Below are 576,716 nucleotides of genomic sequence, written 5' to 3'. Positions count from 1 at the left end.
AAACAATAGTAGCCCAGCACCCGGCTGTCATTTGCCCTGAGTGTCCTACTGAGCTCATTCACATCAGGAGTGAGCACACTGCGACCTCTTCTATGGGTTCCATATATGAACAAAAGACCAATTCTTTTTACTAGGAAACAAATGGTCAAAATGAAAAACTCCTGTAGGTTTGAAACTGCAGAAGCAATTTAATTTTAAAAGGATTCCAAAGACACATTTCTCTTCAGCGAGTGGACATAAAATGTGAGTAATTATTAAACTTACAAACGAGCAATAATTACAAAGATAGTTCCGTAGATTAGAGCTCTGTAGTCAGGCTCAGTCCTGATCTACTGTTCGAACCAGGAAGATGTGAGCCGGTCTACAAAGTGAGCATTGGCTGGCGTTGTCTTTCTCCCGGTCCCTTCTCCTCCCCTGCCCTCACCAACCCCTTTCTCTCCCTGCCCTCATTCTCTTTCTTGTCTCCCTTTTTTCCCTTCCTTATTCACGCCCCCTTTGTCTACTCCTTTTCTCTTCCTTGCCCTGCATCACCCAGATTAATCATCCAGACTCTTGCAGTCCCAGTGATGCAGACAAGCATGCTGTTTGATTTGTTCTAAATGATCAGTGTTTTCTTTTTAGCCTGACCTAAATTCATCAGGCAATTTTGCCACACCATTTCACTTTTACTTTTTAGATCTCGTTACAGGTTGAATTGCATCCCATAAAAAAATATATATACATATAGAAGGCTTAACCCCCAGTACCTCAGAATGTGACTGAATTTGGGAAACAGGGTCATTGCAGATGTAATTAGTTTTAAAAAAAAACATCACGTGGGACTTCCCAGGCGATCCAGTGGTTAAGACTTCCTGCTTCCACTGCACGGGGTGAGGGTTCAATCCCTGGTCGGGGAACTAAGGACCTGCATGCCCTGCGGCGTGGCCAAAAATAATGATAATAAAAAATAAAAAATAAAAATAAAAATTGCTTTTAAAAATAAAAGAATGCCACATGAAGAGGCATGGGCACACACAGAGGGAAGGCTACGTGGAGACACAGGGAGAGGCTGGAATTATGTTGCCACAAACCAAGGAAAGACAAAGATTGCCAGCAAATCACCAGAAGCTAGGGAAGAGGCATGAAAGAGATTCTCACAGCCCTCGAAGGAACCAACCTTATCAACACCTCGATCTTCTGACTTCTAGCCTCCAGAGCTATGAGACAATAAATTCCTGTTATTTTTGGTAACTTGTTACCCCAGTCCTAGCAAATACAGACCTGGACCAGAATTCTATTTTATGAAAAATGTATTCATATCATCACACTTCCTTTTTCAGGACATGAATATTTATAGTTCAATCCATCAGTGACTGGAACTTCCTCAGCCCATTCTGACTAAGCCACATTTCAGCAGCTTTATTATTCCAACATTTGAGCATCTAGCAACTCAAACAACTAGCTGAAAACTTAATTTTTCTTTAGAACAAGAACAACAAATTTACAGCTCACATACTCATAAGCCAAGGGTAATGAAAAGAAATTAATATTGCCATTTTAATTCTAACTCTACAATGACTTCTTAGTTCTGATTCTAGAGTATTTGAGATTGAATGATGAACTTGTATTTAGCAAAGGGAGCCACAAAAGGGAGTGATTTGGAAACTTAACTGGTAAAGAGAAATAGGCATTGGTTTGTGAATCACATGTTAATTCTTCTTAATCATTTTTTAAAATTTTATTTATTTTATTTATCTTTGGCTGCACTGAGTTTTCGTTGCTGCACACAAGCTTTCTCTAGTTGTGGTGAGCGGGGCTACTCTTCATTGCGGTGCACGGGCTTCTCATTGCAGTGGCTTCTCTCGTTGTGGAGCGTGGGCTCTAGGCATGAGGGCTTCAGTAGTTGTGGCGTGTGGGCTTAGTAGTTGTGGCTTGCGGGCTCTAGAGCGCAGGCTCAGTAGTTGTGGCGCGTGGGCTTAGTTGCTCCGCGGCATGTGGGATCTTCCCGGACTAGGGATCGATCCCGTGTCCCCTGCATCGGCAGGGGGATTCTTAATCACTGCTCCACCAGGGAAGTTCCCAATTCTTTTTAATCTTAGCCTTATACTTGGTGTAGGACTTTAGTCATATAATTTAATCCTCTGAAAGTTTTCTTTAGCAGAGTACCTGGCACACAGGTAGTGCTCCTTAAAGTTAGCCTATTATTTAATAATAAAGCTTTCCTTTTTCTGGATACTAGGGCACCTGCATCTAGCAAGGTTTTGCTGTATCCCATGTCCATCCTGCCAGCTATTTACAAGGATAAAATTTTGCTTTTAACTGATCTGAAAAATCTCTATTAATGACAAAAACTGCAACCATGGTACTTTAGAAAAACTTCTTAATTTATTTCATCTTGGTGATTCCAAGACTTTTACATAATTCACAGCCAAAGAGTGAATAACAGCACTCAGGACTTTTAACTAGACTGTGAGGAGCATGCTGTCACCTCAAGTAATTTAAACTTCGGTTCCAAACCTAAACTTAAGCTTCCCAACCTCTTGGAAATCACTGTGAGGTTGTATTTTAGAGCTTGGAATAAATAAATCCAACGCAACACAAATGGTAAAAGTATGATTTACATTGCTTGGTAAAGATCACATTCTTAAAGCTCTGGTGTTTAGAGAAACCAATAAACACAGCTAGACACTTATCTCATAAAAAATGAACCAGTGGGAAGTGAAAGAAGAGCAGAGGGGAAAATTGGCTTCTCAGTGTTATTCTACAAAAACCCTTAGAAAGAAGGGAAGTAGGGTTTCTGAATGTTCCAGGTATGGTAAGGTTCCAGGTAAGGTGATATATTCTTGCTGTGTACCACCTCATTAGCTCAATCTCCAGAGTGCCCTATATAATATATCATTTATCCCCATTTCTTCATGGATGAAGAAATGAAGTAATTCTAGGTCACTTGTCAAAATCAGAAATCAAATCTGGGGTTGGCTGACCCAATAGCCCGTGAACCTTATGAACCAGAGCCAGAGGTTTGGCTCTGACTCTATGCCTGCCAAACTGGGTGACCTTGAATAATTTGCTGAATCTAGCTGGATCTTAGTATCCCTCTGTGTAAGCTGATGTTTTAGAGTAGATGATTTCACAGGCTGCTTCTAGCTAGAGAATTTCTATTTGGAAAAAAATAAAATCATAGCAAGTCAGAATAGTAAGGGCCAAATAGGAAATTGTTGACTCCACTATGATAGCCCATTATGATTCTATCATGATCATTTGAATTTGTCAGGGTATTCAGTAGAACCTGTCATACTGTTATGCCTTTAAACGTGTGTTTTAGCTACATAATTCAAAATATTATATGCATCATTTGAATTAATTTTTGTTGCTTAAACATGGTAAATGAACAAACCATATAACACACGGTGTAAAGAACATAGAAGTGCACTAGTAAAGACCACCAATTTTTTTTTTAACATCTTTATTGGAGTATAATTGCTTTACAATGGTGTGTTAGTTTCTGCTTTATAACAAAGTGAATCAGTTACACATATACATATATCCCCATATCTCTTTCCTCTTGCATCTCCCTCCCTCCCACCCTCCCTATCACACCCCACTAGGTGGTCACAAAGCACCGAGCTGATCTCCGTGTGCTATGCAACTGCTTCCCACTAGCTATCTATTTTACATTTGGTAGTGTATATATGTCCATGCCACTCTCTCACTTAGTCCCAGCTTACCCTTCCCCTCCCCATATCCTCAAGTCCATTCTCCAGTAGGTCTGCATCTTTATTCTTGTCTTGCCCCTAGGTTCTTCATGACCTTTTTTTTTTTTTTCTTGAATTCCATATATATGTGTTAGCATACGTTATTTGTTTTTCTCTTTCTGACTTACTTCACTCTGTATGACAGATTCTAGGTCCATCCACCTCACTACAAATAACTCATATTCGCTTCTTTTATGGCTGAGTAATATTCCATTGTATATTCCAGTAATATTCCATTGTGCCACATCTTTTTTATCTATTCATCTATTGATGGACACTTAGGTTGCTTCCATGTCCTGGCTATTGTAAAAAGAGCTGCAATGAACATTATGGTACATGACTGTTTTGAATTATGGTATTCTCAGGTTATATGCTCAGTAGGGGGATTGCTAGGTCGTATGATAGTTCTATTTTTAGTTTTTTAAGGAACCTCCATACTGTTCTCCATAGTGGCTGAATCAATTTACATTCCCACCAACAGGGCAAGAGGGTTCCCTTTTCTCCACACCCTCTCCAACGTTTATTGTTTGTAGATTTTTTGATGATGGCCATTCTGACCGGTGTGAGATGATATCGCATTGTAGTTTTGACTTCCATTTCTCTAATGATTAATGATGTTGAGCATTCTTTCATGCGTTTGTTGGCAATCTGGATATCTTCTTTGGAGAAATGTCTATTTAGGTCTTCTGCCCATTTTTGGACTGGGTTGTTTGTTTTTATGATACTGAGCTGCATGAGCTGCTTGTAAATTTTGGAGAGTAATCCTTTGTTAGTTGCTTCATTTGCAGATCTTTCCTCCCATTCTGAGGGTTGTCTTTCATCTTGTTTATGGTCTCCTTGGCTGTGCAAAAGCTTTTAAGTTTCATTAGGCCCCATTTGTTTATTTTGATTCTTATTTTCATTTCTCTAGGAGGTGGGTCAAAAAGAATCTTGCTGTGATTAATCTCATGGAGTGTTCTGCCTATGTTTTCCTCTAAGAGTTTAATAATGTCTACGAATACATTTAGGTCTTTAATCCATTTTGAGTTTATTTTTGTGTATGGTTTTAGGGAGTGTTCTAATTTCATTTTTTGACATGTAGCTGTCCAGTTTTCCCAGCACCACTTATTGAAGAGGCTGTCTTTTCTTCACTGTATACTCTTGCCTCCTTTATCAAAGATAAGGTGACCATATGTGCGTGGGTTTATCTCTGGGCTTTCTATCCTGTTCCATTGATCTATATTTCTGTTTCTGTGCCAGTACCATACTGTCTTCATTACTGTACCTTTGTAATATAGTCTGAAGTCAGGGAACCTGATTCCTCCAGCTCCGTTTTTCATTTTAAGATTGCTTTGGCTATTCGGGGTCTTTTGTGTTTCCATACAATTGTGAAATTTTTTGTTGTAGTTCTGTGAAAAATGCCAGTGGTAGTTTGATAGGGATTGCACTGAATCTGTAGATTGCTTTGGGTAGTATAATCATTTTCACAATGTGGATTCTTCCAGTTCAAGAACATGGTATATCTCTCCATCTATTTGTATCATCTTTAAATTCTTTCATCAGTGTCTTATAATTTTCTGCATACAGAAAATTATACAGAAATACAGAAATTGTCTCCCTAGGTAGGTTTATTCCTAGATATTTTATTCTTTTTGTTGCAATGGTAAATGGGAGTGTTTCCTTAATTTCTCTTTCAGATTTTTCATCATTAGTGTATAGGAATGCAAGAGATTTCTGTCCATTAATTTTGTATCCTGCTACTTTACAAAATTCATTGATTAGCTCTAGTAGTTTTCTGGTAGCATCTTTAGGATTCTCTCTGTATAGTATCATGTCATCTGCAAACAGTGACAGCTTTAATTCTTCTCTTCTGATTTGGATTCCTTTTATTTCTTTTTCTTCTTTGATTCCTGAGGCTAAAACTTTCAAAACTATGTTGAATAATAGTGGTGAGAGTGGGCAACCTTGTCTTCTTCCTGATCTTAGTGGAAATGGTTTCAGTTTTTCACCATTGAGGATGATGTTGGCTGTGGGTTTGTCATATATGGCCTTTATTATGTTGAGGTAAGTTCCCTCTATGCCTACTTTCTGGAGGGTTTTTATCACAAATGGGTGTTGAATTTTGTTGAAAGCTTTCTCTGCACCTATTGAGATGATCATATGGTTTTTCTCCTTCAATTTGTTAATATGGTGTATCACATTGTTTGATTTGCCTATATTGAAGAATCCTTGCATTCCTGGGATAAATCCCACTTGATCATGGTGTATGATCCTTTGAATGTGCTGTTGGATTCTGTTTGCCAGTATTTTGTTGAGGATTTTTGCATCTATGTTCATCAGTGATATTGGCCTGTAGTTTTCTTTCTTTGTGACATCTTTCTCTGGTTTTGGTGTCAGAGTGATAGTGGCCTCGTAGAATGAGTTTGGGAGTGTTCCTCCCTCTGCTATATTTTGGCAGGGTTTGAGAAGGAAAGGTGTTAGCTCTTCTCTAAATGTTTGATAGAATTTGCCTGTGAAGCCATCTGGTCCTGGGCTTTTGTTTTTTGGAAGATTTTTTTTTTTTAAAGATTTATTGATTGATTGATTGATTGCTATGTTGGGTCTTCGTTTCTGTGCTAGGGCTTTCTCTAGTTGCGGCAAGCGGGGGCCACTCTTCATCGCGGTGCGCAGGCTTCTCACTATCGTGGCCTCTCTTGTTGCGGAGCACAGGCTCCAGACGCGCAGGCTCAGTAGTTGTGGCTCACGGGCCCAGTTGCTCCACGGCATGTGGGATCTTCCCAGACCAGGGCGCGAACCCGTGTCCCCTGCATTAGCAGGCAGACTCTCAACCACTGCACCACCAGGGAAGCCCCTGGAAGATTTTTATTCACAGTTTCAATTTCAGTGCTGTGATTGGTCTGTTCATATTTTCTATTTCTTCCTGCTTCAGTCTTGGAAGGTTGTGCATTTCTAAGAATTTGTCCATTTCTTCCAGGTTGTCCATTTTATTGACATATAGTTGCTTGTAGTAATCTTTCATGATCCTTTGTATTTCTGCAGTGTCAGTTGTAACTTCTCCTTTTTCATTTCTAATTCTATTGATTTGAGTCTTCTCCCTTTTTTTCTTGATGAGTCTGGCTAATGGTTTATCAATTTTGTTTATCTTCTCAAAGAACCAGCTTTTGGTTTTATTGATCTTTTCTATAGTTTCCTTCATTTCTTTTTCATTTATTTGTGATCTGATCTTTATGATTTCTTTCCTTCTGTTAACTTTGGGGTTTTCTTGTTCTTCTTTCTCTAATTGCTTTAGGTGTAAGGCTAGGTTGTTTATTTGAGATGTTTCTTGTTTCGCAAGGTAGAATTGTATTGCTATAAACTTCCCTCTTAGAACTGTTTTTGCTGCGTCCCATAGGTTTTGGGCTGTCGTGTTTTCATTGTCATTTGTTTCTAGGTATTTTTTGATTTCCTCCTTGATTTCTGCAGTCATCTCTTGGTTATTAAGTAGTGTATTGTTTAGCCTCCATGTGTTTGTATTTTTTACAGATTTTTTCCTGTAATTGACATCTAGTCTCATAGCATTGTGGTCAGAAAAGATACTTGATACAATTTCAATTCTCTTAAATTTACCAAGGCTTGATTTGTGACCCAAGATATGATCTATCCTGGACAATGTTCCATGAGCACTTGAGAAGAAAGTGTATTCTGGTGTTTTTGGATGGAATGTCCTATAAATATCAATTAAGTCCATTTTGTTTAATGTATCATTTAAAGCCTGTGTCTTCTTATTTATTTCTTTTTGGATGATCTGTCCATTGGTGAAAGTGGGGTGTTAAAGTCCCCTACTATGAATGTGTTACTGTTGATTTCCCCTTTTATGGCTGTTAGTATTTGCCTTATGTATTGAAGTGCTCCTATGGTGGGTGCATAAATATTTACAATTGTTATATCTTCCTTTTGGATTGATCCGTTGATCATTATGTAATGTCCATCTTTGACTCTTGTAATAGCCTTTGTTTTAAAGTCTATTTTGTCGGATATGAGAATTGCTACTCCAACTTTCTTTTGATTTCCATTTGCATGGAATATCTTTTTCCATCCCCTCACTTTCAGTTTGTATGTGTCCCTACATCTGAAGTGGGTCTCTTGTAGACAGCATATATACGGGTCTTGTTTTTGTATCCATTCAGCCAGTCTATGTCTTTTGGTTGGAGCATTTAATCCATTTACATTTAAGGTAATTATCAATATATATGTTCCTATTACCATTTTCTTAATTGTTTTGGGTTTGTTATTGTAGGTCGTTTCCTTCTCTTGTGTTTCCTGCCTAGAGAAGTTCCTTTAGCATTTGTTGTAAAGCTGGTTTGGTGGTGCTGACTTCTCTTAGCTTTTGCTTCTCTCTAAAGGTTTTAATTTCTCCATCAAATCTGAATGATATCCTTGCTGTGTAGAGTAATCTTGGTTGTAGGTTTTTCTCCTTCATCACTTTAAATATGTCCTGCCACTCCCTTCTGGCATGCAGAATTTCTGCTGAAAGATCAGCCCTTAACCTTATGGGGATTCCCTTGAGTGTTTTTTGTTGTTTTTCCCTTGCTGCTTTTAGTATTTTTTCTTTGTATTTAATTTTTGATAGTTTGATTAATATGTCTCTTGGCATGTTTCTCCTTGGATTTATCCTGTATGGGACTCTCTGTGCTTCCTGGACTTGATTAAGTATTTCCTTTCCCATATTAGGGATGTTTTCAACTACAATCTCTTTAAATATTTTCTCAGTCCCTTTCTTTTTCTCTTCTTCTTCTGGGACCCCTATAATTCGAATGTTGGTGCGTTTAATGTTGTCCCAGAGGTCTGTGAGACTGTCATCAATTCTTTTCATTTTTTTCCTTTATTCTGCTCTGCAGTAGTTATTTCCACTATTTTATCTTCCAGGTCACTTATCCATTCTTCTGACTCAGTTATTCTGCTATTGATCCATTCTAGAGAATTTTTAATTTCATTTATTGTGTTGTTCATCACTGTTTGCTCTTTAGTTCTTCTAGTTCCTTGTTAAATGTTTCTTGTATTTTCTCCATTCTATTTCCAAGATTTTGGATCATCTTTACTATCATTATTCTGAATTCTTTTTCAGGTAGAATGCATATTTCCTCTTCATTTGTTAGTTCTGGTGGGTTTTTACCTTGCTCCTTCATCTGCTGTGTGTTTCTCTGTCTTCTCATTTTGCTTAACTTAATGTGTTTGGGGTCTCCTTTTCTCAGGCTGTAGCTTCATAGTTCCCATTGTTTTTGGTGTTTGCCCCCAGTGGGTAAGGTTGGTTCAGTGGCTTGTGTAGGCTTCCTGGTGGAGGGGTCTAGTTCCTGTGTTCTGGTGGATGAAGCTGGATCTTGTCTTTCTGGTGGGCAGGTCTGCATTTGGTGTTGTGTTTTGGGGTGTCTGTGACCTTATTATGATTTTAGGCAGCCTCTCTGCTAATGGGTGGGGTTGTGTTCCTGTCTTGCTAGTTGTTTGGCATAGGGTGTCCACCACTGGAGCTTGCTGGTCATTGAGTGGAGCTGGGTCTTGGCATTGAGATGGAGATCTCTGGGAGATTTTTGCCATTTGATATTACATGGAGCTGGGAGGTCTCTTGTGGACCAATGTCCTGAACTTGGCTCTCCCACCTCAGAGGCACAGCCGTGATGCCTGGCTGGAGCACCAAGAGCGTGTCATCCACACGGCTCAGAATAAAAGGGAGAAAAAAGAAGAAAGAAAGAAAGAAGAAGATAAAGTAAAATAAAATAAAATAAAAGTTATTAAAATAAAAAATAATTATAAAAAAAATTTTTTTAAAGTAATGAAAAAAAAGAGGAAAGAATGAAAGAAGAGAGCAACTAAACCAAAATAGAAATTAACCAGTGATAACAAGCACTAAAAACTATACTAGAAAACAAAAAATGGACAGAGAGAACCCTAGGACAAATGGTAAAAGCAGAGCTATACAGAGAAAATCACACACAGAATCATACACATACACACTCACAAAAAAAGAAAAAGGGAAAAAATATATGTATATCATTGCTTCCAAAATCCACCTTCAATTTGGGATGATTCATTGTCTATTCAGGTACTCCGCAGATGCAGGTACATCAAGTTGATTGTGGAGATTTAATCCGCTGCTTCTGAGGCTGCTGGGAGAAATTTCCCTTTCTCTTCCTTGTTCGCACAGCTCCCAGGGTTCAGCTTTGGATTTGGACCCGCCTCTGCGTGTAGGTCGCCTGAGGGCATCTGTTCTTCGCTCAGACAGGACGGGGTTAAAGGAGCAGCTGCTTCGGGGGCTCTGGCTCACTCAGGCCGGGGGGAGGGAGAGGTACGGAGGAGGCGGGGCTAGCCTGCGGCGGCAGAGGCCAGCGTGACGTTGCAGCAGCCCGAGGCGCGCCGTGCGTTCTCCCGGGGAAGTTGTCCCTGGATCACGGGAGCCTGGCCGTGGCGAGCCGCACAGGCTCCCGGGAGGGGAGGTGTGGAGAGTGACCTGTGCTCACACACAGGCTTCTTGGTGGCGGCAGCAGCAGCCTTAGCGTCTCATGCCCGTCTCTGGGGTCCGCGCTGATAGCCGCGGCTGGCGCCCGTCTCTGGAGCTCCTTTAAGCGACGCTCTGAATCCCCTCTCCTCGCGCACCAGGAAACAAAGAGGCAAGAAAAAGTCTCTTGCCTCTTCGGCAGCTGCAGACTTTTTCCCAGACTCCCTCCCGGCTAGCTGTGGCGCACTAGCCCCTTCAGGCTGTGTTCACGCCGCCAACCCCAGTCCTCTCCCTGAGATCCGACCGAAGCCCGAGCCTCAGCTCCCAGCCCCGCCCGCCCCGGCGGCTGAGCAGACAAGCCTCTCAGGCTGGTGAGTGCTGCTCGGCGCCGAGCCTCTGTGTGGGAATCTCTCCGCTTTCCCTCCGCACCCCTGTGGCTGCTCTCTCCTCCGTGGCTCCAAAGCTTCCCCCCTCCGCCACCCGCAGTCTCCACCCGCGAAGGGGCTCCTAGTGTGTGGAAACCTTTCCTCCTTCACGGCTCCCTCCCACTGGTGAGGGTCCCATCCCTATTCTTTTGTCTCTGTTTTTTCTTTTTTCTTTTGCCCTACTCAGGTACGTGGGGAGTTCCTTGCCTTTTGGAGGTCTGAGGTCTTCTGCCAGCATTCAGTAGGTGTTCAGTAGGCGTTGTTCCACATGTAGATGTATTTCTGATGTATTTGTGGGGAGGAAGGTGATCTCCATGTCTTACTCCTCCACCATCTTGAAGTTCCTGAAGACCAACAATTTTTATTTTGCAATCATTTTTAAATCAGGTATTATTTCTTCAGCAAATCCAGGAACAGTCTTTACAAACTAGACCCTAGAAGTCTATATGCTTTTATTCTAGAAAGATCTGAGACATAAGATCAGTAAATGACCTGTCCCAAAAGTCTTCTACGAACTGCATAAAATATCACTCTAAGACAATGTAGAAAGAAAACCTGTGTTGCTTTGGATATAGCAAAGCAAGCTATTGCCACAGCACTTATCTGATGTAAGTATTAAAGGAAAACTTGCTCAATGACACATTCATAGAATACAATATGCCTAGGAAAACAATTTGGATGTATAGAGCATCCCTTTGGCAGACAATTATAGTGTTTATCTCTTTAGCTGCTGTTCATCTAACCAAGAAGCAAAAATACATTGCTAAGGCTACAGACAAGCAACTTGCTGTCCAGTATCGATTGATAGAAGAATTAACACAGTACTGTGAGGGTGAATCTTGATGAAATGGGCCCTACCAAGATGTACTGAAATAGTGCCATAATCACAGGCCAGGAAATCCTGGCCAGCATCTGAACACTCTGCAGATCCTGCCATCCCACTCAGTAAAAATGTTGCAAAAACCTGTCCAAGACAAACAAACATGTATGTGGCCCTTGCAGAGGATCCAAAGCAAATGTGGAAATTGAGATTCATTAATGAGAGCCAACTGTCATAAAAACTGGATGGGTTTCTCATAAACCAGTTGGACATGTTGTGGAACTGGATATCTACCATACTCTGCAATATACAAAACTGTACAGGGTGGCATGAAAATTTATTTGCATAAATTTATAATTGCTCTCTCCCTCACCCTGTGCCCTTACCATACAGCTTGACCCATGTCTATGATCTCTTAAGACATTTTGTTTCAGGTAAGAGGTAGCACCTCACAAAACCACTTCATGTTAGGTGCTCAATATTTGGGCTCTGCACTTGGTAAAGTTGTTTCTGCCTGTAGTTGTCTCAGTTTTGAACTGGCTACTGGCCCAGCCATGTTACTTATGATTCAATCTCTCATTTATAGGCCATCATTAATGCAAATAATAATGGTGATGATTAAAAATACATATGTGGTCAATATGCTAAACTGAACAAATCATTTTTTTAAACAATTGAACCAGAAGATACGAGCATTCTTCTCTGATCTCCCTTGGAAAGTTTTTGATTTATTCTGATTAGATTTGAACTTTCTTGCACTGTAATTTTGTAATCACAGTCAGAAAAAGTGCCATAAAAAACTACACACTGAGCTTGTTTGCTTAATTGACTGGAAGCTTCTCTTCCTTTTTTATAGTGTAACTGGATGCCAAAGAATGATAAATTGGTCTTAGAAAGGTATGGTACATACAACTGCATAATGGAAATAACTCATTTTAATTATCTTAATAATTTCTATGATAATTTCTGAAACATGTCATGTCTTCAGAGACTTAACTAAATGATGAGGGTATAAAATCACCCACATAAAAAGGACTGTGCTCTAAAAACACTGCTGTATCTTTGGCCTATATTAAGAAAGGAAAAATCTAGATACCTTGTGTAGGTATTCTAAATTAAACCAAGGTTGTGAAATTAGGACTAGCTCCCCTCCACCACCCTCTGCCAGGAAATGAGGATAATTTCTCTATCATGTGCATTGCCTTTCTTGGGAGATGGTGTTATGAAAACAATTCGAGGTATTTATCATCTAAGATATCTGGTAAAATACCACAGATCAGACAACCTCAAGGCCCAATGCAAGTTTTATTTGGTGAATTAACCAAAGATGAAGCTTTCAATTAAAAACATGAACCCTTCAGAAAGTAATCAAAACAAGAAGATATTTTCTTTTTCTCTGCATACTTCAGACTAACAAGTGAAAGGGCATTTGAGTTTTCCTAGTCTGAGTTCAGATTTTTGTGCTTATTTATTTGGTCATGAAGACTGACCAAAGTTTCTTTGAAATCCATGATTTATAGAAGAGAATTGTACAAATCATAGGTGCAAAGCAAGGCCATCATCCTAGACATGACTGGATCTCTATCTCTGTCTGTATTTCTGTCTGTCTCTTTAGTTTTCCAAAGTAACAATATTTTTAATTGGCGCTAATAGAAATTACAGGATATAAAGGCCTTTTTACAAAAAAAAAAAAAAAGGAATTTCTTCTTTGCTCCTGGTTTTCCTCCTTCCTAGAATCTAACAACAATTAGAAAAAACATGGGGGTATTCCCTGGTGGTCCAGTGGTTAGGACTCTGCACTTTCACTGCCGGGGCCCGGGTTCAATCCTTGGTCAGGGAACTAAGATCTATGACCCTGCAGGCCATGTGGCAAGGCCAAAAAAAAAAAAAAAAAAAAAGGCCATAGCTTGCTCTTCATAGAAGATATTTAAGAATTAGGGAGAAATTTTAAAGAATAAAAATACTATATTTTTATGGAATCTAAAAAAAAAGACAGGAATAAAGACACAAACGTAGAGACTGGACTTGAGGACACAGAGAGGGGGAAGGGTAAGCTGGGACGAAGTGAGAGAGTGGCATGGACATATATACACTACCAAATGTAAAATAGATAGCTAGTGGGAAGCAGCCGCATAGCACAGGGAGATCAGCTCGGTGCTTTGTGACCACCTAGAGGGGTGGGATAGGGAGGGTGGAGGGAGATGCAGAGGGAGGAGATATGGGGATATATGTATACGTATAGCTGATTCACTTTGATATTCGGCAGAAACTAACACACCATTGTAAAGCAATTATACTCCAATAAAGTTGTTTAAAAAAATACTATATTTTTGTTTTGTAAAAAGCAAAATTGTCAAGGTTTTATTTCTCAAACTTCAGTCATGTTCTTGCCACCTTTAAAATATTGGGCACTTCCATGTATCATTTCTGTTTTATTTTTTTATGTTAAATTATTTTATTGACATTCTCAAGCACATGTGTTAAAGATGGAATTATATCATTACTATACATGAAAAACCACTGGCACTTGCCAGAAATTAAAGAACAGAATCATGAAAAGAAAAATATAATTCTTGAAAGTATCACACTTTGAGATAATGTTGCTATAGTTTGTATCTACACAATAGATGCAACTGGAAAGTTGAGTCTATTCCAAGAGAAAATCCACGTGGATAATGCATAGGTGTGCACAGACACACACACACTCGCACTCACACACACACCCCCCACTTCTGGACTGGAATTGCTGCCTACATCCAGAGACTGGGAAGCTGCAGGCCACATTTACCACCCCTCCTCCCTCCACAGCCCTCTTATCCAGCTTTACTCAATACATCAGTAGACATCAAATCTCTCCTACCAGAGAGCAAATCTACCTACAAGAGAGCAAATCTCTCTTCTAGGCATGAAAGCTTTCAAAGGCTTTACACTGCCTGACTTTTCTCCCCAGTGTCTTAAACACATGAGTCTCTTCCCACCTCTCAACAAATATGCATCATGTGTTTGCCATGGGCAAAGCACTGGGCTTTGTGTTGGGAATTCAGTGGAAACATGAAACATTCCCTCCTTTCAAGACGTTTGTGGCTGGTGAGAAATAAAGAAAAGTAAACAGAAAAGACAGATTAATAGGAGGTACAAAATACCTTACATTGCAGTATAGTAAGTTGTCTGATAAGAACACACCCGGGTCACTTGGTAGCACATTGAAGGCATCCTCACTCTATGAGGGGGGAGGGAGGGAGCTTCCTAGATTTGGTGAAGTATAAATTGTATGTGGAGCCCAAGCTTCGGCCTTATACTTGCCGCTGTACAGAAGATAATCAAAAATCAAAAAGGGAAACTCAGACAGATATCCCAAGAGCCAGGCAAAATAGAACAAGCTAAGATGACTTTATGACAATACAGAGCTTAAAAGAAGAAGATCTGTGTGTAGGATCATTTCTGTTTATGACTAAATCCCACCTCTTTGTCTGTAGCATTACAAATAATTACAGTTTACTAATCAATTACTATGTATCAGATTCTTAGCTAAGTTCCACCTCACCACCATTTCATACTGTTCCTCAGATACACAGACAAGCATGTTTTCACCCCAGAGTTTTGTACTTTTTCTTTTCTTCTTGGCATGCTCTTTGCAGATATTTACATGGCTCCTTGCTGCACTGATTTCAGACCTCTGCTTCCCTATGAGGCTTTCACGTCACCCAATCTAAACCAGCATTTCATGACCCTCTTTATCCCCTGGCCCTGGTTCATTTTTCTGTTAGTACCTAATGCTACTCCAAATCTTTTGGTTCTGTATTTACTTATTTTTTTATTGCCTGTCTCCCTAGATAATGTCAAAGCTCCCTCAGGAGAGACATGGTTTTGTTGCTGTTGTTGTTTTAGCCCTTGTGTCCCAGGACCTGGTCACCATTTATCATGTCACATCCAAGGTTCTCAATAAATATTGTTGACTGAAAAATATATATATATCATTTAATTCTTAAAACAACTCAAAGAAGTTAAGAAAACAGGATTAGAAAGGATAAGCAATTGGTCACACGGTTCACCGATAGTAAATGGAAGAGTTGGAATTTCAACCCAAGCGAGTCTGTAGATTTAAACAGCTACACATATTTATTGCCTTTGGGATGAGTGTGGGTAATTCCAAGAGAAGTGTTCAGGTTGAAGAAAGCAAGAACATATAATGAATTTTTAAAAATCCATGTGCACATGGACTATGGCAAGAATGGGTTCACTTTCTTTGGGAGAAAATGAACAGGAAAAATAAAGGGTGACTGTGAGGTGAGTGGGTAGACACAAGTCTCTAAATGTGTCAACATTAGGGGAAAACAAAACAATGAACAACAACGACAAACACTAAAGCTATCAATCGTCTAACTTGTAAACACCAGAATTCTATGAGTATCTTCTTGTAAGCCTGGTGAATGATGGAGAGAAAGTCATTGAATCAGCTCACACATACCTTTCTGCAATGGTTACCTGCTCCCACTCGGGGTCACCACCATCCAGTCAGAACACAGACCTGCTCTGTCAATCTGAAGACAACCACTGCTCCTGGCCCCTACCCAGCCAGCATCACCCTCAACTGTCTCTGCCATGATCGCATTATGTCTTTCCTCTTCATCGTGATAAAATATACCCCTTTCTCCTGAGCTTTAAGCATATTTCAAGTTACTGGAAGCAAATTCACCAAGGACCTTTTCCAGTCAAGTTTTAAATTCCACAAATTCTCTGACTTTCATCCTTTTGTGGAAGAACTATTTCACAGTTTGGTAAGTCAACATGAGCGTCTTTTTCTCATGCTTGGAAAAAAGAGCATTTACAATCTACCTCAGAGACACAGTGAGTAAAACCTCTTTCCTATTAAACACACAGAGCCATTCCTACAAGGCCACTGTCCCCTCACTCATGGGGGCAAGGAGTCCGCTTGCCTTTCCTCAACATCCTGACTACAGCCAGAAAAAGACTTAGGCACTGGGGAGAAATGAAGGCCATTAGGTGCCTCCAAGCACAGACCAGATACTTAATCTTGTTCAATGGAGGCTATTAAAAACAGGCAGTCAGAGAGGAATAGAGATTTTGCACTATCTTTCACAAGCATGCTACCAAGAACATGGCTATCCAAATAAATCATTGAGGTAACATTCTATTTAAAATTCTGTCTTGGCTCCCATTCCTTTTTTCAAAGCCTCATTGAATGCTGTTTTAATTTATATTTTCAAGAAGACATCACCTCACCATATAATACAAATGAGATATTATTGGTGACTGCATCTCAAGAAGTATTGGAAGCAGACTTCGAAAATGCAGGCAGGCATATTATAGAAGGATACACTATTTTTCCTGGAGGTGTTCACATATTCAATTTCTCACTCTCTCCAGGTAAAAAAAAAAGGTTTCATCCTAGACTCCTAAAGGTAGTGGTCCTAGACTTGAGTCCCAGGCCTAAGGGAGCGCTGTGAGAAGTGAGCTGCTGCCACAATGTGAAATGAAGATGGGGTTGTCTGATGGGCAGGACTACAGAGCAATTTGTCCTTAATAGATTGCATTTAATTTCACTTGCACAAGTTTTTTAAAAATTTTTATCGGAGTATAGTTGCTTTACAATATTGTGTTAGTTTCTACTGTACAGCAAAGTGAATCAGCTGTTTGAGTCTGTGCCAGACACTGTGCCAGATAACTCCTCATACGTTATTTTTCAGCCCTAAAGTAGCACTGTGAAGGAGATATCATTTATTCCACTCTTATGGAAGGTCAAGGTTCAGAAATGTTAAATCATTTTCTCAAAGGGAAGAACTGAAATTTAAACTCACAACTTCTGATGTCATATATGAAAATTTCGCTGCTAGGTGGATTCCAATATCTTGTCACATGGGAAAAAAAAGACATAGACATTTTTCATGGAATTTTTGAGAGTTTCATAACTGACTCTTACTCCAAAGAAGGATTCCTTTAATTGGGAACTTGCCTTATATCCCAACACATATCTGCACCCCAAACTGGTCTTTCTCCTCTGCTATGAGTAGTTATTTCTACCTTAGCACATTTTTCTAGTCTTTAAGCATAGACACCTTGAAGCAGTCTTTGATTTAGTCTCTGTTCCATCTTTATGAATCTACTATCAAATTTTATTTTTTCTTTAAAATATTTTTCAGTTTTATCCCCTTTCTATCCATCTTACATTCCTCACCCTAGTCTAGTCTGTCCTGAATCACTGCAGTCGCCTTCTAACCTACCCTCCTTTCCATAGTTTTTCATGCTTTCCACTGACTGCGCCCTCTAGGGTCACTCCGGAGTGTGCAGAATCCTGGACAAATACTTTCTGCAGGATCCCTGTCTATATAAACCAATTGATTAAAAAATATATTATAGAATTCACAGCCCCATTTGAGGTATAATGGTTTATCAATGGTGATTTAGAGTAATGTGTAGAGAAGAGACATGTACATATTTTTTTAAATTGTATGATCAATGCATGTGAAGATTCTTCAGTGTCCGGGCACCTTCTCTTCCTGTTCAAGTCCAGGAAATATCTCTTCAGGTTCTTTATTTTCCTGGCTAATTGTATATCTCCCACCATGAGAAAAAGGTAGTAACACTGTTACTGCTCATAATACCACTGTTCTTCAGGACTTGTTTATGTTGACCAATATAGACCTTCTTGCCCGTGACCTTCCCTAAAACCATTTATTTAATGCTGGTAGCAGAAACTAACACACCATTGTGAAGCAATTATACTCCAATAAAGATGTTTAAAAAATAAAATAAAAAACTATGGAAACCAAAAAAAAAAAAAAATGCTGATTACACCATTACTCAAGATGCTTTATCATTCATTGTACCACCTATGAACACTGGCTTCCAATGACTCTCACGGGTCATTACTATGCATCATTGATGATGTTTACGAATGTAAGTCTTCTCCAGAGCATGCAGGAAAGTAGAAATGCTAATTATTTCCTGGTGATGTTAATTTATCATTCAGCATTTTATAGCATTAACACAAAATAATACCTCTTCCTACCATGCGTTCTCTTGATTGGGGTGGGGGGGCTATAATTACTGTATTGATAGAAAGTGATCATTTTCAATTTTTTTCAGTTTTATTGAGGTGCACTTAATATGGAAAAGACTGCACATATTTAATGTATACACTTTGATGACTTTGGACACATGCATACGGGTGCGATACCATTACCACAATCAAGGAAATAAACATATCCATCACCTCCAAAAGATTTCTTATGTCTCCTTGCTCTGTTTGTGTGTGTATGTGTGTGTGTGTGTGTGTGTGTATGTTAAGAACCCTTGGCATGAGATCTACCCTGTTAAGTTTTTAAGTGCACAAGACATGTTGTTGACTATATTGTTAATTGTGGGCACCATGTGGTACAGTGGATCTCTGGAATTTATTCATCTTGTATAACTGTAACTTTATACGCACTAAACCACAGCACCTCATTTCCCACTTCCCTCATCCATTAGCAACCACCATTCTATGTTCTGCTGCTATGGGTTTGACTATTTTATACTTATACTTCCTATAAGTACCAGACTTGTGGCATCCTGTCTGGGCTCAGGGAAACCAGATTGAGAGCACTGCCAACTCCAGCTAGGCCTGGTACCTGACAGGAAATAAGAAAATTTTGTGAAAGACACTCCCAAGTATGGAGATTCTCTGAAACATGTGGCCCTAGGGCAGGGCGCCTCTTGCCTGAGTCTAAAAGTGGTAATACCTTCCTACCCAACATCATTTCCAGACAGCCTTCCTAAAACACTGCTTGTCCGAGAACTCATAATGTCTTGTTACTGCCAACCGTGTCCATTATATCCTCTTATCTGCTCTTCCTGATGCAGCATAATCTAATCTCTACAGTCTCTGCAACTCAGTTTCTGTCTGTTCTCCAATTCACATCATTCCCAGTTAAACGAGCCTTGAGCATATCTTCCACGTTCATTTCAATTCAGGTGTCTTTGCTCACATTTTCCTCCCCTACTTTTCCCAGTCCAATCATATAAGTCCCATTCATTTTTAAAAGTTCAGCTCAAGTCCTAAGTCTTCTATGAGTACATTAATTCACACTATTTTCTCCATTTTTGTTATTATGCTCTGTTTAAAAGTCACTACTAGTCACTTTAGGATAAAACTGGTTGCTTTTTCTTTTCTTTGTGCATGTGAGCATATTAGTTATCTCTCTTCAATTAAACTGTAAATTTTTTGATAGCTGGGAGTATGTAATACCTTATCTGGGATCCCTACAGCACTTTGAACAATATACATTGATTGAGAAATTCAGTAAAGCAAAGTATCACCAACCCAAAGCTGAACTTGGTCACTTTGTTAGAATAAGGCATTTCTTGTTGTTTTGGAGTCTTGGTAAAAATAAGTGATTAGGAAAATGGCAAGGAGAAAGTGAAATTTAGAGAATGATAAAGAGAACAGGAAAAGTAATGGAAAAGATGGTTTTTGTGCCTACCTCTTCAAAACATATTTCATCTAAGAAGTTTGCCTGGTCTTTATTTTTCTCTGGGGAGGCCAGGTGATATGAGAAGTGAAGCCACTTAACCATGATTTCCTGAAGACATGTAATGCCGCAGAGAGCAATTTAAAGAAAATAAGGTCAGGTCCTTATCAAGTGTGTGAAAAAAAGAATGGTAGATCAGCAGGTTGTTGAAGGGAAAGCTGAAAGCAAACACAGAAATCCCCACAATTTCTCTGCTTATCTTTATTAATTACATTTTAAGGCAAAGGCCCAATGATAAAATAGGACCTTTTATATTAAAAATCATTATTAGATTTCTTCTGTATTTGTAACCTGTTGTTATGGAATATTTCAAACACATACAAAAAAAGAAAAAGGGTAATAAAATAAGCCACACGGACCCCTCACTCAGGTTGCAGTTAACTCCTGGACAGTCTTATGTCATCTCTACCTCCTAGCTGTCCACCCAGATCATTTCTAACCCAATTCCTGACATCATATCATTTCAAATTACTATTTCAGTATATATCTCTAAATGACAAATACTTCCTTCACAAAAAAATCATAATATTTTCATTAAACATACACACATACACAAACATGAAAACATTTCCTTAATACCATCAAATAGCCAATGTCACATTTTCCAAATTGTTTTGTGATTTTTAACATTTTGTGTATTTGAATTAAAATCAAAACAAAGCCCATACATTGGACTGGTTAATATGTCACTTGTATTAATGTTTCTTACCTCCATTTCATGTTGTTGTCATTGTTGTTTTCCTTGTAATTGTCCCCTTGCAATAACTTACATGTACCGTATGTTTCCCATAGTGCATTTTACTGATTTCATTCCCTGTGTTATCATTTAACGTGTTCTCATGGCTCTGGCTCTTCTGTTTCCTCTAATTTGACAGATTTAGGCACTTGAATGTTTCACATTTTTGTTTGTTTGTTTTTTTGGCGAAACTGCTTCATAGGTGGTGTTGTTACTTCCTGAAGTATATGTATTTACTGACTTACTGTCTGATTCTCTTTTTGTAATCTTAGCAGCCACTGATGAACATTGTCTGGATCAATTTATTCCTTAAGGGTTGGAAAATGATGATTTGCCAATTTTATTGTTCTGTACTTGTTAGTGGGAATATTTTTAGAAATAGAAATTTCGGGCTTCCCTGGTGGCGCAGTGGTTGAGAATCTGCCTGCTAATGCAGGGGACACGGGTTCGAGCCCTGGTCTGGGAAGATCCCACATGCCACGGAGCAACTGGGCCCGTGAGCCACAACTACTGAGCCTGCGCGTCTGGAGCCTGTGCCCCGCAACGGGAGGGGCCGCGATAGTGAAAGGCCCGCGCACCGCGATGAAGAGCGGCCTCCGCACCGCGATGAAGAGTGGCCCCCACTTGCCGCAACTAGAGAAAGCCCTCACACGAAAACTAAGAGACCCAACACAGCCATAAATAAATAAATAAATAAATAAATAAAGTATTAAAAAAAAAAAAAAAAAAAAAAAAAGGCTCACAGGTTAAAATTTTAAAAAAAAAAAAAAAAAAAAAAAAAAAAAAAAAAAAGAAATTTCCCTTCATCAGCTACACCAAGGTAATAAGGTAATAGTTTTATTAGCAAAAGTTAGATAAATACTTGATTCCTTCCATTTATTTATCTATTTTCTAAATAAAAAATTATTTCCCTATCTCCAATGATGATCAAAGAGGTTCTTTATCATTATGAACTCATGAATTTAAATATATTTAATTTATTTCAATCTCTTCTACTTATTACTCTTATTATCTCAATTTTGGTAAGTGGTAGCCTGTTCAAGTTGGCTTTTGCACCCTTTTGACAGAATTGTAGTGGTCTCTGATAGCATCCATGTTTGATAGTATAAGGCATTCTAGACACATCTTGTATATTCCTACCCCAGACCTAGAAGCAGCCATTTCTCTGGGGGAGACATACATACATATATATATGTATACATATAATACACATGTATAACAGAAAATATATATGTGTATTATATAACACATGTATAACAGAAACTATATGTGTATTATATAACACATGTATATATTATTTATTATATTATAGTGAATAAGATTATATGTTAATAATATATGATATATGGTATTATAATTATACATATATACATTATTAATATATAATCTTACAAATTTACAGTATCATATAAGTATATACATACATCTTTTTCAAAGACAAAAATCATCATGAAATCATACAGATATGTCTCATTCAAACTCCAGAATACACACTTCTGGCTTATCCTCATCAACTTTATATCTGTGTCTTTTTCTTTCATGCCAAACACCCTGCTGAGTCTAAGTTTTACCAAGTTAGCCTTATCTTACATCACACACACGTATGAGATGTAGTAATGACAGATTGTAGTAATGCCAATGCTGCCACCAAAACTGTGATTACTGAAAACATAGTTGTACCATCAAATTACTGTGACTTATAGTCATTTGGAATAGTTCCTATCTCTATGGCTGTTATATCACCTGGTTACACATCTATGTTTGTCTTATATTGCATTCCACTTTTTAAGACTTGTTTCCTAAATTTTAATTATAATTATTTTAAACATTATATGTTTACAAAGTCCAACCTATAAAACAAAGTATATCCAAAAAAGTATTACTTCCATCCCTTATCCTTTCCTACCTAATTTCTCCCTCCTTTTACAGGAAACTTTTAATTAATTTAATATTATGGTTTACTGCCCTATTTAATGGTAGCATACATAAAAGCATACCTTAATCCATCTTGCTCTTTTCACTTATACTAGCACCTACTCCAGAGTACTACATAGGATTGTGCTGTCCAAAACGGCAGCCATCACATATAATCATTTAAATTTAAATTAGTTAAATTTAAATAAAATTAAATTTTATTTAATTTTCAGTTTCAGTCTTACTTGTCTGACCACATCTGATCTAACTACTGCTGCTACAGAATGTCCAGCTTGCCAAAAAAGGTCTAATGCTGAAGCCTCCTGGTATGGTACCATCCCTTGAAGAGAACAAGCAACAAATCTCAGCCACTTGATGGCAAGTTGATTAGATTCAACCCCTTCCTTCCTAGAAATACAAAATTCATTCTGGCCAAGATTGACAAGTGCTCTGGGTATGGTTTTGCCTTTCTTTCCCATAGTTTCTCAGCCATTTGAAGACTTGAAGTGTTTGAGCTATCGACATGGGATCCTGCTAAATAATTCCTTGGACCAGAAGACAGCTTTCCATCCAAAGATGGGCAGCTGTGGACAATAATTATGGGTTTCACTATCGCCTACCATGTACTGCACTGTCCAGAAGCTACTTGCCTGATAGACCAATGGAAAGGCTTTGTGAAGGCATGGCTGAGACACCAGCTTAGAGATAAATCCATGTGAGAATAGAGTACAGTCCTTCAAGATGAGTTTCAGCTTAAATTAATATCTATTTTATGCCACTATGTCTGCTATAGTTAGAATAATTAAGTCCAGGAATCAAGGGGGTGGAAATAGGAATGACTGTGCTCACTATCACTCATGATGACATATTTGAGGATTCTGTGCTTCACATCCCCACAATTTTCTTGGTTCTGTGCATCTAGAGTTCCAACTGTGGATTCCTCGTGCCAGGGAACCAACTGTCAAAGTGTTTCCGTATTGGCAGGGTTAAGAGATGTGATCATCATGTGGATATTGGGTTATCACTGTATAAAAGGGTGGGGGAAAGAGAGGAATGTGCTTGGCACTCAAGTGATATACTGGGCATCATTTTGTGTATGCATGCCCAGTTTCAATTGGAAATGGATAAGTATAGGAACCACAGGCTGATAAGGACATGATAATCAGAGGCTCAGGCGGGAGGGTCTGAGTTATCCTATCAGGCAAGCCATCTATACCATCAGAACTGCTAGATGAGGAAGAGGAGAGTCTAGTGTAAGTGGTAGAGGAAAGAGATGATACATGTCAACAATCTCCTTGGAAACAACGGCAGCAGTGTTGGCAGAGGTCACTGAGAGGACATGACTTCCAGTGGACCCGTGCACTGGACCCAGGTACTTGGAGGCTCCTTACCACCTCCCCTGTCCTTGGAATGTGTGTTTCTCCCATTGTTCCCACACAGTAGCTGCTTCAAGGACACAGCCTTGCGCTGTTGACACCATATGAACTGTATACATGACTGAGCCCCATTAAGGCTTCTGTGTAAACTCTTAAGATTCTGGCTGGCAGGTGCGGAGATCTACCCATCTTTCAGCTGCCCAAGACAAGCCTCCTATGTAAGTTTCCTTGCATATTAAAACTGCCACCTACCAACATGGAGCGGTCTGTCTCTTTGTTCAGCCTCTCCTTGCCCTCTGTGAACAGGAGCCAGTTTCAAATTTCATTTGGGAAACTCCCAAGGTTTTGAACCAACAAGTGAACACTGCATTTGTCATACTAACTTTCCTCTTGTAAAGTTCCCCAGAAATTGGAGCTAACCAAAATCATAGGGAAGCTGTCAGTGAACAGAGAAAACTTACCTGGAAAAGTGAGTAGATCTGAGTGGTGTAAGGGGTGGACTCAATAGATACTGTTGGTATGCCACAGAGATACCATTTTCTAGGTACTGTAACCATCTCCCAGGTTCTGTGAGTGCTGTCTTTTAATGGCTCACACCTCCAGCTGTCTGCAGAGAGTTGCCTTAGGCTGATGGGCGCCACCTCGCCCAGAAATGCCTGGGAATTTATGCACCCACCTGCATTAGGGTTGGCCTATAGTCAATGACTATGGTATAATAGCTTAGCCTCCCTGCCCCCGTCTGGGTGAGAAAACCTCTGGGGTGCAACTCATGCTCCAAAGGATTCCATAGGCTCAGGCTAAGGCATGACTTCCCATGACACCATATCTTTGCCTGGTCTTCCCCTGCTGTTCTGTTTTCCTTATTCCTTTGCCTTTTTCCTGAATAAATCCTCAATCACTTGCAAAAAGGAAAAGTCTCCATCTCGGAAATCCAACCTAAAACTATATTCACAGTGGTCTTTGTGTTACTACTCTGAGTCAATTGTGTTTCTATGTGTCCATGTATGTGTGTGGTTGTGTAAGTAGAGGGTAAAGCCAGTGAATAATTTTGTGATATTCTGTAAAATTCTACCCTTCCCAGTATCATTGAAAATGAGATTCTTGAGGAAGGAAAAAGTAAAAACAGAGGTAAGGTACTAGATATTAAAATAAAAAATTTTGTATTTTAATTTTGATTGGAAACATCTTAATGAGATATTTTTTCTTAAAACATTTTTTTACAAAAACATATGTGCTAGCTCTGTCGATTGAAAAGACCTAGAAATTGTGACAGACTCAGTGGCAAAGTGCTCAGATTGTCTTGAAAATACTATTTCCCACTAAAAGTAACCAGCGTTCCTTAAAATTATGGCTGATTGTAAGTCTACGGTGGGAAATACGGCTGAGCCTGAAACATCCTGCAGTAACAGACAGTAAGGCGATTAATAAACACCACCAAAAGTCAACTTAAAGAGGTTTTCACTGGCCAAGAATGAGGTAATTTTGTAAGGATGACAGCTGTCATAAATTAAAATACACCAAATATGCTTAAATCCATGCATTAATAATAATACTAGAACAAAGAAGAACAACAAAGAAAACTTACTGTTCACTGGCAGACAATGCTAGAGAATTCAGTTCAATTAAAGATAGTAGAAATGGCTAAATCTCTTGAATAGATCATAGACTTTGCAAAGCTAGAAATGGCCTATCACAAATTACTGCCTCATCTACCTGTCTAAATTCTTAGCCAATTCTCAGGAATATTTTTTTTATTGTCTAAGGTAGTACAATTCAATTAGGTATAAAAAAAAACAATCAAAATCAAATTGCAAGCACATTGTTAATTTATAATTACAAAACATCTAATAAAAATGTATTTTATTTGGTATCCCCATTAACCATATTTCTAATATTGAAGGATACGAAGTATAATTTTTGAATAAAAGAATATCAGAGTAAACTTGGAGATCATAAACCAATAACCCATTTTACAGATCAAGTATCTGAGGCCTTTCTCCCTATTTCTAAGACATCATCCACACAGCTATGGTAGGAAGATGTATCCATCAGAGTCGAATGTTGGTTCTAAAGAACATTGCATGTGGGAACCCTTTTTCCAACATGGCAGAAGGTCTGTTTTTGTTATCACTGCTGCATACTGAGTTCTCATCCTAGCCTTGGGGTGTGTTGGAAAAACATTTTATTTTCCTTCTGCTCTATGAATTGACAGGCTTTTCTTTAGCAAATATTTTTATGGCTCATAATCCTTACAATGAGGAAGTTACCAAGGTGGGATGCAAATGTATAAACCCTTGCCCAAACCTGTTTGAGGCTGTATGGAGGAAGAAAAGGACTCTGCTAAACAAGAGAAAAGTAGTTGGGTTGGAGGTGTGGGGGGTGTGGGGAAGGGTGGGTACGAGGCTTGATTAGGAAAGAAGTCCTGCAGAGAGCTGTGGAGTATTCTGGAGACTATTGTGTCCAGGATAGGCTGGGGGTAAAGGGACTGATCGTGGGTTAAAAGTTCACAGATGATTCACCTGACACTATAAACACATGTGTTGGATGAATGAATACAGCAACATTCCAGGCAGGACAGAACAGAGATGGGAAAGTAAAACATTATAAAACTTCTCACCCTGCAAAGGCAGAAACTCTTATGGAATTAAGCTGATAAAAGGCTCTTAAGCTCATACGTGAAATTAAGTAAGCTACTGATGACAAACCCTTTATAATCTCAAATATGTTTGACAAGTCTTAAACTATTCATAATAAAAAAGAAATCAAGCCATTAGCTTTGCTTGCAAGAACACGGTGTTTTCTGTGAGAAGACACGGCCAGACCCCTTTTAGAATGAGGGGTACAATTCTTAATCTCAAGATAAATGTGGAAGCGTATTTACCAAAGAAAACAGAGTTGATTAAGTCAGATCCAACCACAGTGAGCTCCATAGGAGTGTTTACATTCTTGGACTGCTCTGTAGCTTTCTGTTGCTCAGTTTCCTCGTATATAAAATGTATAGCATCATATAGATCTCCTAAGATTGCCATCAGAGTCAAAACAAATAATGCCCGCACGGCAGACTCCTCTGTTGTCCCAAAACACCTCCCTTTTACTAAAACAGCAGAGGTGAAGAGTTGCGACAGAGACCTATGACCCCAAAGCCTAAAATATTTACTATCTGGCCCCTTATAAAAAAAAGTTTGCTGACGCCAATCTAAAACAGTAAGAGTAGGTAAGTCCTTGAACTTTAAGGACTCACCAAGCGCCTAAAATTCTGAATTGCCTCCTATTTAATCTTACCAAGAATGTAGGGATAAATGCTGAATCAAGTTTACCTAATTAACCTAGAGCCTATATTCCCTTGGAAACCATAATTCGTATTTGAGGAGTAATCCCAAGGATGCACTAACCCTGAGACTGTCCAGGTTCCAGTACATAAGAAGTTAGAGATCAGAAAGCTACATCCCTTGATTACTTTGCTTTATTTCTTCATGGCAATCCCTTACAGAACTATAATTTGAAATGTTGACCTCAGTCCCACAAGGAATAATTTTGCATCTTAAATAGAACTCATGTTCAAGTACTTGGCCATTATATTCTGACATATTCTTTTGGGGATCGATGTTAAAAGGACACTTTAATTGTCTCTCTACATATGACAATAAGACAATGTCAGAAATGTATGGATTGTATTTCTACTTGTAATAAAGTTGTCTTGAATTCAATATTAGAGACAACTTAGTTCTTCCTGGTAAATTCTTATACTTTTTAGTGGGATGAGAGCTGTATAATTCTTCACACTTCCCTGTTTATTTCTGACCTATGGGAAGACAGAAGGATAAATGACTTGGAGGAGTGAGCTAGCTGAACCTGAGGTTTCCCCTTCCCTTAGAAGCTCAAATTAAATTCCCAGAAGGTTGTCAGGTGCTAGTTACTGGCAAACTGATTTTTCTCCACCTACAAAGCTGCTCTTATGTTCATCTCATAACAAGAGAGAACAGTAATGAGGCAGGTCCCTTGCCTGGAGCAAAAGCCCATAGGATGTCCAGCCAGACCCAGCCCAAGGCTACCACTGCACCATGATTCAGAGACCACAGGGGACCCGCTGACCCTTCTGCCCCTGGGTTACAGCCAGCACCTAGTGACACTGCCTGCTCTCTTGAGCCCTTTTACTAGGAAACTCAGCACTAAATTCTGTGGCAAAATGCCCAAGGGCTTATGGGCTTATGATGTAAACATTTCAATAGGCATTATGGTTCTTATTTTTCCTTTTTTTAAATCATTACTTTAATGGTCCTATTATGTCTATTATGATAAGCTAGTTCAAATCCTTTTGGGAAGTAAATAGAGTATAAATAATAAATAAGTGAAACAAATAAATTCCTTTCCTTTGCCCAGCGTATACTGTATACTTTGGAAAACATGAAGAAACATCACTGCTCTCCAGGAGATTTCAATATCCATTGGGGGATGAGAAATACACTTGTTAAACCAACTAGAGAATATCTTAAGACTACTTATCATTTTTACTGCCAACTGTCTGATACAGACTACCTATTACAGAGATTCAGAAAAAGGTGGGTTCAGTATAGACAGAATTAGTCAAAGAAAGCTTCATATACGGGATGAGATACATTCCATGTAATGTCACATCTCTAGCTCCAAGCTCCCCACCAGCGTGCCAAATAGATACTGATCCCTTCTTGCCCCAGGGTAGCTGAGAAGGTGTGAAGCAGCAAGGGTAGCATCTGGCTGGGAGCAGCCTGTTCGGAGCTTGGAACAGCCCTCGATTTTACCCTAGTGGGTCACGTCAACATTATCATTTTCCTTGTGTGAAAAGCAGTCTCATGATAAGGTCTAGGGAAAATGGGACCATTTTACTGTATTAATTTCAGCTTCTCATATCTGATTACATTCAGTAAAAATTTCCTTTAAATGAAATTCAGCTAATCTGAATCTTTCTGGCTCAACTGGTTGGCTTTGCAAACAGTTTCCAAAAATTTACAGTCTCATAAAATCAGTCACTGTGCCTGTTCGCTAGAAGCCATTTTGGCCAAATAAATAGTTCATTAGTTCATCCCCTGTGGGTATTCAATAGTTGATTGTTGCTCCCATAAAAATAATCTCTTTGCTTCCCACTACTATGCAGGCAAGCTGACTTTCCATGATGGTTGACATGCGCATATATGTACATATATATATATAAATTTTTATATATATACAATCTGTATGTACATGTGTCTCCAAATAACACCTTATATCACTAAAAAAGAGGAAAATACACTTTGATTTATTATCATCAAGCTTCCACCTTCACATTGGCCAGTTCAGGCAAAAGTTCAAGTTCTTTCAGTGAATGGATTCTTAATCATTTTCCTTACACAAACAGTATGTTTACATCATAGAACTGAAAGTCAGTGAGAACCAAATAACAGAAAAATTCCAAATGTTCTTGGTTGGCCATGTTAAGAATCCACAAACACGAGAAAATAACTGACAATTTAGAAAAAGAAAATGGAGAAATAAGGGGAAAAAATGAAACAACTCTATGTTGCAACAATGTTCTGAGTACCAAAGACTTCAATGGCAAGGAAGGGACTCTAGAGGTAGCTTCCTAGAATATTATCCAGCCCTTCAGGCATGTGCCAAAGACCCTTCAAAGGAGAACTCAGTGACAGCTTTCAGCTGAAGCTGCCTGGTGAGGTGGCCTTAATGCAGCCCCCGTGAATGCTTCGAAGTTCACACCTTTCACAAATGCAGAAGTGCTTTTGTTTCCTTCCTTATTTTATATAAATTGCCCATATATTAAAAAAAAAAAAAACACACATAATATTCTTCAGTTAACTCCAACTTCCTATAAGTGAATTTTCTACAGTCAATAGAAAACACCAACTCCCAAGTATTCAACTGTTACTGGGTTCTTTATGTCTACAATGAAGCCTAGATGAGGGGTTGGCAAACTTTTTCTGTAAAGGACCAGGTAGTAAATATTTAGGCTTTGTGGACAATACCCTCTGTGCTGCAACTATTCAACTTTTCTGTTACAGGGGGAAAGCAGCCGCAGACACTATATTAACAATGGCTGTGTTCCAATAAAACTTGATTTATGGACACTGATGTTTGAATTCCACATAATTTTTACATATCACAAAATACTACTCTTGATATTTTCAACCATTTTATTTGTTTATTTACTTATTTATTTATTTATTGGCTGCGTTGGGTCTTCGTTGCTACCCGCAGGCTTTCTCTAGTTGTGCCGAGCAGGGGCTACTCTTCGTTCAGTGCCTAAGCTTTTCATTACGGTGGCGTCTCTTGCTGTGGAGCACAGGCTCTAGGCGTGTGGGCTTCAGTGGTTGTGGCTCGTGGGCTCTAGAGCGCAGACACAGCAGTTGTGGTGCAGGGGCTTAGTTGCTCCGCGGCATGTGGGAGCTTCCCGGACCAGAGATCGAACCCATGTCCCCTGAATTGGCAGGCGGATTCTTAACCACTGCGCCACGAGGGAGGTCCTCAACCACTTTCAAATATAAAAATTTTCTTATCTGTGAGCTGCACAAAAACAAGCTGTTTGGAGCCTGATAGATATGGTTTGCTGACCCCTGGCTGGATCATTGGTTTTTAATGTGTGGCTCATAAACCATGTTGGTGAGTGAGAGAGGGGCGTTTGGAGCACAGAATCATTACAAGGAATCTTCAAACGAAGCAATGTCTCTAAAGAAATGACCTTCTTATGTACATGCTATCTATTTTTCAAATGTATATACATTCAACTGAAATTAGCAAAATAAAAATCGTAGTACCTTCAAGCAAGTTAACAAGGTAGTAACAAGAGAGTCAAACAGCTCCCGCCCAGTCCGCGGCGCGCCCCCTGGGCTGGTGAAACAGGCGGGGTCGGCGTATCCACTGCCTCCCGGCCGCCAGGGCGGCGTGGATCCCGGCCCCGGCGTTTGACAGCGGGTCCCGACCTCACGTAGCCGCGCCTCCCGCCGCCCCCGCCGCCGCCCCCTACATGTGGCGCGTCGCGGCTGCCTGTCTTGGAGCACGCCTGCCGTCCCCCACAGTGGAGCTGGCCGGGCGGTTCCTGCTGGACGCGCTCGCGCCCCTGGAGGGCGCCCTGGGCTCCCTGTGCTACGTGCTGCTGAAGCTGGCGGGCTCGCCCTCCGGGCGCTACGCCGCGCCGCGCTCCGCATTTCGGCTACGGGCGCGGGCCGCCTGGGCGGGGCAGGAGCTGCCCTCGCTGGCGGTGCCGCTCCTCGCGTGCGCGGAGCGCCTCAGCCTCTGGCCCAACTGCATCCTCCTGACCACGTTCCTCATCCACTACGCGCAAAGGTTTTGTCTTGTGGTTGATAGGCATGCTGATAAACATCCATTCAGATCACGTCCTAAGGAACCTCAGGAAACCAGGGGAGACTGGATATAAAATACCAAGGGGGCGCTTGTTAATACATCACTGCAACCAACCACTTGGGAGAAGTCGAGTGGTGCGTCTACGCGCTCGCCAGCGGGTCCATCCAAGGCTGGGCTTTTGCTGTGTTCACCTTCTGTGTCCTGCTCACCAGGGCTCAGCAGCTTCACCAGTGGTACCACGAGAAATCTGAAGACTACGCAAAATTCAGAAAAATTATGACTCCGTTTTTGTTTTAAGTTCGTTGTCAATGGGGTTATCTTCAACTTGAAGCTTTTCGATCATGTTTCTCTCGGGATGATATAAATGAATTTACGTCTCGGTGATTTTTCTGCTACTTCACCTTTTGCAAGATTTGCTCTAGGAGTTTTTTCCACTAGCAAATGTGTAAGCTACCTAATAACAGTCTAATCAAACTGAAATCGCAGGTTGAAGTACGATGCTGCATACCAGGTCACGGGTCTGGAACTCTGTAATTGCAGCTTGACCCTCCTCTGATTTTGGGTTTGCCTCTGTGGACCCAAACATTCTCTACCCCTTGCACAACCCCCTACAGCAATGGGTTTAAGGTCAAAGGTGATGTTGTCCCCTCCCCCTATGGAGGCGTGTTCTGTCTTCATGTCCCTCTCATCCCCCTTAGGTCCGAGAGGCCTGGGTCCCCACAGAGTACCCACCATAGCCTCTCACTGTTGGGTGCTAGGCAGGCGGAGAAGTTGGGTGTAGGGAGAGGAGAGGCCCAGCGGAGGCCGGTGCAAACGGCCTCTGGCACCTGCTGCAGCCTGGTCCACCAGGTGACCTCACTGGCAGGACAGGGCACTGGAGGCATTCTTAAGGAGCAAGATGCTGGGTCCCCCATGAAAGGCCCTCAGCTGGGAGCACGAAGGTGCCACAGGGCAGCCCTCCCGTCTCTGGTCACTCGCCATGAGCCATTAGGAGTCTCTGGCTTGGGATGGTTTTTCTTCCTCCTTCTAGGTAGAATTAGAATTTTTTAAAGGCACTTTTTCCTTTTAAGTGCATCTCAATATTGCAAAACTATAATTTGAAGCAGAATTTCGTATTTTAGATGCACTCAAAACCTCCATGGAGATGAATGACAGTAATAAAATGTACTACTTATTGCCAGACATGTAAAAGAAATCTCCCCACTGGAAGGCTACCTACTGAGTCTCTTGCCCCCTCTGTGAAAATCCAATGAACACATGGTACAGACCCCTCCTCTCCTGGGACAGCACTACCTCTATTGCTTCCCGCATTTGCAGGGGTGGGAACCGAGCAAGGTGTAAGTGGAGAGAGTCCGTGTTCGCTTATGATGGCTAATGATGCTGGGTGGCAGAGGCCTCCAGGACACGCCTGACATTGTGTCCCATATGTTCTCCGACCGACTGCCACCTTTGGGTAGGGAGCAGGCCCTCCTGCCCCCTGCACCCCGGGCCCCTGGGCACCCCATCGGCTCCCTCCCCCCTTCTCCTGGTTCATCTTCCCAACCAGGGGCTCGCTCCCCATGAGTTTTCATGTAGAAACTGTTCTTGGTGTTAGTGGCTTTTAGAGTCCCTGACGGTTTTAGAATTACCCGGAAAACTCTTCCTGATGTGGTTGTGCTTCATTTTTAACTAAAAATTGAATGCTTTTGTGGGGAAATTTTATGATCAAATAAACTTTGGCCCTTTTTCTGATTGAATTAATTACTTGAAACCATAAAGCAATAAATATTTAGGATCTCCTCCAGAAAACTCAAAAATGTGAGCAAGTCTTGACTGATTTGGGCCCCTGGGCTCTGGAAGGTGTACCTGGCCAGAAAGATGCTTGTCTGAGAACTAGAGATACTCATTGTGACTTTTACCTCTGTTGGTGCTTCTTTTTTATTTGAGTGACCAAAAGTTTGGGTTAAATGGGGATTTGATGCCTGGTTACTACCTCACTAGCATGCACTGGGTAGATGATTGACATAGGAAGAGATCTTGCTCTATCTTGTCTGCCTGTCTTCCCTTTGCTAAAAACTGTAACTAGCAAATTATGACAATTTGTTATTGTGTTAGTTATAATAATTAAGGAGATTAATAAAATTACTGTTAAAAATTAAAAAAAAAAAAGATAGTCAAACAGATTTCAACCCACCTATTCCTAAGAGTGGCTGTTTTACTACTGTTCTACTACTACACTGAGAATATAGCAGTTCCAGTCTTTAAAACAAAATTAGGCACAAATGAAAGAATAAAGAAGAATGGAAGGAAAAAGGAAGAAAGGAAGGAATGAAGAGATGCATGAGGGAGGGAATGATGGAGGGAGAAAAAAAGATCTGAACAAGGCAAGAGAAAGCAAGACATAAAGAGCGTGATCTCATTAGAAAAAGATACCGAACAATTACAAGAGAGGTAGAGAGAGACGGACATTCTGTAAAATAAAGCTCTCATATGTTTGGAGAGATGCTTCCTAATCTTTCCAGTACAGATAAAATCATAACATTAAAGAAACTAGACAATAGAGTCACAAGTACCATTAGTTTCATAAGTACACTTTTTAAACCTAAATTCCTTCAATCACATGCAAAATCTCAAAGGGTGTCAGGAACGCCAGCCTTTGTGTCAAATGCAAACTTTTATGTTTGGGAAGAAAAAAAGTAATAAACTGAAAGGGCTTGGGGTGCTAGAAAGATTATAATTATGTTAATAACATGATAATAAGTTAATAGCCGTGATAGGAGTAAGAACTAACATTGATAGAGGTCCACTTTCGGATCTCATTGAATAGATGCAGTTAATTTGGCAAGTTTAGAGAGAAAAAAGCATATCTGGATACTTGAAAAAATAAAAAATATGATATTTACAGAGAAACCTAATTACAGATGTGTTCGATTATGGCCACTGCAATTTATTATGTAATTAAATTACTAGCCAAAAGACCTGAAATCCAGCTGTGAACAAATATGCTAAAATTTAAGTATATATCAAAAACCAATAGCATAGGAATTTATAATGTCATATAATTTACTGCATGTTACCACATAATCAGATCCTAATAATTTAATCTTAATCTTTAAAATGGCTAACTATAATTTATACTAATTGTATGGTTTCTATATATTGAAAGAATACATATGTATGTGTGAGTGTATATGTCTTTATTGGTTTCCACTGTGCAAACAAAATCTAATATTATAGAAATGAAAAACCAACTTGTTAAGAACAAAAATATTGAGAGAATGAAAAAATTAGAATGAAAAAGAGAGAAAAGAGAAACAGAGAGGTGAAGAAGGCAAAAGAAAAAAAGAGTAGGACCAGCAGGAGAAGAAAGGAAAAAAGAAGACTGGATGTTTGGGGCCTGATGATGCGTGGAAGAAGTATTGCTATTTTACTCTGTCAAGCCAATACTTCTGGAGAGGAGGTGTGACAAGCATGATTATCTATGAAGAATTAAAGAGGGTTTGAACACAAATAGTGTTTTAAGACACTTCACTCCACAAACTTAGTTCTGAACCTTCTATTAAGATTCCTTTGAATACAAGCCTCTGGTACACTCCGTGGAGAGGAAGAAAAATTTATGATGGAAGCAATTTATCTTAAGACATGGTGGGGAGGTAGGAGGGATGCTGCCATACTATTTACAAATGACGCTTCCAGACCTCTGTTATCGTAACAAGGAAACGATATGGATTTCACCCTTCTCTTTAGAACGTACTGTTTTAAAATAGCATAGGTAACATGCATGTTTTCAATAAAGGTATTTATTCCTTTCCTTTCCCATCCTTGCCCCTTTTCTGTGCTATTTACTAACAGCAGCTGTCAGTAAACTGACTAGTTGTCCCCTTAATATACATTCTCCTTTCTTTTATAGCAAGAGAAGTTTCAGCAGCGGACTCTGTCACATAGCTGAAGACAGTATTTCCCAGTCTTCCTCACTGCCAGATGTGGTCATGTGACTAGGTTCTGGCCAATAGAGCATGAGTAGAAGTGACTGCAATTTCCAGGATCCACCTTTCAAAAGAATAATGTATTATCTCTCTCCTTTTTTACTCCTTCCAAGCTCTTCCCTTTTCTTGAAAGCCCTGTGATGGCAGAAGCTAGAGCAACCCTACTTCTTCCCCACGTCTATCCGCATTACTGTACTTTATATTTTTCCCATAGCATAAATTGCCTTCTATGCATGAAATTATATAACTAAAAATATATATTTGTTACTCATCAGATTCACTGTTGTCACTCTTCTATAGGAAAGAGCAGAGTTGTTTCTTTTTTCTGTTCTGTTTCCCTAGCACCTAAAACACCTTAAGATACATAGAATGTACTCAATAAATAACTGTTGAATAAATTAATATTCATACAAAGAGAATCAGGAGAGCTTGTAAAATTAGAAATCTACAGATACTCTTGAAATCTCTGGCAGCAACATGTAGTTGAGATTATTACCACTAAATAAATTGTTTTAGATCTTTGCCTAAATACTGTTTCTTGACATGCCTACTATGTAATTTCTGTTTCTGACTTTTTGCTTGCTTGTTGGTTATGTATCAATATTAAGACAGTATAAAGAAAAAAGGGAGAAAAGACATAAATTAGTTAAAGGATTTTTTTTTCTTTCAATCAAGGCCCACAGAAGAATGCAAACCGGGATTTCACACAAATAAAACACAAAGGATTTTTTTGGTGTTGTTTTTCTTTTCTTTGCTCTAGACATAAAAATATAAACTATTAGATTCTGGCTTTGGGAATTAAGTGCAGAAACTTTAAACTTTCTTTAGTAAATCTGATAAATAATATATTTGCTTCAGTGCATTGTGTCACTATTTTAGGGGTGTGAATTTGGACATAGAAGAAAAGGAAAGGAAAAATATGAAAAGAAATGAAGGAGGGACTTCCCAGGTGGCACAGTGGTTGAGAATCCGCCTGCCAATGCAGGGGACACCGGTTCAATCCCTGGTCCAGGAAGATCCCACATGCCATGGAGCAACTAAGCCCATGTGCCACAATTACTGTGCCTACACTCTAGAGCCTGCAAGCCACAACTACTGAACCCAAGTGCTGCAACTCCTGAAGCCCTCATGCCTAGAGCCTGTGCTCTGCAAAAAAGAGAAACCACCGTAATGAGAAGCCCGCACACCACAACGAAGAGTAGCTCTCCACTCACCACAGCTAGAGAAAGCCCATGCACAGCAACAAAGACCCAACGCAGCCAAAAAACAAAAAAAAAAAAACAGAAATGAAGGAAAATGAGAGTAAAGGAGAAATATATTTATATTAGGCAAGCAAACAGTGATATTAAAAGAAGACAAATTTATACATATTACTTACAGAAAACTATTTCTACTATTTCATTTATATATGTAGAAATATAAAATTAAAACATAGCAGAAAAGAAAAATATAAGTATTAGAAATATGAAAATAATATAAATATAAATGAATAATTAAAACAAATAAAATAAATGTTATATAAATAAATTTAAATAAATATATGCAAACATATACAATATATAAACAAAAATATACAAACAAAATAAATACATAATAAATATAAATAAATCTAAAATATGTAAGTAAAATAGAAAAATATTAAAATATAAAAAATAAAATAAAAAAGAAACATAAAGTAAATCCTCATTTATTTTAGACTGCCACATTGTGCTCTATAGCATAGTAATTCTATAATTTCTTCAGTCATTGCATGACAAACAATACTTTAGTGAAAATCCTTTTGCATTTCTCTGTTTTCTATAAAAGTTGTCAGGAATTGGAGATACTGAGTCATAGATTATATGCAATTTTTAAAACTTAGTAGATACTATCAAATTACCCTTTACTGTCATAACTCCTATTGGAACAATCATTTAAAAGCACTTAAAGACTAAGCATCGCATACCTCTAGAGGTTACTACCCTACTAAAAGACAGACTATACAACAGTTAGCTCCATTTCATTAGGAGAAGTTAAGTCAGGAAGAAATAACTGGTTTCATTCCACCTTCTAGGATTAGGAACAAGTAGGCTTCAACCGTTCATAGAAAAAATATTTAGGGCCTGTTTTTGACCAAGCACTGTTCTAATTATTGAGGACAATATAATGAATAAAACACAGTTCTTAAAAACAGGGTATTTACATTCTAGTTAGAAAGAGCAGTCAATAAATAAATGACTGAGTATAGACTATGAGACATGGTGACAGGCCTTATGGAGAAATATAACCCTGGGTAATGCTGCTGGAATGCAGGGCTTAGAATTGTCTACAGGGTGGTCAAGGCTTTTTTGGATAAGATGGCACATCCTGAAGGATGTGAGAGAATAAAGCATATGGGTATCTGTGGGAATGGGCCTGCAGAGAACAGAAACAGCAGCAAAGCCAGTGTGGCTGGAGGCAGGGATAGGAGGAACAGGTAGAAGACGAGGTCAGGGGTTGCAGGGGACCTTGATAAGGTCTTTGAGTTTTACTCTGAGTAACGGGGGATGTTTGGAGAAGAGGAGTGACATGACCTACCTTTAAAGGCAGCTGTATTGAGAGTAGAGTCTAAGAGAGAAGGATAGAAGGAGGGGTCCAGTATCCCAACTATTGCAATAAGCGTGACCAGGGATGGCAATGGCTGGAACTGGGACGGAGCAGTAGCATGGTGGAAGTGGTCGGGTTCTTAATTCCAATCAAATTCTCTTCCTTCTTTCTCTTCCTGAGCATCAGTTTTTATAATAAATGCACAGAATATTTTTATACACACAAGAGATGCAGATCAAAATAGGTACCATAAGCAATACTCAATGAAAACTGAACAAGTGAAACGAAGTTTTCCATACAGTATCCTTTTATTGTCTTGGAGTAGATAGATGCAAAACCGGGCAACAGGTAGACTTCAAAGATCAATCATCCCAGTTTCTTAAAATCAACTCTACGTTGTTTTCTGCCTGAAAAAGGCTAAGTAATATTCCTTTTATTTCCTTACCAGACTTACTAAAAGATGTGTTCCCTTCTCAGCATGCAGTCAAGAGCAATGTTTATGGATGGTAGCTGCTAAGGACAAAGTGAGTTTTTGGACAGTGATATATTAATTCTATAGTGCCAAAAGGCCCACAAATAATGACCATGGAACACAAATGAATGTTTAATTTTATTAGAAGGTTTGATCTGTGTAGACATCTCCCCTGAGAAGAATTTACATTTATAGCTGATGGTGGTGATGGTGTGTGTGTGTGTCTAAATAACCACCCCTAAGTATTAAAAATACTCCCCAAATGGCAGTTTCTTGTTGTGTTTTTTTTTTACTATCACAGTAAGCAGACATTACTTTGAAAAGTAATTTGTCTTCAGTTAATTATAGTACTTTCTTTTTTCAAATAAACCACTGAACTGGACATATTCTGAAGAACCAATAGGCCTAATATAGTGAGCCATCAACTATTTAGATTCCTTTGTTTTCAATCTATGCAGTGACTCTGGAGGGGAAAAAAATAAAACAGGACTATGCAATTCAACAGCTCTAGAGAAAGGCTTCTCCCTCTCTGTTAATTTCTCAGGGTATGACAAGGGCCTGTTTTTGTCCCAGACTACTTCCTCCGGATCTTAATGAAAATGGCTAATATTTATTGAGCATTTATTATATGCCTGGCATTGTCCTAAGACTTAACATAAATTAGCTCATTGGATTATCACAATAATTATGATTAATACCATGTTAGATTTGGAAATTGCAGCCAGAAAGGTTAGGCAACATTCCCCAGGTCTCCCAATGCAGTGGGCAGAGTGCAGCTCTCAGTGTGATTGCAGAGACCCTTCACCCATTATACCACACTCCCTCCCACCCACATTTAGAAAATTACTCGTCGACATTCTTGCAAACTATAGCACGTCATCATTTCTGGTTTCATATCTCCTGTTCAACTTTATCCTTCAGCTTTCAGACTCACTGACAGGGTCCTTCTACCTTGACTTTAACAGGATGTCATTCAATTTCTCTCATTTTTTTAACCATAATAATTCACTTGGTAGAGAACATATTAAAAATCAGCATGTTACTGACAAGGAGCTATAGACCTTGAAGGGGCTGTATCTTCCTGTTTGTGATTCCATCTAATCTGAACTGGCAACAAAATTGATAGAGCACAACTAATCTCATTTTTTTCTCAGTAGCCCATCCAATAAAGACAAAAATGTAAATCATTTGATATCTGTGGATATACACATAAATAGAATCTTTCAACTCCCCATTTCCACCTCAGCTACCCCTTTTACCATAATGACAGCTGCTAAGCTTTCCCCATCATGTGTGATGTTCATTTTCATCAGGTCTATTTCTCTCTGAACTTGTCTTTCATGGATGAGGACCTAATTACCCTTAGATCCTGTTATTCTCTTGTCTTGTGTATGTCAGTTGCTCTAATGACCCCATGGCAACAGGAAAAAGATAATTAAGATCACTGGAGAGAAGGGCAAATAAATAGGAAGAGATGAAAAAGCTACTGTGGCACATAGGAAGCTGAAAGTCAGATGTTTTAAGGGAATTCGTTTTTGGTTATCAGGACCTGCTTTCTAGAGTACTCATAATTTTATTTCCTTGTGTGTTTCTTTTCAGTCCTCATCTACATTGTTTGGCCTGGTGAAAGGAATATGGCCTAGGGAAACAGAAAGACTTTTTTTAAGAGAGGATCTGTCACAACTTAGATGTGTGATCCCAAGCAACTTATTTAACTTACCTCAGCCCTAGTTTTTTCATCTATAAAATGGAGATAATCATACATACAAAAATGGTTGTTTTAAAGAGTAGATTAAGTTAGGTATACAAAGAATCTAGGACAGAGAATGGAACAGAGTGTGCATAAATGCAAACATATACATGCTTAGTAGACATAGATAACCACTCCCTTTCCATGTTTATGTTCGTTCACCTAATATTTAATATGGATTTATAATGATCATAACATATATATATATATATATATATATATATATATATATAAATTTGAACATGCTGTGTACAGAAAAGTAAATTTATTAGCAGTGAGTATATATCCATAGACAGAAAGAAATGATTTGAAGGATTAGTTAACTTCTTGCTTAATAAAGAGAGATTAAAAAAGAAAGCAAGCCTGAAAATGCCATACTTCAAAATGAGAAGTTCTAATATTATTTCAGAAGAATTTCATTAAGTTCTAATAATTAACAAATATAAATTAATACACGTGGATGTCAAGTCTAATTTTAGGCAAGTTGAAGAGATACTATAAGCTTTAATAAAGTTTTCACATCCTGAATTGATTTCCAATAAAACTAATTTTTAGCAAAATACACCTTTTATTTGGTTTCTCACTATTTATTCAGTGATATTTCCCCTTGGTAAGAAATATTTCCAGAAAGATCGCCAGTGAATGCTAAAATGAGATGAAAGTTCTTCTTTGCTTCAGTTAGAAGCCCTTTCATGCCAATACCTACTTTATTTGCTTATTAAACGTCCTATAGGCATGTGAATATTTAATAAGTGTGTCACACAACAGTGAAAGGTCTCCTTTTTGTTTCAACCAAAGCTACCACTCTCTTTCCTTTCAGAAATGAAATGCATTCTTTGCTAACGCTTCTAGGACTAACCATTAAATGGTGGGCAAGTTACTCAACGACGAACCAATTATGTTCCTCCTCTACAAAACAAGATTAGAGTTTTCTCTATGATCCTCCCAAATTTTTTTTCACACTTATTAAAGTATATTAGACAATTATTTACTCTGTACAGAGTACTGAACTAGGACTCAGAAGAGGGAGAGAGAGAAATAGATGAATATACACGGCCCTTCCCAAGAGGATTTATAACCTGTGAGGTCTATCATCAAGGAAGTTAGGCTCCATCTATGGGTCAGTCCTCTTCTTGTAAAAGAATGAAGTTGGGTCGCGGAGACTCAGGGCTCTCACTGACCACTTATGACCAGCTCATAAATTGACAGCCGGTGAGAATGTGGGTGTGACTTACTTTCTCTAATCACTATAACCAGGAAAGAAAAGCAGTGCTCTTATACCACTAATTGACATCTTTGGTTTCTTTACGAAATGGAGATTACAACACTTCTGACATATAATTATTGCTTCAGATGACTTTGATTACAGCTTGAATAACCACCTTTAGTGGTGCAGCAACCTTTAGGTTGCTCGATTCTCACATTGGACCATCTTCCCCGGATGATATCCCGCTTCTGTTTGGAACTCTCTATTTTCAGCAGTTTTGAGTAGAGGAACGTTGACTTCTGGGTGGTGATATGCCTTCTCAGTCCTATTATTCCTTTGCAGAGTTTGCCTGCAGTTTTCATTTCACCTTCCTTATTTCTGAAGTTTATGATAACCTTGCTTTTCTTTTTAATTCTCTAGGATTCATTTCTTCACACATTTTTAAATAATGAAATGTGGAAGCTATCCTTTCATTTCCCAATCTTGAACTCCTCTAAACTTCAAACTGTTTTAAAATTAAAATGACTTATTTTTCTATCACATAAAGCAGAGTGAGTGCTTTTTATTCACAGCTTTACAGAAGTTACCATTATTTTACTTTTCTTACTTCTGTCTTTGAAATCTTTTAAATGTCCTTGCAATTTCATATGGAGACAAGAATAAAGTAAAAATTGAAACATAAGCAGTCTCTTTGCTGATCTTGAATATCTAGAGGGAATTTCCACTCTGTGGCACAAAAATCTTAATTCCTATCAAATTTCTATTTCTGGGAAAATACTAATTTCAATAAGAGAACACAGAAATATCATGTAAATATTTGAGAGGGGAGGCTATATCATGAACATTTCTCTAATACATTTCACTTTGTCAGTTGATTTATTTAAAACTGGAATTTATGCAATTATAACAAAAATATGGAGCTTCAAAAGCAGGAAAATCTTGATACCTATTAATTTCACAAAACCTGATTCTAACTCCTTATGTAACCAAAGAAAAAGAAATTGTTTTACAAATTTACAGGTGTCTAACATGTTCATTGCATTTCTATAATTTCCTCTTTTAAAAAGACTTTTATCATTTTCTTTGTTTCACGTATATATGTTCTTTTGACATTCACTGCCTGCTTTTCCTCATCAGTGCCTAACCAGGTCTTGGTCCTCCATATGACCCATCCAAGATCTTGGAGATAAGCTGAGCTCTAAAATGTCTTGTATCTTATAGAAAACGAACTTATGGTTACCAAAGGGGAAAGGGGAGAGGGATAAATTAGCAGTTTGGGATTAACAGATGCACACTACTATATATAAAATAGATAAACAACAAGGACCTACTGTATAGTACAGGGAACTACAGTAAGTCCCAAACATAAGAACGAGTTCTGTTCCAAGAGCATGTTTGGTTAAGTCCAATTTGTTCGTAAGTCCAACAAAGTTAGCCTGGGTACCCAGCTAACACAATCAGCTATATAGTACTGTACTGTAATAGGTTTATAATACTTCTCACACAAATAATACATAAAAAACAAACACAAAAAATAAAGAAAACGTTTTTAATTTTACAATACAGTACCTTGAAAAATACAGTACAGTACCAGCTACATCACCACTGCTTTTACACTTGCTTCTGGACATCCTGGGCTTGAAATAAAGATCTGTACTACTGTACTCTATACGGTACTGTGCAGTAAAGTACACAAAAGCACAACGACATGTAGAGGATGCATGTATGTGACAGTGTACGCCAGACACATGAACTAACTTACATGATTGAACATGCAAACACACATTCGCATCTTTGAAAGTCCACAACTTGAAGGTTCGTATGTAGGGGACTTACTGTATATTCAATATCTTGTAATAAACTATAATGGAAAAGAATCTGAAAAAATACATATATATTTTTTGAACCACTTTGCTGTACACCTGAAACTAACACACTATTGTAAATCAACTATAGTTCAATTAAAACAAGATTTAGAAAACAAAGAAAAAGTAAAATGGCTTGTGTCTTGTCCAAGATAATCTCTTGGCAATATGCACGCATACTTGACATCAGCATTCAATGTCATATATTAACCAGTCTACAAAACATAATATTGACCTCTTTGTAAGAAAATGCATCACACAACTTTCATTATCCTAATTGTCCAACTGTCACCAAACATTCCAATACAGAGGACTTTAGGCCACAGATGACATACCCCATAAGCCAGACCTCACCACCCATGGGGGCTCTGGGTCGGAGCACAGCTGCCATTCTTCTGATCTCCACCCATTCCTGCTGGGGCCACGCCTACCCCAGGCTGCATCGTGAGGGAACTAACAGAGGTGCAGGCTGAAGAGATGGGGACTTCTCTAATGGTCAGCTTTCACTCTAGGTCTCCCCTTCAGCTTGGGCAACACTTTCTTAAAACACTGCCGCGGTCTGAGACTCTTCCCACCCAACTCTCCTTTCTTCCCCCTTCTCTTTCCAGGGTGTCAGACCCTCCATTTCAGTCTGGAGTTCCTCCCTGCCTGTGCCCTCCTCCCCTCCCCGCCCCCCACACCTTATTGGTCACAGGCATTTCTTCAATAAATCTCTTGGATGTCTAATCCTGTCTTGGGTGTTTGCTTCTCAGAGGAAAATCTGATAAAGGTGTTACTGGGAGTAGTCTGAGAAATGGGTGGAGTTTGAGGACTAGCCTGGCAAAGAAGACTCTCTCTTGAGTAATATTTTGGCTCAAGGTTTCTGATACGAAGTGGCAGCTCAATTGCTGGCTGTAACCTGGAAACATATGCCTTTAAGGGAAATGCCCTTGCAGGTATAATTTTTAATCGTTCGAAAGATATGGGCCAGCCACGTTTACAAGGGTTGTGGAGCTATTGCTGGTTATTGCTAGGTTGTACTGATGCCCTGCAGAGGGATAATGAGAAACAAGGGCTGTGCACAAACAGTTGAAGGTTAAGTGTGAGAGTCAGAGGACCTCTTTGGTAGTTTGTAGATACGTCTTTACCTCTTTTTTCTTTCTTACCATATATTTCTAATTGATTCCAATTTGTTAATTTGCTATATTTAATACCTTTTTAAAAGATACCTTAAATGATTTAAGGCAGGATATGGTAGTTAATTCATCTACTCACAGACCTAATAAAGCATCAGGATGACCTTTTTAATGAGATTTTCAGCATAAGCAGGAGCAATGCCTCCTTGACTAGAGTTCCTTGCTAGACACATAGTTTGAATTCATTGTAGACGTGTCTCAAGGAATCCTGTACAAAGAGACAACTCCCAGGGAACCCTTGATGCTTCCTTAGCCAACCATACAAAATACAAAGTAGGATCTTCCTTCCTTCCTGTCTTATTTCCTTCCAGTTTCCTTCCTTCTTTTCTTTATTTTTTTGTTTTTTATTTCTACTGACTTATTCCAAAAAGAATTAAGGAAACCTAACCTAGAACTAGTGAAGTCTGAGATGCTGTCTCTTGAAATCTCCAACTGTTCATTTTTCCAGGTTCTTAGAACTCTGATCCTAGGGTTAATTAAACCTTGAAGATAAGGCCCAGGGAGCTAGTGCTTCCTAATACTCCTGCCTTGCTAGGTATCTTAGGAAGGTTTCTAGGCAGCCACAAGGACACACCAGAGCTAAGTCTAGTTCTCTATCCCAGACTCAGGGCGAATATGCTGTGCTAAGCACTATGACAAGAAATGTAAAACATACCTTCCACCTGAGTGGAAAAATCAAAACAAAAAATAACAACAAATGAATCCCAGTGTAAGATGAAATATAGTTACATCCCAAAATTGCTCAGAGAGGAAGTAAATCAAGATGGCACAGATTTGGGCAATCAACCCATGTGAAGGAAGCTGGGAGTTCTGAAATGAGTATCATAGTGTATGCAAAGGGATGGGGGGCACAAGCCTGGCTGGAGAAATAGTTTAACATTTGGGATTGTGAGAGATAAAATTGGACAGAACTGGTCAGATCAGATTTGAGTTTCTTTTGTAGGCAAAATGTAGTTACTGGGAGCTTGTCATATTGGGATTACACCTAATGGTAGGGTTTGCAGAAAGGATTGGTGAAACATGAATTTCTTGTTATGATCTCAGATTGAAGCAGTAAGCATCTGAGCTTGGATGAAAACAGTAATATTGGAGACAAAGAGACAGATGAAAGGAAAACTGCAAAATAAGAATTGGCATAATTTCTCTCTCAGTTTTGTTTTGTTTTGTTTTTTGCGACTTATTTCTTCTTTATGATCTTTTACCCTATAATCCTCAGGTCATCTGTCTTCTCCTGTCAGTTTTTTTTCCTCCCTGCACAGGAATAGATAAATTAGTTTCACATTCTTTTTCTTTTAAATGCGCCTGTTGGGACTTCCCTGGTGGCACAGTGGTTAAGAATCTGCCTGCCAATGCAAAGGACATGGGTTCAAGCCCTGGTCTGGGAAGATTCCACATGCCACAGAGCAACTAAGCCCATGCGCCACAGCTACTGAGCCTGAGCTCTAGAGCCTGCAAGCCACAACTACTGAGCCCACGTGCCACAACTACTGAGCTCACGTCTCTAGAGCCCGTGCTCTGCAACAAGAGAGGCCATTACAATGAGAAGTCTGCACACCACCACAAACAGTAACCCCCATGGGCAGCAACTAGAGAAAAAGCCCGCACACAGGAACGATAACCCAATGCAGCCAAAAACAAATTTAAAAATAAATAAATAAATAAATGCTCTTGTCTAAAATAAATTGAGGAGGAGCTTCAAGATGGAGGAAGAGTAAGACATTGAGATCACCTTCCTCCCCACAAATACATCAGAACTACATCTACATGTGGAACAGCTCCTACAGAACACCTACTGAACGCTGGCAGAAGACCTCAGACCTCCCAAAAGGCAAGAAACTCCCCACATACCTAGGTAGGGCAAAAGAAAAAAGGAATAACAGAGACAAAAGAATAGGGACGGGCCCTGCGCCAGTGGGAGGGAGCCGTGAAGGAGGAAAGGTTTCCACACACTAGGAAGCCCCTTCGCGGGCAGAGACTGCGGGTGGCAGAAGGGGGAAGCTTCGGAGCCGCGGAGGAGAGCGCAGCCACAGGGGTGCGGAGGGCAAAGTGGAGAGACTCCCGCACGGAGGCTCGGCGCCGAGCAGCACTCACCAGCCCGAGAGGCTTGTCTGCTCCCCCGCCGGGGCGGGCGGGGCTGGGAGCTGAGGCTCGGGCTTCGGTCGCAGGGAGAGGACTGGGGTTGGCGGCGTGAACACAGCCTGAAGGGGTTAGTGCACCACAGCTAGCCGGGAGGGAGTCCGGGAAAAGGTCTGCAGCTGCCGAAGAGGCAAGAGACTTTTTCTTACCTCTTTGTTTCCTGGTGCGCGAGGAGAGGGGATTCAGAGCGCCGCCGAAACAAGCTCCAGAGACGGTTGCGAGCCGCGGCCATCAGTGCGGACCCCAGAGACGGGCATGAAACGCTAAGGCTGCTGCTGCCGCCACCAAGAAGCCTGTGTGCGAGCACAGGTCACTCTCCACACCACCCCTCCCGGGAGCCTGTGCAGCCCGCCACTGCCAGGGTCCCGTGATCCGGGCACAACTTCCCCAGGAGAACGCACGACGCGCCTCGGGCTGGTGCAACGTCACGACGCCTCTGACGCCGCAGGCTCGCCCCGCCTCCTCCGTACCGCTCCCTCCCCCGGCCTGAGTGAGCCAGAGCCCCCGAAGCAGCTGCTCCTTTAACCCCGTCCTGTCTGAGCGAAGAACACACGCCCTCAGGCGACCTACACGCAGAGGCGGGTCCAAATCCAAAGCTGAAACCCGGGAGCTGTGCGAACAAGGAAGAGAAAGGGAAATCTCTCCCAGCAGCCTCAGAAGCAGCGGATTAAATCTCCACAATCAACGTGATGTGCCTGCATTTGTGGAATACCTGAATAGACAACGAATCAGCCCAAATTGAGGAGTTAGATTATGGGAGCAACGATATATATTTTTTTCCCCATTTTTCTCTTTTTGTGAGTGTGTATGCGTATGCTTCTGTGTGTGACTTTGTCTGTATAGCTTTGCTTTCACCATTTGTCCTGGGTTCTGTCTGTCCATATTTTTTTTTTAGTACACTTTAAGCACTTGTTATCATTGGTGGATTTGTTTTATGTTTTGGTTGCTCTCTTCTTTCTTTCTTTATTTTTATTTTTTCATTACTTAAAAAAATTTTTTTTAATAATTATTTTTTATTTTAATAACTTTATTTTATTTTACTTTATTTTATTTTATCTTCATCTTTCTTTCTTTCCTTCTTTTCTCCCTTTTATTCTGAGCTGTGTGGATGACACGCTCTTGGTGCTCTAGCCAGGCGTCAGGGCTGTGCCTCTGAGGTGGGAGAGTCAAGTTCAGGGCACTGGTCCACAAGAGACCTCCCAGCTCCATGTAATATCAAATGGTGAAAATCTCCCAGAGATCTCCATCTCAACGCCAAGATCCAGCTTCACTCAATGACCAGCAAGCTACAGTGCTGGACACCCTATGCAAAACAACTAGCAAGACAGGAACACAACCCCATCCATTAGAAGAGAGGCTACCTAAAATCATAATAAGGCCACAGACACCTCAAACCACACCACCAGACGTGAACCTGCCCACCAGAAAGACAAGATCCAGCCTCATCCACTAGAACACAGGCACAAGTCCCCTCCACCAGGAAGCCTTCACAAACCACTGAACCAACCTTAGCCACTGGGGACAGATACCAAAAACAACGGGAACTACAAACCTGCAGCCTATGAAAAGGAGACCCCAAATACAATAAGTTAACCAAAATGAGAAGACAGAGAAACACACAGAAGATGAAGGAGCAAGGCAAAAAACAACCAGACCTAACAAATGAAGAGAAAATAGGCAGTCTACCTGAAACAGAATTCAGAATAATGATAGTAAAGATGATTCAAAGTCTTGGAAATACAACGGAGAAAATACAAGAAACGTTTAACAAGGAGCTAGAAAAACTAAAGAGCAAACAAACAGTGATGAACAACACAATAAAGGAAATTAAAAATTCTCTACAAGGGATCAATAGCAGAATAACTGAGGCAGAAGAACGGATAAGTAACCTGGAAGATAAAATAGTGGAAATAACTACCGCAGAGCAGAATAAAGAAAAAAGAATGAAAAGAATTGAGGACAGCCTCAGACATCTCTGGGACAACATTAAACGCACCAACATTCAAATTATAGGGGTCCAGAAGAAGAAGAGAAAAAGAAAGGGACTGAGAAAATATTTGAAGAGATTATAGTTGAAAACTTCCCTAATATGGGAAAGGAAATAGTTAATCAAGTCCAGGAAGCACAGAGAGTCCCATACAGGATAAATCCAAGGAGAAACACGCCAAGACACATATTAATCAAACTATCAAAAATTAAATACAAAGAAAATATATTAAAAGCAGCAAGGGAAAACCAAAAAATAACACACAAGGGAATCCCCATAAAGTTAACAGCTGATCTTTCAGCAGAATTTTTGCAAGCCAGAAGGGAGTGGCAGGACATATTTAAAGTGATGAAGGAGAAAATGCTACAACCAAGATTACTCTACCCAGTGAGGATCTCATTCAGATTTGAGGGAGAAATTAAAACCTTTAGAGAGAAGCAAAAGCTAAGAGAATTCAGCACCACCAAACCAGCTTTACAACAAATGCTAAAGGAACTTCTCTAGGCAAAAACACAAGAGAAGGAAAAGAACTACAATAATAAACCCAAAACAATTAAGAAAATGGTAATAGGAACATACATATCAATAATTACCTTAAATGTAAATGGATTAAATGCTCCAACCAAAAGACATAGACTGGCTGAATGGATACAAAAACAAGACCCGTGTATATGCTGTCTACAAGAGACCCACTTCAGATCTAGGGACGCATATAGACTGAAAGTGAGGGGTTGGAAAAAGATATTCCATGCAAATGGAAATCAAAAGAAAGCTGGAGTAGCAATTCTCATATCAGACAAAATAGACTTTAAAACAAAGACTATTACAAGAGACAAAGAAGGACACTACATAATGATCAATGGGTCAATCCAAGAAGAAGATATAACAATTGTAAATATTTATTCACCCAACATAGGAGCACCTCAATACATAAGGCAAATACTAACAGCCATAAAAGGGGAAATCGACAGTAACACAATCATAGTAGGGGACTTTAACACCCCACTTCCACCAATGGACAGATCATCCAAAACGAAAATAAATAAGGAAACACAAGCTTTAAATGATACATTAAACAAGATGGACTTAATTGATATTTATAGGACATTCCATCAAAAAACAAGAGAATACACTTTCTTCTCAAGGGCTCATGGAATATTCTCCAGCATAGATCATATCTTTGGTCACAAATCAAGCCTTGGTAAATTAAAAAAAAAATTGAAATCGTATCAAGTATCTTTTCTGACCACAACACTATGAGACCAGATATCAATTACAGGAAAAAATCTGTAAAAAATACAAACACATGGAGGCTAAACAATACACTACTTAATAACCAAGAGATGACTGAAGAAATCAAAGAGGAAATCAAAAAATACCTAGAAACACATGACAATGAAAACACGATGATCCAAAACCTATGAGATGGAGCAAAAGCAATTCTAAGAGGGGAGTTTATAGCAATACAATCCTACCTCAAGAAACAAGAAACATCTCAAATAAACACCTAACCTTTCACCTAAAGCAATTAGAGAAAGAAGAACAAAGAAACCCCAAAGTTAGCAGAAGGAAAGAAATCATAAAGATCAGATCAAAAATAAATGAAAAAGAAATGAAGGAAACGATAGCAAAGATCAATAAAACTAAAAGCTGGTTCTTTGAGCAGATAAACAAAGTTTATAAACCATTAGCCAGACTTATCAAGAAAAAAAGGGAGAAGACTCAGATCAATAGAATTAGAAATGACAAAGGAGAAGTAACAACTGACACTGCAGAAATACAAAGGATCATGTGAGATTACTACAAGCAACTATATGCCAATAAAATGACAACCTGGAGGAAATGGACAAATACTTAGAAATGCACAACCTTCCAAGACTGAACCAGGAAGAAATAGAAAATATGAACAGAACAATCACAAGCACTGAAATTGAAACTGTGATGAAAAATCTTCCAACAAATGAAAGCCCAGGACCAGATGGCTTCAAGGGGAATTCTATCAAACATTTAGAGAAGAGCTAACACCTATCCTTCTCAAACTCTTCCAAAATATAGCAGAGGGAGGAACACTCCCAAACTCATTCTACGAGGCCATCATCACCCTGATACCAAAACCAGACAAAGATGTCACAAAGAAAGAAAACTACAGGCCAATATCACTGATGAACATAGATGCAAAAATCCTCAACAAAATACTAGCAAACAGAATCCAACAGCACACTAAAAGGATCATACAGCATTTTCAAGTGGGGTTTATCCCAGGAATGCAAGGATTCTTGAATATATGCAAATCAATCAATGTGACACACCATATTAACAAACTGAAGGAGAAAAACCATATGATCATCTCAATAGATGCAGAGAAAGCTTTCGACAAAATTCAACACCCATTTATGATAAAAACCCTCCAGAAAGTAGGCATAGAGGGAACTTTCCTCAACGTAATAAAGGCCATATATGACAAACCCACAGCCAACATCGTCCTCAATGGTGAAAAACTGAAACCATTTCCACTAAGATCAGGAAGAAGACAAGGTTGCCCACTCTCACCACTAATATTCAACATGTTTTGGAAGTTTTAGCCACAGCAATCAGAGAAGAAAAAGAAATAAAAGGAATCCAAACCGGAAAAGAAGTAAAGCTGTCACTGTTTGCAGATGACATGATACTATACATAGAGAATCCCAAAGACGCTACCAGATAACTACTAGAGCTAATCAATGAATTTGGTAAAGTAGCAGGATACAAAATTAATGCACAGAAATCTCTTGCATTCCTATACACTAATGATGAAAAATCTGAAAGAGAAATTAAGAAAACACCCCCATTTACCATTGCAAAAAAAAAAGAATAAAATATCTAGGAATAAACCTACCTAGGGAGAGAAAAGACCTGTATGCAGAAAATTATAAGACACTGATGAAAGAAATTAAAGATGATACAAATAGATGGAGAGATATACCATGTTCTTGGATTGGAACAATCAACATTGTGAAAATGAGTATACTACCCAAAGCGATCTACAGATTCAATGTAATCCATATCAAACTACCACTGGCATTTTCCACAGAACTAGAACAAAAAATTTCACAATTTGTATGGAAACACAGAAGACCCCGAATAGCCAAAACAATCTTGAGAACGAAAAATGGAGCTGGAGGAATCAGGCTCCCTGACTTCACACTATACTACAAAGCTACAGTAATCAAGACAGTATGGTGCTGGCACAAAAACAGAAATATAGATAAACGGAATAGGATAGAAAGCCCAGAGATAAACCCACACACATATGGTCACCTTATCTTTGATAAAGGAGGCAAGAATATACAGTGGAGAAAAGACAGCCTCTTCAATAAGTGGTGCTGGGAAAACTGGACAGCTACATGTAAAAGAATGAAATTAGAACACTCCCTAAAACCATACACAAAAATAAACTCAGAATGGATTAGAGACCTAAATGTAAGGCCAGACACTATCAAACTCTTAGAGGAAAACATAGGCAGAACACTCTATGACATAAATCACAGCAAGATCCTTTTTGACCCACCTTCTAGAGAAATGGAAATAAAAACACAAATAAACAAATGGGACCTAATGAAACTTAAAGGCTTTTACACAGCAAAGGAAACCATAAACAAGATGAAAATACAACCCTCAGAATGGGAAAAAATATTTGCAAATGAAGCAACTGACAAAGGATTAATCTCCAAATTTTACAAGCAGCTCATGCAGCTCAATATCAAAAAAACAAACGACCCAATCCAAAAATGGGCAGAAGACCTAAATAGACATTTCTCCAAAGAAGGTATACAGATTGCCAACAAACACATGAAAGAATGCTCAACATCAGTAATCATTGGAGAAGTGCAAATCTAAACTACAATGAGATATCATCTCACAGCAGTCAGAATGGCCATCATCGAAAAATCTACAAACAATAAATGCTGGAGAGGGTGTGGAGAAAAGGGAACCCTCCTGCACTGTTGGTGGGAATGTAAATTGATACAGCCACTATGGAGAACATTATGGAGGTTCCTTAAAAAACTAGAGATAGAACTACCATATGACCCAGCAATCCCACTACTGGGCATATACTCTGAGAAAACCATAATTCAAAAACAGTCATGTACCAAAATGTTCATTGCAGCTCTATTTACAATAGCCAGGACATGGAAGCAACCTAAGTGTCCATCGACAGATGAATGGATAAAGAAGATGTGGCACATATATACAATGGAATATTACTCAGCCATATAAAGAAACGAAATTGAGTTATTTGTAGTGAGGTGGATGGACCTAGAGTCTGTCATACAGAGTGAAGTAAGTCAGAAAGAGAAAAACAAATACCGTATGCTAACACATATATATGGAATCTAAAAAAAAAAGATCATAAAGTACCTAGGGGCAAGACGGGAATAAAGACACAGACCTACTGGAGAATTGACTTGAGGATACGGGGAGGGGGAAGGGTAAGCTGGGACAAAGTGAGAGAGTGGCATGGACATATATACACTACCAAACGTAAAATAGATAGGTAGTGGGAAACAGCCGCAGAGCACAGAGAGACCACCTCAGTGCTTTGTGACCACCTAGAGGGTTGGGATAGGGAGGGTGGGAGGGAAGGAGACGCAAGAGGGAAGAGATATGGGGACATATGTATATGTATATCTGATTCACTTTGTTATAAAGCAGAAACTAACACACCTTTGTAAAGCAATTATACTCCAATAAAGATGTTAAAAAAAAAAGGAATAAATAAATAAATAAATTGAAATCATTATTGGAGTTCAGATTTCTTTTAAATTATAGAACAAAAGCATTGTTTGAAATTTGATTATAAAATAACATTCCATAACACTCCAGATTTAAATTTTAACTAACTAATTAATTAATTAATTAATTTTGCACTGTACAGTTGATTCTGTGCTCCACGATAATTAAATTTTGGAAGTAATGAAATAGAAAGAGGTAGGTTAAGTCAAAAAAAAAATAGTGGATCTTTTATTTTTATATGATTTAGAATGTCAAATTTCTGCCAAAACATTCTATAATGAGATTAATATTTCTGCATATATCACAAAGGGTTGAGTCATGTCTAGTAATGGTAATTAACTAAACTCTTGTACAGATTTTCATTATCAATCAACTTATGAAATACAGATGTGACACCTGTCAGAATCTCCCAGAGGCAAAGTTAAATTACACTCGAAACCATCAAAGTGCCAGAACACAGTGACTGGTGCACTTTGTCACTGATATGCCACAAAGGCAGATGGAACACATAATTCTCCTTCAAGCTTATCTAACATTATATGCCTTTCTTTGAGGCTTTAAACCTGGAGACCTCCCCTTACTCAGAAAGTTAATGCCTAGACTTAATTAATCAAAGAATGATTCTAAAGCACTTTACCTAAGCAAAGTATTAGGTCATGTAAAGTTAGTAAAAAACATATACATGAGATATACATTAGAGAACCTGTTTCCTTCTGAACATCAGTAAATCTTTATGAACAAAAACATTATTTAAATACACAATTTCTTTTGTCTTTTGTCAGTTGGAGAAAGAAAGCAAGAGCAGAGTAGGGGAACTTGAAGAAATACACAAGAGATTTTCTTTATTAAGTCTTAAAAAGAAATAGCTGGTTTTGTGAAAATTGGGGTAAAGGTATATATGCAATAGAAGAGAGGGGTTTTTGATATCAACAATACTGGTTAGAAATTGAGAAACTAACAGAAAAATTTCAGATCTGAGCACACCACTAAAGATTCCAATTGAGATTCATCTATTAAAGCTTATTTAATGGAAAATAATTAAGTAAAGGATAAAACCAATTTTTAAAATAACGTGATCAATACGATGATCCTGCCTGTTTGGAGGGAATGCCTCTTCATCCTTTTCCACTTCGGATGTTTTCTTCCATGTGGAGAAAACCTCCATTAAATAACATCATTGACCTTTCTCTTTCTCATCACTCACTATTTCCAAGGGAGATGTAATGATTTTTCTGATTATTGATTTGGAAGCTGGAAATGGGAATATGTAGCTCCTTCCCTTTGTGCTTTTTTCCTCCTGGTTTTGAGCTGCCCATAGGGATCACATTTCTGCTCTGCTCCTCCGTGCTATAACTGTTACAGCATGTTTTTCATGGAAAAAAAAACCTGAGGTTGTCCACACTGACTCATTCCAGTGGGGAAGAATGAAGAAGCACCCCCTCCAAACAGGCAGGGTTTGTATATCTCCCAACCCTTCCCCAAAGCTACCACAATGCCTGGAATATAAATGTTTAATAATCTTAAGTGAATTAATAGATAAATGTCACACTGCATCTGTTTCTTTAAATGTTGCTCTAAATTGAAAATGATATATTTTAATGATTGTAATTACCCAGAATCATAATTATTTTATCTGGAAATTTTACAGGAAATAGCACAATTGATGCAATCTATCTCTTACAGCTAAACTATACACTCAGTTGAACAGAACATACACTCAATGTCTCATTCATCTAGGGGCTGACTAGCCAGATTAAAAGCATAGAAGTCAAAAAGAAACATAAAGCCATTGTTTGGGGTGAAGGGATGTATCAGATTTATCTTAGAAGATTTTGAAAATAGAAACTCCAGTTCTAATAGATTGTCAAATTAAACAGGTAGAGTGATAACTAACATAAATTGCCATGCATGTAATAAGTGAGTCTTCATTCATTTATCACTGACTACCACCTTCATGCTGGGTACATTGCAAGGTTCCTGGGATACCAGTGTGAATAGGACAAAAGTGATCCTGCCCTGTGGCAGAAAGACTTTAAAGTGGCCTTCATGATCCCTGCCTCCTTGTATTTAGGGCTCTGTGTAATCCTTGTCTCTCACATGCAGGCAGGAAATGTCTTGATTCAAACCAACAGAAGATGGCAAACATTTAAGGAGTATCTCTCCAATGATTACGTTATGTTCTATGATTATGTTACATCACATAAAATTCCATCTTTCTAAACCACAGGGTCCTACTGTATAGCACAGGAAACTATATTCAATATCCTGTGATAAACCATCAAGGAAAAGAATATGAAAAAGAACATATATATGTATAACTGAGTCACTTTGCTATACAGCAGAAATTAAACACATTGTAAATCAACTGTACTTTAATAAATTTTTTTTTAATGCCATCTTTCTAGCTGACTCGTTCTCTTTCTCCCATGCTGGCTTTAGAGAAGCAAGATGCCATCTTTTGAGAGGCAGTGGGGAAAAGGTCACCTGGCAAAAAGAAGCTGCAGCTGACCTCCAGGAGTTGAAAGCAACCTCCACCTGACAGGCAGCAAAAAGTCAAGCACATTCATTTTACAGAAACAAGGAAACGAATCCTACCAGCACCCTGAATGAGTTTGGAAGCTAATCCATTGCCAGTTGACCTTCCAGATGAGAACCAAGTCTTGGCTAACACCTTGATTGCAGCCTTAGAGAGGACCCAGTTAAGTTGTGTTCAAACCCCTGATTCACAAGAATTGTGAAATAATCAATGTGATTGTTTAGCTGTTAAGTTTGTGATACATTTTTATGCAGTATAGAAAACGAAAACATGCCCTAATGGTGTGAATTTCTTAGAGGTAACTGTTTCTGTAATATAACTATCACTTTTTTTTCTTAAAGAAAAAGATGATGGCACTTTTACCATCATTATCAATGTACAGCAGAGGTCTTAGCAGAAGGCTTACTGTTAATTGACTTTCGAGTAGAATATTCCCAAGATTTATTGATCACATTTTTTATTATGTTTGTACATACAGCACAAGAGAATAAATAAATATCTTGTTCATAAACTTATGGGAGACATGTTTTCCTTTGCTAACAGTGTATAAATCACATTTAGCTTTAGTACATATTGTTGGGGGATGGTGAAAGTCTTTGTAAGTACTGCAGAAAATATAGTGTTCTATTAGAAATTTATCACAACAGAACAACATAAAAGTGTTGGAGTCCTTAAAATGTGATGTTTCAAAATAGCACTCTTTTTTTTTTTGATGAGACAATGCTGTTTATTACAAAAGGAATTGCATTCACAGAACCCTCAATTCACAAGAGTTGGCCTCTATTCAGTACCTACAAACATGTATTTCATCAAAATTTGGGGCATAATTACTGAGAGAACTCATAGAATTGATTATAATTGAAAGCTTAAATCTTCATGCATGCAAGCAAACTTGGAGATCATATAATTCAACTCTCTCACTTTGTATAGAGGGAGACAAACATTTTGAGTATTTAAGTAACTGGTTCAAGGTATCCTAGTTAGTAGGTGTAGTCAGCTGAAGTCTGGGTTTTCTTTGCTTTTTTTTTTTTATTGGCTACTGTTGTTTTACAATGTTGTGTTAGTTTCGGCTGCACAGCAAAGTGAAGTTCCCTGTGCTATATAGCAGGTTCTCATTAGTTATCTATTTTATACATATTAGTTAGTGTATATATGTCAATCCCAATCTCCCAGTTCATCCTACACCCCCCTTTCCCACCTTGGTGTCCATACATTTGTTCTCTACATCTGTGTCTCTACGTCTGCCTTGCAAACAGGTTCATCTGTATCATTTTTTCTAGATTCCACATATATGCGTTAATATACGATATTTGTTTCTCTCTTCTGACTTACTTCACTCTGTATGACAGTCTCTAGGTCCATCCACATCTCTACAAATGACCCAATTTCATTCTTTTTTATGACTGAGTAATACTCCATTGTATACATGTACCACATCTTCTTTATCCATTCATCTGTCGATGGGCATTTAGGTTGCTTCCATGACCTGGCTATTGTAAATAGTGCTGCAATGAACACTGGGGTGCATGTGTCTTTTTGAGTTATGGTTTTCTCTGGGTATATGCTCAGTAGTGGGATTGCTGGGTCATATGGTAATTCTATTTTTAGTTTTTTAAGGAACCTCCAGACTTCTCCATAGTGGCTGTATCAATTTACATTCCCACCAACAGTGCAAGAGGGTTCCCTTTTCTCCACACCCTCTCAGCATTTATTATTTGTAGATTTTTTGATGATGGCCATTCTGACCAGTGTGAGGTGATACCTCGTTGTAGTTTTGATTTGCATTTCTTTAATAATAAGTGATGTTAAGCATCTTTTTATGTGCCTCTTGGCCATCTGTGTGTCTTCTTTGGAGAAATGTCTATTTAGGTCTTCTGCCCATTTTTTGATTGGGTTTTTTGTTTTTTGATATTGACCCACATGAGCTGTTTGTATATTTTGGAGATTAATCCTTTGTCCATTGATTCATTTGCAATTATTTTCTCCCATTCTGAGGGTTGTCTTTTTGTCTTGTTTATGGTTTCCTTTGCTGTGCAGAAGCTTTTAAGTTTCATTAGGTCCCATTTGTTTATTTTTGTTTTTATTTCATTTCTTCCTATGTTACTCTTTAAAGAACATATTTCTCTTTAGTGAAGTTTTTATAACAAGAAGCATCAGTGAGGCTTTAAGCTTCCCATTGAGCTCAGTATATCTGCTATCTGGCTCGATGGTTATTGTTCTTCACACAGTTAGAAGTGATATTGAGTTTTAAGTTTTTCAGAACTTGCCAGAATTTCAGTTCCAGGAAATCTTTCCCTATTTTAGAATCATAAGATTTAACAAATCATAAGATTTGTTACTTTGTATATTAAAGATGGAGGGGGTGGAATCTATAATCTCTCAGTGGATAAATTAATTCCAGGGGCCCCTGTGGGAGTCTTCTTCATCAAAGGGATATTCTACATGTGATACAATATAGTATATATTCAACTCTAATAGGATCACATCCTTGGAAAAAAGAACAATATTCTCATGATTGCACCAAGAATCAACCGGGCTAAAGAATTTTAGTCCAAACAGATGAATGCTAAAGTGACTCTTTTTCTATTACTTCTCTTCTCTATCACCGCTTATCTTTGTCTATTTTCCTTTTTGGAAGCCCTGAAATGGCCCTGAATCTTAGTAGTTTAAGCCACTATTTTTCAAACATTTGAACCATGGTCTGTGAGAAATACATTTTGCATCATGAACAATACACGTATTTACTTGTGAATGTAGCTATATATGTAGAATGAGATAAAAAAGAAATATAACTAAAATAACAGCTTCATAAAGCAATACTCTCACTATATGTTACAAAATATTTTCTGTCATATGCTATTCTATTTCATTTTTTTAAATGCTGTTTTTTTTTTTTTAATGCACTGACAATTTCTATTCTGCAGTTTTAAAACCATTGGTTGAGACTAAGCCTATCCCAAGATGTGGAGAAGCAACGTGACTCAAAAGTCATGAGTATGGATAACTGTTTTCTACATTTACAGGTTAACCAATAGGTAAAATGTGTGAGCACCCATCAGTATAGTCTTCAGGTGGGTATAGGTAGCAAGGAAGATATAGTTTGCTAAGGACAAATGTATTGTTTCTCTTTGTTTCTCCAGTGACTAACAAATGATTCAACACAAAATTGGCATCAAGTAGATGTTTTTGAACAATAGACACAAAAGCAAGCAAGATAAGAAAGAGAGGGAAGGAAAGAAGAGGAAAAGAATGAAAGAGAGAAAGAGAAGACAGACAAAAGAGAAAGAGTGTAAGATTAAAAAAGAAAAGGCAAAAAGGAAGGAAGAAGGAAGAGAGGACTAGCATAAAGACAGGAGAAGTTGCCCTACAGTGAAAAACAGTAATAAAATTTCTCCCAGTTTAATAAGAAACTGTACTTAAAATTATTTATGACCAGAAGCCAATTTTTAAGTTTGAAATTACACTGGTCTTTCTATATTACATTGTTTTACCATTTAAGTGTTGCTACTATCAGTAATAAAGGCATTGTACAATGAGATTTAAATTTTGCTTACATAATGTGAATGCTCTGCAGACACTTGATTCAGAGATTGAGCAAAGTCTGAAAAGTTAAACAATTATAATGACGGTTATTAAATTTTCATTTCATTTTTGGCCTTACCTCGATTCTAAGTGGTAGCTTATTTTGACTTCATTAGAGAGAGAGGTAAAGAAGCAAAGACAGAGTGACTATTCTAAGTTCATGAATCTCACTATATATCCAGGGATAGGATACAGGTCTCTTAGACTGTAAATCCTCAGCTTTTTCTAGTATATAACACTGTTTATGTCCATATTATGTCTATATACAGTCTGTAAGAATACAATGTTTATGTCTATCTTATTCTTTCATCAGTAACTGAACTACATGAACTAAACGATGGAAGGTTAGATATTCTCACTTTAAAATTGACATACTTTTTAAAAATGTAGTGTTGATAAGTTGGATGTAGTGTTTTTACTTAAGGGATTAAAAGGAAGTCTTTTTGTATTGAAACAAGGTTGTTAATAAAAACAGAAGAAAAAGATTTACAAAATCAAGAATGAGAAAGGACATCATCACCAACTCTTCTCAAATTAAAAAAGATTATAAGGGAATATTATTTAAAATGTCATGTCAATAAATTAGACAAACTGGATGAAATTGGGAGGTACATTGAAAGGAAACAAATTATCAAAGCTGACTAAAGAAAAACTAGAAACTCTGAATAGACCTATAAGAAATAAAGAAACGGGATCTGTAACTTAAAAAGTCCCCACAAAAGGAAGCCCAGGCCTGAATGGATTAGTTTATAAATTCTGTCAAATTTGGAAGAAGAAATAAGACCAGTCCTCTACAGACCCTTTCACAAAATAGAGGACAAAGAACCACTTCTCAATTTGTTCTATGAATCCAATGTTACTTGATACCAAAGTTGGGCAATGACATTACAAAAAACACACACACACACACACACACACACACACACACACACAAAACTACAGAGCACTATTACATATAATCAGAGATATAAACACTCTTCACAAAATATTAGCAAAACAAACTCAGAATTTACACTATGACTAAGCATTTACACTATGACTAAGTGGATTTTATTCTGTGTATGTAGGGTTGGCATCTGAAAATCCATTGATGTCATATACCATATTCATAGAATTAAAGGAAAAAAAAACACATGGTCGTCTCAATGGATGCAGAGAATGCTTGATAAAGCTAATACTCATTCATAATAAAAATTCCAAATAATCTAGAAGTAGAAGGGGAACTTCCTCAAGCTGATAAAGGACATCTATGAAAAACTTAGAGGTAACATCATAATTATAGGTGAAAAACTGAATGTTTTCACCTGTGATCAGGATTAAGACAAGCTTTATTCCTAACAGCCCCAAACTGGATACAACCCTAATACCCATGAAGACATGAATGGATAAACAAATAGCAGTGTATTTATACCACGTAATACTACACAACAATGTAAAGAGGCAAGCATACTGTTACGCTAAACACCATGAAAGAAACTCAAAAACTTTTAATTTCTATGTTAGCAATGGTGGAATGAGTCTACTACAATCTCTCTCTCCTAAAGAATACATTTAGAAAAATTTTAGAAAGAATACAAAAAGCAAATATGAAGGACTCTAAGAAGCAAAGAATAGCAGGTGGCTTGGAGATGGAAGTAAAATTTGAAGAAAGAAAAGTACGGTGATAAGTGTTCTGATCAGTTTCCTCTTTTACAGTGAATGGCTCGAGCCCTAAAACTGCACAATGGGCACAGACAACAAAAAACTCCTGAAGAACTCTGCTTTTGCTGGTCAGAAGATTGGGAAAGGGAACTCCTGTGGAGCCAGTGTGTAGGGAAAAGGAGATAATGCCTACTTTTCCTTTTTCTTTTCTTCTTCAAATCTGTTTTATTTCCTGGTACTTCCCTGAGGCCAACCCCAGTCATGGAGTTGCAAAGAGAAAAATCCTGTGTATTTGGCCAGAAGAATCAAGAAAAAGGAACCCTGTAGACTGGAGAATCTGGGGAGAAATCCTGGATTAGAGAGAATTCTGGTGCATGAGTCAACTCAATCCAGGGGTTACCGTCAATATGCACATGTGCAGAACAAATCCAAATGAGCATAGCAAAGACTTGGAGAACTGAGCTGTAATATAAGCCACCATCCAAGTCCTAGACTAACCCCTGAGAGATGCATGTGTAGAACAGACTGAGAACAGTGTAACAAGAACTTTGAGAACTAAACTACTCTATGAAACACTTCCCAAGTCCCAGACTAAGCTCCAAATAGCTCATGCATGGACAGACTCAAACACTATAACAAAAACTTTGAAAACTGAATGCACGTTGAGACCCTCATCCACAAAAGAAGAGATAGAACTTGAGGTCAGAACCTAAATGTTATGTTCGCCTCCTAATGCAAAAGATCGACAGTCTCCAGAGGATATTAGCCAACCAAAGTCTCATAACATAATATTCAAAATGCCCAGGGTACAATCCAAAATCACCTGCCATTCAAAGAACCATGAAAATATGACCAACTCTTAAAGAAAAAGAAAATTAACAGATGTCAACACCAAGATACCACAATATGTTGGAATTATCAGATAAGCGCTAAAACAGCTATTACAACCAAGTTCATTGTGGGAATGTTAAATACTATTGAAATGAATGGAAAAATAGAAGCTTTCTTCAGAGAAATACAAACAAAAATAGCAGATAGAAATCTGAGAACCAGAAAACACAATATATGAAATAAAATTTTACTGGATGGGCTAAATAGCCAAAGGAAGAAGAGAAAGAAAAAAGGATTGAAGATGAAAGAAATTGAAAGGACTAATGGCCAGAAGACCTGCTCTAAAAGAAATGCCAAAGAATGTTCTTCAGGCTGAAGGAAAATGATACCACAGGGAAATGCAGAACTTCAGGAATGAAAGAAAAGCAACAGAAATGGAAAATATCTGAGTAAATATAATAGGCTGTTTTTATCCTCATAAATATTTTAAATATGTATGTTAAAAACAAGATTTATAACACTGGTTGGGTTTTTAATGTTCAAATATTGTAATACATATGAATACTACATAAGTAGGAAGTGAAAAAGAACCTAAATGATTTTAAAAGTTCTACATTTTACTAGAGTTGGTAAAATGTTAATTCTTTGTAGACTGTGAAATGTTAGATATGATTAATATAAACCATAAAGCAACTCCAAAAAATGGATATTTAGCCAGAAATCCAAGAGATTAACAAAGATAGAATACATCAAATATTAAAATAATCCAAAAGAATGCAAGAGAGGGGGAACAGAGAAACATAAGACAATGCAGGAAAACAGAACACAAATAATAAAATGTTAAGCCTAAATTTTATTTTAGCAATACTTACACAACATGTAAGAGGTAGAAACATACCAGTTAAAAGACAGAGATTGTCAGATTAGATAAAAATATGAGACCCAATTATATGTTGGCTACAAAAAGCATAATAATTTTAATTATATATAGAGGCTAAAAAACAAAATAAAAGAAAAAAGAAAATAGATACCATACAAACACTAATTCATTGTATTAATATCAGACAACATTCACTTCAGAGCAAAGACATTTACCAGGAAGAAAGGAATAAAGAGAGATATTATAATGATAAAATTGTCAATTCATCTTGAAGACATGCAATTCTATACATGTATGCACCAAACAATGGAGCTTCCAAATGCATGAAGTAAAAGCTAATCAAAATGGTAAAAGAAAAAAGAAAAATCCACAATTATAGTTGGAATTGCTTTTCAGCCTTTTAGCTAAGATCAAGTGTAGTATAGTTGGAGACATCAATGCTCCTTTCTATATAATTGTTAGAACAAGTAGACAAAAGGTCAGCAAGGATATAGAAAACCTGAAAAACGCCATCAATCAACTTGACCTATTTGATATTTACAGAGCCTTCTGTCCAATGACAACATAATTCACATTGGTTTCTATTGCAATTGGATATTCAACAGCTTTAACTACACACTGACACTATAAAAAAAGCAAAAAAAAACACAAAAAACAAAAAGTAAAACCTTAAATTTGTAAGAATTGAAATGATACAAAATGTTTTCTGAACAAAAAGAATTAAAGTAAATATCAAAAATAGATGTTTATAAAATGTCCCATATGTTTGGAAATTTAAAACACACTTCTAAATGACTAATGGATAAAAGCAAAAGCTTCAAAGGAATTAGAAAAATTCTTAAAGTGAATCAAAATGAAAATAAAATACATCAAAATTTGTGGGCTACAGCTAAAACAGTGCTTCGAGAAACATTTATAGTATTAAATGCTCACATGAGAAATAACAGCAGGTCTCAAAAAACAATCCTGGTTTATACCCAAACTAGAAAAATAAGAAAAAAATAAACACAATAAGCAGAAGTAAGTAGTATTAGTCTCTCTGTTGCATCAAGATTCTTCCTGTATTATTACTATGTATATTAATAGTTTTTAACCTCATAGCTAGAACTTATTGGTACTATCCTGGGTTCACTATTGACACATAAACAGAAAACAGCATGAGTTCATTGTAAAGGATAACAGTTTACTTTGAAACAGTAAAACCCATTCTGCCAGGGTAAGTTTTCAAGATAATCAAGCATCCACAAAAGTGAGTGTCCCAGTGTCTTAAAATCTGAGTGACTTAATAAATCTTCAAGTATTCAGAGCAAAATTTTATAACTAATAAACTATTTTAGTTGTTTTAAAATTGGCTAAATTCAGTAATTCAAACTTAAAAAACAAATCTGAGTCATAAAACTTTATTTTATCCAGACCCAGGAAGATGGAAGAGAAATAGAGATTTCATTATGAAATGTTGCTTTTTTGGTTTTTATACTTTGAGGATTTTCCAAAACTCAGCCTCTCAGGATGACTTGCCTTGGGCCCCACGACACATATATAAGCCACTCAGAGGCATAAGAATCTATCAGATTTTAAAAAAATCTGCCTTCATTAAAAGAAACCCTGTTTAAAACAAATCCCAGTCTCCCTAAGGAATAATGATCCTGAGTTTTAATCCTCAGCTGAGAATTCTACTTCACTCTACAGCAAAAACATTCCATAACCCGGCTGTTTTTATGAAAGGATTAAAAATTGCAAAAATTGCAAAAATTGACATTATTATATGTCAGCTCAGTCTTCTATATTTCTTTTCATTATATGTTTTTCTAATTTATTTTTTATTGAAATATAGTTAATATACAATATTATGTTAGTCTCAGATGTGCTACATAGTGATTTGACATTTGCATACCTTATGAAATGATCACTGTGAAAAATCTAATAACCAACTGTCCCTATAAAAAGTTATTACAATATTATTGACAATGTTCCTTATGTTAAATATTACATCCTTGTAACTTATTTATTATATAACTAGAGGTTTGTACCTCTTAATCCCCTTCGCCTATTTCACCCACTCACCTTCCTTCTGGTTATCATCTGTTTGTTCTCTGTATCTACGAGTCTGTTTTTGTTTTGTTTTGTTTTGGTTTTTTAGATTCAACATGTAAGTGAGATCATGCCTATTTGTCTTTCTCTGTCTGACTTATTTCACTTAGCATAATATCCTCTAGATTCATGTTTTATTTTATTTATTTATCATTCATTCATGCAATGAATCTGTCTTTAAAAACTGTACACCAGGCTCTTTCTGATATTCATAATACAGTAAAGAAGATAACAGTTTAGTGAAGAAGATAGATACAGATATACAACAAGGTACCATGAGCGTTCTGCTATGTGTAGGCATGAGGGTACGTGGAAGCATGTGAAAATACCTTTTATCCAAAGTGGGTGGGTTAAGGAAGAATTCTCAATAGAGATATTTAAGTTGAGCATTTATATGGTGAAAAGGATTAGGCCAGGTAAAGAAGCTCACACAGGGCATTCTGAGATGATGGAGAAGTGTGTGCAAAAGGCACTGAGGTTTAAGAAAATCTTTGGGAGAACTACCTGGACATAGTTTAGCAAAGCTAGAACACAGTATGAATTAGGAAATAATAAGAAACTGGGCAGCACAGATTAGCAAAGACCAGATAAAGGGAGGAAATAGACTTGGATTTTATCCTGAAGGTTATGGAAGGCAATGGAAAACTATAAGTAGGTAGATGATCTAATCAGGTTTACATTATAAGGAAGATCACTCAAGTGGTAAGAGACAGAAAGGGTAAGCCTGGTAGGCTAGAGACTAATAAAAAGAATTTTGCAGTGTTTCAAGTGAGAAATGAGTAAAGCCTAAAGGAAGACAAGAGCAGGGAGAATGGAGATGAGGAGGTCATTACTAGAGTTATTTAAGTTGTGTAGCTAATAGGACTTAGAGGCCTGGTTGCATATGATTGGAAGATGAGAAAAAAGGTTGAGAAATGATTCAAGGATGATTCTAGGTTTCTGTCCTGAGTATCTGGCTGATGGTTGTCCTATTAACAGAATAAATACATTCTAGAGTGGGTTTGTTGAAAAACGTAAGTTCAATTTTGTATGGATTGAGTTGTGTTGCCTGTGCAGCACCAAATGGAAATGTCTGAGAGGCATTTAGGTATTTGGATACTTGGAGGCATAAGAAAGAGATCCAGGGCTTCCCTGGTGGCGCAGTGGTTGAGAATCTGCCTGCCAATGCATGGGACACGGGTTGGAGCCCTGGTCTGGGAAAATCCCACATGCCGCGGAGCAACTAAGCCCGTGAGCCACAACTACTGAGCCTGCGCGTCTGGAGCCTGTGCTCCGCAACAAGAGAGGCCACGACAGTGAGAGGCCCGTGCACTGCGATGAAGAGTGGCCCCCGCTCGCCGCAACTAGAGAAAGCCCTCGCACAGAAACGAAGACCCAACACAGCCAAAAATAAATTAATTAATTAATTTTAAAAAAAAAGATTTAAAAAAAAAAAAAAGAAAGAGATCCATATGCAATCAGCTAATTCATATTAGTTGTAGCATTTTGAGTTACTGTGATACGGTGATTTCTAATAAAAAATAACACATTTGGTCTTCATCCCCCTTTCTGGCACCTAAACCCTTGGAATTTCCTAAATGTTGAGTGATAAAGGTGTCTCTTGTTATGTTAATGAGGTAAATGCTTCTAAGGATGGGGGCTGGTTGCTAGGAGAATCAATCACATGATTAGAGGGTTGGAAAGACGGAGGAAAGGGGCTGGAGGTTGGATCAATCACCAATGAACAATGATTTAATCAATTATATCTACATATGAAGACTCCATAAAAAGCCAAAAGGAGAGGGTTCGGAGAGCTTCCAGGTTGGTGAGCACATGGAGATTCCGGGAGAATGACACACTCAGAGAGAGCCTGGAAGCTCTGAAAATGTGTCCATTTAAGTTTAGTAACTTTGCAGTCATTCCCAAGAGCAGATTTAATGGAATATTGGAAAAAGGAGCCTTATAACAACAAATAAAGGAATGAAAGAAAGATCATGAGATAGAAATCCAGAGTTAAGAACACTCTTTTAAAAACTGGATTGTGAAAGTAAAGAAATAGATATAGTTGTAGTTAGAGTATGATGAAAAGTCAGGAGTCTATTTTTTTTTCAGAATTTTATAGCAGTTTTATTAATAATTGCCCAAAACTGGAAGCAACCAAGATGTCCCTCAAAAGATGAGTGGATAAACAAGCTGTGGTGAATCCATACAATGGATTTTTTTTTTTTAAAGTATAGTTGATTTACAATATTATATTGGTTTCAGGTTTACAACACAGTTATTCAATGTTTTTATAGAATATACTCTATTTAAAGTTATAAAATATTGACTATATTCTCTGTGCTGTATAATATATGCTTGCAGCTTATTCATTTTATACATAGTAGTTTGTACCTCTTAACTCCCACCCCTATCTTGCTCCTTTCCCCTTCCCTCTCCCCACTGGTAACCACTAGTTTGTTCTCTTTATCTCTGAGTCTGTTTCTGTTTTGTTATATTGAATCATTTGTTTCCTTTTTAGATCCCACATATAAGTGATAACATAGAGTATTTGTCTTTCTCTGTTTGACTTATTTCACTAAGCATAATACCCTCCAGGTCCATCCACCATGTTGTTGCAAATGGCATTAGTTCATTCTTTTTAATGGCTGAGTAGTATTCCATTGTATATATATATCACCTTTTCTTTATCCATTCATCTGTTGACGGACACTTAGGTTGCTTCCATATCTTGACTATTGTAAATAATGCTGCTGTGAACATTGGGGTGCTTGTATCTTTTCTATTTAGTGTTTTCATTTCCTTCTGATATATACCCAGGAGTGGAATTGTTGGATCATATAGTAGTTCTATTTTTAGTTTTTTGAGGAACCTCTACTATACTGCTTTCCATAGTGGCTGCACCAATTTACAAACCTGCCAATAGTGCACTAGGATTCCCTTTTCTCCACATCCTCACAGCATTTGTTATCTCTTGTCTTTTTGATGACAACCATTCTGACAGATGTGAGGTGATATCTCATTGTGGTTTTCATTTGTATTTCCCTGATGATTACTAATGTTGAGCACATTTTCATATGCCTGTTGGCCATCTGCATGTCTTCTGAAAAGTTGGGAATTTATTTTTAAATAGGAGAGACTGAGTGTGTTTACAGGCTAAAGAGCATCAGTGACATAGAGAATGCTGAGAGAAGAGATAACTGGTGGAGTGAGACCTCTGGAAGGTTAGAGACAGGAGGTACAGGTAAGTACCAGAATAGAGGTATAGGAATGTTTTCCCATTGAGATGTAGGTTGGAGGTGGGAGAGGAGAGAAGGTCAAAACAGTAATGATGAGTTCCCTGATTACCTGTAATTTTTCTGTTACTGGGAGATGAGATGAGAATAGTTGAGGATAGAGGGTAGTCAGAGACCTTAGTCTGAATGAGAAGGAGTTGACAAAGATAACATGGCGAATGGGAATAGAAACACATGGAAAGATTGGCTGACAACTTTGAAAACCAAGCTGTGATCAGAGACAAGGAATTTGTAGCTGCATTAACTCACATGATTTCTTTTTGTTTGACTTTGCCCTAGTGGTGCTCAGAAGCCTAGAAGAAATCGCAGATAAGGTAAGGTACAAAAGCTTGGGGTGCAAACTTTTCTTCACAGGACAAGGTGACAATAATGATTAAACTATTAGTGAACTATCAGTATCAATACATTCTTTTTCCCCAAATTCCCCATAAGTAACATGTTTCTTGGAATATTAACACTGACATATTCCCTACACCCTTTCTCAGCATACCTGAAATGCCAGACAAGCTTTCTAAATACAGAACTACATTAGGAAATTTAATTGACACAAATATAAGATTTAACATGAACTCTGAGCTGGTACACACAGTGAACAAACCCCCTTCCTCACTTCCATATAAAAATGCATAGACAATTCATTCAGAGGGTTCGGGTGGTGTGTGAGTCTTGATGATAGCCATCTGTGGCCTTTGAGAGGGTTCCAAAAAAGAAGGAATTTCTTTTGGTGCCTTTGCAGAAACACTAGTCTAGGGGACTGGATTCTCAAGGCCACCCCTTATGACAGAAGAGCAGCACACTGATGGATTGGAAGTCCCAAGCCCATCTAAGGACACCAGCTCTGAGCTTAATGACCCCGGGCTCAGCTACATAAACAATAGGACTAATTGGTTCCAAAACCTCTACCCTCATTGACCACTTCTTCATGTATCCTCAATCAGAAGTGACAGATGATAACATCTGTTGACCTGAAACAAATAGATGGCCAGATATTCTTCTAGCAAAGATGAGTTTATTCAGGATCAGCAGAAAATTGCAATTCGGAGTCTGCATGAGAGTCTGCACAGAGAGCCACATGAAAGTTACTGCACAGCAAGTGTAGGAGCACTCTTTTATAGAGAGGAAAAGGAAGTTAGGAGGGTTATCGTAAGCAAGGAGTCCATGGCTTTTCATTGGCTGAGTCCTTGCCAGGAAAGAAGAGGAGTCTTTCTTCTTCCTGTTGGGCTCTGCTATTGTCACAGGGCATGAGAGCTCCCCCTCTGGTTTCCCAGACTCTATTTAATTGAGGTTTCTGTTTATGAATTGTTTACACATCCCACTCTAAAAAGGATCTAACCATTGAGGAACATAAATTGAATTATTTCTTTCACAACCTCTTACTCTGAACTACTTGTGACCCCAGTATTTGGTCTGTCCTTTATGGAGACATAGCAGCTTCATTGGGTCTATTCTGCCATTTCTTTTCTATCTCACAACTAGCAGTAACCTTCCTTAGGAACCTCTCACTGTTTGGATGATTAATGACTGCCATGAAGCTCCCTCTGCCATTCAATTAGAATGTTGAGCCCATCTTCCAAGCATCAGACACACCCAAGACAATGTGAGGTCTAAAGAAATCTGTATTGATGTATGTCTGTTGCCAACTGTGGGTGGGTGGAGGTTTTTTGCTATGAGATTTAGAATTCAGAGGACTTTGAGTGATACTCAAAATACAGTATCTTCTTTAATGAAAATAATAAGGGATGAATCACATTAATCTTAAGAGTCCTATGTTCATTCCACTCATTTTACTCGTTCTTACCCACTTTTTCTTTCTAAATCATTAGTTAGAACAGAAAAAAATCTACTGAGCTTGAATGAATTTTTACTCTCTCTCAAATGCTGGATGATCTGTTTTTGGCTTTGCCAACTCCTCTGTGCCAACAGACATGAATCCTAGGCTATAAAATTGCTAATCTAAATAAAATGCCACAGGATGGTACCAGTGGTGAGACCTAATGCCTCAGAAAACTCTTTTGTAGTTCAGCTTCACCTCAATGATCCAGATTGTGTAGAGGGGATGGGCAACCAGAGGTAGTGAGAGATCAGATTGTGAGAATCTTATTAAGAAATGCAATTGTTTGCTTTTGAGAGTATAGAATAATTTAGAACATATACCAAACGTTTTGAATTAGCACCCCATATTGTTTTTATGGATGTTAAAATGTTTGAAAATCACTGTTAGAAATCCTGAGATGAGACTCTATCTGTCCATATCTACACATTTAAGGTAAAGACCTTTGAAAGACCCCTTTGTCTCATTCTCTGGGAGGACTTAAGGTACAACAGTTAAGGTATATTAGCTAGCAAGTAATAGTTCTTCGATCTTTTATCACATATTAGATAAAGAAAAGAGGACAGAACAATGGCCCCAAAGCAAGGGAAGGGACTTTCATATGCAAGTAGAAAGAAGTTGAGTCAAGTTATTCCTCTTTCGTGGTTTTCCCGAGAGATGTGCTGACCCATAGCCCTCCAAAATGATGTTGGATAGGAATGGTGGTAGCACATAACCTTGACTTGCTCTTCACCTTAGGGAGAGAAAATTGTGGACGATGCCCTTTATCAGCTAGAGGTCATTTCTTCCTGTTCCTTGTTTAATGAGTTTTTTTGTTTTTGTTTTTGTTTTTGTTTTTTTGCCACACCGCATGCGTGTCTTGTGGGATCTTAGTTCCCCAACCAAGGGATTGAACCCGGGACCATGGCAGTGAAAGCACTGAGTCCTAACCACTGGACTGCCAGGGAATTCCCAATGAGGGTTTTTTAAGTGAATCAATGTTGAATTTTGTCAAATACTTATTTGGCATTTACTGAGATGATCATATGGGTTCTCTTCTTTAGTCTACATGGTGACTTTGTAATGTGTCAACTTGGCCAGGCTGAACTGTGTTTCCCAGAAGTACATTCTCTGTGTTTGTAGCTAGGGTGAGACACAGAGAAAATATTTTTTGCATGACCTTAGGAAGGTGAAAGTAAAACAGCAGTCCTTTTGTTTCTTTGCTTGGAAGGTTAGGATGGGTGCTTGTCCTCAAGCACTTTGCTTGTCTATGGGCTCACTTCACTGGCGTGGGGAAACAGCCAGGCCTGCAACTGTGTGTATTTTCACCTGACCATCCCTGCAGCTTCCCTGACTCCTGGGTCAGGTGTGTGTTAAGCTCCATGATGAAAAATGCCAGCTGCTCCTGCAGGACACCCCACATCATATGGCTGGAGACAACAAGAACTGAGATGGGTTCCGGGTCATCCACTTAATTTCCAGCTCCTGCTGTGGGTTCCAGCTTCTCCTGGCTCTTCCATGCTCTACAGACATCTCTCCTTACTGCCTCTTTCTATGGCCTGCCCTGAAGATTTCAAATTCCAGCACCCGACAAAAGAAAAATCTTATGTCTACGACTTAACTAGCTCCCACAATTGTGTAAAGTCAAATTTATATATAACATGCTTCTTTGATGTAACCCTAACTGATACAGAATTGGGTGCCAAGAGTGGTACCAGAGGAGCAGAATCTTAGGAGTGAATGATATAAATTTGCTCATTTTTCCTGGGCTTTCTGGAATTGGTTTCCTAAACTGATTCTACTTAAAAATATTAATGACCCTATTTCCAATGCTGAAGAGGACACTGGTAGTCTATGGCATGCAACAGCAAAACATTTACTCAAATTATCACCTGCTGATACCTGTATTTATGAACCTATAGAAGGCAAGACTCTGAATGACCAGTTATTTGCTGCCATACATTTTAGTAAAAATAAGGAGTTTAACGGGGATTGGTTGGTTGCCTCTGAATGAGCTAAAGAACTTAAGGGGAGAAAATGAGGAACTCAGGGCTTTAAATTCCTAGTTCACATAAGAGAACTTAAAACTTCTATGTTTGTCCTAAAAGAAACTCCTATATCCTAGCCCTAAAAGAGGTTCCTATATCCTAGAGCTTAACCTCTGTAAAAATCTTCATCTAGGGCCAAGTTTTCTAAAAATGAAACCCAATGTGTAATCTGTACATGACTAACTTACAACACAAACTGAATTGCTGATGTCATAGGGTCTCTTTTGTTAAAATTAGGGCATTCACGGGGAAGGAATGGGACGCTGAAAACTGCGATGGAAACTTATGGGCAGATTGCAGTGAAGTTGCATATCTTGAACCATGAAACCCTGAGTTTTGAGGAGCCTTCTTTGTCATTAGAAGTAGCCTTTACATTCCTGCCTAAGAGCGTCTCTCCTTGACTGAGGAAACTATGATGATCTCCTCTGCAGTAGATGTCTTGCACAGGAGTGCTTATCTTCCTCATAACCTACGCCCACTACTTCTCTTGGCTTCTAGACTCATATGTCAGGAAGTCCCAAAGAATGAGATTCCAAGTATGAGTCATGTAGAGATGCAACACATACCAAAAAATTGCATGATTTTTCCAATTTATATTGATAGAAGCTTGGGGAATATTTTTGATAATATATCTTAAGAGTGATCAGGGCAGAAGGAATATAAAGATGGATGAGGTTGGGATGATTAATGTAAGCTCACTAAGCAAAGATTTCATATTCACTTAGTTGGCCTGTGCAGAAGACAGGTGGATCTTAGGCAATGACAGTGGATTATCATAAACATTATCAAGCAATTGCAGCTGCTGTTACTAATATGGTTTCCTTGCTGGAGCAAATCAGCACATTCCCTGGTACCTGCTATGCAGCTATTGATCTGGCAAATGTTATATATTTTTTGTATACCTGTTAGTGAAGACCATCCAAAGTAGTTTGTTTTCAGCTGGTATGGCCAGCAATATATTTTCACTCTTCTGTCTCAGGACTAAATGATCTCTTAGCACTGTCTTAATTTAGTCTGCAGGAACCTTGATTGCTTTTCCATTCCAGTGGAATCATGCTGGTCCATTACATTGATGAAATTGTGCTGGTTGGACCCACTTAGCAGGAGGTAGTGACCACTCTACACACATTAGTAAAACATTTCAGATTTGATGTTGCTTCAAGTGTTACTGTCAGATAAAGATGTTATATGGAGCCTTTGGCAGGCTCTTTTAAGTAAATACAGCACAGAGCTTTAGTGATTAAAGCAAAGCCATGTCATTTTTTGCATATAACTATTCTCCTTTTGAGAGACGAATTTGGAGCTTGTGATTGGGCTTTAATAGAGACTGATCACATGACCATGGGCCGCCAAGTTACCACATGATCTGAAGTGCCAATCGTGAACTGGGTGTTGTCTAAACGACCAAGACACAAAGTTGAGCATGCACTCCATCATGAAGTGGAAGTGGTACAGATGAAATTGGTCTAGAGCAGGTTCAGAAGGCATAAGTTGCATAGGGCCTATTCCTACTATTTGCCTTCTTTATCTTAACCCACACCTGTAGCTCAAATGAAGTTCCCTATGACCACCGAACTGAAGGAAAAAAACAGGCTTGGTTTATACATAGATGATCCTGCACAATACACAGGCAATCACCTGGAAGAGGATAGCTGTGCTGCCCTACAGCCCCATTCTGGGACAGCTCTACCGGACAGTGGTTAACAGAAAACCACCCCCAGTGGGCAGAATTTTGAGTACTGACCTGGTCATTCATTTTTCCTAGAAGCAAGCCAACCATGGGCTATCTGGCTAATGGTTTGGTTGGAAGAAACACAATTGGAAAACTTGTATCAAGGAGGTCTGGGTAAGAGGGATGTGGGTAGAGCTCTATGAACGAGCACAGAATGTGAAGATAGCTGTGTCTCATATGATGCGCACCAAAGGATGACATCAACAGGGGAAGATTTCAATAATCAGGTGGCCTGGAAGACCGCTTTCAGCAGACATCAGTTAGTTTCCTTCCCCAGCCCCTCTGCTATTGTCCAAGGGGCAGGTGAACAAAGCAGCCGTGGCAGCAGGAATGGAGGTTATGCATGCGCTCAGCAACATGGATTCCGCTAAATTCAAAAACTGGCCACACTGCAAATTTACCACTTAGAGAATATAATTTGGTAAATTAGCTTCTGGAAACTTGCTTTTGGCAAACTGATGTTTAGAAAATGGACCTGCAGCCAATTATATGTGATTCGCAAAAGCCACAAGAGACTGTCAAAGATTTTATTCATCATCACCCCAAGGTCAATAAACTACTAAATTTACTTAAGAGTTTTACACTTCAAAGCCAAGGTTTTATAAAAGAACAATTCCCAAAGCTTAATCTAAACCTCTTTGCCTATTTTTTGCCACAGGAGGAAAACATGTACGTACTCAGTTGTTAAAACAGTTGGAAAAGCCAAGTTTGGAACTGTTATAATATATGTATTTAGAACTTTGTGGGGGCATATTTCTGATTTGGGGTCAAGAAAAGTTTTGGTTCACCGTCTGTAATCTCTTTTTATGGTTTCCCATAGACGTATACACAGAAACACATTCATACCTCAAAACTTCTATACATCCAGTAGGGAATTCTATTTTTATTTCATATCATAAAGTGTCTCCTATTAACAAGGATTAATTGCGAGGGAGTTCATTACCCGCAAGGGAATGATTTCTGCCCAAGAATAACAAAGCAGAGAGATGAGAGAGCTTCTGCTTCAAATTTTCTGTCTATTATATGACTGGATCCTCTCTTCTCTAGTCAAGATGAAATAGTTTAGTGCTTTCAAGAGGAAGAGAAACAGACACAATAGTAATCAAGAACACGATGGGGCTTCCCTGGTGGCGCAGTGGTTGAGAATCTGCCTCCCAATGCAGGAGACACGGGTTCGGGCCCTGGTCTGGGAGGATCCCACATGCCGCGGAGCAACTAAGCCCGTGAGCCACAACTACTGAGCCTGCGCGTCTGGAGCCTGTGCTCCGCAAGAAGAGAGGCCACGACAGTGAAAGGCCCGTGCACCGCGATGAAGAGTGGCCCTGGCTCGCCCCAACTAGAGAAAGCCCTCGCACAGAAATGAAGACCCAACACAGCCAAAAATAAATAGATTAATTAAAAAAAAAAAAAAAAAAAAAGAACACGATGAAGGAAAGGGACCATTGCACTGAAAACATTTCTGCCATGTCACCAACCAACAAATGTCAGAGGTACAAAATCTTGATAGAAGTCCCTTTTTCTTCATGTGATAGAGGACATTATTCTTGTTGTTGTAATTTGTTTACCCCATGGCATTTTATGGTAACTTCTTCCTAAAGGGACATTTCCTCACTATTTCCTTTAAAAAGTTGGCTTCTCTAAGCTTTTCTAAATTACATAATCACCTGCTTTTCAGTCTTCATGGGGAAAATCCAAAGCTCAAATAAGTAGACTTCCTTGGGTTGTAAAGCAGGTTGGAACAAAGGCTACTTTGTTTTCTGGAGGCCTTTATAAGAGTCATTTGGGAAAATTCATACATGACTTATATAAGCAATTTTTAGAATCCCCCTTACAATTAAAATGCCAGTTTGTAAAGAAACAAGAGTAATGATTATGGCAGTCCAGCTTTTTTCATTTGCTTAAATATGATGAGCAGTTTTCACTACTTGACCAACCAGACACAGGGCTTCATATTTGTGAGTCTATATTCAGTAATGATGAATGTTTTCTATGACATGTCCCTAATTTTTGTCTGATTTTCCTTCATGGGAAGTACCAAAAATTTGTAAAAAAAGTGGACAGAATTAGGCAACTATGATACTTTTTTAAAAATGATCACAAATTCTTCCCATCCCTGCACTCATGACTTTGTAATGTAACACCTTTGCAGTGTGATGCCCTTACAAAAGGATGCTGCAGATGTTTCTAGATAGCAGAGTCTAGTTCTCTATTCTTTAAATTCTGGTTGGCTGTGTGACTAGCTTTGACCAATGGGACATTAGTGAAAGTGACACAAAAGAGACTTAAAAAGTGCTGACACATCCAGGCTTCTCTTCCCTTGGTGCTCTTCAAAGCCCTCTGCCACTGTGTGAACAAGTTCAGGCAAGCCTATGAAGGGATCACAAGCCCATGGAGGAAGGTCATCCTTATAATTGAAGCTGAGCTCCCAGACATGGGATAGAGTCCAGCCAAGAAGAGTTAAACTTGGCCCTGATCACATGGACTGCCCAACAAGCCCAAACAGATTGCCAACACACAGAATCATGAACTAAATCATTTTTTTAAGCCACTAGTTTTGGGGTGGCTTACTATATAGCAAAAGTTAGTTGATATAGCAAGCAACTGGCTGTTCCAGTTAGTTAGAATGTAGTGCTTATTATAAGGCTAGGGTCAGAGTCTAGAATTTCTAAAGAGCCAAATTCTTCCATAACCATGATCTGTGACCTTATAAAAAAGGTAGGGCCACAGTTGGAGGCATTGTTGAGTACTACCTCTATGAAATAAAGTACGGCCTTTGAAATCACACAGACCTGGGTCAAATCCTGGCTCTACTATGCTAATTTGAGCTAATCATTTCATTTCACCCTCTAAGATCAGATTCTTCATGTATAAAATGGGGATATGTAGGTGATAAAACCTACCTCATTAGGAACGTTAAGTGGATTAAATGAGATTATATCATCTGTTGGTATGATGCCTGATAAATAGCAATTAATTAAACTGTAGCCACACCATCACACAAATAAAACTGAACAGCCACAGAGAGAGATTACAAAGGGCGCTTTGCAGGCAACACAACAGCAAGGTGTATGCTGAGCTCCCTGGAAACTGCTCACATCCTTGGCTCTTCTAGAGAATATCAGACTTGATTTGGCATCCGTGTTAAAGTGATTTTCCCTCCACTAGGCTGTGAAGTTTTTAACTCTGTGCCCAATACAATTGCTTCCCCTGCTTTCTCCACAGATGCCCAGTCACTTTATCCTATGCAGAGTCCCCCATGCAGGCACCTGGCATAAATATCTTCACCTGAGCAGGTCACCACCCTGTGGGACTGATTTCCTACTCTCCTCCCATCTACTAACCCACTTACCCAGACCCCCCCATCACCAATTCCTAGTTCCATCCCTGAAATGAAGAAAAAGAATCTATTATAATACTGATAATAAAACATAAGTTATTATTATAGTATTGTTCCAACACCTATCCCAGGGAACATATTTTTGTATCTTTTAAGTACTTTTAGGAATCCATGTCTTCAGGCTGGGAAGCTGGAGGCCTCAGGTGGGCTTGGGAAGGGAAGGCTTGGGCCCTTCATCTTCATATATCTCACATTTTGTTTTAGGATCCCTTTGCTATGGCCTCTGTCCCTCTGAATTCTGAGATTTAAGTCAGCAAGGAAATCCTTGTGAAGACAAGTTGCACTGTGGAACAACCCACAATAAATCCTGCCAGGTAAAATGTTTTTTGGTGTGATTTCCACTTGACTATAACAAATTCATTTTACAAAGGAATTCTCCAGTGAATTTGGAGATTGCTTATAGTGATTGTTTGTGTTAAAAGCCCCAAGGTCAAAAAACTTTCACGTGGTTGTCCCTGATTTCTTGAAGCATATGGAAATATATATACTTATGTAAAGTAAAACAAAGAAAATATACATATATACTATGAATGGCAGTAAATCCTTAACTGGTAAATTTACTCACAGTTTTTGACATCCCTCTTTCTGTCTACAAGTGTTTCTACTATATTTAACATAATCTGTATTAGAGCAAGTGACAAGGCTGATGAAGAAGAAATTCAGAAGAAACCAAAGCAGAAAATGATACTCAACTTCTTCCCACCATCTCAAGGGTATTTCACACTGGAGTCCAAATGAAATATCTAATTGGAAACAGCAGTGAGCAAAGGAGAAACTAGACTCAGATGCTTTTTAATTCAGTTGGCACGGCATATTTTATTGGCATACTTTATTTCATAGAGGTAGTACTCAACAAGGCCTCCTGGGTTCCTAAGCCTGCCCTTTTGTTCTCTTTCAGTGGCAAAAGCCAAGGCCAGCCCCACAGCCAGATGGGCTACTCAGCCCCACAGTGCAATGTGAGGCCAAGGGAGCTGTCTGCTCTGAGGCTCCCATACCTGCCAGCTGGCCACACAAGTGCACTACCTAGAACTCCAGCCAAAACTCATGTTTCCAACGTGGAGCCCCAAGAGAAGTTCTGTGAGGATAAAAATTAACATGGAAAAGTAAACACATTGTTAGAGCATTACAAGTTTTTAACTAGGTTCACGTGGATTTCTGTTCATATTAATTTGGAGGACAGAAGTTAGAACCCTGTGGGAATGAGATGGATTTCCAAGTTTGGGGCAAAAAGCCCAAGGCAGGAAGTGAATTTCAGGGAAACAATAAGAGTACTATTCTTGTCCAGAGTTCTGAACAGCTGAAGGGATAGTCACTAAGTTCCAGATCTGGGACAGGAAAACACACATCATGGGCCTGTGTCTTAGCCCCTTCAGGCTGCCGTAAAAAAATGCCTTAGGCTGGGTGGCTTAAACAGAGGAATTTTATTTCTCACAGTTCCAGAGGCTGGAAAGTCCCTTGATCTGAGTGCCAGGCAATTCGGTTTCGGATCCTGGTCAGAGCTCTCTTTCTGGCTTGCAGACAGCTATCTTTTTTGCAATGTCTTCACATGGCAGAAAGAGAGAGAGAGGGAGAGCTCTCTGGTCTTTTATCATAAAGCCACTAATCCCATCATGAGGACCCCGCCCTCATGACCTCATTTAAAATTAATTATCTCTCCAAGACCCCACCTCCAAATACCAACACAATGAGAGCCAGGACTTCAACATATGAATTCTGGGGAAACATAATTCAGTCCAAAGAAGGCTAGAACACCTTGTGCCAGAAAATAAGGAAGGGCTCAAAGAAGAACAGGGATATGTCAAAGGAATACAAAAGACAACTTGACTGGGTGCCCACTGACTAATCAGGGATGAGTTGAGCATACAAATTAATAATGATAATAATGGATTATAACCCACTGAGTAAAATAAAATTCCATTAGTCCACATATATTTAAAGGAATAAATTGAAAGTTTGACAATGAGATATCTACAGTTTCAAAGTACTTCCCCACAAAATATTTTATACCAGTGGTCCCCAACCTTTTTGGCACCAAGGGCCAGTGTCGTGGAAGACAATTTTTCCATGGACCGGGGCAGGCGGGGGGCTGGGGGTGGGGGCCGGGCGGGTGTGGGGGGTGGTTTGGGGATGTTCAAGCACATTACGTTTATTGTGCACTTTATTTCTAATATTATTACATTGTAATATATAATGAAATAATTATACAACTCACTGTAATGCAGAATCAGTGGGAGCCCTGGGCTTGTTTTCACTTGCCACTCGCTGATAGGGTTTTGATATGAGTCTGCAAGCAATTGATTTATATGGTCTCTGTGCAGTCAGACCTCTCTGCTAATGATGATCTGTATTTGCAGCCGCTCCCCAGTGCTAGCACCACCGCCTCAGCTCCCGCTCAGATCATCAGGCATTAGATGCTCATAAGTAGCACGCAACCTAGATCCCTCGCATGCGTAGTTCATAGTAGGTTCCTATGAGAATCTAATGCTGTCACTGACCTGACAGGAGGAGGAGCTCAGGCGGTAACTCAAGTGATGGGGAGCGGCTGTAAATACAGATGAAGCTTCATTCGCTCACCCACCGCTTACCTCCTGCTCTGCGGCCTGGTTCCTAACAGGCCACGGACCAGTACCAGACTGTGGCCCTGGGGGTTGGGGACCCCTGTTTTATGGTGAGTAACTGTGAAGGCATCACCTTTATCAAGGGATCAAAGTAAACATCATCAGTGATGGGACAAATGGAAACAAGGCACTACCTGAAAAGATGGCAGGAAAGTGAATACAGCACCATTTCTATGATATTCCTGCCAAAGACGGATGATTCTAATCTCATCATAAAGAAACATCAAACAAACCCAGACTGAGAGACCCCCTAAAAAATAAACCAGCCTGGGCTTCCCTGGTGGCGCAGTGGTTGAGAATCTGCCTGCCAATGCAGGGGACACGGGTTCGAGCCCTGGTCTGGGAAGATCCCACATGCCGCAGAGCAACTAGGCCCGTGAGCCACAACTACTGAGCCCGAGCGTCTGGAGCTTGTGCTCCGCAACAAGAGAGGCCGCGATAGTGAGAGGCCCACACACCGCGATGAAGAGAGGCCCCCGCTCGCCGCAACTAGAGAAAGCCCTCGCACAGAAACGAAGACCCAACACAGCCAAAAATAAAGAAAGAAAGAAAGAAGCTTTAAAAAAAAAAAAAAGTCATAAAAAAAAAAATAAACCAGCCTGTAATCTTCAAAAGTGCCAAGTTATAAAATCGAGAAAAGACTGAGGGACTGCCTTAGACTGAAGGGGACTAAAGAGACATGACAATTCAATGCAATAGGTGATTCTGACCTGGATCCTTTTGCTACATAGGACAGTACTGGTCAACTGGCCACATTTGCATGGGGTCTGTGAACTAGAGTTGTAATGTATCAATGTTAATTTCCTGATCTTGATCCACATCTTGCAGTGTGGCTATATAAGAGAAAGTCCTGGTTTTTAGGAAATACCTATAAAAGTACTTGAGACTGATGGGGCATTAGGTGGGCAACATACTCTCATACGGTTCCAGCAATGTCTACGGACATCGTCAAATGTCTCTGAGGATTGGGGTCCCTGGGGGGTAAATTGTCTCCAGTTGAGAACCATTGGACTAATACAACTGGAACAGATCTTACCTGAGCTCCACTTAAATGTCTTTAGACCTCTGTTATAAAACTACCAGGAAACTACTAACTTTGCAGGAAGTCATATAATAATCAATCTAAAGACAGATGGAGCAGAAAATCCTCTAATTAATTACCCAACATGTTAATTGCTTCTCCTTAATACATATAGTATCAGACCATGGGGAATGTATTGTCCAATGTCTTCATTTTACATATGAAAAAGGATCGGTCTCTTTTCTTACTTTTTGACGGCACCTATTAGGCCAAAATGAGCTTACAGCAAAGCACCTTGGCTCAGTTAGATTTCCTCTAGGACTTTACAAAGGCCTCCTTCTGGTGCATTGGCATAGGATAGCCTACTAGTTTTAGCTTTACTTTTGATATTTTTCAATGTAACATTTTGCTATTGTTCCATTAGAGATTGCATTCCACTGTTTCCTGAATGCTTACCTATCCATTGTTATTTCATCAACTGGAAATATTAAAAATGAGATAACATACTGAAATGCATACTAGTACCACTCTTTCCCTAGCCCTGTGATTACCATAGTGAGAGAGCTATGATGGATAACACAATTTTTAAAAGTTGAATATTTCTTCCAGTGAAAAGCAACAGGAATTATATTCTCTCTGGAGCTAAATATTTCTGTATCCAAGGAGGAAGCTCTATGGGAATGCTGATCAAATACAGTGATTCATAGAGATACTATAGTCTTGTATCATCTAAGCAGTGTGAGGTGAGTTCTCTAAATCAATAGTTGACTCCTGAACAATGTAGGGGTTAGGGGCACCAAACCCCTGCACAGTCGAAAATCTCCCATTATAACTTTGCAGTCAGACCCCTGTATCTGAGGTTCCACATCTGTGGTTTCAACCACCCTCGGATCGTGTAGTACTGTAGTATGCATTGAGTGGGGGAAAAAAATGTGCGTATAAATGGACCCTCACAGTTCAAATCATATTGTGCAAGGGTCTTCTGAATCTGTGTTCTCATCTGAATCAGAGCCTGAATCTCTAACTGCCAAGCAGTATGACAAGAACAGCTAGCAGGCTGATTATCTGATCAGGCTGTTTTCTCCTTCTCGATTCCAGCCAGAGTCATCTAGCTTAAGTGTCATAGGAATAGACTCTCTGTTATGGACTGAATGTTTATGTCACCCCAAAATTCATATGTTGAGGCCCTAACCTCCAACGTGATGGTATTTGGAGACAGGGCCTCTGGGAGATAATTAGGTTTAAACAAGGTCCTGAAGGTGAAGCCCCATGATGGGATTAGTATCCTTATAAGAAGAGGAAGATCTATCTCTGTCTCTATCTCTATCTCTATCTCTATCTCTTTGTCTCTCTGTCTCTCCATGTGCAGGCACCCAGGAAAGATCATATAAGCACCTAGCAAGAAGGCAGCTGTCTACATGTCAGGAAATGGGTCTTCACCAGGAACCAAATGTACTGGTACTTTGACCTTGGATGTTGGTCTCCACAGCTGTGAGAAAGAAATATTGTTTAAGCTACCCAGTCTATGGTATCCTGTTACAGCCGCCCGAGCTAAGACGCTTTCCTTCCACACTGTCAAAATTCCATGTATCTTCTGTCCTTGTCACTGTGACTCTTTAGCATTATGTATGTCTCCTGCATTCTTGTAGAATGAGAACAGCCATATGGCTACCTTTATTCTTATAATAACATTACTGGCTTTTAAATCAAGTGACCTTTCCTTGTATCACAATGTGGAATACACATGGTACAAGCAGCTTACAACCCCCTGTTAACAAAGTTAATGAAGTGAAGGTTGGTCTCTTAATTTTATTTGCTTTTTCATTTTCTCAACATCAAGGAAAAGGAAATTAGATCAAAATTAATGTTTAGGCTCAAGAGACATTGGACTTCACGCTTAGTCTCTTTATTACTCCAAATGTAATTAAATATGTTGACTTCAATAATTGTACCTTCTGCTACGCATGCATCGATTTCAACAGTAATGAGTTTGCATTTATTATAATTTATTTTAGCCAGATATTTAATACCACTCATTTATTTCTTCGCTCATGAAAAAGAATGAGTGTTTGCTTATTTGTTTGCACATGCTGATGAGTCAATGGTCTTTTCTATGCTGCTAAGTTGCAATAAAGAATAAGGTGCAGGCTAAATGGGAGCTTCAAATCCTCCATCATTGATCTACTGCTCAGGCCCAAGAGCACGGAAACCATTCCTTATGAAGACTCAGGTACAGCCGCTTTTAGTCTAACCAGTGTAATGGGATTCTTCAAACACTAAGTCACTAGGCAGGCATCTTAAGAGTAATCAATCATATTTTTAAATGCCTAAGATTCACCTTGAATTATGATTTTCAGTTTCATAATTTTATTTTGCTATTTGGGAATTTTGTTTTTACCAAACTCTTAATTTATTATATAGCTCTCATATCTTCCTTCCCTTGCATATTTGCACTATATGGTTCCTTCTGGGGTCTTTGCCCCTTTCACTTTTCCCTGCTTCGCAGATAAACATTTGCCTCCATTACTGGATCAATTCCCTGCTGTATCTTCAAAGTCAAGATACAAAAGACAGAAAACCCAAGGGATAAATTTTACCTTTCAATCATTTACCAAAACCTTTTTCCCTTTCTTTCTTGGTGCATTAGTCAATGTTCTCTAGAGAAAATGTGTAAATAAATATAAATATACATTTATATATGTAATAGATCTATAATATTACCAAGCAGTACACCTATTTGCCAACACTGTGCTAGGTGCTATAAAGGGATTTATTATAAATAATTGGTTCACACAATTATGGAGGCTGAGATGTCCCAAGATCTGCAATCAGGAGACCCAAGAGAGCCACTGTGTTTTAGTCCAAATTTGAAGGCCTGAGAACTTGGAAAGCTGATAGAGTAAGTTCCAGTTATAAAGCCAAAAGGCTCAAGACCCAAAAAGAGCTGAAGTTTCAAGGATGGAAAAGATCAATGTCCCAGTTCAAGTGGTCATGCAGGAGGAGTTCCCTCTTACTCAGCCTTTTTGTTCTATTCAGACTTTTCATTGATTCAGTGGTGATGATTTTTAGATTTGACCACAAAAACAAAGGCAAAAAAACCAAAAATAAACAAGTGGGAGTACATCAGACTAAAAAGTTCTACACAGCAAAGGAAACCATCAACAAAATGAAAAGGCACCCTAAGATATGGGGGAAAATATTTGCAAAACGTATATCTGCTAAGGGGATAATATATACCCTCATCAGGGAGGGCAATCTGCTCAGTCTATGGATTCAAGTGTTAATCTCATTCAGAGACACCCTCACAGACACACCCAGACTAATGTTTGGTCAAATGTCTGGGCACCCTGTGGCCCAGTCAAGTGAACACATAAAATTAACCATCACATTTGGCTTCTTTCTCACAAAAATATATCACAACATCATATTGATAGACTTCCACTAAACTTCTTCAGAAACTCACTCAAATAATGAAAGGAGACCTTTTCTGAATATCTACATTCCAGTGACTTTTGCCAACAGTTTCCTGTTCTAAATCATCAACACTGTCCAATAGAAATTTCTTCAATGAGAAAAATATTCTATAATTGCCCTGTCTCATAGAATAGCCACTAGTCACATGTGGCTATTAAAGCCTTTGAAATGTGGCTATTGCTACTGAGAAAGTGATCTTTTATTTTGCTTAATTTTAATTAATTTAAATTTATATAGCCACTTGTGGCTAGGGGCTACTATAGCAACAGTTCTATCATCAATTGTATCATTACAATTCTAGAGATACAATATTATTTTCTAAGGGGGTTAAATTCTCAAATATCCGATACTCAGATGTGTGACCACTTCCCACTGAGCTTTCTATATAGGAAGAAAAATATCGAGGGAAATGCAAATGATGGATATCTTGGTGAGTTATATCTTGAGCTTAGGTTTGGGCTTCTGAGTTCTGACTTTAAAGGGCCACCAAAATGTAAATTAAAGATACTCAATTCCTTTCCTGCTTCAGGTACCACTACTCTCAAATTGTTCAAACGCGCTGACTTGCTTCAATCAAAGGGAAGCTAGACATTTGGTCATAATTCAAAAATGCACTTTCCTAAGCCTCAATTTATAAGAATAACATTTGCAATTTAACTGTAGTATGTTAAAAGGAATGCCTATATAGTAAGTGTCTTAATGTATGAAGGAAGTACCTAGAAAGAGAATTGGTTGCTACCATTGTCCTAGGGCACCCTTCACGGAAGCTCACTATTCTCTCGTGAGCTCAGGGATCTCCCTGCCATAGTACAGAGGTGTCATCTTCCACACCTGCTGCATTCCATCAGAGATGAGGGATGAGCTGCAACACAGTGCATAATCATAGCATTCATGTTTTGCAGGTGGTCAGGGAACACAAAGATTACAGAAAACAGGGTTATTACTGTGCCAAAAAGGCACAGATCCATAATCCATGGCAGGTAAGGTCAGCGAGTGTATTGAAGTCTTGAGAGTGGGTTCCTAGTACATTTTTTAAATGTTCTGAATGCCACATAGGCTATTTTTCATTCTAATGGAAGTACATAAATGTTAAATTAAGCCAACATTGCTTACTGTCAAATATACTAGTCATCTCTTGATCAGATTTTTCATCTCTAGAATAAAATATTTTCACACATAATGTCTAATTCCTGAGAGTTTCTATGAAAATGCAGAGACTTCTTGGAATGCTGATGGAGGCCTTAACGAATTTTCAACACAAAAGAAATAGACTGATTGCGATGCATGAAGGCCAAAGAAGAACAGTTCTGCTGCCAACAGACCTTTAATTCAGACCTTCTTATTTTAGTAACTTATAGACAATGGCAATTGTATTCTTTTCCCACTGCATGAAGAATATCAATGATCCTCGCCTCTGCTATAGAGTCAATAACAGCTAGAAATTTAGCCTCTCACATCCGTAAGTAATAAGCAAGTACATTTTCAGGAAACAACGACTTCATCCCGGGGCCAAAATTCTCTATTAAATCATGCAAATAATGCAGTTTTCAGTAGAATCCATTTTATTGACTATGTTTTCAAAAGTGGAAATAATTTTTCTTCTGAAAATTTTCAAAGTGATGTTAATAGTCTTCTATCTATTTAAATCATTCTCTAACTACATTTTCGTAATTTTTCACTCCCAAACATATCAGGAATGTAAAAGTTCGGCTATTAGTCCAAGCCAAAGTCAACTGCCCAAGATGTAGAGATTGAAACGCCCATTTTAGTCACATTCTGATGCTTCACAAGAACAATAAGATATTCACATAGAATAAAATGTTTCTTTTCCTGCATCAAAAGCTCACCTTTTGCCTGAAAATCAGAAGTATCACTACTACCAAAGTTTTTGCAGAAGCACTGATATGTGCTAGAACACTATGAATTAAGCTACGGAGCCAACACGTGTGCACATATGCAATATTGATAGGAACTGTCTTTTCTGTAGACTCTACATTTTCATTATGGTGATAGTTGTATCCCATTCTTGAAAACCATCCTTTATAATTGTCTATTTTATACCTATTTCTCATTAGTTTCAGTATTGAGTTAGGGTCTGGGCCAGGGTTTCTCAATCTCTATACTATTCACTTTTTGGGCTGGATAATTCTTCATTGTAAGGGGCTGCCCTGGTACACTGCAGGATATTTAGAAGAATCCCTTCTTCTACTCACTAGCTGTAACTAGCACCCTCCATCCCCAGTTTTGACATCTGAAAATGGTCCAGATATTTTTATCAAATGTCCCCTGGGGAGCAAAAGCTCTCAAGTTAAGAATCATGGTCAAGTCTTACTAGACAAACCGCAGGCACTTATACCTTCCCTAGCAAACCTAGTACAGCTGTTACCAGAGAATCTAGTTTGAGTCAGCTGAGATCTTTGTTGTATACTTAAAAGTATATACATTACAATCGTAAATTTAGATAATAGGAACTTGGACCATCACTTTAGGAAGAAGATCTATACTATTTAGGAAAGGCTTTATTTTCTTTAATAGTAAGAAGATCTATACTATTTAGGAAAGGCATTCTTCAACTTCTTTTGGCCTATTTTACACATTTCTGATAATCTCCAGCTTCATTCCAAATGCTAAAACTTATCTAATGGGTCCTGCCATTTCCTTTTCAAAGGAGTTTTGGGCAATCATTTTCTTTTCATTGACTTGAGTAAAATATCCTATCAACATGGGCTGAAAAAAACCTTTTCTTATTCACATGAGAACAAAAATCTCCATTAATTTATTTGGATTTTCCTTTCATTTGTCGCAAGTAATTTAGATGATCATGTCCATTCTCCACAAGCTTGAATCATTTTTATGAGCCAAGCTTTTCAAAGAATTTGTGGTCAGAATGCACATTTTACCTGATCTGGATGGGATGTTGAAGGAAACCAATAATTAATTAATTGTCAATGTTTATGCATCTTGAATTTCTTGATTATAACATCTAGAGATGGTAGCAGAATATAAACATCACAAAGCGTTTTGGAAAACTTGTCTCAAAAGTGCCTCAGTAGCCACTGCAGCCTCCAGTGTAAAACAAGGAGGCTGTGACCACCTCTCTGCCTCCTCTTCCTCTCTCTTCTAACGGCCACTGGGGCAGATGGGAGAGAGTCGGTAGTCAGTATTTTACCACAACATCTTCCCAATGGACCAATAATTAATTGTACTCAATGCTGAGAAAGTTTTCAGATGACTGCCACACTCTGTTAGAGGTTATGACATTTAGAAGTTTACCTATGTTGGAAAAAATGCAATAAACCTAAACAAAAGCTAGATGCATGTCAAAACACTAAAATTTAAACATCCTTCTTGTTACTTTCTTCCAATTGCATAAATGGACAATCTAAGTAGGCATTTTTCTGGTGATGTTTGTGCTTTTTAGAGATTCCTTTGAACTTCCTTTGATCTAACTGGATTCCGTTAACAGGCTCTATTTGACAGAACATAACCATAAAGCAATTGGTAGTTAGAAAAATAATTTCATTTAAAAAACCAAACCCTGGGGAGACCTTCAAAATGGCAGAGGAGTAAGACGTGGAGATCACCTTCCTCCCCACAAATACATCAGAAATACACCTACATGTGGAACAACTCCTACAGAACACCTACTGGATGCTCGCAGAAGACCTCAGACCTCCCCAAAGGCAAGAAACTCCCCACGTACCTGGGTAGGGCAAAAGGAAAAAAGAAAAAACAGAGACAAAAGACTAGGGACAGGATCTGCCCCTCTGGGAGGGAGCTGTGAAGGAGGAAAAGTTTCCACACACTAGGAAGGCCCTTCACTGGCAGAGACGGGGGGTTGACGGGGGGGAAACTTCAGAGCCACGGAGGAGAGTGCAGGCACAGGGGTGCAGAGGGCAAAGCAGAGAGATTCCCGCACAGAGGATTGGTGCCAACCAGCACTCACCAGCCCGAGAGGCTTCTCTGCTCACCCACCAGAGCGGGTGGGGGCTGGGAGCTGAGGCTCAGGCTTCGGAGGTCAGACCCCAGGGAGAGGACTGGGGTTGGCTCTGTGAACACAGCTTGAAGGGGGTTAGTGCGCCACAGCTAGCTGGGAGGGAGTCCAGGAGAAATACTGGACCTGCCTAAGAGGCAAGAGACCATTGTTTTGGGGTGCACGAGGAGAGGGGATTCAGAGCACCACCTAAACGAGCTCCAGAGATGGGCACGAGCCGTGGCTATCAGCTCGGACAAGAGAGATGGGCATGAGATGCTAAGGCTGCTGCCGCCGCCACCAAGAAGCCTGTGTGCGAGCACAGGTCACTCTCCACACCTCCCCTCCCAGGAGCCTGTGCAGCCCGCCACTGCCAGGGTCCCGTAATCCAGGGACAACTTCCCTGGGAGAACACACGGCATGCCTCAGGCTGTTGCAAAGTCATGCAGGCCTCTGTTGCCGCAGGCTCGCCCTGCATTCCATGACCTTCCCTCCCCCCGGCCTGAGTGAGCCAGAGCCCCTAATCAGCTGCTCCTTTAACCCCATCCTGTCTGAGTGGGAACAGACGCCCTCAGGCGACCTACACGCAGAGGCAGAGCCAAATCCAAAGCTGAACCCCAGGAGCTGTGCGAACAAAGAAGAGAAAGGGAAATTTCTCCCAGCAGCCTCAGGAGTAAAGGATTAAATCTTCACAATCAACTTGATGCACGCTGCATCTCTGGAAGACCTGAATAGACAACGAATCATCCAAAAATTGAGGCTGTAGACTTTGGGAGCAACTGTAGACTTGGGGTTTGCTTTCTGCATCTAATTTGTTTCTGGTTTTATGTTTATCTTAGTTTACTATTTACAGTTTATTATCATTGGTAGATTTGTTTATTGATTTGGTTGCTCTCTTCCTTATTTTTTTATATATAGATTTTGTTTTTCCTTTTTCTCTTTTTGTGAGTGTGTATGTGTATGCTTCTTTGTGTGATTTTGTCTTAGCTTGCTTTTACCATTTATCCTAAGGTTCTTTCTGTTTTTTTCTTTTTTTTTAGTATAGTTTTTAGTGCTTGTTATCATTGTTGGATTTGTTTATTGGTTTGGTTGCTCTCTTCTTTCTTGCTTTATGACTTTTTAATAATTTTTTTTATTTTAATAACTTTATTTTACTTTATTATTTTTTTCTTTCTTTCTTTTTTATTCTCTCTTTTCTTCTGAGCTGTGTGGTTGACAGGGTCTTGGTGCTCCGACCGGTGTCAGGCCTGTGCCTCTGAGGTAACAGAACTGAGTTCAGGACATTGCTCCACCAGAGACCTCGCGGCTCATAATATCAAATGGCAAAAGCTCTCCCAGAGATCTCCATCTCAATGCTAAGACCAGCTCCACTCAACGACCAGCAAGCTACAGTGCTGGACACCCTATGTCAAGCAACTAGCAAGACAGGAACACAACACCACCCATTAGCAGAGAGTCTGCCTAAAATCTTAATAAGGTCACAGACACACCAAAACACACCACCAGATGTGGTCCTGCTCAACAGAAAGACAAGATCCAGCCTCATCCATCAGAACACAGGCACCAGTCCCCTCCACCAGGAAGCCTACACAACCTACAGAACAAACCTTACCCACTGGGGGTGAACACCAAAAAAAAAACGAAAACAACGAAGCTGCAGCCTGTGAAAAGGAGACCCCAAGCACAGTAAGTTAAGCAAAATGAAAGGACAGAGAAACACACATCAGATGAAGGAGCAAGGTAAAATCCCAACAGGCCAAACAAATGAAGAGGAAATAAGCCGTCTACCTGAAAAAGAATTCAAAGTAATGAAAGTAAAGATGATCCAAGATCTTGGAAATAGAATGGAGAAAATACAAGAAACGTTTAACAAGGACCTAGAAGAAATAAAGAGCTAAAAAACAATGATGAACAACACGATAAATGAAATTAAAAATGCTCTAGAAGGAATCAATAGCAGAATAAGTGAGGCAGAAAAATGGATAAGTGACCTGGAAGATAAAATAGTGGAAATAACTACCACAGAGCAGAATAAAGAAAAAAGAATGAAAAGAATTGAGGACAGTCTGAGAGGCCTCTGGGACAACATTAAACGCACCAACATTCGAATTATAGGGGTCCCAGAAGAAGAAGAGAAAAAGAAAGGGACTGAGAAAATATTTGAAGAGATTATAGTTGAAAACTTCCCTAATATGGGAAAGGAAATAGTCAATCAAGTCCAGGAAGTGCAGAGAGTCCCATACAGGATAAATCCAAGGAGAAACACGCCAAGACACATATTAATCAAACTATCAAAAATTAAATACAAAGAAAAAATATTAAAAGCAGCAAGGGAAAAACAACAAATAACATACAAGGGAACCTCCAGAAGGTTAAGAGCTGATCTTTCAGCAGAAACTTTGCAAGCCAGAAGGGAGTGGCATGACATATTTAAAGTGATGAAAGGGAAAAGCCTACAACCAAGATTACTCTACCCAGCAAGCATCTCATTCAGATTCGACAGAGCAATTAAAACCTTTACAGACCAGCAAAAGCTAAGAGAATTCAGCACCACCAAACCAGCTTTACAACAAATGCTAAAGGAACTTCTATAGGCAGTAAACACAAGAGAAGGAAAAGACCTACAATAACAAACCCAAAACAATTAAGAAAATGGTAATAGGAACATACCTATAGATAACTACCTTAAATGTAAATGGATTAAGTGCTCCAACCAAAAGACACAGACTGGCTGAATGGATACAAAAACAAGACCTGTATATATGCTGTCCACAAGAGACCTGCTTCAGACCTAGGGACACATACAGACTGAAAGTGAGGGGATGGAAAAAGATATTCCATGCAAATGGAAATCAAAAGAAAGCTGGAGTAGCAATTCTCATCTCATACAAAATAGACTTTAAAATAAAGACTATGACAAGAGACAAAGAAGGACACTACATAATGATCAAGGGATCAATCCAAGAAGAAGATATAGCAGTTGTAAATATTTATGCACCCAACATAGGAGCACCTCAATACATAAGGCAAATGCTAACAGCCATAAAAGGGGAAATCAACAGTAACATAACCATAGTAGGGGACTTTAACACCCCACTTTCACCAATGGACAGATCATCCAAAATGAAAATAAATAAGAAAACAGAAGCTTTAAATGATGCATTAAACAAGATGGACTTAATTGATATCTATAGGACATTCCATCCAAAAACAACAGAATACACTTTCTTCTCAATCACTCATGGAACATTCTCCAGGATACATCATATCTTGGGTCACAAATCAAGCCTTGGTAAATTTAAGAAAATGGAAATCATATCAAGTATCTTTTCTGACCACAATGCTATGAGACTACATATCAATTACAGGAAAAAATCTGTAAAAAATACAAACACATGGAGGCTAAATAATACACTACTAAATAACCAAGAGATCACTGAAGAAATCAAAAAATACCTAGAAACAAATGACAATAAAAACATGATGACCCAAAACCTATCAGATGCAGCAAAAGCAGTTCTAAGAGGGAAGTTTATAGCAATACAATCCTACTTCAAGAAACAGAAAAATCTCAAATAAACTACCAAACCTTACACCTAAAGCAATTAGAGAAAGAAGAACAAAAAAACCCCAAAGTTAGCAGAAGGAAAGAAATCATAAAGATTAAATCAGAAATAAATTAAAAAGAAATGAAGGAAACAAGAGCAAAGAACAATAAAACTAAAAGCTGGTTGTTTGAGAAAATAAACAAAATTGATAAACCACTAGCCAGACTCATAAGGAAAAAAATGGAGAAGACTCAAATCAACAGAATTAGAAAAAAAAAAGGAGAAGTAGCAATTGACCCTGCAGGAATACAAAGAATCATGAGAGATTACTACAAGCAACTATATGCCAGTAAAATGGACAACCTGGAAGAAATGGACAAATCCTTAGAAAAGCACAACCTTGTAAGACTGAACCGGGAAGAAATAGAAAATATAAACAGACCAATCACAAGCACTGAAATTGAAACTGTGATTAAAAATCTTCCAAAAAACGAAAGGCTGGGACCAGATGGCTTCACAGGCGAATTCTATCAAACTCTTACAGAAGAGCTAACACCTTTCCTTCTCAAACTCTTACAAAATATAGCACAGGGAGGAACACTCCCAAAGTCATTCTACGAGGCCACCATCACTCTGATACCAAAACCAGACAAAGATATCACAAAGAAAGAAAACTACAGGCCAATATCACTGATGAACATAGATGTAAAAATCTTCAACAAAATACTAGCAAACAGAATCCAACAGCACATTAAAAGGATCATACACCATTATCAAGTGGGGTTTATCTCAGGGATGCAAGGATTCTTCAACATACACAAATCAATCAAGGTGATAAACCATATTAACAAATTGAAGGAGAAAAACCATATGATCATCTCAGTAGATGCATAGAAAGGTTTTGACAAAATTCAACACCCATTTATGATACAAACCCTCCAGAAAGTAGGCATAGAGGGAACTTACCTCAACTTAATAAAGTCCATATATAACAAACCCACAGCCAACATTGTTCTCAATGGTGAAAAACTGAAACCATTTCCACTAAGATCAGGAACAAGACAAGGTTGTGCACTCTCACCACTATTATTCCACATAGTTTTGGAGGTTTTAGCCACAGCAATCAGAGAAGAAAAAGAAATAAAAGGAATCCAAATTGGAAAAGAAGAAGTAAAGCTGTCACTGTTTGCATATGACATGATCCTATACATAGAGAATCCTAAAGATGCTACCAGAAAACTACTAGAGCAATCAATGAATTTTGTAAAGTAGCAAGATATAAAATTAATGCACAGAAATCTCTTGCATTCCTATACACTAATGATGAAAAATCTGAAAGGGAAATTAAGAAAACACTCCCATTTACCACTGCAACAAAAAGAATAAAATACCTAGGAATAAACCTACCTAGAGAGACAAAAGACCTGTATGCAAAAAACTATAAGACACTGATGAAGGAAATTACAGATGATACAAAAAGATGGAGAGATATAACATGTTCTTAGATTGGAAGACTCAACATTGTGAAAATGACTATACTACCCAAAGCAATCTACAGATTCAACGCAATCCCTATCAAACTACCAATGGCATTTTTCACAGAACTAGAACAAAACATTACACAGTTTTTATGGAAACACAAAAGACCCCAAACAGCCAAAGCCATCTTGAGAAAGAAAAACGGAGCTGGAGGAATCAGGCTCTCTGACTGCACACTATACTACAAAACTACAGTAACAGTAATCAAGACAGTATGGTACTGGCACAAAAACAGAAATATAGATCAATGGAACAGGATAGATAGCCCAGAGATAAACCCATGCACATATGGTCACCTTATCTTTGATAAAGGAGGCAAGACTATACAGTGGAGAAAAGACAGCCTCTTCAATAAGTGGTGCTGGGAAAACTGGACAGCTACATGTAAAAGAATGAAATTAGAACACTCCCTAACACCATCCACAAAAATAAACTCAAAATGGATTAAAGACCTAAATGTAAGGCCAGACACTATCAAACTCTTAGAGGAAAACGTAGGCAGAACACTCTATGACATAAATCACAGCAAGATCCTTTTTGACCCACCTCCTAGAGAAATGGAAATAAAAACAGAAATAAACAAATGGGACCTAATGAAACTTAAAAGTTTTGCACAGCAAGGGAAACCATAAACAAGATGAAAAGACAACCCTCAGAATGGGAGAAAGTATTTGCAAATGAAGCAACTGACAAAGGGTTAATCTCCAAAATTTACAAGCAGCTCATGCAGCTCAATAACAAAAAAACAAACAAACCAATCCAAAAATGGGCAGAAGACCTAAATAGACATTTCTCCAAAGAAGATATACAGATTGCCAACAAACACATGAAAGGATGCTCAACATCATTAATAATTAGAGAAATGGAAAGGAAAACTATAATGAGGTATCACCTCACATCAGTCAGAATGGCCATCATCAAAAATCTACAAACAATAAATGCTGGAGAGGGTGTGGAGAAAAGGGAACCCTCTTGCACTGTTGGTGGGAAAGTAAATTAATACAGCCACTATGGAGAACATTATGGAGGTTCCTTAAAAAACTAAAAATAAAACTATCTGACCACCCAGCAATCCCACTACTGGGCATATACCCTTAGAAAACCATAATTCAAAAAGAGTTACATACCACAATGTTCATTGCAGCTCTATTTACAATAGTGAGGATGTGGAAGCAACCTAAGTGTCCATCAACAGATGAATGGGTAAAGAAGATGTGGCACATATATACAATGGAATATTACTCAGCCATAAAAAGAAACGAAATTGAGTTATTTGTAGTGAGGTGGATGGACCTGGAGTCTGTCATACAGAGTGAAGTAAGTCAGAAAGAGAAAAACAAATATTGTATGCTAACACATATATATGGAATCTAAAAAAAAGAAAAAAAAGTTTCTGAAGAATCTAGGGGCAGGACAGGAATAAAGATGCAGACATAGATAATGGACTTGAGGACACAGGGAGTGGGAAGTGTAAGCTGGGACAAAGTGAGAGAGTGGCATGGACATATATACACTACCAAATGTAAAATAGATAGCTAGTGGGAAGCAGCCGCATAGCACAGGGAGATCAGCTCGGTGCTTTGTGACCACCTAGAGTGGTGGGATAGGGAGATTGGGAGGGAGACACAAGAGGGAGGAGATATGGGGATATATGTATATGTAGAGTTGATTCACTTTGTTATAGAGCAGAAACTAATACACCATTGTAAAGCAATTATACACAATAAAGATGTTAAAAAAATAAAAAATCAGATATGGCATTTTATTTTCTAGTGCCCTAAATTAAAAATTGTTCTAGCTGTAAGCATAAAATTTCTACTTAGCTTTCACATAAAAGAAACGCTAGTGTTAGGGTCTAATTCTCCATAGATTAAAGGTTAATCTTGGGCTTACTGAAATCTGTGGGTTTAAGGGGTATTATCCTAATGGGTGTGTTGCATTCCATTTCCTCAGGATTGTAAATTTCATAAACTCCAGTTAAACCTTGTTGGGTAAAGGACACAAAGATTCTGGCTACAAATGGAATCACTCCAAATCAAAGAGGCTTAAGCCAAATAGGAAAGTTACTGGTTCACAATGGAAATGCTCACGGGGAGGTGTGACTGGGTCCAGGTGCTCACGTAGTATCATCAGGAAGGTAACTCTACTCGACTTTTGGTCAACCTTTCCTTTATGCTGCATCTTTCTCAGGCAGGCTTTCATTCCCCTGTGAATAGACTTGCACATGTGGTATCTTTCATTTTAGTGGGCAACGATTTTTTTTTTTTTTTTTTTTTGGCTGTGTTGGGTCTTCGTTTCTGTGCGAGGGCTTTCTCTAATTGCGGCAAGTGGGGGCCACTCTTCATCGCGGTGCGCGGGCCTCTCATTATCGCGGCCTCTCTCGTTGCGGAGCACAGGCTCCAGACGCGCAGGCTCAGTAATTGTGGCTCACGGGCCCAGTTGCTCCGCGGCACGTGGGATCTTCCCAGACCAGGGCTCGAACCCGTGTCCCCTGCATTGGCAGGCAGACTCTCAACCACTGCGCCACCAGGGAAGCCCGTGGGCAATGATTTTGGCGGGGCTTACACTGAGATTCTGATTTGGGGGCAGCGGCTCCAATCTCTCTTCAGACTTCTTCTCTGTAGTTGAGTTGCTCTGTTCAACAGAGCATGGACCAGAGATGAGTCAGCTAGGTAGACAGACAGAATTTTTGAATCCCTTCTCTGGCTCTTTCCATTCTGGGATCCCCATACTCCTTTCGGCAGCCACATTTCCCTGCCTTCAGTCTTCTTGTTCCCCTGGCCCGAAAGCTGGTAGGTTTCTGCCTCCACTGCAGGAATTGTGCAAACTGTACTTAGTCCTAGGCTGAAAGATGCAAAAATGAGGAACTTGAGGAACTAACAGCCCCAGAATTCTTTCCTCTGAGTGTATACACAAGAATGCCTCTGTTCATTCTTCAGGTAATAGCTTTGTATTAAACCCAAGTTCCATAGTTGTTTTCTGCCAAGGAGTCTTCCACTAGCACCTTGGTCTAACCTTCCCAGAAGCAAAAGTCCTCCAGATCATTTGATCCTAAGAACAAAAATTCCTTCCACTGCACTGATCTTCAGAAATCAAAAGATAAATTTTTTAAAGGTAGAATTTAATAATTTTACCTGAGAAAAATTAAATATCTATAAATATTCATTCTTACATCTTAAAGAATGGATAATGGAAAGCAGAGAGAGAAGCTTCTAGTATTTTTTAAAGTATTTATTATGTGCCTGCCGACACAGTGAAAAACACTTTCTTATCTCATTTATTTTTCCCACTAACACTTTCAGATGTATTACTCCCTGTGTAACATTTGAGGAAACTGAGCTTAGAAAGTTCAATGAAATAGCAGAACTTAGCTTTGATTGAGCTTTGTCTTCTGAATCCAAGGCCACTGTTCCTTCTAATAAGCCATGGTTTCCTGAGTTGTATCATGTACACCTTTAAATAATTTTACCAGAACCTCAACAGACAAGAATGTTTAACAAAAACATTAATTCCAAATTTGAACCTTAAAATTTTTCTCACTAATGGCTTCAGTTATTCAAGTATTATATTTGATGAGGACCAAATTTATTTCAGGCATTTTGTGAGTAATAAGGATGAATAATTGTTCCATGCCCTAAAAAGAATACACAAAGTAGTGAAAGATGCATATATCATCATCTCATAAGATATTTACTGTTATTAAATTCATACTCTCATAAAAAAGTTTGCTTCAGAATAGAAAAGAGAACAAAATGTATAGTAAATTGTTTATTTTACTAGTTAAATTGTTCTCAAGTGAAAGGAACAAATATTTGTTTGTAAAACAGATTACAAATGTCAATCTGAACATTATTAGCATTGAGCTCATGATTTATCTCGTCTAGGTCTTTCATGAAATGGTAAGATTAAAAAATGTATATGGAGAATCTCAACCACCAAAGACACAACAGCAGACAGAATGTCTTTCTAAATATATGGGAAGGAAACAATGCCAAACAGAGACCTATTATTACTCATATCCTTTCTACAAGAGAGAATGTAAAGGTCAGGCATACCTAGAATCTATCATTTTCCCAAATCAACTAACTTGGTACTATGAGGCAGTGACAATGACCACTAATAAATTCTTAAGAGGCTAGACAGAAATATAGAAACTCTAAAATGACAGCACTAGTAAACAGTAGTGAAGAAAAGAGGCAGACAGGAGGAATTTTAAAAAATGAAATTTTGTTAAAATTCACACTGTGTTCGTTTAAAATGTCAGAACTGAGGCAAATTCTACTAAAAGGCACTGAGATCAGAATGAAACAATCCAGGACATCTCAATCCAGAGTTCATCAGGCTTTTAATTTATCTGAGAGAACAATAGTTTAAAAGAATCAGTCAGAAACCAGGCCGACTTCAGCAAGGATGGTGAAGAAAGCTGCGAGAAAAAAATACAAAAGAAAAGAAAAAGCATTTCAATCAAAAGCCACAGGAGGGATAAACCTAGGATTTAAACCAGAAAGAATAGACATTGTCCAGAAACAAAAACTAGGCCCAAGGGACAGCCCCAGCTCAGCCTGGGGCCAGAACAGTGGAGAATGGGCGGCCTGTTCAGAGTACCACGGAGACTTCTGTGCTTTGAAGATGTCAGGGTCTAGGGAGAAATGGCAAGAGCTGAGGACGGAGTGATGCTGGAGGTATCTAGAAAGGGTTGTTTCATGGCTTAAATCTGTGCAAAGGAATCAAGAAATGTAGGGCTCAGCTCCTTTTAGCTGGTGCCAAATCCTCTGCAGCATTAAAGCGTAAATGTGCACTTGAGCATTGGAACAGACTCTGGGAATAAGCAAGAAAGAAAGAGCCGATACAGAAGATCCAGACTTAACGATGATTCAACAGTGATTTTTCGACTTTATGGTGGTGTGCAGGTTTCAACTCTGATGCTAAGTTAGGTAAATGCACTTTCGGCGGATGATATTTTCAACTTACGATGGGTTTATCGGGACATAACCCCATAGTAAGTCGAGGAAGATCCGTAGTTGGTATTAGACATGAAAGAATGGAAGCTCAGTGATTAGGTGGAGAAAGCCCTCTGCATCATCATAGATGGAATAAATAGTAGAGAAACCACACTCTTGAAATGCAGAGATCTGTGCTTGCTGAGATTCTCAGAGGTGAGCCATGTCACAGCAGCCCAGGCAACATGATGCCTGGTGGCCAACTTAAAAACAAGTGTAAAAACACTACTATATATAAGATAGATAACCAACAAGGACCTACTGTATAGCTCAGGGAACTCTACTCAATATTCTGTGATAACCTATACGAGAAAAGAGTCTACAAAAGAACGAATATATGTATATGTATAACTGAATCACTTTGCTGGACACCTGAAACTAACACGACATTGTAAATCAACTATACTCCAATAAAATTAAAATTTAAAAAAAAGAAGTGTAAAAAGACTAAGAAAAACAATTTTTTTAAAGGACAGGAGAGAAGAATGAGGAAGGAAAGACAGGAAAAGAGAGAGAAGAGAATACTGGTGGAAGAGAGAGGGAGGGAAATTGCCAGAACATTTGCATCAGGCATGCAGCTTGCCACACCTTTACTTCTGCCCACTTCCTCCTCTAGCTCCTAGATCTTATACAAGATTGTAAATCGTAAATTGTTCAGTTTGTTGAAATAGTCCATGTCTGAGGGAGGTAAGGGCAGTCCAAGCAGAATTCTGGAAAAAAGTAAGATACAAAGAACTTGCCTTTATTTGAATCCTTATCACGTTCCCTCTTCCCAATAATAGTATTTTATTCTTAGAGTGAGTTAGCAAGTGACCAGCAAGAAGAACATTCATTAGAAGTTAATTTTTCCTGAACACAAAAGAAGCAGCTTTGGACAAGAGTATGCATTAAAATGAGAACCAGGAACTATTTCAGTGGGCCACACCAAAGGACATGAATATGATTTTGCTCTTCAAGCTACCATCATACATTAAATCTGATTGAACAAACATGTCAAATGGCCCATATCTCATAACTGCTATCGTCTCAAAAAAGTCATCTTAGGAAACTATAAACTTAGAGGTACTAGATATGTTTTGCTACCTGCTCCACACAACTGGGCAAATCGTTCCCATAGTAGCAGGAACAATTCTACATACTCTGGACCCTCTGGCCTCCACTAGCCACTGCTGATTGTGCCAAGAATAAACTTCTGGCAGAAAGATACAGTCAACTGGCTGAGCCATCTGACTTTCTGCCACGAGAATTTTACCTCATTTCAGAATACTTAAAATTCTAACTTATTTTAGATATTAGCAGAGTCTCTAGTCCAGAGTCCAAAAATACACAGGAGTTCTGTCACCACTCTCTTTTCCAAAACCATCACAGACAGGACTAATTGTGGCAGAATTCTTTTGCCCTGACCACTGATTTAGCTTCCTGGTTTTCTTCAAAACAGTGAACCTTCTGGGCAACCGGTATCAAGCAATTGGAGCTACTGCTTGAGTCCTCATAGCCCTTCATTCTGAAAGAAGGGACTTATCCAAATAAGACTGAGAAAACTGAGGTTTGGACAGAGGACCCAAATTGTCCAAGATCACAGTCTATGGGTGACCGCACTGGAGTTCACACCCAAGTCAGATCTTTGGCTGGGTTCCACAGCCTCTGTTCTCTCCACTCCTATCCTCTGCACTCCCCATCCTTCATGGAATCACAGAAAATTACACAGTGCTCTGAAAATCCTTCCACAAAAAGTAACTTGGTGCTTAGCTCAACTGGATTTGCTAGACAGTAATGGAATAGATAAGATAAAATAGATTTGTTGGAAAACAAGACCAGAAGAAGGAAGGACAAAGCCCAGGAATCTGTTTGGAAACTAGATGAACATTTTTTGGAGTTAACAGAATAAACTAGGTTGATAGCTACACTGAGTAAGGTTCTTACATACAAAAGTAAGTCAGAAAGAGAAAAACAAATACTGTATGCTAACACATATATATGGAATCTAAAAAAAAAAAAAAAAAAAGGTACTGATGAACCTAGTGACAGGGCAGGAATAAAGATGTAGAGACATAGAGAATGGACTTGAGGACACGGGGTGGGAGGGGGAAGCTAGGGTTAAGTGAGAGTAGCATCGATATATATATGCTACCGAAAGTAAAATAGATAGCTAGTGGGAAGCAGCTGCATAGCACAGGGAGATCAGCTCGGTGCTTTGGGTTGACCTAGAGGGATGGCATAGGGAGGGTGGGAGGGAGGCTCAAGAGGGAGGGGATATGGGAACATATGTATGCATATGGCTGATTCACTTTTGTGTACAACAGAAACTAACACAGTATTGTGAAGCAATTATACTCCAATAAAGATCTATTAAAACAAATTGTACTAGCAAGGTGAAGAAGACAGTTACGGAACCACGGTTCATCAGTTTACATTACAAAGCATCTCCTATCTTTAGAATTTCTCAAGTAAAGCACTTGTCCCTGCCTGAATAGCTAAGAATCTGCCAGTTCCTGTGGGAATGAAAATCCACAGGACATACACATTTGTGTATGCCTCAGACTCGAGTATGAAATAAAACAAAACACATAAAACAGAACTCTGAGAATCAACTCTTTCTCCTTATTGTTTAATCTATGAATTCATGTTGATACATATATATATCATATATATATATATATATATATATGTCTGATATATTATGAAAATTTGTGTTTTCCCACAAAGTATGCAATTCCTTCTATAATTTGTAATCGACCTGCTTGGTTAATACAGGTAGTCTCTATTTTACACAGTTATGATGTGCACAAATTTTAATTACCATGGTTTAGTTAAATAATACCAGTCCTCCAACACCACTTTTCAAATTTTAGTCACCATGATATATTAAATGTGAATAATTGCATAAACACTTTGGTGCTAGCTCTTTAGACCACATGTCACTACATAGATGCACATCTTGATCAGTGACCAATCTCATCATTCTTTTCCAGGCCTGTCACTGATTGGCTCCTGCACATCTGTTATTCAGTCACGCAAAACCAGGAAAGCATTTGTTTGTGTCGCCTCCTTGTCTCCCATTTTACAAAAACAGACAGTCAAAAGAGGAAATTGACCAACAGATGAAAGTACAGAAAGTGATAACACTGAAAGTGAATTTGGATGTGATTAGAAGATGGGGATGTTGACACCTCCGCTGTTCCAGAGATTCCAGCCATGCAACAAAGGAACTTAGCGAAGGTGACCTTAGCGACATTAATGGGGAAAGTGATTGTGACAAAGAGATGGCCCAGAAGTGACACAGGCAGAAAAATTCCCATTAAGGGAATTCTAGGGGGTATTTTATGTCATTGAAAGTACAGAAGAGAAAATGTTGGAAGCTGACCCATACTTAGAAAGGATCATACCAAGTCACCAAAGTGGAGAAAAGATGCTCTCTCCATGTTATAAGTTATAGGAGGTTGGGATTAACATATCCACGCTATTATAAATAAAATAGATAACCAATAAAGACCTACTGTAAAGCACAGGGAACTATACTCAATATTTTATAATAACCTATAAGGAAAGAGAATCTGAAAAAGAATATGTATGTATATATATGTATGTATTTATAACTGAATCACTGTGCTGTACACCTGAAACTAACACAACATTGTAAATCAATATACTTCAATAAAAAAAAATAATACATTCTAGGACAAGAAGGAAAAAGCAAGTAGTGTTCAAAATACTTTGGATAAGACTTTGCAAATAAATGTAACACAATTCTCAATGTTGTACTGTTTTAAATTATAATGTACTAAATAAATATTAGTATTACTGTTTTTTCCATTTCCCTATATATTTATAAGCAATGTAAGGGAGTTCTTCATGTTTTGACAAAAATGTTTAAAGATAATGGAGCAATCATAATTTTTTCCATTGATTATTAAGACCATTTGCACAATTTCAACATGCATTGTCATTTTATGGTCCCACACCTCTGAACAAAGACTACCGGTATATACAAATCTGGTATTTGTGTCACATTTACCATAAGTTGCACTCATTTCTCAGAAATAAGTGGCAAATACTTCTGTGTTTTCCTGGACTAAAGAAAAAGTTATAATAGTCTTCAATAAGTTGTCTTGACATGGAACCTCGATAAACCATTTAAGGGCATTAATTTACCTCAGTCTTCAGTCTTCCACTGTTTGTAACATCTTAGTGCCCAGAAAAAAATATGCAAAAATGTTGAGTGCACCTATATATGTCTAGGAATATGTGCTTATTATGTTTTAATTGATAATGTAAAACTTTCTGATGTCTACCAATTAGGGATGGAGAGTTGGATCTGGAATACTTTAAGATGTATAATTTTATTACTTTCTTGTATGGAAAATAATTTGAAACTACTAAGAACAGTGTGGTTAAGTAGAGTTCCTTCACAAAAGTGTTTTGATAACGTTTGATTATTAGCATATAACTGGAATATCTGTAGATACAGCTCTCTTAAGAGAGTTAAAACTTCTGCTCCAATCGGATTTTAAAATGTTAATTAGCTTAATTATACTCTTGATTTTCAGTAAAGTGACAAAATCGGATTTCTATAAAAATAAACTTCCAAAATGTTTGAGTCTGAAGCTCTTGTACTTGATTCATATCTATCTTCTACAGAGACAAAATTCTAATTTTCCAAACAAAACAGAGGAAAGCAATGCTATTTCAAGGTTGGCATTGTTATGGATAAATTATACTGCAGCAGACTTCACCAGCTCCTGCAAAATTCTGTGAGTCATTATGTTTGCTTTCATCTTCTAAGCAAAAACAAAGGACCCTTCTTTAGTTATTAAAGACTCCTTGAAGCATCAGAAACGAACAGATTTAGACATGTCAATCTCTGAGCCATGTGCTGGCCACACACAACTATGTCAATCCAGAAAAAAGAATGGGTGATTTCTATAAACTGTTAAGTTTTCTCACTGCTGGGGAAAATTCAAATCTTCCCTAAACAAATCCCCTTACTTTAATTGTAGATAGGAATTTCCAGAGCTGTGACATAGTGGGAAAAGACACAGTACTTGATGATGGGAGATGGGAGTTCAAACTCCATTGCTTTCACTTCCTCCTTTAGTGACCTTTTCTCAGCCATGGAGTTGACTTCCTGCTCTCCCTTCCTCATCACTTATCTTAAACCCCCATCTTTTCCATCTCCTTTTCCCCTCCTCCTGCACCTCCCATATACACAAAACTATCTCACAAATGCTACATTCTGGTTTAGCTTCCTTATTTGTAAAATGGCAGAAAAGGGGAATGGGGACTATCCTAATCTCCCTTAATGTTGAAATAGTCTGTTTAGCCAAATTTTAACATATATTTCATTATATTTTGTATATTACTCATGTGTGTTTTTATATAATAAAAAATTACATTAAAAGTGGTTTTTTTTTTTTTTAAAGTGGTTTTAAGAGTAACAATTTGGAATTATATGTCCAGGAGGAAAAGAAAGTTTAGAATAATGTGACAATATTTATATGAATTGTTGTAAGTGGAAGGTAGATAGCATGTTTTAAGTTAGGCTTTTGGGAAAATCAAACTCTGCATACATAGATAAAAAAGGACAGGATTCGAAATGAATGATAGATGGAAGAAGTGGGTAGGATGATGGCTGGAAATGAAGAGCAGTCACAAGCATGTCATGTAGTGGTTCCAAAAAAAGTATCAAAAGGGTATGAGCTAAAAACATAGCATGCTAAAAACAAAGACTTTCCTTTAGTAGAAAAAAGGATATAGAATGTAAAAGAGGAAAAGTATTTGTTGGGTCTAAGTAGGAGATTTTGAAGGGACATCCTTAGAAGCAGAGGCTGAGGGGTGAAAATGGAAGATAAGAAAGATTAAGACAGTATTGAGAGAAAACAACTCCTAACACAATAACTTTAGAGGAAGATAGAGGAAGGAGCTTTATAAGAAACATAATGATGGGCTTCCCTGGTGGTGCAGTGGTTGAGAATCTGCCTGCCAATGCAGGGGACACGGGTTCGAGCCCTGGTCTGGGAAGATCCCACATGCCGCGGAGCAACTGGGCCCATGAGCCACAACTACTGAGCCTGCGCGTCTGGAGCCTGTGCTCCTCAACAAGAGAGGCCACGATGGTGAGAGGCCCGTGCACCGCAATGAAGAGTGGCCCCCGCTTGCCGCAACTGGAGAAAGCCCTCCCACAGAAACGAAGAACCAACACAGCCAAAAATTAAAATTAATTAATTAATTAATTATTAAAAAAAAAAAAAACATAATGAGGTAAATTCTGTTTTTATTTCTCTAAGTTTCCATCTTTAACATGTATTTTAAGTAGCCCTCTTTAAATGAAACCTAACCCAGAAGGAAACAGTAACAAAGTACCAAAGCTTCTGGCGGATTACTGGCAATCTTTGGCATTCCTTGGCATGTCAAAACATGACCCTGATCTCTGCCTTCATTTTCACGCGGTGTTCACCCTCTGCATGTGTCTGTGGGAAAATTTCTAAGGACACCAGTCATGTTGGATTAGGGCCCGTCCTAAAGACCCCATCTGAACTAATTACATCTGCAATGACCCTATTTCCAAATAAGGTCACATTCTGAAGTACTGGGGGTTAGAACTTCAACATGTGAGTATGGGGAAGGAGGGAACACAATTCAAGACCTAACATGGTGAGAGAATCAGTCACTCACTAAGCATTGCTAGAGCTTCTCAAAGCAGCTACTCAATTCAATTATTTTGAGGAGAAAAACAAAGTGAGTTATCAAGTACAAATCGCCTGTGATTGTAGTTGTTTGTGCACAGTGTTTACCAACTACCTGAAGATCATCTTGGAGGCAGTGAGCTGATACCCTCAACCTAAAGCAGTGTTATTGAGAATCTGGGTCAGATAGTTCTTTTTGTGGGGCCTGTCCTGTGTACTATGGGGCACTTAACAACATCCCTGTCTTTACCTCCTAGATGCCAGGAGCACTGCTTCTCCCCCAGTGGGACAACCAAAAATGTCTCCAGACCTCTCCAGTGTCCCATGGGAGGCAAATATCAAGCTTTTGAGAACCACTGTCCAAAGGGAAAATGACAAAGTTCTCAAAAAGAAAAGGCATTGGACTGGGGTTAAAAGAGTTTTGGTTTGGGAACCAAATTAAGCATGAGGCTAAAGCTAATACAAGAGTTACATGTCCAGCTAAGGTTTATAAAGACAGAAAGATAAGGATTAGGATAAGTTGTAATGGAAAAAGTTGAGAGAGTTAATGAAGCCAGACATTACCTTTGGGTGGTTAACTTTCACATAAGTTGTGTTTGTTGCCTAAAGTTTGTCTCTTTTATGTTTGTGCATCAGTTAACATATTAGTCATAGTAGAAAACAGATTTCTCAGGGCTGACATTTGTTTTGATTGATCAATACCTATGTTGAACCTATTCTTAAATATTTTAATACTGACTGTATATGTGTGTGTGTACGTGTGTGTATTTTTAACACTATGTCTTAGTCCAGAATTCAATGAAGAAATCTCCTTACTGAAACTAAGTGTCCTCTTGTAATAGAAAATTAGTGAACGTATTTAGAAGGGGAAAAAGCAATCCAAATGAATCCTAGTAAAGAATAATTAAACAAATCCATACCCTCTCAGAGAGTAACAAACATTATAGCTTTGTATATATTCTATAGGTCCATGATGAGTATGATGGACAATTCAAGTAGCAAAAGAGAATATATAACAGAATCCCTTTTAAAGTAGTCCCATAGGGAAAGAAAATATATAATAACATACATAAAACTTCTCAGGGATGGAATAATGGATGACCTTCCATTTTTATATCTCATATTTCATAGTGTTTTCCACTATAAGTCTGTGTTGCTTTTGAAATCAGAAAAAAAAGAAAAAAAATGTTAATTAAAGCTTGGCAAAAAAATCTCATGGTCATACCATCCATATGCAAATAGAAGTCATCACTAGCTTTGGTAAGGTCCCAGGAGATCCAGTGTTAAGGAAAAAAGGCCAGGGGAAATGGAGGAAAATCCTCATGTAACTGGATGCTTTAATTTAGTGGTAGAATGAAATAGCAGTAGCTCTGGAAAACAGGAAAAAGATGTATTGATAAAGCTGTCAATGTAGCATACTTGAAAACAACAGGGGAAAGAAAGTAGCTCAGATGCTTGGCTAGGAATGAAGTTAGGAAAACCTTGTCAGGAGGCAACCAAAACAAGTCAAATCAACTTTCCTCTGTGCCAGCAATCAGGGTCACACAATAAATCAAACTGAGCCTGGCTTGTCACACTAAAGTCACCCACCTTATCAACTGTCAACTGAAGTCACAGGAGTTAAGTCTGAGTTTACAACAAGCAGATTTTATCTCTGGGGCTATGTCTAAATGAGGACAGAGATTGCCCTGAATAATGTTCCAGAGTGTTCCTGTAACTCTACAACTAACACATGAAATTGAATCTAGTATCTTTTTGCTCTAGAATAGAAAAATTTCTAATTAAAGACTCTTACCCAAGCCCTCTGAGACTCTTGGCATATAGAATCCTACCACTTGCTAGAGAAAGGTTTCCAAAACATATATTTTAAATCCCCTATGCCTGCAACATGCAAAAGTATTTTTATGCCTTGAGAGCCATCTTCATCTTGGACCTGCAGGGAGAAAGCAACAAAAGAAACTGCCAAGTTCGCAGCATATTTAAACTTGCTGTGAAATTCTAAGTAACTTGGATCCTCAATATTGAGTTTAAGGTCTAACCAACAATGCATGATGAAGCCAGTCTTAGTGCTTTAATTCACTTGTTTATTTGATAATTTGCACATGAAATAGAAGCCAACATGTTATTTTTTTCACTACTCAGCAAAAAAAAATTGGACGTAGATTTATTTTAGTTAGTACATGTATCAAGTTATTTCTAACAAAAATCTCCCTCATTCAAGAATGCCAATAACTTTAACATAGCCAGAAAATATCACTTTCTAAATTTTGTTTTAAAAACAGTTTTAAATATAAATCTACCATTACTTCCTCCAAAGAAAAAGAAAACTTTAAATATTATTTTCTTTTAACATATGTTTGGTTTTTTTTTAAGATTCCACATATGTGAGATCAGACAGTATGTGTCTTTCTCTGTCTGACTTATTTCACTAAGCATAATGCCTTCAAGATGAATCCATGTTGCTGTACATGGTGGGATTTCCTCATTTTCTATGGCTGAAAAATATTCCAGTGTGTGTGTGTATATCTCACAACTTTTTTAACCATTCATCCGTCAATGGACTCTTAGGTTATTTCCAAGTCTTGGCTATTGTAAATAATGCTGCTCTGAACAGGGAGAGTGCAGATATCCCAGAAGTGGAATTGCTGGATCTTATGGTATTTATTTCTATTTTTAATTTTTTAAAGAACCTCCATATTGTTTTCTATAGTGGCTGCACCAATTTACAAACCCTCCAACAGTACACAAGGGTTGCCTTTTATCTACAACCATGCCATCATTTATTCTCTTGTCTTTTTGATGACAGCCATTCTAACAAGTGTGAGGTGATATCTCTTTGTGGTTTTAATTTGCATTTCCCTAATGACTAGTGATGTTGAGCATCTTTTTGTGTACATATTGGCCACTTGTTTATCTTCTTTGGAGAAATGTCTATTATGGTCCTCTCTCCATTTTTTAATTGAATTATTTGGTTTTTTACTATTGAGTTGTATGAGCTCTTTATATATTTTGGATATTAACCTTTTATTAGATATATAATTTGCAAATTTTTTTCCATTTCATAGGTTGTCTTTCACTTTGTTGATGGTTTCTTTCACTGTCCAGGAACTTTTTAGTTTGATATAAACCGACTGGTTTATTTTTTATTTTGTTGCTTGTGACTTACATGTGATTTTTAAAAAATCATTACCAAGACCCATGTCTAAGTAAATCTATCTGGAGTTACTTTTTCTGATTGTTATAAGATAGGGGTCAAGTTTCATTCTTTTACATGTGAATATCCAGTTTCTCAGCACCATTTACTGCAGAGACTGTCTTTTCTCTATCGAGTATTCTTGGATCCTTTGTCAAATATTTGTTGATCATCCTATATGCTTGTGTTTATAGGCTCTCGATTCTGTTCCAGTGGTCTATTTGTAGCTTCTTTGTCAGGCAATATTCTAAATACTTTACAAATATTAACTTACTTATTCTAATAATATACCAATGAGGTAGATGCTATTAGTAACTGCATTTATCAGGCCTTTGTTTCTGCAAAGGTCCATTTATGTCTATTACTAGACATGGAAGCATCAAATGTAAATTCTGGTAGATCTCCCGATTTTTAGAAATACTTCTCTCTGCCTACTTAAGTAACAGTAACACTGTTTCCTCTTGATAATCAAGTCAATTATCCCAGCAATTACTGATCAACTGGCATGATGAACACAAAACGACTAGATGGTAAGCAAATTTTAGTTTAGTGTAACTCTTACTATATACTCTTGGTAGAAATATCTTTCTACTTGACATCAGGATCTCTAGACCAACAGAATCTGAAGTTGCTGTGATGGGAGTCTGAATCAGTCAAGTGCATTACTAGGAGTAATGGTAAATGAGGCCACTCTTACTTCTACCCTTGATTCCCACCCTTGGGATGCAGGAATTGGGATGTTCACATTGACACACTCAAGAGTCATTGGTTGAGGTCTACTCCTGGAGCTGGGAGGTAATGGTACTACTGATCTGTGATACACATGATAGAGTTGGCTTCTGAGAAAAACTCTCAGGCATATAAGTGCTGATACTGGCAGGTGGAAGTGAGCTGAGTGCACTGAAATGGTAATATCTAGGATGTGGTGGGCACTGATGGTGTATGTTTCAGTTACACACAAATATCAAAAGTAAATCGAAATGATACATGCACCCTAATGTTCATAGCATCATTATTTACAATAGCCAAGATATGAAAGCAACCTAAGAGTCCATCAAGAGAAGAATGGATAAGGAAGTTGTGATATCTGTGTGTGTGTATATATACAATGGACACAATGGAATACTACTCAGCCATAAAAAATAATGACATTTTGCCATTTACAACAACATGGGTGGACCTGAAGGGTATTACGTTAAGTAAAATAAGTCAGACTGAGAAATACAAGTACTGTATGATATCACTTATATGTGGAATCTAAAAACTAAAACAAACTAGTGACTATAACAAAAAAGAAGCAGACTCACTAATATAGAGAACAAACTAGCGGTTACCAGTGAGGAGAGGGAAGAGGGGAGGGTCAAGATAAGGGTAGAGGATTAAGAGGTACAAACTATTGTGTATGAAATAAATAATCTACAAGCATGTATTGTACAACACAGGGAATATAGCCAGTATTTTCTAGTAACTATAAATGGAATACAAGCTTTAAAAATTGTGAATTATGTTGTACACCTGAAACTTATGTAATATTGTCCATCAACTATATTTCAATAAAATAATGGAAAAAAAAAGTAAATCAAACCAATTTTTATTTTTGATTTAGCTTTATTTGACTTTTTAATTGCAAATGTATTATCTTTGAAGGCATGGATAAATTAATTTATCAAATTTAAAAATAAAATTTGTAAATTACTGATTTATTCAGGAGCCTCTCATGAATACTTAAGAGGCTGATTAAAAATTAGCTTCAATTAAATAAAATTATTTTTAATGAGCTAGGCACAGCTGGGATTTTGAAATGGTTGCAAACTTAAACTAAAATATTGATAATTTGGTGATTAATGAGACTAGACGTGTTGTAGGATTTTTATTGAAGAGGGACAATTTTCCTTGAGCATTTTTTTCCCGTTAGTTTAGTTTTTGTTGACCAGATGTCATTTTGGCTTTATAAAAACATTTCAAATAATATTCAATTCATCTCTGTCAAACTTCTAAAAATTGGGCATGGAGGAGGTGAGCAATTTCCATAAAGAATTCCACAGAAAATAATGACTATGGGAGTAAAAGTATACTTAAGCAGACATTTCTCTCTAGTATACCTCCCTCAAGCCATGAAATCAGAATTTACCAAAGCTAAAGTTTTAGGGCTCTTCTGTACTAATTGCCTTATTAGGAGAATAAGTACTTGACATCAACTTGCCCCTGCGATGCAAGTTACAGTACTTTCTAGTTAGTGGTTGTTGGGACAGAGCCTTGATTATAGGAACACCCGAGAGGGAGATGGCCTGGCAGATGGGGCAAGCAGGTGTCCTTCCCCTTCTCTCTGCCTCTCTGCCTAGATTCTTATGAGCCTCTGCTCTTTATCCCCTTTGCCCAACTGGGCATGTCAGGCTTCCTCACCTCTTCTACCCTCACAAATGCTAGAGTCAGGACATTTTTAGTAGGCCAGAGAAAAGGAGACTTTATTTCTATCACTTCATCAGGGAATATTTACTCTGCTACCCCTATGGCAATAAACACCCTTTATCCCTTCGACATGGAAGACTCTCTATTTGACCTATTTATCTATTTGATAGAGTGAAAAGACAACTGGGCTTCAGGTTATTTTACTTGGTTCTGATAATAACTTGTTCAATGAAATGGAGAAAATAATGTCCCAGGGTCTCAGTTCCAACCTTGAATAATAAAGGAGTAAACAAGATGATCTTTTTAAGTCTAAACATTTCTCTGATCTCTAAGAAAGGTGTATTAGTGTTAGTGCAAGGAAGATATTGTGAGAGTTTTAACTTGAAACCAGAGATCTGAAGGAGTGAAAGGGGTCTGTTGGTGAAGCCCTCCTATACTTCACAGCCTCCCTCTCTGTAATAGGCCTTAGGGACAATCAGGACAAGTCCCATCACGCACCTTTTCCAAGTTTATGGCAGTCTCCACGAGTTGCTCAAGACTTCCAGGTTATCACCACACAGCTTCTGTATATTGCCTAATAAAATCCCATCTCCTACACCTCCCCAACTCCCCAAACCCTCTCATCTTCAGAGCCCATCACCAATAATATCCTCCTAAAGCCCCACTTCATCTCTAAGCATTTCACCCATCTTCTACCATACACTCAAGAAATATATATTGAATGAATAAATGAATAAGGGAATGAACAATTTAACTGAACGGAGTCCCAAAACTAAGAGGACCTTTGCCCTGTTGAGCATCTCAGAACCAAACAAAAGGCAGCCTGCACAACATCAAAGCCTCACTGAATTGTGGCTCTATTACACATCCTCAGCTTTAAAGATCTCATTATGAGTAAGCACCATAAGCGATGCTATGAACATGCCATAGGATGATGAAAGGTAGACAGAATTTCCAGTTAATTATTATTCTATGACGTTAACCAACCCAGCTATGTTCTTTTGTTGGTTACATGGTAACCATGATGTTGGAGCATCTGATAGAGCTCAGTTTACCAAAGCCTAACTCTCCACTAAGTTATTAACAACTTGCTCTGGTAAATCAAATGAAGAATTGTCCCGCCTCTAAATGGGCCACTCGTTATTAAGGGAAAGCAGGGCAACATAGATATCTTTGAAGCAGTCAGCAGGTAGGTCAAATCTGAGACTAGTATCCAACCCCTTGACAAGTCGAAAGCTGTCATATCAACCAAATGAACTAGGTGAATTACTGCATGCCAAGTTGAGCTACAATGTTTCAGAAGCCTTTGATCAAGGCTATAGTGGGTTGCTCTGAGAAATCCTAATTCTACTCCCAACAACGGCTGTTTCTATCTTATATTTTAAGCCAGGATACCCTTGGATCCATTCTAATAAGTTATCATCAACTTTTTATTGAGAAACCATTTAAAAGGCTATGGTTGGCTAGCACCATGGAGTCTCTGATAGGCCACAGGAGGTACTGGCACTAAGACAACTTTTTAAAAACAGCCATTTCTAAAGTTCTATGCTGTGACAAGCATGTGAGTTACATGGTGCATCTATTTCTTAAAATTATATAGCTAATATTTGTGCATTTCAAGTATGAATACAAAGAAATCTATTTAAAAAATTGAGTAGAGTTAGACTGAGTTATTGATGAAACAAGAATGGCAGAAGGTTCTTTATTATGGAGACTGGACGATGACACATGGGGATTTTTTAGACTCTTCTGATTACTTGGTTTGAAATTTCCTCTGAAAATAATTTTGAAAAGAAATTCCTTTCAGTACCTTGAATATAACACAAGGGTTAGCAAACTATAGCCCACCTGCCAATCTGGCCCACCTTCCTTTTTTATCAATAAAGTTTTATTGGAACACAGACATGCCCATTTATTTATGTATTAACTGTGGCTGCTTTTGAACTACAATGACAAAGTTGAACAGTTGTGACCAAGACCATATGGCCCAGAAGCGTAAAATATTTACTGTCTGACTCTTTACTGAAAAAAGTTTGCCAATCCTGGTCTAATTAATTCCACTTTATATTCTTGCCATCCTTTTCCATTGAACAAAATGTAAGCTTATCCAGCCACTCTGGTGTTATCATTATTTTCTCCTCTTGGCTTCTGACCCTCCTCCCCAAAATGACTCCCCTCTGCTCAGGTGTGTCCACCATGCTCTCTGGCTCCTCTGCTCCATGCCTTAACTGGGTCCTCTACACATGATCTCACAAGGCTGAAATCAAGGTATAGCCTAGACTATGTTCTAAACTAGACGCCTGACTGGGGGGAAATGCTCTCAAAATCATTCAGATTGTTAGCAGAATTCATTTCCTTGTGGATGTATAACTGAAGCCTCCATTTTCTTGCTGACCTTTGGACGGGGCTTCTCTCAGCTCCTGGAGGCTGCCTATAGTTCTTGTCATGTGACCTTCTCCAGAGGCCCTCTCACAACATGAGAACTTACTTCCTCAAAGTCAGCAAGGAAAAGCCTCTTGCTTCAATCTGCCAAAGTAGAACCTTATTTAAAGTGACCTAATCCCGGGCACTTCCTTGGTGGGGCAGTGGTTAAGAATCTGTCTGCCAGTGCAGGGGACACGGGTTCGAGCTCTGGTCCGGGAAGATCCCACATGCCGCAGAACAACTAAAGCCATGTGCCACAACTACTGAGCCTGCGTTCTAGAGCCCTCGAGCCACAACTACTGAAGCCCGTGTGCCACAACTACTGAAGCCCGCACGCCTAGAGCTCGTGCTCTGCAACAAGAGAAGCCACCGCATTGAGAAGCCTGCGCACCACAACAAAGAGTAGTCCCCACTCACCTCAACTAGAGAAAGCCCGCGCGCAGCAACAAAGACCCAACGCAGCCATAAATAAATAAATTTATTTTAAAAAAAAAAGTGACCTAATCCCATCACCTTTGCCATATTCTATTGGTTGGAAACTAGTCAATAGGTTCTATCCACTCAAGAGGAGAGGATTAAACAGGACATGGACAGCAGGTGAAAGAAATTATCGAAGATCACCGAGGGTCTGCAAGCCTTAGTTACCATTAAACTTTTGGTCAGCAATGTGATATGCCTGAAGAAAATGGAGGAACATATTTAAGATACTCAACAAAAGAAGATGTGATCCAAAGATTTTTAACAAGTGAAACTTACTTTTCAGAATAAAAGGTACAAAAAGTTAGCAATATGTGAGAACCAAGAAGATCTTGACTCTATGTGCTTATTCTGAGAAAGCACTTAGAAAAAAATCTTCAGGAAACCAAAATTAGTAGATGGAATGGGGATGATTGTTAAATACATGCCTACTTTAGTCCTAAGACAAATGAATGTTAAAAGATAGGGAACAGACTTCCAGTCTCTAGTCCAGCAAGTAAGGAACTTGAAAGTCATCACTTTGTCCTAACAACGAGTAAAAAACTGAACAAACTGAAAAATCAACAATTCTTCTTAGATCCACCAGAGAAATGGTCACAGGGCAAACTGCTACCCCCAAGACTGGAGTGAAAGACAAGTGATATAGAGAGTCACAACTTACCAGAGCAGAAACCCCCAAACTTCTGTGGGAACCAGTGCCAGGAGTACGAGACCTGAACTGTAATTGATGAATTGCTGGGGGCTCAGTGTGGACAAATCTGAAAGATAAAAACTCCACAGGGGGCCTGGTCATGGGGGTGCAAGGGAGTGCTGGGATTGCTGACACCACTGTGAGTTTTACCTCCAGGAGCTTGGCTAGGTCCTTAAAGAGAGTATCAGGAAAAAAAAAAAAAAAAATCCCCTTGTGCTTCAGGCAGGAGGAGGGGAAAAGGAACCATTTTGAAATACACCAGAGCATTCTGTTTTTCTTAAAGGTGTTTTCCCTCCAGAGAAACTATTTTATAGCTTACTAGAGCCTAAACTATTGGGACTTTATCAAAGCCTAACCTAACTGAGAAAAGAGAAATACCCACACCAGCTGACATTAGCCATCCTGGCCCACCTAAAAAGGGGTGGGGGGGAGGTGGATTGAGAAGCATATGTGAAGTTCATAGTTCAGGATCACAGACTCACAAAAGACGGAGACCTAATCATGGGAATGCTTCCCCTCTCCCACATATAACCACAACATTACTGGAGGTCTATTTACAGCAGTTCCTTTTACCCAGTATACCATGTATGGCTATCAAGAAAAAATTACAAACATACTGAAAAGCAAAAAACACGGTTTGAACAGATCAGAACCAGACTCAGATATGGCAGCAATATTGGAGTTATCACTGGGAATTTAAAATAACTATAATTAATATACTAAGGGCTTTAACAAATAGAATGCAAGAAATAATGGGCAATGTAAGCAGAGAGGTGGAAAGTCTAAGAAACAATCAAAAAGAAATGCTATATGAGAAATGACGACTGCCCATAATGGGCTTATTAGTAGACTAAACATGGCTGAGAAAAGAACCTCTGAGTTTGAGGATATCTCAATAGAAACTTCCAAAACAAAAAAATGAAGAGAAGAAAGACAATGAAATGGAACAGAATATGTAAGAGCTGTGATATGCATAATTGGAATACCAGAAGGAAAGCAGAGAAAGGAACAGAAGATATGTTTGAAAAAAAAGAATTTCCCCAAAATAAAGTCAACACCAAACCAGGAAGCTCAGAGAACACCAAGCAGGATAAATGCAGGGGAAAAAAATACACCTAGGCATATCATATTCAAACTGTAGAAATTCAAAGATGAAAAAATAGTCTTGAAAGAAGCCAGAGTAAAAAAACACCTTACCTATAGAGGAACAAAGAATTACATCTGAATTCGTCTCAGAAACCATGCAAGCCAAAAAAAGAGTGGAAAGAAATATTTAAAGTGCTGAGAGAAAAAAACCCACCAACCTAGAATTCTGTACCCTGAAAAATTATCTCTAAAAAATGAAGGAGAAATAAACACTTTCTCAGAAAAATAAAAATGGAGGGAATTTTTTGCCAGTAGACCTACCTTATAAGAAATGTTAAAAGAAGTTCTTCAGGAAAAATGAAAAAAAAGGGTCTACATTAAAAAAAAAAAAAAAAAAAGAGCATCAGAGAAAGAATAAGTGAAGGTAGAATAAAAACTTTTATTTTTCTTATTCTCAATAGATCTAACAGATAACATTTTGTTCAAAATAGTAGTGACAATGCCATTATGTATCTACATACATGTTTATGTACACTTATGTATAAGTGAAATGAATGACAACAATGACACAAGAGATGGATTATTTTGTAATTATAAAATAGTTGAATTACCCATGAAGCAGTACAGTGTTATTTAAAAGTAGACTTGGATTAGCTGTAAATGTATACTGCAAAAGCTAGGGCACCATGAATAAAAGTTAAAAAAAGAAGTATAACTGATATGCTAAGCTAGGAGAAAAAAAATGGAATTATATAAAATGCTCAGTTAAAGCCACAAAAGGCAGAAAAAGAGTGGAAGACAAAACTAGGAACAAAGAACAAGGGCAATAAAGAGAAAGCAGTAGCAAATATGGTAGATATTAATCCAACTCTATCAAAAATCACTTAAAATGTCAATGGTCCAAATACACCAATTGAAAGAATAAGATTGTCAGAGTGGATCAAAAAACAAGACCTAACTATATGTTGTCTATAAGAAACCCACTTTATTTTTTTTCTCTTTTTGACTATATCTCAACTTCACCTCTCATACCTGTCTCGCTGTGGTTCCTTCTCTGTATCTTTAGTTATAGAAAATCTTTTCTGGTAGGTTCCGGTCTCTTTCATCAATGGTTGTTCTGTAAATAGTTGTAATTTTGGTGTGCCCATGAGAGGAGGTGAGCTCAGGGTCTTTCTACTCTGCCAACTTCAATAAAAATCAAGGAACACACTTTAAATATAAAGACACATATAGATTAAAAGTAAACAGATGAAGAAAGTTATACCATGCTAACAATAATCAAAAGAAAGCAGGAGTAGCTATATTAATTGCAGATAATGCAGACTTCAGAGCAAGCAAAGTTATCAGGGATAGAGAGGGGCATTACTTAATGACAAAAGGCTCAGTGTTCTAAGAAAACATAGTAATCCTTAATGTGTATGTGCTAAACAACAGAACGTCCAAATACATGAAGCAAAAGCTGATAGAACTGCAAGGAGAAATAGATGAATCTATTATTAAAGTTGGAGACTTCAACACCTCTCTTTCTGAAATGCACAGATCCAGCAGACAGAAAATCATTAAGACATAGCTGATTTCAAAAGGTAGAGAATAAAGTATGTTACAAGAATGAAGATACCATATTAAAAAAATGTAATTGTTTTTGTAATCATGTTTGGTGGTGATACATTTACTATTTTTAATTTTATTTAATTAAATAATTATAAATTAAATTAACTTATAAAGTATAATTTATATAAATATATAATTTATGGAATTATAAGTATATCTATAATATATAGAAATAGATATATAATGTTAATAAATTATAATTAATAGTAGTTTATTAATGATAAATTATGTTTATCAAATTATTAATCATTAATTTATTTCTGCTAGGTCGTTACTATATAACATGAATTAAGTGGATGAGTAATCATGAAATATTAAAATTTAATCATTCCTGTGTTTTTGAGGTCCAGGATTCTTAATGTTTTAGAAAGAATATTTAAATATAGATGAGTTTAAGTAAAAAGTTTGTAATCCTATATTAGAATTGGTGGTACCAGTATGAATTCTGGAATATTCTGTATTTTAAAAGACTATGCAGACACATACACACATACGTACAATTGGATTATTGTCGTTTTAAAGGACAATCAATGAATTATGCCAAGGATCAGCAAACCATTCTATAAAGAGGTAGACAGTAAAGACTGTAGGATTTGCAGGGCACATAGCACAGTTAAAACTACTCAGTTCTGGTTTTGGAGCAAAAGTCACCATAGACAACATATAAACAACGTATAAACATAAACATAGCTGCGTTCTGATAAAACTATTTACAAAAACAGGAGTTGGATCTGATTTGGCTCACAAAGGTTTGCTGACAGGCAATGAGCTAACATCACAAAATAACAGTCAACCAGACAGTATTTGCCTCTTGATGGAAAAGCACCCCACCACCTGTAGTCTGATCAGGCTTTGGACCCAGCTGCCAATTTACAGGAGACACACAGGACAAAGGTGTGTGTTAAACAGAGTGTGAGAAACTCTACAGGTCAAACCACACAAGTTCTTCAACAAATATTGTAAGGAAAAGATAAGGGTGGAGGAGGGAACCTGATGAATACATTAAAATTTTGAATACATTTGATATTATATCAAAAGGGCAACTATTAAACGATCAATTAAAGCATTGATGAAAAGTTTTTACTAGAAAGGAAAAAAGTTCCTGAGGCCTTGGTGGTACTTTTAAACTTGTATTGGCTTTTTCAGCTTAGAGAATGAGAAGGCAATTGTCTATCAAAGCCGTTGAGCAATAAATGTTCTCTTGGCCCTGCACCACCTTCCAGGTGACCAGTCTTCACAGTGGAATTGGCTCTGGCACCAGTGGAAGGTGGCAGGAGTTTGCCTTTGGTGGCCTTGTGATTTCCCTTTGGAAGAATGTCTTTCATTGTCTCCCTCAAACTCATTAAATCCTGCCTTGCTAATTGCTTTCAATAGATGATAAGGTTTTTTCAGGTTTTAGATTTCTAAATAATATTTCTATAAAGTAAGTATAATGGGTTTTGGAAACTGAAAACCCTATATGACATAAAGAAATTGTGTCATCCAGTAAAAACAAACTCATGATTAGCAAAAGGAGAAAGGTGGGGTGAGGGATAAATTAGGAGGTTGTGATTAACAGATACACGCGACTATATATAAAATTGATCAACAAAAAGGATCTACTGTATAGCACAGGGAACTATATTCAATATTTTGTAATAACCTATAATGGAAAAGAATCTGAAGAAGAATATATGCATATATATTTATAGAGTATATATATATACATACATATGTGTGTATAACTGAATCAGTTTGCTGTACACCTGAAACTAATACATCATAAATCAACTATACTTCAATTTAAAAAATAAATAGATTTTTAAAAAAAGAATAAAGCTACTGTGAAAAAAAAAAGGAAATGGTGTCATTCCCACTATGTTGGGAATGTACTGTCTAAAGAGGGACACTTTTAAAAGTGAAAGTTAATCACACCAGGATAATAGAGATAAAACGAGATTATCCCAGCAAACTGGGAAGCATGGCTACTCTAGTAATAATGGGAATATTTTGGGACTAGAAAGAGCTACTTATGGTCTTAATTATGTCATGTAGGTAGCACATGCTGTACCCCCTCCTTTCAGTTGACTCTGCCTTTATGTCATGTCTGTTTGCACTTGGCTGGTACGTAGCATTCCTTCCAACAAACTACAGTACAAGTTTCTGGATAGTGCCTCCAGCGCTTCTAAGCCATCCCATGTGTAAAAGCATGTTTCTATAAATTACGCGATGAGTGCAATGAGAGTCAGGGCACCCGTCACGACTAGCTAGATCTTGTGCAAGATATTTTTCCTCCTGTTTCTGTTTTTTTTTTTTTTTTCTGTTTCTGTTTATTCACCTGTAAAATAAAGGTTTAAACCAATGGTTTTCAGAATACATTTTTAGCTTTATTTCTAAATCTGAGTGTCATGTATATGTACATGCAGTCATTCTTCAGTATCCCGGGGACATTGTTGTACAGGACACCCCACAGACACCAAAACCTGCAGATGCTCAAGTCCCTTATATAAAACAGCAAACTGTTTGAATATAACCAATGCACATCCTCTTGCATTCTGTAATCATCTCTAGATGACTTATAAAACTTAATACAATGTAAATGCTATGTAAATAGTTGCCAGTGTGCAAACTTTCAAGTTGTCAGTGTGCAAAAATTCAAGTTTTGCTTCGGGGAACCTTCTGGAATTTTTTAAATATTTTTGATCCACACTTGGTTGAATCCATGGATGCAGAACCACGGATATGGAGGACCAGCTGTATACAAATTCATGTACACTCTTTGTGAAGAAAGTAGACTCAAATCAAGATGAGTACATCAAAAGCAAAGAAGTAAGGAAAACTGATAACCTCAAAAAATGTCTTCTGGTAAATGGTATCACACAACACATCTAGTCTAGTACACATGCGTTTGTCTACCTTATTCTTAAAATTTATAAAGAAAATGCTGCTGCAATGCCATTCCGGTAACATGAGATCCTTAGAGCTAGAAAGTTCTTATCCTTTTCAATTTAAGTTATTTCTTCTGAAAATAGGATACTGTTGGGAGTTCAAAAAGGGATAAGCAGATTGCAACTCAAGAGTTTGAAGCACCTCTTTGAGGTTAGCTAGTCTCCTCAACCATGCCGTCACTTCCCTTCTCTTCTCCATTTTCAATTGCGAAGGGCTCTGGGGGAACTACAGTAGAGAAGTTCTAATTGGCTCTTTTCCTGTGACAACACCCAAAGGTACACAGCAATTGACTTTTTGAGAGGTTATTGGTATGATGCTGAAAGTTCCGAGTTGCAGGATGAGAAAGTGTGAGATTCATTGATTTCAACCCACAGCTAGCATTTACTAAGTTCTGTAAAATACAGCAGGCAGCCCTCTCTGCCTTGGGAGTTGACAGGAGTCTAAATCAGACAGACAAGTGAGATCTAGAAATCTAATAAGACCAAGTGACAAATGCAGAATGAGAAACTGAAAGGAAGCTTAGCGTCCATCACGGACTTCAAAACCAAAATGTAACCCAGAAGAGCCTTCCCTGAAGACTCAGGAAAGCATCTGAAGTTTTCAATAAGAGCTTAGTTTCCAAACGGCATCTTCTTTACCAGAGAAAGAATACACGCACTCACATCACCTTTGCAGATAGAACCTGACTTCCAAACTGCTCAGGCCCACATCTTCGGACGGCTGCCCTGGCAAGTCTTGAACACCATGGAGATCTCCACAGGAGTGTCTTTGTGTGTATTGGTAGGAAAAGGGAAGAAACGAAGAGCAAGAATTGTTTATTGGCCTCTTTCCTACATCCTTCTTCCTCTTGTTTCTTTAAAAACACTTCAATGAAGGTAGAAGAATATTGTAAATAATGTGTTTCTCCCTTACCACTATACACATACTCCTTTTTGGCCTGATTACATTATATTCTAACTTGGGGTTTGTCTGCCTGTCTCCTTGTAGTAGGTCAAATGCGTGGGAGGCCCAAATGGCCTCTCTGAACCCATGTGATTTGCATGTGACTTCGCAGCTTCTCCCTTAAACAGATGCCATTGACTCCCCATCCATTCCACCCCAACCTTGAATCTGAGCTCTCCTTTTGACTCTCTTTCTGCCCAATAGAATATGACAGAAGAGACTCTGTGCCATTTCTGAGGCTACGTCTCAAGAGGTCTTGTTCATTCCCATCATACTTGTCTCCTCACCATCATGTAGTCAAGGTCAGGTTAGCCTGCTGGAGGATGAAAGACCACATGAAAGAAATCCAAGCTGTCTCACCAGTCCTAGCCAAGGCCCTCCTAGACTAGCCAGTCCCCTGTCAAACTGCCAGCTAATGACAGATAAATCAGTGAGCTCAGCTGAGATCAGTCAATCCTGGCTCAGATAAGAAGAAACACCCCTTTTGCCCACAGAGTTATGAATGAAATAAATGTTTATATTGTTGTGTGTTACGAGGTTTTCTGGTGGGTTATAATGCAGCATTATTATGACAATAGATAACTGCTACACCTCCCTCCTAAATGTATTCACACAGACTGGATCTCAATACATGACAGATGAGTTAATGAATGAATAATTGAGCAAATGAATGAATAAATGAAAATGATACCCTAAACTGGATGATATGATGTTTAAATGGATTCTGTCTCATTAAGGACAGAAGAATGGTGAATTATCATCTTATGTTTTCCTAACTGGAAATTCTTCCCCTGCCCCAGCCCCTGTTAGAATGCTTTACACTGATTGAGTATGCAGGCTATTCTGTTGACGCAACTACTGAGCCAGCTGTGTCCACCCCAAGTCTGAGCTGAGGTTCTGTAAGCAGAGGAGCAGCACAGAGAATGAACAGTGCAAGCCTGGAGTGCGTTGGTCCATTACAGCCCCTGATATGGTAATGGGGTTAGTGGAGGTGGTTCACTGATGTTTCTGCCAAGAGTGGGGGCAGAGTAAATAAATCAGTGTACTTCGGAATGAGAAAAAGAAAAAAAGGACTAGTATGTGAGTGCACAAACACACGCACACACTCACACATAAAACAGCACAGATGTTGCCACACTACACATAAAAAAATTCCATAAAAACAAAACTCTGTGATGGATACAATGGAATCTGCAGCCATGGAGACCAGAAGACACTTGAGAAAACATCCAGTAACAGGGGAGGGCAGATACAGCTGCCTCAGGGGGCAATGTAGAAGCTACAGATTTAGAGAAGAGGTCATTCGTGTGAGCTGGAGGGCTGAGGGAAACTAGGGAAGGGTGACTTGACCCAAACTGTAGAAGCCCAGCTCAAAGTGGCTGAATCTTGAGGTTACCATTAAAAATCCAGATGAAAACCCATTAAGAAGCAAAGGCTTAGAGGTGAGACAACCATGGCCAATTTTCCGAGGAACTAAGTGGCTATAAAAGAAAACTCCCATAAAAGAGTAAGATGCTGGTGTACAAGTACCAAGGGTTGAGGCTTTACCCTGAGGGCAAGGCGTGAGGTAAACTTAAAAAGACCTTAAGCTAGTCACAAATAGGAAGTATCTGGTCAGGTTAAACTGCTCATACTGTTCCGGACTCAACAAGTACTCAATAAAAAGGGACTCATAAAAATATATTTTCCCCCTGAGATCTTGGATTTATAGTGTGTTTTGTGGGTTTTTAAACTCTCTCTAGGTTAGTGAGAACTTCAAACCAATATTTACAAGGGGTCGCACTTCATATACCATAACTTTTCAGGCCAGCAGAGGGTAGGGGGAAGAAGGCATTTTCTTCCTTTTCATCCCAACCCAAAACAACAACTGATGTAATCGTGCAGCTCTGGGGCTCACCTTTCCTTGTGTCACAGACTGGTGATTCAAGCTGCATTTCTCACTCCTGCCTCCCTGCTTGAAACCATCTCCAGGAAGCTCCCTGGTCCTGCCCACTTTCCTCTTGATTTTCCCATGGGAAGTGGGTGGCCGGCTGACAAGAAGATTCTTCTTGGTTTTACTCCATTCATGGGTTGGAAACAAAGGCTTCCTCTGATGGCGGGCAAACGTTGTCTTAGGGACCCCTTTCCCAGGAAATCCTGTGCTGCTTGAAGAGTTTGCTTTCATGCCCTCCTATTTTAGCCTCCAAAAAAGCTTCTTCATCAGATTTAAGGTACGGTATGTCCCTCAGCGAGCCAAACAAAGACAGAATACAACTCACATTGACGCTGATGGTATTTTGTAATTAATGACTCTTATACTACACTTCCTAAATTACTCGCATATAAAACTGAATTCAAAAAACCGGTTTTCTCAACTGTCACTAATACACTCATCTCATTTTGCTCTGTTGCACAATTGAGCATGACAGATTTAGCCAGTTTTGCTATGTTAAAATTTTTCCTTGACACCAGCTTTATGGGCTAATTTTTTTTTTTTTCCCCAGCTGGGAGCAAACTAAATTTTCAACTATCCCATAACAGTGTGATTTTAAAAATCCATCCTTCCAGTGTTTTTTTGTCTTTTGGACAGAGAAGCAGACTGCAGGCCTGAGAATGGTTTCAGAGACTGCAGTACAAAGCTGATCTTTGGATACATACATACTAGATCCATCTTGTGAACAGGGAAGAGCAATTTTGTTCTTTTTGCCTCCAAATGGGGATTGGATGTACTTCTGATGTCAAGCAGTGCTAAGCCAGGGCTAAAAGAAGAGCAGTGCACTTGTGTTATATAAGATTAGGGCCTTGAAAATGCTAATATTTTATCTATTTTTACTTAAGGCCAGGGACATTCTGCAATAAGTCTTATTCAGGAAGGAAACCCATGTAATAACCTTGCTTCTGTAGTCCTTTTATCTGTATGCCTCAGGTATTTTTATTAAGTCATCCAACACCAACAGCATTAACTGGACAAAGAAGATGGCACCTATAAACTAAAGTATCAGTTCTATAAAAGACTTATCCTGACTGCACTTGTTCACATGGTCTTCATTCAAGATCTGGGTTACAGAAAAGAAAAGGAAAGAAGAGAAGAGAAGAGAAAAGAAAAGGAGAAAAGAAAAAGCAAACATTATTATCTTAAAAAACAAAACTGATATTTTAGAAGTTGGTAGTAGAGAGGGGAATCCAAAAGGTCATTTTTTTTGGATTTCAACTACAGATTTGAGTCCCCCAAAAATGAGGACAAGAGTTGGCATAATGAAAGCATGAGACATAGACTACAGAGGGTGCTTATTCTTGCACATCTCATAAATTAATGCATTCATTTATTCATTTCACAAACATTAACTGAGCAACTACTACATTTTAGGCACCAGCTACAATCTTAAATGCTGAAGCTAGTGAAATAAGCAAGAAAAGATTCATACCCTCTAGGACTCACAGTCAAGAGGAGGAGACAGACACAAAAAAAATTATAATAAGATTCAAAATGTTAACAAAAGGAAATCATATTTGATTTTGCCCTAGTTTTCCTTCATTTTTTCATTCAATCACTTTTTCATTCATTCAGCGTTTATTGAGTCCTTTGTTCTAGACATGGTTCTTAGACATGGGGACACAAAAGTGAATAAGATCCTTAACCGCGAGGCATTCTCTCTTACAGTATGCAAATGCCATTTAACACACCAACAAAGCATAGGATGTGCTAGTAACAGTAGCATAATCACAGAAAATGGGGCAAATAACTCTGCCTATGTGAACTGAGAAAAGCAGTAACAACAATCCTTTATTCTGACTGATAGAAAGCCCTAACCTGCAAAATAAGTATTTCCTGCAGATGAAAAAGATGGGGAACCTTTATAGACATAGCCTTTCTCTTTTTTGTTTTTATTGGAGTATAGTTGATTTACAATGTTTTGTTAGTTTCTGGTGTACAGCAAAGAGACTCAGTTATATATATGTATGTATATATATGTGTATATATATATATATATATATACACATTCCTTTTCGTATTCTTTTCCATTATAGGTTATTACAAGATATTGACTATAGTTCCCTATGCTCTACAGTAGGACCGTGTCGTTTATCTATTTTATATATAGTTGTTTGAATCTGCTAATCACAAACTCCTAATTTATTCCTCCCCCACTTTCCCCTTTGGTAACCATAAGTTTGTTTTCTATGTCTGTGAGTCTGTTTCTTTTTCGAAAATAAGTTCATTTGTATCATACTTTAGATTCCACATATAACTGATATCATATGATATTTGTCTTTCTCTTTCTGACTTACTTCACTTAGTATGATCATCTCTAGGTCCATCCCTGTTACAGCAAATGGCATTATTTCATTCCTTTTTAAGGCTGAGTAATATTCCATTGTATATATACCACATCTTCTTTATCCAGGCATCTGTCAGTGGACATTTAGGTTGCTTTCATGTCTTGCCTATTGTAAATAGTACTGCTATGAACATAGGAGTGTATGTATCTTTTCAAATTAGAATTTTCTCCAGAGATATGCCTAGTGGGATTGCTGAATCATATAGTAACTCTATTTTTAGTTTTTTAAGGAACCTCCATATTGTTTTCCATAGTGGCTGCACCAATTTACCTTCCCACCAATAGTGTACGAGGGTTCCCTTTTCTCCACACCCTCTCCAGCATTTATTGTTTGTAGATTTTTTGATGATGGCCATTCTGACTGGTGTGAGGTGATACCTCATGGTAGTTTTCATTTGCATTTCTCTAATAATTAACGATGTTGAGCCTTTTTTCATGTGCCTATTTGCCATTTGTATGTCTTCTTTGGAGAAATGTCTATTTAGGTCTTCTGCCCATTTTTCAATTGAGTTGTTCATTTTTTTTGTTATCGAGTTGTATGTGTTGTTTGTATATTTTGGAAATTAAGTGCTTGTCAGTCACATCACTTGCAAATATTTTCTCCCAGTCAGACGTAGCCTTTCTTACTTGTGAATGTGCTTATGTTTTTTCTCACATTTTCTTTGTGAGATATTTCAGAATGAAGGTGACAATCTGGCCACACCACTCTTAATTTCAGTGTTCTAGGATGTCAGCCATTGAACCAGCATAGAATTGACTGTACTTGGGGAATGATTAGATGTCAGGAAGAATGACCCAGAGAGAAGGACTGAAGTGGAGAGTTCTTATTTTAGAAATGGGATGGACAAAGAGCCCATTAACCACACCTAAACTTTTCTTTTAAGGAAAAGATACCAGTTACACAAAGGAATGCATTTTGTTTAGCTATTTCTCATATTTTGGAATGGGCAATCTGATATGGAAAAAGCCATGTTTTGCAACCATCACCTTCATGCTTCTATAGAGAGGAAGTTGATTTGCTAAGAATATTTAGGACTAAGATAGCCCATCCTCATTGCTTGCATTCCCTGAATGTTGAGGACTACCTTGCCGTAGTGCAGATGGGAGATGGGGTGGAGAGATAGCAGGTAGTTTCTTTTCTTATACAACTTTCTGTTTTGTGTGTAATTTAAAACTGCTTAATTTTCAACATCCCTGTTATGTAATTGTTTTTGTGTGTGTGCCTATAATTCTCTTCCTCAATCTTCCAAGAGAAGTGTAAAACTTTTTCTAATACCGTCTAACAGCATAAACTGGAAATTCCAGCTAAGTCACAGCAAAATACTATATATGAAATGCCAAAGGAAAGTGTCAAACCAAAATGCAGATTTTTAAAAGAGAGATACCAGAGAAAAATTCAGGCTGTTCTAAAACCACAGGAGAATATAAAAAGGGTCAAGAGATTGGAGATGATGATATGATTTACGAAGAGATATGCGTGTGTGTGCGTGCATGCTTCGGATGCTAGGCTGTGAATTTCACCTTCTCCAAGGCGACAGGGTGGGATGCTACCCTTTGCCAAAAGGGGTTCATTGGGATAACTTAGGGAGATCAAGCTTTGTTCCTTAGAATCTGACAGCTTTAATGAAAGACAAGAGGGGTAGTTGGTGAGCTGCCTGGGCAACGAAGTAAATTTTTGGTGGAGGAGATGCAGACCTCAGGGAGAGAGCTAGCCTAGAGCCATTTTTAGCCCTGACCAAGAGGACTTTCGGTAAGGGGTAATGAACTTCTAACAGGAAGAGACAGTAGAAAGTGGTTCCCTGAACTCAGGGCTGAGTAGACAAGCTCAAGAGGCATGCCTGCACTGTAGGCGTTGTGCCAGATGAGCCCAGCAGGTGGCACCCCTGAGGAACCGCCAAAGCAGCCTAGAGAGAAAAATCGGCTCCAGACATCTGCCCATTTTACAAGGAATCAGGGCTAGTATGAAATTCTCTGCCCCCTTTCCCCTTCCTCACACTGAACTCCATTCCCATAACCCACAGCATCAGTAATAACAGCTTGAAAATGGCAGGTAAGTGGGCAGAAAGTGTAGCAAAAACACTGGCCCCTCTCTGACCTCTGAAAGCAGCTGGTCTGCCCCAGGTGCGGGATAGAGATTGGATGTTAAACCAAATGCAGAGTTTTAGTTATAGTCTGGGAACAAATACTCCAGTTTACATACTGAGAGTATATTTGAAGTTGCAAGTCCCAAATTCAAGGGCTCAAGTTTTTGGTCTTTCTCTAATGCCTTTCATTTCTGCTTTCAAATCCCCAATTCTTTCCTGAGTTCATCTCTTTCTAGTAAGACTTTGCTGAAAGCATATGGTGATGCCCATCATTCTGACGTTTTCCAAACCCTTCCCCAAAGGTATAAGCTAGTAGAAACATGGTCTACCTTGCAAGTCTCCAGAGGACAGTTTTGCTAAATGTTTGGCTCTAGCATGACAATGGAAGTTTATTTTTTGATCACTTGAGATATCTGTTCTTGATTGGCAGGTGGCTCTGCTCCAAGTACCAAGCAAAGAGATCCAGTCTCTTTCCACTTTCTGGCTCCACCACCATCAACATGTGGCTTCCTGGGCCACCAAGTTCATTTCTGCATGAGTCTGCTAGAAGGGGAAAGAACATAAAGCTTCTTACATTGGGAATTTTTATGAACCAGTCCCTAAAGTGTCATGAATCACTTCCTCTTACATTCCTTTGGCCAGAACCCATTCAGCTGACCTCTCTGCAAGAGAGGCTGGGACATGAGATCTATCTTTGCACAAAAAGAAAAGTGGTTCACAGGCTTGGTGAACAACAAACTTGTTACTGCCTCCAGAGCTTTTCATTTTCTTTTTTTTTTTTTTTTGAATTTTTGAATTTTATTTTATTTATTTTTTTATACAGCAGGTTCGTATTAGTTATCCATTTTATACATATTAGTGTATATACATCAATCCCAATCTCCCAATTCATCACACCACCACCACCCCACCGAGCTTTTTATTTTCTAAGAGTGAGCCAATGAGCAATGTGGACTTCTGAGAATTTACCCAGAAGAAAGGAGGGAAAACCAACCACTGAAAAAATTGTAAAGGGACAACGGAAGACAAAAATATTATTTTGATTACATCCCTGAATTGCACTTGTTGGAAGCATAATTTTCATCTGTCAAAGGCACAGCTGGTAATATATCAGTTCTGTTTTTACTTTGGAAGCCTACCTCTTGAAGGCCTCTGGGCTAATTTTTTTTCTGGACTTACTGTTCTCATGCTGGGACTTCCTTTCACCATCACCCAGCTGGGCCCTTCATCTCACTTCTGTTTTGTAGCCCTTTTACTCAGATCCATGGGTTTCCTCCTTTTCTGTTTGACCCCTCTTTTTATTTCTTTCTAATTTATTGAGATATAATTGACACACAGCACTGTACAAGTTTCAGATGCACAGCATAATGATTTGACTTACATACATCATGAAACGATGACCATAATAAGTTTAGTGAACATCCATCCTCTCATATAGATAGAAAGTAAAAGAAATAGAAAAAAATTTTTTTCCTTGTGATGAGAACACATAGGATTAACATATAACATACTGCTGATTCCCCTTTCTATTGGAGCACGCTCTCTGAGAAGTGTCCAGAGAGACAGTACACATTTTTTGAGATCCCACACACCTAAAACTATTATTCTACATTCACAGCTGATGGATAATTTGGCAGAGTATGGAATTCTAGGTTGCAATTCATTTCTCCTCAGGATTTTGAAGGGACTGCCCCATTGTCATCAGATGACTGTCTTTCAAGTGTGACCTGTAAGTTCTCTCTGGCTGCTCTTAGGTTCCTCTTTGGATGCTTAAGGCTCTGAAATGTCATGATGTAATGTGTTGATGTTCATTTTTTTACCATTCATTTCTGAAGACTCATAGGACTCTTTCGACCTAGAAATTCATAGCTTTAAATACTTAGAAATCTTCTCATATTTTTTCTTTAAGGTTTTTCCTCCCTTTCTTTGCTTTTTTGTTCTCTTTCTCAAAGGCCTAATAGTTGAATGTTTTGCCTTTGATTGTTCCACTAATTAAAAAAATTTTTTTTCCTAGTTGCTTTATCTTTCACTTGTTCTAATTTTTTGGAAGAGTCCTCACTTTATCTTTTATACTTCTATTAAACATTTTACTTCTAAAAATATTTTTACTTCTTATGACTTTCTTATTCTCTGAATTTTTTATAACTTCCTGTTATTGCTTCAAAGATAAAATATATTCTTTGAGTCCCTAAGAATATTAATGATTCTTTATCTTATTTTTTCCATCTGCTTCTACATTGACTTTATTTCTTCTGAGTTCCTTTCATCTTTTTCTCATCTCTAACTTTCGTATGAGATACTTTCTTCATCTATCTCGTGGTCCTTGGTTATCTAGTCACATTGATAACTCTGTCTGAGTGGCAGACCATCCCAACTGGCGGGCTTCATTGCTTTCCTGAACCAGAAATGTCAAAAAATGTTGATTTTTTTTCTCTTCAGCCAAGCAAGTTCTTCAGAAAGAAATCTGCCAATATATTACCTATTGGATCTAAACCACCACTGCCCACATTCTGCATGTTGAGGTGGGGAGAAGGCCAAAGGGTTTATCATTACATAATATTTAGATGTTCACTTAAGTCCTCTTTTACTGATGTACCATCACATCTTTTATTCTACTGTTTCTGATGTCCCCAAATCCAAACTTTCTAGGTTCAGTTTTTCCAGGAAGCAAATCTCTTCTCTTTTACAGGGGCTGAGGGAAGGAGTAGTTGATAGGCTCACCTGCATTGTGTCACAAGGAATGAAATGCTGTTTATACAAAACTTTCATCAAGCCTTTTAGCTTTATCTCCACTCCTACTTTTCCTTCAGTGGTCCTTGGTTCCTTCTGGAGCTCTGTGACCTGCTTCTTGTTGCCCCCCATCTGTAGGCAGTTACCTTTTTGCTCCTTCAACTTTGCTCTTCCATATACCAATATTTTGGTGACTTTTAAAAAATCTCGTGTTCTTCTTGTCTTTTGGATCAAGCACCTTTTTACTGTTTTAATATTGTTTTAGTTGGGATTTGGTAGAAAGGGAAGGTAGAGTGTGTGTGTTTAATCCACAACATTTAACTGCAAGTCTAATAACATTTTCAGATACCTTTTTCCCTTCCCAAACACATCACTGTATCCCAGCATGTTTAAATTTCTAAGAGAAATCTATAGATCTTTTTTTTTTTTGCTATTTTTAGCTTCAATGGCTATCCTCTAATAAAAACATAGGTTGTACTACAAAACCAAAGATTATTAAAATCGTATTATGCAACAGAATTGCCCGCAAGCTAAGTAGAAAAGGCCATCTCCCCAATATAGATGATTTTTATAAATATTATAAATATATAATTTTCATTATATATATTCATTATAAATATTATGAAGCAGTAATGATGTATCTGCTTGCCATCACCTGTATTTTTCTTTCATTAACTTTGTTAAATTCTGTTTTCAAAGAGCCATGTTTGTCCTTAAACTTTAAGGACAAATTCAACTCCTTAAGAAGCCAGCTTCAGGCGATGTCTTTCCCAGTGGCCTGCTGTATTGATTCTGATGAGACATGAAACAGAGACATCTAAAGGAATTTTTAAGAACTGAAACATGGATATATACTATCCATTCTGATTGAGTCCCTTGGAAATACAGTGTTTAGTTTATTATGAAGCTAGGAAACATCGCTTTGTAAAATTAAATCCAAAGCCAAGATAACATGCCTTTTGAGCAAGTCAAGAGATGGTTAAATTCATCAACAGTTTGGAATGAAGAGTTACTGTTACACAAAATATCAAAATTCACTTATTTGTCCTAAAATTATTGGAAGGAAATTGACTTAAATTAAGCTATTTCTAGTCGTATTATATTTTGCTTTTATTGTATTTGTCTATAGTGCTATGTATGATATAGATGCCTAAGAAATAAAAGTCAATAAGTAAATTATTGAGTCAGCGTTAATTTATTGAATTATATTCTGAAGAAATATAAATTCATTTATTTTTCAGATTGATTCTTCTTTGAGGAATAATTCCCAGTTCTCAACCTTTGTCTTGATTGGCGGTGGGGGGAGCTTACAGAAGGTATGACAGAATTGTTTGTTCAAATTTAAAATAAGACACACAATAATGGCATTTCTCCCATGAACTTTATTTTTCCAAATGGACGAGGAATAATAATAAAATTAAAATCTTATTTTTAAAGCCATTTAGATAGTGTCTTCTTGTTTGATAGGCTCTGAATTGTTAAAAGCCTTTCTCTAAGCCATTTAATTGCCATAAAATAGCCCTATCTGAGTTACTTTTTCCTGGAAAGCCAGCACCTAGCTCCAAGGTCACAGGAATGTCAGCTTCTTTAATGTGAGGTTTAAAAATGAATATAAGCAACAATTACAATCCATATAACAGATTTTTTTAAAGCATATGTGCTTCATCTATTTCTGTGAATATATTTTTTCCTTATTCCCTTTAAGTCAATAAGTAGATTCTCTCTTATTTTAAGAAAGAGAAAAAGAAATAAGGGAATAACAAGAACGGAAGGAAGAATGTCCAAGCTCTCTGTGTTGCCCACAATTTTGAGTGATGAAGTCTTAATTATTAGAACACAAGTCAGAGGTCAGACGTGCTTTGAAAACCAACCAGAGTTTTACCATTCTTTTAAATTAGACTAAGTTTAATTAACTCATGAAACCATGATATAAATCCAACTGTCACCTGGAAAAAGTAAAGGGAACAAACCCCAAATGACTGCCAACATCTAACTCAGAGCACCTTTGTTGGTCTATACATTTTCATGCACCTAACTTTTCAGTTGATTTTAAGAATAAAAATCTATTTGTCTTTATATTTTGAAGACCACTGCTGGAAATTTTTAAATGTTTCAAAATAAAGTTAGGAGGAAAAATACAGGATAGAAACCTGGCTATGCCACATGATCAAAATGTTGCCTTAAAAAATCAAAATATAGAGAGAAAGAGAGAGAATCAATCAACTTAGCTAACTTATGCAGTAATAACAAATGAACCCATAGTCTTAGGAGCTTACAACAACAAAAGTTTAATTCTTGATCATGTTACATATCCTTCACAGCTCATGATCCAATCTATTACAGGTCTTTTTGTCCTGGAACATAAACTGATGAAGAAACTATTTTCTGAGATGGGGTGGAGAGGGGAGGAAGAACCATGAATAGCTTCCCGTTTCTGCTCATATTTCCTTGTCCAAAGCAAGTAACATGACCAAGTCTGATGCAGAAGGAATGAGGAGGCACAGTTCTCTCCCAAAGAGGCAATGAATACTTGAGGACAATAATACAATCAGCCACAGTTCTCCCTTTTGGTCCCAAATGTGTATTTCCTTCCTTCTACATGCAAAACACTTCCATCTCCTCTCTCAAGAGAGACAAACCAATATGACATCAAGGTCAAAGTCTAAATCTCGTGAATATCTCCACATGTGTACAGATGTGGGTCCTCTTGATCTAGAAGCCTAGGAACTAAATTATATGTTACCTGACCCACACATAGTCAATGTACAGTGGGTGGAATTCAGACAGAATAATGGCCATAAATGGTCCCATGGGAAAAAGAGAATAATAGGAAGAAGGCAGCAGACACTGGTTCATAGCAACTTTGAAATCCTAGGTGTATGTTTTGAGGGCTCCATACTCTGGAGCTGGTGACTTCTCCTTGGCTGGGTGTCAGTCTAAGCCCTAAGAATAGTGCCTAAGTCCATTGTCCATTGTGTTCCATTGCTCTTGCCTTTACTCTGGGCTGTGCTTCCTTTTCTATTATCTTCTTGATCACATCTGAAGAGACCATTGGGAAAATGCCCTCCTTAGGGTAAGAGCAGATTTCTCAGTGTGCTTCCATCTTGTAAAAGATCAGGGACCCAACAATCATTTCACATCTTGACCAGTTAGAGTTTTGTTTATTGGTCTGCTTGTTTTGTTGTTGTTGTTGTTGTTTGTTCTTTAACATCTTTATTGGAGTATAATTGCTTTACAATGGTGTGTTAGTTTCTGCTGTATAACAAAGTGAATCAGCTCTACATATACGTATATCCCCATATCTCCTCCCTCTTGCGTCTCCCTCCCACCCTCCCTATCCCACCCCTCTAGGTGTTCACAAAGCACTGAGCTGATCTCCCTGTGCTATGCGGGTGCTTCCCACTAGCTATCTATTTTACATTTGGTAGTGTATATATGTCCATGCCACTCTCTCACTTCGTCCCAGCTTACCCTTCCCCCTCCCCGTGTCCTCAAGTCCATTCTCTACATCTGCGTCTTTATTCCTGTCCTGCCCTTAAGTTCTTCAGAACCATTTTTTTCTTTTTTTTTTTTAGATTCCATATATATGTGTTAGCATACGGTATTTGTTTTTCTCTTTCTGACTTACTTCACTCTGTATGACAGACTCTAGGTCCATCCACCTCACTACAAATAACTCAATTTCATTTCATTTTATGGCTGAGTATTTTTTGTTTTTTAGTCCAGATTTCCAACTCTTTGGAGCCAGAATAGCTGTCTTATCTGTTTGTGATCTTGGAGAGTGCAGGGGACAAGGGCAGAATAATCCAACTTCCTACATTATCTTGTCAATTTACCTCAAACATCGAAAGATAATATATTCTTTGGATGCACACACACACACACACACACACACACAATATTATGAGAAGGAAATGTTAACAGTTGTTACCATTAGATGGTATCATTCATCTTTACTTCTTTTATTGTCCTATATTTTTAAATTTTCTACAATGAACATGTATTACTATTCAGAAAAATGCTATTTTATTAGACAAAAATGAATCCTTTAAGTAGCTACCCCACATGGAGGATTAAATCATTCAAGAACAGTTTTCACCCAAGAAGAGCAAAGTTTCTGGATCTGAAAGACAGTAGGTTATGATTGTTTTATATGAACACATTCAGAGCCAATTCAAGACTCATTCATTTTTTCAGGTTTCTTTTTCCCCTGCTCAGGTCATAATTTTAAAAGAATTGGTGTGATTATATGCAGTATGGAAGATTTAGAAGATTACATATAGGTGTAGGAAATCAGTAACATCTACGCTTCACCTTATCACTTTTAGTGTAAATCTAAACTGAGATAACTGTGCTATTAGCTGAACTTGAAAATCAGGAAGTGTTGACACTTTGATAAGTAAAATAATTGCCATCAAATGTGCAAACTCTGAAGTTGGCTACATGGTTAGGGAGCCTCTTCTGCCCATGCAGAAGGACATTTTTTCTCCTTTCAAGGTGTCCTTACCCTTTTCAAGGTAAGTACCCCACACCACTTTTCTACGAATATAAAGTACCTAATATGATTCACAAACAACTTGTTGAGAGTTTACTGTTACCATCCTATACCTAATCCTACTAGCCTTGGAAAATAAGAAATTTAAAGAAATTGCCTCTCATTTTGGAATGGCAAATAGCAACACTTTTGAGTAGGAAAGAACTTTTAGAAAGCATCCTTTCCATTATCCTTAAAAATATACCTTATAGAGGATTGCCATATCTGCCCTTCTTTGAGAGACCTCAAATACTTGATTCAACTTTCAGATTCAATGCCCTGCTTTATCATAGCCCCCATAAAGCAGTTTACACCACTATATAGGAGCCAAGGGCTCAAGCTTATAATATTTTGCTTCTCCTACTATGGAAATAACTCCTTGAATTTCTCCTCCTCCAGAATCTCTGTCCAGATGGTTTGGTAGACAATTAAAGTGTTGATATCTTATTGCCACATTCTATATTATTCTCTGTATTTCTAAGTTACCTTACACTTTCATAAAGTATAATTACATATTTCTTAAGGCCCTCTTTAATTCAGATCAAGTTTATCCAAAATTGTCTTTAATGGATTGGACAAATTTAGTGTTTACAAAATTATGATTTTAAAATTTACTTAGAAAAACATTACATATGAAGATTAATATTCATTATAAAAAATTTAGCTGTTAATTAAAACAAAACCTCTTCTGTGTAACATTAACCTAGGGCACCTAGTTCTATATAAACTTGAAGGCCATAAAACTTCATTTCTTTTAAAATGTTTTGTAACTCAGGATGTCTACTATTTTAATCTGACTCTTTTCCCAATAATTATTTTTTTAATCAATGAGATTTTACAGCCTTTGTTCAGTGCATATTTATATATGATTTCCTATTTACATTAAGAACTCTTGAAGGATGTGTTTAGGTCTATTTAACTTACTCTTTATATTGACTAATTGAATTGTAGCTTAATATATATTCTGGATAACAATTAGAGTGAGTATAAGAGATTAAAATGACTAAGTTACCCACATAGATATGTAATAAATCCTCAATCTTATGAATATTTGTTTTCTTTTTTAAATAAATGTATTTTTGGCTGCGTTGGGTCTTTTTGCTGTGTGCTGGCTTTCTGTAGTTGTGGCGAGCAGGGGCTACTCTTCATTGTGGTGCATAGGCTTTTCATTGCGGGGGCTTATCTTGTTGCCTAGGCACACGGGCTTCAGAAGCTGTGGCACGTGGGCTCAGTAGCTGTGGCTAGCAGGCTCTAGAGCGCAGGCTCAGTAGTTGTGGTGCACGGGCTTAGTTGCTCCACGGCATGTGGGATCTTCCCGGACCAGGGCTTGAACCCGTGTCCCCTACATTGGCAGGCGGTTTCTTAACCACTGCACCACCAGGGAAGTCCAATATTTGTTTTCTTAATGTCTCTCACATCCATCCCTTAGCATTTCCTCTTTCATGCCCCTGATTAAGGCTCCTGTCAGTTCTGCAGACTTCGTACTAGATCCCCTTGTATAAACCTTCCTGCACACCACTCTACGATCAACCTAAATCTGTACTGTATAGTTGTCCTTCCACTAATTATTCCACTTTGTCATAATCTTCAGTGGCCCCTCTAACCTACAGGATAAACTCAGGCTCCTGAGTCTGGCATCTGTGGTCTTCAATGATTGATACCCCAATCTACCTATGTAACTTTACCCTCATACTCACAGCTAAGACTTCCCTAACTCCTTTTTTTCTGGCTGAGTCTGTATATTCCACTATCCCCCAAACAAATCACCAATGTGACTCAGCTTGTTCCTGGGTTACAATACTTTATGGATCAAATAGATCAAGAGCACTGCCTACAGAATGACCGGACATCAGCTCTTCTTCCTACTTGGGTCTTTATGAATGTCTCCGATTTTTTTTTGGTTCAAAGAGGAGGAAGAAATGTAGAATTGCCTCACCTGTAACTTGCACTGCTACCTGCATCTCTGTCATCCCCGTGTGCTTAGATGTTGCATTCATTATCTTTCTAGATGGTACTCCACAATCACTCACCTCTTCCATGGTGAAACTTTCCAAACCACCACACCATGTTGCTGGTCAAGCCCACGGCCAACTTTCTGGGCCAGCTCCCCACACCTGGGACTGAGCTGCTCTTGACCACCAATAAAGCTGTGGCATCAGGTCTCCCCTACAGCTCCCTGGAGCTTAATATTCCCTGCATTTGTGTCTCTGATAAGGAGAAAAACCCCTAACCTTCCATGTGCTCCAGCCTTTTATTGGCAAGCAAAGAGGAAGGAACTCCCAACAGAATTATTTGATGATACATTTGTTTAGTTTTACATTACTATCCAGAGAACATAGATGCTCCAGGGGTCAGTGTCAGGATAGGATCAAGTACAAACTCATGTTACACCCTGAATAACTGTGCCAGGCTCCTTTCTTACGATGAACACTTTTTCTCTCATAAACCACATAGTTCCTCCCTGCTGCCCAGCTGGCTTCCTCTTGGGTTCACCAGCCCATACAACACTTCCATCATTAATTCAATAAATTGTTAACTCATGCATTTCTAATCTAAAATGGTATGACAATATGCAAAAAGAAAATCAAACACATTCCTCAATCCTCTTATATAATAAATTAGAACACCCAACACTGTTCTGTAGATGTTTTCTTTGTTTGCTTTCTTTTCATGTTCTTCAGTTTTATAGATGCAAGGAACAGAAATTCACCCAAACATCAATAAACCAGAACCCAAGAAAAAGTAGGATAAGATGGTTTGGGACTCAAGGTGGCCCTAAGGGCTTCAGCAACGGCTACTCACATGAATCTTCATTAATACTCAGCCCCATGAATATGACTCTGTGCTTCTGCAGGTGGTTCCTTTTTCCTGTACCGCGACCCACTGCTTCTAACCCAGTGCTTGTCAAACTCTCTGTGGTTAGGAAACGCCTCCCACCCACGACTCCCCAATCCGTCATGGACCAATACTTTGATAAAACACAAAATTGTACATTTGGATGTAGCAGTAATGTTAAATTGCTTTACATTCTAAAACTTACCTCTCTTTCTCTTTGCTTATCCCGGAGTGGTAAATAACAGCACACAGACTAGTATCGATGCTCATACCACACTTTCAACAGCATGCATCTGCTTTCTCTTAGTTCCTGATCCACTCATATCATTGGGTTGCAAGAGACCCATCACAATCTCCCCACCTTTTCTTACATTCCAACCTTCAAATTCTGCTCCTCCCCTACCTGTAAACTGCCCTCCCCCAACCCTTAGGTGATGTTCTAGAGAAAGGAAATTGTATTGGCTTGTGTCATCTTTTCTGCTGTGCCTATGGCTGCTCTGGGTTCCCTTGCCGACCCTTATCCTATAACCTGAGTGGTTAAGTGGTATCACATGGTATGACACGTGGACGATTAAGGAGCACCCCTTCCGAGACCACAGATGTGGTGTGGATAACTCTGATTGCCACATCATTTTCAGAGTTTTCAAAATTAGTTCAGTTTTTTTTATAAGAAGACAATAAACAGTGATACAAAAGATCTGCATTACCAGATTGAGTCCTAGTTAAGTAATAAATGGGATTTTCTCTCATTCGAAAGAGCCAACAGTTAGGTGCCTTCCCTGGGCAAACCGGAGGTGCTGGGATGCTGTGGCTAGTGGCTGGCTGAGCAATTTCACAGGCGATTCCTAGCGCTCACCTTAACTGGATGTGCCATTCATCTCTGTTCGCTAATACCACCTGAATTCAGGAATGAGTAAACACACTCTTCCCAGTGGGCACAATCATTTTTAATCTACTTTCTCTGTGGTAGGTCATGGTTCCAGAGAGACTGCTTGAGAATTAAGTTTCTCTTAAAAGAAAAATAAACAAAACTGGCCTCAAGACTTTTCCTTCTGATCTGTAGAGTCACAGGAAGGAAAGAGAAAGGGTAGCAAGAGAGCTCGGAAAAAGCAGTGGATAATGCCAACTATGGACAAAACACAGATACCCAGAATTTAGATACTCACTCATAGTCAACTACTGGTTTCAGAATGTACAAGACATGAGGCCCCATTGGACACAGTGCAGAAGACTTCAAGGAGATGCTAGTCAGTGTTTCACAAGCAAGTGCTCATGGGAATCACCTGGTGAGCTTCTGAAAACCCCCTACCCCAGACCAATCAAGTTACAATTTCTAGGAATGTGTAGGGAGAAAGTACATGCCAGTTTCCCTGGGGAAAGTCTCATTTGATACCTTTTATAGAACAATTGATGCCTGTTAATTATTTTTAGCTTCCCCTTTTATGCTTTAAGTATCCTACTTTGGATGGATGACAAAAAGGTACAATGTCTTAGAATTCAGCAGAACAGTCCATGCTGACCTTAGTAACTTAGATGAAGGATGGTGCTTGGCCTATTCTTCATGATGAATGTTGAGTGGCAAAAAAACATCTAACATCACAGAAAGAACTATTGTGAAGAAAATGCAAACCTTAAATTGAGACAGATTAACAGGAGAAAATCAAACAAAAATTTAGTGACATGCATACTTTTGGGATGACATGCATCCCATTTTTCATGCGAGAAACCCAAGAAAACTGAGTAACTTACTGAAATGGCCAAAATCCTCACCTTAAATACCACCTCCAGCTAAAGACAAAAGAGGATATTGGGGATAGTGGTTTGGGACTTCAAAGGGGAGGAAGGCAAATGTTTGGTAAGTAAACATTTGCTGGATCCTGTAGAGACAATCGGAGGCAGAGTGGGCTCTGATTGTTAGGCCCTGCTGAGTTTTCCACACCACACCTAGCACATATTTTTTGCAGATGTGATGGCTCTATTTCAGAACAGGCCCTCTATGTCAATTATTTTAGGCAGTCAAGAGGAAGGTCAAAGTTTCTTCCTAAGTTTTTTAGGCCTTGATTGTTTTCCGCTCAAAATAATCGTCATGCCAAAGAGACATTTTAGGGTGATGAATTTTGTTCCCCTACAAAGATGTCAGTCAGGACCTAGTCCATTATTCAGGCTTCAATTATGTAAACACTTCCAATCACAGGCATTGGAGAATCTTAAATTTTTCCTCTCAGGAGACTCCTAGGTCAATGCCAACATGCCTGCTTCTTACCCTGTTACCTTCTCTGCATACCAAGGAGGTCTTGAGAAGCGTGAGTGGCCTCTGACAAGCCACCAAAAATACTCCTGTGAAACTCTGTGCCCAGGATGCTGGGTGCAGCCTCCCTTCTCTTTACATTTGATTAGCCAAAGGGGGCCAATCAAACATCACTGTGCAAATATCTAGAGAGAAACTCTGGCAACCTTTCAATGGTAGCTTCCTCCACCAAAGTTTGGACTAAAAAAGGGCTGCCAGAAAAATACAGTTAAACTTGAAAAGCAGATAAACAATACTTTTTTTTTTTTTTAGTGTATGTATGTCCCATGCAATATTTGGGACATACTCATACTAAAGAGAGGATTCATTGTTTCTCTGAAATTCACATTGAATCAGATATCCTGTATTTTTGTTTGCTAAATCTGGCAATCATAAACTAGCTGATATCTCTAGCACCACATACATTTCTCTGCCTCACCCATTCATTCTGGTTCAAGTCACACCCCAAAGGAGGAATAGAACCGGAATCTGAACACACTCAAGGTCAGAAAACAAAGATGTTTTACTCTGACTTCTGGATTAGTGGATGAAAATTTTTGTTATGAATAATATGATGTTGGGCTGTATCCTGCAGGCCTACAAGGCTTGTCTGTACTTGCCCAGCTTCCAGACCAAAGAAAGAGCCTGGAGTCAGCGACAGAGACATCACTGGTTTAATGGATGGGGGAGCTTACTCATCTGAAGCAAGGTCCTGCAGCGACATCTCACTGTGTGCGGCGGACATGGCAGCAAATTCCCTCCCAGGGGGAGGGGGAGGTTACCAGTTAGTTACAGGGGGAATTGACATCAGGTTGGCTCATCAGTTACCAGGGAAACCAGCAGAGGACCATGCCCCTCACCACCCCTCTGATAAGCTCTCATGGTGGAGATGTTCTGATCTAAAGTTAGAACAGTCACTAGCTGGGGCCAGGGCAAGTATTTAGGAAGATCAGTCATGTGAATAGGGTGTAGGTAAAGCAGGCACTTGTCGAGCAGGGGATGTACAGAGAGCAAGAGAACAGCCATCTTGGGTGGCCTGACCATACATATGAAGAGGACGATGTAGGGGTAAGAAGTGGGTATCACTTAGTTTTGCCTGGGTAAGTCAGCACTCCCCAAATTCATGCTATTTCTGACTCCTACCCTTGGCTTCCCCACATCAAGTTCCCATTGAAATCTTCCCCTCTGTGGGATATCCTCCACTAAAGAATTGCTTTATACAGCAGCCTACTACCAACCTCTACATAGGCAACAGCAACAGCAAAAAAAAAAAATCAGGCTCAATGAACCTGGTCTTATACTTCATAAACCTCAATTACAAATTTTTTAAGAATGTCTTTTTTAAGAGATGTAAAACCTTCTGAAGGAACATCTGAGATAAATCATTAATAGTTATGATATTTGACAATTTAAGTTAAACAGTGCAGCTTTATGTTATTCTCTGTTCTTGTATGAAGACACACGTGTGCACACCCACATAAACAAACACGTAATTGCTGTTACCAATCTTTGTAGCCCTGAAACCAGATCTTCAGGTGTCACTTGAATGGAGAATCTCACCAAGCCTTGCTCAGTGAGTATCTTTATAAAGTGGCAAAATCAGGACTTAAATTCATTTAGAGCATATGCACAGATAGCATATGAAGAGTATAGACTTACTGCATGCTGTTACTCAGGATTATCCTGGATCACATCCCAGACCCCAGCCTTCTCCTTGATGGATGCTCCGGTTCTCACAGCACAACATCTCCAATCTCTGATCCATTTCACATTCAGGTGTTCTTAGGTACCTGTTGAATATCAGGTAACATATTCAGGCTTGTATTCCTGGAATTTGTTATAACCCAAATCCTTCTAATTAGAGATATAGGACTTGTTAATAAGCACTTCTATATTACATTTATCATTATTTACAAAGTAATAAACTATTTTATAATCTTAGTGGAGGGGAGCTCATACACTGAGCAGAATATTGCTCACCTTTATGAACGTACCAATTCTTCTATGGCATGAGAAGCCTCTCTCTCTCTCCCTATATACATATATGTATATATATATACATATATGTATATATATACATATATGTATGTATATTTCTATTATTATATATGTATAATATAACATTCTATTCTATAACAGAATAATGTTCTATTATTATAATATGAATATTATACATATTACATTATTACATATATTACATATATACATTATAATATGTATATTATACATATTGTATATGTATATATATATTTCTATTATTAAATAACATGGAAGTAGCACTTACCACCTGTGCTAAGCCTTTCAGTTCACCACAGAATATCTGTCAAAAATCTGGGCAAAAATAGGTGTGCAGAAACTCCCAGGATTAGAGGGGCTGAGGACAGAGCACCAATGGCTGGTAATCCATACCTAAAGCTACTATCTTCTCCTCGTTGCACAGGTTTGCTGTGCTGCAAGTGCCTCCCTTCCTATAGCACATACTCCTTCTATAACCTTGACATTCTCACTTCCAGGCAGAAGGAGCTGGGCGTGTAAACATCATGATTTTCATCAGCTAAGCATCGACTGCACGTTCCCAAAGCATCCAAACAATTTCCGATAATTTCCTGTTCCTGTAAATGTTTCTTAACTGTGACCCGAATGACAACTATCCTCCTTTCATCCTCTTTAAGCTCTTTCTGATCAAAGAACCTACTCAGTTTCCATGAAATCAATATCCCAGGCAGAGACTCTAGAGTACCAGAGTCTGAGCGCTAGATAAGGGCAAGAACGTGTCTGTTTTGCTGCCACTGTTTCATTAGCATCTAGAATATGTGCTCCAGGCATACTCCAGAGAAAAAGAAGAAATATACGTCTGGACCCTACGCACATACATTCAAGTAAAACCAATGACCTCATTTGTTCAAACAACTGTTACTATACTCTTCATAATCTTCAGTAATTCAGCGGTCTGGGAAGGCATTCTGATATCAATAATTCTGCAAAGTTTATGGTAAGAGTTTGCTTTTTTCTTCAATCTCTCATTCTCCCTCCTTTACTTTCTATTTCTGTTATATATTTAATATTTATTGAGCGTTGACTATGTGTAAGAAAATCTGTACTAGGTGCTGTAGATGCCTAAAGTTATTAAATTTCCTGAACAATCCAGTAAACATTCTTTGTTGTTTCTGAGCAAACATATTTATCTACCCCTAAGAAGTAAGTCAATAATATTTACACAGTTTTAAACTTTTCAGCTGCCAAGTGCAAAATATTTCTAAGCTATGAAATTCTTTTACTACAGTAGAGATAATTTTTGGCAATTATAAGAAATTTAAGATATTTTAGGGGAGACACTGTAAAGATATACTTTATATCAAGGAAAGCTACGTTTTCCATTTTGGTGGATGTTCTATCTTTTGGCCATATTCTTGGGCAGAATAAAGAAGTGATATGATAATAAGGTTCTAGGACACATTCCCCAAAGAGTCTTACATAGAAGTTCATCTGGTCCTAACTACAACCCTATCAAGTAGGTAGGTGGTATTAATAGATCATTGGGGGTATAGAAACCATGATATAGACATTTTAAATAGTTTCCTCACCATCAACAGACAAGTAATGACACAGCTTTTTTGGAAGGCAGCCCAGTACAATGGAATAAGAATGGATTTGAGGGGACTTCCCTTGTGGCACAGTGGTTAAGAGTCCACCTGCCAATGCAGGGGACACAGGTTCGAGCCCTGGTCCAGGAAGATTCCACATGCCACGGAGCAACTAAGCCCGTGTGCCACAACTACTGAGCCTGCGCTGTAGAGCCTGCAAGCCACAATTACTGAGCCCACATGCCGCAACTACTGAAGCCCATAAGCCTAGAGCCCGTGCTCTGCAACAAAGAGAAGCCACCGCAATGAGAAGCCCGTGCACTGCAATGAAGAGTAGGTCCCGCTCACTGCAGCTAGAGAAAGCCTGAGCATAGCAACGAAGACCCAACACAGCCAAAACTTAATTAATTAATTAATTTTAAAAAACAATGGATTTGAGAGTCATAACACCTGGGTTTAAAACTGTATGATTTGAGAAAATTACTTAATGTCTCTGCACATCAGCTGTTTTCCTCCATCAAAAGAAAATGTTAGGTTGAACCACTTGAAATTGTCAATATGCAATCATTTTTTACCTACAAAAGTAGCGATTTCATTTGGTTAAACCACATAATAATGCTAACTCGAAACTTAAAAGAGTTGTTCTAAGTATAAAATGCTCTATTCTGCTTAAAGTACCAGCATAGAGCCAGGAATAGAGAAGTGTTAGACAAGTGTTGGTTCTATTTGCCTTTGTAGTGTCAGGCCATCAGCACAATTTTTCACTCACATAACAGCCATTCACTTAATCATATGAATGGCTATGATTTTTTTTTTAACATCTTTATTGGAGTATAATTGCTTTACAATGGTGTGTTAGTTTCTGCTTTATAACAAAGTGAATCAGTTATACATATACATATGGCCCCATATCTCTTCCCTCTTACGTCTCCCTCCTTCCCACCCTCCCTATTCCACCCCCCTAGCTGGTCACAAAGCACAGAGCTGATCTCCCTGTGCTATGTGGCTGCTTCCCACGAGCTATCTATTTCACGTTGGGTAGAGTATATATGTCCATGCCACTCTCTCACTTTGTCCCAGCTTACCCTTCCCCCTCCCCGTATCCTCAAGTCCATTCTCTAGTAGGTCTGCATCTTTATTCCCGTCTTGCCCCTAGGTTCTTCATGACCTTTTTTTTTTTTTTTTAGATTCCATATATATGTGTTAGCATACGGTATTTCTTTTTCTCTTTCTGACTTACTTCACTCTGTATGACAGACTCTAGGTCCATCCACCTCACTACAAGTAACTCAATTTCGTTTCTTTTTAGGGCTGAGTAATATTCCATTGTATATATGTGTCACATCTTCTTTATCCATTCATCTGTTGATGAACACTTAGGATGCTTCCATGTCCTGGCTATTGTAAATAGAGCTGCAATGAATATTTTGGTACATGACTCTTTTTGAATTATGGTTTTCTCAGGGTATATGCCAGTAGTGGGATTGCTGGGTCGTATAGTAGCTCTATTTTTAGTGTTTTAAGGAACCTCCATAATGTTCTCCATAGTGGCTGTATCAATTTACATTCCCACCAACAGTGCAAGAGGGTTCCCTTTTCTCCACACCCTCTCCAGCATTTATTGTTTGTAGATTTTTTGATGATGGCCATTCTGACCGGTGTGAGATGATATCTCATTGTAGTTCTGATTTGCGTTTCTCTAACGATTAAAGATGTTGAGCATTCTTTCATGTGTTTGTTGGCAATCGGTATATCTTCTTTGGAGAAATGTCTATTTAGGCCTTCTGCCCATGTTTGGATTGTGTTGTTTGTTTTTTTGATATTGAGCTGCATGAGCTGCTTGTAAATTTTGGAGATTAATCCTTTGTCAGTGGCTTCATTTGCAAATATTTTCTCCCATTCTGAGGGTTGTCTTTTCATCTTGTTTATGGTTTCCTTTGCTGTGCAAAAGCCTTTAAGTTTCATTAGGTCCCATTTGTTTATTTTTGTTTTTATTTCCATTTCTCTAGAAGGTGGGTCAAAAAGGATCTTGCTGTGATTTATGTCATAGAGTGTTCTGCCTATGTTTTCCTCTAAGAGTTTGATAGTGTCTGGCCTTACATTTAAGTCTTTAATCCATTTTGAGTTTATTTTTGTGTATGGTGTTAAGAAGTGTTCTAATTTCATTATTTTACATGTCCAGTTTTAGCTGTCCAGTTTTCCCAGCACCACTTATTGAAGAGACTGTCTTTTCTCCACTGTATATTCTTGCCTCCTTTATCAAAGATAAGGTGACCATATGTGCATGGGTTTATCTCTAGGCTTTCTATCCTGTTCCATTGATCTGTATTTCTGTTTCTGTGCCAGTACCATACTGTCTTGATTACTGTAGCTTTGTAGTATAGTCTGAAGTCAGGGAGCCTGATTCCTCCAGCTCAGTTTTTCTTTCTCAACATTGCTTTGGCTATTTGGGGTCTTTTGTGTTTCTATTCAAATTGTGAAATTTTAATTCTAGTTCTGTGAAAAATGCCAGTGGTAGTTTGATAGGGATTGCATTGAATCTGCAGATTGCTTTGGGTAGTAGAGTCATTTTCACAATGTTGATTGTTCCAATCCAAGAACATGGTATATCTCTCCATCTATTTATATCATCTTTAATTTCTTTCATCAGTGTCATAATTTTCTGCATACAGGTCTTTTGTCTCCTTAGGTAGGTTTGTTCCTGGATATTTTATTCTTTTTGTTGCAATGGTAAATGGGAGTGTTTTCTTAATTTCACTTTCAGATTTTTCATCATTAGTGTATACGAATGCAAGAGATTTCAGTGCATTAATTTTGTGTCCTGCTACTTTACCAAATTCATTGATTAGCTCTAGTAGTTTTCTGGTAGCATCTTTAGGATTCTCTACGCATAGTATCATGTCACCTGCAAATAGTGACAGCTTTACTTCTTCTTTTGCGATCTGGATTCCTTTTGTTTCTTTTGCTTCTCTGATTGCTGTGGCTAAAACTTCCAAAACTATGTTGAATAATAGTGGTGAGAGTGGGCAACCTTGTCTTGTTCCTGATCTTAGTGGAAAAGGTTTCAGTTTTTCACCATTGAGGATGATGTTGGCTGTGTGTTTGTCATATATGGCATATATTATGTTGAGGAAAGTTCCCTCTGTGCCTACTTTCTGGAGGCTATTTATCATAAATGGGTGTTGAATTTTGTCGAAAGCTTTCTCTGCATCTATTGACATGATCATAGAGTTTTTGTTCTTCACTTTGTTAATATGGTGTATCACATTGATTGATTTGCGTATATTGAAGAACCCTTGCATCCCTGGGATAAACCCCACTTCATCATGGTGTATGATCCTTTTAATGTGCTGTTGGATTCTGTTTGCTAGTATTTTGTTGACAATTTTTGCATCTATGTTCATCAGTAATATTGACCTGTAGTTTTCATCCCTTGTGACATCTTTATCTGGTTTTGGTATCAGGGTGATGGTCGCCTCGTAGAATGAGTTTGGGAGTGTTCCTCCCTCTGCTATATTTTGGAAGAGTTTGAGAAGGATAGGTGTTAGCTCTTCTCTAAATGTTTGATAGAATTCGCCTGTGAAGCCATCTGGTCCTGGGCTTTTGTTTGTTGGAAGATTTTTAATCACAGTTTCAATTTCAGTGCTTGTGATTGGTCTGTTTATATTTTCTATTTCTTCCTGGTTCAGTCTTGGAAGGTTGTGCTTTTCTAAGAATTTGTCCTTTTCTTCTAGGTTGTCCATTTTATTGGCATATAGTTGCTTGTAGTAATCTCTCATGATCCTTTGTATTTCTGCAGTGTCAGTTGTTACTTCTCCTTTTTCACTTCTAATTCTATTGATTTGAGTCTTCTCCCTTTTTTTCTTGATGAGTCTGGCTAATAGTTTATCAATTTGTTTATCTTCTCAAAGAACCAGCTTTTAGTTTTATTGATCTTTGCTATTGTTTCCTTCATTTCTTTTTCATTTATTTCTGATCTGATCTTTATGATTTCTTTCCTTCTGCTAACTTTGGGGTTTCTTTGTTCTTCTTTCTCTAATTTCTTTAGGTGTAAGGTTAGGTTGTTTACTTGAGATGTTTCTTGTTTCTTAAGGTAGGATTGTATTGTGATAAACTTCCCTCTTTGAACTGCTTTTGCTGCATCCCATAGGTTTTGGGTTGTCGTGTTTTCATTGTCATTTGTCTCTAGGTATTTTTTGATTTCCCCTTTGATTTCTTCAGTCATCTCTTGGTTATTAAGTAGTGTATTGTTTAGCCTCCATGTGTTTGTATTTTTTTACAGATTTTTTCCTGTAATTGATGTCTAGTCTCATAACATTGTGGTCGGAAAAGATACTTGATACAATTTCCATTTTCTTAAATTTACCAAGGCTTGATTAGTGACCCAAGATATGATCTATCTTGGAGAATGTTCCATGAGCACTTGAGAAGAATGTGTATTCTGTTGTTTTTGGATGGAATGTCCTATAAATATCAATTAAGTCCATCTTATTTAATGTATCATTTAAAGCTTGTGTTTCCTTCTTTATTTTCATTTTGGATGATATGTCCATTGGTGAAAGTGGGGTGTTAAAGTCCCCTACTATGATTGTGTTACTGTCGATTTCCCATTTTATGGCTGTTAGTATTTGCCTTATGTATTGAAGTGCCCCTATGGTGGGTGCATAAATATTTACAATTGTTTTACCTTCTTCCTGGATTGATCCATTGATCATTATGTAGTGTCCTTCTTTGTCTCTTGCAATAGTCTTTGTTTTAAAGTCTATTTTGTCTGATATGAGAATTGCTACTCCAGCTTTCTTTTGATTTCCATTTGCAAGGAATTTCTTTTTCCATCCCCTCACTTTCAGTCTGTATGTGTCCCTAGGTCTGAAGTGGGTCTCTTGTAGACAGCATATATACGGGTCTTCTTTTTGTATCCATTCAGCCAGTCTATGTCTTTTGGTTGGAGCATTTAATCCATTTACATTTAAGGTAATTATCGATATATATGTTCCTATTACCATTTTCTTAATTGTTTTGTGTTTGTTATTGTAGGTCTTTTCCTCCTCTTGTGTTTCCTGCCTAGAGAAGTTCCTTTAGCATTTGTTTCAAAGCTGGTTTGGTGGTGCTGAATTCTCTTAGCCTTTGCTCGTCTGTAAAGGTTTTAATTTCTCTGTCAAATCCGAATGAGATCCTCACTGGGTAGAGTAATCTTGGTTGTAGGTTTTTCTCTTTCATCACTTTAAATATGTCCCACCACTCCCTTCTGGCTTGGAGAGTTTCTGCTGAAAGATCATCTGTTAACCTTATGGGGATTCCCTTGTGTGTTATTTGTTGTTTTTCCCTTGCTGCTTTTAATATCTTTTCTTTGTATTTAATTTTTGATAGTTTGATTAATATGTGTCTTGGCGTGTTTCTCCTTGGATTTATCCTGTATGGGACTCTCTGTGCTTCCTGGACTTGATTAACTATTTCCTTTCCCATATTAGGGAAGTTTTCAACTACAGTCTCTTCAAATATTTTCTCAGTCCCTTTCTTTTTCTCTTCTTCTTCTGGCACCCCTATAATTCAAATGTTGGTGCGTTTAATGTTGTCCCAGAGGTCTCTCTGACTGTCCTCAAGTCTTTTCATTCTTTTTTCTTTATTCTGCTCTGCAGTAGTTATTTCCACTATTTTGTCTTCCAGGTCACTTATCCGTTCTTCTGCCTCAGTTATTCTGCTACTGATCCCTTCTAGAGAATTTTTAATTTCATTTACTGTGTTGTTCATCTCTGTTTGCTCTTTAGTTCTTCTAGGTCCTTGTTAAAAGTTTCTTGTATTTTCTCCATTCTATTTCCAAGATTTTGGATCATCTTTACTATCATTATTCTGAATTATTTTTCAGGTAGATTGCCTATTTCCTCTTCATTTGTTAGGTCTGGTGGGTGTTTGCCTTGCTCCTTCATCTGCTGTGTGTTTCTCTGTCTTCTCATTTTGCTTAACTTACTGTATTTGGGGTCTCCTTTTTGCAGCCTGCAGGTTCATAGTTCCCGTTGTTTTTGGTGTCTGTCCCTAGTGGCTATGGTTGGTTCAGTGGGTTGTGTAGGCTTCCTGGTGGAGGGGACTTGTGCCTGTGTTCTGGTGGATGAGGCTGGATCTTGTCTTTCTGGTGGGCAGGTCCACGTTTGGTGGTGTCTTTTGGGGTGTCTGTGGCCTTATTATGATTTTAGGTAGCCACTCTGCTTATGGATAGGGTTGTGTTCCTGTCTTGCTAGTTGTTTGGCATAGGGTGTCCTGCACTGTAGTTTGCTGGTCATTGAGTGGAGCTGGGCCTTGGCGTTGAGATGGAGATCACTGGGAGATTTTCATCATTTGATATTACGTGGAGCTGGGAGGTCTCTTGTGGACCAGTGTCCTGAACTTGACTCTCCCACCTCAGAGGCACAGCCCTGACACCTGGCTGGAGCACCAAGAGCCTGTCATCCACACGGCTCAGAATAAAAGGGAGAAACAAAAGAAAGAAAGAAAGAAAGAAGATAAAATAAAATAAAATAAAGTAAAATTAAAAAGTTATTAAAATAAAAAATAAGAATTATTAATAAAAAAATATTTTTTCTGTAGAAAAAAATTTTAAGTAATAAAAAATAAAAATAAAAAAATGGACACACAGAACCCAGGACAAATGGTAAAAGCAAAGCTATACAGACAAAGTCACACACAGAAGCATATGCATACACAGTCACAAAAAGAGAAAAAGGGAAAAAAATATATATATCGTTGCTCACAAAGTCCACCTCCTCAATTTGGGATGATTCGTTGTCTATTCAGGTATTCCACAGATGCAGGGTACATGAAGTTGATTGTGGGGATTTAATCCGCTGTTTCTGAGGCTGCTGGGAGAGATTTCCTTTCTCTTCTTTGTTCGCACAGTTCCGGGTATTCAGCTTTGGATTCCGCCCCCTCTCTGCATGTAGGTCGCCTGAGGGCATCTATTCCCCGCCCAGACAGGACGGGGTTAAAGGAGCAGCTGCTTCGGGGGCTCTGGCTCACTCAGGCCGGGGGGAGGGAGGGGTACGGAGGAGGCGGGGCGAGCCTGCGGCGTCAGAGGCCGGCGTGACGTTGCACCAGCCTGAGGCGCGCCGTGCGTTCTCCTGGGGAAGTTGTGCCTGGATCACGGGAGCCTGGCAGTGGCGGGCTGCACCGGCTCCCGGGAGGGGCGGTGTGGAGAGTGACCTGTGCTCGCACACAGGCTTCTTGGTGGCGGCAGCAGCAGCCTTAGCGTCTCATGCCCGTCTCTGGGGTCCATGCTGACAGCCGCGGCTCGCATCCGTCTCTGGGGCTTCTTTAAGCGGCCCTCTCCTCGCGCACCAGGAAACAAAGAGGCAAGAAAAAGTCTCTTGCCTGTTCGGCAGCTCCAGACCTTCTCCCGGACTCCCTCCCGGCTAGCTGTGGCGCACTAACCCCCTTCAGGCTGTGTTCACGCCGCCAACCCCAGTCCTCTCCCTGCGATCCGACCGAAGCCCGAGCCTCAGCTCCCAGCCCCGCCCGCCCCGGCGGGTGAGCAGACAAGCCTCTCGGGCTGGTGAGCGCTGCTCGGCGCCGAGCCTCTGTGCGGGAGTCTCTCCGCTTTGCCCTCCGCACCCCTGTGGCTGCGCTCTCCTCCGTGGCTCCGAAGCTTCCCCCCTCCGCCACCCGCCGTCTCCGCCCGCGAAGGGGCTCCTAGTGTGTGGAAACCTTTCCTCCTTCACAGCTCCCTCCCACTGGTGCAGGGCCCGTCCCTATTCTTTGTCTCTGTTTTTTCTTTTTTCTTTTGCCCTACCCAGGTACGTGGGGAGTTTCTTGCCTTTTGGGAGGTCTTCTGCCAGCGTTCAGTAGGTGTTCTGTAGGAGTTGTTCCACATGTAGATGTATTTCTGATGTATTTGTGGGGAGGAAGGTGATCTCTGCGTCTTACTCTTCCGCCATCTTGAAGCTCCTCTGAATGGCTATGATTCAATGAATGGTTATTATATGAGTTATGTTATAGATATATATAGAGAGAGATGTAGATATATATAATTTTCCAGATTATTTTCCATTATAGTTTATTACAAGATATTGAGTATAGTTCCTATACTATACAGTAGGCCTTTGTTGTTTATTTTATATATAGTAATGTGTATATGTCAATCCCAAACTCCTAATTTATCCCTCCTTCCCCCTCTTTCCCCTTTGGTAGCCATAAGTTTGTTTTCTATGTCTGTGAGTCTGTTTCTGTTTTGTAAATCCCTTTTAGATTTTAGACGATGTAAAATACATTATCTGAATGTATTTTATAATACATTAGTTAAAATGTTAACACATTTTCAAATTTCAAAAGATGAGATTAAAAACTAACAGGATTGTAATCACCACTGATTTTCCAGTTTAATTCACCAGCATAAAGGTTTCCCTTTCTGCTTCCAAGAAGATGTTTATGGTCAGACAGACCTGTCTATGCAGGGCCACAACTGTCTTGAACTTACATGTTCACTCCTGTCAACAATGACATATAAACCAGGAGATCCTAGGTTTGCCTTGGATTACAATTTAATATCATTGTAGATTGATAGCCAAACATTTGTTTGAAATATTTGATAAGAACTAGGCAATATTGACATGGTCTCTGGGTCATCTAATAAACTGACAATTTTAGTCTGGGTCATCCAATAAACTGACAATTTTAGAAAAGCAGCAAAGCAGGACAGGGAATAAGGCAATATAAAGAAGAAAGTGTAAAATCAATCTGATGCAGACATGGACAAACCCAACACTCCTACTTTCTCCCTACCTGCACCCTTAGAGTCTTAAGAGAGACACTCACTAAACGATCCAAAGAAAGAAGGACCCTAGAACAAGGAATGTTCTACTCTGTCTGATAAGAACACATTTTCATCTGTGAGTTCAGCTTCCAGAGGGTATTTAGATCATTGACAAAAAAAGGGACTATCGAGGGAAATCAACCAAATCAATCCTGATAATCATTAGGGTGACAAACACTCTAGCCATTCATATCCATAAGAGTGATTAGGAGTCCTGAGCATTCGGATATGTCCCAGTGTTTTTTAAGGAATGTACAAGAATTTCCATATTAATTCATCTAAAGCAAAGACCTCATTTTTATTTGAATTATTTTCAGTCTTCTTTTAATTTTTATCTTCTTTCTCAATGACCATTCATTTCTATGACTTTCTACAGTGTAGTAATCTCAGAGCCAATCAATCACTGAATAACTTTTTATTGAGTGTTTAACATGTACTCAGCAATATACCAGAGACCAGAAGAACATTAGAGAAAGCTTTTCTAATGCTTCCTGAAGTCTTATTTTTTTCATTATTTAAAGAAGAATCTCAACACTTTATAAGCTTGCAATGTCCTCTCACAACTCTTGCATAATCATCTGTTGCTAAATCAAAGCTTGATGAAAATACAGTCAGGCTGTGATCATCTTTCCCTCAGCAGAGGTTTCATATTGTATCATATTTGAAGAGGAAATAGACAGCAGGATTTTACAGGAAGTCCATGCTCAACTCAAGCTTTGTTCCTAATTCTTAGACTATGTGATCCTCAAGGTCTTCTTGCCTACTGCTAGAGTTCACACAGCCAAGGGATGTCTTCTTCTTACATAAGAGTAGCGAGCAGAGCTATCTTTGGAGACTGTGTGAAGCCAATTAATTAGGAAAGGCTCAACTATAGGGAGCCATAGTTTTAAGCCTGCCTCTCAACTATTAGCTGCTCAGGATCTATAAGAATAAGACTCAAAGTGTGTATTTTTGAATTGCACTAGCTGGAGCTGACTTTGTACCGGTACGTGTTCTGTACTCTGCAGCTGCTCACTTAAGCAGTGGGAAGTCGGGAGCAGAGAGCATATAGAGAGTAAAACCACCTAATTATGTAAAAGGAGATAGTGGCAAGACCACGCTTTCAAAGAAATCATCAGTGAGTAATGGATTTGTTTTCCCTGCATACAGTTCCCATCCATGCAAAGGACAGCAGGGCCCTGTTGTTTGACAAACCATTTACTCAGGATCATTGGCATAGACTTGTAGAGAGTCAACAAGGCTGGAGAACTCACAGGCTTCCCCTTCTCTCAAAAGAAAATGCTGTTTCCTTGGCAACTGAAAGTGGTTGGTTGGGCTTTCACTTTTCTTCCCACTTATAAAATACAAACGTAGAGGAAGTCTTGCCACCTGGAACTTGGTTTAGAAACAGATTTCTCTACTTCACGTGGCTGAAATAACCCATTTGGTGCCTGAACATCACTCTGTGCTTCATTAGATTTATATTGTATCTTTATGATCAAGTCTCAGGCAAATAATAAAGGGTAATTGAAATAGAGAATGTAGGGGGTTAAAAGTTTTTTTTAATTGAAGTATAGTTGATTTACAATGTTGTGTTAGTTTCTGGTGTACAGCAAAGTGGTTCATATATATTTATGATATATATATTATATATTATTTTTCATATACTTTTCCATTATGGTTTATTACAGGATATTGAATATAATTCCCTGTGCTATACCGTAGGACTTTGTTGTTTATCTCTTTTATATATACTAATTTGTATCTGCTAATCCCCAACTCCTAATTTATTCCTCCCCCTCCATTTCCCCTTTAGTAACCATAAGTTTGTTTTCTATGTCTGTGAGTCTGTTCCTGTTTAATAAATAACTTCATCTGTATTATTTTTTTTAGATTCCACATATAAGTGATATCATATGATATTTGTTTTTCTTTGTCTGACTTACTTCACTTAGTTTGATAGTCTCTAGGTCCATCCATGTTGCCGCAAATGGCATTACTTCAGAGAATGTAGTTTTTAATGCCAGAACTATTATTTCCTCACCAGGAGGCTTCTGAAATTCAAGTGACTAAGACGTTCTTACTCTTAGCCAGCCAACAATATACTTTATTTTTCAAATAGAATCAACTTATTTCTGTAAAGGAGACAACTGAGTTAATACTTTTTCCCTACTAGGTAGAGTGTTCTCAGCAGCTCTGGAGCTTTGAAAAGAGCTCTGAGCTCAAGCAAGGAGTTGTAGGATTCAATCTCCTTTTCTACATTGGCATGCTTGATTAGAGGAGGTCAGGATGAGAGGAAAATGACTAAGGTGCCAATCATGAATGTCTACCTTTGTTTTTAAGATTTTTTTTGATGTGGACCATTTTTAAAGTCTTTATTGAATTTGTTACAGTATTGCTTGTGTTGTTTCTATGTTTTGGTTTTTTGGCCATGAGGCCTGTGGGATCTTAACTCCCTGGGCAGGGATCAAACCAGCACCCCCTGCATTGAAAGGCAAAGTCTTAACTACTGGACCACCAGGGAAGTCCCTGAATGTCTACTTTTTGGAGATAGAATGCCAAGTGCTAGTCTCCACACTCCTCTCACCACTATGTTCTCTCTCACTCCATTACACTACCACTTCCCAATTCAGGTCCATGGAAGAGCTGAAGACGAGGCTTCCTCTCCCAGAAGAAAGACAAATACAGTTCTTGACCTGGGCTATGAATGGAGAGAAGTTGCTTCAACCAGAAGTACTTGGAAAGGCACTATTCAAACCAATATCCAACCATTTCAGTTTCCTTGTATATTTGGTACAGAGCAGCTCCTACTTTCTAAATCCTCTCCTGCATCAGGACCTAACCTTTCACTTTTATACTCTAAGGAACAAATGGGCTTGTTGTGAGACTGAATGTCCTTTCTTTTATAGTATGTCTCTTGATCCTTTCCTCATTCATCCCTAATTATAGCCCAGATCTGGAGTTATCTCAGAATAAAGCCTTGGAGTTACATTGGGTAGTTGGTTGTACAGAGAGGACAAAGCATGGTTTATAATCTTCTTTCACTGGTACACTCAAAAATACCAAAACTTATATGCTCCTTATTCCTGAGGGGTTCAATCTCTACACACTAACTGCTGCAATCCCTACTGTACTAGGTTGAATAGTGTCCCCTCAAACTCACTTTTACTCAGAATGCCAGAATATGACCTTATTTGGAAATAGGGTCTTTGAAGATGCAATTAGTTAAGTAAAGATGAGGTTATACTGGGTTAAGATTGACTAATAAGGACCTTACAAGAGGAGAGGACACACAGAAGAAGACCATGTGAAGATAGGGTTTGAGTGATGAATGCTAAAAAACAGAAATATGTGTATATTCCAGAATAAGGCACATCCCAAGAAATTACAGAGACTTTTACACTTGGCAGTATGACAGAGAATAAAGAAAATGATCTATGAAATAAGATGTCATAGAGGAGATAAAATAATATAATAAAAAATATTAAAAGGAGGGGTTAAAAAAAAAAAGCTGAAGACCATAGACAGCTAAGAACTAATAAATAAATCTGAAACAAGAAGAAATGAAATTGATAGAAAAATAACTGTGTGATGTGGGGGAGAGTTTTGAGAAGACCATACCAAATACAGGAGAAGCAGAGATAGGAAAGTAATTGGAACAAAAATGGGAACAGAAAGGCAAGTACTTTTTTTTTTTTAAGGAACCTCCATACTGTTCTCCATAGTGTCTGTATCAATTTACATTCCCACAAACAGTGCAAGAGTGTTCCCTTTTCTCCACACCCTCTCCAGCATTTATTGTTTGTAGATTTTTTGATGATGGCCATTCTGACCGGTGTGAGATGATATCTCATTGTATTTCTGATTTGCATTTCTCTAATGATTAATGATGTTGAGCATCCTTTCATGTGTTTGTTGACAATCTGTATATCTTCTTTGGAGAAATGCCTATTTAGGTCTTCTGCCCATTTTTGGATTGGGTGGGTTTTTTTTTTTTTTTTGATATTGAGCTGCTTGTAAATTTTGGAGATTAATCCTTTGTCAGTTGCTTCATTCGCAAATATTTTCTCCCATTCTGAGGGTTTTCTTTTCATCTTATTTATGGTTTCCTTTGTTGTGCAAAAGCTTTTAATTTTCATTAGGTCCCATTTGTTTATTTTGGTTTTATTTCCATTTCTCTAGGAGGTGGGTCAAAAAGGATCTTGCTGTGATTTATGTCATAGAGTGTTCTGCCTATGTTTTCCTCTAAGAGTTTGATAGTGTCTGGCCTTACATTTAGGTCTTTAATCCATTTTGAGTCTATTTTTGTGAATGGTGTTAGGGAATGTTCTAATTTCATTCTTTTACATGTAGCTGTCCAGTTTTCCCAGCACCACTTATTGAAGAGGCTGTCTTTTCTCCATTGTATATTCTTGCCTCCTTTATCAAAGATAAGGTGACCATAGGTGCATGGGTTTATCTCTGGGCTATCTATCCTGTTCCATTGATCTATATTTCTGTTTTTGTGCCAGTACCATACTGTCTTGATTACTGTAGCTTTGTAGTATAGTCTGAAGTCAGGGAGCCTGATTCCTCCAGCTCAGTTTTTCTTTCTTAAGATTGTTTTGGCTATTCGGTGTTTTTTGTGTTTCCATACATATTTTGAAATTTTTTGTTCTAGTTCTGTGAAAAATGTCAGTGGTAGTTTGATAGGGATTGCCTGAGAAAGCCATAATTCAAAAAGAGTCATGTACCACAATGTTCACTGCAGCTCTATTTACAATAGCCAGGACATGTAAGCAACCTAAGTGTCCATCAACAGATGAATGGATAAAGAAGATGTGGCACATATATACAATGGAATATTACTCAGCCATAAAAAGAAACGAAATTGAGTTATTGGTAGTGAGGTGGATGGACCTAGTGTCTGTCATACAGAGTGAAGTAAGTCAGAAAGAGAAAAACAAATACTGTATGCTAACACATATATATGGAATCTAAAAAAAGAAGAAAAAATGGTCATGAAGAACCTAGGGGCAGGAACCTAGGGGAATAAAGACACAGACCTACTAGAAAATGGACTTGAGGATTCAGGGAGGGGAAGGGTAAGCTGGCACAAAGTGAGAGAGTGGCATGGACATATATACACTACCAAATGTAAAATAGGTAGCTAGTGGGAAGCAGCCGCCTAGCACAGGGAGACCAGCTCGGTGCTTTGTGACCACCTAGAGGGGTGGGATAGGAAGGGTGGGAGGGAGGGAGATGCAAGAGGGAAGAGATATGGGGATATATGTATATGTATAACTGATTCACTTTGTTATAAAGCAGAAACTAACACACCATTGTAAAGCAATTATACTCCAATAAAGATGTTAAAAAAAAAAAAGAAAGGCAAGTACTGGCAATTAAACCAACAGCTAAACAATGACCCTTAAATATGAAATAGGATAAATAAATGGAAAAGGCATTAAAAAATATTACAGAAGACAACTTTCACCAACTGAAGATAAAACCAAATTTGTGAGTCAAAAAGATGCAATATGTTATAAGAAATATTAATATAAAGCCACATAGCTAATATGCATATCCTGAGAAAGCTTTTATATTAAAATTAAAAAGTTTTCTCTGAGTATTCAGGAGGGAAAAACAAGCAAACAACAAACAAATAAAAAGTCACCTTCGAGCAGCCAGAATATTTTTGTTAAATCATTGTCAGACCTTGTCACTCCTCTGTTCATATCCATCTAGTGTTTTTACATCTCAATCTGACGTAAGCCAAATTCTTAAAATAATCTACAAGACCCAATTTGATCTTAACCTTAGTTAGTGTTCTGACCTCATCTCTCTATTCTTTACCTCACTTTCTCTGCTCCAGTGAAACAGGCCTCTGCTATTCTTCAAGTATGCCAGACATGCTCACCTCAGGGCCTTTGCACTTGCTGTTCACCCCACCTGGAATATTCTTGACCCAAATACCTGCAATTCTTGTTCATTCATCCTCAAATATCACCTCCTCATGGGCTCTTTTCCTGACTAACCCCATTTAAAGCTAAGTCTCACTCTGGCACTCCATATCCCCCTTTTCTTGTTTTACTTATATTTACTTATTTATCTATATGATAAAGGTAATCATTTACATATTCATTTTGTTTATTGTCTATAGCCACCCTAAAATTTAAGTTCCAGGTCAACAGAAATATTTGTGTGTATGTTTTTTATTTCTATATTCTCAGGACCTGGAATAGTGCCTGTCACATGGTAGAAGCTCCATAAATATGTGTTAAATGAATGAATGAGGAAAAAATACCATCTATCTCAAAGCTCTCTATAGGAATATTCAATTCCAGACAATAGTAGATAAATAAGGGGAAATATGTGACCCAATAATTTATCTTCAGCTTACTCATGTATAAAAGCAAAAAAAAGGGATTGTTAGATGTGAATGATCTTAGAATATATAAAACTCATGATCATGTCTTGCAAACCTACCTAATAAAATTTCATCCAACTAAGACAGTTCAAAATTACATGCTTAGGAATGTGAAAGCTGCTTTATTAAAAGACTAACTGAAAACATTAATTCCCTTTTAATTATGTCTAAGGCAAAAAAGAACTACTAAGGGTGCTTTAATAAAAGTCATAAAAAAGAATATAAATGTTATAAATCTCTAAGAAAAAATTATACAGTAGAAAAAACAATAACCATAATGAACCCAGTCAGTGGTCCTAGAACATAATAGCAGAAATCAAAAGGAAGGGGAAAAGTTCATGAAAATAAAATTGTGCTGTGCTCCTAATCTTTCAATGTAGGAAACAATTTTGTTGCCAAAATCATCTTTACACCACTCGTAGTGGTGAAAATTAGTTGAATCCTGTGGAAGGGCCACTTGGCAGTATCTGTAAACTTTTTTAATATGTGTGGAAAGTGATTGCAAAAATGATCCCAATTTTTCATACCTTTGCTAATGCCCTCCCACACATACTCTGGACTCAGCCATGTAGCTTGCTTTGGCCAATGGGATAGTAGCAAACTTGACACAAGAGACTCAAAGACATGTTTTCATGTTTCCACTTCTTCTCATTGACTTCTGTCTTGCCATGAAAACCAGCCTAGGCTTCTAGGAGAAGTGCTGAGATTATCAAGACTAGCCAACAGCTAATCAGCCACCAGACATGTTGGAGAACCCCACCAATATCAGCAAGACTGCTTGCCAACCCACAGCTGACTGCAGACACATGACTCAGTCTAGCCAAGAAGAACAGCTAAATCAATATGTCATCTTGTGAATAAATGCTAGTCTTAAACTGCTATTCAAAAATAGCTAACTGATACATGGAATTACCCTTTGAAAGCAATTTTTCCTTTAGGAATTTATATTAAAGACACACATATCTTCTCGAAAAAGAATCATAACAATTCTTTTCTTATTGCAAACAATGCCACAGGAATATTTATTGTAGCATTTCTGTTCACAAGAATATTGTAGCATTGTTTACAGTATGAAAGCAATTGGAAACTACATGAACGATCATCAGTTGTGGAGGGGAGTAAAAATCTTTTAGGCTAAAAAAAAGTATATGGCAATTAAAAAGCATGACTTGATTTATATGTTTTATAATACCACAACATGTATTACTAGGTGATAAAAATGAGTTGCAAAATAATATTTAGACCTTTATATCTTATAAATATACATATTTATATATGTAAAGAAAAATGTCTGCAAGTATACACAAATCAATGAGTTATTACTACCAGGGGGTCAGAAAGAGGGTGATAATGAGAGTGACTTTCATATTTTCTTTTATATACTTGTGTGTGTTTTAAATTTATGATTATATGTAGGGCTTTGATCCTTTAAAAAAATAAGAATGACTTTTTAAACATAAGGAAGGAATTGTCTATGGAACCATAAATTACTCAATATACACGCAATGTGTATGAGTCACCAAGTATAAGACAGATCCATTGACACACTAACATTTGCATACATTTGTCTACTTAGCGAGTGCTCACCCTAACGTGAACTCATTTCTCCGACTTTGCTAGGACTGAGGAAACATCATCACGATTTCTATAAAATTGGGCTTATTAAGTGCATCCATATTGTTCATGAGTCATAGAAAACATGTTCATTTTCCTAGCTGTGTTAAAAGCTGCTTGGGGAACTGATGAAGCATTGCATAGAAAATGTTCTGGAATTCAGATGAAGATGTATTAGGATAAATCATTACTAGTTATTATATACTTATACATACTTAGAGAATAAAGACCAGAAACTGATTAAATGCACACTCTCTTATTTGATGTTTCTGTAGCAGCACCCAGCCCAAAACCTCCTGAGAGCTTGGCAGGGAAGCTAAGAGAAGATTTGCTCCTTCTCTTGCTGATGCAATCTTGTGATACGGCAGGGGCTGGCCCAGAAGGTAAGTCTGTTAGCAGCAGTGCTTACAGAGGGACTAAGAGGAACTGGGAGGTACAGACCTTTGTGTTAGGTGCTATGGGAAAGAAGAAAAGACCTGAGCCATAAGAAGTCCTTGACCTAAGGGAATGGCTGTTGGCAATTATGCTGCTCTGTTATAGCCTGTGCTGCCCCAGGTTTACTTCACGGTGCATCCTTGCTTTCTTTGCCATACCTTTCATGAGACTTCCACTTACTACAGGCTATTCCCCCCTTTTGGTAAATATAAATTCTGAACAGGGCAGCTAAGACATAGAGGGGAACTATCTACACATTGTGATTGCGCATGCATCATTTCAGAGCTCCATGCTGCTAGCTGAGCTCTGAACAAGGAAACAGAAAAAGGGAGGGGAATTAACCTGTCTGCTCTGAGGTACAAAATACTGCAAATTCTATGTCTCTCTGTGATCGACAGAGCAGTTGTAACATCTGATACGCTACAGTTCTTGGCTTGGTATCCAGAATAAATCTGAACTTTTAATTAAAAACTGTTTCCCTTCTTGTTTCCAAATTTCTAGTTATAGCAGCAAACTTATCAGCTGAAAAGTTGTTTCCCACATTAGCATTTTCAGGTACATCAGGTATATTGTTTTTCAAGTCACTTATTTCTTGGAGCCTCAACTTCTTTGTTTGAAAAATGAATTCTAGAATCGTAGAGTTGGCATTAACCTTAAGGGACAACTTGTTCTATTGTCTTTCTAGAGGTTTTCTTCATGATCTCAATTGTTTCTCTAAACTATGGCTTTCTGGAATTCCATTATTCTTAGAAGGAACACAGAGAAGGACACAGAAAGTTGAAGTGACTGAATTCACTCCCCACCTCAACAGCTGGCACTTATCACATCCCTTAGGGACCACTTCGAGCTTCAAGCTGTCCTCAGAGTTCAGGAAGGTGCTGTCAAATCAGTGGCATGTGTCTGTCTCTCCCTCCGTGCCAAGTTCTGACACGAGAGAAGAGAAAGGTGCCAGGCAGAGGACTAGCCGACATCAGGGGTTACCATACTGCTCTACACACAAGTTGCCATTGTTAGATCTTCCTTTCTCCATCTTCCTGTAAGCTCCTCTCTACCTTCCCAAATCCTGCTGGTTTTATATCAACAGTAGAAAAAAATTGACCAGGATCATCCTTCAAACACCCTTATCAGACTGTGGATTGAATTCACCAAAGCAGGTGCCTAAGGAACTATCCAATTAAGAGACGAAGCCCAATTAAAAGCAGTAAAAGGGTTAAGATGATTGATGAGAGTGAACAAAAAGAATGCAGGGGAAAAGAGAAAAGCACCTTTAGATAATGAAAACAAACAAAAATAAAATTAGGCTTTGTCTATGTACTACTTCATTCCATCACTTCTGTAAAATAATAAAATCAGACTAGTGTTCAAAATTCTCTCTAACTGAAAACTTCCACTGATGATTAGAATTCAAAGTAATGTGAAAGACCTTCAATCTCATAGTTAACATACAGGTATATACATTTACCAATACACATCAAATTATATACTTAGGAAATGTACATTTTACAATATGAAAATTATATTTCAGTAAAAACCGTAGGCATGAAAAAATTGTCTTTAATTTTGTCTTCATCTAAAGTTTCAACTTAAAGAGCTGATTATCTAGTAAAATCTTCTCCAAGGCCAGTTAACCAATCTCCTCAAATAGACATACCTTTAGATAATGCTAATGTAAATCTCAATTTAAAATCATTTTATAAGGCTTAGTTAAGCATACCCACCGCTGCTTCAGAATAGAAGATGGTAAAACATTTCAATCATACACAACCCTGGCAATCATTTGTTGTATTACAATCCAGACTTTCTGCATCTGGGCTTCCTTTTATGAGAGGCGATATAGTGTGCACTCTGCCAACACCACTTACTTTCTCCATGGTGGTGGGCAATTTAGCTGACTTCTCTGTGCCTCAGTTTCTTCCTCTTTAAAATGGGTACTATTATGGGTTGAATAGATGCTGAAGTCTATCCAAATAGATGCTGAAGTCCTAACCTCCAGTACCTGTGAATGTGACCTTATTTAGAAATAAGGCCTCTGCAGATGATCAGTTAAGATGAGATGAGTCCTAATCCAATATGACTAGTGTCCTTATAAAAATGAGAAATTTGGACATGGAGTTAGACACATACAGAGGGAAGATAGTATGACATCGGGAGAAAGCCATCTACAAGTCAAGGAATGTCTAAGGCTACCAGAAGTTAGGGGAGAGGCCCAGAACAGATTCTCCTTCATAGCCCTCAGAAGGAACCAACCCTACTCACACCTTGATTTTGGACTGCTACCTGCCATACTGTGAGACATACTGTGAGATTTCTGTTTTTTAAGCCACCCAGCTGGCAGCACTTTTTTATGACAGCCCTAGGAAACTAATACAGGGGCCAATAACAGCGTCTTCTTCATGGAATTGTTATGAGGATCAAATGAGTTAATACATGTAAAACACTTAGAACACTGCCTAGGGTATGGTAAGTAGTCAATAAATACTAGTATCGGTTCTTCACTGGATCCTATTCACTACAACTGCAATATATATACATGTCTAATGCCAAAGGCTGGACCTATAAAATGGAACAGTTCACTCAAAGAGCTTTTCAATGTTTTCCCAATTGGCATTCCTTGCACCTGATTCTGTAACTGGGAGTTTTCTCAACTTTTTCTTAAACCGTATCTTATTCCCAAGTCTGGAAAGTTAATAACATACACTTACTTCACATGAAAGTGTCTCCCCTATTCCCACCACCCTCTCCTCTCACTTACATACCAAGTCTAGGATCCAAACCCTTCAGATCTCTCTCTGTTCCCAAATCAAAACTTCCTCAGAAAGATCTAAAACACTTTTGCCTGAGGTCTTTTTTAATCACCAGTTTTTTAAAGCATTATTATTTTCAAGGAGAGTACAATTTGAACAAGAATCAAAGTCTTAGGCTTAAGAACGCGCTCTACTATTGGAGAATTTTAACCATGAGACCGTGGTTAATAGAATTTTCAAGGGCTGAGGGTAGGGATGGCAGGCATCAAGTTTTCCTTAGACCTCTGAAGGCACCCCTTATTTCACAGGTCTAGACCAACCCTGTCTCAATTTTGCGGCATTGTCAATCAAGGGTGGTAACAATCCAGTCAAAACACAATGATTTGCCTTTACTATAACTTTTACAGAGGAGAGGCAGAACAGTTATCTGTTGCCCAACAGAAATCCACTTGATAGAATTCAGAATCAAAGAATGCAGTTGAGTCACCCATTATTTAAATACCAACTTGAGCAAATTGAATGTAAATTTCTGGTGCCACCATTATTGACTCTGCCATCTTGTTCCTACTGCAATTCCCTCATCTATCAATGGCTTAAAAATTGCTAAGTTCTGTCAGCAATCAGAATTTTGTGAACCTTAAATAAAAATTGATTTACAAAATCTCAAAGGACGTTATAAATCAGGTAAACTGAGAATCTTTCTAGTTATATATCCTTCATGGTCCCAAGAGAAAACAGCTGGCATGCTAAAATTGGGCCATTTAAGGAGAGTTTAATTAAAGAACTATTTACAAAGATGTGGGCAGAGTATAGGGAAACCACAAGGGATGATGTAGAACCAGGGGTTAATAACTGTGAAGTGCCTCTACTACCCATAGTCTGGGAAGCAAAAAAGAGGGAATAGTTATTAGAACCCAGAGAGGGAGAACTGTGTGGAGAGGGCTCCTTGACAGTTCAAGGATGCTGCCACCTTGTAGCAAGTCCACAGGGAAGGAACAAGTAGGATAAATACCCTGACCTCACTCTCCTCCCTGCTTTCTGATCTCTGGGCAGTGTTCCCCATAGTCCAATCTCAACCGGAAGCCAGAAAACTAGAAATGTTATTGATACAATGTCCCTACAGGTCAGCATCCAAGGATACAGAGCAGAGTGAAGAATGTGGAGAGCGGATCAAAGTGGAGGTTATCTAGCATAACACTTGACCTTGGATACGTCGCTGGGTCTCCCCGAGCTTACATTTCTTTCATATTTGAATCCCAGCAGCCAGCCCAGTACTGACACGGAGTCAGTAAGTTCTTATTGATTGGAATTAAGTCTATAAAATAATATATATAAGATAGATGAGCTCCATAGCTCCTTCCAATTCTAACATTCTCTAATTACTAATTTGTTCATTGTCCTCAAATATTATTCAATAATTGTGGCCTGACCATAATGAAGAGGTCACTATTGCTAAAGATGAATTCCACATCCCAATCTGTAACTCTGTATTCTATTATCTCTTCCATATAAAAATACAAAACTGAATTGATCAGATGTTACTCAATGAGGTGTCTGAAGAAAAGAAAGACCAAAATATTTAGGTGGAGACATGAATGCATGATAATAAAGGAGGAAAATCACTTTGATTGAAAAATTAGGTCCAATGAGGATCTGAAGCTTATAAAAGAATAACCTGTGATTTACCATAATAATGGGAGATGGGGCATATTTCTGGAAATATTCCTTAAATTTTCAGTGCTTTATTTCAGTAAATATTTGGAGTACTGCTCTTGGTACTCAAATTAATACTCATAGTAGGTGCTCACAAGTGTTTACCAAATTGAAAATCACTGCCAATATTTTATCAGAAATATGTGATTTTGTGTTTAGGTATATAATTTGAAAAAGTTTGCTACTTATTTTATTTTCCACCAACATTTAACTTAAAATTTTGCAATATCTCCTTTAATAGAGATTTTATTTTTCCAGCAGTAATTTCATTTCTCAATAATTGTTACACACATAGATACAAATTGAATTGCTTAGAGTTGTTAGCAAAAATTAAGCCAAGAAGAGTCCTGTATTTCCTTCCAGATATTTATTTCAAAATTACTTTCTATTCCTAAAGCTCCTTTATTGGTAGAAAAAGCAACACAACAATATTTTGTGAGTCATCTGCCTCATTTTCCAATCAGCTCTTCCAACCCTATAACTCCTAAGTAAGGGCTTGCTAATTTGTCCCTAAGGACTTATCCTTGGGACTTCTGTTCCTAAATTAACACACTATAATCTTGTCCTCTTTTCCTCAGTGAGTCCAATCCACCTGCTCTTTTGAGTTGTTTTACCCTTGTTGAGTGTTTTTATTTGGGGGAAAAAATCCTCCCTGAAAATCTCTCCAATTACATCTCTAATTGTGTCTACTTTTCTGCTGTCTTATACCCCTTACCTACTCCTCATTCCATTCTTTTTTTTATTCTTTATATAAACTTTCTCTCCACAGGTCTTCAGTGATGTACCTGATAATAAAGGGTCATAGAACTAACTGGTAAAGTTGTCAGAATTTAACAAAGTTCTTCCAAAATTGTCTTCCACGGAGCGCTCTTCTCTCCCTCACTGTTTAAACTCTCTTTCCCAAGGACTCTTTTCCAATAGGAAAATAATGTTCCAAGAAACCTAAAATGACTTTATCTGGCTCTCACTGCTACTTCAATGACACAGATGGGACTAGATCCCTGGAGCTCTTATTTGCAATCAGGCAATTTAACTTCAGTTCTAACCCTTGTAATAAATAGCAAACAAGACCTGTATTTCAGTTAAATACTATAATTTGAAAAGAATAACATACCTGATACGCTTTCCTTGCAACACTTGGTTTATAAAGACATGGAAAGGATGTTCTATTCTGAGTGAGTATGTCAGCTGCTCAGAGAAGAGAGCTGATAAATTATCCTCTGAAATCATTAAAAATGCTGTCTGAAAAGTATGTTTGACATCTTAATAGGAAGAGGACAAAATAAAATGTCAGCATCCCTCCTTCCCTACCTAAGGCTCTCTTAGATGCGCTCTAAATGATGGTGACTAACACCTGCTGTCAGGCATCGTCTTCGCAGGCTATAAAAATAACTCCTCTAAATATCCTAAAGAAAGTTAGAAGTGTGTGTGTCAGCCATCTGTCTGCTTTAATTGGCTTTTCATTAGAATCCTACCAGTTCTTGAGCTATGTTCCAGTTTTGTCTATTTCCTTAAACTGACCTCTAGGTAAGTGGGGAGGACCAGCCACATATACACGTGTAGGGCACTGGTAGCATTTGAGGCAGGGCCCCTGCCAAACCCAAAGTTAGTGCCCCTTCCGTGCGCATGTGTGGAGTCCCCATGTGCAGCCTCGCACACATCGTCTATGCTTTCCCAGAGTTCTGTGGGAGACCCGGTGAGAGTTAGACTCGACTAGCACCTGTTGGGCTCTAACCAAGCATCAGGTCCTTCCTCTGCATGGTGTTTCCCGTGGGCTGCCATCACCGGCAGCATAAATGGAAAGCGGAAGTCGGGGAGCAGAGCCCTGAGCCACTGTAGCCGGGGGACCATAGTGGCAACTCATAGGAAGCATCACGTGGCTGTGCAAATGTGACCTGGATTTTCCATTTCTATTCCTGGCTTGCCAAAAGTGCTTTCAAAACTCTCTCATCCTTAGAGTACAAAAAAATCGAAAGATACTCTAGTTCAAAAGATCCCTGGAAAGTAAAAACAGATGCAAGAGAAAGGATACCGTGAACAATCGGAAACTTAAAACTATCCATGTTCAGTTATAAGGCCCCTAAAGTAAAATCATATCTCATGCGACAAGAACAGTCCAAAACGTCATCAGGGTTCACACCAGCTAAAAAGTAGGTCCTAAGGCACACTGTTGAAGGACGTGTTATCACCAGCTAAGACATGCGTAAGAATCAGAAACCGATATCTCAACCTACTGTGTTCCCTTTGTCATTTGTATGTATAAGTGCACAAAATATGCATAGTTCTTTTGAAAAAGTGTGATTCTAACGTGCTCAGTAAATCCTTTAGTGGTCCTTGTAAAGTCCATTAAGAACTAGCCCTCTAGTATCATTATATACAGATTCTTGATATTGGTGACTCTTACTGAATATCTGATCTGAGTAGAAGACATGAGTCAGGTGTCGAGCCTGGACCACATCAGATGAGCAGACTACAAACTGTCTAGGCACACCCCATGTTATGGCCCTCTACTCTAGGAGAAACGGGTAGAACCAGGCTGCTCTGTCTTGACAGTGTCTCCTCTTTAGTTCCGAAGGGAGGAAACCATCATCACATCTGTAGTTGCCTGGCCACGTCACCGTATTATGTACCTCCCTCCCTCTGACCAAGACCTTATGGTAAGATGGGACAATGATGAAGGGAGAGAAAGGAAAGAGAAAGCTGAAGGGGTCTAAAAGTGAGCAGTCTGGTCAATGAGCAAGAGCTGAAGATAGTGAAAATGTTCTGTTTATGAAAAGGGAGATGAGAAGCATTATAAACTTTCCAGTGGTTGAAGTTAAAGGAAAGGTATTTGAGAGACACCAGGGGTGGAGGTCCTCCAAGTACATCACAAACGTAAGAATCTGTGATGCTCTGGGAGAAATTTCAGACTGGCTAGGAAGATAGAACTCACCCCCATAAAGGAATAATTGAAATACGTTACATTTTAAAGCACCTTATCAAAGCCTACAAACTAAGTATGAAATTGGCATGAGTAGAAAAGTAGCCGGATGAAAAGGAGATAGATTTTGATTTGAGTTTTAATGACAGTGAGGGGTCTTGAAAATGATCTATGCCAATACATCAAATATACTTTTCCTCCTGCATCATAAAAAAGCGGGTAACATTCATCTACTGAAGTGCAGTGGAGGTGTAAAGAGCTAGACAGGGCTGGAGTCAAAAAAGACTTCATCAGCTTTTAGCCATAAGATATTGGACAGGTCACTTATCACCTGTAAATAAAGATATTTACCTTCTGGAGAGGATGAAAGCAAATAATATATATGGTGGCCCATAGCACCATGCCCAGACATGGTATAGTTCAATAAATGTTTGTCCCTTCCTTTAAATCTCAGAAATTCTTGAAAAAACATTGACCAAGGAATGGGTAGTGGCTTACATTTCTGTAAACTTCAATACTCTAAGTATTTACTGAGCTCTCGGGAGATGCCAAGCTAGAAGACTCTGGGACTGAAGAGAAATAAGTATAACAGGTATGACTGTCTTCACCATCTTGGGTTACAAATAAGGTTGGCTTGACCCTATATAACCATATTGGTAGGAAGACCAGTAACTCCCTTTGGAGAATTCTCCCCCGCCCCATCACAAGTTGTACAAAGATGCTGTAGGCTCACTGATTTCAAAAAAGGGTTAGTCCCTCTTCCAAACACCCAGCAGAGAGAGACACTGAGGTGCCTGGTCAGACCACTGCCTTCTGACCATTGACCGTACACAACCCAGCGTGGGCATCTAATGCTTTGATCATGCCATTGCCAGCAAACCCCTGCAGAGCCCGTAAGGTCGGTTACCCCACAACTAGACCCCAGGTTATGGTTCTCTCTCATACGTGAACACTGGCCAATGTTTCTCAAAGCACAACACCGCTTCCTGTGTGTGGGAATAAGTCCCTCCCCCACCAATGGAACCCTCGGACTATCTTCTATCTTGGGAATCGAGGATTAGAGCAATGGTTGACAAACTACAGCTAGGCCCATGCTGGCCCACTGTCTACATCCACATGACCCACAAGCTAAAAGTGATTTTTACATTTTTAAGTGATTAAGAAATATATATCAAAAAAAAGAATATTTTGTGGCACGAGAAGATTATATGAATTTCAAATTTCAGGTCCCTAAATAAAGTCAGATTGGAAGATAGCCTTACAAATTCACTTAAGTATTGTTTATAGCTGCTTTGGCATTACAACAGCAAGGTTGTTTCTTGAGTTACTGTGACAGAGACCATATGGCCTGCAAATCCAAAATACTATCTTGGCCCTTTACAGAAAATGTTTGTTGACCTCTAGGTTAAAGATTCAGTCCCTTCCCTTTCAAAAGGCTCCTGGGTCCCTTATCCAAATTAGTCCATCACTCCCTTCCAAAGAGTTCTCCCAACATAGAGAAGACAGAGATTTTGCTAGGCATAAACATTGCAAAGGGAATGCCACACTCTTTGCCCAAGGCAATAGTACCAACCCATCTCATGTTGTCATGACAAAGAGGGCCAGCAGGCCAGTTTGGACTATAGAGGTGCTTCAAGGAGACTTACAGTCTCTGCTTACTTAGAGAAGGAGATCAGTTGCTTTAAAAAAAACCTTTTTTTTAATTTAAAAAAAGTTTCCCTTTATATTAGCTCCTTGTCACTTCTCATACCAAAAACATAATAACACATAGATTAATGATACCAGAAAGAGCCCTGGGCCCACCCAAAGAGAAAAGTTGAGCTAGCCAGCAGAAGAGCCCTTGAAGATTGTTTCATTTAATATAATCCTAAGTAGAAAAAAAAAAAAAAGGTGTATAGGAGAATATATCAGTTATAAAGTTTGTCACTAAGTCCTGCTCGTGAAGCCCTGCTTAGTAAATCTCTGTTGACATTAATAGGACTCAGTTATCATTTCACTCATTTCTCCATTCTTTCATTCATTTCTTCAGCAAATATACTTGAGGAACTACTGTGTGTCAGATACTTTTCTAGATTAGATAGCTGTTAGCAGTTACCCCAACTGATTGAAAAGAAGAAAAAAAAATCACTGTCCTCAGAGCTTACATTCAAGTCGAGGAACATAAACAATTTTTCTAAAAAGGTAAAATATAAAGTTTGTCGAATGGTGATCAATGCTGAGAGGAACAATAGGGCAAGGAAGGGGATGAGAAGTGAGAAGAATGGATACAGCTGGAGACAAAGCCAGAGCCTCACTGAGAGGGAGGGGACCTAGCAGCCTCGAGAACCGGGGACACTGATGACTTAAGGAAAGGAGCAGAGCAGCCCCAGAGCTGCTGAAAGGTGTCTTAAAATGTATTCACTACAACTCACAGGAGAGACCCCTGGGTCATCACTCAGGACTTCACTTTTATTTTAAATTCGATTATCAAACTTGGTGACCCCACTTCCAGCATATGCCTGATCAGAAGTTAGCAGGAGCCTATGAGAAGCATGTACAAGGATGACAGCTACAAGTAACTGAGAAAAATGAGTCGGATGTAGGTTAAATAGTGCTGAAGACTAAAGTCTGGACTTCCTAGTGCTTAGCCCGTTTCTCTAACTGATAGATGACCCTCCCACCTTACTGTGCAGGTAGTAAGAATGTGTCATCCCATCTGGGCTAGCCTGAACCATGGGTCTGTCAGGGTTTCTTCAAACTACTATTTTGTTCAACATGTATTTAGAAGAAGGACTGAGTACTTAGTGGGGAAGGTGCTGGCGAAATGTTCAGCCTCTCCTCAAGGATCCAAGAAGTTCCGCTCCAGCCCCAGGTTTGCACACTCCGCCCAGGACCACTGAAGTTCTGCAGTAAACTCTCTCCCTCTAGAGGTGGTTCAGTGACCACTGAATGTTACTAGAGCATGATCGTTAAATAGGATGACAGTATGATTTATCTTCCAGCTTGGGACACTTTGAGATTGAACTATTACATCACGCATCAACTGAGACTGTCTTAGGCAAAGAAAAGTCCATGGTCTCACTCATCCACACCCACACTTCTCCACTCCACTCCCATTCTAGGCAGCTTATGAAAGAACGTCTCCCCACCACATAGGATACTCCCTGAGATGACTCCTTGTAACCACGATTTTCCCCTTAGAACATTTCCAGAAATATTTTAGCACTGCTTATAGATTTGAGATCCCATGAAACTTACTGAATCAGCCATTCTTTAATCTCTGGCTATGGTTCAGTGAGCATCTGCTGTATCCCAGGAGTCAGGGACATTGATTTATAGAAGGTCCTCAGTATTGGTTGAATGCACGCTTAAATGTGTTAATTCATTCAGTCCTCACAAACCCCACATGGAGTTAACCCTCCTTGATTTGATGAATTCACTGATGCTCAGAGAGGTTATGGAACTTGGCTAAACTCACACAGCGAGTAAGTGGCAGCACCAGGATTTTATTTCACAATGTCCTGGCCTCTAAGCCTATTCCTTTTTCCCTGGGCTACTTGGAGGAGGAAGATGATGAAAGAAAAATGATGAAAGATTCATGAAAGACAGGAAGGGAGTTCACACTCCATGAGATGTTGGAGCCCACTCGAGAGACAAAGATTCTTCCTCTTTCTTATTTCTCTAACTAATCATTTCAACATTCAGCCAGATGAAGAAAACTTTGTGAAAATTCCCCATGTGACCACCCCCCACCCTACCCCACTCAAAATACAGAAAGCACCCCCAAAGCCTCCTAAAATGACTTAAAATATTCACTGAGGAATCTTTCAGATGGCTCCGCAGGCAGCTAGCCCTGAGAAAACAGCCCGCAGCCACTAACACTTCTTTTTAACAGCTAGTAGTTTGTTCCCTAATTGAGGACTTCTCTCTCCCCACTGTGGGTTTTATACTTAGTCTAAGGTCTCATTATCAGCTGGCATTTGCCAGCGCTGCCCAAACTGGGCTGGGCATCAGAACTACACAGGAACACTTCTTAACATATTGCTGTCCCCAGAAAGGCTGGTTTTAGAGGTCTAGGGTTAGGCCAAGGAATCGATATTTTTAACAAGTTCCCAAAGTGATTCTGATGCAGTCCGTCCAAATGCTTGGTTTTGGGAATCAATAAACACCATAAGGGAGAAGGTTTATATGAAAAAAAAAGAAAATCACAAGTGAGACTCTTCCCTTTTCTACTAAGGTGCAATTTTCTCCAAGTTTCTTCCTCTTGGTACTAAAGCAAGGCAGCCAAACACAACCAAAACTTCCTGCAGTGTTCCTGAATGCCAGTGGTATTCAAATCAACTGGATCTATATCAGTAAATTAGAGTATATCTCATCATAAATGTCATCGAGAGCTCATCACATTGTGGCATATTTATAAAAATCCTCATGCATTTTTCAACTTTCACAACTTGAGGTCCTTCTCATAACACAACTCAATGTCAGACACAATTTACATTCTTGTTTGTAATAAGCCCTTAACTACCAATTGATGGATCGACTGATTGGTCGATATAAATATTTAAAGAGTATCTTTCCTAGAGTTAGGAAACAGACTGCACAAAAGTTAAAAGTTTAAAATTTACTTTTAAATCTGTAATTTGTAAATCAGTTCTTGATGAAGTTCAAGGATGATAAAGGCCCTGAAATTAACACATAAATAGAAGCATTTCTAGTATAAAGGACGGTCTCTTGATTATGATCAAAATGCACCTTTATTTTCGTCTCTCACTGTTTGGTTGACGGTTGAAATCACATGAGGAACGTTACAGATTCTGGTGCCTGGGCCCCACCCTGAAATATTTTACTTTATTTGGTCTTAGGCAAGCCCTGAGCCTTGGGATTTTTGAAAGCTCCTCTGGTGACCCTACTGTGCCACCAAGATTGGCAGCCATGCTTTCTATACTCTGCAGTGGGAGTCCTCTGCGTCTGAATGAAGGTTCGGGTAAGTCCCTGACTTCTGGCAACTTTCAGATGGTAGAGCCTTTTGCTTACTTTTGTATAAAACACAGTCTCAGTTCGGTAATTTGACTTTCCAATCTCATAGATACCAAGCATCTGAATTTCTCTATTTATCTTACTTAATCTCCTCACTCCTCATAGCTCACGTGGCCGGGCGCAGTAGAAGGGTGGCTGGTGGGTCCAGCCCTCCTGCTCTCTACCCACTCTGCCTGATTCTGGCATTGGAATGCCTAGAAGAAGGACCTTGGTCCTTGTCTTCTTTGAAGAAAGAATTCAGCAAAGAGACTAAGATTGTAAAATAGTAAGCAGCATTTACTAGAAGCAAAGTTATGTGTGGGCAAACTTGGAGTAGTTGGGCTTAATGGGGGGGGCTTAGCTTACATACACGGGGGCGGTTTTCTGGGTTGCCTCTGGCCAGTCATCTCACTTGTGCACATATTTGGTCTGGCTCAGGGTCCTTCCTGGTGTACACGCACATCTCTCAGCCAAGATGAACTTCAGCATGCAGTTTTCTGGGAGGTTAGCAGGACATATTATGGGCTGGTGTCTCCTTGGCAGCAGGAAACCAGTTGTAGCTGCTCAACCTGGAGCCTAGCTCTTACCTCATGCCCACCTGCACCCACACTTTATTCTGCTTGCACAGAGGCTGGGGTGGGAGATAAACAGAAGGGTGAGGTGAGGAGAGATGAGCAGCTAACACAGTTCTGATCTGACTGGGAGGCTTCTTTGGACTTTGTGGGCCTGGCAGATGGTTAAAGTGAAGTCCCTACTGGGTCAGCAGAGGCCGAGCCATCTCTTTCCTAAATGATGTTCTTTCATGGCCTCAGAGATTTCCATGCTGGGACACCTCTCCCCCGAAGTATTCCTGGTTTTGAATTCCTTCCACAGTTACTCTGCAGTCCACCCTGGCCTCTTTCATCAGAGGTTGCCTTGCCTCAATGTAAGTACCAAAATGAAATCTCTCCCTTCCAGCCCACTTCTGGTGCAGGGCAATGCCGGCACATTCCCTGAAGTGTGTTCTCCAGGCTTGACCACAGGAGCACTTAGCAGCCCTTTTATTGTTCTTTCAAATTCCTGGCCCCAGTCAGACTCTGTGCAGTGGCTCTTAACTTTATCAGGCCACCCAAGGCAGAGAGCACATTTCAGGGCATCTACTCCTGGGTGTCTACTTGAAGCCCCCCTCAGCTTTGCGTGTTTAGGGCCAGAATGAGGCCAGTGTGAGTGGAGCAGAGAGAACCGAGAGGTAGAGTAGGAGATGAAGTCACAGGGTCAGAAGTCAGAGTATAGAAGGTCTTAATAGGCAGGGGGACCCACTGGAAAGCCTTAAGCAGAGGAGTAACATGATGAAATGTCTGGTTTAACAGAGTGGATGATAGAGGAACAAGAGTAGAAATAGGGGCTGGATCAGTTACAAAGTATCTCTGGGAAGACATGCTCTCCTGTCTTCTCCTTCTCCATGGCCCACCCGAGTGTGTAGAGTGTTTCGCACTACCCTGCCTTTTCCTACAGGTCAAGAAGACACTAAGCTCCTTCCTTTATCCTAATCCTCTGCCCAGACCTGAGAAAAAGACAACAGAGAGCTATTGCAGTGAACAAAGTCTTCATGCCAGCCTCAAGAACCTCATTTAGGAAAGAGTTTATAATGATCTAATTGGAGTGAAGCAAATGCAGCTGTGCAAATCTATCAGCCCACTCAAGTTTTGGCCTACAAAATTCTTTCAAGACTTTTTTCTGCTTAGTTCTGTCAAACAGTCTGAAGACTACACAGATCAATAGCTTTAAGTTATGTTCTCCCTCTTGAAGGGTAATTTGACCACATATAATAAAATTTTAAATGCACATAAACTTTGACCCAGCAATTTTTACATCTAGCATTCATCCTACAGAAACATCTAAGTCTGTGCACAAAGTTATATACACAAGAACATTCACTCTGCATTACTTGTAAGAGTGAACACTGAAAACATCATACATGTCTCTCACTAGTATAATGGTTAATTAATTCATGATCATTCATATTACAGATTGTTATGCAGAATAAGGTAGACCTATCTGGACTCTTAGGGAACCAGTGGTAAGTCTCACAGTTAAGTGAAAAAAGTAACTAGTTTCAGAATGATATGTATGGTAAGAACGCAATTTGGGGGGAAAAAGATAGGTGGGTAATGAACCCATACATGTTCACAAAATCATCAAACTATTATCAGTGTGGTCTTTGCGGAAGGGAGTGAGTGGAATGAGGAGGCAAAAGGGAACTTTAAGGATTGCTGAGCTCTCTATGTTATGATTTAACCTTTTGCAACAGTAACGCATTTGTACATTTCCTATGTGGCTTTTCTAAAGGGGAAAAAAGAGTTCCAGAAATATGATTGGCCTGAAAATCTCAGGTAGTGCTTCCTACTTTTCACAAAAATGTCCTTACACTCCCCGTCTCCTTGCTATTTCAGCCTCTTAAATTCCTGGCTTTCCCTGCTCATCAAGCCCTAATTAAGCTCTTGGCTTCCAGGAGTCTTGGCAGTGGGGAGGGCTGGTGCATTTTGGGGGAAAACTCACACTCCATCCAGCAAAGACGCCTTCCTGGGTGCCAAGTCCTCGGTGTAGGCAATGTAAATGCCCAAATGGTCTCCATCCAGGCAGCTGGAACTCCGTAGAGTTCAGTAAATAATAGCAGATTGAATGCTTAACAGATTTCCTTAGGTATGGCTGGAGCTGCGGCCCCAACGCAGAGGTCATCAGTCCCCCACGTGACAGGTCATGGAGTTCCCTGCCTAAATGGGTCAGACAGGTTTTTCCGCCTTGGTACGAGCAAACAGCGCCCTCTTCTGCCCAGAAGCTGAACTTCTCTACAAAGCAACTGCCTCCTGAAGTAACTGAAACTTTCCTTCCGTCAGGATGTGTCTTGCAAAATGGGCCAAAAAGACTGAAAAATAACGCTGATGAGCCAGGAAGCCGTTTGTAGGAAAGCTGTCCCTCTGACTCTGCCCTAAATTCATTTTCCAGCCCTGAATTCATGTACCAATTTATAAGTACCCTATTTTAACTGCAGAAAATATGATGAAAATATTTAAATAATAGGGTAAGTCCTATCCATTAAACTGGCACACAAAAAAATTAAAGTGCTTAAATTTTATATTGCTATGATGACGAGGAAACGTTATTCTTGGCAAAGCATGGAATACCAGTTCAAGTTTTCTGAGAAATGATCTGGCAATAAGTTATAATTTTTTAAAATCTCTTATTATATGTTAGTCCAGTAATCATTACATTTGGGAACATTTACTAAGAAAATAGCCTCGAAGAAAATAAAGTACTTTATATAAAGATGTTTAGAGCAGTGTCATATTTCATTGTTATATAGCATAAAACTGGAAAAACTTACATACAAATGGCAAGCTGCAAAGAAATGGTTACATGAACCGCATAGTACAGCAAAGCTTTACTATAAAACCATTAAGAATTGTACTTTCAGGGAGTAACGATATATATACACTGTGGAAAAACACAGAATACAGAACGATGTTCATACTCTGACTGCAATGCAAGTGTGTACAATGGCCAAAGATTTCAGAGTAAATAGTGAGAGTGTAGTATTTGTTCTTATCTACAAAAATGATTAAGTATGAGCAGTAAAGAAAGGTAGGAGAGGGGGAGGAAGCAAGATGGAAAAAACTGTTAGTTACAGTTTCATGCTTTATTCCTCCCTGCCTCATTTCAAAGCATTATTTTCTGTTTTGGAAGCCAAGGAAATCTATTTTATTACATTAATAGTTTGTTAATAGAGATATTCACTTACTGATATACAAAAAAGCAAAATAGCCTTAGAAAGCTATGCCAGATCTCCTTTCTCATCTCTTAAACATACAGCTTCTCCCAATTCATCCCTTTGTTCTCTACATCTGTGTCTCTATTTCTGCTTTGTAAATAAGATCGTCTATACCAATTTTTTCAGATTCCATATATACGCATTAATATACGATATTTATTTTTCTTTCTGACTTACTTCACTCTGTATGACAGTCTCTCGGTTCATCCATGTCTCTACAAATGACCCAATGTCATTCCTTTTTATGGCTGAGTAATATGCCATTGTATATATGTACCACATCTTCTTTATCCATTCCTCTGGTGATGGACATTTAGGTTGCTTCCATGTCCTGGTTATTGTAAATAGTGCTGCAACGAACATTGTGGAACTTGGGATTGACCTATATACACTATTGATACTATGTATAAAATCGATAACTAATGAGAACCTACTGTATAGCACAGGGAACTCTACTCAGTGCTCTGTGGTGACCTAAATGGGAAGGAAATACAAAAAAGAGGGGATATGTGTATACATATAGCTGATTCACTTTGCTGTACAGTATAAACTAACACAATATTGTAAAGCAACTATACTCCAATTAAAAAAAAATACAGCTTCACACTTTTGGCTCATATAGACACAAGTTTAAGAAAATTCTAGGTCCATCTGTTAGTATTCATAATCTCGAATCTAAGGTTAAGAATCAAGTTTACCCAGAAGGTTCAGGAATATGAAAATCAATCTAAAAGTAACAAAGTTTCCTGAAACCCCTGATAAGGCTGAAATATGACAGCTTCTGGAGGCATCCCGTATCGAGAGTTCAGGCAAAAACAGTGAGCTTTTACAATTCTTACTATTAAGCTCACAGTGTGTTCTCAGTTCTGGCCTGCAGGGATTTAAAGTGTGTGCTTGAAATGCCTAATGAGACACAAGCCTTTGCAAAGCTCAACTGTCTCTTCTTTTGTGACCAGGCCATGGCTCAAAAGCTATCCTGCATCTAAATCACATGAGGAGTTGTTAAAATCTCATATTCCTGGGTCTCCTCTGCCAGAGATTCCATGGAGGTTGGGGGCAAGGCTGGGAAATCTCTTCTGTTTAACAAAAGCCCCAGGGGTTCCGATGTAGGCTGACCCACATTGCACTTGGATGAATGCTAGAGTAGCAGAGAGTAGGGTTCCTTCAGTTAACCTCCTTGAAAATGTATAAGTCTCCTTGGAGCTGGGATTCCAGACCCCTATGTTAGAGAACACAGAATCCAACCAATTCTTAGTATCCCCCATTACCCAAACCCTACTGGAAGCTTCCACTGTCTCTCATCTGGGCTCTGGTACTGGCCTCCTCAAGGGTCACCTGCTCCTACACAGCAATCAGAGTGACTCTTTTGAAGCCCAAGTCAGATCATGTTACCCCTCTCCTCAGTGCCCTCCCAGTTCCTGACCATGACCTACAAGGCCTTACATAAACCTGTTCCTAGCTCCCTCCCTAACCTTACCACCTCTTCCCACGCCCCCCTCCCTAATATACAAAGGTGAGCCCACCCTCAGGGCCTTCGTGCTTTCCGATCCCTTTGGCTGCAATTCTCCTCCAGCAAAACCCCTCCTACCTTCACTTTAATTTCATTGTCACCTTAAAGAGAGGTTTCCTTTCTTGATATTGTGCTGAAGAACCTAGGGGCAGGAGAGGAATAAAGACGCAGACCTACTAGAGAATGGACTTGAGGACACGGAGAGGGGGAAGGGTAAGCTGGGACGAAGTGAGAGAGTGGCATGGACATATATACACTACCAAACGTAAAATAGATAGCTAGTGGGAAGCAGCCGCATAGCACAGGGAGATCAGCTCGGTGCTTTGTATCCACCTAGAGGGGTGGGATAGGGAGGGTGGGAGGGAGACGCAAGAGGGAGGAGATATGGGGATATATGTATACATGTAGCTGATTCACTTTGTTATACAGCAGAAACTAACACACCCTTGTAAAGCAATTATATTCCAATAAAGATGTTAAAAAAAAAAAAAGAGAGAGGCTTTCCTTGATTCCCCTAGACCCTGTCATCCTTTGTTCTCTATTTTGCCTTTTGGCACTCATCACATGACAGGTAGTAGATTTGCATCTTGTGGGAGTAATGGCTTTATCCATCCGTTGTCTGCATTACTGCGTCCCAGCACCGGAGAGCAGAGTGTGGCAGATAAAGGATGCCCAATAAATACCAGATGAATGAGTAAATGCGGAGATTTCACATATGGGGCCCATGGGAAACAAGATATTTAGAACCCATGGGAGTCTATTTGGAGAGTTCAAGTTTATATGTGAAGGGGAAGGTCTACTGCCTGGTGGGCTACATTCCTGGATGCAGAGTGGGATATTCATTTTTAAAAAAGTAAGGCAGGGCTTCCCTGGTGGCGCAGTGGTTGGGGATCTGCCTGCTAATGCAGTGGACACGGGTTCGAGCCCTGGTCTGGGAAGATCCCACATGCCGCGGAGCAACTGGGCCCGTGAGCCACAACTGCTGAGCCTGCGCGTCTGGAGCCTGTGCCCCGCAACAAGAGAGGCCGCGATAGTGAGAGGCCTGTGCACCGCGATGAAGAGTGGCCCCCGCTTGCCGTAACTAGAGAAAGCCCTCGCACAGAAACGAAGACCCAACACAGCCAAAAATAAATAAATAAATAATTTTAAAAAAAAAAAGTAAGGCAGTCCAAAAAAGAGGGGAGATATGTGTGCGTATAGCTGATTCACTTCGCTGTACAGCAGAAATTAACACAACATTGTAAAGCAACTATAAAATAAAAAATTAATTAAATAAAAATTAATTTAAAAAAAAAAAAAAGGAAGGGGTGGGGAATTCCCTGGCAGTCCAGTGGTTAGGGCTCTGTGCTTCCACTGCAGGGGGCATGGATTCGATCCCTGGTCGGGGACCTAATATCCCACATGCGGCGAGGTGTGGCCAAAAAAAAAAAAAAAAAGAAGGGGTTCCTATTCTTGGCTGCAGTAATCAACGTTCCCACACCCCCTACTCCTGCCCTGAATCTCCTGAATTGTGCTGGAGACTAGGAGACAGTGAAAGGAAGAAAAGTTGTCCAATCTCTTCAGTTTACACCCTTCAGGTTTAAGACAGACGAATGCAGAAAGAATTCCAAACGTGATGTTTTTTGAATGTTTAGCACATTCCTTGGTGCTTCTGGCGTCTTTTACAGTTTCCTTAATGGCTTTTTAAACCAGGCGGAGGCAGAGGCACCAGCAAGCCAGGGAAGGTGAGACTCCACAGAGCTTCTCATTGCGGGGGGCTCGGGGGGGTGGCCGTGGGAGCTGGGAATCCCTGGAGCTGTGGAATGTTCCAGATGAAGAGGGGAAGCCCGGCTGCACTCAGGAAGCATGTCTAAGCAAGGGATTTTGGTAAATTGTCCAGAAAGTTCTCAGAAGAAATGCACCCCCGTCTCCAAGTTTCCAGTAATTTATCACAATTTTCTTTTCTGGTTGTAAGGACTCAAAGTTTGGTTCCCAGTTCTGCATCTGTAGTTTTTTATTCATTTTCCTAAAACGCAGACCTCTGTTGTACAGAATCTTTTTGTGTATGTTGGTCTTGACTTCTCAGTTAAGTTGGGAACTCCTTTGGACCTGGGATTGTGTTTTATACTTTCTCTATTTCCCATGCACCTGGGATAGACCAGAGCTCACAGGGGAAACGGAGCTAGTGCCCTGGCCCTCAGCTTCCTGCCTGGGTCAAACTTGGCTGGGGGGTTTGTAAAGGTTTGAGGGAGCTTACTTGTTCCTTTGTGGTACTTCACTCGAGAAGCTAGGGCGTCATTCCTAAATTACAGCTTCAAAACCCAAAGAAGATTCTTTAACAGTCCATATTGACATTATGATATTTATTTTAAAAGATAATACATTTTTACTTCAATTAAAAATTTAAACATTATGGCTCTCTGGTTCCATATGCCTTTGTTTTGAGTGAAAAACATATCTATGAAGTAATTATAGAAAAACATAGGGGAAGATGATTTTTTGTTGTTAAGAAGTGAGAAAAAGTCAGAAATATTTTATGAAGATCCAGTTCAGACTTAGCTATTTATAATGGGGTCTCACTGACTTGTATTTCTTATTTCATGTAATTTTACTTATCAGTAATGGAACTCAATGAAAGAAAATTCTCCACGTGTATAGGAATTTTTGTTTCTTTGTTTTAAAAATTGAATTGCTTTTAGTTAATCAAAAAAAAAAAAGACTGCTCTCCAATTTTCATATTGGGCAGAAAGAAAAAATTAATCACTAATTACAAGGAATACTTTGACCAGGCCCAATATTAGTACAGAAATACAAGCACCTGTATTTCTTTCCGCAAATATATTCTCTAGAAAAATGAGGAAAATGTAATACAAAACACCCCAAACTAAAATTTTTAAATAAGGGAATTTTTTTTTTATATACTGCAATTTTATTTCAATCGCACAAATGAAATTAGCATGTAGGAAATTTAAATGAAACAGTACAATAAAAATAGCAGAGAACCAAAAACTCTAATAAGGAAGTACACCTAAAGCATGAAAATTAAACATTCATTAGTGTTTCATCTTCACTTTTGATTGACACTTGATGCTTGCAAATTTTGAAACAAACTTTGAGATCATGATGACTATTCTGAAGAGATTTCAGCACCAGCACTAAGATTTGTACATTCAGTTGGTTTGCAATTGACTTGTTAGCCGTTTACATAGTGTATAGTACAGATTTGTCATAGGTCAGATCACAGTGTTGAAGGAAAAAAGTACCTTCCTATAATTAGAAAGGATCCCCTAAACTGTACTCAGCTTAAGACATCCTATGTACAAGAGCACAGAAACCATCATAATATTGTGGCTCCAAGGAACATAGCTTTGATAAGGAAAATAACCTAAGCTTCTGTTTCCCACTTTAATTACTGAAATCTCTAACAATGACAAAACTGTCACATAGGACAGTAAATGTATACAGTAATTCAATCAAACTTCTTGGAAAGAATACATTTAGCAATCTGGGATAATGCAGAATGACAGGAAATAAAACGTCAGTCAACACTGGTTCTTTTTGTCGTTTTACACAGACATCATGTTAATACTAGACGAAGGCACAAAACGTTTAGTGCATAAACCAGTTTCTTTCTTAAGATCTAGCATTTTTACCGTAGTCTTTTATCTCACTTTGGACCACTTGTACCTAGTACTCTATCCTACTATAGACTGTTTAACTTAATCAACAAAATCAAAAGTGATTTCTGACCAGATTTATAGGGGACATAAACATTTGTATCATCAAAGTGTTTGCATAACCAAAAGTACAATAATAAAGATGAAAATGCCTCCTATTTCTTTTAGAAAGTAGTACTTCATAAGCTTGCTGCATCTTTAATGTCTTCACTATTGGATGACAATGAATAGGAAAAAAAGGACTGTACACTTGAATTATGATAGTTCATCCATCAAAGATCTAAAAATAAAGTTTCTACAGAAACAGGAACTATTTTAACAAGGGAAAAAATTTCCCTCATTCAAACCTCTTTGAAGTGGTAATGGCTGCAAACTTGCAGCACTTAGAATTCTAACTATGCTATCAACAAGTTCTGTCTTACGAACTTAGATTAAGAAATCTAGAAAGCAGATGAAAGTGGATTATGTCTTCAAAATTTTAGTACAACTACTGATAATCAAAGGTTTCAAAGCAAATATGGCACATAACAACTCAAGCATAAATCAAGATGGAGAGCCTGGAGAATTCTGACTTCCTAAAATTTCAAAAAATTCTATCATTGCAACATACAGGATTTCTCCCCTATTTTAATCTTAGAAGTTTCAAAGAAAAGGGAGTGGATAACATACACGTGAGTGCCCGCACAAACATGCACTCACGCACGCACACACGGCGGTAAGCAGAGTATCTAGTTCCTTCTTCCCACCACCTAAGTCTCACTTTATTTATTAAAAGAAAATTAAGCAGGACCCCCCTCATTGTTTTCCCTTTATCTAATGATTTCTGTGACCTTAATTGCTACCATCATTGTTACTTTTCTAGTATTTCAGCATAACAAGATTCAAAGGCAGCTTTGTAGTCAGGAACATGTACCTGAACACATGTATAACTGCAGGGCGCCTAGGTAATAACAACTGCCAAATTCAGGGATGGAAACTTTGAGTTCCACAGTAAGGTGTAATTCACGTGAAGCTCAGAATCATGTTTCAGACCATGGAATTTACTCAAGTTAAAATACAAATAGCTGAAGACATGATGTAAAAGATTAAGTACTTGGTGCTGTAAACATATTTACCAATTAAAGTCACAAAAAATTTTCCTCGTTATTATTCATGCAGATAACTGAGAACGAAGATAGTGCAGAAATTAACTTTAAATAAAACATTATCCCTTCCCTTCCTCCCACTCCCCTATACTCTACAAAATGTTTTCCCTGGGATTAGGCCTTGAAAAGGCCACTACATATTAGTTTGACATGCATACTGTCTGCAATTAAAAAAGCTAATTTTGTGGTGGTTATAATTACATTATAAAAATGTCCACCTGCATAAATCTAAAAAAGATTGAAAGCCTACAGTAAAACTACAATATATTGTTTTACATTTGACCACTGGTTTGTGTTATGTAAGAGTCACAGATTTGGTAAAGCATTGTAACAATTTAGGAAGACATCTAAATCTTTAAATTCTGGACGAATTTTATGTTTGAATCTACACAATTGCATGAAGGCTAAACTCGAGAGACTTCCGATCACTCTAAAATTCCTCACTCCGAACAAATCATTTTTAGGACACTTTCTTATAAATATCACCCTTTGAAAGCACATACAATTCCATTTGTTCCACATTTTATGATCTTCACCTACATAGGGCTGAACTCAATTATTCATGGAATATCAAATATGATAGGAAGCCAAACCTGAGAGAAACATTTACAATACAATAGCATAACTTGCTAAATTCCTCATCACCATTCTCTGAAAAAAACTTCTCAAGCCTCTCTCCTCTTTATTTTAGCACTGGATTGTGGAAAATGTGCGATTTTCTCTTGACATGAAGATACTTCAATGCACAGTGATCTTGCCTGACGGATTCAGTATTTTCTGCATAACTGATACAGGAACTCCTATACGACTCTCTTCCATCCTGTTGCAAAGGTCAGAAAAAAGCAGCCAACTGGGAGGGAAATAGCTTATCGCCATAGTAATGTCTGAAGGCTTTCAAAGTATGTTGGTTTTTCCCTCCTTCTGTTTGTCTCCGTTTTCTTCTTACAGCTCACAAAATGTAAGGGTTTTGCTGTTGTTAACACAGTTGTTCTTTGTAGGTTTTTTTTTGCCTTTCTCCAGATTAAAGTCCTATCTCTCCTTAGTTTGATTCTCTATGCAGTATTTGACTTGCTCAGTTCCTGCCTGATTGCATCAATGAGCTCTTCTTTTAGTTAATTCTTTTCTCATTTCATCTAAAATGTCCTTCTTCAGCCTGTCCTAACCCAGTCCCTCCATCTGGACTCCATTGACACTGGGCTGTGAAGAGGGCTCAGTAAATAAGGGAATTTTAAATAAACTTGTTTATAGCTATTAAGGCAGAAAACTATGAATAAAATCAGTAATGATACCAACTAGCCAATAACTTAGACCAGTAGCTAATAGCAATAGCCTAATTGCACCCTAATTTTTATATGTGTTTAATAGACCATTACTAAACCAGAATTATCTTTTATCACTTAAATATAGAATTAGAGAAAAATAACCATAATAGTTTAAAATTATGATAATTCAATCCATCAGGACAAAATTTAAAATTTCAAATACTAAACCTGGTTAGTAAATTTTCTACTGACAGAGAAAGCAATGTGATGGATGGACTTCATAAGCTGGCCAGCAATTCAGGCAATATAAAGCTGATGGATAAAAACAAAGTATATTCTGGACTATATATTCCAAAAATCATGATTCAAACTCTAAAACAGTTTATGTCAATTGCATTGTTTCCAGACTTCATAGTGCATTAGAAAGACAGGTTGAATCTTAAATCCTTTATGGTTTGGGATAAAGCAAACCATGCCATCTATATAGAAGACAATAAAGTATTTATATTTTAATTCTATATAGCAGGGGACATGAATCCAACTGAACCCAAAGCAAGTCATTTAGAATCAAATTTGGAAGAAAAGGATACTAAACCCATCTCTGATCCATCATGAAAGGTTCGGGCCTGATCTTAACTATCAGTTAAGATGCAGTTTCTGGAGAAGCAGTAGTAACTCAGGTTCAATTAGGAGTTCATGAAGCTTAGACCGTAATGTCCACTGCCCACAAAGTCAGTCTCTGTAAATTATCGATAAATGTTGCAATCTTCTGTCACTCTTGCTAGTTTTCTCCCCAAAGTCATAAGGTGCAGAGCAATGGTCAATGATAGTGAAATAACTGTGACTAAAATTCTTTAGACTTATGTAAACTACCAGGCTAAAAAACACATACTTGCAATTTCTCAAGGAAGAAATTAGCATAAATTGTAAGTTGAAAACATAAAAATTAATGAATCGATAAACAGGGATATCTCTTTAAAATTTTGAGATAGATTGCACAGATTCCATCCAGATGGAACCATACATACCACGGTGCTGATGAGAGTAAACACATCTATAAGAATTAGAAAACTCCCATCATAGACATAATGGCATAAACTGGTTGTATAGTGAGTTTCAGTGCTTTAATCAGCTGTTCCATAGAAGAGCACATTACTAGGAGATAATTTGAGTAGACTTGGATCAAAAAGTTTGGGGCAGTTGCTGTTGGTTTATTGCATTTTGAAACAAGAACCTCTCTGGGGACCATTAAAATTTGGGTTCATCACTTCAGTATTATGTTCAAGTAATGGTGCTTTTGACCCACAGTTTGCCCTTGTTACTTTTTCTTTTACCAGGACCTCCCATAAGGTTTTATTTTATGGAGGGTTTGGAGAAGCAATAGCAAGCTAGAAATACCATTTGTATTTCATAAACTACCTGGTGCCCTCTGTATTTGCACCTGGCATCTACCTCTATAACCTGGCCAAGGCATTTTCGCCTAGTTGTCTTTTCAAACAAGGAATTATAAAAGCAGTGCCTGTATTTGTTTAAAACACAGCTGAAAAAATTAGCTTTCACTTGTCAGCTGTCCACTGATATAAGATGAGAAGTGGTGTGTACATGCACACTTGTGTTTTAGTATGCACACATGCACACACACACACACACACACACGCTTCTCAGGAACAAAGTAACTAATGGAATTCGACCACTCCCATTCCATGTCACTCTTTCCAATTACACTAAAACATTAGCCAAGTTATAAAGACAAGAGAGCACTAGAGCAGTTATGTCAAAGATTAAAGCGAAGGCGAAAAATTATTGTTTTACCCAGTTCGAAATATTCTCCCTGAAATTGCTAGTGGGTAGCAGAGGCTAAATGACACAGTATATTATCGTAGAGGTTGCTCTGAATCAAAACTATAACCTGAGAGGCCCTATAACAAAATGAGGGAAGTTGTATTTTTGAGATGAGGAGCTTCTTCAAATTATGCGCTGGAGTGATCGGAGATTGGCTCTTTCTGGAGATCTTCAGCACCATCCTATTGCTCACCACTATATGTCACTGATTATTTCCCTCCACTTTCTCTCATCTTTCTCCTTCTCTCCCCTCTCTTCTTTCCCTGACTCACTTTCCGTTCCCCTCCGTCTTAGCGCTCACACTGTCAACCATGTCTCAAACTGGCCTCTAGCGTTCTAGCTTCTGGCCTGGCTGGATAACTCATTTTCAATCTTTTTCTATCCCAAGACACATGAAGGATGGAGCAGGCACTCCCATCAGTATTCATGGTTCTTTTCAGCACTGATTTTAGGAGGTGGAGAAAGGCAAACGAGATTCTTCCTGGAAAAGGAAAACTCGACCCAATGAACATGTTTCCCCACATTCTCTCCCTACCATATTGGGCATCTCTACTCTGGAGCTTGCTACCCAAAGTGGTAGTCCACAGGCCAGCAATACCGGTGTCACCTGGGAGCTTTTTGGAAATGCAGTGTCTCAAGCTTGTTGGAAATGCAGGATCCAAGACCTCCTGAATCAATCTTCATTTTAACTAGATTCTCATGCTAAAGTCTAAGAAGCACTGCTCTTTCATGATAAGAATATGGTGAAACACAACATACCTAATGGTATAGATGTCATTCAACCATCAGTAACAACTTATGTAATAGAATATTATGATCTTTGGAGGAAAACAAGCTGTTTTATTTCTAACATTTAATAACTCTAAATCTTTAGCAAATTACTTAACCTTCTGGAACCTCAATTAACTCTTGTATAAAATGGAGATAATAATACCTATCTCGCAGAGATAACACATATGTAATTCTTAGCACAGTGCCAGGCATAGATTAGGTATAAAATAAATGGGTTTTTTTTGTATTTAATTGTTAAAATTATTATTGATATCATTATTATTGTCATTATTTAATCCACCCTGGCTTAATATGTTATTAAAAATTATTTAGATCAAGTTACACAGACATGCTGTTCATCTTCCCAAAGCTTCAACAAAAAATGGGCAATAACTATATGGGTAATTGCACAAAAACAGTAATGCAATGACAAGATAACACATTCAAATCTGTTTATGCTGAGATTTTAGTGAGCATGACCTTGGGTTTATTACTCTGACCCACTGATTAAATAGCATTATCTGAGTCATAAACTATAAAAGTAGGAAACCACTAAGAAATGATGAAATTAAAACATTCACCAGATTAAAAATATATCAAAGAAGAGTGGAAAATTTAATAACAGAGAAGATTTTATTCTGTTAGATAAACTTTTTTATCATAATGTCAGCAATAATCTCTAATGGAATTTTTGATGATCTATTACAATCTGAACTGACTAAAATAAATAGAAATTCCTTATAAGCTCAAGCCAAACATTTAATTAAATATACCAAACATAAATGGGATACTTTTTAATCCATCCCCCAAGCAAAAAGGCTTCTTACTCTTTGTTAATTGAAAAATAAATAGATCTCCAGGAGAACAGAGCCACCTCTTTTCAACAGTCTACCCACCATGCAATTGTACTATTTACATCTGTTCTAGGTACGAGTGCTTGCTACTGCTGAGCCTGAAATTAGGAGCAGAAATAAATTTTAAAAAACAGTATTTTTAAGTTATTTCAAGCTCTCTCTTTAGTACTTTGAATTTAACTCCCAATCCCCAATATACCTTCATTATGTTTAAAAATATAATTTTAATAAGAGATTATTTATATTGTTTTCACACAACCAAATGTCCTTTTGTAGTTGCTTTTCCAGTAATTGAGATATAACTCAGTCTTTTCCTAAAGACTACACATTAGTTGAACTTAGATGACTAAATAATCAAAACTCATTTGCAGTGGGCTTTTACCAAGACCGCTTCTCTGCTTTTCCAAGTTATATTTAAATTACTAACATCATTTACCTCTTTATTAATGTTTGAATATTCATAAATTTTATTAATTTAGCTAAGCCAAAGAACATTCTGATTTATAAAAATTCATTTGAAATGTATATTAGAAAATAATAAATCTTTTGAGATTAGAACAGATTTCAGCAGAAATTCAGTTGGAAATTCCCAGTACAGTAAGTCCCCTATATACAAGCCTTCAAGTTGTGAACTTTCAAAGATGCACACATGCCCCTGTATGCCACCTGTTGTACTGTACTACTGTATTTTTCAAGGTACTGTACTGTAAGATTAAAAACGTTTTCTTCATTTTTTGTTTTGTTTGTTTTTTATGTATTATTTGCGTGAAAAGTATTATAAACCTATTACAGTACAGTACTACATAGCCGATTATGTTAGCTGGGTACCTAGGCTAACTTTGTTGGACTTATGAACAAATTGGACTTACGAATGCACTCTTGGAATGGAACTCGTTCGTATGTAGGGGATTTACTTTATATAGAACAGAAAAATGTTAAGCTTTGGAGTTTTCAATACAGACATTCCTTTACCCATTATTCATTTAGGACAGGATTTCCAGACCACAAGTATCTATAGATAACTTGAAAATACAAGGATTAGCTGGAAACCCAGTCATGGGTAGAACTCCAAGTTTGATTTAATTTATAAAGTAGGACACGATCCATTTTGAGGTATCAAACAAACACCCTTTACTTAGTTTCCTCTTTGCCTGTGTTTTTGCTTTGTTTGGGTTTGTTTTTAACTCAACTTTCAGTCTAGAAATTGGAGGCATGTTCTCAGCCAGCTTAGTAGATTTCAAGAGACTAGAAGTAGAACAGACAATAGAAAGGGCTTCCATTCAGCCATCCTTTCATTCATTCATTCATCAAGGTTAATATGTGTTATTTGCTTCTAATCTCTGGAAACTGGGGAAAAAAAGTCACTGTTCAGCTGTTAAAATGGTTAAGTGAAATATCTTTTCTTTAATAAAAGGAAGAAGATGTTAACCAATGACTATTTAAAATCATGGTTTCCGGGATTTGATTAACAACTATTTATTTAGAAGCCATCATGTGCACTGGCATGTGATGAATAAGAAAGTAGAACCCCTATCCTCATAGATCGTAAAGTTTAGTGAAGCAGAAAGAAGTTAAGATGGCAAAAAGAAGGTGGCAATCCAAGTACAGAGTTCTATGAGAAGATACAAGAGGGGGCCAGAATGAAGGGGTCAGAAACTCTTTCCAGGAAAAAGAAAGATATCTAAGTTGAAATCTGCAGGGTATTGACACATATTTATTGCCATTAATGATCAAAGCAATAAAAAATAAAACAATAACATCATACAACTTGTTCGTATGTTATTACAGTTGACCTTTGAACAACATGAGTTTGAACTACACAGGTCCACTTATAAGTGGATTTTTTTTTCACTAAACAGGTACCTCAGTACCACACAATCCAAGTTTGGTTGAATTGGGGGATTCAGAACAGTGGATATGGTCGGCCAACTATAAAGTTATACTTGAACTTTCAACTATGGAGAGGGTTGGTGTCCCTAGCCCCTGCGTTGTTCAAGGCCCAACTGTATTTGCAATGATTTTTTTAAAAAAATCATATCTTGTATTAGTGAAGATTTGGGAGTAGAGGAAGCAGCCTGAGAGAGTACTGATAAGAATGGAAGAATTGGTATTATCACTCTCAGTACAACGTGGCAATATAATACACCAAAAATATAAAAACATGTATACCTTTCAACCTAAAATACCAATTCTAGACACTTACTCTAAAGAAACATTAAAGATATGGGAAAAATATTTACAATACCATCTAAATGTCTAAGTATATGGTGATGATTAAATAAACAATAGTGTATTCATATAATGGAAAATGATTAAGTCATTAAAACATTGTTATACATTTCTTTGACCTAAATGTATCTTAAGTAATTGAAATTGATATTTGATAGTTCACAAATATGTGATAATACATACTTTTGATTGATGCGAGATGCTTATATTTGAAAACATAGAAACATGTTATTAATCATAATTTTATCTTTCAAGGCACCTTGCAAATTGTTTTGTACATATAGTTGTTGAATTATTACTCTAGGTATTTACTTAATGGGGTTTTATGGCGTATTCTTATTACTGCATAACGTTTAGTCTATATCTCATCAATCAAATAAAACCAATGCAGGGTAACATCACTCCCATGGATTATGTGTGGTCTGGGGCTCCACATAGAGTAATCATTTTTAAGGTTGAGATAAAAATATGGGCTACAAATTTTGATATTCCTATCCTGTTTTCACTTTGGTGTGAAATCCATGTGTGACATTAGAAAAGTCGCATTCCCTCTCTGGTCTTCCGTTTGCCCAATAATACTTATGTGGAATAAGTTATAGAATAGGCTTTCTCCTCCAGCCTATAACTCATAATTTGTTTGCTTTAATGTTTATGTAGAAAGGACAAGTTTTTGAGAAATGCCGTTTCCCTATTCAAGTGTTAGCATGATGAAATTGATTTGAATGATTAATTTTTAAGTGTATAATGCATAATGTTTCAACGTCTTGCATGTAATTGCAAATAAATTGTCACAGTATCTAAAATGATATATTTTGTTATTTAAAATGACTATTGTTTCCACTATATTTTTGAACAATTTAAGCTAAAATAAATCAAATTAAATCCTTCAAAAAATTGTTATAAAGAAATATTTATTGACATGGATTCAGTCATGATATAATATTAAGTGAAATAAGAAGATTTCAAATATAAGCTTAGGAGGGACCCAGTTTTGTTAAAAAAAAGACACACACACACACGCACACAAAAGTTCTGGAAAGATACAAAAAGTGTGTTAAAGTTATCTCTGGGTGGGAAGATTATGAATACTTTTTTTTTTTTTTTTTTTTTGCTTTTTGTGTGTCTCTATTTTTTAATGTTTTACATTGAAGATATGCTGCTTTTATAACTAGAAAAACAAAAATTATGGGGCCAGGACAAAACATATTAAATTCTAAATATTTATAATCCTTCTGCTTCCTAAGGAGAGTAGATACTGAGAAAAATGTTTCATTTTGCTGCACAAAGGTAGAGGTGAGGACAAATTGAAAAGGTGAGAGAAAGTTGGATTTCTCTATATGGACCCTACATAGTGCCACCCAGAGGAGAATAATAAAAAACATGTGATCCTGGAAGGAGACACAGGGAGAGAGAGTGGAAGACGGAGAACCAAAGGAAGAGAAATGAGGGAAAAGCAGAAATACAGAGATGAGTACTAAGCAGCTACTATAATTAGTAGAACTCTGGAGAAGGGGGAATTTTCAAGAAGTTTTGATATATGTGGCGGCTTCTCCTTTTTGAGGGTTCACAAGAAAATCTTTAGCAAAGATTTTAGAGGAGACACCAGTGGAAACGGCCACTTTCCTATTAAAATGAACACACTCTCCCAGAAGTCAAAAAATAATTAACTTTTATAATGATGTGACTGAGAACAACAACCAAAAAAGGTAGGAAAGGAGAAGATGACAGAAGATTTTGTTTTTCATGTTCTCAAAGCCATAGGCACATGTGTGGGAGTCTCAGAGATGGAGTAGCTATTCTTAGAGCTGGCGATGCCTTGTATGGCTGAAAACACTGTACCACGTGGGAAAAGAACCTAGAGCAGCCCACCCTCAGGAGCAAAGCTAGGAGTCAGACAAGTGGAGGGCCCGGGGCAGAGCAGATCACCAAAGGCTTGGCAAGCCTCGGAATAGGAGGAATCTTGAACTGAGAAGAGTCATAAATACCCCAAGTCTTTGACATCAAGGAAAGTGCTGGTTACAGAGGAACAACATAACAAAAGAGTGCAAAGAATTATATTCAATATCTTGTAATAACCTATAATGGAAAAGAATCCAAAAGAGAATACGTATTTTACATATATAACTGAATCACTTTGCTGTACACCTAAAAGTAACACAATATTGTAAATCAACTACGGTTCAATTTAAAAAGCTAAGATGATGAAGCAGAATATATTGACCATTCGTAAAAACAAGACTGTTTAGAAAAGTTCCACGTGGCAACGTTTGCATTCGTTAAGTTTGAGAGCGGAGGGGTTTCTCCTCTTTTTTTTCTCTCCTTCAGCCTCTTTTCTGAAAATAAGTGCTTTCTCTATTGCACAACATGGTAGAGTTCACAAAAGCCCAGTTCCCACCATTATTTTTTTTCTTTTACTGTTACTTTGAAGATGTTGTCTGATCTTAAGTTATGATAACTTCACACAGCTCAGCAATGGGAAGAGATACTAAATTCCCAGGTTCAACAGCTTGTAGCACCTTTTAGAATCATTTTAAATTCATTAAAATAAAGCAAAACACGGATCTATAAAGCCAGAATCGTTAGAGGAATTACTGTACAAGAAACTATGATTTTATGAGCAAACCATACATACACAAAATACTCTCTGTATTCCTAAACCAAAGTAACCCCACGTTAAAAAAAAAAAAAAAACTGATAAATTTTACATATATTTCATGTTCATCTTCCTCTATCTTTGTCACTCAATCTAAGAAGATAACATTTTTTTCTTACCCTCAGAATTTGAGGAAATATTACATCGTGAAGCATGTACATTTCAGAGTTACTGCTTGATCAATGAACAATTAAATCTGTTTAATATGTCACAATGATCTTCAAGTTAATTTGCCTGGAGTAAAAACAAGAGCTCCACACAAGATTGATCAAATGACTTTTAAGCTCCCAGTTGCTACATGGTTCCAGAATACAAATGGAAGTGCGTTATACCCACATGAGCACTCAATGAATTCCTAATGAGCAGGTGCCATCATGCTGGTTGCAATATATAGTGATATCACTCTCAGATTAAAGGGTGCCCAGCACTCTGCATTTGAGACCTGGCACTGCAACTACATTCTTTGCTGGATCAATTCAAGCCTCATTTAGGCTGTAAATGAATGTTCTCTGGATGAGTGTATTTTCTAAATGGATTAAATGTATTTTATAAATGGATTTTTTTTTCAGAGTTCTCAAACATCCCTGATTTTTCCATCAGAAAGTATCCTTTCTCTGGCTGGGGAATGGCAGACTAAGATTTCTAAAGACCTGATAAGAATTCAAGTTAAATGAACTAAGGTGTTCCCTCCTCCTCCATAAAATATCTTGAATTCTTCCTTGCAGAGGCCACTATTGTACAAAGATTATAATGGCATAAAAGAATTGCCAGGAGAAAGAGAATTTTTAAAAAGTCTCCACCTCAAAATGAGTACTTCTTCACTGGTTTATTCAAGAACAAGGATTTCTAAAGAAGAGAGAATGTCAAATCTTCAGTCATTTTTTTCAAAGTTAGACAAGCATGCTCTTTCCTAGTGACTTTCCATTTTTTCAGCAGTTCCAAAGTCCTTTTCTGCTATCTAGTTGGCGTCTCATTCCCTGTTTTTGTAGTGTACTGTATTCACCCATAAAATCAAACCAATGGGAAAATGTCCTCCTGTGATGCTTGAAAAAATTCTAAAGTTGGAGCCAGCACAAATGGATTAGGAATCATTGTACCCAGACACTATGTCTAATACTTTTCCTTTAAGAAGGTACAAGTAAAAAGGCAGAAAAGCTCCAAAGCTTTGCACTCCTTAGAAAAAAAGACAATTGGTTATCAAAAATCAGTCAAAGATAGGTATCAGAGAAAAATTTCAGTGACTGCCAGTTAAGGTACAACCTAATTAAAAATAAAAATGGGATCCATGTACATCAGTCAGGACTGGCTAGTTTATGCCATGGTGACTGAAAACACTGAAATACCAAGGGCTTAGCACAACAGAAGTGTTTCTTACTCACCCAAAGTCCTCTGCTGTCTGTCCTGGAGGCTTAGTCTCGGCTTTGCTGGCTGTCTTGGTCTCATTGTTAAGGAGATCATCGAGAGGACTTGACCGTGGGTTGACCCATGAGCTGGACCCTGGTAAACAGAGGCTCTTCCCGCCTCGTCCTCAGGATGTGCACTTACCCACCATTCACACAGCGGGAGCCGCGTTCAAGGATGCGGCTTTCAGAGAGCAATGTGTCATTAAGACCATCTGGACAGTACACATGACTGAACCCAGCTAAGGCTTCTAACAAACTTTTAAGACTCTGGCGGGCGGCTGTGGAGATCACTCATCTCGCAGCCTATGAGACATGCCTCCTATGTAAGTTTCCTTGTTTATTAACTCTGCCGCCTACCAATCTGGAGTGGTCTGCTGCTTTTTTTTTCAGTCGCTCCTTGCCTCCATGTATGGGGGTTGGTTTGCAAAGCAACAGCCCTGGCAGCCAAGATCACACAGCAGGGAAGGAGCACAGCGGGGCCATCTCCTATGGGTGTTACCGAACCACACTTGGGTCCGTTCACCCATGCACAGTAAAACCAATCTACTGACACCGGGGTGTAGTGAAGGAAAGTGCAGCATTTATTGTAAGGTGCCAGACAAGAAGTCTGGGACAGATAAATGCTCAAAAAAGCCTGAACTCCCCAATGGGTTTCAGAAAAGGATTTTTAAATGCAAGATGAGGGAAGGAAGTCGCAGGGTGTGTGATCAGCTCCTGCACAATTCTCTGATTTGTTGATGGTGAGGTAACAGGGCAGTGTCACATTATCAATCCTCAGGCTCTGGTGCTCTGGGGGTTATGTGTTCATGGTCATCAAGCAGTTAACTTCTTCCATTTGCTGGGGATTTTAGCATCTGTAAATCAACTCAGAAATGCGCATCAGATACTGTTATGTATGTATTTCAGGGAGAAACTAAAGATTCTGTGACTGATATATGTCTGATTTACTGTTTAAATTCTTACCAGTTCTGTGAGGTATCACCTCACTCCAGTTAGAATGGGCATCATCAGAAAATCTACAAACGACAAATGCTGGAGAGGGTGTGGAGAAAAGGGAACCCTCTTGCACTGCTGGTGGGAATGTAAATTGATACAGCCACTATGGAGAACAGTATGGAGGTTCCTTAGAAAACTAAAAATAGAATTACCATATGACCCAGCAATCCCACTACTGGGCATATACCCTGAGAATACCATAATTCAAAAAGACACATGCACCCCAATGTTCATTGCAGCACTATTTACCATAGCCAGGTCATGGAAACAACCTAAAGGCCCATCAACAGATGAATGGATAAAGAAGAAGTGGTACATATATACAATGGAATATTACTCAGCCATAAAAAGGAACGAAATTGGGTCATTTGTAGACACGTGGATGGATCTAGAGACTGTCATACAGAGTGAAGTAAGTCAGAAAGAGAAAAACAAATATCGTATATTAACGCATATATGTGGAACCTAGAAAAATGGTACAGATGAACCAGTTTGCAGGGCAGAAATTGAGACACAGATGTAGATAACAAACTTATGGACACCAAGGGGGGAAGGCGGCAGGGGGGGGTGGTGGTGGGATGAACTGGGCGACTTGCCAGCCAAATGAGTGAGGCATCTTTGATGTAGCTCCTTCAGTCCCAGTCAAGCCTTCAGATGACTGCTGCCTCACCTGATATCTGACTGCAAATTCGTGAGGAACACTCAGTTAAAACCACACAAGGGAGCCACTCCTGGATTCCTGACTCACAGAAACTGAGAGATACTAAATGTTTATAGTTTTAAGACACTAGTTTGGGGACAATTTGTTATGCAGCAATAGATAACTAATATAGTCATTCTCTCCATTGTAATCCTGTAGCTTCAGAGTTAACTCCTAGGGGCAAGAAAAAAGCTCAGCCAGTACTTAACTTCATACTACTACAGTTGATGATGTCATAGCTTTTTGTTTTTTGGCTGCATTGGGCCTTTGTTGCCGCGCCCAGGCTTTCTCTATTTACGGTGAGTGAGGGCTACTCTTTGTTGTGGTGCACAGGCTTCTCACTGCGGTGGCTTCTCTTGTTGACGACCATGGGCTCTAGGCACGTGGGCTTCGGTAGTTGTGGCACATGGGCTCAGTAGTTGTGGCTCGTGGGCTCAGTAGTTGTGGCGCACGGGCTTAGTTGCTCCGCGGCATGTGGGATCTTCCCAGACCAGGGCTCGAACCCGTGTCCCCTGCACTGCAGGCAGATTCTTAACCACCAGGGAAGTCCCCGCCATAACATTTTTTTAGACTTATTTTAGATAAATTTTAGGTTTATAATAAAACTGAGAGGAAGTTACGGAGATTTCACATATGCTCCTTGCCCCCACACTTGCATAGCCTCCCCCATTATCAACAACCAGGGCACCTCTCTGAGATTTCTCTCTCTGAAAGGCTCATTCCTTCCAATGGGAGAAATGTTGCTCTTTCATTCACACTCCTATCCCAGCCTCAAATTACCTAAGACTCTTCTGTCAAGATCCTTCACAGGCCCCCCATCGTTTCCAAATAAGTACCTGAAGTATCTAACAGCAAGGAAACATCCTTATATTATTTACATACATATCTCCCTCTTCATTAGGTAATAATATTTTAAAAGAATGAGCATCATGCCTTTTTCATTTCGTATCTCCCACAATGCCCAGTAATTAGTAGATACACAGTTGTCTACCTGATTATGTTTGTTACCTGTTTTAAATTTGAAGTGATTAGCCACTTAGGGTATTAAGATCGATCCCTCTCATAATTCGTTGAAATGTTACAACTATTTTTCACACCCTTTGTCGCCGAGCACAGTGGTAAGGTCCCGTAAGAATCACGGGATTGGAAATGGACAAAACAGCCAATGTCCAATTCACGAATCACTGGTTTATTGCTCATAATCAGCACAGAGCGCTGGTTAGTCTGAGTAGGGAAAATAGGAAAAGGGGTAATGAACCACGCCAAGAAAAGTCCGGGATGGATACATCTCATCAGGAGCAGTGGTCTCCGGGCTGGCAAATGGGTCTCCCAACAGGCGTGAGTAGGAAGTCACCTACAGAGCCTGGGCCCATCATCGGGAAGGGCTCTCAGCAGCACAGAGTCGGCCCTCCACCAAAGAGCCCTTAAGTAGCTTGGAACATTGGTCTCACCTTAAGGCGACCGCCAGTAGGATGTACCAGTGGTTATCCCCCAGGAGGTCTTGTCTCCTTTTGTTCCAATGAAGTCTTTCACAGATGTTGGCAGATTCCTTATCTAAAGGAACACTCTTAGTTTATCACTCTAAGACACCTGCTGTCTATACCCCAGGTTTCAAAACAACTAACATGGAAGTTCACACTGGCTACTGTGACTCCTTTTTGAACTGCTTAACAGAGCTTAAATCCTATGAGTTTCACACAGATGAAACAGTGGGAATCACAACACAAAAGAAATCACATCATAACACATTCCCAACAATAGTACTGAGGAAGTAGAAGAGACATTAATAACAAATTATATACAAAGACCATTCATGGTCTGCTCATAAACGGAGATGCAATTTCTTTTCTGTCTGTGTAGTCCAAGCCTGGCCAGCTGTGTGCAAAAATAGATAAAAACAGGGACTCTGAAATCAGAGACCCCTAAGTGGAAGTCTCAGATTCAAAATGACTAGCTGTTTCTTCAAATATACCATCCTCCATTTTCTAATCTATAAATGGGAGAAATGACTACATACATTTCAGGGTTACTGTGAGGATAACAGAAAAACAAAACAAAAAACAAAACAAAACATGTACAAAATACCCAGCACTTAGTAGGGACCTAATAATTCACAGCTATTAGTATTCATTCAACAAACATCTAATTGAAAATCAGTATGGCTGGAGTTGATATGCAGACTATTAATAAGGAAATGATTCTCATCTCAGTATTTATATTTGCTTTAAAGACATAACAGCTGTGTAAAAAATGAGAAGTTAAATTTCTTTCACATGAGAAATTTGATTTCTTTAAACCAAATTTGTTTCGTAAAAACCATTTGAATGATGAAATAATTGTGGAAAGAATTAATTCTGTCATTTTTGTTTGTATCTACACAGTGATAAATCAAACACTTGCTCTCTTTTGCACTGTATGTGTTTGCTTAGTTCAAATTTATATCAGGTTCTCACTGAGGAAGCATTGCCCTTGAGGCTTCCAGAAAACAATTTGCTCAGGACCACAGCTCTGCAAGTTTTAAGACAGCCTCTGAAATAACACTGGGCTATGTTATTCATTAAATTCATTTTGATCTTGATAGCTTCTGACCTGCACAGGTTGATAATGACCATGAAGATAGATGTCTATGGCATGGAGTTACTAAATGCATTCATATTTTAGAAGTAGATAAAAATGAAGTAAAATTTTTCTACTGATTCTTAGTTAACTAAAAAAAATTTAGGGTAGAGGAAAATAGTTGATCCCAATTCTTCTAACCCTATCCACTTGGGCTAAAAGAGTGAGTACTTGTAGGACTCGGCTCTTCAAAAAATAGGGCTTCCCTGGTGGCGCAGTGGTTGAGAATCTGCCTGCCAATGCAGGGGACACGGGTTCGAGCCCTGGTCTGGGAAGATCCCACATGCCGCGGAGCAACTAGGCCCGTGAGCCACAATTGCTGAGCCTGCGTGTCTGGAGCCTGTGCTCCGCAACAAGAGAGGCCAATAGTGAAAGGTCCGCGCACCGCGATGAAGAGTGGCCCCCACTTGCCACAACTAGAGAAAGCCCTCGCACAGAAATGAAGACCCAACACAGCCATAAATAAATAAATAAAAATTAAAAAAAAAAAAAAAAACCTAAAGGCTTTTAAAAAAATAAAAATAAATAAAAAAAAATAAAGAGGCCTCTTCAGCCAGAATGATCTTTCCAGTAGCACTGATCATCCCCGGCACCTAAGTTGTGGTTTTCAAATATAATTTCTCATTAGAAGAAGGTTTCTTGGAGACCTGGGTATTTTACATGCAGGGCAGGAAATGTATTCAATAAGCCTGGAACATCTTATCATTCCACATAGCAAAAAAAAAAAAACTACCAAAGAAAACTAGAATCATATCCAAAGGACTCAGGAACCAAGTTGAAGAGGTCCTCCCTGGCCAAAAATAGGTTACTTTGAGCTCCAACAAGAATAAGTAACACAGTAGGCTAAAACCTGTAACATGTTTAAATCCCCAAATTCACAATTCACATTCTAAGAAAAAATAATAATCGGTGAGTTTCAAAGGACACCAGGGAATCGACTATTTGTTTTGAAAACTAGAAAATAAAAGGAAGGAATCAAGCATTATTATGCATTTCTTACAGGAACCATACCACTAAATAGCCTATAGTAGAGGAGGGAATTGCCTCTTTATGAAAGTATCACAGTAAATAAAAGAAAAACAATTGCAGCTTCGAATGAACTCATGGATCTAGGCTATGTATACACATATCCATATGCAATGGCTGCTGACTTCTGCAAAAGAGAGACAACCAGATGGCATGTGTTACCTGGTGAGAGTACATGAAGCCACCTACAGTCTTGCCACAGAGATCAAACATGAGTCTGATCAAGCCTTTGTATCCAAGTGCCAATTTCAGGAATTATCAAGGACACAAAAATACACAGAGCCTCACCAAAAGTAGAAAATTAGAAAAATCCAGACTGTGTAAGACTCTACCTGTCACATGACCTGAATTCTTCAACAGAGAAGTTACCAGCAAATGCAAAGGATAGAAGAGGAACCTATAGATTAAAAGGCATTTAAGAGATATATCTAAGTTTTTCTTAATCGTCAAAGCTAAAATATAATGCCTAGGTATACATCTTGGGATAATACAATTACTTTTTAAAACAGAAGTGATTACCTAAAAGTGATGACCTACTTTTAAGGGTGGGAGCAAGTCGTGATGAGGTTGGGATACATGGAAGTGTATTCTGGCATAACTAGAAAAATTCTACTTCTTGACAGGGTTGCTTGGTTTATAATAATTAATCTACATATTTGATTTGTGTGGCTTTCTGAATCTAGGTTTTATTTTTAAATAAAAATGTTTTGTTTTTTTTTTATAAAGAGGACTTTTGAACGGATATGAATGATAAAGAAGAAAGTAGTCTCCCAGGCTTAGTCTCTGTGTTAAATACAAGGCTTCCCTAAGGATTTTGCAGACTACATATTGATGGTTCAAATGAGAGATTCAGACTCAACCCAACACCTTGGCTGAAAATGAAGATGAACTTTTCGAACTATCAGGCTATAAAGATAATCCGTAAGAGTGGCTTGGTGACCAAACACATTCAATCTGAAAGATGGCCATCTTTCATTCACTCATTTAGTTATGTATTTATTAACTCACCTAGTAAAAATAAATTTTAGAATGCCTAATTTGTTCTATGCATTGGAGATACAGGGATAAAAACTCAACGAATTTGAAGAGATGGACAACAAAATCATGAATTACAACACTATAATTGATGCTAAAATATATAAATTCATAAGAGTGTATATAAGCATAGAAAAGTTGTAATTAATCCCAAATGAGGAGTCAGGTCACAGAAGACAGCTTAGAGAAAGCGGTGCTTGAGTTAAACTTTGAGAAATGAGTTCAAGGTAGTCCAGTGGCTGAGGAAGGAAAGGAATTCCAGACAGAAGCAAAACTAACAAGATATGAGAGTCATAGAAATTTTGAGGAATGTGCATAGATCATTTGTAGGTCATAGGTCATTTGTAGAGGGGGTGATGGAGAGAATAGGGGAGTGGAAAAACATAAAGATAAATAAGGTTTTACAGATAGAAATAGCAGAGAGATAATGGAAAGCCCAGCTGTGAGTAGGAACTATTTGTTTGGTGGATAGAGGATGGAGGGAGAATGAATGGATTATGAATGAATGGATGAGAATGCCATGCTAAGAAGTTTAAACTTAATCCTGGAGGTTACCTACAACCATGAAAAGATTTTATTTTTATTTATTTTTTTAATTTTTTTACAGTAGGTCCTTGTTGGTCATCTACTTTAAATATAGCAGTGTGTACATGTCAATCCCAAACTCCCAATCTATCCCTAACCCCCACCATTCACCCCTGGTAACCATAAGTTCGTTCTCTAAGCCTGTGAGTTTGTTTCTGTTTTGTAAATAAGTTCATTTGTATTGGGTTTTTTTAGACTCCACATATAATCGATATCATATGATATTTGTCTTTCTCTGTCTGACTTACCTCATTTAGTATGATCATCTCCATGAAAAGATTTAAACCGAATGATATGAGCAGATTTGCATTTAAGAAAAATCACTTTGACAAATGTGTGCAATACCAAGAAGGTTGGATAGTTGTGAAGAAGAACAAGAGTCCAAGTGAGAAAAAAAAAAAAAAAATCACAAAACTAAGGCAATGGCAGTGAGAATGAGAAGGATGGAATGAATTTGAGATTAATGATAGAATCAAGAGAGGTGACAATTTTGATATGGGGAAGGTTGATGAAAAAGGCAGATGTACTGATGTTTTCAGGTTTTAGCCTTGGGGTGATGTCATTAACATGATCTTGAAATTGTGAAAAGAGAGTGAGAAAAATATTTTAAATGATATGCAGAACCCAATCAGATGACAATTAAATACCTTAGAAGGCAAAGAAAGAAAAATCCAATTCACGCAGAGAAAAAAATGAGCTGCAAATCTTGTGAGGGTTTTGCAGATTCATCCGATGTGAGAACTAGGGACTGTGTAACTGGAATCCAGTGAACAGACTTCAAGTCCACACCATCTGCATTTACGTCACAGTTCGAAAGCTTGGGCAGACAGGTGGTGGCATAAAAACAAAAAGTTCACCTTGCATATTTGCCCTGTAAGACCTCACTTTCAGCCCAAACTGCTCATGGCTATGCAACCTCAGTCAGCTGAGAAGCCAACCCTGCAAATCGCTTGGGGTGGTAACCTCAAAATTGTATGAGATGAAATGATTACATTCTCAACACCAGGAAGAGTTACATTAAGTATCAAAATTATTAAGTAAATAAAATCTATAATAGTAATATTTTGTGGCAAGGAAAAAATCTGCACATATTAGATATTTTAGGTTTAAGAGACTATTTCTTATTGGATTAATTTTATAATTCTAATCTAAAATGTATAAATGATAGTTGACTTAGACTTGAGGTCTTAAATTGCAATTCTACTAGTTCATAAACAATATTGGAACATTTCAGAGAATGTAAGATTAGGCATAGGTATAAATTTAATTTACTAACAAATATTGTATATTAACACATATATGTGGAATCTAGAAAAATGGTATAGATGATTTTACTTGCAAAGCAGAAATAGAGACACAGATGTAGAGAACAAATGTATGGATGCCAAGGGGGAAAGGTGGGGGTGGGATTAATCTGGAGATTGAGATTGACATATATACACTATCGATATGATGTATAAAACAGATAACTAATGAGAACCTACTGTATAGCACAGGGAACTCTACTCAATGCTCTGTGGTGACCTAAATGGGAAGGAAAGCCAAACAAGAGGGGATATATGTATACGTATAGCTGATTCACTTTACTGTACAGTAGAGACTAACATAACATTATAAGGCAACTAGACTCCAATAAAATCTTTTTTAAAAAACAAGTTAAATAAATTTAGTTTACTAGATTTATAAGAATTGATTATTGATTAAGCACTTGGAAAGGTTTTATTTTTATTTTTATTTTTTAGTGACTCAAATGAAGTACTTTTAAAAGAAATCTAATATCGATATTTAAATGTAGTTTAGAATGTTTAGAGAAAAGGAAGTAAATGGTTAAAACAAACATAAGTGATTAAAATTGCCTATTAATAAATATAATAATAATTAAATTTGTAGGTTAGACTAAAAATAAAATATTAAAGAAGATGTAGCTCTGATCTTTTTTGGGCCCCTAAGCCATCCATAAGGGCATCAAAAAAAGTAACATTGACAGGTGATTAAGGGGCTACAGGAGAAAGGGCAATTATGGAGTTAAATGATGTGGTGCCTATGGGATATGCATATGAGATATGGATTATATTCTGAATGTTTATTCTTTTAAAAATATAGGCTGAGTGCCTATCAAATCCCATATGCCCTGGCAATATAGTAATGAACAAAATAAACATGATCTGCATATATTATTGGAGAAGAAAAATGGTGAACATGGACCTTGAGATTATCATGCAAAGTGAAGTAAGTCAGACAGAGAAAGACAAATATATGATATCGCTTATATGTGGACTCTAAAAAAAAAAAAATACACATGAACTTATTTGCAAAACAGAAACAGACTCACAGACTTAGAGAATGAACTTATGATTACCAAGGGGGAAGGATGGGGGGAGGGATATACTGGGAGTTTGGGATTGACATGTACACACTGCTATATTTAAAATAGATAACTCACAAGGACCTACTGTAAAAAAATAAAAAATAAGTTAAAATGTTTTAAAGTGTAAGTCTTGATAAGTGCAGTAGACAGAATTAAAATAGTGGAAAATGACAGAGAGTGTCTAAGGGCTACTTTAGATTAGGTGGGCAGGAGGTATTTATCTATGGAAGTAAAATTTACAACAAAATTCTAATTATCCAAAAAGAGTCAATGTTCCTACAATAAGAGGAAATGGATTTCTGTTCAGAGGGGTTGGGGCAAAGGCCCTGTGGCAGAAATAAGTTCAGCAAGTTTAAGGAAAATAGAAGCTCTTTGTCTGGTGTCTAGCAGGTAAGGAAAAGGCTAGGAGATGAGGTCAAAGACTCTGCAAAGGTCCTATTTTGTAAGACAAAGTGAGGAGTTTGGATTTTATTCTAAGGGTGGTAAGAAAATTTTAGAGAATTTCAGGCAGAGGAGAAAGATCTAATTTCAATTTTAACAAAATCACTGCATTAAGAATGGATGATAGGGCTTCCCTGGTGGCGCAGTGGTTAAGAATCCGCCTGCCAGTGCAGGGGACACGGGTTCGAGCCCTGGTCCGGGAACATCCCACATGCCGCGGAGCAACTAAGCCCGTGAGCCACAACTGCTGAAGCCCGTGCGCGTAGAGCCCGTGCTCGGCAACAAGAGAAGCCACGGCAACGAGAAGCCCACGCACCGCAACGAAGAGCAGCCCCTGCTCGCCGCAACTAGAGAGAGCTCCTGCACAGCAACGAAGACCCAAACGCAGCCAGAAATAAATAAATTTATGTATAAAAAAAAAATAATGGATGATAGAGAGACAAGACCAGTTACCAGATATTGAGATCACCCTGTTGAGACATGATGGTGACTTGGATAAGGGTGATTTCGGATCTGTCTCATAGGTGGAGGAAACAGAACTTGATGATCGGGGTGGGGAGGTGGGGGGCGTGGGGTGGTGGGGGGCGGGGGGTGGGAGAAATGGAAAAGTGAAAAAGAGGAGTCAGGAATAACTCGTACATTTTAGGTCTGAGCATATGGATGAATGTTGGTGCTTTTGTACTGACATAAGAAAGACACAGAGAGGAACAGACTGAAGAGGTGAGGTGCAAAATTCAATGGTTTAATTTTGTCCGTGATCGCTTGAGATATTTATTATCATTTAAGTGGAAATGTCTAGTACCTGGTTGGAAATGCAACTCTACAATTCAGTAAAGTGATTAGGTTAGACATAGATGGGAGGTTATTTGTATGTACCACAATGTACCTAAATATAACATGGTTTGTTTTCTTCCAAAAAATGATCGCTCAGAAGAGGAGCTCCTATACTTGAATGTCTCACAGGATGGGGCATAATAACAATTATATCAGTAGACTGATCTTATGAGCTGTTATCAGAAGTCAGACAAAGCCATGAGAAATATGTAGAATTCAATTACTAGACATAGCCATAAGAGAGTTGGAGAATTCTGAGACTATCTATAAGAACAAAGGATTAAATCAAATTCAAAGATTTTTAGAATTCAAGAGAAAAGGTATTTCTATTCCTTATGACCCCCAAAAGCCAAAGAAATGAAAAATCCAGACAAGGGACCAGTCTCAGTAGGACATGCTAATTTCTATGGGTACAATAGTTAGGCAGTATATATACTAAGAATCCAAATAAGAAGTCTATGTGTCTATTTTGATTTATAGAGTCATAGCAACTATAAATAAAGTTCTATGTATTCCACCATAGTGAGTGACAGGAATCCAGTGTGTTCATGCCTAGAATCTCTGGTTGTATGTAAACTTAGTTAACTAGGATGTTAATTCTCTTCCTTAATGAGAACGCATCTTTCACCAGTGTGTTTATATTTGTAATTTATTTAAAATTGTTGAATATAACCAGTGGTAAAATTTTATGTTAGTTTGTTCCAGTCTACATCTAAGGGAGGCCAGTTTCCGAAAGCAGGAATTCACATTCCAGGTATAGCTAGCTAGCATTTGATTGGAAAGTTCACATTCTTTGCGTGGCTAATAAATGCACGTCAAGTATGTTTAGTTCTTAGCAAAGCTGGGGCTTTGATAATTTGCATGACTCATGGCTTCTCATTGACAAAAATTAGTAATGTTCAGTGCTGTTTAAGATATTGTTTAGAATATTATAGAGACATTCCCCCACATTTGGATGAACCAAAATCTAGAGTCCTGTAAACTACACATTTGGGTACAGCACCCAAGGCTGGATCCCTAAATGATCTCACGTTCAGCTGCTGGTTCTGAAGATTTTTGGTTGCCTGTCTCCAATACATGATCAGCCAAATCCTGACACAAGAATATTGCTGAATTTGCCTTCGGTAAGTCTTTCATATAAGAGGCTGTTTATCACCAAAAAGAATAGAGAACTGTGACTTCAGTAGACTTACAGAACAGGTTACATTACTGTGACGTGACTTAGTGATTGCTCACTAAAAGGCATTGGTGTGGCAGGCAGAATCTAGGCTGACACTTTTCTGCATAATTTCCTAGTTGTGAAAAGGAGCTAACTTTCACCTATTTATTAGCTATAAGTGACAATAAACATTTACCAAAAATAACAAATTGGTTCCAGCCAGTTTACAAACCCAGGTAAGAATGTGTATTAAATAACCTCAGTAGCTGTCTTTCTAAATAAACATGATTTTTCAATCCCAGTAATATCTAAAACTAATTTTAAGAAGATTAGAAAATCAAGACCAGAATATAGCTATCAATAATTTTGTGTTAGGAAGGAATCTGTGCAAAACACTGTAAATCAACTATACTTCAATAAAAATTTTTTTAAATAAAGATAATTTTTAAAAAGAAGTAATCTGTGCATATTTGGTGATATAGGTCATTGTAATGATTAAGAGAATTTGGCCTATTTAAGTGACAACTTAAAATCCATATCTGAGTAATTTATGCTTTGGGATTTGGAGTTTACATCTTACTACATTATAGTATTGAAACATTTACAATAACTTGAGTTTCACCATATATATAAGTTTATTTTGTTAGATTTATACAATTTTTGTTAGTATTTGGGAATGTGTATCCTTTAAAGCCAGGTAATTGAAGTAGTTCAAAATGAAATCAAATAGGTTAAATTTATAAATGTAGTTTAAAATATTTGAAGATGTTTTATTAACTAAGCTTATAAACAGAAACAAATATTTTTCAAAAGCCCTTTTAAACATATTGTTAATATTTGCTATATTTTTAAATAGAATGTAGAGATTTATAACCTCTACTTTAAGGAACAAAAGGCATTATTATATGATAACTCAATATATTATTTCATTTTAAAACCAGAAATCAACTCTATTTCTGTGCAAAAGACAACAAACAAATCTCAAAGGGCACCAAAAACTCAGATTAGCGGTTAACTCTATTTGAAAATCAAAGTAATATTTAGGGAAAACTCAGGCACAGAGGACTTCAATTAAGTTGTTTTTTTTTTAATTTATTTTATTGAAGTATAGTTGATTTACAATGTTGTGTTAGTTTCTGATGTACAACAAAGTAATTCATATATAATATATATATGAATATATATATATTTTTCATATTCTTTTACATTATGGTTTATTACATGATATTGAATATAGTTCCCTTTGCTATACAATAGGACCTTGTTGTTAATCCACTCTATATATAATAGTTTGCACTTAATTCTAGTTTTAGATGCTGATGGAAGCCACCTTTCATAAAATGGAGGCAACTAAATAAAACATAGATTTAACTATCATGGAAGGTATGACCCCACAATTTTAAGTGTTAGGTGTCCTTATAAGCAAATCTATTGAAATTACTTAAAGAAAGATAGTGATTACTTTGTGGAGATCACAAATGCATCTACAAGACAAATGAAAAAATGGCTGTCCTAATGTTGCACAAATAATGTTGTACAAATATCCCTAATGGGATAAAATGTCCAATGACAATATCATACAAAATTCCTAAAGGGCCAAAATACAACAAACTAGTGAATAAAACAAACAAACAAAAAAAGCAGACTTGGGCGTCCCTGGTGGCGCATTGGTTGAGAATCTGCCTGCTAATGCAGGGGACACGGGTTCGAGCCCTGGTCTGGGAAGATCCCACATGCCGCGGAGCAACTAGGCCCGTGAGCCACAACTACTGAGCCTGCACGTCTGGAGCCTGTGCTCCGCAACAAGAGAGGCCACGATAGTGAGAGGCCCCTGCACCGCGATGAAGAGTGGCCCCCGCTTGCTGCAACTAGGGAAAGCCCTAGCACAGAAACGAAGACCCAACATAACAATCAATCAATCAATCAATCAATCAATCAATCAATCTTAAAAAAAAAAGCAGAAGCAGACTCACAGATATAGACAAAAAACTGGTGGTTACCAGAGTTGGTGGGAGGGCAATATAGGGGTGAGGGAGTGGGAGGTACAACTACTGGGTGTAACATAGGCTCAAGGATTTATTGTACAACATGAGAAATATAGACAATATTTTGTAATAACTGTAAATGGAGTATATGCTTTAAAAATTATATTAAAATATTTTTTAAATTATATATTTTAAAAATTCCAAAAGGGCTAAATCTTAAACACTTAAATGGAAGTGAAGATGAACATATTCTGGAAAACTGTCTTTAATGACTTGAAAGTGGCTCCAATGATGACAGAGACTGATGCCCAAGGCCACAGTGAAGATTCTGCATGTATTTATTTCATGGAATGTAAGAATGGAAAAAGTAATATCTCTACATTAATATATTATTTTATATAATATGTGATTGTTAATATGTGCAATCAAATTAACAAGTAAGCATATATTTAGCTAGTGTCTCTATATCCCTAGAAGTGTATATATTTCAGCTGTTAAAATCCAATTTTAAACACTTTTCTTTTGATCTCCTCACTGGGAAAACTGAAAAACACTTTGTGTTTGAAGTCACCTTATATTCAGAAGATAAAATTAAAGCCTTGGGACTGGATGAGATTATGTAGGTAGAATGTGTATGGTTACATGTTTAGTTACAACACTTAGATACAGCATTTAAAGCCGAGAAAGAAGGTGAGGCCAGCAAGGGAGAGAAGGAAGGGTCAGTAAGGTAAGAGGAAAACTGGAAGGGCGTGATACAGTGGAAACCAAAGGAAAAATGTTTGAAGGGAAAGATAGCAGCCATCTGTGTAAAACCCTGAGGAAAGGCTAAGTAAGATAACAGGGAGGTGACCCCTGGATGTAGGGTATGGAGATCACTGGTGCACTCCATGAAAACAGTCTCTGAAAAGTGGCTGGTGGGGTTTGGGTAGAAGCCAGATTGGCATTAAGAAGAATGGATGAGGGGGTGACATAACAGACCAAAATCCTCTTTCGATTATTTGCCCCGCTTCTACCAAAAGCTGCATGGGTAGCTGCAGCTCCATCAATCACTTCTTCACCCAGCAGCCCTGCAGCTGGACCAGGGAGCCCTGTGGGGATGCAGGTCTTCCTTTTCTTGTGGGTGGCAGGCCCTTCTCACTCTCTGCCACAGTCATGTTGGTTTTTCTTATTTTCCTGTAACTGTTAAGAACAATACTCTCTTTAGTTATCCTTAAAATAGTGTCTCTATGGCATAGTCTGATAATTTAGCAGTATGCTCGATTGCTGCTATCATGTCTATTTCTAGGTTTAGCTCCCGGCTGAAATATAAATGAAGGTCACGGCAGTCTTGCAGTCTGGTATTAGAAGACATCCACGTGCTGAGGAGTCAGGAATCCTCTGAAAGCCAGCCAAAAGGAGCGTCTTTTTAAGATGAAAAGTGAGTAAATGACAAATGCCAGAGGGAATAAATATCTGATTTTATCACTGAATGCCTTATTATTTGAGATAGAGTGTAAAATTATGCAAATGCATTTATTTGAACTACATATGATTATATTCTTACTTATTAATGGCTCTCTTAGCAGCAAATACATTCTTCCTAATAGTAATGGGCTTTCTGCCACAGCAGAAGCTGATGGATATTTGATCTAAAATCAGAATATTCTTCTTTTTTTTTTTTTTAAAAGCAATTCCTTTATTTTTATTATTTATTTATTTATTTATGGCTGTGTTGGGTCTTCGTTTCTGTGCAAGGGCTTTCTCTAGTTGCGGCAAGCGGGGGCCACTCTTCATCGCGGTGCGCGGGCCTCTCACTATCGAGTGCTCTCTTGTTGCGGAGCACAGGCTCCAGACGCGCAGGCTCAGCAACTGTGGCTCACGGGCCTAGTTGCTCCGCGGCATGTGGGATCTTCCCAGACCAGGGCTCGAACCCGTGTCCCCTGCATTGGCAGGCGGATTCTCAACCACTGCGCCACCAGGGAAGCCCTAAAATCAGAATATTCTTACTTCCATTTTATTTCAACAAAAATTAAGGCAACAGCAGAGGCCTCCTACTGAAGGCCAAACACTGAGTCAGATTATTTAGAAAAAGGATTGGGTTACCCTTGTTATTCTATGTAGACTCATGAGACACATTTTGATAAATTATAGTTCTTTCTTGTACTGTTCTCTATTGTGATCTTTTGGTCTCTATTTTGGCTCCTCTTCACCCCCTTGTACACACCCTACTTTCATGAAAGAGAGACACGGAGTGGGCATTTCAGGCTGGTAGCACTTAGGGAAGAGTTTTTCATAGAGTTCTGTTTAGGATTAAAGCAAAAGCCCCACCTGATAATAAAGTATAACTTTGCCCTTTTCTCTGCATATTTATTTCATCCAATGAAAGGTAGCTGTTATGGGGCTGGAATCTGGTATTCTTTTGTTACTTGACCAAGTAATGTCCTTGGGCAGCAAGTTATGTTTTCTTGTCCCAGTAAGAGCATACATTTTTTTTTTGAATTCATGAATCACTTTTAAGTTTTTTAAATATCAACCACAGAACTTGATCACACTGGCTATGTCAGTAATCTTTCATTTAACATTAACTATTGCCATGCAGAAGGGACTCAAGAAATACTTGTTGAATGGAATGAAGTGTTACCTTTGAGAATTTTTATTTTTTAAAGCCTCTAAGTGAAGAAGGTAAATCCAATACCTCCTACTATTATTTCCAAACTATAGGATGAATAAGATTTTAATGAGCAATATTTTTAGAATGCAAACCTGGTGGAGTAGACGCTTAGGAAACGTTCAAAGGTTAAGCAAAAAAGACTGGTACCTTACCCCCAAGAGCTTTACATTTCTAAAACACATTGACAAGCACACATACAACAAAAAGGGGATTTCAAAGAAGAAGGACATTTTGTCAAGTTGAAAGACAAAGAAGATCAAACGTTTTCTTTAGACTCAAGCTCAAAGCTGGGTGGAGAGGCCTGGGTGGCATTCCAGACTGAAATTCAGAGGAAAAATATTTTCTTTAAACTTTCCTTTTATCCACCAAAAAGAGTTTCCAGCCAAATAAAGCTCCAGTGACACTACTCCTTTTTTCCCCAAGATTGTCTGGCAGCATTAAGTATATTTCTTTTTAAAAATAGAGATACCATCAGCAAAGGAAGATAATTTGATGAGCTCATCGGGTATATTATACACTCATGGGCTTAGACAGTAGTTGGCACCAGAGACTTAAAGGTCAAAACTATGTAGACTATGGGAACCCTACTTTCATTGTTTTTTTTTAAACAGTTTTTTTTTTTTCTTTTGGAAGCTAAGAAAAACTTGATATCTAAGATTAGATTCAAGTAAATAAAGGATGCTTTGTACTAAACCTACAAAATATGAGGAATATACAAGCTTACAGAGATGTTACACAGGTAACATGTAAATCTCAAACTTTAAAATAGTGTGTGTGTGTGTGTGTGTGTGTGTACGTGAGCCCTGCATATTTATAATTGTGGTTCTCCTATACAGTCGGTAGTCATTTCCTGGAATTAACCATGTAAAAAAATTTTTTGCTTCACAGTTGCATGAGCTATTTAGAGAGTCTACTGCTATTTGTACTCTGAAATTTACACCTGTGTTTAGCTCATAGATTTTGGACAAAAACAGCTATGCCCTCGTAACTGCTTCATCCGATGGACTCGTGGGAGTCCGCAGTTACATTCTCAGGGCTGTGCAAGGTCTCAGATATGAAATTCGGTCACAGACCATTTCTTTTCTCTCTGCACATTTTATTATATTAACTCCAGTGTGGAATTTTCAACATACATCTAGCCCAGGGAAGTTGTACTGTCATGAAACCTTGCTTCTGCAATGTTTAGAATGAGTTAGTTTTGAAATTTCATGAATGATTTAGTCCTCATTGGCCTACAAAAACCTCATAGGCAGTACTGAATAAAGAACTCCAGAGACCACACATGACAGCCATGATGACTGCCAGTATCAATAATTTAGCATCTTTGGTTTTCATTGCAGCCTGGTGACAGTATCCCAAAGAGTATAGTTTCATGAGTCAGTTTTAGATTTCTTCATTAATGTAAACACTACCAGACAATGTGCTGATATTGTGGAAGATGTTTTCTACCCTTTACCTTCTCTTTTTGGGGAATTGCATCACTATAAATTTCTGCACCTCACTTGTAGTTTACCTAATAATCACTTCACAGTAAACTGAGAGCATTTAAATTTTGTTTGGAAATACTAATCACTCTACGTGAAAACATTTGATTCTATAGTTACAGAAACAGTAACAAAGTGTTAACAGGCCAAAGCGTTAACACTTTCATTTAAGGTTTTAGAAATAACTAAGTCTGTTTGTTTCCTATGGCTATCGTAACAAATTACCACAAATTTAGTAGCTTGAAACAATGCGAATGTATTATATTGCAGTTCTGTAGGTTAGGTGTCTGACACAGGTCTCACTGGACTAAACTGAAGGTGTTAGTGCGGCTGCATTCCTTTCTGAAGGCTCCAGGGGAGAATCCAATTCCCTTCCTTTTCCATTTCTAGAGGTTTCCCATTCCTTGGCTTGTGGTCTCCTTCCTCAAAGCCATCAAGGGAGACCTGAGGGTTTTTTTTCCCATTATATCGCTGTGACCTTTTCTTCTGCCCCTTCCTCAAGTTTAAGAATCTTTGTGATTATCTTAGGCCCATCCAAGTAATCCAAAATAATCTCCCTGTTTTAAGATCAGCGATTACCAAATTTAACTCCATCTGTTATTTTAATTCCTCTTTGCAATGTAACAACATATTCACAGTTTCCTGGGATTAAGATGTAGACCTCTTCGGGAAGCCATTATTCTGCCTACTGCACAAAGATAGATTTTTAATGATGCCAAAAATCTATGCATGAGTCAGGATCCCATGATCCTATCTATTTAAGCCTCAGGTACATAAGTTAACAAACTTTATTCTGTATGATAATATTCACTTCCTGTTAAGCTATAGACGCAACTCTATGCAGTTCTTAAATTAAAAAAAAAAAAAGAAAAAAGCACAGTATTGAAATAGTTGGGATAAACTTAGCAATCTTCAGAAGACTCCAGAATAGGGTTGTAGGCTGGGAAACTAAACTAGGTGACACTTAGGGTTCTTTCTAACTTTGTAAATCTGCTACCGATCTGCAGAGCACTGCTCTTCTATTTATCCCTTCCTCTCCATCACCATGGAGACATAGATGCTTAACTTTTCAGGGTATAGAAATTAATGACAAAATGTCCCCCCTAGAGATTCATCGAAACTACAGAATTCTCACCAAGTTAGCCTTAGGACTTTTTTTCTGTGAATATAAAAATGTAACTTAAAATTTTTTTTAAAATAAAAATAACAATCACTGGTTGCCGTGACAAGTAAAAACACATACTTATGTTAAACCTTCAATAAATATAATTTTTAAAACTTATATCGCCTAAATATAATGTTGGTAGTAAGAATTTTTCTTATTTTACTGATAGAAAACCACTGACAAGATTTTTTTTAAGATGAGTTTACTAATAGAACTAAGTTAACAGAGTTAGGTGTAGATACGCACAGTACGGCAAGGAGATTTTTTTCATCCCTTTGTTCTTTGATGGATTAAAAATACAAACAGAGGGGCTTCCCTGGTGGCGCAGTGGTTGAGAATCTGCCTGCCAATGCAGGGGACACGGGTTCGAGCCCTGGTCTGGGAGGATCCCACATGCCGCGGAGCGGCTGGGCCCGTGAGCCACAATTACTGAGCCTGCGCGTCTGGAGCCTGTGCTCCACAACAAGAGAGGCCGCGATGGTGAGAGGCCCGCGCACCGCGATGAAGAGTGGTCCCCGCTCGCCGCAACTAGAGAAAGCCCTCGCACAGAAACGAAGACCCAACACAGTCATAAATAAATAAATAAAAGAACGTGAATTTCTAAAAAAAAAAAAAATACAAACAGAATCCTTATAAATGTGGATGGAAAAATATGTCAAAGAAGAGTCAGCTCTGCAGAACTAGTTTCTATGTAGTAAAATATATGTTGATTATGACTGCTCTTCAGCCATATTGGAGTAGCAGGGACCAGATTTACTCTCCCATCTGGAACAAGAAGGGACAAAATATATGAAATAACCATTTTCAAGACACAGGACATCAGGTAATGAAGGTGAAAATGATCCCTAAGAGATGAGAAACTAACAAGATGAAACTTACAGTTGCCCCAACTTACTTCCTTAAGAGATTTTGCAAGTTGCCGCACAGGCAAGGTGGAGCCCAGCAGATGCCCTGAGAGGAGGAGAAAGAGGTGAGAGTCTGGATAGGCTTGTACCTAAGCCTCTCAATGTAGTTTGGGAAATTTTAGCAAATTGCACTTAGCACATTCTTTTGCCTTACTACAAAGATTCTTTATCAGAAACCCTCTGACCTTTATATATGTTGTGTTTTAACTGATTCATTATTAAGAACGCTTCAATGTGTCTGACTTATCATTGTACTATCTATGCCTGATTCCACAAAATATGATTAAGAATATATTAATCTCCATCCTTTGAATTGTTGCCATTAGTCAAATACGTTGCCGGGGTCATTCTGTAAAGCACAGGGGTGCATGCTATACGGTCTATTCACTTCCTGAAATGGATTAATACATTCTGCATGAGCAGAAGCTCGTAGGTGACTTATAAAAGTCACCCTCACAAAAAAAATAAATAAATAAAAAAAAAAAAAAAAAAAAAAAAGTCACCCTCACACACATCAATACAATATTCCAGCAAAGAGCTTGCCAACCCATGACCAAAATGCAGACAAGGAAATTATATTTACCCCACGTTGTTAAGTGTCAGCTATTAGATTTTGTATAGGGATATTAACTTAATAGCTACTTGTCATGGTTGAGGCATGTTGAGCCAAAATAGCCAAATCAGTCGCTCAGTCACCAGATTTATGCTGTGCCCCGGGAAGGGCTTGATCCAGCTGAGGCAGCTCTGCAGCTGAGGCCGACCCAGAAACTGACTGCTACTTCCTCTGCTGGTTTCAGTGGCTTACCTGGTGGCATGACCCAGACCATCATCCTCCAGGGATCTAGTCACCATGCCCTTCACGGGCTGGGGTGCTTGGCCATGTCTATTTACCATCACAAGTGGGCCAAGGAACACCCAGAAAATTCAAGTGAATCCCCTGGATTCCACCCAAATTCCTCTATGTCCCCATCATATAAAAGCAGCCATACCTCCTCCAGATGAAGAGAGTCACTTATCTATACCAAGATGGTGATTTATCTTCTTGCCTCTTGGTCCCTGGACATAAAAAGCCAAGTTGGCAGGCATAGTTTATAGTTCAATGGAGTGTTTATATTGGGTACCCTGAGGAAAGGTGTCCCCCTTGAGGACATAGAATTGTAATCAGCAGATCCCAGAGTCAGTTGCAGAGATGGGAAGCAAGATGTTCCCCAGTGAATCTGGGAGAGATGACAACTCCTGCTTCCATGTTTAGTCCCCATGGTGTTTACCCAGGGCTGTCGTAACAAATTACCACAAACTTGGTGGCTTAAAACAACAGAAATGTACTCTCCCACAGTTCAGGAGGCCAGAAGCCTAAAATCAAGTGTTGGCAGCGTATGTTCCTTCTGGAGCCTCTCAGGGAGAATCTGTCCCAAGTTTCTCTCCTAGGCTCTGGTGGTTGCCAGCAATCCTCGGCATTCCTTAGCTTGCAGCTGTATCACCCCAATCTCTGCCTCCGTCTTCACATGGCCTTCTTCCTTGTGTGTGTGTGTGTGTGTCTCCTCTCCTGTCTTATAAGGACACCAGTCTTCAATTTAGGGCCTACCCTAAACCCAGCATGACCTCATCTTAAATTAACTCATTACATCTACCAATGTCCTATTTCCATAAAAGGTCATATTCTGAGGTTCTGGGTAGACATGAATTTGGGGGGCACAGTATTAATTATAGACTGAATTCTGTCCTCTCAAAATTCACATGTTGAAGTCCTGACCCCCAATACCTTAGAATGTGACTGTATTTGGAGATAGGGCCTCTAAAGAAGTAACTAAGGTTAAATGAGGTCATATGGATGGGCCTCAATCCAGTATGACTGGTGTCCTTATAAGAAGAGGAAGAGGCATTAGGGGTATGTGTACACAGAGAAAAGGCCATGTGAGCTCACAGTGAAAAAGTGGCCATCTGCAAACCAAAGAGAAAGGCCTTAGGAGAAACCGAACCTGCCAATACCTTGACCTTGAACTTCTAGACTCCACAACTGTGAGAAAATAATTTTCTGTTGTTTAAGCTACTCAGTCTGTAGTATTTTGTTATGGCAGCCCAAGAAGACTGTTAAATACACTGTTTAACTGCCACCCCACCTCACACACACACATGGATTCTCTATTGGGAACACAATGGAATAGAGTATCCTTGATTGAATGCGTATCTGTGACTTGAAGGATGAGGTCAAATCCTGGCAGAGTACTGCCTCTGAGCTGCTGCTTGAGTCTTCAGCAACCGTTGCAACATATCCTCGGGCAGGAAGTTTCTGGGTGGCATAGAGTGTGACACAGTGGATCTCATGGTCACAGGCCTATTCCTGCTCCTTCTTAGCTTTAAAGATGGTCCCCTGAGCTGACACAATGTTATGTGGTTTCTCCTGCCAGTGAATCAAAGCCTTCAGGTGCTGATGCTGGATGAGGCCCTACAAAAAGGAAAGGCAAACCTATTCCACTGAGAACGGACCACCGGCCTTTCTAGGCTGACTGCTCCGACCTGCCTCATAAAGCAGTGATGCCCTATCAGAGGCCCAGCATTCTTTTCTGCCGCCGATAGGTTTGACATTTTGCAGTGGTGGTAACTCTGGTAGCTTTGATAGATAAGTTGGAGTCCATGCTGGCCCAGGAGGTGTCTAAGTGTCTAAATGCAGATGGCGTGGCCCTTTCTCTAGAACCTTAGGTGGCTGCATTGTGGTTCTCTTACTGCAGCTTGCCACACACTCCACCAAACACCTTTCTCCAGCACTGTGACCTCCAGTACAATAGCACCTCTCCTATGGCCCAGAAAGCAGGGCTTCTTCTCCTGCAACCCAGACCCACTGCAGAGCTCCTGCCGGCCGCGGGTCCCATGCAGAACAGGCAGCCTTAGAATCAGCTGGTATATGGCCCGGAACACCATCCTAAGGTATGAAATATGCTGCCTCCAGAACCCAGGAGGCTCAGCGGGCATCGTGCTGCCTTCCTCATGGCAGGAGGTGTATGTAGCAATTTTGCACTGTGGAGGTGATGCACCAGACTGCCCCTGACCACTGGACCCCTAAAAATTTTATGGGTGTGGCATATTGTTCATAAGGTTTATCCCCTACTCTCTGTAACACGTCTTACTAAGGCCTCATTGTTCTAGCTACTTTTCTTTTTTCTTTGAATTTTATTTTTTTATACAGCATGTTCTTATTATCTATTTTATACATAGTACTGTATATGTGTCAATCCCAATCGCCCAATTCATCCCATCACCACCACCCCACCCCTCCCCCACTCCTCCACCCCCCGTTTTCCCCCCTTGGTGCACATACGTTTGTTCTCTACATCTGTGTCTCTATTTCTGCCTTGTGTTCTAGCTACTTCTTGCTCATCCATCCTCAGCATACTATCATTGATGAAGCAGGTGCCTATTCTTTAGGATAAAGTGGCAGAGTTAATAAAGCCCTGGGACAAAACTATTGAAGTATAGTGTCCATTCCATGTGAATGCAAATTGTTTCTGATCCCCTTTTTCGATGGAGAGAAATCATTTGCAAAATCCAAGACTACATTCCTTGGACTTGGGCTACATATATCTGCTCCAACAGAGAGGCCACATCCGGCATGGCATTTGCAATCCAGGTGACTACTTGACTGAACTTGAAGTTGCCTATAGGCATCTTCCAGGATCAATGCAGTTTCAGCAGGGGAAAGATTGGTGAATTAATATAGATGGGATGGGATTTTCATCTCTGCATTTTTTAGATCCCTAAGGATGCCACTAATTTCTGCCATCATTCCAGGCTATACTATTGCTTTTTGCTATCTTGGCTGGGGTAAGGAGGAGGTAGGAGGGTAGTTAAGTTTCAGAGGCTTCCACTTAGCCTTCCAAACACCCAGTGAAAACACTGTAACCTTGCACTTGGTCAAGACCCCTGTTATTATCCAACCCCTCCCTCACTTCAAGAAGGGAGCAAAAAGGACACTTTGAGTCTCTGGGTAGCAGTATCAATTCAGACTCTGTCCAACAGACCTTGAAATATCTTATTTTTCTCCTTTCCCCAGAGTAGAATTATGAGTGAATGTCTCTAGGTTTTGGGGAAGCACTGGGGGACTAACTACCTTGTCCAGATGCCATGGTGCTACAGGGGGCTTCCTCCTGGGGACCTCTTTCATCGGTGGGCTATGGGTCTGAAAAGTGACTCAGGTCCAGAAACTGAGCAAGGGCTGATAATTCTTTATCAGGACAACCACCCTTCGGCCTCCATGTTATCTATCCTTGATGTTGTCCAGTGGTACAAAAACTAAGTAGTGCTCTCATTGTTACCCATTTATTTTGCCCCTAAGCTTGCTGTATTCTATTAACCTTCTCCATAACTCTCTGCAGGTCAGGTCCCCTTGACTAACCACTCCCACCTTGGTAGTCATTACCATAATTGTGACCCCACTGACTTTTGGCAAATAGGTACTGCCACTGGCCACTATTATTTCAGGGTCTTATCACCCACTGCCATCAGCAAGCTAGGTTTTACAATAGTTTGTTTCTGTTGTCAGAAGTAGCCTACAGAGTTACCACTGAGCTTCTGGGGGCCCCTCGTGCTCCTTTCATCAGCACACGTCTTTAGGGCCTTGTTAAATGGTATGTCTGTTGGGCCTTCCTGTGGAACATAATTATCCAAAGATAAATCTATCCATTCTGGCATATCCACTTCCCTCAACCTTTTCATTCTTTCCTCCACCATTTGCCACTCAACTTTGTTTAGAATTGGCCATTGCTTTTTTCCATGTTTCTAGAAGCCATCCTGGTAGTGAGTTCACATCTCCTGGGATCCTAGCCGGGATGTTAAATCCCATTAAGAGAGTGCTTATCCTGCAACCCAAGGACCCAGTGTGGATGTTATTAGCAAACTCTCCCCTAATTTCGTTCTGTCCCTCCTAATCAACAACTTCAGATTCCAGCCTCTATCATTCTCTTCCTGCCCCTCCCAATACATACAGGCCAATTCTTGCAGCTCCTTTGGGGTACAGTCTGTCTCCTGTCTCATCAGGCCCAGCCCTTCTCTGGCTGAGTTTTACTTAACCCTAATTACAGTTGCTCAACCCTAATTCTAGGTCTAGTGGCATGGAGATAGGGCAAGTCCTCAAGGGGGCACAGGTTGCCTGGGGAAAGAGACCTCTGCATCATCATCTAGCTTGGGAGTGGGTGAGGCGCCTTTGCCCTTAAGAGAGAGAAGTGGGCTGTGACTGCGGGCTCAGAAAGTTCAGGAGTCTGGGGAGTGAAAATCTTCAGCGGCATCCATTGCAGTGTCTCCATCTCACTCGTCAGGCTCCTGGATATTCCCAAACAGTCCCTTGACCTTTGCATAATAGACCTGCCGTGATGGGCAACTGTCTCTGAAGTTTATCCATTCAGACTACTAACTCCTGGCTTGGTCCTCAGTTTTCTCAGTTCTCCTGCTGCAAGAGATGAAAGCTTTTTCCAGTGCATCTAGAGGCCCTCTGGCTTTCTGTTGCCTGTTATTGCCCTCAGCTGTTCATTATGTTTCTACGGAATAAAAATGGCTCAGCAATAGCCATCCGACCTGTTATCCATATGGCTACAATTTTCTCCATACTTTCCAAATGCCAGCCCGTCTGATGATGCATTCCTTTCTCCCACACCATCCCAATTCACTGTCAGTGTAAGCTGTAACCGCTGGAACTTGTGCCAGCAACTGTCTGTTCTCCACCTACCACGGATGATGGGGTTCAGCTGCATCACTTTGTGTCTATCACACACTATTAATCTCTGCTACCTATCTTGCATATTAGACAAAAAAAGATGAAACAGTTTATACAAAAATATTGGAATGCTTTCCAAAATAGGCTTAAAATACTGAGAATAAGAAATCAAATAAAATATCAAAAGTATATAAGTGAGATACTAGATTTATTCAAAGAGAAATGAAATTTCCTGGGTAAAACATCTGTGTGATAATACTGATTCTGAAAAATGGCTATATAGTCACCTTTGTCTATACATTTAAGCATAAATAATAGGTGTTGTTCAGGACACACGCTGTGAAGAAAGAAATGAATGAGTCAATTGCTAAAACACACATATAACTACTTAAGATAACATGAATATTTAATGAAAATTTAGCATAACATCTGACTTTTATCCTGTGGACAAACAAGAAAAAGTACAGTAATTCATTTTACCCATTACATTTTACAAAATCAGAATGATTTTCTAAGCAGTATTAATAAAAACAGCAATTTAATTTCAAACAAATATATTACCATCCTATTCCTTTATCCTGTATATGTAATTAATTGGCAAACCTACTAGATTACTGAAATCAGTAAAATCCAATCCATGATGCTTAATTGCTTGGATCGATAAACATCTTACATTTGAAATTCATTTTTCTTATGCTACAAGCCTGATTATCAGTTCCTATGAAAATGCTATGCCCTACCCCTTGCCCCAGTAAGTGTGACTAGTCTTTCACATAAGGCTAAGTGACAGTGCGTACGTCTGAATATCCACACACGATCCATCAAGCACACACATTCCAGCTCCTCAGACAAGGTCACCAATGGGCAAGCAGCTTTCCTAGTTCTCTTGTTCCTCATAGTGAGCATAGCCACTGGCATAGGTCCTTCCTAAATTCAAATTAGTAAACAAATCTGATGACTCAGCGTCTGAATCCTTTCCACCTTCATCTTCTTCCTCTTCATCATCCTCTGCTTCGTACTCATCTTCTTCCTCATCATGGTAGCTGCTATCACCGTACTTATCAGATGCAAGGTTCTTCCAATAGGCATCATACCCAGAAGCTCCATCTCCCTCTTCACCTCCAGTCTGCCTGCCAAATTTCAGGGAGCGTGCTACGAAAGACAGATATGTGTGTGGCACCTGATTAGCTCCAATTCTCTACATCCTCATTTTCCTCTACAATATATGAAGTTACATGAACTTGATTGGCTGCTGCTTACTCTCAAATGAAAAAGTCAGTCACATTTTCCTTATTTCCTCACTTAACATTTAACCGGAAAGAAAGGAGACCTTAGAAACAACAATCAGTTCCATCCTACTTAGAGTCTACATACACATCATATATAAGAAATGAGAAGGATGACAGTGTCATTTCATTAAATCTAGACAAAGTAGGAAAACGAAATATGAATAATAGCATTCTCCATACATAAGTTAAATAAGGCATGTTAAAAACTAAAATGCCCTTTGTTTGATCAATTAAAAGTGCATTTTCAAATCACAGAACAGGTGATTTCATGTCATTACACTCTTCTCAAGAGAGCTACTGTATAATTCAGATGTCCTAGAAGACAAAGTCCGTCATTTCTTCTGCCTTAGCAGCAAAACAAAGTTAAGCGTAAAAAATTGTCTCACCTCACTGTATAACTATATCTTTGATTAAACAAAGTATTGTCAGAGTCATTTAGAATTATGGTTCCATTATACGTTTGGTAAAGAGTCAAATTCTCTTTAACAAAATCGTGAGCTTCATTACTGTAAGCATGTCTGTAGTAGTTGCATTCCTTCATAGAAAAGTTATATAAAAACTATAAAACAATTTCCTACAGTAGTGACGTATAACATAATAAGGATCACTGCTCAAATATCACACACATAAGAATAGCTTCAAAATGAATTCCAACTTCCAAGTACTGAAGATTACCACCACTTGAGTAGTGAGGATTTATTGCTACTCAATTATTTAAAATGAAGCTTCAGCAAAAACAGAAAAATCATTCTTTTTGGTCTTAAATTTCAGTATTCACTATGTCATTAACTGAAGCAAATGCCAAATATCAGAGTGAATGATGGTATATTTCTTAAGTTAAATTGAGAAATTTTACCCACAAATTTTCCAAGGCTATAAAATTCCATTTGCATAAGAGAACACATTCATCTTTTCAAATATGAAGAAAAGGCAAAAACAAAAATAGAAAGAGAAAAAAAAGAGATAAATCTTGTCTAAGCAAGAAAGCAAAATCACCCCAGTGGTATTTTAACAAGAGCCTTACTTGACATGCTGAGATCCTTAGTTTCCTGAGTTTCGTGTCCACATTTAGGGCAGGGAGGCCGTTTTCCTTTTTCGTGCTTAAACACCTTGCTCCTTGTATGATCATCACAGAAACAAGCCTATATAGGAGAAATAAAAATGAGCAAGTTAAATAAGTAATTCAAAAAATATACGAAGGCATCACTTGGTATTTCAAGGAAATGTAAAGTTACATATATACTTTTGTTAGGGCAGAGATTAAGAGTTTTGTTGGGACTGGTCATGCTCCTGATTTCAATTCCTTAAAGGAAATGGTCTCTGCCAGGACTCTTCTGAACTATGGCCTAAACACAAGACAGAAAATATATGCAGGGATGATATGCAGACACGTTTCTTCGTAAATGTGAGTATTCACAAAGCCTCTGATGACATAATGGTGACCAGCTTATCTACCTGCACAGAGCACACAGTCTAACTGGGGACACAGACAAGTGGAGAGGCAGCTACACACATTACGCATCGCAAGGGAAGGGAAGAGGAGAAGTGCCAAACCAGACCCAGGATTCAGGAAAGGCAGCCTGGGAGATGTGAAGTCTTAGCCGAGATCTGAAGGAGAATGGGGGTGCAGCAGGGTAAGCAAAGACAGAAGAGTGATCTAAGGCAGAGGAAAACAGCACAGACAGAACTGGAGAAGAGGAAGAGTTGGGGGAGAATTAAGAGAGAGGGTTAGGAGCATTAGTAGGAACCAGAGAAATGACTCTGAGAGGCAGTGAATCAGCTGCATCCGTTTAGTGATCTTTGACAAATGGAAATGCTGGAGACAAGGTCTAAGGAAACAGAACATTATGGAAATCTTCACTGTACTCAAACTCTACCAAACAAGTGCATTTTAACATAAAGTAAAATATACTCCCATCATTTTGGTCAGAATGTTCTCTATAAACATAAGGCATAAAAACACTGAGCTAAGATTCAGGAGACACACGCACTGGTGTCGACTCTGAGACAAGCCAACTGGATGACCTCTGAAATGTCTCTAAGCTGTCTCAACTTCATTCACAATCTCTAAAATAAAAGAAGTAAATTACATAATGTTTAAGGACCCCTGTAGATTTATTATAGCTATAAATAATCCAAGAGCTGGTGGATGAGTATGGGGATAGAAAACAAAATCTAAAACTAAAAAATATAAAAGTATACCTTACAACGGAGACAGGAATGCTGACCAAGCCGATTGCATGAAACACCTGTGAGGGAAAGTGCATAATATCCATTTTCAAACTTGGAATGAAAACACTATTTTCCACAGATTTATACTTGATGTACTATCTTAGATCAATTATCTTTTTTTTTTCTGTCTCATAACCTAGAGGATACAAAAAAATGAGATGGAATCCCCAGCCAGATGCAAGGAATCCAGCAATTGCACAGAAACAGCATTCTTTTATCCTCCAATCTCTTTCTATTGCTCCAAAACTAGGAGATGGCAAACTTCATTAATGATATTTAGGAAACTGAAATGGTAAAACATTTTTTCAGTGACACTGGCTGGACTCTTCACCTAAGGATATAACAGTTCAGGACTTCCCTGGTGGCGCAGTGGTTAAGAATCCGCCTGCCAATGCAGGGGACACAGGTTCGAGCGCTGGTCTGGGAAGATCCCACATGCCACGGAGCAACTAAGCCCGTGAGCCACAACTACTGAGCCCGCGAGCCACAACTACTGAAGCCCACACACCTAGAGCCCGTGCTCCACAACAAGAGAAGCCACCGCAATGAGAAGCCCGTGCACCGCAACGAAGAGTAGCCCCCACTCGCCGCAACTAGAGAAAGCCCACGTGCAGCAAAGAAAACCCAACACAGCCAAAAAAAAAAGGATATAACTTCAATTTTTAAAAGAATAACTGTTTCCATTAATATATATTCTCTCCTTGTGTTGTAGGCTATTGCCATTTTTTGCAAACTTCTGATATGAGAATAGAATACTTCAGGTGGACTATGAAGAGAAAATAATACTCAAGTGGGCAGGAAAACAGATGGAAAAATCCTAAAATATTTTATCTCTATTTTAGTCAGTAAGCCACATTAATTTTGGTCATTATCTACAATTAATGCAAATATTAATGCAAATAATGCTCCTAAACTTAAGAGCAAATATTTTAGAAAAGCCAATTTGTCTGGCACATATTGAATATGCCAAAAAATGGAAGACAAAAATAATTGAGAGGTATAGAAACAAGAAAACAAACTAAGCCTTACCCTGATATAGTCTAAATATAAACTATTAACTTTCAATTTACTTAGAGGTTTTGAAAAAGTAAAGAAAACAAAAGGAAATCTATCTTTATAATTCAAATATTGCAGATGTTTCTAAGTTGGGGATTCTTTTAAGTTTGCCTGGGTCATGGGGAGCTTTTTCAATCTGAACAGGAAAGTATCTTATTAAAAACTCAAAGATGATTTCTCAATTATGTGTATTATTATTGCTTCTGTCCAACCATCCTGCTTCCTTCCACAGTGACACTGCTATTTCAGATGGATTTATATTACTTGTCCTACATGCTAATAATAAAAGTAAAAATCAACTGAGTACTTACTATATATATATATATTAGGAATATATAAGTATACCAAATTACTCTAATAATAACTGTATTATTTCAGTCTGTGGAGGAAAAAACCTGAAATCTCAATCATTTCTACTTGAAGATATGCCTAGAGAGTTCTTAGGTTCATTCTTCATTCAGTCAAAAGAGGATATATATCACCAAAATGCTATAAATTCCTTTCAAGTACAGAACCAGAACACAGGCTGAAAGTACAAAGTGCCCAACCCAGTTTCCCTGTGCACCAGGCATTTCTGATACAGAATCTTCTCCCATCCCCACCACCTGAACCTTTGACATGCCACAACAACACAATCCCAAGAAACTCGTTGTTGTCTATCACACCCTCACCCTTACGGCAGGGAACCCAAACCGCTAGGATGGGATGCGGCCTTGCCAGGCTTCTTCCCCTAATTACACCTCAAAAACACACTGGCACTCCACTTCACTGCCCTGTTATTTTTCTCCCCAAGAGTTAAAATCTTGAACTTATATAAAAACTGCATTTCTCCCAGATTCTAAAAAATATTGTGACTTTCCTAGTTTTAGACTGGGGAATGGTTTTCTTTTTAAATCTATTTCTATGTCTTCCGAGTATTTTAAAAGAAAGCAGGTTAGAATACATCAAAGCCTGCTGACAATAAGCCATTTAAATTAGAAGTCCCCGGGCCACTTTTATTATTTTAAAAAATAAAGGCAGAGTACACACATGTGTTTTGTTTTTGTTTTTGTTTTTTCTCCTCGAAATATACTTCCCACTGGTTATACAGGCAAAGAAGTATTTTATAGAATTTCCGTATCTTCCAATTCATAGTTGTACGGTCAAATCCAAAACTGATGATATATGACCAATTAAGGGAGTAGAAACAAACTATCTTTGGGACTTATATGTATGATTAGGACAGTGTTTCAGAGAAAATATTTCAAGTAGTGAATGGCAACTGGCAAAGGAAAAATGGCAACGAAAAAATAAAACAATGAAAAAAAAGTAAAGAAAGACGATAAATTACAGTAAACCAAGGAAGCCTGTGAATCTGCAATGAGAATGACTTTAATATGAGGTATCAAAGGCATGGTAAGAGATTTATCTTAAAATCCTTTCAATTATTCAGTGTCTTTATTTTTCCTTTGTCTTTTACTGAATCACTAAAACTTCTTGATGGAAATATAGCCTTATCACTTACAGTTGCCTGTCTTTGGGGTGTAAATGCTACGAAATACACAAAGTTCCCAAGTCCCAAATAAAATAATTCAATTTTCATATTATACATTCTGCAGAAGCCTAGGAACAGCTCAAAAAGGCTAACTACTCTGAGATGTTCCTTTAATCTTTTGAGATTTTCTTTATAAATATCACAAGAATTACCTATGTGTGTGTATGTGTGTCTTAGACTGATGACTTACCAACTTTAAATTTATAGATGAGTATAGGGATTAGCATTTCATAGCAGAACAAGAACCAAATTCAAGAAAGTGAATTTGGAATTTCAGTCTTTCCTACAGTGGTATCTACTATTTAATAAGGGCTTTGTAAGTGACCGGTACCATACTTATGCCTTATATGGATTCTCACTTCAATTAACTCTGAAACAATTAGCTTCTTTCTTTAATACATAACAAAATTCAGGTTTAGAAAGATTTGGTAAGTTGCCCAAAAACATATGGCCAATAAGTAGAATTCAAGTAATGTCTGAATCTAAAACTTGAGCTTTTGAGAATCAACAGAATAGAAATAAAATAAAATGCAATCTATCTCTAAAGATGATACCATGAAACACTGGTTCTCAAACTAGAATATACATGAGAGTTATGTGTGCAGGTTAAATACAGATGCCTGGCACCTGCCACCCACTTAAAGATAGAACCTCCAGGGATGAGGCCTTGACACCTGTACTTTTAAATAACCTCCACAGGTGTTTCTGATGCACAGTCCTGTCTAAGAGTCACTGGAACCAACCAGCAGGAACAAACTAGGGGTGTACCACTTATCTGGGGACACCTGAAAACGGGGTGGGGGAGGGTATGTTAGTTGTTATAATAACTTGGAAGTGAAAATGACATTTAGTATTCAGGATCAGGAATGCTACAAGTCCTGCAATGCCTGATCAATCCCACAAAATGAAGAACTGACCCAACCAAAATGTCACTGGCACACTGCTGGACAAAACTGGACTGTATGTGTTCTGAATTTTTTCTACAAACCGAAAATAGATATTGAATTAAATTACAGTCCATAAGAGGCCGCATGAAAAACTAGATTCCTTTTTCATTAAGTTTAACACTTACACTATTAAGAATCTTGGGTATAAAGAACATCTAATATATAAAAACTTACATTTAAATGTTTCCGCTTCTAAAACCTGGCAGCTGGCTTGATGTTCAAACTGATCATCTTCACAAAGAAAGTTATGGCAAAAAGAACAACTGAAAATTCTGCCTCCTATTGGATTAAAGAACAAAACCCACAAATGTAAATATGATAAAGTTTAATTTAAAAAACTTATCTGTAAAACTGCTCAGAAAAGATGGCAAGTTATTTAAGATTTACACCAAAATAGCACGGCAGTTTTTGTTCTGGCAAAGGCTCCAAAGAAAACTGACAAATTGAACCATAAAAGAGTGAACTCCCACTGTACCCTGGCTACCCATATACACTCACAATGCTCAGAGGCACTTCCTCCCCTGTAACTCCCCTCCCTACCTGCCTAGGTAAAAATCCTAGTATTGCCTGTTACTGCTGGTATAAATCCCTTTTCCAACTAAACTGCTAACCAAAACAGTGCCAGTACTTACGATGACAGAATCCTAAAAAAAGTCATAAAAAAAGAGCATCCAGAACGTGTCAAAGTCAGCCTTCACTTCCAGCAAAGCTCATCATTTGTAGGTAACCACTCACCGTGGTCCCAGACACCCCGTTCACATTCCACACACTCAGCATCGGTAAGCGGGCAGACACAGGCGTGTGTACTGAGACACTTCCTACCGTGACAAACCCAAGCTTCACAGAAGTCACATATTGCACCCTGCAACCAAAGAACATGAAAAATTAACCTTTGACACAACTGGCTGCAGCCACAGTTTAAGCAGTGGCAACCACCAAAATTATATACATTTAGCCACTTATCAACCTTCAGTGATAATGAGTGGCTTCATTAAAGAAAATGTACTGTTTAAGCCAAAATTAAAGAGTGTTTCCTGAAAATCAAACTACTTCACCAATAGCTATTTACAATATACAAATCTATAAATCAAAAGAAAAAGAAGCAAAAGGGAAACTATGCACTTACGCTAATATTAATCATTAAAATAAGTCAAAGAGCCGACAGTGTTGCCCCCAAACTGAATTTTACAAAAAATCAAATGAAGTCTAGAGCCCATAATTTAAGCGTTCCTGTCTATAGCAATTCTGGTAACGAAATTAAGTTTTTTCAAATACTAACATTCCTGACTTAAGAAAGTTCCTTCTTATCTATGTAATTTATAAAATAAATATATAGCTTTTCTAGAATAACAGAGAGAAAATATTAAACTTCTGCCAGCATCTTTTTTAAGGCAACTTATGCATTAAATCATTATTATAACTCTTTGTTTAATAAAACTAAAATATAATATCTGGAACTAAATGACAGGGTGAGACTTTCCAATTCTCTGTCAAGGTAAGACGGTAAGACTACACACACCTTTAATAACACAATGACATCTACAGAACACTAAGAGCTAGAAAGAATCTTAAGGAAATGGAACTGGACGGTTTTTCCTTTCTGGGTGAGGAGGGACAGGGGCCTGAGACTAAGTCCAAGTTCTAGAGCTACATTAGAGCTGAGCTGTGATTCAAATCCAGGTCTTCCAACACTCAAAATTCACTGTTCTACTATTCAAGGCACTGTAACAAAAGTGGAAAAGTGCAAATAGGAAGAATGTTTTGGGACTTGTAAAAATAGATTACCAGTGTAGATAGCAAATCCTCGAATCTATCTCTTGGATTACTCAGGGTTCTAGCAAGAGAAAAATGACACATTAAACTGGGTAATCCAGGGGAGTTTAAAGAGATAATTCACAAAGAATAGGGAAGGGCTTCGAAAAAACATCTGGGATGATGCAGATACTACCCCTAGGGCTGAAGGGCCAAGGGCAGGGAAGGGAGGGAGGTTCTACAACCGCAAGAGAAAGCCAGCCGTATGCAGAGGACTACCTGGTCATATAGAGAGGAACTGGTGGCCAATCCATGTCGAAACCAGGATAAGCTGGTAGGGCATAAGCTGGGAGAATAAACACCCGGATCATAATTTCCTCCTATCATCAGGTCTCTTGCCAAAGTCCTTTTTGGGCGGCTGAACCCAAAAAGAAGCCCTAAGTAAGACACTGATCCAGTCCACCACACAAGTCAGGCTCCCAGGGCAAATCAGGGGGAAGAGTCGGGGAGAGGGAATCTTAATCAGCAAATAGAAGATGGCCAGAAAATCACTTTTCTAGAATTTAGAGCTAATGATGCATGATTCGACTTTAAAGTATTCTTTATATAAGAGTTCATTCATACTCATACAACTCAGTGAATTAAAACAATAATAATTTGATAAATCTAGACATAAGCAAACTACCAAGGAAGATTACAACAGCTTCTGAATAAAGATAACACTGACAATGCTATACTTAAAATAAAGAATTTTCACATGATGATTATGAATAATTCCAGCTCTTCTATAAGATAGCCACTCATGAAAAATATAAAGGTCTGCCTCATGATGGAAAATTACATGTTCTTGGAAAATTATGAATATTCTACTATAAATATTACTTTCCTCATGGACTGACATTTGGACCTAAGAATAAATTCACACAATAGAATACAGTAAAACTGGTCAAAAGGATAACATTTTTTTTTAAAAAACGAGCAAAATGCCTCACACAATGCAACTGTTTCCATTATGTAAAATAATGAATTTTCTTTGAAACGTCTACATGTAACAAAGACATAACGACATGTAATGAACTACATGTAACTACATGTAGTAAAGAGCGTAATTCTGTGTTAACTATGTACTCTTTTTTGAAACGTAAAGCTTTAAAAGAACGATTAATCCTAGGTTCTCTTGGAACTAGGTTGCTTATTTAACCAAAAGACTGAATTTTAGTTTAGCAGGACTTTCAGTATAGTAAATAATATTTTGTGATGTCTAATTAAGATATATTAGAAAGGTATCACTAACAAATTAATGTTGTTTAGGTCAACATTAGATGAGTTTCCCTTCCTTATACATTTCCCAATAAGAAAGAAGAAAGCAGTCAAAAACAAGTGGGTAATAAGTGAAAATCATACAAAAACATGCCACAGATAATCCAGATAACTCCAGACTGATTACATTTAGAAAAAAACAACTGCATATTGGTCAGAATGCCTTCTCCTTCTCCTTGGAAACCTACTCGTCTAAAAGATAACTACAAGAAGCTTACCACCATGGCAAGGCCAGTACTGTAGACACCAGCATGTTTTATGACACAGTCAGAAGACTTCATCATGCACTTTGTTTTCCCTAGCAAAGAAACAAAAATTTTCACTATTAGTCTTGCAAAGTAGTACATACAAATATTCACTAATTCCTCTTTTTATCTAGTCCAAGTTCCTATGGAAATAATTTGAAAATAAAGAGAGACCAGCACTATTTACTGCTTATATAACTGGAAAAAGAAAATGGATATAACTGAGACCTCATTACTTCAGTCAGATCTTTTGAGATTAGGAACTTATATGATAATTCATGTTTGTACTAAAATCAAAATTTGAAGGTTATGCTTTGTAACCTAATAATCACTAAAGCAGTTTAAAAATCTTGTGAATTTTCAGATGAATTCAGGGAGGTTTTTAAATATGCTTTAAAAGTGAATTTTACATTTTATAATTCACAATAAAGGCAGTCTGATTTGAAGTTACTGCTTCTTTCTTTCCCTAGAACATATCAAACCAAAGCAAATCAAATAATAATTATGCAGATTATCTGGTTCATTTTTTTAATGTTTAACCATAGTTAAAAATTTACAAACTTAGCCCCCGGGTAAACATTCTTCTAAAAGAATTGTCCAATAAGTGCCCAAATGAGCACAAAAATCAGGAATATAGTGATAAAGCTAAAAATCACAATACAGCCACAAGAGCTCTTATCTAGCAGCGAATCACCAACCCGAAACACTGTCAGGAAATTCACTGATCACATGCTGCGAGAGGATTAATGGTGACATATCAATCACGCATCTCAGACTCCACAAAGCAGAACACGAAAGAAACAGAAGATGCTCAATTTTCCACTACCTTGATTACCTAAGAAACAAAGCTAGACAACAGGAAATGCGAAGAGAAACAGGAAATGAGGGGCAGCAGGCCCCCAGCTGCTCCCTGTCTAACACTAAGGACAAGAATCGGCGAGAGGGAACTGTATCCGTGCACAGCACCACAAACGCTGAAAACAGGGGAAGGGCCTAGCGACAGCTTATCTCAATCTTCTCCACAGTCTATTTCCTCACTCTACATCCATTTGTCTTTTGTAAATAAGGATATAAAAACTGGCAAATGACTGGTCTATCTAGGCCAGTGTTCTCTTTTCCATTAATTACAGACCTCAAAGCCATCTCTGAAAGCTAGAACTACACTAGAAACATTCAGGGGTGTGGCCCTAAGCCTTCCTAACTTTCTGCAATGTTATCATGCATAACATTTAAATGAGCATATCTCAAACTGTGTTTCACCTGAAACTATTATCCCATAAGCAAAGGGGATACTTGTTCAAATAAAAGTTTGGGGGGCAAATCTGGAGTCAAGACAATTAATCAGGTTTCTTTACTGGAGGTCTTCAGAACTTTTAACACATACATAGGTAAGAGAACTCTCCCAGGTGGGAATGAGGGAATGAAACACGCAGCGTGTCTCAAATGTATGCTCTGCTTTAAGAAATACCTATTAATATCTCAAGTATTCTGTGGCAGACTATTTGGGAAACATGGATCTTGTTCTATGAACTACTATTTAGTTTTACTCTGAATAATCATTTACTCTGAATAAAAGTTTCCACTGATACTTGGGAACTAGGTAAGTGGCTTAGGAACTCTATTCTACTCACTTGGGAATACATGTGAGGAAATTCAAGAATCATACGCTAAGAACCAAACAGAAAAACAACTGATCACAAAAACTGGCACCAGGTAAATGTGGAACAGAATTATTTTTAACAGCCTAACACACTGCAGGCAGTATCAGCAGAAATCAAAACTTAGGAAAGTAAACAAAGGATATCGACAAGACTAAGACAGTATAAATAAAAAGGCAGCATCACCAAATGTTATTAGTCTGAAATCTAATCTTTCCATGTTTAAAACAACACGTGGTACCTTTATCTAAACTGTATCTTAATTATTTTCCAGCATTACATCAAAGAGACAAAACCAAGACGTGACAGTTTTTTGATAGGCCAAATAACATTTTATGTAGTCTTATTAATAGTAAGGCATAACGTTACTGTAAATGATAACGATGAACCCACAGGTTCAAACTGATTAAATGCCAAACAAATGTTTGATAAAAGAAAAGCATGTGTTTTGATCATATACTTACCACACTGTGCACAAATTGGTAACTTCTGTACAGAATTACAAAAATAGCAAAATGCTCTATTCTTCTGCCGTCTTGTCATGTAAAAGAAAATTTTAAAATTTAGTCAATATCAGATAAAAGGTCAGTCTATATTATTACACATAGATAGAAAAAGAAATAAATAAAAATTTACCTCTGACACTTGTCACATTCCTGTAAAATATAAAAACATAACATTAATTTTTCTACTGGTTGAAAACTGCAAAGTTACCCGCATTATAAAGAATACCGTTTTTCATGCTAAAATTTAAGTGACATTTGCCCAAACCCTCCAATTCCACCCATGAATACAAGCATCTATACATACTTTAACAACAAAGGTATGTTTTGGGGCATACCACACTAGAGAAAGAAGTGGCCTTTTCACAAAAGAGGCTAAATACAGTAGTGGTCTGTTTTTTGGATTTTTTTTTAAGCAATCAGAAAAATAATACAGAACGAACACAAGAAACAGTAGAGAACACAGTATGTTGAAGCTCACAGAAAATCCAGAATTCTAAACATGGTATGAAGAAGCTCTCCACAGTCTGGTCTCTAACCACTTTTCAAACCTCACTGGCCTATTCTCTTTAGATTCAAGTCACTATTTGCCAGCCATTCTCAAAATATGTCTTGTATTTCTTCTTTTCCATGCCTTACTTATTCTAATACTTTTCCCTGAAAAGTCCCTCCTCACTTCTTTACCTGCTGGAAGTCCTGGTGATGATCCCACCTCCTCTGTGAACTGTACCCCATCCCCACACTCACCTTTATCACCTCTTAGTCCTAATGAACCTTAATCCCAATTGTACCTTTTCTGCAGCACTTACCAAAGTCTAGCCCTCACTGTATATATTTAGGTATGAGTGATTTCTTTGTCTGTCCTCCTTCTCTTCTCTAGAAATCACCCTGACATGGACAAGGGAGTCCCCACCGTCCTATCTGTGCTATGTAATCTCACTCCCCCTCACCCCCCCACCAGCCCAGTACAAATGCTGGTTAATCCTGGGATGGGCACCCACCCAAGCCCAACCCATCAGAGTCCTTTCCCTCTCTGAGGGCAACAATATGTGATGTGAGACATGGGAGCTGTGAACCCAGTGGCTATGAACCCCAAAAAATGGAATAAAACAATCTGAGAAGATGGAACTAAATAAAAGCAAAAGACAGAACTACAAGTTGTTTCAGGTTCCAGCTGTCCCAGCATCCCAGCTACATCCATGCCCTTCCCAACTACACAAGTTAGCCCATTACTTATTCAATAAACTATTTCTCCCTGAAGTTACTTAGGTTGGATTTCTGTCATTGATAAACATTAAGTAATACAGAAAACAACTGAGCTATAAGCTTGTGGAAACCAGGACTATGTCATGGTAATGATGACTTAGGATGAAAAGGCTCCAATTAATAGGACAAACTGAGGAAGGCATACTAGGTTAGAGAAGCTGGAGAATGTCACACAGTTCCTAGTGTGTATTCCTGTTCAGTACATATCTATTTGTCACCAACAGTAGCCAAGGTAATATGATAGGTTTCAGAAACAACAAAATCAAACAAAATTCACCACTACTCAGTGTTAATGAAAACAACAGACATGCCTTTAACATAGATTTATATAGTTTTTCAACCGATAACCAAAAAAGCTGTTACCATTGAAGCATTGCACGGGTGTTTAGCTAAATCGATAGTGCTTCTTGATGCTCTTAATTGTTTTTCACGTTCCCGGCGATTCTCTGCCTTCTTCCTCGCACCAGTCTTTTTTTTAGGCATCTCCCCTTCTTTCTACACAAGCAAACAGAGAAGATATAATTGCCCTGTTGCATTTGCTATTTTAAAGAAACTAAGGAATACCAGAATGAAATCTTCTAATTCCCAAACTTTAAACTCAACCCTGCTATTCTGATGGTTAAGCACATTTTAAGCCTTTATGCATCATTTAGCACACATCATCCCAAATAGATGGCTTTTAAAATAAGGCACTTATTTGTATTGCCAAACAGTTCTAAAATATGTAAACATCAAAAAGATTTACCCTAACAGCCAAAATGGTTTTCTTTCCCACAGAGCAAAAAAAAAGTTCCTCTGATATTCAATATTCTTTAAAAACTACTCTGTACCAAGTGAAAAAAAATTATTAGGAATATATAATTAACAAGAATCATTTAAAAGTATATTATTTACCCAGTTTATATCACTTTTTTAAGCCATATATTCAGATGACCTGATGCTGCCAAGTCTTCAAGTATGTCTAATTTCTCCCGTGTAATACCTAAATAAAACGTCTAATAGTCAAGTCAAATGACAACATTAACTACAGAGCCAAACTACCCTCTCCGAAAAGATATTAAAGGCATCAGAGTAGCTTTGACTCCCTAAAAGCTGCCTTTCCCGCTACTTTTACCCGCAGTGAGCATGTAATTTTAACAGGGTTCAAATTTAAGAGTATGTGTTTACCACACATATCAAAATAAGGACTTTAAAACTGGCTTTTATCAGGTAGTTGAAAGAACTACCTCATTTAGAAAAACAAGGTTTTCACTAAATAACACATTTTTATTTGGCTTTTCATCCCATCTGAAGACACAAGTTCCCTGAGGATTCCAGCCCTATCTTTCTTGACAATATCTTTCTTTGCCTCCCAGCCCTGCCTGGCATAAATTAAGCCCTTAACAAATGAAGAGATACACGAATGAATGAGTCCATGTGCTTGCTTTGAAACAGAATCTCAAATTTCTTAATATTCTTCAAAATACATGTATTTTTTAAAAAGTCTTTTCTAAGAGTGGTTCTCAAAAATCAACTGTGGAATTCCCTAAAAGCACAGATTTAGACTTCTAGGCTCAATCCAAGATCTACAAATTCCAAACCTCCAAGCACGGTTTTAAGTTTCACTGGTGACTGACACACAACCTTCCTGAAGACAAAAATATTCAAAGAAACCAAAGTCGTGTCCATGATACAGGGAGAGAGTTCCATGAAAGCACACCTTGACACTTACATTTCTCATTACAATACAGCAAAATCATACACCAGCTTGTACCTGGAACAATACTAACGTCACTCATAAAGTTGTCCTACTTTCCGGGTTTCAACTCTCATGTTGGAATGCCCAATCAAAAAACCGCGCGGTGGTTAGTTGCAACTTAAAAATATGAACAAACCAGGCGAGGAGGTTTAGTGGGTGGTTACCCGGAGTAACGTCCAAGTCCACTAGGTCACCCTTCCGTTATTTACAATGACAAAACTTACAGGGTGAAAAATTGTGTACTGCCCTCGCCAAAGAAGCTAAAAAAATAATCACAGGGTGATCACCGGTTGAATTTTCTGCGTCCCCCGGGGAGAACCAGCTGGGAAAGTTGAGCCTCATTTTTTTCCCCTCTAGTTTGTTTTGTAAACTTAAAGAGTGAATTCTATGTCTTAGCGTTATAGGGGTTTAAGCCCTCCTCCAGGAACGCTCCCACTTCTTCAGGACGTGGCCCGTGCCACGAAATGAGAAAACAGGCCTGGGGCCACTGCGGCTTTGGAGGCAAAGCCTGCAGCCGGAGGACCCAGCGGGGTGCAGGGGGAGCCCAGGGGAGAGTCGGCGGAGGTGCCACGCGACTCGGGGAACCGACGGCCATCCCCGCCCGCGGGGCACCCTCCCTCGCGCGCGCTCCGGGCCGACCTCGCTCACCCTCGCGGGGAGGCCGGGCTCACTCCCGGGGCCGAGGGGCAGGGAATGGCGTGAGGCCGGCCCGCGGCGGCTGTAGATCCAATTCGAGGACCACAATTCCGGGGGGAAAAATGCTAAGCCCCGAGGAAGGCGGACAGACCTGCTTCCAGGTACTAGGAGCCGGACCGGATGTCCTCTGACGTCAGCACGTCGACAGGGGAAGGCCCGCCCACTTCTCTTCGCTCCGCCCCGTCACTCCCCCTTCCGCTGGGGGCAGGTCTCCCGATCCTGGGCTGAGGACCTGACTGAGAGAAGAGGAAAAATGGGGGAACAGAAGGAGGGAGAGGGAGGCACCTCAATTTTATGTTTTCAGAAAAGGAGAAATCTAAGCGAAGAGAAAAATCCAAAAAGAAAAAGGAAATGAACTTAAGCCCTGGTAGTGGATCAGTTGACTCAAACAGAAAATTCTTGCCTAATTCTTCTGGAAACTTTCTGCTACCCGCATATTTTGTGCCCTCACATCCCACTTTTCGTGTTTGCTCCACAAGTTGTCCCTTTAGTTGTCCAGTGAAGTTCTGTACTACCCTCCTTTGTCTATTTCCACTGGCCTTCTGGAATTCCATTCTTTTGTGAACAAATTCTTCCACATTCTGAGCCTCTAGTGTGTTTGCTGCCTGTCCTTAGCTGAAATCTAACATCACCCCCACCCCCCTTGCAGAGTCCGCTTGCTTTAAACTTGAAAGTGAAGGTTGCTCATTTTCTCACACTTCCTTCATGTCTTGGTTAGGGGGGTGGGATGTGTCCCCTTGCTTCCCAGTGCCTCCCTCACATAATCCATCCTCGTTTTTATGTAGCAGTGCCACTTTTTATCCTACCTTGTTGCTGTTTTACCCTCTCCTCACCGATGGAAGACTCTAGAACCTGACTTCCAACTTGTGCCATCACCCAGAATCACATTAATATCTAAATGGAAGACCCATCCTCTTGGGTTCTGGATTTCTTCATCTCCAGTAGCCATCACCTCTGCTCCAAGACAGGCACCCACTCTCATGACTGTACCCCAGGCCTTGTCATCAGGTGGAACTACTCCACCACTAAAATCCAAACTTCAAACATCTAACCAACCAACTTCCTATACCACCAACTCTCTCAGCTGTCCCTAACGAAGACTTCGAATCTCATGATCCTTCTCTTTTCTCCCTATCAATTATCCCCCTGCTTTCTTCCCTTCATTTCTTCCCCAGTTAATAAAACACAATTCATCACTTCAGTCACAATTTTCCATGTTTTTGTCCTGAGCAAACTAACTGGAACATTCCCAATTCTGTTAATTCAACAGCTTGCCTTTTCTTTCCTACTCTGGACATCTGAGTGTTATTAAGGAGAAAAAAAGTTACACAATCATGATTCTACTCTAAATCCAAAGTCACTGACCTCCACAGGTCTTTCAAAATTGCCCTGCAAGCCTCCTATATTTTCCTAATCAAGCCCATCATTCTCATTTTTCATGAGGGTTTTATCACATCTTCTCCCCTTTCGTCAAACTTCTACCACTTCCTCCATCAATTTTAGCAGATATTATTGCCTCCTTTCTCACAGAGAAAACAGAGTAGTATCAGTAACAGCTAAACAATATCATTGTGTGCTCCTGGCATTCTAATTACATGTGTAGTGTTAACTCGTAATTTTACACATGATGAAACTTGGTCAGAGAGACTGTGCAACTTATTTCAATATTACCCAGATGGTTTCGCTTGCAATGTCATCTATTGTAGGAGTCTTAAAGCTTTTGGTCTCAAGACCCCTTAAAACCTCTTAAAAATTGAGAACCCTAGCAAGCTTTTGTTTATGTGGGTTATATTCAATTGATATTTACCACATAAAAAATTAAAACCGATAAATTTTAATGTTTATTTATTACAAATTATCCTGATAAATCTATCACATGTTAGCATAAATAGCATATTTCCATGAAAAACAACTATATTTTCCCAAACAAAAAACATAGAAGAGTGGTAATGATTTACAGTTTTGTAAATCTCTTTAATGTAAAGCTTAATAGCAGGCAGGTGAATTCCTGTATCTACCATTCCATTGAGAAATGTTTTGATGTTTCCATTTTCCCTACAAATAGTTAGCCAAGGAAATGGTGCAGAACCCTCTGGGGAAGAACTGGGGGAATTATTGCAATGTACATCTTTTATGATATTTCAGGGCCTTCTTCCTATGGATCTAGCCTTTTCTCTATTGATGGTTTCCAGATCCAAAAACTGGCTCAGACTTTAAAATTGGGCAAAGAATTGTGACTCATTATTAGAGTATTGCTCTCAGGCTCCTAGTCGTACACTCCCTTGAGTTCTTTTGATTGTACAAACTGAGCAATATCCTCGGTTGCTGCCCATCCCATTTTGTTCCCAGAGTCACCATATTCTGTTATCCATCTCCCTAATTTTCTGAGGATCAGACCCCTCTACCTCACTACCACTCTGTTCTTGTCACTCATTACAGTATGGGCCAGGTTGCATTGTAACTTAAGCCAAGTTATTAACCCAGTGACAGGAGGGAAGCTGGGGGCAGATCCTGAGGGGAGCGCAGGTTATACTACAAAGAGGAAGCCTCCGCATGGTTTTCAAGCCAGGGGAGCACAGGCCATTAATCGGGAAAATTGGACCATGTTCAGACTCAGAGGGTTCAGTGGAATCCAGGGATTCAAGATTTTCAGGTATCACAACCCAGCCCATTGCATCAGGGTTTCTTTCCAATCCAGCACTGTGAACGTGGCACAGCCGACCTAGCCGGGTTGTGTGGTTGTTAATCTTCTTTGGAGCTCTGCCTCACTTATGATTAAGTGCTGGGCCTGTTCCTCAGCTCTTTCTGCCCTCCCACTGCAGGAGATAAAAGCTTCTTTATCTGCTACCAAAGAGGCCTGAATTTTACTCTTAAATTTTTAATAACCTTTAATCATTCTCAGCCCTTTGCTTTTTCCAAAGAATCAATTTTGCTTAATAAAACTAGTTCCCCTGACCTTAAGATAACTATTTCCCTTGTATTTCTTTTTTCTTTTCCCTCATATTTCTTAAATGCCTGGTACATTGCACCCACTAGTGTGTTACCTTCCATTAGAATACATTCCAGTTCACTACTGATAAAAGTTTAACTATTGCACTGTTACCTTGTGCCAAGGTCCAGCTGTCCCTCATCTATCATCAGTAAGGAAGTCTGCATTGACAGTCAGTGGCCAATGATTCAAGTCAAAAGTCCCATATTAGCTCCTGCTTTCTTGGCTCAACCCTGACGTCAACCATCTTGGGTTGGCTTCTCTGGAAGCGTACCCTGAGTCAAAGATGAGTATAGGGAGTTTGTTAGGAAATGCTTTGGGAATACCATCTGAGGAAGGGATGGTAGTAGCCATATTGGACAGAGGGAAGAGTTGGCCTGCAATATAGTCTCACTGAAGGCCTTGACTTTGAACCTGGCATGTCCCTTCAGAGTTGAGGCAAGTGGGCCCCGCCTTTATACACCTGTGACATCAGTCATTGGATGTGGGCTGACAAGGGAAGCGGGTGTGACCTTGGACCAGATTACTCCTTAAGAGGACTGACAGCTGGATTTTGTCAGCTTGCTGCACTCCCAGCAGCTTAGGGAATAAGTCCTTCACTTCTGAAGAGGAATCTGGGTAGTACCTCCCAGTATTCACTACAAAGAGTGATGGCCAAATCAAGAAATATTCAGACAAAGACAAAGAATCTTTATCATTCACAGACCCTCACTGAAAGAATTCCAGAGACTGTGCTTCCGGAAGATGAAAACAGAATTCAGAAGGAAGGTGGGGTGGGGTGGGGGGGGCATGCAAAAAGCAATAGTGTATAATCAATTCATTTGACATATAGGGCAAATCTTAAAACATTATCCATACAAAACAACAAAACTATAATAAACAAATTGGATACAAAAACTAGGTGGAACTGAAATATTCTCTAAATTCAATGCAATTCAAATCAAATCCTGAGAGGGACTTTAAAGTGGAATTTTACTAGTTAGTCCTAAAATTCATATGGATAAGTAAAGAGCCAGGAATATCCCAGACCATTTTAAACACCAGCAGAAGAGAATACCTTTATTTATTATAAAGTTCCAGTAATTAAAACAGATGTCAACAAATAGACAAGTGTGACTGAATAGAAAGCCTAAAGACTCACATACATTTTGCGACTTGGTAAATGGAATAGTCTGCGTTAACATCAGTGAGAAGAGAGGTATTATTCAGTAAATGACGTGGAGACTATTGGTGATCCATATGGAGGAAAATAAAATTAGATCCCTCCCTATTTAACAGCATACATAAAAATAAATTCCAGATGGATTAAAGATCTAAATATACAAAGCAAAAATATAAAACTATTGTAAGAAAATATATGAGAATGCCTTCTTGATCTCAAGTGATTTCTTAAATAAGTCACAAAAAGCAAAAAATTAAAGAAAATAAATAATGCATGTAACTGATTAATAAATTTAATTTAATAAATTTAATTAAATAATGTATGTACTGAATCAAAATTTTAAACTTCAGCATGAATAAAGACACCACAAGAAAAGTGAAAAGGCAAACTAAAAATTAGGGGATTGAATTTGACATGTATATAACTAACAAAAAATTCATATAGAGACTCAATTATCAACTGATCAGAATTATCAAAAGAATCACGATTCAGTGAGAAAACCACAAACAATTGAAAAGAATTACAGGCAAAAGATATAAACAGAAAATTTTATAGAAGAAGAAATCTAAATAGCATTAAAAATATCCAAATCAATATTACAATGGAGGGCTTCCCTGGTGGCGCAGTGGTTGAGAATCTGCCTGCCAATGCAGGGGACACAGGTTCGAGCCCTGGTCTGGGAAGATCCCACATGCCGCGGAGCAACTGGGCCCGTGAGCCACAATTACTGAGCCTGCACGTCTGGAGCCTGTGCTCCGAAACGAAAGAGGCCGCGATAGTGAGAGGCCCGCGCACCGTGATGAAGAGTGGCCCCCACTTGCCACAACTAGAAGAAAGCCCTCGCACAGAAACGAAGACCCAACACAGCCATAAATAAATAAATAAATTAAAAGAAAAAAAAAAAAAGATCTTCTAAAAAAATATATATATATATTACAATGGAGTACAATTTTGCACCCATCAGATCGGCCAAAATTTAAAAGTCTGGCAATTCAAAAAATTGAGAAAGGGTAGAGAAACATATTTTAAGTAATTCTGGTAGGAGCATAAATTGTTAAATCTGTAACACTTTTGTTTTTTGTTTTTTGTTTTTAGAAATGACAGCTGTACTTTTTTTTAAAGACCCGATTTTATTTTTTATTTATTTATTTTTGGCCGTGTGGCATGTGGGCTCTTAGTTCCTCAACCAGGGATCAAACCCGTGCCTCCTGCATTGGAAGTGTGGAATCTTATCCACTGGACCACAGGGAAGTCCCCTGTAGCACTGTTTTTAATAGCAAAAGTTTTTAAACAACCTATCTTAGTTAGGGAAAGGTATAAATTATAGGCAATCTATATAGTAATTAAAATTCATGAACTTAATCTATAAGCATCAACATGGGTAACCACAAAACATTATGTTAAAGAAAAAAATCAAATTGAAATACTGTTTATGTAAAATTTGTAATGCAAAAGACCAATTGTATACATAATTTATGGATACATATATATGTAGTAAAAGTACCAAAACATCCATAGAAATGATATTAACTTCAGTTTTTTTATTATCTCCGGTGAGGGAAAGGAAACAGATGGACGATGTGAGAGGTATTAACTGTACTTTTGGATGTCAGAACAACACTAATTTAAAAACATATGCAATACCATGACATCTACCAGAATGACTAAAATTAAAAAGACTGACAATACCAAGTGTTGGTAAAAAAGTGGAGCAACTGGAACTCTCATTCAGTTTAGGGAGTGTAAATTGGGACTACCTTTGAAAATCATTTAGAATTATGTACTAAATACATATTTATGTTTACTAAAGTACCTGTAAAATAATATTTATAGTAGCACTATTTGCAGTAGCCCTCAAACTAGATACAACCCAAGTGTCCCTCAACAGAAGAATGGATAAATGAGTTGTGACATATTCATATAACAAAATATTATACACCAACAAGAATGGAGAAACTACAACCTCATGTAACAGGATGGAATAATCTCACAAAAATAATGCTAAGCAAAAGAAACCAGCAATGAAAAAGAAGCCAGCGATGAAAAAAGCACATTGTAATTCCCTTTACACAAAGCAAAAATAGTCAAAACTCATGGGGTTAGAAGTCAGGACAGTGGTTCCTGTTGGGAGAAGGTAGTAATTAGAAGAGATCACCAGTGGGGTTTCTGGAATACTGGAAATATTCTACCTATGACTGTGTTCAAACTCTAAACATTCCTCAATCTGTAAATTTGTGATTAGTGTCATTTATACATGTAATAGTTTGTTACAAGTTTTGTAAAGGAATACCAATTAAAAATAGAAGCGGAAAATCTGGATGAAAGTTTTCAAAGAAGCCATCTGCAGCAGTTCTTCCCAAACATTTCCTGGCATCAGTAGAAAATAAAATTTGTAGGGCACACAGGGATAAGCAGGATAGATCTATTTGTTGCCAGAGGTAACTTCCTTTGTGACTTTTTCCTTTTCTTCTTTTTTGGTGGGAAGGTAAAAATCCTTATTCATTTATCTTCCTGAGAGTAGTGTTCTTTGCATTTTCATAACGGGCACCTCTCAAACTCATTTTTTCTAGAAGCAGAAGGATTTTCCATTTCTGTCCCAACTCAAGGGCCCAGATGGACGCATACTAGCAACTTATCTGCAGCACACAGATGTGCTGGGGTAGACACCTTGGGGACCTCTGAACTATGGGACTCCTTAACCTACCCATTTAAGGGCTTTTCCGTTTGGCTTCCTTTCCTTTTAATTCTGTGAACCAACATTGGTTTCCTGGCTCAGATAATCACTTTCCAAATCCAGACACCTATGTGTCCATCTTTTGTGTATCCCACTGTCCTCAAGAATCAGGAGGGAAGTGATTGGGGTTCACAAAATAGCTGCAGGACTGATGTCACTTCAGTTCTTTTAAGCATCACACTTTTTGGTTAGGCTAATAAGTGACCCTTAACACATGGTTAGTGTCTTCTGGAAAAGCCTTATCGCGTTCATAACCATCTAGCAACTTATTTCTCCTCTTTTCACTGCTTATCACACCCTGTTATCCACTGGCCCAATTTATTGTAAGCAAGGCTCTAAGTACCCTGACCTATTAGTTTTGAAAAGAGAGGCAAGGTTTCTAAGTAGCTAATGCATGTATAGTCCTTTATTGTTTACTAAGATTTTCACATTCATTATGATATTTAATACCCATAAAAACTCAGTTTATTGTAAAGTAGGTTTTATCTCCATTTTACAAATAGGAGAGCTGAAATTTCATTGTATCAGTCATGACAAACGATAGCTGTTCAAAATTGAATTCAGCATCTTTCCCCCAAAATTGATACCCTCTTATTGGTGTCTTAAGTCAGTGGACAAATGGTGCTGATGCAACTGTTTAAGCCAGAAACCTGGGAGTCAACCCAGACAAACTCTTAACAATCAAGATAATCATTAAGCCTTTGTAATATGACCTCGAAATGATCTGTCCAGATTATTCCCTCAATAAAGTCCAGAACATCTATTTCTGCCAAGATGTCTGAAGAAAATTTATAAGGACAGAACACACACAATTCTGGATAAAACAAAACAAAAGTAAACACATTAAAAAAAAACCTTTCTCCAGGGCATGAGTAAACTGACAGGGAAGTAATAAAAGTTCGAGGAGACTGGGAAGGATGAGATAGTGGGAATCCAGACAGTAAGCAAACTTCAGAGCTGGCATCTGGCTGTGACCATCTGAAAACCCCCAGTGACCTAGAACTCGGGTTCTAGTGAATGACATGCACCCCGGAGACAAGGGCCCTGTGGCCAAGACGAGTAGGATGTTGGGTGGAGACTCTTGCATAAAGCTGGGACCCACAAAGGACAATGCCCTAGTACAAAAGCGAAGTTAAAAAACAATCTCGCCACCTAGAGGAAGATGGGAGGGATAATTCCCTGTGTCACCTTTGTCTCTTAGTAGAGTGCGAAGCAATAAAAAATAAAAGCACCACAAGAGAATTCCTAACCACAAGCCCACCTCCAGACACTTGTTAGTTTGTTTGATTTTAAGGCTTCCCCACCGTATTCTACAGTGAAATATGGGTAGCAAATACAAGAAAGTATTTGGGCTCCAGAACATTCCTAAAGTTTGACATCCCTGATCTGCCGTTACTAAGCCCCTTCCCCCCAGGCTCACTGGGAGGATTTAGTATGTGTCCCGTATAAATTCTTAGCACAGTGGCTAGTGCACACGAGTATGGAGTTCAATAAGTATGGAGTTCTTTCTTCCGTGGCCCCCTGGCTCTAGGGGAGTCGCAGTCCGGCTGTGGTCCAGTCCCTGCTTGCCCATTAGCCCGGCCCCTTCTCCTTGAGGCCTCAGGTCCCCAGTGGTCTTCAGTGGGTCCTCCAGAGTATTCAGTGAGGTATTGTCTTTGCAGCACTGGGGACTCTGGGAGCGCTGGCGGGAAACATTTAAATCAGATTGGGTGGTTACAGGTTATCCCGTGAAGGCTCAACTCAAAATGAGTAAACCATCCTCTGTTTTCAAGTTTCCTCTCTGATTAATTTCTTCCCTTTGCTTTAGGAATGAACATTATTACAACTCTGCCTGAGTGTGGAGCTTCCGATGAAATGAGTTTTTAAAAATTAATTAAAATGTTGACAATAAAGATCATACAGCCAAGTCAAACCACCCTACCTACCAAACCTGAAAAGTCAATTACTCTTAATTTTGAACATAGAATGTAATTTTTATCCAATATAGCCATCTGGATGACAATAGTTACCAGATGTACAAAAAAAATTATGTTAAAATAAATGAAAATAGAAGGATCATTGATTCTATTACTTTTCCACTTGGAGACTAGTGGGAAAACAATGCATAGATAACCTTCAGTGCCTTTAAAACAGACTCAGTATGTTAACTGTCGAAGTACATTAATGTTTGTACTTGGAGGAAATAAGACATGATTATAAATGGAATCAGATACTTTTTTAAGTAGGAGTATAAAATGTGGTAATCATGATAAATATCTGATATCAGATAATAATTATTGACTTAAATTATAGTTTCATTTCTTTTTGAATAGGATCAAATTATAACTTCAATAAAAATTTCTTGAAATAACAAGCCTAGATGTATCTCATCTCCAGCTGCTTCCGTAATTAACCACGATAAAGCCAAACACTTTAAGTTACCAAATATAAAATCAATGGGATTTGTGACTGTGATTTTTTTTCCCCTAAAGCCTGCTACTTAGAGGTAAGACAACAGTTAAAAATTACATCAAAATCAGATATGAAATATATCGGTTGGGAATTGTATTCAGCACATGTAACTGAAAACCCAAATAATAGTGAATTCAGCAAGATAGCTTGTTTTTCTCTCGTGTTACAAGAAGTCCAGAACAGGTACAGAACTTTACTGCCAAAGTCTTTGGGAATCTTTTGGCCAGGCTCTCAAAGAACCTCTTAGGTAGGAAAATTGAGGAAGCGAGAAAGGGCAAAAGGACCCAGAACAGTTGAGTCAACCTCTGTCATCGGGCTTTCCTGAAACCCAAACAATGACTCTGGATTCTGATTATTGACCAGAATTGAATCACATGTGCAAGCCTAGCTGCCATTAAGACTGGCAAATGTAGTTTTTCAGCTGGACACATTGCAACCCCGAATAAAATTGAGGTTCTGTTATTAAGGGAGAAATTGATAATGGATATTAAGTAGGAAACTAGCAGTGTCAGCAACATTTTGATTTTTCCGCAAGACAGGAAATTTGAAAGCTTTAAGGGTGGATTGAAAAAATAATCTGGGTCAAAATGGGAAACAGTGTTCTTTAAAGATCACTTCCAGTACAAAACTACTAGATCCTGCATGCAACTTAATTTTTAATGCATTGCTGAGCTCACAGAAAGTAAGGGAAATCTCTAACACCACCACTTCCCTTTCCCTGAAAAAAAAAAAAACAAAAAAAGCTAGAACTGCACCAGGGTGTTAAACAGTAAGCTAACATGAAAGAGGCATTTATCTGATGGTCAAAACCACATCAGGAGGCACATGTGAGACTAAGCCTCTTGTCAGCAACCAGTTCAAGGAGCCCAATCAGAGGCTCAGGTTTTAACCTGGGTCTTTGAAGACAGGGAAAGTGGCTCCAGGTCAGTTTTGTCCTCAACTTCAACAAGAAGCAAATGTAGATACTTGCTGGATGAAAGAATTGCCAAGGTAGGTCTCCAGGTTATCCAAAGCATGGATTAAAATCAACCAAGCATGAGATTACAATAAAAGATGAACAAATACCCACAGAAGTGGCCTAAATACTCAAAAAAAATCTACAAAAGTGATTCATCATATAAACAGCTTAAAGACGAAAAAGTACATTGTCATCTCATTAGTTGCAGAAAAACATTTCACTCATCACTCATTTGTGATTCTAAACATAGCCATACAACTTATAAATTCTCTTAGCATTTCTAATAATTTTTTTCTGTGAATAATTTTAGCTTTTCTAAGTAGACAATATCATCTGTGATTGACGATTTTTCCTTTGTACATTTCCTGCTCCTTATATCTTTTTATTTTCTATTTTTCCCTGAATGAGATGGGTAGGACTTCTAGTATGAAGATGACTAGAAGCCATGATAGAAGACATCTCTGTCTGGTTTCTGATTTTAAAGAGAATGCTTTTATCATATTTTCATTTAAAAGATATTTGAAATTATAGGTTTTAATAGATAACATGTTTTTTTTGGCAGCAGTGGCAACGGGGAGGGGTGTGGATTAAGAATATTCTTTTCTATTACTAAAAGATTTGATTTTAACCATGAATGAGTGATGAAACCATGAACTTTAAAAAATACATTTAAAAAGAAAAGCAACCCAGTAGAAAAATGAGTTAAGAATATGAACAGATAATTCATAGACATGAAACACAAATTGTACATGAAATATATGAAGTTATTTTAGCTTCATTAATAATCAGGTAATTTCACACCTAGTCAAATACTCTAGAGAAACTTCTGCACAGAGGTACAAGGAAATGTACATAAGAAGATTCTTGTGTATAAATTTTCTTCAGAAGATTCATAGTAGCATAATAGCAAAATACTGCAGGCTAGCCCCAATGTTCATCAACAGGAGAATTGATTAATAAACTGTTACATATTCACCCAATGCCATGCTATCTGATAGCGGAAATGAGTGAACTATAACAATATGGAGAATTGTTTAAATTTCAGAATTAGAATATATATATTATATATATTAGAATATATTAGAATATATATTAGAATATATTAGAATATATATATTATTTTGCATGTAGCGAATATTAAATGTTTTAAATTATAAGTGGTGGGAGAGGCAATTTGCCTCAGATGCACATTCTTGCAAGTGTGCCAAGAATGCAAAACCCTTTAGCAGGGCTGTTTCTCAGGGTTATATCTGTGGTGAGCAACCCTGAAGATTGAGGTAATGTGTCTTGTTGGACAAAGATCAGGCTTGTTTCCATTTGCTAAAAGAAAAAAAAAAAAAAAAGAAGGCAGTAAATTCCTCAAGCTCAGTGTTCTTTGCCTATGATGCAAACCTACTGTGTGCGTGGCAGCCCTCTGCATCTGTTCTAGGAGATTTGAGAATCAAGGGGGACTAATATGACCATCTGACACTCTGGCCAGTGCTGTGCTAAAGGACTAAAGTCCTTTATCCTTAACCAGGAGTCTTGTGTCTTCTGCCAGCACCCATAAAGAGTAACAGGCAAACTTGTTAGCCTCTAAATTCAGTAAAATCCCAGACACTTCATAGACCTTGACAGTAAGTTGGGAGACCAGAAAGACTTCATAAGACCTTGACCCTGTTTAGTCGTTAACCAGATATCTTGCCTTGAACTATTGAGCACCCTCTACAGATTTTTCATTCCTTTTATGTAAAAGGAGAAAATTGAAGTAGATACTTTCTGATATTCCATAATTCCATATTGTGTGAGTACAGAAAGAATATCTTGAGATATAGAGTGAAGGCACTCATCCAGATAAAATGGGTCTTGCAGGTAAGCCCTTTTACAATTTCACTTTGTGTCTGAATCTTCGTCACTGAGTGCTTTGGTGGATGGTGTTCCTTTCCTCTTCCTGCCTTCATTTTTCTTTATTTTTCTACACGTGGGTATTGATGCAATGGCAACAGTGATATACAGCCATGCGCCAGCCACTCAGGGCCGTTTTCTTCCTGTGTTCGTCTCTGTATTGCAGAGACCGGAAGCCTGGGTTCTGGGTTAAATTCCACCAGTCACATGAGATTCAGAAAGCAGAAGACAGGCAGAAGCCATTATTATTCCTCCTGCAGAGCAAGGCAGGCATTCACTTTAGCAAAGAGTAGAAATGAAGCTTTGGCCACTGTATCCAATCATTCTTCTGAGACTAACTCATTTTGGTGCCACAGATAACTGAGATCACCAGTTATAGTTTCTTGTAGTATTTCCATGTTTCAGGAGAGGTGGTTTTGCTCACTTTTGTTCCCTCAACCCTTGTTTTTAAAGTGCTTAGTATCTTACGTTAAATCCTTCCTGTTCAAAACACCTGCAATCATTTCTCTTTTACTGACTGAAACCTGTCTGACAAAAAAAAAAAAAAAAAAATTAAATTTTGAAGAAAAGCTACTCTAAATTGATTTTATTTTCTCTCCTGTCATTGTCAAAATTTTAACAGTAAAAATAGAACTAAAGATTCTATTAGAATCTGTAGCCATATCTCTTAGTTTTCCATTGTTTCCATAACATTTCCAAAATTTAGTGACTTGAAACAACATAAAGTTGGGTTTTTGAGGGGTTTTTTATTTTGTTTTTTTAGTCTTACAACTTCTGTAGGTCAGAAGTCTGGGTGGGCTTAAATAAGTATCTGCTTAGGGTTTCACAAAACCAAAATTAGGGTGTCAGCAGGGCTGAATTCATCGGTGGAGAATGTGGCTCACAGCTCATTCAGCTTGTTGGTTCACTTCAGTTCCATATGGTTGTAGGACTGAGGTCCTCGTGCCTGTGCTGGCCATCACCCAGGGCTGGTCTCTGCTCTTAGAGGCTGCCCACATTTGTTCTCACGTTTTCCATGTGGCCTCCTCCAACAACAGACTCATATGCAGGGTTGAGTCTCTCCCACATTTGTCATCTCTCTGACTTCTTTTTTTTTTTTTTTTATGTCTCTGTCTTCTTTTGCTGCATCTCTCTGACTCCAGCCAGAGAAGGTTCTCTGCTGTGGCCACACAGATAATCCAGGATAAACTCCTGAGCTCGAATAAAGACGCAGACGTAGAGAATGGACTTGAGGACACGGGGAGGGGGAAGGGTAAGCTGGGACGAAGTGAGAGAGTGGCATGGACTTATATACACTACCAAATGTAAAATAGATAGCTAGTGGGAAGCAGCCGCATAGCACAGGGAGATCAGCTCGGTGCTTTGTGACCACCTAGAGGGGTGGGGTAGGGAGGGTGGGAGGGAGACGCAAGAGGGAGGGGATATGGGGATATATGTATGTGTATAGCTGATTCACTTTGTTATACAGCAGAAACTAACACACCATTGTAAAGCAATTATACTCCAATAAAGATGTTAGAAAAAAAAAAAAAACTCCTCAGCTCAATTTATCTTTAATTATACCTGCAAAGTCCCTTATGCCAGGTCACATAACGTATTCATAGGTTCCCAGGATTACAGCATGGTCACCTCTGTGGGGGTGGGGGGAGGGGGAAGATTTTGTTTATCACACCATCTAAACATGTGAGTGCTATTTCTTATATCTTCTTCATCTGACACCCTCACTTTAATCCTTATGATCTGCCTTGACTGTGGGAATCTTCTTTAACCTGGTATTCTGGTTTTCAGACATTCCCTTAAGTAGGAATAAGAGAGGGAGAGATGGAAAGACACTGCCAATGTTTGATTTTTGGAGAGCAATGATAACTCAAGGTGACGAGAGAGAGAACAAGTGTTCCAGGAGTGACCCTGCACGGACCTGGAAACACAGTGCGTCGTCTTATAAAGGTATCACCTTAATGATTTCATTTTTAAAAATCAAGATGCAAGACCCACTTATTCCCTTCTCTACAATTGCACATATTTATTATTTTTAATTGAGCAACTTCCCTTCCAACACACACACAAACACACACACACAAGCAACCAAAATTGGGAAACATAGTAATTTCTTAGAATCAGTTTTTGCTCAAAGCCTGATCTGAGGTGGATGGGGAATTTGGTATTGTTCCTTGGGACCTAGAAATTAAGAGGCTACTCTGTGGGATGTGAAGACATCATCAATTCTCTTGTCAAATAAACACAATATGTGTCTAGTTTTATAGTGAAATGAGATATGTTCCCAGCTATTTGGCTCCCAAGAAGAAATGTTTCTCCTTATAATGGATATCCCTTCACACACAAATCCTGAAACATATTCATGTTTTGAACTGGAACAAAAATATTCATTAGAAGAATGATAACCTTTTGTCCTGCCTCTATAAATCCGTCACCTATCTCAATAACAGAAACTATTTTTCCTCTCTAATTTTGTCCTCCCAGACCCAATTCTCATTCTTTTTGTTTCCTTTATTACCTATGAAGCATAGTCCAGAAAGGAAAAAATGAAATATGCAGAGATAAATAATAGCTTAAAAGAATCTTCTATTTTATCATCTCAGGTCCTTTGGTTTCTGAGCATTCTAGAAAAAAATGGGATATGAAGAACATTTTACAAGCATTGTATGTGAATAGCCTGTGTACATTTACCAGCCGCTTAGGGTGTGACAGGAGATACAGAAATTCAAAATGATTTCTTAATACTTAAGGTTTATACTCTAAAATAAATGCAGTGAATTTCAATGCCACTTATTGGTTTAAAAAAATGCATCAAATCTAGCCTCCTGTTAACATTTTAGTCATATCAAATGACCTTAAAAAGCATGTCAATATTTATTTGATGTAGGATAATTTTAAGAATGTTTATCCTAACTGGGTTAGCTATGTTCAGAAAAGGCCTCAAGGCATGCATTTATAGGAATGTATCAGATGGCTTTGCCAAAATTCTACACTTAAAAATACCTCTGGGTTTCGCTTATATGAAAAAAGTCCTTTAAAATAATAAATAGTCTGAGCTTGCGGTCATGCTGAGATTAGAACATTCATATCCATCACCCTAAAAACATTGATTAATATTCTACCAAAGACCGAGGACCAGCTCAGCAAATGTAAAATGTGCAAAACAGCATAATCATAATCTTTATATTTATATTACAATTTATAGGTTATTGAGAATTTTACCCTGATTATTTTATTTGGACAAGACGTGTATCAAGGTTGTCCCTGTGAGTCTCAAGAGCTCTTGCCATTTCTGACACTGACAGTAATCTCAGTTTATCTCCTTTAAAATCTCTCTCCACCCTCAGGGGAATATCAATTTAAATGGCACATGTTCATAGAACAGGGAGAAGGAGATGAGATGAAGAATATATGTTCTTATTGTGTCTACTAGACATTCAGTCCTAGAGATGCAAAGATGACTAGATAAGGAATTTTGTCTTTGTCTGAAAACACTGGGAAGTCCAAGAAAGCACTTTAAACCAGGTGAGTGGATCATCGTAATTACTTTTTGCAATGATCTTTCTGGGTGCAGCAGGAAGTATGCCTCCCTTTCAATCCTCACATCCAGTAGATCATAAGTTATCAGTAATAGCTCCTACGTGTCTCCTGGCTTTTCCATTCTCACCACCCCTGCATAAGCTCACTTCTTTCATCTACTCTCACATGGAAAACACTGGAGAACCTGATTGTAACCACATCCGCCTGCATCCCTCTTCTAGCTGCAGAAAGACTGATGCTTCCAAACTTCAGCCTGCTCATATCGCTTCTCGATTTGAAATGGACCTCAGAGCTCATTAAGTCCAAATTCCTTTACAAACCAGGATGCTTCATGGCCTGAAGCCACTGGTCTTGGTCCACAGTGAACTGCTTCCAGTTCCTGAACGTTTTACACAGCACCACCTTGGCCTGGAGATCTTTTCTCCCCGCTCTGCTCTGCCCTCCTGCTGAGCCTTACTCATCCTTCCAAAATTCTTAACAGAAATGTTACTCCTCTGAGGAGATCTAGAGAAGATCTATTTTTTTCTTCACTGTGCTCAGGAGAGCATATTTCTGTTACTCTCATAATTAGAGGCCGAGAAGGCCTGAGCTGACTTGCGGTGGTACTGGTGCCGCTGGTGGTGGTGGATTGACCCAAAGCCACACCTTTCCTTTGCAATGACCCTTTTCTCGCTCCACCTCAGAACCCAAGCAGCCCTCTTGGAAAAATCAAAAACAAAACCCAACAAAATCTCCCTTGAAGGTGCTCCCAAGCTGATTTGCAAAGATACAAAAACAAGTCCCTGAAAGTTTCAGGAGGGGTGAAAACAACCTTTTCAGACCTGGTGCCTTTAGATCTCTAGTAAAATAAATAGAAGTGATCGTTGCCTATGCAATGACTGTAGTGGGGTGAAATGGTGACTAGGACATAATTAGTTCTCAGTCAATCACACAGAATGATCAGAGGCCACACTTTTCATTATAATTACATATTTTTGTACTATGATCCTTTATATATATATATGTATATTTATATTTATATATTTATATATATCTACTGTAGATATGTATATTTACTGCTGAAGACAGATCCAACTGCATCGTCATATAATCAAAATGTATATTATGAAACAAAATTGGAAATAAATCTTTTGGCAGTTCCAAAGCGACCATGAATTTTATTTTTAAATGCATGCCAAACAGCATACTTTTGTTTTAAGGACTTATTGCCACTGCTTTCTCCACATCCAGCGTTCCATTTTATGGACTAGTCTGCAGTTGCAGAGTAAAATATTATTGTTTGTTAATTTGGCAGTGGTCTGATCCCTAAAGACTTCTGAAATTATTTCACTGTCGCTATATACTTAATAACTTTCAGTCTTCTTCTCTTAAGACAAATGCTAATGACAAAACATTTGACTACAGACATTAAAATTTAATATGTTGTTATGAAGTAGCGAGAATAATTTTCTTGTGCAATTCACAAACTGATTTTGAAAGCATTTTTATAAAAGATTTCAGAAATCTTTTAAATATTTGCAGAATGCTTTAAAGAAGAGCATAACCTCCTTCAACAAAACTAATTTGAAAAATAATTATTCTATATTAGTGTGATACTTTTAAACAAAAGTCTTACTTTAAACTTATACCTAATAAACATAGATAAAAGTATCTTTAAGAATATATTTATTAACAAAATACTAGGATTCTGACTAAGCTCTGGTTGTGTCTAAGACAAAGATGATTGACATTTTAGTGAACTCAGGGCCATTATTTTTATCTGCCCAGGAAGTTTTCCCATCTCTCTTCTTAAATAACAGAACTTGCTCCCTGATTCCATTTGATCCACAGCTTGAATTCCCTAACGGTGAGATGGCACATGACCCAAACAGGGATCATCAGTATTTTCCCTAGGATTCTGGGAGTGAAACAAAGAAACAAAAAAATAATAATAATTCTTTCTATTGGGGTTTCTAAGATCAAGCTGTTGGTGACCACCTTCCAAACTATATGGAAAGAATCTATCTGCAAAATAAAGCCAGGGAAGGGGGGAGGAGAGAAAGAGAGAGACTTGGTGAGGTTGAGTTTCTGACTTAAGAAGTTCCAAGAAGGAAGAAACAGCAGGACTACACCCATTCTTTCATGTGGGCATTGGGGAAGTGGCAACTCCAGAGAAGAAATGAGGAAGGTGACCTGGTCAAATGTACTTGTAAACACTTCTGGAAAACACATCAATAATATTTACTAGGAGGAGAATCTTCACCTACGTAATGTCTTTAGAAGGATCTTCCTGGTCTATGTAGGGTCACTTAACAAATCTGGAATCTACAGATTTATGGCTCTCCAGAAAATCTCATGTAAGCTATGTAACTATTTGGGTACAAAATAGAGATGTTTCATAACCAAACAATAGTCTTTTTGTGAGTAATATAGTCTCATGCATTACTTACAGAACTCGAATATAATCCGGGCCAGAGTACATCCAAGTGTGATTAAAAAAAAAAAAAAGCTGTGTGCAGACACATGAAAGAATGCTCAACATCATTAATCATTAGAGAAATGCAAATCAAAACTACAATGAGGTATCATCTCACACCGGTCAGAATGACCATCATCAAAAAATCTAGAAACAATAAATGCTGGAGAGGGTGTGGAGAAAAGGGAACACTCTTGCACTGTTGGTGGGAATGTAAATTGATACAGCCACTATGGAGAACAGTATGGAGGTTCCTTAAAAAACTACAAATAGAACTACCATACGACCCAGCAATCCCACTACTGGGCATATACCCTGAGAAAACCATAATTCAAAAAGAGTCACGTACCAAAATGTCCATTGCAGCTCTATTTACAATAGCCAGGACATGGAAGCAACCTAAGTGTCCATCATCGGATGAATGGATAAAGAAGATGTGGCACATATATACAATGGAATATTACTCAGCCATAAAAAGAAATGAAATGGAGGTATTTGTAATGAGGTGGATGGAGTTGGAGTCTGTCATACAGAGTGAAGTAAGTCAGAAAGAGAAAAACACATACAGTATGCTAACACATATATATGGAATATAAGGGGAAAAAAAAGGTCATGAAGAACCTAGTGGCAAGACGGGAATAAAGACACAGACCTACTAGAGAATGGACTTGAGGACATGGGGAGGGGGAGGGGTGAGATGTGACAGGGTGAGAGAGTGGCATGGACATATATACACTACCAAATGTAAAATAGATAGCTAGTGGGAAGCAGCCGCATAGCACAGGGAGATCAGCTCAGTGCTTTGTGACCACCTAGAGGGGTGGGATAGGGAGGGTAGGAGGGAGGGAGATGCAAGAGGGAACAGATATGGGAACATATGTATATGTATAACTGATTCACTTTGTTATAAAGCAGAAACTAACACACCATTGTAAAGCAATTATACTTCAATAAAGATGTTTAAAAAAAAAAAAAAAGCTGTGTGGACCTGTGTTGGTGGCCCTGATCATTTCCTTGCTTCATCTGTGCATCACAATTACTTGTATCTTTGAAATTATTGATAAAACTTGAAAGAGTAAGGTGTCAAATTAACTTAAGTTTGATGTGATAAGCTGTTTTTTTGTATTATCTCAGTTTCCTACACCTTTTTCTTTTATCTTCTGAGTTCTGTGGGTCAGTAAACTATCCTGTTTAATCCAGTTGAAGTTGGGTCTCTGTCGTTTGCAACCTGTTGAGTCCTGAGTACAGCCATTAATATACTTGATAGATCTGATTTGTTGGGAATTCCCAATACACATGGTACCTGAACTTTTAAATGCCTACTTTTTTTCAACTTATTTCAGGAGCAGTGGTAAACCAGAACTGAAAACAAAGACAGTCCTATAAAACCAAATGCAAAGATTTGCTCTCTCACTATGCATAGATATTTCTTGATAGTGCCTTGTATCTTTGTATGGGTTACCCTTACTCTTTATTTTAACAAATTTTTGCCCTAGAGCCTTATCAGAAATTAATGTTTTTAAAATTCACTTCCTCCATTTATCCTTTTATACTTCAAATGGTTGACATAGATTTATGAATTTAGCACTTTGAGTGTCAAGATCTATGTGTACATCTATGTAACTAAATAATCTATACTCTTGCTTGCCCACTATGAATATTGAGAGCTTACACAAAAAAATGAGCTTATTTTTATCTCCTTATTTTATAATTTTGTGCAAGAGACTGGAAAGTAAAAAACCTGCTTTTTTGCATTTTTAAAAAATTTATATACAGTGAAATTCATTCTTTGTGGTGTACAGTTCTATGGTTTTTGACAAAAACGTAGTTATATTTACCACCACAATCATATTAAAATATTGATGATTAAATTGCCAAAAAGGAGGAAATGGAAACACTCAAAATCAAGAAAATATGTATCTAACAAGTATAAAATTAAATTTATTATTGAATGATTCAAAACAACACTGATATATATTCAAAGTAAATTTTTGACAAAAAAATAAATGAAGATATTCAAAATTGGGTTGCAATTGTGAATTCACTGATATTTTAAGATGAATAATTTCCAGTAAAATAAAAATTTTATCATGGCATTTGTATAGCAAACAAAAGCTACAACTCAAATAAAAGGAAATGACACCAAAGGGTAAAAGAAAAATCATTTTTAAAACACTTTGGTTTGGGGACAGAACTTAATCCAGCTCTTGATATCAGCCACTGATGGGAACAAGATTGGTTCATGCTAATGTTTTGAAAACTAGATATTAATGAAGTAAATCTCATCTTGGGACATACTGAAGATGATACTTCATCATCTTCTAACCGATCAGGAGTTTTGGGGTCAGCTGGCCACGTCTCTGGTCCTCCTCCCTATAAAGCAGATTCTGGGAGAAGGGGAGTGGAAAGAATCAATCACTTGGGCTGATGCAGGGAAAAGAAGGGTCAGTGTGTGAAACTAAAGGAAATGCCAAAATGCATATCTTGGCAAAGAGTCAAGGCCAACTACAGCTGCAATTCATCACCAGTTCCTCAATCCAAAGCCATGTACAGTGTGACGGTGTAAACACTTAGGAGAACTGTTAGTTCTAGGAGTTGGAACCCAAAATGCCAATTCTTCCTAACTTTGTATTTCTACTAAAAGCCTTTCTAAATTGAAGAGGAAGATTCTCAGAATCCACGGTAAACCTGAAGCATGAAGCTTGTGAGGGACAGAACCCAGGGCAACCCATCTAGTTGGCTGGAACTAATGACTTCTAAAACAGATCAATCAGATCCAACAGTTCTTGGTACTTGCATCGCTCATCTCAAGAATCCAAGTCCTAAGAGGGGGGTCTAACTGGTCTAATCTGGACCTTGTGCCCTTCCTGCTTTGCTATAGGATGACTCGATCAACAATTTCATCATGTGTCCTCAAATGGAGAAGATATGATCCCTCTAAAGGGGGCCAGGGTTTTGGTAGCAGAAGAAAGGGTAAAGACACCGCAAGGTAAAAACCCCTGCCAGAGCCATCAGGCCTCTTTATTTTGTATATATCAAATTAATTTCTATTTTGAGCCCCATCCCATCAGACAGGTGGGAAACTGTATGCCATTTCTTAGAGACTCTCCATGCACAGGCATCTTGTTGCTGTTCCAGAGCTTTCTGCATCACCAAAGCCTAGGGCAGGGGCACATGGATTCTACTCTACTGTCTACATAGATCACTTGGAGAATCCCATAATTGTCCACGTGTCTGCCTTCTGCCAGCTCTTTGTCACTTCCAACCCGAGCTTTGCGTGTGGAAATCTTTAACGAGGTACCTGTGATTCCAGCTTCCCACCATAGTCTGCAGCCAGTCCTCCTGGAATCACGTCACATGCTGGCATTTTTGTCAGGGAGCGATGTTCACGTCTCTTTTACTGGTAAAACCTTCAGACTGCAAACCCTGTCACAATCCAATAGAACCTTTCAAAAAAACTGCAAGAACTCTTTCTCCCCTTGTGTTTCTTCTAAACCGTTTCACCCGTACACATTCACTTCACCTTTCTAGCAACTTTACAAAACCTCTTATTATCTTGCAGGCTTAGACTTTGAGCAAAGAAAGTCCAGACACTTTGCAGGTTACTAGCACTTTCCATTCGAAACACACCTCCAACCCTGCCGCCACCCCCCCCCCGCAGCCACTGAAGCAAGCAGAGCTGAGAGTCTAAGGTCAGCTTGTATGGGGCAGCGGAGGGAGAAAAAGAGAGAGAGAAATTGTCATGGGGCATTGTTAAAGAAAAGATGCAGGGAGCAAGCTACAAAAATTATTATCTGAAAAGATGATGATCTAATCACACCAAGATCAAGGATTAGCACTCCTGGCAGATAGAAAATGACCTGGAACCAGTCCTTGCAAAGCCTCTTAAGTAATCCCAGCTCAGGCTCACAAGGGCAAGTTGGGTTCACTTAAAAGGGCAGACACTACATCCGGATCCCCAGGAGAGAATTAAGGCTTTTTCCTGGTATCCTGTGAAGGAAGCTCTTCTCTTTTTATATTTATGAGTGGTTTATGTATGTGCGAAGATGCGTGTGTGTGCATGTGTCTGGAAAAAGATGTGTAGGTGGAAGGGGTGGAAAAGTGTTTATTAGTCCTATATTATATTTTCTTCTTTGAGTATGTGGGCTTATCTTACATAATAGTAGCTAATATTGTTAGGGGAACCGTTAACCTACACCGCCCGCCCTGGTCAGATACAGTAGTAACCACTTGCGTGAGTTATCTTACAACAGGCGCTCCTGGTAAGGAAGGCGGAACTGACAAGCTACCACCAATGGAAGAATTCGGGAAAGATCAAAAGGAGAGAGGAGACTTCAGTCCATATGTCCTACCAACCTCCCAGAATCCTTCTCTCTGGAATCCATCTTGGCGGAGTGATGCGCGCACCACCAGGAAGGACCCTGAGTCAGAGTGATTGGCCAGAGACACCCCAGAAACTAATCCTATCACCATAAAACCCGAGGCTGCAAGCCACATGGCAGAACAGTTCTCCTGGGTTCCTTTACCCTCCTGCTCTCTGCCCGGGCGCCCCTTCCCAATAAAGTCTCTTGCTTTGTCAGCACCTGTGTCTCCTCAGACAATTCATTTCTGAGTGTTAGACAAGAGCCCACTTGTGGGCCCTGGAAGTGGTCCCCTTTCCTGCAACAATATTATTGTGTCCGTCCCATGTACCAGAGAAGACCATTCTACATACTTTCCATGTTTTAATTAACTCATTTAATCGTTGCCACCACCCTGTGAGGTAGGCGTTATTATTATTGAAACCAAGCAGGGCCCTGTGGGGCTCCTGGGCACAGAGACCTCTTTTTATTGTCCCCCATTTCTTGTAGGCAAGGCTCCAGCCTCCATGACCTTCCCTGAGTTCCAAAGGGCAGATTCGAACAGTTGCTAATCAAGGGAGGAGCAGCCGTGAAACCACCTGAGGCGAGATTACAGGGACCAGAGAAGCCCATCAAGATTAGGAGACGGACCACCTGAGACCCTGCACACACCCTCGTCTTGTCAGCAACCCCGCCCCTGAACTACCACCATAAAACTCCCCATCACATCCTCCCAGGTTGGGACGTACGGTTTTCTGAGGCAGCAGCCTGCTGTGTCCCCCTTTGCCTGGCAAAGTAAAAAAAGCTATCCTTTTCTACTTCACCCCAAACTCTGTCTCCAGGCTTCCCTGGTGGCGCAGTGGTTAAGAATCCGCCTGCCAATGCAGGGGACACGGGTTCGAGCCCTGGTCTGGGAAGATTCCCACATGCCGTGGAGCAACTAAGCCCGTGCGCCACAACTACTGAGCCTGCGCTCTAGAGCCTGCGAGCCACGACTACTGAGAGCCCGTGTGCCACAACTACTGAAGCCCACATGCCTAGAGCCCGTGCTCTGTGACAAGAGAAGTCACTGCAATGAGAAGCCTGCGCACCGCAACAAAGAGTAGCCCCCGCTCACTGCAACTAAAGACCGCGCACAACAAGGAAGACCCAAATGCAGTCAAAAATAAATAAATTAATTAATTAAAAAAAAAAAGAAAGAAAGAAACTCTGTCTCTGCGATTCCATTAAGCGCCAGTGTACAGAGAAGCTGAGCTTTTGGCATCACTATCTGCATTTCTTAGAGCAGGGAACTGAGACTCAAAGTCAAGTAAGAAACAAACTTGGGATTTGAACCCAGGCTGTGGGGCTCCAGAGCCCACGCCCATTGCCACCTTTCATGTGAACTGTGTTTCTCTAAGTCTGCCAGTTTACGTGCCGGCTCTTTGGTTAATTCTACCCATACTGCATACCTTCTATCTGTGGGGTCTACATGGTGGTGCTTTTACATTGTTTGAGCACAAATAAGATGAATAAAATTTTGTCCCCACCCTGGAGGAGCTTACACTTATAAAACTGTAATAGGCAGTGTGATGGCAGTCAATTTTGTCAAATAGACCTAAAAAAGGTCTGTGGTTCTCTATTTATAATGACTCTAAAATTTGATACTATTATTGTAAAACACCTGACATTTATTAGATAAGAATTTTATGTGGTCCAACCTAAACTATCAAAATAATATTAGCTACTAGGATTCAGTTACGTGTTGAAACACTGTACATTCATTAAAATGTAATGGCTGAATAACTATATAATAAAGTTATACTATATAAAATACTATATAAATAAAGTTTCTAATCCTTTTTCATGAGCTATTGTTACCCAAAAACTGGGTTCACCTCTTGGTGGGTGTCAAGCCAATAGACACAACCAAGCCAAAGATTGGGAGAAAGAAGGGTTTATTATTTGCAGCAAGTAAGAAGAACACCTGGGATCTTTCCCCAAACAACGTCTCCCTGAACAGCAAAATTGGGGAAGTTTTAAGCTCAGGGTCCATGCATATTCATGAGGGGGCTTGAGCAGAGGAGAATTCAGCATAGAATCAGGGCAAAGGCCCAGAGTGTCCAACCTTTAGTTGATTAAAGTCAGGAGAGTCAACACCATCATTCCATCCTCCACCTGGTTGGGGACCTTAGTTCCTGCAAAACTCAAAGATATGTTATTATGTACATCCCTTGAGGAACCAGAACCCTGCCCCGTTGCTGCCCTATGGTTTCTTGACTGCTTCTCCCTTGTTTCTGCATTCCCTCCCTTCCCTTAAGATCATTAATTACTGAGACTTGTTCAAGGGCAAGCCTTGTGCCCAGGCTTAGATCACTAAATGGCTTAGGCCATTCCTAAGCCATTCCTTGTTCTCTTTCTCCAGGGACCCTCTAACTTATCAGCTTACACTATAGTATGCTAATAAAAATTAATCATCCCTAGAATACTTTCAGCTATCTTTCAATATTTTGAATGTATACAATACTATATCTCCAATTTCATTCATAGGAATTATTGTGATATAAAAGGACTCCCCCCGCCCCCCTGATTGAAAGGCATTGGTGCCGGCTAAGGGTACCTGTCAGATTTTTCTGTTGGCGTTTGCCACATTGGAAGTGTGTCATGTAGAGTGTACAATATGTGTGTCTCAAATGGTGTGTCCCATGAGCAATCAAGTTTTGCAAAACCATGTGCTTATGGGAATTGGGATGGCAATGCTTCATTGCTCTTTACGGTCTACACAGATGTAGCCATTCTTCCTCTGTGGCCATCCTAATTTATCTAAGAACAAATTCAGAATAAGTTATCTTCCTGATCATGTAAAGAGGAAGTGAAACAGCAGTGGGAAATTGGATGGCCAGCTTGTGTTTATTTACAACTAGGGACTTCACCTCACCGCCCCCTCACAGCAGAGTAATTCCTTCGGGCGGAGCTGCCCAAGCATCTCTGCTTCTCTCTGCAAGATTTGCACCAGACAGGTTCATCTCTCATTTCTGGCTCCTACATCCCACTCTGTGGTACCACATTTGGTGACTTCAATAGCGAATGCCCAGCCAGGCTGACCGCTGCCCTTACAGCTGCCCTATAGCAGGTAGAGGCAGCAGAGAATCAGGGGTGATGTGTTTGTCACAAAACAGAATCTCTGGGGAAAAGATCTGGCTTAAAGTCTAAGCTTGTGAAGACGGAGATATTGTCTTCCTCATCATCATGTCCCCAGTGCCCAGAACAGTGCCTGGTACATAGTAGGTGTGAAGCTGAATCCGGCTTCTGTACCCTGACACTGAATTAATTCTCAGAGACAGAGTTTTAGGTGAAGAAGAAAAGAATCGCTTTATTGCTTTGCCAGGCAAATGGGACCACAGTGGGATAATGCCCTCAAAACTGTGTGTCCCAACTTGGAGGGAGTAGTGAGAAGTTTTATAGTAATGGTTCAAAGAGGGCGTGAAATGCTCGTGGACATTCTTCTGACTGGTTGGTGGGGAGGTAAGTGGGAGGTTGGTGGCATCATCAACCTTCTGGTTCCAACCGGGTCTCGGGTCTACGTGCCTGTGGGCAGCATACCATTAATTTCTCCCACCTGGTGCAGGTTTCAGTATCTGCAAAACTGCTCAAAGATATTGTTATGTGTATCCCTGAGGGGGAACCAGGAATCTGCCCCAAGGCTGCACTATTGTTTCCTGACTGCTCCTCCCTTTTCTCCACATCCCCTCCCTTCCCTGATTAGCATCTGTTTGAACTGGCCCTTTGGAACTCAGGGAAGGTCATGGAGGCTGAAAGAAACCTATTTCCTATAATCAAGAAATGGAGGACACAGGAAGGCTTTTGTGCTCAGGAGGGAGCCCCACAGGGTCCTGCTCTGTATCAGGTGCCCCACAAATAATCATTAAAGGCAAGAAGGAAGGAACAGAATTTGACTCACCATGTAAAAACCCAGGAGATGTGTCAGATTGTTGGGAAATCGGAAGCAAAGAACCTGAGATGATGCAGAGTGGGTTAAGCCCATAAGAGAGCACTGGGGGACTGAATTAGAGCAAACACCATGAGGCAGGGAAGAAAACAAACCAAGTGCACCAAAAAACAGAGTGTCAACCACTCATTTATTCATTCAACAAACGTGTATTGCATGCTTACTACGTGCCAGGCAATATTCTAATTGCTAAGATACAGTAGCAAATAAAACTGACAAATATCCCTGCCCTCATAGATTATATTACACGGGGGACAGACAATAAATAAGATACATGAATAAAATATACAGTTCGTTAGGGAAGTTCCTGGCAGTCCAGTGGTTAGGACTCTGCACTTTCACTGCCAAGGGCCCGGGTTCGATCCTTGGTCGGGGAGCAAAGATCCCACAAGCCATGCAGCATGGCCAAAATAAATAAGTATATATATAGATATATAGATAGATAGATAGATATAAAATATATACAGGTTCGTTAGATGATGGTATTAAGAAGAACACTAAAAGCAGGGAAGAGTGACATAAAGTGTAGGAGGAACTGCAGTTTTAGATAAGGTGACCACGGCAGGTGTTATGGAGATGTTTGTGAGTAAAAACCAGAAGAAAGTGAGACATGATCCCTGCAGCTCCCTGGCAGTAGAACCTTCAGTCAGAGAATGGCAGGTGCAAAGGCCCTGAGGTAGAAACTTGCCTGGCGTGTTTGAGGAATGGGAGGGGACAAATGTGGCTCTTTCAGAGGGAGTAAAGAGGAAGGGAGTAAGGGGTGAGGTCAGAGAAAGAAAAGGACACCATAGCATTAGGTTGGAAAGGTCATGGGGAATTACACATGGCAGAGTGTTGTGGATGAGAGGACGACATGGCCTCTGTCCTGAGTGAGATGGGAAGGAAGCCGCTGCTGGTCTTTTCTCACCCTCTCACCTTAGAACCATCCCACGTGTTCCCTCAGCCTGGAACACCCTTCCCCTGTGCTGTGTCTGACCAATGTCTGTTCATCCTCAGGCCTTTGTCACTTTCTCAGAGAGGCCTTTCCTGATGCCACTGTCTAACCTGCACTTCCCACCACTGTCAACCGGTCATTCTCTCTACCAGCTGCTTTCCTTCAAAGCATGAACCACAAACTAGCAGTATACGCATATTTATATAATATCTGCTTCCCTCACCAGGCTATAACCTCCATGAAACAGAGATTGCTCCCTTTTATTCACTACTGAACACTCTGTATACTTAAGTAATTAGCCTTAAAATTATTAATGTATTTTCCTCTCTTGTGTTTCTGTGCACAGGACTTTGTCTCTAGCTGGCCTGAGGCGTCCAACCGCCTGCTGGAAGTGGAGAGAAGACATTAAGGTTATTATGTTAGGAAAGGAGAGAGAATTAAAGAATTAATGTTCATTTTCTCGTATTCAAAATAGGGGTTTTGCAGTCAGGCAATTGGCTTGAAGGAGTTTCATGTTTTCTAAATCCTTTAGTGAACCAAGAACCAAGCATTCAGGATTCAGATCACTGATGCCCCAGGAGAGGAAGCAGTTATTATGTCACGGAAATTTTGACTGGAAATGGAAGAAACAGCCCAGCTTATGCTCTGTCTGGTTCACAGGGATCTGATGGGGAGGAGGGGCAGGCAGAGGCAGGAGAGTCTACAGAACCAGTGAGGATCAAAAGCAGGAAAGATGGTGAGGCCTGACCAAGCCGAGCAAGAAAACAAACGGGGCTGGGACATACTAGCCTCAGGCTGCAGTAGCAGACACCTGGAGGCCCCCAGAAATGGGACGGTCAGCCCTTGGTGGATACAAGGCCAAGAAGCATCCCCTGCCAAGACATTCTTTAAGTGCTTTATAAACAACATAAAGCATTGTCTATATGGATGGGTGGATGGATGGACGGACGGATGGATAAATGCATAGATCTAGATAGCTAAAGCTATTGCGTATCAATGCCTTACATTAAGTATCATGTATGTGTATTAAAAGTTTTGTGCTTATTGCTACTACGTTTATTATTTGTAAAGCACCCTATGGGTCCAAGCACGCCATCTCCCCTCCCTTGTCAACCTATATCACCCCACCAGACACACAGATGCCCTCTTGGACAGGAGCTATGCGGAAATACAAGGAAACATGCATTTTTATGTTTAGTTTGTTTTAGATATGAGTACTATGTAAAAGGGCTGTTTAAATGATGGCATCACACAAAGTTTAGCCTTCCGAGGAAAAGCAGACCAACTAAGTAAGCTACATTTTCTTTCCACATCTGAGTGAAAAACTCTGCAAGTTGGCTGCATGACGGCACCCATTTGGGATCCTTAAACCCCTGTGGGAATCACATATTTACACCGCTGACAGGTAACAAATACCCAGAGGAGAATTTGAGAGTTGAAGCTTCTTGATGCCAGCACAATGAAGAAAAATTTTGTATACAGGCAACGACAGACCATTAGCAGATTAAAGAAAGGAAGGGGAAGGGAAGTAAGGCCCTTTTCTCTTTGAAAGGACTGAATCTCATTTAGGAGAAGGAAGCCTTATTCTAGCAACCTGGGCCCAGGATGTATTTCAAAAATTATGCTTCAATGATTTACAATTGCCAAGATATGGAAGCAACCTAAATGTACATCAACAGATGAATGGATAAAGAAGATGTGTGTGTGTGTGTAGCTACACACACACATACACACAATGGAATACTACTGAAAAAGAATGAAATTGTGCCATTTGCAGCAACTTGGATGGACTTGGAGGGTATTATGCTAAGTGAAGTAAGTCAGACACAGAAGAACAAATACTGTATGGTATCACTTACACAGGGAATCTAAAAACTACAACAAACTGGTGAATATAATGAAAAGAAGTAAACTCTCGCAGATATAGAGAACAAACTAGTGGTTACCAGTGGGGAGAGAAAAGGAGGAGGGGCAATATAACTGTAGGAGAGTAAGAGGTATAAACTATTACATATAAAATAAGCTACAAGGATATACTGTACAACATCGGGAATATAGCCAAAATTTTATAATAATTATAAATGGAGTGTGACCCTTAAAAATCGTGAATCACTATATTGAACATCTGTAACTTTATAATATTGTATACCAACTATAACTCAATAAAAAAACAAACAACAACGAAAATTAAAAAAAAGTTATGCTTCAGAGAAAGAGAGCAGACTCCGTACCTATATTTAAGCCACTAAGTGTTTCCAGAGCTGATAAATAGGAAGCGAAGGTTGGCTTGAGAAGTGCACAAAGAGAGAGAGTGGAGACATTCTAGTCTCAGGGAGGTTAACTCACCTATCATTTGTTTCCCTTCTGGGTCACAGAATCAAGGCCAAAGAGGCCATGGAGGTAAATTTGGGTTTGGAGATGGCATCCCATATAGCCTGCTGTCTTTGAACTGGGGATACATTGCTTCTCCAGCTAAGCAAGATCCCCTGAGACTCATCTTTGTTCAAGGGAAGCTCTACCTGCCCACATGGCCAGGATCCCTGAAGGGCCAGTATTGAGAAAGCATGGGTTTCCTTGGGTCTAAGATCTGTCCCTAGACATAGGACGTGACCAGTCCCAGATTCACCCAGCCACCCTCGGAGGCTCTGGGGGCTGGGGAAAATCAGAGAGTAGATTCAAGGCAAAGATTTAGCTCTTGTATTTTGGGAAAAGGGAGAAGTGACCCCTAAATAAGAGTAAATATCCACTGAAAAATGGGGAAGTTTTATTACAGGGGGATTCTAAGTAGGTAGACCATTTTTTTAAATACCTTCCAGCGTAGACTTATTTACTGGTCAACCCGTCTTTCTCTATCATTCCCCCATCCTCCAGTATGGCTAAGGTATGAGGGATCCCAAAAGCCCTCCTTCCTGGCCCAAGGGTATGCAGGGAGCTCCTGGGAGAATAGAAAAGACAAATAAAAATGAGCTTCTTTCAGCATTAAAGGGATTGTAGCAAAATAAGGGGCTTGAGGAAGGAGAGGCAGGGGGTGAGATGTGTGTGTGTGTGAATCTGCCTTCAGTCTTTATTCTTGGTTGGGGAAAATGTGATCGATAAACCTATGGGAACACAGAAGGTGGAGAGCTTGGCTCTTTGTCACATGTAGGATTCTAGAAGGAGAGGGCCTTGCATCTTTGCAGCAGTATTGGTGGTGGTGGTGGTGGGGTGGGCGGGTCGATCTGGCAGAGGGAAGGCTGAATTTTAGCTGTCTCGGGTAAGATGAGACCCAGAAGTTTGCACATGCCCTTTGGATATGGAGGGAGATGTGAACAAAAGCTGAGTTAAAACCAGAGGTTCTGCCATTCAATCTACAAGGGCAACGGGTTGAGATGGAACATCAAAACCAGTGTCAAATTGAAGGGGCTCAGGAGGGGAGCCGAGTAAGGCCGCGTCAGCCAGGGGGTACCTGCGGCTCAGACCACGTGAAGAGAGACAACCATGAGCTACAGCAGCTGGAGATGAGCAGCAGAATGACCAGGGACGGGACCAGTCCCCACTTAGTGGTCACCACCCAGAGAGCAGCCCAGACCAACGACTTCACAGCTGAGACCAGTGAGGGACCAAAGGTCACTGCATAGATTGAAGGACCCATCTCCCTTCCCCCATCATGAACATGCAGAAGGACAATACGTAATTAGGAGATCTACCATCATGATCACCTAGGCTTCTGAAGTGTTTTCCACACTACAGCTGGTAATACATTGCCCTTGCTAGGTAAGAGCACATACTTTCTGACTTTTCCTCACAAGAACCCAAATGGCCACTGCTTTTAGGGGTGATATGCCAGGATAATTAAAAGTGGAAAATGTTTTTTTTTTGGTTTTGTTTTGTTTTTTTCCTACTTGACCTGTTGATATTTGTTGGACACTTTACTCCTTTAATCAATTTTTCTTTTCAACATGATCAACACAGGAGACCCACATCTAACTGCTTAAGAAGCTCCAGTGTAGATTGACATGCTGGTCCCTCTAAATCCTGGGGAAATCAATATAGGAAAGACCTTGAGGTGCTAGGTATCTTTTCTTAAGGCTATGATCAGGAAGAGGCTTTCCACAAACTACCTCCCCATTCTCACTCTTTTCACTTTCAACTTCTTCTCACCACTGATTATAAAAATGCTGGGTCTGTCTCTAAATAGAGCCTCCATTGCTATGCTATGAGCAACTTACCACTTATGCCCAATCACCATGCAGCACAAAAACAATTATACGCATCTTAAAATATATACCAGATTAACTTTCTTATATATTTTAATTAACTAATTTATTTTTGGCCACGTTGGGTCTTCATTGCTGTGCACAGGCTTTCTCTAGCTGCAGCCAGTGGGGGCCACTCTTCGTTGTGGTGCATGGACTTCTCATTGCGGTGGCTTCTCTTGCACAGGCTCTAGGCGTGCGGGCTTCAGTAGTTGTGGCACACGGGCTCAGTAGTTGTGGCACACGGGCTTAATTGCTTTGTGGCATGTGGGATCTTCCCGGACCAGGGCTCGAACCTGTGTCCCCTGCATTGCCAGGCGGATTCTTAACCATTGCGCCACCAGGGAAGTCCTAACTTTGCTATCTATTTTAACACTGAACTCTCTTTGGATGAGCACCGTCTTCATGTTTGTAGATCATGACACATGGACATTTGATGACAGCAAAAAAAAAAAAAAAAAAAAAAAAATTAGAAAGAGCATTTGTATGCAAAAGAGAAAGCATCACTGAGTCAGTAAGAACTTCTGTGCATGAGCAATTGCCAGGGCCCAATCAAAGAAACAAACAAAAAGCAAACACACACACAAAAATACAGGGTATTTTCAAAGAGGTCAAATCAAGGCTACCAAATAAATGAATTTCAAAAAAATTGTTCAGCTGGCAGAATTCATTTATTATTAATTATATACAGATGAAAAAATTTAAATAGTTCAGGTCAATCAATTTCAGCACCTAATCACAATTGTAGGAAGATTATGCAGATTCTATTTTCTTTCTTTCATGTGAAAGTTTAGTACATTAGGTGACTTTATAGTGTTACATACTGAACTACCAACAATTACCAAAAACATTTGTCCATTTTTCTTTTCATTCTTGGTGAAATGAAATGTGAATCCACTTGCCCTTCAAGGGCACTAGTGACTTAAAATACCACAGGTAGAAATTCAGTGACAGGTCATGCGCTAAGAGTTGATGAATAAACACAAAATGGTGTGATTGAGTGGTGAGTTACTAGTATATGATAACATCTCTAGCATGAAGAGATTTTGATTAAACTGTGTACTTTAGAAAGGCCGGGTGGGTGAGGGGCACTTCTATCTCATATTACCTTTTCAAAAAATAATAAATATAGACAAGTTCACCATAACATTCTCTTGAATGTCCCAGATCATGAGGTTACTGATCTTACTTTATTTACATAAATAACAAATTACTGCAAACTGCTATAAACTTCTACATTTACTACTCTAGAAATTATAGTACCATAGCAAAAGGAAAATAGCACCCTATTTGCGAAGGGGGAACATTTGAAAATAATAAGAAAAGTATAATCTTTTAAAAATAGTATATGCTGTGCTGATACGTTTAATCTACCATATAAATGGGTGATTTGCTGATTCTGCGCTGAATGTTTTTTAAGGAAAGTTCAGATGGCAGGTATGGCACCAAGCAGAGGAGACACATACTAAGGTATGAGAGCAGGTCACCACCAAGAATGCAGCTTTAGTCCTGTAATAAAGCAAATTATAAAGGGTTGGACAGAGTCCCTGTTTAGGACCCGTCGCGGGTTCTCCGGTACCTATTCAAAACCCATTTTCAATTCCCTTCTCCATTGTCTGTTACTTACTCTAAGGGTTGGACAACCTATTAATCTTTTTGTTTTCCAGCTGCAACAGTCACGTAACCCAATTCTGGTCAGTGAAATGTAAGGGGAGGTAACGGAAGCTCCCTCCTAGCTAAGAGGGTGGGAGTGAGCTCTTATCCCCTGTCACTTGCCCCTGCACCTGTGGATTAGAGAAGAGGCTGCTGGGAGCCACAGTAGCCCTCTGACACCCATGTGGGTAGGACCATGACAGTCACAGAGACCCCCAGTCCCAAAGTTTGACTTTGTGAGCCACTGAGAGAACGTCGGCGATAACCAACATCCAGATTTCTTGTAACGTGAGAAGACCTCTAAATACCACGTGGTATTTAGAGCCCACTGCATTTTAAATAGATACGCAATTATTTGAGATACCTGTGAATAAGAGGGAAAAGACAAATTGGATGGTCACCAGAGGTGACAGCACGGCCAAGTCAAAGTTTTTGGCTTTGTTGACTCAGCTGTGTTTTGTTTCCCAGGAGAGAGTATCAGTGCGTGCATCTGAATCGGGGAACCCCAACCTTCTGATCAGTTGAGCAAACTGGGTAGTGGATTTCATTGTATCTTGTCATACTAACAGGAGATCTTCTGGCTTAAGAGTAATTGGCACTGATGAATCTGCCTCCTCTTTCTCCCAGGGCTTCACGTGGCATAAGGGTGGAACAGTAGCTAGAGGGCTCTGGCCTGACAGCGATCTCGTGCATTTAGAGGTTACAAGGGCAGAGTTACTGCCTGTAGCCATCCACAAGCAAAAAGGAAACAAATCTCCCCAAATCCCATTCAACTGTATCGTGGAAGTGTCAGAAGGTGACAATGTCCTTTACTGAAATACGAGTGGGTTTCAGCAGTTGTGAAAGGACACGGCCCTAGCAGTGAAAAGCTCATAAACAAGGGAATATCTTGAGAAAAGAAATTTAACCTTGAAAAGAGTATGGAATGTTTATACAATCAAATGACCTTTTTCTTTGCAAGACATCTCATTATCGAACTCCTTTCAATATTAAATCCCCTGGGCAATGAAGGAAGAACTACAAAATGCTTAATCTAAACTGATGAGAAATAACGCCGATCAAAGTTTAATTAGAAATGATGACAAGGAAACTCACAAATTCCAATATGAGAAAAGGAGGCAATATTTACTGAGTTATTCTCTGAGGAAATATGGATTGGCTGTCTACCATCTGGTGCCACTCTTTCCAAATATGGTACCTGCCCTGCTACAGGATATGGTCCCATATGGGAGAGAAACTTTTAACAAGTAAGAGATCTTAATACGTAATTATACATGATATTCCTATACATATACATGGATTTCTATACATATGCTTCTCTGAAGAAAAGGAGCAGGAATTTTACTAAGAGACGAAAATTTTTTTTAATTCTAATTTAGAGATCAAATAAGGTTTCCTGGAGAAAGTGACATTGAGTTTAGACCTGAAAAACTCCTAGGTGTTAGTCTAGGTAGGAATATTCAACTTTGCAGGAATACTTTAGACTGCAGAAATACATGATTGAACCTGAAAAAATTTAAACTTGACATTAAGAAGCAGTTGCAGAACCTAAACTCACATCCATGTGAATCCCATCTGCCCTGGTTTTTGTCAGTACAAGTTCAAAGCTTGGTCTGTCCCACCATTCTTTTGCCATCTGTACCCTCCCCCAGCCCGCTCAACCCCAAGAAATCATCTTCTTCAAGCTAAAGACAGTAAGTGAATGATAAATGGACCTCTCCGCTGCTAATTTTGAGTGGTTGAGAACAGGCCCTGCTCTTTTGCCCTAAAATTCCTCCAGAACTTGTCCTTTCTGACACATTGCTCACAAGGAAAAAAATTAAGAAAATGTAAGAGAAAATTAACTTCTTTGAATCTGAAGCACAAAGATTGCTCTATTGTTTCTTATTTAGGAAATTATCATTTTTAACCTTGATACAGCTTTGGACCTCAAATTAGATAGAAAGCCTCCAATATGCTAGCATTGTTAATTCAGCTCTGGAGAAAATAGAATGTGCAGGAGTGCTCTTACGCTCTCTCTCTCTCTTTCACACACACACACACACACACACACACACACACACAGAGGTTGCAACAGACATTGAGAAAATATCCTTAGTTTCAGCCCTAATTCTCCTCAAATAAAGAAATCCCACTTCAGACACCTCCATAAAGAGAATTTCTACAACCATCTTTTTCATTTTACAAACACTCGAGAATTTGTAATAAAACCTAAAGATTTTTAGCTTACTTCCTTCTAATCAAATGACCAGATATGTCAGTTCTATAGATATTTGGGGACAAAATATTGCAGTTTAATTTGAAAGTGTAAAGTTGTCATTTCCCCCTAAAACTTTAGCTATCATATTTACTTTATGTTTATGCCACACCATAACAGTATGAGAGTCTTTATGATAAATAGAACACAAAAGTAAATAAAAACAAATAAAAAACCTTTTGCTCTGAAGGAGTTATCAGCAAACACCTCGGATCTCCCCAAGGTAACAATTCGATTTGCTGAGCAGTTAAGATGATAAAGCACCAAGCCTCTTAATTTATTCCGTTCCATTAATTTTCTTCCATTATGTCAGAGAAAACAGAACAAGAACTGAGGGTGAGAAATAATAGACCCAGGAAAGAAAATGTCAGGGCATGCATCTAGATTGTAGAAATTCTCTTAAAGAAAAATTGGCTTCCTAGGAGAGTTTGACATTCCAGGACAATGCAATGTCCTATGCCAGAGTTTCTGCCCTGATATTAACGTACATTTGAAGCTGTAACATGGATGGGGCAGGGGGCGGGTGGTGGAAATCAAGATTACATGCCCACAGCAATGTACCTGCTCTGTAAATCTGCCATGTTGCCAGACCCTACTATCCTCAGTAGAAATATGGACCAGGTTTAGGATGTATCAGAATGGAACGGCAAAGATCTAAGCCTGGATTTTCCCATCTCTAAGGTGGGTTCATTGGAGGGAATTAGAAACACATTTTAAAGAGAACATTGTAATCTTCCTTTTTATAGGATTATGTACACGTAAGTCCAGGATACTTCCTCTTTTGTGATATTCCTAGTTTCGGATGTAACTATAGATTGTTACTAAAGATAGTATAGAATTAAACTTTTGAATGTGTTGAATTTTTTACTAATCCTTGACTTCACATAAAACCAACCGACATGAGCGTGTTCAGTAGAGATGCTGAAAAAACTAAGACGCTCCGAGCTAGTGACATAAAATCTTAAGAATACAAGGCACTAAGTGAGCTATTTTGCGTGTTATCAGAATAAAAGATGAGGAAAGAGTTATAAAGTAGATTCCTTGAATATACTAAAAATATAACCATAATCTTGTGTGGCGAAGGTTCTTTTTCATCAAATTTTTACTTGCTTTGTGCTCTACTGTTCAGTTGAACATTTAAATTGTAGCTTGTTTGTGGGTAAAAGTAAACAAAGCAGTACTGCCAATGATTGGATGAGAAAGTTAGTCTAATTCTGAGGCACAGTATTTTGAAGTTCATTTTTGCAATGGACCAAGCCACGTACTTGAATTTAGCTCTTCTCAGTAACATTTTGCTTCAAAGTAAAATGAATATTCTGGTTTTCATAAATCCAGATTTTGACCCCAGTATAATTAACGCCCAAGTGAGTATGGTTATCTTGGGCCTAAAAGAAGGAGGCTCCAACCCTGGAAGTTCACCTGGCTGACTTAGCATCATGGGCACATAGCTCACCGGCTGGTGGATGTACAGTTGGGTCCCATCTCATCCAGGGGATAGGTTTTAAGGTCAACCAGTGAGTCCATAATATCTTCAATACCCTTTTAACCACTCACAGAGCATAGCAATCATTGCATGGGGTTGAAGGTGACTTGGGAGATTCAGTTACTGGCCCCAATTTTTCACCTCTGTCCTCCCTCACCCACACTGTTGCCACAGTCTCAATGTGGAGAGAGTGTATTTCTCTGCCCCTTGACTTTTGTGACTTGCTTTGGCAAGTTTGCCAGTTCCAACTCTAGGTCTTAAGAGTTCTCATGAGTTTCCACTTGCTCTCTCACACCTCTGCCATCACTATGAGAAGCACTTGCTAGCCCAGCTAGCTCATGGTTCCAGGACAAAATAAGAAATACGTTGAACAGAGCTGATCAGCAAACCCATGAGAGAAGAATAAAAACCTATTGTATGCCACTGAGATTTTGTGATTCTTTGCTAGAGGAGATTATTATGGCAATAGCTAATTAAAACACTGATCTTATAAATAGGTATAAAATAGTGTATACAGTATTATACAGTATATATGGAGAGCATATGATGAAAATATAATTTAAGTGTTTTAACTCACTCTTATCAGGACTAGATGATCGCAAGAAAAGAGGCACCTGGGTAGGGTAGGCACAATACACCAGCGACAAGCTTTTCAGGGGGTATAGAGATCTGTCTGAAACCTGAAGGAAATGATTGGCTACAAAGTATTGGGGGAAAACTTAACACCATTTAATTAAATATCTACAAAATAAAACGTGATGTCAACTAGTCAACTGTACTTCACTTCAGGTTTTTTATAATTACGTGCCAGTTGTATTTAATAGGGGATGTGGATACATTTTTATAAGTTTGATTTAAGGTGGAGTAGAGCCTCAAAAGTCACCATCTACCCCTGTGTTCAGAGAAGGTCTTAAAGCAGCCTTGAGAAGTACGTGGAAACCAATTAATTGAGGGAAGAGAAGTTCTCCCATACCCTACTCACTCATGGGCAAGCAGTGAGCTTTTCTACTCCCTCCACCCCACCCCACCCTTTTCTTTCTCCAAATACATTTTATGGAATTCACCAATAAGGAGATTCCACTATAAGTGTCAATCTTCACGTAAATCACCGTAGAGAAGGAAATCTCTCCCAACAGACATCTTTGTTAGTGGAAAGGGCACTGGAAAACATGAGAAGATCTATGGTTGAGTCCTGCTTCTACTACTTAGTGGGAACACCCCTCCCCCAGGACCACCCCAGATGGGCTGGAGGGAAGGCAGAGCCTCCCTCTTATAAACCTCCCTCTCACAAACCAGTCTTTACAGGCTCACGTTGGAAGCTCTTTCTCCTTGCTTCCTACATAGACTGTGTGTGTACTTATCATAACGTTTACACAACTGTATTAAAATTACATTTTTGCTCTTTCGTTTCCTCCAGAAGACTCTTGCTTTCTTGAAGAAGGATTATGTCTTATTCTTGGTATTCTCAGCTTCTAACACAGTGGTTGGTACATAATATCCATTAATAAGTGTTATGGACAAAAAAAATGAACCTTGATGCTTCACATCTTGGACACAAACTTATCCAGCTGGGTGGAGAGAGTCAGAGTGGAGACAGTGCTATCCCTTTGACAGTCCCACATAGCAATCAGGTTTTGGCAAGAATGAATATTCGATTATTCTCTGGAACACTCTGAAGCCAGCTGACACATGATGTGATTTGCCATTTGCTTACCGTGGCCATTTCCAAAATGAGATTATTTACTGACTGTTCTAGTATGACTGCAAGAAACCCTACCTAAGACCCCCACTGTAATGAAGATATAATTTTGGAAATCGAAATAAAAGTTATGACCTTATCTTAGGAAAAAAATGAGTCATTTTTGACTGCTTTAATCATAGACTCTCCTTGGCAAAGACAGAAAAAATCTTTATAGGTTTCACTTTCCTAAGCAAAGAATAGGAGCTGTAACACAGTAATAGAAATAACAAGTTTGAATTAAGGGAGTTCCTTTTTTTTTTAATCTGTTGTGTAAAAATGGATTCTGACAGCTCTGATAATCTAGAGGCAACCTTCAGCCATTCAAGCATTATATGCTGATTTATGTCACAATAAAAAATCATCTACGGGTGCCCCAAGACGTGGGGTAAATATCATCTATAGGATAAACTTCCTCAAAATAACTGAGAAATTACAGGCTACTTGGTCCAAAGTACAGTCATCAGCACACTGCATAACATCTGACTTATAACTGCTGCAGATATTTATAATAATGGAATATATTATTTAACATGATGAAGCCTGAAAAGGCTCATTAACTCTAAATTTGATTCAGTAACTCCACTTCTTTTCATTTGCAGACTCAAGATTCCGAAGTTCTGTAACATTAGCTTAATTATATGAGCTATGAACCATCCCTAAATCTGGACTCATGTTTAGTTTAGTGCAAAACAAGTATTGATGTTGGGATTCTTATTTCTAAAATGCTTTTCTGAACAAATTCATTCATCTCCTTTATTTTTCTTCTTGGGATTTCTAGACTACAGCACAAATTAGAAATTGTAGAATCATAGAATTTGAGGGGTTGAGGACATTTGAGGTAACAGAGGTTAGAAAAATGTGTTAAATGACTCGTGACTATGATAAGCTAAATAGTTCTTGTGAAGGTACCAGAACAATAATTACCTTTATAAATGTCAAAAAGAAATGAATGGCAAGTAATGCAACAAAATGAAGGTTAGACCTAAAAGATGAAAATGGATAGAATAATCAACAATTAGAGACTTGTATTTAATAACTTAAATAAAGTAGATCCAAACCTGAATAGATCACTCGAAGGAAGATGAGAATGTTGGAATATAGGAGGACATTTACTTCAAAATGTGTCCATGCTCGCTCTAGCCCTGTCATGAATCCCAGGCAAGACATCCTCCTTCAAAATTAAGCACTAACCTTTTTATTGTGATTCTTGGACATTTTCCTGCTGCTCAACATGTGTTTTGTTTCTCCTTCTTAAATGAATTACTCTGAATCTTTACCAAATTATAACCAGCTAAAAATTACCTAAGAAACATTCATTGAGAAATTAATTTTATTCTATGTTTTCCCATGGGGAGATACATTTTTAGATTATTTGTAAAGCTTTACCATTATTATTTTTATTCTTCTTTGCAAAGATGTCTTATACAATTGTATGACACCTGGGATAAGATTCGTTAGGATACCAACCAGCATTTTTCCTGTAATGCAGATTTCTAATTCCTCCAGTCATTTCCTTCCATACCTATTCTTGTAGCAGTTGATTTTCCTTAGCCAAATAAGCCATGACAGGTTTCAGACTTTTTCTTTCTTTTTCTTATGTTACGGTGTGTTCTGGCTAGCGGGTGTAGAACAGCCGTTTTTCAAATTTTAGAAACCATTAGGGTAATCTGGAGGGTTAATGAAAACAGAGATTGCTGGACCAGCTCCATAGGTTTGGGGTGAGCCTGAAAACATGCATTTGTAACAAGGTACCAGGTGATGCCCGATGCTGCTGATCTGGAATCCAGCTTCCAGGATCATAGCTGTAGAATATTAGGAAACAAGGGAAATAAGCAACCAAGGATTGTTGCAAAGTTCTCACAATTGTTGCAAATTATAACAGATAAAAGTAGCTAGGGAGTTAAAAACCAACAACTGGTGTTAGACTATGTCTGAAATGTCAAGTAAACGAATCAGAAATAAGAAAGATAGGGTTGGAATAGTTTTCAAAGGCTGAAGACGCAAAAACTTTGAGGTCTTAGAATTTCTGAAGCTGCCATCAAAGCTACCCCCAACCAGGGTGTCTGCCAACTTGACACCCCCAAATATAGGCTATCTACTTCTTTCTACTCACTTTTTAGACTTATTTTGATCTGCTTTGAGCTGACATTTCTAGCGTGCCATTCTAGAAGGTCAAGTTCTTTTACTGGATTTGTTTCTTTTTTTAATTTCCCAGGTATAGCTCAAAAAATATTAAAATTCTATTCCTGGGCTTAATGTTGTTTTCCCTAATGTGCCTCAGCTTTACTGGAATAATTTGTGGTCAAAACCCTTGTGAGTCTTTCTGCCCTCACATTCTTCTTTCCCTATTCGAAGCTTCTGGAATAATAGATAAACAAATAAAAGTGTGGATTCTGGATAATTTTGTCCTCCCTACTCTCCAGGCCAAATAACTAGATATTTAATTACTATCATTAGCAAACAGAAGATAGAATGTCATCTGTCCAGAAATAAAAGCAAAACCATAGTTTTTCTTGAATTACATATAGGTGCCTCAATTGTCCCTGTATATGTCCTGGGTTATTTATTTAAGGAAATGATACATCTAAAAAGAGATCTAAGAATACAGCCAATGAGTTACAGCATTGTTTACAATATTAAAAATTAAAAACAAGCAAAATGTCCACCAAGATGGCTTCCAGCTGAAGGTGCCACAGTCCCCTAAATCTTAATAGAATCTTAATAGAAAAATAAAAAGGAAAATAAAAAAGGTAAGGAGAGAAGGCTTGTGGTCTAAAGCAGGGGGTGGCCAAAGGTGGTCCACTGCCTGTTTGGGTGTACATCACAAGCTGTGTACAAAATGCGTATAGCTGCAAGTTTTTCAATTTTTAAATGGTTGGGGGAAAAAACAATATGTCAGTAATATTTCGTGACTTGTGACAATTTTATGAAATTCAAATTTCAGTATCCATAAACAAAGCATTATTGGAACACAGCCCCACTTGTTCATTTACATATTGTCTAGAGCCTCTTTTACACCACAATGACAGATTTGAGAAGTTCCAAACAAGAGCCAGGATGACCCAAATATTTCCTTATCTGGTCCTTTACAGAAGTTTCAACGATGTGGAAACAGCTTGTGAAACAAAGTAACACCAACTGTTTCTTTGTTGTTGAACTTCCCTCCGGCTCAATGCAGATTCCCAGCTCCAGTTGGGGGCTATGTTTTGCGGTGGTTCCCAAACTGACTTGACTGAGGAACGCTCCTTTTTATGGAATGTCTCCTACTGTACATATTTTTAAAACGCCATTTTGGGAAGTGCTGTTCTGGTGCACAGGCCCTCAAAGTGGGGATGCAAATTTAAGAAAAAAGAATAAAGAGCTAATGGTGAAATTTCAGATATCTGTGAAGGCATTGCAAGCATCGCCCAGGGAAAAAGAGAATTTGAGTTCTAAACGTCTCTCAGATTATATCCATGGGAAATACAGATGACTCTTCCTTGGGAATATAACAATGAGGGAAAAATCAACTTTGAGGAAAGAACTTTTTCTGTTGACAAAATCATCGCACCATCTTTATATTATAAAAAAGAAACGGTAATTCTAAATATGCGGAAATGTCACGGAAAAAAATGGCTATGTTGGCTCAGCAGAATGTTTGGTAAATGTTAGCTAAAAACACTAGGCATGAGCTATGTATAATTGTAATTCTTAAAACCTCGGGAAGTCAGTAAATGTTACATAATAAACACCATCATCATTTCACCAGGGATTTAAACACAGGATCAGCCTGTTCTTTCTGAAATAACAAATTCTCCTTCTGTGAAATAATAGTGACCTCCAGTGGCTGTCTTGTTATAGTGCTTTACATTTTCTCAAACTCTCCTGGAAAAAAAAAATTACAGAAATGCTATGCACTCCTTTCCAGATTTTAAATGTTAATCTTTTTATTTAACAAGTTTGTGTTGAGTGTTTGTTATGTTGTCTGCACTGTTCCGAGCATCCGCAGAGAAAAGCACTGGGCGAAGAGTCAGAAGACAGAGCCGCAGGGCAAATAAAAGCTGTTTGACTCTGGACAAGACAGCTTTTGACTTACCTAAGTCTTGGTTTTCTCACAATGCTGTTTTGAGTAACAGTGAAAGCATATGTAGAAGCCCTCTTTATACTGTAGTGCACATTACAGAGAGGAGATGGTAATATGTCATGTATGGCTCCTTCCTTAGAATTTTGTAAACGTGTCAAGAAAGTCAAGATGCTTGGAGTCGATACAGGAACGGGCAACCGCTCAATTCAGACCCAAGAATAGGAGAAATAGATTGCCTTCTGAAAGCTAAAATATGAAGTCAACTCCAAATAGACCAGGAAAAAGAAATATGAAGTCCTCTCAGACTATGGTGATCTCACTGAGATGGACACCATTGGTTGTCCCTTCCCCGTTCTCCCTTATTGGGAGGGCCTTAGTTTCATTCTAGGGTTCACCTTCCATGTTCTATGAATCACTAGGGGCTAAGTCAATCATACTTCTATGCTCCTTTCCAGTGACTGGATTTGTTCATGGTTATATGTCCCAACCAGGTAGATAGGATCTGAATTCTTCCTGGGGGCAGCAGCATGCATGGCCATGGTAAGTTATTCGTGTTATTTAAAAAGTGTTTACAAGAAGTAACCTCCCTCTGCCCCCCATTTTTGAGGAGTTGTTGTCACGTTTGCATAGGACACCTGAAGCTTCTGTGGCTATCTATGACTATGAGAGGAGACATTGATGAAGTCCTGAAGGTGGCAGAGCAGAGACATAGAAAGCACCTGAGTCCTTGATAACGTTGCTCCATGGGCTATGCCAGCCTTAGAACCATCTACCTCTGGACTTTTTGTAACGTGAGAGACAAAGTCCACTGTTTTTCAGCCATTTTTTAGTTGAGAATTCTAAACTAAACTTGCAGCTGAAGGCATCCTTACACATTCTACTAGGTGTTGCCACTCTCAAGGCCTCTAGGCTTGGAAATATCTGGACCTTGATGGGTTCCTTTATTTTAATCATCTACCGCATATGCTCAGAGAGTTATAATTAAATATAATGTATACCATAATTTTCACATTAGTGGAACAATTAGGGTTCAGACAAAAGAGGAATCTTTACAAAGGAGAAAGTATTGGTAAAATATCTGTTTGATGATGTGACTGACAAGGGATTAATTTCCAGAATATACAAACAGCTCATACAACTTAATATCAGCTTCATATCAGAACAAACAACTCAATCAAAAAATGGGTAGAAGATCTACAAAGACATTTCTCCAAAGAAAACACACAGATGGCTAACAGGCACATGAAAAGATGTTCAACATCACTAATTATTAGAGAAATGCAAATCAAAACTGCAATGAGATATCACCTCACACCAGTCAGAACGGCCATCATCAAAAAATCTACAAATAATAAATGCTGGCAAGGGTGTGGAGAAATGGGAACCCTCCTACACTTTTGGTGGGAATGTGAATTGGTACAGCCACTATGGAGAACAGTACGAAAGTTCCTTTAAAAACTAAAAATAGAGCTACCATACGATCAGAAATCCCACTCCTGGGCATATATCCAGAAAAGACAAAAACTCTAATTTGAAAAGATACATGCACCCCAATGTTCATGGCGGCACTATTTACAATAGCCAAGACATGGAAGCAACCTAAGTGTCCATCAACAGATGAATGGTAAAGAAGATGTGGTAAATATATATATATATGGACATGGAATATTACTCAGCCACAAAAAAGACTGTAATAATGCCATCTGCAGCAACATGGATGGACCTAGAGATTATCATACTAAGTGAAGTAAGTCAGACAGAGACAAATATCATTTGACATCACTTGTATGTGGAATCTAAAGTATCATTCAAATGAACTTATTTACAAAACAGAAATAGACTCACAGATATAGAAAACAAACTAATGGTCACCGAAGGGGAAAGGAGGAGGAAAAATTAGGAGTTTGGGATTAACAGATACACACTACTATATATAAAACAGGTAAAAAACAAAGACCTACTCTATGGCACAGGGAACCATATTCAGTATCTTGTTGAATGGGAAAGAATCTGAAAAAGAATATAGATGTATAGAGATATAACTGAATCACTTTGCTGTACACCTGAAACTAACACAACATTGTAAATCAATTATACTTCAGTTTTATATATATATATATATATATATATATATATATATATATATATATATATGACATCACCCAGCATTTGCTTTTGTGAAAAAGCACACAGTTCCTATCTCCTGTCACTATGTGCCAAGCATAAAGCTAGTTACCTCTATCCACCTTCAGGCTCATTGAGAGGATTAAATGGGTAACTGAATCTGAAACTTAGGTTTTCAGTGAGTAATGGTTTCCATCTTTCCCTCATCTCTACCATTTTACGTCCTTTTACCCATCAAACCTTATGGAGAGTTCACCTTCTCACACAAGCTCTCCCCAAATTAAACTTATCTGTTAATTTAGGTCTCCCGTGCACTCAAGACAGTGGTCTGAGTTTAGGTACAACTGCTAAGTTTTCTGCTGCATCTGGGCATGTCCTTCTCTCTAATACACACCAGTATTGCAAGGAAGTTAAGCAAGGCAAAGATGTTGGTCTCCATTTATTTGTGAGTATGTGCGTTCTATCATTCTCTGACTCTTCTCAACCCTTTGCCAGTCCCCCAGTATTTAGCTTTCTGACCTAAACATAGTTGTTACCCAATAATTGATGAGAACTGCCTACCTTAGCAACCCTACTGACATAAGAGTGCCCTCGCTGTTTAATACGCAAGCTGTGAAGTTCCTTTTTAGCTTTATAAAAGCCACTTCCTCTCCCAGAGTGGGGAGGATTGGGTGACTTCTGGCTTCATCTGTTCTGTCTGACACTTATCTCAAGTCTGTCTGTAATTTCCTAATGTTCTCAGGATGTGTTCTGATAAAAACCTCCCCATAACCCCAATTAATACTAAAAATTTACAAAAGATTATTCAAATACCTGAGGTTTTTTTTAATACTTGTACAGAGGAGTAAACAGGACCACAAACGTATTAAAATGTAACCCAAAGCAGCCATGATTGACTGATACCATGTATACTGTGTCTTTTTCTGATTTAATAAAAAATACATTTACATCTAAAGAAAAGAAAGTTGGAATTTGGCCAAAGAACTGAGAACACCATCACCAGGACACAGAGTCCTGCTTTATGTCAACAATTAAAGCAGAGCTTCCCCTGTCACATACTTGCTGGACATTCTTGAAATGGCTAATTTAATAGCAAAGACTTAATAAGTACCTTTTATATGCCTGGGACCTTTCTAAGAGCTTTTACTTTGAATAATTTAATCATGATTTTTGCATTCAACAATCACAGCAAACTGAGGAGGTGGGTATAATGATGATGTCTGTTTTCCTCATAAGGAAACAGGCACGGAGAGATGGAGAAACCTGGAGATGACCAATAAAGTGGCAGATCCGGGATTCAACCTCGGGCCACCTCCCACCAGAGCCTGCTCTCTTATCCGTGCATTACACCATGTGAGTGCTCGGTGCCACCACTCCCCCCATTAGCTATCGATCTGTTCACTAGGCATGCATGAGCGCCTACTGTGTGCAAGGAGCAGAGGGGTTGAAGACACCTTAGACATCATCTCTGCTCTAAGCAGCACCACAATCCAGTTGGGAAACAAATAGAAAAATAGGTAAAGGACACCCTACATCCCTCTGGTCTGTTTTTAACCTACTATGTCATCCCCCCATCCACCATCTTCTATTTCGATAGGTCAGTGCTCAACTGAAGATTTTTTTGCCACTATTGCCTTGCTCCGTACGTGAGTCTGATAGAGTTGCCATAACAGAGCCTGGGTGCCTTTAAAGAACAGAAGTTTATTTTCTCACAGTTCTGGGAGCTAGAAGTTCAAGATTAAGGTGTCAGCAAGATTGGTTTCTTCTGAGGACTCTCTCTTTGGCTTTATAGATGGCTATCCTCGCCTGTGTCTTCACGTGGTCTTCTCTCTATTCCTAGCTATGTCTAAACGTCCTCCTGGGTTAGGGCTCATTCTAAAGACCTCATTTTAACTTAATTACCTCTTTAAAGACCCTTTCTCCAAATACAGTCACATTCTTAGGTGCTAGGGGTTAGGACTCCAATATATGAATTTGGTCGGGGCGGGGAGGACACAACTCAGTCCGTTACATGTGTTAACTCCGCCTCCCTACCAACTTCTCCAAAAAGTACTTTGACATCTTTAATGACTGTAAACCTCCAGCACTTGGAAGAATTAAACACTTTTCTCAGCTTGAGGCAGGGAAAGAGGAACATAATTATGTGTACTGCAAGAAGAGTGTATAATTAAGATGTTGTGAATGATTCCTGGGGACAAGCCTTTGGTTATTCAAAAACCCTGCCTAGAATTGTTTTCACAGGCTAATTTAACCTTCTTCTCATCACAAGACATTACATATATGTGCACCATGAAGTGAAGTTTATCCTAATAACAAAAAAATAGGTTGAACTTCCCTTTTATGTCTCCCAGAAGTGGTTAAGTATATCTCAAACATCTTCTGGGGCAGGACAAAATTAAGAGTTTGCCCTAAGAAGGAAGATAAAGTAAATAGAAGGGTTGGGAAGGTCTTGTTATTACATAATTCATAGTTAGACCCATTATCCACTTTAGTGAAATTAAGGGTAGTGCTTCCTGTGGGTGAATTTCACGTTTTTTAACACAGATAAATAATAAAATTGTAATAAACAATAACAAACATATATTATATAAAATATACTACAATATATAATATAATATAAATAATATATAATATAATTAATAAAATATATAATCTATAGATAATATATAAAATATATAATATAATAAAAAAGATAATAAAAAAGAGGTGGATGGCACTTTGTAATTTGCAGTGTGTTATACTAAAGTGACAGTGTCACGTCACAGGCTGAAATAATATTCAGATATTCCATGTTCATTTTTCAAGGGGGTACCCAGCACTAATACTTAGCTATGTTCATCTCAAAACTTAATACCTTTAGAAAGAAATTCTCATGTTTTCTTTTCATATGACTGAAGAAAATTCCATAGTGTGGGTATTTAATCCACTCTCCAGGCAATATAACCAAATTCTTAAGTGAATTTCATCCTAGCATTGTCTTACCCACTGAAGAATCCCTGTGGCATAATTCTCTAATAAAACTTCACAGCTCAGACCTTCATGTATTTCTAATGATTCATAGCAACATTTCCCAAATTGCTTGAGAGGGATTAACAGATTGCTTAAAGGCCATTGTTAGAGAAAATGCCGAATTTTATCACTGTGACTAAACTAAATATTTTCTTTGGACATAAATGAAAGGTTTGTAAAAGAATACATGGTAGACTTACATCATGAATTTTTTCCAAGAAATCAGTATTTCCCAGTAATATCCACCTGTTAAATCCATTAGAACAACTTTTCATTTCTAAATGAAATTTAAAGCTGTTATACTAAAGATATTTTCCATGAAGAATTTTATTTTATCATGGGAACACATTTCCTTCCTGGAGGAATTTCAAATTATTTGTAAATACAAGTGTTATAAAGATTAAGAACATCATTTCCTTGCCCATAAAATCCAGACAACTTGGCAAGCAAGGAGTCACAGAAGAATTTTTTAAAAAATCTCCCATAATGCCAGAATTGTTCTATTTTAAGGTAAAATGTTAGAATAGATAAAATTTAAGTTTCCTCCTAATACTAATAGTCTCGCAGTTTTCGGATTCTTTCAAAGAGTAAAGTGTAATAATTAGGTAAACTTCTTTTAAAGAAAAACACCTCTTCAGCTCCCAGTGTTGACAAATTACTTTTATAACAATTTACTTAAATAGATTCAAACATAAAACTAGGCTTATTCTTACAATTCTTATACAACTATCTAAAACAAAACTTATTAACAAGTCCAAGAATACAAAAAATTAATTTAAAATAACTTAAAATTTAAATTAAAAAATTACTTTAAAAGAATAATGATTCATTCATTAATTCCAGAATTGTTTATTGAGTGTGTACTGCATTCCAGGAAGTAATCCAGGAGCTAGGCTTCCAGCAGTAAAGAGTGTAGATGAAAAGCCTTGTAAATCAGAATTTACATCCTTGTAGGGGAAAGTGAGAGCAAGAAAGACAACAGAGTGAGGAGGTGAAGGGGAGAGTCATGTGGATAGGCTGTTCTCAAAGCTTTGCCTTTTACCCTAAATGAGACGGAGTGCCGCTAGGGGCTTTTGAGCAAAGGAGTGACGCCACCTGCTGTGTTTTACTGGATCACTCAGGCAGCGGTGGAGGTAGGCCAGGCTGAAGAAAGGATCATATTTCCAAGTGGATGATTCTCCTAGAGCAGCGCTCCTGGATTCTCTCTTCCACCTTTCTCTGATTGATGAGATTGGAAGAATCATGAAGGTTCAATCAACACTTTCCTCCCCTCCCTCTGGAATCTATCTGCCCTACAGAGAGGGTACCCTCTGAGCCTCTCTCAGTTGTTCAAAAGCTTAGGGAAGCAGGTTCTACCCTGCAGGGAAGCTCTGTTGTTTTTAGGGGTAAGTCTGCTTCATTCAGGGAGGAAATTGTAGCTGGCCTGAGATTTAGTTACTTTGGCCAAGACGGCTGGGTTTTCACCAAAATCCATTTTCACTATCTTATGAACGTAGGGTACATTTCCCTGCTTTTCCAACCTTCCTTAGTGTCAGGTGAGGCCATGTGACTGAGTTCCAGGGGTGGAATGTGAGTTGAACTTTTGTCTGGTACAGGCACATACAAACCTCCTTTGTAGCCTTTCACACTCACTCTTCCCAGTCTATTGGGCAGACATAAAGACTTCAGCAGAATACTCTAAAGCCCTTGGGGATGATAGAGCCATATTATGAAAGGTCATTGAATGATCTTATTGAAGCCTGCCTGCCAAGCAGGAACATCCTTACTGGACTTTGAATGAGCAAGAAATAAACTTTTGTTGTATTAAGCCACTGAGATTTTCGAGTTGGCTTGTTAGCAAAACAGCATTACTTATAACGAATACAAGTCAAATCCTCCAAAGAGCTTTTATCAGTAATAAAAGTAATATATTGCCACCATCTGTCTGAATCCTTGTCTATATCTCAATTTGTTCTAATCTTGGAAGGGGAAAGAAGATGTTATTTATCAATTCCTTAAACCTCCAACAGATTGTATAGTTCTCTTGGTATCAATGATACAGTTGCGTTGTATGGGATATAGGACTTACAAGATGGGTGCCAGCAGGGCCATTTGGTGGGTTTCATGTCTAAGAGTTTTCCAAATTTTGGCCAACATTCAATGGCAACTTTGAGTAGGGAGCAGTGTACGGTCTCATCAAAAATGTTGACTTTTTTTTACCCTTGCATTACACCCTCAACAAGGCTTTCTGTGCACTATATTGCAGATAATTCCAGAAATTGTTGCCTACCATTCCAGGGTGCAGCCCAGTTTCATAAATGAGAAGATGGCCTAACCCACACTTTTAGGATAGTTGATTCATATTACATGGTCATGCCTACACGCTGACCCCTTTTCCTGAAGAATGAAATTAAAATTCTATGCAAGATATTGTGAACATTTCTTACATTAAGCAATTATTTTTTTGTTATAATATAATATTGGGGGTTGGGATAAAAAATGTTGAAGAGGTTTCATATAAGGAGTGTTTCACCTACAGACATTTTTCCTCCAAAAGAAAATAGGGTCCAAGTCTCTATCATTTGGATCCATAATGTGATGTGAATTTAAAAATTACTTTGACTTAGTCAACAGGACAAACCTGTTTCTGATTCATTAAATGTGCATCCATAAGTAATACAAAGTAGTCAGTCCCACTGTTGGTTAGATATCTCCTTTTCCTGAATCCTAGAAAGATTTAACCAGCAAACTTAAGTTCTCCCTTCTGATGTATCAGGAAAAGGGACCCATGCGAAGATGATTATGTTCCAATGGGCAGTATGTAGAAGGCAATGGGACACTGAAAATCTCTGAACCCCGGACACCCACTGAGGCAGCTGTGGTTGATGTTACATTCATCCTGACACAGTGATACCCTGAGACACAACTTGACTCCTCAAAAGCTCCACAAGATATGAAAGTGGGGAACCTGAACTATGGTAGAACCTGAGCATTGGATCTCCCATAAGATACAGTCATCCAAGTAGACCCTGACCCAGGAGAGACATCTATCTTGGGTGAATAGATAGTTGGGCAATTGATACAATTTCTGTCTGTTCCTTTTTGTCTAGACACCAGAAAATGAGACTTTCTCACTTTTTTTTTTTTTTTTTGTCAAAACTGGTTTTAAAGATTATTCAATTTAGTGTGGCCTTGGCAAAATACAGCAAGAGTTGAAATAGGCTATAAATCCTTGGCTAGCCCACAGAAGTTACTCTGTAATAAAAGGTCAACTATACTACTCACAAGAACACAGGTGTGCATGTGCATTCACACATATACATACACACACTCACTCCTGTTCATTAGAAATGATCCATGTATATTTAGCTATATAGACAATTTTAAAATTGCCTTCATAATAGCTTTATATTTCTTTGTTGCCTGCCTCATATTAAGGTAGGCTTCATAATATTCTGCATTTCGCAGATTTTTATTAGTTTAGTCTTATTATTCATGTCAAAAGAAAATATTCATAACTCAATTTGTATTTATTTCTTCATAGGCCAGTGGGGTTTTTTTGATCACTCTAATAATATTTTATAAACTATTTAAATTCTACACAGTTTTATTTGCCATTAAAAAACTTACATAGCACACTTAATTCAGGCAAAGTTCAGGAAATTATTTAGCTAGTCATAAATATTGCCTAGTGTGAGAATTGAGGTATAACTGCTAGTATTTATTAATTTTAAAAAATTCTCACCTTTTTTTTTCCATATTATTCACATTACCTATGTTTCTCAACCCAGCTAAACATTAGAAGCACTTGGGTTGCTTTTTTTTTTTTTCCCCTTTGGCTGCATTGGGTCTTCTTTGTTGTGCACGGGCTTTCTGTAGTTGTGGCAAGCAGGGGCTACTCTTTGTTGTGGTGCGCGGACTTCCCATTGTGGTGTCTTCTCTTGTTGCAGAGCATGGGCTCTGGGCGCCTGGGCTCAGTAGTTGTGGCGAGCGGGCTCTAGAGCCAGGTTCAGTAGTTGTGGCGCACGGGCTTAGTTGTTCCACGGCATGTGGGATCTTCCCGGATCAGGGCTCGAACCCATGTCCCCTGCATTGACAGGCGGATTCTTAATCACTGCGCCACCAGGGAAGTCCTGGGTTGCTTTTAAAATTACCATTGACCCACCCCAAGTCAACTGAATCCAAATCTCAGATATTACACACACAAAAAAACACAACAAAAGACTTCCTAGGTGGTTCTAATAGGAAGCCAGGGTTAAGAATGTTGATTTATTCCAAAGTTTGAGATGGGACCTCAATGAACTGATTTGACTGTCCTCTCTTGCATAACTATTGTCACCAATAAATCTGTGGATGTGAGTCAAGAATTAAGAATTAAGGGTAAAGTGACTTGAAATCTGAAGACTACACCCAGATTTTACACTCTCACTAAATATGATCGAATATCTATATCTGAGTTTGAAATTTTAAAAATCTCCAAAATGACTACTACAGCTAGTTAGAAAGCTAGATACATATACAAATACACACATATATATGTATATATGATTATGTATTTCAGTTTTCTCTCTTGTAGTGGGTCCTTGCCAACTATTTGCTTTAATAACACAGAAATAGTTTTAGTATAGATCATTACACATTTAGGGTCCTTGTTTGGTGCCTGATAACCAGCTGTGATACCAGAAGTAATAGTAGTTATAGCACTAAGAGTTAATATTTTTTTAACATATTTATTGGAGTATAATTGCTCTATAATGGTGTGTTAGTTTCTGCTTTATAACAAAGTGAATCCGTTATACATATACATATGTCCCCATATCTCTTCCCTCTTCCATCTCCCTCCCTCCCACCCTCCCTATAAGAGTTAATATTTACTTAGTGTTACTATAAGGAAATTACTGTCCTATGTACTTGACATAAGTGAATTTTAGTCTATTTTGTATGCACCCTTATTATCTTCATTTTATATGCTCCATAGAAATGTGTCTGTTGCATTATGCTTTAATGCTTTCCTTTGAATTTTATAAGGGTGGAAATGCCCATTTGAACATGATTTTGCTTTTTGCAAAAGTATAGTCAGAGACATTATCGCACTACAATAATAATCACAATGAAAGCGAATATACTGAAATCAGTAATAAGGAAAACATATATCTCTAAAGACAAATTGTCTTCATTCTTTTATCAAACAAACAAAATTTACTTAACCCAATATGTTTCCTATTATGAAATTTTTACTAAATTCAGCACAGAACAGTAATATATTCTTATATTAATATATTCTTGTGATGGTCACTTTTTTTTTTTTTTTTTTGGCCACACCATGGGGCATGTGGAACTTCTGTGACCAGGGATCGAACCTGTACCCCCTGCAGTGGAAGCGCGGAGTCTTAACCACTGGACCACAAGGGAAGTCCCACATTTTTCTTTCTACTCCTCTTAATTTAGTTTACTTTTTTACTTCTAATTGGCCTACTTTCTATTATATTTGATTTTGTAAATCGATACCAATTGTTTTTCTAGAATAGGGGCAATACAAATGTAAAATAAATGTCTTTAAATGACCAGGACTGCATTTCAATCTAGACCTTAGAGAAAATTCCATACCTAAAGTTCAGGTCAGAGGATATGTTGCTCTGTCCTATGGATAAAAATATTCTATTATCAAATTTAAATGCTTAGCTGAAGTAGCATTTCTTGTTACTAGGGTTGCACTGATTAATTAGCTTATCTGTTCCTCCTTCCTTCTTTCTTTCCTTCCATATATTTTATTGAGAATCTACTATATGCCAGCTCTTTCTACACTTTAGGAGTATAGATAGGGTCTCTGCTTTCATGACACTTATTTCTAGTAAATAAATAATCTTTTCCTACATTTCCTCTGATGAAAAAAAATGTCTATATAATTATCTCATCCTTATCTTTTGTCACTGAAGGAAGGAATCATCTCTGCCCTGTTTTCTGGTGTCTAAGCATATTCATGCTCCTAAAAGCATCAGTGAACATCACCTAGAAAATTGAGCTTATCAGCCACAAAATCCTATAGGGAGACAATCTTCTGCATAGAATTCATGCTCATTCTGAACAAGGGATGGGGCTCCTCCAAAGCAAAGGATCACTGAGAACCAGACTCCAAAGCAACTGTATAGCATATGACAATTGCCAATTGTAGACTATTTCAATAAACTCAATCTTTATCACTGTGGCACAGCTGGTGGCAAGGGGATTGGAAAGGCTGGTAAGCTATGCGCTGTGAAGGTCAGAATTATGTGTTTGGAATAGTGGCTTTTGAGCAAATGCATGTCACGTTACAGATCACAAAATCTTACCTAGTCAAACAGTGTTTATAGTTCTTCACAAAAGGATAAGCCCCACATATATGCAATATGGTGAGGATTCATGGTTTCCCTTCTACACATTTTATTTTTCCCCCAAGTGTTGAGAAAGATAATAATTGAAGGGGGATTTTTTTCCAGGAAGAGTGGTCAGGGGAAATATCTCTGAGAAAATGGCGTTTAAAAGTAAAGGAAGAGGATTTCACTGGTGGTGCAGTGGTTTAGAATCCGCCTGCCAATGCAGGGGACACGGGTTCGAACCCTGGTCCGGGAAGATCCAACATGCTGCAGAGCAACTAAGCCCGTGTGCCACAACTACTGAAGGCCACGCGCCTAGAGCCCGTGAGCCACAAATACTGAGCCCACGTGCCACAACTACTGAAGCCCGCACGCCTAGAGCCCGTGCTCCGCAACAAGACAAGCCACCGCAATGAGAAGCCCGTGCACCGCAGCGAAGAGTAGCCCCCGCTCGCCGCAACGAAGACCCAGCGCAGCCAAAAATAAATGTAAATAAATAAATTTATTTTTAAAAAATTCATTAAAAACAGAATTAAAGGAAGAATAGTTTACATCTGCTAATCCCACAAGTTCTCTCCCCCACCCCCTTCCCCTTGGCAACCACAAGTCTGTTCTCTATGTCTGTGATTCTGTTTCTCTTCTATAGATATATAGGATGTACACACAACAAGGTCCTACTGTATATCACAGGGAACTATATTCAATATCCTGTGATAAACCGTAATGGAAAAGAATATTAAAAAAAAAAAAAGAATGTCTCTATGTGTATAACAGGGTCACTTTGCTGTACAGCAGAGATTGGCACTACATTGTAAACCAACTATACTTCAATTAAAAAAAAAAGTAAAGGAAGAAGTAGTGGCTCTGTGAACAGTGAGGAAAAGAGCATTCTAGACATGTGCAAAAGCACTGGGACATTTTTTTGCCCCATTTGAGGATCTAAAAGAAAACCAGGGTAATTCCCTGGTGGTCCAGTGGTTAGGCCTCCGCACTTTCACTGCCAAGAGCCTGGGTTCGATCCCTGGTCGGGGAACTAAGGTCCCGCAAGCCACGTGGTACGGCCAAAAAGAAAAGAAAACTAGTGCAGCTGAGGTGATGAGAGGAGGGCACCAGCCTGAGGAAAGGGCAGGGATAGCTCCCGTAAGTCATGGAATCGTTCAATGAGGCGGGGGGTGACCCAATCAGATTTACATTTAAAATTCACTTGAAATGCTGTGTTAACTCCCATGAAGGAGGGAAGCCTTAGTCCAGTTCGGAGACTACTATAGTCATCTTGCTGGAAGGGTTGTAGCCCGGACTAAGGTGGTTACAGGGGAGATGGAGAGGAGAGAGTAGGTTTATGATTTTTTTTGAAGATTGAATTAATGGAACTGGCTGATGGATTAGATATACGGGTGGGTGAGGGGCAGTGGTGAGGAAAAGGGAGGAATCAAGAACAACTTCTGGCTTGAGTACCTGAGTGGGTGATGGTGTCATTTACTATATGATGAACATAAGAAGGGGAAGAATTGAGAGCTCAGAGTTTGACGTAGTAATTATGTGATGTCCATAAATCATCAACAGGGACATGGAAATTAGGCAATGAGATAAATGAGTTTGAGGCTTCAAAAAATAGGTTTGGGAATCATCAGTTATGAGTAGGTATCAAAGACAAGATCACTAAAACTGGAAACATCACCTAAATAGAGAACAAAATGAAAAAAAAAAAAAGGGTCACAGCAACCCTTGGGATCTTTAGGAACCTTTAGGTGCAGAGCCCTAGGGAACCCAACAGTTACACATCACACTGAGGGACCAAAAGAGGAGTTCTGAGGAAATCAAGAAAGGGGAGAGCTTCTCAAGCAGAAGGCCATGGTCGACCTTGTCGAGTGCTGCTGGGAAGTTACATAAACTGAGGACAGAAATGTTTCCGTTGGATTCGGCAAAGCAGTGGTCCCTGGAGACCGGAGATGTTCCAGTGGGTGATCTGGGCAGAAGACAGAATATAGTGGGTGGAGGATGGAATGGGGTGACAGTCACTATAGCCAGTGTTTTTGAAAAGTTTTGCTATAAAAAGAGAGAGGAAAGGAGGTAGCAGCAGGAAGAAAGATCTATTTTAGGTGATACTTGAGCATGTCTGTGTGCTGATTGGATACTCCGGTTAAAAGGAAGTGATTTATTAGATAACTAAGAAGAACCTACTGCATAGCACAGGGAACTCTACTCAGTACTCTGTAATGGCCTATATGGGAAAAGAATCTAAAAAAAAAAAAAAGAGTGGATATATGTATATGTATAGCTGATTCACTTTGCTGTATACTTGAAACAACACAACATTGTAAATCAACTACACTCCAATAAAAATTAAAAAAAAAAAAAAGAAGTGATTTATGATGTGGAGAGGGAGACATTAATTCTAAAAGCCAAGTTCTTGGGAAGGCAAAAGGGAACAAGATTCCTAGCAAAAGTGGAAGTGTTGGCCTCGATAGGCGGAAGGGTGTTTTTAGGGAAGATAAAATGAAGCAATGCTGGATGGCTTTGGGATCAGGTGGTGGGAAGATGAGGAATTTGATTCTGAAGGCTTCCTTTTTTCTAAATCAAATTTGAGGTGAGATAGTAAGCTAAGAGTAAGAAACTAAAGAGTGTGTAGAAGGTGTGACAAGAGGAAAGATATGAAAATATTCAAAGGGGAGTGGAAAAGTGAACGTACTGAAGAAACATAGTAACAATGTCTGGAGATGCCAATGTGAGATTTACATCACCATTTTTTTTAAATTATTAATTAATTAATTAATTAATTTATTTCTGGCTGTGTTGGGTCTTCGTTTCTGTGCGAGGGCTTCCTCTAGTTGCGGCGAGCGGGGGCCACTCTTCATCGCGGTGCGCGGGCCTCTCACTGTCGCGGCCTCTCTTGTTGCGGAGCACAGGCTCCAGACGCGCAGGCTTAGTAGTTGTGGCTCACGGGGCTAGTTGCTCCGCGGCATGTGGGATCCTCCCAGACCAGGGCTCGAACCCGTGTCCCCTGCATTGGCAGGCAGATTCTCAACCACTGTGCCACCAGGGAAGTCCCTACATCACCAATTTAAAGCAAAATTGATCAGGTCAGTAGTGAGATCTTTGATGATGAGGATGACAATTATAATGGTAATGGTAATAATGATAATAATAATAATAGATACGAATGGGAATTCTCCTTGACTCTTGTCACCCCAAAGCTCACCCCACGATGAACTGGCTGGGCCATGCTTGGTGTCACTTTCCTCCATATTTCATTCTTATTATGTTCAAAGAGGGAAGCATTTCTAGAGAGAGGAAGCCTGTTCTATCAAGTATACCGAGTGACTTGTTTCCCCAACTAGAAATGCCAAGTAAATTCTACAGATCCCTTTGGAGACCCTAATAGAATCAAGCCTAACAGCAACAATAACAACAAAAGAAGCATATAATTTTAAGTGACCTGAGTAAGAGAGTTATTAAATCCACAGAACGTTCCAGTTGGAGAGGTTTGTTGAAATCATCAATTCTAACACCCTCATGTTGCAGAAGAGGAAGTAGACTCTGAAGGGACTGATCTGAGCTTTCACACTAGTCATTTGCAGCACTGTGGCAAGAACTCAGACCAGAGAGCCCCTGCGAAAACCAGCACAGCACCTGGTATATGGGGAAAAAATAAATAGATGTTATTTCCTATCTCTTGTTCCTTCTCAGTGACCTTACCGTATGGTGAATGAGTCAATAGAAAAATAGTAATGCAGTCATCTTGCAACAGGTCTGTGTGACTATAGCTCAACGGACATATAGGCATTAGTATCAAAAATAAAGTAAGTCTGTGTTCTCTATCTGCAGGTTGGTTGAATCTACAGATTCAAAACTCGCAGGTATGGAGGACCGACTGTATTCACCGTACTACACCACTTTATATAAGGGACTTGAGCATCCGCATATTTGGTATCTGGCAGGGGCTCCTGGAACCAATTCCCCGTGGATACAGAGGGACGACTGTATGCCGAAGTGAGGGATGAGTCATCCCGCAGTCTTGACCTAGATAGCAAATTAGGCACAGAGCTGGGATTAAAACCCTGACACCTGTGCCTTTCAGTCCTAAGGCTGTCTCCCTTAACTGTGGTGCTTGCTGTTTACCAGCTCTATGGGAAGGGGCTTCATGGTAAAAAGGGAAATTATTCATAAAAACATCCTTCTAAACAGCCAGCTCTAAGAGGGCAGGAAGAGGGCCTGGATTCTCTCCCATCTGGTAATTTTGACAAAGTACAGTTTACAGCTTCTCGTGACCATAGCTGTTATCGTCAGTCAGCATGCAATTCTCTGGATGTCTTCACCTGTAGATACATCCTCTCTCATCCCAGCCTTCTGGTGAAAGAGGACAAGATGGTCTTAAAAAGGACAGAAAAAGAAAAGATGTCAGTTTTTTAAAAAATGTACCCAATGAAAAGTAATAGCTTAGAACAAAAACTGAACAATCGTGTAAAAAAAAAAAAAAAGAAAAAGAAAAAAAGAGATGTATAGTGGTGAAAAAGTTTTCTGCTGGTTTTGGCTCAAGTCCCAAGTGAGTTTTTCTAGGCTGACTTTCCATATCTAGTTGGTCAAAAAAATCCATGACATAAAGTTGTTTGGAAGGGTATGTGGTTAATAAGAAAGACAAAGAAGCCCAAATTAACTGTCAAAATCATATCAAAGACTGAAATAAGTAGAACTCACTTGATAATTCAAAGGAGCAAAAAAGAAAAAAAAACGGTTATTTTTTAGCAAAGTATCCTGTTTTGAAATTCGGAAAGTTAGTAAAGGAATAAAGAGCAAAGAAATGAGTATCATTAGTTTCATGCACATTCTCCAAAAAAAAAAAAAAAACAGCCATAAGCTTCCATTTCCATCTGCTGTACTTGCAGCAGAAGTTACAGGGACTTTTGGACTATGAAAGTTGTTCTACTTTGCCTGGAGAGCTAGTACGTGGTCTCAGAGAAGCAATACAGTCCACCAGTGTAGCAGGGTAAATTGGCTATCAAAGTACAAACGAGGTAAAAGTGACTTCATGGGAGCTGAAGTGAACAAAGAAATTAACCAGAGGCACACAAAGTGAAGTTACAAATCAGAGTCAAGTTAACAAACAAGATGGTGAATATCTAAGACAAAGAGAATACCAAGGCAATAGGATAGCCCTTAAGACCGTAGCCTGGGGACCTCCCTGGCGGTCCAGTGATTGAGACTCCCCCTTCCAATGCAGGGGGTGCAGGTTCGATTCCTGGTCAGGGAGCTAAGATCCCACATGCCTCGCTGTCAAAAAACCAAAACATAAAACAGAAGCGATATTGTAACAAATTCTTTAAAATGACTTTAAAAATGGTCCACAAAAAAAAAAAAAAAAAAAAAAATCTTTAAAAAAAGGACCGTAGCCTGGTCTTCCAGTACTGGTCAGACTTCCAGTACAAAAGCCCCGCCCTCCACCCTTCTGCCCTTGCTAGTTGCATGACTTCAGGCACTTGTGCAATGGGACTAAGCTCATTCTGAGAATTCAATAAGTCAGTCTATGTAAAGTGCTTAAAACACATAGTACCTGCATATATGTTAAGTGCTCAAATCTTTGTTACTGTTTATTATTCAACACACTGGTGGATGCTCTTGTGGGCCAGACATGGCAGCAGATGCTTGGAATATGGCAGGCGCTAGAAGTCCTGGAGGAGAAGCTCTGCAAGCCTCGGCCTCTGTAGGTTACCTGCAACCCTGGCTCAGTCATCCCTATATTTTGTTATTTCTATGTAGCATTACTTGCAGTTGCTGAATTCTTCTTATGTGTGTGTTTTTAAAACTACCGCCCACTAACTTCACAATTCCCTTGGATGATTCGGTCCATCTCTAAAACTAGACTCTAAACTCCTTGAGAGGAGGGCTTCTGTCTGTTCCTCAGCATCCAGCACAAGGCTTAACACAATGCAACCATACCTACAAAAATGAATAGACAGTCTTTCTTTAACATTTTTTTGGACGTTACATTTTCTAGACTTGTTCCCTCCTACTCCTCTTGTGCTGACCTCCCTTGGGGTCTCACTCTTCTTTGTGCCCTTTAGGATCTTCCAACAGTCCTGGAAGGAGGTGTAATCATTCCAGTTTTAAAGAGAAAATTGTGGTGCAGCACTGTGAAAACTGCCCACGTGGCAGGACTGACATCCTAGTCTGGTTCATCTGCCACCAAAGCCCCACGCCTCCACCCCGCACATTGCACCTCCACTCCAAGCAAACGTGGAAGATGGGGAAGACGAAAACGTCGTTGGGACAGCCCATAGGAAACCAAATACCACAGGATATTACTGCACAGGAAATGGATTTTTTTTTCTGGCCGTGCCTTGTGGCTTGCAGGATTTTAGTTCCCCAACTAGGGATTGAACCTGGGCCACAACAGTGAAAGCACTGAGTCCTAACCACTGGACCGCCAGGGAACTCCGAGGAAATGGATTTTTAAAATAATAACGCCAGCCCTCACATGTAAAGTGAATCACCTATTGTATTTTGAGAATTCTTCCCCCTCTACAAACATATGGAAAATATTTTTAAAGAGTTTTCCCTCTTTTCAGTCATGGAGATAATTATTCAGGAGCTTATTGTGAAGAAAGAACTTACCCTGAAGAATGAACGGACATCAATTTTTAAAAATTGCAATCAATCAATCAAATCAATGAAAAATACAATATGAATCAAATCTTGTATATTGAAACTTTTCCCCATTAAACTTTTATTAAGCCATTAAACGTGTATACATAGGAGGAATTGTATTTTCAAATGATTTAATTCATTTTTTAAAGTCTACAGTAGAATGCCCTTTGAACATGCGGTGCACATGAATGGCAAGATGCCAAAGCAAAGCAGCGTCAAGGCTGAGAGCTTCGTAAAGTCTAATTTGCTGGCATTTGGAGAAATGGGACCCTGCTATTCTCTGCTGGAGCTGCCCTTTATTTCTGACTCGGACACATATAGGTTGCATGCATTTAAGTCAATTCTGCCTCTACCATTTATGAAAACAAGAATACCTCCACACACCAAAGACACCTGGGGAGACCTACTCAATTCTATCTGGCCTGGGCTGCTGGGCTGGTAGAGAGAGTTCCCCCTCAGGTGGGGACTCCCCATGAAGCTGTGTTCTGGTGATATTTCTTTTTTTTCTAAAGAAAGTTTAAATGCTTTTAATCATTTTTCAATTTGTCCTCTATTGAAAATGTATGAATAGGGGATTAAATTTATTCAAAAGAGGCCCCTACTATAATTCTTCAACTAACTAATTGAGAATACCTGTGGATATATATGAATTTATTACCATTGTGGACATGGTAGTGTGTGCTTAGTGTTCATGGGTGATATTGATCAGAATGTTTCCAATGATGTGGCCAGGTCACACTGCCATCTGGCTGTTTGCCTTTGTGCTCACTTGCCGTGTTGCTCTTTGCTGAAGTTTCTGAGGAATGTACCTAGGAGTTGGCCCAGACCTTGTTTTTGTAGAGATCTTTCATCGGGGCTACTTTATTCTGGTGATATTTCAAAAACAAATACTTGAAGGAGCTCACTTTACTCTGGGGCATGGTGTATTAAGTGAGGCCAACCTTTGGAAAAGTAATCTGGCCATCCAAAATATGTGTTATTAACTTGAAAACCGTTCGTGTGCTTTGATCCAATAATCTTCTTTCTGGAATTCTATGCTGAGGCAAATTACATGAAATTGCCATTTGGATATCTCTAGGCACCTTGAACCTAACATATTCAAAACTCTGGATTCTTATCCCAACCAACTCCTCCTGCAATCTCCCTCATCTCAGAAAATGACCCCTCCATTCTGCCAGTTGCTTAGGCTCCAAATGGTAGAGTCCTTCTTGTATTCTCTCTTTCTTTCACACCCCATTTCAAATGCACCAGAGAATACTGTCTGCTCCATCTTCAAAATACAACAAGGCTCCAATCACTTCTCACCACGTTCATCGCCACCTTCTTGGCATGAGTTACCATCCTCTGTTTCTGAATTATGGCTATAGCTCCTATTTGTTCTTCTTGCTTCCATACTGGCTCCAATACAGTCAGAATAAACTTTTAAACATGCATAGTCTGCATGTCAGACTATGTCACTTCCTGGCTTCAAACTCTCCAAAGGTTTTTCCTGTCACTCAGAATAAAATCCAAAGAGTTGATGGGCCTCTCATCTCTCTGATCTCATCTCCTTCACTCTTTCTTTCTCACACTCCTCCATTCTCAGTAGTCTCTCTGCCATTCTCCAAGCACATCAAATACAATCTCTCTTCAGGGCCATTGTGTTTATGGTGCTCTCTTCCTAATACAACCCATCCCCCAATACATATATGGATCCCTCACTTCTTTCAGGATTCTGTTCACAATTCACCTCATCAGAGCAGTTGATCCCGATGTAAAATAGCGCCTTATATAAAATAGGTCACCCTCCCTCACTCTGCTGCCTTTTTCTTCATAGAACTGTTATTGCCTGGCATAATCTACAATTTAAAATTTGTCTGTTTCTCCCACCCCAAAATGTAGATTCTATGAAATTTATCTGTTTGAGTCTCTACTGGATACCCAGCTCAGTGGTTCAAGTAGCACTACTGGAAGAAAGGAGCATTGTGCTAGAGGAGAATCACCAGCACAAGGCTGGAAACAAATTACTCAGCACATCACATCAGGAGGCACATGATGTGACTCGTTCCCTTCCTGATGACGCTCATCTTGATCACCTGGTCAATTTGGTGTCTTCCAGGTTCTTTCCAATAAATTCCCCCCTTGATCAGTAAGTATTTTTCAGAAGATGCTTTAAGACTAAGCTGACATCCTGCTTCATATCAAACACCCAGCCACCAGCCTTGGCATCCACTGAGGACTCCTGCCAAGAATCAACCAACATTGCCAAATGGTGACTTACTATTTCCATCAATCTTATTAGTTGGCATTATTCCATAAGGAATAGCTCTCCCTTTTTTTCCATTTATTTATTTATTCCATCATTATTTATCTATTCATTTATATTAGCATGGATTCATGGATTCCTTTCTTATCCAATAGGTTGTAATCAGTTACTATCACAATTTATTTTGATACTCAAATTGTCCCAGATTTGGCCAGTGGGAGCTCCTTCCTGCTGGCTCATGTGTCCTTTTAGCATGTTCCCATCATGCTTGGAGCACTTCCTATAAAAGTTTCCAAGTTTACTTTGAACTTTCCCAGCCCAAGTACTAGAATCAGCCCTGGTTCCATTTAACGGAGGATGGTACTTAGAAACCAAGATCTTCTGGCCACTTGATGTGTCCATTGCTCTGGCCTCTGAATGAAAATAGCTATGGTGTATAGGTGTATATATATATATATATAATGATTTCATACTCATTTTGAATCCAATCCAACACCTCAGGGTCCTTTATGAAACTGAACAGGATCCTGTAGAGCCCTCCTGGGTACAAATCCTTTCCGTGTCCCCCCGTTTTTTGTTTAGTAAATAGGCTTCCTTCAGCCTCCTCGACCTTCCCTGAGTTCCAAAGGGCAGATTCAAATAGTTGCTTATCAGGGAAGGAGAAAGAAACAAAGAAGGAGCAGTCAAGAAACAACAGTGCAGCAATGGGGCAGGGTCCTGGTTCCTCCTCAAGGAATGCATATAACAATATCTTTGAGTTCTTCTGCAGGAACTAAGGCCCCTCCCCAGGTGGAGGATGGCAACTTCAGGCTGAGCACAATATTGCTGGAACTCCGCTCACCAGCTCTGTTACCTCACCACCAACCAATCAGAAAAAAGTCTGCACACAGGGGAAGATAATGAAGACTCTGACCCCTTCCCTAAATGATTCTCCCTTTAAAACATGGTCAAGCAGAATCTTTGGAATTGGTTTTTGGACACGAGTCTGCCTTCTCCCCAGGTTGCTGGCCTCCTGAATAAAGCAACCTTTCCTTTCCAACCAACACCTGTCTCTCGGGTATTGGTTTTTGAGTGGAGAGCGGCAGAACCTGAGTTCGGTAACATTTATAGCTTTCTTTCCTTCCATATTCGTGAATTCCTTCTCCCACACTAAGAAACCTGGCTCCCATTATATTTAATATTTTACTTATTTGCCCAATGTCCCTGTAATTAATCAGTCCCTCAGCCAGGATGCTACCTCCTTGATCCTGCCATCTCCTCAGCCTCTAACTTTTCCCCTAAGGGAAAAAAACGACAGGGGTAGCTGTGCATTCTTAATGACACAGATTCACTAAGTTTTGTGGCTGGAGAAAAACTGCTAAGAGACAGAGAGATATGGGGAACCACTTTGGTTTGTGAGACATCTGTACAAAACCTCGCTGGGGGTTTTTAGGCAAAGGACTCAGATCTCTGGTGGTTCAGGAACCAGCAGCCAGGCATTCTTCACTTTTGCCTTTTTGGCATTAGGCACTATAAAAAGCACTGTCCCAATTGCCTAGAAGCCTATTTTCTAAAATGAATAAGTTAGGGAAATACACAAACACAGCACATCCAATACCATAGAGACAAATGCTTCTAAGTAGTTCTTTTTGTGCCTGCTTCTAATTTGGGTAGAGCTGGGATTCTTTGCTCTCCCCTAACAGCCACCAGCTGTTCGTACTGCTTCTGGAAAAACAACAGTTGTACTGGTGGACAGCCATTAACAGATTTCTGTAAACATGCCAACTAAGGTCCTGGGGAAAAGGTGGACTTTTGTTTTCATCATGAATGGGTCCTGAGTTCTCTGAAAGATTGCCAGGTGGGAAGTACAAGGTGGGTGATTAAGGACCATCACACAAATTGCTTTCGAGACGTGACAAGTATCTCAAGCCAAAGAAACTGTTGGTGTGAAAAGATAACCGCTCAAACGTTTAACTGGTAAGGAATTGTGCTGTGTCAAAGTTTTAAGAACACGACTCTAGAGGGGCTGTACTCTCCACTAACCAGTTGTAAGCTCTATGCACAACTGGAGAATATCCTATAAACAATAATAAGCCAAACCTGCCTTGCCTATTCATGCTCTAAGTCCTCTGTTACCAGTCACGACAACCAGAATAAACACAGTGAAGAAATAGCTCACCCAATTTCTTTTCTTACAGAGTTGGAAAACACTCATTCTATAGGAGAACAAATGTCACATGTTTGCTGCCAGAGGGTAAGAAAGAAGCCCATTTCTATACTTACTCTAATATAGTGCAGCATCAGCATGACCTGGGAACTTCTTAGAAAAGCATATTCTGGAACCCACCTCACATGTACTGAATGAGAAACTCTGCAGCAGGGCCCATCAGTCTGAGTTTTAACACACACACACACACACACACACACACACACCGGTGACGGTGACAGTGATGTACATTTAAATTTGATAGTCACTGCCCTAGATATTCGAGGCGTGGTGTTCGAAGGACCCAGCGACCAACTAACCTTATCAGTTGGCCCTAGGATGGGTAATTAGGGAAAGCTGTTTATGAGAGATACACACATTTCTCTACATTTGAGACTCAGGAAGTTGTTCCTCTCTTCATAGGTCAAGAGGTCGCTTCCCCTTTTGCCTCCACCTGGCCCAAGTCGCAGAGTAGGTTGAATTTGAGATCCGGCAGGGGTCGCTGCTGCCCATAGAGAGACCGAGGCGAGCGGGGCAAGAGAAGCCTAGAATCTTTGACATCACATTAAGCTCCTCCTTGCACGCACACATTAGACACACACACAAACATATACAGACACACACACACACACACACGGACCGCGTACTCTTCTCTGCCGGCTCTCTCCCGCTACTCCCGAGCCGGTCCCTCCCGCGGCAAGTGTGCGCCGGGCGCAGCCAGAGAGGAGCCGAGCGCCCGCAGCCCGAGGGACCTGGCGCACAGCAGGGGCGGCCGCCGCGCCCCCAGCCGGACCCGCACGCCCCAGCGCTCGGCGACGGCAGCCGGGACTCCTCGCCGGCACCCCGGGCTCGAAGCAGCCGCGCCCGTCCCCGCCGGGGCTGCCGGGCGCCGGGCCGCCACCCCGCACGCTCCCGGGCCCCCTGCCACCCCTATGAGAGAAGGAGAAGCCGGGCGAAGGAGCAGGACGCTCGGCAGCCGGACTCCGCCGCAAGCCGGAGCGCCCCCTCCGCCCGCGCCCCGCCGGCGCCCGCGAAGCAAGATGCAACCGCCGCGCTCCGGCTGAAAAGGGAAGGGGCCGGCGCCACCCGCTCGCTCGGAAGCCGGTCCCCGCGGCGGCTGCGCGTCCCGGCCGCGGCCCCTCGGGCCCGGGAGTGAGCGGGAGCAGGAGGAGGAGGAGAAGGACCAGCGGCCGGCCCGGCCTTGGCCGGGGCTGGGGAGGAGGAACGGCGCGGGGGGAGCGCGCGGGGGGCGGGGAGGGGGCCCCGGCGGATAAAGATGGCAATGTCTCTCATCCAAGCGTGCCGCAGCCTGGCTCTCTCAACATGGCTGCTTTCCTTTTGTTTCGTGCATCTGCTCTGCCTGGACTTCACCGTGGCCGAGAAGGAAGAATGGTACACCGCCTTCGTGAACATCACCTACGCCGAGCCCGCGCCGGACCCCGGGGCCGGGGCGGCGGGCGGCGGCGGCGGCGGCGGCACCACCGCCGAGCTGCACACCGAGAAGACCGAGTGCGGGCGCTACGGGGAGCACTCGCCCAAGCAGGACGCCCGCGGGGAGGTGGTCATGGCCAGCTCGGCCCACGACCGCCTGGCCTGCGACCCTAACACCAAGTTCGCCGCCCCGGCCCACGGCAAGAACTGGATAGCCCTCATCCCCAAGGGCAACTGCACGTACAGGGATAAGATCCGGAACGCGTTCCTGCAGAACGCCTCCGCCGTGGTCATCTTCAACGTGGGCTCCAACACCAACGAGACCATCACCATGTCCCACGCAGGTAAGCGGCCCCGGCGGGCGCGGAGCGGGGGAGGGGAGCCAGAGGAGGATGCAGGCGCCGAGAAGGATCCAGCGCCTGCCTCCTAGCTCCTTCCTGCGAAGTCCGTGCTTTGCGAAAGACGCGTCTCTGTTCCTCGGACCTACTAAGTTTTGCTCTGCGTCACTTCGTGGGGTTTACAAAGAAGAGAGGACTAACAGCATTGGGGGCACCAGAGAATGCGTTCCAATTAGCATCGCGGCACTCGGACGAAGGTTGGCCGAGGGGGGGCTAACTTTTCCGAGGAGGATCTGGTAGGTGGGGTGTGGGGGGCAGGGTTCGGAGGTTGTTCTCGGCTAGTGAGCGGCCCCGCACCTGTTTGGAACCGGGAGATCTGATAACTCAGCTCTGCACTTGGGTGTGTGCATCAGGTATACTCCTGAGGCCGGCGTTTGTGTATCAGGAGGCGGGTAGGGTTACTGGTGCTGGCGCTCGTCACCGCCGACTTGCTCAAGTCAGGTTTCAGCTCTTCGTGGGAGATTGAGTACCGCTCCCCCGCCCCCGCCCCGCGCCGCCCGCTGGGTTGACGCGAGTCATAAATAATACCGAAAATCCTGTGCTCTGCCAAGCTGTCATCCCGAGGAGCTGACAGGCGGGCACGATGGTAGAGAGTAACAATCCTCAAAAAGCCACCAAGAGCATGGTGGCCGTAAAGTTATGCCTGCTTTTGCAGTGTTGCATTATCCTTTGCCCGCTTGGGAGGTTAAATATGCTGAAGGTTTTCTTTATGGCGAGAAGGAGATTTCAGGGTAGAAAGAATAAGCTTTTCGTAATGATCGCAGGGTGCTGGGACGAGAAGTCCGTGACTGTCCTAAAACTCGCTCTTTCCCCGTATGCCTGACGTAACAGTGCTTCCGTGGTAGGAATAACAAAGTCCTCTCCAGGCTTGTCAGCAAAAGCAGCTCGTTTTAGCAGCCTTGCCTCCTTGAGTCCAGGGTTACTTCTTGTTTCTGTGCGTCCGGAGAACCTTGCTCTCCTTCCCCAGAGGGGTTGCTGGGTTTGAGGCTGTGGCATCCGGCAGGAGAAGAAGGGAGTGGAAGTGACAGATGCATTTTCTGACTGGAGTCACCGAATCAAAACATTACCAAAATCTGGCTTTTAAAGAAAATAAACAGTTAATGCTACTGAGATGGAGTACCGAGCTTTGGCCACATGGGGGGTGGTGCATTCTCTGGGGACAAGTTTTCATTCCCAGAGCTCATGTCACCTATTAGGGAAATGTGCAGTGGGTTTGCCTTTGGTAGTCAACACCAGCTGTTTCAGACAAGGAACTTGTCAACCCTAATGCAAACAGGTGGAGTGGGGACAGGTCAGTGCTTCTAACACAGGGGCCAAAGATAATGCAGTGCACTAATTCATGAAGAGGAGGAAGGGACAGTTAACTTCTTGGAAAAGTTAGGATAGAGCACTGAGGAACATTTGGTATACTTTCTTGAGCTCAACAGTTTTGTAAGTGAAAAGACTGTGCTCTGACCTTGAGTCATAAGAGCACTACTTAAACTTTATGACAGTCAAGGATTTGAAGGACTATGGAAAGAGCTTTTTAAGTCATGTAAAGTGCCTTTAAAAGCGTATTTAATATATAAACCTCGGTGGGGGGAGTGTGAAGGAGCGTTTTTGTTGTTGTTGTTCTTTCAACTCCCAGAAGATTGTTAGCTGACTTTGCAGGATCCTTTAAATGTTTCTTTTTGCATATGCATGAAATCGAACTCTGCAGCTTCGAGCACAAAGTTAAGAGGCATCATTTGTTCCTGTCTAAAAAGAACTGCCAACACGTTGGGTCAATTAATGGCTCGCCTGTTTTTAAAGGAAGCCATAAGCTGATTTGCCACACAAATAATGCTTGATTAAGATGTAGTGAGAATAAATAAAGGGCTTGGTAATAGTTTGAAAGTCAGACTAAAACAATGTCAAGGAAATTCTCTACTATCTAACTGTTCTGTTTCCAAAAATGTGTTAACGTTGTATCTGCTAATAGCCATGAGGCTTCCATATTATCATTTGATGTATTGCCACATTAGGAGACTGGATTCACTTTAGTCAGAGATTGCATTGATTTCTGCTAAAGTCTCATTATAAGGAGATCCATGACAGTGTGGCTTGGCGAACCTTTCACTTTTAACTTTTTCTACCTGAATGTGAACCAGTGCCAGCACTGGTCTGGCTATCGGTGTGTTACACTTAGCTCTAGAATGTGAAGGCTTTACTTTTTCTAGTTGAATTTAGAATTCTGACTCAAATTTATCTTAGGAAATGGTGTACATTTTAGATGCTAATCAAATATTCTTATTTTGTGAACATGGGATGCAGTATACCAGAGGATCCTTACACTTGTGAACTTTTTACTTCAGTCTCCAAAAAGTGAACATCAGCCTTTGCATTTTTAAAAAATCTCACCTCTCCTCTAGATCCTTTGTTTTCAGCACTGATAGCTTTCAGGTGAGGAGAAAGTCTGAATTTAGTGTTATGCAACCCACTGGGTAATATCTATGCATTTGTGGTGATGTGACCCCAACACACCCACTATCTTGAAATTCAGTTAAATAGAAATCATTTCCCCTTCCCCTTTCCATAGAGCCTTTCTTACTGATTTTTCCTTTCCCGCTTATGATTTTGGGTTTCTGACACTTTGCAATTATGGTTTCTCTTTCACAAAGACACAGATTATCCTGGGATAGACTAGTAGCTTTAGTTTGTAACCAGTTCTTTTAAATCTCTTTAAAAATATGACCACATTGAGAGAGAGTTCACATAGCATACAGTTCACTCATTTAAAGTATAGTTTAATGGCTTTTCCTCTGCCAGCAGAGTTGAGGACCCTCACCACTGATTCCAGTAAGAAACCCTGTGTCCATTAATAGTTACTCTTCATTACTCTCCAATATACCAGCCCTAGTTAACCACTAATCTCCTTTCTGTCTCTGTTTGCCTATTCTGAACATTTCATATGGATGGAATCAAGTAATATGTGTTCTTCTGTGACTGGCCTCTTTCACCAGCATAATGTTTTCAAGGTCTGTCAATGCTGTAGCATGTCTCAGTACTACATTCCTTTTTGTTACCAAATAATATTTCCTTCTATGTATATACCACATTTTCAAAATTTATCCATTAATGGACACTTAGGTTCTTTCCACTTTTTGGTTATTATGCATAATGCTGCTGTGAACATTCATGTACAAGTTTGTGTGGACATTTCTTTTGGGTACACAGCCAGGTGTGAAATTTCTGGGTCATATGGCAACTGTATGGCTTAACCTTTTGAGGAACTGCGTGATTGATTTCCAAAGAAACACACCATTTCACAGTTCCACCGGCAGTGTAGGAGCGTTCCAATTTCTCCACATCCTCATCAACACTTGTTGTTATCTATCTTTGATTTTGGCCTTCCCAGTGGTTGTGAAGCGGTGTCTTCATTGCCGTTTTTGTTTGCGTTTCCCTGATGACTAACAGTTACATTTTTAACATAATCTTAATTCTTCCTCTGCTTTTCCTTTTTCTCCTTTTTCCCTTGCTCGCCGTTATTTGTTTTTTCAGCTCAAACAGGTTTTGTCTTAAAGAAGAAAGGAGATTAATAGAGAAAAGAGATCTACCTCTTCCAATTATGAAGGAAAAATAAAGCCCATGGACCAGAGACTTTATATGTCCCCTCTAAAAGGACGTGAGGAACTACATCTTTCGTGCTGTAGAGAGCTTCTTCCCAGGTTGGCTTTGTGAAAGAGCAACAGGAGGGCTTGAGTAAAAAGCTATGTAGAAATCCAGCCTCCACCTGAGAGCCCTAGAAGTACACTTCCAGGTACAGGTAAAAGCAGCGAGATCCAAACGATCTCCTTGGAGCTGGTCAGATGCCTGTGAACCGTGAAGTATACTCTGAGGGAAGTGATATCAGCCATTTCTAGAGGCACTTTTGGGAAGTGGTAAGTTAGGAGTTAAGCCTCTCGCCACCCCCTTGAGTTAGTCCTGCTTCTGCTACTTCCTCACTGTGGATCTTTGAGCAAGTTAGCCTCTCAGGACCTCAGTTTCCTCTTTTGTGAAATGGGGGAGCCTCAGTTGGTTGGTATGAGAATTAAATGAGTTCACACATGTACGGTGCTTGCGTCTGTAGCTGGCACCTGGCCGTCAGTACACGCTAATCCTTACAGGTGTCGTGCACAGTGGCACACAGGAGCTACTGCCTGGATCACCAGACCCCGGGCGCTCACTGAGGCTCTGGCAGCCTTAGGAAAGGGCTCTGTATTAACCCTCTCCTGCTTTGGACACCAGAGCCATCGTGCCAATTTCTCTTCGTGGTGTCTGTGATTCGAGACAGGGTGTCCCAGCTCCCTCTGATGGCTGGTGAATATTTTGAGGATTCTCCTGTGGCATTTGTGCTTTCTCTTGGGTTAAATTGAAATCTCATCAGAGCAATACGAGATGTATCTATATATGGTTTACATATATTTATATGATAAACATGGTAGATCTGTAAGTATGTGGAGTTGGTTAAGTGTCTGAGTTGTGATGTTGAAGAAATGATGCATTTTCTTTTTTCCTTTTTTGAAGAGTGTGATTGCTGGCTTTTCGTCTCTCACTAGTACATAAAGGGAAAGGAGGAAACTAAACATCTAGAAAGAACTTTTGAGAGACTGGATTCCTAATAGTAACTTAGAGATGGAGCGAGGGAGGAGATGTTTGCAGTAACTATTCAGAAAATAAGCTCAGCCCTTGGCGAGGAGGAACCCAAGATGGAGTATATCTCATGTATTCTAGGACCTTCTCCAATGTTGGAGGAGAAAACATAGGAGATGTACTGAGGTTCTTTCCTGTGTAAGTGGGTGCTAAGATTTTAATTCATGGGTTCATGCTACATTTACTTTAACTGATGAAGTCCACCTTTGCCTTAACCTCTGTAAAGGAACTAGCTGCTAGAATTTTTTTTTTCAGGACTCATATTTTTTAGAGTATTTGTGTGCAGTTTTGTTTTACATTTTCCATTAAGTAATATATTTACCTCTCTTCAGCATATGGCTGCCCTCTGCCTGTGTGGTGCTTACTCTGTGTCAGGCATGTTGTAAGCGCTTTGTGTATTAGGTCATTTAATTCTCACAATAACACTGAGCCGTAGGTACTGTTATTGGCGCTGTCCAGGAAACTGAGGCTTAGACAGGGGAAGTGACTTGGTCCTGCCGGTAGTAAGTGATGGAACCAGGCTTGCAAACCTGAGCAATGTCTCCTGAGTCTCTGCTTGTAGCTGCTGCTTCGTGTACTTTCTCAACTTGAGAGGATACTATACAGACTAGCTGTGGACAGTGGTGACTTCATAATGGAGACAGGAAGTGATCTAAAGCTGATGCCCATTTCAGAATACTCTAGCACATCTATCAACCAAATGCACTTTGGTTGAAGGGCTTTTTTCTTCCTTCATAACTGGAAGTGGTAGAGCGCTCTTCTCTATTAATCTCCTTTCTTCTTTAAGACAAAACATGTTTAAAGCTGAAAAAACAAGCCTTGCAGACTGCATTTTTGCGACAGGAGAGATGGGACCTTATGTTTGGGGCTGCTCTCCTCCAGACTGACCTCTGATTAACCATTTGGCTTCGGTCCGTCCCTTTCTATTCTGGACCTCAGTTTCTTACTTATAAAATGAAAGGTCTGAATTAGTTGAGCTCTAAGAGCTGCTTGAACTCCACAATTTATTCCTTATATATTCAAAACCCAGGATATTTTTACTGAAATTCAAATTTCTGGCTTCTGATGAGAAAATCTGATGACAGGGGCCCATGTCCCTGCAGAGCAGTGGCTGGCGGTTTAGGTGAACAGCGTGCCCATTACCTGGCCCAAAGCCCCTTCACTACTTATGGCCTGGCTCTCGGCCAGCTCTGCTCCTATGTGCCCCTGGCCTCAACCCTGAGGCTTATGTATTTGGAACCTCAGCTTTATGGAGTCAAACTAGGGTTAGTGAGGAGAAGTTATAGAAAGCAGACTTGCTTTAGTAAAGGGAGAAAAACTCATAAAATTAGAACTGTTGAGAGATGGAAGAGGTTTTCTTGGGAGGTGAAGCTTTCTCTTGCATTCAGATGGAAACTGGTCACAGGATTTATGCCCAGAGTTCTGATGGGTGATGACGGAAGGGTCTTCCCAAGCCTGAGAGCTTGTGATTCTCTATTGTTCAGATATTTAAGAAACATTTCTTAACAACAGCCTCAGTTTCCATTCCATTTCCCTCTTAAGATACATATAGAAAACTTATTTATGCTTGGTCTTAATCTCCCAGGCCAAAACAATCTCACCGGCCTCACTTAGTATTTATTTATTTGGTGCTAAACTGTACCTCTTCACCTGGCTCTTTACTGGCAGGCAGATATCTAATAGCCAAGAACTCCAGACTCTTGTCATTAAAAGCCATAATTCAACATCAGTGTTAAATAACATTATTGGCAACGTAAGTCAGTATGGTCTGGGGACTCCCCTGGTGGTGCAGTGGTTAAGAATCCGCCTGCCAATGCAGGGGACACGGGTTCAGGCCCTGGTCCAGGAAGATCCCACATGCCGCAGAGCAACGAAGCCCGTGCGCCACAACTACTGAGTCTGCGCTCTAGAGCCCGCGAGCCACAACTACTGAAGTCCGTGCACCTAGAGCCCGTGCTCTGCAACAAGAGAAGCCACCGCAATGAGAAGCCCGCGCACCACAATGAAGAGTAGCCCCCGCTCGCTGCAACTAGAGAAAGCCTGCGCGCAGCAATGAAGATCTAACGCAGCCAAAAAAAAAAAAAAAGATACTGTATGGTTTGTTTACTCATTTCAGATCATAGAAATACGTGTCTGGGGATTTGGAAGGAATCCTACCTTTATCTTCTAATCTTTAGTAAGAATCCCATCCTCATCTCTCCTGATGCCTCTGTTCTTAAAAATCCCCTGGCTTCTCGAAAAGGAAGGAATTTTATGACCATGAAATCAGGAAGGATTCAAAAAGAACCCAGGACTCTATAACTTATTCTTTTAGTTTTTTAGAAAGGACTGATTATGTTTCCAATGCAATATTAATTTGTTTAGAAACCAGTCTCAACTTTTTAAAAGGAAGACCTTGACCATTATTGTTGCATTTTTGGACATGAAACTTGGTATATAAAGAACTTAATATTTTATTAGCCCCTGAAAGTCTTCAGTTTATCCCCAGAAGAGACACTTCATTTTGTATATACTCAAAGGAGGACCTTCACTTAATACTGAGTGACTGAAGTGATGCTGAAATTCTGTATATTTGATCATGTGAATTGAGAGGTGCTAAATTTGAGTTAACCTGAATAGGATTTGACTTTCATTTTATCTCAGCTCTGGAGGATTTTGTGGTAATATAAAACCCAGAGAAATAAGGCTGCCTTGTGCTGTGTGATTGTTCTTCTACGAAGCTGCAATTATGGTGGTTCTATTAAATTGAAACCTTGTCTATAGGTATACTATAATCTTTTATTTTAAACTTTGAGAGGTTAATCACTTGGCAGTTTAACTTGTGGTGGGTAAGTGTGCTTTATAGATTGAAGTAAAAATATTAATGACTAGTATTAGATCTAGTTCTTTTAGTTTTCTATATGAGAGGAAAATTTTCTTTTACTGCTTCAAAAGCATTGGTTATAAATTGGTTTCTACAAGTATCATGTTTTTTTAAAAAATCTCGTCTATTCCATGAAATAGCGGTATTTAGAAAATTTGTTTCAGTAGAAATAAGCATCATTTGTCATAAAATTAAAGCTTATGTATCAGATTGTTAGGCTTTTCCATATTCATTGTATGGACATATATTTCATGATATAGATTTGAAAAAAGAAAGTATTTTTGCATTAAATATATGGCTTATTCATGTTCTTTCCAGCCAAAGATATATAAAGAGCTCATATATTAGGCAAGATCCAGGAAATGTCTTCTTTCTTAACCAGTTCAGCCTCTTATCTCCCCATCGTAAATGTTTTTTTACACACACAGTCCATGTAAGCACTATTGAAAAGGCAAACATTTGAGGTTTTTTCAGAGGTATTGTCAGTGAACCTATACAAATGCCTTTTTTTACCCATAAGTATTTATTTTCCCTGGTCCCCATTTTCAACAGAAGATGTTCACCTGGCCATTCTGTAACCATGAACTGACTACACCTACAGGTAGTTCCAAATGACCCAAAGAATAGCAGAAGAGAAAAGATGTTTTCCCCTTTACTTATCAAGGTGTTTTCTCCTTTATTTTCCAAGGTGCCTGGAATGTTCTTTCTCCCAGATACGAAGGACTGTGCCTCTCTAAGGTCACTTCTCGGTGACCTCATCACTCAGGCACTCCTAGTTACTCTATTTGGATAGCAGCATGCCTCCCCCTTCCCATCCCCAGCACACCCTGCCCCTCTCCCTGCTTCATTTTACTTATCCTTAGCATGTGTCCTCCCACCAGAACGTAAGGGCTACAAGAAGCAAGGCTTTTAGACAGTTTTTGTTCATGGTAAAGTTCCCAAAGACTAGAATGGTCCCTGGTGGAAATGGAAAGCGCTCAGTAAATCTTAAGATCTGTTAAATAAGACTGGAAAGATGGCCTACATTAACATGTCAGTCTCTAATTTCATGACAAAAATATTTTATGACACTAAAAGTTTTTTTCTTAGCTTTTGACTTATATAAATGAGGTCAGGGAGATTCTAATTTGAGTCTCCTGTTAAAATAATTGAGTCATTGTGTAGAATATGACATGAAGTGGGAGCCTGGTTCATGCCCTTCAACTCAGGAGAAAAAAGACATACCGGTAACAAGCAGAAGTTACAGGGTATCCAAAAATTTTGTAACCAAATACAATTCTGTGCATATGTTTATTGTCCTGTAGCTTTAATACCTATGTGTATATGTGAGCATATATTTTAAAATGAAAGACATATGCCTTATAGAAAATTTTGAAAATATGGGACATTTAAAAAGGGAGGAAGGTAACCTCAATAACTCAACCACTCACCTACTCAACTCTAGTGTTTTTTTCATTCTGTGGTTACATATTTACTTTTACCAAACTGGGAATATATTGCATAGGTTTTTGTAGCTTTTTAAAATTTAAGGGCGCATGTTGAAACTTCCTCGATATTTCTGTGATGTTTTTACTTTCCCCCTACATATACACAGCGCTGCTGTAAATGTCTGTATGTGCCTAAAAATCGGTGCATATCCATGATTACTTTCTTAGATCAAGTTCCTGAATATGGCACTAGTAAGTCAAAAGCTGTTCATGTGTAGCTATAGAGCAGGGTTTTTTTGTTTTGTTTTGTTTTGTTTTTTAAGCCCATTTAGTGATGTCTTCAGTTATACGCTCACTCCCTAGTATGGCTGTCCTTTGAAGAAGAAAGAATATCTGTCAGCTGACAGTTTTGTTGCAGGGTCCTGGCACAGCTTTCTGCATCAGTTTGCTCCAAGCTAGATTAGTTTGGCAGCCGGGGCAGGACACAGAAGGTGGAGAATCAAAAGAGGAAAACAGCCTCAGTGATAGAATCATCAGGATTGCAATTGGTGAAACCCCCACTGTTCCCTTCCATTCTTCTGTGTCTTGGGGATGTTCAGTGCAAATTGAACAGGGAATTAGGAAACTTGGGTTTCAGTTGTGGTTCTGCTTCAAATTGGCTTTACCGTTGGCAAGTCACTTCCCCCCTCTGGGTCTCTTTCATTTGGTTTTCTTTCCTTTCAAAATGATAAGCAGGAGGCTCCCGGAGGGGAACTTGCTTTAGATCAGTGCTTCTCCATCCTGGTCGCACATGAGGATCATCTGGGGAGTTTAAAAGTTACAGACTCCCAGGTCCCACCTGCAGAGATTCTGATTTGTCTGGTGGTGGGAGGGCACTCTGCAGACGATTCTGATGTGCTGCCGGGACTGACGGCCACCACACTGGGTGAATCCAGAGTCCTCCTGTGGTTCTTCTATCCCGTGGTTCTTTAGTTATCTAAGAAATAGTACTTTTTCCTTTGACGATATCAAAATCCTACATGAAAAGAAAGATGTTTAAAATGTGTTAATTGTAACGATTAAAACTGATAGTATGTGCAGTTAAGTATTACCTCAAGACATGAAGTACTGACTCGCTAATAATCACCAGATTTTGGAGGCCAGCACGAAGACAAACAAATGGCAAACACAGCAAGTGGAGGAAAGCACACAAACTTCTGTGAGACAGTCAAAGAGTACAATAATGAGTCAGAAATGACTAGACATTTTAATTACATTTAATTTGTTGGGTGAAATTTGCACTGATAGGCTAAATGCTCGTTATCTTGATTGTAGGCCTCTGGCAGAAGAGGTAGCAATACCATGGTATTTCTCCCAAGTAGGGAGGACCCCATTTTGCTCATCAAGGTTGTCATTACCCAGTTTGGGGGGCAGTAAAGGGTGGTGGTGAAAAAGGTGATGCTGGTACCCAATTGTCCTGAGTCAATTGCCAGGGAAACATAAAGCAACGTGGGGCTCAAGATAGAAGTTTGACATCATTGAGTTGGTAAGTGAGATTCCACCATTCTAGAATGTGAGCACAGTGGTAAAGGAGCTGCCAAAACTGGGGTCGTGCTGGGCAGAGAGGGCCCGGGAGCTCAGGAACCATGTGATTAACCTAAGCCTCCACCTGTGAAATGAGCCTCATGGGTCCCTATCAGAGCTGTCATGAGCTCTTACACTACATGATGCAGCAAAGGGGCAGCTCTGAGCATCGAATATATGTCCACTCTAATCATTGTCAGAAGAAATATATTCAGAATCGGACTACATCTTACCAGCTTTATTTATTTATTTATTTTTTTAAATAAGTTCATTTATTTCTTTATCTTTGGCTGCGTTGGGTCTTCGCCGCTGTGCGCGGGCTCCTCATTGTGGTGGCTTCTCTTGTTGCGGAGCACGGGCTTCAGTAGTTGTGGCACGCGAGCTCAGTTGCTCCGCGGCACGTGGGATCTTCCCGGACCAGGGCTCGAACCCATGTCCCCTGCATTGGCAGGCGAATTCCCAACCACTGCACCACCAGGGAAGCCCTTACCAGCTTTATTATCACCCACTGAGTCCCGGCCATCATCATCTCTGCCCGGACTGCTGCTGTCACCTCACGCCTCCATAGCGCTGCTGACTCTTCTCAGTCGCCCCTTCGTCAGCGTTTTCCCTGGCCATGTTAAAAACGTCATCTGCTACTTACCCTCTCTTCCCTTACCCTCCCTTATTTTTCTTCATGCTATCACTACTTGAAATTGTTATATTACATCTTTCATTAATTTATTTGTTTACTGTCTGTCACCCCTATGAAAATGTAAGCTCCACAAGGACAAGGTTCTTGTCTTGTCAACAGCTGTATTCTGAGAGCCTGGCACTCGGTAAATATCTATTGAAAGTATGAATGGATTAGTGAATGATAGAACATGAACCCATCCGCAGTTGTCAGGTGCATCACTCACTTGAGGGATGGAGTAATGACTTTATATTCCATACTTTTTATTTGCCTTATGTTGAAGGCAAGATTTGATTCGAGGGATTACAAACTTCATTTCTTCTCCTGTGCACAGCAGAGCGATTCTTGCTGGGCCTGTGCTGAGGGATTCATCTACTTTCTAAGCCAAACTTGACCCTTGATAGTCATTATGTCCTGAGATCTTTTCCTGTTCTCCTACCGGTGTTTCTGAGACCTAGTTGCCTACTCCCCCAAGACCTACAAGCAAGTGCTTCTCTGTTCTGAGGAGTTTTGCTTTGGAGGTTCTGCAAGGGGACTTTTTACAGATAATAGAATAGAAATGTCCTTTGGAGTCAGCTGTTATCAAACACAGAAAGAAATCTGAAAGAAGTAGCTGGACATACATAGTGCTGCCTGATGTTTTTAGGGAGACGGGCATCTGGTAGACCTGATACTCCAAGGGGACCCAAGTGTTACTTTAGAAGGAAATCTTAGAGGTTGATCGTAAACCTTACCTGTATGGTTTAAGATGAACCTGTCTCTGTAAATAGCAAATGATCAGTGAGATATGCCAAATTGTGACCTTTTGGGCAATGAGGGAACTGTAAGAGAAAGCTCAAGTTTTCTGTGAAGTCAGAATAGGAGGCATTGGTTACAACAGTTGTTTGTTAAAGCAGTTTGCTCTGGAATGAATTTAATCTCTTGTATACTTGCATGCCTTTACTTTTCAGCCCTGAAGAAGTACATGCATAGAGAGTTTGAAGCAATTCGGTGATATTATCCTTATCAGTTTGAGCTTATTTCTATGGAAAGTACATCTACTGTATCATTACTTTGTTCTTTCTTCCTTTCCTAAATGCATTTATTATATGAAATGGATTCCACTTCACTGAGATTAATTCCTTACCTGGCTGTCCCTCCTGCTAGACTGTGAGTTTCCTGAGGGAGGGCGCTGTCCGCACCCAGCGCCTTACACTGGGAACTAGCACCAGTGTCTAGAATGATTCTCCGTCTGTGGTCATGTTAGCTAATTGTTCTGCTTAATCATGACCATCTGGCTGCCCTTCACTTGGTGGGAGATACCTGGAGTTTAGACCAAATGTTTCAAGGAACTAACGAGCATCTCTAAGGCTCACCTTGCAAACACTAGACCCGTGCAGGAGAGGTCAGTGTTCCTCTCAAACAGGGCCATGCTCAGAAAAGTCATGCAGTGATGCTTTATTACAATCCAGGGTCTGCAGATTAAAAAGTCATTAGTCTCTTCTATCTTCTTGACCTCTGGGCCTATCTTGAAAAGCCATTCACCTAATTAAAACTTGATCCTTTAAAATTAGAAAGTCTTACTCTCTTTGGTAAAACTAAATGAGTCGCAATTTGGCTTACTGCTGTCTGAAGCTAATCAATGTTCTTTTCTACTGAGGTACTATATTAAGTAAATCTTAGTGTCTTACTCATAAAAAGACTTTTGTGTTTCATTAACTTAGAGTGTGAAAAATACATTACATCGTCGGTAAGAAGAGAACAAGCCATTTTCTTTAGTGAAGCTAATTAGAACTCATTTTGAACCGGACGTAACCATGAGCTTTTTTAATTTTTATATTTAAAAATAAATAAAATATATTTATATTTTTATATTTGGTCTTTGAAAAGGTGGCACATAATTACTACAGTACAGTTTGTGTATTCCAGAATAAGTGATATTTTTGGCATTAAAATGAAATTTATGAGTAGGTTAAGATACTGGAACAGCACAGGCTGTCACTGGTGTGTTAAAATAATTGCGGTTCATTGACTCATGCAAATAAATATATTCTTCTGTGTTTCCTGTTTGCAGTTTGTCACTTTCACCACCAGAACAATTTAAGTAAGAAAACAGAAAAACAGCTCAAACTTTGGCCCTTGATTGATTTTTGGTAACTGAGATAGGACACATTTTTTAAAGGAGCAGTAATCCCGAAATAGGCCATTACCTTGCCTGGCCTCTTTGGTAACCACCATGTTGCTAAAAAAGATGTGTTTGCCACTTAGGTTGACTGACTGGGGCGGGGGTGGGGTGGTCACTGTCACCAAGCATTCATTCCACTGTCCTATGCTTCTGGGTGACTCTCAGCCCAGATTCCTCCCATCTTTTTCAGAGGAGTGGGCATTTCTGGTGAAGCAGATGCACTGCCCTTCTGGAGCCAGCAGCCAGTTTGAATAAGATTATCTCAACACCAAGTAGCGAGCCATCTATAATAAGCGTACAGTGTTGGCCATTATTTAACACGCTGCCGGCTGAGAAAAACCCAAGGTATGAGAAAAACCTGAGATCATCCAAAACCTAAGTTGTCAAGGTCACAGGGCAGAAGGATTCAAATGCAATGAATGTGACCTGACCTTTTCCACCTGCCAGTGCCTTGGTGTCTAGCAGCTCAGTGATGGACAAAGTCAGACCATGCCTTGGTGTTCATGAGCTTAGGGCCAGACAGCGGTCCTGACACTAGTTCCCTGGGGACCGGGGCCTGTGGAGCTTTGACAAAAGAGCTCCAAGTGAGATGGCTGGACGCTAGCTGGGGAGCCTTCAGCGGCCACTGTGTGAGGGTCACGTGGCTGTTCTAAGTAGCCACTGAACTCGGTGTCCCCCATGCCCTGTCTTCTCCTTCCATAGGAGACCACTGGGGAAAATTCTCTTTTTGAATAAGCCAGGACATCCTTTCTGCAAGTCACCTCTTCTGGTTCCAGGCCCATATGTTAAATTCATCACCTTGTTCATTAGAGGAACTCAGCAAATCTTTGCTGGATTGAATAAATATTAGAAAGAGGAGAATCAACACTCGTTCTGAACACACAAGGCTCTGGGCACTGCATTAGGTGTCTTTCGTAATTCACTCCTTTCATACACCCTCTGAGTTGGGAACCTGCCCAGAGTCACAGATGGACAAAAGCAAAGCTGATATTTTAATCCAGATCTGTATCACTTTCAACTATATTGGGAGGCGTGTAGGATTTCTTTGACTTTCTACTAATTTTTATGTTTCAATGTATTTTTTTAAGAGGGGGGAACAAAAAGAAACTCCTTTAAAGAAAATCTGTCTGAAAACATTGTTTCCCATAAATATTAGGTAACTTATCGTTTACCATTGTTATTAAATTGTATATTTGCAGCAATGCAATTCTTTCATTGCATGAGAAATATTTCTTATGGACATATAAGGTACAGACTGCTGTGGATTTAATTCACAAGTCAAACCTTGTGCTCTGTGGATATGGTAATGTCTTTGGTTATATGAGAGTCCTTGTCTGAATATTTTGGCTTAAAGATAGTTATAGTTCTCAGACTAATTCCCATTAGTTAAAAATGCTGATGTTCTTAGAGAATTGAGTCAGGTTCCCATCTGCTAATGCTATTGAAGTAAATGGGTCTATGCAAATTTCTACCACTAAATGTTACTTTGAGTTCTATAAATAAATCACTTCCTTTACATTTATCCTACTGTGATTTTTCCTAAATTTGTAATTCCTATGAATATTTGCAAACCAATATAAATCCCATTTACCTGAAAGATATTTTAAGGTCAAAATAAAAGGATAACCTTGTGACTGTCACTATGGGAATTTTAAAAATGTGTGCGTATACATGTACATATTGTATATAGTTTAGAATTTTAAGCGGGCTTGGATGATGCCTGATTCACATAATCCCAGAGCAATTTTGCTTGCTCATTAAATTGCTACCCCTTTGATTTTAAATAAGATTTTCTTTAATTGCGTTTGTGATTCTTCATGCTTGGTAATTCATCTATTTTTAGTGTGCCCTTTGGTTGCTTATTTTAACATAAATCCTAGTATTTTCACTTGTACGATTCTTATTAGTAAGTATTCCTTAAAATTCTTTTCTTAACGTACATACATTGTTTTACCATCTGCACAGATCTCCCCAGGCAAGCCGGCCCAGAAGGCCCTTGCAATGTGAACTTATGTCTACCTGTGTAGACCAATGGATTTATAATTTTTTCTCTCTGTGTTATCAAAATTACCCAGATATTATTTTTTTAATTAACCACAAAATAAAAACAGACTTTTTCTGAAAGATTTTAGAGATCATCAAGCTTAATTATTTTATTTTATTGATTAAAAAGTATGAGTTAGTTATTTTATCAGTGAAAAACACAAAGCCCCAAGAGTTTATGGCCTTACTGGAGACCACACAGCAGGTGATAAGTATGGTTGGGAGGAAAGTTATCTGTGAAAGATTGAAGGACCACTCCCTCTGGATCAGAATTCTCAGTCATGGCACTATGGGCATTTTCTGCCCAATAATTCTTTGTTGTCCTGTTGCTATAAGTTTATTGAGAATCTTATGAGAATGCATGTAAAGCATATAGTATAGAACCTGGCACATGGTAAATGCTAAAGAGATCATTATTAAATATTGATAATGCACCAGTACATAATTCAAGAACCCCTGTGTAGCTGACAGTGGAGACACATGGTATTTATTGAAATAGAAAACAATATTAAACTAGAAAAAAGTTTTTAAGAAAACAATTAAAAAGCTGGTACCAACAAAGATATGTATGTAAGAATTAACCCAGTTGGAGGAACTATGAAGAAGTCTGTCTATCCCAGTAGTTGTAAGCAAATGTACTTTTCAGGTCTGAAGCAGGCACCAGCCAAGAGCACTGCAGAGATGGGAGCTATATTTGGAGAGAGTGTTTCACACTGTTCCTCCCTGAATGATAGGCTAAAGAGGGAACTGAAGCAACATCCCTGTGAGAGGAGAGCTTCCAAGATTATCAGAGAGGAGCGAGAGCTGGAGCAAGTTTACACAGCGCGAACCACGCTGATTGTAACAGACAGCAGCACTGACGCGCTAGGATTTGTCAAAAGACAACCAGAGGGTCTGAAAGAACAAAACTGGAGAACTCTCTACCTTTGCCCCGGTCCTGTGTAATGACATTTTAATGATTCGACAAAAGAAAAAATAGATCTATCTGGCTCCCATTTGAATGGATGAATTAATAGCTAGCTAAAATGGTTTGATTTTTTTTCTAGTTTTCTTGGAAATTCTACTTATATGAGAAGGAGGGTAATATACCATACAGATAAGATCTCCATTTCACGGAGTCCATATGGCGTGGGAGTGTAGTCAGGGAATGATGGACCTCAGGACCACTTGCATGTATGATCGTCACCCAAGCATCATTAAGTACAAAAGGAAACCAGTGTTTGTCAAGAATTCACTGTGGGTCAGGCATTGTACTAGCCTGTCACATCATTATTTAGATCGGCCGCATGGGTTAGTGGTTAGAGCCAGACTAAAACCAGACCACCCAGACTCACATCCCAGCTCTGCCTCATAATAGCTTTGCTACGTGGGACAAGTTAACCAACCTCCCTGTTTCAGTTTTCTTGTATGTAAAAATGGGAATAATAGGACCTATTTCATGGGGCTCTTGAGAGAATTAATGGGATAATATATGTAAAGTATTTATACATATAATAAGTGCTATAAAAGGCATTTTATAATTAGCATTTTATAATTTTATGATGCTAATAAGAAAGCAAAGTAATACATGGTGCTAGGATTCACACCTATTTTAATCAAAAGCCTATGCTTTTTTTTTTCTGTAATATAGTGAGTGCTTCTACATGCTAATACTTAATGTGATCTGTATAGCATAATGATATTAAATTGAAGTCACCCTTGATTTCTAGGAACACTAAATGCTAAGATATGTAAAGTACCTATTTTTCATTACTTATATTCATCCCTAATTTAGGCATTGGCTATAGAATCTCTTAACCTTTGATATATCTAGGTGAAAGAATAGACATGAAAAGATTATACTCTTGGATTATACTTAATATATTTCTCTGTATTTGAAATACAGAGAAATAGTACTTCCCTCAACTTGATTTCATTTATTCTCGTAATAGTACTTCATAGATAGAAAAGATACTATTATCTCAGCCTACAGATGAAGCTCAAAGTTTGAGTCCTAGCCAAGGTAGGACTGAAATTCACATCTTCTCTTAATTCAAGAGTGTTTTTCACTGTGTTTACATATTTACTTAGCAGTTGTTAATTGAGCACCTACTATGCACAGGTGTATTAAATCCTGGCTATACAAAGAGCAAGGTACCTTTCTTTTTTTTTTTTCCTAAAACAGATTACCATCTAGCAGACAAGAAGGGCCCTTGTGTGATAGGGTCCATGTGTGATATTATTAGTGTGAACAAAGTGCTATAGGAACACCCAGGAATGATTAAGTGGGCCTGAAGATTTGAAGAAGGCTTTTTAGAGGAGGTGGCATTTTAAAGTAATCAGAGTTGTGAGAAAAGTAGAAGATGGGAACACTGCAAGCAGAGGAAACCATTTATTTGATTGTTGAGAGAAGGTGAGTGGGCCTGAGTGACAAGCAGATGGGTTGTATGGTGAGACGAGACCAAAAAATATTACAGTTTGAGATGGGAAGGATACTAGGTTGTCGGACATTTTCCTGTAGGTGATAGGAAACCATGAGAGGTTTTTAAGCAAATATTGTCAGAGCTCTCTTTGAGAAGATCATCATCCTAACTCTGATGAGGAATGTATATAGGAGACATTGGCTTTAGAGAATGTAATTATGAAGCTGATAACAATAGTCTGGAGATTTCAGAAACAATTTTGAGAAACTGATGTCTGAATGAGGGTGGACTCAAAAATGACAGTTTTGGATGGGTGAATGATGAATGACATTATGAAAAAGAATACAAGAAAAAGAATAGGTTTGGAAGGAAAGTGTGGATTCAGTTGGGCATGTTGTGTTTGAGATCATCAAGGCTGGACACATAGATATTGGCGCTGCTAATATAGCCCTGAGGGTTGAAACTGAGGATGGATGGAACCAACACAGGAGGAGGTGTAAGGTGAGGATACAGAACAGAGGGTGACGGTGGGAGGGCAGCATTTGGGGGAACAGTAGTGGAAAGGCGCTTTTTGGTTAGAAGAAAGCCAAAATAAAAACTATGGAAACCTAAGAATGAGAGAATTTCTGTCAAGAGGTACATAATGCCACTTGTTGCCAAGAGGTCAAAAGGCTGAGGCTATGGGATTTGATGTGTGATGATGCACTTGAACTTGATGTCAGAAATCCCATCCAGTTAACATGCTGGGCCTTAATTTGGGAGTTTGCTCTAGATTCACTCAAGGGCAAATAATAACTTTAGGTAAATTGACCAATCTGAAGAAATCCTTTAATTTACAAAACCATTACCAGAAGCCTTTTCCTGCATATGGGTGTGAATTTGGTACTGCCATTTTCTAATCCTGGAACTTCAATCTCCGGAAAGAAATTTGTTAATGGTTGGATTGTATAGAATTCAGAAGACTCTAAATTTAACTTCTAAACAGTAGGCGTACAGGGTTGGGATTGTACAAATGAGGGCAGTGCATAGTCATCATATTAGGATTTGGATTCCAAATCACGATGGGGATAAATGATGTCTGGAGTAAAGAAGCGTAGGTGTGTGTGTGTGTGTCTGTGTGTGTGTGTGTGTGTGTGTGTGTGTGAAAGAGAAAGAGAGAGAGAGAAAATAGATCACTATGATAGTGCTGGCAGTGCCTAGGTTTGTATTTTGGTCTTACTGGAATGATTTCAACTTAGATATCCTTTCCAAACTTACAGACTCATACTTTAGAATCTTCATCATTTGAACGATCATCGTTCATGCCATTGCAAATACTGGCATTTCAGCAACAATTACTTTTTTTTTTTTTTTTTTTTTTGCACAAAAAGGTTGACAATTTGGGCTCTTCTTGTGTGTGCAACCAATTTGGATTTGGGACATTGAATAGAATCATCAAATTATTGTTGTTATTGTGTGGAGTATCATTTGTTGAAGGCTTCAGAGAGGGGAAGCAATGTTTTGCCCAAGCTTGAACATACCATTCTTAATGGATAAAGAGATCTAAAGGCAAAATCTAGTCATTGGAACCTTGCAATCTTTTAATTAACTCTTTCCCCCCCCCACCCCCACCCCCACCCCGCTTTAACAGTGGAAACATTTCATAGCTCTCCTTTTTTTTTTTTTTTTTTTTAACATTTCATAGCTCTTCTGCTGCCGAGTTGCTACTCAGCTCTGGCTGCCATTAGCTTTGTTTGAGATGATTCAAAACAGATAGAAGACAAAGGTTTCTGCCCTGAGAACTTTGCCGGGTGGTGGTGTTGGTGTGAGCAGTCGGGAAGATGGCTTTTGTGGTGATGCTTGCAGCCCATGTAATAAGGATGAGCACATCCTGTTTTGGATGTTGATTGGTGACCTCTGACCTGAATTGCAGGAGTCTCTGTTCTCTCTGTGCTCCGAGCAGCAGCTGCCAACATTCTCCACTGGATTCAGAAGTGAGCCAATTAGGTGATGCGCACAGACCAAGAAAACTTGCCCTTCACTCCCTTCCTCCTATGCCCCTCAGCCTCATCACCTCTTGCTTCCCTTAACAATCCCTGATCAGAACAAACACACTGTCTCCATCAAGTATTTCCCTATTGCAGTGTAACCTTGTTAAATTATTACAGGTTTATTCAGAACTGAAGTAAAACACTGCTTTTTCTGCCTGCAATCTTACTGCCTTACCCTTTAATAAAAATTAACTGAATGTTCACAGACCTTTGGAATTTTCTATAAAGGGAATCATTCTAGAACCTAAGGGAAAAGAACTTGATATCTAAAACTTCCACGTCAGTGTTTCTGAGCTTTCCTATAAATAGATCAATTTAATTATATTTCCACTTGTCTCATTAACCTTTTATATTCTTTTTCTAGTTCCAGCTTAAAAATAAATTTAGGAGGTTGTATAGCACTCTTAAAAGTGAAACAGAAGGGGAAACTATTACACTTCACTGCACGTAGCATGGGTAGCTATTATTTTGCAAAACTTGTGTTTTATTACGTATCCATGTGTGTGTGTGAAAGGGCACAGTGGATTTAAAAGCCACAGTCTCAGATAATATCCCAGCGATTCACCATGGTTTTTCCCCTACTCTATAAAAATGCCTGCCACGTCCAGCCTTATGAACCTGTGTAATGTCCCCTGTACCCGACAGTCCCAGAGCAGGCTGATACCCACTGCTGCCAGGAGGTTTGGTAACAGAAGCTCACACAGGAGGGCTTCTAGGTAAAGGAGAGTCTTCCCAACTCGGGAGGCTAGTCTTTCCTGAACTGAAACCAGGAAGCTCTCTAACACTCTCTCTCAATTGTGCAGGGGTGTTTACGGTTTTCATCAGAGGCAGAGGGCTGTGTGTTCATGCTGGAGAAGGGTCTCCAGCAATTTTATCTCTTGTGCATGAGCAAATGGGATCCAGAATCTCTAGAGCAATGGGAGTACCGTCGGTGGAGCCTGGAGTCCAGGAGAAAAGCTCTGTGCTTTCATCTCCAAACCATAAAGGGTGATGGGATGAAGATTATGTCATTGGTGTCTTCATTCTGAAAGTGTCTGAGAAAATGGAAGTGAATGAGCCTATGACAGAGAATCGGGGGACAAGAGGGAAGGGCTCGTGAACTGGAAATCAGGACCCCTGGTCTCTCTCCAGGCTGTGTTCTTAGTCATACCTTGTAAGGAGGCACTGTTGTAACACCAGAACCGCACTCTCATTACCCACAGTTTTTATTTCTACCTTTATTATTCTATTTGCTTAAGACCACTGCTTAGTAAACAGTGTACAGTTCATCACATGGTCTGAGATAAATTTCTCCACCGTGGCTTGGTAAATTCGGAAGTTAAAAGGCCCTTCCTCATGAATTATCCGCAGGTTTACCTGTTGTTGCATCCCCTGGGTTGAAGTCCAGCCGAGCCAGAGAAGCAGGCCTTCTGTAGAGCGGTTTCTGGATCATGTCTGTAAACACTACCACTTAGGTAGGAATTTCCCAACGACGGGGTCAGTGTGACATCACTTCTCCCTGACTAGGAAAACAGCAAGCCTCCAAGTGCTCCCTGCTGTTGTTTGGGAAGGTAGATGGTGGCCACGTGGCTGAGTATCTTGCTGAAAGCTGGAATGTTCATGGCCTTTAGGAACAGAAAGGATCAGGGAGCAGGTATCTGATGTATGAGTTACTGCTTTGCCTTCTGGTTTCTTACATTCTGTGTCTTTTGGCCATTCTAGGTTTTTTTGAGAAGAGTCAACTAAGCAGTGAAATCCTAACCATTATTTTTTTCTCCTTGTTAACAGTATTGTTATAGTTAACCGTATGGGTAGAGAAATGGCTTGAAGAAAAGACTAAAGTGTGGTTTTGTTTAGACACCTTCTGTGGATATACTTGAAAGCCTATCATGAATAAATCAATGTTCCTTGCATGCATACTGGTGCGGTACCCTCAATCAGATGACTCCCAGGTTACCAGCTGAGACTGAAAAATGTCAAAAATGGATCAGGGGGCTTCCCTGGTGGCGCAGTGGCTAAGAATCCACCTGCCAATGCAGGGGACACGGGTTCGAGCCCTGGTCTGGGAAGATCCCACATGCCGCGGAGCCCGTGCACCACAACTACTGAGCCTGCGCTCTAGAGGCCGCGAGCCACAGCTACTGAGCCTGCGCTCTAGAGCCCATGGGCCACAACTACTGAAGCCCGTGCGCCTAGAGCCCCGTGCTCCACAAGAAGAGAAGCCACCACAATGAGAAGCCCACGCAACGCAACTAGAGAAAGCCCATGTGCAGCAACGAAGACCCAACGCAGCGGAAAAAAAAAAAACAAAAACGGATCAGGTGCAGTCAAATCATGTGCCTGTGTTGACTGTGTGTTGTATTGGATCAGTTTGCAACAGGCAGGTCGTTACTTCATAGTAGATATACACTATTTGTGATTGTCACTTTGGGTGTTGTAGAAGAAAAAAAGATTACTCCTTTTCATTAGCGGAAAGATTCCAGAATCCATTCCAGAACTTCATCTCCAATTTGAGATGAAAACCCCTCACCTTGTTCTTCCGAAAGAGAAGAAGGTGTTCATAAATGTAAAGACTAGAACATAATTAGCACACTATGGAGTGATGTGAACTGTATCTGCGTAGAGAAGTAAAATCTGGATAGCAACTGGGGGCTCCTATTCCCTTGAGGTCTACGTGATGAAGATTTGAATCATCATTCTTGGTTCTATAAAAGATTAAATCCTTCTCTGGGATATTTTGAGCTTTCCAGGGACCTTATATTTTCATGGTTGTCGTGAGATCTTTACTGATGTCTCTGTTTTCCACCAGGGTGATCCAAACCTAATCAGGTGTCCGACTTTCTCTCTCCCCCCCCTCCCCCCCTCCTCCCCAAGACAAAGACCCTACTAAACATATCCCTCACCCCCACCGCACACACAATCACACTCTTGTTTTAGTGCACAGGATTTTCCTGAAAATCTGAGGGATCACATCACATACTGTATAGTTCAATATTGCCTTTTAGCTATTTTGTTCTTGAAAGATTTTTTTTTAACTTTGGTGATGTACATGAGTGACACACCCTGCTGTTTGCCATCATGTCAGTCATTCCCTGGTACCACCCTATGTTCACACCTGCATCTTTGGTCCCTGATTTTTCCATCTGCTCCCCTGAAATAGCTATTGCCTCAGAAGTCAAAATAATCCTTACTAGCCCTCCCACTTTCTCATGTGGTTTCTCAACAGACTTTTCAGGAGCCCCGTCCCCTTATTTTTGGTGTAAGACACACGGTCGGAGTGCAGTTCCCACAGTGGCTGGGCAAGAATTTGACCACCGTTCACCGGAAGTTTCTCTGTCTTCAGTTTTCCCCTGGCTCCTCTCCACCCCTCCCTTCCTTTCTTCTAAAGCGGCTGCGCCTGAACAGTGCATTTCTCGCCTAGTTTGTTGCAGGGCGGTTTCACCTCTTCCCTGGAGCTTTGGAAGCAGTGGATGATCTGCTCCTGACTTCTTTCACCTCCTGCCCCAAGCAAAGACATTTCCCATCTTTAGAGTAATGCTGGTGCCAGCTCTTTGGAAAGTAGTATTTTTTCACCCTTTTACACCAGCAGTAGTAAGTGTGATCATCCTACAAAATTATATTAAAACTATAAATAATAAATCTTAGGATTAATTTTCAGGATAACTGTATAAATAGGAGGAAACCTAACGGGATGGGGATAGGAGGAAGGGGAGGAATCCCCCCAAAGGCTACATTTCAGGAAAAGAAACTCCTATGAGAGTTCGGCCATTGCAGAATAGATGTTTTTAAGGTCATGCTAAAAGAACTCCATCCTTGTGATTGTTAAAAAAAATAAAAATAAAAAAATAATTTGACGTGCTTCTAGGGCCAGTCTGTGTTGGCTGAGGGGAGTGGGTCAGAAGTCCAATAAAGCTTTTGGAGGTTTCTAACCTTGACTCTCAAGTCAACCCAGTCCTTTTGAAATGAGAAGGAAAACACAGATCAAACTGCCCTCTGTTAATATAAAAGTGCAACACTCCTGAATCTCTTTTCAACTTAGGGCATCAACACCCGTGTTTTTCATACCGTTATTATCTGTGCCTTCAAGAGCTCTGAGGATGCAGCATTTCATAAAAGAACTCTGCTTATTCCTCTGGAATTTTTTTTTGTAAGCCACTAAATTTCTGCTAGATTCAATGTTGGTACTTTCTTAATCTTAAAGAAGGTATCATAATGTTTTCAGACGATAGTCAGCACTTACATCCCTTCCTGGAATGGGCGCCATGTCGTTTTCTGGCTGAGATGTTGCAGCCTGGTGCAAGCAGTTAAGCAGGTCCTGACAGCCAGCTCCCTGACGGGGATCAGAAGACACCACCAATTATGAGGGACGTGATTTCAGAGATGTTAGAAGGTGAAAACAGTGCATCGATGAAATGTGGGATTTGCTACTGTAATATACATTATTGCAGTCTTTACATCTGACCGTGTGTATTCTAGAAAATCCTTTGCAGCCTGTATACTTTTAACCTGGAAAATAAACTTCTTAGGCATTTACCCTTACATAGTTATCGTGAATGGACAATTCTTAATAAAGATGTTCATTGTTTTTATCTTTTTCTAAAAATTTATTTATGGCTGAGTTGGGTTTTTGCTGCTGCAGACAAGCTTTCTCTAGTTGCGGCGAGCGGGGGCTACTCTTCGTTGCGGTGCACGGGCTTCTCATTACGGTGGCTTCTCGTTGCGGAGCATGGGCTCTAGGCACGCGGACTTCAGTAGTTGTGGCTCGCGGGCTCTAGAGCACAGGCTCAGTAGTTGTGGCGCACGGGCTTAGTTGTTCCGCGGCAGGTGGGATCTTCCCGGACCAGGGCTGGAACCGGTGTTCCCTGCATTGGCAGGCGGATTCTCGACCACTGCACCGCCAGGGAAGCCCTTCATTGTTTTTAAAAGTGAACATTTTGAAATGGACCCGATGTCCATAGATTGGGAGTTGGTTAAGCAAAGTCGGCTCCATTCCTTCTGCCTGCAGCCATTATGCCAAAGCACTGTTCCAGAATGCGATGAACTTCAGTGAGAACGACGTGTGCAGACACGAGAAGATGTGTGGTGTTTGAAGAGTCAAGATCAAGCTGTAAGACACGTGTATAGTAAATTACCGGCAATGTTTATTTTTGTTTTGAGTTTTTTGTTACATTGATTATGAGAGCTAAAGAACAATGCTGTTTTCCTTTTAGTGTGCAGAGCGAAAGAACAATGCTGTTTTCCTTTTAGTGTGTCCAAGCCATCAGTAGAAATGTTTTCAGGCTTATTAACATCACATTTGGGGGGTCCCCACAGATTGTGCAGTATATGTTGTGCTGAATGAAAGGACAGATTAAGGAGCACCCAGAAGCACAGGAAGAGGCCAAATGGAGCAGTTCATGGAATAGAATGTTACATGTTTATGGGCTTAAGGACTTTTGAGAACCTAATACATCCAAAGCACTGATAGGTGGTGTGAGTTAAAGATTGTTTCACATTTTAACACGATACTTAGAGTTGAGGAAAGTAAGGGAGATGCATTAGTAAGATGCTGTGGCAGTTCCCAAGGAAGGAAACATTCATTCAAGTTTGGGGCTCTGTGGGGACTTACTTCAGGAGGTTAGATGGAGATTGGCAAAGTGTTGAGAATGCTGAGCTGTATGAACAGTAGAGAAATCCACTTAGACGAGCCGCACGCTTTTTAAAAGTGTTATTCTTTTGAAAAGTGAACTTAAAGTGTAACACGCATATATAAAAGTTCCCAAACCATAAATGTACTGCTTGATGGATTTTCAAAAAGTGATCACGTGACGATTAAGGGGAAAAAAAAAACCCCACACACTGGTCCCGTCCCAGTAGCCCCCTTCAGGCCTCCTTCCGGTCACTAAACTCCTCCAGGGTAACGACCATCCCAACTTCAAATTCCATAGATTAGTTTTGCCTGTTTTGACTTGATAGAAACAGAATCATACAGAATGTACTCCTTTGTGTCTAGAATCTTTCAATCAACGTTGTGAGTTTTATCCATGTTGTTGCTGATAGTTACAATTCCAAACTGTACTTTGGTGTAGACTTAACCTTCTAAAGGCATAAAAGTGTGTTAATTGTATTTGTCGTCTCAATATCTGCTATCATATTGGCTCAGAATTGGCGCTAAATAAAGGTCTGTGAAATACATGGATGGTTGGGTGAAAGAAGTTCGTTTTCTTAGCTGCAAAGCAAACAAATGCACTGAGCAAACAGTTTATCAGTACCTCGGGTGCTCCCAGCACTGAACTAGGCTCTGGCAATGCAAGGATGCACACACAGGCCCCTTGTTCTATGGGACTCACGCTCTATTTGGGGAGAAGTAAGATTCCCAAACAACACAGTTCTGCAGATTGTGGTCTGCTATGGTAAATAATGCTTTTCTATTCAGGCTGTTTGTCTCTGGGAAAACCACATGAAAGAGAGTCTAATTGCATCACATTTTCTAGTGGCTGAGGACCTAGCTGCGTTTAAAAGAAGCCCAAAAGATTTTTTGACCTGGGAAAGAGCATTAGAGAGTATTAACTCCCACATAAAGACCTTCTCACTCTGGTTATTGGTCATTGTTAATCAAAGGAATTTGGAAGTCATTTAGGGAAAAAAGAAATACAACACTGATTCTTGGAGTTTCTTGGAATTTCAGCCAAGCATTCAAAGTACTTTCTCCACTTGGCTATTCAGAACTTCAAGATCTCTTGTCTGTGTAAAAGAATACGCAGTCTTATAATCACCATGTTACCTTGTCCAGAATGAAAATAAAAAGATTATTTGACCACAGTAAACTTAAATACCATCTTTTCTAAAGGGAACAAATATGGCAAAGAAGGCTTTAAAGTATCATTAAATACGGTATCTTCATTTTTTAATGATTACATGTCTTTTTGTAGCTTTGAAAAATGAAAGTTGTATAAACCTCATGTTCATCCTTTTGAGGTAATCTTACTATGTAGCAGAAAGGACTCTTCCTAAAATGAGCATAATTCATTGTTTTAGTAGCTAAAAATTACCTTTAGTGTTTAAAAAAAAGAAGTATAAATGCACACTACTCCTTGTGTTACCAAAAAAAAACCCAAACAAACCCAGAAACAGAAGCACGTTGAGCAAGAAGTAAACGTGGCTATTAACCCTCCCCTTCACCCTCCCCATCACAGGGGGGTCTACTGTTAACTGTTACGTGCACATCTGCACAGAACTTGCATTTTAATTACAGAATATATCATGCATGCCTAAGGGTGCATGTAACATATATGTAAAGTTAAAGAATAATGATAACTGCAAATAAAACATATTCCCAGCAGTCAGTCTATTAACTAGATTATTCATAAATAGCACTTTAGAAGTCCCCGGTCGCCCCTCCAGTATTGCATGGTGGATTCAGGACTGTGGCCCAGAGGCAACCACTTTCTGAAGTTCTTAAATTATCCCCTTGCTTTGCTGTTTATGCAGCCCTAAAAGTATATACACACACATTTTTAAATTTTGCTTGTTTTGCACACTATATAAAAATGTATATGTATCTATCACCTTACTATAGATAAACTTTACACACAAATTTTATACAACTTTATAAAACAGGTTAGTTTTACATACCTAGAATCATTTTGTATCTGGTTTTTCCCTTAGAATTAGGCTTCTGGGATTCATCCATTTTTTTTTCTCATTTTAAGGAGTAAAGCCTGTAGGATATTCCATTGTATGAGTATGCCATGATTTATTTATCCATTTTTATCAGTTCCTTTGTTGACAGCCATTTAGGTCTCTTCTCCTTTGTTTTTAGTTCAGTTTGCTCCATATGACAGAAGGGTATGGATGAGGAGTGGGTTTTGTGCCTTCCTGGGCAAAGTGGCTGCTCCCTCCCTCCATCCCTATACTAAGGGGGGGCCCTCGTTGGCCCCCTTCCCTGCCCCTGGTCTCTCCCGGGAGAACTCAGCGGAGGCTCCTGAGCGTGAGTTTCCTGCTGACTGCAGACCCCTCTATGTTTGGGGCTCCCAGTTGTTCCATTATCTATATAATAAAAAACATGTTGTCTGGCTCCCACATGGCTTCCGGCAATTTCTTAAAATGGTAGCTGATGTCATCTTACCCCTGCTGTCTGGCCGCCCTGCCACATGAACCAATTTGTGCTTCCCCTCCCTCCTTGGAATTCATTATCCTTGGGTTCCCTGTGTCCTCAGCCGTCTGATAGGGTCAAGAAGAGTTACAACTCTGGTTTTTTCTGGTTGTTGCTTTTTTTCTTCATCGTCAAGTGAGAATGGCACTCTTTCCAGTATTCTAAGTCATCTGCAGAAGCTGAAGCCCATTTTCTAGTATTTAACTCTATACTCTTTTTACTGCACATGTTATCTATATAATAAAAAACATGTGTAATGTTTATTTGGGTTTTCACAGAGTTCTGCTAATACTTGGCTCATGTTTCTTCTTGCATCTCAGACTTTTTGGTGTCATTTTGCATCTTCCTAAAGTATATCATTTTAAGGCTTTCTTAATGAGAGTCGGTGGGCAATGTCTTTATTAAAAGTAATATATGAATTTATTAAAATGTCTTTATTTCCTTCCTGACAGAAAACTTTGTTAGCTCTTCTCAGGCTTGGCAAACTGAGGCCACTGGGGCCAAGTCTGACACGAGGTCTGTTTTTGTACAGCCCCGTGCTAGGCGTAGTTTTTACATTTTTAAAGTGGGAATAAAGAACAGAACAACAACAAAAAAGAATATGTGACAGACAGGCTTGCAAAACCTAATGAATTTACAATTTGGCACTTTACAGAAAGTTTGCCAACCTCTGGCCGTAGTCTCTATTGACGGTTACTTTCTCCTGGCATTTCAAGAATAATATTCTATTGTCTTTTAGCTTCCATTGTTTCTGTTGAGAAATCAGCACGTAGTTCTGAGTCACTGCTTTGTAGGATTATGTCTTTTCCCTCTGGATACTCTCAGCATCTTCCCTGTGTATCAAGTGTCCTTCAGGTTCACTGTGACGTGTGTGGGCATGGAGCTCATCATCTAGGAAATCCTTAGTTATTTACTTAGAATAGTGCCTCTCTACTCAGCTTTCTTTGTGCTTCTGACCTTCCAAGTAAGCGAATGCTGAGTATTTTTATTTTATCTTGCATGTCTCTGAACCTCTGTTTACATTTTCTCTTCTCTGCATTCTGTGTGATATTTCAGCTCTGCTTCCTCTCTCACCGTCTCTTTTAGCTGTGTCTGTAATCTGCTGAGCCTGGGCATGGATTTCCAGTTACAGTTTTCGTTTCTGCAAGTTCTCTTTCTGTTTTCGTTCAAATCTGTTTAGTCAATTTGGATAGTCTCTTGACCTTTCGTCATCTTTTCAGTCTCTTCTTTTACTCCCTTAAAAATAATAAACCCATTAATTTTATATGCTGTTAATACCTGCAGGCTTTGCATGTCTGCTTCTGTACTTTGTTTTTTTCTAAGTCCTGGAGGCTTCTGTTTTCATGTGTTAGCGAATTTGATTGTGAGTTTATGTTCCTTAAAGCTTTTTCCATGAAAGGTGGGTTTCTTTGTTTTGTTTTGTTTGAGGCATGTGTTTATAGAGTTCTGTTTCTAAAAGACTGTGGGTTTTCTTCTACTGAAAGCTCAGTGCTAAGGCCACTTTAAAACAGTTTGGAGAGTAAGGTGTTATGGGTCACCCAGGAGGGTGAATTCAGGTCCTACCTGTGTAGATGTGTGTTTGGGGTGAGAAATAACCCAAGGGAGATTTTCTTTTTCTTTATCACATTCAGCTCCAAGGCTTAAACAGAAACTCTCCTACCAGGCAGGTGTTTTTTTTTTTTTTCTTTTTCTCTTTTTCTGGTTCATCCTCTTCAGGGCTGCCCTTCAGGGGTTCCAGCTTTACACAGGAGTCTTCCTTTTCATCCTCCCATTCTGCTAGCCTCCAGGCTTTGTCGTCTTTCCCCCACAGGTGTGGTTTATAAACCCTGGTTCAGGGCCACCAGGAGTGGGAGATGCACTCAGGGCAACAGCCCTTCAGCGCTAGTTCATCTCTGTGGAGTCGGGCCTTCTTACTGTGTCTGGCCTGACTTCTTTTCCAACTCATTTCTTTTACGAGAGATGTTTTTAATATTTTATCCAATATATTCAGGAGTTTGTACTAGAATTACTTTCTTTACACATGTAGGACAGGAATGGATAAACCAGACCTCTTCCATTTACCTATGCATAATATGTATGCTTACACTCTTCCCAAAGAGAAAAAAAGTTATTTGGGCCTTTAAAAATACACTATGGCACAATGGTAAGAAGATGGAATTTGGAATAGAAGACTCTGCATTGCTACTTATTCACTTTATCCCCTCCAGGGCCTAATTTTTGGGTCTGTAAAATGGAAGTCTCTGCTTGACCTGCCTCATGATGTGTTACAAGAAAAAGAGTAAGATAATGTATCTTTGAATGTGATAAATCTAGTGTCCGTAAATGTATGGCATTATTTTTAATGATGTTAAGAATAAACATTTTAGGTACCTGATATCGAGTGCTTTAAAGAAAAAAGCAATGAATACAAATTTCCTTAAGATGTCACACTTGTTTCCCTTTTCCTTGATGCCAGCCAAAATAAAATATTGGATCTGGGAGCTTTTATGATCACAATAGCCTTGACTTAAGTCAGTATACCTACTGAGATTGCAGTCAGGTATGTTGGCCTTGAATACTATATGTTATGTGTGTGTTGGCACCATCAGTGGAACTCTTGGTGGCAATTCCTTTCAGGCATATTTTGCTTGTAGTTCCTTTGAATGTTTGTAGCTTCTTCCATATGAATCAGTTCTATAAAGGACGTCTGAGAAATTGAATGTATTTGCTGCAGTATAAGTACATCACAGAAGTCTTGGGGTTGGAAGGTACTTGAGGGTCATCTAGTTTATCTAATTCATACACCTGCCCTAGTTCAACATTTGAACTCCCTCCTGCTGTATCTTCCCAGCAGCTGTCTAATTTAGGTTTAATTTTCTCCAGTGAAAGGAAACTACCATGTTGTCTTTGGAGACATCAGAGTCTGCTTAACTTCTGATTGTTTCTTTGACCGGATCCAAATGCACCTTCCTTTAACATTCACCCATTATTTCTTTCCAGTCCTGCCCTTGTAATCTCATAAATAAGGTTGGCTAAGCCACCCCCATAGTCAAACAGTTGACGACAAGTACTGTGTTGCCATTTGATCTTTTTCTAATCTGAGGGAAAATCTCAAGTTCCCACAGTTCCTTATAAAACAAATGTTCATGTTTTCTCATTTCCTGTTTAGTTTAAAATGTGTGATACATGGGCTTAGCTCTTTGAAGACATTAGCTCATTTACTCCTCACATTTGTCCAATTGGGGTAGGTATTAGGATGCTCCCCCATTTTACAGATGAGAAACACTGGGCCTGCAGAGGCCAAGGAAGTTGCTTGACACTGCATTTCTAGTAAGAAGTGGAGTTGGGCTTCTAACCCTGGTCTCACTGGCTCCAGAAGCCAGACCTCCATTTCCCTCACTGGTTCACCACTCTTCCTTCTTGCTGTTTCTCCTTAAGGTTAGTGCCCAGGAAAACACACTATGCCAGCTGTGGCCTCACCTAAGTTGGATAGAGTGGGACTGTCCTCTCCTGTCATCTGAAAAGGTTGCCTGAAAACAGGCAGGCCTCCCATGGGGGTATGGCTCTTTTTGGACAAATGCAGTTTTATTTAAAATTTTTATATTAAATAACCAGTGTTTAGAAAAAATGGAGATGTCACATAGAAATCCACATTTCCAACTTCTCTGGAAAAATTGGGAACTCTGGTAACCCTGGGCCCTCATTCCTAAAAAGCAACCATTGCCAGGAGCAGAGCAGTGGCTCTGACTAAGGACAGGGTATGTGTTCCCAGTTCACTGTCTCTTCCTGACTGGCGTCCTTCACCTACACACCTGTAGCCATCTGAGTGTATGAACCCAGCATCTAGGTATTATGTTTTTATTATGTAACTGAAGGACACATTGGCTCTTTGAGCTGCAGTATTACTATGTCTTGTACGTGGGGTCTAAAATTGCTTTCTAAGTGTGCCACTAGGATATGCTTCCCTATCCTATTCTTATGTGATTAGTTTTATATGTCAATAAATGTAGAAATAATTTTTTTCCTGTATACCATTAAATTTTATTTGGTTAGATCAGCCCCTTTTTTTGCTAGCTAAAATTTGATGCCTTTTTTTTCCCAAACAGTAGCTGAGATTTCATCAACCCTAGACCTGCCTTACAAGAAATGTTGAAAGTAGCTCTTTTACCAGAAACAAAAAGGCAAAAGTACACAAAACTTTGAGTAATGTGATAGATAGAATCAGAAAATTACAATGCTGTATCAGAATAGGTTTTTAAACACTTTGTTATAGAATAAAGGTTAAAGGGGAAAAAAGCAGTAAAAATAACTATAGCTACTTCAATTGGTAACAAACTCACAGCATGAAAAAGGATAATTTGAAACAACAAAAACATAAAAGGAGAGGAGGAAAAGGATGGAACCTGTGTAGATAAGTGAAGATAAGATGCTATCAGCAGAAAAAGGGCTATTTTATTTGAGCCATTTTCTACAAATCTCATGGTAACCACAAAACATAAATCTAGGGCAGAGACACAAAACATAAAAAAGAGGAAACAGAGAAACATAATAGAAAACCACCAAACTAAAATGGCAGGCAGAAACACAAGGAAAAAGGATCAATGGAGATGTAGAGAAACCAGAAAACAAAAGGTAAAATGACAGTACTAAATCCTCATTTATCAATAATCACCCTAAATGTAAATGGACTGTATTCACCAATCAAAATACAGAGTGGCTGGATGGATTAAACCACAAGACCCATCTATATGCTGTCCCCAGGAGATTCACCTCAGCTCTAAAGACAAGCATAGGCTCAAAGTGAAGGGATGGAAGAAGATACTCCAAGCAAATGGCAGCCCTCCCCCCCAAAAAAGCTGGTGTAACCATACTCATATGAGACAAAATAGACTTCAAGGCAAAAAAGGTAAGAAGAGACAAATATGGACATTGTGTAATGATAAAGGTGACAATTCATCAAGAAGACATAAGTTATTAATATATATGTACCTAACATAAGAGTGCCAAAATATATAAAGCAATTATTAACAAACCTAAAGGGAGAAATTGACAGCAACACAATAATAGTAGGGGACTTAACACCCTACTTGCATTAATGGATAGAACATCCAGACAGAAAGTCAACATGGAAACAGCAGCCTTAAGTGAAACATTAGACCAGATGAACATGATAGATTTATAAAGAGCATTCCATCCAAGTTCAGAATACACATTCTTAAGTACGCATGGAACATTTTCAAGGATAGACCATATGCTGGGACATAAAACAAGTCTCAGTAAATTTAAGAAGATTGAAATCATATCAAGCATCTTTTCTGATCACAGTGGTATGAAACTAGAAACCAACTACAAGAAGAAAGCTAAAATAAATATGTGGAAACAACAACATGCTACTGAACAACTATTGGGTCAATGAAGAAGTCAGAGGAGAAACCAAAAAATACCTGAAGACAAATGAAAATGAAAATATGACACACCAAAATCTATGGGATGCAGCAAAAGGGGTACTAAGAGGGATGTTTAGAGCAATACAAGCTTACCTCAAGAAATAAGAAAAATTTCAAATAAACACTCTAATGGAACTAGAAAAAGAAGAACAAGTGAAACCCCAAATCAGTAGAGAGAAAGAAACACAGTTGACCCTTGAACAACATGGGTTTGAACTGCACAGGTCCACTCGTATGCAAAATTTTTCAATAAATACATTGGAAAAAATTTAGAGACTAATGACAATTTGAAAAAACTCACAGATGAACCATGTAGCCTAGAAATATTAAAAAATTAAACACTTAGGAATATCATGAGTACATAAAATATATATAGATACTAGTCTGTATCACTTACTACCATAAAATATGCACAGATGTATAAAAAGTTAAAATTTATCAAAACTTGGGACTTCCCTGGTGGCACAGTGGTTAAGAATCTGCCTGCCAATGCAGGTGACACGGGTTCGAGCCCTGGTCTGGGAAGATCCCATATGCCATGGAGCATCTAATCCTGTGCACCACAACTACTGAGCCTGCGCTCTAGAGCCCGTGAGCCACAACTACTGAGCCCGCATGTCACAACTACTGAAGCCCGCATGCCTAGAGCCTGTGCTCTGCAATGAGAAGCCACCGGAATGAGAAGCCTGCGCACACGAGGAAGAGTAGCCCCTACTCGCCGCAACTAGAGAAAGCCCGCGTGCAGCAACAAAGACCCAACGCAGCCAAAAATAAATAAATAAATAAATAAATTTGTTTAAAAAAAAGAAAAGAAAAACTTAAATACATACAATTACAGACATACATGGCACCATTCAGTGAAGAGAAATGTAAACAAAGATAAAGATGCAGTATTAAATCATAACTACATAAAATTAAGTGTAGTACATATTATACTACTGTAATACTTTCATAGCCACCTCCTTTTGCTATTGAGATGAGCTCAAGTGTTGTGTGTATCTGCTTAAAATGCCGTGTGACACTAATCATCTCCAGTCAATTGTGTATCACAGTAAAAATTTCTCTCCCCTGGTTCTTGTGTATCTTTCATCATGTTTAATGCAATACCATAAACTTTAATAATACCATGGGACCCATATGAAGTGCCAGTAATGATACTGGAAGTGCTTCCAAGAAGCAGCGAGAAGTCATGACATTACAAGAAGAAGTTGAATTGCTTGATGCGTGCAGATTGAGGTCTGCGGCTGTGGTTGCCTGCCATCTCAAGAGAAATGAATCCAGTGTAAGGACCATTGTTTAAAAAAAAAGAAGAAAGAAAAGGAAATTTGTGAAGCCATCGCTGAAGCTATGCCCAGAGGAGTGAAAACCTTGCATTTTTTGTGAAATACCTTTTTATCTCATATTGAAAATGCAGCTTTTATGTGAGTGTAGGATTGCTATAAGAAAGGCATACCTATAGACTCTAACCTAATTCAAGGAGAAGCAAAGTCATTAAATGACAACTTAAAGCAAAAGGAAGGTGGAGGATCTAAAACTGGAGAATTTAACTGTTTCTTTGCTGTACAAAAGCTTTTTAGTTTGATGTAGTCCCATTTGTATATTTTTGCTTTTGTTTCCCTTGCCTGAGGAGACATAGCCAGAAAGATATTGCTAAGACCAATGTCAAAGAGTATACTGCCTCTGTTTCCTTCTAGGAGTTTTATGATTTCAGGTCTTACATTCAAGTCTTTAATCCATTTTGAGTTGATTTTTGTATATGGTGTGAGACAGTGGTCTCGTTTCATTTTTTTGTATGTCACTGTCCGGTTCTCCTAGCACCATTTATTGAAGAGATTATCCTATCTTTATTGTATGAGTTTTGCTGCTTTGTCATAAATTGTCCATATGTGTGTGGGTTTATTTCTGGACTTTCAGTTCTCTTCCATTGATCTATAAATCTGTTTTTCTGCCACTACCATACTGTTGTGATTACTATAGCTTACTATACTACCTTAAATTTTTTTTGATGCCTTTTTTTATTCTGATTCACTTATCCATCTTATTAGCTATTAGTCTTTTAAGATTAGGTACAGCTGCAAATAGCAGAAAATCCAAAATAACAGGGCTTAATCCAGGTAGAAGCTTCCCTCTCATGGTGATGAAGTGTAGATTCGTATTATCCAGGGTGATTTCAGCAGCTTCATGATCTTTAGGGACCCAGGCTTTTCTTAATATTGTAGCTTCACCATCTTTTAATACATATTTTAGGGCTGCTCAGACTGCCTTCTGGGACCACTCAGAAGTCACCTGTTAACATTGTCACTGACACTTGACTTAGGCCAGTATCAAGCTTCAAAGAAGGCTGAAATATGCTGACTCTATTCACAGTGGCCATGTGCCCAGCTAAAACAAAGAAGATGCAGTTGAATTTCCTATTTAATTGCTTTCCTTTATTTCACTTTTTTTTTTATGCAGCTCCTCCCAAGCAAATTTCTCCTAAGGCTTTTATCAGTAATTATAAGACAAGGAAGAACATTCTTTTAGTTTGTAAGACTACCATTCTAATAAGAACTAGTCATACCGTTCAGATTCTTTCCAGTCAAGTTTCTCCTTCAGGTTGGCGTTAAGCCTCCCTAAATTGTAATCATTCTGATAACGTGATACTTTTGTCCGTTCCTCCGTTTTCCTCTCACGGAATGAGAAGCAGAAGTGAAGCTTGTTCAGATGAGTTGCAGGGCACAGTGTGTATGCCAGGGCACAGATGGCAGGAACAGCTAATATGCAGTGAATGCCTACTGTGTGTCAGCTACTTTACAGACATTATTAACATATTGATCCTTCCAATCCCCTGAAAAGTGGTTTTTGGTATCCCAGTTTATGTATGAGTATATGGAGGCTCCGAAAGTTTAAATAATTTGCCCACAGTTACTCAGCTAGTAAGTGGCAAAGCTGATTTGCAAACCTGCTCTGATGGGCCTCCGAGCCCATCCTCCTTCTCTTAAACCACACTGTTGCCCACAGGGAAGTGCGCTACCCGCCACTGCTGATATTCATTGGGGGAAGCTTTGGATACCAGCCTGAAGAATTCAGAATTAATCCTGTAAGCATCTACGTTTTCTTGTTGATTAAAAAAAAAAGGTCTGTGAATCAGCTGTCATAAAAGATATAACTGCCATTATTACAGAAACATTCTTGTAGTCCAACTAGTAAGTGTGGGATGAGGAGCTTTTTCTCTAGGGAAGGTCCCTGACCCACAATAAGAAATTAAGGGATATATGGAAGAAAAAATAGTGCATGGTGCTTTTTTTTTAAAAAGAAATATATAAAAGCTTGGATGATTTTTAAATTAAGGGCAGAGACTTTAAAACATCATTTATTAGCTACTGTACAACTAAAATTCCAAAGCAGATGTGATTTCGTGGTGTTGAAAGTTAAAAGGGATGGGGGAAAAGAAAGGGAGATGGAAAGAAGAAATTAATTTTTAGGGTAGAGAGAGATTATTAGCCTCTTAGAATAAGATGAAGGAAAGAGTAGAAAAATAGGGAGAGGGAAAGGTAGAGGTAAAAAAAGAAGCAGTAGAAAAAATATGCAATAAAGAGAAAAGAGAGTAAAGTTTTCCAAAGCACAAACTCCTTAGTCATGCCCTGTTCAGTTGAGCTGTTGAATTAGTACGATTGTAACAAGGGGGTGGCAGTTTTATTTCAAATACGCAGTGGTAGTATATTTCTACACTTTAGGATAGAGAACAGTGTCAGCTGTGACCACCCACTATAGGTATCTCTCTTTAATACCTGCAGGAGTTATTCTGTGTTTCAGTGGGACATCAAAAGGAGTGCATTGCCATTAACTAAGTACTATACACTGTATACATCTGACTTAAGTAGTTCATTTAAGTATATACTTTTACTTGCTAAACTGAGAAGTATACCTTGCTAAGCTGGTAAGCATATTTGTGTAGAGTTCGTCTACAGTACTCATTAGTTTGATGCTAATATACTGCTTTTGTGTGTGTACACACACATACACACACACACACACCCCTACTAACTGAAAGCAAGCTGACCTTAACAATGATAGTAATATTAAATAAAATAGGAATTAAGGCAAAAGCGTTGATAGGGATAAAGAGAAATACTGTTTATTACTAACAGGAACAATTAACTAAGAAGACATTACAATCATGAATTTGTGCTGTACCTACACTATAGATTCTAAATAAAGAAAACCTAGTGGCCTCACTATAAAACCTTCAGAAGTCTACACTTATAGGAAATTTCAACATATCTTCATGAAAAATAAGTAGATCAAGCAAAATTAACTAGAAGGGTATCGAAAATGTGACATATTTACTAAGTTTATAGAGAGCACAGACCTACTGGAGAAAACGTATTTGGAAGAGTGGGACGGAGCTGGGGAGAAGTGATGAGACCCAGGTTGGCTGGAGTTTGGGGAAGAAAAAGAGATTTGTGGCAAATAGTTGTAATAAGTAATGGGCCTTTGAAGAGAAAGAGGTAGTATTAGTTTCCTAGGACTGTCAAACTACCATACTGGGTGGCTTAAAACAACAGAAATGTATTCTCTCTGAGTTATGGAGGCCAGAAGTCTGAAATCAAGGTGTCAGCAGGGCCATGTTCCCTTGGAAAGCTCTAGGGGAGACGCCTTCCTTTCCCTTCCAGCTTCTGGTAGTTCCAGGCATTCTTTGACCTGGTCCTAGTCTTTGCCTCTGTTTTCACATGGCCTTCTCCCCTATATGTATGAGTCCCAATGATCTCTCTGCCTTTCTCTTATAAGGATACTTGCATCTCAAGATGATCTTTAATTACATCTGCAAAGAACTTTTTCCAAATAAAGTCACATTCTCAAGTTCCAGGGGATACGACTTGGACCTATCTTCTTCGTAGGAGCCACTATTCAACCCACTAGAAGGTCAAAATAGGATTTTTAAACGTTTTGGGGATTTTATAGTTTGGTTGCCTCCCTGATACCTATCAGAGAGAATTCAGTAAAAATTCAGATTACTTCAAAATTTTTAAAAAATTTGGAGTTATGGCTATCTTTGTTTTTGTTTTTTTGCCGATTTTATGCTGGTTGCATTTTATAATATCAATGTTTCCTACCATATAATGGGTTTCATGTCACTATGAACTGTGATTGATTCATCTTTTACGCAAACTACTTACAAAAACCTGGCACCTAGTGCTTCTCAGGTCTTGGTTGAATGAATGCACAAACGAACAAGTGCATGAATGAATGAAAATCTGGAGAGTCATGAGGGAAAAGGTTTCTCCCTCACCCTAACTTTAGCAGGCGTGCTGTAGAATATCATAAGAGGAGGGGAGGGTTTAAAAGGTCCTGAGAGATTCTAACCTAAACTGCTTCATCTGTAGACTGGATTATATGACTTCCAAGGCCCCTTCTAGCTCTGAGTCCCCTGGTTCTAGTTCATGTCCCTGGATGTATTGACCATGGCTAGCTGGTATTGGTCTGTTGTTTCCCTAAGGTTCACATTCTTAGTTTTGTTGCCAATGTTCATCTTGCCAAGAGGAGTCAAAAGAGCAAATACTGTTAGAAGCCAACCTTCCCTTCAGGAACCCTGGGTCATACTCCCAGGTGCCCAATGCATACCCTGTTTCTCCACTTAGCACAAGCTCAATTCCACATATCCCCATTTATACTTCAGTTTTTCTCTGTTCTTTGCGGATATGTTACTTATGTACCTCTACCCAAATAACTTCTGTAAGTACTTTTTTGTGTAAATTAAATTTACATAACTAAAATAAAATGTAAACAGACTTGAAGAATTTACCAAGTAGCATTTTAACAAAAAATAATGGATCATTTCTTACTGTAAATATTTCCATTGTTAATTTAAATTTCTTGGTGACCATCAGGGTATCCCTCCATGTTAGCCATTTTAGGACAATCTTTCATACTGGCCTGGACAAAGCCTACTTGGAGGTAGATATAAAAGGCAGATCAGGGAGTGTATCAGTCAGCTCAGGCTGCTATAACCAGACCATTATAACCATAATAACATATACTGGGTAGCTTAAACAACAGAAATTTATTTCTCACAGTTCTGGAGGCTAGAAAATCCAAGATCAAGGTGCTGGCAAGGTGGGTTTCACTCTAAGCCCTCTTCTCTTGGCTTACGGACAGCTGCCTCCTTGCTCTGTCCTCACATGGTGGAGAAAGAGCTCTGGCACCTCTGCCTCTTCTGATAAGGACACTGGTCCTATCGGATTAGGGCCCCACCCTTATGACCTCATTTAACCTGTGTCACCTCCTCATAGGCTCTAGATAGGAGATCCAAATACAGTTGGAGGTTAGAGCTTCACATATGAATTTTAGGGGGACACAGTGCAGTCCGTAGCAAGGAGGAAATTAAAAAGAGTACAAAGTATGATGGGCAAAGGATTTGCATGATGAGGGAAAGGAGGACAGTGCAGAAGGGGAGGCCTGAGATGGAGGGTGGGGTATGAATGGGAGCACTGAATTGGAGGTAGTCAAGGAATTGTGGAAAGAGGCAGATGCTGGGATTGTGAATGAAAAGTGACATAGTGTATACAGATTTTTCTTTGACTGTTGTAGTTTGTTTTTATGTCTGGCAACTTATAGATGCCCTGTGAATCTGGAACGTTTGGCTCTCTTTTGTTTCTTATCATTCTTTTCACAGAGCAATTCCATTTTGTACTTTACACTACCCCCTTTATACAGATGATGTATAGAGCTTAACCCATCTTTTCCCTTAGGTTTTAGCTCTTTTCTTTCAACCTGCTTAAAGAGACTGTCCTCCTGGGTGCTCTAGATTGCATCAGATTTTTTGAGTCTATAACACAAGCTATCTGTCTTCTCCCACCTCCTGGTAACTGGCTGTCCTTTCTGTTTGTCCTACTTGTGAATGGCCCCTGGGAGTTTCCCCTCACTCCTTTATCTTTCAAACTCCATTAGCATCAAAACTCACTTGGGAATTCCCTGGCGGTCCAGTGGTTAGGACTCTGCACTCTTATTGCTGAGGGCCCGGGTTCAATCCCTGGTCAGGAACTAAGGTCCCACAAGCCACATGGTGTGGCCAAAAAACAAAAACAAACAAACAAAAAAAACTCACTTGACTCTTCTATACTAAACGTATCTTCCCTCTTTCTCTTTCTTTCTCTTCTACTGAAATTAAACCAGGCCAATGTTAGAATTTCTTTAATGATTTTTCCTTCTTACTAACTTATCCTCTCTACTGTCTTAAACTCTTAATTACAAAATCACTCTGCTTGAAAATCTCCCATGATTTCCCATTAACACCTCTCAGTCTGGTCATGTGAGTTCTAATACTTGCCTCACAATAGGTATCTATTCCAGTTATTGATACTTTTCCTGTTTAACCAACTGTCCCAGCACTTGGGTGGCATAAAACAAGCATTTTTATGCTCACAGATTCTATGGGTCACAAATTCAGTCAGAGCACAGAGACAATGACTTAGCTCTGATCCCCAGTGTCTGGGCTGTCAGCTGAAAAGACTTAAAAGTTGGGGTGACTTGATGGCTGGGGCAGACTGGCAGCATCTTTACTCATGTGTCTGGTGGTTGATGCTGGCTTGCTGTGGAGACCTTACCTGGGGTGTCAAACGGAGCACCTATAATACAAACGGCTCCTGCATGTAGTCTGTCCACGGACTAGTTTGGAATTCCATGTAGCATGGTGGCAGGCAGGCCTCAAGAGCAAATATCACGAGAGCAAGGCATTTTCATGATCTAGACTTGAAAGTTGCAGAGCTTCTATAATACTTTGTTGGTGGAGAGAGTCACAAAGGCCTGCCCAGCTAGGTTCAAGGAGAAGGGCCGTAGACGACCCCCTTCTCCATGGGAAGAGTGTCAGGGTCACATCGTGAGGAGAATCTATGGGATGGGAGATATTGCAATGGTGTATTTGTGAAATATGGTCTGCCACATTGTCCAGCCACGTTCTGCCAAAATTCATCTTTATTTCAACCAGTCAGTCTTTTCACCTCTGTGTTCTTTGGGCTTATTCCTGAGTCTACTCTAGTTCATTCTACGTCTATACTAGAATTGTCCATGACCGTCTTCTCTATTGATCAGAAGCCTAAGCATCCTTTAGTACCAACTCAAACCTTCAGGCTGCCTCGAATCGACTTGGTGGGAAAAGTGAAAGTGCTTCTCTGTTATTTTTAAGGTCCATTTTGTTTCTGTAGTTGGCAAATTTAAGAGAATTATAGTTAAAATAGACACCAGGATTATTTTCAAAATGCCATATCCCTGGTATTTAGCTTTGTGTTTTCTGCAAGTTCCCTCTTTTAAAGGATGAAACTCTTTATTTGGTTTTGTTTCCTGGAGAAAAGTTGTATCTGGATACTCTTTGTCTTTCAGATGCATAGCTTGAACAGATATTTCAGCATATACAGCATTACTCCAAACTCTGAGGAATGATAATATTCTTTTCAACTCTTTAGGAGAAAGTGATAGTACTTCTGGTCATAGAAGCAATTATCTGCTAAGCTGAAATCATTAAAATGGTCAACATTAAGGAGTGCTGAGTTGTCTGTCAGTGTTTGTCATGTGTTTCTGATTCAGACCTAGGAATGAATTGGGTACATTCTATTTGACTATGCGTTCTACATAAATTTAAACATAATTCAAATTTGGGGTAGTCTGACCCATACCACACTATACTACTTACTAAGAGATAGAAATTAGGTATTGTGTGCAGAGGTGGGGATGGGGGACTTACAAAATCTGTTAACTTGATTTCTCACTACACTTCCAAAGAGCATATCTTTAATCTTTGCTCAGTCTTCATTTATGCATTTTTTTAAATTAATTAATTAATTTATTTATTTTTGGCTGTGTTGGGTCTTCGTTTCTGTGCGAGGGCTTTCTCTAGTTGCGGCAAGTGGGGGCCACTCTTCATCGCTGTGCGCGGGCCTTTCACTGTCGCGGCCTCTCTTGTTGCGGAGCACAGGCTCCAGACGCGTAGGCTCAGTAGTTGTGGCTCACGGGCCTAGTTGCTCCGCGGCATGTGGGATCTTCCCAGACCAGGGCTCGCACCCGTGTCCCCTGCATTGGCAGGCAGATTCTCAACCACTGCGCCACCAGGGAAGCCCCATTTATGCATATTTTAGTAAAGCTTTAGTCAATTGCCTTTGTAGCTTTCATACGTGACTAGAAAGATATCAGTCATGTGAGGGATTTGTACTATGCCACTTTGTGCATATACATGTGAATTGTGTGCACACATTCTGTCACACAGGTGGAAGGGACTCCACAACTCTCCAAACAGAATTTGTGTCCATTCTCAGTGTCTCTATGCCTTTGGGCAAAATAGAAGAGAGGCAAATGGAAGTGTATAACAGAACCCTTTTCCCGAGACATAGCTTTCCTATGGATCAGGTCCTCACTGGGCCCTTTATACACATCTGGGCCCTTTATACTCACACATCTTTTATGGTGCTGTGTCTCAGTTTGGTTCAGCACCTCTTGTAACATCAGCTTTGTAACTTCCACACAAGGCAGGGCCAAAATTCCTCACTAAAACCAGCACTACCAACCTGTAAATCAAACCTGTTTATAGTTCTAAGCCAGAGTAGAAAAGGAAGAGGAGGAAGGCAAGAGAAAAAATTTAAGATCAAGACTGTGACCTCGAGCACAAGGCATTTTCAGCAAGTCATTTGATTAGTTTTTTTGAGTATGGTTATTGGTGATCTTTTTCCTACTTATGGTAAAAAGTCAATACCTAAGGATCTCATTTCCTAGTTATACAAATTCAAAAGAATTGATGTTTCTTTCTGCTTTTTTGGATTGTTGAGAAATCACCTTATGGCATAAGGAGGAATCGTGTAGTACCTTTACTGAGTGTCTTTTACTGAGTGTCTTAAAAGTCAGAAAACATAGGGTAAGCTTATTTTTAGAGCACATGATGAGTGTCGAGAGAGGGTCTAAAAGATTGTAAACACAAGAAAAATGGTGTATTGCTGTATTGTTTTTCAGACTCACTGTTGTACCCATTGCTTTAATGTAGAGATCCTTCACCTGAGTTTGAAGAAAACCATACTGAGTGTGATATTTGCAAATGTACCTAACATACTACTTAAAAATAAATTTATCCTATTTCTTGACTTTGCACACACCCCACTTGATTAGGCTCATTTTTTTCCCTCCTGCACTGAGTTAGGAAGGCAGAGGCGAGGAAGGTAGGAAGGCAGAATCAGGAGCACAAGGAAAGCTGCCCCCAAATCATCTCAGGACATGAAGACCAGAACAATCAGAAAACGCTAGAAAAACCAGTAATGGTGCCTATGACTGTTGAACAGTAATTGAACTGAATCCCTCCATTACCCAGGGCACTGGTTTCAAGGTTATGTTGTTTCCAGAAAACGTGGCCCATAATGTATACAGCGGTGCCACAGTGATTTCGGAAGCACTGTTTAATAATCCCTCAATTATTAGGCACATTGATTTTAGGCTTAAAAAAAAAAAAACCTTCAGGGAATATAGTCAATAATATGTATAACACTCTAGATTATTTTAGTCCCTTTTTTCTGAAGAGTTCAGAACAGAAGAGGAACTTGGAGGTAAAATTATCGCGCTTCAGTGGTGCCTCTGGCCCACGTGTTGAGACTGAGTACTTAACTGAAGCGGCCAAGTTGAAGTGTGCTTTTGAGAAGCAAACGGCATTCAGTTTCTTTGGTACAAACACATAATTATACATTGACAGTGAAACAGTAGTGAATGCAGAGTGACCATAAAGTTCGGAGAACCCTGGGGCGTGAGTGGAACAGTTGATGGTTTTGAAAATTAAGCAGAATTCTCCAAAATCTGAAAGAAAACAAAGTTTTTCAATTCCATTGATATACAGTGGGACCATATGCAAATACTAGTGAAGAAATCAGTTTAAGTGGTTCTTTAAAACTCACATGAAAATTGCCTGTCTCTAAAGGAATAATCAGTTTTAGAAAACACTATCAATCTATTCTCTCTCTAAATATATAAGGACATACATATTCTCTCTCTCTCTCCCTCCCTCCCTCTCTCTCATACACACACACACACACACACACACACACACACACACACACAGAGAAGAAGAATTCAGTTCTTACTTTGTTCTAAAAAGTCCTGAACCTCACAGACCTCTATTTTGTCTGCTTATTTTTCTACATGATGCTTTTAGGTGGTATTCGGGTAGTTCTTTCCCAATAAATTTTGGAAGATAAAAATTCAACTCCTTTAGTAGGGAAATCTCATAAATCTAAAGTTGCTAAGTATGGAACACACAAAAGCCCTCCCGTGCTAAGATTTGGTTGACAATGCTGTTTTTTCATCTCTCTCCAGTCGGAGCAAAAGGCCTTCAGGTGCTTCCATTCGGGGCAGCGTGCGTTTCCTTTGTCTCATTTATTTCCTGCTCTCTATCAATAGACGTAAGAAGCCCTCTTCTGCGATGTCTTTGCTTAGAGTGAGTTGCTTGGCAGATGAAGTTAAGAAGGGAGCTCAGAGAAGACACAGGAAGAAAGCAGAGAAAATTTACCCAGCTCAAAATAACGGCTCAGCTAACATCTACATGACACGTATTTTAATGACTGATAGAGCTGTTCATAAAATAAAGTGGAATTCCCCAAATGCTGGCATGTCCTTAGCCCGGCCTGCTTTTCCAGACTTTGAGCGTTAAAGCTGTTCCAGCAGTAATGGCTGCTTGCACTTGACAGTGTGTGTGTCCTCGGGGCTGACAGCCATGAAGGCTGTAGACAAAGCAGCAGGTGACCTGGACGGCTGTTGACTTAGGGCTGTGCTGGGAGTGCTGGGACTCGGGACGGCCCCTTACCCAAGGGTAAGATGTTAGAAATCCTGCTGCTGCTTAACGGTGACAAGCTCAAGTTCAGTGTGGTTGTGGCTGTCCCCGTGGAGGTCGCTAGATCCACAGTCAGATGAGCAGATCCCATTTGGTCATCAGACCTCTCACCCACAGCCTGGGAACTGTTCCACCCGCGGCAGCACCCCTGCCCTCTGAGAGATTCCTGGGGACTTCCTGTCCCAGCCTCCCTGTACCTTTTCCTTCCCCTGCTGGTCATGCGCAGCCCTGTATCCCTGTCTCTCCCATCCCTGTCAGCCTGTCTGGAGGACTAATTCTAAAGCCCTTCACAGAGCTAAGCTTCGATTGTACCAGCTGACATGTTGTTGTCTTGCCCTTTCTCTCACAAATATAATTTGTTTAGCGGAAGAAAAGGGGGGAAAAGATGCGATTTCAGATAAGTAGTTGATATTTCACGGAATAGAACTTTTCCTGGGAGATGTTTGTGAAAAGAGGACATGTTTGAGATGAGTAAGGAATATCAAATGAAGCTAATTAAGAAATTAAAAGACGTGTTTTAGGCAGTCATAGTGACACATTTTGACAATGAGAAAGGGAAATGTAAATTGATAATAGCAGCTAGTCCTGGATGGGGTGAAGATAGCAAAGTAGCCCACATCCAGATAGGTGATTGCAAACTTGATGATGGACTAGATGTTTTGTTTTATATTTATCTTTTGCAGCAAAAGCAAAATAGTAGTAAACTGGGGGAGAATTTAGCAGTAGAGGAAGAGGGGAGAGGACAGATTTCAGAGATTATTGAAAGAAGAGGCAGTGGGATTTCACGACAGATTTTGGAGGGATTTAATGTGCCGCTGTAGGTTAATCTTCCTGTTACAGCCGACTAATCTGGCTTCACTGGGAAGAGGTGTTTTCCAAGGGAGAAGTGCTTTTTCATTTTTTTTTTTGTTTAAAAAATTACCCAAATATATCTTTTAAAACTAGAAATATTTTTTTTCCAGTTTCCTGTATAATATATGCTGGCTTTTTGACAGGAGCGACTATGACTATCTTATAATTTTAAACAATGTGTATTGAGGCCTGACTATGCTTTATGGGTCTTATTTCATACAATCATCACATCAATGCTATGAACTCAGTACTACATTTATGGCCATTTCCTTAAAAGGGAACCGAACATCAGGGAGGTTAGCAGTTTCCCCAGAGTCTCACAGGCTTTCTGGTTCCAGAGCCCACAGTTCTGATTACTACCATACAGCAGCAGGATTCTAGCTAAATGCTAGGCATTAAATCTGTGTCTAACAAACAGTCCTGGTAGGAGGCATTATTAGCCCCATTTACAGATGAGGAAACTGAGGCTCAGAGGACATGCAGGTAATACATGGTCGAATTTAAGGTCTCATGTCTGTCTCACCCCCCAAATCATTCTCTTTCCACTGCTGTATGTGGTGTTCAGCAGCTGTTCACCTAATCACAACAATGACAGCTACTTATACTTTTGTGGAGCTTACTATATGCCAGGCACTGTTCTAAGCACTTTATATATTTTAACTTTTTTTTAAAAACAATGATCCTGCATGATAAGTACTCTTATTGACCATTCCTTTTTTTCAGAAGAGGAGATTGAAGCTCAGAGACGTTAAGTAACTTGCCCAAGCTCACATGACTGTTAAGTGGTGGAACTGAAATTTGGGCCGAGGGGGTCTCACTCTAGCAGTTGAGCACTGTATACGCTCCTCAAAGAGTGAAAATAAGAAAGGAAAAAGATCAAAGCAGCCCTTTGGCTTTCTTAGGAGTTTTATTGGCCTAATGTTTTTCTAAAATTAAGCCTTGTTAAAAGCAAGGCTTAATTTTAAGATCATTGAAAACAGGATAGGGTGTGTTGAATATGCAAGTAGCTGGGGACTGGGGAGAACAGAAAACCAACATTTTTAGCCAAGTCGACCTCTCCAAACAGTCTCCACACTAAGAATGCATCTCAGCAACTAAATACCCTTTATCATGTTTTACAATGAATTAGGCACATCCATTAACAAATTGTCTTTATTAGAACCTGACAGAACTGATAGAGATGATGAAACAAGATAACTCTTCATTAAATAGCACTGTCTAACCCTATGCCATCACTGTGAATTGTGCAGAGATATTTTGCAATTGAAATGGAAGAGAGCTTTTAGAACCAATCTTTAATCTTAAACTCCTTTTAAAACTATTTATAGACACAATCTCCTCTGCTTTTGAAAGCAAGCCTAGTAATAGTTAAATATGGGATAAAGCGAAATCATTTCCCTTGCAAAGCAGCAAAGTTTATAAAATGGAGGCCCTCCCCTCCAAATACACCTTTTCAGAATCCCACAAGGCCTTCTGAGATTTTTAACTTCTGAGATTTCAGAGGGGAGAAAATAGACGCCTGTTCCCTTTATTAATTAAAGTCCATGTTGGCTGAGGACAACCCTGTCAGGCTTCACCATTTACCCGCTTGCCCCAGGGAACCGTCAAGTACAGGTATCCTACACTAGCATTGGGTTTCATTTTGGAACAGGATAAATTCTCAGAAAATCGATTTACGCCATTTGTGTGGCCTTCTCAGTTTCAGAGCATGATTGCACTTTATAAAAAAAAACGAGAGCAGACTATTGTGCTTCCCTTGGGACACTTAGGTTTCAAGGAAAAAAAAGATTCTTTTTTCCCTGACCGAAATCTCAGAGATTGACGCAGGCAACAGCTGCTGGGTTTTTGTTTGTTTTGTTTTAAAGCTGCTGCAAGAAAAATCAAAGCCTCCATCATTTAGATTAGAGAAACAGCCTAACCTCAGTGGTCAGAGAAGCAAGCAGGACAAAGCCCCAAGCGGAGCCCAGCCCTGGCCAGGTCTCTAGCCACAGAGGATGGATTGCTGGTCTGTCTGCAACAGGGCTCAAGGCCAGGGTAAGCAGCACGTCTGCAAGCACAGATCCTGCCACGTGGTGAGAACACCAGGCTGGCTGCTCACGCTTCACCAGGGAGGGGAAACTTCAGGAAAAGAAGTCGAGAATCTCCCCCAAGTTGTTAATTAAACAGTGGCGGAATATAATCTTCAGGGTCTCTGTTCTTGCTTCTGCAGCCAGGAAGCTCTCCCCTCTCTTGGTTTGATTTTTAAAAGAAGTTTTTGACATTTAGTTCTTTAATTGCATGTAGTAAGTAAAATTCACTTTTTTTTTACAATCCTGTGAGTTTTGACAAGATTCATGTACCACCACCAAAATCAAGATACAGAAGCGTTCCATCACCTCCCAAAATACTCTTGTGCTGCCAGCTCGTAGTCACATCCTCCCCCCACCTCCATCACCTGACAACCACAGTGGCGTTCTCCTACCCTATAGTTTTGCCTTTTCCAGGACATAGACTGGCTGAATGGATACAAAAACAAGACCCATACATATGTTGTCTACAAGAGACCCACTTCAGACCTAGGGACACAGACTGAAAGTGAGGGGATGGAAAAAGATATTCCATGCAAATGGAAATCAAAAGAAAGCTGGAGTAGCAATTCTTATATCAGACAAAATAGACTTTAAAATAAAGACTATTACAAGAGACAAAGAAGGACACTACATAATGATCGAGGGATCAATCCAAGAAGAAGATATAACAATTGTAAATATTTATGCACCCAACATGGGAGCACCTCAATACATAAGGCAAATGCTAACAGCCACAAAAGGGGAAATCGACAGGAACACAAGCATAGTAGGGGATTTTAACACCCCACTTTCACCAATGGACAGATCATCCAAAATGAAAATAAATAAGGAAATGCAAGCTTTAAATGATACATTAAACAAGGTGGACTTAATTGATATTTATAGGGCATTCCATCCAAAAACAACAGAATACACTTTCTTCTCAAGCGCTCATGGAACATTCTCCAGGATAGATCATATCTTGGGTCACAAATCAAGCCTTGGTAAATTTAAGAAAATTGAAATTGTATCAAGTATCTTTTCCGACCACAGGATGCTGTATGAATGGGATCATACGGTCTGTGGCCTTTTGCACCTGGCTTCTTCTACTGAACATAATGCATTTGAGATTCATTTCTGTCGTTGCATGTCTCAGTAGTTGGCTCCTGGGTAGCAGTTTTGTCTGTGGATGTGCCACAGTGTGTGTGTTCATTCACCACTGAGGACATCTGGGTTGGGGTGATTGTAAATAAGGCTGCTAGAAACGTTTGTGTACAGGTTGTTGTGTGGACCTATGTTTTCATTTCTCTTGAGCCCCTCTTGTTTTGAATGGGCATAACTCATTGATTTCCATCTCCTTTTTTGCCTCCTCTGTCCCAATATAGTCAGAAGGAAGTGTAGCAGGTGCAGCTAAAGAGCACACAGCCCTCGGCCAGGCAACTTTTCCAGGGCCCCAGACTTCTACCCACACACTGTACTCCTTAGACCTACATTTTGGGATTTGGGAGGCAAAAATAGCAGTTCTGCTGACCTCAGGTGACTGGCATGGTGATAGAATTAGCTCTCCTCCTCCACATGGGATCTTTTTGACTGAGGGAAGGAAGTGACACTCACTACCATGTATTAAATATCTAAACATAAGCAAAATTGTCAAGAATTTTGTGTAGTGTTTATCATATGAAATCTTTTTTGGGAATGATATTAGTGCTTTATGGGCAATGTGTTTTTCTTTTTCATCAGAGACTTGGAAGTAAAGATCTCAAGAGGGCCAGACAGACAATGCCAGTTTGACAAAAGAAAAGTTTCAAAGTTGATGTGTAAACAAGTCAGGAACAGAGAGTCAGGGTCCACCCACATAAAGGGGCTCATAAATTTTGCAAGAGGAAGAATATGTGAAGAACGGAAGGCCAGTTTGAAACCTTGACAGAAAAACACGTACTGTGAAGATAAGGAGGATTAAGTCAGATCAGATTAGCTTGTGTTTTAGAATCTGTGGCCTCATCTTGTGCTCTAGGTCAAAGAAGAGACAGCAAGCATCTATCTTAAGAGAAAATGCAAAGAAAAACTGAATATCACTGGTACAATTTTTATTTTTATTTTTTTAAAAAAACATTTTTCATATAGAAGTGGGAAGTAGGCCTAACTAAAGACTGGTAGAGAGAGAAATGAATTTGGAGCAAATGGCAAACAGCAAAAGGCATTAGAGCAAAGTTTGCAAAGTCTAGAAAGGACTGGAAATAATTTAACCTATGCATGTCAGCTTATGTCATGCAATTTTAGAAAACTTCAAAGAAATCTTTAAAAAGTAGTTCCTATTTGCAATTTTATAAAAAGATATGTAATCTTTTAATGGATTAAGAATATATTCTTATACATTTTTATGAAAACAACTGTGTAGATAGTATCACCCGTTTTCAGACATACCTAGAAAAATGTTTTTTGAAAGAAAAATGTTCTTATGCTAGAGATTTTCCCACCAAACTTTACATAAGGGAAAAAAAAAGAAAGGAATGACAGCAGATTGTTTAAGTACTAGGAATGAAAATATTTTGAAAAGCACAATGGAAAATTCTTTAAAGTCCTATTTTAATTAGATGCAACTCAAATTATATAGAAAAGCAGTAAGTCAAAAGTCATATGAATATAAAAATGGTTCTGAGACAAAATAAAACTAAAGAGATTTTCTGAGTGATCTGTAATATAAAGGAGTTCAGGGGAAAATATAGTAAAAATTTGAACCTTTTACTAGATTGAGATTAAAGGGTATAATTCCAATTAGTAAATAGCAATGGATATCAGCCATACCCAAATTTTTAGCTACTTATTGCTTCATTTTGAGAGTTACTTCAAGATGGGCTTCCTTTACTTGGTTGACATTGGTCTGGACCAGGGGTCAGCAGACTGTCCCACCCTGAGAGCCAAATCCGGCCCACCACCCTTTTTTGTCAAGTTTTACTGGGACACAGTCACACACATTTGTGTAGGCATTGTTGAGAGCTGCTTTCTCCCTGTTGTGCAGAGTTGAGCAGTCTACTGAGTACGCAACAGATTATACGGCCCGTGAAGCCTAAAATATCTACCTTCTGACTCTCCAGAAAAAGTCTGTCCATCCTTACTCTAGAGTCAGCCCTGGAACCAGGGCTACCCTTAATTGGGCAACTTTGGTCTAGATTCCATTTTTAGGACCAAGATCTTGATTTCTCGTTCAGAGAGATTGAATTGCAATAACAAAACTCATGGGAGACGATGTTGAAGCCGGAAGAGTTCCAGTTTGTTAATTTACAGTCAGAAATTCAGCTGCCAAGGGAAATGGAATACTTAATTTGCTGGTCGGTGAATCGTCTCTGTTCGCTAAACAAATGGCATTTGGCAGGTTGTTGGCTGTGTGTAAGGTCAGCGCAAGGGGTTAACTAACTGGATAACCCTATGAGCTGAAGTCTTGGTCTCCGTCCTCTGCCAGTTAACGTCCCTTGCCCTTCCCTGTATCCCAGGGAGCATTCCACGTTCCCCTGCCAGCTGGTTTGTGGGAAGGTTTGGCAACGGGAAGCACTGATAGAAGCAGAGGCAGGAGAAGCCTGGATATTTCTCTCTCTCATTCTGCCTTGGGTGGCGTCTCCGGAGTGTTTAGCCCGTTTCGTGCCTCTGCTCCACTGGACAGCCTTACCTTTGGTTCTAGAACCCACAGGCCAGCCCCAGCCTCTGGGCTTTAGTAACACACTCTTTCTTTTGATTCCTCCGGTCCCAGGAGTGGTAGAATTTCCTGCGGAGGCTAATCTCTAGGTTGCCTCAAACTCCCCTGTTTGCTTTTCTGCTTTCCCTGGCGAACCAGTTTCCTTTGTTTGAAATACTTAGAGTGGTTTCTGTTTTTCAAACATGACCCCGACCGATAGAGGCATGTAGCCCCGCCGTCAGGAGTAATCCTGGAGTCACCCGTTCACATCCTGACTGTCAGGATTGCCCTTTTTCTGGTCGCTGGACACACCTGCCCTCTCTTGTCAACAGTCTGCGGTCATGCCACACAGCCAGCTAGGCCCGACTTGCGTGCCAGCCATTGTGACTGTGATTCGCATGGCGCCAAAACCCAGTTCTCTGCTGGAAGGACGTTGCTTAATATCAGCCACTGCCTAACAGATTGTATTCACTGGGGATTATTCTTAAAATAATATATTCTCCAAGTTCAAGGTCAGTAATTACACTGCATTATACCGTGGTCCCTACGTATTGGGTATGTCTTCTGTCACTGCCTTCAAACTACCAGATTGGGCTTCCCTGGTGGCGCAGTGGTTGAGAATCTGCCTGCCAATGCAGGGCCCACGGGTTCGAACCCGGATCTGGGAAGATCCCACATGCCGCGGAGCAACTAGGTCCGTGGGCCACAACTACTGAGCCTGCGCGTCTGGAGACTGTGCTCCGCAACAAGAGAGGCCGCGATAGTGAGAGGCCCGCGCACTGCAATGAAGAGTGGCCCCCGCTCGCCGCAACTAGAGAAAGCCCTCGCACAGAAACGAAGACCCAACACAGCCATAAAAATAAATAAAAATAAATAAAAATAAATAAATTAAAAAAAAAAAACAAAACTACCAGATTCTTCTACTTGCCACAGAAGTGCAGGATGGGGAGGGTCCCAGGAGCAGTCGTCCACTTCCAGATCATCACCCCACCCAGGTCCCCAGCCTGGTGCTGCAGCCGCCTGAGCGGAACACTCCGTCAGGCCTTACACAGCCTCCAGTTCTTTCCCAGAGCCCCTCCCTCACCCTCTCTTAGCCTGGACAACCCTATTCATCCATCGTGTCTTTGCTAAAACTACTATTCTACCTGCAACTCTGGTCTTCCACGGAGCTCAGATTGTAGAGATGCGCACCAGGCCTGGCTGGTCAGACAAACAACAAGAATTACGTGGAATTTAAATTTAAAAACTAGACCTTGCTGCCATTTTCCCCCAGGCTTTTTCACTGAGCGCCACGCATCAGTTGGCCCCTTGAATCCATGTAGCGGGACTTCCCTGGTGGTCCAGTGGCTAAGGCTCCTCGCTCCCAGTGCAGGGGGCCCGGTTCGATCCCTGGTCAGGGAACTAGATGCCACACGCGGCAACTAAAGTTCCCGCATACCACGAGTAAGACCCGGCACAGCCAAATAAATAAATATTTTTTAAAAAAGAATCCATGTAGTAATGCAAGTGATACATTTAAGAAACAGAAGTATTGTGAGAAATGATAATAATGATGAATAACATAGTCCTTTCTCTTTCCTGAGTCTTTTTATTCATGTTACCTCATTTTATTCTGCATCCCCCATGATCTGGGAGTGGTGGGGTGGGGAGTGGGGATTATCGCTATGTTATAAAAATTAAGAAACTGAGGCACAAGGATCTCAGAGGGCAGGTAAGGGTTGGTCTTCTGACATTTTACCTTGGGAATGAGGACTGCCTAAGATGTTTGTTTTGGATCAGAGCAGAGGTGGAGAGCACAGGTGGTGCTGCCCCATCAGGTCTCAAGAGTGCCCCCTTGTGTTCGTTCTCTGGGATGGTCACTGCCGCCTTCCGTGGCTCTTCCCAAGAAGCTGAAAGAGACAGGCTGCAGCCTTGGAGGGGCCATTTCCCTTCCTCTCCAAGGCTGTTTCCACTTCAGGTGCTTCTTCTTCCTCTTCTATTGGGTCCCATGTCCCTAGCTCTGCCACAGGCCCTGTGTATAACATCACCGCTGAGCAGGCAGCGTGACCAACACAATGTCCTGATGCCCGAGGAATCACAGATAATGGAACCATTGTGGGCTAGCCTCTGTGATGCTGGCTTACCTATCAAGCAAGATGGAAGACATTGACAAATATGAAGCATTAGGGAGAAATTTCCAGTGTAGAAGGTGGAATGATTCGAAACAATGTAAATTCATTGTTTTTTAAGTATTGAAGCTCTCTTTGCTTTGGGGCTGTGGCTCTTAGAGATGATTCAGCAAGAAGGAGGCAGACTGGTAATGCTGTCTTGCTCATGGGTCATGGTGATGCCCTGAGTAAAAATCAGATTGAGAATTGATGTTAGCTTGGGGCAGGGATGGTAAATGAGCACTTCTCATATCTGTCTGTTTTATAATTTACGGTTTTCGAATGTTTATACAAAAACTATTTTGAATGCAATTATATTTGTGATTGCCTTTTTTATACACTACTTGGTGGGATACAGACGTTATATCACTTGACGTTGCACAGAATGTTCAATGAAAGCAACTTAATAAAGATGAATCTTAAGTACGTATGTGACTCTTTCCTTTTTGTCCCACTGAAAACACATGCCCGAACTACGAAACACTAGAGAAGCAGACGTTAGCATCTCCATCATTCTGTACTGTCTCTGTTAACGAATGGCAGCGTGAAATGACTCTGAAGAGACCCTCAGCCACAATCGAGGTTTGTGATACGCAGTTTCTGTTTTCCAGAAGTGGTCAGTGGGTAGCAAAAAATTTCATCCTTTCATAATATAAAGCACATTTATCTGTCCCTTTCAACATCTAAAGCACTCTACCCGTGGCAACAGTTCCTGTGACACTGTTGCATGGTTTTGGATGATAAGGGTCCTCAGTGCTAAGGCTCTAGACTCTTTTCTGCTCCCACTGTGTTCGTGCTGCAGAAGCGGCCGTGCCATGCAGAGTTTCAGGCCCCAGACCTATTGAATCAGAATCTGCATTTTAACAAGACCCCTAGGCGGTTCAGAGGCACAGTGAAATTTGAATAGCAATGCACTAGAAGTTGCTTGAAAGTATGGTAGAATCTCCCATTTGTATTGATATCTGATTTTTCTTCTCCCATAAAATATAACAACTAAGTGTTACCCAGAGAGTGTCAACCCTGACACTATAGCTTTCGGTCTTTGGGACTGTACAGACACAGTGCTGTCAAGATTTCAGTAGTGGCGAATGGCCTTTATTCTGAAAGAACAAGGCTCCCATCCTGATGTCTTTCCATTAAAACGTCTGTACTTCCTGAAAGTGTGTAGGTGACTCTGTTACCCATAAAACTATCCCTGTGCCTCCTATCACATGTCCTTTCAAGAGGCACAGAGTGCTGTATTTTCATAGAGAATGTTATCACACTCAGAATCCGCATGTTTAGATTTGAACCATATTCTAAATTAATTAAACTCTAGGCCAAATATTGCCTGCTTTTTCCAGCAAGAAATTTCCTTCTCTCCCCTCTTACTTCCTCTCTCACTGTCTTCCTTTATTTTTTTCCTTCCTTTTCCTTTTTTTCTTGTCGATAATGCAAAAGCATTCAAAGTCTTCAACTCTTCAGAATTAAACCGGAAATGCTACACAGTTTTCTTTTTTTAAACTGAAATATAGTTGACATACAGTATAATGTTAGTTTCAGGTGTACTACATCGTGAGTTGACATTTGCACACGTTATGAAATGATCACTGTGTTAAGTTTAGTAACCACCTATCCCTATAAAAAGTTATTACAGTATTATTGACCATATTCCACTACCCAGTTTTCTTATTCCATTTTTTAAAAGACAAAATTCACCAGTAGTAACCTGGGAAATACTTTTTTGTTTGTTAGATCTCAGTGCTAAAAGTTGTTATATAAAAAATCAAGTGATAGAAGCCAATTTTGCTCATTTAGAAGAATGTCTCTTGACTCTATCCCAGTGGTAGAAAAGTGTCTTATATATGAATTTTGCCATAGAGATCCTTAATTTTTACCTGTATCCCTAGATGATTGTAAAATTCTTTTATTTGGCTTTTTCTCTGGGCTTTTTGAGATGTTTTCCATCTTAGTATAAAAAGGCTTTAAGAGAAATTATTCTCTCTGCCCTTGAAAACATGAATCAAAAGTGAAAGTTTTAGAAGACCACCTTTTAGTAATTTATAGTCAAGTCGTTTGGTAAATGACCAAATAATTATGTGGTGATATTGATTGATCACGAAAACCAATCTAGATCATTAAGATCAAAGAATTTGTTTCCTCAACAGCAGGGAAATAACATGCCCTGAATTTAATCAACATGTACCCCGTCTCTGGTTTTGACCATGTCTAGACAGGCACTAAATGCTTAGTCTAGATCCTTCTGGTTCTTGCATGTTAGTCAGATTGTTTTTACCATATAAACATACCCAGCCACAGACTTTTGATGAATCCAGTAAATAACCTGTCAGCTCATTGCAAGAGCTGCAATAAAGCTGATCTATTTGGATTCTACTGGAGCTGCAATAAAGCTGATCTATTTGTGGTACTTCTGATAGGACTGACCTGTTTTCTCTCTGAAAAAAATTTGACTTAGAATGCTAATAGCTTAAGGATGACTTCAAACTTCTACAAAAAAAGATTGACAACTTCAATCACTCTATTACACATTCTTTTACAAATAATAAGCAATTGGTATTCTAACAACAGATTATTTTATGTTATTAAAGCAATTACATGCGAACACTGAATTAGGAAAGATGATCTATTTGCAAGTAATTAATCTGAAGTTATTTAAAAACATGTTGTATATAGTGGGTATTAATAATTCAACTTTACACTAATTTACATTAGTCAACAAAGTATTCTACATTATTTATGTTTTGTGGTTTTGTATGTCTTTAGTGTTTTGGGGAAAGATCTGCTTTGCAAAAATTTGTAAAAATATTCAGATAGAATTCATATTACAGAGACCATTTAGTTTCACAACCTGTCATAGCACAATGCTAACTCAGATGCTCTAACCCTTAGCTTAGAAAGCTTTAGAACATATATGCTTGATTTATTTTTTTATTTTTTTTTATTTTTTATTTTTCCTTTGAATTTGTATATAAATTTAATTTTTTGGCTTTTTTAATGACATACAGTTGACTTACAATATTATATTAGTTTCAGGTATACAACATAGTGATTAGATATTTTTGTAGACTAGACTCCAAAAAAAGGTGCTACAATATACTGACTATATACCCTGTACTGTACATTACATATTTTTTTTTCACACACACATTGTATTTTATTTTTACAAGAGATAAGTAGACTGACACCAAGCATTGTACATGGATGACCACAACAAAAGCAACAATGATAGCAATTACCAAACATGAAACACACCCATACTATGTCATAATATTGACATTCAGTCCAGTAATCCTCCACTGTAACAGCTTCTTTACTTTGCAGTGAAAATTGATTTGTATATTCTTTGCCTCTGAGTCCTTGTGGGATTTTTTTTTTTTTAATTCAGACAGAAAGTCACAAAAATTATACTCATCCTCATCAGTTCACTCAGTCCCATGTAATTAATTTTTTTTTTCATCTTGATCTTTTGTTAGCACTTTTATGAGTTCATCAGTTTTTCATTAGAGTTCTGAAAATGCTTATTCATTCAGTTCAGCAGTACAGTCAGTTACCAGAAACCTGTACTTGTCAGAGTCTTTTCCATGAATTTCTTGAAGATGAAAGCCTTTTATAGGAACATATTTGCAAAAGCATCAGAGTACACCCAGAACTGTCTGTAAATGACAAAAGACTTAAAAATGACCACTGTTAAAGATTTGCTGAAAGTTCATAATAATGCAGTTGGCAAGAAAATTAGTTATTTCTGAGATATACATTTTAAAGTAATAACTAGGATTATTACTTATAACATTATACCAGAACATATAAGATTTTTAGAAATTTCATGTAATGTCTGAAACATTTATATTAACATATTTCCATACATATTTCCATACAAATACAAATATAAGATTTTTAGAAATTTCATGTAATGTCTGAAACATTTATATTAACATATTTCCATACAAATAACCCAATGAAAGTTTAGTATTAGTTGTTTTCTTTGTTTGTTGTTTTATACTGCAGGTTCTTATTAGGCATCAGTTTTATACACATCAGTGTATACATGTCAATCCCAATCGCCCAATTCAGCACACCACCATCCCCACCCCACCGCAGTTTTCCCCCCTTGGTGTCCATATGTCCATTCTCTACATCTGTGTCTCAACTTCTGCCCTGCAAACTGGCTCATCTGTACCATTTTTCTAGGTTCCACATACATGCATTAATATACAATATTTGTTTTTCTCTTTCTGACTTACTTCACTCTTATGACAGTCTCTAGATCCATCCACGTCTCAACAAATGACTCAATTTCGTTCCTTTTTATGGCTGAGTAATATTCCATTGTATATATGTACCACAACTTCTTTATCCATTCGTCTGTTGATGGGCATTTAGGTTGCTTCCATGACCTGGCTATTGTAAATAGTGCTGCAATGAACATTCGGGTGCATGTGTCTTTTTCAATTACGGTTTTCTCTGGGTATATGCCCAGTAGTGGGATTGCTGGGTCATATGGTAATTCTATTTTTAGTTTTTTAAGGAACCTCCATATTGTTCTCCATAGTGGCTGTATCAATTTACATTCCCACCAACAGTGCAAGAGGGTTCCCTTTTCTCCACACCCTCTCCAGCATTTGTTGTTTGTTGATTTTCTGATGATGCCCATTCTAACAGGAGTGAGGTGATACCTCATTGTAGTTTTGTTTTGATTTGCATTTCTCTAATAATTAGTGATGTTGAGCATCTTTTCATGTGCTTCGTGGCCGTCTGTATGTCTTCTTTGGAGAAATGTCTATTTAGGTCTTCTGCCCATTTTTGGATTGCGGTGTTTGTTTCTTTAATATTGAGCTGAATGAGCTGTTTATATATTTTGGAGATTAATCCTTTGTCCGTTGATTCGTTTGCAAATATTTTCTCCCATTCTGAGGGTTGTCTTTTCGTCTTGTTTATGGTTTCCTTTGCTGTGCAAAAGCTTTTAAGTTTCATTAGGTCCCATTTGTTTATTTTTGTTTTCATTTCCATTACTCTAGGAGGTGGATCAAAAAAGATCTTGCTGTGATTTATGTCAAAGAGTGTTCTTCCTATGTTTTCCTCTAAGAGTTTTATAGTGTCCAGTCTTATATTTAGGTCTCTAATCCATTTTGAGTTTATTTTTGTGTATGGTGTTAGGGAGTATTCTAATTTCATTCTTTTACATGTAGCTATCCAGTTTTCCCAGCACCACTTATTGAAGAGACTGTCTTTTCTCCATTGTATATCTTTGCCTCCTTTGTCATAGATTAGTTGACCATAGGTGCGTGGGTTAATCTCTGGGCTTTCTATCTTGTTCCATTGATCTATGTTTCTGTTTTTGTGCCAGTAACATATTGTCTTGATTACTGTAGCTTTGTAGTAGAGTCTGAAGTCAGGGAGTCTGATTCCTCCAGCTCCATTTTTTTGCCTCAAGACTGCTTTGGCTATTCGGGGTCTTTTGTGTCTCCATACAAATTTTAAAATGATTTGTTCTAGCTCCGTAAAAAATGCCATTGGTAATTTGATAGGGATTGCATTGAATCTGTAGATTGCTTTGGGTAGTATACTCATTTTCACAATGTTGATTCTTCCAATCCAAGAACATGGTATATCTCTCCATCTGTTGGTATCATCTTTAATTTCTTTCATCAGTGTCTTATAGTTTTCTGCATACAGGTCTTTTGTCTCCCTCGGTAGGTTTATTCCTAGGTATTTTATTCTTTTTGTTGCAATGGTAAATGGGAGTGTCTCCTTAATTTCTCTTTCAGATTTTTCATCATTAGTGTATAGGAATGCAAGAGATTTCTGTGCATTAATTTTGTATCCTGCAACTTTACCATATTCATTAATTAGCTCTAGCAGTTTTCTGGTGGCAGTTTTAGGATTCTCTATGTATAGTATCATGTCATCCGCAAACAGTGACAGTTTTACTTCTTCTTTTCCAATTTGTATTCCTTTTATTTCTTTTTCTTCTCTGATTGCCGTGGCTAGGACTTCCAGAACTATGTTGACTAATAGTGGTGAGAGTGGACATCCTTGTCGTGTTCCTGATCTTAGAGGAAATGCTTTCAGTTTTTCACCATTGAGAATGATGTTTGCTGTGGGTTTGTCATATATGGCCTTTATTATGTTGAGGTAGGTTCCCTCTATGCCCACTTTCTGGAGAGTTTTTATCATAAATGGGTGTTGAATTTTGTCGAAAGCTTTTTCTGCATCTATTGAGATGATCATATGGTTTTTATTCTTCAATTTGTTAATATGGTGTATCACATTGATTGATTTGCGTATATTGAAGAATCCTTGCATCCCTGGGATAAATCCCACTTGATCGTGGTGTATGATCCTTTTAATGTGTTGTTGGATTCTGTTTGCTAGTATTTTGTTGAGGATTTTTGCATCTATATTCATCAGTGATATTGGTCTGTAATTTTCTTTTTTTGTAGTGTCTTTGTCTGGTTTTGGTATCAGGGTGATGGTGGCCTCATAGAATGAGTTTGGGAGTGTTCCTTCCTCTGCAATTTTTTGGAAGAGTTTGAGAAGGATAGGTGTTAGCTCTTCTTAAATGTTTGATAGAATTCACCTGTGAAGCCATCTGGTCCTGGACTTTTGTTTGTTGGAAGATTTTTAATCACAGTTTCAATTTCATTACTTGTGATTGGTCTGTTCATATTTTCTGTTTCTTCCTGGTTCAGTCTTGGAAGGTTATACCTTTCTAAGAATTTGTCCATTTCTTCCAGGTTGTCCATTTTATTTGCATAAAGTTGCTTGTAGTAGTCTCTTAGGATGCTTTGTATTTCTGCGGTGTCTGTTGTAACTTCTCCTTTTTCATTTCTGATTTTATTGATTTGAGTCCTCTCCCTCTTTTTCTTGATGAGTCTGGCTAATGGTTTATCAATTTTGTTTATCTTCTCAAAGAACCAACTTTTAGTTTTATTGATCTTTGCTATTGTTTTCTTTGTTTCTATTTCATTTATTTCTGCTCTGATCTTTATGATTTCTTTCCTTCTGCTAACTTTGGGTTTTGTTTGTTCTTCTTTCTCTAGTTTCTTTAGGTGTAAGGTTAGATTGTTTATTTGAGATTTTTCTTGTTTCTTTAGGTAGGCTTGTATAGCTATAAACTTCCCTCTTAGAACTGCTTTCGCTGCATCCCATAGGTTTTGGGTCATCGTGTTTTCATTGTCATTTGTCTCTAGGTATTTTTTTATTTCCTCTTTGATTTCTTCAGTGATCTCTTGGTTATTTAGTAACGTATTGTTTCGCCTCCATGTGTTTGTCTTTTTTACGTTTTTTTCCCTGTAATTCATTTCTAATCTCATAGCGTTGTGGTCAGAAAAGATGCTTGATATGATTTCAATTTTCTTAAATTTACTGAGGCTTGATTTGTGACCCAAGATGTGATCTATCCTGGAGAATGTTCTGTGTGCACTTGAGAAGAACGTGTAATCTGCTGTTTTTGGATGGAATGTCCTATATATATCAATTAAATCTATCTGGTCTATTGTGTCATTTAAAGCTTGTGTTTCCTTATTTATTTTCATTTTGGATGATCTGTCCATTGGTGTAAGTGAGGTGTTAAAGTCCCCCACTATGATTGTGTTACTGTCAATTTCCTTTTTATAGCTGTTAGCAGTTGCCTTATGTATTGAGGTGCTCCTATGTTGGGTGCATATATATTTATAATTGTTATATCTTCTTCTTGGATTGATCCCTTGATCATTATGTAGTGTCCTTCCTTGTCTCTTGTAACATTCTTTATTTTAAAGTCTATTTTATCTGATATGAGTTTAGCTACTCTAGCTTTCTTTTGATTTCCATTTGCATGGAATATCTTTTTCCATCCCCTCACTTTCAGTCTGTATGTGTCCCTAGGTCTAAAGTGGGTCTCTTGTAGACAGCATATATATGGGTCTTGTTTTTGTATCCATTCAGCCAGTCTATGTCTTTTGGTTGGGGCATTTAATCCATTCACGTTTAAGGTAATTATCGATATGTATGTTCCTATGACCATTTTCTTAATTGTTTTGGGTTTGTTTTTGTAGGTCCTTTACTTCTCTTGTGTTTCCCACTTAGAGAAGTTCCTTTAGCATTTGTTGTAGAGCTGGTTTGGTGGTGCTGAATTCTCTTAGCTTTTGCTTGTCTGTAAAGCTTTTTATTTCTTCATCAAATATAAATGAGATCCTTGCCGGGTAGAGTAATCTTGGTTGTAGGTTCTTCCCTTTCATCACTTTAAGTATATCATGCCACTCCCTTCTGGCTTGCAGAGTTTCTGCTGAGAAATCAGCTGTTAACCTTATGGGAGTTCCCTTGTATGTTATTTGTCGTTCTTCCCCCACTGCTTTCAATAATTTTTCTTTGTCTTTAATTTTTGCCACTTTGATTACTATGTGTCTCGGCGTGTTTCTCCTTGGGTTTATCCTATATGGGACTCTCTGCGCTTCCTGGACTTCGGTGGCTATTTCCTTTCCCATGTTAGGGAAGTTTTCGACTATAATCTCTTCAAATATTTTCTCTGGTCCTTTCTCTCTCTCTTCACCTTCTGGGACCCCTATAATGCGAATGTTGTTGCGTTTAATGTTGTCCCAGAGGTCTCTTAAACTGTCTTCATTTCTTTTCATTCTTTTTTCTTTAGTCTGTTCCGCAGCAGTGAATTCCACCATTCTGTCTTCCAGGTCACTTATCCGTTCTTCTGCCTCAGTTATTCTGCTATTGATTCCTTCTAGTGTAGTTTTCATTTCAGTTATTGTATTAGTCATCTCTGTTTGTTTGTTCTTTAATTCTTCTAGGTCTTTGTTAATCATTTCTTGCATCTTCTCAATCTTTGCCTCCATTCTTATTCCGAGGTCCTGGATCATCTTCACTATCATTATTCTGAATTCTTTTTCTGGAAGGTTGCCTATCTCCACTTCATTTAGTTGTTTTTCTGGGGTTTTTTCTTGTTCCTTCATCTGGTACATAGCCCTCTGCCTTTTCATCTTGTCTATCTTTCTGTAACTGTGGTTTTTGGTCCACAGGCTGCAGGATTGTAGTTTTTCTTGCTTCTGCTGTCTGCCCTCTGGTGGTTGAGGCTATCTAAGAGGCTTGATGGGAGGCTCTGGTGGTGGGTAGAGCTGAATGTTGCTGTGGCGGTCAGAGCTCAGTAAAACTTTAATCCACTTGACTGTTGATGGGTGGGGCTGGGTTCCCTCCCTGTTGGTTGTTTGGCCTGAGGCAACCCAACACTGGAGCCTACCTGGGCTCTTTGGTGGGGTTAATGGCAGACTCTGGGAGGGCTCACGCCAAGGAGCACTTCCCAGAACCTCCGCTGCCAGAGTCCTTGTCCCCACAGTGAAACAGAGCCACCCCCCGCCTCTGCAGGAGACCCCCCAACACCAGCAGGTAGGTCTGGTTCAGTCTCCCCCAGGGTCACTGCTCCTTCCCCTGGGTCCCGATGCGCACACTACTTTGTGTGTGCCCTCCAAGAGTGGGGTCTCTGTTTCCCCCAGTCCTGTCAAAGTCCTGTAATCAATTCCCACTAGGCTTCAAAGTCTGATTCTTTAGGAATTCCTCCTCCCGTTGCCGGACCCCCAGGTTGGGAAGCCTGACGTGGGGCTCAGAACCTTCACTCCAGTGGGTGGACTTCTGTGGTATAAGTGTTTGCCAGTCTGTGAGTCACCCACCCAGCAGTTATGGGATTAGATTTTACTCTGATTGCGCCCCTCCTACCGTCTCACTGTGGCTTCTCCTCTGTCCTTGGACGTGGGGTATCCTCCTTGGTGAAGTCCAGGGTCTTCCTGTCAATGATTGTCCAGCAGACAGTTGTGATTCTGGTGCTCTTACAAGAGGGAGTTAGAGCACGTCCTTCTACTCCGCCATTATATGCTTGATTTAAAATAAAAAATTTTAATGTGAGTTCTTGACATGGATAACCGCTTTAGTCTCAAGATGTTATTTGTATTTGTGTCTAAAACACTTTGGAAGTGTAAACTAAAAAGTTCCATAAAGGTGGCATCGGTATCTATTTTTAGATTAAGCTTCAGTGTCTGAATTGCTCTTGGCTCACTTGTTCACAGTTTGAGGGTCACTTTTGACACCTTCTCCATGGAAAGGAAACATTGATATTGCTGCAAAGAATCAACCGACCTTGCAGATCACGGAGATATCCGCTTCAGAAATGTAAAGTGTAATTTGTAGAGTCCTCAGATTACTGAGGAATGGATTAATATTATTACACACACACTAAACAAATGATAGCCTTTAACAGTTGCACCTTGCTCTAATATTCCTGCATCCAGAGGAGAAGGGTCATAAGGAGAAATAATTTAACAATAGGAGGAGGAAGTTCATGCTGATTCATTCCTTTGCAAATTGAACACGCTTGGATCGGACGAATCAAATAACATTGAGAAGGCTTAGAAGTTAATCACAATGAAAAGATTAGGAAGATGAAACTACCCATGCAGAGAGAATGCCTGCAAGGTGGAGCAGCTTCAGGAAATCAAGCCTTTTCTGAAGTTACTGTATAAAGATATTGGATTGCAGCCAATTTCGACATCCAGATAGAGATGAATATGCTAGCTGTACACCGTCTCTATTTGGGAGATCCTATGTATTGTTTTTTTGTTTTTTTGTTTTTTCTGAATCAGAATTTTTATTAGAATAGAAATCTTCAGTTATTTTTCCAATCTTCTTTCCAATCTTTTACTAGTGCTCTAAGAAAAAAATAGCTCTTTGGGGTATTATAGAAAGGACAATATAATCAATATAAATGCATATAAAAATAAAAATAAAATTAATATTTTTTCAGAGTCATTTCCAAATATTTATTTGGGATTCACACATGTGAATTCACGTGTGATTCACACATTCACACATGGCTATTAAAGAATACCGTGCTATCTCTCCTTCTATAGACTTTTTTTTTTTAAACATCTTTATTGGAGTATAATTGCTTTACAATGGTGTGTTAGTTTCTGCTGTATAACAAAGTGAATCAGTTATACGTATACATATATCCCCATATCTCTTCCCTCTTGCATCTCCCTCCCTCCCACCCTCCCTATCCCACCCCTCTAGGTGGTCACAAAGCACTGAGCTGATCTCCCTGTGCTATGCGGCTGCTTCCCACTAGCTATCTATTTTACATTTGGTAGTGTATATATGTCCATGCTAACACATATATATGGAATCTAAGGAAAAAAAAAAAAAGGTCATGAAGAACCTAGTGGTAAGATGGAAATGAAGACACAGACCTACTAGAGAATGGACTTGAGGATATGGGGAGGGGGAAGGGTAAGCTGTGGCAAAGTGAGAGAGATCCTATGTATTGAATAAGTTGCATGACTTTGTGTAGTTAGATGGAGGGCATACGTGTTGAAGGAACTGGAGTTTGATAGACAATTGGAGTGAACGTTGGCCTCATACCCCAGTTGTCTTAAGGATATCAAGGCCAGTTTTTCCAGTGTTTGACCTCTTGAGAAATATTAAATATTATTAAATTATTATTATCTAGTCTACCTTTAGAGTGAATTGTAATGAATTTCTTCTTAGAGCGTATACACGCTAATCCATTGCCCTTTAAATTTCACCTTTCATTAGGGGGCATCTCTTAATGGTTACCTAACAACCACTGGTATAGAAAACTTGAAATATATTACAAACAGCAAGGGTTTTTTCCTATACTTAATTCTAGGAACTGTTTCTGTTTCAATATTTTTAAATAGTATTTTCCTATTTTGCAAGGGGTCAGAAACATTCAGACATAAGATAGTTTCAAGGAATTCCTTTATGTCATATATTTCTCTCTGGCACTTTCCTTTCTTGCCTCTGCCTCTCACACACTGATCCCAAGCCTGTGGCTGCCACAGTAACCCGAGTGCAAGTTTTCATAGCTGAAACTAGAGAAGCAGGTTGATCAGGAAACATTGAGCCCTGTGATGTACAGAGAACTTATTTAAGACCTGTCAGGCTATTAAACCTGTGGCTTATAAAGCCACGTCGCAGTGTCAGATCCTCTGCCTGCCTTTAATTCAACAAATAATCCTTGAGTGAGACTATCTACTCCCCACTCCCACCTCCACATTATTACTTTTTGTTTTTGTCTTTTATTTTGTGTCATTGGTTTTTTTAATATGAGTATAATGGAAATGTAACTAATTAGTTTTTTAATGGAGGAAAGCCACATTCAAGATATTCTAGACATGACCCTTGACCTCACAGTATTCACAACCTGTAGGTCAAAACAGAAACATACATAGCCAATGATGGTTAAGATTTTCCGAGTGCCTACTTTGTAGTAGGCAGACCTAGTGTGCATTTCTTTATCTGGTCCACAAAGATTTAAATCACACCTCTGCCACTTACTAGCTAAGTGGCCTTGGTTTTCTTGGATGTAAAATGAGGGAATTGATAGTTCTTAACTCATAAGGGTGTTGCCAGCACTAAATTAAAGTATGCTAAGTGCTTAGAATAGCATCTGACACACAGCGAACATTCGATACATGTTTTATGATTACTAAGTAGACCTTAAAAAGTAAAAAGGAAGAATAAAAAGAAATGATGAAGTTGTTTGGTTTAATCAAGGGAGTCTATTTTTTAACTTTGATTAAAATCTTCTTGTGGAGCCACCAATCAGTTGCTTTGGACTTTTTGTCATGTCTTCATTTTTAAATAGTTCTTACAGTTCAATGAGCAAGAAAGGCTAAAGCCAAAACCTTCAGCTAAAATAAAGAGTATGACTATTGGTTATTCAATTTTTGTCATTACAAACCCCCCAACCATCACAAACAGTTACATGTGCACACACACAGGGACGCGTGCACATTCTAAACTGTCATAGTCTGTAAAATCTGCGAAGGAAAGAATATTATATTTATTTTTGTGTCCCTGGAGTCTAGCGTAATAGCTTGTCTATAGCATGTTCTAAATAATCAGTTTGTTTTTACTGATAGCCCCAGTTTTGTCAGGTCCTTCTTAAAGAACTAAAAACAATGTCAGCTACAAACCATCACTTTTCACCTGTGACCGGTGGAAATGTAAGGTGGCACAATCTTTCAGAAAAGCAATTTGCATATTTTATTAAGAACTTTAAAAATAATTCATATTATTTATCTTACAAATTTAACTTTTGAGACTCTATCATAAGGAAATAACTTTGCTTTATGTACACAGATATTTGCCTGCATTTACTTATTAAAAAATAAAAACTTTGGGCTTCCCTGGTGGCACAGTGGTTGAGAGTCTGCCTGCCGATGCAGGGGACACAGGTTCGAGCCCTGGTCTGGGAAGATCCCACATGCCACAGAGCAACTGGGCCCGTGAGCCACAATTACTGAGCCTGTGCGTCTGGAGCCTGTGCTCCGCAGCAAGAGAGGCCGCGATAGTGAGAGGCCCGCGCACCGCGATGAAGAGTGGCCTCCACTTGCCACACTAGAGAAAGCCCTCGCACAGAAACGGAGACCCAAAACAGCCATAAATAAATAAAAATAAATTTTAAAAATTAAAATAAATAAATAAATAAAAACTATGACACACCTACATAACTGTAAGGACAGAAAGGAAGATGATTAAGTAAACCTTGTATGCATGAGTAGAATTTAAAATCCATGTCCTTTTAGGAGGCAATTTCTTCAGTTTTAAAATTTGGTTTCTATCAATTGAGGTAGGACCTATTTAATTCAGATCCTTTTGTGAGTAGGTGGAATACACTATAAACTAATTTGCTAATGACTCATTTAATGCAATGTCTATATGTTTAAATTTATGAATGAATGAGTCATTAAAATTCTTTACAAATATTTTTTTAAAACAACAAATATAACATTATCTGTAAAAAATATATATATACAAAATTGCCTACACAGAGAATCTCAACTATCTAAAGAATGCATAGGCTCAAGGTCAGCTGGCTGGATGCCATGTTGTTCAAAGGTGCTGCTTCTAAGCATAATATTATGAGTGATTTTGCACCCCAAGTGCTTTATACGCATGTATACGGTGTGTGTGTGTGTATGTGTGTGTGTGTGTCTGTGTGTCTGTGTCTGTGTATTTCTTTTATAATATGAAAAAACTTAAAACAATAACAATTTTACATAAAAACTCAAAAGGAAAACTCATTATTCCATGCCTTTAAAAAATAGATTTTTACTATAGTTTTTCTTACTTCCCTTTCATATCTCACTTTACCTTGGGCATAATATATTTCATTTTCCTTTTTCACTTTTAAAAAGCTTATTTTTCTACTCTAGTATATAAATAAGTCTCCCAAATCTTCAAATTTTAAGAAATCAAAAGATAGCTACAGGTGATTTGAGAAAAGTATTTAGTGTGCTTATAACAGTTTTGCAGCTCCTAATTATCTGATTGATTCTCTTTTCTTAAATGCTTCAATAAATTAAAAGATCTATATACTTTGGGGAGGCATCGCCTTTACTTTTGAAATTTGGTTTATTTATGTCAGTTGAAGTACAGCCTGCTTAATTCAGATCCTTTCGGGAGTAGGTGGACTATTCTATAATAAGCAGATTTGCCAATGACTCATTTAAAGTATGATAAAATACTTTGTGTTATATTTTTATGAATCTTTTATTTCTTAAATTTTTTCACATGTGGTGGCCACTGTGCTCTCTAGGCAAAGGGAGCCTACATTTGCCAGAGTTTCTTTGAAGCAATGGTAAGAATTTATTGACATTTTTCTTTGATATACTGTAACAAATTTTCTCTAAGATAAGTCAGATTTCTTTTTTTTTTTAATATAAATTTATTTATTTATTTATTTTATTTTTGGCTGTGTTGGGTCTTCGTTTCTGTGCAAGGGCTTTCTCTAAGTGCGGCAAGCGGGGGCCACTCTTCATCGCGGTGCGCAGGCCTCTCACTATCGCGGCCTCTCTTGTTGTGGAGCACAGGCTCCAGACGCACAGGCTCAGTAGTTGTGGCTCACGGGCCTAGTTGCTCCGCGGCATGTGGGATCTTCCCGGACCAGGGCTCGAACCCGTGTCCCCTGCACTGGCAGGCGGATTCTCAACCACTGCACCACCAGGGAAGCCCAAAGTCAGATATCTTTTACAGTGAGTTCAATGGCATCTTCTCACTAATGTGCACTGTGTTTATGTCTCCCATCTTTTAGAACACGCGTATTGCATTTTGTTTATTGTGTACCATACTGGGCTTAAAATAGTGCATGCATGCCCCTGGTATGATTATTGTAAAGAATCATTTCTTTTGCTACCATATAAAACTAGGAAATATTTAGTGTTAATGAGTTCCTTTTGCCAAACATCCTTTAAGAGTGTATTTTATTTATACCCAAGGTGTGAGCAGATAGCTCACTAGCCCAAAATTTATTTTCTGAAATGGCATAGAAAGAATAATGAAGCCTCCATGCAGTCATAAAAGATGGAAATTTAGTCCAGCATATCTCTATAGGATCTTATGTGATCTTATGTGATCTTACAGCTACCCATGCTGTAGCAGCATATGAGAGGTGATATGAAGCACCATTATTTTCCTTTGGATTTCTTATATCTTGACATAACTTACATTAGTAGATAACACAAATGTAAGGCCAACGACCCCACATCCCTGTTACTTGTATTTTACTCTCGATATCTATGTTTATTTTTAGATTCATCTATCACGTATTTGACAGTTATTCATAGTAAGCATATTATGGACAGTTACCTATAGTAATCCATAGAATCTCCTAAGCTAAAATAAACTTTATATAATAGAGTTTTATGGCCAGCTTTCTCAGTCATGAAGATGAATGTGTTTTCAATAAAATGTAGAATTATTGGAATTGAAATATAAGCTATTTAGAAATAATATATGATACAGTGAAAGCTTCAATAAAATTTTATAAGTCTAGATTACTCCTTTTGTCAACTTACAGTCAAATAACTCAATTGAAGATAGAACTACTTCTTCACATAGCAAAGCATATATTCAGAGTTTTGTAATATTAAGGAAGTTTTATTGTGAATTTTAAATTTCATCAAATACTTTTCTTCTTTGAAAACTGAAAGAATCAGCTGAGAATATTAGAAACCAAAAATATGAACACTAAAGATGTTAAAGTTATGTATTTTATTCTAAGGTGTGACTATATAGATAAAAGATGAAGTTTTATTAACTTGTGAACTTTCCCAAAATAGCCAGATTCTTTAAATCTCAGTTTTCCAGGTAAATTACCTCAGCGTTTCATCTTACTTTGCTTATACAGGTAAAGCTAAAATTTCAACCTGAAATCTTAATGAAGAGTTGATGATATTCAACAGAAACTTTTACAACATTAGGAAAAAGTTACTGCGAAGTGTATGGAAACTGCAACTAGGATGAATTCTAAAGAGAAATACAGGAAATTGGGCCCTGGGATAAAACCTTTAATCTTCTGATGAAAGCACACATTTTGTTAAATTAAAAAAATATGACTCTATGGTTGAAAACAAATCAGCAAGAGAACAAAAATAAACAAATGAGACCTAATGAATCTTAAAAGCTTTTGCACAGCAAAGGAAGTCATAAACAAGATGAAAAGACAACCCTCAGAATGGGAGAAAATATTTGCAAACGAATCAACGGACAAAGGATTAATCTCCAAAATATATAAACAGCTCATGCACCTCAATATTAAAAAAACAAACAACCCAATCAAAAAATGGGCAGAAGACCTGAATAGACATTTCTCCAAAGAAGAAATACAGATGGCCAAGAGGCACATGAGAAGCTGCTCAGCATCACGAATTATTAGAGAAATGCAAATCAAAACTAGAATGAGGTATCACCTCACACCAGTTAGAATGGGCATCATCAGGAAATCTACAAACAACAAATGCTGGAGAGGGTGTAGAGAAAAGGGAACCCTCTTACACTGTTGGTGGGAATGTAAATTGATACAGCCACTATGGAGAACAGTATGGAGGTTCCTTAAAAAACTGAAAATAGAACTACCATATGACCCAGCAATCCCACTACTGGGCATATACCCAGAGAAAACCATAATTCAAAGACTCATGTACCCCAGTGTTCGTTGCAGCATGATTTACAATAGCCAGATCATGGAAGGAACCTAAATGCCCATTGACAGACGAATGGATAAAGAGGGTGTGATACATATATACCATGGAATATTACTCAGCCATAAAAAGGAACAAAATTGAGTCATTTGTTGAGACGTGGATGGATCTAGAGACTGTCCTACAGAGTGAAGTAAGTCAGAAAGAGAAAAACAAATATCGTATATTAACGCATATATGAGGAATCTAGAAAAGTGGTACAGATGAACCTGTTTGCAAGGCAGAAATAGAGACACAGATGTAGAGAACAAACGTATGGACACCAAGGGGGGAAAGCGGGGTGGGGGGGTGGTGGTGGGATGAATTGGGATTGACATGTATACACTAATATGTATAAAATAGATAATAAGAACCTGCTGTATAAAAGATAAGTAAAATTCAAAAAACAATTTAAAAAAATATAACTCTATGGTTGAAAACAAATCAGCAAGAGAACTCTCCATTTGATGATTTTTAACCTAGTATATTTAGACTTTGTGGAAATGATACAAAACCCAAATCATTGAAGTCTGTATCCAAAAAAGATCAAAGGATCATAGAATACAAGTGAGGAGGCTAAGGAATAAGTTATTTGGCCAAATGTACGGCCCCCTGGCTGGTTTGCTGGTGGCCAAGAAAGCCTCGGTGAGAAAGGGAGCTGCTGAGAAGGAACGGGGCCTGCAGAGCAGACTTTGTAGCCATAGGAAGATGCTGGGTTTAAAGTGGGGAGAGCAGAACAAACCACTCGATCCAGGATGGGGACAAATGTTGTCTCCTGTTGCTCTCAGAGCTTTGTAAGGATTATGCACTGACCAAAATATGTTCGCAACCTATCTTGTGGGAAAAGGCAGACTAAAAATCAGAAGGTATATAATAGTCTCAATTTTAAAAAACCACCAAAATATTCACGGTATTATCCCTGGATGGTGAGATCAAGAGTTTTCCTCCTCCTCCGCTTCCCTCTACTTCTCCCCTTTCTCCCTTTCTTCCTCCTTTGTATATTTCTCAAACGATGAATATGTAGTCATTTTATAATAAGAAACCTGTTATCAAAGGTTTCCAATAGGACCACATCTTCTAGATATAGAAAAATAGATGTTCAGTCATCTTGATAGGAATGCATCTATTTGACATATCAAGATCAGAATACGAATTGTGTGTACATGATTTACTGATGCGACGTACCTTTGATTTTGTGCACAGATTTGTTTCATCTGGTAGTTCATGGGATCACTGCCATAGGGCCTTCCTATTGTGGCTTAGAGTTAAGTATTTCAGTTGTATCAAAGGATAAGTGATGTTGGGTTTAATTAGGAGCAATCACTTGGAGTTATCACATCCTATACAGTGAAGTTGAGTCTGCACACCCACCACTTTCGGAGTAAAAGGATTTTGGTCCTGTTGGCAGGCAGGATGGCCAGAGTGGGATGCTGGACTCTTGCCAGGTCCAAGAGGAGGGCAGATACCAGGATACTTGGGCTCTGTCGAAGGGACTGCTGATGCGTGTAGTAGGGGTGAGCGGTTATCAGGACACAGGGAAGTCCCCTGGGAGAAAGTGGGATGGGTCAACAGGAAAGGGTGCATGGGAAGAGTGGAGTGGAGGGCGGCAGTAGCTCAGTGACTGTTCAGCAGGCTTGTATGGGCACTTACTGTGTTTTAAAGAACCGGAGACGTATTCATCAGCAGACTGTTTCTCTGGGTTCTTTTCCAATGTCAAAGCTCATCCAGAGAAAGCAAATAAAAGCATTGTGCTCTTAATTACCTTAGTGTGAATTATTTGCTTTATGGTTTGAAAAAAAGAAATTGAATGCTGACCAGTGTCTTTCAATTTCTCTGCACGTGACTGAACTGCTTACTCCCAGAATAATGAGAGCAAATTTGCGAAACGAATCACGACTTCACTCTAAAACCAAATCGAATGATTTTTCAGTGATCTGTTTTCAGTCATCTGTTCCCTTGTTACTCTTGATTAGCAACTATAATTAGTTGCTTCTATCACCATTGTCATGTCTGGGTGGCTAGAAACACCCAACTGGAGAATCTGAATGGTTGAGATACCTAATCCCCTATTATTTTCAAATTAAATAACCCACTTTGGCTCTGAGAGCCTCCAATTGGACAATGTAGTCCCTTCATCCCTGCTTAATTTTGACACCTACATCCGTGGTTGTGATATGTTGGTTTCTTTCCTGTATGGAATTAAGCTACAAATTTCACGTTGGCAAACAAAAAATTTTTTGGTGATGTTCTGATAAAGAGTATAACAGCAACACCATCAAATGTATTGAAACGTAAGGAATATTGTTCAGTTACATTTTCTCTAGAGCCAATAAGGATTTTGGAAAGTCTTGTATTGATATGAGCAAACACATGTTGGCTAAAGAAATTTTACTGTCTTTTTGTAAGAATAATGTTTTTCAAAAAAGTAATTTTTAAAAGAATATTTCAGAATACTGGGCTATTTATAAAAGCTAAGGTAGTTTAGTCACGTAAGGAAACATAATATTTTTCAACATCTTTATATTTGGGGAAACCAAACTAAAATGATAGCTGTTTTAATTATTCAACTAGTGGTTTTTACTGAAACTTTTTTCTTTTTATAAGTAAAAGGCAAAAGATTTATACAATCTGAAGAGAAACCAGAGTATATTCTTTTTATAAGTGTATTGGTAATTAATTGCAGACAAATAGAATCAATTCACATAAGTAAAATGGGAAAGAAGGAATCAACCCCTAACCTTCTTACTCAGAGATAATCACTATGAACCTTTTTGGTTATATCCTTCCAGACTTTATCTAAATTACTTTAAAGTTATATTTATATATAATACAAGATCATACATATAATTTTAATTATGTAAAACATGATTGAGATATAACTTATAATTATATAATTTTTTAGAAGTACAAATAAACATTTATTGAATGCCTGTCATATTCCAGGCACTGGAATATGTAAGTTCTAAGTACTTACTGTTTCAAAACGGAAGTCAGAAGCTAAATTTGGATACAGTGGACCCTAATGGTGTACTAATTTACGCTTCACAGAATCTCTATGAGATGGGTACAGTTTTTATTTCCATTTTATAGATGAGGGAACTGAGACGCAGAGAGATTAAATAATAACTTGCCCAAGAGCCCACAGCTAGTATTTGGATAGTCGAGGTTTAGCTCAGTCCTTCCTTTTGAAGCAATTTACACTGTTGTGAATCATGCATAATTTTTTAAAAAATCCAGTTATACCTTTTATGTAGGTAGATTTTCTTCTTTTGTCAAATTCTGGGCCCTGTGTTCTGTGATCTTCAAAGGGATGCAAAGATACACGAGGAGTAGGGAAAGGAAGGAAGGCCAAGAAGTCTTAATGGGCCCTGGTTTTCTACCCCCTTCCTGAGACCTGGGATCTCTGATATGAGGGGGTGGGAGCTGAGGAGAAGAAGAGCCTTTTCTTCCTCCTTCATATCTTTGGTTACTAAGGGAGGAGTTGAGTATTAGGTGCAGGGGAAGAGAGGAATGCAAAGGTTGTTTGTTCCTCCCTCTGTTGCATGTTTTTAAAATGTGCTGCAAAGGCCTCAGGCTGAGGAGAAAGGAGCTGAGGGGCGGCCTAAGACTCTTTCAAGTACAAAAAGACCTTGGGAGATTGTCAGTGCTGACTATTCAACCATGTTTCTCTCACCAGCCCACAGCCTTCTATTTTAAAGGCCTGGGCAGGTGTTTAGGTATTATTTTGAAGTTTATGTTAACAACAACTGTAAAAATAGCTGCTTTCACAGATATGTGTTTACATCTTGTTTCTAGAAAATGTAGTGTGTGGAAAATCACAATTTCATAATATTTGTTTTATAGAAAGATTCCCCTCTTTATCAAGGGCTATGTAATAGGATATTTTAAAATAGCAATATACTGCATTACCTTTAAAATATGATTCAAGAAAAAAAAGTTATGCAAAATTTGGGGTCAACAATTCCATTGTGTGAAGAGAGGAACACCTTAATTATAATGAACTGCTCTGGCAAATTAGTGCCTAGAACAGTTCCTGACTCAGAGGCATTTAGTAAATGCTGACGTAAGATGCACCATGTTTTCTTTAAAATGTGCCTCTGTGCATGGGGTGTATGAGTAAAGCATTTTTTGAAGTATGAATTCTTGAGTCATTTTTTTGAAAGTGTGCTTCCTGTATCTCTGGATTTTTTAATCACTTTTGGAAAATCCTCAGACATTATACCTTCAAATATTGCCTCTTTTCTATTTAGTTTCTCTTTTTGAAGCTCTCATTAGATACACATTAGACCATCTTATTTTTTGCATATTTTCTGTCTCCACGTCTCTGTGCTGCATTCCGAGTAATTTCTTCTGATCCATTATTCTGTTTACTTATTCTGTCTTCAGCTGCGTTTAAATGGTTATTTAATTCTCAGGGCGCATTGTACCCAATTTTAACATTTGAATTTCTTTTATGAGGAGTTTGAACTATTTGTAAGTATTAATAGCTTATGACTCTCATTATTTCTTACAGGTCTTTTGAAAAACAAAGGGAAATCTTACTAATTTTTCACAGAATAAAACTCACTCTCTCTTGGAACTATCAAATGGATTCATTGAATCCTTTTATCACTTTACTCTTCTACAGATTATTAAAATGGCTTAAAAATATAAGCAATGAAAGGATACATTGGACTCAGATGGTAAGTGGTGATGAGTATTTTTTCTGGTATATTCAAGATGAAACATCAGCAAAGTATTTTTATTTCAATACTTAATTTTCTTTCCAACAGTTCCATTTTTCAATCCCCTAATCATTTTTTATCTCCTATTGCTTGCTTATTTGGGAGATTCAATTTTTTAGAAAAATTTTTAAGCATTCTATAGTTATTTTTAATTCAAATATATAAAGTACTTGTTGTCTAACTCTGTTATTTGTTATTTCTGCTGACTCTTACTCATGGTGGAATTCAGATTTGGTTGATGTTAACTGTGAAAAACTAGAAGGTCTAGGTCGAGGTTACTTTTCTCCGGAGACTCTGTGTTTGTCATCAGGACTTGCTGACTTAGGGCCACTTTAGCCCCTGCCCAGCATCTCAGGCTTAATCAAGGGCTCTCTGGCTCTCCTCTGCCACCTTGGTCCTGCCTCACGTCCTAGTCTCCCCCTGTAGCCCTGACAATAGCATTTGCTCTCAGGAAAATACCACTTTTTCAAGCCCTGGCGTATCTTTTATTTTCACCTGAGAAGTTTCTCTTACATCCTATTAGTTCAGAGATGCAATACAGCTTTTTCGTGCTGATTGTTTAGTATTTGAGAAGGCCCTTCAGAACATCTAAACTACCACTCTCTTGCAAGTGGAATCATATAGCATCACGTCACCTTTGACATATAATGTCCCTTGAAAGTAGTTTGAGATAAAACCAAGAAACCAGTGCCCTGAACCAGAGCTGATTGTGTTGCCAGAGGACCAGATGGAGAGAGGCTGCCACCCTGCCTATAAACTGGCAAATGCAGGGCACCATTAAGTTGACCATTCCTTGGGGATCGCTGCATATCTAAAGAGACCACTGTCTAACCAGTCCATGGAGTGGGTGGCCGAGAGAAGCAGAGCTTATCGTGCTCTCATTCTGTGATCTGCACATTGTCACTATAGAGGCGTAATCTCAGTGTGCCCAGCACCCACCAATGGCATTGGGCACCTGGCAATAAATAGTGTTGTATTACCCCAGCTGGTCAAGTGAAATTAGAAAACTTCCAGAGCTGATTCTTTCATCCTGATGAGATTAACCAAAAACCTAACCAATCTGTATCTCACCTTGCCTGCATGAAGCTAGATTTAGTCATTTTTCCCAAGGCCCTCCATCTTTATTAAAACCTACCACTGCTCCCTCCAAAGCATTTTTTATTACCAACTGCTCAGCTAAAAGCTGTGGTCAAAGTTGTTTCACTTTCATTGTGCTCTTCAATAATAATAACCTCGACGTTTCTTTTTCACGTGTATTTTAAAGTAATAGTATTTTATAAAATGTCGCAGGTTCTCTAACCTCGACTTTATTCTTCATTATCACAGTTTCTCTGGTGCTGTGTATGGTTTGTAGTTTCAATTTGATGTGTGCATTCACCTCATCCTTTTATTATATTAGTGCCTAATACAGTTCACAGCTAGGCCTCACTCATCTTTCTCAGTAGCAGCTCATTCTTCTTTATTAGATTTCAAGGCTTGCAGACACGCTATTATATCTCTCCTGAGCAATTTATCCAAAGAGAGAAGGTGGCTACTTATGTCTTTACTGGCAGCACATTAACTTTTTAGGGGGGAGTTAGGGAGGAAAAAAGGAATGTCCTGACATTCGACTGTACTCTATTAAATGGCCAATATCTAGTGTGTTCAGACCCTTTTGAGGCCGTGGAGTATTCTGAGAACTGAAGTGTGAGCTGGTATAAATCACACTCCGGGCTAAGCGTCTTTGCTTATGCATTCCAAGTTGCCAGTTACAATCAATCCATACTCATTTTAACATAGGTGAGTTAAAGGGAAATTAAAGTGCTCATACCATTGGGCCCAGCCATCCTACTCCTTTGAACTTATCTTGAGGAAATTGTCCCACAGAATCTTTAAAAAGCACAAAACTGTGCAAAACAATGGGTATCGTAACATTTTCTTTGACAGAAAAGAACAGACAGTATTTAAATGCCTGATATTTTAGCAAGTTAGGGGGGCATCAACTTGATGAACTCGTATGCAGATATAAGTCATCATGTAGAAACTTGGGGGACACTGGGATACATGGCAAATGAACAAAATAATGATGGAATTGAATATACACAATGATTATAACTTGACAAATCTGTAGACGTAACAGACAGAAATTAGACAGGAAAGTATAAAAATGAAAAGAATTATGTTAGCTTTGGGAAATAAAGGTAATTTTATTCACTTGAGATATTTCCCTTAAATGTCATTACGTGGTTTTTACAGCAGATGTGCGATTTTTTTAAAAAGAGTGAAGGAAAAAAGTGTAGATAAATATAGGACATCTCAATTGTCTCACAGACCAGGTGCTTGCAGAGTTTTCCCACTGCCTGGGGAGAGAGGGCTTTCGATGTGCTCTTACAGGGACCACATTTTCAGCACAGCTCCCTTTGGAGGGAGAGAGCATTTTGAAGAGGCAGCTTTAGCAGAGGAAAGGAGGCTGGGTCATGTATCCGTCTCTTGTCCTGTTTTGAAACCTGCCTAAACACTCATTTTCCTAAGGAAGCTACTCAGTATGGACTCAGCCCACACCCAGCCCTGCCTTATAATCCACCAACTCACATTGCTCCCTTGTCTTCAGATTCTCAGCTTAACTTATTGTTTTGCTAATATCCATTTCATGGATTTTGGTGCATGTCCTTAAGTTGACTTAATGCTCATTTACTCTGCTTCTTCATTCTAGTTTTATTGGCAAAGGCAGGTACCCTGCTTATTTTCCTTGCCTATTTGCACAGCCCTCAGAAGAGTGATCTCCACTGAGTGTGTATCAGGATATGTTCTCAATTGACCCAGAAGCTTTGGTGATTTCTAGGTGGGCAGATGCCAAGTGTTTATTTTCAGTGGAAAACTGATCATGAGAATAGTAACTTTTTTGAGGACTTACTATAGAACACGCACTAGACAAAACACTTTCCATTTAAGATTTAGTTTATTCCTAACTGCAGTCTTATTAGGTGGTGGTGGTATTATCCAAGTTTTACAGTTAAGGAAACTGAGGCACAGAATGGCTAGCAAGTAAGTAAATGACTGAAAGGGTATCACAGGCTCCAAAATCAGGTGGCAAAAATTGCCACAGCTAGAGTTGAATGCGATTGTGGGAAGGTTTGATTCCATTTCAATATTTCAAAACTTGGGAGATTTCACATAAACATCTGAATTTTGGCTTTTCTTTGAAAAAGAGAGGAGTCTGGCAACAATTTGCTGGAGTTGAATAGAATCTGTTCCTTCAGAGGGGAAATAAGCTCCCTCCCAGCATGCCACAGTTGGGCTCACGTCACTTAGAATTTTATCATACTTCTTAATATTTAAAGGTTTTCCTGTTGATGTGAAATCTTGCTTTATTTAGGGGTTTCTGATTGTTTAATATTTGTAACTTTGAGTATTACGGGGAAAAGTTAATGTGAAGTCCCAAGTGGTTGAAGAATTTGAAGTTCGTCAGTTCCTGTGAAATGGACTCGGTGAACATAACCACTAAAGTATAAGGTTGTCATAGAGTAATGGATAGAAATGGAAGCTATTTGACTAAGGAGGATTTTAGTGTTGCGTGAAATCTCCAATAAAATTCTGTTGGTCTCCTTTTTATGCCAGAGTTTGATATTCCCTATGCTTCGTTTAAAAAATCAGCACTACCAAACTAATGACTTTTAAACACAACTATGATGGTATCACATCTCTGCTTAACAGCCTTTGCTGGTTCCTCACCATCTTCCAGGAAAGGTCAAAGCTTTGCTTGGCTCACCAGGGCTCTTGTGATCTGGCCTGTGCATTCTCCTCAAGCCTCATCAATCCCATTAAAATGCTTTAAACTAGGCGTACTGGAAATGGAATCAAAGTAAATATTACATAAGTGATATAGTCTAGAAAAGTTTAAATTTAGGTAGACGGGCTGGGTAAGACTTCACTAAGGAAGTGACTTTGAGTAATATGAAGAAGCCATCCAGGTGAGTATCTGGAGAATAGCATTCCAGGCAGAAGAACGAAGTGCAAAGGCCCTGAGGCAGCAGCATGTCTGACTTGTCTGAGGCACAGAGGGGATCCCAGTGTGGTTGGTGGAGCAGTGACAGGTGAGGTCAGAGAGATAACAAGGAGCCAGGACAAGATGAGCCTTTAGACTAATGGCATCAAGGTGACATGGAAGCCCTGGGATGGTTTCGAGTAAAGGAATGACATGATCTGACTTCAATGTTTTAACAAAAGCATCCTGGCTCTGGTGCTGTTATAAATTGAAAAGAACAAGGAGAGAAGCAGGGAGATCATTTAAGAGGCTTTTGCAATAATACACAGAAGATATAATGCCAGCTCAGGCCAGAATGGTGGAAATGGAGGTGATGAGAAGAGATAAGATTCTGGATATCGTTTGAAGGATGAATCAACACATTTTGTTAACAGACCAGATGTGGGGCATGGGGGAAAGAGTAGTATCAAAGATGAGATTAAGGTTTTTGGTCTGACCAGGAAAATTAATATTAACTGAGCTAGGGAGGATTTAAGAAGAACACGTTTTGGGGGGTGGTAAGCAAGGAGTTCCATTTGAGACAAGTTTGCCATGCCTGTTCGACCTCCAGGGGAGATGACAAGCAAGCAGTTGGATAGCTGAGTCTAGAACTCAGGCTGAAGGTAGAAATTTGGGAGTCATCCGCATATAGGTGTTATTTAAAGCTGTGGTTCTTGCTAAGAACACCAAGGACTGAGCCCAGGGGTGCTCCAACCAGTCTTAGAGGTCAGGGAGATGAGAGGGTGATTGAGAAGCAGCAGCCAGAAAAAAAAAAAAACAGCAAATTAAACACTCTTGGTGTTCTAGAGCTTAGGGGGGAAGGGGTTCAAAGAAGAAAGGATGGTCACCTGCTAATGAGAACTCAAAGATGAGAAGTAAGAATTGACCATTGGATTTAGCCAGTGGAGATCACAGGCAACCTTGAGAAGAGCAAGCAATGTCCCTGCCCTCTTGGAACTTACGTAATAGGAGAAATACAGACAATAGAAAGTTTGACAGATAAATACATAATATACATTGGCAGGTAATGATAAATGCTGTAGGGAAAAAAAAGAAGGTAGTGTCACAAGATAATGAGTGGTATGCTCCTTTAGATAGGGCTCTCAGGGAATACCTCTCCAAGAGGTGATACTTGAGCCCAGATCTGAAGGGAGTGAGGGCACGAAGGCTGGCATCCAGTGGGGAGGCGCCTGTGTAGCCTTACAGATTTTACACCCAGCATCCTTCTGAATGGCCAGATGTTTGGACTAATTGGTTGTTTCCCAAAAGTATGCCAATCGTTTAATATTTTTCATATAACTTCTGGCTGGGCCATGTGAATATATGGGGAAAATAGTGTTCTAGATGGGAAGAACAGCAAGGTCAAAGCCCTAAGCCAGTGGCTAGGGCAAGGAGAGCCATGACATGGAGCTCTGATGCTTTCAGGAAAGCTCTCCCGCATATACACGCTATTATCTAACAATGCCCATTTACCTTAAAAGGTTGTCATTCACTGAGTGTGTGTGTGTGAATGTATAGTGCATGTGTATGTATATATGTGGATGTACGTTTGTGTGCAATTATTACACACATAAGTTTGCTCATTGCCAGTGAGAATTCTCTCTCTGCAGAGACATCAAATATACCGCCATCGAATAGTATACTCATCAGTTTTAGAGTCACATATTTCTAGAGAGAAAGGAAAATTGTAAGGGCTGAGTTTTGTCTTGAATATTTTCTCACTGAGAGGGATTCTTATACAAGTCAAATATCAGTGATCTTTCATAACTCCTTTTCTGTGCAGTCTAGGTCTAAAAACTCATAATTTCTTTTGGGGTTTCTTACAATCTAGAATATGTCGACTGGAAAATGCTTTTCTCTGGGTTCTCTTAAATCTACCTATATAATAAAAAAGAGGGAAAAATTGAATTGTAATTATAAAAATATTTACCTGTAATAAACATTCCAGATGCCACAACTAGTTTCATTTCTTTGTGCTCCCTTCTGTTTCAAACTTACAAAAATAAGTATATATAATTACACTATATTATGCATGTATGTATGTGTGTATGTATGTATCTTTTGACTTTTAATATTTTTGTAAATACTTCTCCATATTTCTTTATATATACATATATGTGTGTATATATATCTTTTTAATGGCAGCATAATATTTATAAATTTAAAAGTAATTTTGGTAACTTTCTCACACTCTATACAAAAATAAACTCAAAATGGTTTAAAGACTTAAATGTAAGACCTGAAACCATAAAGCTCCTAGAAGAAAATATAGGTGGTACATTCTTTGACATCTGTCTTGGCAATATTTTTTTGCATTTGTCTCCTCGGGCAAGGTAAACAAAAACAAAAATGAACAAATGGGACTATATCAAACTAAAAAGCTTTTGCACAGCAAAGGAAACTATCAGTAAAATGAAAAGGCTGCCTACTGAATGGGAGAAGATATTTGCAAACAATCTATCTGATAAGGGGTTAACAACATCAAAAAAACAACTCGATTAAAAAACGGGCAGAAGTCCTGAATAGTCATTTTTCCAAAGCAGACATACAGATGACCAACAGACACATGAAAAGATGCTCAACATCACTAATCATAAGGGCAATGCAAATCAAAACGACAGTGAAATATCACCTCACACCTGTCGGAATAGCTGTTAACAAAAAAGACAACAAAAGACATCTGTTGGCGAGGTTGTGAAGAAAAGGGAACCCTCATGCACTGTTGGTGGAAATGTAAATTTGTGCCGCCACTATGGAAAACACTATGGAAGTTCCTCAAAAAGTTAAAACTAGAACTACCATAGGATTCAGCAATTCTACTTCTGGGTATTTATCTGAAGAAAAGGAAAACACTAATTCAGAAAGATAATCATCCTTATCTTCACTGCATTATTTACGATAGCCAAGATATGGAAAGAACCTAAATGACCATCAAAAGATGAAAGGATAAAGAAGATGTAGTGTGTGTGTGTGTGTGTGTGTGTGTGTGTGTGTGTGTATGTATATGTGTGTATATATACATATATATGTGTGTGTGTGTGTATATATATGTATATGTATGTATGTATATATACATATATATGTGTATATATGTATGTATGTGTATACACACACACACACAATGGAATATTACTCAGCCATAAAAAATAATGAACTCTTGCCATTTGCGACAACATGGATGGACCCAGAAGGTATTATGCTACGTGAAATAAGTTAGACAGAGAAAGACAAATACCATATGAATTAACTTATATGTGTAATCTAAAAAACAAATGAACAGACAAAACAAAACAGAAACAGAGTCATAGATACAGAGAATAAATAAGTAGTTACTAGAGGGGAGGGGGATGGAGTATAAGAGAAATAGATGAGGGAGATTCAGAGGTACAAACTTCCAGTTACAAAATAGTCACAGGTATGAAATGTACAGTGTGGGGAATATAGTCAATAATAACATAATATCTTTGTATGGTGACAGATGGTAACTAGACCTATCATGGTGATCATTTTGTAATGTATAGAAATATCAAATCACTGTGTTGTGCACCAGGAACTAACATAGTGTTGTAGGTCAATTATACTTCAAAACAAACAAACTCATAGAAAAAGAGATCAAATTTGTGGTTACCAGAGGTGGGAGGTGGGGAGAGGGGGGATTGGATGAAGGTGGTCAAAAGGGTCAAACTTCCAGTTAGTTATAAGTTAAATAAGTACTAGCATTATAATGTACAACATGGTAAATATAAGCAACGTTGCTGTATGTTGTACATGAAAGTTGTTAAGAGTAAATCCTAAGAGTTCTCATCATGGGGAAAAATTTTTTTTGTTTACTTTTATTTTGTATCTAGATGAGAGGATGGATGTTCACTAAACTTATCAAGGTCACCATTTCATGATGTGTGTAAGTCAGATCATTATGCTGTACACCTGAAACTTATCCAGTGCTGTATGTTAGTTATATCTCAATAAAACTGGAAGGGAAAGAAAGTTTAAGTAATTTCTATACAACTTCAGTAGATGTATGCATACATATATGTATATTTTGCATATATATTTCTACTTTTAATGATTTTGTAAATCTCCACACTTTTAAAAATCGGATTTATCCTCTTAGTGACAGCATAATATTCAGTTATATCAATTACACTCTAATATACATGGCTTTTCCCCCATTAACAAGCTTTGAAGTTGTTTACAGTTCGTTTTCAATGTGTCATACACATTTTTAAAATTATGTCCATAGATAAATAACAACCGGGGAGTCACTGAACATATTTACTGTCTTCTCATTGGCAAATATCTCTCCAGATAAGTGCTATTTATAATGTCATCAGTAATGAATGAGTTTACTTATTTTCTACACGCCATCCCTGAAGACCCCTTTAAAAAGTTTTGCTGGAATATTCGCTGGTATAATTCCATTTATTTATATTTCTTTAGTCATTAGCAGTGGTTTTGTGGGGTGTTTTTGGTTTTTTTTTTTTACTTTCTTTATTTCCTCTTTCATTAAATTTTTGAATCTCTTACCCACTTATCCATTGGGGTTTTGATGGTGGTCTTATTTTTAAATTTTTTTAATGTCTTAATTTAAAAAAACATTTCTTAATTTTTTTAATTTTACTTGAAATGAACCCTTTACTTGTTAAAACCTTTGTAAAATTTTTTCTCTTCCATTAACCTTTTTTTTCCTTAATTCTGTTGTCCTGACAGCTCTTATCTTTACCATTTTCCTCTCAAATGTGCCACTTCTTTTTTTCCTCTCTAAATCTATTTCTTAAGATTTTTTTAGACTAATGTCCTTATCCTTGATTTCGTTGGCTACACTTTCAATTGTTACCTCTAGTACTTAATGATAGACTATACTTCCTCTTTCACTATTAGCAAAATATAAACCCTTGAAATACCTAGCTTCTCCTTATTCTCCCCTTTGCTTCATACTTCTAAGGTTTTTGTCATCCCTTAGTTGAGGCACAACTGTTATTGATAATATTTCATAATACCTGTCTCTCAAAATAGGTGCCGACCATGAATAGCTGGCCTGGTGCTGCCTGTGACTGAATATCAGGCCTGACTGCTTCTTTTATTTTGGAAGTCTGTTAACTTCTGCCCTGGTTCTTAGATTTTATCAGAAGAGAGAGTGAGAGATGAGAGAAGAATTATGTTGATTTTCGTCACCTTGTTATAGCTAGGTAGCTTCCACAAAGCTGTATGTATCAAAGATACTTTCTTCTTCATCTTCACAAAATTACAACAGCCAGTTCTTCGTCACTCACACACAGTTCTGACCCACCTGGGATGACTGCATTCCAAGATGGGTCTTCTTGTGGGCTCTGTTCCCCAGTGGTCCGTGAATATGAAATATTATATCCGTAACATTCCATCAGAACATAGCTGATTGGAGACCTTGCATTTCATTGTATTTCCAGCAGCTTCTTTTAGCTTCCTGGGTAGCAATTGCTGTGAAATACTCTGCCACTCCTTCCCCACACATTCTCAGCCAAGTGATGGTGTATTACAGTAAGTAGATTTCACTTACTGTAATTAGGTTCCATTTAAGACTTGGTTTTCCATGGAGTATAAGATAACAGCTTTATATGACATGGATTAATGAGCCCATGAAAGTGAACACAGGGTGCAGAGTAGATCTGGTTCTTTAAAGACCCTACAAAAGTGGGTCACAACTCCTTGGTTTGGGTTTTTTCCTGGTCCTCTCTGTGATACCTTGTGTATCTCAGGCATCATCCTCTTATTGTTCTATTTGCTTCTCTTCTGGTTAATTGCTGGTAGGGGCTTCCTGGGTAATTCTGCATTACAAAAGTGACAGCTTTGACCACCTTTGAGTGACGAGAAAAAATGACATCCTGTGGAAATATAGGATACATTCAATTCATCGATGAAACAACAATATACAATTTTAACAGAAGGAATGATGGAAAGAGTCAGGGTACCTTTACCAAACAAAGATTGATGAGGCCCTTTTCAGGGTCAGTCTGTCTGTAGCCTTACTTGTCTCTGACTGTGATCCTTGGAAGACATTCTTGTGCATATGATTCAAGAACAAAGTGAATTGAATAAAGAAGTTTCTGGTGTCCATTTTAACTTAAGTTGACATGATTTTTTTGTTTGGGGGGCATTTGGGCATTTAAAAAAATCTTTATTTGGCTCCCATTTTCTCTTTTTTTTTCCCCAAGGTAAAATGACTTATAACCAATATCCATTGATATTTTACTTGAATTTATTTATTTACGATGAAAAGTTTATCCCATGAGTCTCCATCTTTGTGTGTGTCTGTCTTTGATCAGTCCTGGGAATGTGCTCAGAGTTACCAGCCCAGATCCTTGATCAGGACCAGCCTCTGCCTTTCTCTGCTGCAAATAAAAACCTTGTTGACAGTGGAGAGCTGTGGGAGTGCAGGAAGAGGTCAAAATTCCTTCAGCAGGAAATGTTGAAGGCATTTGACATGTTCAGAATACTGTCACAGCATTTTAACATAGCTAAAAACTAGCGACTTTAGAAAGCCAATCCCCCATTTATGTTTTTTGAATTTTTTTCAGATGTAGGCAAGCTGTGAAATATTAAAGCACACGCACGCATGCACACACACACAAACACACACACACTGTGCTCCCATGAGCCTGAGAAACTCTGAACTGGACTTTAAAACTGAGTTTGAGTGTTTTATTGTGTGCTCTTTTAGTTGCGGGGTAAGGAGGGACCATTTTTTTAAATTGGTGACTAGGGCAAAAGTTAGGATTTAAAAGGCAAAGAAAATGATAGGATCCTACAATGTACTGAAAACCAGGTGAAACAAACAAGATGTCTCCTTTTTTCCTTACATCTGTTTGTAAGGAGTAACAAATATACCTCCTCTTACCTAGGCCCAGGAATTATGAGGCCACATGACTGTACTGTCTGGCAGTAATTCCCTTACCAGTGGAATAAATGTGGAGAAAACTGAGCATGATGAATTGCCTTTTGATTTGAATTAATCTTCAGCTGGCAAAATACAAAATAAAAGTGGTCATGGGAACAGAGCAACACAGATGTTCAGAAACTGAGGAAGCAGCAGTTTGAAAAGAATTCTTCATACGCCATGCTTCCAAAGATATGGAACCAATGACTCATCAAGTGGGAACTTCAATTTTGGCCCTGGTGGGTGTCAGTAAAGTACAGTTTTATGAAAGCAAAGTCTACTCTGCAGCTTCCTCCCAGACTTGTGGTTGTGCATTTCCTAGAATGCTTCAATAACAAGTTTATATAACTTGTCCCAAACTTTGGCAACCAAAGAATAGAGTCTAGACCAGCCATAAATGTGAGTAACAGAAAAGAATGCCTTCTGTTTAAAGAGGAGTGTTAGTATCTGTTTAGGTAGGAGACAACATTTGAAACCTTTGTAGAAATATAGCTCCCCCCAGCCCCCATCCAAAGTTATAAGAAAGAGAGACAAAACTTTATCAGCTATCAATCAGAACAAGCTGATACTTGATAACTTTTGCCTGTTGTACTGAATCCCTTCTTAGAATCATAATTAATGCCAGCATTTTTGTAATTTTAAAATGTTCCAATTTCTATCCATCTCCTAAATATCTCCTAACCCTTCTCTTCGGCTTTCCTATTCAATCATTTTTCCTTTACATTTGTAATTTATTTCAACTCAACCTTCCATGTGGAGACCTTGACCAAGAAATATGGTGTATCTGAATTTCAATTTCTTATAAAATATATTCTAAAGATATTTATACTTGAGGACTAGGAGAATCCTTTATTGGGATTATTTATCTAAAGGTGATTATAATAATTGATCAGGATAGCTGTATAAATAAAAATGGGTCTGTATACTTCATAGGTTACTACATCAGCATAATTGCTTGAAATCAGGCAAATCATTGACTTAGAAATGTTTAGAACCCAGAATCCAAAGCAGTGTGATTTGAATGGAGTCAGGCCCTAGTAAGGGTTCACTGAACTTAAGTAAGGGTTTGTTGTATTGAAGAAAATGATTTTGAAGTGCTCATCCAGTTTGTCAGGCATGCACACATTGGAGAGTGAAAGGGCTGGTGTGACCTTCCATTTGACAAGATGTTTCTGTGAAGTCTCCTATTTTGATTTAACAGTGTTGAATTCTAGTCCAGTACATCAGTGTTGGGAGTTCAAGTAAAGCTTAATGAGTCAGAAAATGGCTTGCGTTCCTGGAACCAACACTTTTTAGCCAAATGCCTTTGTACAAGTTTCTTAACCTCTCAAAGCTACTGGTTTTCTTATCCGTAAAATGGGAATTCTATTGGGATGAATTTCATAATCACTAATAAAGCATTTTGCTGGCATTTTGCTAACATTATATGTTATGTGCACTCCTTCCCCCTTCCAAAAGCCATCCTCTGTGATATGTTTCCTCTATCGCCTTAATTCATGCATCCTTCGGAAATATGTAGGGTTACTTTGCATATGTGTGTTTAATTTACATAAAGAAGAGAAGGAAATCTTGATCAATATCAATAGAATATATTGACTTCAAAGCTACTACATGCCGCACAAGGATATTATGAGGCTTAAATAAGATAATGTAAAGAACCTAAGTGCTTCTCAAATTTTGGTTGTTTTGGAGTCTCTCTGATCCTTCCAGGTACCCTTAACACTGTTGCATGTGTATTGAGGATGGGGAGTTTATTTTACGGGTCTGAAATCAAGGTTGTGGTGCATGAATCTTGAGTAGTATTTTCACTTCTGCACATACTTTCACTTGGAGGGTGACCTCTTTTGACTCTCTTTCATAGTACAGAAAGGAATGATTACCAATCAAACCACTGTGTTCCTTGGAGTCAGAGACTGGCTGGTAATTGAGCCACCCAACCAATGTTCAGCCATTCCTATCAAAGTAGCTTCCCTTCCCCTTATGCCAACCTTCAATTTTCTACCCTCCTAAAATAACTTAATTCTGCATGAACACCCATAGCTAGTCTGGTTAACAGTACAAGAGAATAGACGTCCAAACCTGGACTCAGATGCCAAGAATGTATTGATAAGAAGAAAGTGTTTACATACGTTTAGTCTCCCTGTGCAGAACTTCTGTACACAGGATGTTAAACCTCATGTATCATGTGAATTTGACAGGGAATGCCTAGAATCGGGCCTCCTTTTTCTAATATTACTGAGCATTTTGGAACAAATGTTTTTGCTTAACTATTTCTAGGAGTGATGAATACTTGATGAATTCTTGCATAAAAAAGTGACCCATTGTCATATTAATAGTAAACTTCTAGAAACACTTCTTTGCTGTCATTTAGGTGTGGACTGGCATGTTGCCTTTATCAGAGAGACTCAGAAGTCAGTTCTCTGTGTGGCTTGCCCCTCTCCTTCACAAACACACCAGGTTTTGTGTGTCCTAAAACCTGCACTCTCTTCTTTGCTAGTTACCTACCTAGATCTTGGGAAGATTTCTAGTTTTCCTTTCCAAATGGGTCTGTGTTATTTATTTGCAGGGTCACTGCCCATAAAGGAATTATTTATATATTTGAATGTTTTTTTACATACTGATAGTCAGATTGTATTTTCCAATAAAAAGTCAAAGCATTTCCCCCAAATGACTTGATCACTGAAACGCATTTTCGGTCTGAGAAGAGATTGTCATACAACTCTACCAAAGTCTTCCCTGAAATGTTTACCCCTCCTTTCAGTTTACCTGGAAGAGTTTACTGAAGACAAGGTTCAGAGACTTCAAAAACTTTCCTGAGAGTGCTTTATGTGTGTGCCTTTGAGGTGGATGTAAAGAAAGAAGGACAGACGCCACCACCCCTACCAGCCCCCAGCACACACAGAGGAAGGGAGGGAGTGAGGGATGGAGGGAAAGAGAATGAATATATGAATATCAGAAAAGGAAGTTGAACATCTGCGTAGGAGATGAAAATCACTACCTTCAATAGAAATTACCAGTTGCCTCTGATTTTTATTTTTCAGTTTATATATTCTGGTATTGGGTTTTCTGTTTTGTAGTTACTGGTAGCAATTGCTGATATCTTTTGCCATCCTAGAGCTTTTAGGAGCTTTTTTTGCCATCCTAGAGCTTTTAGGATTTGTTTGCTTTAGGACATAGTGAAAAATCAAGAATGCAGTCATGGGGCCAAATTGCATTTTTTCAGACTCATCTCATTCTTGCATAGAAAGAGCCTCAAGGGAAGAAAACCAACTCAGCAAACTAGCTGAACTTTGAGAAAGTACCCAGTTTTTGAAATGCCTCAGAACTTTGGAATAGTTTGTTCTTTCATAATAATGTCAGGGGCATTTGATGTCGAAGTAGAGAGACCTGGAGGTGTTGAACTGCCCTTTGTTTAATCTGGTTAATTTAAAGTTTTGTTTGTCTTGAACAATCTAATTCTTTAGATAAAATGAAGCTCACATTTTATGCAGTGAGACTGACAGTCTCCAAATGCACAATGTTTCCTTCAAGACGCTGTTAAGTAAATTGAATTTCTCTGATTCACTGGAGGTTGTTGGGTTTTATTGATTTTTTTTTCTCACTTTATTATAGGCAGGTGAACTGCAAATGTCAACTGCCAGAACATGTCCAATAAATACCTGTTTAATTTTTACTGATGATTTAATATTCTTGAATCATTAACTTTTCATAGAGAAAGTAGATATCTTTCTAGTATGAGACCCATTGAGACCTACAATTATATACATAATTCTTTAGTTATCAAGATATACCTTCATGAAACGTTCTTTGAAAATAAGTTAGATCTTATATTATCTGTGGGGCCTGTCATTTCCTAAGAATGAAGTGCACTCATCAGAGACTTACTTCTTAAGATATAGTTCATGGTAGCTCTGCAGATGGTCCAAGGCTTAATGTCATATATTACTTATAGTATTCATCTATATAATATACTATAATTCATCTATATAATATAATCTATACATTTGAAAGCTTTATTCAGTTCTTTTCTATTTTCTTACATTATAGTTGATTTAAAGCAAATATCATCTTATTGGCATCTCCTCAAAAGTAGTGATGTACTTTCCATTAATTCTGTGGTGGTTTTCTTTTTCTTAATTTTTCTTCCCAGGGGCAAGCAAAAGTAATCCATGGAACCTTTTTTTTAATGCTAAAACAGCCCACAAAGGAAATATGTTTGAAAAATTCTCCTGGTCAGAGGTTTCGAATTGTATTTTACAGAATCTTGGCATCTGGGGACTTTGGGCCAGGTGCAGCTCTGTATTTATGTGAGAAGTATAATTTTGTGTAACGTGGGTTTGAGTGAGGGCATTATTTTTGCGTGCAGTTCCTCTGTCATCCTTTGTTTGCACTTACTCTCCCTTTCTCCCCTGCTGAGTGAATCACCCACTAACTTTAACCAGTGAAACTGGTCTTAGGTTATCTCTTGCTCCATACCAATGTCTAGAATGTTGTGCTCCCTGTTTGGATCTCACCTGCTTTTCACTAAAGAGATTCTTGAGGGATATCTTCCTCCAATACGTGTTCGCAAACCACAAGCAGGAGAAGTGCAGGGAGTTTTTCCAAGCACCTCTATCTACTTTGTTTTCTGAAACTGTTATTCCCACATTTTGTTCCCACCCACTGCACAGATGCAACTTGGGCTTTTGCATCCTTCCTAAGGGTAGACAGTGTCTTGGGTGGGCTTGGGTACCAATTATAGGGGCTCAACTTCCTGAACTCTGAATCTGTCATCCACATAAGACCTTCAAGCCACCCCCCAGAGCCTCCTCCCTTCTCCCCAAGGGCTTGGCTATTGCACATGTCTTGCTTCTGATCTTCTCCCTCCTCTGGTTTTGGGGGCCTCACTTGAGGCCCTCAGCCCGTAGTAGGAAAAGGTGGCCCCCATTCCTGTTCATTCTTTCTGCTTCTGTGGCCATTGTCAGTGCTTCTCCAGGTTCCTCTTGCCAATCTCGTACTGTTTTATGTCGTTTCTATGCTCTTACTGCCATCAAATGTGAACGAGATTCTTTTGAAAGCTGTTATTAGGTCCCCAAATGTCAATCCATTCGGGCTCCTATAACAAAATACCACAGAGTGGGTAATTTATAAACAACAGAAATTTAGTTCTCACAGCTCTGGAGGCTGGAAGTCCTAGATCAGGGTGCCAGCATGATAGGATGAGGGCCCTCTTCTGGGTCGCAGACTTCTTGTATCCTCAGTTGGTAGCAGGGGCTGGGGAGCTCTGTGGGGTCTCTTTTATAAGAGCACAAATCCCATTCATGAGGCTCCACCAGGCCCAGAGGCCCCACCTCCTAACACCATCACGCTGGGCTTTAGTATTCCAGTGTGTGAATTTTGGAACACAAACATTCAGACCTTAGCACCAAAAGAAGCTGCCAGCTCTGTCAATTTTTCAGCCTTCTTTCTTGATTTCTTGGACTAAGTCCTCTGGACAAGGTAGAAGATATTTAACTGGTGCCACCAAATGTCATGTTCTAAGGAATATCCCAGTGTATAGCACACACCCCAACTGTCTCCAGTGTGTTTCCCAGAGATGGAGAGAAGTCTTCATTCTCCCTCTTTGGGAATTTTATTCTGGGACCTGAAAATTAGCCAAACATTCTCTTCACCTGAAACCATGGGGACTAACGCGACATCCCAAATTTCTCAGGGTAGGGGTCCAAAATAGAGTGTCCCTTCTCTGCATGTGTTACAAATAGAATTTAAATTCTATAAACTCTAAGTACTTTAACTTAGCAAATAAACAATTATTTATATTTCAGCTTGTTAGTATATATGCTTGTTTGCGTGTTTGCGTGTTTAGGGATCCCTAAATACCTCTAGCATAGATATATCTAGGTGGGAACTTAAATTTTTTTAAGACTATGGTTAATTCTATATGTGTACAGGGGGCCCACTAGCATTTACATTGTTAATCTTCCATTGATGTGTCCTTTCTTAGACGCTACACAAATGGCATTGAATTCCGCTGATACCAGCTTTCCCAGGAAAAATGAAATCAACTTTTACAGCTGGAAGTAATTTAGTCCTTGGCATTGAGCTCCTTAACTTTCTATCTTGGGAAAAATGCTTTTTTGATCTAACAGTCTATTGCAAAAATGGTTCAGGCTTCTGTTTACATGATGAAGAAAGAAAATAAATTATATTATTTTATTGGGAAACTGGGACTAAACGCCTTCAGAGTAATTTGGAAATTCCAAACCTTGAACTATTTCATTTCCTTCAGAGGAAAATGCAGATCTGATATTCTCATCAGACTGTTTATGTTTTCTGTCTTCTTCCAAATTCTCTTAATGAAATTGATTTCTCTTGTTATTAGCTTATCCGCACATTAAACTTTTCCCTGTAAACACTCTTCTTGGTCTCTTAGTCTTTATAAATGATGAAGTATTGACGTAAAGTAGGGTAGTTTAATTTATGCTGGCTGTTTGCGTGATCTGCGCTACATTTAGGGGCGCTAGCTTTTATGCTTTCTAAAAAGCTAAGGGATGATTTAGTAGAAAGATGATGAGTAGAAGTGATCTTACTTACAAAAAAGAAAAAACCCCAAAAAACAAAAAACCTTAAGTGGAATATCACTTTAAAAAAAAAATAGGGGCTTCCCTGGTGGCGCAGCGGTTAAGAATCCGCCTGCCAATACAGGGGACACGGGTTTGAGCCCTGGTCCAGGAAGATCCCACATGCCGCAGAGCAACTGAGCCCATGCACCACAACTACTGAGCCCCCGTGCCACAACTACTGAAGCCCGCGTGCCTAGAGCCTGTGCTCTGCAGCAAGAGAAGCCACCGCAATGAGAAGCCCGCGCACCACAAGGAAGAGTAGCCCTTACTCGCCACAACTAGAGAAAGCTAGCGTGCAGCAACAAAGACCCAATTCAGCCAAAATTGTAAACAATTTTTAAAAATAGAGTACTGTTAACATGGGAGTGAATAAGGACAACCGGCCAGTCTATAATTTCTTCTACAACTACCGCTATATAGCATTTCTTCTTATGTCATATTAAAAAATTGTATGCAGGAAATAAATGAGATGCTGATTCATCTGTGCTAAATACTGGGTCGAGGCCAAAAGCATGGGAGAGTGAAAGGCTGGGAGTGAGGCTGGTGGAGTGCTTGTTGGAAATACACTCAAATCAGCTGTCCATGACATGCAGCTCTTTTGCACTAAGGGCCTGTTAGGTGAGATAGATGGATAGATAGATAGATAGATAGATAGATAGATAGATAGGTAGATAGATAGATATAATTAAGAATATGTTTATTTTGTGCTGTGCTGTTTGATATTAGGATATTCTTTTGAATAATTTCTTTTTTAAAAAATTAAGTGTGACATGAGCAAGCATTATCAATATTTTTCAGATGAAGAATGGATATAGGTATATGTATAACTGAATCACTTTACCGTACACCTGAAACTAACACAACATTGTAAATCAACTATACTCTAATATAAAATAAAAATTAAATTTAAAAATATTTTTAAAATATTTTTCAGAAAAATGTATATATCAACAATTCTAACAAAAATGCTGCACTTGGGATTTTCCTTAACAAAACAGGAATATAAAAATGGCCAGTTCACTATAGAGATTCACTAACCACCTAATGGTTTTCCCTTCATAGAACCAGTTGATTCTCTAACACACATTTAGCCTTACTTACAGGTTACTTCCCAAAATGCAGGAGTCTTTCTCAAAAACTTTCAGAGATATAGTATTGCCAACAGAACAAAATCCAAGTACTCACTGAGGAGTTGTTGTTCAGTGGTACAGTTTCTGTTTTACACACTGGAAAACTTCTAGAGATTTTAACCCAAAAATGTGAATGTATTTAACACTACTGAATTGTACACTTAAAAATGGTTAAGATAGTAAATTTTATGTTGCATGTTTTTCACCACACACCGAAACATCAAATACTAAACCTAGCAGTCAAGGGCAGTCGTGATCTGGCCCCTCCACTGTCTTTTCTAGCTTCATCTTTGTTCATTCATTCAATAGATCTTTTCAAGCACCTATTATATGCCAGAAACTTATAAAGTACAGCAATGAACAAGACAAGCACAGCCCCACATGCAAAATTTAAAATAAAATATTGCCAGAGTGGAAAGGGCAACCGTGTTTGTTTTTGTACCTTATGCTTTTGCTATTGATCTTTAGTATTCTTCATACATACTTCACATTTATGTACTTTTACAGCTTTGTTTATGTTACTCTCTTAGTCCTAAATGCCCTCCCAGCTTTCCACCCACCTCTCAATTCTCATTTTTTCTAAACCTTTTATCTTTTAAGACATCATTACACACAACCCAGTGATGAAGCTCTTCCTTTAACTGCCCTATTGTGCTGTGTTATTTAGCTTTGCTTGTTCCCCCAGGCCTGGCCCACGGCTTAGTACAGTGTTTTGCATGTAACAGACATAGAAGAAGCCTTGTTAAATGAAGTGACACTGTTAAAATATCTTGAAAATTATTTTCTTAGTACATACCAAAATACATTGCTTTCGTTGTTTTAATATTTTTATATCTAATTTACATTTAATTTTAAATTAAATTTATATATAAATTTGTGTTTGTTTATATTTAATATTTATTTCTATTTAATATTTATTTATTTATAATATCTATTATCTTTCCTTTTTGACTCAAGGGTTCAGTTGCATACCACCGAATGCCATCCATACTTCATTATGAGTATCTGCATGTACTTGGACTTAGACTCCGATGAATCAGTGCGGGGATGTAGCCTTGAGGAGAGTAATTAATGAGGGTCACTGCCTTGTTCTGCCATGTTCTGATAACTAGTATCATCTCCTGAAGCAGCAGTGCCATTTTATGGGATTTAGATTTCTCTTACCACTTGGGGCTTAGGAATACATGCACTTTCCCGCGTTGATATTAAATGCATAATTAACTTCTGTGTGTCCTCATCTCCATTCATCTACTAAGCATTCCAGGGCATTCTTCGTAGAGTAAACTGTACTGAGGACTCGGGTATTTCTGACCTTGAAGGCTGTGAGGGTGAACAGTTAGCCGCAGCAGAAAGGACCTCTGATTTGGAGCCTTTTGTGTTCTGGCTCACACTAAGAGGACTTGTAAGATGGGCCAGGGCCAGGTCCTCCATTCCCCAGAGCCGGAGCGGACATCTAATTCGAAGTAAACATTTTCAGTTATGTCCCTTTTTTCTTTTAAACTTTCAGCTCCATTGAGGTATAATTGACATATAAAATAGTAAGATATTTAAAGTGTGCATCTTGGTGATTTGATATACATTGTGAAAGGATTCTCCCCATCTAACTAATGAGCATCCATCACCTTCCTAACTTATTCACCCATTTATTCATTCATCTGTTTCTTGGTGAGAACATTTAAGTTCCACTCTCAGCACATTTCAGTTTTGTCCCTTTATTGTTCACTCAGCTTTAGAAGGAAAAGTGCCTGACCACCTCAGAGTTATTAAAACATATTGGAGCTATGGCTTTTTGAGTTAAATGGTGGAGAGTTGTTGAAAGTAAAAGATAACTTTCATTACCTTAAAGTTGCTTTGATCAGATGAAGAGCAACTAGCCCTGCCTTTGGGAGCCATAGGGTTCTAAGGGACTTTTCATAACTGTGGTTTCCTAGACTGGCCAAAAGGACTGTGTTGCCTTTTGTTTTGTTTATAATTTTTTTTAAGTTTTTAATTGTAATAAAACACATAACATAAATTTTACCAACTGAACAATTTTTAAGTGTACAATTGAGTAACATTACCTATATCTACATTGTTGTACAACTGATCTCTAGAACTTTTTCGTCTTGCAAAACTGTAATTCTGTACCCATTAAATCGTAACTCTTATTTTCCCCTCCCCACCCCGCTCCTACAAACCGCCATTCTGCTTTCTGTTCCTATGAATTTGATTACTTTAGATACCTCATACAAGTGGAATCATACAGTATTTGTCTTTTTGTGACTGCCTTATTCAACTTAGCGTAATGTCATCAAGGTTCATCCACGTTGTAGCATGTGACAGGATTTTCTTCCTCTTTAAGACTGAATAGTATTCCATTTTACATGTGAGTGTGAATGTGTGTGTGTGTGTGTGTATACACCACATTGTATGTATTCATTCGTCCATCAATGGATACTTGGGTTTCTTCCACCTCTTGGCTATTGTGAGTAATACTGCCATTGTCATGGGTGTGCAAATATCTCATCAAGATCCTGCTTTCAATTCTTTGGAGTATATACCCAGAATTGGGATTGTTGGATCATATGATAGCTCTATTTTTAATTTTTGAGAATCTGCTGTACTGTTTTCCAAAGTGGCTGCACCATTTTCCATTCCCATCATTGGTGCACAAGAATTCCAATTTCTCCACATCCTCGCCAACACTTGTTATTTTCTGGTTTGTTTTGTTTTGTTTTGTTGATAGTAGCCATCCTAGTGGATGTGAGGTGAAAATGTGGTTTTGATTTGCATTTCTCTAATGATTAGTAAAGTTGAGCATCTTTTCATATGTTTGTTGGACGTTTCTATGTCATCCTTGGAGGAATGTCTATTCAAGTTCTTTGTCCATTTTGCAGTTGAGTCACGTGGTTTTTTGTTATTGTAGTTCTTTATATATTCTGGCTATTAACTCATCTGATATTTGATTTGTAAATATTTTCTACCGTTCTGTAGTTTGCCTTTTCACTCCGTTGATTGATAGGACTAGCTTTAACATTTGATGCCATTATTTGTGAAGGAATTATCTTTGACTGATCTGCTGATGTATGACCAGTCATTTTTCCTGCCCAAATAAGTACTAACTGTGAAGTCCAGTTCTATGTCGTGTTAAGGTTATCCAACTTCCATAAAACCAGTAACAACAGTAAGAGCAATGTTTTTAAACTTTTCTGTACACTAAAATTTTAATTTAAAAAACTTATCAAGAATGAAATATTGCCATTTGCAGCAACATGGATGGACCTAGAGATTATCATACTAAGTGAAGTAAGTCAGACAAAGACAAATATTGTATGATAGCACTTATGTGTGGAATCTAAAAAAAAATGATACAAATGAATCTATATATTGTACAAAACAGAAACAGACTCACAGACACAGAAAACAAACTTATGGTTACCAAAGGGGAAAGGGGAGGGGCAAGGATAAATTAGGAGTATGGGAGTAACAGATACAAACTACTATACATGAAAAAGAAGAACTTAGCATCTTCCTTGTTGTAACTACTAATGTGAAAAGAGTTAAAGGGTACTCTGATTTAAAGCTTTTCATAAATTGAACAAGAGCTGAAGAAGGAGGTGCAGAGAGGCTGTTTTGCCATATGTCTTGTATGCCTGACCCTGAGTCTGTGAAGGAGGATGTCTGGTGTGTATTGTATAGCCTCTCCAATGGTATTTGAGAAAATATAAGCTATATCAGTAGAGACGATCTGGAAGATACTTGGAATTGCAAGGGGATAGAGCTTGTTTCTATAAATCATCAAGGAAATGACATACTAGGTAACCAGGATAGAATCCAGGGAAAATGTTTGCCTTTTGTTTTCAATGAAATATGTGCATTCTATGGTTTCTGAAGAACCTTTTATCTAAGGGAATATCAATGTGTTCACAAGTTATATATAGTCAGCTTCTCCATTAAAATGCAGCTAGCTCTTGGGTGACTGCAAGAATAGCTATGAAAATATCTAGGCCACCCATTCTTAGAATCAAATGCTTCCTAATTACTTGTGGAGAAAGCAAGTAATTGTTAATGATTATGGCATATTTTAATATCGATAAATGATATTGGTTTTGGTAAATCTTAATGTTATTTTTGATTGCTGATTTCTGAATCTTCCCTAAATTAATGTCATTGTATCAAAGAAAGTCCAATAAATAATTGGTTACCTTCTAGGGTATGCGCTCTACTGGCAAGGATTTTTTATTTGAAATGATACTTTCACTGTTAAAAAACATGAAATAAAGTGAAGTGTCAAGATTACCTTTGGGAATTTTATAGTGTTTTAAATTTAAGAAGCATTCATTTTCACAATAATTCCAGCACCAACCCTAAGGTCCAGAGGCTCAAATACTCAACAGTTCTTGCTTGAAAATAAATTGCAAAATCATAATCGATATTTAATTTTAGAGAAGGATAGTAAAGAGCATGGTACTGCATTATTGCTTTCTTTTATTACTTTGTTTTTTAGTGCTCTCTCCTGACAGTAAAATTCACACTCCATTTATCTAAAGAGCCATAAAACTGGAATTTCCTAAGAGCACTGTATGTAATGATAATGGCAAAATTCCAGAAACTTCCAGTGAGGAACAGGCTTTTATTCTTTTTTAAACTGTCAGGCTGTTGGCAAAAGCAAGCGCTCTAGTTAAATGACTAAGCAAATGGTTTCTGAGACATGCCCCAGTCCTTCAGAAGGATCCATAAAAAACATCTGGCTGAGTGACCGAGCACCATTTGTGGCCATGCATATCACAGATTAATCATCAAGAATTCTAACTAATTCCAGCCACTACCTCTTAATGAATGCCAAATGTGAACCCATCAGGCTTTTTTTCACATGACATCAGTGACATTTGAATGGAGCAATTGTCTAGTGCTCTAGGCAGTAATATGATTAATTCCACAGAGGGGCTTTGGGGTTCCAGCTGGTCCCAACACTGTGTACTCAGTATGCAAAGTGAGATTTCAACAGGGTGTCTATCAGTAGCCAAGTATTCTCAGCCTTGTCACCATCATCTGTTCTATTCTAGCTTTATGTTCCTGTCAGATTGACTGCACTAGATGTACATCTTGATCAAGCAGGAGTGGACCAAAAAATATTCTAAGCTCATTAACTATCTAATGATCTTTAAGAATGCTAGTGCAGGGAAGATTAAAAAGCTGTGTCTAGTCTAGTGTCCATGAATGAGAGACTGGTTAAAGCAATGGGAATATATCCATACAATCCAAACAACGGGGGCAGGGCGGAGTGCTCTGCTCCATTCAGTCATTCAGGGACCAAGGCTGATAGAGACCTCACCTTCCTAATTACATGGCTTCCAAGGTTGCTCTAGGTGTCGACGTTCAGCCAGCAGTTGGGAAAAGAGAGGGAGGATGAATGTGGGAGTTTGTTGTGGACCAGGCAAGGAAGTGACTCATATTCTCCTGACCAGGACTTAATCACATGGCCATATCCAGTTGCAAGGGAGGCTGGGAATTGTAGTCTGTGTGCCAAGACGAAGAAGAAGCAGGTTTAGACACTAGCTACCCAGCCTCTGATGTAAAAGTGATGGGAGCTACGTAGAAGAAGACCAGAACTGAGGCATTTCCATGTATAACAGTATGTGTGCACGTGTGTGTGTGTAATTTGAACAATGTGACTATATGACCTATTCAAAAAATAAAAGACATTTTTCAGAAAAAGTAAAGTCATTGTCTGTAGAACACTTAGGGCCCTTATCCTCAATTGTACATCATGTATTCCAGAGGATTTTGTCATTTATCGTGGCTTATGAGCATACTCTAATTCCTTTTGAACCAAACTGTTTCCAGAATCAGGGGGAAACCTCTCCATGACCTGGGTCCCTCAGTTTGGGAATTTTGTTTTCCTCTCGTCTCAGCTGGGTCGCCCACTAAGGAGGAATGATTGCATGATTAGCTGATAAGAGAGAAGTTAGCCTTGTCTGTGTTTAACTAGGGGAAAGCATCCAACCCTGACCCTAGAAAGTCACTGTGAGGACTCCCCCAAATCTGGCCTAGGGAGTGGCAGCCATAGTGCGTCATAGCTTTATAGACCACCTTTGAGACCCAGAGCCATTACATCTCATGCCCCTGCTCAGATGTCTTCAAGGCTTCATACTCCTTATTATTGCGAGACCCAAACTTCTTAGCCTAACAGATAAAATTCTGATCTGATGTTTGCCTGTGTTTCCACCTTTCCATCTTGCCAAGTCCTTCGAGTTTTCCCTATGACTGAAACCAGAGTTCCTCACACTGATATTCCACAGCAGATTTTTCTGGGAGGCATTATCAGGTGTGTGGTAGACAGAAAGTAGTACATGAGCAAATACATTTGTGAAGGATTATATACTACATCCCCTCTTGGGAGTATGTATGTACTGAAAACTTTGAGAAGCTCTGCAGCTTAGACACTTGTTTAATTTTGTTCATCCTAGGATTTACAAAACTCAACTGAATGCAGAAAATATATCACATACCCCACCTAAATGTCCCTGGGCACCGATACACAGAACATCAAGTTGGAAGCTACTGCTCTCGACCCATGTGGTCCAGTGTGTCACCGCTAATCACATGGAACTGTTGTACACTTGACATGTGTCTCGTATATTTCTGTGCTGCTCTAGGATTCCTTGTTGATTCTTCCCTGAACGTTCTATGCAGAATAAATCATTCCTTCCAACATACTCTCACTTTGTGTCTTTTCTCCATGTATCATAAATATTTGCCTATGTTTCTTATTCATCAACTATATGGTTTTTTCCTTGATGATTGGTTTGTTCATTCTAGGGATTGCAGGGTCTTGTATGTGCCTGACACATAATGTTACGATTGGGTTTACTTTGTCCACTCTTTCTTCTCTACATATTTTAAAGATAAAAAAGTATTTTCAGGGACTTCCCTGGTGGCACAGTGGTTGGGAGTCCGCCTGACAATGCAGAGGGCATGGGTTCAAGCCCTGGTCCGGGAAGATCCAACATGCCATGGAACAACTAAGCCTGTGTGCCACAACTGCTGAGCCTGCGTGCCACAACTACTGAGGCCCACGCGCCTGGAGCCCGTGCTCTGCAACGAGAGAAGCCACCACAATGAGAGGCCCACGCACCACAACGAAGAGCGGCCCCCGCTCGCCACAACTAGAGAAAGCCCGCACACAGCAATGAAGACCCAACGCAGCCAAAAATAAATGTAAATAAATAAATTTATTTTTAAAAAAGTATTTCAGTTTTTTTTTTTATTTTGCTCTTAAAAATTTTAATGCATATATGACTTATAAAGCTAATAAGCATCCTGTTCTCAGAAGAAACTTGGAACATTTTAACTCCAGTCATTTCCATCCCCTATTCTTGTTTCTTTAGGTCTGTTTTTTCTTATATTATCAAATAAATTGTCATAATTATTATTATACCTGTTTTAAACAGTTGATGTTTGTTTATATATAAACCCATTTTTACCAATTTCTTTATTCATCATTCCTTCTCTTATCTCCTTTTTTTTCTTCTGGGTTCAGTTTTCTTCTTCCTAAACAGTATGTTTTCATACTATTTTTAACAGGATGTTTTAGTGGTAAACTCTAAATCTTTGCCTAAAAATGCCCTGAATTCAACATAATTTTTAAATGATAGTTTATCTAGTTATGAGATTATAGATCATTTTCTTCCAGTTTACTAACATTTTCTTCAAACTGGGTCTAAGTAATTATTTAACCCAATTATTGAGGGGTTTTTTTTTTTAATTGAATGACTACTTATCATTTCAAGTACAATTTGGTTATTTGTCTTAATCTGCCTGGTTTTTTTTCATGATCTTTGTTCTTTTCTCATGTTTTTGCTGCCTTCTTTTATGACTTTAATATGTTGGGTGTATTTATTTTACAAGCTCTCTTTTGATATTTCTTTTATGAGAATTTCTTGAGGAAGTCTAATCCTGCTATTTGTTCTGTCACCTAACTCTTGCCCCAGATGTACTGTTTTCTCATTTGGTTTATAATTTACAATTGTGAACTCATCTTGGTGTGCCTTGGGATAAGGGTGTACCCCCCCCATGAGATATTTTGTGCTTACTTCTGTACCCAGTTGCATTTCTGGGTTTTACTGGAACAAACATGTTAGTTTAAATTTGAACTGTAAGCCTAAGTGGGGAGAGACCCACAGATATGAATTTTTTTCCAAAATTATCATGATTTATTAATGTTATTTTAAATCCATATGTGCTTCTAAATTAATTTAAATTCCATAAGTTAAGCATTTGGCTGTTTTATCTATATCCCTAGAAGTTTCTATTCAAGTTGGCCGGAAAACATTGTTTTCTATATTCTTTTTTTATTGAGATATAGTTGATTTACAATATTATATTAGTTTCAGGTGTACAACATAGTGATTCAGAGTTTTTGTAGATTATGTTCCATTTATAGTTATTATAAAATATTGGCTATATTCCCAGTACTGTACAGTATATCCTTGTAGCTTATTTATTTTATACATAGTAGTTTGTATCTCTTAATCCCCTACCTCTATCTTGCCCATCGTACCTTCCCTCTCCCCACTGGTAACCACTAGTTCGTTCTCAATAAGCATAGATATGACTTTTAAGAGACTTTTAAGATTCTTTTCCCTATTTATCCTTCTTCTCCTATGATTAAGGGAGAATTTTTTTCCAGATTCAGTGTTTTACTGTGGGAATACCATTCTCTAGTCCTATTGCTAGAGATGAATCTCAGCTCCAACTCATGTCTTGAGCATCTCTGCCAAGCCTCTTTTTTTGTTACGTAGAAGCCAAACTTTTCAGTTGCCTAGGACCAACCCATTGGCAGTTCAGGCACCACCACCTCCACCCTGTCTGCTTTTGGGTTCTGGAAATTTTCCCTGTGGTCTTACAATACTGGCTATGCGTTTCAAAGAGTAGCTGTTATGTTTTAGCAAGCGTTTCTTAGGATTTCATAAGAGATACGTTTACCAGCTAACTATTCTGCCACATTGGCATAAACTGAGGTCTGATGCATGTTAAGTCTGATGTATGGACAAAGTATGAGAACTTTCCGGCAGAAAGAACAAGCAAACGAGTAAGCAAGGCAGGAAGGCGCAGAGGTGGTTTGTTATTGTTTGGTTTGTCTAGAGAGATGCTGTCCAACTTGTTAGCCACTAGCTCTGTACAGCTGTGGAGCACTTGAAATGTGGATGGTGAACAGAGACAAGCTGAAAGTGTAAAATACAAACTAGATTTTGAGGACTCAGGATAAAAAAGAATAAATAAATAAAATGTTTACATTGATAATCTATTGAAATAATATTTTGGATATATTGGGTAAAACATATTAAACTAAATGTCACATTTTTCAATGCAGCTACATTTACATTTTATTTGACTCCCCTGTTTCTCTTGGCCAGCTCTAGAGTACATTGTAGGTACACAATAAATATGGATTGAACAAAAGAAAATACTTAGTACACTCACATTATCTCTCCTTATTCCCAAACTTGCTGCATGATGGGTCCCACAATATCTACAAACACTTCCCATACTTCATTTACTGTGGATCAGATTCCTACATCCCAGGAAAGTACAAGGTGAGAGGATAGAATTTAGTTCTCTCCAGTTGGAAAATTTAGATGGAAAGTAGTTGAGGGAAATGAGTTTAGATAAATGCTTTTAACAATCACTTGAGTAGAACAACATACCCGTCTTTGGTGATAGTCTTCCACATTTTTGTCATGCTTTGTTTTGGTGATGTAGAAGTTTGGGCATAATATATCATGAAAAGCACTTAAGGAATCTCAAGAATGCAATAAAAACTTTCTCAACTTGATACTGTTTTCTTCTCTGACATTTTAGCCAATCTGCTTCCCTGAATCAGCTCTCATTCATCAGTTGGGTGTACAGAATGAAAAAGAGGGCGCTGGGATGTAGAAAACACCATACATCCAAAGTATTTATTCCATACCAGGATGTTAAAACTTGCTTGGTCGTGGAATAGTATTTTGCCTTTAGGATGAAAGATGAGCTGTAACTGGCAACGTCAGACAACCGAACAAAAAGTTTACAAAGGCACCACCTCACTCCCATTCCCATCTACATAGCCATGTGACATTTTTAAGGGTGCTTTGCCTTATTTTGCCTTTGTCACTCTATACATTGCATAATAGCCCCTCCAACAAAATCCATATGTTCTTTTTCTAAGGGGAGGGGTAGTGAAATCATGAAAGAGGATCATAATCGAAAAGATCCGAGGTCTAGAGAGCTATTGTTCCACCAGCCTGTAAGGATAAACCCAGCTGCCAGGAGATCATGAGCCTTCGTTGCAAATTGTGTAGCAGCTGGCTGTCCCCAGAAGAGACCTTCCTTTCTTGTCGCCCCTTGTTCTCTTAAATTGGCACCAATGCCTGAGGACATTTGCTGGGCCTCCAGCTGTTGTCAGTCACTGCAGCTGCTGTCCCAGCGTTCTGCTTAGATCAGGAATGCAGCATGAGTTCCTGTGCAAACTCTCCTCTGTTCACTGGTTGCAAGAGCAGTTAGCAAGCTGTGTGGCTCAGCTAAGTCTCATGTTTTCCCTTTTGAATCCAACTGCCAGAAAAGTCTATTTCGTTCACAGTTTCTCCCGTGCATGGGGTATGGGTGTGGGGCACCAGAGACAGATGGCCTTTGGCATGGGGTGTTACTGATGGCCTGATTCCCACGTGTTGGGCCTTTACCGGTAACAGTGGGACACATCTGTTCCCCCAAGGGCCTATGTTGGGGAGACAGGCGTATGGACCAATTGATTAAAGCATTTGGAAATGGAAAGCACAGTTATCTTTGAAGTGGAATTATCTGTAACTTTTATCAGATGTCTCCCTGACTTCACCCATATGTTTAGTGTTCCAGTTTGCAGGCAAGGAATTGCCCAGTTACCTCCGTTATTAGCCGGAGGAAAAAATAGTCCCAAAAGTCAAGTAGAGAGCCAGATTTTGTGATTGTGCCTCTCTTCTTCCATTACCTCTTGACCCTTTAGATTGCTGATGCTACTCAGTAATGTTTGTGGGCAAGTTGCTTTGCTTTGCTGGAGTGTGCAGCCAAAAAAAAAAAAAAAAAAAGGATGAGAAAATGTCGTATCTGTTCAATGCAGCTTAACCACAGTGTTTATTTTCATGGCCAGCGTGAAGGGTCCAGTCTAGCCAGGATCTACCCCTCAAACCTGCATGGATCTTATTTGATAATTTAATCAAAGGAAACAGCTTAGATCATGAAGAGCTTCTGGAAAAAAAAAAAAAAAAACCATCATGAAATGACTCTAATTGGCCAGCTGAGCTGAGTAGTTAGGTAGGAACTATATAGTTGGCCATGGTTTATAGAGTTTGCCCTATTCTCCTGTTTAGAAAGAATAGGGTGAAGATGCCCACAAACTCTTGGTCCCCTGGGCAGTAGAAGGAGGTATTACAAACAAGACAAACAAAGGAAGGGTATTTTCTAGAGCCAGGGCACTTGGGAAGTTGCCTCTGGGAAAATTCGAAGGACTCCATGGGCACAAGGCTTGGATCACAGAGATTAGGCTGGATTCCAGCCCATTTGCTCCTCAGCCTAAAGCCCTTGCCCAACACACACTGCCTTTTACAGTGGCTTTACCTTAGAACGTGGAATTGCATCATACGTGCATATAAGTTACCCACATGAAACTCTTTCTTAAAGGAAAGTGGAGGAGTGGGGAGATGAGAAAAATCTCTCTCAATATTCTCACTGAACAGAGTCAGCCAAGGTCCCAGAGGCCACGGAACAGTCAACACAGTTAGACAAACCTACAAAATGTCTGTATGAAAGAGTTGGAGGACTTTTCTTGCCATTGACCAATAAAACAAAATAAAATGAAAACAAAGCGACATGCCAAAAAAAAAAATCTCCAGTGGCCAAGGAACTGGGAAGACTGCTTTGTGGATGAAGCAGCTGAATGCTGGGGCGTCTAGAGAAGCAGTGACTATCAACAAGTTAAAGGAGGTGATAAAATCACCAAGCAGGTAGTGCAGTGTATACAAGCCAATGTTTGTATCGTAATTTATGGGTGATTCGAGGAGTTTGCCCGGCTAATTTTGACTTACAAGCTGAATTTAGAGTCTAACCATAAACTGCTAAACTAGTCAGTTTATGCATTTAAAGCTCTCTTCTCTATTACCTTGAGAGGGTTTATCAAAGGACCAAGGAAATAATCTTGCTGCTGGGACCTTCTGTACTTTAAATACCTGCTGTTCAGAAACCCATTGGAATTGGTTAGTATTAAAGACACATGAAAGAGGCATTGCTCTTACCAGACTTGGAAATATGGAAAGGTTTTCATATGCATTTCCAGATGGCATATACTTAAATCTCAGCTGAGTTCCTAAACATATGCTGGGGAGTTTGCCGGGGGTGGGGGGGATGGATTGGGAGAGGTGATGGTTATGATTATGAAAATTTAGCACACATTTCTAATCCCGAGCACAGCTCACTTGAGAAATCACTTTAAAACACTGTATCTCATTCTGAGAGTTATTTACAGTAAAATTCCCACTAAAATGAAAACGATCTGATTGTTGATTTTCTTCATCTAATAAGAACTAAATATAGTCTTTCAAAGACTCCTACCAAGCCTGACAGCGATACTTCAAAAAATCCTTTTCATGCCTAGAGACAAGAATTGTAAATCAATTACATAGAACTAAAGAGGCACCAGCCACAAATACCTAAAATTATTTTCTTGTTGATTATAAGGTATTTTACATTTGACATGAATCTTTTCATTCTAGACCCTTGATTTTATTTACATTCTGAGATCCAAGAGTTTGAGTCTTTTGGTAAACAAGATTAACATGTTGATGTGGTCTGTACAGAACCAGAAATTACATTTCAGGAAATCCTGAACTCATTTTATTTATTGCAGTGCATTTCTTCTAACATTCTTTGGGTAAAATTCCTTTTTTTAGATATACATTTCTTTGTTGTCAGGTTGCTTTCAAAGGATTTTTTTGGTAACTCTACAGATAAATAGGAAAAAAACCCGGCAGTGTCATAGAACCGGGACAACCCCCAGGAAAAAGCCCTGTGCCATATTTCAGTGAAGTTACTGCCCTTTCTGCTTTTATTTCTTTCAGTCAAAAAATAGGCGGTCAGTAGTTTTGGTGGCAATTTTATTTTTCCTTTTAAAAAAAATTTATATGTGAATACAACTGCAGAATGCTGGGAAAGTGACTTGTTTCATTTTCACTGCCAATCCTTTTTGTGATTACACTGGCAGGCATTGACAGCTGTGAACCATTCCTGGCCACTCTTCTCTCTGTGCTGCCTGTCTCTGGAAGCCATGTGCTGAAACCAGCCAGCGAAGGTGACAGGGAGGGTGTGCAAGGCAGAGGGCTTACTTGAGTGGCAAATACTTAGAGGAAGGCACATAAGGCCAGGGATGTTGCTGTGCGTGTTAATGTATCGAAAATGCACAGGGGCCAGAGGGAGGCACAGGGCTCCAGCCTGGGTGCCTGTGAGAGTACCATGGTGAGACGTTTGGACTTTATTCAGCTGGCAGCGGAGAGACCCCAAAGTCTCACAAGCAGGGAGGAGATGGTACAGTATATTAAGACACTGGATGATGTGGTCAAGGTGGTGAAGTGGAGAGGGGTTCCGGTGGACCAGGAGAAGTGTAACCTGATAGGAGAGTATTGTGAGAGTCCCTTCAAAGGATGAAGAGGTCCTTTCTGAACCCCACCGGTGACAGCGGATATGAAAAGGAAAGGGGGGGACTCAAGATGCAGAATATTAGGACTTGGCAACTTAGAGGGACTAGACTTAACTTTAAAGGAGAAAAAGCCTGCGCTCAAGTTCATGCACTTTCACCTTCATGCTGTGTGACCTTGGATGAGTGCTTCTCATCTGCCCCCCATCTTGTGTTGGTAGTTAGGAAAGTATAATATCTGCATCAAACAAAATGGTATATTTTATGTGTTTGCAAACCCTAAGCAGTATACAATGTTTTATTCTTGGAGGTTTATTATTAAAGGTTATTTATGATTTTTTAATTGAAGTATCACTGATTTATTGTAAATGGTTGTGTTAGTTTCACGTGTACAGCAGAGTTATTCCATTATACATATATACAAATTCTTTTTCAGATTCTTTTCCATAGTAGCTTATTACAAGGTTTTGAATATAGTTCCCTGTGCTATTCAGTAGGACCTTGTTGTTTATCTATTTTATATATAATGGTATATATATGTTAATCCCAAACTCCTAGTTTATCCCTCTCCCCCATTCCCCTTTGGTAACCATAAGTTTGTTTTCTATGTCTGTGAGTCTATTTGTTTTGTAAATAAGCTCATTCATACTATTTTTTAGATTCCACCTGTAAGTGATATCATATAATATTTGTCTTTCTCTGTCTGACTTACTTCACTTAGTATGATAATCTCTAAGGTCCATCCATGTTGCCGCAGATGACATTATTTCATTCTTTTTTATGGCTGAGTAATATTCCATTGCATATATGTGCCACATCTTCTTTATCCACTCCTCTGTCGATGGACATTTAGGTTGCTTCCATGTCTTGGCTATTGTATATTTATTATTATGTTGGATTTATTATTAGCGGTTTACAGGGGAGTAAAACAAAGAATCTAAAACCTGCACACATGTTTATAGCAGCTTTATTCATAATAAAGCTTGGAAGCAACCATGACGTCCTTCATTCAGTGAATGGACAAATCAACTGTGGTAATCCAGACAAGGCAGTATGATTCAGCACTAACAGGAAATGAACTACCAAGCCAGGAAAAGGCATGGAGGAATCTTAAATGCATATTACTAAGTGAAAGAAGTCAATCCGAAAAGGCTACAGACTATATGATTCCAACTATAGGACATTCTGGAAAAGACAAAACTATGGAGACAGTAAAAAGATCAGAGATTGCCAAGGGTTTGGGGGTGGGAGGGATGAATAGGTGAGCACAAAGGATTTTTAGTATCTGTATGATACTATAATGGTCGATGCATGTCATTATACGTGTGGCAAAACCCATAGAATGTGTAACACAAAGAGTGAATCCTGATGTAAACCGTGGACTTTGAGTTATAATGATGTTTCAGTGTAAGTTCATCGATCGATCGTAACAAACGTACCACTACGATGAGGGATGCTGGTGGTGGAGGAGGTTGGATGGGGTGGACAGAGGGATGTGGGAACTCTGTACATGCTGCTGTGATTTGCTGTGAACTTAACACTGCTCTGAAAAATAAATTCTTTAGTTGAAAAAAAAAAAAGGTCTAAGATGACCCCAAGATCTTAAGCCTGTAACAAAAATAATAGCAATAAAAATGCTCCTTACAGGAGTAAGAATGTTAGGAAAAGAAGCTGATTTCTGAGAAAGATGATAAATTCTCGGGACATTTGAAGTCCAGGGGACTTGAAAAACAATCATGTGGAGACATCCAGCAAGTAATTGGAAAGCAGGACCAGGTCATATTATACTTGACATTCTTATGGCACTTTACAAAGTGTGTCTGCATGTGTTGACTTTTTTACTTTGTATCCCGCACGTGGGATAAGGGGATCAATTAGATGATTTCTGAAGATTTCTTTCACCCGTGAGATTTTGTGAGCTTCAGGAAAAAACTGGAAGTGGGGTAGAGATGCGAGAGTCACCTCAAGGCGATGTTGAGGCATTGAAGGTGGAGGAGCTCGTCAAAGGGAACAGATCTGGGCTCCAAATAGAATCTGGAGCAGGGTACTGGGTGCAGGAGGAGATTCAGGGGAGATTCAGAGGAGGTTCAGGGGAGCTGTCAGAGCTGGGGAGGAGAACCCACACAGCCTAGGGGCACCACGAAGAGAGTTTCATGTAGAAATAGATGGTCAGCCAGCCGCAGAGATATTAACGAAGCAGGATGGAAACTGAGAAGTCTCCAGAAGGTTTGGAAATTAGGTGTGTTTTTACCTTTGAGAAACCTGTTGTTTTCAGTGATGGGACAGACAACATTGTCAAGAGCTGGGCAAACGGCAGGTGCCAGGGATATTGTCAGGGAAGCAGAAGGCAACGGGCTGAAGGGATGAGGGCATCGTCAGAAGGTGGTTTTGTAATGGCAAGACCTTGAAAGAAGGTGGAGAGGTCACGTCAACAGTGCTGGAGGTAAGAAGAGTAGAAGTAAGAATTCAGGTGTTTCTCTCTAGGCTGAGGACTGGGGAGAGGTTGCATTGGAAAAAGGAAAACTTGCTCAGAGACTAGGGTGAAGAAAGAGCGAGTGCTTGTCGATACAGAAGTTCTGATGTAAAGAGAAGGACGGCAAAGAAAGCTTAGAAGAAGAGCCGCTCTTAGGAGTGAAATTGGCATTAACTCAAGAGAACTTTGAATACCGGCTCTGTGACCTTAGGCAAGTTAGTCAACCTCTCAGGGCCTCAGTTTCCTCATTTGTTAAATGAGATACCTGCATTCAAAAAACTTATGATATTACTCAGCCATGAAAGAGAATGAAATAATGCCATTTGTAGCAACAGGGATGGACCTAGAGATTATCATACTAAGTGATGTAATTCAGGCAGAGGAAGACAAATATTATATGATATCACTTACATGTGGAATCTAAAAAATAGTACAAATGCACTTATTTACAAAACGGAAGCAGACTCATAGACGTAGAAAACAAACTTACGGTTATCAAAGGGGAACACGGGGTGGGGAAGGGATAAATTGGGAGTATGGGATTAACAGACGCAGACTACCATATATAAAATAAACAACAAGGACCTACTGTATGGCACAGGGAACTGTATTCAATACCTTGTAATAATTAAAAGGTATTGAATATATATATATATATATATATATATATATATATATATATATATCTGAATCACTTTGCTGTACACCTGAACCTAACACAATACTGCAAATCAACTGTATGTCAATTAAAAAAAAAACCTCAAAAAATTTAAATGCTGGAAAAACACTTCTTATCAAAGTTTTCAAACATACTACAAATATCAAAAGAATAGTACTCCATGTTCCCATCACACAGCTTCAAAAATTATCAAAATGGTACCAATATTGAATCATCTGTCCACTGTGTACTTTTGTGGGGTGGAATATTTTATAGCCCATCCCAGCCAGCATGTCATTACTCCAGTATGGAGCTCTGGCTGCTAAGTGCATTTTAAGACTCATGCAACCACCGTGCCGTCATCGTTAACCTAAGAAAATTAAAAAACATTCCTTAGTAGCTTCTGACACTGTACTCTGGAAAATTTCTACTCTAATTCCCCTAATTGTCTCAAAGATGTCTTTTTACAGGTGATTTGTTTTCAATCAAAGTTCAGAGAAGGGCCAGTGGTTGCACTTGGGTTCCTAGGACTCTTACGGAAATCACATGAGGTGAGGAGTATGAATGTACCTAGTTCAGTTTGGGCACATGACAGGCACCCCATTAATATCACCTCCCTTCCCACTGGGAGTTTGGGATTAGCAGATACAAACTGTTACATATAGAATGGATAAACAACAAGGTCCTACTGTATAGCACAGGCAACTATATTCAATATCCTGTGATACACCGTAATGGAAAAGAATATAAAAGAGAATACATACATATGCATAACTGAGTCACTTTGCTGTACAGCGGAAATTAACACAACATTGTAAATCAACTATACTTCAATAAAATTTTTAAAAATATCATCTCCCTTCCCATCCTTACCTCTCCAGCTTCTGGGCAGTATATTGGCAATTGAAGATGGGAGTCAGGGGCACAAGATCCCCCTGTGGTGGTGGAGATGGTAAGATATCAGGGGCTGGACCAGCCAGCAAAAGTTTAGAGGCAGAAGATGGTGGACAAAACGCCTCATATTCGAAGATCCTGTTGATGACAAGATAATAGCTAATAACTATTCAGTGTTTACTCTCTGGCTGGTGCCGTTCTAGTACTTTATATTTATTAACTCATTTATTCCTCACAACAGTCCTTTGAGTTAGGTGATGTTATTCTCCCTGTTATAATGAGGAAACTGACGCACAGAGAAGTTAAGTAACTTGCCTGATGTTACACAGCTCATGAAAATGCTGGAGCTAAGACTCAGATCCCAAAAGTCCATCATCAGAGACCAAGCACTTAAGCATTCCTCCAAATCAAATTAAAATTTTAAATCTAAGGACCTTGCATAGCCTAGAGTCAAGGGAGGTCAAGGGAGTTTAAATGATATCAAGTGTCAAAGCAGGGAGTTTGATCAAGTCCCCCAGGAAAGCAGGAGGTGCAGAAGCAGGTTTTCCAAGAGTTATAAAGTGGACTTACAAGGACTAGGAGGAGAAAAGTGGGAGCAACAGGACACTCTGAGGGGCACCAGCCGAGTGTGTCCCTGGAATGAGGGGGAAGCCAGACTCGGCAGGGAGGAACTGGGCTAAGAAAGCAAGAAGACGATGAACAAGGGGGCATTCACAAGGGATGTCTTTAGGAGGAAGAAGGGCAGAGATTAAGCGAGTGTAGTAGATTCCTCTTCTTTCTACCGTATCATTCTTGCTTCTAGAAACCATTTTCACCAGGTTTGTGTTTGAAGCATCATTTTCTCCTTCTGAAATGATATCTTTTTCTTAAATTTTTTGTTGTTGTTGTTTAGCTCGCCAGAGCATTTACATCATCAGAAGCTCTCACTTCTTTTTTTTTTTTTTAATTTTTTTTTTTTTTGGCTGCGTCGGGTCTTCGTTGCAGCGAGCGGGGTCTACTCTTCATTGCGGTGCGTGGGCTTCTCATTGGGGTGGCTTCTCTTGTTGTGGAGCACAGGCTCTAGGCACACGAGCGTCAGTAGTTGTGGCATGCGGGCTCAGTAGTTGTGGCTCACGGGCTCTAAAGTGCAGGCTCGGTAGTTGTGGTGCACAGGCTTAGTTGCTCCGCGGCATGTGGGATCTTCCCGGACCAGGGCTCGAACCCGTGTTCCCTGCATTGGCAGGTGGATTCTTAACCACTGCGCCACCAGGGAAGCCCAGAAGCTCTCACTTCTTAACATCCTTAAATTTACTGGGAAAATATAAGCTTTTCTCTCAATTGGAAGGCCCATCCGGCTCTCTCTTGTCCTGGTTGTTTGCTTCTGTATGTGTGTGATTGGCAGCTCTGTGGATCACCAGTAGCTGCTACGGCTCAGAGGTAGCTTAGACTCTTCAGGATTCACAGCGAATGAAAAAGAACCCAGAAACTCTGGTGACATTGTGATATTTTTCATACCTTCTTAGAACTGTTTTAAATGTGACTGTAGCATACTCCTAATGGCAAGAACTTCTTTATCTCTTAAAAGACAATTATTTTTCCTGAAGCTTCCATTCCGCCGCTTCACGGGGAGTAGTGCCTCAATCAGACATCGCCATGAGTTGTTTGCAGACAAAAACAGCAGACATTTACATGTCCCCACACAATTTCCTTTAAATATAACATCAGTGTGTCTGTCACCAGTAGCTTTGAGTTGTTTTTTTATTTTTAGTGAAGAAGTTAGAGCATCTTTTACATATAAAAAGAAACAACACACACATATATGTATACATATTTCCCATTTTTCATGTGAGCATTTGCATTTTGCTGAGGTGGCACACGCACGCACACAAACTCAAAATACCGTAATATTACAAAGCAAAAGGAGAGAGGGAAGGAAAGCCAATTTGTTTATCTGTGAATAACCAACGATTACATTTCAGGTCAGGGAAAGTGAATTCCCATGGCTTCTGCCAGGTTCCTGCAGCAGACCAGCCAGCTCAGCGTCAGCGACGGCACCCCGTCGTGGCCCCCCAAGACAGGTGGGCCTCTGAGCTTGTCAGCTCAGAGCTTCCCGGCACATCTCCAGGAGAAGCAGCTGCCTTGGGAGCTTTCCTAGCTCTTTGTAGGGCCACATGTTATGATTTGAATTGTGGCTTTTTGAAAGAAAAGATCCTTTATTTTGCAATAACTTTAATGTGATTGGCAGTGATTAGTGAAAAAGTAACTTCTAAAAAGTGTAGCTGCAACCTCTTTCAACAAAAGAGCGAGGTTAACTGGAGTGCAGCTACAACCTTAGAATGAGAAGTCTTGGAGCTCAGTTTAATATCAAGCACGTTCTTTGTTCTTCAGAATCACCAGGTACCTCGCTTGATAAGCTTCCAAAATTCCTTTCGCTCTAAGAAGATTTTTGTGCATGTGAATCTGACTTTGGATTTTATATGTTCTAATACAGAATTTATAATCATTGAGTGAATGAAATTCATGTATGTTCTAATTTGTCATTGTGGATCTACTTTTGTGATGATTTAAAAATTTGAGTTGAATACAGTGGAGAGAGAGAGAGAAGACAGGAGAAGATAAAGAACGTTCGTTGAATGTCTCAGCACTGTGCCAGGTAAAGGATTTCATTTAATCCTCACAAGTTGTGGACTTTGTGGTGTTACCCACGTTCACGTCACATGGTGATAAAACAGCAGAGCTAAAAAGGGAATCAAATATATTTGACTTCGAAGCTTATTTTTGTGTTATTCAGGCATGCTGTCTGGACGAGGAGGTGTCTAGGATAATATATGACAGCTTTTGTTTTTCTCAGAATGAGTAAGCAAGTAAATCTGAAGTTCTAAACGTCTGTGTTTCTGAGAGGAGGGTAGACCCCCCTGAGAAGCAGAAACTGGAGTGGAGTTAGACCACTCAATTCAAATTACCAGGGAAGAGGGTTTTGGATGAGCCTTTTCCAATAACAACCCATCCTCCAATTGGCTGTGATGGCCCATTATGGCACACTTTTATAGAAAATCTCACGGAGTTTTCCTTTTCTTTTGAATTAGTTCGAATGTTGTAGAAATGGCACTAAGACCATGGCTTTCAAAGTTATGGTGGGAACAAAGCTCAAGTAGAATTGCTTGCTTCTGGTAACTACTTATATTTCAGTTTATGACAAATTTTTTAAAGTTGAAAGCTTTTCATTGTTGGGGAGAAAAGAGTGACACCGGAATTTTGTTTAGTGTTATAATTACTGGCGATTAGGAATGACAGAAGGGCCTATAAATAAAGGTCTAAGAATACCCCGAGATATGTTATCATTATGCATATTATTTAAGTAGCTTCAGTGCTGTTCTTAGACCCAAGCAACATGGCCAACAGGTTAGAAAACCTTGTCTGGGTCTTCTTCAAGCCAAACCCTCCCCACAATGCAAGGGAGTGAAACACAGAGCTTTCCTTCCCCTCAGTGTCACACTAGGGTTCCCAGACCCCAGAACTCCCTCTTCCAGGGCCCCTGCAGCCCTTTTCCCTAAGTCCATCTTCGGGAAGGCAGACGGTGCTGTCTCTGTGCACTCCCCTGGGCCCAAAGGCCGGCTCTTTGCGGCAAGTGTGGCTGGAACTTGTACATATGGGCTGGGCCATCCACACCTGCTCAGGAAGCCCCCCAAGATCAGGGACAGCAGGGGCCGGAACAGAGGGAAGCCCTGTGCCACCATGTCCCATTGTGGAACTTTGAGGAGCACAGGAATTCTAAATTTGATCATGGCTTCCAGGTCTTATGAAGGTGGGAGGATAGAATATATTTTGGTTAGCAGTTCATTACCTTAATGTACACCTTGTACATATTTACACATGTGGTATGAGGTCCCTATGTGTACTCCTGCCCGGGGACCTGCACGGTCGGTGGCCTGAGAAATATAACCTCTTTCACTGAAGCACTTCAGAGATTTTTGTAAATAAGACTCAATGTGAAATAAATTAAAGTCTTTAGCACAGATTGACCTTTAGAGTCAACCTGAGTAAATAAAAACTCTAGGACTAAAAACCCAACGCTTTCTAGCCACAAACTCAAGACTGAACCCGGTTTATGAAAAATCCAGTTCTCTTTTAAAAATGCAAGTATCCTGGGGCTTCCCTGGTGGCGCAGTGGTTGAGAATCCGCCTGCCAATGCAGGGGACACGGGTTCGAGCCCTGGTCTGGGAAGATCCCACGTGCCGCGGAGCAACTGGGCCCGTGAGCCACGATTACTGAGCCTGCGCGTCTGGAGCCCGTGCTCCGCAACAAGAGAGGCCGTGATAGTGAGAGGCCCGCGCACCGCGATGAAGAGTGGCCCCCGCTCGCCGCAACTAGAGAAAGTCCTCGCACAGAAACGAAGACCCAACACAGCCAAAAATAAATTAATTAATTAATTTTTTTTTAAAATGCAAGTATCCTTACAGTATCCTGTAAGGCAATTACTGCTTTTGAGATCATATTTGGAGAAATTTCCACCAACTTTACATTTTCATAATAGAGGCAGATTTTACCACAACCAGTGTTTTCATGCCATTGTTCCATTGTTCAAGCCACTTTCCTGGATCTTAGCACAAGTGCTCATTGTCAAGCTCTTAGATCACTAAGAAACTGTCTGTCCATTGAGCTCAACCATTTGTTTATGGGAAATTCCAAATGACAAACTTCTTGGAAAGCAAACACATCCAGTAACATTATTACTCAAAGGTACCTAGAAATCTCCCTTCCTTGATTCAATTCGATGCAATGTAACAAACATCTATTGGACATTTAAGTGTAAGAGCACCAGGCAGAGGTCTAGAGAGACACTCAGGTGAGCAGAGACTTCCACCTTCAGGGTGCTCTCAGTCTGGAGGGGCAAATGCCAACAGAACAATTCACAATCAAAGCCAAATGTGAGAATGAAAAAACGAAGATTTAAAGTGTAAGGAGAGAGGAAGAGGGACTAAATGTCAGAATTAATATTTCCTTCCTCTTTGTCTGAAAAAAAAAATTCATGGAGGAGGTGCAATTTGAACTAGGTAAGCATTGAAAAATAATAGTTTTACAACCGGTAGAAAATAATAATAATAGCTAACATTTATTGAACCCTTACTAGTGGCTAGGCACTGTGTCCTATGGGGATTATATCATTTAGTCCTCCATTCACAGCAGTCCTATGGGTAAGTATTATCCACTCCCTCCCCCAACTTGGAGATGAAAATAATAAACAATGTGCAAATACTCTAACCATTTTGTCAGCATGAGATACATGAAGTTAAGTAACTCACCCAGAGTCACACAGCCAGGAAGGTGGTGCTGGAATATGAAGGCAAGCAGTCTGACTCTAGAACTTGTGCTATAAACCACACACTGTAGAGAGAAAGGTATTTCACACATAATAGAAGGAAGGGTGTAGCGGACATGGAACAGCATGAAGGGTTGGAGTGAAATCACTGGGTGAAGTACAAACATATAGTTAGCTTTGGCAGGGATTGTCAAATATTTTTCCAAGTGATTGGATCAATTTGTATCACACGAGCCGCGTAAGAGAGTTCCAGTTGCTCCACATCCTTGACAGTATTTGGCATTATTGGGTTTTTTTTTTTTCTTTTATAAATTTCAGCCATTTTGCTGGATATGGAGTGGTATCCTACTGTGGTTTTCACTTCTCTCTGATTAATTATGATAATTCTCTCAAAATGGGTCTATAGATAGCGTAAAACCCAATTAAATCCCAAAGCAGGCCATGCATGTGTATATATGTGTCTGTAAATTGACAAACTGATGTTAAATTTATATGAAAATGCAAAGGGATTAGAGATACCCAAGGCAATACTGAAGAAGATGAGCAAAGTAGGAGAACTTATAGTAGCAGATATCAGATTTATAATAAAGTCACAGTAAATAAGACAGTGTGGTATTGGTGCAGGGATAGACAAGTCAGACAGTGGCATAGCAAAGGAAGTCCAGAATCAGACCAAAATATATAGGATCACTTAATTTAAACAGTCTCCTTTGCACTGTAGAGAAGAGAGGAAGGTCTTTTAAATAAATGGTCCTAGATCAATTAGAACTATGTGAAAGAAAAGGTTCTTTGAACCCTACTTCATGCTATTTAAAAAATTAAGATAGATAGTAGATCTAAGTGTGATAGCTAAAACAATTTAAGAGTGATAGCTAAAACAATTTCCTCCTTTTAGAAGGAAGCATAAGTGAATATTTTCATAACAGTGGGATAAACAAAGATTCCCTAAATAGGAAATAAAAAGCACTAACCATAAAAAGATGGATAAACTGGACTTAATTATATTAAGAATGTGTATTCATTAAAAGACTCCATTAAGAGAGTGAAAAGATAACCACACAGTAGAAGACATTGCATTACATATATGCAAAAAAATATATATATTTAGAATTAAAAAATCCTACCAATCAGTAAGGAAAAGACAGTCAACCCAATTAAAAATTAGCAAATGACTTAGACACCATATGAAGGAGGATAACAAATTATCAAAAAAAAATTGAAATGATGCTAATAAAGTTTTCAAATATATATTGCAATTCACTTCTTTTAACTCTGTACTAATCTGAGGATCTGAATCGCCGTATAGAGTATATTTATCTTTTAATAGGAGTGCCTGCCCAGGGGGTAGAGTGCACCTGGAATCCAGCCACGATTGCTGAGCGCTGCTGGAATTTGTGTTGCGGGTTGGAGCTGCATGTCTCCCTATTGTTATTCACAGGCTTTCTTGCTCAAGGTTTTTTACTTCGCTTAAAGCCTTCACTCACTTCCCTTGGTCAATTGAAAATATACTTGTGCTCACAAAAACTTGAAGAATCCCTCTTGCAGGGACGCCTACTGTTTGGAGGTAGGAATGGAGCTGGTGATTATATATCTCGCTGGGATCAGCCAGATGTGTGCGTACACATGCGCGTCTGCGTGCGTGTGTGTGCACACACGCACACACCACAAAAATCCTGAAGGCTCTGCAACTGAAATACCCAGAATCAGAACGTCAAACATTCTAAATACCAAAATGTAGTCATTTTGGGCCACATATACAAAGACCTCTATTAATAAAAGAAGAGCTGTAATTGACCCAGTACACCAGTCCACAAGTTAAATGACATAAGCCCAGGACTTTTTTTTTTGAATTTTATTTTATTTTATTTTTTTATACAGCAGGTTCTTATTAGTTATCTATTTTATACATATTAGTGTATACATGTCAATCACCCAATTCATCACACCACCACCCCACCACCCTGCTTTCCCCCCTTGGTGTCCATACGTTTGTTCTCTACGCCAGGACTTTAACAATGGAAATTTTTTACCCCCCACTCTTCCCATATTAATCATTGAGCACCTACTATCAACACAAAGCAAGGCTTTGTGTTAAGAAATGGGGATATGTAGGTAATAGAATGCCTTTTTCCCTTTAATAATTCAAGGAATTTCCAGTCTTTAACTGGCTTTCCTGGAGGCAAAGTGATACAATAGAAAGAAGATGGGGTTTGGAATTAGCCAAGGCTGAGTTTGTACCAAACCTACTAAAACCTGTGAAGCCAGTCCTCTGGCAGCTAAATGGAAATGGTGTCCTCACAATCCACCTGAGTTTTAGCTCACATTATTCTTTCTAAGCCCCAGATGGAAGTAGAGGTTTGTAAACAAAAAGTCCACTTCTATTCATCCTGTTACTCACACCAAGGAGGGGAAACCAGATCAACTTTTGAATCTGCTTTTGGTCAGATAAAACCTTTAGATCTTTATTTTGGTGAAATATTGGGGAATTCTAATTCAACATCCAGTTTCATTTTTAAAAAGAAGCAAATTTAAATACACGAAGAACAAATCAGACTGCCTTTCAAGTACCCAAGAAGATTGGGAGCACTCAGGGTGCCCAAAATCAACTGAAACATAAGAAAAATATGATTGTAGATCTAGCAGAAATTTTAAAGGCTATATGTGCCGTCCACTCACCGTATGTTAGAGAGGAAGAAGGTGCGTTTCAGAGACATCTACTCAATAGGCCAAAGTCACATGTTTAATAAGGACAGAACCAAGACATGAACCTAAGTCCCCCAAATCTCTGCTAGTGGTCTTTCACTTTCCAGGAGTATTTTCAGAGAGTCCTTACAGAAGACTGTCACTGCCACTACCCCGTTCCCACGTGTAGGTCAGCTTAATGTTCAGTACATATGTCTCTGTTATGTTGACACAAGGATGAGCCCAGGTTGCCTTCCAGCTCTTCTGTATTTTGGGTGTGTAGGTATAAATCAATGGGCTATTCAGGGGATAGACTATAGAAGCAGAGGTGGGGATTGATTAGTGCCTCAGTTTCTTTTCTAACCTTTGGAAATGAATATGTATTTTATTCTAAAAATCAAAAGGCAGTATAATGAGTAACCAGCAAAGGTTGGAAACTTCGGAATGCCTATTAGGAGCTAGCCTCATACACAGAACTCTTTGTTTCCCACTGAGAATTAACTTTCTCAGACATCTGTAGTCTTCTTACAAATGTCTATATGTTAGACCAGATGTATTCTCAGTACAGTATAAACTCAAGTATATATGCATTTTGCTTTAAAGGAAGAAATAACTAAATCCGGTTGGTTCTTCCATGTTTTATACTCTCAAGAGTTATTCTGAAACCTACATAGATAGGTTAAGAACTGCAAAAAAAAAAAAAAGATTTATTAATCTCTAAAGTACTTCTTGATATTTAGGAATAACATGCTATTTTAAAAAGACTGTTGGGTGTGAATGAACATCACAGCTGGGAATCCAGAGCTTGTGCTTTATCAGTGTACCTCCCTGTCCCTGGGAAGCTGATAAGGATTTTAGTAGAGCCACAGCCTCAAATTTCCAAATGTCAACTAAAACGAACAAGCATCTTTTGCCTTATCAACCATGTCCAGTTCAATCATGTTTTACTGAGAGGATTAAATATAAAGGAACTTGACACTTGTCTCTGGTTTTAGCTGTGTTCCCTTCTACAGCTCCTGGTTGCCAGACTACACTTTACCAAGGATCCTCTTAGTCTGTTCTTTCTGCTGCCACACAGAAGGCAGGGTTTAATTAGTTTATAGGAAACTATAGAACTAGCACTAAACTGATCATTCAGAGACAAAAGAGAAACGTACAAAGAATGGAGAAATGTACATATGTCTCATTTCTCATTTCATTCTAGTTCTTAAAATTAGAAATTCAAATTACAGCAACTTGCAGCAATAAAGTGCTATTTTTAAAAATTCTATTCACTTAAAATATTTAAGATATAACTAAAGTAAAATGTGTCCCTCTATCATAGTACATGATGTACTCAAGTTACAAATGGGTTGTGTTCCAACACTTAGCATGTAAGGTGGGTTGGTTAACACCCATTTTGGTGTAGCCACTTTTCTCATAGGCTTCACCTGCAATTCAGGATAAATTTTCCAGTAAAAGTATTTTGCACAGTGCTTAGAGCCTCATACATTTTTTTAAAGTAAATTTATTTATTTTATTTTATCTTTGGCTGCGTTGGGTCTTCATTGCTGCGTGCAGGCTTTCTCTAGTTGCAGCAAGCAGGGGCTACTCTTCATTGTGGTGTGCGGGCTTCTCATTGCAGTGGCTTCTCTTTGCTGCAGAGCACAGGCTCTAGGCATGCGGGCTCAGCAGTTGCGGCTCGCGGGCTTAGTTGCTCCATGGCATGTGGGATCTTCCCAGACCAGGTCTCGAAGCCATGTCCCCTGCATTGGCAGGCAGATTCTTAACCACTATGCCGCCAGGGAAGTCCCTTCATACCATTTTAAAGAAGCCTACTGATCCTAGGATTCTAGTTCCTGAAAAAATACTTCCTCTCTTACCAGGCGTGGTTGCAGCGTTGGTCATGCCTGGTTCCCCTCCTGTCTCTGGGTGCTTCTTCCCTGACTCTTTTACAGGCTCCTTCTCTTATGCTCAGCACTAAGTGTGGAATTCTCAATGCTTGATCTTGGATTTCTTCCATGTGTCCCCAACTCAAAGAATGGCTGGCTCCCCCAGCTGTCCAGGTGTGTAGATCAGAAATCTTGGGGTCATTCTTGGCACCAACCCCTCCCTCTACGCTCACGTCCCTACAAGCCCTGTAGATTATACCTCCTCACCTATCCATTTCTCTCCAATACTCTTTGAACATTCTGTGCCATTTGTTGCCACAGGGCCTTTGCTTGTGCTGTTTGTTGGAACAAAACCCCCTCACTTGAGCTTTTATTTTTTTTTGAAGAAGGAAGTCATCTGCTGTAGTCGCTGATTTATGGATTCATTCAGGCCTGGAGGGAAGAAGAGTAGAGAGTAGAATTTTGAAGCTCTTCTGTAAAATACGAGGTAGAGAGCAATTTCTTGTGACAACCAGGATTAATTGTTATATTACAAAGGCAAACACTTTTGAAGTCCATGTGTCTCAAAGACAGCTTCTTAAAAAAATAATCCAGCAAGGACAATTAAGTGGTTTCAAAATACAAAAACAGGGTGATTACAAGACATAGAATTGATGACACAAGAGCCGCTAATTAGAATCCTGTCTCCATACTCACCTAGGTCTGCAACCTCTTACTTTATGAGTATTCTCACGAACTGTCTTTTAGAAATTTTTCAGACATGATTCTACTAACCATATCTACATAAAATAATGTAGAAAATTATAGACTAGACTTTAAAGTTCACGGAGGGGGGGCTTCCCTGGTGGCACAGTGTTTATGAATCCGCCTGCCAATGCAGGGGACACGGGTTTGAGACCTGGTCTGGGAAGATCCCACATGCTACAGAGCAGCTAAGCCCGTGCACCACAACTACTGAGCCTGTGCTCTAGAGCCTGTAAGCCACAACTACTGAAGTCCGTGTGCCTAGAGCCCATGCTCCGCAACAAGAGAAGCCACAACTAGAGTAAGCCCGTGCACAGCAACAAAGACCCAACGCAGCCAAAAATAAAAAAATAAAATAAATAAATTTATTTTTTAAAAGAAGCTCAAGGAGGTTATAATTTCCTACCTCCTCATTTTTCTTCTCCCACCCCGACCTGTGCTGAGAATTTCCTACTCATTATTCAGAGTTCAACTGTAACGCCAGTCCTCCAGAAAGCCAGTGCTGACTCCTACCCCTATACAGGCTCCTTTGTAGAACATTCCCAGAGAATCTCATTCTTCTTCTTCTTGAAAGTAACCCCAGTTTGTAACTGAACATTTATGGCTAGAGATTTTTTTTTTTTTTGGCTGTGTTGGGTCTTCGTTGCTGTGCGAGGGCTTTCTCTAGTTGTGGCAAGCGGGGGCCACTCTTCATCGCGGTGCGCGGGCCTCTCACTGTCGCGGCCTCTCTTGTTGCGGAGCACAGGCTCCAGACGCGCAGGCTCCGTAGTTGTGGCTCACGGGCCTAGTTGCTCCGCGGCATGTGGGATCTTCCCAGACCAGGGCTCGAACCCATGCCCCCTGCATTGGCAGGCAGATTCTCAACCACTGCGCCACCAGGGAAGCCCATGGCTAGAGATTTTTAAAAATTAATATCTGTCTCTTCCACTAAACTTTAAGCCCCACGAAAGTAGGGAATGTGTATTTTTTTGTGTTCCCCATCGTTATAGCCTCAGAGCTTAGCATGGCACATTGTAAATGCTCATAGATGTTCATTGAATGCTGTGCAAGGAATGGCCTGAAAACAGTACAGAACCACTGTAGGTATAACGAGTTGGAGAAACTGAGTTCAGAATCCTAATTGGTTTCTGGTACACAACCCCATTCTTTCCACTCCCTTTAAGAACCTCCCTACTTGCCCTGACCTTGGTGGGCCTCCCCTGTCTGCAAGCTATTCTGAGATTTAAGCAGCTACTGGTATTCTGATGGCCTAAATCAAGGGCTCACTCAAAGCTGGGCTGGGGAAGAAGAAAGGTGAGAATGAGGAAAGACCTGGAAGGGAAACAGAATAGAAATAAGAGTGCTGGACAAAAGTGGGGCAAACATCCTCAGTTGTGGAGGGTGTATGATCGCACAGAGAATCTCGTAGGGCTGCTCCCCTTCTTCCCAAAGGCTCTAGTGGTTGAACTGCCCCTCTACTTCCATCCCCTGTGGTCCTCACCAGGACTCCCCTCTCTGCAGAATAGAAGAAAATGCAATCTTTGCAGTGCCTCTGTTTTGCGCATGTGGTCAGCAGATGCACCCATGACCTTCCTCCCCTTCCCTGGGATTTCAGGGGTTGTGGTGAGACCAGGCAGGGAGTGCGTGCGCACTGGGGATTGCGTGGATGTAGGGGATTGGAATGTGGCAAATGTTCCTGAAGTAGAGAAAAGCAATGGCGAAGGTGAGGGAATACGAGAGGACAAGCCTTTCTCTCACTTCCTACACCCTCAGTCCCCTCAGCAGACTTCAGCAAAGTTTGTCCCGGTGGTTTGCAAAGGTTGTATTGATAGTTCAGTCCAGTATCAATATATGTGTGTGGTGGGGTGAGGAGCACTGGCTAGCTCCCTCTGCAGAGTCTCCTGAGAGAGTTATACCGTGTGGTACGTGTCCTCTTCTATGGGATGAATTACTCTTGAAGCTAGCACCCATTGCAGTACCGTTTTGTATGGTGTGTTTACTCCCTAAAAATATTCCCATGGCCCTTTCTCTTCTCAAAATTCAGTCCTTTGCTAACTGTTTATTTTTACCTCTCATACTTGGCCCAATAAGTAATAAGTAATTTTGTGTCTGCTCAAGAGATAGAGCTCTCCCAGGGCAGAAAGAGAATCTGAGTCTCCTAAATTAATGGCAGTCACTTTAGAGTCTGGGCGGGTGGGGAGGTGGGCAGGTTAGTTCATTCTTACTGCAAAGAGCTATTAAGCACCTACTATGTGTCAGGCGGTGTTGCAGACATTAGGCATACAGTGGTGAACAATACAGGTCACATCATCTTGACCCAAGCTCTTAATCATTCAGTGTGGCGTAGTTGAAGATAGTGAGGAGAGGAAGGAGGTGGGGAGGGAGCAGGATTAAGGGCTGACATCATAGATCCGTTCTTAGAATGAGAGGCTGTTGACAGAACTATGATAGGAGTCAGACAACCTGTCCTTAATCAAACACAATAAAGGCTGTGTTGTGCATGTGACTTTCACAATAAAAAGTTCAAGAAACACTGCGGTGAAAAGCATTACTAATACTCAGAATTGTAACTCTTCAATTACTGCTGCTTTGACTGTATAATAATCTGTAATAAAATTATTTGCTCTTTCTAAGCAGACCTGAGGTAATCCCCAAACTAAAGTAGGAACTTACACCATGAAATGATTTCAGGTGATGTGTGGGTCAGTAGTGCAGATAGACGTATACACACACATGTATCAACCACATCAGGTCCATTATTTCACAAATGTTATCCATTCGTATGAAAGCAAAAGTTCAAGTGAGTGAATTTAAATAAAAATGAAGTGAGTTTTTGTTGTAAACTGCTTAAAATTCTTTCTGACAATAAGCACGTGTAAATCATTGAACAAACTTTAAATAGATTTCAGTTATTGATACTATCTTTAGAATTTTGGACCATGCCTTTAAAACACCCCGATTTTTCAAGAAAGTCTTTTCTAATTTAAAAAAAAGAGTACTCTCATTCCTGTAACTCTCCTTCATTAAACGTATTTACTCTTTTGCTTACATTTAATACAAAAATCTATTGAGTTATTTTGGATATTGTTTTAAACCAAAATTAGGAAAATAAGTTCTGTAAAGAACAGAAAACAAATTGAAAGATTATAAAAAGGAAACTAAAAAAAAAATCCATCATTAAATTTGGTTTTATCTTTAATCCTCCTAGGAGATTATATAAACTACTCCTTCCGTCTTCTTTTACAATTAAGAATAGAAAACAGAAATCTCTATTGAATAATCATTGAAACTGAAAAAACAGGAGAGAAAGGAGTAGAGAAGACAAACGAAGAGGAAGTATTACAAGAATGAGCAAGAATTGGGGAAATAGAAGGACAGAAGATGGTGAAAGAGAGAAGTATAAATAGAATAATATCTTTAGAGAAGAGGCAGAGGAAGATACTCCGAGGGATAGGCTTTGGTGGAATAACACAGAGTTCAATTCATTTTGAAGGATTTCTGATTAAACTTTTAAAGATAGGTTACATTTGTACAACCATAGGCATAGTGGGAATATGATCTCTTGAACGTGTTCCATAAACCTGATCAAATGGAAATTTTCTAGCCTATATCTTAAGTCTGTGCATCTCAAACATTTTCCCAACATAATTATTCAATTATAAGTAAAGTCAGACTAATTTATTTAATTCCTTTCCTGTGTGGCAGTTTTCAAAAGGCCATGGATAAATTAGTACTGAATGAGTCATTCTGGTAGTTATTATGCCATAAGACTTGAAAAACTCAACTGAGAACCTTCCATCTTGTTATACTTATTTATATTCAGTGCCATTTGTAATTGTAGCAAGTTGAAATAAGTTTTGAATAAGGATGACTATCTTGAGGGTTTAACATTTGTGAAGCCTACCAAACAAAATCCATGTTGAAATATAACATTTTAGGTAACATCTCATTTGGGTTGTGAGGCAGCAAATTTTTAAAAAATTCCATTACGTTTGTCTTGACCTACACGTGTGCCAAGAGCAAAGTCAAAAATTTTAAATCAGCGTTGGCAGTTGTATTTATCCTGAAGTTGATATACTTTGAACATCCTTTGATTTGTTCATGAAAATTTAATTGCATTTACTTTTAGTATTCTGCAAGTTATTAGTCTAATACCTGCCTGGCGATTTGATGTTGCTCAAAATTGGATATATTTGTTGATAAACCAATATATCTTGCGTACTTACAGTTTGTAATAACGATTCAAGGGGTAAACCTCTCTTGCATCCAAAGTTCTAAAGATTTTCCAGGATTAAAAACTATAACCAAGATTCTTCCTTATATATACTGACCCAAGGAATCAAGAATGTATTTATGAAATTTGTGCTTAAATAGCTTATCCTTCTAGTTTTTGAACTACTTAAGTGAATAAAATTTGGACTACTTAAGTGAATTTATTCACTTAACTACTTAAGTGAATAAATTCAGGACTATCTACTAGGAGAGATTTGGAGACAGAATTTCTCTATACTGGTTTCCTTGAAGAGGCTTACTTGCCTTCCAAAACCAGTTTTCAGGTCCATTTCAACTCCTGATCTGATAAAGCTCTTTCTTCAGCTTTGCTAGGAATGAATATAATGGAAATGATTTCTTTCCAGAGTTCAGGATGAGTTCAGTAATCTGAAATTGTTGCCTGCAATCCTGAGTTATATTTTCTCTTGAAACCACATGCCTGAGTGTTTGTAACAAACAACATCGCCATTCCCCTAACCTCACTGTCATTAAAGCAGTTATTCCACATCCAGACCATAAGGATATCCATTCCTAGGTGTTGCTACATCACGTATACCCTTGATAATAAGAATTAAAACCTTAAACTGAGAAAAAAAAAGCTATCAGCACTTCAGTTAGACTTTCCAATATTACTGTTTCACTATGGTGTATGTTTCAACCACAAGAGTATTTTTGGGTCTTTCTCTTTCAAGTGTGGGATCAGCCCATCAACAGAGTCTATTCCTTATTTGGTATGAATGATACCCGGGCCATGTGAGTTTCAGTCAATACCACCTCTCACACTTTGATAACAACAGGAATTGTCAGAGTCTTGTCTGTTTGTGAGGTGGAATGACCTCTTCGCTGCCCTTTTTTGGAGTGTCAGGGTTTCTGAAAGGTGGATTTCCAGAGTAGTGAATTCTCAGAGTAGAACATGTTCTGCCTTCCCTACCTTGAGAATGCCCGCAAAACTCAGGGCGGGGTGGGGGGTAGATTCTGGGTCTGCAGCCTCAGCAGCTACAGTCAGCTTTGAGAGGCTTTGCCATCTAGAGTAGATCTGCCCTCACTGATTGGGAACTCCTAGGTTACAGGCTGCTATTTGTCTTTCACAAATATGAAACTGCACTATTTTTGGAAGCGAACTTGGCAGCGGCATGTTTTTGCTGTGTGTCACAGAGCTTGGAACCCACGGGTTGCAAGGAACTTAGAGATTCTTGAGACGAATCCTGCAGAAGCGGATAGTTCAAGGTCACAGTGCAGGGGGAGGAGGAGGTGGCGTCCAGAAACCGGGACCCTGGGCTGCTGCACGCATTCTTTCAGTGTTACCTAGCACCGCACTATCGTGTTTCAGAGGTGCTCCTCTACAGGCCAGGCATTGCAGCGAGCACAAGAGCTCAGCTCGCCCCTGGCTGGAGGATGTGAGCGCTGGCTTAAAGGCCTGAGCGCCGTCCCCCACCCCGAGAGTCCACGATGGTCCCTGTCTTAGTCAGCTGAGGCCAGCATATCAAAATACTACAGGCTAAGTGGCTTAAACAACTGAATTTTATTTTTTTACAGTTCTGGAGGCGGGGAGTCCAAGATCAACATGCCAGGAGGGTTGGTTTCTGGTGAGAACTCTCTCCCTGGCTGGTGGATGGCTGACTTTTTGCAGTGTCCTCACAAGGTGGAGAGAGAGAGAAAGCTCTGGCATCTCTTCCTATAAGGACAGCAGTCCTATAGGATCAGGGCCCCACCCTTATGACCTTGGGTAACCTGAATTACCTCCTTAAAAGCTCTGTTTCCAAATACAGTCACTTTGGGGGTGAGGGCCTTAACATCTGAATTGGGCCTTTTAAATAAAGTCCGCAGGGAACTGGATTGGACTGTATGTTGGATAAATTTATTTTGTCCCATTATCTACCTGGATTTCAAATAGAGGCTCTTTAGGGAGCATTGATCATCTGGGCTTCCTAAATTAAAGTCAGAGTACAAATTTATCTGGAGTCTCTGACAGCACTGGGCCACTGAACCATACTTTGACAGTAATATTTGAACAGGTGATACATAGGATGGTATGGAATTCAAAGGGTATATAGTGAAAAGTATGTCTCTCTCGCTCCTCTGCCCTAATCTGTTAATAGTGAATTCTTTACTTTTGTACAGGTGGTCTGTGCATTGACAAGCAATCTGTATGTGGTTTTTCTTTTTACACAAACGGTAGCATATTGTACTCACAGTTCTAGACTTTCCTTTTTTCACTTAACAATAAGTTATGACAATTATTCAACAGCAGTGCGTGTGGAGCTAATACATTTATATACTTTGCATTTTATAAAATCTGTGAAATACTTCATTGTGGGTATACCACAGTTTTCTAACCAATCTCCTCCTATTGATGACCTCTTAGATTATATTTCTAGATTTTAAATTATCTCTCTCAAATATATAAACTGGGCTGCAGTGAATATCTTTATAAATATTCACATATGTAAATACAAGTACATCTGTAGGATAAGTTTCTAAAAGTGGAACTGTTGTGTCAAAAGGTATGTACAGTTTATGATTTGCTGGAGATGACCATATTGCTCCCCATCATGGTTTGTAGAAGAGGGTTTTAAGTGGGTCTGAAATGTGACAGAGTTTCATGGGAGCAGAGAAACTACACAGATTTGCTTTGCACTATCTGTATTGGCTCACAAATCTCATATTCTGGAATGTTCTCCCAGGTCCTTTCTGCCTCGTGATCCCCAGCTCAAACTCTTCTCTTCCATGAAGTTCTCCTTGATGACGGTTTTCTCACTTTTATTCTTGATTCGTTCCACACGATGAACCTTCTGTACATGGAATCAGGAAATCTAATTCCCTGTAGACATGACTCTCTAACACTTTGCTAAATACAGTTTTTCTCTTTAACTATTTCTTGTGTGTATATTATTTCCCTAACTAGATTCCATAATGAAAAACCAACATTTACTTTGCTTCTATAATAGTAGTATATAATCTTTATAACACTTAATAGGATAAAAAAGAACTTTTGCATTCATATTTTATTGTTTCCTCAATGTTTTGAAGTAGCCATAGCAATAATAATGACAAAACATTCTCATATTTACATAAATTATTAATAATGTATAATATATAGTAATTATTATTGTTATTATTATTTCATCATGGAGGTGAAGAATTTGAGACACAGTAAGATTAAGTGCCCAAGTCACACAGCTATGAAATGGTAAAGGCAGAACTTTAAACCAGTGTTAACTATTCCAAATCACGTTTCCTTTCCACTGGCTCACGCTTTCTTTTACATTTAGTAGTGCTGAGCACTCAGTAAAGAGCTGTAGATTGATTGAACATAACCTTGCACCCAGGCGATCCAGGTGATAACCAGGTGGGTGACAGCCTTGAGTGGAAATACACCCTGCGCTCTACTGCAGGGAACCTAGCAAATGGATCGTTTTGCCCTTCAGGGCTGCCAGTCTTCAGGGAATACCTTTTTTCGTTTTTGCAGAGCCTGGATTTCCTCGCTGGCAGGCCTTGCTTTGGTCTTGATGCCTTTTAAATGTGGTTTTTGTAGTGTGGCCAGCACCACAGTGACGTCACTCACTGTTCAATATTAGCCTCTGGCTTGGGTTTGTGAGGGCTGGTTACAGAGGCAGTGGGTTAAGTGTGTGAGCATGAGATCCACAACCAATACCGGTATTCATGATAAGTAAACCTGCGAATGAGTCTTCTTCTTGCCTCCCGCTTGCGCCCTTGGTCTCATACGCGCGCAGATCAGCTGGATTCTAGAGTAGCCTCTCCCGACAGATCCTCCGGGCCTTTGTCTTCGAGACAACTCGGTAACTCCTCTTGCGGGGGTTGGGGGGGGGGGGTGCGGGATGTTAATCTGGCTGCAGCTTTCAACACTTTGCCCTCTTTAAAATCTTTCCGGATTTGGCTGGGCTGCTTGGAAGCAGGCATGACCTTGGATTTCCACTCCAAACATGGTTAATCTGCTGGCTCTTGTTTTGATGCTTTCCACGAGCCATTCTCTTGGAGGAACTAGAGGCATGCGTGTCTCCATGTGGCTTGCGGAGGTCTGGAGGGAGCTGAGGTGGAGTGGGTAATTATTTAGAAAGCTCTTACATTCTCAGATTCTGGCAGCAGCTATATTTAGACCCTAGGAGGCAAATTACCACTGTTATGCCAACAACACTCACGCAGGCAACATTTTTTCATTTTTTCGTGCCAGGTCTGTCATTCCTCCCGGCCAGTGTTTTATGATGAGTGATTGTCACTGCCTTCCTTACAGTTCTCTCCCCAGGTTCTTGCTCATGGCTGCATGCCTGCCAGTGTGCTGGGATTTGGGTTTGGGGGAGGAGGGTGGTAGGACCTATTAGGGAGAGAGAGGAGAGAAAGGAGACAGGGAATAATTATCCTTGTCAACTCAGAAATAATGGCTTTAACATTTATTGAAATCAGTGCCTGGTTGAAGTCAGTCTATTCAAGCAGGATAAAGACCTTAGAGAAATCATAAACGATCTTATTTCTCCAGACCACATAAACACCTAGGAAAATCAGGGGCATTCACTATGATCAAGGAGGTTCTGGCTCCCATTGCATGGCCCTGGGAGGCCTACTCCAAAACTATGTCCTATTGCCACCTTCACTATGGTAGGCAGCATGGTGCCCCCTCCCCCCAAAGAGGTCCACATCCTAGTCTCCAGAACCTGTGAATGTGTTGTCTTATGTGGCACAAGGAACTATGCAGATGTAATTAAGGATCTCGAGATAGGGAAATTATCCTGGCTTATCCAATGTAATTATAAACCTCTTATAAAAGGGAGGCATGAGGATCAGAGAAAGAGGAAGAGATGTGATAAAGAAAACAAAGGTTGGGGTGATGTGACCACAAGCCAAGGAATTCAGGCAGCCTCTAGGAGCTGGAAAAGCCAAGGAAACAGGTTCTCCCCTAGAGCCTCCAGAAGGAGCCCAGCCCTGCGGACACCTTGACGTTAGCCCAGTGACACCCATTTCAGACTTCTGATGTCTAAAACTGTAAGTTAATGAATTAGTATTGTTTTAAGCCACCAAGTTTGTGGTAATGTGTCACAGCAGCAATAGGAAACGAATACACCCACCAAGACGGATTTTGACACCTGTAGGGAAGATGCGTCACTCCCGAGGGCGTCACCTCCCCATCCTCTCTGCCTCTCATGGATCCTGGGGAGGACAGTGGATCCCACTGTTCCTGGTCACCTGCTGCTCTGTTCCAAAGGTCATCCCTCCACTCCTGTGTGGGAGGACACAGTGCATGGAATCCCGGCTCTTTTCCCCAACAAGAAGCAGAGCCCTCTCCATGTAGCACTGACACCAACTTCCAGAGTTGCCCCTGGGGAAGTGGTGGGGGAGGATTGCTAGTCAATATGCCCAGCTCACCCTTTGAAACACCCTGGTGTTTCTGAGTGCCTCCACCCCACCAGGGAGGACCAGGGTCAGAGAGCCTTGTCGTGCCCAGGAAAGCTTCCTTCACCCAGTGAAAGGTGGAGCATACCATGGTCTTCCCTGGGCTGCTCTGGAACAGACCGTGAACCCCTCTCCTGCTACAGTGCAGGTGCAAGACCCAGTCCACCTGACCATGCTGCAGCCTCCTTTTCCTCTCTCAAGCCTGCCCCAGAGATACAGCTCTACTGCTCAACCTTCTGCTTTATCTTCCTTCTCTTCCCAATCCCTTGTTAACTCTTTATCTCCTGATACCTAGCAAGTTTGTCTGACAATTCCTGTGCATGCAGATGGAAATTCTGAGGCTGAGAAAAAGGTACATTAAAATGCACCCAAGTATACTAAAATTTTAAATAAAGAGAACTCAAGTTGGAATCATTACCACACATTCTTTTTTTTTTTAAGTAGAATGGATCAATTTAATTTTATTTATTTATTTTTAATCAAAGTATAGTTGAGTTACAACATTATATTCATTTCAGGTGTACAATATAGTGATTCAGTGTTTTTATAGATTATACTTCATTTAAAGTTATTACAAATCAATGGCTATATTTCTCTGTGCTGTACGATCTCCTTATTGCTTATTTATTTCATGCACATTCGTTTGTGGCAAGGAATCTAAGAACTTGAAGAATTTTTCATATTATCAATAAAATCCCTTCCTCCTGGGGAGAAGCCAGGTTTACTATATTGTATATATTTTCAGAAGACATTTTGATTTTGATTTTTTGTTTTTTTAAATATATACAGTTTTTATTTGTTAATTATACTCCAATAAAACTGGAAAAAGTAACAACACCAGCCCCAAAAAAAGCAATATCACCTTCTATATTTTGTTTGTGAAATTCATCTTTTGTTGAAAAAAATCTGTAGTTCATATATTTTTGTTACTGTTTGTTTTTCATGATATGGATATTCCACAAATGATTTATCCATCCTTTTGTTGTTAAGCATTTCAGTTGCTTCCAGTTTTTAACCTTTATAAATTTTTCTCCAATGAACATCTTTGTCATGTCTTTTTAAATTTTTTATTGAACCATATTTGATTTTACAATATTGTATTAGTTTTAGGTGTACAGCACAGTGATTCCATGTTTTTATAGATTATGCTCCATTTAAAGTTATTACAAGATAATGGCTATATTTCCCTGTGCTGTACAATATATCTTTATTGCTTATTTATTTTGTACATAGTAGTTTGTGTCTCTTAATCCCATACACATATTTTGCCCCTTCTCCCTTCTCTCTCTCCACAGAAGACATTTTGCATTATTTTAAGAATTTTAGTTCTCGAATTGACTCCATTAAGATTTGGACTCTCTGAAGATGATTAACATGATTCCAGTCTTTCCACATTTGGTGTAATTATTCTGTCATTACACTGGGGGAAAAAAATCAAACACGCTTTTCTTTGCTCTCTAAATGTATCCTTTAGTTAATATTATTCCCTTATGACTTATCGTTCTTAAATTTCACTTAGAATATATTTATTTGTTTCAGATTTTGAAAGATGCTTTATCGGCTGCCAGCAACTCAAATATGTAACTATCTTTTGCCTTAGTTAGAATCTTATTTAAGGCTGAAGTCTTGACTTTCAGAGTGGTGTTTTCTAGTGAAGAAACGAAGTTATACGGTTGTAATGTTAGAGTGGCTCTGAGGCTCCAGAAACTAATATTTGCAAATGATTTTCCAAAGGAAAGTTGTTAGTAGAGTGAAGAAAGCTATCATTTTGTTTCACTTCAGAGTTGTCTACAAAAGAGAAGGCAAGTAGCAATTTCTAGAAAAAGCAAAGGGAAACGATTAGCTCCAGATAATGAACACTTTGCACCGTCTGTGGAGGCATCATATGGAGAGCCTGTGATGCGTGTCTGAAGAAGCCTTTGGTTCCTTGATGTTTACGGTGCAGTCTGTGGGCATGTGTCAGCCAGTGAATATAAATGCCAAAATTGCCATGCATTAGCAGGGTTGTCTAGAAGAACCTAGCTATAATTTGGAAAATTCAAATAAAAAACAGATCCAAAAGAAAGGAAAAACAATTCTTCTTCATTTTGTTCATTTGTTCTTGATTTTTTTTTTTTTTCTTTTTTGGTTACTGGCCACTGTCTCTTTGTACAAGGAAGTCAGTGAATTTGCTCCCGTGTCTAAGGATTTTGGCAAAGCTCTCTCTGAACAAGAAGTGAAAGGCTCTTAATTTCTCTGGTTGGTAACCTGTGACTGGCTGGGTCTTTCCAGAATCAGCCTGTCAGCATTCACCTGTAACTTGCTTCAACTGTTGCCTCCAAAGCCAGATGATAAATAATTAATAAGTCCTCAAGATTTGTGTTTCATGTGGTTTAGGAAAAAAAACAACAAGAAGATAGAAAGATTGTGATTCGATGCTTCAGTTTACACAGTTAGTTGCTAATATTACAGGGTAAATGCCCAAGAGTTAGAATTATTGATATGAATATTTAAATGATTTTGCTTCTTCCAGGAAGCTTAGCTTATACAAAATGACAACATCCATCTGTAAGATCATAATTTATCTGTTACCAATCAGTTACTTTCATCTTTCTGAATGTTTTTAAAGCCTACTTAGAAGCTGCCACCAGCTTCCTTTTTGTCTTGGGTAAGCTTCCTAGGCCTCAGTTTTCTCTTTTGCAAAATATGGAGTTTGGACTTGTCAGGTGGTCTCTGGGTGGCTCCCTGAAGTAGAGCTCTGTGGTTCCAGAAGAGTTCTCCATAGCTCTGCCCACATCAGGAATCTCCTCCGTGGACTTCCTGTGGATGAGATTAGGTAATCAGGAACCAGATGCCACCACCACCACCATGATAATAAAGCCTGTCTTGAAATTCCAACTGGATCCACATTACCTTAGCTTAAAAGCCTCTTGATGCTATTTTCCAAAAGTGATGTGATACATAGTTAATAACCCTGGAAACCTCGCTGACACCAGCACCTGTGCACTCCAGACCTTAGGGCCACTTTGGAAGCAGCCAGGGTCTGGGCAGCAATGGGGCTAAACCTCTATGGCTTGTGATAGCCTTTGCTGGAGGGGCAACCAAAATGCTTAGAATAAGGGCTGTCTTTTCCATTGTACGTATTCATGAGAACTACCAATCAGCGTTTTCAGTGTGTGGGATGCTGGGTTGTTTGTGATGGTGGTGGTACTGTTTTGCTGTTATTTAATATATGTCTGCAAAATACAAATCAGAGACAGTTTTACAGTTGACTTTAAAAGTGAAAAGTCAAGTAAAATTTTCCCATAATTAGATTGCCGTGTAAGATAAGCCCCTGATAATTGCTGTATATTGAGCTTCAAAGAATTCAGGTCATATTGGAGCAGGAGGACAGAGGGTTCCACGAGGGAATTGTTCCCGTATAAAAGACAAGTGGACCTAATGTGTTTGAGGATTATAGAAAATGTTATTTGTAAGCACGTGCAGAGAGAGTAGCATTGGGGGTGGAGGGAAAAATGGAAATATGGAAAACCAGGCAAAAGGAAGAATGATGCAATCATTAACTTCAGGAAAAATGAAGAAAAGGTGTATAATTGTAATATACTACCTGGCTCTACAATGAACAGTATTTGCATTGAGTATTATTGATTCATCCAGTGAGGGCTTAGGTGGGGATGTAGGGATGGTAGAGTGAGTGTGAGTTAAGTCATCTACGATGACAGGATGTCAATAGAAAATGTCCAAAATTGATAATCCAGGAAATATTAGTATAAACATATTTGAAAATATGGAAGGAAATATGAGGGGAAGTATCAAGAAGAGTTGGTCCATCTGAGAACCACCAGTTTAAATGTATGAGCTTTGCAATGACGGAAAGCGTTTTACTGATAGAACATAAAATATATTTGAGAATGAATGTTTTTTGTCTCCTTTGAGAAAGAACAAAATCATTTCTTTTTTTGAATTTTTATTGGAGTATAGTTGATTTACAGCGTTGTGTTAGTTTCAGGTGTACAGCAAAGTGAATCAGTTATACATATACATATATCCACTCTTTTTTTAGATTCTTTTCCCATATAGGTCATTACAGAGTATGAGTAGAATTCCCTGTACTATGCAGTAGGTTCTTATTAGTTATCTATTTTATATGTAGCAGTGTGTATATGTCAATCCCAATCTCCCAATTTATCCCTTCCCCCCTTATCCCCTGGTAACCACAATGAGGCATCACCTCACACCAGTCAGAATGGCCATCATCAAAAAATCTACAAACAATAAATGCTGAGAGGGTGTGGAGAAAAGGGAACCCTCTTGCCCTGTTGGTGGGAATGTAAATTGGTACAGCCACTATGGAAAACAGCATGGAGGTTCCTTAAAAAACTAAAAATAGAGCTACCATATGACCCAGCAATCCCACTCCTAGGCATATATTCAGAGAAAACCATAATTCGAAAAGATACATGCACCCCAATGTTCATTGCAGCACTATTTACAATAACCAGGGCATGGAAGCAACCTAAATGTCCAGCAACAGAAGAATGGATAAAGATGTGGGATATATATACAATGGAATATTACTCAGCCATAAAAAAGAACAAAATAACGCCATTTGCAGCAACATGGATGGACCTAGAGATTGTCATACTGAGCAAAGTAAGTCAGAAAGACAGATGATATCACTCATATGTGGAATCTAAAAAAGGGTACAAATGAACTTATTTACAAAATCATTTCTAACCTTTAAAAAGTCACCTAACCTGGTTAGTCCATATTTCCCTCATTTGTAAAATGAAGGAGAAGATGATGTCAGGGTGGATGATGAGGCCTCTTCTAGGACCTTATTGCCTGATTATTTTATCCCATTCAAGTCTAGAAAGCTGACATCAGCAGAGCATTTACTTCACTGTTCAGGCAGAGCAAGCTTTGTAGGCTTTTAAAGAGGATAACATTGTTTCTTAAATCACTTTCTGTAATTAACTTTAATATCAGTAATCTATTCATATAAGAAAACAGCTACTTTCCATGCGAAAGTTTTATATGCCTTTACTTTTTATTTTGCTCTTAAGTTTGGCTTCAATATTACTACCAAACTTGTGACATTCCTTTTGAAATGTCAACCCCTTAAGAAAAGAGAGTGTTATTTCTTTGTCTTAATCTTTTTATATAGCCATGATTTTACCCACTAGACTAGCAAATATAAGTTGTGGGTAAGGTGACTGAGCAGCGCTATCCAATAGAAAAATAATGTGAGCCACATATGTAATTTAAATTTCTAGTAGCCACATTTAAAAAAAAAAAAGGAAAGAGAAACAGGAGAAATTAAATTTAATATATTGAATGTAACCCAATTATCAAAAATGTTATTTCAATATCTTATCAGTGTAAAATATCTCATTATTGTCAAATATTAATAATTTCTAATGATATTTTTCATGCTAGTCTTCAAATTCCAGTGTGTACTCTACACTTCAGCACATCTCAATTTGGATGCTACATTTTCATCAGACATACTTGATCTGTATTTAGATTTTATAAAACTTACACTTGAAAAAAGTAGATTCTCCTACACAAGTTGTCTCAGACATACTTAGAAGTTTTCCAGTAATTGAGCTGAGTAATGGTTTTAAATTAAAATTTAAATTAACTAACATTAAAAATTCAATACCTCAGCCATACTAGCTACATTTCAAGTACTCAAGGGCAGCATGTGACTAGTGGCGACCATGTTGGACAGCAGGCCTTATAGAATGACTGATGTGTTCAGTGATTTCAGTGGATGCTCAATATCCAAAGAATATCCTTCTCCCTTAAGGGTAGAGATGGGTGAGAAGGATGGTTGACTCTCCCTTCAGATAGGTGGTTTGAATGGTAGTTTTCAGTAACTATATGTGACTACAGCTATATGAGGACAAGTGGGCATGAGAAAGTATGAAAGAGCTACTTCTGCTAAATGATTTTTTTTTTTTTAGTTAAAAAATAGGTGGGGAAGAGTTCATGTTTTTGCTTTTGATTTTTTTTCTGTGTGTAAACCTCTTGAAGAGTGATGTTTATGAAGCAGTATATGTCACTAAAGTACAAGCCAGTAGAACAAATATTTAGGATATCAGAGAACTGTAAAGAAAGAAAAGAAGAAGAGTAGTACTTTTGGCACAGTTTGGGTTTACCCAGAAGCAGACCTAAGGCAAGGATTCAAGTACAAGCCATTTATTTGAGAGGTGATTCCAGGAAACACCAGTTGGGGAATGGAGAAATGTGGCAGGGAAGGAAAGAAGCCAATAAAGTGTGTGTTATTAATCAAGTTACCACCATGAGCCACTGAAATTTAATCCCACTGGGGAGCTCTGGGAAATGGCTTGGAAATGTGCCACAAAGTTCTACCAGCACAGGGAGGAGGGAGCTGAGGTATTTATGCACCAGCTTCCTCAGTCACTAGTTCAAGACTGCTCTCCAGTGGTGGTAATTCCTCCTTACCCACACACAGTCCTGATTCTAGTGGTCAAGGAAAGCCATTTACTCAAAGAAATCCAGGTGCTGGCAATTGAAAGTCAGGACAGTGTATACTAAAATGATATGGGCTAGGGGTATGGGTGGGTAATGGACAGCATCTGCTGCAGACACTCTTTGACTTACAAAGAGTGACTTACTCTTTGTATTGAACAAAGGACAAGAGAGGTATATTTCAGATCTGTGAAGCTTTTTCAAAATGCATACTCAATTTCCCAACCTTCTCCCCTTCCTAGACCTGAGATCCTGATAAAGTGGACCCACTTCTCCCTGTCCTGAGATCTACTGATAGAGGCATAAAGACCAAGGAGCCTTATAAACTTGATTCACTTACCTGTTCATCTAAAAGCATTTCACACCAATGTCTATCACAACCAGTTGCTAGAATTTATGGGTCCCAAAAGATATGCAGTGTTTTCCATTTTGGAGTTTGGGCTCTGAGAAGCCATTTACTATCCACCAAGGTATATCATCAAGTTCTGTCATTTTTGATATGTTTTCTCAATATATTAACAGTTGGTCTTTTAACTGACCTTAATATTATTTGTTGAATTCATAATCCATGTCATCTTACCACAGGGAAAACTATGTGGGGACTCCCAGCTTCTAGAAACCAAAACAAATAATTTCTCTTAAGAAAGGGATTTTCCAATCTGAACTTTTAATAAAGGGAATTTTCACTTCTAGTTTTCAAAGACTACTGAAAACAACTTTGGAGAATACTAAAAAGAAACTAGAGACGAATCAAGTAAAGTAATGAGGCATTTAATAATTATGCAATGAATTGAGAATTCTGGGCCATTTCTACCAAACAAATAAGAAAAATTATGAAAAGATACGATTCATATATATTGCTCTATTCTGCGCAATGGTACATAAAATAAATATCTAAAAGTTCATTAGATCCAAGATAATATGATTGTTTTTAAATTGTAATTATAAGTTCTGGCCATGCAATGTTAGAAATAGTCCAGTGGGGAATAATTGATGTGATTTTTCCCAGTAGTTCAAAGCAGAACAAAACACAAATCCATGTTTGTGTTGATTATGTGACTGTTTCAAACTAAAAGTTATCCAATTTTTATTTTTCACTACCTTAAGAGAGCAGCATGAGATGGGCCATTAATTGCTGACCCAGTTATGTTCACTTTTCCTTTGAAGATTAATTTTTGATTTAAATGCTACAGAGTTTCCTTTCATTGACCAACGTGAGGTCATGTTGTAGAAACGGGAATTTGCTCAGCATGAGCCTTGTGGCCCCAAGCTGTTTCGAGCTGTCCCTGTAGTATTCAGGTGCTCTAGGTTGTCCAGAAGCTCATCCTTTGTTTCTGGGCCCCAGTGGAAGCCAAGGTTGGTGTGCTCCTTCCCACCCCTACCTACCTCCTCTGGTCTAAAAGCAAATTTTACACTGTCTGGAATGTTTTAAGTAATTATTTGATAGATGAAATACATGATATAATAACTATAAATATTCATTGACTACTTACTATGCTCTGGGTTCTTTATATACATTATCTCATTTAATCCTCACTCAACCCTTTGGATTAGGTACACTTACTATTAGAGTTTTGGAGATAATGAACCTGAAGCTTAAAGATTTAGTAAATCTTCCAGGATCACCAAGCTAGAAGTTATTGTAAATGAATCTGCTATTTAATTTCATTTATTAGATTACTAGGAAGAGAAAATGCTGGGGAGTTTTAATCTCTTGTAATCTCCTATCCTGCAATTCCATTATTCTGCTCCTTAATGAGACCTACATGTATATTGGTTTTTGTACAAACTAAAATTAGAACTTAAAACATGTTATATGTAAGCAGAAGGTTCTCTAAGCATGATTATTTGCTCCAATAAAACCTGAATTATTGTAAAAGTCAATTTAGTGTTCTGTGATTTGTCTTATGTCAGCCTGGACTCTGTATCATTTTTAACCATTCAGAATTCTCACAAAAACTAGAAGTAAGTTATTTATGATTCTGATTTACTGAATATGTTCCAAGAAAATGCCTACAGGTCAGGCTATAAATAAAATACGTTATTTTATATTCATCACTCCCCCTACAGTTATCACAAATTCACAGAAAATTCTGCACACTTGTAAATTAGGAAAAAATATAAAACTTTTTAAAAGCCTGAGTCATTGATCATCTCAAGTGTAGCTGAGGAACCAACATCAGTGAGTTAATTAAGTTACTAGGGCTTTTCCAAGGAAAATAAAGTTAGCTATTGTGAGCATCTCCTTTAGAAAATTTTTGACCTCATGAAAGTTAGTTGTTATTGAGTGTCTGCCTCTAAGTTTAGTAACAAATCTCCACTTAAGGGATCTGGTGCATAATTAAAGTGCACTTTAGAATGAAACAAAAAATAGCAGACTCACAGATACAGAGAACAAACTAGTGGCTACCCATGGGGAGAGGGAAGGGGGGGGCAATACAGGGGTAGGGGGAAAAAAGGTTATTATAGGATTATATGGAATAGTGTGTGAAACTTTCAAAAATTGTAAGCACTGTAGAATTAAAGAATCTTTCATTCAGGGGCTTCCCTGGTGGTGCAGTGGTTAGGAATCCACCTGCCAGTGCAGGGGACGTGGGTTCGAGCCCTGGTCCAGGAAGATCCCACATGCCAAGGAGCAACTGAGCCCATGTGCCACAACTACTGAGCCTGCGCTCTAGAGCCCGTGAGCCACAACTACTGAGCCTGCGTGCCACAACTACTGAAGCCCGCATGCCTAGAGCCCGTGCTCCACAACAAGAGAAGCCACCACAATGAGAAGCCCGCGCACCGCAACAAAGAGTAGCCCCTGCTCGCCACAACTAGAGAAAGCCCGCACACAGCAACGAAGACCCAACGCAGCCAAAAATAAATAAAATAAATAAATTTATTAAAAATAAATAATGATAATAAAAAGAATCTTTCATTCAAAAAAGAAAAAGTACCTAGTCCATATGGCTGACATATATTAAGTAATAAGTTATGATTTTGGCTTCATTTAAAAAAATAAAGTGCACTTTAGTAACACCCGGTGTTTGATATATTTCAAGTGGTCAGCAAAGCATTGAGGGAGCACAGATGACCAGTTTTTACCCAACAACTCAGATGAACCTTTAATATTTTGAACTTCTTAGAGGTCTTCTGGAGAAAAAATATCAGTTGGTTTGCACTGCGGGTTATCAGTTTGGTTCCTGAATGATCAATTTCTACACTCCTGAAGTCATCCTACTGTGAATTTGTTTTTATCCCCTGAAAACTATTTTTATTGTCCAGACTAAGACTGTGTCCCAGACAACATCTTTCCCATCCCCAACAAGTATAGTAGTACATGGGTTTCAGGATACATCTGGCAGTGGTTAAGACAATAATAATACCAATAAAACTTAACATCTGTATTGTGGTTTTTATATGGCAGGTTCTGTGCTAAGTTCTTCACTGTGAATTACCTCATTTAATAATAAGACAGGATATTTCCCTCTGATGGGTATTTTTTCTCAGTGACTCCTGCAGTAAGATAGCTAATAGAGAATGTGGGTGGGAAGGGGTGTACAGGAGGTTTAAGGAGAGATATAAAGATATGAGGTCATCACTTGGACAAAGGGAAAGCAGGTCCAGAATAGAGTAGAACAGGTGTTCTACATTATGCTGAGTGAAAAAAAGCCAAAGGCCAATCTCAAAGGATTGCATACTGCATGATTCCATTTATATAACATTCTAGAAATGACAGAATTATAGAGATGGAGAACAGATAAGTGGACATCAGGGGCTAGGGAAGGGGAAGGAGAGGGCAAGGGGTTCATTCGAGGAAAGGGATCATAAATTCAAAGTGAAAACAGCTGACTTGTGAGATTTTTCTCTTAGCCATGTTCCCATGATGAAGTGGAGGCATAGGAAAAGAAAACTTTGCAGGGCACATTCTATGGAGAAATGGAAGAGCAAGGGAGCTACGAGTATTTTTAGAGGAGTTCTTATAATTTTGGACCATGTGATCTAGGCTGGGTGAGGACAGAAGTGAAGCCCGGAGGGGGTTGATGGGTGGTAAGAAAGTGACATCTTTGAGATCAGAGGTGGTGCAATTTCTAGGAGTGACAAGGGCCAGAGTAAGACAGTGGGAATGTGTGTCTAAGAAGGACAGGAGGCAAAGGAGGGTCAATGGAGAAGAGGGGAAAAAACAGCCAACAGGCCGGAGTTTTGGGTGGATTATCCTTGTGAATACTAAAATTCCAGTCCATGAACAGATATTTGTACACTCATGTTCATAGCAGCAAGATGAAAAGAATCCTGGAGATGGATGGGGATGATGGTTGCACGACAATGTGAATGTACTTAATGCCACTGAACTGTATACTTACAATGGTTAAGATGGTGAATTTTATGTTATGTGTATTTTACCACAATTTTAAAAACCCTGTACATGAAAAAAATAAAATAAAATTCCAGTCCAAGTAGGATGACTGTTAGAAGCTAGGGGAGCTGAAGAGGGTGATAAAAGAGATGAACAGGAGGTTGGCAGATGAGGTCAGGAGAGGGGAGAGAGAGTTATCCATCCAGGTGGAGAGAATCTCAAAAGATAAGTGGTTTTTGAAAGCAAATAGGATGAGGCTAGGAGTAAAGGTTGGGAAGTAGCAATGTGGAGTATGGACACCCAACCATCTTCTGGCCCTGAGGTATGTGGGTTTAATAAAAATGTAAAAAAAAGACTTGCCCCTTGATCACAGTTCAGAGAAAGTAGTGTCCTCATAGGGCAGCCAGCTCAATCAAAGCAAAAAGGTGGAGGATCAAGAGAGTGAAAGCATCATTCCCAGAAGAGATGGAAGCTACTAGAGAATTTGATTTAAACTTCCAAGACTTAAATTTCTGAGAGTCATAGAGGAAGGGTTTGAGGAGCAGGACATGGGTAGGAAGTTGGGTTGGGCTAGATGATGGACAGAGCAGTGTAGCTATAAGGATCTGGGAGATAACTCATGACTTAGGAGGCCTAAACTTCAGCAGCGCCTCAGGTTGGGGATGGGGCCAGGTGACAGTAGGTTAAGCAATCCGTGATATTGAAGGGCCTGCCTGAATGGGAGGAGTCGCTGGCTCTTCTGTGGTGCTTGGGGCCATCTGAGCTTATTCATATGTCTCCTTAATCTTCTGGAAGAACAAAACTAGGGCCCCTGCCTTGGTTATTCCCCAGAAAACATGACCAGGCAGAGTAGCTGATTCCACGAGGGACACATGAGCTCACGAGACAACTGAGGAGTATCACCATTATTAAAGAAGGTACAAAATGAGTAGATACCAGCTGAGAAAGAGTGATTGAAAAGATGGACCACAAATAGTAAGGGAAGAGTCTATGCAGCAGGAGCTAAATGTTGTTAAAAAAAATAAGAAGAACCAATGGGAAACATTTAGTATGAAAAATACAATAGTTTAAATATTAAAGAACACAATAAATGAGATAAAATACAGAATGGATACAGCTAAAGACAAATTCATGAGCTGGAAGATCAGCTTGAGAAACTTCCATATGTCCGCCAGAATGGACAAAAGACACAATGAAATATCACTATATATCTATTATGATGGCTAAAATTAAAAATAGTGAGCATTCCAAATGCTGACAAGTATGCTGAGAAACTGGATCACTCATATATTGCTGATGGGAATGTAAAATAATACAGCCACTCTGGAAAACAGTTTGGCAATTTCTTTTTAAAACCAAATATGCAGTTATCATACAACCTAACAATTGTATTACTTCTTGGCATTCATCCCAGAACAAGGAAAACTTGTATTCATACAAAAACTTGTACACTAATGTTCATAGAAGCTTTTTAATAGCCAAAAACTGGAAATAACCCTTATGTCCACCAATGGGTGAACAGTTAAACTCTGATGTACTGTATTCCATACCATAGAATACTACTCAACAATGAGAGGGAATGAATTACTGATACATTCAATCTTACAACCTAGATGGATGTTAAGGACATTATCCTGAGTGAAAAAAAGCCAATCTCAAAAGGTATGATGCCATTTATATAACATTCTAGAAAACACAAAATTAAAGAGATGGAGATACATAGGTGGACATCAGGGGTTAGAGAAGGGGAAAGAGAAGGAGAGGGAATTCCTTTATGGTGATGGAATATTTCAATATTTTAATTGTGGGTAGTAGTTATATGACTCTATATGCGTGATAAAATAGAGTTGTTTTTTTTAAGGGGACAATAAAAGGAGGTTTTTTTATTCAAAGGTATAACTGGATAAGTAGATTTGTTTACAACCATTCTTGTGAAATACTTTTTAAAAAAATACAACCAACTTCTTTGCAAATAGCAGAAACAGACCTCAACTATGATGACCTAATTTTTGGTGGATAATGTACATGATTAGCCAGAAATAGGCAAGCTCACACTGGTAGATCAACTATCTCAGTCAAAACTCCGTTTGTGGCCCCCGCTTCTTGATTGATTTCTGTTCCCACTTCGTCTTCTACTATCTTGTCGACTTCCTGACCGACTCCCCTGTGGACTCTGTCTACCTGACCGGCCACCAGATCAACCACCTGACCGGCCCGACCGGCCCGACCGGCCACTTGACCAGCCACTTCTCTGTCTGGAATTAGAAGATGTGTTTCCATCATAATATTCTTCAATTTCAGGCAACTTGGCTGGCACTGAGAGTATCCAGTCTGAATCATGCCACTCTGCCTGTAACCTTTCTGACTCAGTTGTGGGAACATCAAAGGAAATGCCCATATTTCCTTTTAGGAGGCACATTCTGGTAGTTTGGGACACAGCACTACTACTCAGCTTTCTGTTAAGTTCTTTCCAAGCACAGCTAACATCCTGTATTTCTTCTGGGCTTTCCAGAGTCACGGTCACAAACCCCTTATCAGAGGTGATTAAAGAACGTGGTTCAAAACTTGATGCGCCAGAGATGTGGGCTAATGCTGCAGCCAGGACATCCACTGCCCCTTTCTCTTCTATCAGTCTCTGAGCTGATGGTCGGAAAAAATCAACAGCAGCGTAAGAAACGGAAGCCAGAGACCTGATGCCATCGATGCTTTTAGATTTAACTAACTCCATTGTAGAAGGAACACCTACATGTTTCAAAGTAATTCCTGCTTTTTGTTCCACATATCTGAATTGACCTCTTTCTCTTGGTTGATAAAAACATATGCAAATCCCTGTCCGGCCAGCTCTATCTTTGCATCCAGAGCGATGAATATAGGACTCAACATCCTGTGAGGGTGAACTCTGAATCACCAGGTCAACCTCAGGAATGTCCAAACCACGGGCAGCCACATTGGTTGCCACCGAAAGTTTAAAACTACCCTCTCTGAAGCCTTTCAGTGTAATTTCTCTTTGTGACTGTGTGATGTTGCCATGTAAACACTGGGCATTCTCTTTGATGTGTGGATTCATGGCCATTTCCGTTACATTCTTTTTGGTCTCACAGAAGATAATAGCCCTCTCCCTTCAGACCCGCTGTAGACTTGAAGGGCGTCTCCAATAACTGCTGGCCTCTGAGACCAATGGCACTGGATGGCCAGATGTTCCACAGTAGTTGCAGCCTTTTGAGTCATTTTCCCAACAAGGTCAACCTGTTCATATCTGGATTTCATGTATTTTTTTGCAACTTTGTATACCCACTGTGGGCAAGTTGCAGAAAAAAGTAAAGTCTGAGGATTGTCTTCAGAATCAGTTTTGTAGGATCCGTGGATAATATCTTCAACTTGTTCAGCAAAACCTAAATCTAACGTTTGATCCACTTCATCCAGCACAGCGTGGCACAGTTTAGAAAGATCTAATCGGCCGCTCTGCAGATGATCTTTGATACGACCAGGGTCCCAACCAAGATGTCAATACCATTTTGAATATGATTAATTTGGCTTTGATATGATGTTCCACCATAAAAACACGCCACACTGAGTTTCCTACTTATATATTTGAAGTCTTTGGCTACTTGGTTTGCCAGTTCCCTTGTAGGAGCCAAAACAAGTACCTTTGGTGAGCAGCTTTTTTTAATTGTCTCTTGATTTCTTTGGAGTCTTTCAGTCAAGGGGATGGCAAAAGAGAATGTCTTTCCTGTTCCTATCTGCACTTGAGCAATTAAATCTTTTCCTTCATATACAGAAGCAAAAGTCTGAACTTGAATAGGAGAGAGATATGTTACCCCTCGACCTTTCAGAAGCTTTATAGTCTCTTCAGAAATAGGGAAATTGGAGAAGGCTCCTTCTTTCTGTTCACGTGTTAGGGTCTCTTCTAGTTTATTATCACTTGATTTATGAGTAGAGCTATCTAAGGATGACACTCGCTTTGATTTTTTTTTTGATTTTTTTTGATTTTTTATTTTTTAAGGATTAAGCTATAGGTACAGGCTCTTTTAATTTATTTTATTTTTATTTATTTTTGGCTGTGTTAGGTCTTTGTTGCTGTGCGTGGGCTTCTCATTGCGGTGGCTTCTCTTGTTGTGGAGGACGGGCTCTAGGCACACGGGCTTCAGAAGTTGTGGCACACAGGCTCAGTAGTTGTGGTGCACGGGCTTAGTTGCTCCATGGCATGTGGGATCTTCCCGGACCAGGGCTCGAACCCGTGTCCCCTGCATTGGCAGGTGGATTCTTAACCACTGCGCCACCAGGAAAGCCCCTGATTTTTTTTCATATTCATCAATATCTCCATTTGACAGATCTTTTCTTCTCGACTTATGAGATTTAGAAAATTCATCTGAAAGTCTGTTACATCCTTCCTCGGTGTCACCATTTAGCTTCTCTTTCATTTTAGCTCTTTTGGGTTTGGCAACATCCCGGTCATCTGCAACACCATTTCCTCTTGTTTCTGATTTCTCATCTGAGTCATAATGGTGCCTTGACTTCCTTCTATCACTCCAGCATTGTGTAATATGTTTTCGGCTTATCTTGTTTACATCTTCATAACAGCCCTATAAGGGAAGTACAGGTCCATAATCCCTTATCCGAATTCCGACATCCGTAGAGCTCTTTTGCCTCTCCTTCCTCTGGCTCTCGGTCTCCTCCAAAGGTGCCTCCAGCTCCATAATGTCCCCCCAGAGGAGTTTCCCAGGCATCATTCGCCACCGCTGCCGCCACCTCCCTCTGGGCACGGTGGCCACAACCACCTACGGGCAGCCACGTGTCACAGAGTTTTATACAAAGACATTTTGGGTGTAGTTTTGCCAAAACTAATGACGTCTAAGTCCTATAATCTAGTTGATTGTATTGTGCCAATCAATTTCTTGTTTTGATAATGCACTATAATATGTAAGATGCCACCATTGGAGGGGGCTGGGAGATGGGTGCATGGGACCTCTGTGTATTATTTTTGCCACTTACTAGTTTATAATTATTTCAAAATAAATTTTTTTTAAATGAGAGGGGGAAAGTATTAAAAAAATATGGTGACCAGAAAAATAAGTGCCACAAACAGGATAATAGGAATCACAGGAGAGAAAAAATACAGGAGGAAATATTTCAATAAAGTATGAAGATAAATGTTTTAGAATTAAAGAAAGAATGAAATAGCTTGAATTGAAAGTGTTCATGTACTACCAAACTAATGGATGAATACTCATAAGTAGACCTAGTGACATTTAAGAATATCAAAGACTATTCTCAAATGTAACTCCAAAAGGTTACAAAGAGAAAGAGCAGATCACTTCCAAACAACAAGAATCATGATGGCATCAGACCTCTCTACAGCAACAGTAGTGTAAGTGGATATAACCATCATGAACCCACATGCAGTTAACTACACAAACTCAAAGTACAGCAGCAACTGACAGAATTTCAGAGAGAAAACATATAGAGCAACAGTTGTATGAGACATTTTGACACTCCCCTTTGAGACAATCAAGCAGGCGAAAATAAACAGATATGGAAGATCTAAATATAATTAATAAGCTTAATCATGAGATATGTATACACAGCAAATAATGTTTTCGAATACACTGTTTCTGAATACAAATGGAACATTTACCCCCCCCAAAATATATTAGATGATTAACGATCAATATCAAGAGACTGTGTTCCTTTGACCATAATGCAACAATAGCAAAATAATAATGATTGCAAATGGATAACTTTAAAAATCACATATGTTTGGAAACTAAATACATAATACTGAAAAACCCTTTGGCTGAAATAAAATCTGCTTCTTCAGAAATTTTTGATGTCTTACAAAGAAACTTTATTGTATAGTTTTCTTCATATAAGGCTAGTATTTATTAGGTTTATCCTTAGATATTTTATGACTTCTGCTTCTATATGTATAGATCACTTTTTCCATTACATATTCTGGTTAGGTATTACTGGTGTATAGGAACCTCCTAATTTTTGTATGTTGATCTTGAATCTTATATTTTACTGAGCATTCTCCTAATTTTAATAGCTGAGTTATCTTGGCTTTTTTAGATGGTCATGGGATCCGTCAAATAATGACAGTTTGTACTCTTCCTTTCCAAGATTTACCACTTTAATTCCTATGTTTCTTTGCACCAAATATTACTTCTGCTTTAAATATTGGCTCATCCTTGTCTCATTCATGATTTGAATTGAAAACTTCTAATGTTTCTTCCATTTAGTGTACTATTTCTATAAGATACTTTATATCATATTAAGTAAGTTTCCATATATTTCTCTTAATAAGAATCAGAATGGGTACCATTCCCAACATACGGCTTAGGTCTCTAGGAAGCTGGCTGCTGTACATCTCTCCATATTAAGTCAGAGAAAAGGAGAGAGGATCTGGGGTGCACAGCCCTTTTATGGATAAGACCTTGGAGTAGCAAACGTCATCTCCACTCAACATCTCAATGGCCAAATATTCATCACATAGCCATATCTAGCTGCAAGGGAGGCTATTGATGATTAATGCTTTTCACTCAACAGCCCGTGCCCATCTGAGACACTAATACCATAGAAGTGCAAAAGAGCAGATGTTGGAGGACAGCTAGCTACACCAGATAATCATATGTTGTATTCCTTTGTTAATGTACTGAAACGCATTAACACATTTTTTTTAATTCCCCCCAAAAAGGAATTTTAATGTTTTATTGTCTGGAACAAACCTGGAATCTTTAGTAGATACTCAATATCAAATTTTATTTGTTTTACTGATGTAATGAAGGAAAGGCACAGTGTTCTAAATGTTTATCTAAATCTTTTTTCAGATGTATAATGTACCTTGTTTACAGTAATGCCCTTATTTTCAATGTACATACCTGATTCTCTTGTCAAAAATGTATTTGACCTCTTTACTGTTACTCTTCCTGTTTTCACACTAGGTACTCAAACCACTTCTCAATTGAATATTTTACCATTTTGAAATTTATTTACTTTTGAGGCTCCCTCCCCTGTTGGTCCAGGAATAATTCCTGGAAAGCTGTGGAATGGAGAGAATTGTGGGATGTGCTTATGCATAAAATATAGCACACACAGTGATGTGTTAAGGTTTGGGGTGAGACATTCATCGGCAGTCTGAGAGTTGCTACCCTTGTTTCTCCCTGCGTGCAAACTTTCATTTACACAGAAAAACTGTATTTGAAAATATTCTAGGCCTATGGTCTTATTTCCAAAGTTCATTGAACATTAGCTCTTTACTCCATAGGGCTTCTGTCATAAAGTCTGGTCTACTTTTCCATCTGATGCTGGACTAGACAGACACCTCAAAATCCTTTTACTCTTCCCTCTTAAACTCTTGAACCTATCATGGATTGAAAACTAGTGGTCCGAAGACTAACTCCAGGTGCTTTCCAGTTAAAAAAAACAAACAAACCAACCTTTAGATGGATGTGTGTTATTTTCTTCTCAAATCATCTCATTTCCTGTTGTCTTTTCACCGGGCTTATATTTAGATTCCTGGCCTGGCACCTGTAGGATTTGAATTTATGATTCTCCGCCAGGAAAAGCCCAAGACAGCCATCTCTCTGCATTCTAAGCCCTGGACTCTTTTTTTTTTTTTTAACATCTTTATTGGAGTATAATTGCTTTACAATGGTGTGTTAGTTTCTGCTTTATAACAAAGTGAATCAGTTAGACATATACATATGTCCCCATATCTCTTCCCTCTTGCATCTCCCTCCCTCCCACCCTTCCTATCCCATTTAACACACAACTCATCTCCTCTTTGGGGAAGCTTTCTCTGCCCGCCTCTCTTCCTCTGTGGTTGATTTGCCATGTGGCTCTCCAGAGTCAAGATAACCCAAACACAAGGCACTCTCCTCCTAAATACACCTCCTCACTTGGTTGTCTCAGTTAAGAAGCATCCAGAGAGGTAGACCAAATAACCTCTAATTAGACTCTTATCCATTACCAAACAATAAGTATAAAAAACCTATAAATAAGTTTTAAACTTTTTTGGAAATATTTTTAGACTTACAGAAAAGTTGTAAAACAAAACCTTCTTGTACATCCTTTACTGAGCTTCCCCTAATTATTAACACATTTTCTAATGTTAAATCACCCTCACCTTCCTAGGATAAATCCCCTGGGTCATGAAGAGTTTTTACTATATGATTGGAATCTATTTGTGAGTGCTTTATTTTTGCATCTGTGTTTGTTAAAAATAATTTTTAAATTAATGCAAAAAGTGATAGTACTTTACATTTCTATGGTACTTTGCAGGTTTTGTAAATCGTTTCACATACATTATCTCACTTGAGAATAGATAATAATCAGGAGCTGACTCTTTTTAAAAAAAAATAGATATTAAGTGTATAAATAAAAAATATCTACAAATGGAAACTGCAGGTTTCTCTTAGTATTGACTAAATTCTAAAGGGCCATCCATGGAACTAAAGTAAGGATTAGGGGAGAGAGGATGCAGAGAATTGAAAAAGGATTTTTGCTCACATGAACTTAGGAGGGATTTTATCACCCTCCAAGATGCACAGGAAGGAAAGGGGCTGCCAGCTCTGTAAAATATCTAGCCTTTTGCTGGTTTTCTAAACATTCTATTAACACAGTGTTTAAACAACCTGGTTTTGAATTCATAAGTAAAGGATTTCCTGGTTATTCAACATTCTTTGGCTTTTTGAACTTTTGTTTTGATTCCTTACTTATCTGCATGTACCAAATTAGATGATGGCAATTGAGCCCTCTCCCGGGAAAAGGAAGCACTAAAACTACAAGCTGCTCCTGCTGTTTAACTGGCAACAGGGTCCTGTGTGTCCTGGCCACACGTTCTGTCGCAGGGCTGAAGAGTTTTTCCAGGATACACGATAATTACACAGCAGCGATCACACAGAAGTAGAAAGTGCCTTTGGGAGGAAAATAGATGGTAGGCTGACATCATTTTGCAAAAAGAGACACTCTATATTACAGTGACTAGGAGTCAGAGTATACACAGAATGGCCCAAATGGCAGGACCTCTTTGTAGATTTTACCCGTACAAAATATGCTTTTTTTTTTAATGAATGGCTGTTATATGTTTAATCTTTTCATTTAACATATGAAGTGGACATTTTTCCAAGTATGTTTGGATAGCATGAGTTTTTTTTGTTGTTTGGGGTTTTTTTTTAACATCTTTATTAGAGTATAATTGCTTTACAATGGTGTGTTAGTTTCTGCTTTATAACAAAGTGAATCAGTTATACATATACATATATCCCCATATCTCCTTCCTCTTGCATCTCCCTCCCACCCTCCCTATCCCACCCCTCTAGGTGGTCACAAAGCACCGAGCTGATCTCCCTGTGCTATGCGGCTGCTTCCCACTAGCTATCTATTTTACATTTGGTAGTGTATATAATCTATGACACACAGGAGGCTCTGAGGCTCGGGGAAGAGAAGTTAACAAAAAGCATATTTTGATATACACTACCAAAATATGCTTTTTGTTAACTTCTCTTCCCCGAGCCTCAGAGCCTCCTGTGTGCCATAGATTAGATGCTTAAGGCAGCACTTAACTCTGAGGAGATCTTTCAGCTGGGCTTTCAGCACTGTCTCCCCCATCACCCCCACTTCTCCCCTCGCTCCCTCCTCACGCACACCCTCAGAAGCAATTACACTACAAACTACCTGGGGAGAATCTGCTGGCTTCTCTGGGACGCTAGCTGCATCTTCAAAATGAAGCAAAGATCTGGGAATTGTCTGAAAACTCACATTGGTGCACATGTCTTATTTGAACAGATTAGATCCTATAGCAGCTTTTGGTCCTAGATTTTGTGCATTGATCAGACTGCTCAGATAATTCATCAAGTCCACTTTGTACCATTTTTGGACACCCTAAATACCTAAATTCTTTTTTTAAGTAATTTTTTTTTTTTTAACTTTCAGTTTATTTACTTATTTATTTATTTATTTATTTATGGCTGTGTTGGGTCTTCGTTTCTGTGCGAGGGCTTTCTCTAGTTGTGGCAAGTGGGGGCCACTCTTCATCGCGGTGCGCGGGCCTCTCACTATCGTGGCCTCTCCTGTTGCGGAGCACAGGCTCCAGACGCGCAGGCTCAGTAATTGTGGCTCACGGGCCCAGTTGCTCCGCGGCATGTGGGATCCCCCCAGACCAGGGCTCGAACCCATGTCCCCTGCATTGGCAGGCAGACTCTCAACCACTGCGCCACCAGGGAAGCCTCCTAAATTATTAATGACTATTTCTATTGGGATAAATGGATACCCTCAGTATCTCTTTTTATCGCGCACAGTAATAGCCTAAAGTGCATGGAGAAATATCCCAGAATCCCATCTATTTTTTACCATCATCAACCCTAGAAATTCATTATGAATAATGAAGATGAATAAGGTTGAGGTGCAGATGAAAAGAACTGCCCCATTTCCATTTTCACTGTCTTTTCAAGCGGATGTCGTATATCATGAAAGCACAACAGTGGGATGAACAACACAGGTAGTGTAACTAAGCACTTAAGTTTAAAATAAATGTGTTAAAGTAGCTAATTATACTTTATAGGAAGAGAAAATGTTTTCTCTTGTCCTGAAAAATAGGTGATGGGTAATTTAAAACTTCGTGGATATCCAAAATTTGGTTGCCTATTTTTTTTTTGAATTTTAGAATTTTATTTATTTTTTTATATAGCAGGTTCTTATTAGTTATCTATTTTATACATATTAGTGTATACATGTCAATCCCAATCTCCCAGTTCATCCCACCACCACCACCCCCTGCCACTTTCCCCCCTTGGTGTCCATACGTTTGTTCTCTACATCTGTGTCTCTATTTCTGCCCTGCAGAGCAGTTCATCTGTACCATTTTTCTAGGTTCCACATACATGCGTTAATATATGATATTTGTTTTTCTCTTTCTGACTTACTTCATTCTGTATGACAGTCTCTAGATCCATCCACATCTCTACAAATGACCCAATTTCGTTCCTTTTTATGGCTGAGTAATATTCCATTGTCTATAGGTACCACATCTTCTTTATCCATTCGTCTGTCGATGGACATTTAGGTGGCTTCCATAACCTGGCTATTGTAAATAGTGCTGCTGTGAACATTGGGGTGCATGTGTCTTTTTGAATTATGGTTTTCTCTGGGTATATGCCCAGCAGTGGGATTGCTGGGTCATATGGTAATCCTATTTTTAGTTTTTTAAGGAACCTCCATACTGTTCTCCATAGTGGCTGTATCAATTTACATTCCCACCAACAGGGCAAGAGGGTTCCCTTTTCTCCACATCCTCTCCAGCATTTGTTGTTTGTAGATTTTCTGATGATGCCCATTCTAACTGGTGTGAGGCGATACCTCATTGTAGTTTTGATTTGCATTTCTGGTTGCCTATTTTAAACATGCTGAGCTGAAGTTTGAAAAAGCTGTCCAGTTCCAGAGCCCAATTCTTCACTGTTACTCTCTATGGTCTCTTAATATAATTAAGGAGATAATAGGAACATTGTTGTGCAGGGAGGGGCGGAAACTAGTGAAGAAAGGGTTAGGCTACCAAATAGTAAATATGTTAACAGCTCCACAACCAAAAGAGCCTGGTATTGGGTCAGCGAAAGATAGACTCATCTTACAAAAAAAAAAAAAAAAAAAAAATCCAAAAGTAGACAACAATATATGTCTGAGAATTTAGGGGAAAAATAAATTGCATCCTATCTGTCTCCTTTCTGCCCAGCACATTATAGGAGCTCAATAAATGTGTTGTTATTGAATCACATTCAGATTGTTCAAGATTTAAATGGAAAAATAAAAATACATTTAAGGTTTCAAAAAGCAATTTTAGATGAGTATTTCTATCATCTTTGGTGGAGAAGAGCTTCCTAAGCAGAGTATCAAAACTAGATGCCATAAAGGAATATACTGATAAGTTGACTGCTAAAAAGTATAAAACTTGTCCAAGTCTGAGCATACAGAGTCTTATATAAATAACCCCAAGATCTTATCCTCAAAAAAAAAAAAAAATTCTCATTCTGGAGCCTTGAATAGACACGCTTAAAAAATATAAATAAAAAAATAAAATGAAAACTTAGGAATCTGTCACTGATTAAATATCTACAAAGTGCCTACAGCACTGGGATGAGCTTCAACAGGCCGGATTAGTCCAGTATGCAAAGAGGATCATATTTCTGTAGAGACAAAACCTTCCAGCAGCTTTAATTCCTCACGAAACCTCAGACCACATGCAACCATTAGCTGAAGTAAACATGATGAGAGAACAAGCATCAGAATTGTCAGTAAATTCTGCAAAGTTGAAATCTAAGCCATCAGTTTCAGTAATTCCCAGAAATAACAGCCAAATCTAAACACTGTGTAGTTTTGTGATTTTTACAGTTGAGCCAGTGCAAAGGTTTTAGGAATTTAAAAAATCATATAATTGATGTCTCATACACAGACACCATTGTATCTAGTTAGCTTTTAAAAGTATTCATGTCAGCCTAAGTGAAATACCATCAAAGAATTTAGGATGGAAAAACTGCATAGAAATCAAGGTCAAGTGAAAGACCTAAATAACTTCTAAGAGACTTGCAACACCCTGAACAAATATAATCTGGTCGTTCCGTCTCGCTGACTGACCTCAGCACGTGAATAAGGCCAGCTTTAAGCAGCTGAAGTGGTGTTTAATTTTATCCAGAATCCATACCCTAATTGTAAATTTGCACTTTAATTTGTAGTAACCCCAAGTAATAGGATATTTCCATGTCGAAGTGGGGCCCGTAAAGAACGTTGCGGGCGTGGGTTTGGACGGGGGTGATCCCTGAGAACTATCCTAGCGAAACTGATGTTCTAATCTGTGCATCAGCCACAGGGGCATGTCGACTCGGCTCATTTGGAGCTGATATCAAATCCTTACTAAAGACCCCTTACGGAGGCCCCTGAACTCCTCACCAAGAGGCTGTGCCTCAGAGTGTCATGAAGAACAGGGACAATGAACCAGGTAACTCAGACTGAAGAAAGGTACGACTTCTGCTTCAAAGTGTCCAGTAAGACACTTGGCGGTGAGAGTATTTGAGAGCGGAGGCAAAACCATCCTGGAACGATCCATACAGCCTCTATCTTCCCTTTGCTTGGCGTGAGAATACACAAACTGTTTATATTGAATTAGGTAAAATAAGCAGAAGATAATTCTGAGACCATTATTTTATGTTGGCGGGTCATATTAGAGCTTGTTAAGAAGACTCCTTTGGCAGAAACAGACTCACAGATATAGAAAACAAACTTGTGGTTACCAAAGGGGAGACGGAAGGCGGCGGGGACAAATTAGGGGTATGGGATTAACAGATACAAACTACTTACTATGTATACAATAGATAAGCAACAAGGACGTATAGTATAGCACAGGGAATTTTAGTCATTATCTTGTAATAACTCATAATAGAGAATAATCTATAAAAATACTGAATCACTATGCTGTACGCCTGAAAGTAATATAATGTTGTAAATCAACTATATTTTAATACACTTTGGAGTTGCTTCGGGTACTCATTGTAGGAGAAAACTGCCTTGGGAATGATTAGTAGAAATCTGTAATTGAGTACCCCTAGTGTCCATGGGAAAGAGAGAACTCACAGACAGATGACATAAAACTGGGCATTTTATCCTTTGCCATGGGGTACAAAGTGCCCTTTCCCCTCCTCGGGGGGATCTGTGAAACGCGACATAGAACTGTAACCTAGGCTGATTGGGAAGGGTCTACCCTTTACTAGACCAGGGTCAGCCCCACCTTAAGGAGCTAGAAAGTAGCACCATCATGACCTCGCTGGTACCAAAATCACGAGTTTGTTTTAGGTTATTTTCTCATATACAAGATAGCAGCATCCCAAGGTAGCTGAAGAAAGAGAAAATTCAACTCCATTTCTGGCTATTAGATCTGAGAATTAGACCTGGCTATTTGATCTGGCATAGAATCATTGAAAGAAGTGTCATTATTTGGTGCCTGTTCCTTTGTCCAGACATTTCACTGTGATTTTCTCTTTCTCTCATCCCCTTACCCTGTTGTCCCTCTCACAACAGGTGTAGAAGACATCGTGGCAATTATGATTCCTGAGCCCAAAGGGAAGGAGATAGTAAGCCTGCTGGAGAGAAACATCACCGTGACGATGTACATCACCATCGGAACCCGGAACTTGCAGAAATACGTGAGCCGCACCTCGGTTGTGTTTGTCTCCATCTCCTTCATCGTGCTGATGATCATTTCCCTCGCCTGGCTGGTCTTCTATTATATCCAGAGGTTTCGATATGCAAATGCCAGGGACAGGAACCAGGTGAGTAGCCGAAAGTTAAAAAAAGAAAAAAGTTAAAAATTATTACCAGAATAAGACATATTATTGTGTAAACTTTGGAAATCACAGAAAATACCAAGACCAAAACCAAAATTATCTATGATGCCCCGACTCAGGATAAACACTGTTAACATTTGCTGTATAGTTTTTCAGATCTTTTCCAAGTACACATATTTTGATGTTTTGCTAACATTGTTCTGTAACATGGAAGTGCTTTGTCCCACATTCCTATTGCTCATTTGGGGGACAATTATTTACTTATTTAGGCACAAAATAAATGGAGAAAGAGGAAGGGAGCTGAGATTATGCTAATTGTATCAACATAATGTGGAAAGAGCCAGGATGTCCTCCTTGTGAACAGAAGGAGACAAAAAATAAAAGGTATTTTAAAAAACAATTAATTTTGGAACAGACAGTGCCTACACAGTGTAAAATGCAAAAGGTGCAAAATGGTATACAGTGAAAAGTAATTGCTTTCCCATGTTTGTCCCTCAATTAAGCAGTTCTTCTCCTTGGAATATCTTCTCTTCCAGGGATATTTTATGTGCTTACAAACGTGTGTGTGTGTGTATATGTGTGTTTTTAAACAAATGATAGCACACTTAACTCTGTACCCATATTTCTCACTTCATCTTGGAGATTAATTCTTATCAACACTCAACCCAAGCTGCCTTCTCATTTCTAATAACTGTACAGGCAGACCTTGGAGATATTGCGGGTTTCATTCCAGACCACTGCAATAAAGCAAATATCTCAATAAAGCAAGTTAACAGGAATTTTTTGGTTTCCCAGTGCACATAAAAGTTATGTTTACCCTATACTGTAGTCTATTAAGTGTGCGATAACATTATGTCTAAAAAAACAATGTACGTACCTTAATTTTAAAATATTGCTAAAAAATGCTAACCATCATCTGAGCTTTCAACTCATCGTAATCTTTTTGCAATAGTAACATCAGAGATCACTGATCACAGATCACCATGACAAATATAGTAATAATGAAAAAGTTTGAAGTATTGTGAGAATTACCAAAATGTGACACAGAGACACAAAGAGCAAATGCTGCCAGAAAAAATGGCGCCAATAGACTTGCTCAATGCAGGGTTGCCACAAACCTTCAATTTGTAAAATACACAGTATCTGTGAAGGGCAATAAAATGAGGTATGCTATATAATGTTTTATTTTCTGCATATGCCGCATTTATCTAACCAGCTCCTATTAATGGACATGTTTTCTTTTACCAAAAACCAAAACACACACACACAAACATGTACACGTGACACAGCACATTTGTGAGTATATCTGTATGGTAAGTTCTGGAAGTTTTATAGCTAGGGCAATAGTATGTGTACTTTAAACTATAATAGATACTGCCAAATTGTCTGCCAGAAAGGTTGAACCAATTTATACATTAACCAACAATATAGTAATACTGTTTATACTAATATAAATGACATTCGTGCAGTAGTGTATTAATTTAATACTGCTTATACTAACATATACAACAATATACTAATAACAAACATTATTTACGCATATCCTCACCAAATGAATGTTACAGCTTTTTTGTTGTATGCAATTTAATAAGTTAAAAATGGTATCACATTTTTCTTATCACAAATAACATAAAATAGAAAAAGGTGATTTTTTTTTTTTCTATGAAGTATCTGCTTACATTATTAGACCACTTTTCAATTGAGCTGTTGGTCACATCATACTGATGTGTATAAGCTCTTTACTGGTCAGAGCAGTTAACCCTTTTTTGGGGAATCCTACAGATTCCATTTTTTTCCTCCCAAGTTGTCATTGTCTTTGATTTATCTTTGGAGCTTTTTACCATGCAGAAATTTGGGGGTATTACGTAACTGAATTTATCAATTTTTTATAGCTCCTGAGTTTTATATAATAAGATCTTCTATAGCCCAAGACTATAGAAAAACTGTATCTCATGGTTTCCTCCACTGCTTTTTTTATTTCACTTTCATGCTTACAACTTTAATCTACAGAGAACTTATTTCAGTGTAAGGAATCAAGTACAGAGCCAACATTATTTTTGTTTCAGATTGCCTACCAGTTTTTGTAACTGGTATTTATTGAATAATTAATCTTTTCCTTCTCATATGCAGAACCCTCCCCCATCTAGCATATATTAAAGCCCCATATGTATTCGGTTCTATTTCTATGCTCTATAAAATGTAGCTTTAATCTGTCTATTCACATTCCAATATCATACTATTTTGAATATTTTAGCACCATAATATGCCTCATATCTGTTCATGCTAATCTTCTTTTATTGCTCTTTCACTTTTTTCATGTTTACTTTTATATGATGTTAGAATCACTTTTAGCTAGGTTTTTAATTTATAGAATAATTTAGAAGGAGTTTATAACCTACTGATGTTGAATCTTCCTATCGAAGTGTAGTATATGTTTTCCCTTTATTCAACTATTCTTTTTATTCCCTAATAGCATTCAAAATATCCTCATTTAATCTTGCACATTCTTCTTATGTTTATTCCTAGGTCATTGTGTTGCAATTATAAATGAAATCCCCTTTTTCATATGGGGAAGTCTTTTGATTTTTTTATGTTTATTTTGTACATTATTATAATTTAGTAATTTATGTATTTTATAATTTATTACCATTTTAAATTATTATTATTACCATAATAATAGTGATATTATATAGTATATATTAAATGCAGGCATGTTGTAAGAGCTCTCTATATATTTACATACTTAATCTTCTTAATAACCTTATAGCAGATAATTCTGTTTTCTTCATTTTACAGAGAAGGAAACAGAGGTTAAATGAGTTGCCCAAGGTCACACAGCTAGTTACTAATAGAGACAGCAACTGAACCAACAGCAAGGCTTCAGAGTGTATGCTTTTAAGCACTACATTGTAGTACTTGTGATTGTTTGTATTAGTTTATCAGGATTATACTAATAATATGCAATCAATGATAATTTACTTCTTTCAAATTTTAAAACTCCTTTTTTTCTCTATTATCTGACTTCACTGACTTGTACCTCCAGAATCAACTAAAGTAATAGTAGTAATAGTGAACATATTACTCTTCATTCAGTATTTAATGGGAACATTCTGAGTTTAATGGATCGTTTTTATCATTTCTCAATTTTATTATTTCCCCATGCTGTCTTCTAGGTTAAGATCTATATTTAACATGTTATATAAATGTCAACATAGTCCTGTTTTATTCAGAGTTTTAATCAAGAATGTACTTTTAATTTTAACAAATGCCTTTTCAAGAGCTGTAGTCTGGGTTTTCTCTTTTGATCTATTAATAGGAGTGGTTTAAATTAATGGATTTCCTAATATTGAGCCATCCTGAATTTCCAGTACATGCTAATCCTCTAATGTGTGCTAGATTGTTTTGATCATATCTTATGTGGTACATTATTTATTTTTTACCTGGATATTCACATGTGAAATTTGTCCATAGTTTACATTTTTATCATGTTTAGGTAATGGCTATACTGGTTTTTTAAGAAGAATTTGCAAATTTTCCTCCATTTTCTGTAGTCCAGAGTTGCAGTGTCCAACATGGTAGTCAGTAGCCATGCGTGACTATTTAAATTTAAATTAATTGTAATAAAATAAAATGTAAAATTCTGCTTCTCAGTCATACTAGCTACATTTCTAGTGGCCACTAGAATAGATACAGCATAGATAGGACACTTTCATCATCATAGAAAGCCCTATCGGACAGCCCAGTTCTAGAGCATTTTAAACAGTCCTGGAATTAGCTGATCCTTAAAGTATTATAGCACTTTTTGTAAGCCAATAAATTCTAAGTTGTTTTAGGAGGACAGCTCTTGGACTTTCTATTTATTTTATGGAAATTTGTCTGTTTAAATTTTCTACAGCTTCTGGAACAATTTTTTTAAACATTTTTATTGCTTTTTCTGACTCTCAAAATGATGCATGTTTATTCTAATAAATTTTGGCAATCATAGAAAAATACTAAAAGAGAAGACAAAATCACCCATCACCTTACTGAATTGTTAACAACTGAGTACATTACCTTTCAGACTTTTAACTCCATATATATATATATTCAGTAAAATGTCATCATATATGTGTCTATGTATGCATGAGATACAGACACACATGTAAGACATGTAAGTTTGTGTTCTCTTTTTTTTACTAAATGGTGAGCATTTCCCCCATCATTAAATAATCTTTGAAACATGATTTTTGGTGACTACCTAGTATTCGGGTTCCACCACTTGCCACAAGTGGACAAGATACTTTATGCTTTAGTTTTCTAAACTAAATGGGAATATACCTTCTTTGTATAGTTATAGTGAGGATTAAATGGCTTAATGTATCTTATATTTTAAAGTCCCTGAACATGATCAATCACTTACAAAGCTCTCAATGAATGGTGTCATTATTACTATCATATAGATTCCATAACGATTACATACAATTCCAAATTTGCCACTTTTACTGAATATTCTGGAATTTAAGTGGACAGTTATTACCAGTTAGACACAAGGCAGTGAAACTAGATATAGAACAAATATGTTCAGTTCCACTGATTCCTAAGGGTTACATTTGAAGAAACCATACAAATATAAATCAGTTATTGCAAAGACACTTACCAGCTGATCCAACAATGATGAATAGAAATGGTACCCCTATCTTTTTGAGTCTACAGATAATCCAAGCAATCATTGGGAAATTGAGGTAAGGATGAAATTTTAGGCTTGACTTGGTTGAGTAACTATTTCAATTGCTAGTTCACTTTGTGCGGGTAGATAGAGATTGCATTTCTGTCTTGGCCTATGCATACTCTGTGATGTATGTGAAAAGCAAATTAGAAGTGGATGGGGTTTAAGTGTTTACTCTGCTCCCTTCCTTGAATTACAGGATGTTGCCTTCAGGTTACTCAGTGAATTTGGATCATGCTGAAAGTTAGCACTGTTTCTTGATCAAAATAGACACCATACTTTAGCCCTTTTATGAGTGGAATAAGAATATATAATTTCCCTTAGAAAAATATTTTTCTTTTGATGGGCAGTGCTTCGTTCCATTCAGCAGAAAGTTACAGCTGTATAAGCTATAGCTGTACTAACCATCAGGTGAACTGAAGTCATTTATTTTTACTGAAGCACTATTGGCCTTTCAGAAAGAGTAACTCTCGGTTTAGATGTAGGCTCACAGTCTGAAATGGAATATCAAAGGCATTAATATTACATTGGTGAAGTATCTAACCTTTCAGGTGTGTGATAGAGAGACAACTTGAATTAGCCCGAAGCGTACCTCAGTCTCTGCTTGGCTTGGTGGAGATCACACTTAGAGGAAAGTCACCATCATCTTACACAATCATTAGCCTTTTCACATCATTTCAATGCAGTTTCTCACAGAGTAAGATTTGCTAGATGTTCTTTATGTTAGTAACCTCACAGCGAGGTAGATGATGACATGGAGACTAAGGGCCACAATTTAAAGTGGAGAAGGAGATTTGGCTGGAGTGCCATGTTTCCTAAAGCAACTATACCAAGATAGTGCCAGTGCAAGGTAATAGTTAAACACACAGCTTTGGAGTCAGGTCTGGATTCAAATCTTTACTCTGGCAGTTTCTAGTGGTATGATCTTATGTGGGTCTTCACCTTTCTGTGCCTAGATTTCCTCACATATAAAGTGGGAATGGGGACTGCCCTGGTGGTCCAGTGGTTAAGACCGTGTGCTCCCAATGCAGGGGGTATGGGTTTGATCCCTGGTCGGGGAACAAAGGTCCCACATGCTGCACAGTGCAGCCAAAAAAATAAATAAATAATAAAAAAATAAAGTGGGAATGACCATGGGTCATCCCCACAGGCCTGATGCAAGGATCCAATGAGAAGATATGTGTGATTGGTTATCCGAGAGTTGTTAACTGGATCGTTCTTATTTTATTTTATTTTATTTTTTGGAGCAGAGAAAGGTTTATTGCAGGGCCAAGCAAGGAAAATGGGTGACTCGTGCTACAAAAAACTCCAACCTGGATTGTCTTTTTAAAGATAAAGCAATTCTTAGAAAATAGTATTTCCCCCCCAAATTTAAATAGCCCCATTTTTTAATAACTCACATGTAGTTAAGTCTAGATATGGGCTTTATGTCCCAGGTGACACAGTTTGAAACAAAATGGGATTTTTTTGTTCAGAGGTATGGGAAAAGGAAGGCATATCAATAGACTACAGAGAAAGAATCTGGCATTCTTGGAGAAAAACTTCCCATGAAGCAGTGTGTTTTGATTAACAATAACAGTGTATGCACACTGTAAAAAAACAGGCAAAATAAAAGAGCATCCATTTAAAAGTAAGCATTCTCCCCCCTCAGACTCTCTTTGTCCATTTCCCTCCCTCTAGGTCTCCCAAGAGGCAACAAGTCTTAGCACTTCCCTTTCTATGCTTCCAGAAATTTCTGTGTCTATAAATAAGAAAAGTACCTTTCCACATTTATTACATGCACGAGGACTCTGCCTTCACATAGCATATATTGTAGCGGCATCAACAGGCAATACACATAAAAACAGATACGAGCCCATGTGGAGGGCTGTACGGGAGTCAAGATGACAGGTGATGGGTTTGGATTAGAGGGAGCAAGGTGGAGAAGCCAGATGGGCATCAGATTAGGGCAATATTTTAAAGTCCTGTGGATTAGATGTAGAATATAAAAATCCTAGTTTATACCTGTTGTACCAGCCTAATTATTAATAACCCCCATTTTACTCTCCCAAGTGTTCCAGTTTAGATAATAATCACATGGTTATCATGTGTGTGAGGGAAGGAGAAGAATCAAGGGTGCAGTTAGGTCAGTTCTTACAGCATTAACTGAAATAGGAAAAACAGAAGAGATCCTGAAGGGCTGGGGAATCTGGAATTTGGGTATGGAGATGTGAAATTTTAGAAGCCAACACAACAGTGTAAATCAACTATACTTCAATTTTAAAAAAAAGGAAACAGGTACTAAATCAACATTGGGGGAAAAAAAGAGAAGCCTATTAGATAGAGATACCAGGTAGGTATTTCTTATACAAGCCGAGAGGTTAGGGGAGAAGAGCTGGAGGTGGAAATACAAGAGTCATCGGTATAGAGATCCCATTTAAATGGTCAGGACAGGGTGAGCGCCCCCTGGAAGTGGGCATCCAGAGAAGAGGCCTGAAGACAGCCTGATGTACACTCGCGCCCCGGTCTCTCTCCCTCCATCATATTATTTTATGCATTTGTTTTCTTTTCTTCCCAATTCGTGTCACTATTTGAAACCATTCCCTCCTCGCCTTGTACCTTCCCCTGCCTGCAGGCCCTCTGAGGCAGGTGCAGCAAGGATGCTGGTTTGCAGAGACCAGGCACAGCCTCACGCTCCCTCTGGATGCACTGTCCCTTGGCTCAGGGTCACTGCTCTGCCGTGACTTTCAGTCGCGAGGCTTGTCTTTCTTGGAGGCCTGTCATCTTTTCTCCAGGGCCAGGCTGCTTTGGGGACCCTGCTGTCAGCCAGCCTGTGGATGCCTGAGTCCAGTGCCTGACTGTTTCAAGTTCCCTCTCCACAGAGTTCAAGGAGGTAGCTGGACTCCTGTCCCCCATTCCCAAACAAGGCCTGGGGCCCGGAAGAGCCCGTGGAAGCATCCTGCATGGGTTAGGATACAGGTTGGCCCAGAGCACACATGGAACCGGTAGGGGGGCTGCTTTTCATCATGTCACATTCCGACCAACCGGGTCTCAGCTCCGACCGGGCCCAGGGTTCTCTGTTACATAATCAAACAGAGACCCAAACACAAATGGGACCCTCCCAGGCAGCTAGGTAAGGATCTAGAATACTGTCAAGGCTGAAGTGTCAGGAGCTGGGACCACTTAAAGGCGAGTAGAGTGTTTGTATCTAACGCCTGTTTTGGAGCAAAGTGGAATCAGAGACTTGGGCCGGGCGGGGTCATGAGGCAGGAGGACAGTCCAGTGCAGGAAGCGCTTAGAGGTTTTGGAGTCAGGAACCGGGTCTGAATCATAGAGATAGGAACAGTGGTCCAGCCAGACAGGCAGAGCAAGGCGAGAGGAAGCGAGGAAATCGTGCTCAGGCACAAGAAGCCTTTTCTATCACACTCACACCTGTGAAGTGTGCAAGCACACACGAGTAAAAGCACGAAGGCGGTATGGGAAGAGAAGCTGCAGGTCACAGCCCACTTCTCAGAGATGGAAAGGTCCTATGATGATTAGGAAGAACATTGTGCTGGCCATTTAACACATGCCAAGGTGGCTTTTAAGTGCTAGGCCATGTCTCTCTGTCTCTCCTCACAAGTCTCATGATGGCCCTGGATCAGTACTTTAAGGAAATAGCCCACGGATGTCACCAGGGTGGACCTCTACCCCGCATCACCCAGACACCTCTCAGATCAGCCCTGAGAACCCCAGTTCTCAGAAGGGCTGCAGATGGGAAACCACAGCTGTAAGGATTTGGGAGGCAGTAGATACGTGGCCATTCTACTCATCTATTTGAGAATGCTGACTGCCTGATATGAGAATCATAGTTTTTTTTTAATTTTTATTTTATATTGGAGTCCAGTTGATTAACAGTGTTGTGTAAGTTTCAGGTGTACAGCAAAGTGATTCAGTTATACATATACATGTATCTATTCTTTTTCAAGTTCTTTTCCCACTTAGGCTATTACAGAATATTGAGCTGAGTTCCCTGTGCTATACAGTAGGTCCTTGTTGGTTATCCATTTTAGGTATAGCAGTGTGTACATGTCAATACCAAACTCCCAATCATAGTTTTTAGAATTTAAAAGGACACGAGACATAATGAATTTGAGAGAGAGAAATGTTAAGTGATTTTTTTTTCAAGGGCACACAGCCAGGTTTTTGATTTCAAGGTAGAGTGATTGCCAGCGGACAAAGCTCCCTTCACAGTACTGAGGTACTGAGGAGACCTGGCCCACCAAGAGGGCCGCCAGCCCCACTTCAGTCACAGCAGGAAACGTGAGCAACTCCCTACCATTCTACCGTTTGAAGATTGGCCCTTTTTGGCTTTAGAAGTAAGGATTGATTGCTAAGCCCTTTCTAGTATCTGATTTAAGATTCTCCACCTCATGGGGCTTCAGAGAGGATGCTAAAGGTTACTCCTTATTCTACCAACGAATGACCTCTCGTCTGGGGACCTCTTCTTTTTTTTTTAGACACCAATTGTACTTGAACATTTGTTTTTTTTTGGTTTTTAAATTAATTAATTTATTTTTGGCTGTGTTGGGTCTTCGTTTCTGTGTGAGGGCTTTCTCCAGCTGCGGCGAGTGGGGGCCACTCTTCATCGCGGTGCACGGGCCTCTCACTATCGTGGCCTCTCTTGTTGCGGAGCACAGGCTCCAGATGCGCAGGCTCAGTAGTTGTGGCTCACGGGCCTGGTTGCTCCGCGGCATGTGGGATCTTCCCAGACCAGGGCTTGAACCCGTGTCCCCTGCATTAGCAGGCAGATTCTCAACCACTGTGCCACCAGGGAAGCCCTGGGGACCTCTTCATGAACCTTGAGGCGGGGAGCCAGATCCGAGACTGACTCTTGATCCTAAACACCGGTGTGCACCCTGGGCAGCCCTCTGCTCCCCACCAGGAGGTTAAGAATCCCTGTGTCCCCCATTTCCCAGGTGTGCCACTTTGGCTGCTGTTCACTAATTCTTATCCTGCTTATAGAAACCCTACAGGACAGGGTCTTCCTGGTGGTGCAGTGGTTGAGAATCTGCCTGCCAATGCAGAGGACACAGGTTCGAGCCCTGGTCCGGGAAGATCCCATATGCCGCGGAGCAACTAAGCCCGTGCGCCACAACTGCTGAGCCTGTGCTCTAGTGCCCGTGAGCCACAATTGCTGAGCCCACGTGCCACAACTGCTGAAGCCCACGCACCTAAAGCCCGCGCACCACAACGAAGAGTAGCCCCCACTTGCCGCAACTAGAGAAAGCCCGTGCGCAGCAGCAGAGACCCAACGCAGCCAAAAATAAAAACAAATAAATAAATTTTTTAAAAAAAGAAAAAGAAAAAGAAACCCTACAGGACAAAGCCCGCCAGCAGCATTCCTGCCGTGGCTGTGCCTGTGGCCTGTGAGCCTGCCTTCTGGTGATGCCCTGGGACATTGTCTCACTGTCTCCTAGGACATCCCACCTCAGACACAAGGACTGGGTCTGCATTCTGAAAACCACGGGACTCCTAGTAGATGGCAGCTCTTTCGAATATGAGCAGATCAGATAAACTAAATCAGGTTCTTTTTTGTTTTTCATGAACAATATTGCCTTTGAGGCTAACCCGAAGAAACTAGACCTGTTTTGTATTGTTTCATGTAAGGTCTGGTAATGACATTCAACAAAGCTTTCTTGAAAGAGTTACCTCTCCCTGAGAATACCTTTTCCTATTATTTGCATGTACATGGCCCGTGTCCCTTTGATGTCTTTCGCACATCTTGGTGCTGAAGTGATGTTGGAACAAAAGAAGTAATGGAATTTAAAACAAACTTGAACTTCACAGGAAAAGAGAAAGGGAGGGGACAGGAGTAGGTCAAGTGTCTGCCATCCAGGGAGGGTCTGTAAGTGGAGATGCTTCTGTGGTCCCTGATTGACGCTGCACTGTCCTCAGGGGATAGAGGGCAAGTATTCAGTGAAGTCATTAGCCATTGATTTACTGTGTTTCGATAATTCAGGTCTCAAAGGATCTTTGCCTCCCAGTTCTGTTCTGTGCGGCTGACGATGATGAGCTGGTAAAGCTGGAAATGACATGGCTTTACATACCTAAGCTTACTGATAAAAGAAACTAAGGTCCAGAATATTGAAGTGACTTGCCCAAAGTCACACAGTCAGTGAGTGCCAGCAAGAGGACTGAAAGCTGGATTTTCTTACTCCCAAGCCATTGCCTTCTCCTCTACAACACCTCCCCCCAGAAATAATCCTGATGTTTTTACCTCATGCCCTGTGTGCACAAACAGCTTTAAGTCCTTACCCTGTGGAGTCACCATGGCCGCCAAAAGAGTCTAATTCTTTTATCCATATTTCTAAATGGATGGAGGGGTGATTTGCATCATAGAAATTGATTGGACTTGCTGTGCAGTGGTTTCTGTCCCATCAAGCAGGCCCAGGAGAATCATTATTATGTATTAGAGCAAGTGCAGGAAGTGGCTGAGTCACCCATGGCCACATGAGCATCCAGATGACCGGGACCAACTCTGTTTATGTCTATAATGTCCTCTCTTCACCTAGAACATAAGGACACTTAGTTATTTTTCCACTTGTTCGTGTTGGTGATGACAGTAATCATGATTAGAAAATATAGCTGTCAGGAAAAAAAAAAGAGGCAAAGATGATACAGAATTATTCAACCAAATGAGATAAGAGGAACATAAACTTGATTTTGATGCTGTGTTTTGGCATCCTTATTCCTAGTTTTTTCTCACCTTGACTGCATTTCTGTTTATAACACAGAGGGGAACAAGAGGGAGATGTCTTATTTTTCTCAGTTTCTTAAGTATTTAGGAGATAACTAAATTTTATCTCCTAAATTATACATCTTGGGTTGGAGTCTGTCATTGTTTACTATCCTTGTTGGTGTTTATGTCAGACTTTATTCTTCTAATAAATGGCTCTGTGTTTATTTTCCATAAAGCTGTTTATCTTCATTCTTGTCAAGGAACCAGTAACCTTGGTAAATATTTTCTTATACCTGTTTCAATCAAATTGATGAGTAAATCTAATTACCAAGATGGCTCAACTCCTGACAATTTTTAGTGAAAAGTATAATATGATTTGGATCTGGTTGGGTTAGAGAAAATCTATAGGAGCATCCTGGAGAAGGGATAGGAATCCCTGCCTGAAACAACAGGTCTGTACAAACCTGAGGTGGTCCCTATCTGCCCAAGCTGGTCCCTACATCTACCTGAGGCGGTCCCTAAGTCTTCCATTAGCATCACATCACTCTGCATTTCTAAGGAGCACAAAGGAGAGAGTCTGTTTTGTGATGATCTTCTGCTCCAGTCCCTAGATTCTCTGCTCAACTACATACAAGACTTGGTTTGAACAAGGTCTGTAGCTTTCCCTCTCATTTATACTTGGTGCAGTTAAAATCCCAAAGACAGAAGAGACCAACTACAAGAGCAACAACTTCCTTATTTGGGCCATTTTATTAAGAATGTTTATGGGCTTCTGTCATTAGTTTGCATTTTGGAAATCCAATAATACTAGTGTGAAAATAGTTGAAAGTGGGACGGACAATCGTCTTTATTCAGAAGTCAGTATTTCTGATTTTCATGTCACTTAAGAAGAAATAGAGACATGCCTATATTGACAAAATTTGGCTACATGCACATGGTCATAGCATTTTTTTAAACTTTACAGTGCTTTCCCCTGGTCCCATAGTTATCGTCTATATCTCAGAAGCTGGTTTTTCCATATTTTCCAGGTATCTAGATCATCTGTTTTTCCCCTGGCAGGGCAGACTTTCATACCCTTCATTAGTCCCTACCAAAATGCAATCTTTTTCCTCCTCAAAAGAGGTATAGGTAAGCTTTGCTTACCTTATCACATGTATTACTTATAGTTTTCCATAAATTTTCCCATTAACTGGCTGAATTTCTCAGGTTGTATTTCATGCTTTTAAAAAATCTCTGGATTTAAGATTTTATTCACCTATCAACCGTTTATGGAGTTTCCATTAGAGAGTAAGCTGCAGAGGGCAGGGAAGTGTATATATTTTTTCACTACCATTGTTTCAAAACCCAGAGCTAGGCCTGGAACAAAATAAGTGATCCGAGATATGTGTGGAATGATCACGGGTCACTGATTGAAGGCAGCTTTATTCTAGGTGCTGGGGACACACGGGGAAGCAAAAATAAACCCAGTTGTGCACTCAGGGAGCTCACTTGAGCAAAATGGAACAGGAATTGATCGTCAAAATAAACATCAACTTGCAAATGTTGTGACAGTGCCGTGAAGCAAAGGTACAAGGAGCTGTGAAGATCTGGACTCGAGGGGTCCTCTCTCCTGGAAGAAGAGGGCGGAGCTGCCTGAGGAAGTGGCTTGAGTTAAGACCAAAGGATGGTTAGGCACCAGCTAGAGGAAGAGGAAAGGAAAGAGAGTTGCATCGTGTTTAGTTTCATCTCAGTTCTTTTCTTTTCCTCTCACTCTATGTTCCCCCTTGGTACTTATCACTATAGCCTCTTCCTATTTTTCCCACCACCTTAGTTTGCTCAATACTCATGGATTTCCTTATAGGTCTCAAGTGTATGTTGGTCTCCTTTTAGGAAACAACCAAAGCTTACTTTTCTGTTAAAAATGCCAGTAATTATTTTAGAAACTAAGGACAGAATATCAAAGAGAAAAATTAATTAACAAGGGGAGCATGTCCTCTTCTACCTATTTAATTGGGGTATGCTTAGGGACATGCCGTATGACAGGTACTTAATAGATTTTGATTGGTTGGTCAGCTGATTGGTTAGTTGCTTGGCTGGTTGACTGAACGGCTGGTTGGCTGGCTCGATGTTGGTTGGTTAGCTAGCTGATTAGTAGGTTGGCTGGCTAGCTAGCTGCTGGCTGACTGGGTAGGTGTTTGGTGATTGGCTGACTACCTGGTCGGTGGATTGGGTAATTGGTGAAAAAATGAGAGGGGTAATTTAGCTTTGGTTTTAAATTCAGACTTAATTTTACTCAGATTCTGACTGACCTGTCACTGACTCTATGATATTAGACAATTTATTAAGCTCTTTAAGTCTCAATTCATTCTATAAAATGGTATTTTTCTCATAGAGCTGTTGTAAGGATAATAGTGATATAGCTTACAAAGCTTTAGCATGGTACTTAGGCTAAATGAACTCTTCATTAGTATATGCTCACTATTTTAAAGAAAAGAAAGAAGCTAGAGTTTTATTTCCAAAAGAAACAAAATTAGTGAAAGCAGATGATTATTCTTTTTAAATGTTTGCCCTATTTATCTTAGTCCTTCAAATATGTTTCAGTGCTGCAAATACACTTCTGTTACAGACTAGAAATACACAAACCTGAGAAGATTACAGTATGTGGAAAACTCATAAGCGCACAAGCAAACCATTTTTTTCCTCAACAGATTAAAACATAATTCTCTCCCCACCCTCTTCCTCTCCCACTCTTCCTCATGGCCCTATTATTATATTATTGTAGGGTGCATTAGGATACTAACTTCCTCTATTTAAAAAAGGAGTGCATAATATATTATTTCTTAATGTGGGTGATGATGGTTACCCAGGTGTTTTGCTTTATAACTATTTGCTAAACTGAATATGTATGATTTATGTATTTTCCTATGTGCACACTCACACTTAAACACACACAAAAGAGGTGAAATTGGCATGTAACAAGGTGATGGGATAGGATAGTACAGACCAAATATAAACCTAAGTTGGGTCTAGACAAGCAAAGGAAATTGGTTAAAAATTCCAAATTGAAAGGAATACACAAACAATAAACCCTGTGAACAAGAGATGAAGATTATTGCAACTACTCCAAATTGGCTATCTCCGTCTCACAAATTGAGTGGCTAGAGTGACAAATTAGGGAGCTGTTTGTTTGTTTGTTTGTTTTGCTAATCTGCATGGATGTGACCTGCGCTGGAGTCACTGTGGGGCGGGATCCTTCCATGTCGTATTCCACTTGCTTAACCTCAGGCATGAAGAGCTTCTCTCGATGACAGAGCTCTTTAGGAGGCCGCGATGAGTCAAGTCCCTTTGCACAGGTATCACTGCCCTGTCTCTTCCAGCCGTCTTCATTAACATTCCTTCCACTTGTGCATGATTTCAGATACAGCTGCCCTGGTTTACTGAATGCTATCAGACACAAAGTTAAGAATTACAAGTCTTTATTACTAACAAGCAGCTTTTGGTTTTTCAGCGCCGACTGGGAGATGCAGCAAAGAAAGCAATCAGCAAGCTCCAGGTCAGGACCATCAAGAAGGGTGACAAGGTAACAGCCTCTTTTCTTTTTGGGGAGGAGCTATTCAGAGAAGCTCCCGAGTTTCCTAGCAGCCAGTGTGGAAAAGAAGATGAGGAAGGGAAATACGTGCTAATAGTTCTCCTGTGAACATCTGTTATTTTACCCATCATTATTTAACATAATTTAAAGCAGTTTATACAATGCATACTATAGGACAACAGAGTAGTTGGAGGAAGAATTGAAAAGTAGGTATAGGAAAAGTAGACGCAACCAGGATGAAATCAGTATACACACGCATTACCTGAAACGTATAGCAGAAATGGGTCCCAAAATTTAAGTTGGGACTCTCCAGCAAGCCAATGCAAAGAAGGAAACAATATTCAATATTCAAACAAATCTAATTACCTTATTCCAGTGTCCCACAAGATAAAAGCAAAATGGCTGTTGCTGGTATTACAGCATGAGAAAGTTTTTCCATGAATCCTTGCAAGGAAGATTGTTATATGCTGAGTGATCTCCTCCACTTGAGTCTGCAGCAAATGCAAGAAGCATATTTAGTCCCTCTGAAATTGAGTTTCTAGAACCCGAACGTCAAGGCAACAGTCTCCCTAGCTGTAGAATGATGACATAATGCCAAATGCAGAAGCATATCTTAAGGAAGGACTGCAAAGTAGTCCAGTCTAGGCCCACAAGCCTCTCAAGGCCTCTGTTCTCCCCAGGAGAATTTTTCCCCCAGGAGAAATTTTAGAGCAGTGAATTGCAGTACATGGGTTTGGGGCTCCTTGGGGCATCGTAAGAGATTCACAGCTCTACTTGTATAGGAGGTGTTGTCTCTAGTATGAATAATTGATTAGTCTCTCTAATTATGTGCTACTGTTTTTCAACTATATAAAAATACCATTGAGCTTAATAGGATAAAATTCATTGAAAAGCAGCACTAAATTTAAAGTATATTTTTTCATTACTTTTTTATCCTCAAACAGGATAATAAAAGAACAAGGACTATTACATAAGTAATGTATTATGGGGTGTTGAAAGAGATTTATGTCCTTGAAAAGAAAGCTGGAACCACTATTTAAGAGTTGTATACATTAGATTCCCGAGGAATGGATAGATTAAATATCATTTTGACAATTCTCCATGAATAGTATTTCTCATCCTCGAGACTTTGCTATGTCACCTCTGATTGTAATAAGTAGCATTATTAGCAATGGTACATTAAAAAACTGTTTCCTCACCAAAGCTCTTGCAGTGGAACCCAGAAACAGAAAGTGGAGGTTGGAAGGAATAGAAACTAAACCAGTGTACAATAAATTATGGATTAAGAAAACTGGCACCGAGACAGTTGAAAGCCTTGCTCCAGGCCAGCTCTCCTTTGGCTTGTTATTTGTGTGTTTACAGGAGTTGAAGGTAGGAAAGCAGGTTCATCTGTGCTGTCTCTCTTGCAGGAAACCGAGCCTGATTTTGACAACTGTGCAGTTTGTATTGAAGGGTACAAGCCCAACGATGTGGTCCGGATCTTGCCCTGCCGGTGAGTGGCGAGGCTGCCTGCTTTTGACTGGGGCGTGTGTGGAGAGTGTCTGCTAGCCTTACTGACTCCGACCTGCTCGGCCTGGCCCTGCAAGGTCAGTCTGCCCCAACAGTGCCCTATTCGAATAAGAAACCACCACCAAGCTCATTCTTTTTATATAACCTTTCTCCTTGAAAACATTTTGTCTTGTGACATCAGAAATATTTTTCCAATCCTCTTCGCACCAAGGGGAGGAGACTACTGCTGTGACCTAGGACCTCATGTACACAGTTTGATGATGTAGCTCCAAGTTCAAGGTTTTTTTAACAAGTCTATAATATTCAGAATCATACACGCTTTTACAAGGGCTATTTTAATTAAAATAATAAACTCTTAAAAATGTTTCCTGAATGATCATGAAAGGGTCAGCAACCAGAATATAGTCAGGAGGGAGTAGGAAGCCAAAGGCAGATTTCATTCCCCTTTATTTTTTATTGACAAGAAGAGAACGTGACAATCACCCCCAAACTTCAGGAATCTAGGGGCGGATGCCAGCATGTGTAGTTGGAAAAACTGCCAACTGGTGATTCTCATAGAACCCTAATCCCTCTCCCTCAACTGAAATTCACCGTTAAGGTATCTAGGTTCTTTTTATACAGTTAACATTAGATAAATTTAAATATTTCCATAAAAGAAAATATTTTAAAGTTGCCTAAAGCTTTTTTAGTGTTTTTGCATCTGTGCAGGTGTCCTAAAAATAAAAATTAAATACTGCCTTAAACAAAGAGTCTTCACTTAGAAATACTGGCTTTAAAAATTCTAACAGTATTTAAGGAAATAAAGTAGAACGCAGTCACCACCAAGATATAAAACAATCCATTCGGTCATAAAACAATGTGATGTTAAGAACTATTTATTAGAAACACAAAAGAAATAGGATATGCCTTAGGGGAATTAGTTTAATAATCTCAAAGTGACAAAATCTCAAAGTGACAAAAAGGATCAAGATATTCAGATAGATGCAGACACTCCAAGGGGAGTGGATTGTTCTTGAAATGCTCTCAGGCAAATTGATCAGTAGGAAAACCAGCCTGAGGAAAGCGCACTCTGGTGGCCCCAGCTGAAACCTTCAGGCGGGATTCCCTTTCCTTAGTTTATAGATGGTTGACTGTCTCTAAGAACAAATCATAAATTGGGACACGTAAAGACTCGGCAGCGTCCTTCATATGAGGGTACTATAGATAAATTCTCTCTCTAGACATTATACTTGGTATTTGCTTGGTGACTTTTAGAAATGCTGGCCAAGAATGGCAGTATGTGAACTACAGAGAGCCTCTCCCGCTAGCATCTTTCCTCTCTGCAGCATTTTATTAAGAGTTTTATAAAGCCTCATAGCTATGCACAAGGAAAGTGCTTGATTTTACTTTCCTTTGGAGCTGCCTTAGAGCCCTGTGAGGCTCCTACTAATAAAAAATATCCAAAGCTAAAATTAAAGGTAAATAGCATCTTTTCCCTGAGAATCCAAAGAACTTTACAAAAGTAATTAAGGAAAAAAAAACTAAAAATAGAACTACCATATGATTCAGCAATCCCACTACTGGGCATATACCCTGAGAAAACCATAATTCAAAAGGACACATGTACCCCAATGTTCATTGCAGCACTATTTACAATAGCCAGGACATGGAAGCAACCTAAGTGTCCATCAACAGAGGAATGGATAAAGAAGATGTGGCACAGATATACAATGGAATATTACTCAGCCCTAAAAAGGAACAAAATTGGGTCATTTATAGAGATGTGGATGGACCTAGAGTCTGTCATACAGAGTGAAGTAAGCCAGAAAAAGAAAAACAAATATTGTACAATAACGCATATATGTGGAATCTAGAAAAGTGGTACAGATGAACCTATTTGTAGAGCAGGAATAGAGACGTAGATGTAGAGACCAGATATGTGGACACAGTGGGGGGAAGGGGAGGGTGGAACGAATTGGGAGATTAGGTTTGACATAAATACACTACCATGTGTAAAATATTAGCTAAGGGAACCTGCTGTATAGCACAGGGAGCTCAGCTCGGTGCTCTGTGACGACCTAGATGGGTGGGATGGGGGATGGTGGGAGGGAGGTCCAAGAGGGAGGGGATATAGGTATACATATAGCTGATTCACTTCGTTGTACAGCAGAAACTAACACAACATTGTAAATCAATTTTACTCCAGTAAAAGAAAAAAACACTATATATAGGCTTACTTTAGCTCTGTCATTCATACTGTATAAAATAGCTTGTTCAATTAGAGCTCTTTCATGAGTATATCTCATGTTACTACGTATAATTGCTGGAGGCTGCATAATATCTAAGCCACAGATGTACCACAATGTAATTTACCATGCCCCTGTTGTGGACCATTCGGCTGATTTCAGTTTTTAATTATGACAAATTACATTGCTTTAGCAGTATTTAAATTGTCATGATATATTATTCCAGATTTGCTTTTACAGTATATTTTTTAGAAATTTTAACGAAGACAAAAATAGCTAGTACTTGTCACAAAAAAAAAAAAAAAAAAACCTTTAGGAAGTTTAATCTTATTTATGCTAACACTTGCCCTAGGCCAGTTTAGTTTGGCCTCAGGCTCCTCCTTTTTACATCATCCTTTGCTTCTCAGCTCATTTCTTGATTCTTTTTGCTTCAAGTTCCTCACTGTACATCTGCTTTTATTTCCTTCCTGTGGGCCCTGCTTTAAATAACAAATACATCCAGCATTACCAAACGCAGGTTGTAGTTGCTGTTTGACCTTAGACTAGCCAACACAGGTCTACGTTTTGAAGAGCTCATCCAATTTTTCCATGTGGCTTTTAAAATCAAGATATTTATGCCTGTTGCTGGTTTCTGCCAGACAGTTTGCACTAATGGATGTTATCAAACAAATGCACTGGCATTTGCTTTTTTGCTAGATAATTTCCCCTGGGGTATTATTAAGCCTTTGCTCCTGTGAACTTCATAGTCTCTCTTACCAATTATTTCCAGGCTGACTCATCCACAGAATTCTTTGCATCTCCTTGGAGCAAAAACTGTTTCCAAAAATGTTCCAGCATATTGTCTTTCTTCTCTCACACTCTTTTCGGTGGGCTCCTAACTCCTGACATGCTGGGTGCCTCTCTTCTCTATGGTTGCCATTTAGGGTGTCTTTCCAAATCACCCAGTCTTGTACCATGACTTTTTCAGAATCATTCTCTTGATTGTGTCCCTTTTAAAGACACTTGCACAAATTAGGATAAATTAATAAGTGATTCTTCCTCTTTATTTGTAGTCATGGTGATAAATAAAATCAAACTGTGCACATATTCATGTGCCATTTCTCCCCCATTGTTCTTTCTTTGTCAGGGTCCTTCTCTAGCCCTTGGAGGCAAGCTTCTCCATTGGGTGAGCCTGGACACCCACATTTCATGTGAGGGAGGGACCACAACAGCACACAAAACACCTCAGGTCTAACTGTTGTGGTTTGGATTTGATCCTAATACACCACTAAGATATTTTCCAAGAAACTGTGGTTTTGCCATAGCATACCTATGCCAAAACATGCAACGCGCTGCATTTTAGGGCTGTTTTTTGTGACTAGGATCTGTACTTGCGATTATGATTTGTAGCCACAAAAGATATTTTATTGAAGTTCTGTTGTCTTCTCTTGTCCAGAGAAGAAGTTGGGCTCTCTGATTCTTCTTTGGCTTTTACCCTATGGTGTCCCCACTGTCCTTCAACGGTTATTCATCTCAAACTATTTACCCAATTTCAAACGCCGTTATCTCAGAAAGAGCATGATCTCCTTGGGCAGAGCAAACGTCCTTGTTTGTCATTTTTTAAAAACAAAGCAGTGTATGCATCCTTTCTCTACATGTTTGTCATTTTTTAAAAACAAAGCAATGTATACATCCTTTCTCTACATGCCTATACAGTTCTTTCCTATCTCTAATTTATTACTAAAGCGTTATCACTAATTTGGGAAGATATTAGTTTCTACTACTGTCTTTTCCTTTGTTTGCAAACTCTCCCCACAATTTAGGAAAAAGTATGAAAGCTCCTTGGCAACAAGCAGGCCCTTGCCATAACCTTTTTAGTAACTTCAAAACAACAAACATTTCTTTTGTAGCAACTGTATACCAGGAATAGTGTGAAGTACCAGAAATGAAAAGATAAATGGCATGTTCCCTGCTGTAAAGAAATCAGGCTAGTGAGGGAGAGATAGGAATTCAAATAAGTAATCACAATACAGGGTGACATATATGCAGCAATAGTAGCAAAATGAATTAAAATTTTGGAGGAACTAATACCAGGTGCAAGGAAGTTAAGAAAGGCCCCACAAAAAAAAAAAAAAAAAAAAGGAATGTCTTCATATTTTCTAACCATGGTTGTTTTTCCCATTATATCCTCATTATAGAAAATTTGTAAAGAGGATAAATATTTAATCATCTGTGTAACTCCCTCATATAGGGAACAACTGCTAACATTTTTATGATTTCCTTATATTTCCTATGCCTATTTTCTGCAAGTTTGAGATACTGCTGTCAACATCAATTAATATCCTGCTCTCTTTTAATATCCTGCTCTTTTCAGTTAACATTGAAAGAATTTGCTAGAAATAGGACTAAGTTATTTGTGGCTCATTATGACCTTCCTTTGGCCTCTAACTCTGTAGGCAGAAGCTGATCAAAGTCTAGGTTGAATAAATCAACCAAAGACCCTGGGATGTTGGCTCTGAGTCCTCAAGAATCAGGGTCCTGTGCTCGCTTCGGCAGCACATATACTAAAGTTGGAACGATACAGAGAATATTAGCATGGCCCCTGCGCAAGGATGACACGCAAATTCGTGAAGCGTTCCTTGTTTCATGGGGTACAGAGCTCTAGTTTGGGATGATGAAAGAATTCTGAGGATGAATAGTGGTGATGATTGTACAACAGTGTGAATGTACTTAATGCCACTGAATTGTACACTTATAAATGGTTAAGATGGTAAATTTTATATTATGTATATTTTACTTTACCACAATAAAAAATTAAAGGAAAAAAAAAAACCCCAACGCAGCCAAAAATTAATTAATTAATTTTTTAAAAAAAGAATCGGGGTCTTTTCATGGGCCAGTCAGAATTGTCCTCTGGGGTAAAACCGGAATGTGTCCTAACTCCCCTTAGCTCATTCCATAGTAACCCATCGATGAGCTATTCAAATGGCATCATCCCCAGCCCCCTAGAGAGACAGAAAAGCAGTTTCTGACAGACGACAGAGTTTGGCTGGGTACTCACGGCCCCACGGAGGCAGCATGTCCTGCTGGCCTGTTATTGTCACAGGTGGATTACAGATAACATCCTCTAATGCTCAAGTCATTGTCTTTGGTAGCCGTGCCTCCAACTTTTCACCAGTTCCTACACAAAATTCTCATGATTACAAATTAGCTCCTGTAGTTATGTTTTGTAAATAGTGCTTCTTGGGGGGAAACGATAGGAGGCAAGTGCTGTGGACACTGCCTGCACTTTTAATCAGGACTTGGTGCGTATTCCGGAGCCGGGAGTCCAGGTCAGTGAGCGGCTCTGCAGGCCCATGGCTTGTTGGGCTCCTCCCTCTTCACAACAGGATTCAGTTTTGTCCTGAGCAAGCTTACCTGGTAGAGAATTCTGGAAGGTGGGGGGGGTGCATGTGGTAAATATATATATAGCATAAAGTTGATCATTTTTAACTGTTTATACATTTATATTTCAGTGGCATAAAGTATCTTCAAATTATTGTGCAACCATGAGGACTATCTATTCATCTCCAAACTGAAACTCTGTAGCCATTAAACAATAACTCTCCATTCCCCCAGCCTGGAGTTTTGTGTGTGTGTGTGTTTTAATTTAGGCTTGATTTTTATTAACAGAAGAAAATGTCAGTGAAGGAACTTGGTTTTGATTCAAGAATCTAATTTAAGTTAGCTAGCTAAAAATTGATTTTTACATATTCAATTCGAAACCTGATAGTGAATGATAATTCTGTATATATCTGGTATTATTATTATTGCTATTATTACAATACTAATATGATGTTACTCTTACCATTATTATTAGAACTGTTACTATTCCTATTACTATTACTAACATCATTACCACCATCCATTCTTCCCTGGCTTTCTGAAGTAGCCTTCTCACTGATCTCCCTGTTTCTACTCCTGCCCCTTAATCATTCATTCTGATAAGTCTATGTTTAATTATCCAGCTAGATTGACTGGACTCCGGGTACTTTTTTAGCCGAGTACAAATTTAAACTCATTAAGTGTATCAGAAGTATGACTAAAAAAACTGTTTCTTTATGAAGATTAATTGAAATTTACTTCAGTCCTTCTGTTTCTCTAAAATGTGTTTCTGTAACAAGGTAGATTCACAGAAAATTAAGAACATGCACTATTTCATATTCACTCCTTACAAGAGAATTGAGTTGGCTGGTGCAATTGCCACTGATTTTATCAGGAATTACTGTAAGAAGCAATCTTAGGAGACTTGCCATTGTGGCTCTTGTTAGGATTACATCGTGAGAACTCACCAGAGCAGTTCACGTATGGAATACCTGCATTTCTCCTGAGCAAAGGAATGTATTTATATTGTGGGTACGAAACTGTGCTATTTTCCAGATTTTTTTTTTCTATGTTTGTTGATAGAAAGCCAACAGCCAAATCTGGAGCCCATCCCATAGCCAAAAGGGATTTTTTTTTTTTAGCTTCATCCCTGACTCTGTTTTATGTCTCTATTCTTATTTTTCTTTCTTCTTTAGCTTTTATGGCATCTTTTTGGATATCTGCATCTCTTAAGGTCACCTTAAGTCCTTTCTAGAATAAACATTTTCCATGTGTTTAAAACTTTCTCAATATCATTTTTAATTGGTATATAATATCCCCTAAGTCATAATTTATTTGACTCTTTTGGGACATTTAAGTTGTTCCCCCCTTCCATACCCACATACTTTTTTTTGCTATTATAAATAGGGCTGGGATAAATTAGCTATGTGTGTGTAGACCTTAGTTACATTTTGGATCATTTCTTTCTAAGGCTACAAATTCAAATTGCCTAGTTACTTTCCAGAAAGTGGTACTGAAGGAGTTTTCCAGTCAGTCAGAGCTAAGAAGAATATTCCAAGCAAAGATAACTAGTGGTAACCTGGAATTGTCAGAATATAACGCACGTGTCATGATAATGGTAGAGAGGTAGGATCAGATCATTTAGGACCTGAATGCCCAACTGAGGAGCTGAGGTTATAGCCAAGTCCTGGAAGACCAGCTGACAGGTTCAGCTTATGCTCTACACACAGCACACTGGCACATGTGGAATGTGGCTTAAAGTGATGTGAACGGAGTCAAGGGGACCAGTTAGGAGACTGTGGCAAAGTCAAGGCAAGAAATGCCGACAGCCTGACTTGGAGTGCTGGCATTGGGCATATAGGGAGAAGGATCTAGTCAGGAGAGAGTCAGGAGGTAAACCTAGCATGAGTCAGCCATTTGGAATACTTGAAAATAGCTGCCCCTGTCAGATGGTGACTGATAGATACATCTATATTTGTTTGCAATTAAAACATTCTCATATCTTTCCATTCGGATTCTAAACAATAGAAAAAATCCAGCGGTTAGCACACCGTTATTCAAAAACTGTAACAGAAGAAACAGATTTCAAACGCTGAAACAGATTTTCTTTCTCACTCAAAAAAGAAAAGAAAAAAACTTGAAGACCAGCTTTGGCTTATCTTTTTAAAACTTTCTTCTGAGTTATTCATCCCAAAACAATCCCATAACTGGGTCATTTAGTCAGAGTTCCATTTTGGGTAGACAATTGTTGGATTCTATGTGTAAATGCTATGCTATCCTTCCTCTTTCTCATCTCTCTGTTTTAGAAATGAGGCTAAATTTCAATTGTATCTGTGTAAGAGATCTCTTTACTAATTCAGGACATAGAATATATCATACTGTTTCTTTTTTCTTTCTTCTTTGAAACTTGAGTCTACATTTTTACAAAGATCAGAACATGACTCACCACACTGGTGTTGAAAGAGATGAAATGGAGATTTAACACAATAATATGCCAGACTGAAAAGAGAAAACAGAATAAATAGTTACTGTTAAAGTACAGAACAAATGAATAGAGAAGGACAAATAAAGCTTGTATGTGCAAATCGGGGCAATACAAACCCTAATTTGCAAAGGAATTTCTAATGACATTTCAGTTAGAGAGATATTAAAAGGGATAGGCCTGGAGATTTGGAAAAGGAATTTTTTGAAGGCTGTTGAAAAGTCAAAGCCAAGATTTGGTCTTCTAATTCAATGAATTCAGCGGAGGTCTGTTACATACCACGTATCTACAGTTGACAAGAGGCTTATACGTCATCTTTGTCCATCTACCCAAATAACCAGCTACTTTCCTTTCTCAGTTGATGTGACTGATGTATGTATACTTTTAACATGGACCTACTTATTGACTCCTCAGCTCCATTAACAATGGATCCATTAACAATCCATTAACTCCTGTCCGTAAGGACAGGTGACATTTTCCTCTACAAGAGAAGCAGCTCTGGGAGAGATCTAGTAAAAAGGTACATGACAAACAGAAGAGGGATCCATTTGTAAAGCTTTCTGAACAAACACGAATCCTAAGCCTTCCAGAGTGACTTGCCTGCCAAGGACCAGCCTCCTTAAAATCAAATTAGTAAGATTTACGGAGCTAATGTAGGTGAGAGCACCGTGCCTACGTGACAAGTACGTTACCACCGGTGGCTTGCATCCGATGGGCCTCTCTCTCTGCTTATTCACTCTGTCCCAGAGAGTTTCCTTGTTCCCATTGGATGCTTCCAACCAAACCCACCGGGGCAGTTCATAGCTTCCCCTGCTTCTCCTGAAACTTTGATGTGGGATCCAGGTCTTGGGTCCTTTAATGACAACTGAAGGCAACATCACAGTTGGACTCTGATATTCATCTGTGAACTTAGGGGCTCTCATTCACTCTCCCTACCAGACACAACATGATCATAATAAAGAACATAACATAAAGAAGAATTATAACCTGATGTAGAAATGAACGTCACTTTAATATTTGAAAACTTCAGAAATCACGAGTTTTATGGAAAGCCCAATAAAAGACACTAGCCCCTTAAGATTTCTAACCCCAGGACCCATCTAATTTTAAGATGAGTCAAATGAACTGAATGTCTGTGTGAACAGAAGATTCCAACCTCTTTACGGGTAAAAAAAAATTTATAGAACACTCTAATGTGATCAGGATTCCGACTCTGAGCCTTATAAGTTGTGAAGTGGAAAACAAAGGGATACTTTCTAGCCAAGCAGAAATGGTCTGTCCTAACTTTACCCTGTTGTGCCTGTTACATATGCTTGATTAGGAACAGATTTTTTTCCAAGTTCCTTTTTTTAAAAAAGTGGTGAATGCTGGCTGATTTTCATAAGATTTGACTTACTCTTTCATGCCCACGTTACGCAAATTAGATTATTGGTCATTCTTTTCTCTGCCGTTGTATATTTTTAAAATAACTATGAATGTTTCATTGCTAATTGTAAGAAATTTTGAAAATGGTGAAAAGTATAAAGAAGTAAGGAAGAATAATAATCTCACCACCCAGAAATAATCATTATTAATATTAGTATATTTAATTTTTATGATGTATGTATATATATAAGCATCCCATGTATTTTGTTAAACATTGTAGTGTCAGGCCATTAATATAATTTTTATTCTACTTTCTCTTCTAATATTAAAAAGTAAGCATTTTCCAGTAACTTTAGAAATTATCTTAAAATATTTTAGTGGTTGCATAATGGTCCGTTATTGAAGTTTCTTTAACTGTCCCCCCTATTGTACAGCATTTAAATTGCATCCAGTTTTCATCATTATAAAATCATGATCTCAACTGTTTATTTTTTTTTTCTGTGTTTATCGCTTAGGATATATTCCTAGAAGTGAACTTCCTGGGTCAAAAGTGCTTTCCAAAGGATCTTGATAAGTTTTGTCTAACTGCTTTCCTGAAAGGTGGTTAACAATTTACACCCCATACTAGCACGATGTGCTTGCATTAGTGTTTTTTTGGAACCAAGAAGTAGTACCATATTTAACCATCTTTCTCATCTAGTAGCCGAATACAAAGGTAGCACTTAGCTTTAATTCCCATGTCTTTGATTTCTCTGAGATTTTATTCTTGACTAACCAAAGCTCTTCACATATCGCATCTGTCAACGAAAAATTTTCACAAAGTGAGAGTTGTGAGTTCAGTTTTATTTGGGGCTTAATGAGGACTATAGCCCGGGAGACAGCCTCAGATACCTCTAGGGCACTGTTCCGAAGAAGTGGAAGGGGGAGGTTGGAATATATGTGATTTTGGTGAAGGGGGATACGTGCAATCAAGCACACATTTTGGCAGAAGGTTGCTGCTGGTCACAAGAAGGTGTCTGCTAGCCACAAGGAGCAGATGTCTCCATTAATGATTTTAGTGCTTTTCTAGATATGAGAAGATGCAAGGAATTGGGCTCATAAAATCTTCTCCTGAAAATATCTAACTGTCTGAAGGCCTGTTCTGCCAGGTTTTCCCAGAGCACAGAGTGCCTCATTCCTGGTCTCCACCCCAAACTCCTTTCAGGGTGTGTTGAAGGTCAGCAAGTAGCTAGTGACTTCATTCTTTCAGAACCAGATGGCAAGCAACAATTTTTAGTTGGCATATCTACTGTAAATGTAAATCGTCATTGATGGTAAGATGCTTCCTGATTTCAGAGATGTTAAAATGGGGTAGGAAAATGATACGGCATAGAACTGATAAAATGTGGTATTAACTATTTTTAACATTTTGTTTTCATGTTTTGGTAAATAGTGTTTTTTCTGATTTAAATATTTTTGGTTTGTATGATGCTTTTGGATTAATAGAAAAAAGTTATAAAATTTATGAATTTTTATCTTTATTTTTATCTCCTCTTCTTTCATCTTTCTTTACCCCCCAAAAATAATAATAATAAAACAACTGAGCAATTAACTGCATTTTTCAAATTTCTCTGAAATTTATGTTGGTATAGGCATCCCACTCAATAGTCATTATTTATGAAAACTGTTATTTTTAGAACTCATTTTTTCAGGAACATAATTTTACATACTCTGCCAGATTAAAAGTTATATAGTATAGTGGGAGTTTAAAGTGGCACAGCTGCTTTGGAAATTTGTCAGTTTCCACTGAAGTTAAACATACTATCCTCTAACCTAGCAATTTCACTCTTGGATATATACCCAAGAGAAATGAATGCATACATTCACAGAAAGACTTGTACAAGAATGGTCATCATAGCACATTTATTCATAATAGCCAAAAAATAACCCCAAGGTCTAACAACAGAAAAGTCTGTAAATTAGTTGGGGTACAGTCATACACTGGAATACTACTCAGCAATAAAAAGAAACCAGCGATCGATGTACATCAAAGCGCAGATGAATCTGAAAAAATTATGTTGAACCAAAGAAGCCAGGCAAAAAGAATAGATACTTTATGATTCCATTTATATGAAATTCTATCACAGGCAAAGCTAATCTTTGGTGACAGAAGTCCTAATGACGGATTCATAGCAGGGAGTGGATATTGTCGGGACAGGAGCAGGAGAGAGCTCTCTGGGGTGACAGAAACAATGTATATCTTCATCTGGGTAGTGTGTACATAAATGTATACCTACTTAGAAATCATCCAGCTTACTTAAGATACAGTATATGCATTTAAAATAATGAAAGAAAATTTTACAGTACCAAAGAAACTACATTGTGGACTTAAAAAAAAAAGTTCACTTTGTACATTAGTCAAAATTATATAAAATGTAAGTTCAGAGTTTGTTGATGGTGCATTCTAATTCTTTTTCTTTGATTACTTTGGATTTTTGTGTATGAACTGCCAAAAATTAGCTATCACTTCATCTAGGGGATTAAAGGAAGGAAACATGAAAGGAGATGTGGCAGCATTGATAAATGTCTGATGTGTTATTTTCTGTTATATTTTCAACAGAGCAAATGCCGCCTTCAAAAAGATGTCTTGAACTCTAATAACCTTGTTAAATATGACATTCTGACTTCAAATGTCCTGATCCCCATTTATATTCATCAACTAGACACTTGGGACAAATGCCAACCAGCTCTGCTACCCCAGCCAAACAATATAATTAGACCAGGGTCAAGTTTTAAGCACAGAGCTTCCCTCTGCCAGAACCCAAAGGAATGAGACACTCTATAAGAAGACAATTCTGCAATTCCCTCGGAACTTGCATTCCGAAAGGATCGATTTCTTCCAGTTGCTAAAAAAGAAACTGAGTTCCGTAGCAAGAGGATCTGATGCAGCTTCTTAGTTCTTTAAGTTTTGTTGGTTTTTCTTTAATGCTACTTAAACCCAATACTTTGGACAAATGGCTGAAATAACTGGCCATTTATTACAATACTTTGAAAAGCATTCTACTGTTTACAAAGCTCTTTTACATATACTGTCTAATTTGCATCTCACAGTAGCCTATAATAGAATTGGAATTAGAATTAGAATTATTTAACTAAAAGAAAACCTTAACTCATAGGGTCATAGGGTCCAAAGCACAGCGAGGTTTCTGACTTCTAGACCAGTACTCTTTCCAAGGTCCTGGTACCACTGCTAGGCTATTGACACCTTAGCCCCACCCTTCCCCTGCCCCATGAGGGTGCTCTGCCATACACTCAACTCTCTGGGGCTCTAGTTTTGGCTAAAAGTCTGCCTCAGAAACCCCTATCTCACTCTAAGCCAATGTCTAAGAACCCCAAGGAATCCAGATCAACTCTAGCCCAGCTTTAAGGGATTTGCTTTCTCCACAGTGATTCCAATCTTGTTATCCTGGGCCTGAAAACAGACCAGCCTTTTGCACAGAAGGGCAGTGTTTGTGCTACTGAAGTGAGCCATAATTTACTTTATTGCGTTCTTTTATTTTCCCCTTCATCAGGTAAAACTGCTAGCATAGCAGATTAGCTTGCCAAAACAAAGCAATTGTATTTATAACAACAGCCATGATATGGTTACAACTGGTTCTGTGTGACAGCTCTTTTTTTCCCTTTCCTTGTCCTCTTTCTCCTTTTTTTAAAAATGATGTTTACATAACGTAAATAGGGAGCATCAGGGATAAATGCAGCTTCTCAAAATTGGTCCAAACATTTCAGACCAAACCCAATAGCAGAGTCAGCCCTACAGAGAGGCACTGGGCTGGTTGGACAGAGTTTCTGGTAGGGAGAGGCTGGTGTCTGCTTAACTGACCTCACAACGCTGCATGACCACCGCATGCCACCCCTGCAAGGACTTTCTGTATAGGAGACATAGGAAGATGAGACACCATGGAAGGAAGTAACTTGATGGTGAGGGAAAGTCTGGCTCAGGTCCATGTGTTTTTCAAAGTTCTCCTTGAATTGACCTGATTTTAGGAGCAAGGGTGGAGTGAAATCCTACTTAAAATCAATGAGGGCACTTTAGATTTCCTTCCTCTGGGTAGGAATGGAGTACATTTCTCCTAAGCAATATTCATGACACTGTCTGGGCTCCGTTGACATTCTGTAAGTGTCATCACCAATGCCATTTTGGTCCTTCTAACCGAGTAATGCCTGTGCCCAGATCCATAAATCAATATTCTTGAAATGAGATTTGCACGGAAGGAATGGCCCAGTGTGATGTCTACCAGACAGTCTGGGCAGAGCATGGGCTCACCAACCCCATAATGTCCTCATTAGGCCCCCAGAAGAAAGCAGAATTCTTTCATATTTTAGAGTCCATAAAAGTTAAGGAAAGTGCTTCCAGAGTAACCTCTACCATAGAAAACTCACTTGCAAGGAATAGGAGCTAAATTACTGTTAATTAAAGAATGACACTTTAGCTTCTTATTTGCCAGGTAATTTTTTTTGTCGTTTGTTTTCTTAACAACCTAAATTTATTCTCACTTTGAAGACATAAATCTAAAGTGAAATCTTTTTTTTTTAACTGGATCAAAAGAGTTATGCATTTCAAAATTGATTCCACTCTGCCATATTGCCTAACCAGATCAATTTACATTCCCACCAAAAGTATATAAGACTGTTTGCACCATTGCCAACATGAGCAATTATCAAATTTAAAAATAAATACCAATTATGAACAAGAATGATCTTCTTTAATTTCCATTTTTCCGATTTTAGTTAGGAAATATTTTTACAAGTGTTTTGACACATTTATCTGAAGTCTTAAAATGAGTTTGGGCAAAAAAATTAGCAAGAAATATTTTTTACCAACAGTGTAATTCTCTATTATTGAAAGTGTATTAGAACAGACAAAATAATTTTTAAGTTGTCTGGACATAAGATCAACAATCAATGGTTATCAATTCATTGGAATGACATTAGCTAAGCAGTAACAAACCTTTGTCCCTTTCTTTCTTTTTTTCTTTTCTCTCTTTTTCTTTTTATCTTTGTACCCCCTTCACCCATTTCTCCCACTCCTCATCCCACACCTCTGGCAACCACCAATCTGTTCTCTGTATCTATGAGCTCGTGTATGTTTGTTTCTTCGTTTTTAGATTTCACATATAAGAGAGATCATACGGTATTTGTCTTTCCCTGTCTGACTTATCCACTTAACATAATGTCCTCAAGATCCATTCATGTTGTCACAAATGGCAAGGTTTCATCCTTTTTTATGGCTGAATAATATTTCATTGTGTATATAACCACAATTTCTTTATCCATACTGTTCTAATTACTATAGCTTTGTAATATAATTTGAAATCAGGGCATGTGTTGCCTCCAGCTTTGTTCTTCTTTCTCAAGGTTTCTTTGGCTATTTGGGAGGGGAGGGTTGGTGGTTTCATACAAATTTTAGGATTATTTGTTCCATTTCTTTGAAAAATGCCATTGGAATTTTGATAGGGATTGCATTGAATCTGTAAATTGCTCTGGGTAGTATGGACATTTGAACAATACTGATTCTTCCAATCCATGAGCATGGACTATCTCTCCATTTATTTGTGTCTTCTTCAGTTTCTTTCAGTAATGTCTTATAGTTTTCAATATGCAGTCTTTCACTTCCTTTGTTAAATTTATTCCTAGGTATTTTATTCTCTTTAATGCAGTTGTAAATGGGATCATTTTCTGAATTTCTCTAATAGTTTGTTATTCATGTATAGAAATGCAACAGATTTTTGAGTATTGATTTTGTATCCTGCAACTTTACTGAATTCATGCATTCTAACAGTTTTTTGAAGGAGTCTTTAGGGTTTTCTATATATAATATGTCATCTGCAAATAGTGACAGTTTTACTTCTTCCTTTCCAATTTGGAGGCCTTTTATTTCTTTTTCTTGTCTAAGTGCTCTGGTTAGTACTTCCAATACTATGTTGAATAAAAGTAGCTAAAGTGGACATCCTTTCAGCTTTTCACCATTGAATGTGATATTAGCTGTGAGTTTGTCATATCTGGCCTTCATTATGTTGAGATACTTTCCTGCCATACCTGCTTTGTTGAGAGTTTTTATCATAAATGTTGAATTTTGTCAAATGCTTTTTCTGCATCTATTGAGATGATTATTTGACTTTTATCCTTCATTTTGTTAATATGGTATAATTGTGGATGTTGAGCCATACTTGCATCCCTGGGGTAAATCCCACTTGATCATGATGTGTGATCTCTATAATGTATTGTTGAATTCACTTTGCTAATATTTCGTTGAGGATTTTTGCACCTATGTTTATCAGGGATACTGGCCGCTATTTCCTTTTCTTGTGAGGTCCTTGTCTAGTTTGGGTATCAGGGTAATGCTGGCCTTATAAAATGAGTTTGGAAGAGTTCCCTCCTCTTTTATCTTTTGGAAGAATTTGAGAAGAATTGGTATTAGTTCTTCTTTGAATGTTTGGTAGAATGCACCAGTGAAGGTATCTGGTCCTGAACTTTTACTTGTTGAAGATTTTTGATTACTGATTCAATCTCCTTACTAGTAATTGGTCTGTTCAGATTTTCTATTTCATCATGATTTAGTCTTCGTAGATTGTACGTTTCTAGAAATTTATCCATTTCTTCTAGGTTGTCCAACTTGTTGGCATATAATTGTTTATAATAGTCTCTTATGGTCATTTGTACTTCTGTGGTTATCAATGATAACATCTCCTCTTGCATTTCTGATTTCATTTATTTAGGTCCTCTCTCTTTTTTTCTTCATGAGTCTAGCTAAGGACTTGTAAATTTAGTTTGTCTTTTCAAAGAACCAGCTCTTAGTTTCATTGATCTTCTCTGTTGTCTTTTTAGCATCTATTTCATTTATTTCTGCTCTAATCTTGTTATTTCTCTCCTTCTACTAACTTTGGGCTCCATTTGTTCTTCTTTGTGTCTTTTGGCCTTTAACTGTGATAAAAACCCTCTGTTGGGTTATCACAGACTATTACTTCAGAGGGCTGTCAGTTGAAGGACATTGTCATAAAACATAGAAGAGAAAACTGAGCCACAGGTAACTTAAATTACTTGCCAAAGATCACAGAACTAAGGAGGGGTCTTCAAACCCTGAAAGCAGAGCACATACTCAGCTGCTGCGACATATGTGAGAAAACAAAATAGGAAGAAAAAGAAAAGAAACCGACTGTCCTTGGCAGTTTGGAGAAAAGGGGTGGGATGTTCAGGGAAGAGAAGGGACATCTGAGCTGTGACTTGAATTATGAGCAAGATTTGCCACACCAAAAAAAAATTTTTTTAATTGAGAAGGACACTCCAGAGTTATGGTGAGAATGTGAGGTAAACATGGGGGTAGAGCAGAAGATGTGACAAGGACCAGATTGGGTGAGCCTTCTTTGTGTGCTGAGACTTTGTGTTGTAGGCAGTGGGAAGCAGCTGAAGCATTTCACATGTGGGGAGTGATATCATATTTGTATTTTAGAAAGCTAAGGCAGGAAAGAGAAACCAGACCAGGTTGGGAAGAGCCTTGAAAAAAAGTGGATATTTCTTTCTGTGATACTTCATGATACAGATTTGAAAACTTGTACAAAAGTAATGGAGCTGCCAACTAACATTTACCAGATTTATTGGGCAGTGGAGAGCGGGGGAGGACAAAGCATTTCGAGGCCAGTGTTACCGTCTTTCCAAATAAAGCAAGCAGACTGATAGCTAAGTGTAGGCCTGATGAGGCCAATATTTGACAGCTTTTCCTTCTGTAGCCAAATGAATACACTTAAGGCAGGTGACTTTTCCTCTGGTTTTGCTCAATTCCCAACCTCTGTAACTAAGGTACTGCCCCCTTGAAGCTGGAGCACAAAAATACATTGGGGTGCTTCCCTGGTGGTGCAGTGGTTGAGAATCCGCCTGCCAATGCAGGGGACACAGGTTCGAGCCCTGGTCCGGGAAGATCCCACATGCCGCGGAGCAACTAAGCCCATACGCCACAACTACTGAGCCTGCGCTCTAGAGCCCGTGAGCCACAATGAAGACCCAACACAGCCATAAATAAATAAATAAATAAATAAACAAACAAACAAACAAAGTTACCACAACTCCCCCTGTCTTGTTCATGACAGTTCAGTGTGGGAAGGAAGGACGTGGAGTGTAGATTTAGGTACAAACACCGAGAGTAGGACTGGGTTTGAGTCCCAGCTCTGCAATTTACTAGCTCTTTGGATAATTTAATTTACTTTAACCAGCTTCAGCTTCCTCCTCCATAAAATGGGAACAATAATTTCTACCTCATAGGGCTGTCGTGAATGAATAATGTATGTAACGTGCTTGATACAAAGCAGGCATTTGATAACCAGTAGATATTGTTTATTAATTAAATTCTGTTTATTCATTAAACACTGACTCTTAAATCATTGACAACTTTGCAAATAAGATTCAGAAGCTCTGAAGAAACATTTTGACTCCCCATAGAAGCACTGGATAGATCTTATCTAAACATGTTGCCTAGGAGAATGGGATTCTTTGGTCCCTGAGTGACTCACGTTCTTTGAGCACTATTTCATCAAGGGGAATGAAACAGCTTGCATTGGTGTCAAAAGGAAAGCCCCAGGATCCTAACCTCCATGGCAGGGTAGCAGGGTCTAAGAAAGCCTGCAAAAGTAAATGAGATAGAAAAGCCAGAACAGTCCCCTTCTGCCTCCTGGTGGGGAAAACCTGTCATTTAATTGAGGGGGGAATTGCACATATAGGTGAAAGGACAATAGAAAACAAGAATGATATTGCTTATATGTGGAATCTAAAAAATAGGTACCAATGAACTTATTTACAAAACAGAAGTAGAGTCACAGATGTAGAAAACAAACTTATGTTTACCGGGGGGGAAGGAGGAAAGGGATAAATTGGGAGAGTGGGACTGACATATACACACCACTATATATAAAATAGATAACTAATAAGGACTTACTGTATAGCACAGGGAACTCTACTCAATACTCTGTAATGACCTATATGGGAAAAAGAGTCTGAAAAGAAAATGGATATATGTATATGTATAACTGATTCACTTTGCTGTACACCTGAAACTAACACAACGTTGTAAATCAACTATACTTCAATAAAAGTTTTTTTTTAATTTAAAAATAAATAAATAAATAAATAAGAATCCAAAGATGTGGAAACAAGCTTAGCAGGGGTTTGTCATTCCTGCCCCCCAAATGGGAACTTATTATATTATTCATAATCATCTCAGCATTATGATGCAGTGGTTGGCGTCATCTTTTGTCAGGGGTTTGAAGAACTCTTTGTAAAAGGTATGCTTCCCTTTGGTGAATAAGATAGGAGAAGAGTTTTGGTCAACCCTCGGTTGTATTTCCAGCTTGTCAGGATCGTTAGGAGATAGACTATCTCATCCCGTTGTTCCTCTGTATGTGCTTTCTCATGCAGCCTTTGTTACAACGTGGGAAGGGACAGTGCCCTGCTGCGAATTGTACAAATAGAATGAGTGAGATAGACTTGGCCCTAGAGATGTTTGTTGAACTGTTGGTGCATTTCACTAAACTCCAGATTCTTTCCCTGTTCCTTTATTTATTTAGTCTAGTGACTTTTATTTTTCTTTCCATATGGGAGGGAAAAAATTGTTTGCAATCCCAATTGTAAGGAAGTAGTCTTCCTATTTGGTCAACACAAGAAATATGGTATTAGGAATAAATGAATGTTAGTTAATAGCCAACACGATCACCCTGTGTATCATTTTAGCACTGTTTTTGTTGTCCTTAGTTCCCCCTTTGATTTTTTTTTAAATTTACAGTTACTTGCTTTCAGCACTAGAAAGTTTAGAGTAGAAATCAGAGTGATAACCTAATATCTAAAAACAAGATGTAATAGTGGTATTAATAAGATGAATGATAGCTTACAATTAAGGATGATCAGGACTTATAGTTTAAGCTTCATGGACATTATTTATTCCCTCTCTCTCATACACAAATACACACACACACACACACACAGACTCAATCACTGGCAAACTCCATACCATATAAGACAAAATTTCCATATAAAACAAAATTTCACAGATGAGGAATGAAGTCTTGGAGAGCTAATCCTTGCCTAAGATCAAAGAGCCAGAAAATGATGGATCCATAAGGGTGACTCTTCAATGACCTTTTCTGTTGGAGTTCCCAGGGAACCACTGAAGCACTGTGATACCGCCTTGAAGGAAAGGACCTTGTCTTATTCATCTTGGTGCCCAGCTCCTAGTGCAGAACAGAATGGAACAAGGGGGTGACGTAACTAGCACTTTTCTGGGCGAAGATAAATCTGGCAAGGATGAGTGGGATGAAAAGAACAGGGAAAGATTGGTGGCGTGGAGGGCGGTTTAGATGTTAGTACAACAACACAGAAAAAGAGTTAATGAGATCATGAATGAGGGAGTGGCATGGCAAAAAGAAAATAGGCAATGAAGGTAGAAGAGATTTAGGAAGAATGAGTCCGTGGGACTTGATGGCCATGTGTAGGCAGTGAGGAGTTCCAGGCCTTTTGAGAAATATCCATTCATGTAGCAAATATTTCTGGAGCATCCTCTGTGTGCCAAGATCTAGTCTAGTTGCTGGGGATCTAACAGTGAATTAGATAAATGAAGATTTTGCTCTCGTAGAGCTTATATTCTCGTTGGAGGATGTAGCAGTCAGAGTTCTCCAGACAGCCACTGTATCCCACTATATATTCTTAAGGAATTAGCTTATGTGATGGTAGGGGCTGGCAAGCCTGAAATCTGTAGGGCAGGTCTACAGGCTGGAAACGCTGAGCAGGGGCTGGTGCTGCCATCTTGAGGCGGAGTTTTTTCTTCCTCAGGGAAACCGGTTTTGCTGTTAAGGCTCTTCAACTGATTGGATCAGGCCCACCCAGATTATTTAGAATAATCTCCTTTATTTAAAGTCAACAGACTGTAGATATGAGTCACATCTGCAGACTACCCTAAATCAGTGTTCGATTGAATAACTGGTACTATAATCTAGCCAAGTTGCCACATGAAACTAACCATCAGAGAGGAGATGTAAGAATGACCAGTGCAGACAGAGAAGTCACTCAGGGTGTAAGAGTAAGTACCAGCTTCTGTGTGTGGGAGACTCAGGGAAGCCTCCTCTGCAGGAATAGATGTACCTTCATCTTACACATGAGGCAGAGGAGACGTGGGAATGTTGTGATTTATTTAGGCTAAAACAGCTAATGATTGACCCTGCTGTCTTTCTGACTTCCAGCACATGTGCAGGAAACACAACAGAGCCTGCCTCCCAGGAATGGTCAAAGGGACCAGAATGTCTGACTTTCTTTTCCCCAGAAGGAACACCAGTGGGTGAGCAAATTTAGATTAGGCACTTGTTTTCTGAACGTAGAGCCTGAACACAGAGAGGTCGATTATTGCTTTGGGGTAGGGGTGCAGGGGGACACTTCACCCCGCATCAGCCCCTCCCTCCTGCTGCTGCCCTGGCACTGGCCTTCTTCCTGTGCCCAGGTCAGGGCTTTTGTACAAGCCAGTCATTCTGCCTAGAAGACTCTTCTTCCTCTCCTCCCCTTCCTGTGGACAATGTCTGTGTAGGCCTCCGGGGTCTGAACTAAGGCACCTCGTCAGGGAAACTTTCTCTGTGTACCCAAACTAGGATACATCTCCCAGGTACAAGCCCCCCACCAACTCCGTGTTCTGCTAATGTGTACTTAGCGCTATGGTCGTGAAGTAGTTTATCTCTGTTTTATTAGTGTCTGCCTCTCCGATTATCCTCCCAAAGAGGAGGAGCCAAATCACTATCGTGCTGATTCCCAGTGAGGAGCACAGTTTTTGGCAGATATTACTTGTCACGTGGATGCACGGATAAAGGAATGAATGAATGGGATATATTTACTTGTGAGCAGTAAATCTGTAGGGCATTCTAAATAATGACCTGGAAACACACGACACATTCAGGTTGCTCCTCTCCTTTTCCTAATCCCCAATCCGATCATGTCCTGTACACAGCTAATGCTATCCTTGGGACACGGGTTCTTCTCCACGTCAGTTTCAGAAGTGGCACTTCTTGAACTCTTCTCTGATTTGAGGGATCCTTGGTACGCATTGGAACCTCAAGCCTTCTAATGCAAAGACAGCTGTTACAACTGTTAGCACCATAAAAGATGAGAGTGAGGGAAGAGAGTGCAAGCGTTCCAGGAATAGTGCAGCATGGATGGCGTGTCCTAAGGATGCCCTCATACTTGACAGATGGTTCTCTCTCTTCTTGCCCCAGGCAGGAAATTCTGACTGCTTCTGCCTGGGGTCTGGAGTCGTGTGCGTGAGAAGACAAGCTTCTGATTCGAGCAGCCCCTAACGTCTCTGAGTGGGCTCTTGTGGGCCACGTTGAGAGGAAGTTTAGTCAGGACTCCCCACCCCCGCACCTACTAAATGCCCCCCTTATCCTGTCACTCAGAGGAAGGCTCCAGAGGGCTGGCGCATGAGGCTGGTGATGGAGTTGAGCGCATCAGCTGTACAAACAGGAAAGCTTACGGTACCTCTCACTCTGGCTTCTGATGTGAGAGCCACCAGCCATATCAACTTAAAACATCACTTGTGCTGTGAAATGCTTGCAGGAGCTCTTCTGCCCTTTTGTGTGAGACCCCAAATATCTACAGAAATGAGGCTTTATTTTGCAGTTTTCTTCTGACTGTAGGAAAAGAAATTTTGGATTGATTTAAAAGTAGCAACTCTCAGGTTATCCTGCAAGATCTGCGCAAATTTCCCCACTTGCCTTCTTTCCATTCAAGATTCTTCCTGTCGAGAAAGAGAGAAATTTCTCTGTTTCTACACTCTCTGCATTTTCTGAAACTTGGAAGGCTCAGCTGCAAATCATAGCGGACCCTCCTGGGAGCCAGACAGATGTTGACTGTATCACCGCAGGGTGTAACAGGAAGCATTACTGGCCCAGGTGTTCGGAGATGGAGGTCCGAGTCTTGGCTCTGCCAGCGAGCAGTGCGTGACCTTGGACAGGTCTCTGGGCTGGAGTGGACTAGGTGCTCTCCGCAGGTACCGCCGCGCTAAGATGTATGGTTCTCATTGCAGGCATCTTTTCCACAAGTCCTGTGTTGACCCCTGGCTCCTAGACCATCGCACCTGTCCCATGTGCAAGATGAACATTCTTAAAGCCCTAGGGATCCCGGTAAGCACAGCACAGCCTCCAGCATCGTTGTGTCTGTCTTTCTGCCTTTCCCACAAAGCAGGGCGAAAACAGCATCCCTGGATTTTCTGTGTCCCCTCAATCCCATAGCAGTGGCGTCACCTGATGAGGCCCTCAGAGCACTCCCATGCCTGGATATATTTCTCCTCTCACTTTTTCTCAATCTGAGGACATCGTGACCCTCTCGGCATGTCCATTGTATTTGTCTGTGAGTTGAGATGCTGCCTGAGCAGCTCACAGGCCCCTCTTCTGGGCTGCAGCGGGTGAGAGCAGGTGGGACACCCACAGAGGCCTCTGGGGCCAGTTGTACACTGATGGCACTCTTGTGTCATTTACCTGTGCTGTCATCAAGCAGACCCACACGCCACACTTTCTGATGTTTCCCCACCATCGCCTAGCTTCCAGAGGAAACAAGCTCTTCCCAACGATGGGAGGGGAGGCCATCCACTGGGAATCTGGCTCAGGGGCCTCTGCTGAACTCAGATCTCCGTGGCGAGCTTGAGTGAGGAGGAAACCAGAGCCACAACCACTGAATTCTAGCGCTACCCTCAAGCTGGCACCCTCAGTTATATGTTTTATCAAACTTAGTCATTCCCCCTGTGCAAAGAGAATCCCCCCGGCTGGCTGGCTTGATGCTCCAGGGAAAGACTTTTCAGGGACCATATCGAGTGAAGGCCACGGGCTGGTGAGACACCATCTGCCGTGGTGAGGGCAGGAAGCAAGCCAGGCCACCAGACCTGAGGGCTGCGCAGAGATGTGGGAACAACGTAGGCGCCGTCTGAAAGAAGCTAGACAAACAGCATACAGAGACCGGCCTCCCCCTTCCCCCTCCGCTTTGCTATCTCCTCCTCTTGTCATTCCTCACTACTAATGGCAGAGAATAAATAGAATTTTAAAAGTCCCAAGATGTCACTGAAGAAGAAAGGATCAGATCAGATATCAAAGGCTTCCTTTAATGCCAAAGGGCTAATTATCCCAGGAAGATCAGAGTGACTCTGTTTGAGAGGGCACACCTGAAGCATCACGAGGTCATGGATTGGCTGAATTTTCTACCCTGCCTCCCTGCCAGGTGTATGCTGATTTTTTTTTTTTTTTTTTAACAGTCGATACACCAAACACAAATCGATTTGTGTGACTATAGCTTTGAGCTAGGTTTTGAAAGGCAATGCATTAAATTTTCAGACCAGAGTTGTGAAGGCATAATACCTTCAAGGTGAAAATCACTGACAGTGAACATGAAACATGAGTAAAAACCCAACATCTCTCTCAGATACTGGGACTTAGGAAATTAAACTCGCTGTTTGCATGTTCCACATTTCTGGCTCTAACTGGTTCTTACCGGTGTCTGACTTTAGTCTTTGTTTTGTTGTTGTTAACTGAGTAGCCTTGTGCCTGCCCGTGCTGTAAGGCAAGTAAATATAAGTGGAAAGCTAAGAGCTGGGGACATTTTCATTTTGTAAGTGGATTTCTCTAAAATGAACTAAAGAATGAGAGCACGGCTCACGGATGGTGAAATTCCTATTACAGTGGTATCTTCTCCCATTATATTTTGCCAAGAGAAATAAAAGACTGAACCTGACAGGGCCAGGTCCTTTATTGTCAGAGTGTTTTCAATCCCCTTATCTACATTCAAGTGCTTCATCCTATTTCTCTCCAGTCAGGTCTAGGGGGTGTCTTTGCAGGATGACAGATCACATCCGTAAGTGCTCCTGTAAGGTACCGTATAACACGGGCCTTTTTTATCCCAGCACACACCATCTCCTATCACTATTATCCTGGTATAAATAAGATGATTGTAAACGAATAGAAAATCCCGTGCAGCTGGTATATTCACTAGTCCCTAACTATTTCGCATCTGGTTTATTTGAGGAGTTCTCCCTGCTAACCTGAATTTGAAAGCCTATATAGGCTGTTCACTTACAGATGGTATTTGACATCTCTTACTAAACATTATGACTGTCATTTCTCTTAGAGGTATATAAATTGGGTTTCTATTCAAAATATTATTCTATTTGATGAACGATTTCGAGTGGATATAAACTGTGAGATTCTGTAAGGTGGGTCTGTTAAATATTGTATCTAAGCCACATTATTCGTTCGTGCTCTCATTAACAGTCTCACTGAACTAATTCGCTCTTTCTCTTTTCCTCTACTCACCTCTGTTAGAGACGTAACACTATTCCTGCTAGCCCACAAAGTAAAAGCGAACACCCTGCCTCAAAACTAATAAAATAACGCTATAAAAAGAAAAAACAGAGAAAACAGGAACTTGATCAACAAGCAGAGTCAACATTGTGAAAAATATGTCAGTTGTTCTTGCATCTGTGGTCACATTCAGATGCTTATGGCTGGAAGAACAGCCAGCACAGGGCTCCTCACTTGGAACTCTTTTCCTCCCTGATACCCGCACACAATTTGGATCTGCATCTTTACATAGCATAGTGGAGGGAAAGAAGTTATTTTTTCTTCTACCCTCCTCGGTTCTCCAGCTGGGCCCTGTAAATTAGACTTGTACAAGACAGATTGAGAAGAGAAAATCAAACAGAAGTTTATGAACACATGCATCGTGTGTGCACATAGGAGCACTTGGCGATGAGTGACTCAGAGGGGTGGTTAGAACTTCGGCTTCTGTAGCATCTTCAAAAAAGAGCAATAAATTTTTAGAGAAGTGACAAGACAAAGGGAAAGGACTTTGAGTTTCTAGGACAGCAAATTGTGGGGAGGTAAATATATGGGGGAAACCAATGGCAGATAAGGGCATGTCAGTTAGGTTTGTTGTATGTTCCATTTTGGCGTCAACTCCCAGTCACTGGTGATAAGAATGTTCTTCCCTTTCTGGTACAGAGAGGGGGACCCCCTTACAAATTTATGTCTTGCTTTTAGGCAAATAGGGGGAAGGCAGAGAGCATTTCTTTACCCAGTTCTCAATTGTTTCAGCTAAAAACAATTTCTATGCCAACATAGCATATTTTGGCAGTGGCATACTCTGCTACCCTTCAAAGGCATACTTTACCTTTGCCCAGAAATTGAATTTCTTTAAGTATTTTCTCAAATCTTCCCTTCACTGATCTCGGATCTGGGCAGATACTAACATTCCCAAGTTTTCAGAGCAGTAAACTGAGACTTAGATAAAATTTCCAAATCAACATTTACTGAGCACTTAATAATTGTCAGGTACTATGTGAGGGCTTGGAACTCAAGGTCAATATAGTGTAATTGCTTCACTTTAAAAAGCTTGCGTCTCACTTGTGTGTGGAATCTACGTGGCATAGAAACAGAACAGATTTGTGGTTGCCAGGGGCAGGAAGTGGGGAGGGTGAAATGGGTGAGGGGGTCAGAAGGTACAAACTTTCGGTTACGAAATAAGTAAGTCCCGGGGATGTAATACACCGCATGGTGACTCTAATACAATACACAATACTGTATTGTATATTTGAAAGTTGCTAAGAGAGTAGATCTTAAAAGTTCTCATCACAAGAATAAAAATTTTGTAACCAGGTGAGGTGATGGATATTAACTAAACTTATTGTGGTGATCGTTTTGCAACATACACACGTATCAAATCATCATGTTGTACAACTTAAACTAATACAATATGCCATGCCAATTATATCTCAGTAAAACTGGAATTTTAAAAAAAGCTTGTGGGCTAGTAGAGTGAGACTAACACAGTAGCAAATGACTGTAACAGTGGGAGAAGTGTGAAAAGAGTTACAGTGTCAAAGATGACTACCTGGGAGGGAGCACTGCTTAGCAAAGAGACATTTGGCCTGGGAGTTGAGGGATGATTAGGAGTTCACCAGGGTTAGTTTGAGACCTTGGGATGGGAGAGGGGAAGGGGACGATGATTTGGGCAACTGTCATCCCGAGTGGAAGAGCAGCATATGCTAAGGCGCTGAAATAGGGAATATATAGTTTATTCTGTGTGTTTCCAAAGGCTGAAGGTAGTAGGGCCAGAAGAGAAGGCTGGGGCCAGACTGTACAGTGCCTGTTTTGCTATACTAAGGAGCTTGTCATTCATTCTTTAGGAGGAAAAAAAGAAAAAGAATCATACCTGTGCTTTTTTTAAAAAAAAAAAAAGAGTGCTCTGGTGAAAAAGTGGAGAATGGAGTATACCGGGGAAGAAACTAGAGGGAGATTGGGAACTGGTAATGGGGTAAGAAGCGTTCAGAACATACCCGCTCATGTCCAATAATCTCAATCAGTAAATTTGGCGGATCAGTCATTCAATGAGTTGACTTTCGACAACTCGAATTTCAAGGAGTTGGCCCACTGCCAATAGAGATGGAGAAGGCAGAACACAAAGAGAATATGAAGGAAAGGGAATGAGCTGAATTTGAAGTTTTTGTGGGATAATGGAGATTTCCAGCTGACTGTTGGAACCACAGGTGTGGGGCTTGGGAGACTTGGTTTGAGAATGGAAATCCAGGACAAGAGTCCAGCAGTTTGAATTTCTTGCTTTGTGCTCCCAATGAGCCCATGAGTGGTAGATTTTCTCTTTCAATGCACTTTGCACACAATCTAGTCATTGTGGTGTTATTTCAGACAGTGTCAACCTAGAATTCTCCTCACCCAAGCCTGCCCACCCTGATCTGCATCCTTGGACGGGGTGCAAAACCGTGTCATTGTCGTCGCTCAAGGCAATGTCACTAACCAGAGTGGAGCAAAAAGTGTGATTAACAGCCGTTCTCAAGACCATATCTCTCCTCCACCACCTTTAAAAAATAATTTTTATGAGCTTGGTCAGAGGCAGAACAACTGAAAATCATTTTTTAAAAGCTGTTTGTGGAAGAGATATCAATACATTCAACACCACTTCAGCCAGCAGAACTGAGACCATAGAGTAAAACTGCCCCGCTGCCCGATAAGAGAAGCTGGCCGACAGAGGCTGCCTTGCGAGGCACAGAGACTCCCGTCTCTACATTTTTCAAATGGAGCTGTGAGGACTATTGGGAGGGAGAGTCCTGTAGTGAGTGGGTAATTAAAGTAGATGGTCTCACCCTAGTTTTATGATTCTAAGATTTTAACTTAGAGGATTTGACAAATGTACCATCAATTGCATGTTATGTAAATAGGGCTTTGCTCTGCAGCTGGTTTTTTGGCTTGTGTTTAACAACACCTCACCCTGTGCTCTTGTGTTTGTGTGTGCGTTTGTTTATGTATATGTGTGTATCTCTGATGCACAATTCACGAGTCAGATTCTGTCTCCCCTCTCATGCCATCAGTCTGTTTGCAAACAACACATGGGTCTGTGGGGCTAATTATCAGGGTGTCAGCTACTTCCTATACGAGAAGTAAACACTAGAGATAAGGAAGAGCTATCGTTATAAATAGGTATCATATTATTCTCCCTATGTAATTATATTAATGTATGGCTAGTGCTACTCCTGGAATTAAAACCTTGTCTGTAGATCTAAACGGAACCTTTGGAAAGAAAATTTTGGAAGATGTTTTCATGTTAATTACAGGAACTATATGTGGAATGTCTTTCAATAAAGTGGTTCAGGAAGAAAACAGTAAAGAACTTGGTTTTCCATCAGGACAAAATATTTAGGCTGTAGACATCTCATCTCTAACTTGATGATATACACTAAGATAGGTCCTTTTCTGCTCCTGTCAGCCCAATGCCGATTGCATGGACGACTTGCCCACTGACTTCGAGGGATCTCTGGGAGGTCCGTCAACCAACCAGATCACCGGCGCAAGCGACACAACCGTAAATGAAAGCTCAGTCACTTTGGACCCTGCTGTCCGGACTGTGGGAGCCTTGCAGGTGGTCCAGGACACAGATCCCACCCCGCAGGAGGGAGAAATCATCTTCACCACCAACAGTAAGTTCTGCTGCGCCACATACCAGTGCCATATTCCAAAAGGCTGTTGCCTCGTGGGAATTGGAAAAAGGCACTTTTCCTCAAGAAGAAAGAAAAATTAAATGAATAGAACGTTGCTAGGCTAAACAATCATACCTGACGGGCCTTGAGAAGCCCAGCTTACTCCAGAGCCAGCAGGGCAGACAACAGTGCTAGCTGTGTGTGTCACCCACCTACACACGCCGATGCCACAGCACTGCACACGCCCCACGGTACCCAAACACCAGGCCAGGTGGTGGTGCTGGCCTCTGAAGGTGGAAGGCAGGTGAGAAGAGCCAATGCCGGCGATGTTCAGTGGGACTGGGGTAGGGCACAACCCACTCACTCATGTGCGTGTGTGTGCGTGTGTGTGCGTGTACACGGGCTTGAGCCCTCCCGAGTGTGCAGGTGGCTGTCTGAGCTGGTCTGGACAGCATGCAGGAGGGTTCTGCCCCGCCGTTGCTGCAGGACTCAGAGGCAAGTGGAACCCCTTTAGATGGGCATTCTTGCAGTACCACCTAAACCCCTATGCATAGTGACATATTAAAATATCTTTAGGGTTTCTTCCACATCTCCTGCACAGACTCAAAGTAAATGCTGTTCTGGTTGAGGGTAGTTATAAAAATATTAAAATAGCTATGTTAGCATACGGTTGAAGCTCAAACCTAAAGTATTTACTCTACCGTCTAATACAGCAGAGATAAAAGGAGTTCTAAGAAAATCAGCATGCAAATTAACTTAGGTTTAAGGTTAAAAGGGTGAATGAATATTGCAGGTTTTAAAGGAGGTGTGTTTTTTCCCTTGATGGAAGTAACCTATTCACTATAGAAAATTTGGAAATGGAGCAGAGCAGATGAAAGCACGTTGGGATATTTCCTTTTAACTTGGCCTCTTTTTTACTTATTCGTGATGTTTATGCAGTTCAAAAAATCATTCACGCTGAAATTTAAAGACGCATTTTTCTGATGAAGAAACATAACAGTCCTCGTCGTTGAAAGACTGAAAAATGAAGAAGAGAATAAAAAAAGAATGCAAAAATCACTCAGTACCCCACTACCCAGAAATAATCACTCTTAACATTTTGGTGTATTTGCTGATAATCTTTTTTTTTTTTTTTACATTTTTATTGGTGTATAATTGCTTTACAGTGGTGTGATAGTTTCTGCTTTATAACGAAATGAATCAGCTATATGTATACATATATCCCCATATCTCCTCCCTCTTGCGTCTCCCTCCCACCCTCCCTATCCCACCCCTCTAGGTGGTCACAAAGCACCGAGCTGATCTCCCTGTGCTATGCGGCTGCTTCCCACTAGCTATCTGTTTTACATTTGGTAGTGTATATATGTCCATGCCACTCTCTCACTTCGTCCCAGCTTACCCTTCCCCCTCCCTGTGACCTCAAGTCCATTCTCTACGTCTGTGTCTTTATTCCTGTCCTGCCCCTGGGTTCTTCAGAACCTTTTTTTTTTTTTTTTTAGATTCCATATATATGTGTTAGCATACGGTATTTGTTTTTCTCTTTCTGCCTTACTTCATTCTGTATGACGGACTCTAGGTCCATCCACCTCACTACAAATAACTCAATTTTGTTTCTTTTTATGGCTGAGTAATATTCCATCATATATATGTGCCACATCTTTTTATCCATTCATCTGTTGATGAATATTTAGGTTGCTTCCATGTCTTGGCTATTGTAAATAGAGCTGCAATGAACATTGTGGTACATGACTCTTTTTGAGTTATGGTTTTCTCAGGGTATATGCCCAGTAGTGGGATTGCTGGGTCGTATGGTAGTTCTATTTGTAGTTTTTTAAGGAACCTCCATACTGTTCTCCATAGTGGCTGTATCAATTTACATTCCCACTAACAGTGCAAGAGGGTTCCCTTTTCTCCACACCCTCTCCAGCATTTATTGTTTGTAGATTTTTTGATGATGGCCATTCTGACTGGTGTGAGGTGATACCTCATTGTAGTTTTGATTTGCATTTCTCTGATGATTAGTGATGTTGAGCATCCTTTCATGTGTTTGTTGGCAATCTGTCTATCTTCTTTGGAGAAATGTCTATTTAGGTCTTCTGCCCATTTTTGGATTGGGTTGTTTGTTTTTTGATATTGAGCTGCATGAGCTGCTTGTAAATTTTGGAGATTAATCCTTTGTCAGTTGCTTCATTTGCAAATATTTTCTCCCATTCTGAGGGTTGTCTTTTCATCTTATGTTTTCCTTTGCTGTGCAAAAGCTTTTAAGTTTCTTTAGGTCCCATTTGTTTATTTTTGTTTTTATTTCCATTTCTCTAGGAGGTGGGTCAAAAAGGATCTTGCTGTGATTCATGTCATAGAGTGTTCTGCCTATGTTTTCCTCTAAGAGTTTTATAGTGTCTGGCCTTACATTTAGGTCTTTAATCCATTTTGAGTTGATTTTTGTGTATGGTATTAGGGAGTGTTCTAATTTCATTCTTTTACATGTAGCTGTCCATTTTTCCCAGCACCACTTATTGAAGAGGCTGTCTTTTCTCCATTGTATATTCTTGCCTCCTTTGCTGATAATCTTTTGATATAGTTGAGACAGTAACCATGGGGGTGAACATTCAGTATTGTAACCATAGAACTTTCACAGGACCTCGACAGAGAGTAATTTCGAGAGGAACTTGGTGGTAAACATCCACCCATGTAGGGTTTATTAGTTTTTGGTAGATATGAGTTTTAACTTGACTTTTAGAGGCATAAGGACGTCAGTATTGAAACATTGGCCATTAAACATTAAAAAGTCCTTAAAGAGAGATTTTGATCCATTTGTTTTGAAGGTCTAGAGTGGTACTGTCTAGTATTAATATAATGCAAGCCACAAAAGCAATTTTAAATCCTCAATAGCCACACTAAAATAAAAATAATAAGCTGGTCAAGTTCATTTTAATAATATTTTTATTTAACCCAACATATCCAAAATATCTTATTCTTTTTTTATGCTAACTCTTCAAAACCTGGTGTGTATTTATATGCTTAGAGCACATCTCGGTTTAGACTAGCCCCATTTCAAGTACTCAGAAGCACGTGTGGCCAGTGGCTACCATATTGGAGAACACAGATTTAGAATCCTAGTAATTTAGGGATATAAGAACCTTAAAAAAAACCTTAAAGGTCATTTAATCGTTACCATGATAAACTTTTGATTTTTGCCATATGAGAATTGTGACCCAGAGGAATAAGTGGCTGACTGAGCTCTGACAGTAAGTTCTCTTTTCAGAATACAAGATTGCCCCATAATTTTTCCATTTATTGGACATCTTCAGTTACCATCAGGCATATCACCATAAGTGGTCTAAGTGAAGTATATTGGAAGGCCTCATAAAATTTTCCTAGCAGTTCAGAAACATTTAAGGCATGAGCCTTTTTTGAGCCCATAAAAAGAACCAAATCAAAAATGGATCCTATTTCTTGCAATGAAATGATTGTTTGATTTTCTGTTAGATTTCTTATTTTGAAAAGTGGCTATGTACTTCATCCATCTTAGTAAAGCCCAGATGACAAATGAAAAGGCATAGTTTATGGGTTAAAACACAACCAAAAATGAAATAGGAAATTAAAGTCTGTATCCATATAATTCATAATCCCAGACAGTTTTGGCTAAAATAGACTCAGAGTGTTTAGGTTCATAGCAGGCATTCAGTAGATGTTGACTTGAGATAAAAGTGTTTGATCTAAGCTTCAACAGGGAGCTTCTGTTCACAACAGAAAGAAAAATGCCAGGTAACTTCAAAGGAAGGTCTTGGTAAAGATGAAGGGACGAGGCGTGAGACCACATCTGTACTTTGAAGACTGATACTATATATCAATATGGCTAAAGATATCAGTCTCTTAGTACAGAAACTGAATTTTTCTCACAAAATACTTTTCCTAGACCATTTTTTTAATGAAGTATAGTTGATTTACAACATCTCAGGTGTACGGCAAAGTGATTCAGTTTTATATATATGTATAAACATATACATATATATATACATATATACATTCTTCAGATTCTTTTCCATTATAGGTTTTTACAAGGTACTGAATATAGTTCCCTGTGCTTTACTGTAGGTCCTCGTTGTTTGTCTATTTTATATATAGTAGTGTGTATATGTTAATCCCAAATTCCCAGTTTATCCCTCCTCCCCTTCCCCTTCTGTAACCATAAGTTTGTTTTCTATGTCTGTGAGTCTATTTCTGTTTTGTAAATAGGTTCATTTGTGTCGTTTTTTCTAGATTCCACATAAAAGTGATATTATATGATATTTTATTTCTGATTAGTTTTATTTATTGGGGTTTCACAGAATATTCCAAGCACAGTCATTCTGATTAGATGTTAATGGTTTATACCACTAACTAAATGGCTGTAGATTCCTTAAGGGGAAAATTCTTTCCTCTCTACAGGTTTGTACATTGCCTAGTGCCCTAACTCAAATAAATAATTAATAAATGAACAAACAGGATTGCATGAATAAATGAGTGAAAAGATTCAAGTTCTTATCAATGTTATTGTAACCATTTCTCTAATGCTATAGAAAAAAATGCAGATGGTGAAAGAAGTATAGTTGGGATACGATATTGCTACAAATCACAAATAACCCACTGGAGGTTGGACCTGACGTTTTTCTACCTTATCCTTTCCTACCTCACATCTCTGCAGATCCAGGAAATTACTAGAAAATGAAGAAGTAACAGTAGGTAACAAATACATAACACCAACTCTGTACCAGGCACCCTTTTATGTTGTTTACATGTATTAGCTCACAACAACCCTATGAGGTAAATGTTATTTTTAACCTTATTTTCCTGATGCAGAAACAGCAGCACTGAGAGATTAAAGTAACTGACCTGAGGTCATAAGCTAGTGACAGGTGGAGCTGGAATTCGAAGGAGCAGCTAGCTGGCTCTACGACGCCATGCATAGCTATGCTCAGAAGATGAAAAAGGGGAGAAAACGCACACAGTTCTCATTTCATTTTTGTCCTCTTTTCCTCCATTTTTCTAAATCTCTGAAAGGCCAAAAATGTGTTTAGTTTCAGCTTGCATTCTCATCCCTACCTCCGTTCTTCCTTTCCTGGCAAACGGTCTTGCTGTATAGTCGATCAAATGCACGTAAAAGTCATTTCAGCACTCAAGGGGAAACAGCATAGAACAGATTGCCCTTAGAGTAAAGATGGAAAAATCTGGCATTAAAGGATCATCTTCAGCTCCCAAGAAAAGAAAAAAAGAAAAACATTTACAAAGGAAAGGAAATGCAAACTGGTAGGCAGTCTGACATTTGGGAGAAAGACGTTCTTGTATGCATATCTTTAATGTTTCTGACATTTCAGCTTTTATAACCTCACACGGCAGCCCCAAATCAGTGTTTCTCCTCCACGTTGGTGCAAGGTGTCATTTGTACGCATGCCCTGATGTCACTCACCCAACTTCATCTGCCCACCCAATTGCACCAAAACCATACTCTGCCTTCCGACTCCCCAAGCCCAGGCTGCAGCTGGTTGGATTGGCTTCAGCAGGGAAAGAAGTTTCTTAGGACCAAAGGAAAACACAGCTGAACAAACAGCCCGGTGTGTTTGGAAACTCCAGACAGGAGCTTGAGAAAGACACAAAAGGAGAAGACTCTATCACACCTTCCCCAAAACACCCCGCACCACTCCACACCTTCTCAAGAGGGCCTGAAACCTTCCCTTTGTTTTCCAAGGAAAGTCACTGACCCCACCATCCGTGTCCTTTATTGAGTCACCACACAAGTCCTCTAGTGCTGCGTCTAGAATTGTTACCCCCTTGCCACTCCTTCCACCTCAAACTGGAAGGAACCAGCAGTCAGCCCGTGGGGTGGAGGGTGGAGGGAACTAGAAGCTAGAAAGGGAGGAGATGGGCAGAGTCAAGGCCTCCCAGATCTGCCCCAATACGTTCTGAGGAGCACATGGCATAATGTGTTTGGCCAGGAGACCAGATCTTCAGACGTCACAGAAGGAAGCAGGACCCATGAACTGTTATGTAGGCTAATAGGCTCAAACTCGGCCGGTTGAATTGAAACGTGGTGTAGGTTTCCTCTGGGAAACTTCCTATCCACTCTGAACCTTTCGGGGAGTATCGTGTATTTAATGTGTTGAGCCAACATGATTCGTGATGTGTGTAAAACGCATCTTGCTTTTTGCTGCTCTGCCTGAACCGTCTGGAGTGGGTGTAGCAGCCCCCTGCCTGGGGATGACAATTCCAGCAGGAATTTTCTGCTCACTCTTAGGTAACGGACAGTTCCAAAAGTCCCTTTAGGTTCCAAACACAGACAAAAGGATTTTTTTTTCTCTGCAGAGCCCTTCTCTCTTGTAATCCCCATCACTCAGGACAGATGGGCCTCCCTGGCTTACTCACGAGGCCTCCTGCAGCCTTCACGCTCTCCGCTGAGGTGCTCTTACGGCTCCAGGAGGTCTTTTTGGATCGGGCCCAAGTTGAGCCCGTTCCTGCTCGCTCCCCACGTGGCCACCTCTGGGACCCTCGCACATCACCTGCCCTGACGCCCGTCTCCGGTACAGCAGCTGCTTTCCAGCCTCTGACCCCACGCAGGCCGTCGGCCTCCTCCCTTCAGACTCCAGGCAGGCAGGAGGCCTGAGTCCACAGCCTGCTTTAGCTTTTCTAAGGCCTGAGTCTGCTCTCTCTGAGTCCCACCTACAGGAGGCGTAGTTCAGAATCTCCTTGGTGATGGAGGGGGAAGGGTTTCCCTTGCCGGAACCCCTCCCTGGGCTTGGGTTTGGGAGATAGCCCTTCCCCACCCCTTCTTCTAGAGGAATGGGATTCAGTATTACAATACTCTCTCCACAGACAAGCTCCTTTCCAATTTCCCCACCTTTCTCTCCCTCTCTCCCCTTGTTATTGTCATGAACTGGGTGATGGGGTCCAGAATCATAGAACAGGTACCCTTCACATCCGCTCTACCCAGCAGTGGGGTGTCGGGCACAGGGTTGGGGGGAGATGGGAGAGGCCGTCTCATACTTCTTTGCTGCCCATAGCTCTTCAGTAGAAACTGAGGCAGGAAGAGTCCCATGAATGCAAAAGAATTAGTTCATGAATGTCTTGATGGGCTTCACCAGAGGACACATTCCTAGCTGATATGGCGACTAAACTACGGTCCCTTTTCAGAGACCCTAGAGACAAGTCAACCTTTTTGGAAAAAAATATATATATATGCTCTCACTCTTCAAAATGCACTCATGAGACAAAAGTCATTGTTAAAGCACAGCTGAAACTGCAGCCCAGCAAAAAAAAAAAGGAAAAGTCATTTTCAGCAAAAAGTCATTCACTGCGATCACCAGGAGCTCTCCAGGGACACAGACCAGACACTAATTACGGGAAAAACTTCCAGTGAGTTCATTCAGAGACTTGTGTATAGCAGTTTCTGGAGTGACCCGCTTTCTCTTCTTTGAGGAACTCGATAGGAACATCTCTGGCGAGTCTTCATTCCTAAAAAAAACACAGTCTCTTAAAATTAGGCCAGAAATGACATCCGTTCTTTTCTTTTTTAAGTTCTGTGTTTATTCGTTAGGGAGCCATTGAGGAATCATTCAGCGTATCTATATTCAAAGGTTTTAAATGCCTCTAGGCTTGCTCCAGTCGCAAGCTGAATATGAACACGAGAGAGAGAGTGTGTGTGTGTGTGTATTCAGGGCTTTTCCAGGGAACCTGAGTTTGAACCTCTGGGTCAAAGCAACTGAGAGAAAAAGGGAGGGTTGGCATGAACATCCCATTTCTGTTCCAAATGTTCCTTTACATTTGCAAAGCAGCAATCTCCAGGTTTTAATGTGACTGCAAAATATACCGGTGCATCCAGAAATAAACACCTGTACAGAAAGCATTCCAGCGTGTATGAGAAAGGACAAGAGGGAGTAACCACATCTGCTTTTTCGACTTGCATCAAAGCCTGAACTGGCAAAGTAGCTCCCCTTTGGATAAATATATGCTGGCTGGAACTAGCAACAAGAATGATCTCCCTGGGTGCCCATAAGATTCACATTAGCCCTGGAAAGATGATTGCTTTGATTTGTGAGCCTTTTCCATTGTGGCAGACAACAGAATCGGCCAACCAGTTAAGATTTTAGATCCCACTGTCGTGCGTCCTTCAGGAAATATTTCAGCCACGGTGAATGACTTCTCTACAAAATGAAGCATTTGAAGATGGTGATACTGCGCCCCACAATCGTCTCCATAGCTCGTAACGTACCAGGTCCCTACAGTCACATCCCCGCCTTGTTTCTGAGCCTTCCAGCTCACCAGCTCGACGATGGCTTCAGGAGAGGAACAGCTGTTCTGAAGAGCAAAGATCTTTGTGATAAGCACTTGCCGTTATCATCAACTGTCCCAGATGGCAACCAGTCAATCCACAAGCCACTGGATTTTTTTTGCAATAACATTCCTCCTCAATTAAAAACACTCACCAATCTCAGAAAGCTCACTCGGGGCCAGACTCCCAGGGTTTTCCTGTCCTGTGTGTCTGGTGCCTTTGACAAGGGAGTGTTGAGCATCTGCAGATGCACGGACTGCCTGTGAGAGAGCTCATCAGTTTAGACCACAGATATATTGCCTCTGGGAGCACTCAGCCTGGGCATGACACCACGCCATCCACTCGGAAGAAACTTGTCCTCCTGAAATGAAGTGGCCCAGCCAAGCAGACAAAATCCATCCATCGTGGGAGATTGTCTCAGATGTCCTGAGTTACGCACTAAGAGCACCATCTCCAGTTTGATTGATTCTTCCCAATGCTGTCTCGCTTTTGGTAAGCATTCCAAAAGCGGGCTAGGGAAAGAGCTGTTGAGCAGACCTGCATTTTACCAGATATTGACACACTGAGCATGGATCTCAGCAGGGAGGTGGCAGCTGATGGCAGGAAACATAACTGGCAGGTCAGCCCTCTTTCAGTGTTGGAACAGCATCCATTCTAAAGCACATGGGGTGAGGAGGCGGGGGAAGGTCCATCATTCGGAGATTAAGATAGCAGGGAACAGCTGAAAATGTCCTTTGGCTGACATAAGAATTGGCTCTGGAAATTCAGAGAGTCAGGGTTCCATAAGTCAAAATATTTCAGAAATGAAATTCAGTGGTTCAGAATAAAAAAAAAAAAAAAGTGTAACTATCAGAACATCACTGGAGCTACATGAGGTAAGACGGTATACTGGAAACACCACTAGCCAGAAACAAAAAAGTGGCGCCTTAGGTGTGATTTGGCCTCCAGTTAGCTGTGTGACCTTGGGCAAGTCACTCACCCTCTCTGTACTTCCATTTTGTCAGTTATCGAATGAGACACTTGTACCAGCAGTTGATTTCCAAGATCCTTTCCAGTTCCATAATTAGACTCCCTCTCTTGGTGTCCTTCCAAGTCTCACCAGGAAAGGCTCAATTAAGACCTTGCATCCTGGGGGCTTCCCTGGTGGTGCAGTGGTTGGGAGTCCGCCTGCCAATGCAGGGGACACGGGTTCGAGCCCCGGTCCGGGAAGATCCCACATGCTGTAGAGCGGCTGAACCCGTGCGCCACAACTGCTGATCCTGTGCTCTGGAGCCTGTGAGCCACAACTGCTGAGCCTGCATGCCGCAACTGCTGGGGCCCACGTGCCTGGAGCCTGTGCTCTGCAATGAAGGGGCATCGCAATGAGAAGCCCGCTTACCACGGCGAGGAGTGGCCCCCGCTCGCTGCAACTAGAGAAAGCCCACACACAGCGGCAAAGACCCAACGCAACCAAATAAATAAATTAATTAAATAAATATTTTTAAAAAAGACCTGCATCCTCACTTAAAGCCCTTCCTGATACCCCTCTCCTTCCAGCACCGCGAAGCCACCCTAGCAAGGAGCTGTGTCCTCGGCTCTCTCGCCACTGCCGTGTCCTCTGAGACTCTAGAGGGTCACTATGAGACTGCAGCATCTGCCCAGTCTCTTACCTTACAGATCAGATTTTATGTACATCTTCATCCAAAATGAATGGGAGAGAAGACAAGAGGGTGTAGCTGGCTGGAAGGACAGCACAACCCTAGCCCGGAATCCTCCTAGGATTCCCATGTGCAGTGGACCCTGTACTCAGACCATCACAGCCTCCTGCCCGCAGAAGGCTCTTAAGCAGTACTTACCTGGGCTGCCTAGGTGCTGGCTATGCCCAGACTCAGACCTATTCATTTTCTTTGTTCTTAAAAACAGTATTAATAACAGTTACCATTCATTGAGTGCAAACTTTGTGCTCAGCACCATATATGTACTCTACATAGAGTGTCTTATTTGACCATGTTAATAACCTCATGAGATTGTCATCCGCATTTTATAGATAAGGAAATAGATTCCAAAGGTAAAATAACATGCCCTAGATCAGTTGTTTTTCAAACTGTGGGTCGTTGAATGAATCTAGCGAGTCCTGACCAGTATTTTTCAAATGACACAAAATAAAATACATCTGAAATCCAAATACACACACACACACACACACACACATATATATACAGTCTTTAATGTTGATTTTAACAATAATAGTTATTGTTGATGCCGTCAAGGAAGAAATGTGTCATGTAAACCAAAATATTATGCAGGGCAACTCTCTTTTATTCTGTTTTAATATTGAACCTAGACAATTGGCAAGCAATACTTAGAAAAAAACATTGTATTTCTTCAGTAGATAGTGGTGTAGGTGCTTATGGGTCTGTGTTTATGTATTCATATAGATGTGAATACACAGTTTGACATTTAGTCCCAAGTCTACGCATAGGATCTTTTTTTGCATGTTTATAATGCTTTTTTTTTTTTTTTACAGTAAATACCACATTTGTTGTCTCATTTTCTCTTCTCAGGAAATTAGTATTTTTTAAAAAAAGACATCATTTGGAATAGACATTATCTCCATTTTACAGATGAGGGTATTGAGGCACAAGTGCCACATTCAGGGTTGTTGCTCTGATATTCAGGAAGTAAACCCCTCTCGCTGGACTCCATTTCCAGGGTAGCCTACACTGTATGTGAATCCATTCATGTATCTGTCCCATCGTTTTAAAGGAAATTAGCAATCATCTAAGAATAGCTCCAGTTCATCTAAATATTTTAGAACTTAGCTCTGTTTTACACGTCACTAAAATATTTAGGCTCCAGATACTTTATGAAGGATTTAGTTGAACTGTTTAACAAGTTGAATACTAAAAAGTGAATTTCTCTCTTTCTTAACGACTCTGAAATTACGATGCAGAAACATGTTGTGTAAAGAACATTTAATAATTCATGTCCATCCATCATTAAAGCAGCAGGAATAAGAAATCTTAATGTCATCTTTCAAGGATTTGAGGCTTGCTCTCTTCTGGCAGAAAGAAATACCTTAAATGCATTGATTGATCATTCTTCCTAAGATCTCAAAGCGTACTTCACCCATAATATCTTGTTCTGTCTTCCTAACATTCCTGCGCAGTAGAAACGAACAGTAACCTCTATCCCGAAAGGCAAAACTGAAGCAGAGGGGCTAAATCAAGTTCTTGCCCCAGCCCAATTATCTTTCCAGTATTCCACCACATGCTTAAACTGGTTCCCTATAAAGAAATGCCAGAAAAGCTCACCTGTTCCCAGTTAATAGTACAGAGTCAGAAATTGAATCAAAGCATGCCCACATGAGAATGATTTTTAAATCGAGGGCATCAGGACTGGTCTTCTTGGTAATCATCTAGAATCAGCTCAAGATTTCTGGCTATACATGGCAGATTGAGCCCACAGGTTTATCTCTGCTACCCCCACAAAGTCCCACCAAAGGGTTCATGGAAGGTATAAACCTGCATGGATACTAAGAAGAGGGAAAAGATTACAACAGACAATATGTCAACAAATTTTGGAAGACAAATGAGTGGAAGTTCATTTAGTGAAGTGGGGAAAGCTGAAATCTGAGTGCCTTCTTAGTGAGGAGCCAATGAGAAGCTAGCAGTTTTGCAGCTAGCTCATAGTATAGGGCACCAGATACGTAGGAAGGCTGTAGCATGCAGTGGCACTCAAAAGATCAGGTACTGATAGCATACTGTATTTGTTTTTCTCTTTCTGACTTAACTTCACTCTGTATGACAGACTCTAACTCCATGCACCTCACTACAAATAACTCCATTTCGTTTCTTTTTATGGCTGAGTAATATTCCATTGTCTATATGTGCCACATCTTCTTTATCCATTCATCTGATGATGGACATTGAGGTAGCTTCCATGTCCTGGCTATTGTAAACAGAGCTGCAATGTGCTAACACATATATATGGAATCTAAGGGAAAAAAAAAAAAAAAAGGTCATGAAGGAACCTAGTGGCAAGACGGGAATAAAGACACAGACCTGCTAGAGAATGGACTTGAGGATATGGGGAGGGGGAAGGGTAAGATGTGACAAAGTGAGAGAGTGGCATGGACATATATACACTACCAAATGTAAAATAGATAGCTAGTGGGAAGCAACCGCATAGCACCGGGAGATCAGCTCTGTGCTTTGTGACCACCTAGAGGGGTGGGATAGAGAGGGTGGGAGGGAGGGAGATGCAAGAGGGAAGAGATATGGGAACATATGTATATGTATACCTGATTCACTTTGTTATAAAGCAGAAACTAACACACCATTGTAAAGCAATTATACTCCAATAAAGATGTTAAAAAAAATAAAAAATAAAAATAAAAAAAGATCAGGTGAAAGACTATGTAAAGAGCATTTAGCTCCCCCATCCTGAGCCACCTGTAGCTGCCTCAGGCCCTTACTGAGGTCCCTTCCCTCGTTCGCAAGCCAACTTAGGCATGCACGCTTAATCATAATGTCTCATTGCAAATATGAGTGGAGGGTAAGGATGGCTAGAGAACTGCAAGAAGCCACAAAATCTAAGAGAGAGAAAGAACATAACAGATAAAAATAAACTCCAAGGAAACAAGATAATTCAGATCACAGAATTCTATAAACTACCATTTGTATCCTGATGGAAATATGTGTTAATATTGCATCCATGGAAAAGAAACAGATGATAGCAGTTTTCTGAGAATGAGAAAGAGCTCTTGGAAATTAAAAAATAGAGCAGAGTGAAAATCCCCGTATTGAAAGATACAATAGCATTTGTTGTTAAACTATGTTCTTGCTGTGAAATAAAAAATGGAAAAAAATTAATTTGATTTAAAAATTAAGTTTACAAATAAGGAAAAACAAAAGGGGTCAATTTACATGCCATTGAAGAATTAATCTACTTATTTAACACACACTTTGCATGAACATCCCTCCCCCAAAATATCTCTTTACTATGGTGAAGAATTATGGCCTCGCATGGCATACTTGGCTTCAGAAAATGTTTGGTACCAAACTGGTAAGAGCATTTCCGTTTTGTATGCTACATTTGTGTTATATTTTCTATATATCAGTTCATAGGTTTATTTTATAAATTAGTGACTTCAGTCTTTATAGTGAAGTCATTCTCCAGTGTTCAAGCTAACAAACTTGGCGTTATCTCTATTCTTCTCACTCTATTGCCTTTCATAGTCAAATAATCACCAGCCCATGTTCATTCTGCCTTTTAAATCTTTCTCCGTGTGCCATTTCCCTCTGCATGGCTATAGCACAAGACCTTAGCACCTCTGACCTTGGTTTTTGCCATGCCTGCCGTTTCACTCTCCCTGTTTCTAGTCTTACCATCCTCCAGTCTGTCCTTATCCTGCTGCCTAGATAATCATCTGTAGAAGTCCTGTTGCTGTTTTGCTCAAAACATTTTTATCCCCTATGGGTTAAAATCTCAAGCTGGCTAATCTAAACAAATCATTAAGCATTTGGCCTCTGCATATCTCTCCATGATTTTTCGCCACGCCCAGCTGGCAAGCTTTGTAGGGAAGCATTTCTAAACCACTAGTGGTTCCAGACACAGCCCCCAACTCTTCTCCCTTCTTCTGCCAAGTCTTTCACATCCTTCAAGCACATCTCATCTGTGGTATTCTCTGAGATGCCTTCTCTGCTACTCTGAGCAGAACTGGTGATCCTTCTAGAATTATCTCCTTTCAAACAATTCTTTCTCATTTATTTCTTGAGAAAGCATCTGTCGCCCCACTAAACTTGTAGGTCCTTAAAGGGTTTGGACTGTGGCTTTTCACTTTCATGTTCTGAAGCACAGCACAGGTTATGGCTACAGTTAGACTCAGTGACATTAGTAGAATAAATGAATGAATAGGCTGAATTTTAAAGGAAACCAACAATAGCAGTAGTTCGAAGTACAAGAGACTGTGTTCTAATATGTATCTGTGTTTGGTCTGCTGATGAAAAGAATAGGTATATATTCTCCCAGGGACACTCAAGCTGGACCAAGGCACCAGCAGACGGGCCTGCCTATAGCCAGTTCCTCTGGGACAACACTGTGACCCTTGCCCCTTGTGACAGGAGCACAAATGCTGAACTGGTCCCCCGTCACAAGGAAGGAGGGAGACTAATGCCTTGTAGAAATGGGTTGATGATTTATTATTTATCATTATTGATATGGGACTACACAGCCCAAATGAGGGATTAAAAGCAGCATAGAGAGACAAAGTGACAGAAATTGCAGCAAAGGGAAATATGATGGGGAAAGGTTCTACTGCCTGACTGTACATTCATTTCTGCAAATGCCCTGGGAACGTCATCAAACCAAGTGCCCAGAAGCCAGTGCAGCTCCAATGAAGCTCTTCAGTTTTTGTTTTACACCATCGGCACTCCTCTTCTTCCTTTATATTAACCCGTGATGAGTGAAGATGACCCTCCTGAAAGGAAATCTAGACTTGGGGAAACCAGTTGTCTTTGGCATCGGGCAGATCTGGGCTCAAATCCTGGCTGGCCACTGACTGAGTAGCTGTGGTCAATGAATAACATCCCTGGGCCTCAATTTCCTCAACTTTAAAATTGTCCACGGACTTCTCTGGTGGTCCAGTGGTTAAGATTCCACTTCTGCTGGTTGGGGAACTAGGATACCGCATGCTGCACGGCGTGGCCAAAAAAAAAAAATTGTCCAAATAAAATCTACCTTGCAGGTTTGTTGCAAGCATGAAATGAATCAACGTGTAGACTGACTCAGAGCCTGGCACTCAATCAATCATAAACGTTACCTCTCTCCCCACCTTGCACACCATCTCTGCATGAGAACACACATTGGATGGACACATCACAAGTACCTATTAGCTCAATGGAAGTGTCTTGATAAAAATATCTATAAACCTTTCTCAGATAGATTCCAAGGCCCGATAGCTCTAGGTTGTATCCTTAATCATTTGCCTGTGGAGATGAAAGCCAACGTGACCTTGCTCTTCTTCAATTACGAGAATTACTTTACTTCCTGAGCCAGAACTGCATGCTCGCTTTTAGTTATTTATCTTTTCCACTAATTGATCACTTGAGGACTACTGAGTTATAAACAGCAATCTTTATTACCATGATCTCATATAAAATAATGACTGTCCTTATAATACCATTTACAGAGAAACCTCTCGAGTTATCAGCATAATCACTAGGCAGCCCATCAATCAATCAACAACCGATTACTGTCAGTTCCTAGAAAGCCATAATTAGGTCTTTCTACGCATGGTTCTGTATTGGTTATATTCAACAGACAGCAGCCCTCCCACTAATCTTAGAGAGTGCTTTGAGCATACAGACCAACAGACGAATGACCTGTGGATAAACTAGTAATTTCAGATCTGCCAAGTCTTGATGTTCTTTTTGTGTTCATAAGTCAAACCTCAGGGAACGACTCAGAGCAAAACTATTCGAAGTAAAAGGCAGAAGAGTCATTCGATCATGAAAAGAAGCACGAGTCTAGATTGGGATTGACACATATACACTGATGTGTATAAAATAGATAACTAATAAGAACCTGCTGTATAAAAAAATATATAAAATAAAATTCAAAAAAAATAATATTGGAAGTATCCATTGATATAAGCCTCCAAGTTTTCAGCACATGTGTCTCACACCCACCGCCAAGGAAGTCCAGTAGGAGATCTTTTAAAATACAGAAGTAGCTAACTCATCGGCTTCAGCGGGGGTGGTCGTTACTGCGCTTCCTCCATTTGGGGGAAACATTGGCAGGGAAACTTCTGAAGAAAAGAAAATATATTGTGGTTAAGTGGTTGAGCCAAAGTCTCCTGGCTGGCTCCGTCCAGGACACAGGTGTGGTGATCAGTTAGGTCTAGATAAGTCAGAATGCCAGGATGGTGGGGAACTGTTCTCCCCCATCACCCCAGAGGCTTTCTGTGGAGCACACACCAGGATGCCAGGGTGAGAATCAAGCCAGGTTCCCTGCGCGCTCCTGTGCACACGTACATATACACACATATGTGCACATGCGCTCACGCGGTATGCATGCATGCCCACATACACACCACCACCACCAATCCTCAGGGCCTTCTCTCATCATCTCAATCCACTAGGAAATAGATCTCCAGGGATTCCCGGAAATTCTTCTAGGCAGAGAGGGCAAAGCGATGTCACACGTGACTCCTTCTGCCTTCAGATGGGCTGGGTTTAGCCCTGAGAACTTCTGATAATGTTCAGTGAGTAGCCAGCATTTAAATATGGCAGAGTTTTCCATACAGATCTGAATTTCCAACTTGAAAATGTTGGAAGCAACAGCAATTCTGGGCCTCATTCTCTGATGGCATCAATTGGCTGGATCTGAGTTGGGGCACCCCCAAGACAAGGCATATGATCTGCAGTCACCACAGCTCTACAACCCCAAATTTAGGGACAGTCTCAGGGCAAAAGCACTTCCTTCATACGCAGTGATTTCTCAGGGACAATCACTGTTTTGAACTGTCCTATTAGGTCTCATTAAAATAATACCTATTGGTAAAGTCACGCGCAGGGCAACTGTGTGTGTCTCCTAAGCAACGACGTACACAGTTAAAACTCTCACTGGTAACTAACGTTCCCAGCAGAGAGGAATGATCAGTAGATTTATAGACTCAAGTGCCATCAAATTTCCTTTTTGTCACACCAATCATTCATGTATCTAAATACTTATGCCTTAATCAGAGCTGTCAGCACAAGAAAGTATTGGCTGCCCTTAAACTCCTGCTGTGCAGCAGGAACAGTGGAATGAATTTTTTCAGAAAAAAATAATACCATAATAGTACTGCAACTGTTATTTAAATGGGGAGTTAATTAGAAAATTGGATCTGGAAGTCAAAGTTTAAGCAGGAACACAACAGATTCAAAGGCACATCTTCTCTGTTATGGAGATGAAGAAAATGTGTGCAGTGGAATAAATAAGCACTCGTATGCGCAGATGCACACGTGTCATATGTAGACACATGCGCGTGTAGGCACGTATGTATGCCAAGAACACGCCTGCACCTACCTGTACACACACTCACACGCGTATACACACGTTCATACCTGCGTATCAGATGTAGCGTGCAGAGTGCCTAAACAGTGGTTACACACATGTACACGTCTCTGTGTTTAGATGGCATACATGTGCACATATATCCAACTCAGTACCAGCAGCTTTGTGTCACAGCAGTTAACCACGTCTCAGCAGAGGTAATGGGCGTTTCTGGTCATGACTCAATTTATTCCTCCTGGAAATGAAACCATGCTTCCAACTTAGCTCATCAGAAAGGAAGCAGCTCCCCAAATTTATATAGGTTTTTGTTTCTTTAATAGACCTAAAGGCTGTCTAATATCTGGGAAAAGGAAACGCACCCCTACAAATAAGCCAGTTCCTAGTTTGAGGTACAGTGATTCCCAGCACCTGTGCCCTACAATAGAACGACACACTTTACAGCTAAATCACAATTGTGGGTGCCTGTGTCCACGCTGAGCGTGTCATCTTCAGCTGGCGAGGCATCAGGAACATGACCGGTTGGTAAAGCTGCTGGGAAGTGAAGGATGGGTCTTCATGAGACAGCAGAGAGAGGCTTTGAAATTTCCCATCCCTAATTTATACCCCTGAAAATAACATAAGGTCTCAGCAGTAGAGCTAAGTCAAGGCTGGCCCTGCCACCTGCTGCCTGGGTAACCGTGGGCCAGTCGCTCAACCTCTCTGGTCTCTATTTCTCACCCGTAAAATGGAGTGATAAGAACACCTACCTCATGGGATTAGATGTAATGAAAATGCCTTAGAAAAGCCTCTGGTTCATTAAAAGCATTCGAAAAACGTTCTTTCTCATTATCTATGGGGCAGAGGAAGAGGCAGAGGGAATTCAGACACTATTAAGCATATGCCATGTGCCAAGGATCTTGCAGAGAGCTCCCTTTACATATTTTATTTAACCTTTACAATTACTATCACTCCTTTACGTATAGGAAACTGAAGTGGAGAGCGGTCCGGGGACCTCACCAAAAGTCTTACGTGGAGTAGATCGCAGGCTGGAGTGAGAGCTCTTGTCACTCTACAAAGCCCAGGCTCCTTCCCACACACTGAAGCTTCTCAGGTGTGGTCTGATCCCCTACCTGGGCTATAATAATTACAATGCAGACCCCAGGCCCCACCCCAGATCTGCTAAATGACAATTTCCAGGGGTGAGCCGAGAACTGTCATTCTCACCAGGCTTCCTACGCGATTCTTTCTAAAACCAGAGTTTGAAAACATGTGCCACTATCCCAGAATGCCCGCCCAAGCAGGACAGAACTTGGACGACTCACACATCTGAAGTGTTGTCGTACCCCTACAGTCCATTTAAATGTGGTCTGTATCTACCCTGATATTAATTTCATTCAGGGGCACTGCAGTTGGAACATTCTCTTCAACCCAACTAACTTCACGTCTTTCTTGTTGATTCAGCTTTGTGAATTTCCCAGCTGAACATAATAGTGCGGTTTTGTGTGATTGGTCCTCGGTTGGATCCTTCTTCATAGATCCCACGCTGTCTATCCCTGCCTGTGATAAAGATGATCACTGGCCCCTGTCACATTGATCCCAAGGCCAAAAGAAACTCCGTAGAAAATACAAGTACATTTTTTTTTCAGTCCTGCCTTTTTTGTGATCTTGATGGAGGTTAATCCTAGCAGCCAACATTGCTATAGGTGGCAGAGGCCATTGTCTTTTTGTTGTTATAATAATTGCTCCTTTTCTCATGAAACATTGTGTACCTGATGTGTGACCTACACGCTGTGATGGGGGCATTCATTTACGTTATGAGCATAAGAATCGCCTACTGGTAAAAGGAATTGTTTTCTGTAGAGAAAATGCTTTAACAATTTGAGATGCTAAAGCAAGTCCTTGATCCAGTAGAGCAAAAGATGAATCTGAAAAGAATCACAATTGGTTTTCTCAGATATGTAATTTTACTGAGGAAAGAGGTCTTTAGTGTCATAAAATTACTGCTAAATGGAAAAGGATAAGGCAACAAGGTTACATTTTATAGTTCCTTTGGGTTCTTGGCAGCTAAGATCTGCAAAATTGTTCTAATTAGTTGGTAGCTGCTGAGCGGCATTAACTTCTGCCAAAGATACAGTGTCGAAAATATATTTGGGGAGCTTAACACTTGGAAGGAGGTAATAATGGTAGGAACTCTATCTTTCTTTGCTTTTATTTTTCTGTCTTGATGAACAATGACAATTATGGAATGTATGGAACCGCGACTTAATCCTCATAATGTATATAGCTAATTTCTTAGAGTTTTTATCCTCCGAGACATATTGGTGGGACTTTGCCCTTACGGCGATGCATGTCTGTACTTGCGATCTGCTCATCTTCCGCCTCCAGGGTTCTCTCAGTGCCTACATATGCATCCCTCCTCCTAGAGAAACCTTGTCTCTAAAAATGCAGCTGTAAAAAGGAAAAATGTCCACCCCGATACTGGCATTACAGTCAACGATGTTTTGAGGGGAAAATGTTCAAAGAGTCTCAGAAATCCCAACCAGCTCTCACTCTGTCCACATCCCCTGGTCCCTCTCCAGGAGATTTTTTTCTTAGGGGGAGTGGAAGAAACCAAAGGCAGCCTGGGACTTAGTGGGTTAAGGAACAAGATCAGCAAAGAAAAAGTTCTCAAGGACCCTCTCTGCTTTTTGCCAGGCTTGCAGATCCCAGGGGTGAGAGTCTGCTCTCCCTGGGACCTCCCTGGAATTGAAGATGCTCCCTTGGTATCCATGGAGACTTAGCTCAGCATCAGATGAGGGAGTTATATGAGATTTGAGGATTTATGAATTTTCTAACCACTCTGTACCATGTGTTTTATGGGGAAGTAGGTGGTCAGAATGGTCAGAAACAACAACTATGTTAAAAACCTTAAATCGATTGTGGTAGTAGAACAGGTTGATGTCAAATGATGCCTGCACACAGGACTCCAATGTGCTCACGGCAGTGTTGTGTCTCTAGTTCAGCGCTGAGCTGTTTACTTACCTTATAATTGTAAAATGTCAACTTTATTGACAAAGCACCCCACATTACAGGAGACTTTAGAAATAGTCTCAGGCAGCTATTCTTCTGGCAAAGTAATATAAAATATTTGCAAGCAGGAAAAGCAGGGAAAAAAATGAACATGGTAAGATCTTTCCAGCAATAGAGCACCTCCTATTTGGGATGTGGGCTATTCTTGTGGCTGCAGAGTCTTTAAAAATACAAGTTCAAAATGTTCATTGGTCGTGTGCTACTGGGAAACATTAGCAAAATGATAAATGCAGCCTGTAGCAATCAAAGGGAGTTAGGCAGGAGCTCTGTCCCACACAAATGTGTAAGCCAACCATGGAGTAAAAAAAAAAAAAAAAAAGGTGGGGGGAGATATATTATAAACATCAATAATCATTCCAAAAAGCAGCAGCATGATTCTTTTAAAAAAATTCAAAATTCAGAATCTACATGGGCTACATGTTGAAATGACTTTCTATTGTGCAAAATCACAAAACATATTAAGAACAACTAGGGGGAAAGAGACATTGTAAAATACTTTTAAACTATCTAGAAGACCTCACCAGAGGTTCATCTCAAAGTCTGTTTTATTAATTAAGCGAAACCATTTGCCAATGATGTTAGCAATTTAGTGTAATATTTATTAATGCCTATTTTGAGCTAGGATAAAATTGCCCCTCCTCTGAAGAAATTTAGATTCTAACAGATGTAAAACAGATGTGTACAAAGTAGAAGTTACTTTGCCAAGCGCTCTTTTATAAAAATAGGTCTCATTTGCCAGATCTGCTGAAGGCTTTGTCTGCATAAGGGATTTGTACAGCTTTCATTAGTTTACAAAAGAGAGGAAGGAAGGATCCGTGTCAGGCTGGTGTGGGGAAATACTAAGACCTTAACCCCCATGTTAAATTCCAGAAACTCCCGACAAGCTTGTTCAGGGCATTTGGCCTTTGAACACATATTTAAGAATATTAGGATGAAATACCCCTGTCTTAGTTTTTTCATCCTTCGTACTAGAACACTGCTGGGTTTTCAGTCATTTTCCTGATTCTGTGTTTATGGTAAATACGTTTACCCAGTCACAATCGTCCAACTATAAATGGTACCTTTTCAACTCTCATTTTCAAGGTTAACAAGCTGCTGGCAAAACAGCCGGCTTGGCCACACCCCTACCTATGCCAGCCATGGGGACAGAAATCTACACAGGGGGCCTTTCTTCTCAGGGAGGTGCTGAGTATAATTCAAAACCATTAAAGAGAAATAAGAAACCAGAAAATACCGACTAAGGTGGAAGAGTTGGGGAGAGCAAGAATAAGATTCCTGGCCCATGTAAACAAATGAATCACTTGGTTTACTTGCTGTGAGGTCTAGATCTTGTTTTCCTTAGCCTATTCTATGGGCTCGCCTGATGCCTTAGTGGAATGTATTCCACGCAGCATTGAAATCAGAAGAGCAGGAATCTCCCTCCCCAATGTTTTTAGCCTTTAAAAAACCAACATGAGGGAATTCCCTTATTAGGACGCTGCGCTTTCACTGCCGAGGGTGTGGGTTTGATCCCTGGTCGGGGAACTAAGATCCCACAAGCTGTGCAGCCAAAATAAATAAATAAATAAATATAAATAAAAGAAAAATGAAATTATTTTTAAGAAAACATGATTTCTTCAGATCTTCCCATTCATTTATTTGATACATTTAGGTGATAACCATTATATTTCTTTTATTTGCATAGCGTGGAGGATGGAGGTTTGGTAGTATCTATGCAAAACAAGTCCCTGCCCTCTTAGAGCTAACAATCTGCTCTAGGTAAAGAGAAAATCATCCATGGGTGGATATTTATTTAAATAATGATGTAAGGCAGTGCTGTTAATCAGGTATCAGGAATATTCTGGATTACAGGTGCTCTTCAGAGAAGGGGGGATTGTGGTGGGCAACAGTACCCACCAACCTGTGGCTGTGCCCCTCCGCGACGGGAAGGAACCCTCAGGGGCCAGGAGGAGGGTCACCCAGAGCCCCTACCCCACTTACTAGAGACCAAGTTAGGATGCAAACTGCCATCGTGGGGAGGGCCGAACTTGGCCACACCCTTCTTTTTATTTGGGATTTTAGTAGCCAAACCCTTCTGTGTGTACAATTCAATACGGGTGTACATTTCAGATGTTGTGAAGATGTACGTTTAAACTCTTTGGTTTTTTGAGCAAATAAGTGAAAAGTGCCCAGCACAGAATCTAGCGAAGTTCAGGTACTTCCCCCTCACTCGTTGGATCACCTTAAGAAGATGCATTTGGTGAAGTTAATTATAGCTACGAGATTTTTGTTTTGTTTTGTTTCGGCTGTCCGGAAAATAGAGATCAGAGGAGCAAAGGAAATGAAGATCAGATTAATGAAGTCAATGAGAGGGTTTAACAAATGATTTCAGTAAAGATTCATTGCACTATTCATTAGTCATCTGCCTTTGAATATTGCTACACTGAATGCTAGGGGAGTGGTGGGGGGTAGACGGGTTTGGGAAGAACTGCTTCAGCTGTCCATGTGCTAGTGACTGTCGTCAACTTCATCATCATCACCCTCGTCACCCACCGCTGCTCTGCCTCCCCAATTCCTCCCACCGCAGAACCCTAGGGCTTCGTGAAGCACCATAAAAACCACCAGAACAGGAACAGGAGAGCTGTGTTCAAGTCCCAGGTCGGCCACTTCCTGGCTCTTCAGGAGACCCTGAGAGAGCGACTTAGCCTTTCTGAGATTCAGGCAGCCTGTGGTAAGACACACTCAAAGGTGGGACAGACATTATAAACTAAAAGCAAACGTAATGGATGATGATGGTGGTGGTGATAAAATAATAAGAGCTGTGAAAAAGTGTGTTAAAGTATTTCCGACCCAAACCTACCATTTTCGACCAGCATTGGTACCCACCCGCACCTCCCACCTTCGTTGCCCCCCTGCCATATCAATGCCCAGCCAGCTTAACGTCCCCCCTTATTCCCTCTGCCCTTTTACGTCCCTTGTTGAACAGCTTATCTCATTTGGATCTCCTTTCTTCTCACCCTAAGCTCATGCCAAGGGATTCCCATTGCGTGGCCAAATATTGATGAAAATTCTGGGTTTTGTTCTAAACACAAAGAGCTAGAAATTGCATCCTGTGAGCCAGAGGAATGGGTTAGGTTATGATTAGATAGCATGCATGACTGGCCCACGGCTTGTGCTATTATAAGCTGCAGATAGAATCCATTAGGTTTTCCAGGAAGGCATATAAACACATCCATCTAGGTGAATTACAGTAAGTTATTGTTGTGATACCTACTCATGCTCTGGGTCAAAACATCAGGCCTCTTTTCTTTAGCTAAGAGTGTGTCTGTCAGTTCTCGAGGGCTTATTAGTGCCACCACCTTGAATCCGCCCCTCCCGCCCCAAAACACCAGGTGGTGACCTGTCCTCAAAACAGCCAGAAGTGAATTATGCAGTATTTATTGGAGGAGTTGGAAGCAGTCTGGGGTTCTTCTAAACAAATGACTTGCAGTCGACGTTTTTTAAACAGGCTTCTCCATGTGTTTTATGGGGAAGTAGGTGGTCAGAACGGTCAGAAACAATAACAATGTTAAAAACCTTAAATCGATTGTGGTAGTAGAACAGGTTGATGTAAAATGATGCCTGCACACAGGACTCCAGTGTGCTCATGGCAGTGTTGTGTCTCTAGTTCAGTGCTGGGCTGTTTATTTACCTTATAATTTGCTTAAGCTCTTCTTGAGGACTTGTATTTCAGCAGTTTCACTGTTTAAAATGCTTCTTTCTTTCTAAAAAACATATGTGTGAGAAACTGTGTTCCTGCTTCTGTCCTCCCCTCCCCAGCCCCTTCCGGAGTGATGTAAAGGATCCCCTACTTTGCTAAATGTTCTGCGGCTTGACCTTTAAACTAGACCTTGGGTTTCCATCAGAGCCTGTTCTCTAGTTTCTTCTTGCTCTTATGTTGGACTATCTTGTAACAGGGCGACACTTGTACCGGCAGGAGGGATAAGGCTGTCACATGGCAAATGAGCTCTGTATGAAATGTTGATGCATCAGCCTATATCGAATCACACTGAAGAAATAGAACATTACAGAAATAGTGAGGTAGTTGCCAGGGAAAGAAAGGACACCCTTTATCCATCAGGACCTTGATAGGCAAAGAAGGAAGTCAAGAGGCTTAATGGGATAGAAATAAAGCAGTTCTCAGTAAGTGTACTAAATACAATAATAGCTGCCTGTTATCTGGCACACCATGTGCCAAACGCACTGTGAAGTGAAGCACTATGTGGGTGTGTGTACATACACACACACCAGGTCTCGTTACAGCTACAAAAATATTATTATCACTATTTTACTGATAAGGAAACTGAGGTTGTTTATTTTCACCAGTTTATTTAAGCAAGTACTTTTTATGCACAAACATAATATAATCCAGGTACGTTAAGGTCATGACACTTCAGCCTGGCATTCAAATCATTCTTCAATTTTAGTACAGCCTACCTCTCCAACCCCATGCCTGACAGTGAGACCAGTCAGGAAAGTGGAAATCTCTCTAAGTATTTCAAAATAGGGGAATGTAATGCAAGAAATTGATTACTAAAATATCAGGAGAAAATAAACACCAACCTTTATCTTGCACCATACATAAAATTAACTCGAGGAACTTCCCTGGTGGCACAGTGGTTAAGAATCTGCCTGCCAATGCAGGGGACACGGGTTCAATCCCTGGTCTGGGAAGATCCCACATGCCGCGGAGCAAATAAGCCCATGCGCCACAATTACTGAGCCTGCGCTCCAGAGCCCATGAGCCACAACTACTGAGCCCAAATGGCACAACTACTGAATCCCACATGCCTAGAGGCCGTGCTCTGCAACAAGAGAAGCCACCGCAGTGAGAAGCCCGCGCACCACAAGAAAGTGTAACCCCCGCTCACCGCAACTAGAGAAAGCCCACACCCAGCAATGAAGACTCAACGCAGCCAAAAATAAATAAATAAATAATAAATAAATTTTTAAAATAATAAGAATAATAAAAAATAAAAATAAAATAACTCAAAACGGGTCATAGATCTCAGCATGTGATACACCACTTTAGTAGAACAAAGGATGAAAATAGCAATATCATCTCAATTGATGCAGAAAAAGCATTTGACAGAACACACAAAAACCAGCTGATTTTCCAAAGACTAACAATGAACAACCTAAAAAGGAGATTAAGAAAACAATCTCATTTACAATAACATCAAAAAGAATAAAGTATTTAGGGGTAAACTTAACTGAGGAGATGGAAGACTTGTACACTAAAAATGACAAAACATTGCTGAAAGAAATTTAAAAGACACAAATAAATAGAAAACCATCCCCTATTTGTGGATTGGAAGACTTAATATTGTTAAATGTTCCTACTACCCAGAGCAATCTATAGATTCAATGTAATCCCTATCAAAATCCCAATGGCATTTTTTGCAGAAGTAAAAAAAAAAAAAAAATCCTAAAATTCATATGGAATCTCAGAAGACCCTGAATAGCCAAAACAATCCTGAGAAAGAAGAACAAAGTTAGAGATCTCACACTTCCTGATTTCAAAATATATTACAAAGGTACCATAATCAAAACAGGGTAGAAATGGCACAAAGACACATAGACCAATGAAACAGAATAGCGAGCCCAGAAATAAACCCTCACATATATGGTCAAATGCTCTGTGACAAGGGTGCCAAGACCACACAATGGGGAAGGATAGTCTTCTCGACAAATGGTGTTGGGAAAACTGGAAATCCACGTACAAAAGAAAGAAGTTGGACCCTTATCTTGCAGGAATCATGCAGGATGGTGGTGTCCTGGGCATCTGTGACACAACAATGTGCATGTGGTCAACAACATTGTACTGTATACTTGGAAGTTGTTTTGAGAGTGAATTTAATGTGCTGTGGTTTTTTGCCACCAAAAAAAAAAAAAAATTGACTGTTTCTTATATAGTTACATATACCCACCATATGGACCCAGCAGTGCACTTCTAGGTATTTACCCAAGAGAAATGAAAATGTATGCCCTCAAAAAGACTTGCACACAAATGTTCATAGCAGCTTTATTTACATTAGCCAATCACTGGAAATAACTCAAATGTTCATCAGTTTATGAATGGATAGGCAAAATGTGATATATACACACAGTGGATCACTGTTCAGCAATAAAAAGGAGTGAACTATTGATATAGGAAACATCATGGATAGATTTCACAATGAGTATACTGAGTGAAGGAAACCAGACACAAAAGAGTACATACTGTAAAACTGCATGTGTATAAAATTATAGAAAATTCATCTTAATCTAGAGCCATAATTCCCCACTGGGGGTGATTTTGCCCCTCCAGGGGGCATTTGGCAACGTCTGGAGACTTTCTGATTGTCATAGCTGGGGAGGGGGTACCACTATTGGCATTCAATGGATAGAGACCAAGAATACTACGAATCATCCTGCAATTCCCAGGACATCCCCCCTACGAGGAAGAATTCTCCAACCCCAAATATCAATTATACCAATGTTGAAAAACACTGATAAAGAGTTATAAAAAGAAAAGCAGATCAGGTGTTAGCTGGGGCCAGGGACAGGGGGAGGGAATGATTATAAAAGGACATGAGAAAGCTTTGGGGGGGGGAAATAGAAATGTTTAACATTTCAAATAAACACCATCAGGATAGTAAAGGTGGTTGCAAGAGTACATCCATGCATTACATCCCTCAAAGCTCATCAAAACTATGATTCAATAAAGTTGACTTAAAAAACCAGTTTGGAAGCCTGGAGGAGCAAGAGGGTGTTACCCAGAGCTCCTGAGCACGCTTCCACTCTTCTGATGTTGCCGGAGCTGTCTTGCTTCTCCTGGGGAGACCGCCAGCAGTGAGTAGGTAATCAGGATACTCCTCCCCTGATTCTACTGAAAGCACTGTCAACGCTTCTGGACCCCACAGGGACCTGCCTGAACCAGAGCATAAGAGCTTCCCTCTTCCTCCCACCTTCCAATCTCCTTGGCAGGACCTAGGAGAAAGCCAGCTGGCAAAGGAGTCTGGGAAATGCAGTTCCCAGCCTACTAGCTCCCTAGGAAACAAGAGAGCACAGAGGGCAGAAAGGGGGCACAGTACCTACGGACGAGATCTGGCACTTTGCTGTGGTTCTCCATATCCTCAGCTACAGCCAAATCAAACCATCCACCTGCCTTGTCATGTGCTCTGGTGATAACTAGTCAAGTTGGTTCTCCTGAAAGAAATGCCATCTCCCCTCATCTCCATACTTGCAGTGCTAATCAGATCTCACCGCTGGTTTATATGCAACCTACTTCATGAACCCTCTGGGTTACCCAGTTGGAGGTGAAATTTACCTCACCTTTCTGTTTCTTTTGCATTTTATTTATGCCTGTCTTTTAGCATATATCATCCTGTATTAAACTTATGTAGACACAAGTCTGATTTCTTTTACTAGATCAAATTCAATTTAAAAGCAGAGACTGTATTTAGTTCATCTTTTTTTTCCTCCAAAGGTCATCAGTGGTGCTGTGTACCTAATAAATGTTCAATAAATTCCTATTGAATACATAAGTGGTAAATAAGTTGATGAATGAATAAATGAAGTCTATAGATAATTTTATACAACTGCAGAAATGGATAGCTGCAGGGTATCTGCCTATCTCTGTAAATCCATCTGGTAGATGGATTTCTTTTTTGGATTTCTTTCCCTTTTTTATTCTTTTTTCATTCCAATCATATTCACATTTATCAAGAGCCTTCCATATACCAGATACTAGGCTTAATGCTTAAGGTTTTATGTGGGTAGTACTAATTAGGAATTGTAAAATAGCTATTAACAACATAAATGTTCACTAGATTTTGCCTTCTTTCCTGCAAAAACGAATGTAAAACTAATGCAAAAATCACATTATCCCTTCTTTTTGCTCTTGGTAAGGAATTACTCAATGAATGAATTGTTAATGAAATCATAAGGAGTTTGAGCAATTGGAGAAAATCTTTCTCCTGCTGGGTGAAGTGTCACAGGGAAAGAAAACCAATGATGAAGAGATAAAAGCAGAGAGTGAAATCCTAACTTATGATCTTATTTAATATCCACATTTCCAGGGAGTTCTCCTTTACCAAGTCAGAATAAGAGCATGCTTTAAATGTCCCCAGGTGAAAAAGAATTTTCCTGATTTGAGCTCACCATGTCTATAATTATGGAGCAAGCATTTAAAAAGGCAAAAGTGCCAGTTATATCTGAACAATTCTAAGAGTCACTTGGCCAAGTGGATGAATTTATATTGTAAGCCTGGAATGCTTGGTTCTCTAAGGTGACCAAGCATTGTCTTTGGGAACAACCTAGCAGCCAAATAGAAATCTAGCAGCTGTGCCATTGCAGAGTAGCATAGCTGTCAACAGCACTGGCTGTTGCGTTAGAATTCCATTTCTGCCTCTTTCTATGTTTTTGACCGTGGACAAGTTGACTTCACCTGCAAAATGGGAAGCAGTCATTGGGGTAATCACCCACCTACTCCAGAACATCCTTGTAAGGATGACATACATAACATGTAGTTGCTTAGAACAATGCCCGGAACATAGGAAGCAGTCCTACACTCCAGCTATTATTATTAACATTATTGCACAGCCTCTGAAGAAAGTGACACAAAGGCCTACCATTCTCGCAGCAGAAGCCACTCATAAGAGGGAAAATTTAATTTTTTTTTTTTTTTTTTTTTTAACTTTTGGGTTTTATTTATTTATTTATGGCTGTGTTGGGTCTTCGTTTCTGTGCGAGGGCTTTCTCTAGTTGCGGCAAGTGGGGGCCACTCTTCATCGCGGTGCGCGGGCCTCTCACTATGGCGGCCTCTCTTGTTGCGGAGCACAGGCTCCAGACGCGCAGGCTCAGTAGCTGTGGCTCACGGGCCCAGTTGCTCCGCGGCATGTGGGATCTTCCCAGACCAGGGCACGAACCCGTGTCCCCTGCATTGGCAGGCAGATTCTCAACCACTGCGCCACCAGGGAAGCCCAAGAGGGAAAATTTAAATGAAACTGGAAGTTTATCTCCCCAGAAATTCTTGTTAAGCAAAAGAGAGAAAAGCAAGGAACACCTGTGAAAGGAATACATTTCCCTATTGGAAACACTCTGCGTTTGAAATCAAACTAACTTTCCCGCTTAGATTACGACAGGGAGTATATAAGCAGTGCTCCAACCCTAAGAAACCTTAATTCTGAAAAGAAATGAAAAGACAGCAATATTGTAAGGCAGCCAGTCTGGTTGTGTGTCTCCCCTATGGTGCTTTTGTATAATACAGGGTGATCGGAAATGTCCTATTTTCAAAAAGATAAACATCAGTAGCAACGGACAGAAGGATGCTGTTTTTCCTTGAAAACTTATTTTTCAAGTACATGGGGAAAAATAAGCTTTTATGTGATGCGGAACAGTTCCGAGCATGTGAACATCAAGCCTACTGGAGAATCAGGACACCTGGGGGATGATATTCATCACCCCCTTATTTTCTCTCGACACAGAGAACACTTATTCTGAGGGCAATGTTTGTTAATTCCTAACAGAACAGGACTTATTCCAGCCTGCTACGGCTCTATGCCTCCTTTCATAAGTCAGGCAGTGGAGTAAATATCAAGCCTCATTCTGGGATGGATAATTTTCTGCTTTAGCTGTGAATAACCATCATATAGAAACAATTAAGTAGGAGAGCAGTGACTTCAGATAAAAAGTGTCCTGTCAGGTTAATAAAACACATGGTCAGTGAAATGTAAACCAAAAGATGCATTTTTTAATAAAAAGCCAAGCTGCTCTTGTTGCAGGCAGCAATGTGTTCTTCAACTTACCCAGGATGGAAAACCTCTTAAGTGAATGCTTCTCAGTCTTTTGTGGTTTCTGTAAGAATCTGGTAAAAGCAAACCCTCTCAGCAGAAAAATGCATAAATGCACATAACCACAGAAGTGCGTATGTAATTTTAAGTACCTGGACTCCCCCAAAAGTCCACTAATCCTCAGGCTAAGAATCTCAACTCTGAAGTATACATATGGTTAAGTTTGTGGATGCTGGTGTCAGACAGGCCTTGGTGTAAATTCTGGATCCAACTCTTACTGCCATGTACCTTTCTGAGCCTTAGTTTTATCACCTGAAAATAGAAATAATAATTATTCCTATGTCATAGGTTAATTGTGAATATTCAATCAATTTAAAGGATTTAGCTTAGTCCCTGGCATATACTAACAATAAGCACTAATATTGTTATTAGTTAATAAAATATAAAACTTGACACCCTATGTGTCCACAGAGGGACTTCAATTCAATTTCACTGCTACAAACATTGACCAAGTGCCTCCTACTTCTGAAAGAGTGCGGTGGGATTCTGAAATGGGAATGTTGACAATGGGTGGCCCTGAGCCAGCGAAGTAAGATAGGCCCGATGTGCCCAAGACAGGACAGGCCAGATCTCAGGTTGGAAGGAACTTTAAGTCATCCAGCCCCACCGTTATAGACAGTTATATCAAACCCCCAGCAGAACTACAACTGCAATGTCCATTTCACAAAGGGAAACCTGTGACTCTTTAGGTAACACTTTATGTATTAAAGAGGAAAGGAATAAACCAAAGATATTGATCACTTATGGACTAAATGGAATTAATAAAAACAAATCCCGCCACTAAGAATTTTTTGGTTAACCACAGTTAGCCTACTGATGGATTTTACTTAGAATTAAATGTGGAAATATGTGAAAGTAGTAGTTATGGATCAACAAAATCGGTCACAAAGCTCCATTTAAAACAGTGTTTTCTGCTCACCGTCTAATCAGGTGCTCCTTAACACTGTGATAAAGAGATTCAAGATGGAGCCTTAGATGACTTGCGATCAGTCTTTAAATCCACCAAAACACCTTCTCTGTGCTGAAGTGAATAAAACATAAAAGAAGCAGACTCATAGAGAACAAACTAGTGCTTACCAGTGGGGATGGGGTAAGGGGCAATTTAGAGGTGGGGGATTGAGGCACAAACTGTTGGGTATAAGATAGGCTCAAGGATGTATTGCACAACACAGGGAATATAGCCATTATTTTGTAATAACTGTAAATGGAAAGGAACCTTTAAAGTTGTATAAAAATAAAAAAGTAGTTAAAAAATAAAATAAACTATTACTTCAATTTGTCCTCTTACCTCCATTCCTATTACAACAAGCCAGCACCATGTTACATCTGTTTTGCTGCAGTGGTTTCTTCTGGATTATCTCCACCCTTGACCTACCAATCTATTCTTCACTTAACAGCAAGAGTGCTCTTTTAAAATATTAAGCAGATCATATTACTCCCTGTTTAAATTCTCTCAATGTCCTTACAATGCATGAAACCAAGAGAAGAAAAGTGTGTCAAGTAGGTATTATACTACTGTGTCAAAGGGACTAAGGCTTTTGTTTTGTTTGTGAAATAGGAATAATAATACCCACATCAAAGGGTTATTGTGAGAATTCAGTAAAGGCCAATGTTATTTTTGCATTCATTTTATATTAGCTTTTGCAGGGAAGAAGATAAAATTCGGTGAACATTTATATTGTTAATTGTTACTTTACACTCCTCAATTAGTACCACCTACAGAGAACCTTCTAAATGTTTTAGTGTCAACATTTTTATTTGTATTATTTTGGCCTCGAAGTAAGACATCTGCCTCGATTAAAAGATAAAACCCTGCTTTTCTAAATTATGGAGCAAACCAAGTTCAATTAAAAACACAGGACAGACTAAAGAATAATTTCAGATGTCGTCAGATCATTTTTTTAAGTTTTGGCATGGAAAATGATTAGATATTGTGGTTGATGCAATGTCACATCATGAAAATTGCACCATTTTTGGCAAACCTCTATTTTTATTGGTTTGAATTCATCTTTGCCTAGAGCAGTGCAGGACAATTTCCAAAACAGCATCATGAATTCAACAGCCCATAGTTATAGCAGTCCCCACAGCCCTTTTCTCTTTCAATTCACACATTCCGATTTAGAAAACACCACGCTGAGAATGAATCCTTGAAATCTGCTGAGGCTGATGGCTGAGAAGATAGGAGTGTAGGTGAAAAGCAGCAGGTACAGTAAGCTATCTCTGCACAAGTCACCTCTTATCTGTGCTTCCTTTTGTACTAGCTCCATATGAAAGCTATAAGATCACTCCATGGTGAGCTCTTCGGTTGACTTATAGTTTACATGTGAGCTGTCATTTTTGGCTTCTTGTGAACTAAATTGGTTCATGGACTATTGCCCAAAAGAACAAGAAGAACAAGAAGAAGGAGAAGGAGAAGCGGGGCAGGTGAAGGGGGAAGGGAAGGGAGAGAATATACCTCTACAATACAGCCCTCATTTTTTAAATTTTTTATATAATTTTTAAAGGTTACACTCCATTTACAGGTATTACAAAATACTGGCCATATTCCCTTGTGTCGTACAATACATCCTTGTAGCCTGTCTTACACCCAGTAGTTTGTGCCTCCCACTCCCCCCCCCCATCATGACCCTCCCCCTCCCCCCACTGGTAACCACTAGTTTGTTCCCTCTATCTGTGAGTCTGCTTCCTTTTTTGCTGTATTCACTAGTTTGTTGCATTTTTTAGATTCCACATATAAGTGATATCATACAGTATTTGTCTTTCTCTGTCTGACTTATTTCACTTAGCATAATGCCCTCCAAGTCCACCCATGTGGCTGCAAATGGCAAGATTTCATTCTTTTTTATAGCTGAGTAGTATTCCATTGTACATATATATGTATATATATCACATCTTCTTTATCCATTCAGCTGTCAATGGACACTTAGGTTGCTTCCATATCTTTGACCCTCATTTTTTATCTCCAGGAATAAGAATGTTTCAGCTTTCTTTACACCTCAGAGTAGTGATTTCTCCCATTTAGTACATACTTGTACCAAATATACACTAGCAAACCTTCTTTTTGATTAAGAAAAAAAATTTTTTTAATAGAAAGCAACATGTTGAAGGGTTATGACAAAAGAAAGACAACTCTTTCTCCCTGGTAATTCTATTAAATAATTATTTATTGAGCACCTGCCATGTATGAGGCACTGTGCTAGACTGGCATCAGCATATACATGAATAAACTGTAACAACTGGAAAGGACTCTAAGATATCTAGTCCAAACTCTCATTTTATAGACATTTAAACTCTAGTCCTAAAGGAGAAAGTGACTTATACAAAGTAACATGTGTAGTTACTTATAGCCGAGACTAGAATACAGTCTCCTAAAGTAAGATAGGATCCCAGTTCTCATAAATATAATTTTCAGTATATCATTTTCTCATTGTAAAAGTGATGCTTACAGAGAGCCCTGAGTAAAAAGAGTGGATTGAACACATGAAATTACTTCCAGCCACTCCTAAAACCCCACAAAAACTATAGCAAAGGGTTTTTTGTAAGGCATAGACCAACATGGACAGGGAAAATGTAAAAAGAGACAAAGGCAAAATTTGGGCAACTGGGAAAAAAATAAGGGGTCATTGACCTAGTGGACCTAAAAATCAGAGCGAGGTCCTGTCTTTGGCTGTGCAGGTTGTGTCCTGCTGAAATTCAGTGCCCTGCTCACTCAGCCTCCAGAGTGAAAGCTTCCTCCAGGTGGCGCTGAGTGCAGCCTACACAACAGCAAGCCACAGCCCTGTGGAGAAAACAAGTGCGAAGCAGGAAGGGGAGGACCATCCTAGTTTGCATCAAAGAATTCCCCAAAGGTCAGGGATGGAAGGTACCAGCTGACTCTGGAGAGGAGGATAAATGGGAAGGAAGTACACACACACAAAATAAAGATGGGCTATACGTACAGGTATAGATATGGATGTGGATACAGATATAGATATAGATATTTAGCCAGCCTACAATGTATATGGTATGAGGCAGGAATCCAGTTTCACCTTTTTCTAAATGCCTAGTTTTATTGAATTTTTGTTGAATGTCACCATTTTCAAAGACTAAATACTGTACTTCTATCTTCCAAGATCTGCTTCCAAAGTTTTATTCTACCCATTGATCTGTCTACATATCTACGAACCTCATGCACTTTTGGATCTGAGAAACATTTTAGATCTCAGTCTTTAGGTATATCCCTGTGAAATACCTCATTTCTCTAAAACTGATTCTAAGACCATAACTCTTTGTTAGTTCTCTGTTTGTCTCCTTTTAAACATCTGAAGAATTCACTACCCTTCATGAAACTCATATATTTTTCTTAACTGCACTTCAACATGAAATATATCAATGATTATGAGAGCAAAAGTGTATTATAACCATCCGCATTCTTTAGCACTTAGATGTTTTGTTGGTCTTTTAATTGCGTATTTCTTCTGCAGGGTAATGGAACATACAAGATCTTCCTGTTTTAAAGCTGCCTTACAGGCAGCTGAGCTCCCCAGCCTCCCCTGTTCATACTCCCTAGCTTGCCTCCACATCCCAGTCATATTTAAATACAGTCTGATGTCCGTCTGCACAAGGCTCCCTATCACCTACAGCCATCTGTGCATGCTATTGTTAGTGCTTAAAAGATTCATCCTTCTCGTTCATCTGGCTAAAATACAAGTTATCCTATAGGACTCAGTTTAGATATCGCAGCCTGTGGGAAGCCTTCTTTGATTCACTAAATGGTTATGTAGCCCCGTTACCTGCTCCTATAAAACCGGTACATCTTCCAGCAAAGTGCTTATCCTGTAGGGTGGTAATTGACAAGTAAATTGTCTGCCTGTCTACTGGACAGTAAGCTCCTTGAGGTCTGGAACTGCCTCACTCTCACCTATATCCCTACAGTTAGCATAAGCCTTAGCACATAGTAGGGACTCAATACTTATGTCTTGAGTGAATGAATGATATCTGTTCATTGAAGAATGGTCAGGGGTAAAACTAAATTTTTTTTAAAGAAAAGAAAATAATTATAAACCCTAAAACTTGAGACAACTCTTATTAACATTTTTGGTTTTCTTGCTTCTACTTAACTTTCTCTGTCGATTTCACTGCACTACAAACTGTCTGGAAACATCACTTTAGTGATTATAACCAGAAGATTGTCCTTTAGAAGAAATATAGTTTACTGAGATATTTTTTATTGTTGGACTTCTTGCAATGTTTTGCTGCTATAAATAATGCTTAAATGAATAGTTTTGCGTCTCTGATAATTTCTCTATTATGCATTCTGGAAATGAAATTACTGAGTGAAAATTTCACAGTTCTGAGTGCAGTTGATCAAAATACCTACCTCAATGTACCCTTAACTGTAATACACTCTTTTTTAAAGAGTGAAGATTTCATTAAAAAAAGGAATAGCTTCTTTTTACCTGATATTTATTGGCCATTTATATTACATTTTTTGTGAACTGTATAACAGTAACCTTTACCCATTTTTCTGTTGGACTCTTAGTTTTTCTTATTTATTTAAAAGCTCTCTGTTAAGAATACAGTCCTCAAGGATTGGTTCAAGATGGCAGAGTAGAAGGACGTGCTCTCACTCCCTCTTGCAAGAGCACTGGAATCACAACTAACTGCTGAACAATCATCAACAGGAAGACACTGGAATGCACCCAAAAAGATACCCCACATCCAAAGACAAAGGAGAAGCCACAATGAGATGGTAGGAGGGGCGCAATCACAATAAAATCAAATCCCATACCTGCTGCGTGGGTGACACACAAACTGGAGAACACTTATACCACAGAAGTCCATCCACTGGAGTGAAGGCTCTGAGCCCCACGTCAGGCTTCCCAACCTGGGGGTCTGGCAACGGGAGGTGGAATTCCTAAAGAATCAGACTTTGAAGGTTAGCGGGATTTGATTACAGGACTTCGACAGGACTGGGGGAAACAGAGACTCCACTCTTGGAGGGCACACACAAAGTAGTGTGTGCATTGAGACCCAGGGGAAGGAGCAGTGACCCCATAGGAGACTGAACCAGACCTACCTGCTGGTGTTGGAGGGTCTCCTGCAGAGGCGGGAGGTGGCTGTGTCTCACTGTGAGGACAAGGACACTGGCAGCAGAAGTTCTGGGAAGTACTCCTTGGCATGAGCCCTCCCAGAGTCCGCCATTAGCCCCAACAGAGAGCCCGGGCAGGCTCCAGTGTGGGGTCGCCTCAGGCCAAACAACCAACAGGGAGGGAACCCAGCCCCACCCATCAGCAGACAAGCAGATTAAAGTTTTACTGAGCTCTGCCCACCAGAGCAACAGTCAGCTCTACCCACCACCAGTCCCTCCCATCAAGAAACTTGCACAAACCTCTTAGATAGCCTCATCCACCAGAGGGCAGACAGCAGAAGCAACAAGAACTACAATCCTGCAGCCTGTGGAACAAAAACCACATTCACAGAAAGATAGACAAGATGAAAAGGCGGAGGGCTATGTACCAGATGAAGGAACAAGATAAAACCCCAGAAAAACAACTAAATGAAGTGGAGATAGGCAACCTTCCAGAAACAGAATTCAGAATAACGATAGTGAAGATGATCCAGGACCTCGGAAAAAGAATGGAGGCAAAGATCGAGAAGATGCAAGAAATGTTTACTAAAGACCTAGAAGAATTAAAGAACAAACAAACAGAGATGAACAATACAATAACTGAAATGAAAAATATACTAGAAAGAATCAGTAGCAGAATAACTGAGGTAGAAGAACGGATAAGTGACCCAGAAGACAGAATGGTGGAATTCACTGCTGTGGAACAGAATAAAGAAAAAAGCATGAAAAGAAATGAAGACAGCCTAAGAGACCTCTGGGACAACATTAAACACAACAACATTCACATTATAGGGGTCCCAGAAGGAGAAGAGAGAGAGAAAGGACTCAAGAAAATATTTGAAGAGATTATAGTCAAAAACTTCCCTAACATGGGAAAGGAAATAGCCATCCAAGTCCGGGAAGTGCAGAGAGTCCCATACAGGATAAACCCAAGGAGAAACACGTGGAGACACATAGTAATCAAATTGGCAAAAATTAAAGACAAAGAAAAACTATTGAAAGCAGCAAGGGAAAAATGACAAATAACATACAAGGGAACTCCCATAAGGTTAACAGCTGATTTCTCAGCAGAAACTCTACAAGCCAGAAGGCAGTGGCATGACATATTTAAAGTGATGAAAGGGAAGAACCTACAACCAAGATTACTCTACCCAGCAAGGATCTCATTCAGATTCGATGGAGAAATCAAAAGCTTTACAGACAAGCAAAAGCTAAGAGAATTCAGCACCACCAAACCAGCTCTACAACAAATGCTAAAGGAACTTCTCTAAGTGGGAAACACAAGAGAAGAAAAGACCTACAAAAACAAACCCGAAACAATTAAGGAAATGGTCATAGGAACATACATATCAATAATTACCTTAAACGTGAATGGATTAAATGCTCCAACGAAAAGACACAGGCTTGCTGAATGGATACAAAAACAAGACCCATATATATGCTGTCTACAAGAGACCCACTTCAGACCTAGGGACACATACAGACTGAAAGTGAGGGGATGGAAAAAGATATTCCATGCAAATGGAAATCAAAAGAAAGCTGGAGTAGCAATACTCATATCAGATAGACTTTAAAATAAAGAATGTTACAAGAGACAAGGAAGGACACTACATAATGATCAAGGGCTCAATCCAAGAAGAAGGTATAATGATTATATATGCACCCAACATAGGAGCACCTCAGTACATAAGGCAACTGCCAACAGCTATAAAATAGGAAATCGACAGTAACACAATAATAGTGGGGGACTCTAACACCTCATTTACACCGATGGAGATCATCCAAACAGAAAATTAATAAGGAAACACAAGCTTTAAATGACACAATAGAGCAGAGACATTTAATTGATATTTATAGGACATTCCATCCAAAAACAGCAGATTACACTTTCTTCTCAAGTGCTCATGGAACATTCTCCAGGATAGATCACATCTTGCGTCACAAATCAAGCCTCAGTAAATTTTTAAAAATTGAAATCCTATCAAGCATCTTTTCTCACCACAATGCTATGAGATTAGAAATCAATTACAGGGAAAAAAACATAAAAAACACAAACACATGGAGACTAAACAATACATTACTAAATAACCAAGAGATCACTGAAGAAATCAAAGAGGATATCAAAAAATACCTAGAGATAAATGACAATGAAAACACGACGATCCAAAACCTATGGGATGCAGCAAAAGCAGTTCTAAGAAGGAAGTTTATAGCAATACAGTCCTACCTCAAGAAACAACAAACATCTCAAATAAACAATCTAACCTTACACCTAAAAGAACTAGAGAAAGAAGAACAAACAAAACCCAAAGTTAGTAGAAGGAAAGAAATCATAAAGATCAGAGCAGAAATAAATGAAATAGAAACAAAGAAAACAATAGCAAAGATCAATAAAAATAAAAGCTGGTTCTTTGAGAAGATAAACGAAATTGATAAACCATTAGCCAGACTCATCAAGAAAAAGAGGGAGAGGATTCAAATCATTAAAATTAGAAATGAAAAAGGAGAAGTTACAACAGACACTGCAGAAATACAAAGCATCCTAAGAGACTACTACAAGCAACTCTATGCCAATAAAATGAACAACCTGGAAGAAATGGACAAACTCTTAGAAAGGTATAACCTTCCAAGACTGAAGCAGGAAGAAATAGAAAATAGGAACAGATCAATCACAAGTAATGAAATTGAAACTGTGATTAAAAATCTTCCAACAAACAAAAGTCCAGGACCAGATGGCTTCACAGGTGAATTCTATCAAACATTTAGAGAAGAGCTAACACCCATCTTTCTCAAACTCTTCCAAAAAATTGCAGAGGCAGGAACACTCCCAAACTCATTCTATGAGGCCACCGTCACCCTGATACCAAAACCAGACAAAGATACTACAAAAAAAGAAAATTACAGACCAATATCACTGATGAATATAGGTGCAAAAATCCTCAACAAAATAGTAGCAAACAGAATCCAGCAACACATTAAAAGGATAATACACCATGATCAAGTGGGATTTATCCCAGGGATGCAAGGATTCTTCAATATATGCAAATCAATCAATGTGATACACCATATTAACAAATTGAAGAAGAAAAACCATACGATCATCTCAATAGATGCAGAAAAAGGTTTTGACAAAATTCAACACCCATTTATGATAAAAACTCTCCAGAAAGTGGGCATAGAGGGAGCCTACCTCAGCATAATAAAGGCCATATATGACAAACCCACAGCCAACATCATTCTCAATGGTGAAAAACGGAAAACATTTCCTCTAAGATCAGGAACACGACAAGGATGTCCACTCTCACCACTATTATTCAACATAGTTCTGGAAGTCCCAGCCACGGCAATCAGAGAAGAAAAAGAAATAAAAGGAATCCAAATTGGAAAAGAAGAAGTAAAACTGTCACTGTTTGCAGATGACATGATACTATACATAGAGAATCCTAAAGGTGCCAACAGAAAACTACTAGAGCTAATCAATGAATTTGGTCAAGTTGCAGGATACAAAATTAATGCACAGAAATCTCTTGCATTCCTATAACTAATGATGAAAAATCTGAAAGAGAAATTAAGGAGACACTCCCATTTACCATTGCAACAAAAAGAATAAAATACCTAGGAATAAACCTACCGAGGGAGACAAAAGACCTGTATGCAGAAAACTATAAGACACTGATGAAAGAAATTAAAGATGATACCAACAGATGGAGAGATATACCATGTTCTTGGATTGGAAGAATCAATATTGTGAAAATGACTATACTACCCAAAGCAATCTACAGATTCAATGCAATCTGTATCAAATTACCAATGGCATTTCTTACTGAACTAGAACAAAAAATCTTAAAATTTGTACGGAGACACAAAAGACCCTGCATAGTCAAAGCAGTCTTGAGGGGAAAAAATGGAGCTGGAGGAATCAGACTCCCTGACTTCAGACTATACTACAAAGCTACAGTAATCAAGACAATATGGTACTGGCACAAAAACAGAAAAATAGATCACTGGAACAAGATAGAAAACCCAGAGTTAAACCCACACACCTATGGTCAACTCATCTATGACAAAGGAGGCAAGGATATACAATGGAGAAAAGACAGTCTCTTCAATAAGTGGTGCTGGGGAAACTGGACTGCTACGTGTAAAAGAATGAAATTAGAACACTCCCTAACACCATACACAAAAATAAACTCAAAATCGATTAGAGACCTAAATGTAAGACCAGACACTATAAAACTCTTAGAGGAAAACTTAGGAAGAACACTCTTTGACATAAATCACAGCAAGATCTTTTTTGATCCACCTCCTAGAGTAATGGAAATAAAAAGAAAAATAAACAAATGGGACCTAATGAAACTTAAAAACTTTTGCACAGCAAAGGAAACCATAAACAAGACAAAAAGACAACCCTCAAAATGGGAGAAAATATTTGCAAACGAATCAACGGACAAAGGATTAATCTCCAAAATATATAAACAGCCCATGCAGCTCAATATTAAAAAAACAAACAACCCAATCCAAAAATGGGCAGAAGACCTAAACAGACATTTCTCCAAAGAAGACATACAGATGGCCAAGAAGCACATGAAAAGGTGCTCAACATCACTAATTATTAGAGAAATGCAAATCAAAACTACAGTGAGGTATCACCTCATACCAGTTAGAATGGGCATCATCTGAAAATCTACAAACAACAAATGCTGGAGAGGGTGGGGAGAAAAGGGAACCCTCCTGCACTGTTGGTGGGAATGTAAATTGATACAGCCACTATGGAGAACAGTATGGAGGTTCCTTAAAAAACTAAAAATAGAATTACCATATGACCCAGCAATCCCACTACTGATCATATACCCAGAGAAAACCATAATTCAAAAAGACACATGCACCCCAATGTTCATTGCAGCACTATTTACAATAGCCAGGACATGGAAGCAACCTAAATGCCCATCGACAGACGAATGGATAAAGAAGATGTGGTACAGATATACAATGGAATATTACTCAGCCACAAAAAGGAACGAAATTGGGTCATTTGTAGAGACATGGACGGACCTAGAAACTACCATGCAGAGTGAAGCAAGTCAGAAAGAGAGAAACGAATATCACATATTAACGCATATATGTGGAGCTAGAAAAATGGTACAGATGAACTGGTTTGCAGGGCAGAAATTGAGACACAGATGTAGAGAACAAACGTATGGACACCAAGGGGGAAAAGTGGCGGGGGTGGGGATGGTGGTGTGATGAATTGGGAGATTGGGATTGACATATATACACTAATGTATAAAATGGACAACTAATAAGAACCTGCTGTATAAAAAATAAAATAAAGTTCAAAACAACAAAAAACAAAAACAAAAAAATGAATACAATCCTCTGTGAAATTTTTGCAGATATTCCCAGTGTTACATATACCTTTGATCTTATTTTTCATGTTTTTAATATTTTTAGAATTTTACACACATTTATCAATCTTTTCATCTGTGAATTGCTCAATTGCTTTTCCATGTAGCACTTCTTGCCTTACTTAGAGATGTTAGATATATTTTCTTCCTACTTAGATATATATTTATAAGATATATTTTCTTCTGGCTTCATTAGTTTCTTTTGTTTACATTTAACTTCTTGACCCATTTAGAATTTATCTGGGGATGTAGTGTGAGAAAAGTCTCTAACTAGACTTTTTTTCACAAAGTAGCCTAATACCTTCTCTTGGGCTTCAGTGAAATGTTATTAAAGGCAATTGTATTGAAATAATCAGCATCTGAAGACATAGCTCAGTGTTCACTGTGAACTTTGTTTCCCCCCACCAGGTGAGCAGGAGCCAGCTATAAGCAGTGATTCTGACATCTCGCTGATCATGGCAATGGAGGTTGGACTGTCTGATGTAGAACTTTCCACCGACCAAGACTACGAAGAGGTGAAATCTTGAAATGGCGAATATAGAAAAAGGGGATGATAGGACCCAAGGGGAAGGAAGGGAGGAGTGCCCCAAGACTGGACCAGGCACATGCACCTCCAGAACACCTTGGCAACTCCAGGGCACTCCACACAAGAATGGTACCGAAAAGCAATATCCAAAGTCACGTTCATCAGGATGCAGTTTCTCCGTCTCTACAACAGCTCATGGCCTTGGCACCTTGGAAGTTGAAAGCTGATTTTCTCTCCCATGTCCTTGGAGACACACACTTCCGAAGTTCCTCAAACAGACTGAAAAGACACTTTTAGGGCTTCTTAGTTTCATTTCAGTTTCTTGTTTTCCTATTTGGGGAATGTTGTTGATTTCTTTGGCGCTTTCTTTTTAAGGACTATGTGTAGTTTATGTTCACTCTATTGTTTTTCCTTTGATTCACTCCAGCTTTTGTACAGAGTTCTGTTTAGAAGCATCAGTTCCTGCTATGACCAGTTTGTATTCCATCTCTGAGATTAATGGCCTTGACCTCTCAGCATGAAGTGTGCATGCCTTTAGGAAGTGCCTCAGCACCTTGAAACAGACTAAGGCCAGCTTTCGTTTAGAATCTAAATTCTTTTAAGTGGATCTTTGAAATGCCAGCTGCCAGAGACCCCAACACCAAGCTCTGAATCTGCTGAGGCCACGGCTCATTTTTTTCAGCTACACACGCTGGCTTCCACTTGCCAGGCTCTGTTAAGGACCCACATGACTTGAGAAGGAAGCTCTAGGGAGGCACTTCAATCCGTCTGATTCTTAACAGTCTTTGGCTGAAATTCTGAACTCACAAGTTCCCACTAGGGCGTTAGCGCCATTATCTGTGGCTGTAGGGCTTGTCCATCACTGGGACCGCAAGCCTAGTTTTCAAGCCAGATACCATATACTCTTCCTGAAAGCAAAATGTCTGTTTCCGCAAGGCTACAGCAGTCTTTTGTTACCTCCACAAATGGGTTCTGCAGGAGATGGAAGCTTTAGAAAAGATCCAGTCATCTTTGGATCCAACACAGTGAGGGCTGCAGTAGCATCTAGGTCTTACCTTAATTCCAATATTCTGTTCAACCTCGCCAGACCCCGAGGGAGGATTTAGGTTAATCCCTAAGAAATTGCTTCCTAGGGCTCCCCTGAGTGCGTCTAGATACCAAGTGAGGAGGGAGGTGTGATTTGATAAACCATTTGATCTAAAAAGTACAGCATGGGAATTGTTGACGTCAAGTTTCTCCTGACTGAGAGAGACAAAGAGGGAAAGGAAACGAGGTATCAAAGTGAATTCTAAAAACCCACCGGTGTTTTTAAACTGTTTGTTTTAATTCTTTTTTTGACAGAGGTGTGCTATTTTTTGCAGTGGGCAATTTTGTAATACATTGAGACTCTCCAGATGCAGGGATGACTAAGGCAGTGTGAATAGCTTCCCTGGACCATTAGATGGATCACCTCGACATCCGCAAAAGGCCATGCTGCTGTGTGGGTTACCTGGGAGAGAAAGCTTCTCTCACTGAGTTATTTATGTATGTGATGAGGCCCTTCTGTCTCGCTACACGCACACTCATGCAAAAACAGAGTTTGGTTCTGCTGTAAGAGCTTGCTGCCTCCTGGAACACGGTGTACGTGTCAAGGGAGACCCCTGGCTGCTCTTTTTTCACCACCTTGAACAATTTCCTATTTGACGCTTTCTAAGTAGGCAGCAAGGCAAGGAAAATGATCACCACCTTCACAAATGTCACATCTCTCTAGGAGCCCAGCACTTGCAGTAATGAAATCCAGGGTCTCCAGGCAGGGAGACATGAAGGCAGTGCCAAATCAGGAGTCAGGAGGCGTAGATGAGCAGCGTGCTTGCTGGGCCTCGGCTTCTCCATCTGTAAGTGAATGAGATTAACAAGATGATGCCCAAGCCTCCTTCTGGTCTCAGGACCACTAATGAGCATTTTGCCTGGGGATCCATTTTTGACAGAGAGCTATGACATATAGCAGACTTTCTACCTTGGGGAGGCACAGTTACTTGACATGTAACGTATAACAGCTTTTGAGATTTGGCACTCCTGCGTGGCTGAGACTATCTAAACGACTGAATTTTAAGTGCAAGTAGGAGTTGGTTTGTTTTGCCTTGTTTTAAAAACCACACTTAGGGCTTCCCTGGTGGCTCAGTGGTTAAGAATCCGCCTGCCAATGCAGGGGACACGGGTTCGAGCCCTGGTCTGGGAAGATCCCACATGCCGCGGAGCAACTAAGCCCGTGCGCCATAACTACTGAGCCTGCGCTCTAGAGCCCGCGAGCCACAACTACTGAAGCCCGCGCGCCTAGAGCCCGTGCTCCGCAACAAGAGAAGCCACTGCCATGAGAAGCCCGCGCACCACAACGAAGAGTAGCCCCTGCTCGCCGCAACTAGAGAGAAGCCCGTGTGCAGCAACGAAGACCCAACGCAGCCAAAAAAAAATGAAAACAAAAACCACACTTAGTCAGAGAGTTTGCAGTCTCTGGATACTTTCAAATCCTCGTTCTTGGTGTGGAATTCTTCGTCTCCCGGTACTTCTTTTTCCTGGTCAGCGAAGGCCTGCACCGCCGACCTCTCCTTCAGTCGGCTTTGCCGAAAACAAATTTTGGTATTATCAAGGGGAATTAGAAGGACAATTCAACAGCAAAGGAAATATAAATTGTATTCCATGCCCAGAGAGAAAATGCCTTTTGGATTGATGGGTGTTCTCTCTTCCTGCCAGCGACCAGGTAGATCAGGAATTGGTAGCTTATGTGCGCTGTGGCCCAGCAGCCACTATAAGATGCTGCATGGGGGATGAGGGGCCCAGCCGGCCAATCTGAGGCCTGTGGACCTGACCCCAAGGAGGTTCTGCTGCAAACTCGCTGAGCCCAGAAGTTTCTCCTTTACCAAAGGTTTGTTTCTGAAGAATTTTCCTATGGCTTCGGTAGTTTTAAACAACAAAAAAAAAAGGGTTAACTGGCATGGGACGTGTCCCAAAAAAAAAAAAAAAATGGAAACAATCCTTCCTCCACAACCTTCTTCACCTCCTCCCCAACGAAGAAGAAACGCTGACCTGGGGCCCCGGTAGCTCAAAGAGTATCAAAGGGTGTGGGAACCTTCTAGAGGTGTATGCAGACTTGATGTATATTTTTCTTTAGTGTCTAGACCAGCACTGTTCAACAGAAATATAGTACAAGTCCCACACGTAATTTTCAATTTTCTACTGGCCACATTTTAAAAAAGCAAAAGGAAACAGGTAAAAGTAATTTTAATAATATCCTTCTTTAAGCCAATATTATTGTTTCGACACGTAATTAGTGTAAAAAGTATTCATGAAATACTTGACGTTGTTTTTCTGTACTAAATCTTCTAAGGGCAGTGTATGTTTTACACTCACACACCTCTCCGTTCGGACTGGCCATTTCTCCAGCTGTCAGCCGCGTCACATGGCTCGTGGCCACCTTGGACAGCGCGGGGCTAGAGCTTCTCCAACATTCTCACAAGATTCCCTGACCCTCACAGAGTAAAAAGGTTAAAACCTAATTACCTCCAGAAAGAACTGGACTCCACCCAGGCCACCTAATGAGAGGCCCAGAGATCCGTTTGTTTTATAATGAGTAAATATGCGGACCATCCTTTTTGAAATTTTTGCTGGATCTTTCTAACCACACCAATGACATCCATGACCATTTCTGTTGCTTCCTTGACCAGTTGTTTTTTTAGAAGTCACATAAAGCATGTTGATTTGGTGCTGAGACAAAATTTTATCCTTCACTTCCACCCTTGGACTGATGTGTGGCACTCAGGAGCCAAAGAGAAATCCAGACTCTATTCATCCAACTTTACCTCAACCCCTGGTCTGCCTTCTTCCTGATTGGCAGAAGGTCTTTTCCTGGTCCCAGTGCCCCGTAGTCCCACCACTATAGCTAAAATGCCTGGATTTGGGAGGAAAAAGTGGGAAGGTACATATTGACTCCAAATACAAGACTTTGTGTGGCCTTCTCAATAGAGAAGAAGTCTTTGGGGCTGGTGACCGTCTGGCCCCAAGTTGGTGAATTATGACCACCTGCAACTCAGAAGCCAGCTCTCAACTTGGAAGTAAACATCCCCCTTATACCCCAAGGCTGTGGGCAAGAAAAGGAGCATCTCCATTCCCTCAGAATAATTTAGAGTCCCCCCTAGGAATTGCTATGTCCTGTGTGGCCAGTCCCTTTGGGAAGAACTGAGCCCTGATCATGAATAGAGCATAGGAATATTGATGATTTCATCTCTAGGGTTTGGTCACCCCTAAAATGTCAACTCCATCATCTAGGCAGGGAGTGGTGGAGAGTTTGGAGAAGGTAGAAAGTTAGAAGTAGCAAAGGCACCTACCTTTTCTGACATCACTTAGTAATGATCATGACCATGGCGTCAAATCTTTGTCCAAAGAGGCTTTTTTTGTTTGTTTGTTTTGTTTTGTTTCAAGCATTTTCCTCATTCCTGATGGAAACATCCTGGATGCTCCTGGGTCTGGATTTGGTCAAATCAAACCATGGTACCCAGTGGTAGTGCAGTTACTGCTCTGACATCCCTGAAGCTGCCATCCTTTCAGAACCAAAAATGATGACAGATAGCCTATCGTGGGACTCTTTTACTCCCATCATGTTGGTCATGTTTAGATGAAAATTCTTGCAGAGCATACAAAATAAATAGCATTTAGTTGTCCATTGGATGCATCACCTTGACCAAAAACAAAGAAACCTCATTAAATCAAAACCCTTTCAGAAAACCTGAGATAGAGTCACAGCCTCTGAGGAGGGAGGACCTAGCCCCCCCCCCCCCCCCGTGATTCTAGATAGAGCCCCTGAGTCCATTTCTGGTAGCGTTTTTTTAATAGACTCCCACTTAGATTTCTTGCCCTTTTTTGTCTGGGTGTGTCTGTCTCTATCTCTGGATCTCTCTGACTGCTTGTCTCTTTCTTTGTACACACACCCACACACACATCCTTTTCCCATCTTTCAGGACCAAAAAAAAACCTTAGCGGCTCTGGATCTATAGGGTTGTCACTATTGTGATTACCATTGTTCCTGTTGGCGTTTTTTGACTGTGCAGCAGTATCTATCTTTTCACTTCTGATGAGGAAAACCAGTTGACTATAAAGGCAAATTAACTTCCTCTGTAATGGGGTTTGCCTCATTTTCACTTCTCATATCACTAATTTTATCACAAATCACCTCTAGCTATTGCCTTTTTTTTTTTTTTTTTTTAAAGGCTTCCTTGCCAGAAAAGTCTCTGAGGTAAATAATGGCAAGGTAACAATTCCAGAATGCTGTCTAATCTCTTATCTTCCACCTCTAGCATTTGTGCCCTTCTTAGTTCACCACAGGCCCTCCCCACCACAGGGTTAGGATTTCTTGGAAAAAGATGTGGGCTGTACCGTATCCGATGTCCACTCCTGCTTCTTAACTCTCTTGGCACGAGAGTTTGCTCTTTGTAAGTGATCTGAGAGGCCACTTCTTAAGACTGAAAAAGAGGCACAAAAAAAAAAAAACAAACCCCATTCCCCTAAAGTGACAGACATACAGATTCTTGTGCAGTGGGCTGCAGTCACAGAAGTCCCTCCTCTGTGCTATTTGCATGGCCGGGACTGAAAAGTACATTTGATGATGGCAATTAAAAGGTGGTGGGGATACTTACCCGCAGGAAGTCAGAAAAGAGGATGGCAGGGTATGAACATGGATGCTCTTCCTGAATCCACGAACATCCCCTAGCTTTAGAGATGACCTGTTTGGGGGAATGTGTACATCTTAAGGAGTTTAACGCTCATGAGTTAAACACTCCTGATTGCAAAGAAGGTTGGGATTACCTGAAAAATAAATTGATTCTGAGAAGCAGGTGTGAGTTTCTCATCACTTACCTCTTCCCTTCCCCTGCTCCTCTCCCCATCTCACAACTCCAGGCCCTTTGTAATAGGAACAATAATTTATAAAGACCCATAGATCAGTAGCCATGCTCTCTCCCCTTTGAGCCTTTCGATGGCACTAAATTAATCATCCCAAAACCCAAGCCAAAGACCTTCTCATCCTTGTGCTACTGTTAACATTTGTACTTACTACCGAGCTATTCTCTCTCTGGTCACCTGATAAATATTTGTTAAGGATAATGGTAAGGCAAGAATATACATCTCTTCAGAGGTTCTGCTGGTCTGAACAGAGTGAGGGAGAAAACTCTATGGAGAAGGTAGCTCAACCTGAGTTACCTAAAGTCATTGCTTGACAGAATGTCTGTGGTCTTGTCATCCTTACTGAAGTGAAGGGCTTGGAGAAGCAGGAAAAATGTGGGGACCATGTGTACTGTGTAAACCAAAGACCGATCACCATCCAAATGGACACATGTTTCTTCCAGTGACGAGTTTAATTTTCTCACAATGTGCTCATCAATAAAAGTGAAGGTGGTTTGCTTGGTCGAATGAAACTGTGAAACAGGGGGTTTTCTCTTGCAGGCTGGTGATTGACCTTACTAAATCCAGAAATCTAAAAAAATGTATCACGGCCTTAGTACCGCACCATCTTGAAAGTCTAGTGCTTAGTCCCCTTTTCCCTCAAAATTTCAGACAAGTCGAGCGCTTTATTGAACTCAGAATATTGTTCTCTTTGAGAATGTGAAGATTTTAAATAGCCAAAGAATTTTCATGGATAAGAGCTCATTAATTACAGCATATCCTGCTCTTTTGAAGAAAATACCAGACTATTGCCTGTAGTAATAGATAGTGGAGAAATGGAAGAAAGGCTGTTCAGGACTTTTCAGTCCGTGTTTGTGTTGGCGTCTGTGGTACTTAGTGTTAAGTGGGATGTTATTGCAAAGGGGCAGGGTGCCCTCTGCTGGAATTCTCGCCACTATTCTTTCAGCCAGCTAATTTGACTAGGGTCACCATTTCCTCAGCAACTAGTAGTGATTTGCCTTTCATCGTACAGTTTCCTCAGTAGTTGAGAATTTGGTCCACATTTGTCAAAAGAGGAAGGAATGTCACAAACTCTGAAAAGTTGGAGGAGGATCCCGTGAAAGATCTGTCAGCAGCCCCTTTCTTCTGCAGAATGTTGAAAGAGTATTGTTTGCTCTGTTTGCAGGCTGGAATGTCTGTGCAGAGTTATAAGGCAAGGGCCTAACTGTTTTGTAACGTTAGCTCAACTTTTTTCTTGTCAGATTGCAAAGGAAGATCAATAAACAGACTTCTTTCATATGAATGTAAATGGTGTGAAATACTCACGTGTTTTGTACATGTACATAATAATATATTTACTTCCTGCTTTCACATTAGTAATCTGAAATGGTTGTACCATTTTATAATTAGAAAGAGATGTAAGGTTGGGGGAGGGAAGGGAGGGTTGTTATTTTTATAGTGGGATGTCCCTTATATTTAGAAAACGAAGTAATTTTGTACTCGTGAAAAGTTACATTCCATTCATTTCCTGAAAAAATAATGGGTGTTGTTCTTTAAAATGTTTATGAGCTGGAAGTAGGATTTTTCTAGTTTCCAGGGGAACCTCCCAAGCAGTATATATGTGAGACTGATTTTGTGGACTGCAGATCATGACCAGCAATTGCCAGCTCACTCATGTGAAAAAAAAAAAAAAAAAAAAACCCAACTTATTTAAACCTCTTTGTATAGAGCACATTATTATTTCCACTGGAAAAAAAAAATGTGTCTCCTACAAAGAATGAATCTACCATTCAGAAATAGTCCAGACGTGGCATCATAAATCAATCTCTAGTCCCTCCCTACTAGCAAGAAAAAAATCCAGTGGATTTATTTTTCCCCTCCTGAACACAAATTATGTGCTTTCGTTGTAAAACGAATGATGTCACTGGTAGAATTTTACTTAGCGTCCCCTCGAGGTCTTTCTGGCCAGTCTGCAGCTCCCACGCATAATGATCCCTGACCCATCCTCTCCATATTCCGATAATGAGACTGAGCTTCCTTGATTTTTTTGCCACATGACTCAAAATCACCGAAGTTATTCCTCATGGCATTTGCATGAGTAACTTTTTTTTTGGACTTTGGTTAGCTCTTAATTGCTGAAAAAATGTAGTAGTGAATTATGTAGCTGTTTCACCCAAACATTTTCTATACAAAGTCACAGGCGTATTTAAATGATTAGTTAAGGCAGTGTAGTTATTAATTTTTGTTTTCTTTTCTGTATAATCTGTTCCTCTTTCCCTCTTCCCCACCTCAGGCACCTACCTTACTCCTTCTAAAGCACTTTATATATCTCTTGAAATACACGGAAGTTTTACAAAACTGTCTTTAAAGGGATTTGTTTCTATTAGGAGACACGACTTTTATCTTGCTTTATTGTATTCTCTATGTGCTTGGAAAGCATAAGCCGTTTGTCTCATGTGGGCTAGTGATGAAATATTAAGGATAATAATTGGAAACATTCAATCATACAACATGGCTATTTTTGTTATATAGAAGACTACCGTGTAAATAAGTGCAATCGTGTTCTTATGTACTGGTTCAAAAAAAATGCAGCTATGAAGATTTGAAAAGGATTGTGAATTCCAGGAAATTTCATTGCAAAATTTCGTTTGGTTTTGTTTTCTAATAAATTGGAACCAGATGTATGTGTTTGTGTCACCCATATTTCCTAACTGTGTGGCCTCATCTGGAGTTCTAGAGGTGGCACTGTGGACTATAAAACATTGATATTTAGGGACTTCCCTGGCGGTCCAGGGGTTAAGACTCTGCGCTTCCACTGCAGGGGGCACGGGTTCGATCCCTGGTCAGGGAACTAAGATCCTGCATGCTGTACAGCACAGCCAAAAAGAAAAAAAAAATCGGTATTTATCGTCAAATCATGATTATGTTAAAAGAGCGAGAGATTTTTAATAACTTCTTTATTTCTCTCAGGTAAGTCAAATGCCAGGTACCAAGACCTCTGCTTAGGTCTGTCCCCCTAAGTGAAGTAATTAAAAGATTTTGAGCAACTCAGCAGAAGAATGGCTGCTGAATTCACTTGAAGTGCTCTTGCGTAGGAACCGAGCCCTTGATCTGAGCCGCTGTGGGCAGGTCACCCTAAGGGGGGGTTACACCGTGGAGCCCACCAGGGGGGCTGGGGCAACCAGGTCCTTCTTTGTATTTACTTGTCCACCTTTAAAGGATTTTAAATAGCAATTCCTTCACATTAGCAAGAAAATGCTACGAAAATTAAAAAGATGGGAAATGCCAACCTGGGAAGGTAGGAAAGGAAGATGAAAAAGGGGACAGGTGCCCCTATTCATTATCATCACCCACTTCAAACTGGCAGGTCCTGGTGCAGCTTAGAGCCTCTGGGTCTCGCCCATCCAAGGTGCTAGCGCATCCCCTGGAGGAGCAGGCAGGGTGGGACATGCCAAGTGCACTTTGGCCTATGACCGAAGCCTTCCCCCTGGCCGGGCACTGCTCCAGGGGCTGTGGATGGCACACTATCTGCTGGCAAAAGCCAAGCCATGTTGAGTGCCCTGGCCTCCCAGAGCTCCTTCCTGCCCAGGTGACGAATGTGGATGGCTGTGAAGTGTCACTGCCCCAGAGGCTTGGCCCCCAGGCCAGTCCATGCTTAATTCCTAGGTCAGAAGATATTCTAAGGGGATCGTTGGTAACGATAATGATTGTGCCACATTACGAGGCCTTTAAATTTTGTTTATGCTTCCATGATCTCAACTTTTATCTGCCCAGACAACTGTTGTCACCAGTGAAGCTGCCATCTGGGGTAGGAAGCTATTACCAGGATCTAGAAACCATCCCTCTTGACTCCTTCCTCCACAATCCTTCCTCCAGACCAGGGACTCCCAAATTGGGAAATGTGTTCAGTGGGACACATTCCAGGTTATGTTAGAAACTTCAGCTGCAGAGTCCCAAGGTCAACTCAGCTGGAATAAGGCTTTGTACAATACATATCAGCTATTAAAAAACTTCCAAGCAGGTCCTCACTAAGTCACCTCTTTTCCTGAAGCTGAGTGATGACAGAATCCTCTCTCTCTCATATTTTTCAACACTACACTGGACGAGACCGCTTGCATGGAACATGGAAGTTTTCAAGCTAGAATAAAGCTGCTGGACCTTGTTTCCCGCTTCAGACCATTGTCCCTGCTCCAACTTTTACAGGAAAAAGTCTGTGTGCACACCCTGCACCGCCAGCCTGGTGCCTGCTTCCCCTGGAGCGGAGATGGCCCAGGAGACAGGTCACCAGGGGCCCTCAGAGTCACATGTGCGGCAGGGAACAGGCCGACCTCGTTGCTTATTTACCATTCATTCAGGAGTGGAGGCCCTGCCCTCCTAGACACTCCACTTCCTGGGCTTTTGAGAAGCCTTGCAGCATACTCGGCCTTTGGAGAATGGAAAATGTAAAAGTCCCCAGCACTTTGTATGTAATAAGCCAGCTGGGCCAGCTTGAGCACCCAATTCTCAGTCTATTAATGCCCATGTTTGGGGTAATAGGAGCTAAACCACTATTCAAAAAGAACAAAAATGTTCTTCTCTAAATCTCATAATCCCTTCTAAACCAATGTCAGTATCCCCGCTCATCTCCTTGCCTTGGTGGAGTGATACATTGTACCAGATTGGGGAAACGGGGCTGATGGGGGAGGAGGTGGATTACTCTTGCTCTGTGATAATTACTATACACAGAAGAGTAAGGGTACCAACTGATGAGAAATTCAGTGACGGAGAGAGGTTTCATTATTTCTGAGATGTTTTAGAATAATGATTCCATCATCCTCTGTGATCCAACAACAGAAATTAGTTGGCACGTTATTTCATCCCACTCATTGGTAGGGTCTCCCTCAGATCTCATGGTGACTCTTTGTTCATGGCTGTAAGAATAAAGGACAATGAGCTTTTGGCTGTGCCATCAAAGACCAAGGGAACCGACTGCTCTCCGTGCTTAGATCTCCCTTCATCGAGGCATGGCATAGGTAGGATGCCACCAAAGTCTCCACCTGGGGGGAACCTGTATTTGCTGGCACCCTAGCAGGTAACAGTCAAACTCCCCAAAGCCCTCAGACCTTTCTGTTGTGGAAGACGTTCCCGCCCTGTCCCCATGGGAACATCCAGAAGCTCTGATCGTAGTCATGACGCATCCCCACCAAAGCTAGGCTCCCTCTCTGTGCCTCCTTCTAAAGTTCCTGTCTTCTTTGTTCTTAAGGATCATTTACTAAATAGTCAGGGGAGAAACCAGAGCCAGTTTTCATTGGCGGGCATAGCCCTTGGTTGCTATGAGAGCTGTATACACAACACATCTGTCGTTGGTATTGTAGATCTAATGGGAGCCAAGGGTCTCAAATCTCGAAGAAAAATAATAATAATTCAGAGCTTTGGAATAACTTCAATATCTATAAATAAATATGAGTGCAGGGAAGTTAATTACAGAATGTAAGAACACAGTAGAGTTAGACCTGGGAATAAGATTGGGTCCGGACCTGATGTAACACCAGCGAAACCCTTGTCCATCTAATAAAACACAGTGCCTCCCAAACGATAAAGTTAGAAGTGGTCCATTTGCCTCGCATCACTTTCTTTTTCTCTATTTTTTATTCTCTTTATTTGAAATGAGGAGGAGGAGAAAAGGGAGGACGTTATTCAGGGCCAGAGTTAGGGCTGGAACTTGGGTTTCCCGACCCCCTTGCCAGAGACCCTGGGGCTATACTGCACTGCTTCCATAAATGGGCAGGCACCTCCAGACAGCTCAGAAATCTCAGGAACGGAAAGCTAGAAAAGCTGAAAGTTGGATTTCATTAGACTGATAGGAAGATTGTTGTATAGTCAGGAAACACTCCCTGAACAGGAACAATTCTAATCTGGAAACAGAAATAGGATGGATGCGACCACGGTCTCCAAGCAGGGACACGTGCGCTCACATACACACCATCTACAAGGTGGGTCCCAGTGAACGCTGTCTAATTTTAGCCGTGCGAGAAAGCTCCTTGCCTTAAGATCCCAATGTGAGTTATTAGTCTCTGTGCTCACTCCTTCAAAATAAAATTAGTTACGATGTTGTGCTTTCCAAAACTGGCTCACTGTCAACAGCCTGCCCTTCTTCTAGGCCCTGCTATGACACTGAGACTTAGCTGACGGAAGGTATAGGAGTGGACTTCTTTTTCATATATTATGGGGAACCAGATATCCAGAGAAAACCCCCAAACTATAGAACACTTAAAAACATTGGACAAAATATTTTAAAATCTTCTTTAAGATGAGTAGCTAAATTGGTGGGAAAGTAAGAAAACTTCTTGGAAGCCAGAAGCGATAAGAAAGTACTACCTACCCGGAGGGGAAGATGAACACCAGTCATGGAGTTTTCCCTGGGTGTATATGCTGATCTCTGAAGGTCTAGGGATACACAAATTTTTTCTGTAAAGGGCCAGGTAAATATTTTACGCTTTGTGAGCCATATATGATTTCTGTCACTTTCTTTCATTGTTGTCGTTGTTTTTAACAACACTTTTAAAATGTAAAAACTGTCCTTAGCTCAAGGGCTACACAAAATCAGGCCACAGGAAGGGTTTCTGCTTCTGCAGGGGACAGGGACAAAGTCCAGGGTCAGAATCAGAGACCCCAGCCCCAAAGCAGCGCCCACAGTGGCGAATAAACTAGGAAAACCTCAGTGGATAAACTAGAAAACACACGTCTGCTGGAAGGAGTAGGGACAGATGTTTATCAGTGGTGGCCTTGGTTCTAGATAAAGAGGGAAACGCTAAAGTGCCCTTCCCCTCACCCCACTTGTCATCCTGGATGCCCTAACCACGGACAACCCTTCTCATGCACTCTGGACCAGAATCCAGCCACCTGTGTGATCTGAATACCTAAGGCACAGATTTACAGTGGGTCCAGACTGTTTCTGTTTTGTATATAATTCATTTATGTTATTTTTTAGATTACAAATATAGGTGATATTTGCCTTCTGTCTGACTTCTTTAACTAAGCATAATATTCTCTAGGTCTGTCCACATTGCTGCAAATGGCAATATTTCATTATTTTTTATGGCTGAGTAATATTCCATTATATATATATATATATATATATATATATATATATAATGTATATCTCACATTTTCTTTATCCATTTATCTGTTGATAGACGCTTGGGTTGTTTCCATGTCTTAGCTATTGTAAATAGTGCTGCTATGAACATTGCAATGCACGTATCTTTTCAAATGAGTGTTTTCATTTTTTCTGGATATATATATAAATAAATGTATATACCAAACAGAAACAGACTCACAAATGTAGAAAACAAACTCTTGGTTACCAAAGCGGGGAGGGAAGGCGAGGAGGGACAAATTAGGAGTATGGGATTAACAAGCAAACTACTACTACAAACTAATATACATAAAATAGATACTAGATACAAACTACTATATATAAAATAGATAAGCAACAAGGGTGTATTGTATAGCACAGGGAATTATACCCATTATCTTGTAATAACCTATAGTGGAATATAATCTGCAAAAATACGGAATCACTATGTGTACACCTGAAACTGACACAGTATTGTAAATCAACTATACTTCAATTTAAAAATAATAATGATAATAAAATTAAAATAAAATAAATTGGGCCCAGACTGATAGTTGCCCTAAATGTTTGGTAGAATCAAACTCATATCCTCCCTGGAGGAATACTCTTAAACCCAGGCTGCAAATAAATCCTTACAAACCAAGTTCCAAAGGAATATGAACTCATAATCAAAAATCTCAAAACACATGAGGACTCAAGCCACAGTGAGGCAGAGGGTCCAAAGTCAGACTCAGAAAGACTGACAAGATAGGAAATATCAGGAAAAGCATACAAAACGTGTGTGTAAAGGGCCCTCTGGGTGATTCTAATGTGCCCTAAAGTTTGAAAACCACCATCCTAGTTGTTTCAGGGCCCAAGAGCAGAGCCTCCAAAAATAAAGTGGGAAGAGGAAAACAGGTGAAATCATTACTCAGCTGGGCTGCTTTGATCTTAGGATGATGGATTTGGAGGAGACTGAATTTCATCCAGAAAATGTTTTATCACTTGGGACTACGTGACTTGCAGAGGGGAGGAGTAATCAAGGCTATCCACATACTTTACCCGCAGGGCCCAGTATGATCTAACCCTGCCTGCATCTCCTCTTTCTCTGTATCAGATCAATCTTCACCTGACTAGCAAGGCCACAGCCACTCTGCACCTGTTGTTGGCTCAGCAATGTATCCTCAGGGCCCAGGGGGCGCTCAGGGAACAGTCAACTCATGACTGGTCTGTAAGGGCGTCACCACAGGGAAAGGCCCGAAGGAGGAGTACCACGTCTCACCACCAGGGGGCGCTGTTCCCACAGAGCACAGCCTATGAGCCCAAAGGCCCCAAGTCCAAGACGGCGTTGCTAATGCAAACCATTGCATGCTGAGAAATTGCTGCTACTGACAATGCAAAACAAACTCCACAGTGACTTTAAAGAAACACATAATGTTAATATGATCGCTGCTATCATATTAACATCAGTAATCACGGCGAGGACTTGAGTGTCAGAGCGAGTTGCATGTTTGTGTGCCAGGTCTTCGGTGAGTGATTTTCTTGAATCATGTCATTTGGCCCTCACTATCACCCAGCAAGTGAGGAAAGTGCTGTCATTATGCCCATTTTACAAATTCTAATAGTGAAGCTTAGGAAGTAACGTGTCCAAGATCACACAGGTAGTAAGTGGCAAACTGCTCATATACCCAAGTCTTTCTGGCTCCTAAAAGCTGTTCTCTTCTGAAGGGAAAGCTGACAAGTTTCTCTAGTTCTGTAAAATAAGAGGGAACAGTTTTAAATTTAAAACGACAACAGCAAAGTGTCTTTGTTTTTCAGTGGAGAAATCTGACACTACCTCAGCCAGGAGATCAAAACCAGCCTCAACAGTGATGTCATGTTGCTAGTGTGTCCCTGTGTATGTTGTAATAAAAGTGTTACTTTACCATTGTGATCTTCCTCCCAAAACCCTTCTTCCGAATCAATGACCGATACTATCAAAACTGTCAAGATCATCAAAAAGTAAATCACAAAAACTCTCAGAGATCAGAGAAGCCTAAGAAGACAAGACAATGAAATGTAATGTAGTATCCAGGATGGGATCCTGGGACCAAAAAGGGCACTGGGGAAAAACTAGTGAAATCCGAAAACAGGCTGGGGTTTAGTCTATAGTAATATACTGGTGTTGACTCTTAATTGTGACAAATGTACCAGGGTGATGTCAGATCTTAACAGGGAAAACTAGGTGAGGGACAACAGGAACTCTTCATACTATCTGTATAACTTTTCTGTAAGTCTAAAACTATTCTAAAATAAGTTTATTTTAAAAGAGATATTTTTATCAAATATATGAACCCAGTGGATTGCTAGAAACACAGAAATTGGTTTTTGATGCTATTGTGGTGTGTCCTTCTCCAGAAATTTTTGGAATAGAACTGAGAACTCAGTATCTTGAAGAGGTTAGATGTTCTTGAAGCAGCAGACTGGACCAAATTATTTCTCAACATCAATTCCAGATTTTTCCGGACTATAAATCTGTGATTTGTATTCATTGTTACAATGACTCTTCAATCCAGAGTCATTGGAAAATGCACAGAATGAGAATCTAATCATTTGTAACTATATGTCAGAGTGATTACAAGTGTAATGAGTAGTTTTCTTAGCTGGTCACAGTAATTACATTTAACATTGACTAGTAAACCACACACACAAATGCAACAAACGTTAGAGACACTTGCCCTTTGTGTTGGCATTTGTGTCGTTGAGCTGTTTCTCCCAGTAGGGGGCTCTGTTGACCATCGAATGGAAAAGGAGACCTGGCGATGGAGAATAGAGGTGTGTGGATTCCACTTGGAACAGAGTTTGCAGGGTAATTTTGAGAAAGAATAACTATTCAGAAATCTTCTCCAGTAACACTTGTACAGTCGGAATGGGGAACTAGATACCACCAACCAACATGGATGAGGTAGTGAGTGTTTCAGAAAAGGAAGAAAGTGTATTGGACTAAACCAGAAAACAGAACCCTTAGGCCTATGTATTACTGAAACCATATATCCCCCAATGAAAAGCAGGTTAGAAATGACAAAACTAGAAATGTCTTGGACTTCCCTGGTGGCACAGTGGTTAAGAATCTGCCTGCCAATGCAGGAGACACTGGTTCAAGCCCTGGTCCAGGAATATCCCACATGTCACGGAGAAATAAAGCCCGTGCACCACAACTACTGAGCCTGTGTGCCACAACTACTGAAGCCCACGTGCCTAGAGCCCAGGCTCCGCAACAAGAGAAGCCACCACAATGAGAAGCCCATGCACCGCAAGGAAGAGTAGCCCCTGCTCACCACAATTAGAGAAAGCCTGCGCACAGCAATGAAGAGCAAACGCAGCCAAAAATTAATTAATTAATTAATTAATTTTAAAAAGTAAATAAAAGTATACCCTTAAAAAAAAAAAAACAAAAACAAAACAGAAATGCCTTCTCGCCAGCCAGAGCTGTGTTCCTGAAAAGTCATGTGGAAGGAATGTTCTTAGAGTAGCATCTTTTCACTGATTGGCCACAAATAATCTTATTCCATATAGCATTTCACAAGATAGCTCATGCATTTAATTCTTTACCTTAAACATAGTTGCAAGAGCAGCCCCCCACACACACACACACACACTGACACACACTTAAAATCCTTTAATGCCCTCCCATTTCTATTAAGTCCAAGTACAGTACATAATCCTTAACATGACCTCCTAAGTCCTGCATGATCTGGCCACTGACACCTCCAGAATTATCTCATACCTCTCTCCACTCACTCCAGGGGCTCCAGCCCCACTCCACCCCCCTTCTTCTAGTTCACGTCCATTCATCCTTTGGATCTCAGCTCAGCCGCTTTCCCTTGGAGGAAGCTTCTCTCACTCCTAGGTCAGGTAGCCCTGTTAAATGCTTACATCACACCTTGTACTTTGCCTTCATAGCTCTAATGACAGGTTAACCGAGTGTGCTAAACATAGCACTAAACAGTGTTCAGCATTAATAATTCACTTATGTGATTGTTAGATTGGTATTGATTTTCCTCTCTAGATTGCACATTCCTTAAGATTAAGGTTCATGTTTTTATTCTCCGTGTATCCCAGTGCCCAGCACAGGACCTGGCTCAGAGTAGGTTTTCTATATGTATTTGTGCAATAAATGACTGAAGGATCGACAAGGTACCTGCCAGCTGTCCAGCTCCCAACTACCTGTTTTACTCTTTTCATCCAAAAAGAAAAAAAAAAAATTTTACGCAGGAATTAGAATTAGTAATATTTGAGTATTATATATCAGGCTATTTGGGAGATTGGGGGAATATAATGTAAGCAAAGCACTTCAATGTTAGCTGCAAAATATGGGAGAAAATAATAGAAAAGAATAAGAGATTAGATGACATAAGGCAAGAATTTTGTCATATTTGAGACAGGTCATCAGAGGGGCATATTTTCTAGAGAAATATCTCCCAGGATGTCAGTGTTGATGAGGAGGAGATGAAATATTAATTCAGGTGAGGCAGGGGATTATTATTAAACCAGGGACTTGGAAAACTCAGCTCCAGACTCAGCTCAGCGTCCCCCTAGCAAAGCAAGGTCCCAAAGAGAGAGAAATCTATTGTATAAGGGACGCCAGGGAAAGCCACGCCCTGTGTAGGACTCTGCTGAGCTGCTAAATATCCTCTACACCAATGAGGATACTCCTTTAGCTTAGACTTTGCTGTGAGAAACTCAAGTTGTCCTATCTTTGGCCAATGGGAGTCTCTTTGAGTTGACTCCTAAGTCCTTCTTCGATGATATTACTAGTCTTCGAGAGCTTTCCCACTCTCTGGTATAATGAAATGTTCCAGAATCATCTTGTACATTTCCTGCCCCAAAGATGGAATTTGTCACAGCTCTAAGAAATAATATGTCATTGGACACTAATAATCCTCATTGCTACTGGCTTCGTTATTGTTTCTATGCCTCTTCAGAGCTATACACAATTTTTAAAAGAAAAAGAAAAAAAATACCTCCTGAGTTTATATCGACACTTCCATTCCAAGTTTTGTACTACAAAGCTTTTGACCACTTCTCTATTACATCTGTATACATATTTTTTATTCTATAATGAGAGTTCTGAATCTCAAGGACACAAGTAATGATAGAATGACAATATCTATTAATTATTCATTTATCTTATACCACACACACAGTCTCAGAAAAACAGCACCTGGATTTCAGAATTTACTACTTCTGATGAGATAAAAACCCATTCCTGCTGGCCTCAGAGGAAGTGAAGCCAGAGAGACAAATAATAAAAGAGAGTATCTTTGCCCACAGTGTGTAGGTTCTATGACATATACTCTCTTAATAAAACCCATCCCATTTTCTGAAATGCTGAGTTAAGTTAGTCAGACCAATGCTCCTGGTAAAAACTTATTTTTAAAATGGGATAAAGTAGGGAATTCGCTGGTGGTCCAGTGGTTAGGACTCCGTGCCTTCACTGCTGAGGGCCCAGGTTCAATCCCTGGTCGGGGAACTAAGATCCCGAGAGCCGTGCAGCACAGCCATATAAATAAATAAATAAAATGGCATAAAATATAAATAAATACAGATTACATGTATATCATACATCTTAAAAGAATCAAAGGACTGACAAGATAGTAAGGAATTACCAGGCCTGCAATGAAGGGAAATTAGGATTCCAGAGGTACAAATAAAGACAGAAGCTTCTTTCGATCTGGGAGTAGTTATTCACTGTAAAAATATTGGATTTTCATTTTGGTGACCTCCTGGAGAGAGGAAGAGAGAAGTCAAAGCCCCCAAAGACCACATAAAATAGGAAGTCTAAGAGGAGATTCACCCTGTAATCATCTAGGCTGCAAAGGGCTATACCCCACATAGCTGCAAAGGGCTATACCCCACAGTCCTGGCACAGAGCTGCCTGCCTCCTGGTTAAACTCTGCTGTGTCTGCTTTATCTTCCCATAAATTTCAAGTCTTGAATTTGGTTTGGAGTTGTCTTAAACTGGTAGTACCTTCAAGTGTCTGGCAGAATCAAATGTAAATCCTTTCTGAGAAAAGTCAATTTCCTGTTAGGCCTCTGATAATTTAACCAATAACTTTTTCAAATCCAAGGTTAAGTCAAAGATAACCAGACGCATAATGAAAATAAATGCCATAAGTGATATCCAGTGGAAACTATAGACTACAGAAACAGAATTGCAAAGGCTTCAAATCTTGGAATTATATAATCTAGTATATAATGTAATTATATATTAAATAACCATGTTTAAATTTTTGTTTAAAAATTAGTCTCTGAAGAGAAAGAGAAACTATAAACGGATTTATGGTTTTATAGCTAAAGTATAAGACAGATTTTCAAAAGAATCAAAGGTAACTTTTAGAAATAAGAAATAAAATAACCAAAATTAGGGTTTCCCTGGTGGTCCAGTGGTTAAGAATCTGCCTTCCAATGCAGGAGACATGGGTTCGATCCCTGGTTGGGGAACCAAGATCCCACATGCCACAGGGCAACTAAGCCTGCGCACCGCAACTAAGGAGCCCACGCTCTTGAGCCCACGTGCCACAACTAGAGAGTCCATGCGCCTCAACTAAGACCCAACACGGCCAAATTAATTAATTAATTAATTAATTTAAAAACAAAAGAAATAAAATAACCAAAATTTAAAATTCAACAAATACTTTTAACACGAGGTTAGACAGATATATGAACTGGAAAAATTTAAATAACTATCCGCAACAAAGGATGGTGTGACAAAAAGATTGCTGATAAAGAAGTAAAGTAAGAGACATAAAGAATGTCGCATGTGTTTAATCAGAGTCTCAGAGGGTAACAAGGGAAAGAATTATAGACTTTATACCAAAATCACGATCCATAAGAGAAAAAAATTGATAAATTGGACTTCATCAAAATTAAAAACTTTTGTTTCATAGAAGACTCTATAAAAGGATGAAAAGACAAGCTGCAGAGTGGGAGAAAATACTTGCAAACCATGTACCCAACAAAGGATTAGTATAGGTAAACAACTCTCAAAACTCAACAGTAAAGAAACAAACATTCCGATTATACATGGGCAAAAGGCATGAAGAGACATTTTGCTGAAGAAAATACACTGATGGCAAATAAGCACATAAAAAGATGTTCAACATCATTAATCATTAAGGAAACACAAATTAAAATCAAAACAGGATACTCTTAAAAACCTATTAGAACATATCAGAACTAAAATTTTTTAAATAGTGATAACAACAAATGCTGGTGAGGATGTAGAGAAACTGAACCACTCATTCGTTGTTAGTGGGAATATAAAATGATACATCCACTCTGGAGAAGAGTTTGGCAGTTTCTTAAAAACTTAAGCATAGGGCTTCCCTGGTGGCGCAGTGGTTGAGAATCCGCCTGCCAATGCAGGGAACACGGGTTCGAGCTCTGGTCTGGGAAGATCCCACATGCCGCGGAGCAACTAGGCCCATGAGCCACAATTACTGAGCCTGCGCGTCTGGAGCCTGTGCTCCGCAACAAGAGAGGCCACGATAGTGAGAGGCCCGCGCACCGTGATGAAGAGTGGCCCCCGCTTGCCACAACTGGAGAAAGCCCTCACACAGAAACGAAGACCCAACACAGCCATAAATAAATAAATTAATTAATTAAAAAAAAAAAAAAACTTAAGCATACATCTGCAACTGCCATACAACCCAGCAATTATACTCCTGAGCATTTATCCCAGAGAAATAAAGACTTATGTTCAAGCAAAAACTTGTACATAAATGTTCATGGAAGCTGTATTCATGATAGCTAAAAACTGGAAACAACTCAGATGTCCTTCAATAGATGAATGGCTAAGGAAACTGTGGTATATCCCTACCATGGAATACTGCTCAGCAATAAAAAGGAATGAACTATTGGTACACACAACCTGGATAAATCTCTAGAAAATTATGCTGAGTTTAAAAAGCCAATCCTAACAGATTACATATTGAATGATTCCATTTATATAATGTTCTTGGCATGACAAAATTATAAACATGGATAACAAGTTAGTGGTTTCCAGGGATTAATGAGGGGACAGGAGCAGGAGGAGAAATGGGTGTTGCTATAAAAAGGCAACACGAGTGACCCTCACGGTGATGAAAATGGTTATGTCTTGAATATATCAATGCCAATTTCCTGGTTATAATGTTGTGCTGTAGTTTTGCAAGATGTTACCCTTAGGGAAAACAGGGTATAGGATACACAGGGTCTATCTGTATAATCACCTGTGAATCTACAATTATCTCAAAGTAAAAAGTTTAAATCTAAATAAATAAATAAGCAAATAAACTGGTAAAACTTGCTGCCTGAAAAAAGTGCTAATTTTATAAAAAGTTTTAAATAAAATCTGGAACTAAAATTCCAGGTGATATAAACAATGGTGTGGGAGGGTGTCCTGGTTATCTATTGTTGTGTAATTAACTTCCTCAAAATTTGGAGCTTTAAAAACATTCATTTTGTTTCACTTTAGATTTTGTGGGCCGGAGATTCATGGAGGACTCAGCTGGGTGCTTTGTCTGATCCACGTGGCATCGTCTGGAGTGGCTAGGACTGCAGCATCCGCTTCCAGATGGCTCCTCCCCTCACTTTTTGGTGCCTTAATGCTCGGTGACCTCTTGCTCTATGTGTTATCTCATCCTCGGACCTCTCCACACATCTAGGGCTTCTCACAGAATGATAGTCTTGGGTAGCTGCACTTCTTACATGGTAGTTGACTTTGAGGAGGCAGAGGGCAGCTGTCAGAACAGTTAAGGGCTACTTGCAATAGGTACGCATGTCACTTCTGCCATATTCTATTGGTCAAAGTTACAGAGCCTTCCCAGATTCAAAGCGGTGGAGAAACAGACTCCAACTCTTGATGTAATGGGAAATAGCATTGTGGCGATCCTTAGGAAATAAAATTTTCCCCAAGGGGGAGTGGGGGAAGTGGAGTAGACACTAAGCTTCTTGTTTGAGAGAGGGTTCTTATTGTTTAAATGTAGAATTATTAGGGGAAAAAAAAGTTGATATATGCATTAATAATTCAAGGATAACGCCTAGAAGAATAGAATGAAAATTGTATAACTTTAACACTGATACAGAAAAAAAAAATTCAACAAGAAAACTTGGCTCAATGGAAGGCAGAAAACAGAAGAATTAGAAACAAAGAGAGAACATGGTAAATAGGATAGCAAAAATAAATCCATATATCAATAATCACAATAAACACAAATAAAAGGTGAAGATCCTCAAATCCAGTGCTATGCTATTTACAAGAGATATACAAATTTAATACAGAAAGGTTGATAACCAAGAGAAGAAAAAGATTTATCAGGCAAAGATTACTGAAAGAAAATGATATACTGACTAATACCATAAAAGATAGAAATTTGTATGAAGACTATTAAAAAAAAAGTGGAACATTTCATATGAGAAAGAACAAAGCAACAGAAATTATAAGATATGAACTTGTATACACTCATTTCAGTCAGGATAGGCTAGTCTAAGTTGACAAACAACACTAAAATTTCAATGGCTCAACACAACAGAAGTTTACCTCTCATTCATATAACATGTCCAATGTGAGTTTGTGAGGACCTCTGCTCCATCAGTCACTCCAGCTGATGGAGGCTCGCCATCTTGTAGCTCCTCTTTCTACAACACACCTTCAATCTCAGGCAAAGAATTGCTGGTAGAGAGGGGTCACGTACCAACTCGAAAATGCTTCATCCCAGAAGTGACACACATCACCTGACTCATAGCCCATTGGTTAGAACTTGTAACGAGAACTTACCGAATTGCAAGGGGGCCAGGAAAATGCGGACAAAAGAATATTTGCTTAGTGGAAAGGCTGTGCCACAACTCCTAGTGACAGGGTCTCCAAGAAAAAAGAAATTGCAAAGGATTACAAAGAAAAAAATGAAACTCCACTAACTGAAGATTGCAGCACACTTTTCTCAGTGACCAAGCTAAAAACAATGTTGTGTCTGAAGTTCCTTCACTAGAGATTTAACTCTTTGAGTCTTGAAACCCTAGATTTCCAGTAGTTTCCTATTAAAATCCAGTTGGATCACCTAGGGTGGGAGAAGGGATGGGGGAGACGTGGTTATCAGATCCCTACCTTCTGAAAGTAAGACCCAGTGGGACTAGGTCATAAGATGGGGAGGTGTAGGTGGTAGAGAGGGGACTGGGGGTGGGGGGGTGTTGTGCAACAGACAGGGCAGGGCAAAGAAAGAGGGAAAAGCACATTTTGTACTTTTTGCCAAAGTCACCCAGCAGGAGATGGAGGGAACACAAAAAAGCAAAAGGAGGGGATTGGCACAGAAGCATCAAGCAGCATGATTAAGACGTACGTTTACTTAACTGTTATAAGCAGTTGTAACCTTGGCAACCACACTCAACAAGAATCATTACCCTGTGACCATCTTAATTTAGGTGGATGGTTGTGAAAGAATGAATTGCCAGCGAAGGGGCGGTTTCCCAAAATGTTTGCTTTTTGCTCGAATGGAAGCAGAAAGCTCACATATAATTAAAACCACTAATATTTTTAATTATAAAAAATACATAATTTTACCAAATACTGCAGCAAGCTGATACCAGAATAGATTATCTCTTATGAGTGCCCTGACCCCCAGCTTACATAAAACTTGTTTTCGTTATCTCACCTGATCCTCATAACAGGTTGGAGAGTCATGTTTGTTAGTTTGTTCATTTACTTATATATAGTACGTGTTGTTTCAGAAAGGACTTAACGAGCACTTAAAGAGATTCATAAACTACAGCAACATATCAGAAAAGAAGTGGAAAAGTGATGGGATATTGCTAAATAAGAGGCACAAATTATAAAACACCATGACACAGTTTATACCGGCACATCCAAATCTTAATGTTATGATTAGTGAAATTATGGGTGGTTTTCATTTTTTCTTTATGCTTTTTCATTTCTCAATTTTCAATAAGTAAATGACTTATTTTGTAATGAAAGAAAAAGTTATATTTAATGAAATGACAATATAAGTGAAAAAGAAGAAAAATAAGGATGGAGAAAAAATACTCCTTCATAGTTTTTCCAAGGATTAAAAAAATGGAGTTAGGGATGAAACAAATTTAAAGTATACTGAACACCGTGGGAGGAGGGCATAAATTAGGAATTTGGGATTATTAGATACACACTACTATATAAAAATAGATAAACAACAAGGGCCTACTGTAAAGCACAGGAAATTATATTCAATATCTTGTAATAACCTATAATAGAAAAGAATCCTGAGAAGAATGTGTATATATATATATATATATATACATATATGAATATATGTATATAACTGAATGAAGAAAAAATATATATATATAACTGAATCATTTTGCTGTATACCTGAAATATTATAAATCAACTATACTCCAATTTTTTTATAAAAGTGTTCCAAACACATGCATATACGGGCTAGCGGGGATCACAAAGGAAGTTTTAACCTATAAAGAAAGGGAAACCCGGTCAGTTATGCAATTCACATTGTCCATACATAAATCCTAATCAATTGCTCAGAAGTACAACTGTTTTCAATGTTAAGGATGGTCAGAAATAGCTCTCAAGAGGGGCAAGATAGGGATAGAGGATTAAGAGATACAAACTATTATGTATAAGATAAATAAGCTACAAGGATATATTGCACAACACAGGGAATATAGCCAGTATTTTTTAGTAACTATAAATGGAATATAACTTTTAACAGTTGTGAATCACTATGTTGTACACCTGTAACTTATGTAATATTGTACATCAACTATACTTCAATTTTAAAAAATGAAAAAAAAGAAATATTATAAACAGTATTCTCGCAACGGAAAGACTCAGATGAAGTAACACGCCCCAGGTGAAGCAGTCTCCACACGTAGCAGTGTCCTTTCTCTGCCCTTGAAGTCCAGGAACGAGTGGCACTAGCTTCCTCTGCTTTCAAATGATAGTGTTGACCAGCCAGACGAGCGAAAAAGGAAGACAAGGAGGGAGAAATTACCTGGGGTCTCACAAACTGATTACAAGCCCCCAACTAGCTGATTTGATGGTATGTAATGCACAGCAATGCCTTTCTTGAACATTCCGGGCTGAGGAAGCAAGCCTCCATAAAGCTACATCTGAGCCCTCCATTTAAAATCTCCTTGGGCTTCCCTGGTGGCGCAGTGGTTGAGAATTTGCCTGCCAATGCAGGGGACACGGGTTCGAGCCCTGGTCTGGGAGGATCCCACATGTCGCGGAGCAACTAAGCCTGAGTGCCACAACTACTGAGCCTGCGCTCTAGAGCCCACGAGCCACAACTACTGAAGCCGATGCGCCTAGAGCCCGTGCTAAGCAACAAGAGAAGCCACCGCAGTGAGAAGCCCGCGCACCGCAACGAAGAGTAGCCCCCTCTCGCCGCAACTAGAGAGAGCCCGCGCGCAGCAACAAAGACCCAACTCAGCCAAAAATAAATAAATAAATAAATGTATATTAAAAAAAACCCCCTCTGCTTGTAGTCTGCCTTCACTGAGCAAGCCCGCTTTCATTATTTTGTTGCAAATTGCATACCCTCCAAGCTTCTCATAGCCTAAACAATAAGATGTTTGCCCAGGTTGTTTTCCAGGATCTTGGAGTCAGTTGTGTCTAGTGAGCTGGAGCTGGTTAACACTGGTTGGGACCACTGACCATAAAACTGGACCTGCTCAGGTGTCCAATGAATGACCTTTTGATGTCAGAGGGTCAAAAACTCCACCCTCAGGTCATGCTAAGCACCCCCATTTATGAACATCCATCCCACAAAGAAGCACGTAATTCAGATACGCCTGCATAGCATACCAATTGCCTCAATTTCCCCCTACCTTTCCCCATGCTTAAGACCACCCTGCTTCTTTATTCCATAAATATCTCAAGCCCCTCGCCTTCGGGGAGGTGGATCTGAGACTTGTTCCACCATCTCCTCTCTTGGCAGCCTTCTGAATAAACCCATTCTCTGCTGCAAATCTCAGCGTCTCAGTATTTTGGTTTGTTGCACGTTGGGCAAACCAATTTGGTTTGATAACAACTGGACACTACTTCCAAGGGAAAACCAGATGAATTGAAAAAAAAAAAAAAAAAAAAAAGAATGGCCACCCAGGCCAGAGAGGAAGAATCAGAAGTGAAACTTTGAGGGTAGACGGAGAGGAGAGAAGATAGGGAAACAAAAGTGAATGATTCTTTACTTCCTTCTGAAGTGGACTCTGTGTAGACTAAAGCTGCCACAGGAGAGAAGCAGAGATCTGTTTTTTTGGTTGTTTTTTGTTTTTCCATCATCCTCTGGATGTGTTTGTGTGTGAACTTAGTTCAATCATGAAGTAAAGCTTTTGTAACAGGCTCTCCAGCCATTAAAATGGTAAGGGCTTAGCTAAAGAATTATGCTTAATTCAAAGCCATTGAGCATTAAGTGAACAAGACAAGTGAGAACAAATTTAAACCAAAAAGGTGAGGTCAGCCAGAGTAACTTCACTTCCCATAACCACTTCCTATTATCTGCAAGGCCTGGAAAAAAATAGCAGCCTTAAACTTTCTGAACTGCTTGGGGAATGCAATTGTTGCTTCCCAGCATCTCCTCATTCTTTGGGGGATAAAGGGTAAGGGCTGCTGATGCTGTTCTAATTAGACACAACTCAAACCAAATCACCAGGCAACCCCAGGCTCTCATTACCCGGCCTGCTCAGCCTGCAAAGACTCGAGAAGACAGAGTGAAAACAAAGCAGCTGTGGGACTGACTACGTGGAAGAAAGAATGAGGAGGAGAAAATGATGGCCACACGTCCATCATTGCCCAATTTTCCATTTACTAATCACATCTTATTTCTTAGCCCTATGAACAAATTTAACCTAATTCCCTTTGGGAGAACCAATAGTCACAGCTAAGAGCTTCGCTGCTTTTCTCTGCATCTCTGTTCCTTCACGAAAATTCTCCCAAACGACAAAGTGGAGCCTAAAAAGGAAGCCTGGACCTGAAGGGGCTCAGTTCATTCATTCAACAAATATTTATTGAGCGCCAACTCTGTGCCAGGCACTAGTCTAGGCTTTGGGGACACAGCAGAGAAGAAAGTTAAGATCCCCACCCTGTGGAATTTAGATTTAAGCAGAGGGGAGATAGACAGGGAAGAGTGAAGAGAATAAGTAAATTATAAGTACAGTCTGCCCTCTGTGTCTGCTGGTCCCACATCTGCAGATTCAGCCAACCATGTTTCTCCATTTGTGGACCCTGGACATAATAATCCTTGCTGTTAACGTGATTCTTATGGAGATCAAACAGGTTTCACAGCTCGAAAGTGCTTTTTAACATATATTTCAGATACAAATGTAAAGACATTATTAATATAAGGCAAGTGTTAAAAGGGTCCTGGGACCCCTGCTTCCTACATCTAAATGTGCCTCTCCATAGCGCTAGCTTCCTGTGAGAGGATGGCGCCTTTTAACAAGTGGGTGACAGCTTCGGGGTGAAGACAAGGCCAGGTCTATGCAGCCAAGGCCACGTGGGGGGCCCTGCAAGGTCAGGGCCTCCCGCTCACTGTGAAGCATGGTCTGCACAAACGGAACCAAATTAGGGGAACTGAGCCAACCACGGTCAGAAAAACAAAAAGTGCTCTAACTGGTAAACAAGTGTGCACTTTCCATACATTGCCCCTGCTTCTGTGTGTTAGAAACTGAAACAGCTGATACTGAAATGAAGTGTGTAGGAAGATGGCGCCTGGCCTTGCTTAGCAAGTGTCTTGAATTATTCTTGGTAACCACCCAACTGGTAGGAAATTCTGCTCTGCCCTGTGTCTGTGCTTGGCCCTTAAGCAGTTCTCCTGTGTTACTGAACTGACAGTGAGTCTTTGCTCCAAAAATAGCAAAGGGAGAAGTTAGCCTGCCGATGTCCACGTATCATCGGTAACCAGACGCCATGGTTTCAAGCTCTTTTACCCACACCAATCCTACGAGCTTTTCACCTTAAGATGACGTGGAAGTCAAGTGGGTTTTTTTAAGACAATAGATTCCTGGAGGAATATGCAAAATCTGTCATCCAACAAGAGGAAAGGTAGTTGTTAAGTGTCTGAATGGGGCAAATGAAATCATGGGGCTGCCTCTAGTGTTTTCAAAGGAGGACCATCGAGTTCAAGTGAACTCCAAAATGGTGTTGAAGGGGAAAAGAAATCAGAAAAGGCAGACTTTTGAGGGTGACCTAAGGGGAGGGTTGGGCCATGCCCACTCTGCCTTGTGATGTTTTAAGAGTGATGGCTGGTAGGTTTCACAGCTTTAGGAGTGCTGTTGTTTTAGCAACAGGGAAGCTGGACTTCCTTGCACCATGCCTTCAGATGAGGAAGACAGACAGCAAAGAAGACAGCTAGTTCATGGAAAGAGAGAGCCAGCCCTCTGCCATGCACTCTACATGGGTACTAGGGCACTAAGAAAGAGTAGTACCTCACGTGACCAAGAGTGTATCGGCAAACTTCTATCTGAGAAATATACGCCAACATTAAAACCTAATGTGTTTTTTTCTTCCTGCTGGCTGCATGTGGGTCTGTTTTCTCAATTATGTCAAAGAGAGGCAAGTCTATCCCTTTTTCTAGCTCAACTTGGTTGATAAGTTCCGGATAAAATGACATTTTAGAAATGACTCATGAATAACACTCACTGGTAGTACCATATTCCTCTGCAGAGAAGAGAGAATACAGGTTTAATGCCTGGCAGGAGACCTGGGTTTGGACAGCATCTGTCTCATTAACAACAGCTGGTCCCTGAAGACGATATTCAAGTCTTAGTTCCTTCACTGACAGAAAGCGGCCCATAGCTTCTTGTGAGAAGGGAATCCATTAAGGAGTTAGGTCAATGTGCTCACAAGTTAGGTCAAGAGCATCACGAAAATGTACAATTATTAGTAATAGCAGGAAAGGATGCTTAGGAACTGTGGGCAGTGATCCTTGAGAAGTTCACACAATAGGAGATACACAGATAACGTACATCTAGCTGATTCAAGGTGTGAAAACATCTTTCCTAATAAGACCAAGTATATATATTGGAACCCTAAAAATATGAAGTTCATCTCTTAATAACTTTATCTTTGGAAGAACATCCAGGAGATAAACAAGACATATCTTCACAGTCAGAGCAAGTTTACAGAGACATGTGGAAGCTTTGTTGATATCTAACAAGAGTGTCATATGAGATGTCCAAGCCTCCAAATTAA

At 39.4% G+C, this 576,716-nt stretch overlaps 3 protein-coding genes, 1 non-coding gene and 1 pseudogene across 5 annotated transcripts; 3 read left to right on the top strand and 2 right to left on the bottom strand.

Annotated features, from left to right (window-relative positions):
- The first annotated feature begins 30,975 nt into the window (after positions 1-30,975).
- Positions 30,976-31,610, top strand: LOC132366771 (3-oxo-5-alpha-steroid 4-dehydrogenase 1-like; annotated as a pseudogene).
- A 188,191-nt stretch (positions 31,611-219,801) lies between these two features.
- Positions 219,802-235,804, bottom strand: ZNF330 (zinc finger protein 330). Of its 2 annotated transcripts, none has more exons than XM_059923931.1 (10): positions 235,744-235,804; positions 233,582-233,713; positions 232,086-232,105; positions 231,914-231,984; positions 229,765-229,844; positions 227,210-227,336; positions 226,649-226,753; positions 222,908-222,954; positions 221,730-221,847; positions 219,802-220,568 (listed from the first exon to the last, which is right to left on the bottom strand). In XM_059923931.1, the coding sequence occupies exons 2-10, from the start codon at positions 233,699-233,701 to the stop codon at positions 220,294-220,296; spliced, it is 963 nt and encodes a 320-aa protein (XP_059779914.1). In that variant the 5' UTR covers positions 233,702-233,713; positions 235,744-235,804; the 3' UTR covers positions 219,802-220,293. The 2 variants fall into 2 exon arrangements, with proteins under 2 accessions (XP_059779914.1, XP_059779913.1); XM_059923930.1 differs by having other exon boundaries at positions 235,605-235,773.
- Positions 235,805-302,287: 66,483 nt separating this feature from the next.
- On the top strand, positions 302,288-553,351 carry RNF150 (ring finger protein 150). Its single transcript, XM_059922523.1, has 7 exons — positions 302,288-302,828; positions 460,020-460,270; positions 475,178-475,249; positions 476,668-476,750; positions 499,263-499,359; positions 504,998-505,208; positions 547,374-553,351. Exons 1-7 carry the CDS (start codon positions 302,330-302,332, stop codon positions 547,490-547,492), a joined length of 1,332 nt encoding a protein of 443 aa, XP_059778506.1. The 5' UTR covers positions 302,288-302,329; the 3' UTR covers positions 547,493-553,351.
- LOC132366359 (ATP-dependent RNA helicase DDX50-like) lies at positions 448,005-450,685 on the bottom strand. Its single transcript, XM_059923929.1, is given in 5 exon segments — positions 448,005-449,073; positions 449,076-449,449; positions 449,452-449,917; positions 450,248-450,488; positions 450,600-450,685. Coding segments are annotated over 5 exon segments (2,211 nt in total). The 3' UTR covers positions 448,005-448,029.
- Positions 481,512-481,618, top strand: LOC132366827 (U6 spliceosomal RNA). The gene has a single exon (XR_009503549.1). It is a non-coding gene; the product is annotated as a U6 spliceosomal RNA (small nuclear RNA).
- Positions 553,352-576,716: the final 23,365 nt, after the last annotated feature.

Source organism: Balaenoptera ricei, chromosome 5 (assembly GCF_028023285.1).
Source record: "Balaenoptera ricei isolate mBalRic1 chromosome 5, mBalRic1.hap2, whole genome shotgun sequence".
NCBI classification, from domain to species: Eukaryota; Metazoa; Chordata; class Mammalia; order Artiodactyla; family Balaenopteridae; genus Balaenoptera; species Balaenoptera ricei.
Note: the sequence above shows the minus strand (reverse complement) of the source record. Positions and strands in the feature narration are given on the sequence as shown.

Excerpts from the sequence above, each read along its gene's own strand:
- ZNF330 (XM_059923931.1), bottom strand. The coding sequence starts at position 233,701 with ATGCCTAAAAAAAAGACTGGTGCGAGGAAGAAGGCAGAGAATCGCCGG. Across the intron at positions 232,106-233,581 it reads ACCCGTGCAATGCTTCAATG|GAATGTGACAAGTGTCAGAG; the intron begins GTAACAGCTTTT and ends TATATTTTACAG. Across the intron at positions 220,569-221,729 it reads TAAGGATCTCAGCATGTCAA|CACGCTCCCTGAAATTTGGC; the intron begins GTAAGGCTCTTG and ends TGTCTTTCGTAG.
- RNF150 (XM_059922523.1), top strand. The coding sequence starts at position 302,330 with ATGGCAATGTCTCTCATCCAAGCGTGCCGCAGCCTGGCTCTCTCAACA. Across the intron at positions 302,829-460,019 it reads CATCACCATGTCCCACGCAG|GTGTAGAAGACATCGTGGCA; the intron begins GTAAGCGGCCCC and ends CTCTCACAACAG. Across the intron at positions 460,271-475,177 it reads ATGCCAGGGACAGGAACCAG|CGCCGACTGGGAGATGCAGC; the intron begins GTGAGTAGCCGA and ends TTGGTTTTTCAG.